General features: G+C 37.9%; 5 protein-coding genes and 1 long non-coding RNA gene across 23 annotated transcripts in view; 4 read left to right on the top strand and 2 right to left on the bottom strand.

Annotated features, from left to right (window-relative positions):
• The first annotated feature begins 1,753 nt into the window (after nucleotides 1-1,753).
• Nucleotides 1,754-88,972, top strand: CHD9 (chromodomain helicase DNA binding protein 9). 8 transcript variants are annotated; one of them, XM_069027061.1, is made up of 41 exons: nucleotides 1,754-1,820; nucleotides 9,928-10,005; nucleotides 11,736-11,824; nucleotides 16,544-18,146; nucleotides 36,570-36,907; nucleotides 46,346-46,457; nucleotides 49,634-49,783; nucleotides 50,930-50,998; nucleotides 51,087-51,142; nucleotides 52,506-52,623; nucleotides 53,139-53,225; nucleotides 54,530-54,667; nucleotides 56,836-56,957; nucleotides 58,196-58,439; nucleotides 59,525-59,701; nucleotides 60,518-60,661; nucleotides 60,761-61,016; nucleotides 61,814-62,024; nucleotides 64,026-64,221; nucleotides 64,968-65,135; nucleotides 65,706-65,885; nucleotides 67,198-67,308; nucleotides 67,995-68,191; nucleotides 68,973-69,172; nucleotides 69,634-69,793; nucleotides 70,738-70,827; nucleotides 71,628-71,731; nucleotides 71,855-71,972; nucleotides 72,642-72,699; nucleotides 73,032-73,074; nucleotides 73,238-73,457; nucleotides 73,581-73,783; nucleotides 74,012-74,920; nucleotides 77,074-77,234; nucleotides 78,181-78,453; nucleotides 79,227-79,395; nucleotides 80,333-80,472; nucleotides 80,971-81,165; nucleotides 81,974-82,102; nucleotides 84,095-84,199; nucleotides 85,531-88,972. In XM_069027061.1, exons 4-41 carry the CDS (start codon nucleotides 16,710-16,712, stop codon nucleotides 86,392-86,394), a joined length of 8,652 nt encoding a protein of 2,883 aa, XP_068883162.1. In that variant the 5' UTR covers nucleotides 1,754-1,820; nucleotides 9,928-10,005; nucleotides 11,736-11,824; nucleotides 16,544-16,709; the 3' UTR covers nucleotides 86,395-88,972. The 8 variants fall into 8 exon arrangements, with proteins under 8 accessions (XP_068883162.1, XP_068883158.1, XP_068883160.1 ...); XM_069027057.1 differs by having other exon boundaries at nucleotides 80,944-81,165; XM_069027059.1 differs by having other exon boundaries at nucleotides 77,071-77,234; nucleotides 79,254-79,395; nucleotides 80,944-81,165.
• A 3,484-nt stretch (nucleotides 88,973-92,456) lies between these two features.
• RBL2 (RB transcriptional corepressor like 2) lies at nucleotides 92,457-113,308 on the top strand. 2 transcript variants are annotated; one of them, XM_069027283.1, is made up of 22 exons: nucleotides 92,457-92,652; nucleotides 94,008-94,138; nucleotides 95,331-95,531; nucleotides 96,169-96,233; nucleotides 99,547-99,675; nucleotides 100,483-100,643; nucleotides 100,749-100,813; nucleotides 101,500-101,686; nucleotides 102,399-102,565; nucleotides 103,191-103,300; nucleotides 104,170-104,273; nucleotides 104,625-104,762; nucleotides 104,971-105,135; nucleotides 105,689-105,800; nucleotides 106,398-106,670; nucleotides 107,173-107,444; nucleotides 108,028-108,204; nucleotides 108,385-108,456; nucleotides 108,814-108,931; nucleotides 109,931-110,133; nucleotides 110,340-110,504; nucleotides 110,925-113,308. In XM_069027283.1, the coding sequence occupies exons 1-22, from the start codon at nucleotides 92,458-92,460 to the stop codon at nucleotides 111,093-111,095; spliced, it is 3,381 nt and encodes a 1,126-aa protein (XP_068883384.1). In that variant the 5' UTR covers nucleotide 92,457; the 3' UTR covers nucleotides 111,096-113,308. The 2 variants fall into 2 exon arrangements, with proteins under 2 accessions (XP_068883384.1, XP_068883385.1); XM_069027284.1 differs by lacking the exons at nucleotides 92,457-92,652; nucleotides 94,008-94,138 and having other exon boundaries at nucleotides 95,374-95,531; nucleotides 96,120-96,233; nucleotides 110,925-113,307.
• A 1,856-nt stretch (nucleotides 113,309-115,164) lies between these two features.
• On the bottom strand, nucleotides 115,165-128,855 carry AKTIP (AKT interacting protein). 2 transcript variants are annotated; one of them, XM_069027286.1, is made up of 10 exons: nucleotides 128,781-128,855; nucleotides 124,441-124,556; nucleotides 122,967-123,172; nucleotides 121,363-121,427; nucleotides 121,179-121,279; nucleotides 119,789-119,877; nucleotides 119,615-119,713; nucleotides 119,290-119,397; nucleotides 118,669-118,729; nucleotides 115,165-116,091 (listed from the first exon to the last, which is right to left on the bottom strand). In XM_069027286.1, exons 2-10 carry the CDS (start codon nucleotides 124,480-124,482, stop codon nucleotides 115,981-115,983), a joined length of 882 nt encoding a protein of 293 aa, XP_068883387.1. In that variant the 5' UTR covers nucleotides 124,483-124,556; nucleotides 128,781-128,855; the 3' UTR covers nucleotides 115,165-115,980. The 2 variants fall into 2 exon arrangements, with proteins under 2 accessions (XP_068883387.1, XP_068883386.1); XM_069027285.1 differs by lacking the exon at nucleotides 128,781-128,855 and having other exon boundaries at nucleotides 115,165-116,088.
• Nucleotides 128,856-220,459: 91,604 nt separating this feature from the next.
• Nucleotides 220,460-550,529, top strand: FTO (FTO alpha-ketoglutarate dependent dioxygenase). Of its 9 annotated transcripts, none has more exons than XR_011154586.1 (11): nucleotides 220,460-220,741; nucleotides 261,069-261,146; nucleotides 266,056-266,713; nucleotides 274,678-274,821; nucleotides 282,310-282,389; nucleotides 282,656-282,799; nucleotides 288,705-288,824; nucleotides 322,459-322,583; nucleotides 545,495-545,602; nucleotides 546,735-546,879; nucleotides 550,285-550,529. XR_011154586.1 is itself a non-coding variant. In XM_069027334.1 (10 exons), exons 1-9 carry the CDS (start codon nucleotides 220,703-220,705, stop codon nucleotides 370,933-370,935), a joined length of 1,425 nt encoding a protein of 474 aa, XP_068883435.1. In that variant the 5' UTR covers nucleotides 220,460-220,702; the 3' UTR covers nucleotides 370,936-370,974; nucleotides 449,355-449,435. The 9 variants fall into 9 exon arrangements, 7 of the variants coding, with proteins under 7 accessions (XP_068883435.1, XP_068883432.1, XP_068883434.1 ...); XR_011154585.1 differs by having other exon boundaries at nucleotides 550,025-550,529; XM_069027334.1 differs by lacking the exons at nucleotides 545,495-545,602; nucleotides 546,735-546,879; nucleotides 550,285-550,529 and adding exons at nucleotides 370,899-370,974; nucleotides 449,355-449,435.
• Nucleotides 480,293-540,166, top strand: LOC138117244 (uncharacterized). The gene is made up of 2 exons (XR_011154588.1): nucleotides 480,293-480,389; nucleotides 539,997-540,166. It is a non-coding gene; the product is annotated as an uncharacterized lncRNA (long non-coding RNA).
• Nucleotides 550,530-559,417: 8,888 nt separating the features above from the next.
• IRX3 (iroquois homeobox 3) overlaps nucleotides 559,418-559,502 on the bottom strand; it is a 4,016-nt gene continuing 3,931 nt past the window's right edge. The window contains exon 4 of the mRNA XM_069026781.1: nucleotides 559,418-559,502. This exon is cut by the window's right edge and continues 284 nt beyond it. The gene's annotated coding sequence lies outside the window, so the exon portion shown is untranslated.

Genomic DNA, 559,502 nt, shown 5'->3' with positions numbered 1-559,502 from the left:
CTGTAAAGCTAAAACATTGAAGCAGCTTGCTTAAAGGCTTGTCTTCTAAACTAATGCCAAGCAAGAACCTACCTTATGCTTGTAGGTACAGAATCTCAATAGAAAAACTATTTAGAAACTCTGAAATCAATTAATGAGTTACAATATATAATTAAGCATATAAGATATGCGACAAATCTGACTGTTGGTATAATGATAAAATTTATCTTAAATTATATCCTACCCCTAGAAGCAACAGGTTGGAGAGAACCTGAAGCATATCCCTAGTTCCCTGCCAGCAAGGAACCTAAGACTTAGGGTGAGATTTCTGATTGCCTCTATGCATGCGGTCCACACAGGCACAATACTCAAGCATGGATAACTCTGACTGAGAATTTTCTTGTATTCCTGGAATTCTTAATTCAGTCTTTAGGTCAACTCACAAGAGTTATGTAACTGCCCACGTAAAGTGTTTATTTTTTTTTTTCTTTTTTTTCTCTATTTATTTGGCACCGTAAGTAAAGCTGCAGGCAAGACCCAACAAGGTTTCTCATTTCAGCCATGCTACAAACTCCCTCCTCGAGCTTTTTACTCTGCTTTCCTGCTACAGGCAAACGACTCCTGTAACAGCTTTGTAGCTTGACACTTCAAAAATAAAAGCTATTTCAGATAATATTGAAGTGTTTTTGGCAATGGTTACTTCTGAATTTTCATCCTGAAATCAATGCTTGAGGTTAAATGTGCTTAATTTAAATATGTTTGGAAAAATATTACGTAAAAGAAAAAGCTTAAAGTTAATTTTGTTGGAATGTATGTGCCCTGTTAGCATGCTCAAGAAATGTATTCCTAAGTGGCTTGATATGGTGTACCTGAGGCTACGCTCGTCCTGCCTGGCATGCACCTTTTCCTTTGACAGGCGGGAATTCCCCTTGCTCTCCCTGCAAGCACTTGGCTTTCAATGGAAGACCTGGTGGGTCAGATGAACTGAGCTGCCAGCCCACAGGCTCTGCCGGAAGGGAGGGAGAGCCTTGGCTAACAAGCAGCATCCCCAGTGCCGGTGTCAAACGCGCCCCCGTGATTTCCTAGAGCGAAGGCGGCATTCCCGCTGCCGAGCGCGTTCTTCCCGAGGCACGGCCGGGGCGCCCACAGCGGCTGCGTGAGCGCCTCGCGAAAACGCGCTGGAGCGCCAAGTTTCCCTTTCCCAGGGAAAATCCCCGCTCCCCCCACGGGCCTGCCCCGCATCCCGGTCCGGCCTCCACCGGAGCCTCTGGAGTAACCGCGCCCGGGATTGGCTTCTCCCGGCACAGGGGCCATATTGGATATACCCAGCCCGCCGCGCGCACCATTTCATCGGCTCCGCGCCGCCCGCCCCCGCCCCACCAGCGCGGCCCCTCCCGTGGGGGCTGCGGCGGGAGGGCGAAGGTGTCTCGGGAAGGAAATTCGCACGCTCCCGGCTCCCTCTCCGCCCCCCGCGCATCCCCGCCCCGCGCACGCCCCTTCCCGCGCCCCGTCCCCGCTCCGCCCGCCTCTTCCTCCCCTCACGCCGCTCCCTCCCTCCCTCTCCGAGCCGCCGTGTCAGCGCGCGGCGGCGGCCCCCGCGCGGGCGGCCAATCAGCGCGGGGGTGACAAATATGCAAATGCGCCCCCCAGCCCGTCCCCGCGGGTTCGCTGGGGCCGGTGGGGTCGCGGCGCGGAGCGAGTGAAACTTCGCCCCCCCCCCCCTCCTCCCCCCCCCCCGCGCGGGGCCCCTCCCGCGCAGCGCCCGCGGGGAGGAGCGGGGAGAGGCGCGGGGACAGCGCCGAGCACCGCCCGCGCCGCCCGCCGGCCTGCGACACCGCACGGTGAGTGCCGCCCTCGCCCGCCGGCTCCCGGGGGGGGCGGGGGGGGGGGACACACACGGGGGGAATCCCCGCGGGGGGGAAGGGGAAGCCGCCGCGCCCGCCCGCGGCCGCCCCGGCGCGGAGCTGTCACAGGCGCGGGGGTATCGTCGCCTCCTGCCGGGCAGCGGCGGCGGCTCCGTAATGGCGAACCGGGCGGTGAGTACGTGCGGAGGGACGGGCAGGCCGCGGTCCAGGTGCCGGAGACACCGGACGGCCCCGCCGGCCCTGCCCGCCCCTGCTGCCGCCGGGGTCGGCGCGGCGCGGCCTGCTCGGCACCCGGGCTCTCCCCGCCGCCGCCCCCGCCCGCTTCCGCCCCTCGCCGACACCGCCGGGCGCGGGGCTCCGCGCCGGCCCCTCGCACCTCGCCGGCGGAGGTGGGAGGAGGAAGGGGGGCGGCGGCGAGGCGAGGCTTTTCCCGGGGGCGGCGCGGGTGGAGCGGGCAGGATGGAGGTGGCGGGGGCGCCCAGGGATGTGGTCTCCGCCACCCGCGGCCCCGCCACGGCGCCCAGGGGTGGCCGGGGGTGGGGGCGAAGTTTGAGGGGAGGAATTGGGCCTTCACGGGGTAGCGGGGTGGGGGGAGAGCCTGAATGTCCCGCCCTCTTCCAGGTAAGAAGATGGCAGGGCGAAGGGAAGAGGGCTGGTCTCCTTAGGGGAGTCAGAGGAAAAGGCTGCGTGTCCCTCTCCCCCACCGAGGAGGTGGCAGCGAGAGAAAAGGGTTGAGTGGAGGAAGATAGGGAGGGCAAGAATGTCCTCGGCCACGTTATGTCGTTTAGGAAGGTACTGTGAGGCAGGGGAGGGATGCAGACCCTTCCAGGCAGAACAGTGGGCATGGCAGACCTGGCTTCTCATCACACAAGATAATAGAGGTGGGCAGAGGGAGGAATTAAAATCATTTCCCAGGGCAAGCGAAGCAGTAAGGAAAAGAGGAGCTGAGTTTGGCAGCCCACTGGCTTGGATCGACCACACCAGGAAACGTGGGAGCAGGGGAAAGGAAGATAGCAGGGGAAAGGAAGATGGCAGGGGAGGGTTGACACGAGGTGAGGTGTGTCTGGGAGAGATGGAGATGGGCATGCAGTCTGCTCTCCTGGACTGCAAGATTGCTGAGGTGAAGAGAGCTGGTGGTGCATGGCCACAGGCTCCTGCTGCATGGGTGGAGGCTTAAAAGGGGATTTGGCTGTCAAACTGCAGGGCTGGAATTTATGGACTGGCGTTTCCCAGATAGGGGCTGCAAGCTGACCTCCTCTGGGGATGACAAGGAGAGGATTAGGATTCCGAGGCCAGCTCGGTACTGTGGGTAGATGGCACTGGGTGGATAGGTGGCATGCATCTTTATTCTAGTGAAGTGGAGAAAATGTCACATTTCCCAATGAGGCTTAACACAGTGAAAGGTTAAAACCTCTTCATTCCTTCTTTACACACAAATTTTTGTGAACGGGGACGAAAACCAGGTGGAAAGGATTCTGAATTCTCTCTTTTTTGTTGGATACTTGTGACAACAAGGTTGATGCATACACTTTCAGTTTGCAAGAAACGGTTTGCTCTCCTCACTGTTGTGTCGTAAGTGCCTTGAATCTTTAGCAGCTGAGAACTTCCTTCAGTTCGTGAAAGCCATTTAACTTCATCAGTGTGGGATGATACGGCTTGGTCTCCCTCCATTATGTTGAAAACAGCTGAACCCTTCTGTGTTACAATTCATGCTCATGGGGGACAGAGTAACAATTTCTGTGGCAGGATAGGGTTTCTAGTTCTCTTGGGTATTTCTTGAGACTTTAAAAAGTAGCCTTAAAGAGTAACCTTCCTCTCTCAGGAGAGCTAGGCCTGTCAGTCCTAAGAGATCGTTGCAACTCTTTTTAAACCTGGATCATTCGACACCAAGTTCCCAGTTGGCAGGTGTGAGGTAGAAAAATTATTTCACCTTGTTTTACATGTAATCATTTGCATGCAGTTATAAATATGTTTATAATTCAAGGCAGAATATTAATATTCCATAATTTTTGAGCAAAATCTGGATTTTTATCCTGTCTCTGAATTTTAACATCTTGTTGCACTGATCAACTTTCTGTTAGTTTCACACGGTAAATATTCTAAAATCAATGATTATTCCTATCTTAGACTTTGTGAACTGTTAAGGAAAGAGTAGCACTTAGTAGGTTTTTACACACCTTCAGCACCTTATACCTGTAACTAATAATGACTTTTTCATTCTTCCTGCATCTGTCAGATGAGACTTCCAAAGTACCACGGACTTCAATGCCCAGATTGTGTGAACCAAAGAGCAAAAATTAATACACGTGTTTTTGAATGTTAACCTATTCAGGGATCAGTGTGCCAGGCCCTTGGCACATGGAGAAGTTAGTGGGAAGTAAAGTAGGATGTCAACTTGGATATCAACAGCTCTGTGGTTAATGGCCATTGTGAACTCTCTAACCTTAAAATAAATATGAAGGAGTTTTTTTTTTTTTTTCCCTGTTAGTGAGTAAGCTGCATCAATTTACTTTGCATTTAGAAGATGACAAGGGCAGGCACCTAAGTAGTTACAGTGCATCTGTGCTAGTTTACCTTGTGCTAACTTGCTTGTTTGTATTTAACCAAATAGTTCTATTTCTACAACTTCATGCTGCTTTTCATGATGAAGCTATGCTAATTCACGCCACTCAGAGCAAGGCTATCATTTTTTCTGTAAAAAGAAGTGGAATTTAAAGTCTTACAGTTCCTCAAGAATTTAGAGGAATCTCAGCACCTTCTCATTTCACATGAGCTGCTCGTGCTAAATGCTCCTGAAGATTAGTCCAAGAATTCAGTCATGGAAAAATGTTGATGAAAGCAGAGTATGGTTTTTAAAAAGTATTCTTAGTGTCATCTAAAAGATGTATGACATGAACCACTACTGAGAGACTATAGAGACCCTAAATCAGGGAATTTTCATTTGTTTCCTTTTATGAGTGAGATAAGTTAATGATGCAGGCAGATTAAACCCAAAAGATTGACATGCGTTAAAATTGCCTTTTTTGTGGAACCCATGAAGTAAGTAGATGAACATTTGTTCTCACTTGGTTTATAGGGTTAGTTTTAAGGTGGGTTTTTTTAATGTATCTTACAGTAAAAATATTCCATATATTTATGGTATATGTATCCTTCAGACACTTCAGAAGTACAGGTAAGCTGGACAATTATATATTTTATGGGTTCAGATTCTTTACAGTGCTTTTTTCTCCTTCTATATCAGTCTCGTAGAAAGAAGTGCCCAAATACCTGCATCATCATATTTCTTTGATACTTTTCATACAATTTAGGATGGAGTCAAATGGCATATCCTATTCATCACTGGATTGCAGTATTCTCCTTCTTTCCACCATTATATATGAACTGAATTCTCAGTAATGCTTGGTACTTGTGTTTAGAAATCATCCAGCTGAAACATTTTTGTGTTTAACTGAAGTCTGGTAACCCTTCACACCCAGATTATTTCCTAGCCCATATAATTTTGTCAATACTTTATATTCTTCCACCAACCTATCCAGAGTTGTCCTTTTAATGGTCTTGGCTCTACCAAACCATATAGCTTTAAGCTTAATGAAGACTTTGAAATCTCACACTTACTTGGGCTCCCATAGTGTCCTCATTCTATTTCCCAGTGCTCTTTCTGTAGTCAGAAGTGGTGCCTTGGGAACGCAGGGTATCCGTGTACACAGGAATGGGTGATGGAGAAACCAGCTTTTTGTTTAGTCAAACCTTCAAGAATTGATAGTTAACATTATTATATTGTTGAAGTATTCTCTTTCCCTTTCAGCAAAAGAAAAATACTAGGAAGTGATTATTTTGCTGATAAAACAGCAACTGAAAAGCATTTGCAGCTTTTGCTTTGGCTGAAGGAATAGCAAGATTCTCATATTTAATCTGTCTGACCAGTTCATAAATGTGAGAGTGAGCTGGACAAAAGTCAAACAGGCCGAACACACGACTTTTTATTTACAGCAGTTCAGGGAGGGGAGATCGTTTTTTTAAGCAGTATTTTTTTTTCTAGAAGTGTTACAAGAAAATGTATAATGTGGTTTACAATGACCATGTTTTTGAGTAAATGCAGCATTGAAAACTTGCAGAAGACCAAGTCTCAATAATTTTGGTGTGGTTAATGAAGATTTACCTTGACTTCAGAAACACTAGAACCTTAGGAGTACTTTCAAAATGTGTATGTAATAGAATTCAGATGTATATTCTGTTACCTCTTAGCATGAGCTTTAGTGATCAAGTAAAAGGCTACTTTTGGAAGCACCTTGGATCCAAGTTCCACTTTCAGTGCTGACTTTACATTACATTCACTTTCTAAGCTGCAAGAAAAATGTTACAAAGTAGGAAGCATTTTTTTTTAAAGTCAGAGTTCAGTAGAAATACATTGGTAAGGTATGGCATCTGTCAGTAAGCAGATGTGTTGAAATCTTCAGGTTCATTCATACAGATTACCCAGGTGCTGCCAAATATTAATGTCTTTAGGCTGGCAGTGTACATGTGTCTTTCTCTTTGTAAGTGATATATTTTTGTTTTAATCTTAAATCAACAGTTAGAATTTGCAGGAAGATGGAAAAATGTTCCCATCCTTTTTCTGGAGACAAATGGCAATTTTGACTTTGTTCTTTATCTGAGTCATATTAGAAAATGTAACTCTGGTTACCAAATTGTTTCCGTCTGCAGTGTTTTCTTGGGCACTTTTCCTTGTGCCACATGAGCAGTATAAAAGGTTTGTTCACTCTTTTATGCTGGTCACTAAAATTCAGGAATTCCTCCAAAATTTGTTCTGTAAATGGCTTTTGAAAAGAAATGGTTTTATTACATTTGATACTGAACACCCTAATGAAGAAACTTTTAAGCTTCAGAAATATTTCATTTATGTAATGCCATGAAAGTCTGCCCATCTGATATTCCATATGTTATTGGAAATCCTAGAATTCAATACAATATATTTTTGCTTTCAATTACCCTGTAGTAAAGCTACTGTAGTTATGGCTTCCACCTACGTTAAAAACAGTGTTAGGTACGACAATGGGCTTGAGTCCATGTAATATGGTGTTGCTGGTTTCAGCATGTAGTTGTTCAAAGTATTTTTTTGCTGTTTTTCAGAAGCTAAACTTAAGTTTAGCTTCAGACAGGTTTTTAGGCAAGTTTGTAAGAACTAATTCATAAGTACTCTTGATAAACAGAAGAGTATTGTCCCATTTAACTGGAGAAGTTTTTTTTAAAGTCCATTTTGACTGTCAGATTCTTGTGCCAAAGTATTGATATCACAGTAAAAGTTGTCTGGAGTCTCTTTCAGGAATATATCCTGACTGTGCTGAAAACCATGAGACAAGATGAAAAATGATGTTTTGCTTGAGTTATTAGTTTTAATTGATTTCCTAATTTAAGAAGAGTATACTGAATAAATTGCGAACTTGGAGTGTCTCGCTTAACATGTGCCTGAGAGGAACTCTTTTAGGAAACTTTCTTATCAAATCTCCTTGTATACAGTTAAAAAAACCCCCAAAAACCAAAACAACAGAAAACTTGTATGCAGCCTTCCTCTGAATGGGGCAGACCTGTGATATAGATGAAACTCCTTATGCCAGTAAATGTGGTGTGGAGTGGGATGTCTGAACCTGTTTTGTTCAGTAAAGTACTAGCACATCCTAATCTGGCAGTGTCAAGACTTGAAATTGTACTCTTTTTTTTCCCAATGCAGATTTCTGTCAATGTCAAGTCTTCACAGCTGCTGTCTGTACTCATCAATCAGGATCCATAGGAATCTGTAAAACAGGCACAATCCTTTGCATTGTTCTAGTTGGTACTTCCAGGTTATAAACCTGCAGTAGTTCACAAAGATGCTTATCAGGCTAGAACATGAGAATTATTGGAAGATAGTGTATTATCAGATTGTGAATTGAAAGAGGGCTGTGCTCTGAAGTCTTCTGTCTCTGATGTTTTGTAATGAAATCTTGGTTTAGGGCACATGTGAAAATGAAAAGGTTTTTTTTCTGACTTTTAATGCAAATGTTTTTCTAAATCTTAAAATGGCCTAAATGTTCCTGAGGAAAGATACCAGAATCCAGAAACATATTTTGTAGGTCTATTTTAAGATGTAACACTGAAATTGATGACAAAACTATAGAAAGCCTGTAATGCTTACATCTGAAATCTCAGCAGCACCAGAGGATTTTCTTTTTAAATTTACAAGGAAGTTTGTGTAACTCTTTCTAGTGATCAGAGGTAAACTGCAAACTATAAATACATTACACTGAATATGTTACTGTTTTGACAACTAAAGTTCCAAAAGAGACATTTGTATTTTATGCAGATACGCTAAAAAGAAAAAAGTTGGGTGTAGTGGTATTAAAACAAAACATGGGAAATTTTTGTTTTCTGTATTAGAAATACAAGAAGGAAATCACTGAAGTCCTGAAATTTATGAGAATCTCCACAGGTACACTTTAGAGAAACAAAATTGCAGTGTTATAAGAGCAGTACTCATTACTAATATGGATTCCTTCAGTAGTCTGGTGGCCAAATGCCTGAACTTCTCAACAGCTATTTTCACTAAAATAAACTGACTTGGGGGTGAACTTTGTTCTTTGCAAAAAGATATTCCAACCTCTTGGTATCTTTCTAGATCCCTATCAATAGTAGCAGATTAAGATGTTATTCTCTGTATTATCATTGTCCCTTTATTGCAATTAATGTACACAAAATATAAATGACAAAATAGAAGGTGTATATACACTTCTGCCATTTTAATGCAAAGTCTAATGGGTTTGTTAAACAAACAAGAGGAAGAGTTAAAACTTATTTGGGAGACTATATACTGAAGCAGCAGATGCACACCTACATGTTTTGTTCTGCAGGTGTGCATTGAAGGCAATAACCTTTGGCAGAAAGGTGAAAAAGGTGAAAATAGTGTCTTCAACTGCTGTTAAATTTTCTAAAGGTATTTGCCAAAACTGAAGACATAAAAGCACACAAGGATGTTGTGTAAAACTAAACTGATTTATTAAAATTTACATGATGTTTTAAACCCAGAAATTTAGGGAGCTATTCTCAACTAATTGAAATGTTTATTTCCTGTTACACTGATGTATATAAAAATCTGTAGTTTAGTGTCCAAAATAAGAATTACAGATTCACAGAATAGGTCAGGTTGGAAGGGACCACAGTATCTCGTCCAACCACCCAGCTCAGGCAGGGCCATCCCAGAGCACAGGGCACAGGATTGTGTCCAGACAGTTCTGGAATATCCCCAGTGAGGGAGACTCCACAGCCTCTGGCCAATCTGTTCAGTACTTGGGCACTGCACAGCAAAGAAGTTCTTGCTCATGTCCAGGTGGAGCTTCCTGGGCATCAGTGCTCGTTCCCCTGTCCTGTTGCTGGGCACCACTGAGCAGAGCCTGGTCCCTGCTCTGAGCCCTCCCTGCATATATTTAGAGAAATAGCCAAAATACTGTTGTTCACATGTTTTTATTAGTAATAGTAATGCTTTAGAAATTCATCAAGGAACATAAAGGAATCGTGTACTTAGGGAAATGTGTGTTTTTCTTTCAGTATTTTAGGAAGATACTGTATTAGTTGGACTGTGAAAGGTAATTTTTTTAAAAACTTTCTGAGATGGTTCAGTATGGATGTAGGCATGCTTATAACAAACACAGTTCTGGATCTATTTAATAAAATGTAACTTTTACTGTATATCAGTTAATTTTACCAATTCAAGATTCAAAAGCAAGGATTAAGACCTTCTCCCAAAGAAGGCATCTTTACAGAATAATCTTTTTAACACATCACACTTAACAGATACATATGTATATATATGTGTATTTAAAAGTTCACATGCAATATAACTTATGTGAGAATCTGTGGAGAGGTAGATCCCATTTTGGAACTTATGAAAGCTCTAAGTTCCTTTTGTGTGGATTTCTCTTTGGTACTTTGTATAATCATTAGTGAATCTTCTGCTGTCTGAAATATTTGTTGTATTTCATATTTAGAATAATGTATTGCAGACCTGGTGAATGTATATCTAGTTATTTTTTTTTTCTTCTTTTCAATGTAGGATTTTTCAAACTTTTAAGTATTCCACAATTGTCTCCATATTGGAAGCTGTTCAAGCAAGTGGACACTGTCCTAAAGAGTAAGAAACATCTTTTTTTCCTCTTTATTTTTAGGATTCAAGAACAATCTAGTTGAAGAAGGATACACAGGTGTTTTGGATAGCCAAAACAGAACTTTAAATAGCATTTGTCTTATATGGTAGATATAGGTGAATTAGATTTCTTTTTTTACTGTTGAACTCTTACAGGTAGGATAAATTACTTGATAGCAAGTTTTCAATTCTTCTTTTTTCAAATAATAAATTTTTGAATGCCTCTATTCAGTGTACATATTGTAAAACCTTTATGCTTTGACTTTATTTAGCCAACAAAGAGCTTTCAAATAAGCAGAGATTTAGGAACAAAAAAAATAGATTAAAATGTTACATAGAACCAGACAGTTAAATAGTTTCAAACTCTATTCTAATTTCTGGATGTGAAGAGGACTTGTGCATGCCAGGAGCTCTATTTGTATTATGGGATTTCCAGTATAGAAAAACAGAACATCTAGAGCAAGTTTTCTTGCTTTTTTGATACAAAATTCATATCCCTTCACATAGATGGTAAACAAAGATGGATGTATTTTAGCAACTTTCCCCTACATATGGGTTTGGGTACATGCTTACCTCATATGAATTTTAGAAAAATACCTCTCTGCGTTAAGTGTCCCCATTATTACGGAGCAGAGACATTTTAGTTTAGCAACCTTGGAATAAGTCTTGGAAATTTACTGAATAATAAAAGGAGGATAAAGGTAGTAATTTATGTACCAAATTAGTGCCAGATAATTTTTTTTTTTTCTGGAACATTGCAGGATTTGGTAGCTGCTATAACCAATTTGTATCTTCCACATATGTTACAGCATTCAAAGATGTAGGGAGAGGAAATAATTGTGTTAAAATCTGATTCTCAATACAGTAATAGATTCTATGCTATCTTCTAATGAAGTTTAAAGTTTGAACTGCATTAATAGTTCTGCAAAGGTGTTTGGCATCACAAAACTATATTTAGGGAAAGAAGAATCTCTGTATTGGAATTGGAGGATGTTTGGTGCCTTGGACACAATAATCATATTTTTGAAATGGAAAAACACACTGGTGTAGAATATCAGTTCATATACAGACTTTTTGTCTGTCTTTTAATGTTAGAGAGTAGATTTGTGTGCTTTGAGGCTTTTACACAGAGGCCCTAGAACCACCCCACCCCCATGCACATTTTCCCTTAAACTTTGTAATGTTTTGAAGCCTCTTTCAGATTAAAAGAGAAACTCTTGAAATTGAGCTCCTCTACCTACTGTCAAGGCAAGGAATAGGATAAAGCTGTCAGGCAGGCATTCTCTCCCCGAAAGGCAGTGTCAGTTCCCATTGAAGTCCATCTGTCAGTGTGGAACAGCACACTGCTGTTAAAAGACATGTACAGGGATTCTCAGACTGACAGGTTTAAAACCTAACCTCAAAACTTTTTGTTTTGTTGTTGTTATTTTTTGAGTACTTATATTGTGCCTTAAAGTTACCCTAAACCTTTTAGTATTGTGGCACAAACTACCCTTCATCCTTAGAAGTTTGTAGACTTGGGTTATTTTTAGTGGTCTTCCAAAATGAATGTGTACCTATTTACCAGACACTTAAAAAAGCTACTAGTGATTGTGTATTAATTCTGGTGTTCTTGGATTTATGATATCTAGTGAGTTTTTGAGTTTCAGGTATAGCATTTGAGTGTACACTCCTGAAGTTGGTTATTGTGTGACTTGTTTAACATGCTTCATTTTCAGGTCTCTGATGATGAGGTATCCATCTGGATTTAAAACACATCTCTGAGCTTCTTAACTCTTCATTAAAGAGATGTGTTCTATATTCATGGGTAAGAGTATTTTGTATTTTGACTTGGGCCATTTTATTAAAGATATATTTTTAATTTAGAAGATCTCAGCAACTTATTTTTGTCTTAAAGGTTTATCAGGAACTTTTACAGTATAGGGTTCATTAAGTGCCTGTGCTGGCTCTTAACTTCAACCCAAGCTAATAATTAAACTTTGGAATTCATATATCTAAGTATTAATGCTCTAATTAAATCACTAACTCTTAGTATTACAGATAAACAGTGGTATACAGCTTAAGAATTTATAAATTGATCTGTGATTTAAGAGTAATCTTCTGATAAATACAGTACTATAGGCTTTAATGATGCATCTTGCCATACATCTTTTAAATTTGCAGTTTTGGGAAGAAAGTGATTCTAACTTGGAATGCAACCAAAGCAAAGGGTCTGAATTTTGTGCAATCAAAACAAACAACACCACCTTTTCTCAACAACATAAACCTTATTCGGTCTGAAGAAGTTTTGTGGTATTATACACACCTGCACTTCAAAACAGTAGGAAAAAAAAAAACAACCAGCCACAAAAGACTCTCTAGAAAGTATCATTTTTTCAGAAAGCTGCTGGTATTTTTAATTTTTGTAGGTCTCTAAAGAAAACAGCGAAGTTTACTTCATACATTACAGAATTTGTTATTTTGTCTTCTCTCCATATATTAAGTACAGCTTAGTGAAATACGATTTTGAGGCTTCACAAATTTACCTTGAGTTAAAAAGCTAATGTTAACATGGATCTCGTAAAGAAGTATAGTAAGTAGCCTAAGTATATGCTGTGGGACTTTTTGATACCATGTTGTTTTATTGCAGAGAGTTCTGTGATACACTTTCTCTTTGGGATGGTTTTGCTCTAGTGAAGGCAGACATGCCTGAGAATGGTAGAAATGTTTTCAGTTAGGGAATAAAAGAGTTTATATCTACTAAATGTTCTTTTTTAGTCTTCTATATTACTGGGATTTTGAGGAAATTATGTCCCTCTAGTCCTTTTAAATTTAACATGTACATTGATCTTTAAATCTATGATAGAACATCATTTATATTGGCGCATCAGCAGGAAGTAACTTCTGTATTATTTAATTAACTCAGCCTTTTGAACTTGGCCAAAGCTTTAGTTAAAATCTGACAAGTAATGATAGTGTAATTGTCTTTTAATATTGGGAAGGGAATGTCTCATTTCTAAATATTGTGCAGAAGTGATCAGTTTTTTGAGTATCTGGGTTTTACCATGGTGTATTGCACCTCTTTTGACACAGTATTCCATCTGCTAATAGATGGGCAAATCATAGCAAGCCACAAAGCTGTCATGCTGTTGCAAGTTACATAGAATTTAGCAAATACAGTGATTTTTTTCAGTCTCTGGCAGATTTCTTGTTTGTAATGCCTGGTTGCATTGCTTCTCTAAAAAGTCCCCAAAACTAAACCCTTTGCATCCATATAATGTAAAACTCTTCCCTAGTTATGGCTCTGTGTTTACCCCTTCTGTGTCCTTTTCCTGTAGTCTGGATTTCTGTTATGTCATGCTTTTATGACTTGTTTTAATTCCTTGTGGTTGCTAACTTGCCCCTAGCTTCTCTCTGAGATGGCTTCTGTTATTTGTCTGGATAGCCATCATTTTAACTTCTTTTGAGAAAAATGGCTACCAAAGTCACTGATTGCTCCTATCTTTGGTACTGTCACATATCAGTCACATGAAGCAGTGCTACCTCGTGTATCAAAGTGTGAAATAGTGGATAGCATGGTAATGTGCTTAAGCTCCACCTGATTTACTTGCCTATAACTAGAGTAGCTTCATTTCTGTTGTCACTTCAGCAAAAGTAGCAAAAAATGCAATTAAATAAATATATAATGAAATAAAACACATCCAAAATTTTTATTATATTCCTTTTACTGCTACCCCCACTTCATCTTTTGAGAGTGAAATTTGATATCAGTTGCCTTATGTTTTTGTATGAGCTCAGTCTTTTTTTGATATATTCTGTAAAATAAATCTTGTTTTCTTTTTCTTCTGGTATAAGACAGACATTAAGTTTCCTTGAAGACTATGGGTAAAAGTACTTCACTGGTCAAAACGCAAGTTCTCTTTGCAACAGAGTTGTGTTCAGGCTATCTATAGTGGTATTCTTTACAAAAGAGGTTTGGGTTGTTGGGGTTTTGTTTTTTTGTCACTTCACAATCTCCTCTTTACATAGAAGCTTTCTTCTTAGTAAGTTTCTGTTGGTCTAATTAGCTGGGAGAGGTTTCTCATGTACGTAGCCTTCAGATTTCTCAGTTTGGAAGTTCATCTGTGCTTATCCAGCTTGCTTGGATCCTTGAAGTGAAGCTGACATCTTCAGATTATATTTCCTATTTATACCTGCTAACATTTATTTGTTTTATAAAACCTTTGCATTTTAAAAGGAGAGTTAATGTTGTTCAAGATTTCCTCTTTTGTTTTCCTTATGCTGAAAGAAAGTAGGAAAAACTAAGATGGAAAGTGTTTCTTGGTTTTTGAGCCAAGAAGTAAATTTATATGAGGCCAGCTCTGAGTGTGCTGCAGTGATTCCAGCTGTTCTGCAGGCTTTTTTCCCTTTCCTTGCTGTAAAGGGACACAGTCAGTAAAACAGGAAGAGATTCTGGTGTGTGTGTTTGTTTAATATGGAGTTGTTTTAGTCCTGTTGGGTAGTTAGTTCTAGGCTTCTATAGTTAAGAGCATGTATACTAGTTATTAATTGTGCATCCTTTGGATCTATATTGCAAAAGATGGAAGAAATATCTCTTTTTTCCCCTCTATTTTTCCCGGTTAGCAAAAATTGATCAGACTCAGTATGTAAACTTACTGATACAGGCTTCAAATTTGAGATTTTTATCAATAGTCCTTGATAGCCTGGAACATGACATTTTACCCATGGCTACCATAGTTTCCATCTTATCTTTCCTCAGGTGGGGTTTCTTGAATTGCATTTGTTCTGTGTCTACAATATTTTTTCTTTGTACTTATCTGAATTGGTATTCTTCTGAGCTAAAATAGCTCTCTCCTGACTTATCTTTTGAGTTGAGATAAACTATGATGAGATATCATTATATTAGCAATGTTACAACCCATGCCAGACCTTCTACCTGGATCCTGCTGTTCATCATCTGTTGGAAGGTGTTCCATACTGGGGAAGTCATCATTATGTTGCATTTAATCATAAATAGACAAGTTAATCAGTGTTAGAAGATAATGAGGTCTAATTTATATTAATGCTTTCTTTATCTTCGGACTTTAGGAGATCTCAACTTCAAGCAATAATTTTCCCATGTATAATCTGGGATCCACAGCTGCTTTGCTGTGCTAAGGTGTCATCTCCCTAAGCTTCTGTCACTTCTTTTTTATCGTGCTTGTTCTCTTGCTCACTGACATATCAATCCATACTTGAACGGTGTCTCTCAGGATGATAACAGGATCCATCTGTCCTTTCTCTGTACAGACCAGAAGTTTCATATACTCAAACTCTAAAGGAGCTTTGTGAACTTAGGTTTGGTTTTATTCTGACTATGGTCACCTTCAGTGGCATAGGAGTATATGCAGCATGGGTTTTCATCAGCTTGCTGAAAAGTACTTTGGGCATAGTAGGTTCAGCATTAACCTTTTCCATCAGATTTACAGGGTGTTCATTTCTGGATGGATACTATACTAATTTTATTCTTAGGAAAATTCATTAATGAGGAATTGCAAATGAAGGTGAGCTTTAGTAGAAGGGTCAGGAATTAAAAGTTGTGGCTGGTTTCACCCCCCCCCCCTTTTTTTTTTTTTCTTTAATTAGACATAGGTACTGACAGGATAAAGGAATGGTTATTCCATGAAGGTGCTCATTTAAAGTGATTGCTCCCCTATTCTACATGGTTACCAGTTTTCTGGGGAGTTACATTATCAGACACACGTTTTCATTCATTTCCCATTCTCTTTGATTACACTATAAATGTGGGAGTTTTTAGGCTAAAGTTAAATTGACCATGCTTTTCTACTCTCCTTAAATCCCTCCCTGCAAGTCAATTAATTGATGATCACTCAGTGTTACTATGAATAAATTGTTTCAAATGTTTCAAAACTAGGTGTGCAAACTCCTCCCTTGAATGAAAGCTTGTTCTTCTTGGGTTTTCTTTGTATCATTGTATTCATTCTCTTGTCTTTGCTTCTAAGAAGAGTATGTTATGTCTTTAGTACAATAAAGTACAGTTTCTTGGGAACTTGCATAATGCAACTTAAATAGAAGAAACAAAGTATCCCAGTTTTTCCTAATGAAATGAAGCTTTGACTTAAATGTAGTTTATAACCTTTCTAGTTTTTTTGTTTAAACATATAGAATTATTATATACATCTTATGTAGTATATGATTTTTTGCTATAAACGAATTCTAATCCTGGAGTACTAAAACCCAGTTCTGGTGCAATTTGGTAGTTTTAGTGAATATGACCAAGGAGAATCTAAAATTGTGCTTTGAGTGAATAAAACAAATGAAAACATTACATTTAAAACATACTTTTGTAAGGGATAAAAATTATAAACCCCGCACAGGGCATCAAGTATAAGCAAAAATAACTTATATGATTTGTGGTTTAGCCGAAGTTATATTATGAACAAAGTATCAAAAATCCTTAAAAGTGTTGAGAAGGGGAAGGAAGGATGAAGAGAGTCATTAAAGTAAATTTTTCCTTTCTTTTTTTCCCCCCACTCCTCTCCCTCAGGATGCTTTAACACTTGAAGACGAATGTTTCATCAGAAGCACTAATGGCTGTTGGCATGCCTTGGATAAGGTGGTGACCACTGGATGTCATTTGTTTCTGTTCACTGCAGAGAGACAAAATTGACTCCATTTGGAGTTGAGAGCAAAAGCAGAACAGACCTCTCAAGATGACTGATCCTATGATGGATTTTTTTGATGATGCCAATCTTTTTAGTGAGACCTTAGAAGGTTTGTCAGATGATGCCTTTGTTCAACCTGGACCTGTTTCACTTGTTGATGAATTGAATTTGGGTGCAGAATTTGAACCTTTGCACATAGACTCACTGAACCATGTGCAAGATGCTCAAAATCAACAAAAGATGAGTGAGTTTGATCAGCTGAATCAGTATGATTCACTGAAGCTTCACTCAGTAAATCAGTCTTTTAATAGCTCAGCTGACAATGTCTTATCACCACACTCTCAATTCAATTGTTCACCAGTTCATCCGCAAAACCAGTCCAATGGGATGTTTCCAGATGTGGCTGATGGTAGTCCTATGTGGGGTCATCAAACTGCCACAACTGTTTCAAATCAAAATGGGTCCCCTTTTCACCAAGGACATTCTCAGTCTATGCAGCAAAACAAAAGCTTTGTAGCACACCATGACTTTGCCTTATTTCAGGCTAATGAACCACAGCATCAGTGTGCCTCGCTACGGCCGCAGCAAAGCAGGAACAACACGGGGCAGGATGCTCTGAGTCAGCCAAAAGACTTCATGGAAGTTAATGTGTCTACTTCCCTCAGAGTCAGTGTTAACCACCCACCTTCAGTTTCTAATCCATCAACTTCACAGCAGCCTCTGTCTGTTCAACAGTTTTCTCAAACTGCAAGTGCTTCAATACATTTTTGTGGGAATCAAGAAGGAAATTTTGATGGACAGTCCCCAACTATTACTCCATGTTCTGTCAGTAATAGTCAACAATTTTCATCTCCGTATTCTTACTCTAATAATCACATTTCTCCTACCAGCCTTCTTCAGCCTACAACAGCTCTTTCTACTAGCCAGCAGACACACTCTATCTCTGACTTCACTGGAAGCGATGCCTTTACATCTCAAACAGGGACCAAGCAAGAAACAACCGAGCACATGTTGAATCCTAATACACCTTTGAATTCAAGTACTTTTCAAATGTTGCATTCTGCGCATCCTCAGGGCAACTTTAGTAGTTCAAAACTCTCTCCTGTGAATATTAATTTTCCAGCTTCCACTGGTTCTGCTTCTCAGATAAGCCATTTCACTGACCCTATTGAAAGCAATGGTTTTACATCTTTAGATGACAACCTACTTCATCAAGTGGAGACCCATAGTGAACCATTCACAGGACTTGACCCCGATGACCTCCTGCAGGAAGACCTTCTGCCACAGTTCGATGACTCTGCGTTTGTTCAGGATAGCACAAGCCATGTTTTAGAGCATGACCTAGAACACCACATAACCCCACAGCAAGTGACACCGTCATCCGAACTCGTTCGGGCACAGTCTCAAACTCAGATCCATCCTTGGCATTCTTCAGTTTCTAATCAGCACCTGCAAGGCAGAGGTCGTGCAACCTTACAAGGACAGGTATGTAGGGATTTGGGAGTGGGGGTTTGAACTGTTTGATTTGGTTGATCAGGTGAAATGAATAATAGTGACTGGTGTTTGAGTCAAAGCATGACAACTGAATCTCTGAGCTGTTACTTGACCTTGAAGAAGTCTAGGTAACAGCTAGTTCAGGAGAAAAAAAAAAACCTAACCAGTTGATGCAGACCTTGCTTTCTCCTGTTGTTTTCTTATCACTGCAGAAAGCAAGACTTGCATGATCTTATTCAGATAAAATGGTGTTGCTTCTTCTGCTGCTTGTATTTCTGAAGTACAGCAGAGAAAATTTACTGATTTATGATTTTGGTGCAAATATAATGGCTTATTGTCTTGAAAAGTAATTAGAGAAACGTTTTTAAGAGCTTTGGTAAGGTTTGTATGGCTGATTTCCTACAAGAATTGCAGTGCTTATGTTGTTGCTCTGTCCTTTGCTTTGTGTCTTTGTGCTCATGTTCATTGCCTAAAAATACACACTTACTATTCTTGTTTTTGATATGATCAATAATAATAGAAAACATATAAAAAGCTGTGTGTATGTTGGATTTTGTTACTTTTGGCTAAACCAAAAAACTCAGTAGTTGTTTTACTATAATGTGCGCATCTACTGCAAGTATTTGAGTCCTCCACATGGAGAAGATGACATAAAAATTGTTTCCTAATTTTCAATCTGTGCATTTCAAAACAGAAGCAACTCCGACATCAAACATACACATTTAAAGAAAATGGCTTTAAAAAGGTTTTTGTAAGTGGTTTACTTCTGTATTCTTGCTACCAGTATTCTCTCTACCTGAGAATATAGAATGCTATCTTTCTGGGGGAAAAAAAAATATGGGGAAGGCAAGGAACTTAACTACTGACTTTTGATTCTACTTAGTTTGTAGGACACAGGCCTGTGAAGGAGACAATGCAGCATTTTTCTTTTCCCCCTGTTAATTTTATATCATCAGTGTAGAGATAAGGGCTTAACACGCTTAATCTTTGGTATTGGTTCAGTAGATTGCTTCTCCATTACAACTTCTGCGTATGTTTATGGACCATGTAATTGTCAATTCCTACCAGTGAAACTTTTTCTGTAAATTGTGGTGGAGTGTTAATGGAACATGGATGTCCAGCAGTGCAGTTGAGATGAGCTTGATTAACTGAATGATGCAGTAGATGCAATCTGTTGGTTTTGATAAAGATTTCCTTTCTTTCCCCTTCCCTACCTAAAAAAAACAAGAGGGTGCACCCAAGTAGGTACTCTTGTCAGAGATCTCTGCAACTTGAAGACACAGGGTGCAGCAGCTCCCAGAGGAGGTGATCCTGTTGGAGTGTGTGTGTGCAGTCCTGCCATGGGAGCAGCGCCCTGTTCCCTGCCAGGCAGCAGAACGAGGGGTTGGGAACAGGGGTGTTGAGGCTCTTGGGGTCCCTGAACATACTTGGGGTGAAGGGTGAAGAGGAAATGGGTTCCAGAAAAAGTGGGGGGGGGGGGGAGGGTGAGAAACCCAGGAATTAGTATCACTTTTGAGGAGCATGTGGGATATAAGCCAGGCAATGAATAGTAGGTCTAATAGAACTTTGCAATGCTGTGACTTTTGTGTTGTATTTGTCAGAACCTTTTTAGACTTGCTTAAATCTCACTGACATCAATTTTAGTACTTTGCTTTGTAACAAGGAATAGAGGGAAAGTTCTGAGATCTGTGGAGGGCCTTTAAAGTTTTAGGGGTTTGGTTTTGTTTTTATCATGGTGTGAAAACAAAGCAACTTTGCAGTATTTAAAATTTTAATGTTTTTCCTCTTTGAAATGAAACAGCCAGAAACCAGATAGTTATAAAACTGCTTGGTTTGGTTTTTATTATTTTGGGGTATGCAGTAAATTGTATAAATTAGATTCTGACCTTGAGTTTATCTGGTCAGACAGATGTTTAATGTTTCCTTCAAAAACTGGTTGTGAAGTGGTAGCTGTCAAACTGCTGAGGAATGTACAGATGGGGGATTGACAGAAGCAAACAATGTAGAAGCCTCTTTAAATCAGTGGAGTATGTAGTATGAATAGTAATGGAAAAGTATGGCAATTACTGAAGTGTTTCAGATCTGTCTTTTGACTGACTACAATTCTAAGACGGGCTTTAGTTGTAATTCTCACTTCTATTCTTTGATCTCTTTTTAGAATTTCAAGTTCAAGATGAGTAGGTTCTGTTAGAGCTTTTTACAAATGTGTGCAGTTTAGCCAGGGAGGAAGAAGGTGGGGTAAAGGGGGAAGGAGTTTTGATCTTCCTGAAACTGGTTGGCTTTAGGCTAGGAGTCAGGAGGGAAGGGATTTTGACAAGTTACATATGTAGTAGTTAAGGTGAGCTTTTAATTTTTTAACAAGACAGTGTTTCATACTGGCTTTAGTGCATATTGAAGAAACATTTACTAGTGAATTTAATTTTTTTCCCAACAGTTTCAGTTTGATAATGGTTGAGTTTTCCCAGAAAGAATAACTTTATTTTATGAAATAGTTAATGAACTGTAGGTCTTGGAATGGACCCAATATTAGACAACCAAAGATCTTTAACTGTAGTTAGACTGAGGTTATTTAAATTAAGGAAGAATATTAAATACTTGTTTCAGTATTTGAGAGCAAGCATACTCATAACACTTTTACTTGTATGGTTATTCTTTTGATGGAAAATTAATTTAAAAATTAATACAATCTGTTTGGTGTAATAATGCTGCTGAATTAAAAAGACTGTTTTATGCTGCTAATACACTTTCTGCTGTAATTGGATTAGAATTGTAAATAAATTGCACCCTTAATTTTACATCATGCATTTTTCATCAGAGTTAGTTTGAGAACAGAAAGTAAAGTGGAGAAATGCTGAAGAATCATGTAGCCTTAGCTTTGACTAATGCAAGACTTCTGATCTTTTAACTCCACTTATAACTGGTTTGAGTTTGCTAAGGCTAAATAATCTATTCGCTTTTAAGAAGGATGAAAAAAGGCTTCAACGCTGTTTTACATCTTTAGAAGAAACAGGAAGTTGAAAAGATAATGTGAAATATAAACTGTTGGAAAAATAATGTGAAACATAAACTGTTGGAAAGATAATCTGAAGTATAAACTGTCCTAAGAGAAGTTTACAGCTGTCTCACTGTGTATGTTATTTTGTAAGAAGCGTTCTTACGTCTTCTGGCTGCACACATGAAAGCAGAGGAATTGAGATTAAAAATAATATGAAAATGAAAAATATACTGATGAAAAATAGTATTTCATTAATAATATAAAGTGCTATAGGATGAGGTGGTGGTTTTAGTTCTTAAATCACGTAATTATTTTTTTCTTTTTTGTGACTTAAAGTTTGGCACCTAACTTGACAATTCAGTGTATTCATGAATTTGTGTAACAACTGACTTGAAACATGGAAGTGTTTTTATGCCTGCAAGCCTGGAGCTGTCCTATCACTTCTTTTATAGAAACAGACGACAGTAATTTTTTTGAAAGAATTTGTCTTGCCCTTATTGAAAGTTTGTCCAAGTCTGAACCTCATAGATGATTGCTTGGGTGGTGTTGTACCCCAGGACATCTGTATATATCAGAATGGCATAACCTCATATATGAGCATATCATCAGAGAGGGAATTAACTCTCACCAGACCCAAGTGCAGATTTATGTGCTGCTGAGATGTCCTGAGTTGTCACAGGCCATTCATATCTGACTGTGGTATCAGATGGCACTTTTATAACAATTCTAAATTAATTGTAAACAAGTATCCCTTGGATTACTCCACTTGTAAAACTCTTATCCTGCCAATGGTTGCTGTTCTACTTGTATATACAATCTTGGACTGTGAAGTTTTTATGAGAGAAACACACAGTAAGCAGTGATATGCTTTCTTGGCTAGCTGTGAGATCTAAAACCAGACAGCTACTTGATATATATATGCAGTTATGGAAGATACATCAAAATCAAGGATATAGTATTTGTGTGTGTATATGTAAATATATATATATATATATATATATACACACTATATTGTATAGATATAGTATAGTAGTAGAATGTATTTCTTACATTCTGTATGGTTAATTTTAAGTAAGGCTGTAATGAGGAATATTTTAAATTAATGAATTGATCATACTATATAGAAATTCTTTGTAGAAGAGACTGGCTATTTTGCATAGTAAGTTTGTAGGATATGGCTCTTAAATGTTGGTACAATACAGGATTTTAAAATTATGGTGCTGCTATACGCATGTGGCTTGGGAAGCAGTGCAATATTCAGTGAGACTGGGCATAATAAAATACGTATCTCAAAATCTGTCCTACTTTGCATCATCTCACATCTTTGCATCAAGTCGAAGGTTGGACTTGATTTTGGGAGTCTTTTCCAACCTTAATGATTCTATGATTGGAAATCTTGATGTCTGTTCCAGTAAGCATTTGGGTTCATTACAAATCATATCTTGTAATTTTGGTATGTAAAAAACCTTCATACCCCTAGAACAACTCACAGATCAAAAGCCCTAAATGCTTATTCTTCCTAAAGTGCTTAATAGTGCTGGTATAGCTCCCATTAAGCATATTCACTGTATTTATATTGTTCCTTTAATTAGGGTCAATTTTATGGGTGACATCATATTAACAAATGTAAATCTTTGTCTGAAGTTTCTTTTTAGGCGTTTCTGCAAGTTGTATGCACTGGATTTAGTTTTCTGTGCCTCAAGAACATTTTTTACCTTCCTCATAGGAACTTAAATTCTGTACCACAGTGAAGAAGCAGAATTCCCAGCACCTAATAAGTTTATCATCTATGCTGAAGTAATGAAATCAATCCCTCCACTGACCAATGTGCAATATTTTGCAGGCTTTTTGCTTTATGTCTGTGATTTGAGAAAAACCTGCACAAACAGGTGGGAGTGACCATGGCAAAGCTATGTCAAATGCCCAGAGTTAATGAGACGAGTAGGGCAGCATCTCTGAGCCTAAGTAGTGCAGTTCCTGGAATGAAATTCTAAATTATAGCTGTATATAAAATGTTTTCAGTATTAATCTATGGCTTTTTGCCAATAACATATTACTCATTAAAAGAGCAATCTTTCGATGGCTTTATTTATAGTTGAATATGTATGAAGCACTTGCTTTTATATATATTATATATGTTTTATATAAACCTTTTATACATTTTATTTTTTAAAATTGCAAATTGCATAAGTTGGGGAAAGAAAGTACATGTTTGTGAGATAAATTTGGAACACATTTACTGATGAGTATAATATTTATTGTCTCCATTTTCATTTCCCCTGTTTTGGCTTTCAAAATAAAACTGTGTAGTAAGGGCAAGACAAAAATTGCTGGGCTATTCAGAACAGTGAAAATGTGCCAGAGTAATTGTTTTACAGTTTGAAAAGCTTTATGAGTTTGTTAGTAATTACTGTTGCGTAGAATTAAAATTTTTCACAATTTTTTGGATATTTTTGCTATCACGAATGCTTTTCTTAAACCTTTCTTGAGAAGGTCTCTCTCAACCTTCATCACTTGTCAAATAATTGGGCTGTCCAATTCTTTGTGTATGTTTCCTCTTTAAAAATAAGTACTTGCTGTTAAAATGATTGTCATAATATAGTAATATATTTTTTCCTGAGATAATTGCACACTCATTAAATAACTGCTATAATTGTCTTTGAAATGTGCCAAAAGAGAAGCATTTTTGTAAAAAGCAGTTAACAGATGGCAGGCATAGGAAGAAAGCTTCTGGCTGGGTCAAATTGCAGAAGTAAAATAGCAAGGTGAGACTAGTTGATAAAAATAAGTTAAATTGATATTATTTTTTTTTAATGATAATGCAGGGTAAGTGTGGTTGAATAATCTAAATAACTGTTTGGAAATAGGTGTCTTGTTAACACTGAAGAACTACAAAGCAATTCATTAATGGGAGAGTACTGATGTAATTGTGCCATTTTAGTGTCTGGAAGAAGGGGTACCTAATTATAGAGAAAAGAGGAAACAAAATCCATGTTGAATTTCTTTTAAAGACAGCAACCCATTCTATAGGCTGTTAAAGCTGTAGCTCAATATATGCCTAAACTATAATAAATTATGGGGAAAAAAAACAGTGTAAGAAAAAAAGCTCCTATTTCACTTTGTGTTGTGTTAATGCAATGTTTGGGCTATGAACTGAACTGGGAAACTCCTTCAGGTACAGAGAAACTTGGCACTTTTTTTGTCAAAGGTGTTTTTCCAGAATACAAGGCCTGGTTTAGTTCTCTCAGTTGCACAGGATCATGTTCCATAGAAACAGCAGAGGGGCAATGCACACAAATATGTGAAGGTGTCAAGAGCACGGGGCCAGACTCATTCCCATGGTGCCCAGCGACAGAACAAGGGGCACAAACTGAAACACAGGAGGAAAATGAGGAAAAATTACTTTACTGTGAGGGTGACAGAGCTCTGGAACAGGCTGCCCATAGAATTTCTGGAGTCTCCTTCTATTCAAGAACTGTCTGGACACCATCCTTTGCAGCCTGCCCTAGGGGGTTGAACTACCTGATCTCCAGAGGTCCCTTCCAACCTCAGCCATTCTGTGAGAGAGGAAGGAGTGAGAAACATTATTTTCTGCAGTACAGGCAAAATAATTGTGCTTGGGCCTGCAGCGTTAAATGCAAAGAGAGTGCAAGTGGAGTCCCTGTGAGACTGTCCATTGGCTCCAGTAACTACTTACCTGCTTTAACTAATGCTATTATCTAAACTCTGCATTTTTGAGTGGCTTTGAACATACCGTTGCCTGTAAAACTTCCAGAGCAGCATTTTATCTTGAGACATTTTGTAGAAAATCATCACTTTATGAAGTGTTAGTGAAGCACTACTACTGAAAGAGAAGCAGAACTTGTAAAGATGTTAGCCAGTAGTGTGATTTTGAAGCCAGAGAATCTGAAGTACATTTGGAATTCATGTGGCTTTTGTCCAGATGTCTGCATGTTTTGTGCACTCAGGTTTTGCAATATCTTTTAGGTACTATGTTAATTCTAAATATATAGATAGATCAAAGTAATTTCCAGCACTTTGCCTATCAAACAGCCTCCTACATCTGGAGAGGTATTGTTTTCTTTGTTTATTATCAGGTTGAAAAAATTTGCTCAATTTCCTGGTTACACAGATTTCTAATAGAGTGTTTATCATCAGGTGTTGAGTGGATTGAATTTGGGAACTCTTAAGGCTAATAAATATAAATTAGTGGGTTTCTTAGGATGATGAGACTGAGAATTCTAATGCTGATTTGAGTAAGCATGATAAATGAAGCTAGGAATGTAGCTTTAGGCTAGAAAAGATGACAAGTCTTACATTTTTGAAAGCTGTGTAATTTGTAGCAGAGATTGATTTTTCTTTCATAAATGTGGCAGGTTTTCTTTTGTGTGGATTATTTGGCTTGCATTTTACTTGAGTTTTTTGTTCCCTTGATATCTTACTGTGAAAGCAAGCATTTTAATTTATATCTCCTGAAATTGTTCCTATCTTTTACATATTGCCTGCTCAGGAGTTAGCCCCCATTTGAAAGTAATTTCAATGTTAGTAGCATATCATATATGTGCACATAATGCTGTTGAGCAGAATATTGAACTGCAAACCCGAATTAGTTTCATACATTGGTAGGAAGGCCTCTTTTAAGAGACATTCATGACCTCACAATTTAGTTTTAGTTTATATCTTGGAAAGAAAAGAGAAATTAGCCTTAATGATAAAGAAGACATTGCCAATATTGTGGTTCTGAGATTTTTGTGTATTTTCTTAGGAGTTTAAAACATTGTTTCAAAAAGATAGCCCTACTGATAGGTTTTAAAAATAATCTTAAGTAATCTTAAAAGGAATTGTTTCGCTGTACCTTATTTTTTTATGAGTAGCACAATACAGAAATTTCTTCAATAGTATTTTAAGCAAACTCACAAGAAAAGCATAGCTCTTGCACTTTTTGAGACTTGCAACATGCTATGGGTTACAGTACCTGTTTGTATTCCTCAGAAGGATAAGAAGATGCTGTACATGTGCACTGTTTTTTATCTTTAACTCATTGCAGCAGTTGTCCATGAAGCCTAGGTATGGCTCAGCCTGATGTGTAAACTTTGTTGTAGCAGGAGCTTTGGTCCTTACAACTCTTAAAAGCAGAAACCAGCTGTTAGAGAACCCAAGCTGTGTCAGGGAAGGCAGGTAAATTATTTAAGGAACATCTGAGTGACAAAACCAGACGTGTGTCTTACTGTCTTTGAGTTCAGTAAGAACAATTTTTTAAATAGATTAGGCAAATTTATTTTGATGTGTCTGTATTGTAGCTCCTATTTATATCATCCTTTGGAGGATTCTTTGACGTGCAATCATGTAGTGTTTGAAATCTGATCAACTCCTGACACTACACGAAGAGATGTGTTTTATGGTGCCAGCCCAGCGTGCTTTCTGACTTAATGTGGTTTGATTGCAAATGTGTACGGGCTTTGACCCAACCTTGCTTGTTGGGGACAGAGGTACAAAGGGGCTCCCGCTCCATGATCATGCTTGGGGATGCCCTCGGCAGCACACTGTGGTCTCTAATCAGGCTGTCCCTCTGCTCTGTGTTGGTGGCAGTTTCTGCTGACTTCAGCTCTGTTAAAGATAAGAATTTCTGTTTTCTTAACCATTACAGTGGATCTAGTCCTGCCCCTTTTGCTAGTAGCCAAATTCACTTGAGATTAGAAGCATAACCATAGCAGTAACTTTTCAAGACCTGTCTTGCAACTTTTTCTGTTTGATCCCTACCAAAAGTTATTTTATGATTATTCTTATGAAGCTCTTGGATGCTATGTTCTTTCTCTAAAAATTTTATAGGAGACTTTTGGTGAAAAAACAGTTTGGTTTTTTGCTTTTTGGGTTTCATTTGCCTGAAATCAAACGGTTGTTCCCCAGTAGTATCCTCTGACTTGGGACTTCTTATTTTTGAACCATCATCCTTTTTGATAAATTCCTTTTCTTCAGGCATCTTGTTTAACTCCTTAACTAGGGGGAAGGATTTTGTTCATGAATATTCAATTAAGAAAACTAGATTCAAGGGAAGTGGTTTCATTAGGTTAGTAAAAATGCCAAAGTACTCTTTTGTCTTGAAGATTCTGGCATACAAAGCTGCTAAAGTAGTTCATTGAAGCTGAAACAAAAAATATGTAAGTTAGTTTGAATTGAAGTGGAAGAAATATGCCCCCTCTTTGATTTAAATGGAAATATGCTGTGCAGTCAGTACTGATATTAGTGACTCCCCAGCTGTTGATGTTAAAAATAATTTTCCCAATTTCTGTCATATATATTTTAGTGTTAAGTGCTGGGGTTTTTTTTAATCTCACTGAAATTATGAACATTTAAAACACTTTGGATACTCTCTAAAGTACCAAGTAATACTATAACAAAAAGGCATGTTCAAAGATTAAGTAAACTTTTAACTGCTTCTAGGGAATAAAATTATTGTACAGAGATGCTACATGCTAGCCTTTCTGAATATGCAATCTGTTTTGATTTAAAGAGCTTTCATGATTGGTATTTCCCTCTTAATCAAATGATACTTATTTTTCACATCTGTCATCATTCACAATACTTAATTGTTTTGCTACAAACAAGCACTGAAAATGCATACTTTAAAATAAGAAAAAATTAAAAAGGAGGCTGCCAATATTATCATTTTTATTATCAGGATCATTTCCTGGGACTGCCCAAGACAATGATCCATTGCAGTGTTTTCCCAGGAGCCTTTATACTTTGAATAAGCTGGTTCACTTAGCTTTTAATTGAATTGTATTTTACCATTGCACTCAGTGTACTACAAAATGTGAGTATAATTTGGTAAATTAGGCTTTTAAAGCATGCTGTGGAAGAAAATCTGCCTCTGTGTTTTGTTCAATGTGTGGTTGTTTCTCTGACCTAGCCTGAGTTCTCTTTCTGTAGGTATTTGCAGAAGTGAGGCATTCAGACAAAAGGTGGGCAGCTTCCTGCTGGTTCTGAAGAGTTCTTGCCCATTTGCCCTTCCTCTTATCCCTTCAGTAGCCTCGGTGACGCCTCCAAGTAGCATAAGAGCACCAAGAATAGACTGTGGAGGGTTGTGCAGTTTACAACCCTTCACACCCATAATGTCTTCTGAATCTGGGCTGATAACAAACTGAGAGAGAGTGGGAGAACCGGGGGATAGTGGAAGGAAAAACTGACAGTCGTAAACTTCCTAAGCATGAAAGTGGGTTTTGTTTCAATCATAAAAATGTCTTCTTACAAGACTACTGCCATGAGAGATGTAGAGGGAAGGAACGCTGTAACTGAAGTTAAGTTTTGACAAGAACCAACTACCTTTAAGGTCCTGTTGCTTTTTCTTGCTCAGAGGTGGCTGCTGTGCTGGTTTCTTAGTGTGATTGGTACAGGCATGCTGAAGCTATCTTGGATGTTGGGATTAAGGGGAATAAAAAGCTCTTCATGTGATGTTCTTGAAGGTAGTTTGGGTGGGTTTTTTCTTCTGGTCTTCTCTGGTTGGTAAGGAAAAACAGGACATGAGAAAATAACTTTCTCAGTGGCATACAAAAGTGGTGGCCATATAAAACATGGGTGGGTGACAACTTGTGAAAATCCAGCTTGAGTTTGTTGCAATTTTGTTTTCTGTTCTGAAGACTTTTGCAGTCAATTCTTTGTTATTTTACCTTTACATCATCACTTTAAAAGATTTTGTCACCTTAAATTTGAGCAGTTTCAGTTAATGTTATGTTTTTCTGGAGTTTAAGAAGGTCATTGAAAAAAAATTTGGGGATAGAAGCTACATGGCTTTTACATGTTAAATACATTTTTCCAATTGTAAAATCAGGCACGTGTATGTGTCAGTGTTTCAGATAAGGCAAACCCTTATCTGTACCTTCCAAGAAGGTGTTGGATGATGTTAGATTTCAGTGGATTTAGAGCTTTACCTGGGGATTTTGAACCCTAATGACTACTCTTTTTAAAACAGAAATATCTGTTTGATTTTTCTTGCCGGTAACTATTTGATGAAGTATTTTACAGATTTATTTCCAGATGCCCACATAAGACTTGTTTCAAACAGTGAACTGAAACCTGACTTGCCTTTTATAGAGTAGAGAGTTTAGTCAACTCTGTTTTTTAAGCAGTCAAGTAATTGCAAAATTTGTAAAGTTAAGATTAGGCAAGAATTCAAGAAAGAAACAGAAGTTTTTGCTAGACCATTTTGACCCTTAGAATAGATTAAAGTAGAAGATCTGAAGGTAGAGGTATGGCATGACTGTGAATTTGGTCTGAGTATAGTAACTCAATGGTGCATCGAATATGATAATTACATTTTTTTCATAGACGGGAGCCCATGGTTTTCTCATGGTAAGCACAGTGATTCTGCTGGTGGGGACCCCACCCCATAGTGCACCATGAGGTGTGCACTGCATCAGGCTTAGACCAATGCAAGTTCTGAGTACTCCTGGCCATGCATGTGAAAAAGAGCACTGAGAAGTTTTGCTGAGGCAGTGGGTTTTGTTGGCATTGTCTGCCATTATCCAAATAGCTCTTACATTACAGACTGGAACCGAAGAGAAGTGGGTACATGATGGGCACAGAACATCAAGTCACTGGAAACTGAAACTCATTAAATGCAGCAGCTTGGCAGAGCAAGCAGGATGAAGTTCTCAATTTCTTTCATTTCCTGGCAATTTAGTATGCTCCATCCATTACATAGTGCCTCCTTTAAGAGTTACAGTGCAAACTACGCACACGTTTTTATACCACTACTAAATATTGAGAAAAAAATTCTAATGATATTTGGCACTGAGCCTCAAAATACTTTCTTCAAACAATCTCTTCCAAATGGAAGCAAAATGTGTGCTGCAGACTCATTCTGTAACTTCTGATGCTGCCTCTGCAGCATGCCCAGGTTAGCAGCTGCCTTCATGGACATGGCTTGATCATCCCCCCATGAATGATAGGGGAGGTCACTGGTTAAGAAGCTGCTACTACTGACAGCTATGCTATCTTCACTATATTAGTGGCAAAACACGATTAGTGATATATTACTGGGTTCTGTAGCATTGAGATGTGAAACAACACCCCAGAGAGTGTGACGTGCCAACAGGTGCATGTTTCATCTTAGAAATGTGACTAGTTTAAGGTTACTGACCTTTCCATTAGTGTTTTCATTTCCACAGAAATTTAAAATTTGGTTATAAGCATGGTGCTAAATGCCTTGTGAGGCATAAATCACATTCACGTCCCAAATCGCAGATGTATGTTCTGAAGTGATTGTTACACAGATAAAAACTGTTTTCTGGCCACAGTGCTGTAATTGTTAGCCATTCATTTACCAACATCATAGATAACAAGTATGGAAGATGAAAAAGGTAGACTCTCACTTGGTATCTTTTTCCATTTTTTTTTGTTATTAAATGTCTATTTTAATTTGAGTTAGGTTTCATATATGTGTGTCTTGAAATTCTGTATCCCTTAAACACTGAGACTATTCATTAACAGCGATAATAAGCTCGAAAAAGAAGGAAGTGTATTATCAGCATATTGAAAGAACCACAATTCGGAATGCTTCACTGGCTCTCTTAAGAGTTCCATATATGCACTAAAGAAAATGGAAAAATGATAGAACCCCACAGATCTTCATTTGCTAGTGCTCTTGGCTTTGTGAAGCAATCCCAGCAGATGGTGTGGGGCAACTGTTGAACAAGAAAATAAAAAGCAGTTCAGAAGGAATTCTGGGGGGAGTTCTCTCTGGAGAAAAGAAACCCTGTTGCATATTTAGGTGATCTTCACATTAGTTGTGCAGGAATAGCTTGATTTACTGAAAATCACATTTCAGTGTACTGTCTAAAGAAAATGTCATCTTTTGCTGGGATTGCCATGCAGCAAAGGAGATGCCTTTCTGCATGCATGTGGGGTGACACACATTGATAATATAAGTAATCTTCTACAGATGGACTCTGTCAAAGCTGTGAGGTTTTGGGTTTTTTTAATAAATGTACTTTTTAATTACAAATCCACCATTTAAAAAATTACTAGAGGAGTTATTTTTGCAGACGGTTCTAGAGGAAAAAAGTTTAAAGTGCTAGAATTCAGAAATCACTGAGTTGAGTCCATGCTTTGGGGGTTTTTTAAAGTTGTATTCCTAAATACAATTTTATAATTCAAATGATGAATGGATATACCTTTAAGAGTGGGTTAAAAGCAACTGCAGTTTTCAAATTTTCATGTGATTATAATGTGAAAAAATGAGAAGCTAATTTGGACGAAGTCCCCAAACTATTGATTATTGTAAGTCATGCAATTTATTGATTTGTACTATGGTTCTGATATTAATACTATTTTGGTGACTTGACATGCACAAAGAGATGCCTTGTTTAGTAATAAACATGAACAAAGGTGGTAATGCATGAATATCAAGTTTCCAGGTGGCTAATTTTAGCTGCTTTTAGTGCAGTTGATGTGAAGGTCATCTTGATTTCTTTTAAGACCTGGTAGACTGTCAAGAACTTGTTATGCTCTCAAGGCAAACAGTACTTGCTCTGAGCATCATCCTGCAGCTGTGTACTGCTACCAGTAGGAGTGAAAGAGTCACTCGGGGCATTGCAGATGTAAACCTTAGCTTTCTGTTGTTAGACTCATTAGGGTCATAATTTAGCTCTTAGTCGTAGCTAATCTAAGTGGTCAGTAGATCCACAAGTGAAAAACATTATTTCAATAAAATGCCTTGTATAATTCAATCACAAATGTGTGACTTGTTAAAATTTCAGAGAAAAACATTGTCAGTTCTTAGAATATATCAAGAATGGGTGACTAAGGAGAGATACTTAGTCTGAAAGGGTTTGTGCACACAAAGAATTGAAAGTGATGCTACTCTATTGTGAATTGCCATACTTACTGTAGGAAAGGTGTTCTTACAGTGGAAGCCATATTTTACTATTGGAACAGATAAGGCAGGATTTGGCATGGTTTTCCAGGAGGTTAGAAGTAGTTTCAGTGTTAAACTCGCCTTCTCCTTGGGGCTTCCTTTGTAGTGATATGCAGAGGATGTGAAGGAATTATTTGTTGTTGTGAAGAAAATGAAAACGGGTTTAGGCTTTAGACGAGAAAAACCTGATGTCTGTAAGTGTTGAGGATGGTGGTTTGTCCTTGCTGGGGGAAGGACTGTTATGCCAGTGAAGGTCTTCAAATGCATGTCCTATGCAACCACAACAAAGTGTTGGAGGAAATGCCTTTCTATGAAAAGCGTCCTCAGCTGAGTACTGCTATTGAAAAGATGCTGTCATGATTCTGCTTCTTGATACTGCCTGGTAACTTGACTGCTTTTACATTAGTTCAACTAAGAAATCATTCAGATGTGCATAGGGTACCTTCTACTCCTGTGAGACAGCCTGTCAAATTCCCTTGAAAAGATGCTCCCCTGGCTGTGAATCAGGGCATGTGTGGGGAATTCTACAGCTGTTGTCTGAGCTGTTCCCTGAGTATTTTTCCGGGCTAGCTCTGCGGTGTGAGCACCACCAGGGCCCATACCTGCTGCTGCTAATGGCTTTTGCAGGCAGCAGCAGTAGTGTGAATTTGAGGTGATTCCTGCCAATTTCCCTGCTGCCCACAGGATTGCGTGGAGCAGCAGGGAGCTGACTGGAGGCTTGTTCGCTGCACTCGGCTGCTGCTTGGCAAAGCCATTAGCAGCAGCCGATACCCTGGAGCTCCCTCTGTGGAGATTCAAGACAACATTGCATTGCTTTGCATTCACTCATATTTGGATGATTATCTTTGCAATGGTGAGAAGTACAAACCTATTTTTCCAAATAAAATCTTGAGTTTTTAAATATATGGTGGCCTCAGGGTTTTCCTTTCCACCTTCTCCTGTATGTTTGTCAGTTAAAAATTTCTTTCTTATTCTAGATGGAATAGGTTTGTAAGCCATTGGTGAGAGGATATATTTCTTTAGGATGTTTATCTGTGTTCCGTCTCACTGAGGGGGAGGGGTTTACCCTTTTTTTTATAGATGCTGTGTAGCTTTTGAAATGGTTTTCAGTGTGCATGATGATTTATAACTGTTCAATCATTTTATAGCTGTGCATATTTTTGAATCATGAAATTATTACCAGAATAAAAGACCTCTGCTGAATTAAATGGCTTTTGTTGCTAAGTACACACAGATCCTGTCCTCTGTAGTGCATGCCTGTTTCACATTCTAATCTCAAAACACTTATGTTGCTTTCCAGTTTTGGTTTTTGTAACAATGGTGACTTTCTTGATGAAGGTTTCATTACAGATTTATTTAGCTTAGAATGGCTGGCTGGTGCCTTCCTGCATCTTCATGAATGTCATTTCCATATGGTTAGAAATGTCATAGCAAAATTTAAAAAAACCATGGTCTGGGATTTCTAACAAATAGCTTAATGTTTGTGCAGTGCAGGAAACAGAACTCGGAAGGGATAGTACAGAGCAAGACGCAGAGGGTCAGCCAGAGGAATTATAACGTAGAGGAGCCTCGTCCAGCATACTCACAGTTCTACAGTAAGAGTGTAGTAAATGTTGTTGAAGAATAAACTGGGAAGCAGCTTTGAGCTCTGAGAAAATGTAGCAAAGAAACTTTGTTTTAAAGGAATAAAATATCTAGGAAGAGACTGTAAAAGGTTTCACGAAAAGCCACCACTTCTGTATTGCCTACTTAATTATTAAGCTTTTTTGTTTGTTTGTTTCTTAATGGCCCAGGAATGTTCAAGAACAGACCAACAGTACTGGATTTAGTAGCATTTGGCTTATAGCTGAAATAATACCATGGGTACATTAGGAATATTTTTTTTTGTTTAGCTGATCTCAAAATGCAAAATAGTTGATTATTTACCATTTTTAATAAGATATGAAACAATAACCCTAAATGATAAATCCCTGTAATTTATAGTTACTGTAAGCATAATGTCTTGGCTAGAGTTCTCAGAAGTAAAATTAAAATGTAGTAATTGTCCTTGTGATGTTGCTGCATATTTACAGAAATATCCTTGAATTTAAGTGATGTTGTTAAGAAAATAATCCATTTAAAGTAATGGTACCACTAGCATTTCCACTGGACAAGGAACTTAATTTTGAAATCAATCTTAAATAGAAGTGAAATTATCTTTTAAAGCAATGACTAATTTTAACAATCTCAAAATCCTTGCCATATTTTACATTTTCTATGGAAAAACATATATCTTGCAAAATAAAGGTATATGTATATATTGAGCAAAACAGAAATCAAGTCCTGATCTTTCTTCATTCTTCTTGAGTGGGCTTTTGAGAATCAAGGGTATTGCTAGGATGGAGCTATGCTGTCAAAAGCTTCTTGTTTTTGTGGGTTTTTTTTAAATAACCTTGCAAAAGCCCCAATCTTCTTTTTGGTTTTATTTCATATGTTTACGTATTTTAAAACTTGTCTGATTTGTTCAAAATAGCACTTTTAAGCCAGCCTGGGAAAGAAGAGGCGCTTACCAGAGAGCCGTGTCCCGAGGAGGTCTCCACCGCAGGGTCCCGCAGGTCTGGGCAGGGGCAGAGGGATAAAACCGAGGAGTTCTTCCATTTTCTGTAGGAAGCAGGGAAGCCTGTCAGCAAATGATTATAGTCACTGTTGCCATCTTATAGTAATGAAGTAAATGCAAGAGAAATAATAATTAAAAAAAAAAAAATCAAAAAGTACATTGGAGAGCAAAATCTGTTTGTGAGGCCACAGGCTCGGCTTCGGCCGCTGTCCCCCCCGTGCCCTCCCCCGGGGCTGGAGCCGCAGGGTTGCAGTGCAGCGAGGTCCAGGACGAACAGCGCCCGGTTCCCACGGTTTTCCACGGGAGCGAGCAGCCGCTGTGGGCGGCGCTGCGGGCGGGGAGCGGGAAGGGTTAAAGCCGATCCCCGCGGGGGTTAAACGCGGAGCCTAATGGAATAATGACGGGTAGCACCATCTGCTGGCCTAGTTCCGCGGGGAGCGGGTCTAACCGGCGCTAATATTGGCGCTGATGCCTTTTGATGCTTTGTGCGTTTCTTTCCGCGCTTTGTTGGGATCCGGCGGTCCGCGCACGGCGGGGCCGGGCCGGGCCGGGGGCGGCGGGTGCGCGCCGGGCAGGGCGCGGGGATGCTGCTGAAGCGAACGAGCGCTCGGGGAGGGCTCTGCGCGGCCCGGCTGCCGCTCGCTAAATAGGCCATTTAGCAATCTTCTCCCCATGCTTTTCTCCTGAGCACTGCCGGGGGTGCTGGAAAAGCGGAGGGCAAGTCTTTGTCTGACGCCAAAAATGTCTTCAGTGAAGAGGCCAAGAGGAAGGGTAAGTGAGAGCCTGAATGAGTGGGAGGAGGAGGGGTTCTTTGGGCTAAAAGGCTAATGGGATTGAATAACCTTCCTTATTACTGGCTGCTGCTGCGGGAGCCGCATCGCCATCTTGAGCTGTTCCCGAGCTGGGTCCGGCTGTTTGTTCCAGCCCCGGGGCTTTAAGGTGGCATCGGGAGCGGCCCCATCCGTGCCTCCCGCCCCCGCCGCCCATGAGGCACCTATAGAACATGTATCCCGGGAAGTGCGCGGGGTTTGGCCAGAAAATGTGTTTGGAAATTCCTGGTGGCTTTTCTTCCTGCTCTAGGCAGAGGCGCATTTACGGGTGAGAACGTAACATAACTGTTATCTGCTGGGGTTTTGTGTTTGAATAGGAAATTCTTTCCATTCCTCAAAGGGGGAGGGGAGGAAAGCAAAAACATGTCTTCTGGCTGGCTGCAGGAGAGGCTCATCAGCCCCGTAAACAATTCTGCGTCCATGAAATGGGCATTAAAAACCCGAAAATAAAAAAAAACAACTTATGTCTTTTATCCAAAGCATGGAACGTATGTTGATCTAAATAAAAGAAACGCTGCTTTCTGATCCGTTTATGGATATATAGCTGTGTAATTTTAGTTTTGATTTTATCTTTTGTCTGTTTTTTAATCTTGGTGTTGCTCGAGCATCTGTTGTGTTCATCACTGAGTTAGTCCTGTAGATCATTTGTCTGCTTTAAGGTAACTGTGGTCCTGGTATCCTACCAAAGGCAAAAACACTGATGCTGGTACCTTCAGGAGCTCCTTGCTTTTTCATATTTTACTGAAGGTGTTGGAAGTGTGTGTCAAATGTATGGGAATGTTGCAGAGGTTTAGGATTGCTTTCTTTAATTACAGAGGTGGAGAGAAGGCTGAGAGAATTTCAGAAGGATATTTTTTACTATCTTTGAGTACTTGGATTGGTTGTTTAAAACCAACAATTGAGGTAGTTATTTTGAAACCCACGCCATTCTGTGGTATAAACTGAATTCCTCATTTTTTGTGTCCACATAAGTCCCTGGCAGTCACATTTTTTAAAAATGTATATCCATATCAAAAATGTTTGTACTTTATATTTTTAAAGTAAGGGAATTTAGTTTACTTTTTGTTTCTTGCTACAGCCTCCTTCTTCCAAGAAGACTGATGGTTCAGGATCATATACTAAGTTGCAGAATACCCAGGTGAGGGCAATGTCTGAAAAGAAGCAGAAGAAAAAAACAGACTCGGAAAGTAAACAAGAGAAGGCAAATCGAATAATATCTGAAGCAATTGCAAAGGCAAAAGAGAGAGGAGAAAGAAACATTCCACGAGTAATGAGCCCTGAAAACTTCCCCAGTGTTTCAGCTGAAGGAAAAGAGGAAAAGAAGGGTAGAAAAGTTAAATCCAAACCAAAGGATAAGGAGAGCAAAAAGCCAAAAACTGGTTCCTCATCCAAAATTAAAGAGAAAACAAAAATTGGGTAAGTAGACTAAAACATTGTCTCTCTTCTCTTCAGACTGTAAATCCTTGATTAAAATGGAAACTGCTTACTGATAATAAAATGTTCTCCTCCACTGCCTACACAAAATTCTTCCTGATTAAATCCATGTGTGGACTCTCTCATTCAGGAACAAGAATGCTCTGTTTTCTCTTTCGATAAAATTGCTGTAGGAGTGTCCTTTTGAAAGGAATTATTTTAAATTCATATTCTAAAATATTCTGTACTGGCTTTGAGGTATGGACCCAAGTATCTTTTATCTAGTGTTGTAGTCAGGTCTGACTCCAGACTAAGTTTTTCTGGATTATAAATGCTGTCTTTATCAATTTTGGCATGTAGCTTCAATACAGTTTGCTTGATGAACTGCACGGGGAGAAATTGGAAGTTTAATGAACTTGTAAGCAAGAGAATATTTTTATAAATATCATGCGTATCAAAAGTAAAGCACATATTGGAAAAATTAAATCCTAAGACCTTTGTAGTCTTCGGTCATATCAGTTTAATCTGCCCTCTTAAAATTTTTGCAGACTCAGCTGGGTCAAGCTGGGTGGATACCTTGGGATGAGGAGCTTTCAGAAGGCTTTAGGTGTTAGAATTGCTCCAGGGGCTTCAGGAGCTGGCTCATCTTGGGACTCCAGAGCTAGCCTACGTGTCCTGTTTACTCTTAAAGGAAAGTGTGTGATTTCCAATGTTAAGTACGTCAGTCAGAACTTGAAATGGAAATCTTAGCTACAGTCTGATTTTTTTTTTTTTTTTTTTTTTTTAAATCCATGCTCTTTTTGCGGTAGCAGAAATATTAACTGGCATATCTCTCAAATTTAAATGTCTCATATACATATGCATATTTTCATGTATGGAGCAGAAATGAATGTTCTTTTAATCGGCCTATTTCTCTTCATTTTCTTTTTTTTCTTAGAGATCAGTGCTTTTCTTACATGTTTAAAGTAAACTATTTTGAGTAGTTATCCTGTAGTATGAAGGTTACTGCTCTATGTTCAACTTCATTGTTAACATAAAGTTTCATGGTGTTAATTTCTTTCTGTACTGTTTATGGGTTGGCATATGGTGCTGCTTGTAAGTGCACTGAGTAGTGCTTCCTTTTCTTTTTTTCTCTGTCTAGTTTAAGGTGGGATTATGGATGTATACTTCCAAAGTTGATTTCACTTTCATGTTTCTGAATTTACTCATGTTCTATAACAAACATTTTATGGGTCTACCTAATCAGAAAACTTACACAGTGTTGTTTAGGTAGTGTCAGTTTCATGAAGCTTTGTGGTTTATTCTTCGTGTGCTTTTTATTCATTCTTTTGGATAATTGACAAAACCTGCCAAAAGATTGTCCTTATGATATACTACATAGTTGCCATACTATTTTTACTGGTTTTAAATGAACAAAAAAAAAAAAAAAGAGAGAGAGAGAAGCAAACTGTTACATTCAATTTATGATTCTGCACTCAGTTTTGTCTTGGTGAAATGCTTTGCTGTGCACAGTTAGGATCGGTTTTCAGGATTTCATCAGACGGCGTCAGTTGAGAATGAGACATTTCCCAAACTGTGTTTTTAACCATGGTGTTTGTGTTTGATGCAAAGTGCTTGCAAGCTGCTAGAGGAGCTCCCATTTAATTATGGTCAATGTTTCATAATTTTGCATTGAGCTGTGAAGGTTTGCCTCCCCATTATTTACCAGTTTAATCAGCTAATGCCCCAGTAGCACTCTGCTAACTTAATCATGCTGCCAAGAATTGCTTTAATTACGTGGGATACATACCTAAAGATGCAGCAATCAGGTCCTGGTAAGGAGCTGTGAAGAGTATTCTAGAACCACATGTTACAGATTTCTGTTCATATTCACAGAATTCAATTTTATTTAGATGGACAGCAGCAAACCAAGTGCTTTGAGACATCTAGATACTTCATTTTGTATCCAAACAGATTAATGTGTTGTGTTGAATTAGCACTATTGTATATTATTGATATAAATACATAAAATAATAACTATTTAGCAAAGAATATACCAGTGATTTTGCAGAGCAGTAATTGCAATAAGGCCTTGATTTTTTTAAAAGAATAATCTTACCAAACTGCTTTCTATGCAAATGTAACTGCTGATATTATAGCAGAATAATTGCTATAGAATCACTATACTTGTCTTTTCAGCCAGTTAAAAAAATTGTATGATTTATAAAATTTGTTTTATTCAGAGAAAACCAGAATTAAATAATAAGGAGTTTAGAAGGCTAAACAGCTTTTGCAGAGTTTTCATCCTATCTTCTTCGTTCTTAAGAAAATATTTCTTAATGAATCTAAGCACATCCTTGGAATTTTTTTAAGTCCAAATAGGATTGGATTTTTAAGCCTGTGGGTTGCTCTCCATTGATTTTCTTGTTACCTTAAAATAAACTTTGACTGAATCTTGGGAGAAAATTTTACTATTCTAAAATTTTGTCCTGTAAAAGACAAGTGCTTTATTGGACAGGAAGGGGAAGGGAAGATCTCAGTTCAATGGAAATGGGTTTTTTCCTTGGAAAGAAAGATTTTTGAAATCTGTTTAAAAGGTGATGAAAAAAATTAAAATTCTTTTTCATTCAATTATGAGAAAACCTTTATATTATAAATATATATATATATACATATTTGTATATATGGCATTTCTTTGCATTTAATCAGAAAACAAAACCTGAAGTCCCCTCATGTTTTAAAAAGATCAAGTAAACAATTCCCAAATTTCCAACTGTTAGAAGCTATTATGAACTAATTTTTCTGCAAGCAGTATAGTCATGAGTGAAATCTTAGAGCCAGTAAAGGTTTACAGTACAATACAAAAAAAGAATCAATATACCTTTTTAATAGTAGTGGAGAATTTGTTTGGGTGCATCTGCTGTTCCGTTTTAGGAGTTCTGTTGTGATATGTCCATCCCAGATGAATACATTTCTTTTCATTCAGGCTTTTCTATACCAAACTCATTTAACTTGCAGGAACTGCTAAATCTGTTGATTCAGTTTGGATTTGGAGTGTCAGAACAATGCGGAAGGTGGTGCAGAGTTGTGTGTGCTTGAGAAGATCTGAAGTCACATGTATGTTTTGGGTGACTCCTGTTTGATTTTTGCAGGCCAACAGTATCTGAAACAATAATGAATATGTTAATTTCTCTCTCTCTCTTTTTTTTTTTTTTTTTTTTTTTTTTTTTTTTTTTTTTGAGAAATATTTGGGGAAGAGTTTTAATCTGGTGTTTCACATCTGTGCTCGCAGCAAGCACAGCCTGTTCAATACAAGCACAATTGTACCCTCTGTAGCCCAGCACTCAAACAGCAAACTAACTCTTACTTAGATTGTGATCTTCGACCTCTTCCAGGGCTTTTGTCTGTGTAGCCAGTTCTGTGTTGCTCTTGAGGAGGATTTTCAGAGTTACAGTTGAACTGTAAATGCTGCTCCTGTAGAGCTGCAACACTGATTGCTGAACAGACCTTGATAAAATTGCCTGGTTGCCATCTGTTTGAAAAAAAAAAAATTGTGTTTTTAATTCTAATACAGCACAGCTTTTACTGAAATTGAGTAGCCCTCATCTGGGATCAAGATGAGTTTTAAGCAGTGTGTCTGGATTTAGGGGGCAGGATGATTTTTCAAAAGTTTCTGTTCTTTGCTGCTCAAACACAATCAGTTTGTGTTTGGTGGCTTCATGTTAATTGTTTATATTTTCCTTAGTGATCCTCTGAGATCTTCATGTACAGGAAAAAAATATAGCATTCATTCCAATTTATCATTGCTACTTAAAAATCGCTAGCAGTTACTTTCTAGGCAGGCTGTAGTTTCTTTCTAAAGGTGAGGGTTAAGGTTTAATTTCCCTGAGCTGTGAAGTCAGAGAAATAATGCTTATTAATTGTAGCCAAGTCTATTAGAACTGGATTCAGTGATTAGTAAAGTTTCTGTGCCGTAAGTATTGGTGAAGATTAATGACTAAATTATATTATTACCAAGAACATTGTAAGGCTATGACAGAAATTATCAGAAGAATGTATGTATAATTTATTTAATATTACCAAATTAAGTTAACCAATTTGCTTTGTGCATTGATTACTGATTAAGTTAATTCTTCAAAATTTGCTTTACAATTTCTCTGCAGACTGCAGAACCACTTTCCATATCCTGGCTATTTACCAATGTGTATTGACATTTAGGAAACTTATTTAGGACATTTATTTAAACTCTTCCATGTATTTGTATAGAACTTTTTTCCATTTACAAGCTTTTTTAACTGATTCTACTTCTTCCATCTAAGGTGATGCATATTTAAGCTAAAAAGTGTACTTCTTACCACTTGATGTGAAGAATTATGAATTTGTGAACATTCTCTTGTTCAAAAAAGTAGATTGGCATTTAGGTTTTATAGCTTTCAACGTATTCCCACCTACTCAAACATAAAATTAAATATCACAGCCCTGATGAAAAGCAACAGCTCTGCACTGATGATGTAAAGGACAATATCAGTTGAATACATTTAGGTAATTTTTTTTTCTTAATCACTGCATAATTTAAATAAATAAATCCCCCAGATTCTAAGAACTCAATTTACAAACGTTTGCGTCAGAGTGGTAGTGCTTCAGTTCAAAACTGCTACCAGAAATGGCTGTATTATTTCTTGTGCTAAAAGAGCAATGGTGGCTTTTGTTCATGAATCTTTGAATTATGTAGCAATGAATCCAGCAAGTGGGATGTGATCCTGTGCACTACTCAAATGAGTAACTGTGGTTGTCGTCTTGAACCTTGAAGTAGGTCTCACAGATACTGTTTACAAGCAGTTTGAGGACTTAAGACCCTGACAGATAATCTTTGCTTGTTGATCTGATATGTTAAGGTGGTTTGAAACCCTTATAAACTCAGGTAGCAACTCAGCTGACATGGGGAGGGGGGCTGGAGAGGAGGTGGTTCACTTGTTATACAGTGATGCTGTATTAAGTGTAAATACCTACAACTTGAATTTCCTGGGAGGCAGATTCTGGCAGTTGTCTTTGTTATTTCATGCCAGTGAGGCAAATGCTGGTGACCAGGTCTGTGGTCAGAAAGAAGGGGTGCTCGCTGAATCTTTGAGTTCTGTGAGATCATTTAAGGTCATTAACTTGTGTCATTATTAAAATGCCACATAAATTCGAGATTGGATCATCCTTCTGCGATGTTGTTGCATGCTCTGAGCTGTGACTCTGGTGAAGTTTTCTCTGCTCCCAGGTTGTAGTTTTGATGCATAAGCTGGGTCTAAGTGGCATCATCTAATGTTTCTGCTGCAGATTGTATGAATACAAAGTAGTGTGGTCTTAGCAAATAAATTTAAAATAAAAAACGTTTTTTTGTTATTTCGCATTATTGTTTCAATATTGTATGAGCTTGAAATGACTGATAGTTCCAAAAAGAATATTAGGAGTGTTTAAAAATCTGTGCACAGTCCAGAAGTTACTAATTTGAAATACAACTGTAGAAGGAGACAGTGGTTAATATTACTGTGTTAGTAGTATTTGTTAAACATATGCTAAAAGGATAAGAGAAACTGGTTTTATACCAGCAAATTAAGTCTCATTCAAGAGGATACAGTATCTTGTCAAAGAAACTTCTACTTTACATTTTTAGCTAAGTTTCTAGTGATAAAGAATTGCTAATACTGTTGATAACATAGGAGTTTTATTGTTAGTAATTTAACAAAGTGCTTTGGCTACAAATGATAGAATATCTGAGAGGTGGCTTTGGACATTAATAATGAGTTACTTGGTGTTTCCTGTTTAGGGAAAACTGAAGTAAAATGATATATTAAAGGCATGCAATGAAGGCCAAATGTACTTCCTATTCCTGACATGCCTATTACATATTTGCTGCCTTTTTCTTTTTGTCCTCTTTAATATTTCCTTTTTCACTATTTGGAAGGCTTTGAAAAGTGTTTTATCGCTTTAAAGCTGTTCAGAATTCTGACAGTGTTTCCATCACGTTCTCAGCTATCAAACAGAAAGGGAATGGAACACATTCTTCTTACTGGTGTTCATTTGTAAGAAAGAAGTCGCAGTGCTCCTCAAATAGTGGTTCTTGGTAGCTCTAAACCAAGGTAGGATGATAGGACCTAAACCATGATAGGAGTCTTAGGCTGAGGATCAGAAGTAATACTGGCTCATGAGAAATCTTCTTTTTAAACTTCTTTTGTGGTGTAAGTTTCTCAACATCTTTGGTTTGTAGTTATAGAAGAAGAAAATATGTATTGAAGAAATCTACTATATCTAATTGTTGAAATATTTCTTGATGTTATGTAATAAGATAAATCTAAATTTAAAAAGGCAAGAGAAAGTGAAATTGGAGTGGAGTCTGGTGATATTATTTTTTCCATGTCTACAGTGTACTGTTAACTTTTCATAGAAACAGAATAGACAGTTTCTGTTCAGAACAGTTTGTTTCAGGGTGGAAAAAGGGATTTTAGCCAAGGATCTTTATGCTTTCATGCAGAAATTTATAAACTGGCAAGAGAACTTGTTCGCTCAATGAAAATTTTTCACAGAATTGATCCAGTTTACAAGCTTCTGAAAATCATTGTTTTCACATAGCAGATTTTTTAAGAAGTTTTTGGCCAAAATACGAGCAGATTGCATTTTTACTGATAGGAATGTATGACTTTAGCACCATACTGTTGTTCATCAACTTCTGATAGCAAGGAGCATTGTGATTCTGGGCACTGGATCAGAAAGAATTGAAACTGCATTTATTCCTCTCACTGGCACCATATCCATATAGAGGAGGAAACATTCTGATCTGTAGAATGTAGAGATGTTCAGAAAATTTCAGGGAGATGCTTGTGAATTACTGGGCATAGGGAATGCGAGCTCCAAGCAAGACACAAAAGCTGACAGAAACAGGATAATGTGTGTTGGACTGCAGGGGCAGAGCAAGAGGTGAACCCAAGGAGGGACTAAAACTAAGAAAAGGAGAGGAACAAATATGCAAGGAAAGATGTAGCTAGAGCAGTCTAATCACAAAATATCCCCATGTTCTAAAACAGAAGGTCCTTAAAATCCTCAGCTATTCAAAGGATACCACTGCAACCCAGGTAAACCCCACATCCCTTAATATTGTGCTTCTTGAATACTAAAGGACCATTGAGCCTAAAATAGTAAACAGTTGTGCATGAAGTGAGAATAGGCTGTGGTTGCACAGATACAATTACTTAACATAGCAACATTCATTTATGGATTGTTTTAATCTACCATTTCACAAAAGAGGATCAACATTTAGAATAGATTGTCCAGGTACCTACCAGCTGTCAGCCTTGGAGATAAGTGGAACTTAACTGCGCTGAGCAACATAATAGAGCTCTGAAACTGGCATTGAGTAGGGACCACAGGTCTTCCAGAGACCCCTTCCAGCTTGACTTACATCTTACCACTTACTCGATTAAAAGATCATTCAGTTTTCCTTCTTCTTTGAAAGAATTCAAGAGCAGGGAAAACATGTATTGATACTTTTTTTTTTTTCCAAACCCAGAAGATACAAACCAGGAACCTGGTGGGATGGATATTGTTTCATGAATGGTCTTCCAGGAAATTCTCACTCATAAGTTTACCGGGTTTCCCTTTAAATCCATGTTAAGTTTTAGCATCCAAAATTCCAATTAACAACAATTTCAGAAGGTCAATCACAGCGTGCCTCATCTGCATCATTTTGGAATATATTAGCTGATTTGACATATTAGTGACAAGTGCTAATGTAACACTTAAATTTTATGAAACAGTGAGATAAAAATGGAAAAAGTGATAATCCAAGTCCATAGCTAGAAGGTGTCATATTGGACAAATACCCAAGAATACAAGTCTTAAAAACCAAGGAAAACAGAAAGATGATTCCTAATCAGAGCTTAAAAAGTGAGGGGAAAAAAACTGCTCAAAGTAACCTTGAAGTCAGTAGGGAAACCAGTGTGTTTATTGCTGAAATTATTTCCTGTGATTATGAAACATGTTTTCTAAGTAATAATTAAACTGAGAACACCTAATGAAAAGCCAAGGACCAGAATTTACTTGTGAACAAGCAGCTCTGTGATTATGCTGACTGCAGCTTCATTTCAGCCTGCATCCATCAGTGCTGTTGACTTTGTGCTAGAAGTAAAAAAAATATGGGAGTGGAAAATCTTTGGTGGTTTTGGGGTTTTCTAGCCTTTCCACTGAACATACCTAGTGATTAAATATTGAAAAGCAATGAAAATGTTCATTGCCTCTGAATATACCTGGAATCTCTTGTAAGCCATGTTGTTTAAACTTTCCATAGTGTTTTGGTAATTCAAGATGCGTATTTTCTATGTGAACTGTTAGTCTGGACATAGTAAATATGTGTGTATTCTCTTATTTGAACACTGGCAAGGAGAAGTCAATGAGTTGTGTTTCAACCATTACATTCTCACCAATAGTATTCTGATCAGATGACCAATATATTTGATGTTATTTTGCTGTAAATAACTTGTATTGTCTGTATAGAGACTAAAATCTTGTGCTTCATTTGTTTGTAACATGGCAGAAACAGCTTGTATGCTGGAACACTTTCCTCATTTTCTGTTACAGGTCTGATAAGAGACTATATATATGAAATACATATTTTAGGACAGCTTCTATCTGTGATTTTCTTGGACAATTTGTCACTATTCTACAATTATGCCACTGTAAATATATTTAAAGAAGTGTATTTGGCACATGTTGAATACGGAAAAATATTTTTACACTCTTTAGTTAGAAACAAATCTGACGAATTGGTGTGATTTATAGTGTAATCTTTAAATCCAAACAAAGAAATAATTGGTGCTTTTTCATTAGAGTTTAACTAATTTATTTAGCACAATGGTGGTTCTTAACATATTCTGATAGGTTCTAAGATTGCTTACAGATAAAACAACCAGATTTTGGATATAGCTTGGCTTTTTTAATTAAGGACAAAAAGGATTTGTTCAATTCCCTTATTTTTTGTTGAATGACTTATTTAAGTGTAACAGTTTTGCATGTCAGACTGATTTGAGTGATTTTAGTAAAAATAAAGGAAGATACATTTTAGAGTGGTAGATTGTTTACGATAAATCATTTAGTGTTGTCATCTGCAGATGGTATCTCTGCTAACTTTGTGTAGTTCACCATTGACAGTTGGTTTACATGTTGGATTTTGTATTTCTGTTTTCGTGTAAAGATTTAAAATGTGTCTGATAATTAGGCATTTGTGATAGCAAGGTAACTGTAGAGAAGCTCACTAACACTAGTGAACAATATGCTGTAAGGTATTTGAGAGCTATTACTCATTTTTCAGACGGGTGCTATCTGAGTTTTATATTGAGAATATGGGAATTGCTAGTGATGTGATCCTGAAATTACACACACTGGTGTTCAGCATTCACTCAGGTGCTGGGGTTTTGTTTCCAACAGAAAGCTGATCATCACACTGGGCAAAAAGCAGAAAAGGAAAAATGAATCTTCAGATGAATTGTCTGATGCTAAGCAGACTCCACAGAGGCCGCTGAAAGATGAGGACTCACAGGTAAGTAGTCAGTATTCTTCCTTTATAAATTTGTGTGTGTTATTTCTACAGATTTTTTTCCCCTCTCTCCAGAAAGTTACGCTTCCTTTGACACAGTGACAGTTACTCTCACACGTCTGTGTATCTCATGGGTAGAGCCTTTCATCATCAGCCACTTTCCTCAGTTGAAAATCAGAAAATCCTTCAGCATAGAATCCCTTTTCCATAATGGGACATCAATGCCCTGCTTGTATCTGTTTAATTTCAGTACAGAAGCCCATAGGTTTGAGACTTGTAAGTGCTTACGCTGAGCTGGCAGTTAGACCTGATCCTTACTTTGGCTGAGAGTGAAAATGCAGAGATTGCCTAATAGAAGGGACATTTATCAGTGAAACTGGCTCTTTGAGAACTTTTAAAAGGTTTTTTTCAAGCTTTAATGTGTTTTTTTCTGAGCTGTTCTTCTGTAGAAACAGAAAAAAACCAGATTTCTTTCAGTGTTGGATCTGAAGGCAGCAGTGATCAATATGCTGATAGACTCGAGTTGCTTGTGGAATACTTCAGAAGTGCCAGATGAAGAATTGAAGTGGTCAAGTCATTCTCTTGAGGAATAGCTCTCTTGTAACTTACTTTCTGCATTTTTGTCATAGATTGCCCAGGAATAATAGTAACATAGCTAATTATTTCTAAAACTTGTGCACAAAGAAGCATGAAGTGTTGATAAGAGATTATATTCTATTTATGTGTGTATTAGTAACAGAATTATAACTTCTTGCTTTAGGGCAATCTCCAGTAAAGTAAGGTTATGTGCTGGAAATACACAGGTTTTTGTCCTGTGGCATTTTCATCCACAGAGGCAAAATCAGTTTTCAAAATAAGGTGCTGTTGAGTAGAAATTAATTGCATTAGTTGATGGTAGTTGTCAAAAAACAATTATGAGATACTGAATTGCCCTCTGGTGTTACACAGATAATAATGCTGGAGGGGAAAAGGGATCAGAAGCCATTTCCCAGAATGACTTCTCATTAACTGAAGTGATAGCTCATCTTAGGTAAAGGTAGGAAGGAACTGTAACTTCTCAGTAGTGTTCTGTTATCAGATAGACATAAATTTATAGGCCAGCAAATACGATATACAAGACTGAAGATCAGTTATTTCCTGGGTGTATTGTGTAATCACCTGCTCATGGTGTGAAGGGAGAAGAGGGTAGAGATGATAAGGGGTGCTGTGAGAGAGAAATAACTTTTACTGCAGAATGTCACAGAATTGCCCTGCTCTCTTTGAAGGAACTGGGGAGAAGCACGAAAGCAGGAAAGACATAAATTGCTTTACTTCATTAATTCATTTTCTCTTTAGTTTTTGAACATGTTCATGATTTTATTTTCAAAGAGTTTAATTTTTGTTGCAAATAGCTGTTTTGAAGCTCTGGGGGGCAATTTTAGGCCTTTTTTCTCCCCTGATTTATTTTGCATGCTTAGTTTCACATTTAGTGTCTTCCTTAAATAGATAGATTTGTTTTTATTTTTATTTTTAATGTGTGATCCTACTTCATTTTGTGTCTTAGAGCCATTTGTTTATGGCCATAGTTCTCAGCTCAGGGAAATACAAAAGTTTTTTTCCAAACAGCTCAGATGATGTATTAATGTGTTGGAGAACATATGTTGATGTTTTGCTAATCACTTCATACTTTAAGAAAAGACATAGTGAGAAGAATTGAAAATGCCAGTTACATAATTTTGCATTGCTCATATTACCTGGCTTTTTTTTTTTTAATCCTACTTCTGTCAGCAAACTATTATTGATTTAACTGTAATGTGACATTAGTGTGTCTTTGAATTAGAAATTCCTTTTGGTGCTAACACCCGACCCCGCACGAACTTTATGGAAGAACAGCTAATCTACATAAATGTTCAGAGCTCGGGAAGTAGTTTCATTTTTGCAGCTTCCCTAGAGGAATGGTCATGCCCATTCTTTGGCTTGGACTATATATGTAGGTTACTGCTCTGTAGTTGTGATGTAGTTAAAGTACAGCCATGTCTTTTACCAGAGACCAGCCAGACCAAGGGCTGAATTAACAGTCAGGAAGAAAAGTTCCTGTGCTGCAATCTCACTGTTACTTAATATCTGCTCTGCAGAAGCCAGTGTGACCACAGGATTTTGGGTTTTGTCCTATTCACAACTTACTCTCCCAACTGAGTACTGCAGTGTAATATAACATTGCAACTTGCAATGGATTTTCCTGCACAAAGATACCCTCTACTATGTAGCTCAATATAATAAACTTGTTTCATAGAGACTGTTTTGTTTTGCTGTTTTTATTTTTGTGATGATCAGTTCTCTAAAGCAGATTATAGTATTTTCAAATGTTAGCTTACTAGTTTGATATTGCTATTTTTATCCAGTGAATCCAATTTACAAATTAATCTTACGGTTAAATAGGCAGTGTCTCATATATTGGTACTGAGGGGTTGGAAATGTTATGCAATATCCTAATAATCTTAAGTATTTGAAACTGTGAGTGAGAAGGAATTATTTTCTTTGACTGAACATGCCTTCTTCAGCTGGAATTTGTTGTCCTCAGATTCTTGCAGAAACCAGAATGAAAGGTTAGAGAGAGAAACTGCAAAGTAAGCCAGATAATGCTGTGAAACAAGCCTTGATTAAGGTGGAGGAGGAAGTACAGACATGAACAAAGGAACAGACTTTTTAGCCATCACATCAGACTTCATCAGCAATCTGACCAATATGATCTAGTGAAATCTTCATAATTTTTTATATAGCACCGTTGTTTAGTAGAAACACCTCAGCTTATTTGATATCTTTTCCTCTGATTCTGCAGTTGGATGGTAACACTCTGCTGTTACACTGCATTAGGAAATCACTGTTGAAATACTGATGCTTGTGGGAGATCTGTTAAATATCAGCTTTGCTCCCATACCATGAAAAGACTGCTGTTTCATGTTTGCTTTTGAACCCTAAAAATAAAAGTATTGTATGCTTACATGAAAGAGAAAGGAACTGTTTAATTAATTGAACATAAATGAATCACAGAGGTACATTATTTCACGGTTTTTATCAAATGTTAGCCTTTGGTTTTAGGTACAGCTGAAGTGTTGCTTAGAGTGTCCCAGAACATGCAGCTCATGTTAGGGGAAATTTTGGGTAAAACCTGTATCTCTTTTCTTTCTCCTGCATGGCAGAAGAGAAGATCAAATCGTCAAGTTAAAAGGAAAAAATACGCTGAAGAGGGAGAAGGGAAACAATCAGAAGAAGAAGCAGCTAAAGTTTCTGTAAAAATCAAAAAGAATTCTGCCCCTTTACCTGCTGAACAGCCTTTACAATTATTTGTGGTAAGTAGAAATGGGCTTGGTCTGTGGGAAGTTTCTATTTGTCTCAAGCAGTTCAGTGAATAAAGCTCCTAATTTGGAATACATTATTATTTGTAAGCCACAGTTCAGTGTGACATTTTGCTAAGATCTTGAAAACTGGAAGAAATTACTTCTTACTATTTTTTTTTGTGTTGCAAACTTTTGTTGACTTAATTGAAGTTAAGAATAAGGATAAGACTAAGGATGGGTATATCTCAAATAATTTTTTATATGGCATAGGCATATGAAAAAGCTCTGTTCTAATGTTGCCATGACTTCGAGAAGCATCAAATTATTTGGGGGATCTCTGGTTACTGAGATGTTTGAAAGGGACACTCCTCGTCTCCCCACAACGCGTTCAGGTTTACACTTCACTGTTTAACTTGGTAGACTCAAACTTACTGTCAAGCCATTAGAGGTAAACAGAGTGACAGGGAAGAAACAGGAAAAAAGTGTTTGAGATGCTTGAAAGAGTGCCAGGAGTTGTAAGGGAAGGAGAACGATGGTATAGTTGGGAACAAATCAGACCAAGAGGGAAGGTGACTGATTATTGCAAGCAACTTTTTCAGATGATCTCTTTATCCCTGGAACCACAGCTGCAGTTGTGGCAGAGCTGTGTAATCCAATCTGTGTCTCATCTAAGCCCTGCTGGAATTCCCAGCCACAGCCTTTTCTCTCTTGATTCCACAGCATGTTTGTTACCTGTGTGCAGAGTAGATGTAGCAGACTGAGTTTGTCACATGCTGGGTTTCTTTCCTCTTTTTTCACCTGCCTGTCAGAGTTCTTCTCCACTTGCGTATAACTAAATTCTGGGTATGTCCAGTGCATCAGTTTAACTCAGCAGGGCATCAGAAACCCCAGTGCTTGCAGTGAGTGTGTTTGGCAGGTGAGCACTGCAGCTGATGATGTGTGGGAGGGCCAGACTTGCTGTACTTTTGCATGTAATCCTTTCGGGGTAGAGACCTGGATTTTAAATATTACTCCCAGCCTGTTAGGAAATGCTACTGGTAGAGGTTAAATTTACCTTTATTGCTCATCTTCTGACAAGCCACTTGTGGTTGAAGGTTTTAAGCCTGAGAGAGAGAGCATTTACTGCAGTTTTATAATATTGTTTTCCTGTGTTTATAGGAAAATCCAAGTGAAGAAGATGCAGCAATTGTAGACAAAATCTTATCCTCCAGGGTAATAAAGAAAGAAGTAAGTGATTGTCATGGAATAGAATACTTTCTTTGAAAAAGGGGTTTGCATCTATCATTTTACATTTCCCCTGAATTTCCTTTCCTAGATATCTGCTGGGATGACAGTAGACACAGAAGAGTTTTTTGTAAAATACAAGAACTAGTAAGTATTAAAAAGTTGTTTCATTAGATGTGTTGACTGCACTGTTAAGTATCATATTTATATACTCAAGTTTTGTATTGTTTGAAGGTTATTTTGTCATCTATTGAGATTTTTCTTTACCACTTTAATTTTCTAAGAATCTGCAATATATTGATAGTAATAATTCTAAAACTATCAGTGTTGTGAAATCAGCACTGTCCAATAAGCTGGCAGCCTTTATTTGCCAAAGAAGAGAAATTTTAGAGAAGATATTTATTAAATTAGAAGATATATTATTAAATTCAGCAGGGACTACATGCCTGAAGTAAATTTTAATTTCGTGAATTTAAATCAGAGGTTTTTTGTGAACCTAGATTAGATTTACAGTGTCATGTATTTAGGAGATGCCGATGTAATAGTCAGTCTTATTGTTTCAAAAAGAAAGAAAAAACTTGTGATAGAAGTGATTTTACATCAAAAGCAGGAAATAAGAAAAAAGACTAAAGAAAAAAAGAACTTTTCCCATATTTTATTTTAAATTTCATAACTGTTTTCCTGTTACTACTCAGTTCTTGATGCTGAAAATCAAGCACATTTTAAATTTTACATATGTGAATAATTTAATCAGATTTTTGCTAATAAATGTAATCTTTTTTTGAGACTCTGGTTCCACATGTTGTTGGAGAACATTCACCTCATGTTTTTTTGAAAGGATAAAGTCTGTCTTTTCATCTGAGAATGAGTAATCCCCAGCTGTACTTTATTTCTAGCATATCTTTAGAAAGCTGAAAAAATGATGACAATATACTAAGAAAGGGGGGTGAGGAAGAAATGTGTCCTCCTCTAATATAATTTCAGAAGGGGTCTCCTGGGGGCAGTTAGATGCTGTAGGTACTGGTGCTGATGTTTCCTCCTCCTTTGACTCAGAGCTTCTCTCCCAGCCCAAGCCAGTGACAAGTTCCTCTCTGCCACGGGCTCTGCTGCTCCTCACTGAGCTTTCTGTGGGCTGAGCTCTGTAATCCAGCAGTGCTTGTGGAGAGATGGTCACAGGAGGTACATGGGAAAATCAGATCCAATCTATTAAGTAATTTATATCTCTGGGTACTTTCTGATAGAGGTGTCAGATTTTAAACTTGACTTGTTTAAGCTCACTTGAAATAAGCTTGTTTCTCTTCTTAGGACACATGAAAGAAATTTGTGAATCTATAGAGTTCTATAGATTCCAGCTCAAAAATGCTGCCTTAACTTGGTGCTGCAAGATGATTATTTGGAGGAATAAATCTTGGATCTTTATGGTGGATTCTGTTATTTTAACTGTATATTAAAAATAGATAGTAAGCTCTTGCTTTCACCAGCGTGTTAATGTCAATCTCTGTGATTTTAGCTCATATCTCCACTGTGAGTGGGCCACAGAACAACAGCTTTTAAAAGATAAAAGAATCCAGCAGAAAATAAAACGATTCAAAGTAAGGAAAGCACAAAGAGCTCACTTTTTTGCAGATGTGAGTATGAAATATAAATTAAATAAGCTTTTTTTTTTTCCTTGTAAAATTGTGATTAGTAGTTTGCTTTTGTATAAAAGAGCTGATTGTTAGGAAGTAAAAATGAGCCATTGGTGTTGCAGCAGGGGGGTGGGTTATTTAATGCAATTTTAAGAACCAGTCTTCTGGAGTCACTGAACTAACCTGACTTAGATGGTTTAAAGTGGAATTGGTTGAGTAACTACTTAGAAGTGGTAAGGAGGGACGAATTACGTCAGTATGGCTAGTTTCTCTAGGACTTCCACAAGACAGCATTTCATCCAAGAATGAGTGGATCTAGTGTCAAATTCCTCTTCAGTGAGTGCTGCCAAAGAGAACCAAGGGGATGTGGGCAGGGGGCTGGTGTGGAATTTAAGGTCTGTGCAAAAGCCTCAATAATTTCCAACTACCAAATTCATTTTGTGTATAATGAGACCAAGTCTTAACATACCAACTATTTTTGCCTCTCTACTGATTTTAATAATCTTTCACTGCAGATGGAAGAGGAACCTTTTAATCCTGACTATGTTGAAGTAGACCGGGTATTAGAAGTGTCTCTTTGTGAAGATAAAGACACTGGTGAGGTAAATATGTGTTAAAGCAAGTCAGGAAGATACAGTTGTCAAATGCTACTTGCAGGTGTAATTTTATCAGATCTCACAGTAACACTTTATTGATTTTAAAACTTCACTAATATTTTTAATGAGACATGACAATCTTGTCCTTTCCTGTGCTAGCTATGGATTTGAAAGAGAAATCAGCATTTAATAGCTTATATTTTTATTAGTATTAGTAGGTCATAGTAGACAAAGCTTAGGTATTGACTGACATAAATGTGAGGTTCAGTAGTTGTCTTGTGGGTTCCATCAAAAGGCTATGTCTCTGACAGTGGCATGGGGTCACTGGTAATAAAAGCTTTAGGCAGCCAGTGATTTGAAGTGCTTTGATAACCACCAGTGAACCTTTCCCTCTGTATTTATCAAAACTCTTTTTTTAAATTTAAAGTACCTCTTCTGAAAAGCTATTAGAGAACGAAAACATTTTGAGATTAAAAAAAGAAAACAGAAAAGCAAGTCAAGCAATTAAATTGCCGAAATTCAAAAAGAGTCTGAGACAAGTGGAGATCAAAGACTGAGACGAAAGTTGTTGATTAAGGCTACTGGAATATCTATAATGCTTATTCTCCTTGTGTAGATAGCAAAATGAGCTGACTTTTACCCAGTGATTTCTACATTAATCTTCCTAAAGCAGGGTTGAGAGTTAAAATGACTTTTCATTTGTATGCAGCAGATTTGTCATTATTAAACTTTTAGAAAAAAATGTGTTGTCATAAGACTTTCCCCTCAGCTTCTGGAAGGATGACTATTTGGTTTTTAAATATTTATGTACCGAATCTAAATAAGATAATCTGCTTTGGTTCCATTTTTTTATATATGTTGTTCATCAAGACTGTAAAGCTCTATCAAAGTTTTGTTGATAAGACCTCTGGTTTAGGAGCTCTAAAGCTCTTTGGTTTAGGCCTAGGTAGCCTGATTTGGAGAGTGGAGGAAATGTCCTGGGTAGCACTTCTGTAGTTAGTCCTGCCACCTTGCCCCATTTCCACAAATACCACAAATACTGTAATTTATCTTTCCTGAGACTAAACCAAGATCTACTTGTGGGTAAGTGGGATTGAAAAGTACTCAACAGGTCTACAAAAAGTGGCAGAGTGTGAGGAACCAAGGCTAAGTAGGTAGATAACAGGAATCTCCATTGAACATTTAAAAAATTGTTAGAAATACGCTTTTAATTCCAGCTCTTGGGTAAGCAAGCTACTCTAATAGTAAGGCATATTAGCAGTCTGTATACTAAATTAAAAACTGATAACATTCAGAATTTTCTTCTGCAGCCTGTTATTTACTATTTAGTAAAATGGTGTTCGTTGCCATATGAAGACAGTACGTGGGAGCTGAAAGAAGATGTAGATCAAGCAAAAATAGAAGAATTTGAACAATTACAAGCTTCCAGGCCTGACTCAAGGAGATTGGTAAAATTATACCTAATTTACTTGTCTGTCTTGGTAAATCTGACTTGGTTTTCCCAGCTTTAAACTCTTGTGTTAAAACCTAAGGCTTATTGACATTCTGTGTAAGGAAAGCATCTGTGTGCCTTGTTACCTAGGAATAATAAAATACACAGGTAGGCACAGATAAATATTCTTATCTTAGTTGTTACGCTAAAAAAATAAAAATTTTTGCTTAGGAAAAAACCTGAAGTGCTTGAGCTTCTAACTGAGCAGTGAGTGCACATTGAAACTGGCTATCACAGAATCTGAGCACCTTTAAAATGAGCAGAAACCAGGATGATGTATTAACACCCTTTTATAGAGAAGAGAGTTAAGTCTTGTGCTTCAGCACTGAAGAGTGTTGGCAAATGAGATCTGTCAAAGATCCTGTAATTTCTTCCTGCTTTTATTTTTCTTCTTGTCGTTAAATAGCTAGCTGAAAGAAAGAAAAATACGTGTAATAAGGAAACATGTTTTATCTTTAAATTATCAATCTTCTGTCTCCTAGGGCAGGAGAAAGCAAAATAGTTCTATTTCAAGTCCTGTATGTCATTGTCAGAGTAGGACATGTGTCCTGCGTGGTGTAGTACAACACTTGTTTTAACTTACTTCTTTTACATAGCTAAATATGCGCAATATTTTAATTCAGAGGCTTTGGAATTTATTTTAATGGTTTTTCCATCTACAGATAATGACAGTAGTCACGATTAACATCTTTATATTATATTGAGTTCATTTTTGTAGTATTTATTTAAAATCCTGACATTTTGGCATGTGGGAAGAAGAGCTTTTATACCTCTGTTACCATATTTGGCTGTGAGAGAAAAAGATGATTAAAGCGCAACTGTACAACTGACAGTCATCTCAGCATCAGCAACAAGTATTTTTGCTTCAGGCTCCAGCAGCTACAAGAAATTATTTGCTGACTGCAGCCCTGCAAGCCGGAGTGTGGCTGCTCTGAGTGTGGGGGAGTGGACAGATGGCAGGTGGTGGGAGAGGGGAGGAAGCCACAGCTGCTGGGGAGGGACAGCTCCTGCTGCGCCCAGACCTGGGTTCAGGTGATGCCGACGCTGGCAGTGCAGAGAGAGAAAATTCACGTGGAAAATTCAGAGCTGCCACATGAGTCTCGAGTGAATGCAAGCTTTTATAAATGTTGAGAAATGGGGAGGGAGTGGGGGGGGAAGTACAGCTGGTGAGAAAAGCTCTTACTAAAATTACTTCGCTTGAATGTGTGAGTTTGTTCACGTTGGGATGGAGGAGCTATCAGAAGAGTTTTCTGCTGGAATCCTACCTAGTATCAGTCAAAAACTATGATTTCACCTCTAAGTTGCCTGCTAAGCTAGAGGCCAGGCTGTTCTGGCTCCAGGCTTGGGAGCTAGTATGTGTGTATCTGTAAGTATTTTCTATGTAGCCTCTCAGCTTTCCTTAGCTTGCTAGGGCCCTGAAGGTGATACACCTCGATACTGTCAGTCTGTTTTGTCATGGCCTTTGCATCATGACCCTGCAGATGCTGATGCTGACTTTGATCTGATCCCTGGGGGAAATCTATTCAGGACACTAAACCTCTCAGAAGTTTGCATTTTTTTGTACTCCTGACCCTGGCTTCCTGCATTGGCTGTGGGACAGAGTGGTCAGCATTGACCAGGGCAATTGCAGAAGGGAGAGGGTAAGATCACAGTAACTGTGTAGATGCCCAGACTGCTTCAGCATCAGCATTCAGAGCTACCTAAGACTTCAGGGGTGTTGGTAATCCCAAATACTCAGTTGGCTCTCTTGTAGGTCAGCTGTCTGTTCTTAGAGCTGCCAAAGTGAAATTTCAAGTACTCTTGAAATATCATATATAAATGAATTAATGTGTCATGTTATTTCTGCCAAAGTATTTGTATTCTGTTTTTTAGAAACCAGTTGCTTGATTTTATTATAATATAGTTTAAATTAATTTTAAAAGTAGCAGTTCGTAGAGAAAAATAAATACAAATTTCAGGTTTCTGCAGACTATTAACTAGTAAGTGATGTTAACAATGACACTTTAAAGTTTGAATAATAACATTCTAAATCTAGAGTGATACACTAATAATGTAGTGCAGTTAGATATTTTGGAAAAATAAAGCATATATCAACCTGTATGTATATTAATCTTTCCCTTAAAGGATCGACCACCTCCAAACTCCTGGAAGAAGATAGAACAGTCCAGGGAATATAAAAATGGCAATCAGCTCAGGGAATATCAACTGGAAGGACTTAACTGGCTCCTATTCAACTGGTACAATAGGTATATGCATGGAATATTTTTTAATGTAGATTTTGAACCATATGTAGTGAATTGCTGTTATTTGGTATAAATACTGTTTTAACTAAAAAAATTGCAATTTCTCTGCTTATAGCTAAAAGGATGTAACTGGAACAAATTTCTCTCCCTTTGGGCGTGCAAGGACATTTTTATCTACAAAAATTAGCAAAATGTTAAAATAATGCAACTAACATTTTTAATGGCTAAACTTTCATAACTAAATTTTCAATGGCTATGTGGAAATTAAAACAAGAACAAGAAAAGAGCAAGCTTTCAGAATTTTTGAAACTGGGAAACGCATCTTTTAAAATGATTGCTAGAAATAGTATGTATTTCAAAAAAAGTTACCTCTCTTCAGTAAGGCTAGTAAATAATCTTATTATCTGTATTTTAAGCTAAAGTTAACTTTTGTTCATTAATGCTATGTGATATGAACAGGAATATAATCACTTTGAAGATCTTTTCCAGAATGATGTATTTTCTCTGTATCTAAGTTGAATTTCTATTAATGAATCTTCCTGCTTTGCTGTATTTTCGAACTACCAGTTGCATGTGCCTCATAGAGATGATGGCAGCAGGCATAGCATTTACCATTGATCTGCAGAAGGAAATCTGGTTTTAATTCTCATTTAAGCACTGCAGAGCTGTGTGACACCTGCAAACAGAGTGAAGGGCTGGAATGTATGGCTGAGGGCAACCATGGAGTGGTACTTCATGCAGTAACTTAGTTATAGGCATCTGTCTAGTTCTGGAATCAAAAAGGGAAATCTGTTAATGATGCTCTAATGGATTCCTTTCATGTGAGTGTAGCTGGGATACTTCCCATCTGTGATTTCTAGGGAATCTTCATTAATTTCTAGCAGTTTTGTCAAGGTGAATGTGCATGTACAAAACCTGCTTAATTTAAATTCCTTTAATTAGGGCAGAGGTAGTCTCAAAAGAATACTTCTGGAATATTTTTGTAGGAGAACTTCACGGAACACTCCATTCTCAGGTTTTGACGATGTTAAACCTGATGCAAAGCTTTACACAAAAGTTTTGTGAGCCTTCTTTCACCTTAACAAGAGAACACTTGCAAGGATCTTTCTGCAGTTCCTCTGTTTTGACTGTTGTTGTAAACTGGTATATTTGAGCTTTGTTTTTGTAAATTGCTCATTGTGGTAACAGCTTTAGGGTCTGTACTTTCTTTGATGGTAGTAACAAATATTTTTTGCTTTCAGGCGAAATTGCATTTTAGCAGATGAAATGGGCCTTGGAAAAACCATTCAGTCCATTACATTCCTGTATGAAATCCTCCTGACTGGTATAAGAGGCCCTTTCCTGATCATAGCTCCGCTTTCCACTATAACAAACTGGGAGAGAGAATTCCGCACGTGGACTGACCTGAATGTTGTGGTGTACCATGGAAGTATGATCAGCAGGCAGATGATTCAGCAGTATGAGATGTACTTCAGGGACTCCCAGGTATTGTAAAGTCACTTGTGTGCAGTAACTCACCCAAAATATGGTTCAGGTGGCAGTAATGACAAGTGTATTTGACAATATCTGTGTGTTTATCTTGGTGAAAGTCATTTCACGTTCCAGGATGTTACATAGGAGCATCTTCAACAAATGCTTACTGGGTAAATTCAGTGGCAGTGTTTTGCAGCAAGATGTGTGTGTTGTTTCACTGTGCTGAGTAATTTTGCAATTGAATAGCAGTGATGCTGATACTCTTGTGGAGATTAAAGTGTACACAGATGGTTACAGTTGGGTCCTGAATTTGAAGAGCAGGGAGAAAGAAAACAATTAAGCTCTGCTACCTTTATGTAGCTGTTGATTTCCTTTTGCTGGTGTTAACTGTGTACAGTTTGCTTTTCAGTCTGAAATATGTACCCTTAAATGGCATGAGAAAACCTTGAAATCTAATTATTTTAAAAGGGTTTTGTTTTCCTTTTTTTATATATTGAGCATAACTTTTTTTTAATTGTCATGGTATTTCTTCAAAATTGATAAGGCTGAGAACTTCTTATTAATTAGTGCTAAATACCAAAATGACATCTTGTTTGTCTGGTGAGTTATTCTGTACTGCCTTGCTGAAGGCCTTACATATTCTCCTTGTCAGACCAATGGAGTAAGCTGGATAAAAAGTTTTCATTTAGCTCTCAGGTGGTACTGTGATTACTTACTGTATGTCTGCTAACTGTATTAATGTCATATGTTTTCATTGACTGACTGTAGAATTTTTCCAGTCACTCTTTCAGATTTTCTCAGGGTTAAAAAATGGGGTTTTGTCTACATGCACCTTCTGAAACAGTTCTGTTAGATGGTATATCTGAAATTCAAAAGTGGTTAAAATTTTACTGTTGGTTAGATAATACGGATTTGGGTCCGTGAATATTACTCATTAGTATTAGTTAGAGAGTTACAAAGATTAATAAATGTGATGGCAAAGCAATTTATAATGTAAAATCCAGTGTCTGACTCCTGGCAAAATTTCAACAACAAAATCTGTAAATTGAGTAGATGGGAGGGAATGTAACAAATTGTGTGTGTTGATGAATTTCTAGGGCCGTATTGTTCGAGGTACCTACAGGTTCCAGGCCATTATTACAACTTTTGAAATGATTCTTGGTGGGTGTCCAGAATTAAATGCAATCGAGTGGCGGTGCGTTATTATTGATGAAGCTCACAGACTGAAGAATAAAAACTGCAAACTTTTGGAAGGACTAAAATTAATGAATCTTGTGAGTAACTGCAGTTCGCTTTTTGGGGTTGATTTTAGTTCAGTATAGTATGATAATAAATAAAAAATTTGCTTTACATGCCAAAAAAGACCTCTCAAGTGGTCTTTCTTGAGAGATAACTATTCCTGATACTCTTCAAACATATGTGGTTTTGATAGCTGATGGTGGTATATTTTTGATTAAACAAAATGTGGCAAGTTCTCACTGTAAGCATAATCTATTTCTGATGATACTGTTATATCGTTTTTGTTTTGATTAGGATGAAAATATAATTTCAATTTTGCTTTTGTTTTTGTGCAATGTGTTAAAATCTGGAGAGTATTTTAAGCAAATTATTTAACAATAAAAGCAAGCAAGTAGTAGGATTTTAAACAGATTTATTGTCTAGTCCAGTAGTTAAGATTTTTTAAAGCAGATAACTACCATGTATCAGATGCACCAGGACTAGTTTTGCATTTTTTTTATTGCTTCATTATTACTTTCTTTAGGGTTCTCAGAAGTCATCTAAATTGCTTTCTGATACCTGCTTAGTGTATACTTTCCACACTGTAGAGAGGGAGGATTATAAATGTATGAATATTACAGGGGAAGTCAGTGTGTTCACTCATTCTTTCATTACAGATGTAGGGAGAGAAAATTTAAAGAAAAGCTACTAGGAAATACTTACTGGTGTTTTTAAAATAAATCTGCTTATCTGTATTACCTGTGTTCTTAGTGACACACAGAACTGGTATTTTTGGGTTTTGATGCTCAGACTAAAACATTTTTGCATATGTGTGCATATCAGGTTATGTAAGGTGTTTCTTCTTTTTCTAGGAGCATAAAGTGCTGTTAACAGGTACCCCACTGCAGAACACAGTAGAAGAATTATTTAGCCTCCTTCATTTCCTGGAACCATTGCGTTTTCCTGCTGAATCCACGTTCATGCAAGAGTTTGGAGACCTTAAAACAGAGGAACAGGTATAAGTTCATCTGAGCTTTAGTGTTTTAAGAGGGACTTCCTTTTAATTGAGCTACAGTATCACCTTATGTTCCAACAAACTGTTGTGCTTCCTTTAGGTTCAGAAACTACAAGCTATCCTGAAACCCATGATGCTCAGGAGATTAAAAGAAGATGTAGAAAAAAAGCTGGCTCCTAAGGAGGAAACCATAATTGAAGTAGAACTAACTAATATTCAGAAGAAATATTACCGAGCTATTTTGGAGAAAAATTTTGCTTTCTTATCCAAAGGAGCAGGGCAAGCAAATGTACCCAATCTGGTTAACACTATGATGGAACTCAGAAAGTGTTGTAATCACCCTTATCTCATCAAAGGTAAATACAGGATAAGAACTGATTTTTTTAAACTTTTTTATTTTTATTTAAAATATGTAAGAATTTTGTAATAATTTGTTGGTGTTTTCTTCAGATTTTCCAAGGATTGGATTAGGTAGAAACATTTTTTTGATAGTTACAAGACAAAATTGTGAGACATTTGCATATTTGAGGCCTGAAGCTTGAACTTTTTCTGTAGGATTACACAGAACATTTAGAAGCAATTATCTGATGGAAATGGTACAGCTCTTTAAAAGCTGTATGAACAAGAACTTTAAGGTCTAAGTTTTAAAATGAATGCTTCTTCCTAGTTATATGATCTCTGTCAGTCTTCAGTGCTTTTCTCACTTACTGATAACTGATGTTTTTCCTGACTTGCAAAATAATACACTTTACGCTCCAAAAGTTCTGGCTGTGGTTTCAGAAGTAGTATTCAAAACACTGGGTTATTTTCAAAGACTCATGACCCATTTAAAATATCACAAAGACAAAAGAACTTGTTTTTTTAGTAGGTTTTTTTTGAGAATAAGTATTTCAGTTTCTGAAATTTGGAGAAGGGGGTTTACCCTCATCCAAGGTGTTTGTTCTGTTTAAAAACTTAAGACTTGTTTTCAAAGCTGATAAATATAAATGTTCTTGCTTAGACTTCAGACCTATCCAGAACTCTGTTCTGTCTCCACCAGTGCCTAAAAGGGAATATTTAGAGTACAGCACTGATTTTGGTAACTTAGATTTGAATGTATGAGGAGATATTTGTGTAGATACACCTGTAGATATGCAAGTATATCCTTTGATAGGTGCTGAAGAGAAGATCCTTGGAGAGTTTAAAGAAACATACAGTCCAAGTGCTCCTGACTTTCACCTGCAAGCAATGATCCAGTCTGCTGGGAAATTGGTTCTTATTGATAAGCTTCTTCCAAAAATGAAAGCAGGAGGCCACAAGGTCCTCATCTTCTCTCAAATGGTGCGCTGCCTTGATATTTTGGAGGATTACCTTATACATAAAAGGTAAGATTCATATTCTGTATCCTATAGTGTATTGTTGTGTGAGTGGTAGTGTAGGGTTAATGACAGCAGCACACCAAAGCTGGGAGTTGTTTTGTTTGCTAATCAGTGTGAAACTTGGTGTTCTGTGTTCATTTGTTCACTGACTAATTAAAAACTTCAGAGGAAAACTAAGGAGAGGTTGTCCAATTTGAGTAAACGATGTGCCTTCACTTTGTTGCTTTTTTTATTAAACATTCAATTATGTATATACTGTTATTGCATTTTCTGTTAGAAACCAAGTAAATTCAAGCTTATCATTGCTTGTCCAAACCCCAGGAAGCACTGAATGTGTTCTTCACTTACACAGTGTTGAGCTGGGACCAGATGGATCCAAGATAACAGCTCCTTGCTTCAAAAGGAATATAAGCACAAAATGATAAACAACTGGAGATGTGTTTTTTATTAATGTAAAAGTGCAAATGTTCTTCCTATCTTTCCTAAATGGACTGCTTTGAATTTTGCAGCAGAGCTGGACGCCCAGCCATTAACCTGCTCCATAGGCTGGCTTTGGTCATCACATGTAATTGCACCCTCTGATTATTACTGACTGTTGACTCCAGGGAAATTAAATGCTTATTTGGGCATATGACTAAATAAATGCATAAAACCTTAGACTTGGTTACAATCAGTAGTTGCTGTATCAACCTGAAAATCTGTAACAAGGCATAGTTCTTGTTTTACTAGTGGATTTGTTGCAATGTACATACTGCTTTGAAGTGTGTAGTTGTCAGTGAACTACATCGTAGAGAGTAACATGTTGAAAACCAAAAATTATTAATGTTAAGCCTTCCTGCAGTGGATACTGGAATACTGGATAGTAGATTATTTTAATTCCTCTTTTGGTGATAGTTTTATATTAAGGCTGTCTGTTGGAACTGGGAGTGCAACAGTTTCTATGTTTTATTTTAAAAAATTAATTTTAACTTCATAGTAGTATTTATAATTCAGTATGGAAAATATTCCTTCTTCTGCAACATTGTTACATTTATACCAGTGAATCATTATCTACAGGTGGAATCTTCTGAAATCCATAGAAGCCGAAATTTGCTTTGTGCTGCCATTTGGTTAGAAATGCTGGAGTGCACACATGATCAGACTTAGCACTTGACAGAATTCAGGCCTGTAGGAGATAGATGGCTGCCTGCCAGAATGCCTGTGGTCCTGTGGATTATCTGCTGTGCCATTTTATAGCTGATGAGAAGAAAAATGGTTGTGAGGCTTTTTGACTGCTAGATACACATTCAGCATCTTACTCAGTTTACAAGTACAGAAGTATTTGCTCCCTTTTTAAGCATTTTACTTGATTTCAGAAGTCTCTAAGCAGTCTTTGTAATTGTCAAAGTTAACAAATGACAGTTTTACTTCAGGCTTGAAAATTTGCTGGGTTAAGTCTAGGAAGCCTTGGTAAAGACTGTTAGAGGTGCTGTCATGTCATTTTTGTTCCATTTCTCTTCAGCTTTACAGAATCAATATGCCTTTGTCCAGTGACAGCTCACCAAATTCTGCTTTCTGCTGATTACTTGGTTCCCCCTAATGTGTTCAGACAATTTGGTGTATAATACAAGAGTCCACTGTCCTGCTTCTGTGATCCTAGACAGGGATCCAAGGATAGTATGTGAAAAACTTGAGTGTCCACGTAGGACTTCAGATTAGGGTGTGTTTTAATGCAACTAAGTGCCATGGTAATACATGTATAATCAGGTAGTTGCTTAGTGGACAAAATGCAGAAGAACTTGTCTTAAAATGCTCAGTGATTGGACTTGCTGATGTGTATTGGTGCTACAGACGTGCAGGTTCTGACGTGATTCTTGGTTATGTTACCCACTGCTAATCAGAGTTAGTCTTTATAACTTTCCTTCTCTGTAAAGAATAAATCTATCAGCAGTAGATCCGTTCAAATCCACCCTTAAATGATGAGAACACTTGTAATGCTCTGTGTGTTGTATCTGTGGCCGTTGGCAGGTATTTGTACGAGCGAATCGACGGGCGCGTGCGAGGGAACCTCAGGCAAGCTGCCATCGACCGCTTCAGCAAACCAGACTCGGATCGCTTCGTCTTCCTCCTCTGCACCAGGGCTGGGGGCCTGGGCATCAACTTGACTGCAGCAGATACCTGTATCATTTTTGATTCTGACTGGAATCCTCAAAATGACCTGCAGGTAAATTTCTTTGGTAGTGAGCCCTAATTAAACCCGATGGGTGAAAACTTCATCACTTTGAATATTGTCTCTGTTTGAACACATGTAATTTTAAAACATTCATGTTTCTAAGGCGTGTGTTTAAAGTTTTTTAATGTCTTCTATTCTGAACAGATTTCATTTGGTTGTGAACTTTTTCTTTCAAATTGGTGACTTTTGAAAAATGCAACACAGTTAAAGTCAGTGAGTTGATAAAACCCTTAAGAATTGATGACACTGTGAACCTGGGGGCTATATTTTGCATGAACTGACTGACACAATTTATGGAAATAGAGGTGTTCAGTTGAAACATAATATACAGAAAAGGATTAATACGCATTAAGAAAAAGTGAATTAATCAAATCTAGGAATTGGATGCTGGAATTGAAATAATTCTCAAGTTGCAACTCCTTTACTGTTTGTGTCTGGAGATGAGATAACTTAGGAGCTAGCAGGTCTTTTTACCTGGTGTTACTGCAAGGGAAGTACCAGTCAGGAGCATTCAGCACAGGTCATTCATCTGCATTTTACTTGCTGCACTGTTCAGAAAACTGTTCATAATGTGTAAAATGTCTGATAGCTTCTGTTCACTTAAATGTGTATTGACTCCTTTTGAGTTCATGCTCTTGTTTTTGGCTTGGGCTACAACAGAAACAGGTTTTTAAAAATCAGTATCTCATTCCTAGGTAAGTCTAAATTCTAACTGCCCTTTTCCCATCCTTCCAAAGGCTCAAGCCCGATGCCACAGGATTGGTCAGAACAAAGCAGTGAAGGTCTACAGATTGATTACACGTAATTCCTATGAGAGAGAGATGTTTGACAGAGCAAGTCTGAAGCTGGGACTGGATAAGGCTGTCTTGCAGAGTATGAGTGGAAGAGAAAACAGTGTTGGTGGTGTATGTAGATTTATTTCCTGAAATAACCTTCGTTTTGCTTTTGTAATCATGTGGGAATTACTTTAAATCACAGAAGCTGCCACTTTTCCCTTTTTCTCTCATTTGCATCTCCATTCTGTTCTCTGATACGGACTAGCAATATAGTTGATACAATTTAAAATATAGTCAGTTATTCTGATAAATCTTTCACTGTTTCTTGCCTCATAAAGTTCAAGGTAGATAATGTCAAAGTTTAAAACAAGGAAAAAGGTTTCTCTTTGTTTCCTTGTATCTTCTCATATTAATATAATGTGTTACTTTAATGTAAGTATGAACAGGTGATTTTTTTAAACATGCACATCATGGTGTTGAGAATAGCCAAAGGAAAAGAGAGACATACTTCTAAAAATGTGTACTGTAACCACCTAATTTATTATTTCAGCTCTTAGCTAGACTTTTCTCTTAGCTTTTAATACTCCAGATTTAGGCTTATAAATCATAAGGTACAGTTAGGTTGTGGAAAGATGGGAAAGAGAAAAGACTTCTGGGATTTTTTTTCTTAACTGTCTAAACCCAATTTTATTTGCTCAGATCCAACAACTCTCCAAAAAAGAAATAGAAGACTTGCTTCGAAGAGGTGCCTATGGTGCCATTATGGATGAAGAGGATGAAGGCTCCAAGTTCTGTGAGGAAGACATTGACCAGATTCTGCAGCGCCGGACTAAAACGATCACAATTGAATCCGAGGGAAGAGGCTCCACCTTTGCCAAGGTGCAGAACAGCAGGATGTTCTGTGACAGTACAGAGCTGTAAATGTGGTTGGATGTTGAAGAGTTTAGGCCTTATTTTTAAATTAAGTTTGCTTGTGTTTAATGGGTGTGTGTGTTAGGTACATATTTTGGGTTCTTGCATCTGTATGTTTATGTTAACGTGCACCTAAAAAATCCAATCGGCACAGACAGATTTTGTAAATGCCAGGTGCAAGGAGCATGCTTGAACAAAGATGAGTAATGGATCTGTGCTGCTTTGGAAAAGGCTGGGTGTTGTGGGAAATATAACGAGCTGCATTAGCCAAGAATATTAAAACAAATTTGTTTATAGATCTATTTGTATTTAGATACATTAAGAGCAGGGGAAGATATATATGACAATAATTATTAAGGTTAAAAATTGTCAGGCTTATTCTAAAAATGTGTAAACAAAGGATATATTTTGAACCTTAATCTTTTTTGGTCAGAATTGGAAAAGCAAAATAAGAAACCTCCTAAAATAGCAGTGAGTGGATACTTTTTGTACATGGGAAGGGGGCTGAGAGTGTAAAATATCAAGCAGTAAAACTGAGCTTGGGGTGTGGGCACTTCATGAATGCAATTGTGAGAATTCCAAAGTAATTTAAAAGGCAAAGAAAAAGGAAGACTTGAAATACAGTAAATGTATATTTATATTCTTAAATAGCAATATTTTAAAATATTATTTATTTACATGTTTATTTAGGTTTTCTTATATCTTGCTGATTATGGCTTAAAAAAGAATTAGGTTTCTAAAGATCATCATCACTGTCTTTTTATCAGAAGAGTTAGAAATTTTTATATATATTTACTCTTCTCCCAAATGCAGTGTATCAGGGTTTTTTAAATGCCTTCTGAAATTAAGCCTATTCCGTGCACTCAGGCTTTGATTGTTGGCAGCTTAAACGCCCCTTTGAAATTTCCCTCAAGCGAGTACTTCTGCATGAGATGAAATCCCCAAATGCTGATAAGCCTCTTCAAAAGATTCTTTTTTCTTCCATTCGAGTAATTTAGATTCAGACTTAGAAGCAGAAGAATCTTGCTGCTTAATGTTCTTCTCTCCTGATGGTGCATAAAAGTTCATTAGATTTTTCTGATATATTATGGATCTGATTTTTAAAAATTAAGGGGGAGGAGAGCTTTTGAGTTGCTTTGCAGTGTAAGTAACTTCTAAAGTCTTAACAGCTGCTTGGGAGATTTTTGATGAAATAAGGTCATGCAATCGTCACGGCACTGAGACAAACTACAAACTTTTGATGTATGATGTTGGTAAGCTTTAGTTTTATTCATTACAGGCTAGTTTTGTTGCATCTGGAAACAGGACTGATATTTCACTAGATGATCCCAACTTCTGGCAGAAATGGGCCAAAAAAGCAGAAATAGATATCGATGCAATCAGTGGTAGAGTAAGTACTTTCTTAATGTGTGTTTTTTCAAGTCCATGCTTGCTGTTGAATTCTGAAATTGCAGGTATGGGATTTCTGGTTCTTCTTGATAAATATTTCAACAAATCAGACTTTTTGTGCTGGCTGATTTGTGCATGAGCAGTCAGCCTGCTGATAGCTGTAGTATTTCCTATTTCCCTGCTGTCCTGAAAAAAGTTTGGGCATCTTTGACTTTTGTTGAAGACCTGAAAATGATTGAAAGTATGGAATTTCTTCTGGTTGCCCTATTTGTCTGTAAATCCTGGACTGGAATCTGAAAAATAAATGACTAAAACCTGTATAAATTGTATAATACTGCAGTCTGTGAAATGCTATGCTCGAAGACATTCCCCATGCATTTGACTCAAAAAGGTTTCCATGCCCCTTGTCTCTCACAAAGCCTGCAGAGTAGTCTGTGTAAGTACTCAGCTCAGATGAGATACTCTGTGTTGTTTATAACTGATGTACTGGCATTAGCATATGAAACTTATTTTTTGTTGCCTTAAATACCACAAAATGTTTTACTTGCTCCATGGGTGTTCACTGTGATGTCTTTACAAAATAGCTGTGAATGACAAGGCATAGGAATTGTTTCTGAACTGAAGCCGTAGTACTTGAGAAAAACTCGACAACTGTTTCTCTCACAAGGTTTGTTTGCAATTTTGCAGAACAGCCTAGTTATTGATACCCCAAGAATCAGGAAACAAACACGGCCCTTCAGTGCTACAAAAGATGAGCTGGCAGAGCTGTCTGAGGTGGAGAGTGAGGGTGATGAAAAACCAAAGCTCCGCAGGCCGTGTGACCGTTCCAATGGCTATGGAAGGACAGAGTGCTTCCGGGTGGAGAAGAACCTGCTGGTCTATGGGTATTGTGTACATCCTTCTTTATTCTATGAAGTGTTTTAAAAATATGGTTTTTCCATGTACTAAATTGTATATGTGGAATAACTTAACTCTATATTGGCAGTAACCTGGCGTGTGTGCAGAGAATGTGTTTAGAACAGGAATTTGTCTTGCACTCTGTATAAATCTTCCTGACAATTTGCAATTAAAGAAGCATTAAAAAAGAAGGGTGAGAATCTTTCTTCAAATGAGATTGTAGCATTTAACATGGGTACTGCAGGAGTCTCTCTAAAAATCATTACAGTAAATGCTGCAGGCAGACTCAAGACTCCTTAAAAAATGTCTGAAATAAAGCCTTGGTAGGTAACTTGATTTTCATAATTGTAGAACATCTTGCACTTCTGTGAGGCACAAATAGGAACTGAGAATCTAACCAGTTATTTTAAGCATACTGAAATCAGATAAGTTGATTTGGAAATCAAATCCTAGGTCTTCTCTCACCCATCTTACAAGAAAAATAACAGCATTCTTGTCACAATGAGTTCGCATCAGTTTTGTGTTTTTGAAGTCTACAACAATCATCCATATTTTTTGTAAAGAGACACTTTTTGTTTAAAACTCTGTTTTAATCAGATGGAGTTATGTTGCAAATGTTACTTTCTTATTTCCACTCAGTAACTTAAGCTGAAAGAAAAAAGTTGAAAGCTAAGTATTTTAGAGAACAATTCCCTTTTGTAAGAGAAGTCTGTAGGCTCCCCCAGTGTTCCACTTCCAGGTGCTGATTTGTGTTTCACTTTGGGCCAGGTGGGGTCGATGGAGAGAAATTCTGTCCCATGGTCGCTTCAAGAGGCAGCTGAATGAACAGGATGTGGAGATAATTTGCCGAGCCCTATTAGCCTATTGTCTTGTTCACTACAGAGGGGATGAGAAAATAAAGAGTTTTATATGGGATCTCATCACCCCAACAGAGGATGGGCAAACACGAGAGTTACAGAACCACCTTGGTAAGGACTTAATGTGTTTCTGCAATTAAACAGCTTCATATGTGTGCCTGTGGTACTGGGATAAAAACAGCTAAAAACCCTCTCTGAACACATCTACTTGAAATAAATGGGATTTATTTCAAACACACAGTTCAACCGATTCAAGTGTCATTTCTGCTTTGCCTTGGATTTGATGGCTTACCCAAATGGTGCTTGGTGTGAGCTTTCATTTCAGTTCATAAGAACCTATTCTGTTTCACAGTAGGTGACAGACAACACACTCCTCTTTTCTCCCCCTCTCCTGTTTTGTCCTTACTGGCTCTGTGTACTCCAGAGGTGCTCTGAGACAAAAAAAGATTGATGTCCAGAGCCTGATGTTAGTGTTGTTCCTGTCCTGTAGATCACAATACCTGTATAGGATAGAGGAACGGTAAGAATCATGGGCATCTATATCTATACCTTTAATATTTTGTATTATGTAGGCTTATCAGCCCCTGTGCCAAGAGGAAGAAAAGGAAAAAAAGTGAAGACCCAGGCTAGCACTTTTGATATACACAAAGCAGAATGGCTTCGAAAATACAATCCAGAACATCTTTTGCAAGATGAAGGATACAAAAAGCACATAAAACACCATTGCAACAAGTAAGCAGTAGCTGAAGTGTGAATGTCTTTCGATGTGTTTTTTTTTTAAAGTTTGTTTTTTCTTCTAATTTCTCATTGTCTTAGAAAACACTAGAACAGTTGTGGCAGTAGGAGGAAACAAGTTTTAGTGGTGTTGGTTTGATCAGAATAAATAGGTCATAGTGTATTTGGAGGTGAACGGATGATTTCACATGTAAAATAATTCTGTTACAATTTTTAAAGAAATTGGTTTTGTCTGTGAAGAGATCTCTTGCTAACATGTTTGGGATGCCTTGCAGCAGCCAAGGGACTAAAGAGTGGGAGTGCTTATCAAAGAGACTGAAAGCACTAAAGTTGCTGCCCCTGAATTGTCCATGCTGTTTCCCTGGCATGTTTTCTAGGCTTCGGAGACTCTGAGCTACCAGTTTGTGAAAGCTTAGTCATTCATGGCAGTGACTGAGCTTGGTTTAGATGAATCATATTACTGTAGCAAAATTTGTCATATTCTGCTTGGACAATTCATACAGCTGTAGTCAAGAATTGATGCATGGAGAAGTCATTGGGGTCATGCACCAAATTTATGAGTGACAAGGAATGGAAAGGCTAAGGGGAGGATGTTCATTGTCAGCCCACTCAGTCCTCTCTAAGGGCAAGTTCTAAGCAGGAAAAGGGAAATAGCAGTTTGTTCTTAGTGGTATTTATGAAGCAAGTGAAGAGTGTTTCTGCTGACCCTGGTCTTCAGGATTTGAAAGAAGTTTTGCAGTGAAACAATTTGTAAATGTGATAGCAATAAAAGCTCTTAGGTCACCTGAGTCGGATTTTCCCCCTTTTAGAGCTGAAGGAAGTATGTTTTAGGAAAATTTCTTGAAATCTCTGTGATATTACAAAAGTCAGAACAAAACCATCCACAACTATTGAAAGCTCTTAGAGTTCTAATATTTGTATTTCTTTTCTTCTTTGTTTAGGGTCTTACTTCGAGTAAGAATGCTGTATTACTTAAAACAAGAAGTCATTGGTAATGAATTCCAAAAGGTCTTTGATGGAATTGATGCCAGGTGAACTATAGAGAGAGTATTTTTGCTTGTTTATTTCAAATGTCAGATGAAAATTCAAAAATCTGCCTAGACCTAAATAAGAAATGTTAAAACTAAATGTATTTATCCTTAGGCTGTGAGGAATGTATTTCTGTTTTCTCTTTGTTTACTAAACACTTCATCAGCTTGACATGAGGAAGTCCTGATTCCTTTTTGAGTGTAGCTATATCAACTAAAATAACATGAGTCAAATAGACTGAAAAAGTGAGTGAAAGATAGAATTATGTACTTGACATGCTAATTGGCAGGGTTTCCCGTGCTTTTGATTATGTTCTGTGTATTCTGTTAATGTCTTTATTTTTTATTTCTTTTTTTTTTTTTTTAATGCAAATATTCCTGTTTGGAAATTCTTGAACTCACTGCTACAGGAGCTTGTGGCAGATAGAAAAATGTAGTTTGATTCACAAACATTAGTGAAAGAACAGTCCCTCTCATGCTGTTAAACACTAGCACAGATAATCCTTGGTTTGCAAAGTTGTGTAAGCACAGATTGCTGGGAGTTGGTGAAGTTCACAGAGAGGAAGAATGTTGTATACTGGTTTTGCTTTTGTATTCTTTCCCTGTTACTGGTTTCTCAAATACAAAATACCAAGCTGTCTGGGCATTTTGTATTGCTGGTTTTAGGGATTTACTGTATTTGTGTGCTCGAAGAGAGAAGTTTAAAGTCCTACATAAAGTAGAAATGTACTAAGAGAATATAAAAAATTAATTCTTCCTTGGAATTCTATTGATGTTGGTATGCTCTTGGTGATTCTCTTCAGTGAAATTGATGTTTGGGTTCCTGAGCCAGATCACTCTGAAGTTCCTGCTGAGTGGTGGGATGCAGATGCAGATAAATCTCTTCTAATTGGAGTTTTTAAACATGGTGAGTAATGAGGGTGACTCTGTATGTGCTCCCCACCCCCCAATATAAAAACACCCTACACTATTTTTTTTAATATCGTTTACCCTGGACGTTGAATTTTTGCCACTGTTTTTTCCTTCATAGGTTATGAAAAATACAACACTATCAGAGCAGACCCAGCTCTTTGCTTCTTGGAAAGGGTTGGAAAACCAGATGAGAAAGCAGTTGCTGCTGAACAGAGAGCAAATGATTATATGGATGGGTATGGAAGGGAATGTTTTGGGGCCTCAAAGCAAGCAAATTTGAATTTACATGCTGTACCTTATTCTCTTCCTAACTGGTTTTACATGAGTTTGATGTCATTGTTGTGAGGAATACTACTTTGATTTTACTGCCATAGAGTGGAAAACAGGAATGGTATAGCGGAAGCATCGAAGTTTGGGATTTCACAGTTAGGGGAAAAATGCAGCAACTTATTACTAACAAGGATTCTACCTTGTGTTAATTTATTAATACTACTTCGACACTGAAGTGCAAAAGCCTTCAGAGGTGGAGTGCTACAGAGCTGTTTAACTTGATTTCAGGTCAGCTTTTGGTGTCTTAGGCTTGTGTAGCTGACCAGTGACCCCAGTAGATCAATCTGAGAATTGCTGATAACTGTTGAAAGAGAAAACTGCTTTTATTCATTGCGTCATCAGTGAAGTTATTAGTTGTGGTCATAAAGAATACTTTTGAATGAGACAGCAAAGTAGGGCGAGCAGGATTCAAGCCAAAGCTGCCATGAAATATTTTCTTCATTAAAATGAAAGTTAAATACAGTATCTTACTAAATTTAGATCAGTTTTTCTTAATTGAAAAGAGTGTAAGAACTTTTCAATTAGTAGTGTAAAATATTACTAAGATGGCTTCTTTTGTGTTGAAATTTTAACAGGGATGTAGAAGATCCAGAATATAAACCAGCACCAGCAATGTTTAAAGATGACATAGAGGTATAGTAGGCACCAATAGCTCCTTTTAACACTCATTCACTTAGACACTTGGTAATACTTTCACCTTTTTGTTGAGTAAATTACTGCATTTTTTTCTGTATTTCTCTGAGTTGATAAAGCTTGCTCCGTGTGTTTCTGAAGTTGTCTGGGTGGGTGGGAATGGTAGGGAATTGTTGCATGGTTCTGTTGTATACCTTGTTAGCCATTTATCTGAACTATTTGTTACTCTTGTTTTTTGTCATATTCATAAATTGTTGTAAGAGGTAAGTGTAACCTAAATCTCTGGAGAGGGCTGTATTTTAAATTGTGGTTCACTTTTGTTTTTTTTACAGGATGATGTTTCATCCCCAGGTGATCTAGTAATAGCAGATGGAGGTAAATCCATAAAACTTCAAATCTGAGCCAGTTGCTTTTGTGTTTTGAATTGTTTTATTCTTGTGATTCTTAGCTAAAATGTCGTTAGATTGCCTAGTGTAGAGCCATAGACACTAGCAATGATCAACTTCTTTATTTTTCTCATGACTTGGTCTTCACATAGATGGACAAATGATGGAAGGCGACAAAATCTATTGGCCCACTCAGTCTGCCTTAACAACGCGTCTGCGCCGCCTGATAACAGCTTATCAACGGACGAGTAAAAACAGGCAGGCCCAGCAGATCCAGCCAACATTCCCAGTACAAACCAGTATGATGCAGCCTCCATATGAAGAAGCTGCACTAAATCCAAAGATGGCTGCTAAGATTGAAAGACAGCAAAGGTATGTGCAGCATGCAAATACGCTTTTTCAATCTGCCCTTAGGTAAAAAATGGTAAAGACGTAATAATGTGTGAAACAGTGAAGAAAATGACAGAATTTCACATCTTTTTCTTGCTGGTCAAGATGGACAAGAAGAGAAGAAGCTGACTTTTACAGAGTCGTGTCCACATTTGGAGTGGTGTTTGACCCTGAAAGGGGACGATTTGACTGGACCAAGTTTCGAGCAATGGCTCGGCTGCACAAGAAAACTGACGAGAGCTTGGAGAAGTACCTGTATGCATTTATGTCAATGTGCAGGAGGGTCTGTCGTCTCCCCTCAAAAGAAGGTGGGTGTGCATGTTTTTACTTTCTAAATTTGTGTTGTCAGTGCTTGCCTTGAAAAGGTTTTTCTTTCATGTGTTGGAAAATAAAAATTGGGAGGAGGAATTAAGGAAATTGTTGAGAGTAAAATTGAAAGCTTATAATGGTGAGACATATTAACTGATCAGAGTCGTCTGCTTAAAGTACTGATTTGGTGTTTTTAGCAGATTCTCATTTGTTTTGTTCTTGTACAGAACTTGTGGACCCAAACATTTTTATCCAGCCCATCACAGAGGAGCGTGCTTCCCGGACTTTGTACCGCATCGAGCTCCTGCGGAAAGTGCGAGAACAGGCTCTCAGACACCCACAGTTGTTTGAGCGACTAAAGCTGTGCCAGCCAAACCCAGACCTACCTGTCTGGTGGGAATGTGGGACTCATGACCGGGATTTACTTATTGGAGCTGCTAAACATGGAGTTAGCAGGACAGATTATCATATTCTTCGTGATCCTGAACTGTCTTTTATGTCTGCCCAGAGGAACTATAATCAAAACAAAGTGGCTCTCTCGAGGACTTCTACTCCACTCTTGCACCAGTACCAGATGGCATTATCTGCTTCTCCTCTTACACCTCAGTCAAGACTGTCAGATGCTAAAGTGAATGCTTTTGAGGACACAAAAGCTAAAAATGAAAATCTGAAAGAGGACCCTCAGTCTTCTGAAGATGAATCTATGTCTACAGAGGAGACACAGACAATACTGAAATCTGAACCTCTGAGTCCCAAAAATGGCACCCCGATACAAATTACAGACCACAGACCTAGCATGAAGGCTGAGACAGACAGGCGCATGGTGGCAGCAAGGACAGAGCCTCTAACTCCAAACCCAGCTTCCAAAAAACAGAGAGTCAGCAAAAGGGGGTCTGACTCTAGCTCTGACTCAGACTCTGACTCAGATAGATCATCCTGTTCTTCCAGGTCATCATCTTCATCCTCTTCGTCTTCCTCATCTTGTTCGCACTCTCGATCTGGTTCTAGCTCTTCATCATCTTCATCTTGTTCTTCAGCATCTTCATCCTCCTCCTCATCGTCCTCATCATCATCGTCGTCGTCATCATCATCGTCTGAAGAGAGTGATAGTGATGAAGAGGAGGCACAAAAACGTGGTATGTGTGTAGTCTTACTTCTGCAGTATAACTCTTAACTGAGCAAGTTTATTCTTAATGGAAAAATGTCTAAAAAAGGCTATTAAATCCCACAGAAGTAAACTTTATTAAACATTAAGTAAGAGTAAATAAACATATTTGCTTGATTCTTCCAAATGAGTTGGAAGAATTTCAGGAATACTGCTTTTTGTTTGCTTCATATCAGTGCCTTGGGTGAGGTACTTAGGATGTTTTGACTGGCTCCCTAAGCAAGGTTGCTGTGCATGTGGTTCGAGTGTGGCAGAGTGGAATGGACAGTGTTTTCTGGAAATATATTATGTGTGTGTGTGTATTCCCTACTGTGGTTTCTTTTTTGTTCTAAACAGACTCTTTAGGTTTCCCTGTTTGTTTTTTTCACTCTTGCTCACGTCTTTGTAGCTTCCTCATTGTTCTTTCATGAAACCTGCAAGCTTCCTTCTGTCCAAACTCAGTGAACTGTCAGCTGCTTTCTCTTGTGAACTGGAGGTGCCCAAACAATGTTCTTGCACTGAAAATTTTCAAACACTTAAACACTTTCCAAAAACTTAACTTTTAAAAAAAACCTGCTTAGGCAAGACTGAGATGACTGCAGCACGTAAGACCACGTAACACAGAGACACAGTGAAAGCTTCGAACTAGAAGCAAAAATCTGATAAAGTGATTTAAAGTTTTTAATAACCTAACCATTCATTATTTAATACACTCCTTTCTTTGCTGCTGTGAAGTGTCCTCTACATCCCCCATTGAAATTCAGAATGTGGAAAGATTTCTCTAATGTGTGATACAAATGGTAATAGAGAAGGGAGGAAAATGAAGGTAGCCAGTGGGATTAAAGTATAAGTAAAGAAGACTTTTTTTTCCCAATACCTTAGGGAAAAAGGCATTGTGTTAATCAGATGGATCTTCTTGTCCATGGAAATGACAAATGGAAACCATGGGGTTAATTTACTGGGGAAATGATTACTGGGCAAGTAAAATGCCACTTAAAGAAAATTACTAGTATGCTGCTGTGTGTAGCAGGAAAAGGACATTTTCAGAGGAAGCAGTTGTATGCAAATAGTAAAACAATGAGAGCAAAGGAATGCTTATATAACATTAAATATTCAGATAGAAATTGTGGATACCATAAGCATATTACATGTCGAGATACTAGGTTTGTTCTGTGCCAGCCCAGTCTGTTTAGGCAAGTAATCCTGCCTTCCTTGGACTGCAGAATCCCATAAGTCAGTTGGCCTTTTTGTTTTGGGGTTTTTTTTGGCAATTTTGCTGTCTGTGTTGAAGAGATTGGTAAATGGTGGAAAGTTCACTTAACTTCATTTGTATTTTAATTTTAAGCCCAGGTTTTATTTCACTGGTTGTACAATGACGATGACCCTTTACTTTCCACATTTGGAACATCTCTGAAGGGAGTGCTGGTTTCTATCAGATGACTCAGTACAGAGCCATTGTTAAAGAGAAATTTGATTTTTGTGGAGCTGACCCTCTTACTCCTTGTGCTGATGTAGTAGTTACCTTTTCAGGCAATACTTTTTTGTTGTTGTTTCAGACTATTTCCCCATGTCATAGTGAAACTTCTGTTGTTGTCTGGATGGAGGCAAAAGTGAAATACTAATGATGAGAGAAATACAGGAAAGTCAGAGATCACACTGGAAAGATAATAGGAAAAAATCCTCAGTGATTAAAAATTGAGCAATTGAATTATGCAGGCACACATGTTCAAGACATGGAACATGCAGTAAATGAAATGGGCTGTCCTTTAAAGTACTACCCCAATAGATTTGCCATGTGCTGGTGATAGACACCTTTGATTTCAGTTTAGTTCTAAACTTAGTGAATGTAGGCTTGCAAAAGAAATACATTAAGTGAAGACTGTCTGTTAGATTACTCTGAAGCATGTCTGTTTCCAAATAGCTAAATGTTCAACATCTTAAGCTTCGAAATACTAACAGGAATATGTGTGGAAGTTATATCCCTAGAAAAGGATCAGCCTGAAAAACCTAAGAGATTAGTTCTTCAGTTTAACTTTGTGTTTGGACTTTCTCTGAACATTGTTGTGTGTTTTGTTCTTCTGAATCTCTTACAATGAGCATTTAACTCCCTTACAACATAATGATTTTGATGGCTTTATTTAGCAGAAGGAACTCCACATATAAAAGCCTATGATGAAGAGAGTGTGGCCTCTCTGAGCACCACACAAGATGAGACACAAGACAGTTTCCAGATGAACAATGGGACACCAAATTCCGGCTATCTCCTACAAGGTGGATACATGTTGGCTGCGTCCTACTGGCCAAAGGCAAGTTTATAATGCAACTTTGAAAACCAAAGTAGTAGTTGAAGGTGGGCTCTGACATTAGTATTCTGTTAAATATATTAAAACCGTGAAGCAGGGGAAATAGCTGTAGGATTTGAATTTTGGGACCTTTTAGTTGTTTTTATGTTGGCTTCTGAAACATGCATTAAATCCAAATAGTACTTTTCATAATTTTTGAAGGGGAGCATAACTTTTATGTCACAGGTCCTTGGCACTTTGTGAAAAATTACATTCAAAGTGTAAAAAGTTGACCTATATCAAATATAGAGGAGAGTCTTGAATTCAGAAATAAGTGTTTGCTTACAGAACTTGTAATTTTAGCAGTCGTAAGTTTTATTTGACAAATAACTGTGAAATGATCAGAAAATCCAGTAGTTTCTGGAGTCTTAATGTACCTAGCTGAGTTTATTGGGACTTGAGAACTGTGTATTATGGAGGTGTGTGAAGTGTTATCTGTGTTTGGTGTCTAAAGAAGGGGAATGAGGAATAATGTGGTTTTGGAAGCTAAAAGGAGACATGAATAAAAAGACCGTAGATTTAGTTTTATAAATGCTATTTGCTGTATGTTATGGTGGTGGCTCACAGGTTCAAATCCTGCTAGCAGCGAGCCAAAGCCACACATACAAATACTACTTTGGTAGTTACCATATCTTTCCTTTAAAAATCAGGGAGACAGTATATTTCAAGCATTTGGCAGACCACATGAGAGAGATTGCACATTTGTTTACAGGTACGTAGTGAAGTTAAGTACAGAGGTAGCTTTCACAGACTTACAGGAAATCAGTACAAATCCCAGAACTTAAAAATCTTCAAGTCCAAGTCCAGTGATAAAAATAATGTCATTTCTCTGTAGAATTAAGAGCTAATACATAAATGTAACAATGTTGGTAAGCATTGGTCTTACAAAATGATTTTTTCTGTGTTTTAGGATCGAGTTATGATTAACCGACTTGACAGTATTTGTCAGACAGTGTTGAAAGGTAAATGGCCTTCAGCCCGCAGGAGCTACGACAGCACTACAGTGGCATCGTTCTACACCACCAAACTGCTGGATAGCTCAGGGGCAGCTGCAGAGTACAGTGAGCCCAGTGCACCCACACCCCCTCTTGCAGCTGTAAAAGAAGAATATGACCAATCACCCCAGCTGTCAAAGGTGAAGAAGCATGTACGAGAAAAGGAGTTTACAGTGAAAATCAATGACGTATGTTTATTTTTATTGCCCTAGGACCTGGTTGCGATTGCGGTGTGCGGCATGCTTTACCTGCAAGTGGCTGCCTGCTCTCACTCTCACTTCCTTCACACACTTGTTTGTGGGTATTTGGGTCTGCTGCTTCTGGGCACTGAGTGTTTGGGGTTTGGGTTTGGTTTTTTGGGGAGGGGGTTTTTTGTGTCCTTTTTTTCTTTTTCTTTTTTTTTTTTTTTTTTGATTTGCTTAAGCCACTGGAAGGAATCATTATTTTTCTCTCTGAACTGAATTTTTGCCATGCTGATGCTTCCTCAGACAGCTTGTTTTATGCTGTTTCTAACAAATCAAATGGTTAGTATAAAAAGGTATTTCTGCTGTTAAGCTTTTTTTAAACATTCCAGCAAGCGCTTTATTATTTCATGGTCTTTTAGAGGATTACAGGAAAATTTCCTGGTTTAAATACAGGCTAGAAGCTTCAAATATTTTGTTTATGTGTAGTTTGAGATCTGTTCGTAGCACATAAAAATATATGACTATTTGCTCTTGTAGTTGGGTCTAGGACTGGATTCAGGAGGTAAACAGCTTACCAGTGTCTGGATTTTTCAGTTCAAATGAAATTTCTGTTCAAATGTTGGTTTTACCTGGAAGAGCGAGATTGTATAAGGTCTAACGAAGTGTTTTCATTCTTTCTCAATTCTTTTGGAGTAACTGTATGTGAAAACCCTGATTATGAAGTAGTTATTTCTGCTTCAGCAGAAGCTCTTCTAACCCTGGCATTTATTTAACAGGAAGGTGGTTTGAAATTGACTTTTCAGAAGCAGGGACTGTCTCAGAAAAGGCCATTTGAAAGCGAGGAGGGTGCATTGGGTCAGCAGCAATATCTGGCTCGGCTACGTGAACTCCAGAATGCTTCAGAAACCAGCCTTGTCAACTTCCCAAAATCACTTCCCAAATCAGGTACATAAAGTATCAGAGAGCAGAAGGGTAATCTAGTATTAAATTTTCAGTGTTCTTCTGTTGATGTCCATGGATCAGCAGTGGAGAGAGATGTTTGCAATGTTGCTGTTCTAAACTGCAATCTGGAGAAATTCTATCTAGTGTGGAGACACTCTCCAGTTCAGAGCACCTGATACTTTGTCTCAGTGTCAATTACTGTAATGTTCATTTTTTAGAATGATGCCATTATACACTGTAAACATCCCCCCTCCAAGAAAATTGTAGTACAGTGCATCACTATGCACTGACAGTAATCAGTTTAACTCAGAACTTAATGTGGCTATTTGTAAGTTAAATGACGAGTTCCAGATTTATGCCTCTGCCAATTTGGACTCTTCATAATCTTTCTTGTGTCTCCTATAAAGAGACAGTGGAGGACAATAATCTAGAATCAATTTTTTGATTTATAGTCAAGAACTTACAGCTTGTTTCAGAATAAAATAACAGTAGGTATAGTCTGACAAAAATGAGCCTGAAGTAAGGAGTTAACACTTGGATTAAAATACTTGACATTATTAGAAATGGGTTCTCAGTTTAGTCCCGCTTCTGCTTAAATTTTGCAACATGCCATTAAAGTCTTGCTAAACATTTATTTGGGGATGTCTGCCTCTCTTATGTGTGTGATGTCAACAGTTTTCAACAGCTATCATCCCTGAACAGATTAATTTGGAGGGGGTGGAAGGGCAGTAATGAAATTTTCATAGTAAAGTGGCTTTCAGAGCCTGATATTCATGATGCTTTAAATAATCAAAAAACAGAGGGCAGTTTGTCTTAGCTATTACATCTAGAAATTGTATGCACTCACACTATTTCAAGTAATTTTATTTTATTTTTTTATTCCGACATGTTTCTCTTTATAAACAAGCATCTGACACAAGTTTTATTGCATTATTCTTAGGTACTTCCAGTCACTTAACAGCCAGTGCCAATGGAGTCATAGTTGACAGTCAGCCTGTAGTCAAAAAGAGACGAGGAAGAAGGAAGAATGTGGAGGGGGTTGATGTCCTCTTTATGAATAGAAATAAACAGCCTAACCATGTAAGTAAACTTGATTTTGTATCCAAAAAATAAGATCAAAATTATTATTAGTGCCTTAACTGAGCATAACCAGCTGTCCCTGTCCCTGTTCAACTTTTGGGTTTGGGATTATTTTGCTGATAGTTTATGATTACACAGATGAGAACTTCATGAAGTGTCATTAAATATTAGATATATAGAATATTGATAATGGTTTTTAAAATGTAGCTTTAATTCTGATGAATTTTAACAATGTATTATTAAAAATTTGTGGCTTGACATAGCAACACTTCCTGACGTGCTTTCTTGTACATCTGTTATGGGACCCGATTGGGCAGTGGCTTGAAGGGATTTCTGTGACATGAGCAGTGCCCAAGTCCTTAAGTGTGCCCTTAGTGATCTGCAGGACTGTGGCCTTCATTGACTTACACATGAAATAATTGTGATGGTTTGTTTTCAATGCAGAAAGTCAGATGTCTTTAATTTCTCCAGGTTAATCCAGGTATTAACTCCTGTCAGGTTGCTGCAGGCATAAACCCAGCACTCACTTACACGCAGTCCCAAGGCATGCTTGATGCAGAGAGTCCCGTTCCTGTTATTAACCTAAAAGATGGAACAAGGCTTGCAGGTGATGATGCCCCCAAAAGAAAAGATTTAGAAAGGTGGCTTAAAGAACATCCTGGATATGTTGAAGATTCAGGAGCTTGTATTCCTGTGAGTATTTCTCTCACCTCTCTCTAGCTAAATAGTAAAATATTTCTCATATGATGTATTTGGGTTTGTATTCTATGTTACAGGGAATTATTTCCTTGTTCTTCTGTTCCACTTAGGAAAAGGAAAATACCCATTTCTTTTTACAATGTGAGGTCTGCAAGCCGTCCTTTTGTCTCACAAGTGTAATTGCCAAGATAACCAATACTAAATCAAGGCATTTGATCTTTGTATTGTTTCACTTAGGATTTAAAAAATTATCTAGGATAAGAAAACTCATATTACCATGGTACTGATGATTGGAGCTGAAAATGTGTAACAGCATATTTAGTGATGTGGAAGAGGATTAAAGACTTTCCTATGGAATGTATCTCATACCTACATTACAGTGCTATGGTAGTGATGTTTGTGTGGGTATGATCTTCTCATTATGTTACTTCCAAATTTGAGATTTGTTAATATTGAGCAGAATGTAAGAAAATCTTGTGTGTGACATCTGGAATAACAACCTTACTTCTCCATGAAGATGTTATAATACAAAACAGCAGCAATGTTCAGGACAGTTAAAGTACTGTTAAAAACGGGAAATTAGTAAAACAAAGCAATGGGCAAAGGCATCAGGGAAATGATGTAGTGCTGTTTACTGCTGAGTAAATGATTGTGATTAGTAAATAGGTATTGTTATTAAAATATTTTTGAAGTTGGAGTTGACTTCTAGGGAATGCCTGACTCAAGAGAATGCACAGAGATCTTACTGTTCTTAAGTAGTTATATCAGAAAGATAATTGGCTTTTTAATTCCTTTATAACAGAGGATGCAGCTGCATGATGGGAGGCCCAAACAAAAAAGACACCGCTGTCGAAACCCCAATAAACTGGATGTTAACAGTTTAACTGGTGAAGAACGTGTCCAGCTCATAAATAGAAGAAATGCGAGAAAGGTATTCATTATTCTGATACTCCCCAAATGAAAAATTACTCCAGATGAAGAACTTGATATACTACGCTTGCTAAAATGTTCCCAATATACAAATGAAAGGTTTTTGGTTTAAAGTTTTGGCACAGAGCAAAAAGGTCAGTTACAATCTTTTGGTACATGTTTTGCAACTGGGAAAATATGTAAGATAGAAACATGGTTTATGTTCAGGTAGAACTGAACACTCGGGATGGTGCAATGTTTGTCATTGACTCAGAGGCAGGGCCACTAAAATACGTATTCAAAATACGTGATCAAAGTGGCAACTTCATCAGGAGTTTGAAATGTTTTGTAATTTTCTCATTACTATTTTTGACATAATTAAAATAATATTGGTAGTATATCCAGCAGAGAAGCTTGTCCATTGGAATTAAGGAAATCCTGTGTACTGGAATTTTTTGCTTTTTTCAGTAATATCTGGCATTTGCCCTTTATGGATCACCAGTAGATATTGGCTGTCAGTCACATTTTTAGGTGCAATGTTCGGGGAATAGGAGAACAAAAGGAGAAGGGGAATTCTTGTATAAAAACGCAGCAGTGGAAGATGTGAGACCAGGCATTGAATTGAATTTTTGTACAGGTGATCAAAGTTTGGGAACAGCACAGTGCATTTGAATAGGCTCTGGGGAAGGCTAAAGGCAATATTCAAGAGAAAGATGCAGAACATTACTGGTGTCTGTTGAACAGATCTGGCCAGATGTGTGTGATGGTGTCTTTGAATGTCAGTGTAGCACCAGAGCAGCAGTCCAGTGGGAATCTTTGAGCTGTTGTGTGCATGTATGGAGTGTTTTCCCTTTCTCTTGTTGCACTGCCAGCTTTTCCTTTTGTTAGAGCAGCTGCAAGGGAAGCAGGATGGGGTTTTTTTGTATGCTGCTATATTAAGGTCAGGAGCTTTGTCCGTCTGTACAGGAGAGCGAGGCAGAATTCGAGTCTTTAATCTCTTCAGTGTATTGAGACAGCAGCTCTAAAGGGGAGCCAGAAGGGTCTGTGAGTCTCTGGAAACTGGGATCTGTGGCTGCTCTTCAGTAAGCTCTGCCCTGAGGGATCTTGTCAAAGCTGAGGATCAAGGAGTGAGGGATCTGATCTCTGTTTACTGTGAAAACCTATGTTTTCATGATAGCTTTTTTCCCCTCAAACTTCCACTCCATAGTTGGCACTTGGATACTTTATTAATCTCAGTTTTTCCATACATAAGTTGTCCTCAACTTCTCTGCATCACCAAACTCGTTTCGTCTCATTTTCTTTTGTAGTTTTGTAACACTGTGAGTAGCAGAGGGTGAGGGACCAAAAGTAGCCTAGAAAATATGAGTTTAAATTGCAGTTTATAGAGAAAGTTAAGCAGAAACTGGAAAATTTTTCCTTTTTTCTTTCTGGATCTGAATAATACCTCCCATTAATTTAAAAGCTTACTTTCCTGCTTATGTGCTTTCATTAGGATATGCTGTTCAGCAATTTTAACCTGGCCTTTTTTGCATGAAAAAAACTCAAGAACTTATTTCATGATGGCAGAGCCTCTTAAAAGAAGTATTTCTAGAAGTTGACTGAGATGATAGAATAGGATTGATATATTGAATAAAGGAAAAGTCTAACAGGATTGTACTTACAGCCTTCTTGGTAATAACTGCACCACTGTTGTTCTCTGTTCATGTGGTTGCTCTTCCATTTATTGCATGTCTAAATAAACATTAAATATTAACATCAGTGGGAATGTCAAATATCGAAGTCTCAAACTGAGTTTAATAGATGAGTTTGAATTTTGTAGATTTAGAACAGATCATGTACACATTTACCACCAGGAGTCAGTCAAAAGCTGGATCATGCTCAGTGATAATTTGAAGTGAGGCTTTATTTGTGTTGTATTATGTAAATGGTAAAAATGAAACAGTGTCAGGTATTAATGTTGCTTTTTTCTTATCAGTTGTCACATATTCGCTGACTTTTATCTTCTGCTTCTCAGGTTGGAGGTGCATTTGCTCCCCCTCTGAAGGATTTGTGCAGGTTCTTGAAAGAAAATCCAGAGTATGGTGTGGCTCCTGAGTGGGGAGAAGTTGTAAAACAGTCTGTGAGTATTTGCAGAATAAGATAACCATGACATGAAATGTATATGAAAGAAAACAAGGCAAACAGAAAAAAAATGCATGCCAAGAGGTGTGATTTTCATTTCTGGTATTACAGTAACAGCAAACATGAGTCAATGTCAGCTTTTTGCCAGCTTAGTTCAGTAAATGCTTTGCTGGCACAGCTGGAGTAGGAGAAAGGTGGAACAGTGACTGGCAACCCCAAATTAGAGATTTTGTTGAAGATGCTGTAATACTGTGACTTTTTGTGTCTTAAATGTAGCCCTGGTGGCTTTTAGGAAAGATATTAGCCAAGGAATTATTTATGAGTAAGAATATTTTCTCTAAAGTTCCAGTTAGGAAGAAAAAAAATGCTTAATCTTAAATATTTATTTTACTTTTAGTGTGCACCTTTGAGAAATTAGGATACTGAGGATACTATCAGTTAGTCTTGTCTTGAAGATAACGACATATTTTGAACTTCAAAAAGTTATGCTGTATAGTGTACACCTCTGAATATAGGTGTAAATAATAGCAGAATTACTTTGAGAAAGTAGTAGTTATCTGCAGTAGGGAAGAACAGAACTTGTTCTGAATTCCTGTAGTTGTATTAAGCTAATATAAATTAGAGTTATTTGCTGGGGGGAAAAAAGGCAATTGTACTATGGAGTTGCATAATAATTGATCTTATGATTGCCGTTTTAAAAAGGAAATTTCAAGACCATGCATTTCAAAGGGAATATTGGTGTTCATTGCAACTCTTTCTTTGTTAGGTAGGAGGACTGAGAGTGCTGAAGTAATACTCTACAAATCCTAAATAGAAGTACTCCGAATTTAATTTAAATTCAAGTTGAGTCTTTATTGTTTATTCTTCAGTTTATGGATGAGATGAAATATGAGGACATTAAAGAGACACTAGCAATAATAAAAAAGGCTCAGAGATTGTTGGTCTGTGGGCAATCACACGTATTTAACTTTAAATTGAAAACTAATTAAACTGTCAAGTGATTGCGGTGTGATAATATTTCAAAGCAATGCTGGTTTAGAACTTAGATTGAGCTTGCTCCTATAATTAGCTATATTTGGCTTGATGTGTCAGGAAACCAGTAAGGATGAGTTAGCAGAGGGTGTGAGAAGATCTGTGTGTAGCCCTCACAGTGGAGATGGGCCTGTAGACATTTGGGATGTGGTAGCACAAAATCATCACAAATTCCAGGGACTTGTCTGGAGATCAGGCCTTTGACACTGTTCTGTACACTTGAGTCCTCCATTTGCTTTTCTTTTGCCATCTTTAAGCTCTCAAAATACACTAAAAGTGCCCCTGTGTCTCTCCCAGGGCTTCCTTCCAGAAGGAATGTTTGACCGTATCCTCACGGGCCCGGTGGTGCGGGAAGAAGTGAGCCGGAGGGGGAGGCGCCCCAAAAGCGAGATCGCCAAGGCAACAGCAGCTGCAGCGGCCGCCTCTGCTGCCAGCGTGTCCGTCAACCCCCTGCTGGCCAATGGATTGCTGCCAGGAGTGGATCTGCCCAGTCTTCAGGCCTTACAGCAAAACCTGCAGAACCTGCAGTCGCTGCAGGTGACAGCAGGATTGATGGGAATGCCAGCTGGCTTAGCTGCTGGAGGAGAGGCCAAGAACATGGCTGCCATGTTCCCCATGCTGCTGTCAGGGATGGCTGGATTACCAAACCTGCTGGGCATGGGAGGACTTCTGACAAAGTCGACAGAATCCATTTCGGAGGAGAAAAAGGGAAGCGATTCAAAGGAGACAGATACAAAGAAAGAAAGGACAGAAGACCAAAATACGGATACTGGTGGTGAAAACTCTGTTTCAAGTTCTCCTTCAACATCCTCTGCCGCTGCAGCTGCCAATCCTCTCTCTCTTAACCCTTTACTTTTGTCCAACATACTTTACCCAGGGATGCTTCTCACTCCAGGCCTTAATCTTCATATCCCACCTTTGTCTCAGTCTAATATTTTTGATGTACAGAACAGTGAAAGTAATGACACAGGCTCAGCCAAGCCCACAGAGGAAAAGGAGGAAAATTCTAGGGTTAGAGATCAGGATGACAAAGGGGGAACAGAGCCAAGCTCTCACAATGAAAACAGCACAGATGAGGGTTCAGAGAAAGCAGATGCTTCATCTGGATCTGACAGTACATCGTCTTCATCTGAGGATTCGGATTCGAGCGATGAAGACTGACCCCAGACTCTGCACTTAAATTATAAACTGATTTTGAATTTATTCTTTAATTATTTCATTGTAAATAACCCAGTGTTGAGTGCATCAATGATTTACTGACCGAACATTTCAGTATTTGTTTAGAAGTGCAAACTGCTTTCAGAGACGTTTTGCATGTAATATTTCTTGAAGTTCATAAGTTTCTGAACTTGTATGTACTATCAAATACACAATGGTGTAAAATTACAACAAAAGGCATTATAATTTTGTTGGGGGGTTAATTTTATGAAAATAATGCTCAAGTAAGAGCTGTATATTTAATATATTTGCAGTGAACACAGAATACTTTATGCATATTATTGATTTAATTTGAATATAGTTTTACAGCCTCCTTGACACTTATAATTTACAGATCAAAACTCAGCAATAATTTGGGCAGCTAATGAATGTCATGAAAGCTGTAGAATCTACATCACCATCCATTGCTTTAATTACATGAAAATGCTCTAGTGTTGTGATGCACTGCTGTTTCCAATTCAGGTACAAGTGTGTTTAAAAGAAGATAAATTTTTCCCAATCAGCCAATTAAACTGGCTACCTGTTACCTCAGCTGAGTTAGTTTAGGAAGTTTACATTGGTTTCTATTACTTGTTTTCAGGTTTTGTTTTGTTTTTTAAAGACATCCTGTATAGCATGTTAAAATCTGAGTTATTTGAGATAAGACTGTTGGGGTTTTCTTTCCCCCTTATTGCAACTGTTGTCTTCGACAGCAGTAAGGGGAAATTAAAGCAAAAACTGTCTTACCTCATGCTACTTGGCACCATGTAGATCTATTTAGTTTACACCTTGCAAAGTTTTGGGCTCCCTCTGCAGAATAAGAAGTCCCAAAATGAGGAGTAGTTTCCCCAAGACTCAGAAGAGGCAAACTGTCATAAAGTGCCACTGAAAAGACCTTTCAACACTGCATAATTCATGTAAAAATTGTTTGTTTGCTTTGTTTGTGTAGATTTCTATTTGTGTTTTATGTCATAAAACCTCCTGGAGTTCCCAGTTAATAATGGTAAATAAAGTACAGATAGTTTTGAACTCCTTTTGAGTTTAAACTTCTCTGCAGATTTAAATCTGATTAAATATTATCCAAAATCATTATTGGGATATCACTTCATATATTATGCTGAGTTACCCACTAACGAAAAAGCACTTTGAATAGTAAGGAAGACAAATTATTCCTAGAAACGACAGTAACAGGGCATAAGGCATCTGTTTAAGTCCAAATCCTTAGAACCCTTTACTATATAAAATCTGTCTAAGATTTGATGTGTGATATGATTCCTCCTTCTTAAGCTGCTATTACTCTGACACGGTCGAGGCCCAGATTCACATTTACAGAACTTCTGAACTGACTGAGACTTCAGTTGGCCGTGGTTACATCATTTGCGGTCCAAGAATAGGCAAGTGTTAAGAGAAAATAGATACAGGTACTAGTGAAAGTCATGGAAAAAGCTTTACAAAGGGATAAATTTAAAAATAAAAAACAAAAACTGTATATTTTGATATAGTTCTGTTGCTTGCTTGTACAGTAAAACAACTGTGTTGTTTTTTATCAAGAACTTTACCAATGAAATATAAGTTTCTATGTGCAAAATAACTAGCCCCATGATTAGAAGCAGTATTAGATGTAATTACACAATTATACAAGTACCATTTGGATTGTGCTGGTTACGTATTTTCCCAGATAGTATTCTGATTTTTGGCCCTTCATGCAGTGTCTTAGCAATAGTGAAAATCAAAAACTGCCAAGAGAAGGGGGTAGCAATTCATCATTAAAATAAAAAGTATTTCATATTTAATATTTTGCCCTTTGTAATATAGCACTTTTATTTAACTAGGATGCATCTATGAAATAGCCAAAGTTTTACAAGCAGTTATTAACTTCGTTTGCTGATGGAGTATGTCAACAATACCATCACTTCCCACCCTTTCCCCACAAAACAAGTCCTAAATCTTGTGGCTAAAACCTAATTTATATCAGATTTATGAAATAAAGTATTTTCCTATTATGGTCAAGTAAGTTTGGTTACTGTTCTAGTGATTCTTTCTATGTAATAAGGCAATTACAGTTTCAAGTAAAGAAGGCTGGTGTAGACTTGAACATAATTATATTTGGGTTATTTTTCATCAGTTTGATCCAGAGGGGGAAAAGTGTCCCACTATCAGCTAAACTATATGCAAATACGGTTGTATAAAGTTAAGGGTTATAAGGAAACCTCAGTAGAATTACACTAATACTGAAGTTAAAATTAAAAGGATATCCAAGGTGATGATAAAGTGTGTGTTGGTAGTTACTAAAAAAACCTTAGCTGTTATTGCCTTGTATTTCTATCCCTTGTTTCAGGCTTCATGATCCAAGTCTTAGTCCAGGTTTTTTTTGGACATTTGCAATATTTGCCAGTTGTGTTCTGTGTAGTCCGAATTTGCTTTCTGTAGTTGAACAAGCGTCTTAAAAAGTCATTTGTAATTTATTGAATTACTTTCTATGATGTTCTATAGAGCAAATGGAAGTTTAATTATTTTTTATTAAACATATTCTTTGACTACCCGTGATGTCAGCCTCAGTATGTGAAAGTAATGCTGTGTAAGGATTAAACATGTATCTTCTAGCAGCAAAAGTCAAGTTTTAAAACTGAAATTATTCTTAAGACCTTAAAAAAAACCCTGCAAACAAGCCAAGGATGTAACACTCACACCTACTGCCCAAGACCACGGTTTACTCTTGTATGATTTTACTGGGAATCAATTGCTTCTGGTGCTCTTGTCTTCCAAACAAAACCAGCTGTCGTTCCCACCCCTCAGTACTTACGGTTAGAAAGGAGTGTACGGTTTAGGTTCTGGTCAGAAAGTTACCTTAATTTTAAATAAGCATGTTGGCAGTGAAGTAAGTACCTTTTCAGTCTTTCTTTTTAAAACCTTGCATTACTTTCCACATCTTTATTAAAGCAATTAATTGTGTATCCAGCACTTATTATTGCATGTATTTCACACAGGGCACAGACATTTCTCCTGAACCCAAGTTGTTTCCTGCTTGTCTGGTGCCACCTTGTTTTAACCTGGCATTAGATTTGAATGATTCAATGGTATCCTTATTTATTTCAGTCTGAATTTTGTCTTCATATCCTGATCATCCTTTCTGAGCTTCTGCTTCCTCAGATCTGTACACAGGTGATAAAAGTGCGCATACACATGAGCTCTGTTCCCAAGTTCTCTTTCTTTTTTCCTTGGAAATCCTGAAAAATCTCTTAATAGTATTCTTTTAAATTTATTTTTAGAATCCAGTCTTCTTGGTACATAAATTAAGATACAAGGATCTGTTTCTCAATGAAACTATTCCCAAGGAACAGGTGATCTAGGCACTATATTGGTGGTTAGTTTCTTGCACTCGTTTGAAATTTTTCCAAACACTATTTGGGGGTATGATGATTAGAAAAGACTCTTAACAAGGTGTCGAGGGCAAAGTCTTGTCCTCTTTGTTTTATTTTGTTTCTGAGAAAATGATTGATGCCATGTTACTTAGTAATAAATTTTTCATGGATTGCTCAGGGTGACAGTGCTTATCACCCATTAAAATGAAGGTTTGAAGAAGGTCTAGTTCAAGCTGTAGTGAGATGAAATGTGCGTGGTGTTCAGGGTTAATATAAAGGGATATGCACAATAGTGTCACAATAAATTATTTGTGATGTGCAAATTATAACATCTAGTTTTATAAGCAGTTTCTGATCTAGTTCTATTACACCTATAATTACCTTCCACATGAGCAGGCTGTTCCAGTGCAATGGGGGATTTACACTGCTATAGCTGACCAGCATTTACAATCTTATATCTGTACGTTGTTGGGACCTTGGGCTCATGTTGGTGTCTGCAGAGGAGACTAATTGTACTGGTGTAGCCACAGGAGTTTACAAAATAACTGTCCTGGCTTATCTAAACGTCCCTAATGTTACACAAACAGACAGTATAATTTCTTTGTTACATTTAGAGGAAAAGGAAATAAAGATAATAGCTTTCCAAGGTTTTTTATTTTTTTTTTTCTTGAATGCTGCCTCCTTTTAGGTTCTCCCATGCAATGAAGGAAGGAAAATAAAATGCCCAAGATCCTGCATGAAGTTACACTGCAAAACGAGGACTTGTTTGCTCTTCCTCCTGTGTACTTCCAGTCTGAACGAGGCCTGACAGTGCACAAATCTCATTAGTGTTCCAGGTAAGGTCTCATGAATAAAAGGGAGGCTGGTTTGGGAAATTCTTGGGATCCTAATGTCAAATACAGTATCATCTCTCTCGTTCCCTAGTGCTCACCAAAACCAACAGTAGTGCTCACACTGTCTTCTGTTCTCAGAGGATAGAAGTGTTTGATTTGGGAACTGCCATGTTGGCTCCTCTGCTTGACACCATTTGACCTGTGTGCAGCTGCTCAAAGCAGGGGACAGGAGCATGTTCATAGGGAAAATTTCTGAGACTGCAGGACAGTAAAAAATGTATGTTACTGTGGGGTAGCCAAGCAGCTGTGAGGGACTTGAGCTGAGAGGGTGTTTGTGGCTATTACTTGTGATACTGGTAGATCTAACATGGAGTCCAGTAGTGGAAAGGATTCAAGTAATTAACATGCCAAATGAGGATAACTCTTTATTATTCTTGCATCTTTTTAATGGAGGAGGAGTGGGAGGGAAAGAGGGGAGAGGTGAAGTGGAAAAACATGTGAAGCTGAGTGCTCAGGGCTAAAAAAAGATTTCTCTAAAATGTTACTTGTCTAAGTTTTCAGTACACCATTAAATGAAAACTTTAAAAAAGAGTTTTCTACACAAGAGCAGTCAAGTTAAACCATTTATTTACAAAGTCTGGATGCGTAAAACCATAGGGAAGTACACAGGTGTAATCACAGCATAGTAACCTTCCCTTTAACCTCAGCTTTGTTTATATTTCAATATTGTGGGTGTTTGTTCCTCTTTTTTTATATATATAAAGGATTTTTAAAGAGTAGATAAATGTTTCTCAGTAGAAATTATAAATACTGTAATAAGTTATTGCTGCTTTGTGCTGTAGTAGATACTGTAAATTTAGCTAAACAGAAAAGCCCTACGTCATTTATATAGTCTTCTGGGTGGCAGAGAGCTTCCCATCAATGCCCTGCATATCTCAGAGCAGGAACTTGGCCTCACTGCAAAGTTCACAGCACCTCTGTGTTAAAAAGATGTAAGACATGAAATACAGCATAATCACTGACTTTTAATGTTGTATGTTGTTCTGGTAGTCTGGGGGCTGCAGGTGTGGGGGAGTTCCTGCTGCCATCATCATCTTCCAGTGCCAGCTCAGGCTTTCTGTTCTCAATGCTGGGAAACAATGTGTATTTGTGTCTTGAATCATATCTCGGGTCAGCCAAATCATCTTTTCTTGACATTTCCTTTTTCCCCCCTGAAGCTTTCAGCGTTTGTAAAATACCAGTAATACAAAATCAAACTGACAGGTTCAATAAATCTCTTTTAATCAAGCCCAGCCTGTTTTATTGATCACTTAATGGACATGTACCTGGTCTAGGACTGACCTCTCCTTAAATCTTCTTTTTGGCAGCCTTCTCTCTGCTCGGTTGGGACTTGACGTGGGGGAACTCTTTCTGTCTCTCTTTCCTACCTCCCGCAGTCTGTGTATATGTGTGTATGTACAGCCCACACCCCGCGCTGTGTGTATATGTGTATGTACAGCCCCTCCGCGGCACTCGGTGTGTGTTTGTATTTGTGTACAGCCCCTGCCGGCACTGCGCGGTCTCTGCCCGTTCCGGGCTCCCCTCACAGCCCCGGCCCCGCCCCGCCCAGGGGCTCGCGCGCCGGGCGCGCTCCCGCGCAGTGACGTGCGCGCGCCGGGGCCGCCGTGCGCCTGCGCGCGGGCGGGGCGGGCGGTGGCGCCGCAGGCCAATGAGCGGGCGCGGCGGGGGCGGGGGCGGGGCCCGGGCCGCGGTGTTTGGATTCGAACGCGCGGGGCCGTGGCGCAGGCGCGGTGCGCGGAGCGCGGCGCTGCCCCCCAGCGGCGGGGCGCGGCATGGCGGGCGAGGACGCGGCCGGGGCCGAGCCGGGTCCCGCGGGGGGCGCGGCCGCCGCCCCCTCCCCGCCGGGCGAGGACGGCGAGACCCGGCAGCGCTACGAGGAGCTCTGCAGGAGCCTCAACATGGACGAGCGCGCCCGCGCCGAGGCCTGGCTGAGCTACCAGAGCATGAGGCGCAACTACACCCTGGAGGTGAGGGAGGGGCGACGGGGCCCCGTCCGGCCCGGGGGGGAGCCCGGCGGGAGGTGGGGGGGTGAAGTGCGGAGGGAAGGAACGGCCCTGGAGGCGCGGCGGCCTCTCCCTCGCACCGCCCGGGCGGCCGGGAATAAACATCGCAATTTGGAGTCATAGCGGCGGAAAGGTGTTAAAAATGGAAGTGCCCCCGTCGCTGTGGTCCTTCCGCTCCCAGCAGTTCGGCCGAGGAGCGGCACGGTGGGCTCGGCCAGCGCCGCTCCGCAGCCGTGCGGGGCCCGCGGAGATGCCCAGCGCAGGTGTGATCGCATTTATCAGTTATTTACTGGGGGCTTGTATGGCCGCGGCTCGGCCCGGGCTGAGGGTAAAGGGTACAAGGTAAAGGGTACAAGGTAAAGGGTTGGTCACGTCGTTCTTGAAAACAGGAACACGCGGTGACGCGCCGGGGAGCTTTGGAGGCGCCTTTTATCGGTGCCTTCCCATAGTAAAGGTGGCGCTTGTGATAACCCTCGGGAGTTCCCGGGTCTCCCCAGCGCTGCCCTCCCCGTGACCGGGCGGCTCTCGGGGCAGAGCTGCGGTGACTCCGGTCCGGCAGCGCTGGAGCCGCCCGTGCGGGAAGGAGCAGTCCTGCTCCGACAGCGCCTCTGTCACATCGCAAACGGGCTGCGATGCTCGGGAGGGAGCCTTGACTTGCCCCCGAAGGTGTGCGCTCACCCGGCCCCGTGACATCGCGTAGCCTGACAAAACTACGGCATCGAATTTAGTTTGGCCCCTTGTTTAACCCGTCCTTTTCCCCCTGAAGCGTTGCTGTTTGATCAAAGAGGGAGAATAAAATTTCAAGTGGTCACTAGAATTAATTTCTGTCTTTAGGTGCCAGACTGAATAATTGTTCTGCTGTGTAATACAGAGCAAAATGGAAGCTATGTTTTTCTTTTCCTACTGTCTGTTGAGGGCAGAGGAATGTTTTGGTGGCAAGGAACTGTAGCCTTTTTTTTTCCCCTTTTTTGTTTTGTTTTGGGGGTTTTTTTGTTTTGTTTTCAGTCAAAACAGTGCAAAATTCTGTAGGAGAAGAACACTAAAAATATATTGCTATACTTTGAGTCAAGTGTGAAATTTATAACAGTAACTAGTAATTTTGGCTTTGATGCAGTTCAGTATTAGGTGTCTATTTAGTACCTGTTCTGTTGCAGTTAAAAACCCAAAACACAACAGAACTTTGAAACAGCAAATCAAGTTTGTCACTGGTTGAACTTCATCTTTTCAGGACTCAGTTCTTTTCCCTGATGCTGGGGTAGCTGAAAAGCATGTTTTTCTTTTCAGTGAACTTTTCAGATGCCTGATGTTTTGATTCACAGGGAAATGACATGCATTGGCTGGCTTGTGCCTTGTACGTGGCTTGCAGGAAAGCAATTCCAACTGTGAGCAGAGGAACAGCGGAAGGAAATTACGTATCCTTAACCAGAATCCTGCGCTGTTCAGACCAAAGGTAACTTTTCTTGCTGACTTTCCAAAGACTTACAGAACCTCAAAGAGTGCTTAGTGAAATTGGAAATAGAGAGTAAAAGCTAAGTGTATTTCTTGTTTTCTGCTTTTAAAGATAGACTTTTTATCACTGACATGTTTGTATTATAGCTCACTGCCACAGGAGTAGGGCAGCTCCTCTGGCTCAGTACTGTGTTCATAAAAACACTGGTTTTCAAAATAAGATACTGACTTCCTTCACTCGAAGGAGAAAGAAGCCAGTCACTGAAGAACAGTCAGTTTTTGGGGTGTGTGATGTGTGAACTTCTGACATGAGAAACCATTTTTAGTTCACTGTGAAAATATTCACATGATTTATATACATTTTTACATAAGAAAACTTCCCTTTTCACATGTTCTTGCTAAAGTCACTAAATGAGGTCAGAATCTGATGAACAAATTTGCATCAAATGTTTATGACCGTAAAGTAATAAAGAAAAGCTTTTGAAACAATTTACTTCATTTATTAGCAATCTCATTGTTTTCTAAAAATTCTGGAGGTTGGCACAAAAAGGAGAAAGAATGTTCTTACATACTTTTTCTCCCATTCCCTCTACTGTTGAAGCATTGCTGTTGATTTAAACAATGCAAAAGTGTTCCTCTATAAACTTTTCCAAATCAGAAATTGAGGGAATTGAATGCTCATAAATTGTTTCTGTGATCTGGGCTATCAAAGACTAATAACACTGAAAAAGAAGATGTAGATAAAGAAGAAGAAAAGGAATTAAAGCCAAATTTGCAAAGTCCAATTTACTAAAACTTAAGAGGTTTTTCATACTTAGTAGAATATTCTTAGCATTGTAGGTCTCACAGGTTGTTTTATTTAAGTTAATAAATTATTCTGAAAAATTAGGCAAATCTGATTTCAGAATAATCTGGCTGTTGGAGTTGATTTTGTCTTTGTGAGGAAATGCCAGACCTGTGAGTACATAGTTAACATGGTTATCAGCCAAGGATCTAAAAATATTTCACGAGCTGTCTGAGCTCATCCACGTTTATGGGTGAAGGACTGGCTCTGAGTTCATTGTCATGTTTGCAGTGCCACCATTTCCTCAGTAGTTTGGGCAGTAGAAATTGCACTTCTGTTGAAAATGTAGAGTTTATTTCTGCAGGAAAAACAAACGGCCTTTCTGATCTAACTTGTTGGGTACTTCCAGCTTGATCGAGTTTTTTAACAAGATGAAGAAGTGGGAAGACATGGCAAATTTACCATCCCAGTTCAGAGAGCGAACTGAGAGATTAGAGAGAAACTTTACTGTTTCTGCAGTCATTTTTAAGAAGTATGAGCCCATTTTTCAGGACGTTTTCAGGTATCCTCAAGAAGATCAACCTCGTCAACAGCGAGGAAGAAAACAGAGGTGTGTTTCTGTTATTTCCAGACTGATTTTAGAGCATTACTTTAGTGAAAATATAATGAACTTGCTTGGTTGTTTTAGTAGTATTTTGACTGTATTTTCATAGTTATTGTTTATTGTATCAGAGTTGGTTTGTCCTTACTTGTGGTAAATTTTTAATCTCTTTTTTGGTTTCAGATCTGACAGGGGGCAGGAAATCCCAAAGCTGCTGAGTTTCTAATTGTTTGGGGGGTAGGGGAGAGGGGAGAGATTTCAGTCAGCCTGTAGACAAGGGAAGCACTAGCATTGTGAAGTTTAGTCTGTTTCACTGCCCAGTAACTCCCATGGATTTCTTCATCCATGCAGATCTTGTGGATATTTTACTTTATAGTGGAAGCTTTGTTTCTTTGTTACTGTGTGTGTTAGGAGTGCTGTGGAATTGAACTTGCAGGCTGAGGCTGGGGTTCTGATTGTACCTACACTAAACCTGTGTGCATCTTTCTGCCTAGCATTAGGCAGGGTTTTGTGGGAAGGGTGTAAGATTTTGGCCACACTGTAGTAAAGCTTGGTTTTTCTCTTTGAGTTATTGACTGTTGTATGATGTTTTGTCAGTTTTGTTTCATCAAGCTTATTGTCTTCTTGCTGTATTTTCCTCCAAAAGACGACAACCATGTACTGTGACGGAAGTTTTCCAGTTTTGTTGGGTGCTGTTTGTTCATGCAAAAGGTAAGAGATGTGAAATGGATGAAATACAGCAGACATGGGTTTATTAGTCATTGTTTTATATCAGTCCTTAAAACACCAAATAGGTGCAGTGTACATATAACCTTTATTGTAAGAGCAGACTTAAAGCTTATAAGAACAGTAGAGAATTTCAGGTGTTTTTCTTGATAAAGGCTGTTGGGAGAAAAAAGAAGGAAAAAAAGGATTAAATCCTCATTTTAGGCTTCAGTTGTTCAGTCATAGCACATATAGTCTAAAATCTTTCCTCATCAAATCTGTGTCTTGAAGAGTTCCCACATTCCTAGGCCTTGTTTCAAGTCCTGCTTTGATGAGTGTTCACTGTGAGGGATGTATAAATAAGGTAGTGCTTTGGGGAAAGTAAAGACAGGATTGATATTCCACATGGAAAGAGCATCACTGTAGGTTCAAATCCACTGATAGTGTCTGGTAACTTGATTTTTTTTCGTAATATAACATCTATTAGAGGAAAACCAATATTTTAATGTCTTCAAGGAAAGGGATAAAAGGAATTCTGTTTTGGTTTGGGGGTGTGTGGTGGGATGTGTTTTTTCAAATTTAAAAGTGAATCAGTGTTAAGATTCCTACAGTGTGCTTTAATTTCCTTAACTGGATGATTTTGAGGCTAGGACAGAGTAGGCTGTGGCAGTATAGAATGGCCTGGCACTAACTTTGTTCAGCACAGAACTTTTTTTACAAAACCTTTCTTTCTACACTGTGCCACACTGCAGAGGGATCCTGGCAGCAGTACTGAACCCTCAGCACCACATCCCTGTACGAAGGTCAGGAAGGGTGTGCTGCTGGGCACAAGTGCTGCACTGAGCACTCTGTCCTGTGAAAAAGATGCCTTTTTGTAAGGCTGCAGATTTCACCTTATTGCACAAGAGAAATCTTTCCTAGACAAGTGTGGTGCTTTCAGCCCTGAAACGCAGCGTGATTTCATCCACTGAGCCCAGAGGAGACTTAGTACTGTACTTATTTCCAGTCAGTCAGGACTTCACTTCCTTAGCATAGGCAGGCAGCTGAGAGAGTAAGTAGGTCAGTCTGAAAAATCACAGATTTTTCTTTTCCTTTCTGTAAAGTCCTTATTTCTGTGGGAAGACTGGATGGTTGACAAGGTGCAGAGGGACTTCATGGTTCTTCCTGTTGCTAAATTATTGATTAGTATGTTTGAGTAACTGCATCATTGATTGACTACATCTTAATTAGCAAGCAGTTTCAGACATGCTAACTATAACCTTATGGAGAATACCTTGTTGATAATGCATCCAACTGAATTTTAAAAGAAAAATAATTACAATACACAGAAGCTCTAAAGTTACTAGGTGATTATTCAAGTGTGGCAGCACAAAATAGGGAACTGAATGTTGACTACTAAGGCATTTAGGTGTTGGTGTGAGGTTTTGTTCAGTGTGTTTTGGGGGTGAGCAGTAAATCCTTATTACAGCAACCACACATCAGTGGCAGGCCCAGGCTTGTCTGTTCCTGCAGCCCATTGCCTTCAGCTCGTGCACTGCACACTGAGGGAGCCCCTTGGTTAGTGGGACTGTGCTTCTGGCATACTGCTTGTAAGAATCTTTAAACTCTTCTCTTTCTTTGTTTAAAATCGATGGGGGAAAAAAATCTCTGCTGCACTGAGATAACATTTTTTATTGTTTGATATGAGGTTGTGAAAGTGAGCATTGAAATGTCAGCAACAAAAAATTATTATGGAACTACTGGTACTGTGCAATTATATTTATTTTTGACTATGCTGACAGTAATGATTGCCGTGGTAGTTGTCGTGGTTGTGAAGTTGAACCTATGTTATGACAGTTACTTCGAGAATTTTATTGATTTAAGTTTTTCTAATAGTATTTAGTACTTTCATTGTTTTGCTGTGAACTTTTAATGATTTGTAAATAACTGATAAATGGGTAAAGTTAATTAAAATTTCGTCTAGGGTTCATTATTTTAAATAGTTTAAATTCTCTGCATTGAAATCATTTTTCTTCTAACAAACACAGAACCAGAAAGTAACATAAATTTGAACAAACTAGTGTGTTACTGATAGAAAAACAACAACATAATTGAGAAAAATTCTGTAATCGTATATTCATTTTGATGTGTTCTAAGTGAGTTTATTACTATATGAGAGATTTCTTCAAGAATTTAAATCTGTTCTTCAGAGTGGGTTCAGCTAAGTGATTTGGAGCTTCCCTGAGGAAAAAGGGGGGAGGGAAAGAGTGGAAGAGTTATTAGTATTTAAGGAGTAATAGAAACATCATGCTGTGCTTAAAAAATAATGGAATTGTGATTTATGATATTAATTAATTGTGTAGTTTATTTTCCAAAACTGTTTTTAGCTATGGCCACTCCTCTAGAGGAATATCATAAACATAAATGAGTTCAATAAAGAGTAATGACTCTGAATGTGATCTTTGTGAAAGGTAATAAAAGAGTGAAGAGGTTACAAGGACTCTTTCCTGCAGGAAGATAATAAATAAAAAATACTTAATAAACCAGATCAGAGATAGGCTCATTTTAGCTCTTCTGTAAAGCACAAGAGAAATAAAGTTACATTTATTACTATTTATAATGACCGTGCCCCCAGCAAAATTTTTGTAAGAAAACAGTTAAAAAAAAAAAAATCGGACTTTGAGTTAAACAGAGATTTGTTCTGGAGAGTGAGGGGCAGGGGCTGAAGGAGGGAGCAGTTTCTAGGCCATCTGAAAACCTGGGTCTAGCCTTGCTAAGGTTAAAGTTCTTTGCAACTTTTTACAGCAATGCAAAGTCAAGGAAAAGGGTAAAAGTTGAGTCTCAGAACACCTTCTACCCCTCCTTGGCCTTCAGAGCAGGATTTGCTTTGGGCAGGGGCAGTGGGAATGCAGTGAAGGACGTGACTCTGCCAGGCAGTGGGGCTGGTGCTGCCAGACTTAGGGAAGCACATTTTTCTTCCTTGAGGCAGTTTGCACTGCTTTGAGTTATTTAAGCACTGGTTAATGAGATTACTGTGAATGAGGGAGCAGCAACAGCATATTTGTCAACATTTTGGTATTTGACTTCAAAACAGCACAATATATTTGAATTCCTTCACAATTGTTGTTTCTGAAAAAATATTTTTACTTTCATATTTGTTATATGTTACTAAATGTGAGTCTGCTTTTCTGCCTGTGTTGCTATCCAGATATTTATAGTCACCAAAGTCTGTGTTTCCAAGATTCCATTATTCATTGTAATACAAACATCAACAGTGTTTTGGTTAAAAAAATGTTCAAATCCATGCTATTTTTTGTCTTATGTCTTTCTAATATTGCAGGAAATTTTCCTATGATCAGTGATGACTTGGTCAATTCCTACCATCTCTTGTTATGTGCTTTGGATCTCGTGTATGGAAATGCTCTGCAGTGTCCTAACCGTAAAGAACTCCTGAATCCTAATTTTAAGGGTACGTTGAAAAAAAAAGTTGATTTGAAATACATGAGAATTAATATTTTCTGTATCTGGCTATGCAATTCTAATTCTATTAATGTAGTAATAACAGACTAGTGAATTTTGTCAATAATACATTAAGTCAAGAATTTGATGTACTGTGGAAATACCCTTGAAGGAAGCTTGATAGTAATAATTTGAGTTAATGAGGGTTTAATATCAGTGAAAAAGTGCTTAATGACTCAGCCATCACTGAACACAGTAAGACTGGAATGTTCCTGTAATGCAGCAGTTTGGAAAGACCCAGGGCTCAAACGGGAGATTTGTTTCTCTCTCATTTCTGGATTGCTGCTGTTCTCTTTCTGAAGAGAATGGAGGTACAGGTTGAGTTAATAACCACAAATGCAAATGAACGGTGAGAAGTTGCCATTGAGTTTCTGATGTAACTCTTCCCAGACTTGCATTTCATTTTCAGTGCTGTACAGTTTTGGCCTGTACTTGCAGCACTTCGGATGTGACCTGGGACCATTATCTCAAATAAATATTGTAGTTCACAAGTGTTTGATTTTTTTCCTATTGGAATTGATATATTTAATTTTTATCACTCAGTCACTAATGTTCTTAAATCTGTAACTTAAAATTTGCTTTTGATAACATTACCCAGTTGAGTGGGCATTATGTAATTAGTAGTTCTTTCAAAGGAACTAGTTAGTTTACTGTTTTAATTTCATACTAGCTTGACTACACAGCTTAGAATCTAAGTTTAATAAGAAAACAGGATATGGATTTGCAAAATTAAATCATACAATATTCTTAATTGTAGGTCTACCTGAAGACTTCCATAGTAAGGATTATAAAGTATCATCTGATCCTCCCTGCATCATTGAAAAACTGTGTTCTTTGCATTATGGATTAGTTTTAGAAGCAAAAGGTATAAAGGAACATTTTTGGAAGCCATATATTCGGAAGCTTTTTGACAAAAAGGTTTGTCAGTAAATTTGTAATGTAGAAAAATCTCTCCTTATTTGTTACCTTCAAAACATGTTTAAGAAATGAAGTGCCCATCGTTTGTTCTTAAATGTCTTACAGCTCTTAAAAGGAAAAGATGAAAATCTGACTGGGTTTCTAGATCCTGGGAACTTTGGAGATAGCGTGTAAGTCCCTGTGGTGTGCTTTGTGTGAGTGTCCCTCTGGAACCCAGCTGCCCTCGTTACCTTACCTGAGCACTGGCAGCTGCCTTGTGTTTAGTAATGGCCATCCACCACTGCCTTCCAGTTCCTGTGAGTGCTGTGGGCTGAGGCCTGCTTGAAAGAATAATGATGCTTCAGGATGGTGGTACCTGATGTCTGCTTTTACTCTTAGGTTTCTCTTTCCTGGATTTTTTTTTTTTTTGTATGTAACTCAAAGAGTTATTGTGAAAATGCTATGGGAGCACGTTGAGTAGGAAGTGGGAGGGAAAAAATTGGGTGTGGTGATGTTCAGATATGTTTATGGGTGTGAATTACTTTCTTTTAATGATACAAAAATGGTTCAGTGTAGTTTATGATACGATGCTGTGTAAATGTTGAGGAGTTTCCACAAAGTAGGAGTTCTCAGTATTTTACTGCATTTTTCCTGCAGCTGGATAAATGGCAGGGCATCAGATATGTAGGGAGAATGATGTCCTTGCCACTGTTATATTTAAGGTGCTGTAGATCTTAAAGGAGCTTCAGTGCTTCAGTGAGGGTCAAAAGAAATCTGAAGTAGACTTCCCCCAGGCCAGAACTGTGTTTGTTGTGTGAGCAGGTGAACAAAGCAGTCTAAATAAAGGGGGTTTGTCTGTCTTTCCTTCCTGCTGTAGAAAAGCCATCAACAAGGCCTATGAGGAGTATGTTCTGTCAGTGGGAAATCTCGATGAGCGAATCTTCCTTGGTGAGGATGCAGATGAAGAAATTGGAACTCTCACAAGGTGCTTAAGCACGCCTTCAGGAATGGAAACAGCTGAAAGGGTACAAGTGAAGCATAATTTGCAGCAGCATTTTGACAGGGTGAGTATGGCATGGTCTGTGTTGCTGTTTTTATATGCCACCTTCCCTCGCAGTCTATGGAGACAGAAATAAGACACACCTAGGAGTGTGGGGAGAAAATGGGAGGAGTATTGGGAGCTAGACTTCATGGTGAAGAATGTAATGTGTTTGTTAAAATAAGTAATTGTGTGGTTAGGTGATTAGAAGATGCATTGATTTTGCTGTGTGCTAATTGAAGGGATGTCCTTTATCTTATATTATTTTAATGCGATGGCTTGATCGGATGCAAATAAACCAAAATGCTGATCAGAAGAACTTCTCATATTAGAGGTTAAACCTGCTGAAAGGAAACCCTAGCTCAGTACACTTTTCGTATGAGGTGCAGCTACCTTTGTTACTCAGGGGCTAGGAAGGGGGTACTGGGGTTTGGGGGGGGATTTTTTAGATTGGTCTAATTGTTTCACACTTTAATTCCAACATCTGCATTTCAGCACAGGTCACATCCCCTCTGTTTATACAGAACGGTTTGATACAAACATGTGAGCAACACAGACAAATTCTTCGTTGCTGGTTCTTACCTGAGTCATGGTCTGGTTTGGGCTGTTTGATTGGGAGCCATTTTTTTACCATAACACAGAGTAAGAATTCTGCAGATTGATGTTTCTAGGTTATGATCTTTATCAAAGTTTATAATAGTGTGCATATGTATATGTGGTTATATTTTTGTTTTCAGTCCAAATCACTTAGGATCACAACCCCCCTCACTGGCCGCAAGTACATTAAAGAGAGCAACCCATATGTGACACCTGTTTCCATAGCAACCTACAGCCTGAGCCGCCTGCACACGATGCTGGCAGGGCTGAAAAATGCCCCCAGTGAAAATCTGGAGCAAATACTCAGGTAAATTTGATGTTTAGCCAAATAATCCTATTTTCTATTCTAGTTTTAATAACAAACATTAATTCTGAACAGTGTAATTTAAAATGTGAGCCAGTCTTTTACTCCTGGAGTAAAATGGAATCCAGAGAGACATTTACATTTCAAAGGAATAATCTCTTTATTTAGACACATCCACATCTGTCCTTAGAGACTGATAAACATCCACCATTTAAAACCCAACAGTTTTGAGCTTCTCTAACCACAAGTTGCCAGTATAAATTGTCAAGACTTTTCTTCCTGCTTAGCAAATGGCACTACACAGGAAATCACTCCATAGTGTAAGAGAGGCAAACCGCACCTTATTTGCCATGTGGATAAACTGTTACTTCAGGAATAATGTATTTTTAAACAATTTTTATGTCATGTGGAAAGTGCTGTTTAAATATCTCTCCTTGATCATGAAAAGATGAACATATTTACTGCAGTGTATACAACAATGTGATGTTTTGCAGTTAGACACATTTGGATCTGTTTGTATTGCTGTGCAATATATTTCCTTTTTTTTATACTTTCAACATATTAAAAATAGGGGGGTTTTCATCTTCATAGGAATAGTATATTGAAAATGTTTAGTTTTTATTTTCAGGTCATGTTCCAGAGATCCTTCTCAATCCATTGCAAACAGAGTAAAAGAAATGCACGAAGTGTACTGTCAGAGCACACAGTCTGAAGGAGAATTCAGTAATTTTTCCAAAGGTGGGAAACGTTTTGCTTATCCAAATAAGAATTAAAATGTCTGTAAACACATCCATCTCTTGTAATTAACTTTTACATGCAGGTTATGCTTTAGGACAAGTGACTTTTCTACTTCTCTTGACTTTTCATGTATTCTTTAGACAGCAAATTTCAATGCTGTATAAAATTTTATAATCAGCCTTAGTTTGAATCACTGGAATTTGATCATGCTTTGAGTACTAGAGAAGTGAAATGAAAAGCACTGTTAAGTGTACCACTTTTTCTCTCAAATATAAGAATATTAGTGATGGCATGGATTTCTATGATGGTAGAGAAAATCTGAGTAACTGTAGTCTTTAAAAACCCAACAGCAATTTTAGCTTACATGTGAGGATGGATTAGTACAGGTATTAACATCCTGCCAGTATAAACACAAAAACACAATTTGCAAAGTTGTCTTGATATCTGAAGTGCCTGAAGATGGATTGAAAATGAGGAAGATGCTCTTGACCTTGTTTCTTAATAAGGCCTTCCTTTGTTCTGTCAACTTAGTTGCTTCAGTGCTTTTTGTTGCACAGTGAGAGGTGGATCCGTACAGGTGTTTTCTGAATTGGAATTGTGTACGTTATAGCAATGTTAAGGATTGTTCTTACACATGGTGATGTCACCAAAATCTGGGTTCAGTAGCAAGTTATTCTGCTCTGCATTCACAAGTCAGTGCAAGGTAGGAGAAGGATCCCTACTTTAACTGGTTTAGTCCTGAAAGTATTGTAGCCACAGCAGCACAGAAATCCACACAAGCTACTGTTGCATCTCTGTACCTGAAGATGAAGAAGATAATACTTTTATGTTGCATTTTACAATATTGCTTTTATTTAAACTTCCTGCAGATGTTGCTAGTAAACATTTTCGTCGTGCTGAGATGCTCTACTACAAGGTCTTGGAGTCAGTCATTGAGCAAGAAAGGAAGAGACTGGGAGACGCTGACTTATCTGTAAGGAAAACTAATCAAAGGGTTCTTCACTTTTAAAGTTGGACCTGCAAAAAAAGAGCACAGATGTAGAGCAGAATTGTCAGCTATTTAAAATGAGGGTAAATCTCTGAGAAGAGCCCTGTAAGTACACCTGAATGGAAGAAAAAAGGTTCAAGAAATTATTTGTGTTTGCAAACACAAAGATAGAATTTTTAATGAGTAAAGATGGCTCATTTTGAATTCTGTTCTGTCCCTTACAAAATAGCTTCACTTTTTGTAAGCTTGAGAATCTTGCTGTTGAGACAATAGAAAGTTGTTTATTGTTCTATAGTTACACTGTAAAATAAGCTTTAAAATTTGCAACTCTTGCAGGCAATACTGGAGCAAGATGTGTTTCACAGGTCTCTGCTGGCATGTTGCCTGGAGATCATTACCTTTACATACAACCCACCCGGAAACTTCCCGTTCATCACCGAAATATTTGACATTCCAGTTTATCATTTTTACAAGGTAATGTGTTGGATAGCTAGAAATGCTGATCAGGTCGTGAGTGCTCATTGACCTGATTGACAGTATGGGATTGAGTCATAGTAATGCAGCCTTCATATTTCTAATAGTCTCTTCTTCCATGAAAATCAAGTATTGGACTTAGATCTTTGTTTAAGAATCAATGTATGAAACAAGTACGTTCTGTTGATCATAATTATCCACTGCACAGGTAATTGAGGTTTTCATTAGAGCAGAGGACGGCCTTTGTCGGGAAGTGGTAAAACACCTGAACCACATTGAAGAGCAGATCCTGGAAAGTATGGCATGGAAACGGGAATCTGTATTGTGGGACAGGATCAGAGAGAATGAAAACAAAGTTCCAACTTGTGAAGAGGTGAGCACATCTTTCAGTGTGTTACACTGCTTTCATAATCAGAGGACTTTGTACCATGAAGGAGGGGCCTTACGAGGCCCAGTAGCAGTCCCACCATCCCAGCCCCTCAGTGCAGGGAAAGCAGTAAGTGCAGTGCAGTGTGCTCTGGCCTGGTCAGAGTCATCTCTGTGGAGACATCTGCAACAGAGACAGGCAGCAGAGAAAATTTTCAAGCAGTATTTTATCTAGTATTTTATTGGTTAGCAGAGCAATGAACAAAAATGGTCAAGCAAGGAAGTCTCACTTGAAAAGATTATTAAGCAAGAATGTGGTAAAAAGTACACACAGAAGTAGTCACAGAAAGACTATTACAGTGTGTATCTTCCAGAGCAGCACAATCACTATGCACTACTGGTTTTCTTGGGCTAGTTTGGCTTAGGGTAAGTTTGTCACTTTTCTTGTTCTTTTTCCACAGAGTTTTGCTGTTCAAAATCTGTAGTGCAGTAGCTTTTAAAAATTTGCTATGTAGTTAATGTGTGATACAGACACTCTAATAAAAGGATAAATATTTTAGGTAATGCCACCTCAGTACTTCGAGAAATCTGCTGGGAGCAGTGTTGTAGGTTCACCGTTGACACCACGGCGAATAAACGAGGTTCGTGCGGAAAGTGGAGGACTGGGAAAAGGTGAGATTTTTTAAAAGCAGAACATGCTGTGCATGGCTTAGCTAGATTAAATTATGTAAGGAAGGACGCTGCTTTAGTGCCAATGTACAGTTAGCTGCAAACATATTTGTGAATGGTATTTGTATTGCAACTCACAGAGTTGCATCAGAGGTCTAAGACTGATGGATTCATTGTATCACTGTGAACTAAATCCTGCTTTGATAGGGTGTTCTCAGGTGATAGATATGAACAGCATGTGTGTATGTATGTATGTATGTGTTAAACAGAATTTATACAGGCACACACACAATTTATGCTCTAATTGGTTTGCTTTATTGTTATGCCAGGAAAGAAACTCCACTACATATTATGTGACATCTCAAACTTTTTTTGCTAGAAGCAATAAAATATAGTACATGAACTTAGAAAAATATTAAACACAGCATTATTGAAGATTAAGTCATCTCTAAAAGCAATCTGTACTTCCAAAAATTTTTTCCTGAAGAGCTTTGCATGACAGATTTTGGTTTGCATTAGATTTCCATCACCTAGTTGTAGAAGAAGGGATTATAAAACAAGAGTTAAATCTATATTTCTGTGTGTGTTTTTCTTCCCCAGGCCTTTCCTCCCCTCCAGCCACCCTGTACGACAGGTACAGCTCTCCCACAGCCAACCCCACGCGGCGGCGCCTGTTCGCCGACACCGACAGTGCCCCCGAGGGTGGCACCGCCGTCAGGGTGCCCCCGCAGCCCGTGGTGAGCACGGTGCCAGTGCAGAACGTGAGCCCCGAGGCCGTGTCCGTGACTCCTGTGCCTGGCCAGACCCTGGTGACCGTGGCAACAGCCACCGTGACAGCCAACAACGGGCAGACGGTGACAATACCAGTGCAAGGTGAGGGACAAGCTGCTGCACAACTATCCAGGCTAATCAGAGTATTAGAATACTAATACTCTAATCAGAGTATTAGAATACAGCCAAGAAGAGAGGGGGGAACAGTTGGCCAGAAAAAAGTATGTTCATAAGGATTCATAAGTAGGAAAAATGGTTTGAATAGACAAGCAGAGTTTAAGGACAGAGCATGTAGAGCACGAGGATGTTCTTCTGACTGCCAAGGTCTGTTTTATAAAACAGTTGTTTCAGTAAGCCCTCCTGGAACTGACAGGGGATGAAAGCTGCATTAGTATGAAAACCTTCGTTCAGCTTCATTATCTTCTTGTCTTAGGATGAAGTTTCCAAAGTATTTTGATTAAACAATCTCATGTATAATATGCTAAGTGTATAGTTATAAGCAGCTAATAAGTACTGAATTGTTTTAAAAAACTCAAAACCACAAACACACACACGTCCCCCACACAATTTGCCCTTACTTCAGGCTCTTTTTGTTAAATTACAGGTATTGCCAATGAAAACGGAGGAATAACTTTCTTCCCAGTCCAAGTGAATGTAGGTACCCAGCCCCAGGCTGTGTCTGGGCCCATGCAGCCTCTGAGTGCCCAGACTCTGGCTGGCACCCTGAACACTCAGATGACTGGGGCAGCACTGCAGTTGCCAGGCCAGTTAACAGTGCAGCAGATCTCCCCTGGCGAGCAGAGACACACCCAGCACTTCACTGCCACAGCTGTCAGGCCTCGCAAGATGGGCTCTCTTTCACTCTTCTTCAGAAAGGTACTTCTTGATCTAAGGTTGCTTTGCTTAGTTCTTATTTTGGTAAACCTGCAGTAATTTAAACAATACACACTTACTGGTTGTAATAATGAGGGTGTATTTAATTTAATCTATACCTTTAGTTATTCATACACACCAGAGTAGTTTTCTCCTGCAGGCCACTTCTCACTAGCAACGGAGTGTGCTAGCACATCAGGACTTGGAAATAGATTCTGTACTTGGCCAGCAGGTTCATAAAGGTGTCCCTTTTCTTGAAGGCTCTTCCAAAGAAAGAGGTTCTCTTTTGAGACTTTCTGGTTTATTCAGTACAGGGGTTTCTGTTGGCAATGCAGTGCCCTTTCTGGGCTCAGGACAGCTTAAAGGCTCAGGACAGATCTAAGCTTCAAACAAATGTTTTCTTAGCACTGACACCAGTACTGAGAATGTCTGTGTCTTGTAAGTAAAAAAGTTAAATTTGAATTTAGTTACTCTTCTCTTGGCTTAGCATTGGCACAAGCTCTACAGGTGTGCAAGTCTGAGCTACTGTTGCTGGGTCAGAAAAGCAGGCTTGCTGTGGTCCTGAGCACAGTGTCCATTGCCACAGGTGTATCATTTGGCCAGTGTTCGTCTGAGGGATCTCTGTGTCAAACTTGATGTGTCTGATGAGCTGCGCAAAAAGATCTGGACATGCTTTGAGTATTCCTTGGTGCACTGCCCTGAAATCATGATGGACAGACACCTGGATCAGCTGCTGATGTGTGCCATCTATGTCATGACTAAGGTAAAATGTGAACAAAGAAAAAGCAAACAAAAACTCCTTTAATACTTAATATTTCAAATACTACAATTCCTCAAAAAACCTCAAACCAACAAACACACAGAGAACCACCCCCAAACAAAACAAAATACAAAAACCCGCAGACAAACTGAGAACCTTTTCTGTGCATCCCCCTTCCCTTAGGTTACTAATGAAGACAGATCATTCCAGAACATCATGCGCTGCTACCGGACACAGCCGCAAGCCAAGAGTCACGTGAGCACAGTCACAATTTAAATATGTGGGGTCTTGTTTATTAAGTGCCTTTGTTCTATTTTGGGAACAGATCATTTGGCAAAGCAACGTTTATTATTAAGGGGATGCAGTCCATGAGCCATTCCCAAAAGAGAGTGGTCATATCCAAAATCCTGCACTACTGAAAGCTTTCTATGCTAAACTAACTAAAATAGAAAATGTCTTTACTTAAAACCTAAGGAGGCAGTACCCATGGGATATTATTCCTCTTAGGAGACTGTATTTTTACTGCAAGCAGCAGTTTGGTACCACAGGGAGATTCCCTGACTGGGTAACTGCTGCAGCCTCCCCTGCTCACGCTGCTCCCTGGCCCCGCAGGTCTATCGCAGTGTCCTGATCAAGGGCCGCCGCCGCCGCCGCCACTCGGGCAGCAGTGACAGCAGCAGCCAGCAGAACTCACCTACGGACAGGAGCAAAGACAGGAACAAAGAAAGAAGTGAGTGATGACTAATGCCAGGTGTTTGGGTTTAATTCAGTTTCCAAAACTGTGCGTAAAGTAAGAGTCGGATTTTGTGTTGTCCCACCCCAAACAGTTCCTCCCTTGGTAAACTTAGACACAGTTAAAAATACATTGATAACATTTAAGAGTTGCTCTAACTTAAGGTTTTTATTGCACCCACTCTGACAGTTTCAAATCTCTCCCCACATGCGCTTACCTTGGGAATTTGCTGTGCTGGCCTGAACTCTGAATTTGCAGAATGAGGAAATCTGGGCTAGCCCAGGTTCACAGTTACTCTTATCACAACCACAGAGCTGCAGCACTTTCTTTTGCAGCACTCTCTGTCTGCAGAGATAGGAACACCACCCACCGCGTTGATTTCAGTATAGCTGACAGCTCTGAAGATTCTTCTCTTGCTATGTGAACTGACACATTTTCCTTGAATTAACTTCTGTAAAGGAAACTGAAGAAGTGATGCTGTGTATTCCTACCAGCAGTTTCCAAGATATTTAATAGATGATGGTATAAGCTGTAGGTATTAATATTTTCTGTCACAGGGAGGTGGCAGGGAAGGAAGGGAAAAAATACATGTATTTCGCAACTTCGCACATTAAATTAGTAGGAAGTATGACCAAGCCAAGTATTTCTCCTACTAACAGAAAAAACTACCATTCTTTACTTGAAAAGACGACAGGTGGCAACAAGAAAGAGCTAGAAGTATAACACAAATGCTGTAAAATGGAGTTTCAGCTCTTTTTATATTGTCATGCAACTCAGCTCCTAGAGAAAATCTCTTGCAGTTTATCCAGTAAGAAGTCAGACCTCATCAAAGCTTTTACGTACGGGAAAACACTCAGGGATCAAAACGGGCATCACTGATGGGCAGCAGGTTCCCGGTCCCTGTTTCCCAAGGGTGGCTGGCTGTGTGTGTGTGCAGGAGAGTGTCTGGGCCTGCAGGGCTGGCAGTGCCTGAGCAGTGTGGCTGTGCCCGTGCAGGCAGCCGTGACTCCAGCCCGGTGATGCGCTCCAGCAGCACCCTCCCCGTGCCCCAGCCCTCCAGCGCACCCCCGACCCCCACCCGCCTCACCGGCCCCAACAGCGACACTGAGGAGGAGGAGCGGGGGGACCTCATCCAGTTCTACAACAACATCTACATCGAGCAGATCAAGGACTTTGCCCTCAAGTACACTTCAAGTGCAGTAAGTTACATTCTGTGCTTTTCCTTGGTAAACAGAGCTTTTTCTACTGACTATGCAGTGAAGTCCCCTTAAATTAAAAAATACTAATCTGGCCTAATAACGCAACAAAACTTGAATTTGTTGTACATCTGTATGGTCTCGTATCTGTGGAAGAGCAAGCCCTGAGCTCGGGCTGCAGCTGCTGAGCACCTCTTCTCTCCTGGCAGACGGACTCCCCCCCACTCTCGCCGTACCCGTTCGTGCGCCTCGGCTCCCCCCGCAGAGTGCAGCTCTCCCAGCACCACCCCGTGTACATCTCGCCACACAGAAACGAGTCTGCCCTCTCTCCCCAAGAGAAAATATTCTACTACTTCAGCAGCAGCCCCTCGAAGGTGAGACTAAAGGTTTTCAGTTTGATTCTCTAATTCCTTAACCCTTTTTATTGTTTTTGGTAGTGAAATTAGAGCAGACCCTACAACACGACATTTTGTTTACCTTGTCCAACACACACATCATCACTTAAGGCTCATCAAACTGCCAGTGCAGCTGTCACAGCTGTAGGGCTGGATGGGCCTTTGAGCTCTGCATGCAGAGACACAACAAACTCCCTTGCGTTTGAGCAAGACTTTGTGTACTCTGGTAAGGGAAAGACCAGTAGAGTGATGAAGTACCTTGGTACAGTACAGATTTCCACAAGAAGAGCCTCTGCAGTCCCACTGTAATGCATCTAAAACCAGTTCACATCATATTGGGGCAGTCACTAAATACAGTGAGAGCTAATCCTTCTTTTGCCCCCTTCCTCCCTCCTCCAGAGGCTAAAGGAAATTAACAGCATGGTTCGAACTGGAGAAACGCCCACGAAGAAGAGAGGCATCCTCTTGGAGGATGGAACTGAAGCCCCAGCCAAGCGCATCTGCCAGGAGAACCACACAGCTCTGTTAAGACGACTCCAGGACGTAGCAAATGACCGAGGGTCTCACTGAGCCTGCACAGCTCTTCCCTCCCTGACTCTGTCAAGCCTGGACCAGGGCATGAGGGAGACAGCGCTGGGGCCAGGGAGGATCTTCCTCAGACCCTCTACACAACCCCAGGCCCTGCTTAAGCTCTTCACAAGGCAAGTGACCCCGCCCCAGCCTTGCCTGGAGAACACACCCCTCTCACAGCTGTGGACCTTGCAGCAGGCATTGACAGCTTTGCTTTGCTCTAGTCAGTGCCCTCAGCCCGTGTTCATGGTGCCTCACCCGTCAGCTGTGGCCAGACAGGTCCAGGTCCCTCAGCACAGAGCCCTGCACCGAGGTACCCACAGGCACCAGTGTCAGGGTTCCTCACTAACCCCCTCCACCAGCTAACAGCTTAGGAGTAACATTCTTACACAGTCCTATTTTGCTTGGAACGGGACAAGGGATGTGGTTTGAGCCCTGATGGAAGCTGGATGGATGGACTCTGTCCCTATTCAGGATGGTCCATGTGCCCTTCCATAAGAACCATCAGTGTTAAGCTTTACTATGTGGCCTGTTGCTGCTGTACCAAGGGAGGCGATTATGTTGATTGGTTTGAGCTGTGCAGTCTTCGAAAGTGCACTTGTATTCCCAAGGTGACACCTGGGCTGGGGCTGTGGAGCATCATGTTTAAGGCAGGTGAGTTTTGCTGTATATTTGCAATGGCACTTTCAAAATGTGAATATTTTTTGCAAAGGCCGACTTCAGCTGTCTTTCTGTACTGAAACAATTTGACTTTTGTATTTATTTCAATCTGACATCCCATTGCTCCTCTTGTCAGCAAATGGCATTCAGAATTCATTGTAACTTGATGTATATGCAGCAATGAATGCAAGAAGCCAGGGATGTGTACTTTCTTCAAGGAATTTTATATGCTTTGTTGTGCTTTTCTTGATAGTCAGGCACTATAGCCCTTGCTCCCTCAGCAGCAGAAAGGTGGTGCCCATCTCCTAAAACATATATTTAGATATTTTGTGTTTAAAGGACAGGGCTTGGAAGTTTGGTTTTATGTTTTGCTTTGGTTTTTTTAAATGGCCTAAATGAGGCTGCCTATGAGAAATCCCTCCCCTACTAACAGGATCACCAGGTGGTACATATTACACTTACCACTTGTCTTCATTTAAAATAGTTCCAAAATACCAGACTTGTTAGGAAAGCATCAACCCTCTCCCACAGTACAGGATGCCAGTCCTCTGCTGGGGAGGGGGTGTTCTTCATGTCAAATGTGGCACACTCAGGTTCCAGAAGGCTTTCTAAGGAAAAGCTAAAAGCCCTGTTTTCAGTCATTCCTGCCCTTCCAAATAATAGGAAAATTTAAGACTTAATTCCACTGTAAATTCAGCTAAAGTAAAATAAAAACATGTTTTTTCTTACCTGCATAACAAAAAGCTGAAGTCCAGAAGTTGTGTAGATGTTTCTGTAAAAATATTTATGGAAGTGTCAGACAATTCTTGTTGTTACTATGTTCCATTTACTTCACTTTGTATGAAAATATTGCAATTGTATTTTTCAATAAAGACTTTGTAAACTCACAGTTTTATGTTCTTGTGTGAAAAAGCATTGTATGTGCAAAGCTAAAAAGTCTGCAACAAGGACTGCAGTTAAGGGTTTAGAAATAAATCAACACATGCCTTAGGGAAAGGATTTACTCCTGCCCTGGTTTAGTCACTGTGGTTGTTCCAAGCATGTCCCCCTCCTGCTGCTCCATTAGAAGGCACCAGGCAGGGCTTGACAGGGACAGCAGTGCCAGGGAATGCCCCAGCTCCCTTGGCAGAGGAGGAGGAGGGTGGCTGTCTCACTGCACAACAGGAGCACTCCAGAACAATCTGCTTTGCCTTCCCTGCAGGAGCTTTTAACACAACATCTCACACACCCAAAAACTTTATTTCATATGCGCTGTGTACTCCCACTTCAACTGAGGGAAATTTCTAAGCATTCTTAAGCAGTTAAGAACAGCTTTGACCACTACTGGCCAATGCTGTATTTGTACAGCTAAGGCTGCACTGGTTTTCTCCTGCATTTTTACCTAGGGGCCCTGATACTATTTCATCCACTGCTATTTCTGTCCATTTCTGAAAGCAAGTTGTTAAGTTAGTATCAGCTGTAAATAATAATAAAGATACAAGTTGCAGTTTATAGTTTGAAGCAAATGCTAAAAAAAAAGAAAAAAAAATTACAAAAAAATACTTCAACAGAGGTGTTCCAAAGGAAAATAAAAAAGGCATGCAAACTTGATATTAAAAGAAAAAAAAACAACTGAAGTGGCTTCAAATAATTTCTTTCATTACTTAGGTTTGGTTGAAATCCAACTGGAACCTCAGCAGGAAACTCCACTGGTGTAACTTACAGATCTCTTGGAAATGTTCTTTAGAGAATTCAGAATTTCAAAGATGATATTCAGAAACATCCCCTTCTCAAAGTATTGGCCAGACCTTAGTCTTTCATCAAATTACATACCTGTTCTAGGAAAAACAGCACAATCCAGGAGAAAAGGATTTGATTTCCATGGCACTGTTTCAGTACTCATTCACCTACCTTGCTCCTGGAACAGCTTCTAGTACACAAATATGACTACAGAAATACACATCATTCTCTCTCCTTTCCCAGTCTAATAAAAATAATAATTTTTCAGATTATTCATTCTAAACTGAAATTCTACATTCTCTAAAGCAATAAAATTATTCTTAGCAAACTGCTGTTAGCTGGATTTAGCTTGGAGCAATCCAAGCTAGTGACCAGCCTCGCAGGGGTCTGTGACAGCTCACAGAGGAACAAAACTTCCTCCAATAACCTTCACTTTCACAGCATTATCCTCATTCCTTCTGGGCATTGTTCCTGGCCAACAGCAGCTCTGGCAGCTGGAGCTGTGCTGCAGCCAACACCACAGAGCAGCCCAAGATTAGAAGGATTTCACTTCTACACAAATCCTTCACCTAAGTGGCTTAGGAAATGTGCAAGTCAGTGATTTATTAAAGAGGTTTCTGAATAATCAGAAAACTGAGTCAAGGGGAACTGTCAGAGTCTGGTTTAGCTCTAGGCTGCCCCTGCCCAAGCAGTTCATGTGCTCAGCACAAGGCCAGGCCCATCATCTGCTTCACACCAGGAGTCCTTTAACTAAAACCTCGCCCATGATAAATCTGAAGCATTTAAATTTCAGTTTCAGCCTTCCCAAAAAGAGAGCAACAGCAGCAACAGAACTCATTTTACAGTATTTTAGTGGCAACACTCCAGGACAGTACATCTACCCTCAAACTCTTCCCCCATCCTTTCCTTGAAAGGCAAACAGCCCTGCTTTTCCAGGCAATACAAACTCACCTTCAGATCATTTCCTCCATTCCTGTCCTCTACTGCAAACTCAGATCAGGCACATGACAATTCCAAGGCACTTCCAATTGCTCATTACATGCCAGGCATCCAGAATACCAAGGCTAATGGGGCATGAATGCCACTCAAAACACCGACTGAGGCAAGTACCACAGCGCCATCTCATTTTCCTGTTACTGAGTGTATGACACTACTGGGGAAGGCTTCGTCTGTTTCCTTAGAAGCCAAGAAGTTGTTCTCAAACAGAACAGTGAAAGGTTGTTAACGACAAGTGAATTTAGCGTGCCAGATAAAAACACAAACTCAACACAAACCCCACATCACACCTCCTGAAATACCACCTCGTGTTCACATAAATCACTACAGGCTGTTCCAAGGCAGCTGGGTTGGCACTAATCCACCAGTACAGGCAAGGGGAGCCAAATGAACAGCAGCCCAGCTCCAAGGGGTTAACACCACAGATTTTGATAGGACAATCCCGGGAGGCAAGAAAAGGCATCACACCAGGCTGTAGCATTAGGAAAACTCGTGTGAAAAATAAGAGCCTCTCCAAAGTTCTCTTGTGTTTTGGAGAGGTTTTCCTGTGTGTGGAACACAAGGTCTCTTATGTACAGAGCTGCTCCTGGCATCCCATGAACATCCCAAACACCTGTGCAGACAAGTACCTATGTAGCCAGGTGCTCCCACTCTTCACTAAACATCCACAGCACAGACTAACAGGGACAAAAGATAGAGCATCGTTTCTTTTTATTTTAAGATGTCACTATTAACACACATTAGTCAAGCTACCCTAAGAAATCCCCTAGACACCTAGGGAATCTAAAACCCTCTAAGATTTTATTAGCTCAAGAGACCACCATTAAAAGCTTTGATTTTAGTGTTTCTGTACTAAAAGTCTAACAAGCCTGACATTCTACTTTCACCCTGTCAGACTAATGTGCGCTTTAGTGACAGTATCCATTTACAAATCAATAATACATCATACATCATCCCCAGCTTTACTTCTGGAAAGTGCTAAATGGAGTCAATGAACCATCTATTTACAGTTTCAAATACTAACATATTTACAATAGAAACCAAAAGTATTTAAAACCATTAAATATAGTGTTTAACTCTGCTATATTAGTTTACATGAACACAGCTTAACTCTGGCATCGTATTTCCAATACTAATATTTCCGCCAGTAATTTAAGATTTTTTTTAAAAAATTGCTATTCCTGGAGGGAAAAAATAAAAGCTTAAAAACCAACCCAAAACCTCCAGGCATTTCAGAGCCCTGAGGAATTACCCACCCTAGACAGTCTTCAGGTAGAAGTACTGTAGTGTTCAAGAGAGACTTCCAAACTCCAGGCAAGCCTTTAAAACCTAATGCATATGTAAAACATTAAGAGTCAGTAATCCATTGAACAGGTTTACTGGAGTCACTGCTACCATTCGGGTTTTACTAATCCGTAGTCAAGAAGGAAACTGCTGCTTTGCTGTTTCTCCCTCTGTTACATTCCCTCCACCCCCAGAAAGTGTTTTGTGCACCATTGTCCAGGACAGCTTAAGTGGGCATCGTCTTCTCTTCTTTGCTGAAGGGCTGGACTGAGCCAGGCTTCACCCAGGACAGGCCAGAGACGTGCATGCTTTTGCAATGCTGATCTTCCGGCTTCTTCTGGGGAGAACAAAGTTAAAGTTACAATTTTTAGATACCCAAACCCTCTCAACTCCCCCTCCATCCATTTTACCTTTAGCAAATACAAGCAAAAAAGAGGCTTGCACCACTTCCTCTCCTCAAAGAGGAACAGCAAGATGGCCACTGGTTTTATTTCTGGGAATGTGTGTGGCATCTGCAGAACTACCCTGACAACACAGGAGTTTTAAGGACTTAACTCAGGTACAGCTGCCCTGTCCCACCATAAAGACTCAAGGATACTCCTCCTGCTTGTAGGCCCCAGCCCAGCATCACTGCACTGCTCTTCACCACATTTCTTGGATCTACAGAAAGAAGTGTCAATCCAAACACTCCCCCTACACTGCACCCCACAGGTGGTTGGGAACCCAAATTAATGTGCAAAAGTAGCAATTAATGCCTTTGCTAAACCTGGGACTTTCCTAATGCTTTCCAAGGATGGTCCTTCCTTTCCCTGGGCATTTGTCACAGTTAAATGCTTGAACAGTAACTATTACCCAACAGCACAACAAACATTTTAAACTGCTTATTGCAATTTAGAAGACCAAAAAAAAAAAATCACTTCAAATTGAAGAACAAAGATACAACTTGGAGCATCTGTAGATTCAAAGTAGTTAAAGAGATCAGTAAATGAAATATTACTCTAGCTGGCCAAAGCAGCAAAAGAGCTGGCAGGGCTTTTTTAATACCAGGAAGTATATGACAATGACATCAAACCTGGAATGGTGTGTTGAGCTCTAGAAAGTGCTAATTGCATGAGCAGACTTGGTTGTACCATGGAAAGTCTTTTGCTTGACAAAGTAAATTACAGCAGCAAGAAAAGAGAAGCTGCACTGCTGCCCTTCCCCACGCTTTGTGCCAAAGGTGACACTGTGTGACAGACCTGCCATAACACGTTGGACAACAACAAACAAGAGGGATGGAGTTAAGCCTGAGCCTGGCAGTGGCAGCTGCCTCTCCCATGCTGCACAGAGGAACCACACCCTGGAAAAGCCACGTGCTCAGAAGGGAACTGGGACATCACTGCCCTTCCTGGGCTGCAGCTCCAGAATGGCCTAGCTGTTTCCCAAGGAATAGGAATCACAGAAGTAATAAAAAGGATCCAGGGCTGTAGGAAGGTTTGGGAACTTGTTTTTACAGGGAATGTTCTCAGCCACACTGGAATTTTGGGACAAATCTCCTATGGCACAGAAGCTGGGCCATTCCTATCAACAACACATGACGGGAGCAACTAAGTACCATGGATGCAATAGTTACTGAAGATGTTTGTTTTCACCTAAAAAGAAATCAACATGCATCTCCCAAAGAAAAGAGGACAAAAGAAAAGTCACTGTTTGCTACTGGTCTGTAAGACAACATCAGACCCTTTCCATTTCAGGCACCTTGACCTATTATTTCTCTTTGATTTAAAGGGGAAGAAAGAAGGAGATAAAGAATGAAGGAGAAAGGGAGGAGGAAAAGAAGTGTCAAAAGTATTTCTTAAGTTTTGTAAGAGCATCAAGAAGTCAATCTGACCAAAATATTTTCTTGTGTGTTCCAAGGCTGTAATGAGACTGGCAGTTGGGTGCACTGACACATTGAGCTCAGGCAGTGTTTTGTATTAAGATAAATTTTAAAACCTCATTCATGCCAGAAGACATGCAAGAACATGAGATAAAGCTTGCAGTGAGGAAGACAAGTTTGAACTGACAAAAAAGTAGTTTTTCATTACACAAAACCCCAGCAATCGACAGCACAGCTTTAGCCCAAGTCAGTAACTAAAACATTCAGAATGCATTTCCTTGTCAGTCCAGCTAAGACAGCAGCCACTGTTTCAGAATCCCTTTGTACTACAAGTGGATTGACTTGTCAGGCCACTCAGCACAGACCCAGAATTGCTGTGTGGCAGCTCTTGTCAAGTGCAAAGCAGTAATTAAAAAAAGAAAACAAAACAAAACATGAACAGTCCCCACCTCAAATCACATCCTATCACCCATCAGGTGAAAGTTCTATGAGCCAATACGTTCTTGCTCTGTCAGTAAGAGCACTCTGTGATGGAAGGAACTCTCAGCACCTTTTGGTGAGCTGATGTCTCATAAGACATCAGCAGCATCAGAGAAGTGAGCAAGGGACTGTGCTTGTGCTGCTTCAGAAACTTTGCAAGGAGAAGAAAGTGCTGAAGCTTTGATTCAGTAATGAAAGATCTCTCAACAGAAGAAACCAAAGAAGCTGGAGACTGTCAGGTAATGCAGAAATGGTAACAACCATGACAAGTGCAGAACAAGCTAACAGGCAGCCAGTGAATCTCTTTGTCCCTTCCATCCATAAACAAAAAAAAAATCTGCTGTATGCCAAGAACTGTACTAACGAAGCTTTCTGGCTAAGTGACTAATTGCTTAACACTCTGAAGTTAGAACAGAGACATAACTGCTTCGTTAGGAGACCACAGCAGTTCAGCATTCCTTCTGAGCCAAAAGAGGGGTGGAAAAAGGTCTCTCTAGTACACAGAGACAGAGAATCTTTCTTCCTGTATCAGGCAATAAACCCTTCCTAGAGTGAGAATGTGAACTTTGAAAGTACCTTCTGAGTCAACATCTTCTCTCTAGCTTCATCATGTATAGCTGGATTCCACGGAGAAAAACTATGGAAAAAGTATAGTTAATTCTTACTTGGCATTTTTGCAAACTATAGCACAGACAGAGCAGAAAGCAGTGATTTTACTTTGCTTATTTTGTTGAATTTTAAGTAAATTTTAAGTGACTATTCAGTGTTAAAACATACAGTTAAGAACTAAATTCATATTGTCATGGATCTTTTCAACACTAAATGTTTAGGTTTTCACTTCTGTTCATACTGAGAAGTGGAAATTCAGAACGTGTGACATGAAAAACTACTCATATTCACCATGAAGCTGACTGCTCCATCCCCCACACAGGCAAGCTTTAGAAAACCAAAGCTACAGTCATGCAAACTGAGTTCAGAAAAGACAGAAAGCAATATTAATTAATGGGCATTTCTGCTTGAGGGAGGTGGGCGCTTCAGGGCTTTTTGCTTGTTCTGAGGCTTGTTCGGTTATTATTTTCAGTTTTTTCTAAAGAAAAGCAGGTCAGTTAGTCTGACAGAGAAAGGCTGCCATCAGCAACTACACCAAAACTTGCTCTCAAAACATTAGGACAGGGTGAACTTGCTCAGAGTACTCACATGATTGCATAGGGGTCCTCTATTTTGGGCTGATCAAATAAATGACTACTGCATAGTTTGACACTGTCTACCACTTTACTTTTGAACAGCTGAACATCCTTTTCATACCTGCAAGACAGAAGTAAGTCGTGTTAAGTAATTGCAAGGAGCTGTGCGTTTGCTCTAGAAGCACAGACAGACTTGGCAAAGCCCCAACTCGAGTTCCTAACGCAACCAAGCCTGGAGGCAGAGACCACAAGTAGACAATTTTACAGACCTCTTGTTTTTGCAAGCCTATGCCAAAACCTCTTAAGAGGCCATGCCTATACACATGGGAGATACTCACAGCACTGCAGCCTCGGGGTTCAGAGGACTGGTTGTATCAATCTTGTAGAAGACTCTGCGAGCATACATTAACACCTGCCATATGTGATTATGATTTCGCCTAAAAAAAAAAAAAAAAGCACAATGAAGAATAGAACAAACTTTACAAATTATACATCAGTTTGTCAGCACTAACCTCCATTTTGCAAATGCTCTTTTCACATCCAGTTCACCAGATAAAGGGTCCACTAGAGGGTGGAAGACAGGCAGGTCAAAAACCAAGCGCTGCATTAGAAAAAAAAAATTCATTATGACATCTTCAATCCTAATGCCAACACCACTGGGTGATGGTCAGTCAAATGTTCCTTCCAAATACTAATCAGTTGTTACTGTATTAAAAGAAAGTAACTGCAAGTGATTTCTACTAGCTGTGAAAATGTAACCCAACACACCTGTGTAACATGCAGGGTCTTGTCCTCTCTCACATGTTATCACCAAATCAGGAAACTAATCCAGTTAACTGCACAGGCACTAGTGCCAACACAGGTAATAATATCAGATAAGATCAGATTAAAGGAGTTTTTCTGGTTTAGCTATTTGTGACTGAAAGCTTTTTACATACTTGAGCTACAATTGATACCTTTTTTATCCTACTCACTTCTAAGTAAACTGTGCAGTGATACCTTAGTGTCTTTGCCTCTGTACAGCTCATTTCCTCCAGTGTTCACACATTCTTCCAAAAGAAAACTTAAGTTTCAGGAGGAATGTTCTAAAGCCCTCTTCTAGCAAAAGAATGTTGGCTGGCTGACAGATACTAAAGTCTAACCTTTAAAAGGCACTGTTTCCTACTAGTCCTGTTCTTTTAAAAATGATAGCTTTACATAAAACTTGACACCAAGCAGGCAGCTACCCAACACAGCAGTTGTGTGCACCTGCCCTCCAATCTTCCTTTTAAAGAAGTTTGGCCAAGAGAGTGAGCTGCTCTGCTCTGAAGAGTCAGACTGCCACAAAATATTTTTTTTAATTGGTCTAATAACTTGGAAACTTTTCACTAAAGAGAAAAAGATAAAACAGAGATGGAAGATAACACCATACTGCCTATCTCCTTTTACCTTTGCTTCACCACGTTCTCCTCAAATTTTTAGCTCTTTATTTCAATGTAATTTAGAAGAGACAATTGAGAAATCCTGCAGTATTAAAGCAAGCACAGCTCAGGTGTCTGGATTTTACATTCCATTATATCACTACTCAGAATTCTGATACCTCTTTAAGTGTTTCAGTGTTAACTTCCTGCTGAGGAAGTAGCAAATCAAGAGTGGAGGGAAAGAACTGTTTGATTACTTAACCCTCTAATGCTTCTGACCTCAGGAAGTTCACTCCACGCCAGTCTCAGTAATCAGAGTAATGTAATTCCTCCACAGCAGTTTGCAAACATGTACAAGACATGGCAAATGAGCCCAGCCAAGTGAACAAAATGAGTTCAAGGAAAAAAGAAGCTAATTGGTGTATCAGCTTAAACAAAAAGCCATACTTATACCACCAGGAAAGAAAAAAAAAAAAAAAAAAACCAAGACACAGCCACTTACCGGGCAGTCTCCATCCGGGTAATTATCAGGAATATAGACAGTGAACTTAAATACACCATCCTGGTAGAGCCCATTTCTTATGAATATTACACCAAACCACACTGCAAGTGAGAAAGTTTGCTTGAGTGAAAGAATTTCAAAATGTATGTATATAAAAAAATTAAAAAGTTGAGTTTAAACTTACTTAATGCTGATCGGTATGAGGGCTGCACATAGACACCTGGCAACTTCTGCTTCACAACCAAGGTACTGCAATCAGAGTCAGCATTCAGAGAGCTCCACAACTACACTGACACAGCAAACCCAGAATGTACCACCCACAGCCCAACAGGGCCTTCCTCCACAAACTTACTCTCAATTCCCAAGACTGCTCACTGAAGGAGGTGACAAATATAGTGAAACCACACTCTTTCCCTCCTGCTTTTTGCAGCACTCCACTTAAAGATTTACTAACAGAAAACACTATTCCTCTTGATAAAACTAAATGGAGAAGCAGAAATAAACTCTTCCCTCAGTAAACTCAGCATTTAAAGTATGTCAGTACAGAAATTTACAATTTTCTACTGAATCCCCAGTTTCAAAGTAAGGAAGAAAAAAAAAAATCCAGTTAAGTAATTTTGAACACAGATTCACAGTAAATTGTAGTTGCTGCTGAAATGTGACCAAACTTCAACCTCAAATTTAAACAAGTAGCTTTTCAGTTTTAGATGACACCATGCTGCAGGTCAAGCTGAAATTACACTGGCAATGGTAAAAACAAACCAAAAACCTAATTATTTACTTCACAGGTTTTCCAGTTACTTGGTATATGGGTCCATTAAACTGAATTCTACATGCTCACAAAAATAAACAACAATTATAAAGCAAAACATTAACACAGTTCCCTGCTTACAGTTTCCCTAGTATTTGTTATTGGTTCCCTAATAATGAATTTGTATTATAGTACCAATATATTTACTCAGAAGAAAAACATTTTTCTTGAATTAAAAAGTCAGGGTTAATTCCCTGAAAAAGACATAAATGTTTTGAGAGTTCTCACTTTCAATTTAACAGTTAAATACACGAACTGAGACTCCATTGCATAAGGACTCCAGGGATTTCATTCCAAAAGGCACTACATACTTGGGAATCCAGCATGTCTATCACAGAGGAAGTCCCTTCAGCTTTGTCGCACTAACCAGTTATATAACTAGAAAGTTTTGAGGACAGAGATTTTTATGCTCCAACAAATCACTAGATTGGGTCAAATCAACTTCTCCCTCATAAGTTTCATGTTAAATATCACAGAAATGAATATAGCCTTCCCAACATCCACCTGATCAACTGTATCAGGTGGTGTTCTAGCGTTTCATGTGACAGCTGAAGGAAGCTCCCACATCCTAACTCCATTAGATAGCACCATATATTCATGAGCATCTTCCCACTCAACATCTGCTTGCTTCTATTTTAATACTTGTTTCAATTACTTGGTATTTCTGACCAAAAAGCCATTAGGATAACTAGTCAGGATACCTAAATCCACAGTGTGTTTACTTCAAGACTAAGAAATTTAATAATTCAGAGAATGACATCTAAAAACGCCCCTTAAAATCTCATCACACTTTCTTTTCCCTTTCTGTCTCAAGGGACTGAGATTGCTGCTCCAGAGAAAGAACTTTGCAGACAATGTTTTACCGCCTTCAAGGACTATGGCAGAGACACCACGCAAGAACAAGGCCCCTGCAGTGTTTTTTCCTAACTGAAGCATAAGCCCAGTGACTAAAGAAGATGAAAAAAGTGAACACCTACAATTCTGCAAGAAGCGAATACTCCAAGTAAAATGGCCCATAAGAAGCATGTGTTCCATTTGTGGACTGGGAGGAGGTGGCAGGTGAAGCAGGCTTGGTTATTGGCACAGCATTCTTTGGGATAGAAGGCAACTGTTTCTTTGCAGAGGCTCGCAGGGGACTGGTTCGCAGCTCTCCACTCAAACTTTTCTCTTCAGTGTCAGATCTCTGTCAAATCAAAAGAGAAGCCATGAGATCACAGGCCATAGGTCAGAAACATTTAGCACATGAACATATTTTAACACAGGTTTAAACCCAAATTATGCCAATAAGTTAGGGCAATGAAACATACCTTGGGTTTTGGTGTTCCATTGCTTGGGGGAGGGCATGGGAGGGGTCCCTTCCCTTTTTGTTTTTAAATACACTTTTGTTCAATTAAACCCAACCCACAAGTACAAAAGTGTTCAATGCTGAATAGGAAATCTGCAGATTAGGACAAATGCTTAAGGAGGCTTACATTTATTTAGAACCTGAAACCAGACAGTATACAACATCAGCTTACAAGTCAATCTATTTCTAGCACACAGCGCATCAAGATAAATCATTTCTACTGACAAGCATCCTTACACTGTAGACTTCAAAGACTCTTTAGAAGTGGTATAGTAAAATTAAGACAAAAACCCCAAGTTTCACATATTTCACTTTCTGCCTGTGCTTAAGACATCAATATTCCACTTGGAACTGATCCTAGAGCTCACTCCCACAGTGAAAATCACCACTTGGCAGTGGTATCAAGTTTAAATAGTTTTACCATAGGAACCCTTTTATGCCTTTGCTATCTTTTCTTAGAAGAAAAAAAACCAACCCATTGCCAGCAAACACTGTACTACACACAGACCCCAAAATCATTCTAGAGATTGCCAAGATAAACCTGCAGGCTACAGACCTGTGCTTAGGCTATGTGTGGTGACTAAAGGCACGATTTAAGCTACAGTGTTCTGAAGTGCCCAAGACCCAGACTGGTAACAATGCCTCACGATTAAAGTTACATAATTTGCCCTAGTACTGAACACCTGAGAAGTGATTAACCCTAGAACTCCCACGCTTTTATTACTGCTACAACCTCAAGTTGCAGCAACAGCACTATGGAGGCATGGTTCTGTCAAAGCTCATTGCACCTGGCTAAGCTCTATATAAGTCACTAAAATGTCCTCACAAAAAAGTGCTTCAACCACTTGAACACACTTGTTTCACATTTCCTATTTAAAGATGCTTCATATAAGAAAAGCCAACAAATTCTGGAGTAGACTCTGCACAGGTACATTCCAGTTAACACAGCTCAAAGCCAGTTTACACTTTTACTGAAGGTGATCACAACCCTGAGGGTAAAGACACAGTAAAACACTATTTGCAGATCACCTGATGGCTTTTTTTCCAGCACTGCTACCACCCCTCCCAAGCATGACAACACTTTCTGGCATGCATTCATTAAATACCTTGCGTACAGAACCTGTAGACATGCTCCAGAAAGGGTTCATAACGTGTATTCCAAATAAAGGCCTGCAACTTTTCTGTGTCTTCAGTGTGTCCTCAGGCCCTTCGGATTTATACCCTAAAAGTACACAGAATGAACACGCATTTTAACAGATAAACAGGACTCAATATATAAATAGGATTCAGATCTAATTCTGCAGCCAGCATTACATTTCTGTAACTTCAGAAGATAACTTCACGTAGGCAAGACCAACAAGAGTTAAAAATGCCAAAGCTCTATTATATGCTCCAGAAGAATAACATATGTCTATTTTTCCATGTGAATCTGTCTTCTTTCTGCTAGAAAAAGACTACATTCTGCATTCCATGTTCCTTTTGTCAATGAGAAGAAAAAAAGGATCATCTCTTGGCTCAAAAGAGTTAAGGAAGACCCTCTACATGAGCAAATATTAAAGTTATCACCTCCCCATTTCAGTCCAGCACCAGACAGAACTAGGACCCTGCTAAGTGCTGTCCCTTGCAGACACTGTTGACTTTGCACATTTCTGAAGTGTCCCAGTTTGAGAAATTCTGTCATTCCCGGTAACAGAGATGATCCTTTCATTGAGTTTACATCATGTGTGTGTCATTTTGTTTTCATCTCCATTGGAACACTACCAGGAACAGACAAAGCCATAGAACACAGAAGTTTCTCTGTAGCTTATTTAATGGTTTCATTATGAGCACTGAGGCTTAGTGCTCTTTAGATGAGCAGCTCAATAACAAGGACTTCAGCAGTGTTTGGGGTTTCAGTGTCATCTACTGTGTATGCCCTCGCTTTCCTCTCTCTCTTTTTTTTTTTTTAAAGTCTTGCTATTGCTTGTTGAAGAACTCTGATCTATAGCACCTCTTGTCTGGCACACCCTATTGCCTCCACTCTTTTTTCCTCTCCAGTTCTCCTACATTCCTTCCTCATCTCACCCTCCCATTTTTGGCTCCATCACCTAAGGTTTTGAGGCACTTTACACAGTTTTTTTTAATAGAAAGTTGTATGACATTGATGAAGAAAATGAATGAGATGTGAGAGAGACAGAGCCAGTGGCACAGGTTTCTATTGTGGTCAACACCACATTTTTACTGCAGTAAGGACAGCAGCATCTGTTCACCATTGATAAGTTTATAGAGAAAATGGAAAGATGACGACCAAAATCTTCCTAAAATTAAAATAAATGCCAATCTTTTTAAAAGAAAAAAAAAAACAAAAAACACCAAACACAGACAATTTATCCTCAGAAAGTCTAGGAATGCTAAATATTTAAAAGAAACATTAATATTAAATCATAGTCTTCTAAGCTATGCAGCAGCCATGCATTCAAAAAAATGCAAGAACCTTTCAGAAAACAGATGAAAAATAATTAATTTCCCCACTCAGAATCATCTCAAACATTCCTATACACAACAGGCTCCTCCAGGTACTTTTCCTCCTCAGCAGCCAGTCTCACATCATTCTGAGCCACTGAAGAGAGAAAGCCAAAGTGCAGCTACTGCCCTGTGAAAGCAGGGAGATGTTTTCACTTTTCCCCATCTCTTGTCTGGAAAGCAGAGTCATGCCAGAGGGCTGTGCCACAGGCCTTTTCCATCAAACCAGCCAGACCAAGTAAGACAGGAAGACTGGGCCAGGAAGGTACGAGACATTTCCTTGGGAAACTCTGGTGTAACCAGAGGGCGGAGGAACTGACGCACAAAGAGCACCTGAGTGCTCAGGCTCTGACAAGAGGGAAAAGTGCTGGAAGTTGAGGTACAAGTTGGAAGACAATTAGCTGGAATCTGGAGTGATTATGGGATTGGGGCAGGAGTATTTCGTTTGTTTTGGGCTGCTGTTTTTTATGACTAGGTAATACAAGCTGCATTATCCCGGAACCAGAGATAGGAGAACAGGAGTCAGCAGGACAAAGTATGACATACATAGGTAAAAACCAGCCCAATCTATTCCCAGGGAAACAGGGAACTTTACTAGAAGCTTGGTAACTGATGTTAGATGCAGTTCAGTCAGCAGATCCATCTTTCAGAAAGCAGCTGTGTACCTCAGTACACTTCCAGCTCTGCTGAAAGGCCTTTCATTATTGTGCCTACTTACATGCTGTTAAGAGCAAATAAAACATTATTTTATCTCTGGTTAAGTTAAAGAATAACTTCCAGGGGTTCTCTTGCACAGACATCTTTTATCCAGTTGCTTGCCAGTTATAAATCATACATAGTATTGTATTAAATTTATTGTTAAACTGCCTCCAGTCTCATACACCTGTTAAAATACTATTTACAGTGGAGAACACAAAACCTGAGCTCAGAGAAGAGGGTCATTTAAGAAGCCTTTCAAAGTGTTTTAAGAGTTTATTTTTAAACACATTCACTCCTATGCAACATGGAAGTGGAGAATCACAGCTCTAAAGGACACTTACCCACAATTCCTTATGCTCTCTAGTACCTTCGCCTTGCAATTTACTACCCATCACTAATCACAAAAATGATTAAACCCAGTATTAAAAACAACCAAGTAACAGCAAATTTACATTAGACTGCCTATCCTACTTCTCACTATGTCTGCAGCAGACAAAGGAGAGCTAAGTCCTGATATCATTAAGTGGAATTTCTAGGCAGTTTAGGCATTCACTCTTACACAGGGCTCAGTGTCTACCCCAAGGCACCCACCATTGCAGCATCTTACAGTGCTGTAACTACTAAATCCATCAGCTTCCCAAACTAACCCAATACACTCTCCCCATTTTATGGAAAGAGGATAAAAATATTCAAAGCCATCCCCCTCTCTCTCCTTTCACACTGTCAACATTCATAGTACCTCATCCAGAAGAGGCTCGAGTGTGCCACTCAGTAGTACATTCCACTAATTTCTCCTGCTTTAAGAATAGCAATTAACAGCAACCCTCCTAAGCTGTCCTCCTCCCATGGGCTTTTTACAGCTAACTTCTTCTCTAGTGCTTTCTTTCTAGTAAAACAGCAACTAAACAAAGACAAAACACAAACTTGTGAAGAAATATTACTTCAAATACTGCTTCTTGGAAAGGCCTTTTAACTTGTCCACAGGACCACATTAAGACCAAAAACCACCTGCTGCCAGGCATAACTTCATGTCTGCAATATATGCCAGCAGTCAGAGCAAGTGTAAAGTCATCTGATACTTCATCAGCACTCTAAAAGGCTTCAAAAAACCGAAGTTATCACTAGCAAAACCATAACATTTAAGTACTTTGCTTCTGCACCTTTTCCTTACATTAGGTAGTCTCATAAAAAAATGTCTCATTTTACCCACTATCGCAGTATGTGTCATATTTTTCTCCTCCCACCAACAGAGTTATTTGATCAAACACAACACTAAAGCAATGTGAAAAAAACCCAACTTTATCTGCCTGGAACAGAGCACTCTTCTAAAGGTTTTCTGGAAACATCAAGAAATCAAAGGGAACCACTCCTACACCTGAGAACAAACCGAGCTACTTCAGCAGAGCACCAGAGAACAGTGTATGCTGAACACACAGTATTATGTGCTTGTCCAACACCTGCAGATGTCAGTTTACACTAGAACTTATTTCTCCTCAGCACAGCCGCTCCTGATCTGCTTTGGACCCAAGGCCCTCCTCGCTCGCTCACACCTCAATCTGCCGGACAACGCGGGAGCCGCTGGTGGCGGTGAACAGGAACACTGACCAGTCAAGCCTGTTCGCCAACTCTTCTTCCACAGGCGAGTTACGCGTTCCATACCAACACCTGCTGCTACGAGTTCACTCCTCTACGAAACTGCAATCTACGCCAACGAGACCCGCTCTCAGATTCAGCAGGCTAAGGGACACAGGGCGATGGCTGCCCGAGTCCCACAGCACAGGGTGGTCCAGAGGGACCTGTCAGCCGGGGGGGTGTCGCAGGAAGTTAAGAGCACTCCTGCGAAGCCCGAGCGGTCTCCGCGGTGTTTTACACCGCGGCCGAGCCGGACACCGCAGCGCGACGCCGTTCGCAGGGGGGGGAGCAACGGACGGAGGGTCGGAAGCCGCCGGGCCGGGCCGGGCCCCGCTGGCAGCCGCCCCGCGCCCGGCGCTGCCCGAGCCCGCGGTGCCTCTCGCCCCCCGCGCGGGGCAGCCCCAACGGGCCCGGAGGGCGGCGCCCGCCCAGCCCCTCCCGGCGACAGGTGACGGCCCCACGGGCGCAGACACCCCGCGGCCCCTCAGGGACAGAACAGCCCCGCCACCCTCCCGCGCCGCGGGGACGGGACTCCCGCGCCCACCGCCTTCGTTCCGCCAGGCAAGGATAGCCCGGGCAGGGCCGGACGCTGTGGCCCCTCTCGCTCACCCACCGAGGCTCCGCCGCTCCCCCGCGCGGCCCAGGCCCCGCCGCCGCCGCTCCCGCTACCCCCGGCACAACCCCATTTACCGCCCGCCCCTCGGGCCGCACATCCGGGCCGCCCCCCGCGGCCAATCGGCGCCCGCCGCTACCGGTTCCACCCCGCGGGGCGGGCGGCGCGGCCGCAGCCGCCACTCACAGCTCGGGACGGGCCCAGACGCGCCGGGGCCGCCCCGGCACCGTCACTGCGGGAGCGCTGAGGGCCCCGCCCCGCGCGCAGCGATTGGCCCGAGGGTCTGTCCGTCTTGTGGCAGGCGGACCAATGGGACCGCGCAGGTGCACCTGTCACTCTCCCAGCTGGCTGACAGCGCCGGGGGTGGCGCTTAGAGAAACGAGCAGTTCTCATTGGCCAGTGGCGCGCGCGGGGACGCACGCCATTGGCCGGCGGGCCCGAGCGGCCGCCTGGGGCGGGGCCCGAGGGCTCGCCCCGCGCTGCCCCGTGTCCGAGCGCAGGCTGGCGGGGCCGCGGGGCGGGCTGAGCGAGGGGCGGGCTGAGGGAGGGGGATCGGCATGCCGGGTTACCTGGAGGAGCCTGGGGAGGGGCAGGAAAGGCGGAGCTGTGGCAGTGCGATCCGTGACAGCCGCGGCGACGCGTTCCCGCACCGGGCAGCGAGGGCCAGCGGGACAGCGACCGCCCTGCGGTGCGCTGCAGCTCGCTGAACGCCGTATGTGTGTGTGTGCTCGGAGGCATCCACTCAGCCTCTCCAAAATTTGGCAGCTAACGCTGCCTGTATGAGCCAAGAACTGCAGCCTCCTACTAGAGATGACGTAATCAGTCATGGGGTTTCGTCACTCTTTCTCGCAAGCTACTACAAATGAACATTTAAAAAACATATTTCAACTGGATTTTTTTTTTTTTTTTTTACAGAATCACAGGATGGGTCAGGTTGGAAGGGACCATAGCGGGTCACCTGGTCCAACCTCCCTGCTCAAGCAGAATTACCCAGAGCTCATGGCACAGGATTGTGTCCAGACAGTTCTGGAATATCCCCAGTGAGGGAGACTCCACAGCCTCTGGCCAATCTGTTCAGTGCTTGGGCACTGCACAGCAAAGAAGTTCTTGCTCATGTCCAGGTGGAGCTTCCTGGGCATCAGTTTGTGCCGGTTCCTCTTGTCCCATTGCTGGGCACCGCGGAGCAGAGTCTGGTCCCTGCTCTGCCCCCTCCCTGCAGACACGGACAGACAGGAATGAGGGCCCCTCTCAGCCATCTCTTCTTAAGGCTGAACAGCCCCGGACCCCTCAGCCTTTCCTTGTAAGAGAGATGCTCCAGTCCATCATCTTTGTTGGATGCACCTTCTCCAGGAGCTCCATGACTCTCTTGTGCTGAGGAGCCCAGAACTGGACACAGTACCCCAGATGTGCCTCAGCAGGGCTGAGTGGAAGGGCAGGATCACCCCCCTGACCTGCTGGCAATGCTCTTCCTAATGAACCCCAGGATCCCACTGGCCTTATTGGCCACAAGAGTACACTTGCTGGCACACTTTAAAACCTCCTTTTAAAATGAATAATACCAGCTTCTGATACTATTGCTGAGCAGATACGTACACACACAGTGTAAATTGATATTAACAATACATACACACAGACATACTAACAAAATCTACCTCTAAAATCTGCTGAAGATAAGGAGGAAAAAAGAACAAACCTCAGGCATTAGTTTTCATTTGTAATTAGACTTCTTCTGAGCCCAGTAGAACAATTACAGAAGTGCTATACCAAAACTGAAGTAATTTGTCAAGGTTTGGAAGATGACAACAAAATCCATGCTATCTCAAATATAAAAATTACAGAGAATTTAAAAAATCAATGCATGCAGGGTGGATTTATTTTTGTTCCTAAGCTGTGAGCAAAAATACCATGCTAAGATTATCACTTTGTCTCAATTATTGTAACCTTCTATCCCCTGTCCTCAAAATGCCACTTTAAAGTCTTCAGTCAGTTAGTAACGTTATTATTCTGGCTAAACCACTGTCTCGAGTTTCTAAAACCCTTTGGCAATTTCCTGTTCTTCTGTGTTTCAAATTCAAGCTCTTTGCCTGCACCACTGAAGTGCTGCACAACTTCCCTTTAAGCTCATATCCTAAATTATCTGCCTTCCACTGCTACATGCAGTAGGAGCAGTCACTTGTTACCCCCCCTTTTTTTTATCTTAATCTCTTTCCTACTATTTTCTTTTTCCTGCTCTAAATCTCTTCCCACCAACTCTCCTTTGAAGGTTGTGTTTCCAGAAATCTTTTTTACATGGTTACTTCCATCAGTGGGTTTTTCAGACCTAACCATTCCTCAAAGTGTCTTGCCTGTATCAGGTCCTGACCTTGCTGAGAAATGAAAGGTGATAATGAAATCCTCTGTTACATGCTATGCAGATGTCATAGATCTTACTCTGCAAAATTCTGTGGCTTGAACAACATTTTGGTGTTGACTGTACATGTTCAGGTTGTTGCAAAACTATATTACAATGGGAATAAAATTTTGACTTTGATATGAAGGATTGTGAAGAATACTTTTATCAGGACTTTGAACAAAACATTGTTAATTCTCCAACCCCCACTATAATCCAAAGTTTCCTATTTTGCTAACTAGAGGAATAATACTCTAAAAAGAAAAAAGCTTTTGTCTAATAAATTTTCTTAAATGCTTTTTAGATTCCCGTCCTAGTCATACCAAATATGAAATAAATCCCGTTAACAAATCTTTGTATTTTGACCAGTAGAAGAGATTAATCAGGCCTAGAATGCTTTTTGTATACAATTTATCTCATGAAAGATTTCTTTCACTATGGTTGGTACCTGTAGCAAACATTTTATGAACTCAAAGGCCTTTTCCAACCTAGTTCATTCTGTGATTCTTTAAATAACCTCTAGATACCGTTTTTCCTACTTTTAGATATTCTCCGTTTCACCCAGAATTCTAAATACTGTGAGGAATTTTCCCACAATATCTGTGTTCATACCCCAAACCCATACATACTCATAATCCAAACCCCAAAATTGCCAAGCACCTTCCTGTACCTTTGCAGAAGAAGGAAGGGTGCGATGGCCGTATTGTTTAAGGCATGATCAATGTGATGCTTAATTGTTCAGTGTGGGAAGACTCTGGATAGCTCTGAATGCACCAGAATTTCCACTTGTGGTGGCTGTGGTTTTGAGAAGGAATATGAGCCAAAAAGATACGAGGTAAGTTAAAGTAAGTCTGGAATTAGCTCGGGCTCGGCACCACTAGATGGTGTCCTGCAGCTGCTCTATCACACATCGCAATCCGTGGGCAGGTAAGGGACAGAAACACCTCTTGGCAGGAACACAGTGTGTGCTGCAGGACAAACAGACATGATCACGCCTAGTGCTCCTGCTGAAGTCCCCAGTAGTTCTATAGGGAGGCTGAGAAAGAATTTTGACTAATAACCTACATAACCACACAAACCTACATAACCTTACTTGATAGCTACTGATATTAATATGACTTTCCTAAAAATGCAAAGGTGAAAGACGGCATTTGCTTTTTTCAAAGCTAAAAAGCAGAATTACAAACATAGTTTAAGACCCAAACCCCCGACTATCTTTTTTTGTACTTTCAAGCACAATTCCTTTGTGATTTGTATACTACAAGAACATATTATCAGCACTTTATAGAGCAATCTAAATAAAAATAAAAGCAGTCAAACAAACAATTTAGATTTTTGTTTTCTTTTTTGCCTTGGTGAAAATGATGCATTATCTCATAAAGGGATTGTTTTAAATTTCTCCATACTGATCTCTATTTGCATAATTGCTGATAACAAGGCCTATCCTTTCAGTAAACCAAGAGAGAGAAGTTGTCATATCTGCTGACAAGCCTACAAAAGTATTTGAAAATGGGTGTTTTCAATTTAAATGTATCTATGAAGCAGTGTAAATACATCAACGAAGCAGTGAATGGAAGGAGGTGATTCACAGTGCACAGCAATGAAAGTTACCTGTAAGGAGGAAGATGTCAGGTCACAGTTCTCCCCTCATTCCAAAGGACAATAGTATATACAATCATTGAACCAACTGTTTGGAATAGATACCTGCTGGTAAGGCTGGAGCTATTGCATGGCTCTGACCCTTCAATGGCAATGCCAGCTACAGGCCAGAGAGGTATTTGCTTTGGGAAGGTCTTCCTGAAACTTACTGCCTGAAATATGAATTCCCAGACAGGCCTTCATGGCTTGACAGAAAATGCTGCCCAGATTCCTATTACCTGCGCTGGGGCTTGAGCTGCTTTGGCACATTGCTCTGTTTGGATTTGAAATTAAGGTAACAAAGTGTAAGAAAGAAAAGATCCAAATTAGAAAAGATTAATTAGAAGCCCATTTGTATGAGGAACACTATTGGAAACTAATAGCAAATCAAACACAAACCCCTTTTCTAGTTTACCCCTAACAGTGTGATGTTTCTCTATTTTCTTAAAAAGAAGCATAAAGATGGAAACTTTTTCTAATAGTAGTGTTGGTTCAAGATAATGTACTTATTTTTCCCATTTTCTTTTTTTATTACAATGGAATTGCTAGCATGAATGCAGCTATAGCTGCACCAATATAAAAATGCTTTTCACTGTGTATTTATTTTCCCTGAGGAAGAGGTAAGACGGAACAGCACTAACTGCATCATCAAGATCTGTCATTTAGTTCTTAGGGTAGAATCACAGGACCTACTGTTGGTCTCTGCTCAGTCAGCAGCAAACTCATTGTTATAACAGAAGGATGAAATATCAAATTTATTTATTCCCCATAGAAAGCCTCCTGTCTTCCTAGACTCACTTAATATAAAAAGAATACATTTGTGTATAGTATTCAGACACTTTTGTATTTGCATGGCTGTCAGTGTGTTTCACAACATAAGAGATTGACTGTATTAATGGTTCCTGAATGGCAGAAGCTCCTATCAATGACTAATTAAAGATCAGATCATAGCCTTCAAACTACACTTTCTTCAACATGTCTCACACAGTGGAAAAAATACATTAAACATTTAAATCTGAATGTATTTCAGATTCCTTAATTTATGAATCCTCAGTTACTGTGAGTCCAACTGTGCAGAATTCAGAACCATGAAACTTGTAAAACTGACTTACAGTACTCCTTTTATTCCTTTGTATTTGCTTACCTAATAGCTCTTATTTAAATGGTGAGAATTACAGTTCTAAGATGAATTTTACTTCTGCACAGTATGATTTTGAAAGTAATTTCCCATTATGAGGAAAGAAAGGACTATTTTATCATTATTTTTTTAAAGAAGTTGAACACTTGAATCTGACTAGAGGTTTATAATGTCAGAATAAATCCCAAAGGAAGACTTAGATCCCAATTGCACTGGTTTCCTACTTATGGGAATACTTGCTTGTAGGTAAAACATCCCAGGGAAGATTGCTGGATGAGAAGCACTCAATTTGTTAGTCACACATTTTGAGAATATGTTCCTTAGCTATCAAAACAATACAAATCCTGTTTGTAAATGCTAAAATGTAAAATTAATCTTAAATTAAATCTCTACATATCTATACAACTTATTCGTAATAGAGACATTTTCAGGGTAAAACCCTATATATTTAATTCCTACCATTGAATATCTAGTGATTAATTAAAATTCCTCATTTTAGAATTTTCACAGCCATTTATTGAAACTTTTTATAAGGTTTTAATCAGACTAACTAGACTTACAGCTGTAAGTAATATTTCCTTATGAATAAGCTTTTTTTTTTCTCAATATCTTTCTTTCATGGAACATTTTGAATCATAGTAACGTAGAGCATACTTTTAAACAAATATGTATGTAATCCCACAGTCTGAAGGATAACTAAGATTACAGAGTAATCAGAACGAAGAATCTTTTTGAAAAATCAGTTTTGCAGAGAATAATCATTAAAGTGCAACTGTATGAGACAACTTTGGCAAATCAGCAAACACAGTCCGTGTAAACAAGCTTTGATCAGCAGTTTCCACAATATCATTATGAACTCCAGTTTTTCCTGTAATGGTATGATATGATGAGTGAAAGGCAGACCAAAACCAATTCATAATTTTCAGATGGAAAAATCACAGTTAATTTGTTGACTGAAAAATAACTACATAATTTCAGAGATGATGAGACATAATAAAGTAGGACTATTTTTTTCTCCACTCAGACCTTGAGCCATATTTCTACACAAAAGTCACTTTCCTCCTTTCATCTTCTTATTACTTTCCTGGTAAAGTGACATATTAAGCAGGTATGTAAGTGGTTGGTAATTTTAAAAAGCTGAATATTTAAAAAACTTAGTGGATGACTGATCAAAGAACTGAATATAAAGAGTAAAGACTGGGGAGAAAGAGGGTGAATATGCAAAGGAAGCTTTCACATTCAACGGGGAACAGCTATGAAAAGCTACCAAGGATTGTAGCTCAGTTAATAAAGCCCCAAACAGAGATGATGTTGGGCTTAAATAAAAGGCTGCCACTGAGCAGCACCTTACAGCCCACACTTACAACCCATGCCATAACATCCTGTCTCTAGGACTGCTCCACCCCTCAGTGATCCAGTCCCCATTTCCAGCTGCCCTGCCATGCAGTATAACATTGGTGACCTCAGTGTTCCAATAAAGGAAAAGCTTGTGAGAAAGACACTTTCTCCTCCCTCCATCTCTCCAGACAGAAATTATAGCTGATGCTACTGACTCAGAGTTTATAACTGGAAGCAGAGAAGTTCCGTTTGCAAACATAAAGGGCTGAATGGAAACTCAGAAACACCCCTCTCCCTTACACACTTTTTTTTTTTTCCAGTTCTATATTCTGTATACACATTTCTGGCTCAAACTAAACAGTATAGTAGATAGTATATATTTAGAAGACTGCGTATAAAGAAAGCATTTACTACATTTTGTCCTTGTAGACTGAACACGTGGGGAAAAAAAAAAAGACCAGCAGCTCAGCATCTTCCCACAGGCTGCCCATCTGGCACCTGGGGCAGATGTCAATGTGGCACGGTCATTCTTGCACTGGAAACAGGCAGAGAGGAGCTAGGTATGTCTCAGATTTGTTCTCAAATTTTTAGGCAACACAAGCTGAACACAAGCTGGGTAGTGCAGGAAAACAGAGTAACATTTGAGTTCCACTGCAAATGGATCCCTTCAATGAGCAGGAGAGGAGCAAGAACACTGAGTCAGATGACTATCTTAGAAATGCAGTTGGACTCAGGATCTGGCTATCCAGTCAGAGCTCAAGAACCTTAGAAAAATGAACACTGGTAGATGGAATATCAAATATTTGCTCAGTAGGAAGCAATTTCAAGTCAAAAGAGGTTAGCTTCTACTGCATCATGGCCAGGATATGGGAACCTCAGTCTGCCTCTCAATTTGGACTATTCACAACCAATTTGACAAGTCATAAGTTAATGTTTTAGGGACATTACAGACCAATTTAAAAAAAACAACAAAAGTCCTGTTAACTTCAATAAGATTTCAGTTGAAATATTTCATCTACGAATAAGAACTTACGTTGGCAAAAAATCTCTTCAATAGAACATCTTTGTTTCCATCTGTTTCAAGTGGTTTCTTTTTCACCTGAGTTTTGGGATCTTTTCTATGCCATTTGCAACCTTTTCTTTGTAAGTTAGTGTAAGTTTGTACCTCCCATTCAGTTCTATTTCCTCAAAGTAGTAATTTAATTCAATCTTATCTTCTATACATTTGTCCGTTACTAAATCCACAAGAGGTTGGGAGGTCTAATTTTTCTTCCTTTTTAAGGGACACAAGCAGTGTCTGCAGTTTTGAAGTCTGAGTTGGCTGTTTGTGGTTTTATTACACAGCATTTCATTCTAAAATGCAACAGTGTGAACTGAGATTAGATTCAAGCTGATCTTTCCAAACATCATGAGAATTCCTCTGTCAAACAAAACTTTCATCTTAATTATCCTTAATAATTTCCACTTTGCAAACATAAGGTCCCTTAATGCCTTTGGAAAATGAAGATTATGAGAAAGAGACTATAAAAAGATAAACATGTCTCATTTTGCAGAATTTTAGACACCTTTCAGATAGTAAATCTAATGTTAATTAATAGCAGGGTATAATATTAGATTTCTCTCTTTTATGAAAATCCTGGATAGAATGTTCCCTAGTGCAGTATTTTCTCTGTTATTTTATATAGTGATTCAAATTTAAAGCCAAGAATATTGCTGAAAAATGTCAAGTAACTTATTCAATAGTCAAGCAAAGAACTACTGTCACAATTTAATTAATTTTCATTATTTAATTACAGACTGTAATTATAAATTATTCTTTATTTTCAGTCCCTCTGAAATCCTGCTCACCGAAGTTTTGAATACAGGCATGAGGTTTAACTATTCGAGCTGGACAGAAATTCCCAATTTTCTTTAATTTATGACCCCTCAGTGTGTGTCTGTGTATGCACAAGTCTGTGTATGTAAATGCACAGAGTGCTAATTCAAACACATCAATTCTTTTCTTAAGTAATTATGGCAGCTGCACACCAAACTAAGCATTGTATTCTTAGAAAAACTAATATTATTTTTACTACTGCAATACATAATTCAATATGCTAGTTTGTCTGAAACTAAGATATCTCTACGAAAAATACAGGCAACATTTTTGTTTTAAAACTGTTGCTACTTCCTGTTATAAATTGCATAAGGATGGTCTTGGAAAGGAACATGCAATGGAGTGTGTACAAAAAGGAGAACATGAGCCAACTTCCAGACAAAAGCAACACAGCAGCTGTACTTCCATGTGGGAAAACCATCACCCACACAATAGTCAACATTTTTTCCAAATATTCATTATATTTCTAGAACAAAATCAGCCACCATGACAAAATAAACATATTTAGAATTAAGATATTTTTAATATTAGAGATTAGGAACAATCAAAACCCACCATAAGGACAAGAAAATGAAACTCTCCTTCTTTCCTCTCTGAGTGTTTTTGTGATTAATCTTAAATCAGGATTTTTTTCAAAGCAATCTTTAGGTTGTGTTGTTGAAGTTTCTGTGGCTGGCCTCTTTGGAAGCCTGGTTTAAATACCTTTATTTAGCAGAAAATATTTTGAATCTGCTCCTATTGACTAAACTATTATGGCCTACAATTAGCTAAGTAGATGTGCATTTTTTATCTCCCCCCACCAAAAAAAAAAAAAGAGAAACAACCAAAAATACCCAACACAAAACAAAACAACAAAAAAGCACCCCAGAAACAAAAAAAAATCTCCAGATCCCAGAAACAAACAAACAAACAACCCACCCTACACACATATGACGAAGCAAAATAAAATTCTTTACAAATGGTAATGCAGATTAAAAATTTGATTTCACTGTAAAATTATTTCCTACCAAATGATGTCAATAGATAATTTTATATGTTTATACCCTTTATATAAAAAGATTTTGCAAGTCACATGGCTCTTCTGCATCCTTGAATTACAGAAAGCATGAGTTTGGAATGGTCCTCTGGAGATTGTCTGGTCCAATTCCCCTGCTCAGCTGCAGGGCTGTCTGGAGCAGATTGCTCAGGACTACATCCAGCTGAGGTTTCAATATCTCCAAAGATGGAGAGACACTAAAACTTTCCAGAGCAACCTGGTCCCTACTTGACCTCCTTCACAAAATCTCAAGCTTCATGACCTGTCTATACAGGCTGCTGTGTTTTAGTAGCAACACCTGGTCTGCAGTGAACAGCTATTTGGGGCAGAACACAGTATGAAACCAAAGGTAATTATGGAAGAGGACAGGATGAGAAACTGTATTCTACAGAAAAAAATACAGTGTAAAGTGTAACATCTATGCAGACTGGTGAAAAGATCTTTAGTTGTCTCAAGAGAAAAAGCCCTCATCTCCCTTTTCTACTCACTAGATCTCTAAATATGTCTGTTTGACAAGCTGAAGGATATATAGGTGTTTTTACCAATTTCCTTTGCTGAACATTTTGTTTTTCAGGAAGGAAAATGAGAGTTCTGAGTTTGAATGAATCTGCACTGCTATGTGAAATGCAGAAGGGGAGCATGCAAGATCATTCATGAAGCAGAAGCAGCCTAGGCAAGCCATGTTGTGGTACCTAGCTGGAGTATGTTTCTGATACCTACAGCCCATGTGGCATGGCTGGGTGTCTGAACACATAGTCCAGCTGAACTCCACTGCACACACTGTCGGATCTAGAATGTTTTAAATCATGAGTTGATAAAGACCTAATACATTTTTCCCTAACAAATAAGTTATAAGCATACTTAGATAATGGAAATGCTTAATCCATTCACAGTGGTAAATAATGATCAAGATAAGTAGCCAAAAGATGATCACAGTACTTCAGAGATATGCTCAAAAAATCCAAACTAAATACTAAATGAAAAAAAGAATGCAGCCCTTTCTTGTAATTAAGAAACCCCAAGCAAAACAGAACTAAAAAAAATCAATCTTAGCTGCCCATTACAACAGCTATGCCTCCTTGCCCCCTGAAAAAGAGGTTATACAAAACACTGCTTAGATAACTGATGTCATTACTTACCTGTGATAAAAGCAAAGAGCCCTGTACACACAGAAAGCTGGTGGAGAGACCAGGGATATGTTAAGGGATCTGTTAATTTTGCTAAAAACTACTGAGAAAGAACTCAATTACAAGACAATAAAAAAGAACAAATATTCTGGGAGATAGATATCTTTAATCTAGTGTGGAAAGCCATAACAAGAACCAATTTTGAATAAGACAGTAAATATTTTAATAGCGAGAGTGATTAACCACTTTAGCTACTGAATGGAGTTATATCTCTTGATTTCTACAAAGTGAGTTTGAAAATCTCACAGTATAATTTCTTTTTTAATCTTGCTACTGGGTTCAGTATCACATTGACTGGATGAACTGCAATGGCCTACCAGAAAGGCTGGAGGTGACCTCCTACTCCTTTTTGGGGCTTCTGTGAATTAATGGGCTCCCCATTAACTGTCCCTATGTTAATATTACAGCTAATCACTCTCTCTTTCTATATCTGAAAGACTATTAGATTGAGTTTATACAAATAAAAAGTGTATGGTCAAGTTCAACAGCTTTAAAGCACTAGCACTTCCTCTGGCCTACCAACAGTCCCAGTTAGGCTCAGTGCAGGACTTTGAATAAGAATAGGAAAGCTGAACATAGACATAGTCTCTCATATGGAATTTTAGCCTAGTTTTTAATTTTCTGTAAAAGAAACATTAAGCACTTGCTATTTGGAATACATTTAAATATGAAGTATTTTAGGCTCCTAACGAGTATGCCACTGAGGTGGAATCACCCCGAAAGTATTGGATGGTAATTATTATCACATGGCAGTGACTGATTTATTAACTGTTCAGTGAAGGAGCCAAGGTTTGTGTTACAGGGATAGATTCCTCATTTTTACTTCCACCATCCGTCATAATAGAATCTACTGGAAAATGGAGTACAAATCATTCAGGAATTTACAACAGTCAGTTGAGCTAGTTCTGTGCTCTATCATTTCTGGAAGTGAATGCCTTTGTTTTGCACCCTAAGGGCTGCTCATATGCATAAATAGCCCCCCTTTTTCTGTTTCTGAATCACAGTGTCCAGCCAATACAAAAAAGATTATGAGGTATGAAAACTGCACATATCTCCACCACAGAACAATAACAAGATCTATACTTTGATTTCCTGGGAAATAAAAATTGTAGCTATACTTCCTGTCAGCCCATTCCTTTGAACGTGTTCTCTTCATAATTTGGATTTTGAATCAAGTTTAAATGGCAGTTAAAAATCGTGTGTGGCAGTACACAATGAAATTTAGCTTGACAGCCTGGACATCAAAACTAAAAATAAATGACTTCACATCCAAATAATAAGTAATAACAATGTTAGCCTGCATAAGAATAGCAGGACTGGATTCAAATACAATATTAATTTTAGGGATATGAGTGACTAGGGAGAGACAGAGGCAAAGAAACAAATCCTTCATATAGCAATAGTCTCTTCTTATCCCCCAGGCAACTGGCTGCCTTTCACCTCGGCGGCGGAGCAATTATGTGGCATAATGACTGCAGTGCAAATAAGCAGAGAGATTTTATTAAACCAAATGAGCAAATCATCTGCGTATTATTGCGATTTGATTGACAGTGACAAGTGTCGAGCAGACACGGATGTGAATATGATAAAGAAGCTTGCAGGAAAGCTCTTGATAATGTTACTCTTGATAAAGTTGCTCTGCAAACCTCTCTAAGTAAATAAAGGGGAAAGAATATGATGCATATTAATTCGCATAGTTTGCAACCTGCCACAGGACTAGAGGAAAAGTTGCAATAGGTTCAGCACATGGCATTTCATATGAATTCTAAAATTGCATTTATGAGTCTCATAGACTTTACAATAATATATTAATATTAAAAGTAAAGGTCATTCCACATAACAGTTAAGCTGCCTGAGCTTCAACCTTTATATCAATAGCAGACTTGGGCTGGGCGCACAAGGAGGAGGAAAACAAGTGGAATGATCTGAATAAATGTAAAATGTTACTTAGAAAGATTGCTGCCTTTTGCTGGGATGTCCATTTACACATTTGTACTTCCAGTGGACAATTACATTTCTGACAGGCCTGCCATCAGAATGATTAAATCAATACCTTTCATATGGGAATGTGATTCATTGGCATGGGCCTTCAGGCCTCCAGGTAAGCCACTCTCACATTAATGACTGTCTTATGACATCATAGCTGCACACAGTCCAAAGTTTCACATCATTTCAGGCAGCATGGAACTTTGGATAATTACTTTTGGCACATGGAATGATTTAACCAAGGTGACTGGGAAGCTTTGACAGCAACAACCATGGAAGAAAAGCAGTGGGGATAAAATCTCCGGTGCTGCGGTGGCACTAACATCATGAATAAATTTGGGCTTACAAGTTGAAATTGTTTTAGTGGATAAACCATGTGATAAATAGTTCTCTTTCCTCTACTCCTTCATATTTTTTATTACTTTAAATTTGAATGTAACAAGCTACAGCGTTACACCCCACATCAGTGAACATTCTTCTGCCATCAAGTACCATCAAGTTGAAATTTCCACTCTTTGAAAAAGAATCATAACTGAGAGAAAATGTTCTTGTCTTATGAAGTACACTGTAAAATGTGGCAAGCATTTTTGATTTATGTCGTAATACTGATTTGAATATCTATTTGGACATATTCCAAAGAGACCAGCTTTGCAAGGTTCTGCACAGCCTGAGCTGATTCTTGTGCTGTGCTTTAACTGTGCAAGTAAACTTCAGCATTCAAGAGCTGACATGCTCAGAACAACTGAAGCTTGATAAAAAAGACTTAAAGTCTCTGTAACTTACTGATATTTTCCAGGATGTGAGCCCTCCAGCTCCAGTGAGCCGTCCAAGGGGTATGAACTGAGAAAAAAAAAAAAGGTAAAATAAAATGTTAAGTACCAAATCCACTTGCTGTAGTATTTGTTATAATTTGTTTTATAGTCCATATGTTACAATAAAAAAACTACTTACACAAATGTTATAATTTATTGTTTAAAAGCATCAGATGACCTTATTTCTACAAAAAGGAACTAAAGCATTCAGTAAAACATGTTACTCTACCAACCTAGTCCAGTTATAGGAAATTAATTAGTAATTTTTTGTTCATATGAAAATCAGAATCAAATTTCATACAGTTGAGGGATTTTCACTGGTTTGAAGTAAAATGTAAAAAAATATAGACAATACTATCTACACACCAGGAAAAAACTGTCAGCGTAAGAATTTCCTAATTTTTAACATTGTTACTTCTGGGATTGGGGCTTTTTTAATACGTTGATTATAATTTTAAACTTTTTTTTCTTTTTGATAAATATGTTTAAGAAATATCACAACCTAGACAATTTCAGAGTGCCTGATATTCTTCAAATTAGCATCCAGTTTGATGCCCTCTGGTCTTTAAATATGAAAGTAAATACTCTGGCTACCACATCTTGATCATCTTCAAAACCTAATCCCTGACATGCAGCATTTTTTACCACAAAGCAGTTAAACAAGTATCTAAGTAAGTCAGTTGGACCATTAAGTAAGTCTAAACCATTTAATCCTAAAACTAAACTTTTCCTATAGAATAAAGTCTGAGATTTTACAATGAAATTAATTTTTAGAGTTTAAGTTTTAAATATGAAGTAAATTATTTTATATTTAAACTAAATATTAACTACATAAAACAATTTCAGGAGTTATCCTAAAGTACTTGTGAGCCTTCTGGTGTAAATTATAGTCATATCACTGCTGTCACCTCCAAAGCAGTGCATGTTACGTTCTAAAATGCACAATTTCTTTTTAGAGAAAGAGATCTTTTAAAAGACAATTTAGTACCTAAAGCCATTAGAAACAAAAATAGTAATTACATATTCAAAATGAACTGACACAGTGATGTTTGCTGAGACTACAGAGAGTGGATTTGAGAACACAGTGTTATTTTTGTTCATTTTACTGAGATGCTGCTAATTGTATGCCAAAAAAATACTTAAAGTTATTATAGAATATTAAGGCATGGAAATTTATTAAAACATCATACTAATATGTTCTCCTATTGCCACCCCAATGTGGAAAGATATTAAGCTGGAGTACTAAACATTTTCAAGGTTTTGTCAATCTTTGCAAAAAAAAAATTAGTATAAAATTGAAGGCTTTTGTATTTATATTTTGTTACTTCTATCACACTTCAAATAGAACCCCATTTGTTCAGTGGTGAAGCACCTTCCACTTTTAGTGTATGGCTGGATCTGCACATGTCCCTCCTTAACCTTCAGGCATCTTTAACATTGTCAGTGAAATGCTGGGTGTGTACATCTTCAATTGAAGATTTAAGTAATACACACACAACACTCCAATTTTTCTGAAAATTTAGAAGGGAAAAGTTCCCAAAGTTTTTACAATCAGAAAAATAGGACCAAGAGGATGAATGAATTCTATATAAGTCTTACTTCTATGTAAAAATATTATGATCCCCTAAAAAAAAATGAAGAATGTCTGTGATTATAGTGGAAAGTTGAACATTTTGCAGAAGGAAACACAAATCTGTTCACTGTGAGGAAACAATTAAATTTTATTTCAAAAAATCGTATGTCTGAATATTCTATGCAAAATGAGTATGTATAGGCAAGTATGTAAATGAAGCAAAACCAGACATTAACCTCATCATGATTCCTGAGCTGTTTAAAAAGTTGACTCACTTGGCAAGCCTGCTTTTAGTGGTGTGCAGGCGTAAGGCAGTCCTTTGGGGATACAGTCTTCATTGCTTGCTTTTGTGGAGCCAGAATTGATTCTAAAGTGTAGTAAGGTTGACCCTCCTGGAAGGAAAGAAAATAAAGAAATTCAATCAACCAAACAGAAGACAAAATTTAGACCATTATCTGAGAGACTCAAGTCCTTGAAGAGTGCAGCCAGTAGTGTTCACTGACTTCACTTTCTTTGTATCATTAAAATCTTATCTACCATACTATTTTAGCACAAAATCTATCAGGAAGAAAAATTTTCCAGGACTGGAAAAGAAATATTTACAAAGCTAAAATACAAACATGAAAAACATTTTACATTTATTTTCTAAAAATATTACCTCTTAATTATTTTCAGGGAGATAACCAGATGTAATAATAACCACTATCATAATTTTTCCCTAAAATAATACTTCAAACCAGAATTGCAACCTATGCAATGTTTAAATAGTCATGCTAAGCCTAATTAAGTTTTTAATAAATGTCAAACATTTTTGGAGGGTTCTTTTTTTTTTTTTTTTTTTTAAATTAAACTCATTTGCTTAAGACGTAATTATAACTAGAGACTTACCTTAAGAAAACACTAGTGTTAATTTTCGCTCTTACTATTCCCTCAATTAGTTAGGGAAATATTTATGTACATATTGAAGAGTAACTAAATGTAACTTCAAATGTCTACTCTTCCAGAAAACCTGGGGGATATGAGCAATTGAAGGCTAAACCAAAATGTTATTTGCTATACATCTAATTAATGGCTCTAGAAATAAAAAGTGCAGATCCCTGCACATCTCAATAAATGTACAGCAAAAGCCAACCACAACTTGCCAATATATCTGGCCCCAGATCCTTAATATTTTATTTAGACAAAAACTTTGATTGTTCTGGAGTTTTTACAAAGCTTACTGAGAATCCCAAGCAATCAGTTCACTATTATTGGCCTTTGCTATTGCTGTTAATAAAATTGACTGTACTAGGTTGCATCCAAAATAATTTTAATAAAAATGTCTGAAGGAAAGTGTAGTGAGAAAAGAAGTGCTGAATTGTTGTTAGAGAAAGCTACATGTTGAACTGATCCTGGCCTGGATTTAGTTTCTCTGGTAATATCAAAGCAGCATATGACAGAGTTCTAACAGTAGATGGGAGAACTTGGCTACTGATATGTAGATAAGATAATTAGATACCAAAGTCATTTTGGAATGGCCTTTCTTACCATGCAGGCTGAGACTGTTCTCACTCACAGTTTGTGGACTAATCTTGATCACAAGAAGATGGAAATATAAATACATTTCAAGTCATTTATGCATCATACTATCCAAGCTTAGGATCACATGCTATCAGTCATAATCTGCATTATTATGACAGTCTGTCACCTTGCTATATTCATTGTGAGAACTAAGAATTATGTCTATAATAACAAAAAAATTGCCATTGAAAAAATAACATAGAAGCATTCAAACAAAATCTTCCACTGCACTTCAGAAATAATGAGATATTAAAGGAGGCACTGACACAAATCCCTCTGTGGGGACAATCACAGTATTTGTTAAAGTAGGCAACGATTTAGGATTAAAATAAAAACACTAAACAAAAAACAGTTAAATTACACTTTAGGCAAGTATTGTTCATCTGTTCTGTGAACTGTAGCCCCACCTCAGCTACAGTAATATTGCTAATGATGATAAGTCATGATTAGTTTCTGTTTCCTATGAAAAACTGGAAGAAAAAGGGAGGTGCTGGGTCAGGGCTTCCCCGTTAGCTTGGGGGGTAAAAGTGATGTCGCCTTCTGGGTATCCCATTCTTCCCTCATCCCATGTGACCTGTGAGCTTATGAGCTGTGACAGGATCTCTGCTCGAGGAAAGGTGGTATGGCTGCAGGCAGAACAAACCTGAGAGCAGCACAGCCATTCCAGCTGGGCTGCAAAATCCCAGTGATGGCCGTAAGGAAGAGCACCTTGCTGAAACAGCTCACACAGAGGTCACAAACCATTTGTAAACCAAATGCAATTGGAGTACACCCAGCACAACACAGAAGCTCGGACAAATAAAGGCAATCATAAAACCAGGTTTTCTCTCAATGCTTTCATCCTTCCCAATTAAAATGTAAGAATCATCATTTAAAGAAAAACCCCTAAACCAAATACATTAGTGGCTCTCCTAGAACCTATCATTTATTTTGGTACATTCTGTGATACTGACACTTTTGAACTTCAATAGGCATGAGATTTTTCTATATTATTATTTTTGAAAAGAAAATACAAGGTTGTTACACAGAGATTTTGATAAAGTAGAAAAGCTAAGAACTCAACTGCAGAAAATATAAAACACAACTACCTCTTTGGAAAATTAAATTGAAAATATTTGGGAAAAATCTAGAGAAACAAAGGGATAAATACGTGGCTAAAAGTTTCATTAAAAATTACATAGAGTCCTAGAATGGACACTCATTACCAGTATTCAACCTCCAGAAAAAAAAAAAAAAGGAGTATTTTGAGACAGGAGAAATCTAAACAGGTAAAGCAATTGTGTCTGAATCTCAGCATTGCCCTTGTATCCATCTGGGACACAGGTAGGATCTATGCTATGTTTCTCAGCCACAGTCATTATCCCTGCTCCACCCAATAAACTCCTTCACGAGTTGTCCAGATTGTGGGATGACAACTTAGACAAGTAAATCCTGTTTAGATAATTCCATGTTAACATATTAAATTTGTGTTCTGTACCAAAACCCCCTAACTATTACCAGTAATATCTCAAAAGAACTGAAGTAGGTGGTTGACAATAACAGTAAAAGGGTGTTGAATTTTTTTGTCTTCCTTTAACTCAAACCCTCAGATGGAGGAAAACATGCCTCCAAAGCAATGAACACGCAAGCCTACTAAGCCCAGCATATGCTTAGCCAGTGGCTGCATTTCTGTTGCTCAGGGTGGCACCAGAAGTTACATGTTGTATTTTTCATCCTCTGCAGTGGTAATTTCTTGGTCATTTACCTCCTCAATAATAATGTTTAGCTGAGTAAAATAATGCTTTAGGCTTTAAGTCTTAAAGGCTCTTCCCCCTTTGCCCCACTCAGCAGGATGACTGATTTCAGCCCTTTAGAAAAATAAGCTTACTTATGAGACATTAGTGGCATTATTGCCTCCTTTAATATTCGTGACAGTCTCCAGCAAATGTATCACAAGTTGGCATTTATTAGTGCTAGGCACAAGTAAGGGGCATGTTATTTGATTTGAATAACAGCTTGGAGCTACAGTTTGAGTCCAGAAATATATTAGTCAGAAACAATCTCATTTAATAACACAGAAACTAATAAAAGAAAAGTATTCCAACTGATTCAAAATTGAATTTATGAATATTGCTTAGCAGGATTAATGATCAAAAACGGAACCTGTTTGTCATGTTATAACAGACTTTTCGATTTAAATGCAAAACTAGAAGTCAATGGGTCCAATGGATTGTATATTGCTTTGAAGAAAACCAGTTCATTTTACACATAAGCTTTGAAATTGGCAATAAACTTTAATTACAGGGTCAGATAATCAAATTATAATCAAATAGCCTCACATAAAGTCTGTGTTTGAAATTAATGAGATACAATTCTACTAGTCTGTAATATTGTACCTCTGAAACTTACTAAAAGACATTTCATTTTCATTTAAAAGTCACCTTAAGGACTTTTTCCTCAATTTCTTCTGCATAGCTCAATTTTATTTGGAAATGTCTCATTTTTAGACCACACATTACTAAAGACTTTTGCGTATGGAAAAATAATTTGTTGCTCCACAGATTTTTTTTTTATTGATAATAAGAATTTTAATACAGCAATATTAGAAATCCTTCAAGTAGATGCATATTTATGCATTTTTAGAGAAAGCCACAGTTTGGATAATAAAGCTGTATAGTTGTTCAAATGCACATACTTATTAAAATTTTCATTTAAGATGAAATTTTTTATGACTGATTTTAACTTGCAAGTGCAAACATATCTGCTAATGTACACTACTGCATAGTCTATTTCTTTCTGGGGTATACAACCATGATAATTTCTCTCTACATGTCTTACCTTATTTGGAAGAAGAAATATATCTTATATTTAAAACAAAAGATAGAAAGAATAAATCCAAACCCGCTCTGGCTATCTTAAAGATTTGCTGCTGTGTGGCTTCAGGCAAGTCATACTATATTTTATAGCTAAGCTTTCTCATGAAAAATGGCAGTTAAAGCTTAGTACACCTTCAGTGCAACTTACTGGGCTTATCATGGTTCCTTATTAATTGTACAATGATTATCAAAATGAAGATGCAAAATTGTCAGATAAATAATGTCAGACCTCACTAAATATGCAACTGTAAAAGTACAGAAAAAGTCAAATACTTCTAAAGCTATCATTCTACTCAGTGGCAATACAAGTGCTTGATAGCACACAGCATAATTTTAAAAAAAACCTACGCCTTGTACTGAAATACAAATTTGACAATACAAATGTAAAATTTTACTACTAAGCAAAACATCTGTACTTTTAAGAATCAAGTTATTCCAAGTTAAAAAAAAAACAGCTGTCAAAAATAACTATTTAACACAACTGATCTTCTGCTTAGATGGACTACAACAATGAAAACTAGATCCTTGCACAAGAAAATCACCACTTAGTAAACTTGGGTGTGAACTTATATAAGAGTAGTTACTGCATCTCAGTTAGGCCCCAGTGGGGTACTGTAGTCTGATTACCTCCATTTGCCAAGAACTAAGACCATTCACATACCTTCTTAGTGTAGAGCAGCATCTCTTCCTGTGTTCATGCCCTAAAACTCAATACTGACTTTTTCTTGGAGTACACAATGAATCTCTAGAAAGTTAAGGGCATATTACAACTACTCCCATTGATTTGTCACATGCAAAAAGCAATAAAGTTGTATCTTCTGAATCACAGCAGAGATTTTTAAGAAGTTGTCACAGTTGCTCAAAATTGTTAATATCACTGATTATTACAGGTCATACTGTGGATATTAAGTACTGAGCTAGGGTAGGAGCTTTCATCAGTCATTGTTCAGCCTTGTCTCTCCCAGATTATGCTTGAGAACATGCATCATATTTGGGATAGTTTTAAAAACCCTGAAGCAGTGGGGACTCCCTAATGCCATGTGTGAAGTTAACTTACAATTTACCCATCTCACCATTACCAAGTTTCTTGTCTTTCACTAGTGTGATCTTCTTTCTGCCACTCTCATCCCTTCAGAGCAATATAAATAAGCATCTTTGATGTTTACTCAATTAAAATATTAGCTCCTTTCCACTCTACCACATACAACTGTCATTTAGGCAGGTTATGCTGGCTAATACACTCAAGCCAACTAAAAACCAACCACAAAACAAAATACACAGAATATGTATTATTAAAATCAGAACTTCTGTTTGCTGATAAGCATGGTTGAAAATGTACACATTTTACATTGTATCTCTATCTGCTGCAGATACAAATGGCTTGTGGTTTCAGCCATTAATAAACCTTTGTCTCCTTTATTTTCTGTATATACATTTAACCAGAAAAGATCAATTACAGTCAAACTGCTGTCTGTAATTCACTTGCCTGGAAATGAGTGAGAAGTACACATGAATGCTAAAATTATGCTTCCACTATGGCATCAATATAAATTCAAAGTAACAATATTAAGCTCAAACATGCAACTACTTTAATTCTGGTTGAATTCTCCACATCATAAAGCTTTTGCCCTGCAATGTTTTAAAGCAGTGTGTGTTTCCCCACCTCTCTCAGTTTCTGATGTTTTATTTCCTTGCAGAGGACAAAAGCCAATAAGGGCAAATAGAGCTTATCTAGTAAACATCTAAGCTGCAAACAACTTGGATTGAGCTTGACAGGTTAGCACTTCATGACAACAGACAAAGCATGAGAAGAAATGAAAGAAGAGACAAAGTCAAGGATTGACCTTGCTCACGAGACTTTTATGAATCCATTTATACAGCAGCATTTCCCTGGATGCTTTGCAGAATGGAGAGAAAGTCCCCTCAAACCCTTTACATGTCAAGGCCTTAAACATCTTCAGATGGATGGTTTTCTCTCTGATAGCAGCAACATAAACTGTTTTGAATCATGCTGATTAAAGTGGGGATTCTGATGGTGATTGAAATCAGCAAGATACATCAAGTAAAAAAAGTTTTCTTACTTTTTCAACTCCAACCTCTCAATTTTCAGTGAGCAGTAAAATTAACTAATTTAGTGGCAGAGTTTAGCATTAACATCACAGTTACCACAAGCTAAATATTAACAACAGTTTATGGTATACAGAATTTTCATAGAAATAAAGCTTGAGGAGAAAGGATTTGTGAAGATCTCACCTGCATCATAGTGCTCAGGTGAAACTGCAGCTCAATGCAGTGACTGTCACACAGTGTAAGAACAACCTGGAGATTACAGGCAACTCACTTTGCCAGTTGAGGAACACCAACGTTCATTTTGTACAACATTTCTTTAGCTCTGAAGTTTTGAGGTTCTTTTCACATCTTCTGACTTTTACAGGAAAACACATATTTTGGATAGGAATTCAAATTCTTTCTCCATGAGCATAATTCCAAGTTGTTACTATTGGACATACTATTGCCCCACTTTTTACCTGTTTTGAAAAAATACACAAGCAAAAAACCCCCACCAACACCACTCCAACAACCAAAAGTTTACCAACCTCCATTTGTTTCCATTTGAAAAGAAACAGATGCTGAAATCAGGTGGTTTTTTCCTTTAATCCTGTATTTATAAAGAATGTTCAACAGTTTTGAACAGATGGAAATTGTTCCTTTGCTTCTTGCTTCAGTCTTTGTTAGTCAGCACATCATACAATCATTGTATTGAGGTAATTTTACTGAAATCATTGTTATCATATCATGTATTCCTTATGAACAACTCCAAATAAAGTCTTGGGACCCAATGTATCCCACCCATTACTTCCTATATGTATGTATCAGGACTCCTCAAAGGAGTTCTGCTTTTCTTTCTCCTAGGATTATCAAGTCATGCTTGGAAGCATTGTAAAGAGTACAGCTAAGAGTTCTTACCTGCTGGTGTGCTTTAATTCTTGCAGAAATAAACATGATTTTTATCTGCAGGTTTTACAAATAAACCAAATTATTTTCTTTCCTTTTTAGGAACTTCATCCATGAGAATAGTAGTTTTTCAGGTCACTACCAAACACTGCATGAAATCCCGTGAGGGTATTTGCAAAGGTTATGTCTAAGCTCTCTAGATTTCCTCTCTCTAACAAATGATTCCACTGAAAAGGTGGTCCTTCAGGGTTTGGTTAAATTTCTGATCTGAGTCATTTTGCAAATAACCTGTCTTTCTCTAGACTGGAGAGCCTGAAAAACTTACTAAAACAATATAAGTCTTTAACCTCAGCCCAAGTGCAACCAGCTTCACCTTGCTTTCTTATGGGCTATTTGGTGAAAATGTCCAGAGTTGCAAGGCTATGAGAACCTCTCCCAGGTCCAAGCATAATGAGTAAAATGCCAAAGTTCCCGCATCCAGCAGCTTAAAAATCATGTTATCTCTTTATCTTCCCCAAATTAAGTACAGTCTGATGTTACAGGTACCCATCACTGGAGAGGCATAATCAGCATAATTAAAATGAGCCCACACTCAGAGGGGTCACATCCTGTTCATGTTTCTGTACGCCCTGTGACCTGGCATTCCAACCCTATTCATCTGCACAACAGTGCCCTATCCTGGTTGTCATCAACTGGTTTCCATCTCCTGTAGAATACTTCATATTTCACATTGATCTTTTATTGTTATAGCTCAAAAAACTTTTCCAAGCAAACAGTTTAACAACTGTGTCTTCATAGGCAGCACAAATTTCAACATTCTACTTCCAGTTTCAGCAACTCATGGGTTTAGAATAGAAAAGGCTTTTTTTTTTTTTTTTTTTTAATACCAAGTTCACTCATTCTTGTCTATGAAAATACTTGCAACTAGCGATCCAAATTCTACATGAACACAAAAGTAGCATTGCCATGATTGTGCTCCAGTTTGTGCCAAAGTGTGGCAGATTTGCAACAGCCTGACAAGTTTCCCTGAGAATACCTGAATCTACAGAACCATTGAATGAGAGGCATGGTCTACCCTGATCATAAATTTGCAATGAAGAAAATACTCCTTAGCCGTAGTCACGAGTCAGTTTTTGCAATGATTTTGCTTTGGAAAACTCCTACCCCCATGTGTCCTCCCCTTCACCTTCCACCCTGGTAATAAGTTAGTAATATCTCAACGCTTTTGTGTTCCTGTGTCAACACTACCCCCAAACTGTAAGTGTTAGCAGCTGTGCACAATATGAAAGGGGGTTTGAAACACACAGCCTAAAACAGGAGCAATCACAAGAGTCTCTTTGACTCTCAAAATGCTAAATCACACAATACTGATCACTGAAATGGTTTCCTTTCTGTACCAAACTTATGTAGTGGTTTTGCTGTTCTGGCCAACCTACAAATGAGGCCTTTTGTAATAGGAGGCCTAAAAACTCTGAACATATGTAAGCATCCAAAGATTTGGCAAGTTTTGGACAGCCTCAGCTTTCTTTTCATTATGAAAATTTCTGTTCACTGATTTACTTGCTTACTTGTTGTTCTCTTCAACAATTTACTTGCTTTAAAATCTACTCACATTTCTTCAGATTGAATTTTAAATTCATACTGTAAGGTTACTGTGTTTATAAATGTATTGGTTTCTGCTCATCAAAATTTTCCATGCTTCAAAATACATTTTAGGTAGCCTGGGGAAAAAAAAGAGGACAACAATTTCCTATAAGCTGTAAAATGTGGTGACACAACAATAACAGAACAACAAAGACCCATCACTTTAAATGACCAGAGACTTTGTCCTTCTCTGCATGTAGGCTCTTTCTTGTCTTCCACCTTTTCTTCTATTTGCTGTCATCTTCTTTTATAAATCCACTCCAGAGAAGCAGGAGAAACCTGCCACAGTGTTAAGGGTATTATCTGCTCATGAGTTTAAAAAAAAACCCAAAACCCAACAGAAAACCCCTTCAAAATTATTTTACAGAACTTCCTGTAGTTCACCAAACATCCAGTACTGCAAGACTTTCTTCAGTTGAACAGTGGTGTTTTTTATGCCTGAGTTGCAAAGATATTTCCCTTCCCCCTACTGGCGAATGCTGAAATAACTGAGAAAGAAGTATTTCTCCCACATTTTCAAACTGACATTAGCTTGGTCTTGCTGATTTGGAGCACTAGTCCTGATTTTTAATTGAATAGTTCCTTTAATAAGTTTTCTGTTCCTCATTTAAGGGTGGAGCACTGCAATGAAACTAGTCTAGAGAAATATTTTTGCGCCAACATCCATCACTCTTTCCTTTACAATACTTCCCTATTGCAGCATCTGCTAGAGCTGCTCATTATCATTTTGCAGTTCCTGTTTCTTTCCTTTATATTTCCTACTTCTCACAAGCAGTAAGGAAACAGATGCACACCCATTCCGGTAGCACATCCCCAGGAAAATTAGCAAAGAGTAGTTTTGACACACAGGTTACCAGAGGGTGCCATCACCTGCTCCACATGATCACTGAGCATTCTCTTGCTGTGCACTGCTCTCCAGTAAACAGAAAGGTCGTGCACCTCACTGCCTTTGAGGTACTGGCAGTAAGAACTGAAATTTGCCCTCAGTAGACAGCTATTGCTGAGACTTTTGCAACTGCTTGGAGAACTGCTGCAAAGGGACGTCCAGAAAGAATTCACTTTGTGTGAACTTTATTTTAGAAGAAAACTGAGAACTGTATTTTTTATGTGCTTCTTTAAAAAAAGTTACTAATTTTTAAAAAACCCCTAAGTAATCTTTTGTTTATCCATTACTTCAATTACTTAGTCTTCTTTTCTAATTAGAAAGTTCAGTATTAATCTTCGTTACTACACAGCTGTCCCATTTTTTAACAACTTTCCTTTTAGATTTTTAAACATGCTTGATCATGCTCAAGCAAATGCCTTTCTTAGCTACTATTACAAAGTGGTAGCTAAGTTATCATTAGTACAGATTAATTTTATATAAAAAATGCAAGAGTGACCTTTGTACCTCGAAGCTTTGTCCTATCCACTTCATGTGTCTATTTGCTTAAGCATGAGACTTCCAGTAAACTATGTCAATGCTTTGTACTGTCCCATATTTAGCCCTTTTTATTGCTATTTTTAATATTTAAATATTTTTCCTAATAATATACCTCCTTCTATTTGGTTTTTTTTAGTGAAGAATATGATTTGGGTGGTTTTTCGCTTGTCTTCACTTACATAAGATTAATTATTCAATAGATTAACATAGAGACATAGTAACAAAATAAACACACTTGCACTTACAGATTGCTCAGCTTCCACCTTCCTCACAAGTGGCTGTCTTCAATTCTGCTTGACTGTTCCAAAGAAATGGAATACCTAAGTCAAATTCCAATTCATATATTGATGGCAAAAAGTACCAAATATGAGAGAACTATTTCAGTTATTTAGTTATTGAAAATCGAAGCTGAGGATTACATCCAATCTATTTTAACTCAAGGTCAATAGTGGCTTAAAACCAAAAGGATACAAGAAGCCCCTTAAATACACTTAGATTGTCAGTACTGGAATGGTGCTCATCATCTGAGGAATGATGTTCTTGAAGAGCCTCTCAAACTGAAACGGTGAGGAGGCAAAAATCCTAACTATTTTAAAAACGGAATGTACAAGTGGGATTATATGATAACATTCTCTGTGCCTGTTAACCTTTTGATAATAAAATTACTTGAAATTTAAGCCACCCCTACCAGAATACTGGCATATATAGTCAATGTAACCTTGCCTGCTGCTTTAGTGGGAATAATTAGAGATCAGATACTTCAACTGTGGCTGCAAATCAGCCTGAACTATGCTGACCCAAATAAAAGGAGAGTTTATTATGGTAAACATAGTGAATCAGTGCTCCAGAACCTGAGATAGCTGCCATCCATAGTAATATTTGCTTCCTCATGACTGCAGATGGAGCCCTAACATAAGTAAATACCCTCTCAGCAATATAAGTTTGGAATTCCATAGAATATATTGAGGCTTTCCAGCATTTTTACTTATTGAGATTTTAATTTTCAGAACAAACAATATGAGAGGCCCACTGTTTTTCTGGTTTCTCAATATGCCAAACTGATTCAGCTCTCCTCAAAAATCCAGAAAGAAAGAAAAGCAGTTGTTCAACTTTTATTCTGTCCTGCAATTATCACCTAATCTAACCTTCTCTAACAATTTCTCTGCTTAAGGGCACCTCTAGGGTTGTCACACCAGCTGAATTCATATAGAAAATGAAATCCAAACCTGACTAGTCTTATTCATCCCCTGCACCTATTATTCCTTTCATAATTTTATGCTACTGTACTATAAGGCAAGGCAACAGCACATTTTGTGGATTTTATTGTATTACATATAAAACATACTGCTGAAATATGACTGTAAGTTTCTTGGTGAAGAAGGAGGTGTCTCAGCACCATCTGACTGAAAGATGTTAGATAAAAGAGGAGCTATTTATAGGAGTAAAATATGTTTACAGTTAGTACTGCAGCTAACAATACAGGGTTCATCATTATAATTAATCCTTTCCTTCCTATAACTCACTTATTCAAAAAACAAAGTATTTCTTGATTCCTTGCAGCAAAACAAACAAAAACTTCCACAAAACAAATAAGCAGAAATATTAAAAAAATTACATTTTTTCATAGTTCTCAAGATACTTTGTCTGTTTCAAGCTTTAAGAAACAATTGGTATCACAACTGTTCTGGAAGTTAAATATATACGCAAGGACTGTTGGATTGGTATTTGGCATCTAGGACTGCAAATTGAGAGCTGTAACAATCACAAACAGTTTTAGAAAACGACTACTTCTTTATTATTTTATTTTTAAAAGCTAGTGAAAACCTTAATTTCATATCATGGTTGGCAAATCTCACCGATTCTAAAAGCTGCACATCAAACAGTTCACATGGCCAAAGGTCACTCTTGAGAGTCTGAGAGAGAAAAAGGAAGGACCAGCACAGTCACAGGTAGAAAGCATATCTGGGGACCCTGTGCTGCACTGTGGGATGGGACTGGGTCACTTCACTCCCTCTTAAAGTTCACAGTTTAAGGTAATTACGAGCCCATGCATTGCCTTCTATACTCACATGGCACAGCTGCTTGACCAACACTCAAACACATGTGAACCACAGGTGATTTAAAAGACAACTATCGATTGCAAATATTTTACATCCCTTAAGTTATGTGAAATGGATAGGTACATGAGTTTATTTTGAGAATGAGGTTAACTTCTGGTAAGCATGTGTGAAACTCACCATTTTACATGCAGAATCATCAAAACAAAATTTTTTTAGCACATGTTCATGAAAGTAAATTTCTAATTGTGCAGTAAAGTTGTACAATTATCAGGTCATGTTACATTACATAACGATGGGACCGGTATCTCAATTTGAACGAGGCAGTACTTCCAGGTTCAATACACATACACTGAATATAGACACAAAAGTTGAATATAAACTAGAATTCAAACTAGTGTTTAGTTGGGTCAATTACACTTGCTATGCATTTCATATAAATTGTATATTTAATATCAGTAACTGCCATGAAGATGATTTTCAGAATGAAAATTATTTGCGGATTAAATTAACATGTTATGTTACTATTAAAAGCTCTTGGGAATATCTAAGTTTATTGCATACTAATAGATTCTCAGACAATGAATATGATATATCTGATTAATTATAAATTGTTTCTTTCAGTTGGACTTGGACTAAAAGTGTACTTAAGTACTTAAATGTACTATACAGATTTGCAGCTTAAGTTTGTTAATTTGCTTTATTTTGGAATCAAATATTTTGTAGTCATTTATAAAAGACAAAATTGTCTATAGGGAGATGATTTTTTTTGGTTGTTTTTGAACCAAGGAGCTAAAAGTTATTTTCTCATCACTCAGAAAATTTGCCTAAATGACTGATAATAACCCTCCTCAGCTTCTTTGATTTCTTTATTCAATCATAAGACAGAGGTATCTGGTAATTTTTACATATAATTTTTTTTTTAACTCAAGGAAAAGCAGCCTGTACAGACGAATGATATTAAATTTAGTCTATCCAGATGCTGAACTGTGCTCCAAGCTATATTGTATGAAATATCAAAGATGTCTGTGTGTTCTATTTAAGTACAGTTTTTCAGATTCTACTTGATTAAAATAAAATTAAGTTGCTTTTAAAAGCTAATCTGTCCAAAAGATGCCCAGTAAACTCCTGTGTGAGCTATTTATTATTTTAATCTGTAATCACTTATACAATACTGTCTAATAGAAGTACATACTGTTTAACATTGAGAGATCTATTTAACTCTCACTCTTTATAAAGATAAATACAGAAATGAGCAGAGAGAAAGTGAAGAAAATAGGTTAGATCTGTCCTATGGTGACAGAATCAATATATTTAAACCAGCACAACATAGTTCAGAGAACTCCCCTTAGCTCCAGTGTTTCTGAGCAGTTATTTGAGCTTCTGCTTCACAACACAGATCACATACAGAAAGTAAGGATTTACCTGCAGCATCTTTGGGTACCTCTTGACCCCCAGACTGAATCATTTATCTGCAGCTTTTAAACCCTGCAGCAAATACAGTACATAATTAGGTGTAACAAGAGAATCTCCTATTTCAAGAAATTCATTAGCTGAGTAAAAGAATCCTCTAACAAAAACAGTTATATCAATTAGTTTTTATTAAAATCAACATGTTATTTATTTATTTCATAACTCTGCTAAGGCCTTTTTTAATATATGACAGTATAATTTGTTTTCTGGTGTTCTGGCTTACATTAGATAACCACTTTTGGATTTTATGCAAGACATATGGAAAAATCCATCACAGATTTACTGCACATTTCCACACACAGTCAAAGTAATATCTGATCACTCTTGAAGAAGCAAAACCCTGTGTGGCAGTGAATACTTAAGCAAATTTCCAAACACATGGGAGTGCACAGCCTTGTGCAAGAAAGCTTCTGATAATCAAAATGCAAACCAATACACTGCAGTATTTATGGGTAAAGATAAAAAATAAATAATTGGGATTTGTTTTCACTTCAGAAACTACTGCAACAGAAGCAGTTGCAATAAAATAAAATAAAAGTACTGCAATAGCTACCTCCAATACTATGGATAAAGGATTCTGAGTTTTATAATTATCCATATGAAACACCTTGAAAACTTCTTCTTTTTTTTTAATAGCTCTAGAAGACAGCACTTTTGAATGTTAGTCATGAAGACAAATCTTTGGGTGTCAATTAAATCTTTTTAATTCTATTCATTCTTTTGGGTGACTGTTTGCAGTTATCTATACTGATGCCTCCAAGAATAAAAGGTGAGTACTCTACCTCAGTATTGTTTTCAACTTTCTGTCCTAAACTCCTTTTTTTATATATTTCAATTAGGTCCACAAGGCTAGTTTTAGTATCACTACAGCAGGTGGAATGAACCTTTACCCCATTCCTACCTTACAATGTGTTTTGTGAGACACTTGACACTTTACTTCAGACCCCATTAGGAGGAATGTACTGCAGAAGTTACTGTCTTCTGAAAGTAAGATTAAATTATTTTCACATTTAATTACAGACAAAGTTAATAATTTTCGGTTAATCAGAAATCCATCCTCTCTTTAAGGACACAAGCATTTTTGTTTATTGGGGAAAAAATAAACAACAAAACAAAACAGAAGCTGCTAATCCTAATTTGGGAAGTGTTTAACTGCAGGGCATGGTTCACAGATGGTTTTGCACACTCAACAGTTTTGTGGGCAAGATAGTTACTTTGATTATATGAAAATGTCAAGACAAATTATCAGGGAAAAAACCCTCAAAAAGTCTTCTGAGGTTAAATGGCAATAAGGAGATACCTTTCTTCAAGAAGTAGAAGCAAGTATAAACCATTTTGGAAGAGCAGATTGTCCCCTCGAACAAAGGAGGAGCCCATTGGAACAGAGCATTTGAAAAGCAAAATCATGCCTTTTGATAGATACTTTCTGTCGTGAACATAGTAGTTAATCCATTTTTTTAGCAAGATTAGCTGTCAGATTAACACATTACTGATGTGAGTCAGACTTAGTCTAAACCAAGGATGTGCCTGAAGAATGATGTGCACCCACATGAAGGAAGGTTTACAGAGGCTGACTTACAACACCACTGTGGAATGCAAACCCTGCTTTTTTTTTTTTTTTTTTTTTTTTTTTTTTTTTTTTTTGCTAATGCTGACCAGAGCTCTATAAACAGCCATTCTCAATTGCTGTATCATGCTGAGTTGATACAAGCCTTGATGTGGATTTTAACATCCATATGCAGGCCTTGCATCTGCCACACACATCCATGCATTAACTCTAGGGCATATATGCCTCTATTGTTCTGGACAATATACATTAATGTGCTAAAGAATTTACTTCATGAAAGTGCTCCTTAAATACACTGGTTTTATCCATTCAAGAGCATTTGACTTCTTCTGGAAAGCTAAGTTTAAATAAATTTAATTTCATAATAGAACAGGATATGATCTGTGAACAGCATATTTTCCTATCAGTCAAGAGAGCAGAACCATTCTCAAGCAGCTGATAGGTGTCAATATTCCATTTAAAAAATATATACTGAGCATATGGACCTATAGTTATATCTCTCAGACACCAGGTAAAGAAATACAATAGGAGTAATCTCATGTGAATTCAATGATGACCCATTTGGAGTAACTTGCTTTTGGAGACATCATCTTATAAAAGATTGCACTGTAATATGTGGCTGCAGCTCAGAGGTAAAGGCCTTTCCCCTACCAATCTTAAACAAGCAATTTGGAGAAAACAGAAGTATTTTCAAGGGGTGCACCTGGTCTCGCTTTTAAGGTGAAGTACACAAGATGAACACAACACGACATATTCTTTGTCAAAGCAATGCAATTTCTGACTGCATGAGAGTCAGAAAGTCCTAAGTCTCTTCAATGTAACTAGAAAACTTTACAGGAAGAAGCAGGGGAAATTCCAATCGAGTATTATTCTAATCATCCACACCCAGTGCACTGTAATAGGTAAACAGTGAGGAAGCTGTCAGATGCCAAGTGTTTACAATCTATTTAATAACAGGTCATTCAACGTATTCCACTAATTAATGCAGATGCCTCACTTATTTTGCATTCTCTCCAACTCTAAGTAACAACATCCCAGAGTCAACAAATTAAAAACAATAACAGAAGCACCAAACAGGGACACATGTTATGTCTGAAGATTTCCTGAATTCACCAGGAAACTAGAATCCCTTTTAGATCAAGATGAGATTCAGTATTGCCCTATAACTTAAGACTAGTAGTTCCTACATCAAGCGTTCATCTCCACAGAGAGAAACAATAACTACTAATTCTATTCGTTCTTTGTTCTAAAAATGAATTATTGACAGAAATATTATCTCAGTACAAATGCTGACATTATTTCAGGTTGATAAATGAAGATATTTCCTGCCCCTTTATTTTATCTCCAAAGCACCAGTGTAAAGGTGGGGAATCATCTGATTTAATGTAGATGATAATGAAATAGTAGAACAACAGATGAGTAATGAAAACTGACAGGTTTTGTATGTGTTTGAAGTAAAGGATTTTTTTTTTTTGTCCAGTAGAAATGCTGTTTGAATTGTTTTCCCTATTTCATTTTAAATTTCAAAACAACATTCTTTTCTAAGTAGACAATAGGAACCAAAGCAAGAAACTGCATTAAATAAATCTCTAAAAATCTAACAGGCTTCAGGCTATGCTGTACTTTTTCTTTCAAATATTTCCACGTAAAATCAGATGTTAACTCTCTGAGTGAACCCATGTGCAAACTCTTTATTCATCAGATTAATGGCTGTAGAGCAACAGGCAACTGAACACATTTCCACACACATAAGGTATTCATGACTTTCCAGAAAACTTCACATTATTGCAACTACTTTTCAGTTAAATATGTTGCATCTAGTGAAGAAGAAAATAAATTGCAACAAGGTTTAATGGGAAAGTACAGTAAATGTATTGACACTACTAGAAATTTTTTTCTTCAAACAGGACCTTGTTATTACTCTGACAGATGGATTTTTTCCTTTCCATACATTTGAAAAGAAAAGCCAGCCTTTTCTCTGAGATACTTCAGATTGCCCAGTGTAATATCTCTCTCATTGTTGCTTTTATGCTGATCCAAGGCACAATCCATAGAAGAATTTAGTTGGCTTCTGTGCTATAGCAGCTAAGGCATATGTTAAGGTTGAAAATCTACAGGGTGAAAATACAGAAGTCAATATTCTATATCACATTTACATTTATACTGCATATTAGTACATGCTTCTAAATTTATACAACTTATCATGTCAAGTACAGTGTGATGTACAAAACTAATGAGTGGGTTTCATTTCTGGTCACTTTGATCAACAGGAATGTGGTAGATAAAGACAGGATAAAACATGCTGGTAATGATGCTGGTGTCACAAGAAGAGCAATGAATTCAATAACATTTGATGTAAAGGTGACAATATAAAAGCAAATTTAAAGAGTGACTTAATATTTGCACATATGATAAAATCTAAACTCCAATAGGAAGTGTCAAAAAACAAAATCCTGGAATTTGGAAAAGAATTCTCTTCAAATATCTGGTCTCTAGGATTGAAATACTTTCTTCTTTTTATCCTTCTTTCTCTGAGAAAGACATCTGCAATACTGCAGGATGCCTGCTTTTTAGGTTGATCACTCTACAGTCTTTCAGAAATACTGAATCAGATCTGTTACTTGGTCTGACCCTGTTTGTGGATCTTTATAAACATGATCCATGTTTTTCTTTTTGTTTTTAAATTTGACACAGATAAATTTACGTTGTGTGTTTGGGATACAGTGAAACCTTGCTAAACTGAAAATTTTGGGGCCACATCAGTTTGGATGAGAGGAAGTTCAATCTTGTGCAACACAGTGGTTGCTTGTTCAAGTATATATTTTCACATATACTAAAAACTTCAAAGCATATGCAGTAAACATGAAATTCTTGAAATGATAATAGTGGCTAAAGGACAGTGAGAGTGGCAAGTCAGCAAACCACAGGGTAATAATTTGATTACTGGGTTGCAGAATAGTTAAGTCCCACTGTGACCCCAAACTGAAAACTGTGTACAGTTCACGACCTATAGACTGCAAGGAATTCCAGAAAAAAGAACCTGAGCTTTTAGAATACATGACCTGTATTGTGCTTCAGCTTTCCTAATGTCAGTCCCTAATTTCTTTTTGCTCTTTTTCCAGTTTAAAAGTGATGTACTGCTGTCCTAAACAGGACTATGCAGAATGCAGCATGTACTGTTGAAAAGTTCTTTTGAGCAATGAAGCCTAACAAACAGGACAGGGCTTAATTTCAGGTTCTGATATTGTTAAGTCAGTAAGAGTGCCTAAATAAGAACAGCAGGGAAAGAATTTTTAATACATCCTCCTAACATTCTCTCACCTTCTATCCTTTTTCAGCTCAGGGCATTTCTGAGCCACAAGTGTCTTCTAATACTTCTCAGCATTTAGTAAGCCTCCATGGATTTCTGTTCCTTAAGCTTCTCCTGTTGTCCCCTGTAGGCATACAAAGCTTAACATTTAGTGCAACATCCAAGGAGAAGCTGCCTCCTGGTTGACATCTCCCTGACAGCACCAATAAATCCTCAAAAAGAGAAACGGGTTTTCTACAGAAGTTAAGTAGTACCAACAGGAGCAACAGGTACTGGGACTGAGAGGGAAGAGTATGTGCCTTCAAAAAGAGACCATTAGCTCTGCAGTCTCAGTCCTTGTACGGTAGTGTTCCCACTTTGCCATTGACAGATCCTCAACTTTCACCAACTGCCTCAAGGAAGGGTTTTTTTCTGTTTGTCTTTTCAAAGTAATTTCTAGGTGCTGCACAGTTTGTAAAACAGTTAAGGGTTCCTTGTCGGAAATTGCAATCCAAAGATTGTATTTGAAAAAACCTGTATTTCATGAAAGTATCCAACAACAATGGTATCTAACACTTAATAATAACAATGCAAAAACTGTTAATAATATCAATGTGATACTAGTTGTCATCTGCTGCAAAGTTATGTTTGCCATTTGTTACTGAATCATTTAAGATCTGTACATGCAAATTGTTCTGACAGACGTAATTTGAAAGCATAAATGTTGGCAATTGCTTTGTTACCACTGTAGCTGTTTTCAAGTACCATTTGTGCAGTGTAAGTAGGGACACACGCTTACATTGTGACTGGGACAATGCTTTACAAGCTTGCCAGAGGTTTGGCATTTGTGATTAATTTCTTCTTGGTTCTTAAATTATTTGTGCATGTAAGAATTTTGACCTGCTAATCTGCACTGCTGCCAAACTCTCAGAAAGCATCCATAGGTAGTTAAGCTGTACTAACTACTACTATTTAAGTGATAAACAAAAAGGGAATTTACAGTATTCAGAAAAGATTTTTAAAAACTTTAAAGCTTGTTTATTTGCTTCCTAATGTCTACAACTATTTGAACAAAAAAAAATTTATTAAATTAACCATGTGTTGCTGGTACATTATGGAATGATACTCTGCAATTACTGTATAATTGAAATAATAACTTACAAAGGGGTAGTCTGCAGCAACTAAATACACCCTGAAAATTAATATTTTAAACAAATATGCTTTAAAGGTTCATAATACTAGCATGGACGGAGAGTCCCTCAAAATTACAAATGAAACACTAATCGTTATCTCAATAACTTTTTTGTTAGCAAATTCTAGAACCAGGCTTTTACTATTGCAGTCTTTCAGCTCATTTTCTTCCTGTAACATCTGATCTTCTATGCACCATATGTCCACATGAAATTCTAAAATTTAGAATTAAAATATGTTCTTTAAAGAAACAGTAGACAAATTAACCTCAAAAAGTTGTGAATTACAATTTTGTATGCAAATGTCACATCAGACAGTAGGGGGCAACTTTCATCCACAAGTGGTACTTTGTTCATTCCGATCTATAATATCATGATATGAAGTGGGTACTTTCAGCACATACCTAAGTTTACTGTGTGGTCTATATCAATTCTGTAAAATGGAAGGTTTCATTTTTAAATTCCCATTTTCTTCTCCAGGCAATGTGCTGAGAAAATATCTGGTGTATATACTAGAAAAATGCTGAAAGATAAAATAACAAACTACAGTCTCAAAGCTGTTGAGAAATGAAAGAGAAGGACAACTATACTCCTCTAGTTTGCTGTCAAAGGATTTTTGAGAGATCAATCTCAAAAAGATTTTTTTTTCCACACTTACATTTTGATAAATAATTCTTCCCTGAATAAGCAATTTTTAAAAGCAGTAATTTAACACCCTAAAAATCAGAACATGGATTAATATAGAAGTTGACATAAATAGCAAAACATTTATTAGTGATTTTAGCATGCATAATGAGATTGTGTTAAACAATGAATTAATATTTAAGAATAAACTGGTGTTCTATATTGTGCAGCAAGTTAGAATCAGATGAAAAATGAAAGTTTTGCCATGCATTTCCCCTAACAGCAAATGCTAAATGAGGCATGCTAGCAAAGGAAAAAATAGCCAGACAAAAAATAGGATTTTCCAAACGTGCCTCACTATATTATACAACTATAATTTTAAATTATTATATAATTTATATCATTTAGTATGCAACTAACTGATTTCCCTTTCAAATTTAATTTTTTAAATGATCAGATTGCTGAAAGTAAAGAAGTAGTAGAGTAGCACTTAAAATATTTTTATAGCAAACCTAGTCAAGTAGAACAATAACACTTGTAATAAACCCACAAAACTAGGGCTAGTCCTGCCATGAGGGTCACATAATGAAGTGGTCAGGCCTCGGGTGAGTTTTTAACAAATTTGGGTAGACCCATGATTTCAAGTGAAGGATGTCAAATAATGGGAACCAAATCAGACAAACCATCACGCTCCATTTAAGCTTCAAGCTTGAAAGTAAAATACACTGGATGTCAAACTGCAGTAACAAAGTGAGAAAGTGACTGCAGACCTTTCTCCTAAAGTGGCCTGAGATCCTTCAGTAATTCAGGCAGGTAACTAAATTCAAGAGCCTTTGTTAAGGAGTCAGAATAACTTACAATGAATATCTTGTCTGGCTTTAAATCCAAAGAAAATGAACCAAATATTTGCTTTTCTCAGTGATGCAGCTTCGAACATAACCCCACCTTATAATATAAATCTCCCATTTCACTTAGTGCACTCAAGCTACTTTACTTAATAGACAAAGCACAACATAAACAAGGATTACAAGATGTGAATAACATCCACCCTCCAGCAGTTCCCAAAATGAACTTAAATTTTCATGTTAATACTCAGAGAGCATGTGTGCAACTGGCATCAATAGTACTTCTTTACAAGAAAAATTAATCGTAAAAAGCATAGTAAAAAAAACAGATCAGATATTTTACCACAACAGATTACTTGAGATTACCTCATGATCCCATAATTTCTGACATTTTACAAATTACTGTGTGGTGGGTTTTGTTTGTTTGTTCTTCTTGCTTGTTTTTTGTTTTTGTTTTTTTGTTTGGTTGGTTTAGTTTTTTGGGTTTGTGTTTGTTTTGTTATTTTGTTGGGGTTTTTTGGTCTTTTAACCTAAGTCTGAGAAGCATCATGCTGTTTTGTTACTGTGTTTTGACAGGACTGAATTCCAGGTGAAATCAAACAGCTGCTTCCCACCACCCTCTTTGTCTCCCCCTAATGTTTTTCTGTCTGTGTGACTTTTCATGAGCTGTGTGCCAGGGCTCAACTTCCAGTTCATTTCCCTACGCACTTGCATCCAGAGTTTGATTTCAAATGGACAGTAGATGATGTGGCTGAGGAGGGTCATCCTGGAGGGACAATCAAACAGACTGTGAAGCTCAGTTGTGTCCTACATCTTCCCTTTGTACAAAATAACCTCTATGTGATGGACTTGTTGTTAGTGAAATCCTGACAAGTGTTCTTCCAAGGCAAAAATGCTGCAGACATTTATGGAAACTTCCTTTCTCTCTAATATAAAACCTTCAAGAAATTAGGCTCAATACTGAAACAGGCAAATGAACAAAGACAAAACCATACTCATCATCCCCCTGCATCCCTCCAGAATCCCCACCTGGGCCATCCTCCCCCTTTGCATCCAAACCCAGGCCTGTTACAGATGCTGAGGAGAAGCTCAGTGGGAGAGCTCACTTTGTATAGGACACCCACTTCTTTACAATGTTAACTTCTCTCTCAATTTTCCTTTTCATGTCCTCATCTTATTTTCTCTCATTCTTTGTCTCCCAGGATAACTCCCACATAAATTCCTCACTCCCAGACCCATATTTTTGCTCCCTTTCCCTACCGACATACAGCAAGCCCAACAAGGAGCCCATAATCCTTGCAGGCACTTAAAAATCACCAAATCCTTTGCAGCCACTTAAGTTACTCCAGGGTAGACATAGCTCTTAAATCTCTCAGGTCCTACCTCGGCTTTCTCCTTCACCACGTGTTCCTGTAGCAGCCAGGCTGCATCCTGGTGGTCTGTGGTTACAGGGATTTTCCTCAATGTGCCTCAGCAGAAGTGGGAAAAGTTATGAAAAGATTTCCAGTCCTTTCTGCTTCCTCCCAGATGACGGGCACCAATGTGTAGGAATTAGCTTAAATACAGCAGAACAGTCATGAGTAGTTATTAATTCTAAGGCCTCATTTCCTCACATGGCAAGCATAAAGATAGAGGGAAGCTTCCAGTAAATGCCTAAATAATTTCAATTCTTATTTGAATAAAAGCCTTCCTCTCACCAACATCACAGATGCTTTTATTTGGGACCTTTTCAAGGATTGTTTCTGTTGGGAGGAAACAAGAAATCTGTCGGATTGTCAACCCAATCTGTTGCCCTCTTCACTATGAACTAATTCTTAGAGCTTAATCTCTTTGCTCTACATCCTTCTGTGCCGTTTTTTCTGTTACCCATACAACTTGCCAAAGTCCCCCAAAATTTACAATGAACCAAGTGCAAGAATCAAGGTTATGGGCCTCATAGAATTTGGACTTCCCGTTTACTTCAGTGGAAATGAAACACAAAAAGTATTTTCATTTGTAGCATCTTAGAAGTTCTTGTCAACTTTCCCCAAAGCCCTTCTGGTATGTTGATTTTAAAACATAACTCACCATTAGTAGAAAATCTTCCTCCCACCTCCCTGCGGTAGGGAGACTGTCCTCCAGAGAAGGATGAAAATGGACAAACAGCTTGTCTCACACTTACAGGCTTCCTAACAGCCAGATTCTGTGCTCTTCCTAAACAGGCCAGCTCAAAAAGAAGATACTGAGGAGAGATTCACCAAAGCTCCAGCACTCAGTGCTCCCCACAAAACATGCTGTTGTAGGATCCATCAACAGCTGTACAGGGCCTCTGTTACAGGCCCCTATTGTATCTGTCTGATATTGTGGGTGGAAATATAATCCTGTAATTTTCCCAAACGTCTGCAAAAAGCTCTGTTACTACAGACTTTGAGTCAATCACTGTAAATTCCATTCTAAAATAAATTATAAGTTACACTGACTTGTTTGCCTTTACTATAGATACGCCTGCCAATATATATTGTTGCTCAGGTTATATCTACAGCATGCTGATACACAACTGGTTCTGTTCTATAAATAGATCCATTTTTGAGCATTTCATCTAAGATGCAAATTATACCACTGACAATACCAACCTATTGGAAAGTTTCCAAACGGGTCTGATTTTGGTATACTAAAATAACTGCTTATTACAGAGGAAAGAAGGTTAAGGAATGTTTTCAAAATGTAGAAAGATTTTCTCTAAAGATTTTCTGATGTTTTCCTAAGTTTGCTGTGTTTTCTTTATTGTTTGTGTACTTTGTGTTTGGAATCAGATGCTGATTGGTGTCTCCTCCTTCTCTGGGAAAATTACCCTATCTATGGTAGGACATTTTCTGTTTTTCATTATCATTGAAGTCAAAGACTATCACCTACTGTAGCTATTTATGCTTATGAGTAGGTAATCAAAATAACCACTGGATGGTAACAGTTCTTCAAGAAAAAGAAACTTCTGATTGATTTTTTTTGTTGTTTTAGTAATGGAAAGACCTCATTTCTTCCAATGGTTTTTCAAGGACACTGCAGTTCTTGCTGCTTGAATACATAGGAAATAATTTTTCATCCAACAAGAATGACATTTTGTCTAACTAGGAAATAGATTATTTTCCAAATCCACAAAAATGTTAAACAAATCATTGCTAGATCATGCTAGATCATTTTGATACCAAGAATGGTTAGCTGTTGATATTAGACCCCACTGCTCAGGGTTATATCCAGCCTGGCCTGGAAACCAGCCCATGAAAGGGTACACAGACAGAAACAGTTCCCTGAGCCTAATCCTGCAGGAGGCTGGACTAGAGGCCACCTGAGATCCCTTCTAATATGAATGATCCTATCCTGACAAAGTATTGTGACAGAACTACTACTCTTAAATCTATAAGCATTTCTGTTTGAAGGTTTGTAATCACTTATTTCCACAGACAAAATATCCCCAGCTGGTACCTGATCATTTACAAGCAGCTCTTGTTTGAGATGAAATTTTGCTAGGACTGAATTAGACTTTGATGATACCAAATGCTGAAAGCTTGAAGTATTATTCAGCAAGGACCTTAACAATAAAAAAAACTTTAAAAATGCCTCTAAAACCCACAGATGCATGATTCAAGTTCCTCAGAAGTTGTCCTGTCCCATTTTAAAAGACGGAAAAACAATTAAAATTTATCACAAATACCAAAAAGGAACTAACAAAAAGCAAAAAGCAGTAAACATGGGGCTTACTGTGCCAAAAGCAAATTTTTATCATGTGCATACTAAGGTACTAACCTGAACTTATATTCTGCAATTAATTTCATAAATTTCTTCCAATTCAGTATCAGTTGCAGGATTGGAATCGAGTCCAATTACTAAGAGCTATAACATAAACAGTAATGTAGGTGAAGTCTTATAAAAATATTATCTTTTGGAATATCTTGAAAACGGATGGATAAGTCAGTGTTACCACCTGCAAAAAGACCTGTCTGTAATTAAAACATATAATATCTCTCTGACTCTAAAATATGAAATAAGGTTTGTAGCACAATTTTGAACTTGTATTTTGTTTCTCAGTTCCAACACAAAATAACAAAATTAAATTTAACAGCTAATATTTGGTCTTGATATGTTTAGAGACTTCTTGAACTATGATAATGTCTTAATGTGCCTTAAAATAATAAAAAGCATTTCAAAACAATATTACCATTAACTTTAATATTGATCTATGAAACAAGTCATTATAAATTTTGTCATGTTATATCTACTCATATAATGAGATAAGCTTTGACTTACTCTACAGCAAGACTGATCGACTTCACAGAGCTGTTACCTGGTTCATGATGTACTTACTCTTACAACTTCCATTCCTAGGTTAAGGTTATAAAAGATTAAAAGCAACATTTAAAATAGATAAAGGTTTTTTTGAGCTAAGTGTCTATCTTGATCAGCATTCCTGGTAACCTGAAGAATAGCAGTTACCATACCACACCAGAAGACATCATAATGAAGCTATAAGCTGTAACAATAAATGGGAAAAGATATAAAATAACAAAACTGATCATTTGACACTGTCATTTCATCTTATGTAGGGCCTGTGGTGATCAAGTTACACTGTAGTAAAAATTTATCTACTCTGCAAAAATGAATGTTAATTGAGTAACATTTTAAAGCATGGCAGTACCCAGCTCTAATATGGCTCCTTTGTACCTTAGCCTAGAGATTACATAGATGCAAGTTTTCTTGAAGCTTTTAATTGCTAAAATCTAGAAAAAATAGTACTAGGTTATATTTTCCACTTTCCCTGCACAAGGTAGCATTTAGAATTAAGTTTTAAGAGCATGTTGGCAATACAGACTACTCACTGCAAGAACAAAACTTTCTGGTATGATCGCATGTTTATGTTGCATAAGATAATACAATCCATCTGTTGGGAAAATCCTCGCTGAATATTCTATCTGTTTTAGCAATAAACATGACTAGAAATCAGGATTATTTCTTTAAAATCCAAAACTGAGTAACAGTGAGCCTTATGAAGAAATATGTCTAGGAACCTGAGGCAAATTATGTATGTTAATGTTGGAGTCACTGAGAACAGTTAACACAATGTAACCAAATGTCAACTGGAATATTTTGCAGTAACTTACCAAAGAGGTCTGTGTTTAATGAATATATGAACGCTTGGTTTCTAAGTTTCCAACTTCAGATGGCGAAGATTAAGTGTTAAGGGTGTTACTGTAAATGTTTAAGTGAGATGAACATCACTGATTTTTCTAATTTTACCACATGGTTTATTTCAGAAGAAAACAAGCACCAGTTAACATAGTTCTCCTGCAAGTCAGTAAACAGTCACACAAGAAAACTCAATACAATTTGCTTCTTTGTTTATGTGCAGGATATTTAGTTTGGTTTGCAAAGTATTAGAAGAATAATAAGAACCTTCTGACAGAATACCACAACTAAATTTCTAAAAAGCCACTCAGTTAATCTCAGTGTTGAATCTGGCTGTTTCAAATTATTGTAATGTATAATAACAGTCTTATTGACAATATAGATGCACAGAGCCAAAAAAAGCTAGAAATAGTGGCCAAAATGATGAACTAAGCGCCAGCCCAAATGACAACAAACATATGGCCATTAACTGAAGAACGGAGGGGTTTAGGAATGCAGCTGTCTGTGGTCTCCTAAAGTTCCAGAGGAATGAAACGCTTTGAGGATTGGCAAAGTCTGGATGAGAAGTACTGCTGAAGATGGTAGGTCCTAAAATGGAGTCAACCAGCAGATCATGTTGGAATTCAGAGATTTCTGTGGTCAGAATATATTCATTCCATTGGCCTCATAATGTACATCAACAAATTAATATTGTATGGATGTCATTTCAAAGCCTACTGAAGACGAAGAGCCATTACTGAAGCCATTAGAGCACAGATGGTTCAAACTATATGCAGATATTCATACTTGCATTTCTGCATTATAGCGGGGTTTTTTTTCTGTTGAACTGTAATGAATTGTCTCATAATCTATTCCATCTTCTTGCCATTAGCAGGCTTTGAATGTTCACAAATAGGAGCAAAGAACTCATTTTCCAGAGCTTTAATCACACAAAGAGGGAATGCCTAATTCTCTAAATGAAATGGTCTGTGATCACTGAAGCAGAGATTTAATATATCACGGCAAATTAGGTAGATTTTAATAAATTACTTATCTCTCTGAATACTTTACATATGCTTATGAAGAAACATAGCCTGTTTGCAAACAGTGGAAATCCACAGTCTATAAAATCCTTTGAAGAAAATGACAAATAAAAAAGTAAATTAAAAAATGAAACGTATTATATCCTCGTTCTCAAGAGACAATCCTTTTGCAGCATTGATTCACAGCTCCATTAAAAATATCAATTAAATCCTTCACTGAGATTGGTTAAAAGCTGTAAAATTACGTTTCCACACTAGACACTAGTTATTCAGATACAACAATTTATTGTATGTGTTTGATGTAAGTTCTAAAAGTGACAAAACCCAAATGAAAACACAGTTGCCCATCCCTAAACCCAAAGTAGGTGAAGCAAAATCTGATACTCTATGGCTTCTTTTTGTGCTTTGACAGATGTTGGCTGCAAGTAAATCATCTACTGTACAGAAAATGATTGCGCCTGCCCTCCCCCTACTTCAAATTATGGTAACCATAAACAGCTGATTATAATGTTTGTAGAAGGGTAAAAGTTATTTAAAAAAAGGTTGCAGTAATTTAATAAGTCCTGCAACTAGCCTAATTTTTTATATTTAATTGATAGGAACTGCATGCATCAAAGAAAACACATACTGAGATTTAATGTGCATAAAATGGATATTAGCATTTTAAAGAGGCAGATTAACACATTAATCCAAGTAATTTTCATATATTGCTTTTAATAAAATCTTCACAGTATAAAATTCTTAATGAGGCTAATCATAGGCATTCCATTTAGTGGGGTGATTAGGGATAACATAAAAGTATTTTTAATCAGTTTTCTAAGGCTTATGGTTTTTTTATTAAAAATTAAAATTTTGACTTGCATTTTTATTACTGTTTTATGTAAGAAAAAATCTTAAAAATGCAAATAAAGCACATCGTTCAATCATGTAGGTATTAATTATTTACAAGACGTTGTCCATTGTGGAGATATTCTTAGCCTTAGGGGGGAAATATAAAAACAAACAGACTGAAAAGTATACAAAACTTTACAACTACAAATCAAGCGTCCTTTTCATATAAATTATACATTAAATATACTGTAAGAATTACAAAGATCTCATCTTTGATGCACTATCAAGCATGTATTTACACTGGGAGAAGGATCTTCTGTAGGCAAACTTCCTTTCATGCCTCGTAGTCATCTTTGCATTCCCCTCTCGACTGAGGGCAGCGCATGGAGGGCTTCCACTGTTCCTTTGAGCTTTCCAATTACTGCACTATCATCTTGTGAATCAAAAACTAGAAAGGAAACACTGCAGAACAGCATTAGCAATTTCATTTAAGGTTTCAGTTTTGTTCTGATAATCTTCCTTAGCATTTGGACACATTAAAAGACTCCTAGTATATGGAAAAAAAAATAAAAGGTAAATAAATAATAAAGAAATCCTCCATTTCAGGTACTCATCCCACTGGAAACTGAGTACCCTAAGAACTAGCATGTACATCAATGAAAGCATTAGTGCTGGAATTAACTCTGAAATAAATAAAATTATTTGTATAATAATTGCCCATATAAATTAATATTTTTTCATAATGTGTAAATAAAGGTGTTCCAAACTCTATTGAAAACATATATGCATATTTAGAAATAATTTTAAGTAACATATATACCAATTAACACATTTTCTACACTGTGTGTATGATGGGTCCAAATCAGCCTGGACAATTATTAGTATTTAAACAGTAAGTTGTTCTTTCCAGTTTGTGCAATGCAAAATGATTTAAATTCCAAGCTTCTATGTTGTAAAGCTTCTGTGTTGTAAAATAGTGAAGTATCAACAAAGATGATAATTGCCCTAGACTAACTACCTTCATCTTTGTGTATGGGGGTTTTAAAGTAGTATTTAAAATTTCTATTTTACAGAAATTAGCTGACATGATTTAAAATTGCATTCTTTTACAATATCTAAGTAAGCCCAGAGGGCCAGAATCTCTGCTGCTGTAATTAATACATGCTGCTAAGTCAAAAATGAGGCTCTTTCCCAGTCCTGCACAAAAAGCAATGAGGCTGCCTAACATGACTCTAGAAGGAATTTGAATAAAAACAAATAATCTTGATGGCATATCTTTTCAAAGCAAATTATACAGCTGATAAATGGCAAGGTTATGTATTTATCAATTAGGATAAGTACTCTGGGACATGCCATGATGCTTCATGTTGCAACTTCTAGGCTGCCACGACAGCTCAGAAGAGGTTTAGTGAAGGGAAAACGTGGGATAAACCTCCCATCACTTTCTCTGTTGAAAGACTTATTATAGGACAGATTGGATGCTATTCTTAGAGATCCAAGCCATTTTGTACATCCTTGAACAAATCACTCAATGAACTGTCAACTTCAGAGCAGACTTCAGGGGACAGTATTGTTTTTACCGTAAGAGCAGCAGGATAACTGTAATTAATTATATCAGAACATTAATTCTATTTTCTCAGTTTTCATATTGTCATATTATCTCTGAGACACATTGTTAGATGTCTTGACTGTACAGTCTCTTTTTCATTCATCCTCTTGCTTAGTCATTCACTTATTTGCTTCAAATTTCACACAACCGGCAAGGGAAGGAACAAGATATGAAAAAGATACATGCTTGCAGTTCTCAAACAGAATGAAGGAAGCTTATGGTATCTGAGAATGACTACATCTTCATGTGGTAGTGTCCTATGAATTTTTCTGTGTCTAGGTTTATTCTTTTTCCCTCAAACCAATATCCATCTCAGAGAATGTGCACATATTACTCAGGAATTCTATTTATTGTGCCATTGAATTTAATTGAAGTCTACATCCAGATCTTAAGAGCAGACCCTTTTCCAAAAAATTTGTCCAAGAAAATACACTAACATGTTCCTCTCCCATGATCTGACATATATTAACATAAAATTAATTTCAATTCTCTGAAATTTCTAAATTTTCAGAAAATATGCAATGCTATATGTTATGGATGCAATAGAAAAAAAATAACTGTATGGCATCTGTAGGGAAGGGCAGAAATGTGGACAGGAAAAAGAATGAAAGTATTTTCAGCTATTACTATCATTTTAATAGATGTAATGCACGTAAAGTGAAAATTAGTTCAAATGTCTTACGATTAGGGGAAGAAATGCTCCTTAATATTGAAGCAGCTGTCATTACATAATAATGATTAGCTTTTAACAGAACAATAACTAGTAACAAAAACCAGTCATTCCTGTATTAACAATTCTCTAAGATGATGATAAGGATTTTTAGAAGTTTTGTGAAATGTGACTTTCAAGAGTAAAAAATTGTATTTATATCACTAATCAGTCTTACCAAATAGGAATTATGACAGTAGGAATTATGGCCTTAAAATACAGAAAAAAACCAATCTTCCAGTGAGAGACTACAAAATACCTTTTTGGATATGTGCTTTTGTACAAGAACTTGGAGAAAAATTATTGGTGGAGAAAAGCTTATGTGGTTCAGCCACATTAAGAAGCACATCAAATCCATATATTATTTTTCCAGAGTATGGAGATTTGATTCTTAGCATTTTCCTTATCGTGTTCTTGGAACTTTGATGCATACTTTGAGTATTTTAGCTGCTGCATGGATGAAAACCATGCATGATAATGGAAATGGTAAGAAAGCCTATTTCTTTCCCTCAATACTCAGCCCCCCATTGTTCAAGGTATGGTAATTATCCCCAACAGCAGAAGTAGCAGTCACACTGGCCTGGCATTCCAGTGGGGCTAACTGGAATTCCTATTCTTCAACATGCACTTTGTGTGCACTGTGTCCAGTCTTGGAGCTGGTTTATGTACTCACAGAGGGACTGCTTTATCACAAAGATACTCTCAGCTTCTTCCCTGAGCTTCACCACAAAAGGAAAGAGGATTTGAGACAAAGAGGGAGGAGAAAAATGCAGCATTTGTAACCATGACCCTGCTACCACAGGCAACAGGAAACTCTAAGCAAGGAGAATATTTTCCTTCGCTGTCTGTGAAAGGACTGAGTAACCTTCTCAAGTCTTCTTATGAGCATTATAAAAACACTCTCCAGTGGCCCAGGAATGGGAAGACACCTTAGCTCCTACTCACCTCACCTTGCTTTGGTGAGTCTCAGTGAATGGCTGGTCACAGTCTTTTCCAGAGGGGTGCTCACTCTAAACTGACCCCTAACCAACACCCCCAGCATTTCACACTGTCTCGGATACAGTTTCGTATGGAGGACACAAAAGCTGGACGTACTCTGGGGGTAAAACTGTAACTTTAAATAAGATCCAGACATCAGCAGTACAGAATTATTGACATAAATTATATATATATTTGTAGTTCTTTTACAATGAAGTATATTGTACAAAATAGAGAATTACAGGAAGCAGATATGTCTTTTAAGTTCTTAGGTTTTATAAACTAGCTGGGGATGCTGTTTGATTTTGGTTTTTCAAACATATTTTAAGGAATGACAGTAATAGTTTCTGCAGACTTTTGCAAACAAATGTGGAAGCCTTTAGTTAATATTAAAGAATTTCTTCTTGACACAATATCAAACAATTACTTTCACAGTAAATCTTGCAGAGAAATTCAACAAATTGTTTTTAAGCTATAAAAGTTTACAAGAAAGTGATCTCTAAAACTTACCATCAGTGTCTTGTTCAATGATATTTCTTTGTTTCTGGAATATCTCTTTCAAATGGACCAAAGCAAAATCAGTATCTTCACATTCAAGATCCTGTTCATCTTCTGAGGTATCACTGAGCACTGTAAATTTTAGGGTAAACACACACACAAAAAATTACATTCAAAAAGGGTTAAAAACAACTTACAAAACAGAAAAAAGGCAAAACTGTATTCTGTTCTTTATTCTTCCACTGAATAAACATAAACAAGAACTCTTTATCAATTAAATTCAACGTTTTTCATGACAAGAATAGTCTAAGACTCTCTTTTAAATCTTCCCCTCTTCTTTAATATTATTTAGCTGTACTGGAAGGACAGAGAGGTTGTAACCATAGATCCAAAGGATTACAGAAATGTTTCATTTCTGTTCCCCCTCCCACCACCCCATGGTACAATTCTTGTTCAGAGGGCTATACAAACAACTACACAAAATATATGCTTCTCTTCTGTGAACTTAAATTACACCCATTGCCTCCAAGTATGGCTTTCCTTTCAAACACATAATTCCAGTATTGTGTTGGAGCTGGCTTGAGTTAGTGGCTTTTGTTGGGGCCAAAAACACCGAGACTGACAAAATGACAGGAATTTAGAGCTAACATTTGGTATGTCTTGGCAACATTGCTCAAACAGTGAATGTTTGTGAGCTTTACAACCTCAAAATGTTACAATAAGCATAATTTGAAATGGGTAACATCAAGTTACTTTATATCCAAGTCTACAGGAGCGGATTTCTTAGACAAAATATGAATATATGAACAAAGCTTTGGATAGTGTTACTGTCCCTTATCTCTCCCTGGGATCCCAGACTTTCTCTCTAGCTGATTTCCACATTTCTTTTCTGTTAACACCAGGTATCAGTACACACTTGCAGGAATCCCAAAACTACTGAATAGGAAAAAAATTTATCATCCTGTTAAAAAGCACCATGTGAGAAGATATTTGCTAGGCACTGCAGGAAAGAATAGACAACTAAATGAAACTTGTTTGTCAAAAGAAAAGTGAAAAAACAGTAAGTGCTTTAAGCTTAAAACGTGTTTTACAATGAAAGCCTGAATGATTATTTATTTTTGTTTTCGAACAACACTTATAGGCAACAACACTTACCAGGAGGTAATTTAGACTGGACAGAAACTCTAATGTAGGCAAATTTGATTCCCTTTTTTTTTATTCCAGAGACCAGAATTTTAAGCAGCAAGTAGAAAACTTTGTGCATTAATTCAGTACATTAATGTGAAGCTAACACTGCATGCATGCTCTATCCTATAACATAGATTTTGTTACTTCGGAGAACAATGACTTCATATAGTCTGTTCCTTGGAATAACTATCATTTCCTACCAAGAAATGATGCACCTGTCAGGATCAGCCTGGAAACCTCTTGCATAAAGCTGTTCACTCTTGTTATCACAGCAGGATGACTCTTAGAGGAATGGATTCCTCCCTTCTTCACATATGTCTCTCCCAACACTTGTCAGAAGAGCACATACTCTACCTCCAGGTCTCAACACTTCAAGTACATTCTGGCATGAGGAATCAGTGAAGATTCACTACACAGCTGAAATCTCTACACTCTTAAAATGCTGAAAAACAACAGTGGAAGAATAAAAAATAACTATGACACAGTTACAGAAAGTTAAATGGACTGCCAGAAACACGTCTTGTTAACTGATTTAGAGACTTGAACATGTAAGTAAATAATGATGGGGTTCAGATGCTGCAATAATGATTTTGTATCCTGTTTTTATTCAAAAGTTTTACAAATATTAGCAAGTCTATCTTCCTCAATTGAATAGGGAATTTGAATCCTGATTATACAGAAAAATAAACAAAATAAAAAGGCTACCCATGTCACACAATGAAGATATAAGAAAAGCAAATATTCTGACAAAATCTCCATATTAATGACAGAGACAATGTCTGAAAACATAAAGAAAATATGCTTGTCAAAAGAAGAGAACCGCCTTTGCAGTTTGCAACAATTACTAACCTAAAAAGGATTTCAAAGTTTTCCTAGTCTCCTATTACCTCATGCTCATGTATTTTATATCATTCTATTTAACAGCATATTTTTCTTGATTTTTTTGATACTGGTTATTTTTGCATTTTCTGCAACTAAAACCATTTATTCAAACGTGGAAACAAAATCAACATTTCTAACACTTACAATGATTCCGTATCAATAAATGAAATTGAAAGAAGAGAAATATCAACTTTATTTTGAAATCTTGTCTTCATGAACAGGGAATTCTACTCCAAACAAATTTTAGACTGGATATTAAAAATTATTTACTGAAAGAGTTGTCAAGCCCTGGAACAGGCTGCTCAGTGAACTAGTGGAGTCACCATCCCTGGAGATACTTAAAAGTGCAGTGCTGGGATAACAGTTGGACTCAATGACTTGAAAGTTCTCTTCCAACCTAAATGATTCTAGGACTCTAAAAACAATGTATTTTCCATGTAAATTCCACACCAATTAACATTTATTTTTAAGCATAAACTAAAAGAGTATAAAGCTATGAAATGCATTATTTTCAGGGTCAAATTGGTTCCGTTTCACCTACAGTATTAGCCTATAGTTGCAACTTCGGCTTAGCAGTAATTTTCTATATCACAATAGTATATTTTTTTCAAGAGCTATTCATTAAAGTGATTCTTCTTTTAGAAGACAAAAATAGCATGCAATTATCCATTTATTTATGTTTTAATATGGATCCAATCATTATGAGTATCTTTCCAGCAACTTTCATTGTGATAGGAAAAAAATAACACACTACTTAATACACTGCCTATGCTGCTATAATTTGGCCTAGCACAAACACCAATAAAGTGTCAGGCTAAGCCATCTGCAGGCAATTTTCAATGATATTTATATCCTTGATAATTTGGTTTCCTGAGCTTTAAAGCATTAGTTTAGTTCAGTTCCTGTTTCAGCTGAAAAAGCTCTGATACTAGTTTGTAAGGCCTGTGATAGAAAACATGTGTTGAAGATTTAACTAGGCCAGGTTTAAAATGCATAGAGTTGGAAACTTTTGGTGTATGGGCACAATCTTTCCATAAATTTTGTTTCTTGGTGGTCCTCTTGCTAGGATCAAGTGGGGAACTGGACTACTGATGAACTTCCTGTCTTTCTATTTAGTCAATGCAGAATTGCAATTTCAACACAGGCCACGCCAGACACATCAATGACTGCAGGAAACAACCCACCTACAAACACAGAGGACAGTACCATGATGGCAACACATAGAAGATGAATGCTTCTGTTCAGAGAAAAAGTTCACTGCTGTAATCTTACCTTACTTTCACATTAGGCTTGTAAAATAATTATTATAAATATTCAAGTATTTATAGGAGAAATTGCAGCCCACATGCTAGCTATTTTCCTTTGCTAATTTATCCCTCATGGAAAAAAAAAGAAAAAAAGGAATATTTTATCCTTGGTATTGTCAAATTTTAGTACAACATTGCCATTTTCCTATTCTATATGGTAGAATAAATCATTTGCTTGCTTATTAAGTGAAGTATTTTTCTTGGTTTTTTTTAAATCTCCAAACCTAAGAATTGTTTTGGTATGGTATTTCCATCCCAACAAGTAATTATTTCATGGTGTTCTCTGCTGCATTCCAGTAAAACCTGTTTTCCAGCCAAGACATGAAACTCAGATCTAGAAATGAAATGAAGAGAGATCACTCCTTACTGTGGAGTGAATCAGTGATTTGTGAATAAATACATGTTTAAAAAGGTTTACAAGTAACTCCAACACTTTAAATACAATCAGCAGGTATTCTATTCTTCCACAAATTAAATAAATTTTAAATTTAGTAATTATACAATTTTAATGGAGATTGACCATCAAGAGAAAATAGAATCAAAGGATATTATTCATTCTGTATAAGTCATATTCTGTATAAGCACATACTATCTCAATCAAAAAATTTGAGTAAGAGCAAACATTATTATTATGAAATTGGACAAGACTAATTTATATTTTTTCTCATATGCATTTACATAATAGCTGCCTGCTAGATCGATTTCTCTATCTATCTCTGGAAATTCTAGGGCCAAGGAACACTTTCTGCAGCTCTTAGACTCTTTGTAGTACTCTGAATTCAGAAAGCAACAAATGTATTACACTACACTGGGTAGGTATGGGCTTTTCAGATTCATTAATGAGAGAATACTGCTGATAGATTCTCTCTTTTGCAGAACAAATTTGTTAAAAACAAACAAACTCCCAAACCAAATCCCAAACCACAGCACTAAACTAACATTAGATGAGGCTGCAATACTCGGTGCCACATGAACCTACACAGGGAAGAAATAAGATCAATTGTTCCAGCAGAAGGCAGTTATCGTTCCTAGCTGAAACAAAATTTTTTCTAGTTAGTTAGCTAGGTATTGACTCCTTAGTCTAACCTCCTCAAAAGAGACAAACAACTAGGTGAACCACAAGCCTTACTTACTAAGACCTATAATAGTTTTCCAGCACTAACATGTACCTGTCAGCGAGTGGCTCTGGCTTTAGAACAGACTTGAGATACTCTCGTTCTGCACAATTATCTGCCTGATCCACATTTACCACTGCAAAGCAAATCAGAGTTATTATCAGTATCAAATGCTTTTTCACCTTTTAGAAGAACATAAGGAAAAGAACAAGGAAGAACAAACATTTCTTTCTTTCTTTTTTTTCTAAGGAAAAGCAACAATGCTAGAATCAAATTTGAAAGGTCATGTGATCTAATGGTGTGTCACTGGCAGGTTTATGTGCACACTGTCAAAAAAGATACAAGCAGCATCTAAGCATGCCACATAGCTGTCACTTTCTGTTAATGGCAATAGCACTCATGATTTTAAAAGCCAGTGGTCTTTATTGCTTTGTATTTGAAGTGATTTACTGCATTTTCTTCCACTGAGGAAGCCAGTGATAATGATAATGTATGGCAGAGTGCTTGTCCTTTTTGACAGCCTCAGTAATTTAATCCTCCTTTCCTGCCACAATATTTCAATAAGAGAAACCTCTAGACCAATGGACTGGAGAAAACCACAGCCTGGGGAGTGTGAGTGAGTGCTCTGAAAGCTTTTCATTGTTTTAATTTAAAATACAAACACAAGGATCAGCTTTTAATTTTTGCACTATTAATATGATCTAGAGTGAAAGTTAGCCTTGGTTTAGAAAACATACTAGAAGAATGAGAAGCAGGGTATTAAGAAATTCTTTAAGAAGTTTTTGGGCATCATATTAGAGAAAGTAGCTGCTGGCTTGCAAATTGTATCAGTCTGCAAATATCAGCAAACTACTATGAAAGATTATAAAAACTGAAAAAGTGTTAAAGGAATTTTTAAAAAATTAAATAAAGAACTGAAACTGAAAAAGTTTTGCTGGGACAACTAGAATGAATACAGGCCCCTAAGAATCAAACATAGCTCTTCAGAAGAGTTTTCATTTGGTTTTGAGGGGAGAAGGCGGAGCTAGAAATTTGTCTGTCATTAAACTCCAACTCTTTTAATATCCACTCTCTTCTAGTTACTCTACCACTGTATTCACAATTCTTTTTCACTCTCCACATCACAGTAAGGCTTCCTTTTCCCATATGCAGACAGAAATCTTTAACATATCTCATACTGTCTTCTGCTACCCAAAATAAACTTACTTGTATAACCAGAAAGTATCAACTCTGCTAAGGAGCTGGGAATACTGGAATACAGAAGTATGAGGAGCTATGAAAGCCTAACTTCCTAGTAGAGGGATTTACTAAAGGACATATCTCTGTTAGTCCTAGGAAACCCATTTTCCAGAGCTATTGATTTTTCAGTTTTCTCCAAAGCTGTTCCCCAGCTCCTACATGGCCAGCAGAACTGCTGTTAGGAATGGGTTACTATCACAAAACAGCCAGTGCAGTTACTTAGTTGCTGAGTCATTCAATCAAAGAAATCTGCATTTTGCCACCTTTTTCTCTACTATCAGAAAGCAAAGCACTGGCGTTCTCTCTTTGAATTCTTATCTTCCACTCGAAATTTCTTACTTTCTTAGGTTAAAAGAAGCTGTTATTGTCATCTGCTGTTCTTTTGGACATGTGGATGACTTTCCACATGTGCTACTCTCATGGCCAAGTGCTCCTGAGGTCACCACAGGAAGTGATGGGGAGGCAGCAGGGAGACAGATGGACAGCCAAAGAACTTCAAAGGAAATGCCACATCAACAGATTCTTCCCTTTCCCATAAGCATCCAAATGAAATTTCCTAAGTTTACCAGTACTGTATCTAAAACAATTTTAAATTCAAATTATTAACAAACCTAAAGAGTTCAAATTCATTTCACTCAATGGCAAAAATTCAGACTAGTAAGTAAAACATTGGGCACAAGAACTCCATTCAAGTCTGGGGAAAATGATTAAGCAGAGTGCAAATATATTTTTAGATTCTGATGAATAACATGCTTTCATAGCACCCCTTAGTACTGCCTGAACTTAGAAGCATCAACATTGCTGCAAGGCATGGAACATCTCATATTTCTATCCAATTAATTGCAAAAATAATCCAAAATTAACTTGTGACAGTTTGCCTCTAAAATCATCATTTTAAAGTTAGTCCTAAAGAAGTACTAAAACCTGAAGATTACAATGACCCTGGAACCTTGTTAGAAATCTTTGCAATTCAAAACGTTGTTCTGCTATGGTTCAGTTTTTTATAGTTCACATTGTAACAAAACTAAACGACTACATGATGAAACAGTTTCATCACAATGAAGAAAAAAATACTCTGCAGTCTTGAGCTTTAATGCAGAAAGGGAATAAACACACAGAATTATAACAACGTTTCTTGATGCAAAGCCTTAAGATTGAGGAATCCACCTTTTAGAATAGGTGGATTTTATTCCATTTATTTTTAATAAAACATACATATTTTTAATAAAACATTTATTAAAATGTTTCCCGCACCTCCTGTTCTTTTAGTCTACTTCCACTTGTACTTCAAGTTGTTCAAATAGTCACATGTTCACCTGAGAAAGAAAAGTTTTTGAGAAATAAAAGCTTCCCAATTAAATTTCATATAAAACCTTTGCAAGGTTTCATAAATCTTTCTTCTGTTTCTGCTGTTCTCTAGAACCACTGCATAATTTGGCAAGGTCCACTGTTCTATGAATTTGGAAGCACTCTTGGATACTCCAATTACTCTTTTCATTGGTAACAATCACAATAGCTCCTCAGTCACTGTAATTATCAGGAGGTACAACACAATGTCACAGGCAATCAAAAGGTTTGCAGCATAATCCTGCACTGTATAAACTTCCCCATTCAAGTTTCTATTCCAAGACTCTGGAAGAAAGAAAATTATCTTCTAACCATTCTTAGTGAAAAAGTAAGAGTTAAAAAACAACAACAACAATTAATGCCAAGTTACATGCTTGAACCACCTGTGAAAATGGAAATTCATGGGATCTTGTATGTCCAGATCACTGGAACTCTACTATGTTGTTTTCCAACAAGGTTCTGTTAATCTTCTGTATCTCACATGCCAAACAATGACAGTGAAGAATGTGCAAAAGGTTTTCAAATGTTTTTTAAGCAATGAATCTCATGAAGCCTTCTGTAGCAGTTAAGATGTTTTTAAAGCAGTCAATCTGTTCCAGTTACAGATAATATTAAATGCTTTATTTATTATAAGAATTAGTGGTTTTTTTAGATTACTTATAGACTTACCCTGATTTTCTCCATGCAAAAGTCTAAAAGACCATTAGTTTCCTTCTAAGCTCAAAGTAAATTTCTTTCTACCCATGCAAATCTCGTTTTTATTAAAGAAAATATTCAATTAACCTCAAATATTCAGCATACTCAAATCTAATTAGACATGAATAAGAGATGCAGCAAAGCTATAGTAAACACACATGAAGATTTCATTACTATTATCTTACTAGCTTCTCAACTGGCATTATCAAAAAGCAGACTCATTAGGTTTTTCCCCCTATATGCAAAGCTAATCTTGAGTAGAAATTAGACACTCAATTATCTAAGCAAACCTCTGCAAATAACAACCACATTAGTATTATGCTGCAGAGTACAATCCTGGAACAATTAAGACCAAAACCCACCTTTTTATATTGATTTGCTGGGATATTTTGAAGTTCAAAGAGTTTTATAATCAATATCCAAGCACCAAATAGAAAAATCAAAATTGCATAGCCAGGTTATGATTAACAGAAATAATATAATACAGCACTACTAGACTGGAAAGCCTTATGAATTACAGTCTCCAAATCATGACACTATTTTCAAATATCACAGCTTGAAATGTATTGAAGTTTCATAATTACCTTAAAAGTCTGAAATTCTATTCTGTATTCATCATAACTTTCCTGCATTTTCACGTAAACTTGGCAGAGCAAATACCTAAAATACTACCATGCTTAAACTATACCTAGTATACCCAGGAATCAGAATATTGAGTAAGACTTTTATACCTTCTGAATGCTTGTTATATTCAAAGTAATGAAAATTCAAAAAGCAAGAGAAATTAAAAACCTCAAGAAGCTTTTATTGGCTTATGGTATTATTTCAACAAGGTTTTTAAAAACTTATTTCATTTATGTCTGCCTATCTAGAACATTTGGAGAAGTGTCTACAGAAGCTAACAAGATGAATATTGTCCAGCTCATAATAAGAATTCTTATTTATGTAACGTCTTATTTAGCATATGATGCCAGGAATGCCATTTGTTTGAATGGAAGGAAGCCTCAGTGAATGCAGGACTTTGCGGCACTACTGGGTTTTTTTTTGTGGTTTTCTTTTTCTTTCCCAAGGCCTTACAAAGACCAATGTCCGTCCTGGAGTCACAAAAGTTAACAATTGCATTGTGTATTGACATCAACTACTTTCAAATATTCATTTATTAGAGTCTAGCATATGCAACACGCAGGATTAAGTATTATGAAGTAAATAGCAACGTATTAGTACTAAATACAGTTGAGTAATTTCCCATTAAAAACATTTCTCATTAAAGGTACACTGAGTATTCACAAGTGATGATTAAGTCCAATTACATATTTTCTCTAATTGTAATTTAGTTGTACATGGCTGGATAGAATGTTTTTCTTTTGCTGTATCATGTATCAATAGAAAAATTAGTTCATCATGCTCTTTGAAAAAAAAAAAATTAGTTTTGCAAAGCCTAATTTTAAAATGCATGCACTACCAGCATATTTAAATATATTGCAGTTTCAATTTCTTACACAAGCCTACTTTTGCTTTTTCATTTTATACTTAATAATTGCATCCTTATCTCAGTTCTTAAAAACCATCATTAGTATTTCCCAAAATATTTGGAAAAATGACAAATACAACCAGTACACAGATAAGTGCAAATATAATGTATGGGAAGGCAGGCATTATTGCAGGCATTTTCTTAAGAATTTAAGGGAAAGAACACATCTGTGCTCAGGGATAGGTCACACTCACCAGTGCTATAGTTACAGTCACTCCTCTGACCACTTGTTGGGTTTGGAAGTGACAGTGGATTGTCCTCTGCAGGGAAATTGTTTCATCTGCATTCTACACACAGCTGCTGTATTGTTTCATCTGATGTAATTTGTGACTTAGTAAAACCAAGTGATGTAATTTTAATTCAGATTTTTCAACTTCCTATTTAAAAACAAAACACAAAGCAAAATAATTATTTTGCGTTTCTTGAAGTGTTAATGCAAACCAAGAATACATGTGAATCATCGGGTAGTTGGTCCATTGACTGATTTTGACATAGACACAATAAGAATCTAAACCTCATAGCTTGCAGTTGAGAATATTGTTACAACAGATACCAATTGACGTTTGATGTTTAACATATTTTTGCAATAGTCATAGCCTACTGGAATTTAGGTTAAGATCTTTATGTACTAATGCTACCTGAACCACTAATTTCAGTTGCCATTATTTTTAGCTACACAGCAAAGTGAGCCCATAACTGATTGAAAAAGTTTCAGTAATATTAGGTATCAAAGTTTTCCAAATGGAAGAGAATTGTTAGTACCTACTGCAGACTATACCACATTCAATAAAAATCCACCAAATCACAAAGTAGTTAGGCATGTAAAGTACAACTGCATTTAAATGGAATTCAACTTCATATACTGAACTTGACTAGTTAAATCAAACATACCTTTAAAAGTTAAAATTAACAACATCATAAAAGTAAACATAATTGTTCTTCATCAGACCTGTTCTTACTCTCTTTAAGCAAAATTACATTCTTCTCTTCCTTGTAAATTTGTCTCACATTATTCAGCAAGGTCTACAGTATTTTGTACAGATACATTGCAATAAGGTTTATGTATTTAAGTGTGAATGTCACACTCAACAGAAAGTCACAAGTACTTCCCTAGGTAACTGTAATTTGAAGAAAGAAAAGCCACTCCAAGGTTTCCTAAGTGGAGAATGTAGGTGAGCATTCAAAGACAACATTCTTCAAAGAGCAAACACAACACGTTGGAGTACAGAAATGTCAAAAAAAATTCTTGTTACTTCTTTCATTTCTTTCAAGTTCATATCTTTATTAAAAATATTTCCCCTATGTAGAAATATTTTGACAATTTTTGATTTTAAACTAAAATCACTTGAAGTATTAATCATATTCAGAAGATTAGCTTTCTAGATTCAGTGTTCAAACTGCAAGTCAATATTCTAATTTATTATGCAGATAGCTTACATTTCCCCAAGCAAATTATATGATTAATCAAACTGAAAAGCAGGTGTATCCTATTGTAAAAGTATCCATCATATAGAACAATTTCCATTGCTGTCAAGTCCTTTCAATATTTGATGAAGTAATTTTACCCCCTCTTTTCAAAAGACATTTCCTTTTATTATGTATCCTAAGACACTTTAACTAAAAACCCAAATCTGAATATTTCAATAAGGTTGTTTTATTATTCAGTAGATTCATGGAAATTTTACTAGGATGACAGAAAAAATTCCACACCATTCTGTCTCCACTAATACAGGTACACGGCTTCAGCTGGCAATATTACTGGGATTAGCATAGAATGATGAAATATTTAAAGGAATTTTTTTTTCTAAAATCTAATAAATCAAATGACTGCCAAATGTCATTAAAGTGATGGTCTCTGACTTGAATATGCTTTTCATATTCAAATTTGAAAAGAAAGAGATGAAAGCCTGGAAAGGTTACTCAGTTTCAACTAATAACCTCAAGCACTCTACATTCACATGCATAAAAAATGAAATTGGCTCTATTGTCTAATTTTACTTCAGAAACAACTCTTTTCTTCTTGCACTGAACAGATGTATTAGCATCTGTATTTAAAGGGATATGCTGAGTGGTTTTGTTCGCCCCAAAGTATTTAGCAGCTATGTCAGACTAGTTTGTACACAGACAGTAGCTTATGAATCAAGTCCAAATACAATATCCTGTATTATAAAGTATTCCTTTTACATATCTTAAAATTTGTTTGACATATTTAACACTTGTAATTGCATACAGTAGGCAAAGAATATTACACTTTTTCAAGGCTAGTGGGGTAAATCCAGGTGTTCTGCTTTTTAACTTAAACCAAAGCAAATAACTGAGTCATACTATTAGAAAATTATAAGAAAAAATAACAAATTATCTTGCAGCTTAACAATCAAAACTATTTTGAGTCCCAGTTTTATTGATACTAAATGTGAATACAGCATATAGAAAGGAGAACACAAGCTGATTAAAAAAGATATTTACAAATAAAAAATATAGAACTGCTTAAGAATAGCATTAGCTATCATGTCACATTTAATCATTAATACAAAACCACTCACATTATGTAGCCATGCTGAAAATATATGCAGCATTCAATATATGATAGGAATTCATTTTTAAACAACCATTTATATTTCTATGATGCAGAGTGAAGTATGTTATTTAAATCTTCTCCCCAGCTGTTTTTTTTTTTAAGCCTTGGTCTCATTTATTAGGTACTGCTCAAGTGAACAATGGATAGTTTGTCAATTACTGCCCATAAATAATTCTATTTAATGGGAATAAAATTACTCTTTACATTTAAGCATTTAAAACAAAATTAAATACAAAATTTCACCTAACACAGGGAATAGGCAGATATTAAAATAAAGAATATTAAACGCTTTCAAAAATGTCTCGAAGAAACTGGTTCAGTGCTTTCATTTCAGGTGAAGAAAACAAAATATGGGTAAGATACTCAGCCTATGTCGAAATGGTTTCTCTACCATTCAACACCGAATTCTACCCAGAGATTTGGAAGAATCCCTGAATTCCTTCAAAAGCTTTAGGATTAGGGTAAGTACTAAATGCAGTGGACATTACATCCGAATTTGAAATCTTAACTTTTCTCACCTTTCTGATTTCTGAGATTAAAAAAACCCTTGGTTTAATTCTGTAATTAGTCTTGACTGCCATCTTGAAGCAGCTGTATATTCCATATTTTGATTTCTTTTTTGGTCACAATAAAAGGCTAGCACTTTGATGTGAAAAATAAAATTCCAACTGTCTCAAATGGTCAACAACAGTATCCCACAAAAATAAGTGCTTTAAAAAGTAAGTTTGTGCTTTCTGCACAGAACAGTCGAGTTGAAAATACCTTGCTTATAGGACCAATGTCCCTATTTTTATATCCACAGTTTTAAATAATATATTGCTTTGAAAAACTCAAAATAAATGGAACTTCTAAACTGTAAGATCAACTTGAATCCTCTATCTACCAGTGCTCAAAAATATGCATGCTTTACTCCTTAGCATTTTATATATTTATTTCCAGAGTCCACTTATTCACCTCTATTTCAAGCAAAGAGCACATAAGATAAACTACAAGCTATTCTTCAATAATGACAAGTAATCATCCATTTGCTATCAATATTTCAATCACTATGAATATTGATTAACAAATATATTATTGAATGATAAATAATCCTCTTCCTCTATCAAGTGCTGAATTCCTGTGATCATCTTATTAACAATGTCAGAATAGAGCCACAAAGAATGCTATTACAGGAACGTCAATGTAATTCAAGTGTACAGAGACACAAACATTACTCATTAAGTAATTATGATTAATAGGGCAACACAGAATCATAGACACATAAGAATACATATTGCAAAAAAATTATTCTAGTCCTGTATGCAGTGACTTTTCACGTGAGGAATAACATCTATTTTCACCTTTTCCCCACATTGGTGTAGATGTGAGAACAGAAAGAAGGATACAGAAATGCTCCCTGTTCCTTCTCCACACAGATGGGACTTACTGAAGTGCATACACCTTAGACTCTCCCTAAGACTTGGGACGAAGAGATCTCTCCTTGCTGAACAGCTCTTTTGGAGGAGAATCCCTGCTGAAGGAGGGAAAGGTGCATATAATCTTTCTCCAGCATTCCTGTTCTGCCGCGTGCTAGGAGAAGAATGAAATGGCCCAAGACTAGCACCATAACATGGTTTGATGCAATCCCTTCAGCTCTGACTAGAATTAAGAACACACTGAACAAAAAAATCTATTTGTGACAATGAAGACAACTCTGGTTGCTGCCATTCATTTTTCAGACCAGAATAAAGTCATCTTTAATATCTTCAAAGGCATGAATTACTTGCTATAGCTTGAGCCGATTCAATGATTAGGTACTGGCTCTCTATGTGAATCTTTAATGTACCAGCAATGTACTCCTTTTCTTTCCAAAATGACAATTTCCAATTCAGTATAAAGCATCAAACACTTTAGAAAATACAAAGTTCTTGAGGGAAGTGTAGCTTTCCCACCACAAGCATGACAACTATACATCTGAACATCAAGTCACATCTGTACTTTGCTCATAATAGAACTTCTGATCACTCGAATAGTGCTTGCCTTCTCTTCAGCTTGCCTCACACCCTTTCTGAAGAAAAAACATAAAATTGTTCAATGTTCTTCTCAAGTGGAATTGGTTTTAAAGATTTGATTTTGCACCTTTCCCGTGGCACTGCCTCAACTAACAGATTTTAAAGATAAACTGTTTCTAGGGATGAATAAATACAGAAATATAGATACATCTGGACCTGCTGGATTGGTGAGATACAAACTTCCATAATTCTGAATTTTATTTTCTCCCCAAGAAGCCGGGAAAGCTACATAAGCAATACTGTTACTATCCTGAACTAAGGTACACCTACTCTTGCAGACTGTCTCAAAGAGGAAATTTCACTTTTTTAATGTTTAATCACTCACCTTTGATTGATCCATCAGAAAAAATAAAAACCAAATACCAACTCTATCAAATCTCAAAGCCAGTTAGCTAAACAAGTACCAACTAGTTACAAAATTAAGTAATTCAAAGGTTGTGACTTTACAACTACCTTTCATTTCAAAGGCAAGCAGGATCCTTAAGTTAAAAAATCATGAAAGGCAGAAAATTCCTTGAGGAAAAAAGATAGCTGTACATTTTTGGTACATTAATACACACCAACATTTAAGTTACACAAATAAGATGAAATAAGTAGAAATACTGTGTAAGAATCTAATCCAAGACAAATATAATGGGATTTCTGCCTTTCTATATCCAGCTGTGCATGTATTTTTCTATATGAAGATCACAGACTTCTGCCTTGATTTAAAAAATAAATTAAATTTCAAAAATCTGTATCTGAAAGTTAATCCATTAAGGAAAAAAAGTAGCTCTTAGAATGTGTAGAAAGCAGAAATATCAGTATAGCATCTTCGTTTGTTAGGCGTGCATCTGTAGTGAAAAACTGCATCAAACTGCACATTTTAAATGTGGTTGGGTTTTTTATTTAGAGTTTTAATACCTAGTATTTGATACTGTGTCGTCCCCTTGTCATTACAGTATCGTGTGAGAACAATACAGACCTTCAAAAATGAATAGAACTTGATTTTTATAATATGCATATTGTGAAAAAATGATGCTCGGTGATATTTATCACAACTAATCAAACTAAAACTCCATTTCAAATCCCACTCTTTGCTTTTTAGACCTCCAGTTAGAAAAACACATTCTATTTGTAAAGTCACCATAAGTCTATTTGTAAAGTCACTTACTTCCATGTCCATAAACTCTGATAAATAGTCTCTCCAGTAAGCAACTAAGGAGCATTTGTATTCATAACCTCAAAAAAAATTATCAGCTAGGTTGAGAGTGACTCCGCTGATGCTCTTCCTGTGGGCTTACACATTCATCCTTAAATATGGTCTTCTACTTAATTTCATATTCTGACTAATTAGTTTTATTTGTTACCTAAAATATAATGAGTAATGACTCAAGATTCTGTAGTTTTCAATCATTTTAAAAGCTGGTGTTTGGTGTTTTTGGGTATTATTTCTCCCTCTTCTTTCATTTTTTCTATCACAAAGTATGTACATGCTTTCAATTACAACTTCAAAGTGTATTTGACAAGGGGTAGATAGAAGTTGTAAATCCATCATTTCAGCATAGTGTCTACTCAAACTTCTGTCATCTCACACTTTATCAGTGGCAAAATACATCTTAGATATTTCCTGGATTCTTTAAACCTTCTTCTACTTTAGTTTCTAGATTACCGTGACCCCCATGGCAAACAACCACCTTTAAGATGGAGAATGGCAAATGGTTCTTTTTAATTTTAGACCAATCAGTAGCCTTTGAAAGTACTGACTACAAAGTTTAGTAAGTTACTTTTATCTTACTCTGACAAGATGGTTCTGTTTCATAGATTTTATTTCTTGTTTTATTAAATATGCTGGTGCAGCAGTTTTACTTCCCCAGTTTCTTATAGAAGAAAAGCACAAAGCAACAGAGGTTAGTTCTAGACAGGACTCGGAGAATACAAAGGATTAGTATTTCTGGCAAAGTAGAATTAAGCTAACTCAGTAACACAGGGTAATAATAAAATCCTAAAATTTAATTCTCTAAATTCAGATTAGATATTCACAAAACAATCCAGGTTGAGGAAAAATATTGACCACTCAAAAATCTCCCTGAAGTACACCAAAGATATTCAAGTCCTGCAAAAAAAAGTGTAAAGAGAAATCATATCAGCCAAAATTTAAAACTGCAATACAATATCCAAATAATTCCCTTTTTTCAATGAACACGGCTAGCACATAGACGGAAATACACCATTCAAGTAATTGTACAAAAAAACCCATCATAAATACAATAGTATCTATTGCTTTGTTATACATAAGCTTGAGGCTTTACAACTTCTCACCTTAGCACAAATATGTGTTCTTCACCAGAACCATGAGCAATTGGCATTGCTTTGTTGCTGTCTAAGAAAGATTTTCATGTCAAAATTAGTTAAAACCTGAGATCTTAATTTACAGGTACAAGTAATGACTGCTATCAATAAACTGCTTTTAGAGCAAGAGAATGCACTTATGGTATCTGCAAGAAAACAAGAGAGATCTACAGAAAAAACCAGAGCACTACCAAAGAAAGTGGGTTTGCCAGTAATTGTCTTGTGGCACATTTTAAGACAACTTGGAAGTTGATGGTTGTAAATTTTATTGTGAAAATTGAATGCTGTATGATCTCCTGTAAGGATATGGTGTAAATGTGGGAGTGCAAAGGAGGAGGGGATGGAAGAATAAAGATTTTTTTTAATTTATTTTTTTTTAAATATAAAGACCATGCCAAAGAAAATGCAAATTCCCAGTTTTGATGTCTATTTTGAGGATCTGAAACAAGGCTTTTAATCAATGTATTATACATCAAATTGATAATGTTAACTTCTGATTATTCAAATGTATGAAATATTCATAGAGAACTGTCCAAACTTTTACATTTCTCAGACTTCTTTTCTCTATTAATTATCATGCCTGGAAGCTTTTTAGTAAAAGCAGCAGCCATCAGCCTGACTGAACCTGACAAGCTAGCAAGGCCCAATTACACTGGCACTCTGTGGCACTTTGATGTACTGGAAACGAAAAGAGATAGGGGCAAATTGTATAGCACATTATGTTAATGACTTGATTTAATCCAGCCACTAAACTTTATGTAGCCTGTTAAAAAAGATGCTAACACTAATTATGCCACTTTGGAAAGGAAAGAAGGGGACAAGCATTTCATACCGACAAAGTGAAGCTCATAAATGTTGTAAATGAAATGAAACAAAATGAAGTAATCTATGATTAATCATACATCATAGACAAGAAGAAAAGAGAAAGAAGCAAGTGGTACAGTTAAGTACTGGAAAATCTGTTAGATATCCTTTATGATCAACATATCTAAGAAATAACCATGAACTGTCTAATTTGCAACATGCAAAAAAACCCCAGCATGATCTTAAATGGCTTAAACAGTTTGGCATACAACTCAGATTTAGAGGATAATTAGCATAACGATCTCTAAAAATCACAAGTTTTATTTACAGTGTTTGATTACCAGCAGGACATTTATCTCAAAAGATAAAAGGCAGTGATTTTTAATCTTAAAAAAATACAAATTCAATAACAATTTTGACATGCTGTATTCTATAATTAACTTAAGAATTCATATAAACCAATGCATATTTTTAAAATCCAATCTGTATCAAATATATTGTTGTCTTAATAGTTCAGAGGCTTTATTGTTTTATCTACCCTTCATGAACATGCATTTTTGTTACCAGAGGAACAGATCAATGGAGAAAGGTAGAAATTGATTAACATGAAATGAAACCACACAAAGTTCTCTCAGAAGTGCTCTTAAATTAACGGTGATAAAATAAAATACATGATGACTAGAAAATTACAGAACAAGTGTATTATATTTTGACTTAATAGAGATGAGTCGTAGTCATTTTAGTTCTCAAAATTACAGGTGACAATTTTTTAACATTATGCATATAAACAACACAATTCTGTCTTCAAAAGTACCTTTTGTATCTTTCTGAAGAATACATGAGTGCTAGCATTTCTAAACCCCTTCCACAGCTTAAAAAAAAGGGAGCAATATTTTTCATACAAAGAATTGCTTCTTGTTGATAGTTGCTTTGTAGGATGTTTCACAGCCTTGAAAAGAGCATCTTAAAAAAAAAATCAAGCTACCTCTATGATATCCCATTGCAGAACATTAAAAACTGTGAAGTCTGGTAGGATCTAATGGTACAGGCCCTAGTCCTTAAAAGAAGGCTAAGACAGATTAGAAAATTATTAACTGTTAGAAGTACTGTCAGCAATTTTAAGTACTAGTTTCATATTTTTTAAGATTGTTCACTCAAGATTAGATCAAAAAGTATGAAATCTTTCTTTTTTTACAGAACCATCCTACTGAAATACTGTTCAAAGTAAATTTTCCAAATTTTTATTAATGCTGGTTATTTTTTATATATGTCTTCATGCTAATCAATTGCTGGTTTTAAGAATAAGTCCAGAGAACATCATTAGCGTACTGGCCCACAAATGATAATAGAAAAAGAAGTACACTGAAGTGATTTGATACTGTACATATATAACTTTTCTGAAAACTGATGTTAGATACAGCAAAGCTACTCTTAGAGGGCATTAGGCTTAAATTTTTTTTTTTTTTTTTTTTTACTCTGGCCAAATAATTGCCATAAACATTCTGACTCAGCTGTTTAATATTGGTGGGTAACGGACTTGAAATAATACAGACATTGCCATCAGTTTTACTGACTCAACAGCATCATCATCTTGTCTATCACCTTGATCTGAAAAACATTAAAAGGATCAATGTGGTTAAACCCCTTGCATTGTCCATCTGAGAATTGCTGAGGAACCTGATAGCAATATGTGTGCTTTTGTAACAAATGAAGAGTAAGTGCCAGGCAAATCTCTTCCTTGCAGAAGATTAACACTGCTAATCAATGACCTTTAGAGTAATCTAAACTGTATTTTTTTTTGTGGTTTGTCAGAAAAATAGTACTGTTTTCCAGATGAAAGTGGAGGACTGGAATGATATAAGTCCTGTGATGAACTGAGGTATGAACAACTGTTTTTATACAGGAACACGGCCTGAATTTGTGGATTTCCTCTATGTTTATTCTTTATGTTATGCACACATAAGAATAATGTATCTTTTTTTTTAAATAAAAAAATAGTTCTGTATTCAGGTGGATTATTTTTAGAGCATTCTGGGTTTTTTTCTCCGAAGCAAATTACTTATAAACACAACAGAGATTCAACATCATGTTTTTCCAGTTTTTCTAATGTACTCTTATACAGAAGCTGCAAACAAATGAACATGAAATTTTAGTATTCTACTTGTGCTTTTACTGTAAAGTTGGTATCATGGACTTGGTTTATTTCAATGCTAAACAGTTTAAGCTCAGAGGTGGAACAGGATGACCTGCCTTTTATAATCTTTAAATAAATCTGACTCTAACAACTTTAAGTCACAAATATGATAAGACATACTGTCCCTCTCTCTGAAAGGATTTCCAATAGCAGCATTGGCTCTTATCTACAGACAAAAGGAGCGTATTCATTAAAATAGTCTTTAGAACAGCATAGTTCTAAGGGAGAATATAAAGACATTTAAAATAGAAGCCAGGTTTCCTTTAATATTTTATGAATCTAGGTCAGATACCAGATTTTTGCATTCAATTACAATACAGTTTCCATTTGGGAAGAAAATAACACCACCATATCCACTACCCAGCTTCAGCTGTAAAGTACACCAGAATAAAATTTCTGTCATGGAGCTTCTCATAATGAGGCAGCTCCCACTGCTAGTAAGAAATGCTTTAGTAAACGGAAAGAGACATAGATTTATTAACAAAATACAGTTACTTATTCATAAAAATGAATTCTACCTTCTGGTTCCAATTCTTCAGTTATTTCTGTCTCATTTCCAGAAGTAATTGATGTTTGGTCAGCTAACTGCTCCTCTGACAGATGTGAGAGCTTTTCTGTCTCCTGTTAAATTTCTTCAGCCATCTCCACCTTATCATCTGCTAGCCTTTCTTGTTTAACCTCCTGTCCCATATGCTACATAAAAAGATAAACCTACAGTCTTTTTAACACCTCTTGAATAGTAAAACTTACTAAAGTTCAAAACTTGAAGAGTTACAACCCATATTCATTATACAAAGCCTTTTAACAATGGTATTGCTTATGCAGCTCAGGAAACAATGAGAAGTTGTCAACTGCAGTAACGAATAATTGATACAGTAAAAATAAATTCTCTAACAATGTATATTTGTGAAAATGTAGCTATTATAATCATTTGGTACCTGTCAACATATATACAGCCTCTTAGATTTCCAGATTTATTTATATTTCAGCTCTTTCAGTTCTACAAGACTCAGTTAACAAAGCAAAAGAAAACAAAAAAACCCACCCCACTACCATCTTATTCAGTTAGCAATTTTACAACTAAATTATACAGTATTTTCTGTTTCAAAAGCAAACTAATATCATATAAAAAAGAATCAGCCTTGTCACACAGCACAAACATTCTCTAAGGTAAAATGTCTTCAGAGCATAACTTACTCTGAAGTAATCTTACTCCCTTGGTTCCCTTTGAGCTCAGTCACATACAGTAACGCCTCATCAATGGACAACATTGTAGGGTTATGTCCAGGATGGAAACTTAGTGATGACTGAAGTTAATCATCTTAAACCCTAGGGAAGTGAGGCCCTGTTGTGCTCTCCTGGAACACAGCAGCAGCACCAACACCTGCACCTGTGCACCTGCCTGCATGGGACACCTCCCAGGGCTCACACACCCTCAAATTTGCCACACTCGAAGGACCATAGCTGACAGTGAGGCCTGGGCTGATCCCCACCCACAGATTTCTAGAGTCCTCGAGGTCTAAACCCTGCTTGTTGGGAAACACAAAGGGATTTGATGTGATTTATTCACTGAACCCATGGTAGGTACCTTTTAGGTTGAAGGCACCTGTACACACATAGAAAGAGGTGCACATACCACTTTACCTGTGTATGTGAATTGATTATGGTATGAAGGTTGCTATCTCATATCTACAGCTAAGTCATTGTTATAATTGTAGTGACCTCTATGGAATCACTTGGTAATGTTAAAATACTCAGAGATTAAGTGCTGCAAAACTCTTTTGCACCCTTATCTTTGCATCCATATCTTGGTGCACTTATCCATCTTCACATTCCCGAGTTTAGTATAAATCATTCCAAATTGCTTCTAATTTGATATTCTTTTGTATGCTTTAATCTGTGTAATAAGTGAGCCTTGCCAAGAAACTCTGTAAAGTCATGTTTTCACAAATTTGTATTAAACCCTGATTTTGCCAAAACCTTTGATAGTGTTTAAGCGGCCAAACCACTTGTTCACAATACCTACCTTAGCTATATTCTTAAGTTATTCCATTCATTCATTACTTCCCCCAGCTATACATTGGTAATTTTTAGTGGGAAGGCAAAACAAACTCCATCCAAACAAGAGCAAAATGTGCAGGGCCAGAAGCTGGACTTCCATGATCCCTGTGGGTCCCTTCCAACTCAGTATGTTCTATGATTCTGTGATTCTGTGAGATGATCCCACCTTCCAACCTGAACCATTCTGTGATTCTATGAGTACTTCTGCAGTAGCAATGCTGTAGCAGAAGCTGTAATCAAATCCTAGATACACAGGCCTTGAAAGGTATTAGAACATCTACTCAAGCTGCAGCGACTCTACTCACTAGCAATTGAAAGTGTAGTACCCTGGTGATACAGTTAAGAGTACAAGAAGCTATTAAGTGCTAATCTGGGGAAGGCAAAGACTGGCACTTAAACATTATGCCTATAGGAAGGACAGAAGATGGAAAGCATTGCCTAATTTTCCACATTCAGCTTAACCAAATAATAGTACAACCTATGATATTTTCATGCTCTGAATATAATTTTAAATTTAGCATTACATAATCAAGCTGTCAGGAACAACTGTCAATATGTCATAACTTCATATTAATGTAGCATAAGGTATTTTTATTTATTTTAGTATCACTTAAGGCCAACTTTGCAAACGCTTGCTGTGGTCAAAGAAAATGTTTAAATATTCAATTTAGTATTAGATGTCAATAAAGCTACTCAGAATCTTAATGGTAAGCACATGATGAACTGAAGCCATGCTTATAGGAATTATTCACAACAAGTTGGCTCACTTCGTTCCATTAGATTGCTCACAGAAATACAGCTTTATAAAAATATACATTTGAAGAACCAAGTCTAAAAATATTCAGGTTACTTTCTGCCTGTGCTCTTCTTTTGTATACTTTATATATTGCCACAGTATATATCACAGTGTTGAGATACAAAAAGAGATTTCAGTCTTAAACATTCACTGAGAAGTTGCCCTACAGCATGGGAAAAACACATATGAAATAATCTATTCAGTAGTTTAGAAGAAAAATGTATTATTGTAAATGTACACAGCTGTAAATAAAAATCAGTGTATACTGAAAATATTAAAAATTTCTGGATTAATGAAGTTGAACGACAATTAAACATGGCCAAGGGCCTGTATAGGCTTCATGTAACCTTGCACAGTAAATACAATAGTGGATTATAATTTGAGAGACACTGTCAGAGGGACCTCTTTTCCATTAGAACTTTCAATGTAGAGGAGAGAAGAAATACTGAATAAAGAGTAAGTATTAATCCAACAGAAGAAGAATAAATGCAGCTGAAAAAATATGAACCTCATTCAGCATATAATCTGTATTTGGTCAATTTTTGTACTTAATAGCTAGTCATAACCTTAGCATATTGTACAAATGTTCACTTAAAAGGCAGCTTTGAAATCACCCGCAATAGAAATGAAACTTTTCTGGGCAATATTCCTTAACTTCAACATAGGTATGACCTCACATCTTGAGAAAATATTAAATTTTTTCAGAAAAATACCTCTTTCTACTTTGATCTTGTCAAGGATTGCATTTTTGTCTGCTAAATCAGATTTGATAGCCATCTCTAGTTTAGCAATTTGCAGTTTCAGTTGCTGTTCCTTTGATTTCCATTGCTGTTCATGGGTCATACAGAAGACACTGTAATAAAACATATGGCATATGAAAAACTTTTAGAAATCAGCTTCAACAGAAAATAATAAAGAAAAAAGCTTTTAGTGGCACAGAGACCACTGTCATCATGTCTTAGGAATTAAGTAAACACATGCTGGTCTGCTGCTGTTGAAACCAAGGCGCCTTTCTCAGGCTGCGGTTAAAAAACATGAAAGAGTTTGTGGGATGAGCAAAGGAACTGGCCTTAATTTAGAGCTCCAAAGTCAAAAAGTTGGCAGCATGCAACATTTGTGGGACTAGAAAAGGAATTCAGATGCATATCCCAGAGTAATCCACAACTCCAAACCTCAGCAACTGACAACTAACAAAACCATTCTTTCCGCATACAAAACCTCTTAATGTAGAGAACTAGGATGATCCACCTGATTTCTTTTAAATCTGTGAAACATGCAGAGCATAAAGTCAGTTGCCTGTTCAAAGAAAAATGTTGACCACAAAGTGACAACAGTTTTCTCATACTGTAAAACAACAATTCTGATACTGATTAAGAAGCACATTTAAAGTAATCTTTCTCCTACTTTAAGAAATAAAAACCAGAGGTGGGCCAAGAAATTAGAATAACTATTTTGCCTGTAACACATTATTTACTTGTAAACTACCAATCTATGTGCAATAAGGATTGCATGGACACAGAATTAGAACTGTTGAAACCACAATAAAAAGTGTTACTCAGATGAAAACAAAATTAAATACATTATATAATTTACAGTGTAATTCTCAGTAGGCAAAAAGACAAAGCAATGCAATGAGTTTTCATATAAATTAGACAGTATAGTCTTCATATTACTATTTTTCAATACTTGCATTCTTATTTACTGAAAAAAAGGTCAATCTTAACCAAGCACAAACTGGTTTATTCACTTTTGTACTCTGTGAAAAATCAGTAACTGTAGGGTTTTGTAAACTAAAAAAGTCAGTTCCTCAACTCTTTACTTTGGTGAAGCTCATCAGTTAACAAACTTTATATTTTACATAGAAAAATGTACTAAAAATCTTCTGATATCTATCTATTTACCCACCTATCTCTTCAAGAGATCTATGTAACAAGCCTTGACCAGAAAAAGAGAGAAGACAGAAATGCTGCAGCAGGGATAGCCCACATAGGGTTCACAGACTCTACATGCTGACTGAGAGTTCTGAGTACCTGTAAATGCATTTATCTTGCATATATTTGAAGAATGGCTTTAAGATTAAAGAAATAAAATACTATAGCATGAATTGAAAACCCTAAAGCATATAGGGTTTATATTCCTGATATGTATTTTTCATTAAGAAGTTGCATTTCCCTGTATTTTATCTTTTTCTCATCTTATATCTAACCTATGTACACAGCTCTCCAGTCACAGAGTGTCTTATAGTGTGACTGTTTTTACAACATGCATGAACTTACACAAAGCTTCTAAGTCCTGCAGTAACACATGCACCACTCTCCTATAATTTTGAAGATAATATGCAGGCAATATAATGCACTAAAACCACTACCATTCCACAGTATTGCAAAGGTACAGAAGAGATAGTGGGTTCTTTATTGCTTAAAGTTTGATTGGCTACTAGAAGGAAAGCATAAATCTCTTCAAAAAAAAAGAAATACTGTCAGTTTTCACACTTCTGAAAATGTTTTCAAGTTTGAATGACAACACCCAGTTGTATGTGAGTTCATCAGCTTTAGGTACAATTACTTCACATAAGGATGCAGCCAGGTATTATTTCAGTTTTTCAGAAGACTGTGCTGGGAGAAAAATCATTAAGCATTACTATGATGGTCGTTATGAATTTAGATGTTTAAATGAAGAACATTTTAGAAGACAGGTTTTATCCAAGCCCATATAATGCTAATGTTTATGTCAGTTTGAATTGAGTCCACGTGTGTTGCTTTCTTCTTTCGAGTTTTAAGGTTACTTTTACTTGAATTCATGTGGAATTTCTTTCATATTTACTGTATTTCACTGGAGTTGGAGCCATCTGTGTAACTATAATGGTCAACCACATCTGGCACCATTTCCTTTGGAAGGAGTTTAAGAATTGCTAGATTTGCATTACAAGGTCATATGAAAACAATTCCTCCAAACCTTTTATACAAACGAATTGTTTTCTTGGATACTAAATACTAATGACTAAATAATAAGAGTCAACGGACAAATTCATACTTGTTCTTTGCAAACAGTTCGGCAGTCTTGGCTTTGGCAAAATTCCCATCAACATCAAATAAATGTCCCAAATATAACTTTAGCAAAGAATGGGTTTATGCACCTTTGCCTCCAGGCACCTGTGGCCTACCCACTGCTAGCACACGTAAGCTGTAGTAAAGTTGCATTGCTCAAATAGGCAACCAAAAAAGCTGGTCAGCAAATGGTGGTTATTTAATCCTTCTCCTTCTCTGTTATCTATACAGTAACGTGGAATGATGAAACATGAATCAATGTTTCAATGAGAATATATGAAAAGACAGATCATTTTAGTATAAGAAACACCACATAATAGATTACTGTGCTATAACGGAAACTTAATTCAATTTTTCTAGTTAAATATCTTTTTAAGTCATCCCATTATGTTTTTAAGTAGAACAGAAAATTTCAAGCCAAGACTGCTAAGTTGATTTCTTAGTAAGAATTATTTCTCTGAATAATGATGGAGAATAAACAAAAACATAATAAGAAATATTTATGACATGACTGAATTTTGGAGAAATCTACAGCAAGTAACTTAAGTGAGAGACAAGTGAGCAACTTCACCATATGAAACTCTAAATATTGTGATTATACAACTGTTGCATGTCCTAAGTTAAAAAAAAAAAAAATTAAGCTGTTTGTTCTCACAGTTTTTTATTACTATAATTTTTAAGTTCACTGTAGACTGTACAAAAATTATGACAAATGCCATAAGAATAACATGAACAAAATTTGATATCACTCACATTATGCTTAGTCATTGGTATTCTTTGATAGATATCATACTGACAATCCAAACACATTTTAAGAGAAGAAATAACTTGGATACAAGAAAAGACTTCAAGATGTACTTTCTGCAATTATTAGCCCTAGGATATGTGTCTTATTTTCTAACCCTCTTCAGTGTAAAAGACAACACAGGTTCACAATAAAGGAAAAGTTCATTTGAAGGTCATTTTTTCCTTTAATGTGCTTGTGGCAACTAACTGTAATTACTTCTTTTCTGTACCAGAGAATTTCTGAATCATATCTTAACAATGTATTTTCATTTTCTTTTTAAGCACTGCTCATAAAACTTATACATCTTATTATGTATAGGAACCTGTGTAAAAACTCATGTGAACCCACACAAAAATTGCAATCAGAATCAGAAGAGAAATGGTAGCTATTACCACAACAACCAAACCACCCCTCAAAAATAAACATTGGAGAAGCTGTCAAAGATCAGACTTTATGTAAGTTCATTGAGACATGATAGAAGAACTTACACAAATGTTCAAACACCACTTTTTTCAAAAAACCAAAACCAAAAACCCAAACGCAAGAAAAAACCAAAGGAATATATGTCTACTGAAACACATTCTTCTTTCAATAACCCCCAAAAAATCTACTAGAAATTCAAATAAGAGCTTTTTGAATTTATGCTTGAAATAAAGTGACTCCTACTTATTTTTAATTACATTTTTTAAGAAGCAATCTACTATTTCAAGAGAATTAGAACAAGTATGGAAACGGGTCTGTTTCAACAGAGCCTATGAAATACAGCAGAGCCCCATGAAAGTTTCCATATACAGTCATACAATGAACTGCAGCATGAACGTACTTACACGTGTGCAAAACCACAAAACACGTATACACACACTACAGCACTCAGTATATAAAGATCTATTAAAAAAGGACGGGAATCAAATTTTCTGTATCCAGAAACCCAAGCTCACCTCATGCAGCTTATCATAGTTTTTCTTCAAGAACTCATTCTCTTCTTCTGAATTGTTTATTCTTTCCTGGAACTAAAATGAAGAGGGACGTTTCAAGTAATGCACAGCACAAGAGGAAATTACAATGAATGTGTGAGCAGAAACAGCAAATAATTTTTAGGCAATGTCAGGCTATTATTTGTTCTTTTAATACAGTTGTCTTAGAAGTTTCATAAGAAGATAAATCGACATGGATTTACATTTGGCTCAGTCTTTTTCATGCTGTTTATATGAAGTTGACACTAGCATGTTGCAGTTGATCAACAGTATCTATTCACATTCTGTGTTATGCAAAACAATATAAAAACCTGGAGCATTACATTTTTAACTTTCCTTTTAGTAAATGAATATCAGTATTAGCTAGTGTATAGGTTTTGCATAGAAAATATTTTTATTGACATTATTGAAACGACATACCCTTGCTTCCAAAACACTCACTAAAGCAGGATATGGTTTTAAAGACATGAGATACCTAAACTGAGAATATCTGCTCTACGCATTACAACACCTTAAAGGTTTGGAGGAAATATCTATGCGGTAACCTTGTTAAACTTGGTTCATGTAAAATACATTTACAAAAGGTAAAGCAGGTGGCAAAACTAAATACAAGTTGCTACAAAATGCAAGAAAAACCAAGTAAGTTTGGACATTCTTATTCCTCATACACTGAAGAAAATGGGGACGAAACCATTTGATTTTTAGCCCTGTATCTGGACAACTTGTTAGTGATGACAGAAGTCTGGGAGTCACTAGACAAAGAAACAGAAGTGACTGATTTGAACTGCTCAGTAAGATGTAACACTGTACTCTAAATGAGGTTCAATGAATACTGAAAACTAGCAATACATGATCAATAAGCCAAGTATTATAACTCTTTTTCTATTAATAAACCACTTGCTTAGTATCACAACTGACATGGTATCTTATACTTTAACCTCAGATATTGTCCCAACACTGGTGTTTGGACAACGTGGCACAGGGACCAGGTGTGGTTCATAATTCTATGAAATGCCAACAGCATTTCAGTCAGAAGTTTTTCTTTTGAATAGGATAAAAATATATATAGTACCAGGTCAGTCTTCTACATATGTTTGAAAGGTCTATTCATATCTCCTCCATTAAAAGGTATCCCAACACTTCTTTCTCCCTTATCTGTATGTACATCTAAAGTAAAAGACTCTAGCTCTTGACCACAACCTCACCTCTTCTGTCCCTCTGTTTGAAATAGTTACTGATTGCATTTCTTTTTTGAAGATGGAACCACTTCAGCTGCTCCTCTTTAAGCTGTCCGTTCAGTTCATCACCTTCTGCTAACAAAGCATCATGGTTGGTCTTTGAGTTCTTTAGGCTCTATGGAAAGGAAAGAATATCCAGAAAAAAATAAAATAAATCACACCTGGTAGAATCTTACAATGCTGCATATTCCAACAGTGGTCTCTTCTGGCAGTATTTAGTGTATATATTCTCAGTGTGGTCCACAGGAGACACTCTTGATCCAAGTAACTGAATGCACAGCCGGGGGAAGGTGGCACTCTTGGTGCTCTCAGGATCATTAAACCCACAGTTCAGTCATGATGAAAACGACCAAGAAATACATCTGTTAAGCAATTAAAAGATTTTGCTGTGGTTATAATGGTTAGACATACTGACCAAAAAACACTGCAGCAGCAAGCAAAAATGAATGTTGACCACAGTTACGGTAATCACAGAGCTTGCCACAGCTCTGTTAACCCTTAATTGTAGATATATAATTGTTTCGTAATCCTAATACACTCAGTTCTATCTTCCTACTAGTAGTACTTGAAAGAGGGACTTCCGATTTCTTTTACATTTTCATTTATTTCAATGGATTATATTAAGGCACACTTAACCAATTTTAATACTAAATGAAGGATGCTGATAGAACCTCTATTTTCAGAATATTAGTTAATTCTATAGTGGCTACATTCCACAAATGCTTTCATAAAGCCTCATTAATTAAGAATTTCAATGTAAATCACATTCTAAGTATGACTTGAAACAACAGAGCCCACAAGCCAATCTTCTGTTTAATAAAATGATTGTATGAAAATTTGCTATGATGATTATGAAATGATTATGAAAATAAATGTGAGTATAGATAATGCAGGATAAAGTTAGCTTCAGCTTTTTCTATATACTATTTCCTACAAAGTAGTTGAATAGAGAAGCTGAATCTGAATCCTGTACAAATTGTTTATGTTCACTTGCATCTGAATATACAAGAAACAAATAAAACCCCACTGAGTATCAACCACCAACTTGATCTTCAACCTTTGATATCTCATTTCTGAGTTGGAAAATACCATGGAGAATAAACATTAGCAGTTAGTCTTATTTCACAGAGTTAATAAAGTGTATTGTTCATCAATATTGAACAATCTTTTTTCAGCGCTACTCTTGCTCTGTCCTGTATCTGTGAACTCTATTGCCATAACTTCAAAGAATTACACTTTAGAAATAATTTTTTTAGTCTTCATTCTCCATATTTTATTTTCTTTCTTATCAAAATCACAATCCTTAACGCCTATAACCCTTCCAACTGTCCAAGAGAACTCATTTTTTCTTTCTCATCTCTTAGCTTCAATTTTTTACCTGCAGTTCTCTCCATTTCAACACACAATATACGAAGAAAAACAAACAAATTAACTAACTAAACACCTTGGCAGAGCTCCTTTCATAGATTTCATCCTTGTCTCTTTCCTTAATTCCCAAAAGAAATGAAACCAAATCCATCAACAGCATTTTTCTACCGAGCGTCTCATTAAAAACACAAAAAGCTTCCACCTGAAAAGTCTCCTTGCTTCCACTTGATTCTATTCCTTCAGTGTCTCTGCTACTCTCCTGGCCCTTTTGGATTAGCTTTCCACATTAATTTTAAGGGGACCATGACTATAACCTCATTATTTTTGTATTTTTCTAAAATGCATTCTTTACCTGGATCATCTTCTCCATCTGAGTATTCTGTCAGCCTTTTTTCCCCCCTATATACAAACTGTTTCTAGCTTGCTGTCCCTGGAGTATCCCAAGACTGAGGTCACGACAATAATCAGGATGATGATTTTAATTGAATATTTCTAGTCTGGAATTTTATTTCTTTGGGAAACATGTCTTGATCTTGTTGTCAGCTAGAAATAACTCATTTAAAGAAAATGGTTATAGAAGTACTGCACAAATAAACACCAACTTCTCTACACTGCAGTTGTGCAGTTGTACCAATCATTCAAGGGAACTGACTCTCCAGTATTTTAATCTGTAGTTCCACAAACTAGCATATTTCATATTATAACTTAAGACACGCTGAATACTCAGTTTGTAACTGAAGCACATAAATTTACCAATGGGATCAAATATATACTCCAGAACAGCCAAACCTCCCCAGCTTTATCAAAGACTGATAAAGTGAGGGGGGTCTGGTACCCCTTTTTTGGGAAATCAGTATATTTAAGCCAAAGCTCTCTCTTTAAATCATCAGGAGTCTCTTTCAGTAGCCAGACAACTCAGTTCATTCTTACAATCTGCCTGGGATGACTTTGCAGATGAAATCACTGAGACCTCCTAGACCCTTCTGAAAAAACCCAAAATTTAAGACTAAAAATCCTTACTCTATTTGGAGCAGCTTGAGAGAAATGTAATATGTGGTACATCATCATGTACTCAGTATTGACTCAACATCAAGAACTGTGTATTTTTTTTTTCATTTAGAAAGGCTTACATGATGAGAATATATAAATGTACTGACCAAATTCCAAATATCTCTTGAAACTGGAGAAATTTTCCTTCCATTGCTGAAGGAACACTGCTCTTCTCAACCAGCTGTTTACAGACCTCAAAAATTCCCACATTGTCCTGAATGTTTAGTCTTCAAATTTTTAAAAAAATACATCATGAGCTTAAAAATACAAAATGAATTATCATATTAGTTTTGTTTTGAAAAGTTGAACTCTTTTGCAAATCAGCTTCCTACAATGCGTTTGGGAGAAGACTTAGTGTGTAATACCCAAATTAATTTCTTCTTCTATATTTCATATTACACAGTGTAAGTAAATAAACATGATGATACAGCAGCTTCAAATAATACATCAGAATCTTTGATTATTGACAGAAAAAAACCCCATTCTATATTTAAAGTGATTATTTGTTTTCTATTCACTTTTCCACCATCTGAAGTATTTAGTGTCAGTAGAATACCATTTTATGGAATTTCCTCTTTTAGTTTAAACATATCAAATACTGCTAAAAACAAGAGACTCAGCAACTTATAGCACCTGAAGGCTTGTATTCAAACATGCTGCAGGTGTGTGCTACCTACATGAAAATCACTTAATATCTATGTAGTATTCTTACAATTTCAAGATTACAATTACAAGATTTGAGGATGATTTGTATTAAAATAAATTATTATAAAAGCCAAATAAATCTTTAACATTTGAAAAGGTAACTTCCCTTCCAATATTTATCTATTTTAGACATATTGGACTTACTGTCATAATGCTACACTGCAGCAAGAGAATGGACTACTAAGCTTACACATCTGTAAACCAGCTGAGTACATGAAATACTTTCCTTTTATTCTTCAAAATATCAAATGCTATTGTGTTTTAGCATTGCCCAGTTAATTGTCCTTGCACAGAAGATAAACACAGTCACAAATCTGAGCTCTTCCCCAAGAAACAGGCCTAACTCAATGCTAAAACTATCATGTGTCTAAAACATGTTATCTACAGAAATTAAAGTTGTGGTGAGTATAGACAGCAGCACTGTCTCATGCTAGCTATTTAAAAGCTAATGTAGTGGCACGTTTTTATTAATCTTGTTCCACACATCAAACAAAAGGGTCTGATGCCTTCAAAGGCTTTTTTCCCCCCCTTCTTTTTTTAAGCAGGCTCTTTTTTTTTTTCTTTTTAAGTAGAAAAAGGAGCAGATGATAGTGAAATTTATGATGTACAGATGTAAACTCCATAGCTTCTGACAGTCAACATTAACTATTTTTTCAACAGTGAATGAAACAGTATTTGATTTAAACAGGTTTTAGATACTAATACTATGGAGCAAATTATTCAAATTCAGAAGTGAAAAATTACTTTTTATTTGGATCATTTCAATTCTTGCAACTGTAAGGGCTAGAGAAAGCATGTACAATTACTTACTTATAAGTGCATTACATTGATCACAATTTCTTTATTTATTTATATAAAATATGCCTAAGAAACATCCATTGCATCCAGGTATATGAAAAAGAGCTTGCTGTTGGACAATGAGATCTTTTCAGATTTTGTGGGCAAGGCACAGTTAATTGAGGAAGACTGTCGGGAAGGATCATTTTTCTAGAAATGAAGTCACAAACCAGTAGAATAGAAAATTATGATCTACACAGGTTTCTCCCTCCCAAGTAGGTATATTCTGCTCCCTGAACATCTGCCCAGGTATTCTGATATTACTTAAAAATAGGTGTGATATACAGATTTAATAGAAATTCACTAGTATTTTTCACTTAAACAAATATTTCCCTCAAAGTAATGAGTAAGACTAAACTTGTACTGAGATAGCTGAATCAGTACTTTCTTTAGTGCCCAGAAAGTAATAAAATTTGCCACAGAACCCGGACACATTGAAGTAGAGCTGGAACAGAAGTCAGAAAAAGAAAAGGAGCTAATATCCCTTCGGAGGCAATAACATGAATTAATGGGCAAACTGATCTAGCTCTATGCCTTCTATCACAACTGCAGAAATAAGGAACATGAACTCTATTCTTCCTTTAAACCTCATCTTCATGCTGGCTTTAAAAGTCTGAAATGGAAAACAAAGTTAGGAGAAAGCGACTCTTAAAAAAGCTAAGAATTATTTTTGGGGTTAATGTCTGAAGTACACTAAAGAGACAATCTCTTTTGCAGACCTCTTATCACTTGGATTAAAAGCACATAGAGTGGAGTCCCAATAACAGGCTGAGGACCAGCTGTGTGGGAATGGGGCACTGATAGCAACTTACACCAGAAGGAAATGATCAAAGAAAGGATCTTGACCTCCACTGTACAAATTTATGCCAGTAAATCCCAGATGGCTAAGCTAATAAAATTGAGGTCTAATTAAACCACATCCCTTGCATCTTGTCTTTGCTTCCATATGAGCAGGACATGGATACAGTACTGAGACTACTCTTAAGGAGTCCTAACTATTGTATTAACTGGATTAGTGGCTCAAAAACTTTATCCATTCATATTCAAAACTGGAAAACCAAGTAAGTAAAATACATATCACCACCAAACTTCTCAAACTTGCCCTCTGTCTGGCAAAATAGGCAAAAGGCTTTTCAGCTAATTGTTCTCAACCACAAATACACCAATAGCCAAGACAGACACACAGACTCCCAAGCAGAGAAGAATACAACATGAATGCGCACTACTACCTAATAGATCTACATACAGATTATTTTCAAATACAGCTATAATACATTTAAATCCAGAGTCACAATGCAGCAAAAAATGCCAAAGGAATTAAAAAAAACGGGCAAATAAGCTTTCTTCATTAAAAGATCAAGTAAACAAAACACACACAAAAAAATGCATAAACATGCAAATACCTGTTTCAAAAATGAAGTCTGGGATGGCTTTAAAGATGTTTTTGGAAAGTACTATGAGTCATTAAGTTATTTGAAGATACCTGCTTAAAAAACGATTTTATTTAGAATTAATGTTTTACCTTGCACACTGTGTACCATAGACATCAAACCACAAGGCTGTGGTTTTGGCCATCTTTTAATTATGAACAGTCAAGCTAATTGTAGATAAATTTTGTACTTAAAATGTGTTTAGTCTAATAATCCATAGGCCAAGTTTGTCCCTTAAGGTGGATTTATACATTCCTTAAAGAATCCCAAAACAAACTCCAATTAAATATGGAAAAAAACATTGATTGCAGCCACATTACAATAATCATCTCAAGGAGTGTTGCATATGAACTCAACTCTGTTATATAGCTCTTATGTTAGACAGAAACTGCAGCAAAGCTGCAAAGGCAGCTTTAAAATATTACTGGATTTTTTGTGAATATAGGACTCAGGATAACCAGTACCTCCCTTCCTTATTGATGATGGACTAATGATTAACTGTGGCTGCTTCACTAATTGGAAACTACAGTTATTTCAATCACAATAACTTCAACATGTAGCAGAATAAAGAATGCTTTCCTAAAGGTTGACAGTAACCTAACAGCAGGCTGACATCAAATGGTGCTACAGCAAAGAGATTGGTGGAAGTCCAGTCCTTTTGGCACCACCCAGTTCCTAAAGAATTTCAGCACTGTCTTTACATGGTTATGTAGCAGGATGATAGCCACGTGTTTTCTTACAAAACACAAGAAAAAGCTGCTAATAATACCAAAATTCAAAGACAAGCTACAGAGATGAACTAAGATGACCTTATTGGTCACCCCAATGTCCAGGTATTTTCCAGTATTCCAGTATTGACAGTTTCTTCTCTGCTAATATAAATATTAAAAATAAGAATTACACAGAACCTATAAATCTATTTATTTTTTTATGCAATAAAACAACTCATACAGACTGTTCTAGATAGCAATTACAAGACTCTCAAGAAAGCAATTACAAGACTCTCAAGAAAGCAAGCTAATGAAAATCTCTTTAATATATATCATGTACATATCCCTTTAAGTTCTGGCTCTGGTTCATTCAGTATCAAAAATACATGGAAAACATGGGGATTAAGAGTCTTCCATAAAGTACTCTGATGGCAAAATTATAGAACACACACTACATGTATACTGGTGGACACTTTTCAATTTATTTCCTAGTATCTTCAGTCAAACACAGTAACTCTCAAATACTAACGTATCTTCTATCAGGTTTCAAGCTAGAAATAGACTATAAAGGAAATACTTCCAGAACTTCAAACATGAACTCAGAGACAGTAACTTATCATAGTTTGGATACAAGTAATTTGATAAACATAAATAAGGATCTGTACTACTTTTTAAAGCCTGACTTTATTTAAGGGCTTTTTTAGATGAATTTGAAGTGCATCTTTACTTTCAAACTCCTTAAAAGTTTTCACATAAATATGGTAGTTGACATAGAATTTAGATGTTATCTTCAGTTTCTATTTGCTGCACTTGAAGAAGTGTTTATACAAAAATGAAGCACAGAAGTTCTTTGCAACAGATTATTTTCAAACAATGAAAATAATATTTTAAATATTTTCTGAATTCACTGGAGGCACAGACTGAGAAATTAATTTATGATAACAACTCCTTTAACCTATTTAAATGATATAAAGGAAATTCTGAATAGGGGAGACTTATGACTCTGTGAATAATTTAATAGCAAACATTATGATGTATTATTTATGTAGCACCACTGATGCACAAAAGAATGCTTGCACATAATAACGGGGTTGTGAGTCCCTTGAAAGGCAGTTAAAGAACTGATGACATATTTCTCATGCACGGAGAACTTCCCCCGGAATCAAACAAGTAAGGAATGCAGGATCATGCCATATTAGATCCTTAATACAACTAAAGGTAACAGTCTGAAACTGAAACAGTCAAAAACGGGAAAATACATACAAAGCTGTAGAATTTTGCATGTATTTTTTGCAAAAGTAAAAGAAGAGAGAGAAAGAAAAAAGATTAAACTACTAGAGGCTTTATTATGAACACATTCTGCATGCATGTTTGCCTGACTTTGCTGCTGACTTGCCCTACCTATAAATTAAAGAGGCAAATTGGCAGGGACAAACACATTTTTTTATCTGTCTAAAAACATGAGAATTGTTTCTGTTCTCATATACCTGAATCAATGTAATGAAAATGAAGACTGGTGTGAGGGTGTAACTGGCCAGCAGCCTGACCCATAGCTTCTGGACATTAAGGAGCCAATTCTCATGACTCAGGTTTGAATCAGAACTGTAACTGTTTGTTGGGGATTTTTAAAACACATTATCAGTTCAGTGTATAAGTTAACTGAGTACAACTACTACAAATGTCTTTATGAAAATACGAAAGTTTTAAAGTGTGAGTTCCAAATGTAACTAAATAAGTAAAGGACTGAGAGTGAGACTGCCTTAAGCAGTAAGTCTCGACAGTAAAAAGCACCATTATAGATGGCTCCATTGTACTATTTACTTTTCAAAGTCCACACGTGTGATAGATTTTTCAAGTCTGCAATACTGTGCACATATGTATCAAGAGACTAGAACAAACCTTGAAATTAAAAAAGGAAAAACATGTGCAAACAAATGACAGATGTGAAACTTTGTTCTAACATGACAACACTAAACTTTTTCATACACTACTTTTATAACCCTTTAACATGTAGAAAGTTATACTAAGGAAGTCCAATGATTTTACTATTAGAAAACTTGCCTGATAGCTACTCTCTTTTCAAATCTGTTCTTTTGTTTAACCCTGACTACTGTGGATTCTCATAATAAGGACTTCAAAGCCAAACAAGCTATCATGACTACTATAAATAAATACAAGAACAAGGGGAAAGAACAATCTTTCTGCCTACAGGTACTATCAATGCCCACTGATGAAAAAAAAGAGTATGGACTTGCTACAGTGAAGCAATTATTAGGGGTACTGATATAAACCACTGTTTTTAATAAATGTGAATTACACCTTTCCTTGTATGCTCTGGCATACCAGCAGCCTCACTCACTTTTTTGAGACCACTGCTAATAAAAGATTGAACACAGCTGTATGGACAAGGTCTATGGCCTGGAATCTGGAGCTGCTGGTCAGCTGAAAGGAGTTTTCTAGGGAGGCTCTCGTTTTGTTTCTCAAGCTCACGAACTCTTTCTTGCCAATGCTCAATCCTTTCTTCCAGCTCCAGGCCTGACCCAGCCACTTGGGGCCGCCACCAACCTGTTCAGACTTTTTTTATCATTAACAAGCTGTATTAACTTGGTCATTCTGGGGAAAATAATAAAAAGATGAAAAAGAATGTGAAAAGTCAGCATAAAAAGCATTCTGTTGAAAGGAACATAATCACTGTGAAGACTTCAGCACAGAACCTGAATAATAAATTTCAGGTTTTGATATAACTATTACTGCCTGTGAAGAACTCTTTGAAGATAATTGAAACCACTGTGCAGCAATCTGCTTTATTGCACTGACAAATAACAGTTTCCTAAGGCTTATCATTTAAGGTTAGTAAAGGGAGGACACATATTTACTCCATATGGTGCTTAAACGTAATTTTTAACGCATGACCTTATATAGGAACCTCTGCATGCTGTTAAGTAAAGTTACAGGTTTGGGATGTGGTGGGGCAAACTATAAAAGCTACAACTCCACAGAACATTCAACTATTGAAAGAATGCTAATAATATGCAACATTCCAATGATATATAATTTCTAGTATTTTAGGATTTAAATATATATTTCATGTCTAAAGTAGCTAAAATATATAGGTGGAGATATTTAAGAAGGTACTTTGAAAAAAAAGACTTAACAGTTCTCATTACCATACTCAATTTTATACTTGGCAAATATTACCAGTGTGCTTCGGAGAAGGAACGGTTAGCTGCAGAATATAATTAGATACAGAGGGTATGGTTGTCATCTGTCTTTAAAAGGATACAAATTTTGCTTTTGGTATCTCAAGAGTTGTACCTTTGATTTCCCTTAGTTTTGATAAACATTTGTAAGCTAGAACAAAAGGCAGAGAGGGCACATGGGGCTGATGTAACATGCACGAACAGAAAACATACCCAGCAGTGAATGCAAAAAACTTGGCATATAAAGAAAGACAAGGTGGCTTTGATGAGAGAGACAAGTTCAAGACTTTACAAAGTCAGTTGCACATCTTCGAGACCTGTATCTGGTTTACAGGAAATCTATTTTTGAACATCCAGAAAGAAAACTGAAAATAAGGACACACTTCATTTGTTTAAAGGGGCTTGTTTTATTTTTTGTATACTTGTGGACAGAAGCTTCTACTTAAAAGAACAAAAGTGAAACAAAAAAAAAAATCCATAATAACTTCAGGATGTCACAGAATGTTACTTGTCTGTAAGCAGGTTTTTTGTTTACGTGGAGTTTTTCCAATGTTCTTCTACTGCAAATTCATTCCAAACTTCTAGTTAAAAGGGTTTTGGCAAGGAATGCTGGAAAAGAAATTTAGCTTGAGGAGTTAAGTTTTTTCTCTGGCAAACACTGTATTTTTTGTTTTCTGTGCCATAAAGTATTAATTCAGGTATTCCAATTTGGATGTTCCATGTAATGCTATCTAAGTGGATGATGAGTTCATTTGGTAAGTCATCTAAGAGAAACACAGGAAATGCTGTTTAAAATAAGCAAACAATTCATGTGTTCCACCATCTTAGAGTTGACAACAGCCTGACAAAAAAGATGGAAGTTATGTCATGCTGGTCAATTTGTTCCTGACTTACTGAATACTGAGTCAAAAGGAAAAAATGCTTTGGACTTAAAAAAATTATGAAATAGTCCCATCTACAGAAACAATATTTTCAGTTGCCCTTTTATGAATCTGTTAGCCACACCTTGCTTGGATGCAGTGTGATTTTATTAAGTACAGCACAGTGTGAGCACACAGTCATGGTGCTTTTGGATTAATTAGCCCTCCTGCAATGCAGTAGCACCATAAACAGTTCTGCTGAGCCCTGACTGGTTTGCCAGCACAGCACGAAGTTTAATAATAAGCCTGAAGTTGCTTGGGTACATTAACGATCACAGAATCACAAAATCAATTAGGTTGGAAAAGACCTTTGTGATCATGAAGCCCAACCTTTGACTGAACATCACCTTGTCAAGCAGACCTGGCACTGAGTGTCACGTGTGGTCTTTTCTTAAACACCTTCCTGGGCAGTCCATTCCAAGGTTAATCGTCCTTTCTGTGAAGAAATTCCTCCTAATGTTCAACCTGAACCTTCCCTGGCTCAGCTTGAGACTAAAGGGTAGATGACAGTCAACTCCTTGACGGCCAGAGATGCACAAAAATATGGGTGTAATCTCACTGTATAGACCATTTTGATTCTAGAATGAAATTCCTGATGAAACATTAAGCTCCTACAGCCTCTCCTACAGCTCCCAGAACACGTGCTGTACTCTGACAGCATAGCTCTGAATCCAAGGTACCAGCTCCAAAGTGACAGACAGTGCTGTGCCTCTCTATATGGAGAGCTAATACAGTCCACCACAAAGACATACATACACAACCAGAAATTAAAAAAAATTAATTCCAAAGAATGATTTTTGCTGCTGCTTTAAAAAGCGCACAGAGAAATCAGCATTTTTAATTTGTTGATGTTTTAAAGGACAAAAATACTACTGTAAGTTAAAATAAACGTATTAACCCCATACCTTTTCATTTTCTCCTCTTGCTTATTTGCATGTTGCTTGAGTAAGATGTGATCACCATGTACATGAAGAAATCTGTCCTCCAGTTCTTCTTGACTGATTTGTTACACAGCCTGCTGAGCTTTTACATTCTGTGCAGTTGATGATTCTACCCAAACCAAGACAACTTTAAATTACTTTCAATACATTCAACAAAGTCAAAACTCACTCTGAAATACTGAAGCCCTCCAACTTTTCAAGTAATTTTATATTTTACACTTGTATGAGTCTGTTAATTTTTTTAGATTTATTGTCATTTTTATCACTTCCTTCTTCCTTCCTCTTACAGATTAAAAAAAAGCAATTAAAATTATACAGCAACCTGTTTACATACTAGACAACACAAAGGTAACAGTTTAGCAAGTAACCAGGTTCTGTCAAAGATACTATCTAAAAATAAGTATTACCAAAAAGATGCTTTCTAATCTGTTCCAAAGTTAACATAAACTCTCTTGAAGCTGGAAAGGATTAACTCTTAATTCTTTACATTTACTCAGATACAAGACTAAGTCCAGTTGTTCCATTCTAATAGCAGCTGAGTAACATAGCAGAATTGCATAGTACTTTGGTTCCCATTTTGTTAAATGGATCTGTTCTTGACCTCAATTCAGAAAAAAATTCCTCTTTTCTTCTGGAAGGATGAATGTTATAGCTCAATGACATTTCCACTTTTTAGCATCTCACAGCAACTCCACTGTTATAACAAGCAACTTGAACATAGAATGGGTCACAGCATCTTTCACAATTTAACCCAGATTTTGAATGGTATTTGAACTTAATTTTGTGAGTGGCAACATCAGAAACATTTTTAGAAAGAAACTAAAGCCACTGATCAAAGTCTGTAGCTGTAATAAATAGCAGCTGGTACAAACCTTGTAATCCTTCAATTCCAGCCAGAGTTAGACCTGTATGTCTCCCAGGCAGGTCCCCCACAGTTGGCTTATCTAGGGATAACCAAATTCAAATGAAATTCCTCTTCATCTGTTATTTAAACTGAGACTAGAATGAACAATACACCACATAAAATGAAGGAAAAAGTTATGGCAGATTCACTGAAATGATAGACTTGTGAATGCTCCTATCTCAACTGGATTGCTCAGAGGACAATCTAAACTCTCAAGTTTAATTTTATGCCAGTTTTAATCCATCCACAAAATACACCTTTGTTGTACAATAGCTCCAATTGTATTTAATACATGTACAATCAGCTTTCTGAAGTTCTAATTCTGTTGTCTTCAGGAATCTTTGGGCTAAGGCATCCCCAAGTGGATGTGGGAAGGGGACCTGGGATTTTTGGGGTTTTTTTTTGGGGGGGGTAATTTTTTATTCATTTTAAGAGAGGTAAAAGCTTAGGGCATCAACTGGTAGGTGAGTAGCGCCATCTTCCACGTTTGTAATGGAATTCTTTGAAACAGATGCTAGGGGTTATGAAGTCATTCCAGTGTTGCCTGGCATTCTCTTAGTCTTCTTTCAATCATTGTCATATAAGCAATTACTTTTTAAGATCGAGACTCTCCTATGAATGATTCTCATAAATCTGAACACGATTCTATCTTGAGGCAACAGAAAGCTTAGCTACATGACATAGTGAGATTAGGAAAGTATTAATGTGAAAAAGTACTACATTTGTTTTGGTGTAATACACGAACATACTTGTTAACAACTGCTGTTTCTTTCTTGTCTTCTGGTGCAGGAAATTACATGTTGGTCACAAAGTCAAGTAATGCTGAAACAACAGTAAGAGGAGAGACACGAAGTCCCCCGAAAACCATTGTTAAACTCCTTGGGTGATATAAATCCTTAGTCAATCCAGAAACATCTAGGAAAGCATTAGGAAATCAATGGTGATACTACTAGAGCCTTATATCAGAGGGCAGAAGCAACACAGTATGATCAGCAGACATCCCATGAAATATCTGTTAATTCGATCATAATCAAAAGTGCTGCCTAAGCTATCTCTTTCTTCCATCATAAATAAGTCTCCTTATGGCTTTGTCCTAAAGAAACAAAAGGGATTTAATGGAAATTTAGTTTCCAGCAAGTCAGCCTTGCTTTTAATCTTTTGGTTTTTTCATCACTAAAATTTATGATAAAATATTATTTCCAGACCTCTCTGTTTATAAATAAACAGGAACACATTTTTCTTCCATGTGGAACAAATGTTTCCTTATCATGATCATTGAAATGAACTGATCTCCACTTGCAGACTTGCAATATGGTTGCAGTTTCAATGCTGTCAGTGACAGAAACAGAAAATACTACTCTGTGATGCTGATGTCCACACCACGCAGCCGATGGCACAACTGGCAACCAATGACAATTACACATCAACTGGAATCCAGCTCCTCAGCATCCTCGGCTCTTTTTGCATTACTCTTACAAAATCCTGAAAACTTTTTTGCAATTTGTTAAATTAGCTCTATCTGCAGTCATTGGCTTCACTCAGGTCTAGGTTCATTATTGTGGTTACTATTATATATCCCTCTACCAGTATGGCTACAGCAACTGAGATCAAAGGGAAATAGAAACATTTTACTTCTAGAGAATCATCTAAATTTGGTTCACAATGGTAGCAAGGAGAAGATGCTACCATTATATGTCTTTCTAGAATGTGATTGTCCTTGCTTTCACAAATCAAAAATGACAGGGGCTTTTTTTGGGCAAGTTTCAAGAGACATCAAGAGCTAAACAAGTATTTTACCAGCACGACTCCACAATGATTGTGATCTATCAAAATCAGGCTTCAAAAACTCTAGCACAGTAACAGGCACAGACAAAAATTACTGGGTTTCACTATTTCCTACTTGCTAAAGAAACTTTGCTACGGATATCTACCTGTTATCTTCAGTATGAGAGGAATCTACTCATCTAAAAACAGAGACAAAACAACCCATGCTTGTCACTCAAATAAACAAACAAAAAACTCTTGTCAGCAGTAATCCATTACTGACTGCAACAAAACCACAGAAATACTTAAGCTGTAAGCAAAATACCATAGCAGAGATGCACACAAAGCCAGTGTTTACTGGCAACATGACAAGACTTGAAGTGACAAAATAAAGCAACTTTAAATCTAAAGTGTCCTGAAAACTTAGAAGGTGAAATTTTCAAAACAAAGAGAAACAATTACAAAGTGACAGAAATTAAGCATTCACCTATCTTTTCTGTTCTGGGCCACAGAAAAAGAAAAAAAAACCCAACCATATTAATTGGTTTTATTAGATACAGTGGTTTTGGATAGAAATAGTACAAACACGCCTCCTGGTTTTAAGGAGGCCAAATATAATTACAGATTTAGAATTTGGCTTGGCAACTTATTTGCCTGATTAGTTACGTACCTATGTCTTTAATAATCACTAATAACCACCATTTATGCTGCTGCTTTGAGAGAGGACGCTTCAAACATCAAAGCATGTGCTACATATGCTACAGTTCCTCTTTGAATATTATCTCAGTGTCAATCACAAACACTTAAACAAAATTACTTTTCCTTGCAGTCCAGCTACAGCGTTATTTCTAAAAGCATGAGATTTCTCCACAGCATTCCATAATTCCATTTTGAAAGCATTTCCAAAGCGATTACATCTGACAGAATTGTACAGCAACACTGCTACAAAAGTGATGGTACTTAAGAGTGCAGGATTTCCTAAAAGAAAGCATAACAAAAGAAGAGAGATCTATTGTATTTGCATCTGGACAGATCCACATGCCACCCTCAACCTCAAAAACTTAAGACCAGGTTTTATTCCCAAGAAAGGATACCTTACAATCACTTCAGCACATACTGCTCCTCAAAAATAAGAGAAAAGAACTTAATATGCAAATAGAGGAATATTCTGCGGATCTCTGGGATTAACCTATAAGAACTTCAAGTTAGGTATATGGAAGAATTTTCAATATAGTTACTGAAGTTAAAGAAACTGTAACTCTGTTTTACACTTCACTACTTACAAAAGTGGTTCTGTCACCACCTGTATCTGAAAATTTACTACAAAAAACCTGCACGTGACTTTGTACTGTTATACAAGGCCAGACAGTAATGAGACTAATACTTTAGGTTCAGACTCTTATATAACTCACAGAAGTGTACTTTTGTACCAATATCATTCAAAAGTAGCAAAATTGAGTGGGGATTACATGATTTTTTTAGAAGTTCTCAGCCAGTGGGGCTAGAAGGGACTTCCAGTGAAGGGATTTGTAGTGAAATCATAAAAATTACAACTTAATTGTTTCAACATGGATTTTGAATTTGAGTCTCAGACATGGCCAAGACGATCCTTTTGTTACAAAATCCAACTCGACTGGTAGAGGGAATTTAGAAAAGGAGGTGAGAAGGACCACCCACCTATCTTAGCCTATCACAACGTTCTCCCTGTATTGATTCTTTAAAAGATAAATGTTTGCACTTTATTGGGCTTGTAACCTAAAATAATCTCATTTATTACTTGGTAGAAACATACACACATATCATCTTTCAAATATCATCTGTTGCAGTGCTGTGTGTTTTGGGATGTGGACAGGAAAAAAAAAAAAGAGAAAACATGGAAGATATTAGGAGACGGGATCACAACATCCTGCTGTTGCCTGAGGGAAGAAACATCTCTCAGACCTGTAAGTCCTACTTTAACACAGAAAAAATCGAAACAATCTTCAACGTATTTTACAAGTGCTTCTCAAATTTTGATTCAGCCGCGCCAGTTCTGGCGGTGACTGACAGGGCTGGAAGGGGCAGGGTCGCAGGGAAGGCAGAGTTTGCCTCACGAAGGAACGCCTACAGTGCTCCCGCCCTCGGGCACAGGGGCTCAGCTCCCGCTTCAGCCCAGCAGCCTTTCCAGGTACAAAACACAGGCCTACAGGGCTACTTTTAACCAAACGCTGAGGCTCCCAGCCTTTTCCCACGGGCACCGAGCGAGGAGCCTCTCGGGTCTGGAACCGCCACCCTCAGCGCGGGAGCCGCCAGCCCCGCTCCTCGCCTCCCCAGCCGGGGACCGCCCGCTCCAGGACACGGCGCCACAGCCCCGGGCAGCTCCAGCGCCCCCGTCCTCCCCGCGCCGTGCCAAGAGGAGGAGAAGCTCCCCCCGTACTCACAGCCCCCGCCGGCCCCGAGCTCCTCTCAGCGCTCCGTTAGCAACTGCCGCTGTTGCCAACCGGCCCCTTCCCCTTCCGGGCCGCCCTGGGCCTGCCGGGACTTGGAGTTCGGGGCGGGGCCGCGCACTGTCCGCGGAACCGCGGGCCGGCAGCTGCTGGCGGGAGCTGCGCGGGGCGTCTGCGGTCCCTGGGGCGTCTGCGGTCCCTGGGGCGCTGCTCCGCTCCGAGCGGACGGCTACGGTGGCACCATGAAGAGGAGAGCAGGGGAGCGGGAGAAAGAACTGAAGGTACCTTCCGTTTGCTTCCTGCTCCCCGCAGCCCCGAGGAGTGTGCCCGTGGCCAGCCCTCTCTCCGCCGCTCGTGGGGCTGTGTGGGGCAGAGCTCACCGGAGCTCTGATAGCTCCAGTGCTGGAGCCCCGAGCGAGGGGACTCCGAGGCCGCCGTGAAGTTCATTGTGAGACGAAGGAGCCCCGGCCCCGAGCTCGGCGCCGCGGTCACAGAGCCGGCGGTGCCGGGGCGGCAGCTCCGCGCGGCCGCGTGTGCCCAGCACCGCCCCGCGCCCCCAGGGGCTCCGCCGGGGCTGCCCGGGCAGCGGGGTCTGCTTACCCTGGAGGTGTCGGATCGCCCCCCCCTTGAATGAGGGGCACCTTGTACGACGTTAACAGGAGCTAGTGGTAAAGGCGTGTGCCATCTGGGCAAGATACTTCAATTTAAAAGAGAGTTCTGTGGTATATGAAAAAAAATTATGCAAGGACTATATGTCTGTTTTTGTCGAAACATTTCCAGGGAGATGATGCACTGTGTAACTGCGCCTTAATTTTTAAATTTAGAAGTACTCAACACTAAGTCTGACCTAAATAAACATTTTAAAGTCTTTTATATGGCCGGAACTTTATAATGTTTCTTTTCTTGTTCATGTGTTTAGAAGCAATGCTGTTACATGCTTACATTGAAGATGTTATTTCACTGTCTGTGGAAGCAAACAGGAGTGCTGGATGTTTACTGTTCCAGTGCCTTTGAAGGGCTTGTTTTACTACACTGTACAATATTTGACTTCAGCTCTTGATGGCTGTTGTACTTCTACTGATTTTGTTTACAGAATAGTAGTACTGAGAAGCAGTAAGTGACTTGTTTGAAAGCATAGTGCTGATATTAGTGGTGTTAATGAAAGGAAGGCTAATTCCATTATAAATTTAGAAAATGCCTTTGAAAATGGTGATCTCATACACCTGAACAGGGACCATGCTGGTTTTGGTATTACTATTAATTTACTATTCAGTATTAAAAGTTATTTCACTGCAGAGGCAGGGAAAAGGTCTGATGTAAGTTTGCAACTAAGTATTTTACTAGAAAAATTTAGACCCTCTTTGCACTAGTAAGTTTCATAACAACTCCTTAAGAACTACCTGGTCATTTTGTAATTAGTCTTTCTGCTATCCCAAGTTGCTGAAAGACAGCAATTTCAGTGTTACATTTGTATTCTGCCCTTTCCATACATGTCAAAACTTATATACATGTCCCATCCAATATAAATACCTTGCAAAAAAACCCTCAACCCATACTTTTTTAGCGTGTACATTTGTGCTGTCCATCCAAGGGCCTTTGTCTTTTCAATGGGTCTTGAATGTATTGGCATTAGGAGAGTAATTGCCCTTGATAAGATAATCACTCAAGGATATGTGTGAGGGGGTAAAGGCCTGGTGCTGTGAACTACATTGGCAAAGGCTGTAGGAGGAAAGGCGCTTGAAGAGGTGTCAAGAGCAACGTATGAGAAAAGCTTGAGGTAAAGAACAAGAGTACTGCTATAGACACTACTAGATGTTGTGGGTGCACAGAGAGAGAAGGATGAAAAATAACAAGAGATTCTTACAGAGAATTTAAAGGTGTCACTACTCATAGAATGCCCTAGGGGGATGTGGTAAGTTGGGCACTACTTGAGAGAAGCCGAGTATATTGGAAGTGAAGCAAAATGAACCTGTAGAACATCTTAGAATAATGGCTGCCAAAGGAGAAAGCAGCAGTGGGAAAAGGGGGGATATGCTAGAAGGAACATGTGCTTTTTTTTCCCCATGGAAACATCCTCATACTGATTATTTTCTACAGCTTAATTGGAGATGTAATCGCTGGGCTCCTGTCAGTGTTCCAAGTCACCCTTCAGTCCATAGGCTTAGCCATTCTTAGCTTATGTTGCTCACCTGAGAAATGCTGAAGACAAAGGAACAGTGTCTTTATTGTAGTAGTTCTGCCAAGACTTCCATTTAGGTACTGATTAAAATATTCTTTAGGAAACCAAATCTTAGTGAGGTTAACCCAACCTCTTCTGGAGAGTAAGATTTATGAGGCCTACTACTGAGAGGGAAGTGGTTGGGTAGAGAAGCTGGTTTGGATTATGTGTCTCCTGGCAATGTCTCTTGTTTTCCAGAATTAAATCCTGAATAAAAGTTCTTGTTTTGCTATAATTGCATACAGTTAAATGCTGTCTATCAGAATCCCACTGATTGGCCTTTGCTTTGTAATTATGTAGTGTTTCTTATATATGATAAGCTGTTCTCTGGCTCAAATTTTCTTGTATATAGCAAATTTTGATTTATGCTTCTATAGAAGAACATTTCTGTTCCAAGTACATGTGGTAGAAGTTCTGTAGAGTGCAGTGCTGTCAAACAGCAATTTCCACTTTGCAGATCACTCAGTTGGGTTGAGTAAGATTAAATGTGTAAAGAAATAAAATTGTTTGTGCTAGTATTTGGTATTCCAAGCCCAGTAGAAGGAGGATACAAATTCATTCCTGGGAAGAGGGTCTGAAAAAAGTAGGAAAACCATAGCCAGAAGTTAACTACTCATCTCTTCTGAACACTGTGTTGGGCATGCTACTGTCCTGTAGAATATTTCTCTTGAGTCTTAAGTGGACAGGAAAACACAACTATTTTGAAGTTTCCAAAGACGCCTTTGAAGGTGTTGTAAGCCATCAGCTTCTCTGGTCTTCCCCACAGCAAATACTACTTCTGAACATAAAACCAGAGCTGTTAGAGTAGATATTGCTCATTAGCTGAAAAGGCATTTTTATGAAACAGTGTGTTGGGGGTTTGTTCATGCTTGTTTGTTTTAGCTTAGAATTCAGTTGTAATTAATACAGTTTATAATTATTTTGATTATTTTTTCCTTCACACTCTTGGTCAGAGTCACTTCTCTTTCACTGGGTGTAGAAATGTACCATGTAAAGTAAAATCAAACAAATCTCCTATTTGGTGATCTAAGTAGGCTATTTCCTCCTTTTAGACTTGGGAAGAAAGCTTTCTGCTTTTAGGATGTTTATTATCTTGATTGATATCCACAGGTGAGTTAAAACAGTTAATCTTTAATGTAAGACTTTATGATGTCAAGACTTACTTATTCAAAGTGGATTTTTTAAAGTAAGTTTCAGTATGACAGAGGCCAAGTTCTGGTTATTTCCTGTATATGCTTCCTCTTGCCACTCTTTGCATATTAACACCTTGTGTCATCACCATGTGAAAGAGAAGATACTCAGCTAGTCTGGAGTATTACTTTCTTTTAAAGTAAAGGTATTGCCTTGATAGGTCTTCGGAATAGACCACTAAGCCCGGTTCACAAATACCTTATGTAGCTGTTTATGCTAATTCACACTACTGTGAATACTGACTGCAGAGAATGTATTCCACAGACACTACTGCTATGTTTGTACAGCTCCCAGCACAGCTGGGACCCCAATCCAGTAAAGTTATTGCTGTACAAATAATAAATGCACCAATGTGCACCTATCTGAATATTCACAAGGGCTTTTACAAAGATATTCATACGCAGTATCACATTTGTGAGACATGTTGGACAAAGTGGCAAGGAAATACAAAGCTTTAAATAACACAAAGCTTTGTATGTATTTTATTTACAAGGGGTAAAGGGAATATACAGTGTTTTGGCTGAGATATCATTGAAAGTCTTATTTCCTGCATCATCCTCATTTTTTCTGCCTGCAAAAGAATACATCTTTACAAGGTAAATGAGGTTGCTTCAGCATATTAATGCCCAAGGAAAATTAGGCAAGTATTCTCAGAGCACTTCAAAGCATGATTAAGGGTTTGATTTTAGAATTAATGCTGAAAGATGTTGCCCATACCATACAATGAAGTTTAAAAACTTTAACACTGTTACCGTGGTTTGTTCTAGTATTACATGGATTTATTGTTTCCAGTTATTGTTCTGCCTCTTAAGATAAAAAACATCATTAAAAAGACCCAAACAAAACAAATTTTTCTAATTGACAGATTAGATTATTCTAGAAGTTATATTTAGGAAAATTAATGAAACAGCTTAGATGCAGTTAAATAAGCTTCTTGTCATGTCATATTTCTGCTTAGGTAAACGGTGTGTAAGTTTTAGCAGAATCAGCAACCAATATGCCAGTAGCAATTTTTGTGGTAATCACATTATTGGACCTTCCCATTATTAATGAGACAGTAATTAAGAAATAGTGTTGATAGTCACATAACACATGATTTGTATATTGGATATGGTCAGGTAGAAGCCTTGCATATGCAGAATAAAATACAAGAAAGAGTGAGTGGCAAATGTTTCTTGCTTTTAAATTCATCACATTCCTGCTGTTTAAATTGCCTCAGCTGCTAATGCTGGAACCATTACAGTAATGGACTTGGCAAATGAAGGAGAACCGAGACATACACACTTTATTACTGGAGGGGTAATTTTCTCTTCATCTGTAATAGCAGCAGTGCCTAGTATTGATCAGACCATCAAGATACTAATCCTCTGTAAAATTACTTGTTATAACTGAAAATGTGTTAATCCAAATCAGTCTGTGTCCTGACTTTCTACTTACTATTGAATACAGACTATTAGATGGTTTATTTTTTGTGATTTAAAGCCTTTACATCGATAATAGTCGGAGCTTCCTTTGCAAGAGCCTGTGCTTAATCTTAGCTATGGCCCAGGGTTGTCTTTTTGTTTTAACTAGAACATCACCCACTTAATTAAGAAGTGCATGTCTATCTTTCTGCTCAGAATTATATTGGTACTTTAGGCTCTGCAGATTTATTAAATGTGTTGTTTTACATTCAGTCACTTGTTTTTGCTGTAAATAAGAACAGATCTATGCTTCACGTATTGAAATCTACGAAGATCTTGGAGCTAAGGATGTGAGGAGAATGGCTGCTCGAAGCACAAATTTGGGTTTTGTGGAACGTGGCCTGGGAGGCTCCTGTGTATGGGAGTAGTGTAAGGGAAGTCTGGTGCCAGGGGTCTAAATGTCTTCAGTTTACTTTGATCCTGGTGATCTACTACATGACACAGTTGTATGGCGAGCTGTGCATGTCCCATATCTGAATATGGGAACACTACTTTTTCTTATTTTTTCCTTTTCTCTCTGTTTCATCTATTTTTTCATAGTCTTATAGATTAAATTGGAAGCTTACATCTCTTAAGTTGTATAGCCTCAGTGCAGTGGCTGTTCAGGTGCACGATACCCTGTAGGACCTGGGTGTGGGATGGTTCCATGAATGCTGACCTTTTGTTAGACTCACTGCTCTGGGCTCCTGCCAAGTGACAGCCATGGATATCCTGCCAGCTCATGGTGGGCAAGGAGCATCCCAGGAGTGGGGCAACATGCCCCACTGGTCGTTTATTTTAAAGACTCTAGTAGCATTCTATGCATTTTAGAAAATTTTTGTTGTCTAAATTAGCTTTTTGCTCTGGTAAAAGAGACAGCATTTTTATCTACCTGATTATCCCCTGCTTTCTTTCTTCATTATAATTTAACTAATTCAACTTGTATTGTTTAGAGAGGCTTTACAGTTCCTAAAAAGTATTAGAGTATCAATACCTTTACAGGGATTTTGATTCCTTGTCTGACTCAGAACACTAAATTTTTCACTCCCTTCTAAGGAAGAATATGAACACAGTATATGTTTCTTGCTAAGCTCCACTTTCCCTAGTGAACAGCCTCTTTAGTTTAGTTTTCAGGCAGTAGTCTAGAAATATGTAGAGCAAAGCATCTTGTGTAACGATGTGGAGTTCACTTATTCAGCTGAAAGCTACACTCCCAGATGTAAGGTGAACTTTAAAGTTTTCTGTTGTCTTAGTAAATTGCTACTAGACTGTTACTAAACATGAGTATGTTCTCAAACAGCAACCCTGAGACAAAAGAAACAGTCATTTACAAATCCAGTGTTAGACACGAATTTCTAGAAACATGATGATAGTTCTCTACATTATTTTTCAAATATTTCTGTAGTTTGTAGCATTCAGGAAAATTAATTTGCCCCCGGAAATTAGGGAAAGTAAATTTTGAAAATCCTTCCTCTTTTCTGTAGAAAAATAAAACTTCATGTGAATTTAATTTTGGGGTTTGCTATTTTTCTGAAGAGAAATCTTGAGGAACTTGTTAGCAGATGTTCCAGCTTCAGAAAGCTGGGTAGTCACCCAAACCCTTTAGTCTTCTGGTTCTGAACTTAGCTTACAATCTTAGAAGTTTCAGATGGAAATCAGCATTTTTGAAATAAAGCTGTAGTAAAATGTCACTCCTGGAGGTGCAGTACAGGGCCTACTTTCAATTTTATTTTTTGATTTTCAAAAAATTTGGCGAATAATTATAATACTTTTTTCTTTTACATCAGAGAAGTTTCAGTTTCAGCTGACCCAGGTTAGTGAAAACTAGACAGGTCAAACAGTGATTGCCTAAAGCTTGTTTCTGTTCCCTGTGCAGTTGATGATCAAACTTATGCAGCCTTCAGCTGAACCTGGATTGGGCTCTCATGCTTCTAATAATTCATCCATTTAAATTATTTAATTACCCATAATGACCAAGAACATCCAAAATATCAAATGATCCTCTTTCCTTCAGCTGAGGCTGAAAAGCACTGTAATGTTTTACTGTATTCTGGTAGGTTCATTAGTGAAGTGCGAAATATGGTTATGAGTATTTATTGGCATTTAAAGTATGGCACAGATTAAACATATTTGAAGCCTTCTGGGTAGAAAATTATATGCTGTAATTTCAAAACACTTGTGATTAGTTACTGGAGTCTGATTATGGGAAGAAACTCTGCTCTACCTTATTTAGCTTAGCAGTTTTTTGCCTTTGTATACATGTTACTCCAGTTTCTAAAAGAATTACGTTTTTATCTCCTAGAACTTGTTCAGCTTCATTTTTCCCTTTTATCTGCTACTCTTCCCACCATTTTTATTTAAGACTGTAAAGTTACTTTAGTGTAACTGCTCTTGTCACCTTTGCCCTCAGCTAATCAAATAGTTTACCTTGAGGGAAGCATTTATCTCCCACTTTCATTATTATTATTTTCGTAGCTGTACAGATATATATTTTATGTCTCCAGAAGGGTGTAACAGTGAAACGAGGTATTGATCTGCTGTATTTGGCAATTTCTTTCCACCTTGCCATCGATATCATGTCAGCCTCTGTCTGTACTGTGGTTGACCTCACAAACAGCTCTTTATGTTCCCATTGGATTCAAATGATATACTATGCTCAAAACTAAATCAATGAATGATTATAAAGTTTTTAGTATTATTTCATAACCCTCAGGCAACTGGGCCTTCATGCAGTGAATACTTGAAAAGGTACCTGATTAAAATATGCTGTTGATTCTGTTCTGTTTAAAACTGTATTGAAATCAAACACCTTGTAATATTAAATTCAGGGTCTGAATTGTGTATTTCTGTGTGAATACTATAATTACTGAAAATCTGTCTGTAATTCACCAGAGAGATTCCACTCTACACTGGCATAAGATTTTTCTTTAAATCGCCCAAATCTCATGGATATTCTGTCCTCTGAGTGCAGAAATCTAATTCACTGGATCCTGCCAGTGATGAATCATGATTGTACATACCCTGTATATGCTTATAGAGGGTGGGGGAAAGGATCAAATAAAGATTTTAATCTCCAAAAAGTGAGTAGTAAGTTTAAGCAACTTCTGGGTTGGAAAACATTTCTATTACTGCCATGTAAACCATGGTACTTAGGTACAATGCTAACTAACAGTTTAACTGGTAAAATTCATGTTCAAATGCACATTTAATGGAGTTATTTTTTTTTTACTCTGATGGAAATAGGTAGGATTTTCACATGCAGTTAAAGGTCTTTAGAAGCCCAATCTTACTGATTTTGAATGTGCACTCAAGATCTGGAAAAATCTTCAGATTCAATTCTGTGTTTACTTCTAGTGTAAATTATGTCAATGCAGCAGGTAATGATGCTCTTGTGCTTAAAGGAAATACTTCATTGTCTGATATCTAAATCATGTGATGGCCATCAACTGCAGTTCGTAAAATACTGAACTGAGCTATGGTGCATATGTATGTATGTAATCACTGAATAAAACCAGAACAAACTATTTAGTCTAATGATATTAGGTAGGAGAAAGTTTTTTGGGGGCCTTCACTGTAAACAGTGCATATAAACATCAGGAAAATTACCATCTTTCTGAGTTGGAAAGCTATTTAGAGTCAGAGTCTAAGCAGACATTTCTTATAAGCTTTTGTAAAGAAAATGAGCATTTGTCAAACATATCACTTTTGCAATATACTTACATTAGAAAAAAAATTGTGGAAAGGTGTTACAAGGAGATTGATTTCAAGTGAAATGTTTCATTGTATATTGTGGGACCATGTGAGTGCCATACTCTATAATACAATATAGAACCACCAGAAATTATACCAAAACTCTGATCAGTTTGGAGCTGTTTCTGTAAGCCTGGATTTTTTTCTAAAAGTTAGAAGAACATTTTTTTAATACACTGCAGCTATTATGAAATTTTAAAAAATCCAGTTCTGTCTTCTATCCAAGTAGGAGCCAAAAAGTAACTTCTTACTAAATTTGTTATTTCACATACTTGATTTGTTGAGTATAGTGCAACTGACTTGACAGGAGGTAGGATCAAAAGGCAGTTATGTTCCCCACTTTCCAGCCATTCCTGTGCCAATCATTTAGAATAAGATGGGTTGAATCAGTTATATGGTTCTTTGCATCTGTGGTAATGGGGAAGGGAAACTGTTTTGGTTTGAATGTTTTACTGTGATGTTCAGTAGTCAGTTATCTTTTATGGATGTTCAGTGCTCTGCTTTTTCACCTCTGGCGTGTGAAATGTAAAATGTGTACCATATTGGTGGTTTGTTTCTTTTTAAACTTCATGCAGAAGGTGGTAGTTGAGGAAAACTACAGGAAGAAATGTTGGTTTGTGTAGACTTACCCCAGTCTTTAAACCAGTAGATATTAAGCTTCTGCATTGTCAAGCTTGGGAGGCATCTGGTATGTGCTGTCTGTCATTTCTTGAGCCTCTGTTGCTGCTGTCCAGGAAAACAGTCCGTGATATAATCATATGGACACTATTAGTCTTGGTTCAATAGGAAGTGCTTATGGAAAGCATTTATACATAGGCAAAAATGAAATAAAAACAGATTATGAGTACAGCCAATGTTTTTATTTCACAGTCTTGTATTCCATTTTAAAAGAGTTCAAAAATATTTTACTTGCATTAGTAAAAGCTTGTATTCCTGGGTGCCTATTTTGCTTGACTGTACCATGGGGAATTCTTTTAAAAAAAGCTTTGTTCTTCAGAGTTTCTCTGCATTCTTGATACTCGTATTTTCAAGTTAGATTCCATAAGCTTTTTTCTAGTATTGTTGTAAATAAGAGTTGAAACTTATACGAAATTTTCTGACCATGGGAACCGGTACTTTAGAAAACTATGATAATCACTTAACTGTTGCAAGATATGCTTGATGAGAGTATATAGCAAAGTTCTTAGTGGTTTTATAGCTTAAACTTTTATAATGAACTGTAGATATTGATCAGCCTTCCCTTCTTTTAACAATGTCTTATGCTACTGAAGTATTTCTTCACAAAAGGAGTGTTTGGGCATTGGAGGTGGTGGAGTCACCATCCCTGGAGGTGTTTAAGAAAAGGCTGTGGCACTTAGTACCATGGTCTAGTTGGCAAGGCGATGTTGTGACAATGTTGATCTTTCCCCAAATTTATAATTTCTGCTTTATAATTTCTTGCCTGTGTAGAAAAGCTTTGAAATTTGTTACTCAGTACAAAAAAAGTGGAATTATAATTTTATGGTTCTGGCTTCCTGTAAGTAATTCAGTGTGATCAGGACAGTAGATTGGCCGTTATCTGTGATTTGATAGGTATTGATAGTATGACTTGTGCAATAGAACATATAAATGTAATGTCTACTTAAAGTAGCTTGTGCTCTGTGTTGTGTGTCTGTATATGTGACAGACAGATAGGTTTATGCTTTATGATCCAAACATATTCCTCATAAATACTGACAATTCCTTTTCTCTTCAGTTTGCAAAGCACAGTTTGTGATTAGGGTCTTTAATGGCTTGGTATCGTGACAGAAGGTGGTACAAAACAGTAATGTCACAGGTGGGAGGATGCCAGTGACCCAGTGAAAGAAACAAGCACTTTGCATGTTGATCTGTTTTGTGAGAGGGCAATTTTTGGCCCCGTAAGTGCAGGAGAGATGGACTGTTCATGAAAAGGGCATAGGGAGCTAACCCATATGATCCTTTGTCAGCCTGATTAAATTTAGTGTCAAGCGTTCATTCATATGAAAGATGAGACACATCACTGTTTATCTAATAGAAAAAAGTATTTCTATTTTTCCTGAAGTCTTTTATATGTTAATAGAGGCAAACATGACCATGATCACATAATTTAAATGTGTAAGTAAGAAATATACATCTTTACTGGCAATGGTTTAAAAGTAAGATGTATATGTTTTATGCAAAATAATGCAATTTCATTGTTAATCTTGCTGTTCAAGCCATAACTCCACACAAAACAGTGCTTTTAAACAAATGGAATGTACGGTTATTGTGCCATTTATAACAGAAATGCTTAGAATATTTAGAGACTGATGCAAAGTATTTATTTTGCATACTTTAATGTATGCTTCTGTTGTGATATTAATATACAAATGTGGAATTAAAATTCCAGGAATTAGACCTAATTGTAAGGTGTTAGACTCTGGTTTTTAGTACTGGAAGAAACACCAGTATTTAGAACAAGGGTTACAACAGATGTAATTTTGGAAATAAATGCATGCATACAAGAAAATGGAAGAATTTCTTGTGAAATAATTGAGCTTCTTCTAAATATTTAAAGAACGAGAGGGGAAAAAGTTTAGATGTCTCTCCTGAGACACTTCCTACCCTGCCAAATGTGCCTTGCTTAAAAGAACTGCTGGGAGTTCTGTTTAATCTTATACTTTACATGCATTTGTGATTTGAAATAAAAAAAAAAAAAATTAAAAAGCCAAATTTGAGAGAGACAGTTTGAATGGCATGCTGTCAGTTTGGCTCTTTGTGAATTGGCAGTGGTCTCATTTAGGACCTTCAAATATGTGTCTGCCTGGACAGAATGAGAACATTTTGCATGTTCTTGAGAAGACAACCACTCCTTGCTGCCTCACAGTACTCAGTGGTGCATGACAGTTGCCCTTCATCGCTGTCTTCTTCGAACTTAACCTTTGACCGCCCACTTTGTTGCCGCGCAACGGTTGGAGCAGACCAAGATGTTCATGAGTGACGGGCATTGGCCTGCAACGTGCTTGTCATTATTTGACTGTCAAAAGTAGCCTGCCATTGGGCTCCATCAAGGTTTGAAACCTATGTGCAGCAGTCCATATTACTTAACTTCCAAGACTGTCAACAGGACAATTGAATGTGCATAAAAAATGTGTGTTGAATATGTCTTTGATCATAATATAGGGAGATATTTTTGTGTGTGTGCTAAATGTATTCGTATGAGTTTCACAGGGCCAAGAGGTTGATTCTGCTGCCATGGTAAAAAGTGAACTGTTGTCTCCTGTGGTCTAAGTTTCAAATAGCACAATTTAGATTTGAACAGCTCTGCCAGTTAAACTCTCAGCTTGTCTTGCGTATCCTATCAGCTTTTCAGCCAGCAGTATAAGCAGCGAGATACCAGACCAGTGGTGCCTGAGGTTAGCTGTCAAACTGGAATGTTATTTTGGATCTTGCTGTAATGTAATATCATAGAAGGAGGTCAGGCTGTGTGATTTGTAAAGCAGTTGTGCAAACTTAAAATGACTGAAATGTTTATTTCAGGTACTTTTTTTCCATCTAAAAGACTTGACGAGAAGATAGAATTTATCATGAAAAAAACAAAGGCAATATAAAAGGGTCATTTTTCTCTCGAGTACAGAACACAGTGCATAAAAGAGCATCAAAATCCAGTATGAGGAGTCAGGCTGAAATTCACTGAGTATTAAATGCTTGACATTGAAAATATTTAACAGGCAGACATCTTTGTATCTTCTGATAATGAATCCCAAAAACATTTGGGATGAACCTTATACTAAATTTAACAAATGGGGATTGTAACCCTGGGTTAATTGTGAATATAAACTTGGTGTGTAAGTAAATCACTTCATCTATCATATATTAACAAATACTTTGAACTGCTTCATGCTTGGAAGTGGCATATCCTACTTTAGTGGAATATTTGCTATTCACTTGGGCAGCAGCTATCTGTAATTGCAATTTATTTTATTGGATTTGAAACTTGTCTATTTTCTCTCAAAATATATCAGTTCCTTCATAATTGAAATGGTATATTAAAATAACATCACAAAATATCAACTTAAGAAAACCAGAGATTCACTAGAGCTCGTTCAGAATGACTTCTTTCCAAACCAGAAAAGTAGCACTGTCTTGCAAACTGGCTATAAAATTACTTTTTTTTTCTTCAGGTTTCAAAACATTTTCATGCTAATTTAGTAAAAACAGTAGAATCATAGTAGTGGTTATTGGTTTGATTGCTTAGAAACAAAAAAGTATTATTTTCGTAATAGTTCTGCCCTCAGTGTGTTTTCTGAACCAGATTTTATATTTTCTGCTTACAGTATCATTTGCAAGAGACCTCAGTTCAGAGGCAATGATCTAAAATATTCCATTGTGTCATGGAGATCTTTTTGGTCTTCTTGCTCTTAATCATAAATGCTGTTGCTGTTTAATAGCCCAACTTTTTGATTTTTAGTCTTTGCCAGTGCATTGACATGTGGCTACTCTGAAATTTCAGAGTATAAAATGCATGCATTCAGGTGTGTGCATACATATATGTACGCATGCATGCCATAAATGTGCACAATTCTTTGGCAAATGAAGTGGTCTGCAATTAGATGTTAAAACTATTATCTTCTAAACTCTTTATCCTGCCCACGAAGTTGCTGTTAGTAAGTTTTGGTTTGTGTTTCCCTTTTCTGGAGTAATGTATAAGCATGCAATATGTTTTCATGAAGAAGGACCAAATTTTGGAAGTGTGTGTATATGCAAACATGCAATCATTTAAGTGCATTTAAATAGAAAAATAAATAATGAGTATTTAAATAATGAGCCATTGTGTTTGTTGATATGGTCTCTGAAATCAGAACTCCTTTCGGTTTCCACAGTTTAAAAAAAATGCTGCCAAAATTAACAGAAAAACTGACTATTTTCAAACTAAAGGAACGTTATTTTTCATTTCAGACAAACGTTACCCCTAGTTTTACTGTACAAATAAAGGTTTAATTTCTACTGGGAGTTAACAATACTCTTTGTAGTTGTGTTAACTGGGGGAGAAAAGTTTAAAATCTTCAAGCACAAACTTATTTTTCACTTGAAGTATGGAATACCTGTTCCTCCTCCAACCAGAGTACTGAAGAAACTGAGCATTGTTATGCAGTTTATTGCAAGTGTGTTCATGTCTTTATATTTTTCCAAATGGAAGTACTTTAGTAAATTCTGTCCAGTCCATGTCAGAACTAAGAGTTTGCAATGTTTTTGCTCTTGCCCTGCAGATCTTTTTACTTTTCACTATTTTAAAAGAATATGGAGAAACCAGTTTATTAAAATAAAATGCAATAAAAAGTAAGTTCTTATATACACATGGAAATGTATTAACTATCAGGAGCTGGTGTCTTTTCCCATTGCCTTAAAAGATAAAAGGAGCACTATAAAAGTGTTTTCCAACTTTCTTTAGACATTAGAATTTGAAAGTGAAAGCACAGTGAATAAAGATGACAGCAGTTAAGTGTCATTATTTTGTTTTGTGTTCTGAATTAAGAATATCCTGACTGAAAGCAAAATGTTTTAATCAAGCAAAGAAACTTCTGAAGTGGTTCTCAGAATGGCAGGAGGTGTGCATATGCTTTTTATTTCAACTTTCAAAAGTGTTCAAAAGCCACATAAGTGTATTTGAGAGGTTAAACATCCACGATGCTCTATGGTGTTACAGGAACAAAATAAATCCTATTACCCAAAATAAAGGAGAGGTAGATACCTTAAGGGAAGTGCTTTGTTGTCACCTATACACTCTGCAGTACAAATACCAGCTTGTCACAAAGGTTGAGACCTCTGTAGTGCATTCTTTTGGGGAACAAATCTGTCTTCTGGCTTTAATGTAAGAGCTGTGAAATATCTGTATTAGGTAAAATAGAGGTTAAGGCACCTTAAGGGCACTGAATTCTTATCTCTTTTTACTAGCAGTGGTGTCAACATGTACTAAAATGTGATGACCTACTCTCCTCTTTGATAAAAAGGAAAATGACCTGTCTACTGTGGATGGTGATAGAGTTGCCTGGGGCAGATTATATTGTCACCTTCTTTAGTACTGGTGTGTAGGAAAATAAAAAAGGCCAGGATAGTTCTGTTTACCACAGAAGTATTTGACATTTCTAGCTACTGATAAAATATACTCATGGGTAGAAAGAAGAAACTGGTTTGCACTAGTTAACGAGGTTATGAAGAAAGGCAGAGATTGTTTATTGTGTGAGCCCTTGGTATCACAGGATGTATGATACGTATCAAGAGATTCCTTCTGACCACTTCAGACACTCACAGTTCAAGTTCTGCATTTAACCCTGCTCTCCACTTGTCTGGGGCCTTTTGGGCTGGACACAAAAGGCTGATGTGTCTTGAGTCATGTCTTGAAATTCTGATGTGCCAGTGGACTGTGCAACTTAGAGAGTTTAATCATGCACTTGGATAATAGAAGTAACAATATTGTATTCTGGAAATAATTGGTGTCACATGCAAGACCTTTTCTTGGTAGCATTCCAGAGATTTCTAGTTTTGTAACAATTAATTTAGCAGTCATTGTTGTTAGCCATTGGCTATAGCTGTGTGTGATGAAATATATATAACTTAGAGAGTTGATTTAAACTGTAGAGCTGGATCATCTCAAACTGTTAAATGTACTTTAAGCTTTAATTAAGACTTCTATGCAATTCTGAAAAGGAAGGTGTGCTTCCTACTAATCAGAAACTGGAGTTAAGGATGAAGGAAAGATTTCTGTTGCACTCTTTATCAATATTTAAGAGTAGAGTGGGTTTCAGCATTCTTCATGTTTTGCAAGATGGAGATGAGATGAAATGCAGATGTCTCTTGTGTGAGTTTCTTGCAAAATAAACTTGTCTCATTTTCATTAATAAATTAAAAAGGTTTTGTTGTTAGAGGTATGAGACTCCAGGGGATGGGAAATTGACTTCCTGTTGCCAAACAGATACTTTTTTTAAAAACTAAAGTCTATGCCCAAAATGTGCATTTTTGTGATGAGTGAAATCATAAGTGAATATTCATGAGAGAAATTGAAGAAGTTTCTTTAAAAGGCATGGAAGCCTTTTTAAAAAAGCATAAACCCCATAACTTTGGTCTAGTTTTGGCTGTTAGCAAATCAAGCGTATTAATGTATTTGTAACCTAAAGCTCTGAGTATTCATGAAGAAGGTAGAAATCTGTTGGTATTGGGTTTAATGTCCATAGAAGATGAAATTTAGAAAGTCAATGTTAACTCATTTGAATCAGGCCAGTAAAGTGTGTCTTGTTAGATCCCGAAAATTCTGACATTATATTCTTCTGAAGCTTAAATAATTAACTTTGGTTTGCCTTAATAGTTTGGAAAATTTTTATAAGGCATGCGAAACAGGAGATAACTGTCAGACCATCCTGTAAAATGGCTTTAAGCAGACAGTTCTTTTCAACTTGTTGAAATGGTACTTAGGCTAGGGTAATTTTGCCTCAAAAATCCAGTTTCCTTAAAGTTGGGGTGATGCTATGGTATCAAGTAGACTTGTGCTATAAAGTAGACTTGTGCTTGAAAGAATTTTGAGAATGATAAGCTGATGAATTAAATCAAGGTTATTTTAAACTATTGAAAGTATAGCAATATTTGTGGAAATATCAATTTAATTCTTGAATCTTTTGGTATGGTTATAAACTGATATCTGTATTGAAAACTGAAAGAACAGTCCCAAGAATTTGAATTTATCAATTACTGTAGAATGTTTCTGATTATGTCCCAGAAGGGTAGTAGCTAGTTATAAAGTAAAAGCTTATTGTTTTACAGAACTTTCCTCTTTCAATTTTTAAGTGTATATGGAATTCAGTATTACACTGGCTCATACTTAACTGCCCATGATTTTACCCAAATTTGTGATTAAAGAGTATTTAGAAATTTGCATTAAAAAGCCCAGTTTGTTTCATAATCAGTGAGGAACTTGTTATTGTTTTCTTGTAAATAATTTATTCCAAGGAATTTAAGTAAAGAACAGGATATAATCCAGTTCCTACAGAAAATAAATTAGAGAATGAAGTCAGTAGTAAAGTTGGGCAGTAAGCAATGAAGGAACAAAATAAGAACTCAGGAAAGAGGGACTTGCTGAAAGATGATAAAATACTTAGGCAGTGTGGTATTTTGGGAGGAAGATTAGATAAGCAGAAAAGTAACACAGAACTGAATGAGAGTCAATAAAAAGTGAGTTACAAAGCCAGACATCTAGTGGATTCTTGTGTAATATTCTAGCATTTATTAGACTGAAATGTAATGAGTGACTGTTGTATACCATATATGTAAGTGAATTTACATGTGTGGTTTGCTGTTTAAGAGAGGCTGTTTGGCAATGTAGGTGCATCAATTTTGGTAAAGGCAAGTAATTTTTCTTGGGCATCTGCTAATTCTTTTCTCGTGAGGAGTAGTGAGGGAGAGTAATTAATTGTTACTGCCAAAAAAAAATTGAAGAATTTTTTAAGCACGGAATGTTAATATAGCTACAAATAATAAAAATGAAAACAAAATCCAAACAAATAGTTGTGGATATCATGTGACCTGCTCATGCATAAGTACCTGCTGGGTCTTGGCCATTGAGTCCTTCAGAGAGGTACCTGGCTGAAACAGTCTGAACTGCTTCGAATGGATTTACTTACTCTTAGAAAATCTCCTTTGCATGTGGAATTTTCCCTACTATTGTGGCCCTAGGCCTAATCTTCTCTCCTTTCTAATTTAGTTTTGAAATTCTTTGAGAATTCCAAATTTCATCTGTGTGTGCAAAATGGCAGAACTTTGCATGCGTAATAAAAGCTCAGTGACTTCTTGACAGTGCCAGTGGCGTGATTAATTCCCGTGCATAATATATTCAGTCATCCTATGCATATGCAGTAACAATATAAGCAAAGGGGAATGAAGGATCCCTATGGATGGTGTCTGGGAGAGAGCTCTTGTCAAATACGTTTGTCTCTCCCCATGTCCCCACAGATTTCTTTTTCCTTGGGCTTTATGCCAATCGCAGCATCTTCCCCATCTGGTCAGTATCAGGAAGGTGGACCACACCTCAACCTCTTCAGTCATATGCTGGCAAGTTTGTGTGACTCTTGGTACAGATGTCATTTTCCTAAGGAGCCTTTACCTAATAATCCCTGGTGTTTGCTACATTGAGTCTTTTCCTGTTAATAAATTGCAGTTTGCAGAAAATTGAGCCAGGTGTTTCACTGAAACAATTTTGTATCAGGCAATGTAGTGCCTCATATCCCAAATATTAGGCCTTTGATTGCAGTTATTCTTAGGAATGATCCAGGCTTTTCTTGGGTAACCTTACAGTGTTAGTCAATTGTGTTTGTAGCATGCCACAGTTTTTTTGTGCTTCTGCAGATAATTTCTAGGCATTATTCCATGAACAGTAGTAAAAATGTTAAGACATTAGAGGTAATTAAAAGATTTTTACTAGGATCACCAAAGCTCTCAAACTAGAAAATTACCTCAGTCTCTTTTATGACATGAGCAGTTGCTCTAGCAGGCTCTAAACAGGGATTATGTGGTGCCTGTAAATGTTAACAAGAAGCCTTAGAGAACTTCTACTGACAAGCCAGTATAGCTTTATGACATGATACTGGCAAAACTCTGTATGTCAGATTTGTGTCTACGTATGTGGAAAGGTATAATGCATTTTGCTAGCTGTAGTTTTTAGGCAGGTATGGTGACTTGATGTCATGCTGCACGTATTTCTGTGTCATAGTAAACAAAATACTTGTATCTTGTTAAATTAATAAATCAAGTAGATTTTGTAGCTGTGTTTTAGTAACTGGATAAAATATAATTTAAATTCTGGCTGGTTACCAATGTTTATCAATGATGAAAAATTACAGATTAGTCTGTGTTTCTATAATCAGAACATTTACACAATGGATATATTGTTACAGTTGTCGTTTTAGTTCTGATTATTACTCAGCATGTCTATTACAATTTTCTCATTTACAGCTGTTATTGAGCTCCATGTGTAATAGATGGAATTACTGTGTCTACCATTTATTTAATGAATAGCCTACAGAAACATTAGTGTTAATAATATTATACACTTAATGTACACAACAGTTTATAATATGGATAGATGAATAATGTGTTGCACTATTTAAATTTTATTGGAATGAGATAAATAGATCTAGGGCATTTTTGTTCGTAAATGTTGTGTTAGAGTCATCTTGGGGATTTAACAAAAGTCAATTCTAAGCAAAGTGATTGCAACTAGTCTGTTATTTAATATATGAATAAAATAGTTTAGACTTAAAGCTCTTTTTCTGGGGGGTGGGAGTGGGGGGGCATGGGGGGTTTGAACCAAGAGGAAATTTTTCTTTTTGAAATAAGTGTGAGTGTCATCTGTCCAAGTTCTTTCTTACAGGTGTGTATTCTGCTAATATGGAGAACTGGGTTGGAAAACTAACAATTTGGTTTCTTTGCTCAGTAGCAAGGAAGTGTATATGAGACACATATGTTAAACAGAACTAAACTAAATTTACCAGTTTGATAAATATGACATGCAGCTCTGATTAAATAGCAAAAATAGCAGCCTGTATAGTGAGCAAAGTCAGTCCTCATCCAACTCAGGCAGCTTCCTAGTTATTCTTGCTCTTTATCTGCTCTGTTGGCTTAGATCAATGTAGAAAGGCTTGATTTTGTAAGCCTAAGAGGAAGATATTTCCTCCCTCCTCCCCAGTTTTGGGCAATTTTGATTGTATGAAAGAGGAACTCCTTGGCCTGTTTTGTCAGACTTGGTAGGGCTTCTCTAAACTGACTCTTCAAGGTACTATTTTTGAAAAAGCTGTTGTATTACAGGTAATAAGGATATACTTTGGTTTCATGAAAAAGCACTGTAAAATGGAGCAACCATAATTGAGGGGTTTTCCTTTTTTTTTTTTTTCTTTTGAATAGGCGCTTAAGCAAAATCTCCAGTGAATGTTAAGTAGAAGTTATGCTGTTTGTATCAGAGAAAATGAAGTTTGAGTTTCTGACAGCAGTGTTTAAGTTCTGGTATCTTCCTTGCTGTGTTGAGACAAGTTTGATAGATAAAGGTATAATGTGTTAGACCAACTTGTAAGGTTATAAAAGTTAGACAAGGCTGAAGAAGAGCTTGTGTGTCCTAAAGCTAGACTGACCTTGCTTAGTGGCTCTGGGTGGTCTGATAAGGGACATACCTACGGCTGTTGTGGCCCAGTGTATTTTGGGTTAGTTGCCCTCACACCCCCAAAATGTTCTTTATAGCAGACAAGCTGAGCTGTGCAGACCAGTGAGTCTTTGTTGCTGAAATTACACAGGTCATCTGTTGTTTAACTCCACAGATCTCAGTTAAGAACTCTGAGAGATGTTGGCATATTCAGTTATGAATTTTTAAATTATAGTTTTAACTCTGTGGTGAATGGTTTAAACTGAGTGTGTACAGAAAAAGGTCTGTGCATTTATGTACATCTGAGGGGTTCTTCTACTAAATAAAATACCTACTGAGTCTTCCTGCCATAAGACTTGCGTCCTCATAACTGTGTATCCATAAATTCCTTAACCTTACCAATACTTTGTCACTCTTCATTCTGATAGTGCAGGGATTCATGAGCAGTGACCTACCAGCGTTTTAGAACCACCAGAGGACTGCAGAGAGCTGTCTGGTATTTTAACACTAGTCCCTCAAAAGTACCTGGTGTTTCAGAGGGCAAAATATGTTCATCACGTACACATGCTTTTCTTCTGGCCAGTTGTACAATGTTGTAATTTTCTTCCTTAAAAGAATGTGTCGTGTGTTACTTATTTGGGGCCATCTATAATTCTATTGCAATGTAAAGTAATTTACTTCCAGCTTTTATGTGATTATTTCTCAAAAATGTTGAGCTTTCTAGAAGTTCTGTAACATATCACACATGAAGAATAGCACAAAAATTGATATTTTAGCAGAATAAATAATTTTGGTATCTTCAATGTTTTCTCTGGTTACTCTATCAATTCTTTTCACATATATTTTTTTTTTCTCTTTTGCTTACTACAGAAAAATTACATCAAATGCAGGATAACAGAACACTGTCAAACTAAGAAGGTTTTATATGGACAGCATTAGACAGGAGCAGAAAGATCCAGTGCACTAATAGGCACGCTCACATGAGCTACCTAGTCCATTGACAGTTCTTTCCTTTGTTCTCCCTCTCGACCCACTTTCTGCCAGTGATTTGTGACATATTTTGTAAGAGATCAAATAAGCCCTTGACACCTGATTGCAATGTAGTGCTTGTTTACAGTTGCATTTTTGAAGGACCTCTAGACAAGATGGAAGGTTTAACTTAAAGTAATTAAATTTGCATCTGCTCTGTGACAGGAATTTTCTTATGTGTGTATCCTGTTGAGCAACTTTTACTGTAATTGGCCATGAAGTACCAAAAGAGGGATCCAGGTAGACAAAATCATTGTTGCCTACTACTAGAATCTGTCATGGTATTTCTAAGGACTGGCTTGTACTTGCCTTTTGTCAGGTTCTTTGAAATATAGTAATGCCTACTTTTCTTTTTTTTTTCTATTATTTTAAATGTGGACCCTGACTTGAAACACAAATTAAGCTGAACTTGATGAATAGCATTTTCTATTCACATTTTAAAGTCTAAAGAACTATTTTATAGTTGCTTTAAATTTAACGTGATCAACTAATGTCTGTTATTTGTGGTGTATTTTGGCCAAATTGATATTGTTGAGTCCTCTGATCAGTGAGAGATTTGAAGTAACCTGCCAGGATGTTCACCTAGTACCATATGAAGTGGTTTTATGAGGACCAAGAATTATTTGCATCTTGCATGACCTGTCCTTATGGTTACTTTGGAGTACAATGTAGGTTAGAAGAAGTAGTTATTTTCAGCATACTGACTACAAGCGAGATTAATAGCTTTTGAAAGGGCTGTAATGAAAGGCTGACCCAACTGGCTTTTGTATTATACCTTGTTTATCCTGCTCTCATCTCTATCACCTTTGGGCCACAACAAAATGTAATTTATGTTAGCAGTGCTTCAGTGAAGGTGAAAGGTCACATTTTTAATGAGGGTAGCCCTGATTGGGATTCAGGTTTTAAAATGTTGTGTGGTAGAGTACAGTAAACAAAGTCCATGTGAAGAAAATTATTGCAGAAAGGGGCAAGATAACATTATTTGAGGGGGAAATAAGACCACTTTTTATTTAACCACTTTGTTTTATTTAAAGTTCAATTAGCAGAAGTTAAATAGTTAAGAAAAGGGATAAATACCTAATAAATAAAGGGATAAATACAAAATACCAGCAATGTGATGGTCACATCTAATAAGCCTTTGTAGTTTTTGTAGGGTGCTGGGTTCTTTGTGCTGAGAAAAATATTTTGCAGAAAATCAAGTTCCTCTTTCCTTATTTTGATGGTATTTACAAAAAACATCTCTCTCTCTCTCTCTCTCAAACCTTTGACTTGAGCAGGACAGAAAGGAAACAACCACCTGTGCTTGTTCCAGGGAGAACTTGTCTGTATTTGGAGTGGTTAACCATAACACCCAACCAGGTTTGAGTTTTCCCTTTAGAAGGAAAAGTTGCATTATGCTCAGGAGATTGAGCAATGGTGTCTATTAGTGGTGTGTTCACTTTGGTAAAGCAGAGCTTTGGAGAGTGGTATGCTTTAAAAATCATCCGCTGGATTTTTGCTGAATGGTGTTAATATTAGAATTCACTATGTGACTTAAAGAACCAATTTTATGAAACATGCACCTTCTCATAGAAGCCAAATTTTTTTTGAGATAGGTTAAAACATCAAGAGAATTCTAGTCCAAAGAAGTTTAGCAGGTATATGGGGAAGTTTTAGGGTATAAGCAATGAAGGTAAAGTTGTAAACTCAGAGTAGTCAAAAGCTGATTTGAAAGAAGTTCTTGGTTTCAGGTTTTCAGCATTCAAATACTTACCCTGAGTGACTGGTGCTTGCAATGAAAACTCATTTATGTGTGTTGTTTTCAAGTGACAAAGTGCTTCAGTTATGTTCAAGAAAGGAATGGGAAACACATCAGGGATTTTGAATTTCATTACTTTTTGTGGAAACAACTAACCTGAGCTTAGTTCAAAGTTTGCATAGAGAAGAGTGGTGGAACGAGCTGCTTTGGTTCTTTACAGACAAATTGCCTTTCATGGAGAGACAGATTATTAAAGTCTGAGCTTTTGTATCTTGTTTTTTGACTGTAAATATATATAGACTGTGCGAGAGTAACCACTATGCAAAACTGTAAGGCCCATAGTGTGGATACAAAAATGCTGCTAGCAAGGATTTTGTTGCTATTTTCTAAGCCCATGAGAGACTTTTCTGTCTCGCAGAAGAGGTAGCAGAGTTATGTAAACAACCAAACACCTGCAGCCTTGAGAAGTCTTGTTTATAGTACAGTAGAAAAATATTTTGACAATGGATGTTTTAGGACTTTAGCCAATCACCCCCAAGGGCTGGCTGATCCTTTGTCCAGTTAGACTATGAAGAAAAAAGTCTATAAAAGAGTTTGTAAAATAATTAAATAAACCAATCTTGCTGCACAATTCCTGTCTGCTGGATCTTCTCTCCTCCTCCCTATGGCTGCAGGACACGATGGTATACCCTAGGGCATTTTTTTTTTATTTTTTAATACCATAGGATTCCCCTTGTGTGGGATTTCAGAATGAAAGTTTAGGAGGGCTGCGGGTTAGATTGCATAAGTGCTGCAAGACTTTGGAGAAGTATTGTGCTGATGTCAGAAGCTTTTTTTTCCCTGGTTTTGGATTGTTTCCTGTATATCATGTTGCATCATAACAAAATATTGGATTGTGCTCCTGTATGACAGGAACTTTTTATTCCATGGTGATATGTGAAGCAATATATTGATGCCCTGTTGTAGCAGTTTGAACACAGGGTTTCTTGTTCTTCTCCCTAACACTCCCTGCTCCTGTAGCTGCCCTTGACTTTTTAGCAGAGGTCAGCCTTGCTGTGCTGCTCCTGCAATGCTTCTCCATCCCACTCTCTCCCTTCTTCCCTACCGCAGCACTCCCCTGTGCTGGGCTCCTGCTGTCTCTTGGCAAGGAATAGAATCACACTGTGCTTTAAAGCAACATAATGTTGGGACTCCCCTTCTTTTCATCCATGCCAATAGGTCTTGAACTATTAATGCGAATCTTCAAAATGATTCTTTTAAATTTACACTTGTTTTACATTATTTTATAATTAAGTTTGAGTGTTGAAAGAGAAGAAAGGAATAGAAGTTTTTGAGATGATGAAATATTAATTTTATTCACATTTAACCCTAATTTACATTAAGGATGTTAACTGAAAGGCAGATCTTTTGAATTCAACATTTTCATTTTCTTTTAGCCTCACTGATGAACAGTTAGATCTTGTCATATAAAGTGTCAGGGTCTACTGGGATAGAAGGAATAATTGTGCAGTCTTGTACTTTTTAGGATAGTCTGTTTGTGATTCTTACTGTTTCCTAACAAAACAAACAAAAAAATTTAAAAAAATCTTTTGTCTAAACTAAAACTGAGATTTGAAACAAAACCTCGTTTCAAACCTAGAGAGACTGTCCTGCTTGAGGAGTCTAGCTTACTGTATGTCTTAACAGGACTTCAGTGTCTTAGAAAGCTGATTTCTATCATATTTTACTGGAAGGTATATCAAGGGGTAACATTGGTGATAATATTTGAATTATGTATGTGATATATATATATTTTATGCAGGGATATGAATTTAGGTAAATATAAAAAAATTGTGCTGAATGCAACTACAACTAGGTGTAAATTGATCACTGATTATTTCCTTTCAGAGAATTATGTTAACTAAAATGCACTCAGTGTCCTTCTGTTAAAATCTATCATTCTTTCCTGAGAGTTCAGGAAATGTAGAATTTATTTCTGTGATGTAAATTGCTTACAGAACCCTGGATAAAAGTTCAGTCTTGGTAGTGCATGGTAGTGCTGTAGCCTATTCCATGCATTTAGTGCTTACACTTGCACAAGTAAAATCCTGCAAATGATACAGGCCTTTGTGTGATGTTTAATAAATTATGGGACTTTGAAGAATCTTTGAGAAGCAGGGCCTGCATGTGACTGAGCAGTAGACATGAATAAGTGTTATCCTCAAGTGTATCTAGCAGACAGTAATAGATGCTTGAACAGACAATATGAGCACTGAGTGAATGATGGTAATAACATTAAATATTTACATATAGCAAAAGCATTTTGACAGCAGAAAAGACACTGTCTCTGCAGTAAGGTGGATAAACCCCAGTGTGATATAGTATACCTTTCTATAGGACAACTTTTTATTAATAACTAGCAGTGTTTCTCTGTAAGACACATATTATGATCTACTGTCATACAAAACAATTTTCAAGACTTTATTGGTGTAATCTCCAGGTGCTAATATCACTCCATACCTACCATAATGCAAAAACAGTACTGAGTTCAGAAATAAGAATAATTGGGTAATAACTAAATGCTTAATATTAACCATAGTAGATTTTAACTTGTTACCAGAAGCCTAGAGTCACTCTACTTTGCCTTACCTCAGTTTTACATTGCATTTTTTAACATAGGAGCTGTCTGGAGAACTGTGTCCTAAAGAAAGTTGTACTCTGGCTATGCCTGAAAGAGTTGATGAAAGCAAGAAGTCCTCCTGCCCTCTTCACTGCTGAGCAGTTTCATAGGAGTAAATCCATTTTATTGATTCCAGAGTTGTTGAAGTGCAGGATATTGTTTATGTGCCTTGTTTTGGTTTTTGAGGGTACCTGCAAATTATGGTTGTAGAACAGTTGGTATTCCTTCCACTGGAATTGTTAAAATAGGTAATTCTTGACTTCCCACATACTTTTAAAAGGAAATTACTTTATCAGAAGCACAGGATAACAGTTGTTATACTGAGGAGCGTATGAATTTTGTTAGAGGTTTTTATCCTTCTAAATGCATTCCAAATAGCTTTCACTTATAGGAAAGAAATAAAACAATGGTGACAGTAAATTGAATATTTTTGAAATACTGTGATGAACCTGTTTGCATTTAATGATCTGTCATATCATGTAATTAAAACAAATTAGTACTGAAGTAAAATCGAGTGCTATCAAGCCACTTTTTCGTATATTCCTTTTCTTGGGACACCAAAAGAGAACATAGACCACAATTCTAGAATTTGTTTCTTTTAATCATCAGTGAGATTGGTTTTTATTTTGTTCCAATATTTTATGGCAAAGATAATCCTTTGGAAGTGGGTAAGGGAAACTTCTTGTTGAAAGATGCTTGGCAGTTCCTTTCTTAGCAGTGGCTTTGGTGTGGGCATCCAATCAATGTCTATGAGTAATCTGCATCATTTGAGAATATTAATAATTATGAATATCTGGAATATCTAAGGCATATAACAAGTTGAACTTTGGTCAGTCAAGCGTTTCTTGAGGTATAAGGGCAAATACATTTTTACAGCTTTTAAGGAAAGAATCCTGTGGAGAAAAGGGCTGATATATTTCAAGAGGGAAAAAAATGTTATATTCCTGCAAATATGTGAATGATATGCTTTGCAAAAGGAATGTGACAGAAATTTAATGTGATATGTTCTTTTCCTGGACAAGTTTTACTTTGAGGGGAAAAAGTTTTGGAGGTGATAGCTGTTCTGAGGAGCATTCCTCTGTGGCTGTAAAATTGATGTGGGCTACAGAGCTAGAATGTTGATAACTTGATGCCAGTGGATGTGAGCTGTTTTGAATGGGGACTGCACTGAAGATAAACCCAAGTAAGCTCATTCCATTGTCTAAAACTTGAACCATATTCCTTGTTTGTTTCTTGGGTATCAAGAAGTGGAAATGATGCAGCATTTAAATTTCAGATTGAATCTGGAATCTAGTGCAGGAGCATGCCCCTGGCTTTCAGAGGGCTGCGCATCTCAGGATCCCTAAGAAACAATACCTGTTTTGGAGTAGGTGATCTGCATATGTGTTTTTCAAGGCAACTGCTAGTTTGGGATCTTTTTGGATTAAAACTTCTATTATGCTGATCAGGAATTACTCTAGTTTAAAGCATTTTTCTTCCTAACACAGCCTCTGTGTTAGAAATCAGTAAGTATTGTAATAAAAGCAAGGAAACAACAGGTTCTTAAAAGCTTGGACAATAATACTTCAGTGACCATCAGACTTCGGACTTTTTTTTTGTTCATTGCTATGGTAAACAGGGGCTTACACTTGGTTTTTGCTGTTAATGCTGCCTTCTTTCTCTTGTGGTCTCTACACATCCTGACCATTTTTCATTGCTTTGTATCAGCACATCTTCCCTCCAGTCTGCTCATTTGATCTTTCCAAGGTGTCAGTGCACCAGAAAGTACAAGTACTTTCTTTGAATCTGAAAGAGCAGTTTGAGAAGTCATGAGCAGAATTCTATATGACACATAAGGAATGAGTTTATCTTGCTTTTTTTACTTCATATTTAAAGTAGGGACAATGTTGATTCTTGTGGCAGCAGTTTAGGTCCTAAAGTAGAGTATCGATTCAAATACTTAAAGTGTATTTACAGTAAAGGTTTGCAAACTTAGAGTTACAGTGTGCTGCCCACTCACTGAGAGAAGCTTCTCCCCTTTGGATTTCTAAGGGGTTTTTAGTACTGCAGTATTCATGCACTTTATATCATAACTGTTTGCCTAATACAATGGAAGGTTTAGTCCATGTGGTTGTATTGTCCTAATCTAACCATCAAAATGAGAATTTTAACTTTAGAAACTTCTTTCATCACACATAATTTCAGAGTTTCCTGATGCAGATACATAACTGAATAAGATTCTGTGTTCATTATATAACCCTCAAGCTCTAGACCAAGCAATGGCCAGGGCCTGAGAACATACAAAACTTTGCTAAAGTTTTATATTTCCATTTCACTGAGTTTGCAGTAGGAAAATGACATTAGACAAACTCTGCAAGTGTTGTTCTGTTGCAGCCTGCATAATGTTTTCATGAGCAATGTTTTAAAAGCTGTTATTCCTCCTCTTCATTCTTGCCCCTCACACTTCTCCTTGTGGCTTCAGAATTTGGAGAAATTATTTTTAAAGCAACCTCTAAGCATCTTGTGATACAAGTTATATTTCAATCAGAACAGACATTTGGTGTCCTCCTGTAGCAGTAAGTCTCCCAGGTGGGGATTTTTGATTTTTTTTTCCCTTGTTTTGTAGTATACAGTTCTACATATGCTAAATTACATTATTTTTGTTTAGTTTAATGAAACAAATAACATTTGGAGTAATGAGAAGTGGCAATTTAATACCAGTAATAGGAAGCAGCTTGGTTGAGGGTGATTTTGTGCGGAAATTAGTACTATAAAGTATTAATATATTGCTGTTCATTTCGTGATGATAGATGTGGGGTTCAGATGTAGAATTTTTAATTGATTCATCAATATATAGAGTGTCCATAAATGAATGGTATCCATGTGCTAAGTGGCTAGAGAACATAGACTTTTTCTTGCCTTTTCCTGTAAAATTGTTGTGAAATAAAAATGGAGAGACTAATGGCAGGGATCGTACTAGCATCCTTCTTTGTAATCTATGCTTTTAACTTGATCTAAGCATGTGAATGATTTTTTTTTTTTTTTTAACTTGGTAGACAATTGTGCTGGTATTCACACATTAATTTATATTCATCATGAAACGTATTTCAACCTCTTCATGGCTTTTCATGAGTGGGGTTGTTTAGTTTGCATAAGTTTAGCTTGCACAAACCTCAGCACTGAGCTGCAGCACTGATCAGCAGAAGAGAAGCAGGGTAAGGGAGATGTGGGATGGCTGTAACTCCATTGTAGTGACAATAAATACGATGTCAGGAGTATACAAAATGTCAACATGCAAGCAAGGAATGGAAGAACGTGTAAAGTTTGCAGCCTCTAGAACACTTTATTAAGCTGTGAAAGTACTCCAGATAAAAATAGTAATGATAGAGTCCATTTAAAACAGAGGGGGGGGGGGGGGGAATTAAAAATATTAAGGTGATGAAATATTTTCCTAAAATCAATTTCAAAAACTATCCAAAGCCTCCAGCGCACAGGCTTTACGATGCGCTGGCTTGGACTGTAAGAGCAGGCTGTAGTAAAACTGTGTGTATCGCGTTACCAGCTATTTAAGGCCGCGTGTGTCGGAGTTATAAAGCAAGAGGAGGAGCCTGTCTGGCCATAACCCCGCTTTGTCTGTTTTTCCGGGACGGAGGGAGGCTCCTCTCCTGCGCTGCGCTGGCTCCGCGCTGGGCCGAGGCCGCTGTTCGCTCCCTGAGGGCTTTGCGCCGGAGAGGCGCGGCCGCAGCGCGGTGCCGCCGCTAGGTGGCGCTGGAGGCCCGCCTGTGCCCTGAGCGCTGGCGCTCCCGCGCCGGCGAGTGTCAGGGAAATTGTTTTATTGTTAAAGGGCATAGTGTAATATATTCATCTCCATCCGAGGCAGCCATTTAATGCCCTGAAACATGCCCTCTCACAGCTCTGGCCTGTTGACTATGCTTATTTGGTGTAATAATTAGCAGAATTTCTCGCTAACAGCGGTACTTACCAACACCTCACATTTTCCTCTGTGTTTTTGTACGTGATGGATTGTGCATTCTATGAATAAAGTTAAGCGGGTCACAGCCTAAGCCCTGTACAACACAGCTATTTTCTGCACAATAGTTCTGAACAGATATATATTAACTCCTTTTTAATCCCCGCGGTGTGTAATGCAAACAACTTTGAGTCTTTTTGTAATAGGCCATTGAAAACTTGTAAGCATAGAACATTTAACTTGTCAACTTAAAAACAGAAAAAGAGAAATGGAATGAGGAGCTACAGAAATTAGAGTGCAGTGTCTTTTACCAAGGGCAGGCTTTAGGAGCCTGTTCTAGTGCTTCATGAAGTTTGGTACAGAACTGTACTTTGTTCTAGAGGAAAAAGTCTCATATGCATGTTACAGGTGATCTCTCTGCTGTCATGGTGTTCAAACTTAGTCTGCTTGATGTGAAAATACAGGTAGGAATTCTAAGTTAAACAGTACTTGGGTTTTTTGCACTTTTCTATCTGGAAATGATTTTGCTTAAAATTCCTGTCATGGAAATTAAAAAAAAAAATAGGTCCCTGAATAAACGCTGTGAGTAGGGATCCTCATCGTGGTTCTTTCCAAATGCAGGGGCTGATAAAGTTAAGTGTTCCCAAAATTATTAGGTAACTGTAGTCTTTTTTCAGTTAAACTCCTATGTAAAAATCTAATGGAATTCTTACATAATAAATTAACTAACAGTTTGAGGCATATTTCATATGGCAGTTCAGCTCTGCATGGAGACTATCAAGCCTTTGTCACTAGTTTAGTTGGGAATTGCAGCATATATAGTGCTATATGTGGGTCACAAGCTCTTGAAGTTGTCTGTTATTTAATTTTAAAATCCTCCCTTTGAATATTTTTTTAAAATCCTGCATTGTTCATTCTTTTTTCATTCAGCCCTTCTTGAATTCTAGTTACTGCTAAAGCAATTCCATTGTAGAAGGAGAAGTAATACAGCATGTTAAGCCAGCAAATAAGAACAAAGGTGGGTCTAGCAGCTTTCTCTTAATGTCAGTTCCTTGCCCTCAGCCTCCCTTATTAATGCAACTGAGCTGCTGTCACTTAGATGGTTTTAACACAGACATGCAGGCTACGTGTCAGAAAGGGTGGCCTAGAATTTTGAATTTCAGGTTGAGAGTACCCCAACATACGAAACCACTGTATCGAATTATAAAATGGTTGACTCCAGTCCTTGTAGACATTCTGAAGGAAGTGAAATTTATTTATTCTTGTCTTTGATGTATCCTCTAAGGAACCAAGAGAGTTTGGATTTTAAGGTGTCTGCAGTATGTTCAGTTGGATGGAGACTTTCCTGTGTGCCTTTAATTTTATGATAGTTCAGAACAATCCTTCTCTTCATCAAGTTGTACTTCCATGTTAGAATTATTTTTTGTGTGCTTGTATCCCTTTATATAAAAGGTTTTTACATTTTCTCACTGTTCCTTCAATTGTTTTGCTGTGGGCTTTTTGATAATGTTCTTCTGTAACATATACAGATATTTACTTAAAAATACAATCAGAAATTATTTGGTGCTTTTTCTTTACTGGGTCATTTGATGGATTCAATTTTGAGTGTCACCACACAGTTGATTAAACATGTCTGTATTTTCCTATCAGCCTGCTACAGCTTTAGTATGTTGTGGATCAGCATGGCTGCCCCTCTTCTTCCTTTGTTTAGACAATGAATCCAAGCCACTCTAGAGTGAGTTAGTACTCTTGGTAGGAATTGTTAATTTATTAAATTTGGTAGAAGAAATTTTTTTTCAGCAGAAGGGAGCAAGTAGGGCAAAGGAGAGTTGTGTTGAAATCTGGAATAGTCCTTTGTGTGCCAGCCTCTCTCTTTTTCACCTTAAGAAATCCAGCCTGTATTTGAGAATAGCATGGAGAAAGGAAGAGATTATTTTGAAAAGATTTGTTATTACTGTACTACTTCACATTGTCAAAACACAGAGGTAGCAGCAGTACTGTCTAGAGTCTTAGACCAATTAGGAATTTAAGTGTATGGGTAGAAAGGACAGGCAAGACTTTTTCCTGAACAAATGTGAAAGGAAGACTTAAATAGTTTTTGTGCATTTCTATTTTAGTTGAGTAGTGCTGTTCTGCAAAACTACTGAACATTGCAAGTGAGGGTAAAAGTTAATGAGAAATAAGATCTGTATATGCAAATAATAGAAATGAAAACTGGAAATTAAGTATTAGCCTTTTCATGAGTCAGAATAGCTTTATTAAAACAGCATTATTTGAAAATGTAGGAGTTCTTAAGTTTGTTCAAAAAATGTATTCTTAAGCAAAATCTTGATTTGCATTATGAAATTCACTTGGATTTGACACAAATAAAATGGCTTAACAGAGATCTACTTCTTTTACAGCACATCAGTGCTCTACCTCTTAGTATACCCGAACATTATTTACATAATGCAAAGATGGCTTAAGAATAAAATGTGAGTAGCCCTTCTTTTAGCTGTAGTTCTTCAACCTTGCCATAGTACTGCAGATGTTCTCAGTACTGTGAAATACAGATACCAACAAACCCCTGTTTTTTTGGATTGTGAGGCAGAAGAGGATTTCTAACACCAAGGTCTCCTGATTCACTGACCACTGGTGACTGGCGAAGTGATGAATCAAAACCAAACTGAGGAGCGAGATGCATCAAACTTTCAGTCAGTGTGGCTTTGCTGCCTCCAGTTTATTTGGTTAGGCTGTATGTGCAGAACTTCTTAAGGAAATATGAATGATTCACTGTAGTCTGCTGGTCTACACAGTTTGGGAACCACTCATTTGTAAAAACTTTCAAACTTGATATGAGAAAAAATTCCCATGAGGGAGAATTCATGTTTCACAGAGGTGTCTCCTCCAGTGCCTAATGATCCTTTCTTTGCAATTGTGCTCCCTGTTTCTGGTCTGAACTTGCCCAACATTTCAGACCCTGAATTTTGCTAATTGTTACCTGCCAACTTAACATATAAATGTTAGCTTTCTGTTCCCCATGTGGCTTATTTTGGAGACTGTGAACAAAACAAAGTCTTCAAGCTAAACAAAATTAACCAAGTCTGAATTGTTCACTATGAGGAGTTTCTTTAAAAGACTTTTTTTTTGAAAAAAAACCCTTTTTTCAGCAAACCATATAGCAATATCTTTCTTGAATTTATATACCAAAATTCAATTCAACAGTATTTCATAAATAGTTGTCTTATAAAGTTGAGTCAACAACTGTAGTATTTAGGTTTTCTAAGTGAGTGTTACCATCATTTGACTGATGGTGTTGTGCATGCAAAATTAGGAAAGCAGTATGTAATAAATACAAATCAGTGTCTGTGCATTTATGACACAGGTCACTCTTATAAATCACAGAATCATAAAATACTGGGTTGGAAGGGGACCTCAAGGATTATCTGGTCTAGTTGTGTAAAATGTTACAAATTGCACTTTTCCTCGCTGAATACTCTTGTACAAATTTTGTTATGTTAAATTTATGTGCATAATGTGATCTCTAATATTTTTGTCCTTTAAAATACATTGTAAAAAGTGATGCAACTGTATTAACTCTGTTCTCATGTGTATCTTCAAAAATGATGTCTCAGTTGTGCTGTTTAGGAAAGATATTGACAGTGAATTCATTGTAACCATGATTACACATCAGTGGTTACCTTTAAATTGTTTTGGGGAGCATGAAGCTTCTGCTCAAAGCCTCCCCTAGTGAGAAACATTGAGAGGAAAATTTGAGTTTATCGTGTCCTTGAAAAGGGCAAAGCACAAAGATTGAAGAGCAGAGGCAAGAAGCACGAGGCAAGAAGTCCGGTGCTGCTTCTGCAGCCAAAACCCAGGGGACTGGCATTCCCCTTCCTTTGGTGCATTCTTTGGCAGTGATTTTGTTAGCTGTGGCACACACTCTCAAGAATTATCTGGTAAATGCCGCCCTTAAAATACATCAGCTATGTGCCTGGTGAAATGTGACTAACACAAAAGAAAAGGGTTCCTGAAATACATTTCCTTTTATCTGTAAGGCTTTAAACCATCTTCTTGTCTTTTCATTCTGGAGTGAAGAATACAGTTCTGCATTCTGTAAATATGTAAATATGATGTCTTGGAAGGCTGTACAGGTCTTCAGATTTCACCAAGTTTGTAAGTGTTTTTAGACTTTCATAGTGCTTATTGTGCTAATAAAATCTCTGGAAAATAATTTGGTTCTGTAAAAAATACCAAGAATCAACAATTTTTTTAATGGCCTGCGAAGATGTTCAAATACTGTGTAATGGGCATGACAGTTACAGTATGTGAAATTTAATGCTCTAGCTCCTTATTGATCTTCCTTGTAGCCGATTGCATGGCACATGCATTTGCACTTAAGACCTGCTCTTTCTACATTAACACTATCTTCTGCAGTGTCATCAAGGGCAGGTTAGAAGCTGCATTTGATGCTAAACTGAAGTATTTAAGGAAATATCTATATTTTTTTCATATCCTTTTCACTTTACTTTTGACTGCTTTATCTTCTGGGTGATATTTTAACACTTAGAGGTTTTTTCTCCCTTTTTAAAGTATCCTTACTACACATCACTACGCATCAATGTATATAGAGACCAGCAATCCTGCCAGGCTTGTTGATTTTGGAAATGATGAAAAGCTGCAAGAAAATTAATTGTATCTTTGATTTTGCTGGTAGTTCTGAAAAACTCTTTTAGTGTGACCTGCCAGAGTTTGTGTTGGCAAGTTCTTTTTCTGTATCTACAGAAGTTATGAGCCTGTTGCAAAGGTTATGAATCTGCATTTGAAGCTGTGTTAGCCCTTGGGTTTCAGTCTGGAGGTCCTTGTTCTGTTCTGTGGTTGTTGGTCAGTGTGTTTGCTCTTACTTTGCTACATCAATTAGATACTGAATCCCAGTGGAGTTTGTAGAATTCCACATTGCAGATATGCAGCACTTCCCAAAATAATGTGGTGATCTTTAATGTTTCTTTCTGTTTCCTTGAGTTATTCAGGGAGAAATAGCACCATGTCAGCATTATTTTCCATTCTTAAGCATAATATGCATCTCCTAAGGCTGCAGAGGTCTAGTGCCATGTGTCATGGTAATAGATTTCCATAGAAGTTAGGAACCATCAGTATCTTTATGTCATTAGAACATGAGATGAACATCAACAGCAACACCTAATGTATCCTTGTTTCAATATTAGCCCTTGTTATAGTTTTTATTTTATCTGTCTTTAGTCTTTATTGTATCTTTTGTCTGTCAAATATTGTTGCTTAGTATTTCACAGCTGGTCAAACCCCCTTGTTTTCTTGGGACTGGCTGTGTAGGGGTGTTTTTGCTGCATCATGCGGAATTAGTAATTGGTAACAGTCACTAAGGTTTCTGTCTGCTGATTCTTTGGAGGTAAGCTGGTAAAGAATTGCTAGATTAAGAAATCTAGTTTCTCAGAAACTATTGGCTATTTTTTAGAAACTGTGCAAAGAATGTCTTGCAGAAATGCTCCAGTGCCCTTACCCATTCATTGTGACTCACAACCACATTGAACTGAAAGTATCCACTGTCTTAAGTATTTTCTGAAGTCCACGTGTGATCTTGAGTCTGTATGTATGAGAAGAAACTAAGAACTGGAGATCGTAATGAAGCTTGATCATTTTCAAACAAAGTTTGAATGTTCTTACTTCTCACCTAATACACAGCTGACCCATTTACTAACTGGTACCTGCTGCAGGAGGATGCACGGATGATAAGAGGGAACAAGACATGCATGATGGTATCAAAGTGCTTGCAGTGATGGTAGAAGAAGTAGAAGTTTATTCACAGTTATGTGGAGGAGGCTTAGGGACAGCCCGAATTGTCTGTGTTTGAACTATTTATTACTTCAAATTTTAATTATGATGACTTACAGTGCTAATCCATGTGTGACAAATCTACACTCAGCTAGGTAAGGAAATTGCCGGTTCTGTTCCATTAACAGCCACTGGCCAAAGGAACAATGTTCCTGTAGGTTAAAACAACAATTAAGGGGCCCTTAACACTTAAAGGTGGGGAGAGAGGGGATACTGGCAGCAGACATTTTCCACACATTGCTAAACTGCTTCAGTGCATAAATTAACTCTTAGTTCAGTTACATCAGTTGAGTGTGTTGTGCATATGCATGACTGGTCTGTGTGTGTGTGAACCAAAACCTGGGCCTGTTGATTTATGAGAAAGGGTAAGAGAGGTTGAAATTAGTAAGCAAAGCCAAACAGTACCTTTGCAGCAGAGAATATCAAACAGTCTTTGAGACAGCTACTCTCAGATGCTGATGTTAGTCTTGAGGTCTTTGTGTGGCAGTGGATTGTTCATTACGTAATTTTTTTTGTGCCCAGGTCACTTGAACCGTATTTTTTCACTTCTGTAGCTGGATCTGTTTGTTCAGTGGAAGAAAAGGATTCACTGTGGTTATATTAAATAACAAGTATAATTTATTGTAGTATAATTAGCAAGTGGCTATATGGGACAGGAAATATTGCTAGACTGTTGCAGATAATTTTAATATGAGTTTACATAGAATAATAGTAAGGCATGGTTTTTCCCTTAATATAAAAATGTTTTTGACTTATATTAGGGGAGTGGGGAGGGCAGCTTATAGTATGCAAATGTGGTACAGTATGGTCATATACCTACCAGTATTTTTGGGAGGCTGTATTGTAGAATTTAGCACAGACAATGTTTTTTGGTAAATCTTGAGTGTAGTGAAGGGTAGGCTGGCAATATAACATTTTCATGTCAGTAAATGGTGCTGTAAAATTGGCCAGTCCCTTAAGATCTTTTGATGAGTAGAGTTTACAGAAATAATTTGAAGAAAAAAAAAAAATCTGAAATCTAATATATGTGATAATGGAGAAATAAAAGCTGTAATGGTACATTTAGAATGCATTTTTTATTACTTGATGTTCATTTCTGACATAACTTGTTTTAGTGAGCCACTTGAATGTTCTTGGTAGCTATGAAGTTTTAATAGCTAACACTTGGAAGGCCTTGTAGTTTAAACAAATGTCAACTTCAAAATCACATTCCTTCCTTAAGAAACCATCCCAATTTTATTTAAACAAAAAAAACCCTGACATGTGAAAGACTGTTAGGAGGTAATGTGGAAATTCCTGTAAAATGGTGGCTTTTTTCTTGATGGGGTCTTAGTATTGTGTCACAAAATTTTTGCTATATGTTTAATCGTCCTCCTTTATAAAACTGTTAAAGCATTTCAGAGCACTAGTCCTTTGCTTCATGCAGGACTTGAAAGAAATCCATGTTTTATTACAGTTGATTAAAAAAAAAAAGAATAAAAGGGAAACAGAGGCCCTAATGGACATCCTTATGTGGGTAGAAAAGGTAATGGGAGAGGTTTTTGAGAAACCAAAGGTTTGCATCTGAGCTGTGATTCAGATCTTTCTGTCATGACAATAGGTATTCTCAGGCATTCTGAAGCTGATAAACCTTTGGATAATGAAAGACAATTGGGAAGAACAGTATTGGAGAAGGAGATGATACTTTCTTATGCTTTGAATAGTGGGTCTTTTTTTAATATCTATCCCTGAAATTTCTGCAAACATACTGGATTGCATTAAAACCAAAAAAATTCAAGTGTGTTACTAGTTCTGGTATCGAGTAGTCTCAAAAGTGTAAAAACTGCAGTAGGCAGTTAGCAAAACTTTTTAAGATGAAAAAATGGACAATGTTTTAAGAACTTCTGATGAAAGGAGTTGAGGCAAAGGGGCTGTTGTAAGCTGGGAGTGGAGATGATGTTCCAGAGCAGCTACACAAACCTTTTTGCACCCTTTTGTTCCCACCTTTAGCCCCAGCAAGATCATTTGTCAGACCTAGGCATGAGATAGGCAAGAAGAAATTTGCATGGATTTAAGTCTTCCTTGTGTTAAAAATTGCAATTGCTTCAATGAATTCTTCAGTACATTTTATGCCAGATACTTGGGGGGGAAAAAGCCCCAAACTTTTGCTTAATGTTTTCATTGGTTTTACGTGTTAGAAATTGTTGTGCCATTGCAGCTTTAAATTTGTTGTCAGAACTAATTTCAGTAATATTTCAGTGTGATTATAATAAATTTAGTTTTTATAGTATATTGTTTCAGCCAAGAAAATTATCTGTAAATTGGAAAATAACTATTGTTTTCTGACTTGTTTGATGAGGAAACTAAGTAGGAATTCTTTGTTAGAAACACTAAAGTCTTCATAAGCCTTTATAGCCTAGATATTGAACTTCTGTCTTACAATTAAGAGAGAAATGGAACCTTCTGAGAATGGTACTGACACCCCACAGGGAAAAATGTCAGCTGTGAAAGTTTTTATATTGTCATGCCTCTTGGTCAGAAAATGTCATTGAGTCCCATCTTTTCCTTACATCACTTAATTTGAAAATAGAAAAAAGTGTATAACATAACTTCATTTTGGCTTGTACTTTTGATGTGTCTTAGTTGTGTTTCTGTTACTTCTCTTGCTCTGTAACATACGATGCACCACTTCTCTTGCCAGGAAAAATAAATAGTTACTAGTATAGTGATTGAGAGATTCCAATTATTAATATTCCACTTGCTGAATTTTACAACTGTCTCATTAATAATCCTATTTATTATTAATAAATGAGCAGAGATTGTTAATGTCTGCAGGATGTTCGTTGCACACTCTAAAACTGGGTATTTGTGCTTCTGATTTTCGTTGCAGAGTCAGTTAAAATAGCTCCAGAAACACTCACAGCAGCCCACAGAATGAGTATTTGCAGAGCTTTTTGCCTTTCTGAAAGCCCAAGATGAGCACTTAACAAAGTTTCTAAAGCAGTGCACAGTGCATGGTGACAGGGATGGTGCACTTTAGATCACCTTTCATGTATTGGCGTCACTAATGTGTGTATAAAAATCACACTGTTTTTTAAAATGTAAGAAATATAATCTTGGTATTGGAATAAATTGTTCCACTGTTGATAATTTTAAAAGGTAAAACTCAGAAAAAGGCTTTTTAAGAAGCCTGATACCTTCAAATAGAGGCAATTTTTTAGTTTTTATTTAGGGGTTTATGTGATTGAAGAGCCAATAAACAATGCTTATGTAACAGTGCTTAGACTTTCACATCAGCCAGCTGGTATAGCCAGATACTCAGTTTTTTGGGTTTTTTTTTACTTTTTGGAGGTATTTGTGAGTAGCTTGATGTTTTTGACATCTGTGTGACAGCTTCTTGCATAAGAGATGAGCAGCATGTTATACCACCCAGCTGTGTGTATTAGTCTGCACATCAAGCTGAAGAGCGGCACTTAGCCAGATCTGACAATCAAATGTGAACTACTACTACCTATACACAAGAGTGCATTTTAATGTTATGTGCTTTTTGCCAAGAGCCTGATACTTGACAAAGAAATTGTCAGAATCTCTCTTCTTCCCACTTTTTTTTTTCTTCCCACAGATGTGAGTCCATGTTAAAATACCTTTTTTTTTTTTCTTGCAGTTTAATATGGTTTATCTTACAGATAACAAAGCCAGTTTAATGTTTTCAGCAATTTCATGTAATAAAGTTCTGGCAAGCTTTTGGTAATAGAGGAGTGTAATTGTTTTAGAATATGCAGAAAATCAGCATGTCATTTTCTGTCAACTTAATCTGAAGTTACAATCTGCTGGGTTTCACCAATGACTTCATGTCAACATACCAACAGCCTGTCCCCAAAGAAAACTGAGGACATAGAGAAATTACACCACTAGTTCAGGAATGTCAGTGCTGCTCTTCTCAGGCTTGTTAAGAATTGGTGCTCAGCACATTGTGAGTGTGGAGATGAGTGAGAGACACCTGCTCTTATTGTAGTTTGACTGATCTATGAACCTTAAAATCCTCTACACTTCCACCTGACTTTAAGTCTCTGTCATCTTTCTTGATGCTTAAATCTGAATAAATGGAATTCATTGTCACAGAATTCAGTTATACTCCAGAGTTCAGCTTTCCTTGTTTACATGTTTGTTATAAACCAGGAATTAGATACTACATGGGATGTTTTTTCTTCCTTTTTTAAATAGTAGTGCCAGAATAGGGAAGATCTGTTTTGACCTCATTTTGAACTTAGTTTTATGAAAGTGTTAGTCATACCTTTTTTTTTTTTACTTAGTCTGTTTCCCTTTGTATTATATCCTTAATATTCTTTTTAAAACAGTATTCCATTTCCATCTGGTCTTTCTCTTACAACGTAAAAATATTGAGTGAGCTGCAACTTGAGTTGTTTCTTGTGCTAGTGTTTATGTAGTTGAAAGTATTGCAATAAAAATAAGAGCTTGCATCCTGTTATATATTTAAGCATTATGGCATATACAGTTTTATGGTCTTTGAGTTGCAAGTAAGTCGAAATTTGTCAATAATCAAAGTTTGTAAAAAGTAATCCCTGCAAGCTAAAAGAAAGAAGTAGAGGAAGGAGTTTATTAATTTTCTAGGCCAGTACTTCCACTGCAATAATTTTTACACTGTTGTTACTCTGTACTTATACTGAATTAGCATTGAGTTAGTCTGTGAGTAGGTAAGTGTGAATGGACCTGTCAGGGATCAGGATTGTTTGATTCCAAAATTCTGATGGCATGTTTCACACATATCTTGCACTTTGCAAGTCATTAACACAATTAATTGTATAGTGCCACAAAAAAAATCTATTTTGATTAATTAAAACCTGAAAGATACAATTTGGAGAAAAAGCAGGCTTTTATCTTAGCAATTTATTAGTGGTCACATTGACTAAATATTGGTGGAGATGCTCTTAACTCTAAACCAGAAGTAAAAATGGAGGTAAGAGAACAAGGGGACAGAGAAAACCTGTTCTTACAGGCAGGTGGTTCTTTGTGCACTCCCAGCATCAAATCAGATTTATGGCTGTCTGTGGGATAGAAGGTCTTGAGGATGGCATTTTAAATATTGTCATGCTGTGGGGGCTTTGGGGTACAGTACACTGTGCTTTCTTTTTCTTTCATAAACCATTTCAGGAAATATTTTAGAGTACACCCAACACTGGGGCTCATTATTTTAATGAAGTGGGTTATTGAGCCATTTGATGAAATATGAGCTTTTTACCTATTGGATGCATAAATTGAAGTAAAAAACAAAATGAAAAGGAAATAAGAAATTAACGTGTAATTATAAAGTAGGCACGGGTCTGAAGAACATGAGGCCAAGATGAATTTTGATCAGTGTAACAAGGACTGGTTATCTAAAAAAGAATGTAGGAGTAAAAGTACTCACGTACTCTAAAACTACCTAAACTGAATTACTGCTTTGTAAGTGGAGAAGTTCCATGGATTTTTAAAATTTGTTTTTCATTATTTAATTTTCCAGAATTGAAGGTAGTAAGAGAAGTAATTGCACATGGTTTTGTCATTTTACTACAACTACTTTTATACTTCTCTGTTTATTCTTGGTTTTCAGTCTAATTTTCTGTTTCAATTTTACCTCTCCAAAACAGAAGAAGAAACTTCTTGAAGAACTTGGGGAGAATAGGCTTCCATATCTGACACCAGCCGATGCTGATTTCCACCAGCTGGTAACGTATTTCTTTTAACTCATTTTAAACTAAAATGGCTGTTTGCACTGAACAACAGATAAATCTTCCTTTGAAGAGCACTGTGAAATCTGATATGAAAAAAGATATCCTGATGGCTGATAATGCACTTCCAGGTGTGTGAAATAAGATCTCTAGAACTAGGATATTCACAAATGAGAACTTAGTGAACTTCTTTTATTTTTAGGTGTGTATCCTCAGTACCAGTAATGTATAACAGTTAATCACAGTATCTCATGCTTTGTTGAAACAAAATCCATGTCACCATTCTTTTAATTTATTGTTTTCTGAATGGTAAAGAGACTTTTATAGCATTTTTAGTATAATAGGGGGAATATTAACATAGAAATTTAAATTTTAGGGGCTTAATTCTACTTTCCAACAATAAGTAATTGTTAAGACTTTGCATACAAAACAAACTGTGGAAACTGGAATGCCTCAAATGAAACCAAACAAAAGTAAGATCAGGCCCAGTAGCCACGTGAATAGTAAACCAAGTGAGTGTATGGAAGAATATAATGAATTAATGAGTTTTCTGCATCCATCTTGGATCTTGCTACATCAGCTACAGAACTCAGGGTAGGTTCAATCAGATCAAATTGGATCACGGTAAGACAAAAAGGTCTAGGAAATCACCTGGGTGTTTGAACAGCTCCAGTGAACATGCTCACGTTACCCAACACAGGAGTGGTGCCTGCCATGTGTTGATACATGGCTCAGAGATGTGCAAGCAGACAAGAGCTGGGAACATTTATAAGAGCAAAACAGATGGATTTTCTTTTTTCTTCTTTCTTTACACAAAAGCCCAAATACGTTCCTTTCAGTCTTAAACTTACGCTTATGAAGAAACTCTTCCCCCTTTTAAGAATCAGGCAGCTGTCTTTTCTCCTCCCTAGTCCTGTTACATTCCCTCCTGTTTGTTCTCTTCTATCTCAGATGCTGCCAAGAGCTGCTTTGCCCAGCATCTTTTTTTTTTCCCCCCCATCTTTGTAAATTCACCTTCTTGTGGAGTTGACGTGAAAAGAGAAGGTGGAGTCAAGGTTGCCCAAGTGGCATCTCATTTGCTCAGGGTCAGTAACCCATAAATGTGGAAGACAATGGGACCAAGATAAGCAGTAAAATCACACCTGTTCAAGCTTTAATTAAGTTTAGATACATTCTTTTTGCAAATATAGAATTATACTTTTTATGTAGTGTTTGTGTGCATACTAGATATTTTTAAGTATATATGATAACCATAAGCATCACAAACACCTTTTGAATTCTGTGGTGGTTATGGAATGTTACTTGAATCACAGCTGTAGAAATTGCAAGTTCCATGATGCTTAAATGCACTACAGCTGGAGAGGAAAAGAAAGGTGAGAGCTTGAAGACAACAAATCGGCAAAGTAAAATATCACATACAGTTTAGTTTTATAGTCTGGCTTTCCTGGACAGACCTGCTCTGCTCCTTGAAGGATCCACCTCTTACAAAACAGTATTCTTTGAACATGTTGGAAAAGTTAGGTAGGATGCAACAAAAAAAATCTGCCATATCCTGTTGGGTATGGGAGTGTGCAGGCTGAACAGAAGTAAGAAATTCCATCACAAGCAAAACTTCCACTGACATCCTCTTTCAATGTGTTTTGCCTGATGAAGGGTTTTGGAAATGGGCCCCAGGCCATAAGCTGAAACAATGTAGTGTTTAAAGCCAGTACTGAACAAGAAAGGGCTGTAGCGAGGTAATTCCCAAATATTTGAAGTGCAGACTATCATTTCATGATGAACATGGCTGGTTGCTTATCAAGGGTCCTTATTGCTGATTCCTAACTTTATCCTGTCACGTGAGTCCATAGGGGGATTCTCTGTGTTAAGTATCACCATCAGAAGTGAAAGCATATTTAAAGTCTTGTGTGTAACATTCACAAGATGATTTGAGCATCAAACGTGCTTTTTTTTTCTGTCCTGTAGTTGCCTGTAATGCACCCACTCCTTTCAGAGTGAACAGTGGGTTGACCTTTAATACTGGCTGTCAGAGTTACAACACAGAGTACATGATTACTGCCCTTCCCCATCCCCCTGAAACAACAAGGTGTCTGGTGTGAACCCAGCACTCACCCCGTGTTCTGATCCTGTAATTCTTTCCTTATGGAGGGCACAGCACGGGCACTGGCTGGGGATTTAAAGAAGACCAGGCTGTTTTCATGTGATGTGTTGGAAATTTGTTTCCACTTCCTGATTTCTTTTGAGATACCTTAATGATAAAATAGTTCTTAAGCATGTGATCTTAAAGCACAACCCAAAGGTAACATGCCTCTGACTTGGCTGGCAACTAAATGTGCAAGGCATTACCTCTGCAGTTCAGGAGGGAAATACAATGTTGTTACCTTTGTAAAATCTCTGTTCTTCCTTTCTAGTCCATGTTTTCAGGCGTTTAATTGCTTTACATCATATTGTTATTTCCCTCCTTCTGTTTCTAATAATTGTTTGGAATTTCGTGTGTGTGATTCATGTCAGAAATTCACTGTATTTATATTTTCATATAAGTGGTTTAAAAATGTATCGTATTAGTGACTGTTCAAATATACCATAATAGCATATGTAATGTGGCATGATTATGTCCAGTATACAGAATTATTTAAAGAAATACTGGGGTACTGCTATAGATCTGTTAGTGCTCTTTCTTTCATACAGGGCATTTGCATAATGAAAGAAATAATGTAGTAATAATCTTTATATGTCACAATATATAATATTGTCATTATTAAGTAGGATTGCAAAAGAATATTTATGATTCCCATCAGCCTGTACCTACACATCTGACTGCAGAGTCTTACATTTACAGTTACTGATTTCACTAGGTGGTGTTTATAAGGATTTTTTTCACTGTACTGTTCAAAGGCTGGACATACGCAGCACTGATAGAAAAAAAAGGGGCAGTTCAGGACCTCTAAGGGAATCATTTCAGGCTTTTGACAAGCTCAGGTGAACTTAGTTTATCAAGTTTGAATTCATTTCTTTGAATGAGAGCTGGGATCCACTGTTCTGGGATTGTAGAGAGACCTTCACACAGATCTGGAACTGTTTTGAAGCTTTGGTGTTTGAAGCTAAGCATGTAAATACAATTGTCAGAAATTATTATCTATAGATACTGTTACAGGGTTTTTTTCCTCTCTCTAGGAAGCTAGTTTTTGGAACCATAAGAATGTATAAAGAAAAGGAGTTAGCTTCACTGTAAAAATTTCACAAGGAATGGTGGTGAGGTTTATAGATAAACCAAGATTTATTATGTGTAATCATTATTTTTAAAATAGGCTTCCTTTTATGTTCCCCCTTTTAGTAGAAACAAATGATCCTATAAAGCCAGCTCTTCAGTGTTGTAGGATAACAGTGCATTATGATGCAAAAGTCTGTTTTCATGCAGTGGAAAATGTGCATACTAACTGCCTGGTTTGTGTTTTTTAAGGGCACGTTCTTTGGATTTTAAAATTAATTTCCTGAAAGACGGGTTTGAATGAGACTTGGAAGTAGATAGTACTAGTAAAGTGGGTTTGAGTTGTACCAGAAGGAGCTCACAGATGGATTGTAGGTCAGTGTGGTGCTTTGTGCTTGTGACTTTATTTGTCTCTTTAAAAGCACTTTGAACATAAGCTATTAGACTAGTAAAAGTTTTGACAGGTCAGTTTTGTGCATCCATGTGCTCTTGCCCCATTGCCTAATGCCTTCAGATTTCAGTTTACCTTAATATGTGTCCCCACATCACCATCAGTATCTACCTTTTATCTAGACTAGTGATTAATTTTTGGACAAAAGGAAATAGGTGTGGTGAGTGCTTGGGAGCTTCACAAGTGCTAATTGATACCTGATACGCTCACATTACCACCCTTCCCTTACTGGGGGCACTAGTTTGCATCTGTTTCTATTATTTATCTATTAATTTTAATGAAATACATAAGAACTCACTCTTCTTAAGCACTTATTCTCTAACCTTTTTCCAGTTTGCCAAACAGTCTCAGCAGTAGTTAAAGCAGACTTACAGGCAACCAATAAAAAGTGTGATTATGTGATACTCACTTCCTTAGAAAACCAGATTAACAAAATAAAATTATCCAAGCCTTCCTGGAGTGGGAACCACTGTTGTGCATACAAAGCAAGAAGCTGCTGATTAACAGTGTTATACCTTACTGGGAGTTGTTGCCTCCACACACGGCTGGATTCTGAACTCCAGCTGATACCAAAGCTGGTGTGGTCACAAGAGGATATGAGGAAAAAGGATATTACAGGTAGGGAGCTGGGGAGGAAAATAAGTTTGGACATTTTCTGTTATCAAAAGAGAGCTTTTATGTAAAACAGGAGAGCTGATTGGCAGACACTAAGGAAAGTAAAAATAGAAAGGACCAGAATGTTAGCAGCGCATTTTTTGAAAATTTACGTTTTGATTTTGTTATTTTTTCCCTGAAAAGTATTGCTATATAAAACTATTCATCACGTCACCCTCTAGATTTCTGTACATCAGATTGAAACAGAATGGTCTTTGCAACCATTGCAAGAAGAAGAATCACTTTCTTACTGCTCGATATTCTATTGTTTATATACTTAAAGGCAGCATTATCTACAGATTCATCAGACGAGCTATATGTTCTACTGAGTTCTTCTAGAGTCTTCCTGTTTATTTATTTGGAGATTTACCCTGCTTATATTCTCTGGCTGAAGCCAGTGATACATATGCACAGTTTGTGCAATATACTGAAATATGAGAAAAAAGTAACAAGTGCTGGCATCTATTTCTTCACCACATTCTAGACTCATGTGTGTTAACTTGACAGCTTTGCCTTGTCTTGAAATATCTTGACTCCTGTAAAAAGAATAATTATTTTCCTATTTTTGTTGTTCGGGTTTTTTTCTCCTTTAGTGGAAGACCAAGTATTCCAAGCTGATTTTCAGGAAATCTGATACAGTACCTGAAGAGCTCCATCAAATGGTACAAGAAAGCTTTCTGACCTTGCGAGAACACAACTGTTTCTTCCAAGATCTTGTAAGGATCAAAGGAAAAGACTTTCTTACTCCAGTGTCTCGTATTTTAATTGGAAACCCAGGATGCACTTACAAGTACTTGAACACAAGATTATTTACAGTTCCTTGGCCTACTGAAGGTTATGATATAAAATATTGCAATCCTCAAATACATGATGCTTGTAAAGCATTAATGAGACTTAATGACTACTTGCATATTGAAGCAGTCAAGGCATTACAAGGACAAAATTTGTTTGAGACCAAAGAAATTAAAGATACTACTGTAATAGATAGGGAGCAAAGTTTTGCTACTTCTCTTACAGAGCAAGGGTCTGTTTCAAAAGTTCAAATTGGTGTTTGTGTACCAGAGGATGACAGAAGTCTAAAGAACAGAACATCTTATAACTTGACTTTATTAAATTATATGGATCCGCTACAAATGCTGTACTTGAAACAAGAACCTTACTTTGGAATGGGGAACATGGCAGTGAGCTGGCACCACGACGAGAATCTGGTGGAAAGGTCAGTGGTGGCTGTGTACAGTTACAGCTGTGAAGGTGAGTGATGGGACTTGAACAGTTGCAAGAATATCTGAAATCCCTGAAGCTGTCCTCTGTTCCCTTGTGTGTATGTACATAAGCACACCTGCATGCTGGTCTAGACTTGTCACGTGCTTCTGAATGCATTGTGGTACCTTTTGTATTTAAGCCTTATCTTTATTTCCACTAAAACCTGTACAAAATACCTGTGTTTACTGCAGCTGGCTTAGCAGTTGTTCTCTAAGTAGATTTAAAAATTGGTATAATTAACTCCCTGACTAAGAGCCAGGAAATCAAAATCTTTCAAATACCTTTCTCAGGTTAATGCATGTGCATGTTTTCTATCCTGTAAAATGTTTCATTGTAGTTGAGATCACCGTTTTTATAGTGTTATTTATCACACACAGACTTGCTGTTCTTTATTCTGATTTTACTACTCTTCTTTCTTTGGAAAGATCATTTTCAGTTGGTTTTGGATAAAAGTATCACTGTATTTACTTAGAAGTATATGCATTTTGTCTAGGCATGCTGCAGTGTTAATGCATGTTTTATGGAGGAGTTGCCAACATCTCCCTAACTGGGAAGGGGGGACACTTTGCATTAAAACAACTGTTGTCTGACAGACTTTGCAGGCTCTTGCTTATTTTAAAACCACTTGTGTACAGTGTTTTGGGGGTGGTGGTGGTAAAAGTGCAGTTGAGTCGTCATTAAATATTTCATTTTTAGTTTAAAGTACCTGTCCCATTTTTATCATTATTTAAGAGCAGACATGAGGATTTTTTGTTTGTTTTGTTCCCAACAATACTTGAACAAAGGCTTGGATTTTTGTTTAAATGACTCTCAGTTTTGCAAACATAAGATTAGAATTTAGACAGTTGATCTTGAATTTGCAAATGTTCCATTATGTTTCATAATTGACAAGGGATTTTTTTTCTTCCAAAAGTCCTGTGAGGTTTGCTTTAGAACATGGGAAGAATTCACGTTGACTTCAGTTGGTTTTGACTAAAGACTGTGATATAAAAATAATACTTTATACTCCCATGTGCATTCTCTTCTTGTCTTTGTTACTAGTTTTGAAACTCTGGGTCACTTTTTTACTTAATATACAGCTGAATTTCTTTATTTGTATTTTCCTCTATATAAAATATCATCTGGCTTAGCAAACTGAGTAGAAGAGATTTCCTGACAGATAAAAGTGTAATTTTCTTCGTGAACTTCTTTATGTCCTATTTGTCAATGGTGTCAAGTAGATGTGATAGGATTTTTTTCAGTAGTACTGTAGAGAAATATTTTTTCAGTAGGATTTTAAGTTAAAGAAACCTAAACATGAACTTAAAGTAATAATACTGTGTATGAGGATTTATTGTAGTATGCTTAAAACTTTTTTACTTTAACAGAAAGTTTGCTTATGGAGAGGGGAAAAAAGTGAGTCACTTTATGTTCAGAGAGCTATAAATTAACAAAAATGAAAGCTGCTATGTTTATTCATAACTTGTCAGTTGATTTTGTTTCTTTTATTCAGCAAGTTGAATAAGTAAAAATTATGGTGTTTTAAAACCACTGCAAATTCTGTAGAAGATTTGATTGATGTGGGTAGACAGAAATATTTTATATATTTAGACTAAAAATTATTTGGATGTTTATGTACAATTAATGTTTTTTCCAAATACAAGGTCTTTTCTCATAAATATGCTTACAATTAAAAGTTTGTATTTTTTTCAGAAAGGTTTGGCAATAGACATGAAAACAAAGAAACCAGCATCTTTCTAGTAAATAAATTGATTGTTCTATCATTTACATTAAAAAAAAATAAATAAAAGTCACTACTTAAAATTTTGCTGGGTTTGCATTGCTCAGGTTGAGTTCTTGAGCTTTAGAGGGAGTTTCAGGTGCCTGACATGGCTATGAAGCATCATGGAGAAATGTCCTGCAGTACAGCTCTATGTGCAAGCAGTTCACTCCCATCTCTGTGTTCAGGGTGTGGTTGTCATTGTATATCCTTGAAGCCATGACCTGCTTATTCATAAACTGGAGGAAATGAAACCTATTTATAGCTTGGGAATATGGTTTTGTAGTTGAAGTGACAGTAAATATTTGTATGTGTTAATGTTTTGTACCCAGGACATCCAAGAAGATTTGATTTTAGAGAAATAGATTGTCTTTTTGCTTTTCTGATTTTCTGTTTACAGCTTTCCAATGCTGGTGGTTATAAGCTCATCAATGTTTATATTATTATTCTTTCCAGTTCTCTATAATGTCAATGTTGTGATGGTTTTCTGCAGTTCAAAAAGACTTTCGATATTTCCTATATCCTTGCCAGGTCTCCATAACTCTGAAACATGAGGTTCTCAACATCTTTTTGAAGAATATTCTTATATCTTTGTAGAATCATGTCTTGACTTCTCTTATTTTCCATAAACATATTTAATTTTATGCTGATAACTTTTATTATTACTTACTCCATTAATTAATTTAGTATTGAATTAGCATTGAATTCTCAGTGTAGTGTAAAAAGACTGTCACAGACTCATTACAGGATATATAATCAAAAGAGTAGATGTTATCAGAATTTTTTTGATGGAACTGTTTTTCCTTTAAAAGATGTAGATATACTGGATTAGTAATTTCCTGGGAGAAAACAGTGATTCTGTGGAAAATGCAAACAGAAATAAAGCACGTTGAAATTTGCTGGAACTGGCTTGTTTCTCTTTTCTGCCAGGTTTTGCACATTTGTTTTGTCAGCTCGCAGTTCCTCAGATCTCTGAGGTGCTCCGAGCACTGAGGCTCTGTGGCAGCCTTTAGCATGTGGAGGCTCAGGCTTCCAGAGCTCCATGGCTGGTGCTGAACTACCCTGCTACAAATGCAGAATCCCCAGGCTGTCAGATTTTGAGCAGCAGGAGCCCTTGGAGTCAAGTTATGGCAGCTCTGTCAGACTGTTTAGAGATGCACAACTCAGCTTTTATGGTTTTCTTTTTACTTTCATTTACATTTTTATATCAGTATTTGTTTTGTACCTACTTATTGGATTAAATAGCATTAAAACAAATACTACTGTAATTGAAACAACTTGTTTTCTTGTTTATCTTTTCATTGTTTGATGCCATAATGAAAATTTCATGTTTGAAACTTTGATCAGTATTAATTGGAGTAGAAACAGTTTTCAATATGCCAGAAAAGAAATTTAGACATCAACATAAAGATATTGGAGCAAGCTGGTATTCTAATTGGCATCAGTGTTTATTTTCTTGTTTCCAGTGTAAAACTCTTTCAAAGCAACTTCAAATGAAGTACATTTCTAACAACAAAATAAGGTAAACATTTTGCTTGATGCTTTTACTTACATTACATTAGGTTAAGAGTAGATTGTCAAGTGATGAGAATAGGGCCTCATAAAAGTTTGAGAGGTTTCCTGTTAGTGTGTATGCTGCATGGAAGTGCATGAGTGGGAGTGGTGCATATGCAGAACTGAATGCATTTTACAGAATGTGTGTTCTATTATACTGCCACTAACACTATTCAGAATTAATTTACGTTTCAGAATGTGTCAAGGAACAGGAATTTCAAATTTTGACCAATTCAGCATTTTTAATAGCACATTAGCTTACAAATACCCTACCACCTGAGAACATGAAGGTAAAAAAATTGTTCAGGATTTTAATATAGTAAGCTAATAACCCATATTTATTTCCTGCTGCAGTTATAAAAGTGAATTTCAATCCAGCAGAATAAAGGCGTTTTCAAAAATTGGATTTTTTCCATGAAAAGTTCCTAATGACCAGATTTCCATCAGGTCATTGTGAGTTTTGTAGGAAGTTTTATTACGTAGCAGAGCACTAGTTGGTTCTAAAGATGTTCTTTGAAGTAGAGACTTGTTTCAGTTACTAACTTACAGGAGATGGAAAAAAATGTAAACACTAGAAGTGTGTCCGTCTTTCTCTTACCTGGATTTCCCACAGACTCTGTTAGAGGTTGTATAAGTAGTTTTCTCTAGATTCTTTACCATATCTAGTTTGTCTTCTTGCTGTAAGGCCTATTTGCTGTTTAGCTCTGCAACTTCTAAACAACTGGCTCTGTCTGCTGACAAGGTAATGTTAAAAGGTTTAACAAACTTACTGTTAGTTGATGACTGATCTTGAAAGACTTTTTGTGCTTGTTTCTTTTGTGAAATGCTGCTTGTATGGAAGCAACATCCTGGCACATAGCCTAATGATGGCTGTTTCATTTAATTGAGAATAAAAATAATTGAGATGCACTACAGATGTATGTTTCCTCACCATGTTAAAAAAAATCCCGAAACTACAAAAGTTGTTCAGAATTTAAGTCAATCTAACTTTGTAGTTGACCAATAACCCTCTTTATGTACTCCTTAATGGATAAAAGTCATGGAGTAGATGTTTTTTGAAGGATTGGAATAATTTCTAATGTCAATAATATAATAGAAATATTGCTTGTTGAAATAACAGAAATGGTATGTAGAAAATTTTGTGTTACTCATTTCTTTAAAAGTAAGTGCATGAAATGGTCATGGCTCTAACCTGTCGCATCTGGCCAGTTGGAATTGTGTTTTGAGAGTCACAAATTTTTAGTGATCCACTTACTTTCACAGTAATAGATTTGAATCCCTGTTGTCTACAAAGAAATCATCACTTGAAAAGACTGTTGTAGGTTGTGGGGTTTCTTGTAAACATGTTCTCACTGATTGGATCAAATACAGCCTCTCCTTCAGAAATGGAGGGATGACACAGTATTCTTTGGTCATATTCTAGTGCTTTTGTCCCTGATCTATTTGGATACAGCTTTCCAAACATGAATTGATAAGAACATTGTTGACAAAATCTTATGATTTTTGGTTTTGTGAATGTCAGTTGGAAGAAAAATTTAAATGTTAATAGAGTTTAACCTCTTACACTATGGCTTTTCAGTAACGAGGTAGAGGAAATAACTCTGGATAGATACTTATTCTTTCCCATCAGCTGCTGAGAAGCAAAACATGTTCTGCTTCTTTTACTTCTTGCATGTGACATATATAAATTGGTATTGAAAGGCACTGATAATTTGTATATATTTTTTACATTCTAGAAAAAATCAATCAATCTGTAAAAAAATAATATAACAATGGTCAGTTGGATTTAATGTGAAAGTAAATGCTTGCAGTCCTTGTTCTTAGCAATGTGTTGGCAGTGATTATTGTCTTAAGAAATAGTGTGTAAGATTACATTTAGGATATAATTTGGCATTCAGTTTTACTTGAATAGGATCATTTAGGTTTCAGAGCATCAAAAAAGTCTCAAACTCGGGAAGATTTTGTAGCCAAATAGCAAAGAAACCTTTCAAAGCTTTTACTTTCTGTGCTGTGGAACAATAACCAAAGTAGTTCCAGGAAAATGAGTTTCATATTGTTCTGAACCTAACCATGACCCAAACCTGATAAGATTAGATCTTAGTGCTGGAACATCTCTGAAATTTGAGCTGTCTAGTTAAAAGCATAATGTTGTGGCCAATTTTCTGCAGCTACATTCTCTCTTTCATGGTTCTCCCATAATTACAGGTTTGATGAGGTATTGTTGTTATGTTGTGGTAAGCTTTTTACTTCATTACACCATTTTATTTGGGATGCCAGCTTAAAGGTTTCTTGCAGGCCCAAGTCTGTAAATCTCTGCTGACCAGAATTCAAATTTGCACATAGTTTTGTTATCCTTCCATTAAATACTTGTATATTTGACCATTTCTGTATGGCTTACTACAAAATAAGTTTTTGCTCTTAAGGTGATGGGTATGTACAACATCCACATGATTTATTCTCAAATATTTATGATTTAGATGCATCCAAATGTTTTCACTTAAATGGGAATTGTAATTATGTCAATAAATATGCAGCATTCAGTCATTCCTGAGGTGTCATAAAGAATTTAATAACAACTTCTTTTTATGTAGAAGTTTGTCAGTGCTACCTAGGGATATGCCGCAAATGTTAAGGTGTCTTTTTTTCCCCTTGCTCTTGCTTTCAGGGTAGCTTGCATTTAAAAGCAAGTAGCAGCTTGCTTCCATTTGTTACCAAAATAACATGGTAGGAGCAATCAGTTTCAATTGCTGCTGATAATTATAAGGTGCAATAATTGAGAATATAGAGAAAAGGAGACTGTGAGCTGTATTTGAACTCAGTACTTAAGCAATAAAAAATTTATCAAACTGCAAAAAATAAGTCATTTTAACGAGCACATTCCAAAGGTGCTGGATTTATGAGGAGACCCCAGGAAACTTTGATTGAAATTGCTGTCTCTGATTGTAGTTCTATATTTTATTGGTGCCATATTGTGAACAGTGCTGCTGCCAAAGTGAATGGGAAAGCAGCATAACAGAGAGAGTTAACCCAGAAAGGTTACTTCTTTTTATAATATCCATGATGTATTGCATTAAAAATGCCTTGAAAGCCATCCTATTTGCAGTTTTCAGAAAACATTTTTCTTAAATTAAGTTACAATTTATCTGAGCAGGGTAGAAAATATGAAAGCCCCTTGAAGAGTTTAGTATTGATTTTTCTGAGTATTTGTTAGCTCTTGTTTTCTCATTTGTGTGCTCCTTGATGGAGGGGCCTAGAGCTGCTCCCAAGCCAGAGCTTCAGTTGGATGAGAACTGCAGCATTGAAGGGAGTGAACTTAGGGACTGTAAGAATTTTCACTTAAGAACATTTAGATTGACTCTTTAATAGGCTTTGTCTCTCTGCTTCCTGAATTTAGACAATATTTAATTGACATAGTAGTTAATAAGTTAATTGTCTTAATTTTCTAAAGACTGCCCCCAGCCAAACAACCTGCAGTAACCATGGGAGGTGAATGACATGAATATTTTAAAAGTGTGAGTTTGTGGTCACACTTTGTGTGTGCCTCGTAAAATAAGAGCTATACATCTTTAATATTTTTCTTCTATAATTAAATTTAGACGAAAGTTTTAAAAATCATTATATGAAAGCATGTTTCAAGTGGACAGTGAAATGGACACAGTTACTAAGTTGTAAGTAAGAATTGGGCATGGTACATAGTTAATTTCTAACTGTTCACTGCTGTTTTGTGCCAACTGCTTATTAAAATTTCATCCTTCCTCTGTCAAAATGCACTGTTACTTTAGCTGTAAAACTGTTACACCATAGCTCCCAAATACCTTGTTATAAATGCTGACTGTATCTTTCAATTTATACTGCAGTGAAGTAAGCTTATGAAAACAGTTCTGAGGGATTAAGCTCTAAATACTATTTCTATGCAGTGGATTATTTTTTCCCCAAGCTCAACATGTTCATGTTGCTTAATGATAAGAAAAGTGTTGTGACAAATGTATTGAAGCTTCATTGGCTCTTGCACATGTTATCTAGCATGTTTGACTAGTAATTTTGAGAAAAGAATGACAAAGATGGTTCCAAGATTTGCTTTGCTGGTCTAGACTGTGTTTTGTAACCATTATTTCACCTTACTTTGCCTCAGATCAAGATTTGGTGAAATTGCAAGTACATAAACAAATGAAATTGTTCCTAAAATGCTTTGGCAGTTTGACTTGAAATTCTTTCAGAAGTTATCTAGTGTTATATCAGCGTTGCTGCATTTTTTTTTTCCATGCTTATAGTTTTAGTAATGAAAAAAACTAAATTGAGTGAAGCTTAACTAAAACTCCCCTTACATGTGCTTGAGAATTTCAGAAAACCTTGAGTCCATTACAAGCCTTGACTTGATTAGCCTTTGCTTGGTAGTTAACATAAACTTTTCATCTTGGTAACGTTGGTTGCAAAACAGTTCTTGATCTCATATGGCTTGTTTTTTTTCTTTTACCGATTTTGAATTTGGAGATGATGATTATAGAAAATTGAGATTATAGAATCTTTAAGCCTATTAAGATTGTACCAATATGGGGTATCTTTAAGTCTAAACCAGAATCTGTGTTTATGATTCTTACCTGTTCTCTCATTTTTGTGGTCTCTCACTCTCTCTCTCAAGATTCAGCCATAGAAGAATGCAATGAACAAGAACTGAAGGGAAGAGACCCAGCTGTTTGGCACGTAGGCTTGAAGGTAGCCTGGGACATAGAGACACCTGGATTAGCAATACCACTTCACCAAGGAGACATCTACTTAATGCTTGGTAATTTTTAAGGACTAAGAAGTTGAACTTCCTGTTGAAAATAGAGAAAATTACATTTATGTTAAAATTAGTTACCATACCTTCCTTCCAGTTAAGGAATTTCCTTATTTAGAAAGACATGAAATCTATCTGGAGTATATAATAAACTCCTCCTACCCTGCCTACTTACAGAGTATTCTAGGGAACTTTTTTTTCTTAATGTTGCTTTCACTTCACAGCTAAGAAAGAAATACCCTTTTTTCACCTTTTCTGTCTGTTATGCAGTCAGAACTACTAGTCCAAGTCAGGCTTCAGACCATAAGCAGAATTGCCCCAGATCATGAAAGAAGTTGTGCTGTATCTGTCCCATCTTTGTATTTCTAGAAGTTTTTTGTATTCTTAATGCAGTTTTTCTGAGCATCTCTCATGTTCAACAAATAAATTTCTGTTCTTCAGCTTGGCTTATTAAGTGGCTCCTGTATTATGTAAGATGTGAATAAATGTCTTAAAGTTTTCTGGTACCGTGGTTCTTGAGGTTTCAATCATTATGCCAACCTGTGGATATTTTATTAGTTTTACAGTACCAATTTTATACATGACACTTCTCTCCTCCTGCTACACTTTTCCATGTCTATATTCAGACATGCTATTTTCTAGCAGTGGGATTATACTAAGATCATAATGAACAGAGCTGTCTTACTCCAAGAACGAGTCTCAATGTCTCAAGCGTAGAGGATTAAAAAAAGAAAATTAAATTGAGTTAATTTGCTTGAGCAGCTGAGCTCATGTGCTAAGGTTTATCCATTGAAAGAAATGAAGCGAGAACTGTTGCTAAGGTTTGTTGACACAAAATCTGTTGCTTTCTCTTTTGGCTTGTGTTTCTCTTGGTTATCATTTTTGTTAAAATAAATTTAGTTATAAATCACACAAAAACAAGAACAAGGCCTCTGACAACATGATGTTTGCCTGTTTAGTGTCTTGGCTTGACAGACATCATCTTTGAAGACTGAGAGCACTTGCAGAACTCCCTACTTACGTGTTTGTGACTTGGAAGGAGGTATTCTGTGGAATGTCCCTAGAATGACTTGTACACTCCCAACTTTATGGGCAGAACAGTCGTTTGAACTTTACCTTTCACAGTTTATATACTAAAACCAATACATTTATAAGCCATCATAAAAGCCATGTACCATTCCTTGTTCTTAGTCATCAAATCTTGTGCACTGTCATCAGGGTAGTATCTTGTGTAAAAGTACTGGACTAATTGTGCTCTGAAGTATGTTCAGACTTGGAAAGATCAAGTGTTAAGATGTGAGATCCTTTGGCAGATTGGTCTGGATGTGCCTCCCTTTTCTGTATTTGTAAGGGTTCAAAGTAGAAGTCTAGAGGGAAAGAGGGACAATGAAAGTGAAGTTTAAATGGCAGCTAAACATTCCTAGAAAGGTTATTAGTAATCTGTTTTTGTGCAATAGCAGTTAGGGCATCAAGTAAACTTCTTATCTAATCCTTCCTGACTGGAAACTTTGAGCATATAGAGCTGTGCTGGCCAACAGGTTCAGAAGGTATTTAATAAAAGAAGGGGACTAACTTTAGTATTTTTATTGCAAAATACTGAAGATTGTAGTTGATTGAGTTACCAGATCATAAGGGTGTTTTTTATTCCCTAGTGGAATTTATAGAGTAACTAAAGTATTTTCAGGGATTCTATATGAAGGGTAGATCAGAAAGTTAGTTTATTTAATGAGTAACATCACAAGCATGTTTAGATGGAAACAAAGGATATATTAAACATTCTTTTGAAGATGATGTGTAAATCACTTTCTTATTAATACTTTTGAAGAGCTACAGACTTGAGCTCTGTAGGCCAGGTGTTTTGTTAATCTCTTCTGCATTTCCATAGTCTTTGTGTTTCTTTTAAATTACTTGGAAAAAAAATTACTCTCCTAAATAGTATTAGAGGGTATTCTCAAAATGGCCCTTTTATTAGGTTTCTTTGTATAGCAGAACTGCCTTTATCATTTTGACTTTGAGTGAAAGACAATATAAGGGAATATATATAGTTCTAGCGTATTTTTTACTGTCCAGATTTTTTGCACTAACTTTTAAAAGTGGGCATCTTGAGGATGCCATCTAGAAGATAAAATATGAAAACTCTGTAAAAAAAGAAACTTGGCAATAAAAAAAAGAAAAAAAAAAAAGATTTTTCTTACACTTTTGTACATACTGTATTCCAGAACCTCCTTTCAGTAAGCAGAGTCCTCTTACTGGCCTTATGTTAAAAGCAGTGGCAGCAGTATGCAAAACATCTAGAAAATAGAACATGAAGAGTCCTGCAGCAGGTGGTGGTTCATGTACAGGGACTGCTTGATAGGACTGGTAGGATTGGTTCTGCCCACCACTGATCCATCCACTCTAACACAAAACTCAGCCACTCTGTAGATCTGTTCTTCCAGTTGTTGGAATGGTGTAGTGTTACTGCTTTGTATGAATGTTGTAAAATGCTGAAACATCACATTCAATATGTTGCTTATAATTTAAAAGTCAGATCCTATCAATTCCTGTACCTGTAATACCATGAGTATTTCCTATGGTACGCACAAATCTAGATAAGAAAGTGGTAACTGGATATTTCTTATAGTAACGTGCAATTACAGTAACTTGTAAATCAAGATCAATGGGTATAGCAAAGTAAAAAGAAAACCAGGGTTTTTTTGTTGCATTTCTACTAGACATTTAATAATGTTTCTCTTCCTCTCTTCATTAGCTTTATAAATGGTTTTTGTTATTCTGGGGAGAAATCTAGTAAAATGTCTTAAAATTTAAATTTGCATCTTCCTTCTCAGCAGCCCTCTTCAGATGAAATCATGATCCATAATTTACATGTATGCTAATACTTAACATAAGGTGATCAAATCCATTCTCCTATTAAGCTATTACAATAATATAAATGTATTTTTGTAAGCAAAACCAACAAAAACTCTAAATTACTTTCAGTAAGCCAGATTTTTTTTAATTTTTTTTTTAAGCTTTTCTTAGTATGAAGAAAAAAGTGGTGAATGGCTACAAGTCTGCTGCCTAAAAATTCAAATCTAAACTTTGTATCACTCAAGAAACGGAAACACTTTAGCTCAATTTCGAATAATATATTGGTCTGCAGAGGAAGTGCACGCTGAACCCTGCTGTCTCAAGTACACAGTCAAGGGGTGTCTAATATGAAACGTGTTGGGTGCATGCAATAAATCCAAAACGCGTGGAGGTGAGCAAAGGGCCCCATCTGCTCTGTCCTAGAGCATGCTTAACTAGGCTTGTCATGGTCCTACTATTAGATTGGAATTTTTCCCCTAATCTTTGAGTTAGACATGACCAGATTTGCAAGGAGATTTACAATTTTCACTAATTTTCCTACCATGACTTCAAAACATACTTAACAAAAATACATTCTGGACTCTTTCAAAGGCAGATTTACTTTTCTGCAGCTGTTTCCCATAGATCAAGCTCTTGCTTGAAGGTTAGGGTTTTAAAACAGCATGAAGATGAACTTTGAGTCTTATACCACTCCCCCCTCCCAGCAAATTATCGTTTGAGAAGCATCAAAAAATTATTTTCATAACCAACCAGAAGTAGGTTGCACACATTGCAGAGGTTGGCTTGTGGTTAAAGATAAGTATTTAATGGAAACACTTCCACATGTATATAGTGACTCATTAAACTATTTCTAGATATTTAATCTGCTTCTATTTTCACAAACTAACTTGAACCCTCTTTGCTCTCTAGCATCTTGAATGTGTTGGAGTTTTTCATCCCCCCTTTTTTTTTGAGTCCACATTTAATCCAAATGGTGTATTCCCTACTACTAAGACTTAGAACTCCAGAAATGTATTTGTCATTACCTAACTTTGATCATGAAGTTTGACAAATCACTGACATACTTCTTTTAAATTCATTATGTTTTAGACTTTTAATTAATTCTATTTTATTTATGATGGTTTTCTTGTTTAAAAACTAAAAATATTTCTTAATTCCAGAAAGATCATCCCTCTAGCTTTCTGTTATGAAAGGAGTATTCTATTGACCCATAATGTCTTAGGGAAGGAGATATGCCTTCCTGGTGCTTTTGTTGATACACCTGCAGTAAAATTCATTTTATTCAATTTTCTCCTGTTAAAGTGTTGTGTGCAGTTGGATGCAAGTAAAATTGGAAAGTGTGGAAAAGTATTTTACTGCATTGAAAATTGCACTGTAATATGGTTAAAAAGAAAATTTTTTTTTTGTTAATGGTAGTTAAGAAAATTAATAGCAAAAGTCCATTTCGCTTTTGTTTGTAGATACTTGTGGTGGTTAGAATATCAAAGATTTTGCCAGTGCTTTAAGCACCACTGTACCTTTTATTTGTCTCCTGAAATACATAAAAGACAACTGTCTAAAAAGTTCAGGAGGAACACTTGAGAGAAGATAGAAAAGACTGTAGAAACCCCTATTGGTAATTCTGGGAGCCATTTTTCGTTGTGGTTTGTGTTTTCCTGGGAAATACTTTACCTCCAAGTAATAAGTTTAGGGCCTTTATCCCCCACTCCTCTAAGGATTGGCTAAGAATTTCTTGCCTTTCTACCTCGTATTTGTTACGTTGCAATTGTCTGCAGAGCCATGGGTATAGTCATTCTTCCCACAGTGCTTTGGCTCCTCAGCTCACTGATAATTAGTTCAGTAGTAGAATGAGAGTTAAGTATATGTGTGTTATTTCAGTGTTTGTACACAGACATATCCATCTGTCTGTTCTTTTGACAAAGGCTGTGTAAGCACAGGGCTCTCAGTGCTGCTGGTGGAGCCAAGGTAATTCACTTGTCAGAAGAAAGCCCAGAAAGGACAGAGCAGGGGCAGGGACTGAGAACAGGATCTGAGAGGAAAGGGAGGAACTGGCAGTAGTTTGAAGCAGAGAGGAGAGGACTGTGCTGACTTTCTGTGTATTTTGAGAAAACGAGGCAAAAGCCCTGAATGTCGGTATAGTGGAGGGAGAGACAGATGTATAATGTGAACTTGCCCCCACAATTAAAAATTGAATGTGCAACATCCAGATGCCAAAATGTCTCTGCTATCTGTAAATAACAGGGAAATCACTGAGAAGTTTTACCTGGTAAGGGGGTCCCACATAGAGAATAATAGTCTGCATTCTATACTGAAGAGGCACTGTTTTGGTTTTCCAGACCTCACGGGTCAGTGCTGAGTCATGTAATACTGACACTGACTCCTTATGTGTTGTTTTTTACTGAACCCCATGAGAGCACTGTGGTACTTCCAACATGGGTGACCAAGGAATGAAACAGCTTTGGTTTGGCTCTAAAACCAAAATAGTAATCTGGGTGTAGTGTTCTGTATCTGAATAAAAGCTTTTAATGCCAGATGGACAATAGCCAATTTAACAAAGAGTGTTTTTTCTTTTCAGTTAATATATATTTAGTAGAAAAAGAAAGTAAATCTTTACAACAATCTTTTAAGACTTTAGTCTTTTAAATGTAGTTTTTAATATGCTTTGAGACATGCAATCAATGAAGCCTCAACTATTTTTGTACAATTAGAATTTTAGATTAATTGTAAACTCTTAAATTAAAATTACAGGCTTCTTTCTGAGATTTTTAAAGGATTACGGACAGTTTGAAGCAATTCCAGGGTGGAGCTCTACAATGAAAGATTTGCCAGAGTTTTGTATAAAGGTGCAAATCAAAATGCAATAAGTCTAATTCTATGTTTGCTACATAAAACACACCACAATGAGTGGTCACTGAAAGGGGAAGTGGAAGTGTTTAAGTTTGTTTTTTGGACACAATTCTTGTTAAAAGTGATTGTGATATATACATATTGCGATGTCCAGAGAAGATAATGTTCTGTGGCCCTTGCAAGGCTGGGTTCTGTGCAATTTACTCTCATGTGTTTCTATAGGAAATAGTTTTTTCATAAGTTCTTTTTTTATGTTTTGTAGCATTTTCCTCAAGCTTTTCAACTGCAGCTCTCTGCAAACCTCATGCAAACAGAAAATAAACCTCCCATCAACCATCTCAGTGCAAATTCAGTCCTGTTTTTAACACTTGTCTGCTACTTCTTGTATAAATTATTTTTCTGATTTTTATTTTTAATTTTTTTCAAGTTTATCATGCTCTCTGCTGTCTTGAATATGTTAATAAATGCTTGTAAAATTCATAAAAAGACACTGTACAACTAGGATAGCTTAAGTAATTTTTCTGATTTCTTATTTACTAGACTTCTTCAGTTTTAAAGCTTCAGACTTGCTGCAAGGCAAAATAGAAGTTTTAGACCATGTATTTTTTCCAGTAATAAAGGATACAGTGAAGCCTTACACACTGTATTCTGTTCCATATGATAGTCTCGTTATTATGGTCAGAAGAGTGTTTTCAAAAATTAGTAGGAATTTGGGATATCAGGCTTCAGGTTTGCAAATATTGATCTCTTAAAGAGAAATAGTTTTTATATGAAGCTTGATAATTTCTCGTCATGCTGGTTCCCTGAAAGAATAAATCTTACTAAAAATACAGACTCCTGGTTAACTGACATCTTTGTAGGTCCCTATTCCTCTTCTCTTCTAATTTTGTCTATGATGATTTTTTTCTTGGTGACTCATCAGGTCACCTAGTTTTGTATGACTTTTTAAATCTCTTTCTATGCCATACAAAACTGCATCCCAGGAGTGATTTTACACAAATTTTTGATAAATTTTCCTGAATGTCTTAAGGTTGAGAGAGCAGCCTGACTTCAAGAACAAAATTGAATTGAATTGAATTGAATTCAACAATTCATTTGAATTGAAAGCACTTCATGAATGGCTTTCAACATAAATGTGAGCATTGTTATTAGATCTAGTCTGAACTTTTCCAGAGGAATAAGTCTCCTTAAAAGTGCTGATTTTTCAGAGTTCAGGCATTCTTCAGTTACAATAATTTTGATGAAATTCTTGATGGCAACCAAATAGGTTCAATCTCCAGGGTTGTTTGTTTGCCAGTTCGTGAACTGGAGTCCATGTCAGTCCTCTGGCAAGCTACAAGGAAATCACAAAAAAGTTACTTTGGAGACAGTTCTTTGAACAGATTTGGGTGTCAGTTAAAAAGGTGAAGTAATGTGTATGGGGGTTCTTTTCTTCCTTTAAAAAAAAAAAAAAATCAGTATTTTTTAGAGATTTTTGGGAAAGAGATTGTAACTTCCAAGTAGTCTGTTGAGTGATCCTCAGCTTTGGAGGAATTAATGTATTTAGTTGAACTTTCCCCATAAGAGGTGGGAAAATGTCACTTCTACACTGTATAAATTTGGAGAAAACTAGTGTAAGTAGAAGTATTTCTGACTCTAGGATGGTGAATAGTTATTGTGCTCTGCAACACATTGGAGCTATGAATTCTCTAAGCATTAAAGCAAAAAAAGTACTGTACTTAATTCATATTCAACCAGATTAACTTTCATTAAGTATAATTTTTTCCCTGTACTTAAGGTTTTCTAATCTATCCCTAGATGATCTCAATATGACACATCAGCACTGTGTTCTGGCTGGTTTATCACCTCGGTTCAGCTCAACTCACAGGGTGGCAGATGTAAGTACCAGAAGTGTTTCACTGTTTGGTCCCTCGTGAAACCAATATCCTGGTGCCATATATGCAGCACTGTGGTGTTGTACCCAGAATTGTGGTTCATGTACACTTGGTTCTGTATTGGTAGTTGGCCTTAACTCCCAGGTAGGCTTATCAGATGTGAATTGAGAATGTGCTGCACCACAACTCGTGGATTGCTGATGAAATATAGTTGAGAAATACATATTTTCTGAACTGGCTATATATAAGTTTTTATTGTGTCTTTATAGTCTTCAAGAGGAACATTGGAATACATACTTGGACAATGTGAACTGGCACTCCAGAATTTACAGACTGATTCTGATTCAATGGCTTTGTCTTTGAAATCACTGGAAGCTGCAGTTGTGAAGCAAGTAGAAGAAATACATAACGAGGTGAGATGATCTGCACTGAAAATACTTCAGCCAGGTCTGAGCAATGCAGTCTCCTCATGGAGTTAATGGCAATTAAGTGTGTTCAGCTGCTTAAAAGGCAGTGCTTTGTACCAGTTGGCAATGTGGCTTTTATGACTTTTTTTACTTGGGTGCAGTAATTCGGATTATCGTGGAAGTTTCCATTTTCCCTTCTTAAGATCCCTCTGCTGGTAAAGTAAGAGAAGTTTCACAAAATATTGCACCAGAACTGACTGTGGTGGACAAACAGACTACTCTAGCACTTGTCTAACAGAAAGGAAGAGAGAGAAGGGATTAGAGGGAAAGAGCAGGTAAAATTTTTTAGTTATTCCTTCCTGGTTTGTGTTGAACCAGGTTTTTGCATAATGCTATGGGTGGCACAATTGTGAGTATGGGCTCTAAAGTATGTTCTGAAGAAAATACACTGGACATAATTGTGAGGAACATACTTAAGCAGGTCATTTAGTTCTACAAAAGATGCAAGTGTGTTAATGCACTTTGACAGGATTCCACTGAAGCTGGCAGTGCTTTTGTGCTTGGACCTGTGCTGTATTTCTACTAAGATAAATTAGAAGCTGTACATAGGTCATTTTCACTCAAATTAGAATGCATATAAAATGTTTAAATTGCTGTCTGCTGAGGAATATAATATTGTGTAGTGCTACTGAGACTTTGTAGAACACATTTTTATCTGTATTGTGTTTACACTGGGTAAAATGGAGCATAATGTTGGCAAAAGATTTGCGCCCTTGACTTTTACCAAAACAGCTCCTAGGGCAATTTAAAGAAGTCTGATGCATGCAGGGGTTTACAAAACATTAATCAGGCTCAGTCCATAAAACTACACGCATATGTGGTTTGCACAGCAAGGGCCACAGGCACAGCTGGTGTAAATTTGCACGGGTCCTTTAACATCAAAGCCATGTGCTGTTTACATCAGGTGAGAGAGTAGCCCCTGGTGTTTGCAGTCACCTGAATAATTTTGCAATGTGACATACAGGGATGTTTCCTGTTACACATATGGGATATACTGTAACAGCAATCCTTGTTTAACTTGTACATATTGTGCACTTAGTAGATACATTGGACCTATATTTAATTTGAAAAGAGACTACCCATCCACCTATTTTCTATTCTTTTTTATTATTTTTTATCCCAGGGTCAAGTCTTCACTTGCTGTTAGAGTGCTACTTAATTTTCATTTATTGCTGCACAAGTAGACAAAATTTCTAGAGGCTTATCTCTGTGGTAAATGCCTGTTTCTTTTTCAAACATCACTGAGCTGAAAATATAAAGACCTGTGAAGCTAATGCAACTTTTCTTGAATATAAAAGCTTCCTACCTTCTTTCATTCTGCATGATAAATCTTTGTCTTTTCAGGCACTAATACAGGTTTTAGGTTCAAACTTTATCAGGCAGGTGGAAGAGCAAGAGACTGTTTTGTGTCTTCAAAAAATCAAACTGCTTACTTATGAAAATGAGCCTTTCATTTGACTCTTAGTTTGTTAGCAATTTTTAATGCAAAATCAAAATAGCAGAAAAATCCAAATCTCCATAGGATTAATGGAGAACTGCCACCAAATTTCCCAGTTTTGCCTGGGTATTTCTGATATACAGCTTTCTGTGCTATTTATAAACCTCCTTGTGATTTTTTTCTCTTCCTCTGAACCAGAGATCATGAGCTTGAAATGAGATAGTATCTAGAGGTGATGATACTGTTGTATTTTATTTTAAAATATTGTCATAACTGAAGTTCTTCAGTTTAACTCTTATAACTAGATGCAGCCATTCTTCTTGGTTCTTTATCTTCCTGAAATGCTATGGGTTCATTCTTTTTACCCCCCTGCTGGTGCCTCCAAAGCAGTCATCAGAGAACATTAACCAGAACAGAACCATCACAGTACCAAGCTAAAATACAGTAGTTTAGCAGATTCACAGTCTGTGCTGAAATTAACTGCTCTGCCTAATGAGGCCTGGATGAATTATCTGTGTCTGCTCGAGGGAAAAAGCCTAAGAGTGGGTCTGAAAGAATGAGGAATGATTCTGTGCCTTCACTTTTGTACTCCTGGGCAGGAAAATTGACTTGTGCTGATAAAATGTGTTTGAACTGAGGATCTGAAGCATAGGTGGAGACTTCGGTTTTTTCCAATTTTGTGGTGGGCAGAGAAACCTCTAAAAGAGTATCTGGGGGATGTCCTTACTTGATGTTAGATTTCCCAGAGTTCATTTGTCAGGGCCCTGTCTTGGATGTCCTGACAGAGGTATTCCTGTTGAAAAAGTAAGATGCTAACCTGGAGGATTTTCACATCTCTAGCGGGCAGCCAGGTGGAAGTTTAATATTTCTTTAAACCTAGCTTTGTTGTCATGGTCTCCCCCACTAAAACAGCCTTCAAAGGAATATCTGAGTAATTGCAAGGTATGTGCTGTGTGTTAGATGTGTGAGTCACTTCGCTCCCAGTGTGTACTTTGTAGTTGTTAAGTAAAGATAACCTTAATTAAGGGTGTTCACGTGCAGCTTGTCTGAGTAGCTTGTGGGCTTGCAGTATGAACAAATACTTCAGTGGCAGGGGTGTAGCAGGGTGAGCAGATGTAGTTACCTGGCAGCTGTGGAGTACAATAGCCTGACAACTCACACAGTCACAATCAGATTGTTGTTTGGTCAGGAATAATTTGTCCTGAAAGAAATGATCTTGCACAATTCTCTGAATGGCAACCTCTTGCTCCTACTACTACTTTCCTCCACTTGGCTTTCCAAAATGTATACAGCTGCTGAGTACGTCCAAACAGAGCTACACCCAGGAAAAACCATTGGCATCTAAATTATTTTTAAAGGAACTAAATACTGCTGGACAGATCATGTAAATACCCATACATATAAAAATAAATCTGCAGAAAAGATTTTCACCAACCTGTTCTTCCCATTTCAAAGAAAATTTTTCTTGCTCTGACTAATGCAAAATCTGCTAATAGTTCATGTTGTGTGAGGTACTTTCAAGGCTTCTGTATTTGCCAACACCAAACTAATGCTCAGATGTTCTCAGTGTAGTAAAACACTAGAGGAAGTCTTCTTAGTGTCATGGGATTGTGTTGAAAATATGTCAGGTTTCAAAGTACTCAATTTTGAAAGGTAGGGGTTCGTTCTCATCAGGGTATTTGCTCGTCTGTGATAATCAGATCCTGATTACCATGGTTAGAGACTGAATTGGTTGCCCTGCTGCTTGTGAGGTACAGTCACTTTTGCCTACAACAAACCTGTTTTTATGGCAGCAGTAGATAAATGGAGCTTGGAGAGTGCACAGGGAGGTAGAAAGCCTGGGCTAACTGAGTTGAAGGGATGTGGTGTTAGACACTGAGGTCACTGATGAGAAAGGAAGAGGTGTAGGCAGCCAAAGGAAGGATGGTATGTTTTAGCACATTACAGTGAGCTGACAGCATGGTTGGTGGCTGACTAGTATGGCAGAGAGAAAATACAGATCACCTACATGTGTGGCATTTAATAACCAGTACTTTTAAATAATTGACTGAGGAGCATTGCCTCACAAGATGTTAGATGCTACTGTTGGCCTTTTACTACCCAGTATTAACAATAACCTAAAATTGGCCTTTAATCATTGCTGAAAGGACAATCTGAAAATATGTTGAGATTAGACATACGAGGCCTGATTCTGAGCTTACTTGCACAGATATAAGTCATAAGTGAAAATCAGAAGATGAAAATTATTCCTCAGATACTCAGTCTATATATTTTTATATGTAAATATGTTTAAGCTGTGTCCTCTTCAGTCATGTAAAATGTTTTCTAATGATAACTGAAGTTAGTTCTCATGTATGGGAGTCTCCAAATTAAAACTCTTTGACAAAATCCTTAGCAAGAGCTGTTAACCTGAGAGTTTTGTCACAGAAGATGAATGTTCTGTAACTTCTGTGCCAATAAGGCTAGAAATGAGCTTTCTGTGTCTCTACAGTATTTAGTGTTGAAAGTTTTTTTTACTGATACAGCTTCTCCTGTGCATGGGAGGAGAGAAGCCAAGAGCAGTGAGTTCCTGCTACAGAAAAAGTTATTACAGAGAGAAATCATGTCACTCTTGCCTCATCAAGTTAATTTTCTTTCTCAGAATCAACAATTACCTGTTCAGAGGTCATAGTTCAGAGCAGTCACTTGTCAAGCAGATTGGTGGCCGCCTTGGAGGCTGAAACCTTGTTTTTCTCCCCAACCCCAATTTATTAACCCAGGTTAGAGCTAAACAGAGATGCTGTGAGATGAATGCAGAGCAGAGTTTCATAGCTTTATTAGATGACAGTCCACATCATTTAACAGCCTCTTGTTGCAATTAGGTACACACTGACCTCTGATGAGACCAGCTAATCCTGCAGAAAATGAATTAGCTTGTTGCTATACTTTGTCTTAGACCTAAAAAGCAGCTCTTGTATGGCAAATTATATATATTGTGTATAGGATCAAGATACATTTAAATTTTGGCTAATAGGCCCGATTGCAGTTAGAGTGAAATTACATAGATTATTGTAGCAAATCAATATGACTAGTTAAAAATCAGATTGACTGAAATAGACCTATGATGAGACATATTTTAACATTGATTTTAGTAAAAAGGTTTTTTTTTCATTGATTAATGGCCTCATGATTAATTTCATGGAACCTGTTTTCCAGATATCACGTGGTAGAGGCCAAAAAAAACACAAAAAGAAGAAGTGGAGAGAGAGAGAAAAAAAAAGTTCTCAAAATTCCAACTGAATAATGATACACTCAGCTTTCCCAAAGCTGCACATACTGATTTCTTTACTTTTTTTTACCAAACCATAACTGGATCCTTCATACCTTGTTAATATTATAGAGGAAGCAAAGTTTCCTTCAGCTTTTTTTTTTTTTTTTTTTTTTTTTTTTTTTTTTTTTTTTTGGAAGGATGTCATCAAACTTCTGTGCTAAAAAGTCACTAGCTAGCAGTCAGGGTTTTTTAGAAACACTTTAAGATCTGTGTCTGCCAACTAATCATGTTATATTTTACTAACATATGTGCTTTAATATTTTTTTAATACACTGAAAATTTAAGTATTTTTTATTGTAATCTTTAACATATTGACCAAACCTTTAGTTAATGTTAACTGGACCACTTTCAGATTTCTGTAGCTGTTCAGTTTTCTCTTGTAGGAAAGGAAGCATTAGGTGACAGCTTTGGGCAGTTTTTTTATTCTTTCCCCTTGGTAGGTTGTCTTTGTTTGCATCATCAGAGTTGAGCAGGGATAAACAAATCTTCTTTGTGGTACAAATAATGATTAAAGCAGCTTTGAACTCAGTGTGAAACGTAACTACCACAACAAAGATAAATATGGAATTCTAAAGACCAGAACTATGGATTACCCTTAAAGAAAAGCAGCATCTCTGGTAACTGGGCTGTCTGGTGAAGGATGAGACAATGTGATTCCTTGTAGTGCCACCCTCTCATTCCACAGCAACTGGGCTGCATTCTAGCAGTGTTATTACTGCAAGTTTTTTCAATCTTTTAGGACTGAAACAATTTGAAACCCACAGTGTTAACACGATAAGGCAGAGTTGGTGCATATTTGACTGAATTGTGAGTAAACTGGAATTTTTAATGTTTGTTGTGCATGTACAACATGTGAAAAACAGAGGAAAAAAAGAGAGTTGAGTTTTGCACCTCTCTGGGTTTGAAGAGAGTAGCTCAGGTCACAAATTGATGTGGAATAGAAATAAACAGCTGGGTGTAAGGGTGTGTTTAGAAATGACTACTTTGGTGACTGCTCCTTTTCTGTGGGGCTGTTCAGGTACAGCTGGATTCTTGCATTACCCCATTCCTGCCCCAGATAATGACCATGGATGTTTATGGTGCAGTATGTTTTTATCTTGCAGGTCGAATTTGAGTGGCTTAGACAGTTTTGGTTCCAAGGCAAGAGGTATTTGAAGTGCACTGATTGGTGGCTTAAGCCTATGGCTAAATTGGAAGAATTTTGGAGAAAAATGGAGATTATGGTAAGTACTAGTTCTAAAGTCTAAAGCCTCTAGGGCTTAATTCTGAGAGCACTCACAATTATGTTTTTAATTGTACTGAAGTAATGGGTTTTAGACTTTATTCAGAACATATGAGAAGCAGAATCAATGTCAGCCTTTCACTGTCTCCTCTTACTTTTATCCCCCAGTAGCTAGAAAAAATGTGAGCAAAATCAGATCCAAAACCCCAGGATTTTAGTTAGTTCTTGACTTTGCTTGTTTTTAAAGTTTGAAAGCCTCGTAAAAGCCTCATATGAGCCTTTTAGAGCCTCATAAGATGACAGCCATATATTACACCACACAAATGCTGTGCACTGTCAACTTTTTTGTACAACACCCAGATAGACAACAGTGCTAATGACAACAGTGGTGCATGTGTCTGAGGAAAGTTGAGCACAAAATTGGTGATCTGGAAGTACAACTGTCTGTGGTCCACCTGCACAGTTAGACCATAGCCAGAACCTGCACGAGGGGATTATTTCAAGAATAAATGTAATAATGTTTTCTGGCTACTTCAAAGTACATCGTGCATTCCTTGAAAAAGGATTCAGTGCCAAACACCGTTATCCTGTTGCTGCTGCTGTCCATGTAGAGCCTGAGGTGAGAGACTGTGCTGTCAGCGTTTTCAAAGCGGTTGTCAGCATTCCTGTTTCTGGATTTGCACTCAGAAGGGGCTGTGCTGGCAAACCCATGGTGCTCCTCTCCATCCCTCTGCATCAGAAGCTGCTTCTCAGTCACTTCTGCTGGCCACAGCATAAAGCCTCATTGGCCTGTACTGGCTTGGAAGAGTTTGTATTGTAGCTGAGGGTGCTGAGTGCCATTTGTATCAGGGGTGTGTTTGAGGCTCTGGAGATGTGGTGCAACAAGAACGTGTTCTTGAGTCTCACTGGAAGTGTTGTGACTCAGCTGCTCAAATGTATTGTGAGCTTCTCCAGCAATGTCTGGTTTCAGACTTGGAAAACACGCCTGGAAAAATGCAACTTCCAGTTGGGGAATCAGTTGCCACAAGAAATCAGTGAGCATTGAATTTTCCTACAAAAGGAGAGAAAATAAAACTTGCTTATGTGGTTTTTTTTTTTTTTCTCATTTGTGTGTTCTTCTGTGCTCATATTTTTGAACGACCCTTATAATTTAAAAAAAATATTTTGGTTTGTTTTTCTTTCAAATGACAACTTACTCTCTTGTTATACAGGCTTAGATGAGGTAGAGACAAGAATGGTTGATATTTTATATCCATTGTGTGTTGAAAACATGGAAAAACAGCAAACTCTGGAACTCTCAAGGGTTAGGTTTTCTGCAATTGGTGTGACATTGCCATGTGTCTCTAATTAGAAACATGGTGGCGTCAGTGTATCTCCTTTCAACAGGCCTCAGGATGATATTTATCAGCAAACCCAAGCTTGGGCCAAGACAGAAGCTGCTTCTAATTTAAATTTTAAGAATTGCTTTAATGTTTTATGACTTATAACATATTAATCACAATTAATTTCAGCTATTGGAGGAGACAGAAGAGAATGTTAATTGAGAATGTCTGTTTTGTTGAGTCTCTAAGTCAGTTTGATGCTCGCGGTTCGGGCCCTGGCGCTGGGGTGTGTTTTTGGGGCCGTAACCCGCGTTTTGTGCTGCGGCGTTCCGCAGGGTGCCAGTAGGGGGCAATGTTGAGCCGCAGTTTCCAGGCGCGGCCTCGGTAAAAACCCATGGAAATGTGGCATTAACATCAAGAATTATCCCTGTTGCTCCAAGTTAGCCGTAATCTCTAAGATTCCATAACACAGGAAATCAATTGCGGGTTAACAAATTCAACAGCAATTTAACATAAAAAGTGCAGTGTTTTGGTGCATGCTTAGCTTCCACAGCTAAGTTAAATCACAAGGGTGTTTTTGAAGGTACCCAGTAGTCTACAGTTGATGGTTTCTTTTCCTCCAAATTTATAATTTTAGCTGGATGATTCTTAAAAAACAACAAAAAGAAAAAAGAGAGAATAATGTAAAATGCTAAAAGTAAAAATGTCTTAGAATTGTTGGTCTTGTTTTGGAAGAATTTTGCTATTTAAAAGGAATTATTTCTTAAAATATTTAAGCAATGTATTTTTCCTTTGTGTGTGAGCTGAACAATTGTTGACATAGTTTTTTTAATATGTGTGTCTAGAGTGATACAGAAGTCAATCTTGGTGTTGGTCTGTGCCTTTTTTAAATTTTTCCCCTTGTTTAGTAAAGCAGTTATAAAGAAGAAAATAAAGTTTCCAAAATTATCTCTGATTCTGCTAATTGTAATTACTCTTCTGTCACAGCAGAGTATGATATTGCAGGAAGTTCAGCCCAGTGTCTTCAAACCTGTGGGCTTTATTTAATATTTTTGTACATTATAGCAAGCACACAATTTTATCATAATGTTTATTCCTGGCATTTCTTTCCCTGAGGGTAGTTTTACTTGGAGCTCACTCTTGTGATGTAAATGTTAAACCTTTCATTTGAATGACATTCTGATAAAACATCACATTTCCCACAATATTACCTCATGAATTTATGAGCCATTAAATCCAAAGCAGTTTAACCAATCTTCCTTTTTTTTTTCCCCTCCCTTGAAAATATGAAGGCTATTCATATGTTGGAGGGGTTTTTTTTTAAAAGTCATCCAAGATTAACACATTATCGCCTGCAACATCAGGATAAATGCTTGCAGAATTCAAAGGGAGAGTTACCATTTGAAAAAAGACTGTACAAGCTTTGCTTTCTGGGTAAAGAGAAGTCTGAAAAGCTGAAATCTCATGTGATGTGAGCAAGTCTTGCTGTAGCTGTTCTGAGATTCAGTGGAGAGACAATTTGTCTCTCAGGGTCTGATATCATGCAAACCTTGCAATCTGACATTTATTTTAGCTATGAAAATCCGTAACCACCACACCAAATCTGTAAGAACTGCAGAAGTGCAACAGCCTTTTTTTGGGTATTTTGTTTTAGGTTGATTCCCATTAGAAAAGTCAAATGTAAATCAATGAAATTATTTTTGTTTGTGGAATGAAAAGTATACATATGTGGCTACGCGTGCACGTTGAATTTTTGAAGGCTTTTTTAAGCATATCTAGTGTGCCTTAAAAAAAAAAAAAAAGGCCCTTACAGTGCTATATGGTGTGAATTGTATTTCCTGCTTTGACAGTCCATTTAGCAATGTAGCAATGTATTTATATGGCAGTTGGCCTTAATAACCTTTATTGACTTTAGTGGGTAAGAGCCAAGACTGGTATTATTAAAATGTATCAATTTCATTGCAGTATAAAATCACAACATATATAATTATGTTAGGTAGGCTAGGCTCCATTTAATCCCACTTATTTATGCAGGAATTTGGCAAGACAAAAGAAAGTGTGGGACTGAAATGTAGAGAAAAGTGTGAGTGGCTTGGAGTTGCATTTTAACAGCACAATTGTCTGCCTACAGTGAAGGGACTGCTTGAAGGAATGAAACATAGATCTTGAGGAAGTAATTTCTTAATGGGATAACTAAAACACAAGTAATTGTTACACCATTTGTTTCACTTATTGGCATCTTAAAATAGAGCTGATGATAATGAAATGCAGCACACCTTTTAATTTGTAGTAGTGCAAAAGCAGAAGCGTGCATACTCAGTGTAAGTAGAATGATCGAAGTAGCATTTCATGCACACTGGTATGTTTCTGCACAACTTTCATCTTGATTTGTAAAACTTTTTAAAAACTATCTCTAGTCTTGTTATTACTGTTACTCTCAATAACAAGCTTTTAATCAGTTTATACAACGGAATTGAAATCAGAGAGCAAGGCTATTTTCTTGTAAAATTATTTTTCTTTCCTTTTTGAGGTCTATTTCATTATTTGCTCCCATTGCTATATATGAAGTATGTCATAGTTTCAGCTATAAGCCACTACTGTCAGGGGTTTACAGCCTGACAGTTAGAATTGAGTCTACGCTGAAACTTGAGCTACAAAATCTCAGCCCAGAGCCTTTTTTTTTTTTCCAAATTAAAGCAAGGGTTTAAATATGTATTTAAATCAAGAGCATTTCAGTTCCCAGATAACCATGAAGAGCTCTAAGAAAAAATATGCTTTTACAAGGAATTCTCCCAGCTTTTGTAGACTTTGGCACTTTAAACAACTAACCAATTATTTTTAAAAAAATAGATAATGGGATCACAAACAGGCTGGTTGGTTGTTTAGCTTCTTTCAGAAATTGCATAGCAACTTAACTGACATTTGAATTGGTTTGACCTTGTCAGCCAAAATTCCAGGAACTCTGAGGTATTATTTTAATTTCTCTTCTGGTTTTCCCGTTGTGCTCAGATATTGCAGTGTCACACTTTATTGGAGAGCCATGTGGCAATGGGTGATCGGATTTGCCTAATGAGCTGTGAAATGTAGGTACAACATGGCAGCTCGAAGACCCAAATTTTGCCTGTATTTCTTGTCTTTTGGGGCTTTCCTTATCTGTTTAGGCCAGAGCCTTTAAATAAATGTATTTTTGGCAGGTTATATTTTATGTACACTGGGAGTCAGATGTTTCTGGAAATGTATCTTTTATCTTAAACAACAACAACAAAACCTGATCCTGGAGACTTCTTTTTCTTTTTTTTTTTTTTTTTCTTATTTTTCTGGCAATAATTTCTTTGACCTCAATATTTTTAGTTGTCAGAAATGGGAGAAAGGATTTAGGATTGTCTGTAGTAGAATCACAATGAATCTGTAAAAAGAAAAAAATAAGTAAAGTTGTATTGCATATCTTTGAGGAAAAAAATTATTTACAATTCTGAGGGAATTCAGACTTAAGCTTCCAAAACAACATGTGTGCTGAAAGCACAAAAGACTGTGTTTATGATTCTCTTTGAAGTGTTTCTGCAACAGGATAAGGAAAATTTTAGAAACTGTCTGATAGTGTTCAGGGTAAATACTTAAACCCCTTTAGAGAATTTCACACACAGATACTGTGCAGCAGAAAAAAGGATACTTATGTTTCCTAAAGCTGCTACAGCCTACAGCTTTGTACTTAAAGACAGAGGTGTTGAATAGAATTCTTCTGAGGATACATCCAGTGACAATATCTACAGGAACATCAGAGTAAACCAGTGGATAGCACTTTCTATTTTTAACCCTTACGTGAGCTGGTTGAGATCTGAGCTGCGTTGATATGAACCACTATAACATTTCTGTTAGAAACTGGAATTGTTCAAGGGGCAGCCTTCGCACTCCGACAGCATTCTGGGAAAACCACACTGACAACACTGAGGGTATAATGTACACTGGCATAAGCCAGGAGAAGTTTAGGACAGTTTATGTCCTGTGGGGCAGTGAGGTGCATTTCTGATGGCCCACGTGGGAGAACCATGGATGGCTTGTGTAGCTGTGCCCATGGTGTGGTCCTGCCTCTGCCTTTCCTTCCCGGTGGATTTGCACCTGAGTTACAAATTTGACATTTGTAGGTGTTCTTGTGCATACAACTGATCTTGGTGAGCTGCAGTTTTGGATAACTAGAATTCTATTGTCTTGTACTTAATTCTTACTATAACAGGGCTTCTTTCTGTGATCTTCACTCTATTTTTATACTCTTGGATGTATATAGTTGTGTGTACTAAATACCTGCACTTGTGTGTAAAATGTAGTGAGCTCTGTGTTAGTTTTTAAGGCATAAATGCACATACCACAATCAGCAGAAATCAAAATTGTGCCGATAGGTTATCCCCAGTCTTGTGTTTGAATTGTGTAAATTGGTCTCTATGTCTGAGCTGAGACTCTGGCTTAAACAGGATTCTTTCTCCACCACATGTTATAAGTTTTCCTGTGGATAGAGCACCAGAGCTGATGCACAGTGTGACTGTATGTGTGTGTACACGCTCTACACACAAATCCATACACACCCATACTGGGGATTTTAACTGTGATGATCTAATTAACTTCTTTATGTGACTTCTGAATCATATAAACTTAAATTTAGAGAAAAGGCGTTTATAGGGAATGAGCACTGGGGCCAACTGCTTGCAGTTCTTTGCAGCAGGAAAAACATAGGAAAAGAGTTTAGAGAGCATTAGAATGCATTTGGCAGTACTGCAAGTTGCCCTGGGTCTGACAGGGAGGGAAAACCTCAGATCATGGTTCCTGCTGCATCCTTGTGAATCCACTGTCAGTCCTGGAAGGATATTTTAGAACCTGGTCTTGCCACCCTTTTATTGTTGATGGGAACTATGTTGCTGGAAGCTATGCTGATTTCAGTGAAAGCAGAGTCAGTGTGGTGGGGCTGGTGTAGATTGTATAAAACTTGTGCTGTTTCCACCATTGTTCCCCCAGAACCTTGGATGGACATACACTAGAATAACAAAAGATCTTTGTATCAATAGTATGTTTATTGAGCCTTATTATTTGTAGGGGAAATAATGATGCTGTAGTATTGAGCTGTTGTTTTACCAGTCTCATTATTTGCAAAGCCTTTGACAAGAGCATGGAGTGACAGGACAAGGGGGAATGGTTTTAAACTGACAGAGGGCAGGTTTTGTTTGGATATTAGGAAGAAATTGTTTACTATGAGGCTGTCAAGGCCCTGGCACAGGTTGTCCAGAGTAGCTGTGGCTGCCCCATCCCTGGAAGTGTTCAGGGCCAAGTTGGACAGGGCTTGGAGCAACCTGGGATAGTGGAAGGTGTCCCTGCCCATGTGGGATGGAACTAAATTGTCTTTAAGGTACCTTCCAAGCCAGAAGATTCTATGATATGCTTTAATGTTCTCAGAAATCTACTTCTTAGTAGAAAAACTGCATAAAAGACCACATTTGAACACTGACAATAGTGTTTCTTGAAAAGAAATTAATCTGTGTTTTTAGAATTTATGTTATGTGCTATATAGAAATTGATTAATGATTACCAAAATTTAAAATTATATCTAGTTCTCATTTATTCAATCCTAGAAGGGATCAGATACAGAGCATATGGATTTATATTTGTTTATACATGTTTATGGACATGCTACACAGAAAAAAAAAAGGATTTGGCTTGGTGTTAAAACTGTGAATTACAGTGGTTTGGCAGGAATAATTTGTACTGTGATTGTTATAAACTAGGGTAAGTTGTGATTTTGAAAGAAAGTGAAAGCAAATGGCAATATGACTAAAATGTCACCATCTACATTGCTGTATGTTTTTTAATACAGCTAGTGTTGCTAAATGTGGTTTTATTGCTATTGTATTTTAGTGGCTCTGTAACCACTATAAAATAGAATACAGCTGCTTTACTTTCCAAATGGCTTTGGTAGGCAAGGGAGGTTGACATCTTCTGAAAAGCTGCTGTTGCTGCATCGATACCTTTTCTTTCCTATCTGATCATCAGTCCTTCTAATTCCTAACAAGATCATGGCTGAATAGTATTTTTGTAATGTGTCCTTTAACAGTTACTTCATCTTTGCTCAGAATTCCAGCTTTCATTTTATACCTTATGAAATAAAACTTGGCTTCAGAAGTTGCTATGGAGAGCATTATGCCCTGATGAATTAGGTGCTAATTCTTTTACTGACCCTCTGTATAACTTGTGCAAGTAACTTAGGTGTGGTTTTCAAAATCCGCCTGGCAATCACAACATTGAGGTCTTACTTTGGTTTTAGATTGCAGACAATTTCTGATCTTAAATTCCTCCTCTATTAAATGAGGCTATGTTTTTATCTATATCTGACAATTACTTTTGGCTATGTCCTAGGGAGAGAACCTCCTGCATTTGAAGGAAACCAACAAATATCTGCCTCCCCATATCATGATTGCAAAGTGTAGATGGGGCCACATGGGACCTTTTATTTTTTTTTTTTTTTTCAGATTGGCAAATTCTGTCTGTTTAAGAAGAGTTTACTGTGTTTTGGCTGACCCTGATTGTCTCCTGGCAGTTCCCAGGTCTAGTTCTCAGGAGCTTTTGTGTGAATCTTTTTTGCACTTTCTGTTTGTCACTACTCATGCTTCTGCTTAATGATCCTGAAGCTGCAGATATAATAATGTTTACTATTCTGCAGTAGGTAGATAATTACTGGTTTTTCTCAAATGTTACAAATGAACATCAGATTTTGGCAGTTTTCCTTGGACTGCTAGTCAGTCTGAACTCTATATAATTTTCACGACAGAGGCACTAATATAAAGTGTAGCAAATCTTTTAAATTATTCCAGTAAAATAATGTGATTGTTTATCACAATGAGACTAGTTTTCATAGGACTCATTTTGAATTTCTGTAATAGAGTAGAACCATTAAGGGGATGGTGAGAAGAGGACAGATTGTTGCTGGGGGACAGGAATGGCATCAGTGGAGCTGTGCTCAAGATGAATCCAGCTCGTGCTTAGCATGCAGTGATCCACAAAGAGCACTGTTAATAGCTGGGAATAGTGCATCAGTTCATGTTGTCTGGCTGCCTAGGGATCAATGTCATTGTGTAATAAACTGAAGTGATTATTTTTATGTGTCTGTGTATATATGTATGCATATATACACTGCTAATAATTACATTTTAGCTCAATCTTCAAGCTGTGTCCTACATGCTAATGGATTAGAGCTTCACCAGCTAGCTAGAAGGTCAATTGTTCTGTGATGTTGTGGTGGGACTCAGCTTGGATAACTGAATTATAAGACTTCTTTTGTAATTCAGACACATGGCAGAGTAAGTTAACTCGTTGTGATCCTTTTGGTCTCCTTCTGTCCAATGTCATGCTTCCATTTCATGAAATAGAAATCATGTGCTGAAATCGTTTGCAGTAGTAGGACCACAAAATTCACGCTTTTGCTCAAAAGTAATGATTGGTTGTGTTGCTGATGGATGATAGAAATTATTTTAAGATTAGTCTGTACAAAGCAGTTTATGCTGATGCTGTGTAGTACCACACAGAGGTTGTACTTTTCAGACTTCCATGAGGTTATAGAAAATCTGAAAGTCAGCAGAGCCTTACATTTCTTCATGTCTTCTCTTATGGGCAAGAGGAAAGAGCAACCTGGTGTTGCATGTCCAATGGTAATACATCTATCCCCAGGAAGCAGAAGTGAGGCAAGAAGAAATTAGTTCTGTATTGGTTTTATGTAGATGCTCAAGGCAAAGACCAATACAAGTCCTGACTAGGTCCTAGTCCAAAATGTTATGATGCTTTTAAAAGGATTTAAAATAAAGAGAATTAAGATTATTGCTATTTCTCACTTTTAAAAGTCTTCTCCTGCAGGTGTTATCTTCATTAATGCAACTTTACAGGGACTGGCATTGTCTCTCAGAGGAAAGACAGCAGAGAAAGGAGAGGTTGCCATGCAGTCAAGGCATGTACAGTCAAGGCTCTTCAAAAAATTTTTGCATTACTGATCTTTTGTTGGTTTTCATGTAGGACATACTTGATACACATGTTTATAAAATATTTATACATTCATGGGTCAGTTCCACTGGTGGTTGTTACGCTGAAGGAATTGTGGATTTGCAATAATTAGGAATCTATTGGGGAGAAGAAAAGATGGGTAAGACAACAGATGAACCAGTCTGAAAACTCTCAAAATTTGTTGAAATGTTGAACAAAACAAAAAAAGTCTCACTGGTTTCTTTAAGAAATCCTACTGTTAAAAAACTTGATAACAGGGCTGTTTTCTCAAGTTTTTTCTTTGCTTTTCATCTTCTACATTTCCTTCTTAAATGTAAAGTACTGTAATTGAATCACAGCATTAGCTGGCTTTTCCCAACATAACAGCAGATTTAGGCTCTTTGCTGCTAGTTTCTAAAGTAATATGTACGGAGAGAGAGCGCGAAGACAAAACTTGAGCACATAGATGTATAATCCCAAAGGAATAAACTGACTTCTACTAGACAAGCTGAAAGCTGATTAAAATATTTTTCATCCTTTGGGTATGCAACAGCTTTTGATGATGGAGAGTGTATTAATATTCAGCTTAGCTGCTTGTCGACACTTCAGACAGGTCCCAGGAAAGACTCTGATACTGACCAGGTTTTCTCACTCTGCCAGAAATCTTTATGAGAGACAGAGCAGCAGCCTTGTACCAGGAAAAGCCAAGATAAGACTATATCTTCATTTTAGAAATTTCTTTTATAGATTTTAAAAGGATTGAAAATTTTAAAGAATTCTTTTAATGATATAAATGCATTTAAATACAACAAAGGAGAAAGATTATTCTTAATTATTTTAAAATAAAGCTGTTGTAATCTATTCAATTTTCAATTCGTTTGTCTGAGTTGTTTGTAAACTTACAAAGATTCTAGTAATAATATCAGTGATCAAGATTTTTGGAAAATAGGATGGAGAGGCTTTGCAGGTGGGAAGTGGTTATGGCAAAGATGGCAGAAGATAAGAGTGTAGCTGTGAGTCTCCTTCAAAGCTAAATACTGTGGGTAGTGAGGTCTTTGATTTTTTGTGTTCCCATCCCTTTAAAAATGTAGTGTTTTGATAGAATTCCATTAATTGATACCTCTGTGCAGTAATAATACTACATTTAATATGTTACTGGTTTATAGTACAGAATCAAATAAGGGAGAAATAGTCTGTTTAAGAAAAAGTAGTTATGTCAAATGCAGAAAACTATTTAAAGTATGTTGGAAAGTATTTGCTTTTAATTCAACAATAATAATAATGATAATAATATCAGTGATCAAGATTTTTGGAGAGTGTGCTCCTTCTTAAATTATTTTGTAACAGTCAGATGTGGGGTGGTGGGGTGCTGTTCTCTTAACTTTGTCTATTCCCTTGTAATGTAATACCTACCTTCCAGACAAGAATGAGATGTAAACAGCTGCTTTATCAGCTGATACTTCTTCTGTTCTTTTGTTGGCATGCTGACATATAGGGTGTTTGCTTTTTCCCCTTCCACAGTGACTAAATATATACAGTATCTCTGGAAAACATGTCATACACTGTGCGAGGTGCCTTTAGGATGGCTCCAGGGCTAAATACTTCCTGTAGTAGGTGAAAGAGCATGGCTTAATCAGCTTAGTTAACTTAATTAAGCTGTGCTTTTTCTCATGGTACAGCTTTAAAGTGTATTTCATATAGAAACTGTCTTCTGTATTGTGGAATGACACAAGGTTGAAGAAATTGTGTGGCATTTTTATAGTGGGCTTTAAAAATATAAGATTTGCTACTTATTCTGCAATGGGAAGAAGTGAACTAAAGGAGTGTGTCATTTTTACTGAAGATTTAAAGGAGAAATTCTAATGCCCTTTAGATTGTGAGGGCTTCTCAAACCGAGAAAGTCTACTCTTCTTTTTATCCCTATCTAATTTTAAGATTTTCGTACGTGGGAAGAGCTGTCCATTTTCATCCCAACCTTGGCTTGCCTGCTTGTAGGTGTGTCACCAGATTCCATGACCCTACACTCTTTTACTGCTCTTTGGAAGAAGCTAATGCAGTGTGATTGTGGGAATGTGGGTCTTTTCTCCACTGCTCTTTGAGTCTCAGCAGAAAATACTGTTACAAATTAAATTAATTTGAACTCAGTTATTTTTTCCTGAGATGAGGTACTCTTCATAGCCTTCATGAGGTACTCCATGTTGAAGAAAAGGTCTGATTTTCCTCTTGGGGAAATGCTGGGGTTCTGGTCCTAGTGGAACCCTCCTGTCTGGGTAGAGGAGGAGATTGATTAGCAAGGCACAGGCACAGCTGGAAACAGTAAGTGCTGAGTGAGTTCTACTTACCGTCTTATTTGCTTCATCTGACTCGTTAATGTTACTTCTTTACTTACCTCTGCAGGTTTCTGAAAGAGTAAGGGGTGGGGGAAGAAGCAATCAGGGCAGCAGTTGCAGCTGGCCAAGGGGAGAGTGACTGCAGGTGCCAGTAGCAACATGGGAAGAGGTCTAGGAGCCCTTCTCTTGGTAGAATGACAGGACTGAAGGCAAGGTGAGTGAGAACTCCTGGGACAGCAGCTTTGGAGTGAGTGCAGAAGTGCTTGGAAAGCTTGAAACTGGTTTGTGAGTGGAATGGACCTTTGGGTACAGTGGGAATAGAAAACAAGCTTGGCAGGAAAAGCTTTGGAGACTGAGAAAGAGTGGGAGAGGATGGCAAAGGCTCTCAGGCAAAAAGGAGTAGAGTGGTTTGAGAGAAAATAGGATGGAGAGGCTTTGCAGGTGGGAAGTGGTTATGGCAAAGATGGCAGAAGATAAGAGTGTAGCTGTGAGTCTCCTTCAAAGCTAAATACTGTGGGTAGTGATGTCTTTGATTTTTTGTGTTCCCATCCCTTTAAAAATGTAGTGTTTTGATAGAATTCCATTAATTGATACCTTTGTGCTGTAATAATACTACATTTAATGTGTTACTGGTTTATAGTACAGAATCAAATAAGGGAGAAATAGTTTTTGTTTAAGAAAATGCTGTCATATGCAGAAAACTATTTAAAGTATGTTTGACAGTATTTGCTTTTAATTCAACAAACATAAAATTATTCTGGAAAAACCCAGGGAGGTTATATACACATAGATTTTAAAAAATGTTAAAAATGCACATAATGATCAAGTCATGTGAATTATTTTTTTGTGTTTATATGGCACATGGATGCATACCTATACATATACATGTATATACAGCCATCTGCACCCACAGAGGGAAAGATTTTTGCCTGTTTAAGTACTGAGCTTCTCTCCATAATGCTTGAAGTTGCAGAATCTCACTGAACTGATACAATGTGTTAAGTTTCTCATCTGAGTACCTCTCATCCCACTGCTTGGGCATAGTTCTGTTATAGACTTCAGTGTTTCTTGATTATATGGGGTGTTATAATTTCCTGATGACTGGTTATGTTATTTATAATACAGAGGGTGTTAATCCTTTGGTGATTAACGCTCTATTTGAATTACCAGAGGTCAAAGGTACATTATTTTATTTGGGTTTTGGTGTTTTTTCAGTGTTTTTTCTTTTGATTTTTTTTTTCTAAAGGTTTTTTCATTCTCTGTTTTATCTGAAAATTATTTTGAGACAATTTGGGGTGAGGAGAGGAGCCTGCTTCTTCTGTAGGGGCCCAAGTCAGTTGAAGCTGTAGGCATTAGAACATAAGTTGTCTTTGCACTGAACAGCTCCTCCAGAAATCCACCATTTAAAGATAATGAAAATCCACAACCAAAAGAATCATAGTTAAAAGCATATGGAAGAAGGTATTCTCTACTTAAACCTGTGAAAAAGTAGATACCTACCTGTGTCTCATACTAAGCCTTTTTGGAAAGATTTATTAAAGATTATAAAGGTGTGTACATATATATGTGTATGTATACATATAAACACACACTTTATAAGGTATAAATATATATGGCTGTCATTTCAGGTGATGTGGAGATATTGCAGAGATTCTTGTCCAGCTGCCAGCTGTATCACAGTCACTGTGGTTTCAGAGTTGAGGAACTCTATTAAAAGCCTTCAGTTGTTTCAAAGGCTGTGGCTGTGCAGAAGTTACCCTTGCCCTAATATTTCAATCCTTTCTTGAAATACCATAGGGTTTTTTAGTGTTTTTCTCAGCTGTGTTCCTTAAAGTGCCAGAGCTGATTGAGAGGGAAGCACCAAAGGATTTTTGCTGTTTTGTTTTTCACACATTTCTGGGGTTATGTAACCATTCCCACAGCTCCAGGAGAATTCAGTTATGTGTTCAGGTTTGCCGAGTTGCTGTGTCCAACTGCAAGGCCTTTACAGCAATTGCCAGTGTTCACCAAAGTGTGCTGTGTCACTGGCTTTGCTCCCTTCTGTAAAGGTGACCATAACACGTTCCTTGACTGAAAATCGGAGGTACACATCCCCTCTGGAGATTCTTCATGCTGGTCATTCCACCTACTCCAAATCTGGAAAAGTGTGGGCATGATGGAAGACCTGCCAGAGTTTCCTCACTGGTGTTTTTCCACTCCAAAATCTCTCTGGTAGTACCTGAAACCGCAACAAGCCAGTTACAGGAGAATTATTTTGATGGAGGATAGCCCTCTGCAGTTTTTAGGACTTGCATATAAACAAAGGAGATGGTCAAAGAGCAAAGGAAACACTGAAGTTACCAAGCCAGAAACGGAAGGGGAGTGGCTCATCTGATTGGGGCAGTTTTTTGAGCTTGTACATTCTCAGCTCAGATGATGGCAACCTGGGAAGCTGTAACAGAATATGATAAGCCTCCCTCTGCATTTTCCATTAGAGGCATAACTGCTCCTGACTTGCTGCTTTAGGAAATCTCAGCATCAGACTAGACTGAACAAATGTTAATGGTGTCTGTTTTGCAGAGCTGGAACATGAGTTCACTGGTGTATAAAGCTCTGTTTTAACTCAGTTACCAGAATGGGCTCAATGCCTGAACTGCTGGATGAAGTCCTCCAATCTGCCTGAAAATTGCACCATATTCTAGTAATTCTTAAACATTTAATCTACGTACCAATGCTCTAATGTTTAATGTTGCTCTACAGCAGATATGATGATTGTTACCCAAGTGGAAGCACACAGGCAAGTTGCTCCTGTCCTGCCACTCATTTGATGATTGTGTTTTACTGTCTGTGCTCAGTTTCTCTCTGCTTTGCTCTCTGGTGTTTTGCTCTGAGCTCAGTGAGGTGCTGAGATTAGTGCTGGTTTGCTTTTGTCGTAATCTTTCATGTTTGCTGTGACAGATAGGTGAAAAAGCAGTATTTGTTCTGCTCCAGCATGCAAGGAATCCAGCTCAGACACTGAGGGCAATTAGTCCCTGCGTTGTGGGATAAAAAGCAGACATGCTAAAATTTTAGGGGTACTTTTTTCCTGTACGTGCTCCAGGGGGAATGCTGCACACTGCACTGTGGCTTCCTACATGATTTCTCTGTTTAAGATTGCTTAAGTGCCAAGTGCCATTCAACTGCTGGTCTGTGGTTAGTGCAAATACCAAATGCTACACAGGCTTCATTCCTTGTGCCTTTAATGTTTCCATTTTAATAGTTTCATTTACGCTTAGAAATGTTTTTTTTCTAGTGCTGTAGAGAGGCTGTGAGTAGTCTGGCACCAAAGTGTGTTGAAAGCATTTGAAGTAGTTCGGTAGGAGGTAGAATTAAAGGTCAGAGTGGTTTTGTGACCAGAGCAAGAAATTGGGAGGAAATAGGTTGCAGAAAAGAGGGAGTAACAATAACCAAGTGAGAGAAATAGGAATAAATATAATGGAAGTATAAAGAGTCTTAGAAGTGCAAAGGATGCTAGGGTTAAAAGAACTGAATTTTCATCTCTTAAACTTGGCTGGAGCATTTAATAGGGCCTTGCTCTGGGAATATTAAATATGTAAACTACTAATACAAAATGATGCAATTAGTTAAAAATGTGACTTTTGTCTGAATGTATAATTTCACTTTATATGTCAAAATAGTTTTTTGTCAGCTGACGTATTTCTGAATCAGCTTTCTTGTAGGAGTGGTTACATTATGGCCTCACAGTAGCAGAACATTCAGCCTGAAAGTCTGCAGATAGAACATTTGCAATAGTGTGTATGTGTGAAATTTTAAGTGATGAACTGCCTGATTAAAACAAGAATATGTTTTTAGTGAAAATTGTTATTGGTTTTGTGTAAATCCATTTTTAATACTAAAAAGAAAAAAAGCATTTGGGGAGAAATAAATTGGTAGGTAGCAAGCAAGACTGAAAGAACATACAACTAAAGGTGTAATTTAGACATATAAATATCAGTCCTTTAAATGAGAATAATAAGAACCAGGTTACTAAATAAGATTTGCTTCATGAAAGATGGAGAAAGTTGTTTGCTGATTTAGCTGGTATAGCTAGAACAATGTACTTAGCAGTTTTCATATTGAAGATTATGTTCTGTACAAATATATAGTATATTAGAATTTTGCTAGTCCTGTTTCAAAGTCTGCTAAAATATTTTTGATTCCTTCTTACATTTATCACAAGCAACCATTTATTTTCTTGGGTTGAACCATAAATATTTGCAGAAGTGTTGTAATCTTTTTTTAAAAACAACCATTTGAAAATTTGCATGATGGGCTTAAGTAAATAACATAACTTACAAGCAAGACTATGAATCTGTTGCCTGTGATGCTCTTTTTTGGTGACTCTTTCCATAATCTGAATTTATACAATTAAATTATACATATATTTATACAATTAAATACTAGACATTCAAAGTATGCTACTTAAAGTATGCTTAGAGATTTACATCAGAAGTAATAATTATTTATATCATATTCTCATTTTACACCTACTTGTGCCTCACATTTGTACTAACCAGTAAATAAGCATATATAAACCATGTCAATTTTTTCTGTTTCATTGCATTTTTGCTGTTTAATTGCATTTTTCAAATATGTTTTAATCAAAAAATATTTTACAGCTTATTTGCACTGTACAGCTTCTAAATCTAAGACACCACTGGGGTCAGAAGATAGCAGATAGCCTATCCAGTGTTTGAACTGGTACTCCAGTTCCTGGTTTCCTGAGCATAAATGTGATTGCTCCAATATAAATGTTTTAGATCACAGTGACAGCTCTGGAAATTAAACATAGCCAGCAAAATCTATTTTCTGTCTAGCTAAGTAAAGGACAGGACAGATGAAAAAATTCCCTGAGCGAATGAATTCTTATGAACAGTGATGAATCTTTTCCCTGTGCTATATTAATCAAGAAAAAAAAAATCTAACCTGTATTTCTGTATATGTTTTTCATATTCAAGTTTATCATATAATGTGAAAAACTTAGAATATCAGTCTGAGACCATGTTGTAGCATTGCAAACACTTTTCTAACCACAGGGAAAAGTTAGCCTTTAGGATAGCTCCCAGAGACTTGCAATGGTTTGTGAGTGGAATAGACTTTAAAATTCTATGAAAATCTGGGCTTTGGGGAGAGGTGAAAGACTTAAATTTTCTCAGGAATTTCCTTTCTCCTAATTTATTATGAACAGTGTTTTGTTTTCAGAAGCTTTGCCTTATCCTGCCTTAAAGTATCTTAAAGTGATGAGTTTACAATTCTGTTTCTTAAACACAAGTTTTGATACCTGCTTCAGAGGCTACTGCCATGCAGAAAAAATGCAGAATTTTCTCATGTAGACTGTGCAGCAGGTTGGGCACCAAGGAAGAATAAGAAGAGAGAGACTCCCCTGCCAAAAAGTAACTCTGAGTCTTGTTCATTGCTGGTTTGTTTTCTACCTGAGGCATGGTCCTGGACTCTGTGGTTCTGGAGGATTCCTTTTCCCTTCTAGTGAAACTGCTGTGCCTTGACCAGTGGTTTGAGTCCACTGTTTGCATTTGTCAGAGGAGGCAAAACAGTTCTGCCTTTGCAGGTGCTTCTTTCAGCTGAGGCTTGGATGCTGTTGTTAATAAGCTTACATCCCTCTTCTCTGGGCCAATTCTTTCTTGTTTCCACAACTACTTCTTAAATAACTCCCTCTAGCAAAGTATGCTTTTAGAAACTTGCCATTAGAAGAAATTTGATAGTCGTTTTTGTGGCTACTGTACCAATCACTGGATATTTCTGTTTGAGCTGGAGTCAAAATGAACTATGGAGTGCTCAGTTGTTGCATTGTGATTTTATTTTTTCTTTGTTGAGGTGGAGGAGTTAATCCAGGTTGTATCTCAGAAGTGAGGCTATGGGACATTACTAATTTAAAAAAAATACACAAATATATTGTGACCCTTAAGGTATACATGCACATTTTTTCTGTAGGAGTAAAAAAAAGCTCTCTTTAAAAAGTTTATTGCAAAGTAAATGGTTAAAATGGAGCTGCAGTTACTTGAAAGAGACAAATATACATTCATTATTTCCTGAGTATGTTGTTTTTACGGGAAAGCAAAGGAAGCAATGGCTGGGTGTCATTAAGGAGTAGCTCGTGGAAAGCAGTGAAATGAGCAATGAGACTTGTAAAGTGTCATGAAAACTGAAACACCAGGGTACAAAGTACTGCTTATCCTCCCAGATATGGATACCATATGGCAACATGAAGGGAAATAGAAAGTAGGAGACAAGAATCCTATTATTCCTCACACTTTCATTTGCTTGCTATTTGCTTTGGGCAAATGACTTAAGAAGTTGTGCCTGAACCTTCTTCTGGCACAGTATTTATTGACAAGACACCTGCCTTCCCTGTCAGGCTCCTTGAAGTTTCTTTGTGTAATTCCAGCTTTGGCACTTCTGATTATAAATTTATTGTTGTTTTTCTAATAGTTTTGGAATAATCTCTTATTGACTGTTCCTAAGTTAAAATCTATATTAATTTTCTGGTACGATATCCCTTTCTTCTCTTACAGCATTTCACTTATTTTCCTTAAGGAAGACAATCTGCTATGGTAGGTTCTTGTTGTCCTTGAAATCTCTGTCTCCTTTTTTTCTTTATCTGCAAGTTGCCATCTCTGGACAACTTTCTGCATCTCTCTTTTATGTATCTTTGGAATCAAATGGACTGATCGGGGGTGCTTGGAAAGATCTGGAAAGGATTTGACTTCTGGAAAGACACATATGTGGTCCATGTACCTTTGAAATGGTGTGGAGGAGAGTCTGTATCAGCTCTTCAGGGGCTGACACAGCTCTGGAAAGATTTTGTCACCTCCTCACCCATTTCTTCCTTTCCACCTCCTAAGTATACACCTATCTACCACCCAGTGTTTTCTTCATTTATAACTGTTTCACAGCAGTTTTGTATTTCTCTGAAGTTAACAGATCTTCCTTAAATATTGTTAAACTAAGTCTTGCCAATATACACTACACTTACCTTCACTGTATGAAGTGACAGTTCTGGCAGCTTTCACCTTTGCTCTTCTGATTTCTGTGTTTGTGAAACTATACTTGAGAATTTCTGATGATGTCCCCCAACGTTTAATGGTTGGTAGAAACCAAAGCCAAGAGTGTTGCAAGACCAGGGAGAGCATGTTTACCCACTCATTCATTGTTACTTACACTGAAACTTTCAGCTATTTTGCCTCATCTGGGGGGATCATTAGTGTATGTGGCTTTGCCTTCACCTAAGGCTGTGGAAATGGGTAGCTATTTGACTGTGTTACCGCAAGAAAATGTGATTTTAAGAGCACGTCCTTTTGTCATAGCAGTGGGTGCTGTATCAAGAAAGATAAAGAAAAGCTGCTCAGAAAGGTTGTATGGGAGGCCAAGAAAATCATGCAGAACTCAACAGAAGATGTTACAAAGGGAGCCCCTGCTGCCTAAGGTTTATGCTTTGTGTTTTGTAATTCTGAAAATTAATGCTTCGTGTGTTATATCAGGCTGTTGTGGGCATGTAGTGGTGAAATTACAGATAATGAATTGCTACTCTTTTTACTGAAGCTGTATAACCTTCTCCTAATTTTAGCACCACAAGGAAATGCAGTTTAGTGGTTCTCTATGCTATGGAGTTTAGTGCAAGCATTTGAACTTTGCTGTGGTCTAGGAAAGCTGGCATTTTAAGAAGTATTCCATAGTTGCATAGGTTACCATTACACCATTATAATGACTTTGCAGTGCTTTGTTCAGTAGAACACTAGCCTATTTGTGGGGGAAAAATGTCCAGAAGACATCCTACCTCTTATTCTTTACAAAAGTGTTTGATATGACACAGCATTCAGGGTTAGAATCAACCCCATACATTCTCAGTTTCAGAAAGAGAGGAAAAAACTGAAATACTAAGCTATTCCCACTAGAAATGTTGTAAATCTTACAAAATATATAAGCTTTCCTCTTGAACGTACATCAAAGGCATAAAACTTGGGAGATTAAAATATGTTTTTAATCTTGGTTTGATGAGCAAAACTTTCACTGTAATATTTATTATGAGAGGCTCTACTTGTGTTGCCTCTTCCCTTTGTTCTGTTTATATATGACTTCCTTTCTTCCAAAAAAGTAGGAAGTATCGTTTTCACAAAGCCAAAGGATATTGCAATGGTTTGTTCATTTAAGCTGAATTGTAGGCCCACGTGGCAGACACAAACTTTTCTTTTATTGTCCGGGTCCCAGAGGACAAGCAACGCTTTCTGATGGCTTCCCATGAATGCCTTTCATTTGTGGAGGAGTTTCAGTGGCTTATGCTGACTGTACAAAGATCAAACAGGCAGGAAAATTGTGGTTTTATGAAACTTAGCCAAGATCTTTGTTACTTTCTCAGAAGTTTTTCTTCTCTAACCCTATTTTTTAAGGACAATATTAAGGCAATTACTTTTAGTGACTGATGGGAAAAAAGATTGTTCATTTTCTCTTTAAAATTTAAGTATTTTCTTGGTTATTAGAAAATTTGTAGGTATGTTTAAAGAAATTACTGACCATAATTGTAGTCTGTCTTTATTGCATTTGGAATCAATGGTATCCAAAATTAAGCTTAAAAAAAAATGTTGTGACTGTTTGGTCCTGCAATTTGATCTATTTTGGGCCACTGCGCCTGCAGAGTTTTGCCGAAATCACCCAGTTGGGGTTTTTTTTGCCTGGATACAAAGGTCTGTCGAACAGATTTGATTGTGACTTGACCTGTTTTGAGAACAGTTGGTTTTTTCTCAACAGGTTCTCTTAGCATTCATTACAGAGATTTCCTTTTTGCTCAGCTGTTGGCAAGCTTAAGCATTGGAAAGAGATATGCAGACCGCAACATCTTTTTAACTGCAGCGATGGCGTGTTTTGCCAGCAATACATAATTTTCATTGTGCTACTCATATAAAACCTCGTGTTTGTCGTACGAATTCAGTTTTTGTTGAAGGATTACTTTAATAAAACTAAAATGGCTTAAGTTTCTGAAGTGAAACCCGTAGCATCTTTAGGGGTCAGACGTAGCTGAAACTTGAACAGCTGTACAACATGCATCCTAGATTGTTTTTAATTGTCTTCCCTTTCTCTAACAGCAGTAATTCTTGTTTATATTGTCAAGAACCTTTCCACTGAGCACAAGAACACCATACTTTAAGGTCGCATGCTTAACCCCACTGCGGGGTTACAATGTAAATGGGCCCCCTTTGTTTTCATTAATGTGTGAGGGGTGGGTGCAAGGCAAGGCTGTTCACAAGGCTTAAATAACTTATTGTAAAAGTGTCTTAAAGAAAGCATATTTTGTCTCCATACCACAGTTGTTTAGCATTACTCTTGTGCATCCAACCGACAGCGAGTTTGGCAATGGATTTTTGTGTGTCATTTTGTTCTTTTGACCTGTGATACTTTTTTCTTTTTTTTTTTTTTTTTAACTGAGCTAATGGATTCATCTCAAATAATACAAAATGAAGAAGCTTTTTTTCTTTCTGTTCCTGATATCCTAAAAAGTAGTAAACAAAGGTGGAACTGCTCTTTTCTGCCCCAAACCCTTTACATAACAATTTGCCAGTTCCTGTGTTGATGAAGAGGTTTAAAATGAAGACTTTCTAAAAATGTTGAATTAAAATAGTATTCTCAGTGGTTTTAATCAGTTAAAAATTAACAAAGTATAGCCTTTTGAAATGGCTTCAGAAGTTTGAAGGCTTTTTTCTGCCTGTCACTGATCTATGGAGGAAAAATTATATTGAAATATTGCAAGTTGTTTTGATTATCTAGAATTTGCCCCGAATCCCACAATTTTAGGAGATTTCAAGCGCAGTGCTGATGGTGATCTTTGGCTGGCACTTTTAGTTGGTTTTGCAGGCCAAAGTAACTTCAAAAAAGTTGAAGTCCTGTTCTTAAGTGCTACACTGTGTCAAGAACGGAACCATTTTGGGGGGAAATCTCGCTTTTTTCTCGGAATGAAAACTCTTCAGTACGAACTTAATTTTGTAGTATTTGGTTGCTCTATTTTAAAATGGAAATGCTGTGACAACAAGTTTTCAGAAATGCTTCTCAAAATACTTCTCCTCCTCCTAGTAAGTGCTGTGCTTTTGGGCTTTGTGCAGAGACATTTTGTCTTGGGTTTTAATTTTCTTACACTTCATCTCTACACGACTTTAGTAAGAGCAACTTACTAAATCTAGTGATCTCTCCAGTATAGCAATAACTGATTTGACTGGTTGTAAACAGGATGAAATCTGCCAACCTTAAAGGATTACTTAGTACTCAAGAACATAAGTGGTAGTTTGACATTTAAGTATTTCTGTTTTTAAGTATTTAAGAAACATTTTGGTGAAACAAAAAAAATGTATAGCATTTAAGACTGCAGTAAGTATGAGTCTTCCAGCATGCAGTCTTGACAGAGTTGTTAATGAATAGGAAAAAATAGTCAAATATTGTTAAAAAGCAGTCCATATCGTAATGAAAATGTTTTAGCTTTTTTTTTTTTTTCCCTAGAGGAATGTGGTTATGCCTGAAAATTGATTTGGTATACATAAAAAGATTGCATAATGACATCCTAAATAAAAAATTTAAAAGTGGAAAAAAGAAAATAAGGAACACAAACTCTGGTGAGGAGAGACACCAGTTTATCAAATGACATGTTCTCTAAAGAAGAGAAATATTTTTATATACCACATTGATAGTTTGGGTGATTGTTCACCTAGGCTGTGCCTCTATGTGTGGGCTCTGAATTCTGTGAAGCGTGATTTGTCCTGTAGCATCATGGTGAAGCAGGTAGACAGTAACAGTACATGGAGATTTTTAGAGCTCTGGCACAGCTCGTCACGATGTGTCTTTAATGGTGGAAGGTTTTAGTATGAGAGAACACAGGTCAAACCCTTCTCCACAAACGATTATTTTTTATTTCTGCAGCAGATACAAAAGCTGTTTTGGGATAGTGGAGAATATCTCCTTTGTGGCCTGTACTCAGTACGTGTCTGTTAAGGATGCTCATCCAGTTTGTGTTAATACATCCTTGACATTGCTTTTTTACCAGTGGATTAACGGTTCCTTCTGGAAGAGTGCAGAGGTGATTAGTCAGCCACCTCTGACCTCTCTCTTAAGTTGGACTTTGCAGCTGAACTTGAGAACCCATATCTTGTTTCACGTGCCTGTAGAAGGAAGCGTTGGTGAGTGCTGAGGCAGGAGCTGGGAATGTTGTGGTGCAGGGTAACAGAATACACTGTTACAGGGTGTCTGAGCCCTAACAGTGTTATCTGTTTTCCAAATTGTATTGTCATAATTTGTGAGCACATCATGCAAATGTCATCTCTGTTGAGTTGCCAGAATCTGCAGCAAGTGATTTTTGTTTCAGAGAGAAATCAGTGTGCATGTGTTTGTATACGTTTGATTTGGTGATCACACTGGTTTTTTTTCTTTGTTAGGCATATGACTCAGATGATTAAAGTTTATTTTCCCTGATTGAGTGCTTTCACATTAATGAAAATTTTCTATATATTATTTTTTGATATGGTGAAATTTTCAAGTAGTTGGACATTGTCTTCTTCTTCAGTGCTGTAGCACGGTGTTTTACTGGAGCACAACTCTATCAGACTGCTCAATAACTGCCTACAGCTGGCACTAACAGCCTTACAAAGTGTAGGTTATACAGATACATTGCATTCAGAAGAAAAATAAGTAGCAATATATATTACTGAGTTCTTGGCAGAATGGAAGCTGGCAACTGAGTGTGTCAAGAGGATGAGAACCTCAGTGGGAAGCGATATGTTCTTAAGGGGTGGAGGTGTGCCTGTGTATTCCTTGGGTTAATGCTCCAGATCCAGGATGCTGCCCTGAAAATAAGTGGAATGTGATGAAGCAGTAACTGCAGGTGTGTGGTATCCTGGTGTGTATATAGTATATAGCAAACAGGGACCTACACATATGAGATCAGACAGAGTTTCAATATTCTTTAGGAGGAGTTGTGGTTTGTGTATTTTATTTATTTATTTTTTTATTCTGGGGAAAAAAAGTGTAGTTTTCTTTTGAGCCTACAGGATGTTACATTTGATCAGATATATTAACTATAGTTTCAGATATATTAACTATAGTTCAGCACTGTAATTTTGCAATTAGCTCTTTTTCTTGTAAGATTTGTGTTGCCTTTATATGCTAGTAAGATGTATTCCCCTTTATCACGCGTAATGGAAAATAATGTCTATCTGTAAGTGGCATATATATAATACAGGTTTATGTAGTTTTATGTTCTAATAAGGTGGAATGACATGTGCAAAACTTTATTCCTGAACGTGCTCTGAATGTGAATGCAAGAGAATTAAGAGTAAGTGGTTGCCTTGCTCTTTCAGGAGGAATCTATATTTAGTGTAAGTACTGAATCCAAAATAGTGATGGTACATATTTTGGGCAACTGTTTGAAGTAAGTTAAATCAGAAGGCTTTTCTGTTTGTTTTCCTTTGTCAGCTCCCTGTTTTTTAAAATTTGCTAGTACACTGCATTTTCTTGTATGTTTTACACTGCACATCATCAGCATTTTCATGGCCTACACATGAAGTACCTAGCACATGGTTTGATGTAAAGTATAGTTATGTACTGTAACAACACTGGAGAAGAATAAGGCACTGAAATCAGACAGCCTAGTTTTCCATCGAGGAACGAGGATCATAACTTCCAAAAAAGTGTATTTCCTAATGTTGTCATCAACTCCTAGCAATGTCTGGTAGTGTTCTCCTTGCTGCTTGACAATGTCATATTCCCCATACATTAAATACATGTAGTGTAGCAGGCTCTGTTTTGGTTTTATTTCCTATGTTCTTCCCAGCAGTGTCCTCTCAATTCTCTTTCTATTTTGCTATGACAGCTGTTATCACTACTGCACTTAAATGATTACGAATTTCAAATCTTCACAATGGTGTGCCATGGTGTCACTGGGGGTAATGAAGTTGTTACTTGAGTAGAGTGTGACAAAACTTCATTTTTTGAAAAAAAACATGGTGGGAATCCCCTTCTCACAGGGATATCCACAGACCTGGTGCATTTAGTGCTGTGAGGATGATAAAGGCATTGAACCCCTTATGTCATTCAAAGATATGATTCAGCTGTATGTGGTTATCTTGCATATGTACTAAATTGCTGTTCTGCTATGGCATGTGTCTTAGACAAAGCATGCCCACAGGCACTTCTGGACATGTGGCTTGCTGTTTCATTTGATTGTGGCTTGCAGCTTCTTCATTCTGCAGTGTTTAACCCATTCTGTAACTTGGCTTTCTGTTTTAAATTATTTCAATAAAACTAATGACATTGGAAATATGCTTTAAATTTCTATATAACTATATTTTAGTGGACAGCGTGTTAAAAGATGTTGTGACTAAGGCAGTAAGTAGCTTGATGGCAACAGGTAGTGGCTTCAGTGATGGGAGGAAAATGCTGGTATTCTAGGCTTTTCCATACTAAATAGATGCTGAGATATGGTGTTCAAGAAAATCAGTAATGTGACATGTAATTAAACACTAAAAGATAGTCACAAATAAAAATGTAATAATGAATTCAGAATCTAGCACTCGCTGTTTTCCATTTTTTGTCATAACTTGTGGATCTTTAAAATTTTTTTTTTTTATTACTATTACTCTTACCTTTAGAGATTCCAGTTTGCATTTTGAGTGCTACAAAGAGCAGAGATCTAGTTTGGTGATTTTGGTACAAGTTTGCATCTATAAATATTTTAAGAGAAGCCTCGTATGTAGCTTAGAGTGGTAGGGCTTCAGTATAAATTAGATGAGTCAAAGCAATTCTTCACATGTCAAATTATTTCATTTGAATCAGTTAAATTTTATGAGTATTTATTTTGAACTACAGTTCATTTCAGTGTATCTGAGATAGTATTATCTACTTCTGGCTTTGAAGCCCATCATTTTTTCCTCTCCTCTCTCCTCCACCCTAATTTATTCATAATAGTTGATTATGTTAATTTTGAGATGCTAAGAAAATTACGGGGTACTCTTTTGAGTTATTTTGAATGCATAAAATTATTTGTTGTGTAATTCTTCAGTGCTTATTAGAACCGCACATAATTGTTGATGGTGAGAATTCAGACTGCTGGCTGAGTGAGCATGTGCAGATTGTACTCAGCGTGATTCAGTACTGCAAAATCTAAGCTGTCCAGAGTGCAGATTAGCCAAGTGAGTCTTGTTGTGCATCTTAGCTCAACTGATTTCAGCAATAGTAGATAATCACTGAAGCATACACTGCTGTGCAGTCCTTCAGAACTTAAGTGTTCAGCGTAACTACTGTTTGCATGTGACCAAAATGGAAAAAGGGAGGTGTATACAAAGGAGTGAATTATAACAAAGAACACTTTCTGCTTCAGTTCTTGTTCCAAAAACATATGTTCAGCCATGCAGGCAACAGTTGGGGTAAAGACACACTGTAGGTTTGGAAACAAAAGGCATGTTCTTTTCTTGCATTCACAATGTTTTCAAACATATTCACTTGTTAGGGACTGGCCTGTCAGCTGGATCTTCTTGCAAGTGTGATTTCTTTTTCCTGACTTCTTTCAAAAGCTTTTTCCCCACAATGTTTTACACTTCATATAATCCACTATGCATGCTAGGCCTGCCTCAGTCTTTGTGCTATTGATTCAGAGGTGGAGGGGCCATGCTCTGGGAGAATGTGGCTGAAGGGTAACCTTTCAGTCACCCATACATCTGAAGATGCTAAGCCACTCTTATTCCAAATATCCTAAGTGGTTTGGTTGCTCTTTCATGATGAGGTGGGTTATACTTCACCTTTAGAACATTGCCAAACTGATTAGTACAGCAAAAATATTTTGTAAGTGTTGATCTTTTTACATTTTTTACTTTATAACTACATATTGAAAATCTTACAGAGACTTGTCATAACTGCCTTAAATCATCCAGTAAAAAGGATTTTTTTTCTCAATTGGAAATTCATCCAGTTGTGGCATGCCAGAGTAACCAAAAATTACTTGGTCATTACTTCTGTTTGGGATTCCTTTTTCCTAAATACATGGTTCAAGACCTGGATATAAGTATGCTTATATAGGCATAAAGGTAATGGTTATTTCCAAATAAGCTCAACCTGGTTTAATTTATGGCCTTTAAACTCATATAGCTAGAAAATGTACTACTTTAGTTCCACAGGTATAGATAAATGGAACAACTTTCTAGTGCAGACAAGACCTCCAGTTTCTTTGGAAATGTCTAAGTGATCTACTCGCTGTAGGTTTTTCTAGGTCAAACTACCCATCTATCAAGTCAGGTATTCATCCTTTGTTGTCAGCAGTGAATACCTCAAAGCAAGGCAGGGCTGCCTACATTTTAATGCATGTAGACTTGTATATAGAGCTTAAGCATATGTCTAACTTTAAGCATTCTGCTCTATAATTGGGTTATGTACATGTTTAGTTTTGGTGTGCACCATTGAATATATTGGTAGGGGAGAATGTATAATCTTTGTGGCAATGGTTTCACAGCAGCAACTTGCGTTTCCATTCCTTTTATGCTACAAAAATGATATTTCTTTCATAAAACTCTCTATTCTTTATATTTTATTGAAAAACAGACATCATGTTTGACTTAAAAAAATGTGATTTTATGTTGGAAGTTCTCAATCAATAACCAGAACAGTTAAGGAGTTTTATGTTGGCTTGCAGATTATTCATATGTTTTGTTGGAGTATCAACAATGTTACCTGAATTCTCAGTAGCCTGGGAAATTACCACTGATGAATGCCTAATGATTAGAATAGCCCATATAAGGCCCTTCAGTCCATGAGGATCATTTACTCAACTAGAAAATCCTCAGACAAGAAAACTCCATGTAAATATTTTCTAATGGAAGGTGCCAGCAAATGCATCCTTGCCAATGTATGTCAAAACTGCCAGAAGATCTGTGAGGATGGGGATTAACTTTTTAGCACTGTCATTTTAAGAGCTTTGACAGGGAAACATTATTGAAATGTTTTTTCTTTGACTGCATATGACTGAAAAGATGTTAACGGTAGATAAAACTAATATAAAGCAGTTAATGGTACTGATATATATTCTAAGTCTGCACCTTTTTCTTTTCTTGAGGTCTGTGTCAGAAATCCTTGAGAATACTACAGCTTTAAAATAAATTGTCCTTCCTTCTCAAATGAAATTTGATGATTTGTCTCCAGTCTGATAAAAGAAAGCACATGCTAGTATATTGCTTCTTTTGAGGAATTTTTGTTTTGTTTTATAGGCTCCTTAGAAGTAAATTATGTTTTAGATGTTGCAGTGACTTCTCTGACTCTCAGAAAGAAAATAGTTAATAATAATTTCTTTCCTTTCAGTTCCCATGAGCCTACCTTCATTGCACAGTTTGCATATAACAGCTAGTAAGAGTAGAATGTACTGAACCTTAAACAAATCTATTAGGATCACCATGGCAAGAAACTGGGAAAATGGCAGGAAAAACGAACAATGATTTTGTAAACCCTCCAAAGGTCAGAAAAAGGCTTTCAGTAAGTATGCAGAGGCTAGAAATCAAATCCCATTTCCTATCATAAGAAACCAGTTGTTTTAGCAGCAGTGGTTAATGTACTGTATGTGAAAGATTTAAGACTAGTTGGAAAGCTTTGCTTCTGTTTTATTAGGCTGCTATTGAAAAGCCAACAGCATAACTTCAACTAGGTGCTTTGAGATTTCTTAATGGGCTGTCAAGGGCAAGACACCAGGTCTGTGCTATACTAGCTCTTTCCTGTACATTAAAACAACAGGGGCCAAATGATCATATACAGAAGTATGAATTACTTGATGCTTTCTCTGTTCCATATGGTCAGCCATGTCTTTGGCAATTAATCATGTACAGAATCAGTTGAGTGCTCTCTGAAGCATTGAAGTCAACATTTAGTTGTACCTGTGCCAGTGGGGGCAGTGGGGGTTACGAGCGTAAAATAGCAGGATGAAGAGCTGCTGGCGCCGAAGCCAGAGCAGCTGGCTTCTATAAACAACACTTTTTTCCTCTTTACCTTTTTTTTTTTTTACTTTCTTTGACAAACATGACTCATTTTTCAATATCATCCAAAACATGAGGGTTGCTGAGTGAAACTGTGATATCTGGCATAGTGGATTAATAAACAAAAGGCAGAGAATTGGGTTTAATGTGCCCAAATTACCGGGTGATAACTTAAACCATACTGGCTGTTTCTGTTGTATCAGTGAAAATGGGCACATTTACTTGTGTTTTAAGTGGAAATTTTAAAAGTAAAGAAGAAATGAACAGGGTTTTGTAATCAACTACTGGCTTTTTTTATCATGGAGGAGTTACAACATGTTAAATTAACATGGCTTAATAGATTTCAGGTTCTTTTTCCCTCTCCTCTAAAAGGGACCATGTTCTAGTTTCATAGAATTTCATCAGGATACTTCTTGCACTAAAAGCAAATGACAAAAATAACAGGGAAAATACAGGACAGCATTTTAGCCCTACTTAGAGATTTTACTCATAATGTTTTTCCTTTCTGTATTAGTTATTGATTTTTTAGAGATGACTGCTATGTTAAAGTAGAAGTGGTTGGTAAAGATTCAGAAGCTTATCCTATTTAAACTGGTGGTGAGTAAATTAAATCTTAACTTAGACTGAAAAATCTGATTTGTTGACCCAATAAAGTAGGACCAAGAGGCAAACTGTCCCAAGTGCCACTTTAGTTCAGGCTGAAGGCTAATTTGTTTGACAGAACACTAGGCTTCATGTCTCCAGTTATACAGTGTTTCTAACCTTATGTCTGACTCCTCATGAGGTCTGTATTGAAGGAAGGAAAAAATCTAGCTTTATAAGATTCAAAATGTACCAGTGTGGGCTTTGGAGTGTTTAGATGTTGCTTTTTCTTGCTTGTTTGTAAGCACATTGTGATATTCACCCAGGACACACAGTTCAGCAGGGTAGTGGCCTATGGATGTTAAAACAGACTTTCTTCTGCTGCGTATCTAAGGAAAAAATAACGTTATCCTGTTACAATACCTAGATTACCTTTGTTAGGTATCTAATTTTGTGTTTGTATCCTGGGTGAATAGAAAGACTTGGTTATAACAGTTTCTATTCAGTCCTGTGTCTCTGATATATTTTGTTGGTGGTAATTAGAGAAATAGGGTGTTGCTCTCTTGAAATCTAATCTTAGAACCTTCCTTTCTTACATAATGAGAGAAGATGCTCTGATGGCTGCTGCCTGATATGCCTAAATTTAGTTCTGCTGCTGTACCAGGAGGAAGGCAAAGAGTACAGTTTCCTAAATACAATTTTTAATGTAAAAGGCTGGATTTTCTCCTGGTATGTATATACACACACACACATACTTTGGGCTTTTCAAGAAGAGAGTTGTGTGTTTGTTTTTAAGACTTGGTGCCATTTGCGATTTACAAGGAAAGTCCTAAATACACTAATAGATCTGTAAGAATTGGGTAAGATTTACTGAAAATATGAGAAATACTGCTTATTAAAGAGGTATGCTGGCCAATGAGGCAGGGAGTTGCTTCCCAGAAGTGATAAGCAATTTGTGTAATCTCATTGCTTAGGTTGTCCAGGATATGTTTTTGCCAGCTCAGGAAGCAGAAGAAAGAAAGTTTCACCAGTTTGTAAACACTACCACTCTCAAGAATCTCTGTGAACACAAGGATGAGATAAGAGGGGCTGTAGGGCTGGTTGCACTGTTTATTTATTCTACTGTTCTGCAGTTCCAAGTGTGCTGAAAAACACCAAGTCAGTGCTGAGTCCAGTTCAGAATTGTGAAGGCTTCACTCAACATTGGGCAAAGGGGGCCTCTGCAGGCAATTATCTGTCATTAAAAGAATTGAGACACAAGATCAGATTTTCTTTGATGGGATGTGCAACTATAGTGATGTTCAAAAGAAGGTCATTCCTGCTCTTTAGAGCAGGGGTGGTATCAGCCGGGTTTCTGATGGATTTTTATCAGTGTTGATGTGAGGAAATGGCTTTCCCAGCTGATAACATCTTTGGCCGAGTGCCTTGAACCCTTGACCTTTATCAGTCAAGGTATATGTTGAATCCCCTTGTTAAAAATAAATCCCAAAAGAAGTTACATGGAAAAGAAAACTTTCAAAGGAATATGTTTTATAATATTATTTTACCCAGAATGCTGCTTTGTTACAATTCGAGATTTTTATTGCCATTATAAGAATAGCAAGTTATTAAGAAATGCCTCTATAAAAGCTACACATCAAGCCCTGCACTGGCATTCCAGGTGACCTTACTGCCCTTTCAGCACTCTTAGAAAACAAGTAAATCAGTTAAATTGCTATGTATTGTTGTTAATAATACTATTTCACCCTCCAGGTAGCTGTGACTGTACTCACAGGGCTCAATAAAGAAGCGTTTATGATGTCAGTGTCAAACTATGTGTTTGACTTGAGCCATGTACATCACCACATAAATGAAAGGTGTTAACAGAAGGCTGGAGCAATATAATTGTTCTCTCAGTAAAAAATAAATTATGTTCAGTTTCCAGAATTCTGATGTTTCTGTAGATGGAGGGAACTTTACTTAATGATACTCAGGACCAAACTTGAAATTTGACCAGGTCAACAGAATTTATACCATATCACATACAATGTGATTGTGAATACTTGGAGAAGTGATCACCCATCTCTGACTGATAATAATTTATTAACATCACCTTTTCATCAGATTTTGACTGAAAATTCTTTAGCAACTACCAGTTCTCCATGCTCTGCACTTTGTGAATCATTTATTTAGAGGATCCTGATGTTTGTTGCACCACATAACTATACTTTTAGCTTTGCAAGGCATAGCAACATTAAACTTGGGACTTTCTTGAAATCTTGGAGAGAGACATCTCACCATCACCAGTGGATTTTCTTCTCCCTTTGTGATTAAAATGGCCATCCAAAGATTCTGAAAGGGAAATATTGGTGGACTGTAGCCTAGCTGTATGGCTACAGTCTTATCATCCTATAATACAGAGGTAAACTCTGGTTGTAGTGCTCTGTCACATCTTGTACATGATGAATATAAAAGTTAAAGCCCTAGTAGGTATGTTTATTGTGAATGACAAGGAGTGTTAATTTACACCATTAAAGAATGTACATCATCTCGTGTGAGTGAGTTCCCACTTGCTGAAGTCCTCTATCAAATCCTGCTTTAAACTGTGCAGCTGCTGGAAGTGAGTCTCTAAGGTCAGAATTGTTGAAGTTGGCGGATATTAGAGCTTGTGGAAAAGACGTTGTAGGTCAGTGCAAGGGAAACCCATGTCAGTGAATCCTTATCTGAAAATGCTCTCTGGCTTTTTGTTTGCTTTGTAGCAGGGTCAAGAATGTGATCTGTATAGACAGAGTTTTGAACATTTTGAGTTTTTACAAGAAAATGTTCTTGATGTTTAAGTCCCATATGATGGAGTAATGCCTTTTGGTAAATATAGCTGGGAGGTGGAGAGAAAGATGCTTTTTGTTCTTTGTCATGTGATGTTGGTGCAATAAATTTATTTTCCGCCTCTGAACCCTGTCATGCTCCTCTCTTGGAACAACTGTGGCAGTAGCAGTGCTACTCCTACTTTACATAGCTTAAGAAGTGTATAATCTGCATGTTATTGTTGTGGAAAAAAACCCTGTCAGAATGAGGATAGATCTGTCTATTTTCCAAACTGAAGATAATAACAATCATTTCTCTCATAGAATTCCCAGAGGAATTTTAGTTGGGCAGGACAGAATGTAATGTGTATGTGATGTTGAGGAGGAGGCAATATGCCATGTGTTTTGTCATGTCGTTCCAATAAGGGGGGTTATGCTGGGAATTGGAATTGCAGCTCTTGGTTATGTTTGAGTTGTGTTTTCAAACTCACATGCACAACTTCCCAGGTGAGAAGCTTTTTTTTGCCTCCTTTTCTGTGAAAACAGGTTTGTGTAAGAATTCAGTCTTCTGAATTCTGTTCTGCCATCCTTCCCAAAAGCATTTAGATGCTTTGATACATTTTTAGAACACGTGAGTAAAGATTAGAATATCAAAAATAATTCAGTGTATGTTGGAGGCTGGTTGAGGTGCAAAAGGCAATATAATGTCTTCACTGAAGACACTCTCAGTCTCTGCCATGGTGGCACTGCTGCACATTGAGGAGCACATGGGCATTGGTGGATGTAAGACTGGTTGGTAGCTGAGCATCAACCATTTCCTTCCCAGCTTGGTAGACGTGGAGAAGTGCAGGGAAAGAAGAGGAGAAAATGATGCATGAGTTAGTAGGCAAAGATGGAGTGAGGGATCTGGAGTCAGCTTGGTGCAAGCATGAAGGATGGTAAAAGCATCTCCAGTTCTCTTACATCAACTGTCAGCACAACGTTTGGTAAGGCCAGTAACATTTGATCTGCAGAGACTGTGTCATCCACCTTCAGATTACTTAAACCCATTGCATGTATATATATGTGTATGTATATTTTCTAATTTATTCCATATATTAAAAGATTTTATTAGTTGTTTATTTGAAGTATTTAATGATAAAGAGAACATGGGGACATCAGCAAAAATTCCATTCAGAAGGAATACAAACAAGTATTTTCTTCAATAGCTTTACCAAGGACCAAAGGGGAGAGTGAAATCCCCCAAACAAATGCTACGTTGAGGAAAATACTTCTGATATTATTTGATACAAGATAATATTTAGAAAAAAACTATGCCTCAAGAAAATGTGGGCTAGAATACACAATGTCTTGTTGTGATACTTAAGGCAATGAGATTTTTAGGTTTACCTTATGTGCCATGTATATTGATTAAATACCAAATATATGGTGGCCATTTCTAACCATCATTTACTGTATTGATTTGTCAGCAGTGGAACTGTAATAAAAAAAGTTATTGATTTACTGTTCTTATTTCCTTATGGGCTTTTTATTAATTTTACACATTGTTTTCTATTTCTAGATTATAATTTTTATGTGTTTCCTCCCTTTAAGACAAGTCTGGTCCTCTCGGAAGTTAGAAAAGAGCAACAAATTGAGGAACAAAGGAATGAGACCATCAGCTGCTTCTTGCTACTTCTTAAGGAGAGACAAAAGCTACGTAAAGAATGGACAGCAAGGTGAGAAATATTCCTACAAATCCCCTTGAGTGGAGAAAAGCGATGTTTTAAAAAAAAATTCTGAATTTTCACTGTTCAAATAGGAATTCCTTGAATGGGATAGTCCATGTTTCTGTGGGGTAGGCTGCTCCCTTACTGTGCTCATACAGTGCACAGCTTGGTAGGCAGCACTCAGATCTGAGGCGTGGTGCCACCTAAAGTGCCTTCAGATTTTCCACATACTGCTGACAATATGAGCAATGCTCTTGGCTGGAATGCTCTGCTAAAACGACACTTCTTCACCTCTTGGTTGCTTTCTTCATGCTCCTCCCATTTCCTTGTGGTGTCCTGCTGGTGTTAGCTGGGTTGTGTTGGGTGATGCAGGCCTAAGCGTGTGTAGTGCTGGAATTCATATTGTGTGACTGTTTTACTGTACGGAGTTCTTAGAGAGAACTCACTGCCATAGATCAAGAGGTGCTGTTAACAGTGTTAAAAAGCAGTTTATGTTTCTATTTGGAGAGGTTTATGTTGCTGGTGTGTAATCAGCTGAATGCATTTCAGAAGCACCAGATACACCATACTTTCAGTTTGTTCAGAAACAGGTGAATGAAAGAGAATTTCCACCATGTTCTACCTTATGTTCTTCTCTTTAGCTGCTGAATGAGTTGATGTCACCTTTTTTCACACCTATGTCTAAAAGCTATAGGTTTATACTAATTTTATAATCTCTTACTATTTTCTTGTTTGATATTTACATACAATATCTAGCAGTCTGTGAAATATTTCTGCCAAATATACAGCTTTTTATTTAAAACCAGGAGACGTTCCTTACTTAAATATAGTTTTTAGTCAAAAGTATTTTTAAATCAGATTTTTGGTATGCAAATTTAGCATTTAACTGGAATGATTGTTTTACCTGCACTAAATATTACAGTTAAGGGAAATCTCTTGTATTTTGCTGGTGTAGTTCCTGAAGACTCTATGAGATTGCTTTTAAAATGTTATCTCTGGATTTTGGGTCTGACACTTGAGTATCTTTGCTGCTCCAAATAATTATAGTAAGTGAAACATTTTAGAAATTTTTGATAAAAATTGAACATAATTACATGTAATTATTTTTAAAATTACAGGTTGTGTTTTATAAGTTTGTGTTCTTGTGAGTATGGAATGTTTGTTTGTATGCTACTCATTTAAGATTTCTGAGTAAGCTGGCTCTAAAATATTTTCCGTATTATCATATAGGGTTCACGTTTTTCTTCTTGAGCAATTTAAGGGATTTTTATGGGCTTTTTGTAGGGTTTTTTTTATTTGGTTTGTTTTTTGGTTTTTTTTGATTGGTTGGGTTTTGGTTTTTTGTTTTTGTTTTTTTTCAGGGGTTTTGTTTATTTGGTTTTTTGCCTTCCATCACCATACATACTAAATAATGCAGATGTTTTAGCTATGTTGGAAACAGAGGAAATCACTTAAAGCTTTTCTGTAGGACATGTGCATCTTCATTGTGAAACAGAATAAAAAGTGCCTAATGAGTGGGATACCTTTTTAGAGTTTATTTTGTTTAACAATGATTTCCTAATATACAAAGTCATCAGATATCATGGCAATTGTGATTAATTTAGAAGTACTGTGGGTTTCAGTGCTCCTGGCCCTGCTCACTGCTCACAGGGAGCTCTGGGGCTGGAGCCAGGGCTGCAGTTGGAGTCGTAGCCCAGCCTCTGACACAGCAAAGCTGCAGCTCTTGGGGGGTGGGAGAGGCACAAGCAGATGAAGTGCAGGCCTTCTTAAAACTAAACACCTGAAAGAAAATTTCAAGAGCATTGTGCCTTGAAAGTTCTGAAAGAAAGTGTCCTTTGAGTATTAAATATCCATAATCCTTTTTCTTTCCATTTGATGTTTCCCATCCCAGTGACCTATCTGGGAGTCTCATCCATATGATCTGCATAAAGAGGCTGTTACCGTACACCTCACTTGGCTCCATCAAAGCCTCAGCTCCGTGTCTGGAATGAAACACTGGCTGTGGCAGCCATGGAGCACACGGTGCTGAAAGTTATAAAACGTCCGCCGTGGTACGAGCAGGGCTGCCCATGTTTTAGAGATCAGTCTATTGTGTACTTTGGAATTACATGAGAAAAATGTGCTTGGACAGGAAATAATTAGCACTTGTCAAAGGGCAGGCAATAGGTTACAGTACTTTACTTTCAACAGGCTATCAGGGGATCAGCTGGATTAGATAATAGAATTTTTTTCCTGTGGAAGTTAAATACAGATGACTCTAATTACCTTACATTGTGCATTAGACAGCAGATTATGAACAGTACAACTTCAAGAAATTTAGGTCAATGAAGGGAGGGCAGCTGGCAGAAAACTTCACTCTGCACTTGGTCTTTGTAGAGTTATGTAGTCATTCTGTTCTTTCTTGTGTTTTATTTGTGTCATTAACACCTGAAATTAAAAAAAAAAAGTACATGTTGGGAACTGGTGATATAAACTGCTTAAACTTTTGGAAATTTAGCCTTTCCCAGAGGCGTATGAACTGTTCTGGTTTGTACCTACTCCATTAAAGCATATTCTTGTGTTATTTGCTGTGAGTTGTACCAGTGTTTCTGCATAGTAACAGACTGAAATGACTCTTTAAGATTTTTTTTCAGCTCCACAGCCCGAAACACATGGCAGTGTGCTTAGTGTTGCACTCACCATTTCATAGACTTGTGATGCAAAGATGTCATCGGTATCTTAAGTATCTGAGCAGGTCTTCCAGGGATTCAAGTTGTTCTCTGAGTGGTAGTGATCCAAAATACTTCAGGTAGGACTCAGTGAATGTCCTCTGAGTGTTAACAGAAATGGTCCAGAGTTTCCAAAGCCCCAGATTTGTTTATACTGCATGATAGTGCCTGATGGACAGGTTGTTATAGCTGTTAAAGAGCTGCTCTAGCCCTTTGAACTGACCCCTTCTTGACCTCTGCTTACAGAAGGTCACTGTTCAGCTTATAAAGTTAGGGGAACCTCAGATTCCACTGTAACAGAGGGTGAAGGGAACAGCTGTGAATTTCGGACTAACCATGCAAACCTAGATAGACTTTTTAGGGTCACTGTATGATAATGAAAATTGTTACCAAATTATATGGAAATTTATCAGCAATAGTGGGAAAGAGAGGGTGGAGTCTAATGCATTGGGTTTGATAAATGAAGTGTGAAGTTACCCATCTGGCTCTAGACAGCCCTCTTTTTCTCTACGAAAGGGAAACATTTAAAAATAACCATGGTACATCTAGAATCAATGACCCATACAGAGAGCTGGAATAGATCAGGATTTAATGGTGACTGTGGAAGAAATTATCATTTGAAAAGTGAGACAAAGGATGAGAAAGTACAGTTCAATATCTGCACCTGATTCATTTTTTAAAAAGGCCTTAATATTTTCCCTGTTGATGATGTTATTGATATTTTTTGTTTTGCTTTTTAACTGGAACCAGCAAAGTTGTTATATCACAAAGAAACAGGGGGGGAAAAAAAGTACTTGAATTTCAAGAGAGAATGTTGCACTCTTCCTGATCAGTAAGTGCCTGAGAGAACTGGGCTATAGTGAAATAAAACTGTAGCTCTTATTTCTCCTAATAGAACTTGTATCATGTTATAATAGCATTGTCTTTAATGTTTGCATGACATACTGCACTTAATTGCTAGTAGGGTTTTGTTGTATTTTTCATAGAGATACATTAAGTACCAAACTAATTTGTCATCAATAAATCAACAAGAGATTAATTTAAAGGGTAGTGTTTAACTGCATTGAAAATATTAACTGCTAGGGAAAAATATGGTTAGTTAAACCATTACTAAAGTATGGGGGTTTTAATCGAAAAATTTTATTAGTCCAAAATGGTTTTATTATGACACAGACTCTGATGTCCATTTTGCTATTTCCCCTCAGTGAAATTGTATCATTTCTCTTAGGGGAAATTCAGCCAGATACTGGAAAATATAAAGTTTTGGGGAAAGACATGAAGTGGAAAGTTTGATAAAAATTATTTATGATTGTTGAAGTTTCATAGTTGTGGGACTTACTCAAATTCTGAAATCTTCTCTCTAAATCATCTAATGATAAATTGACATTGTGAAAACAGAATAAACATTTAATAAATAATCTGTACCAAAATAAACACAAAATTCTTCTGGTTCATGATATAAACAGCAGAAAAGTGTTAATTGATTATATCTTGTAAAAATCAATAACTTATAACCTTGCATCATTAAAATAACACAGTAAAAAAATCTCTTTTTATGGGGTTATTCTATAACCCATAATATTTTGTAGACTAGGTCACTGTATTTCTAGAATTGTTATATTCTTGCATTTTTGCATGGCAGTGGAAGAAAGAACCTCTTACTTGTGGCAAATCATATTAGTTTCAGGTTTCAAGTCATATGTGAGCTATAATTCCTCAGCATTTTTTGCCTTTGTCAAACCTTCTCTTAGATCTCACAATTTTGACATAACAATTTAAAGGTATGTATTTTTTTTCTAGCTACAAGGAGCACTAATACTACAGAGGTAGTCTTAGCTCTCAACAATGAAATCTGGATTTCTATGTTGATATTTATATAGGAGTGTAAGTTATAAATACTTAGTGAGAAAACTGAGTCCTAATCTATGATAACACTTTAATTCTATGAGAAAAACGAACTCTTATCGTGGAATCCTAAAATAGCATGCATGTTAAATAAGATACAAAGTGAAAGATTTTATCGATTTTATTTTCTGTTTTGAAGAAAGAGTTAATTTTTTCTTCTTTCGCCTAACGTACTTATATCTTAGAATTTTGGATCATAATTAAGGAGGTTATTGAGGTAGATTGTACTCTTCTTACCTCCAGTAGGAGAAAGTGGTGTTGATGTAAAGAAGGACCATGTTTCCTCTGTAGCAGGGGAAATGTTGATGGGTTAAGAAGTTAACGTGGGCTTTGAGAAAATCGGAGCTTTTTTTTTTCTCCTGTCATAGGCTTTGTGTATTGTCAGGAACTCATGAATGCTGTTTTTTAAAAGAAATGTAATACCAGTTGAAAGACTGGTTGAAAATACTGGATTTTTTTTAAACTCTCACAGACCTGGTGTGATGATAAGTATATGAAATAATGTGAACTCTTCAGAAACTACTGCAATAGGAGCTATACCAGTTCCCAAAATTTTACAGACACGCTGCAGAGGTATCAAAGTTTGCCAGAGAGTGGGGGAAAGTATTTGGGTTGTTTAAAACTTGTGGTTGTTTTGTGTAACATGAGAATGACAGATTTGTTTTTTCCATGTTGTGGAATCCAGTATCCATGTTTCTGGAATTACTAAGGATCTCAGTACATACAGCTGCATGATCTCCAGTATGTTTTTTGGTAACAGTTGTCCTCTCTGGACAGTGGATCTCAGTAAGTTAGCAATGGGCATGCACCAAAATTTTTATTCACCATTTTGGAAATCGCAGGGAGAAAAAAGAAAATTCCGTTTGGATTCTTTGACATTCATACTTTAGATGTTATGTGTGTGAATATTCCTTAAAAGAAGAAAATGAAACTGTTCAGCACCCAGTATGTAACCTAAAACAGGTTTTCAGAATGTAAATAGACAATGTGCAGAAGGTAAATTGTGGCTCAGTAATCCTGAGTACAGTATGTTAATCAAGAAGATGTTTTGAGTCAAACTGGAAACCAACCTTGCAGCTTTCAAATGAATGGAGAAAACACTGCAATGTCGATGAAGTCGTCAGGTCTCCTGCTGTAGTTATGCTTAGACATCAGCTGCCTTGATTGACCTTTGACTTTTCTCCAGTTGCTTATTGCCAGATTTCTTTTGCTGCTCGTGACCCTTCCTGTTTTCTCCCTCTGTCTTTCACCTGAGTTCCTTGTATGGAGGAGTCTTTGAAGCAGCCAAGCTTGGCATCAATAGGTCCAAGTACTCTACAGAACAATGGAAATGCAGCTTGATTAAATGCTGCTGTTTAGCTGTTCCTTTGAAACTGTCTTGACCCTTTACCCTTGGAAAGACTATATGTTTACAAGCTGTGGCTACTTACAGAAAATCCTGCCTCTTACCTTGTGATGTCACTATATGCACAGTAAATGTGGTGCAAAAAAGTTATGTGGTGTAGCAACCTAAGCCAAATGGTATTGTAGGGCAGTCTAAGAAAAGTTACAGAACTTCAGCTCTGTGTCTCTGTATGTGGCTTTTGTTTGTGTCAGACTCTGTCATTAAGGCACTTTGTAGGGATTGTTTACACTGAATGTTTACTTTATCATTTTAGTTTAATTTTAATGGTTTACTTCTGAAAACCATAGAGATGCATCATCCTATACCTGAATAACTACCAAATTAAATTTCTTTGACATTTTTCTTTTTTGATTTTTTCTTTCTTGATTTTTTCTTATTGTGCTAGATGAGTTTTTCAAATAATTCAATGGCACTTCCAAAACTGGCAAATGACACAAATTTAGTCCTTATTTATAGTGCAATTAAAGCATCCAAAAAAAAAAGTGATAAAGAATTTTCCCACTCTATCAGAGATTATTCAATGATTTATGATTTTTATGTTTGATTTTACTTGGACAGGCTTTTAAATTCAGCATTGGTGACATTTCCTTATTTACGTAAGCTTTCATAATTGCAGTACAAGAAAGATAGATAGGGTTGTTTTTCCAGTGGCTTGACAATGATTTGTTCACTACCATGGGAGACCTGAATGCTGGAAATGGAGATTATTGCATTTCCAGGCTGCAGGATACTGGAGATTGACTAGATCACAGAGGTGACAAATTTATAATCTGTGGAGACCAAGTGTTAGCCACATCATCAGACAGTTGAACCACAAAGTAGCATTAGCATCAGCTGTCATCCTTTCTGTAGGAGAGAATGGTGTCTACCAGAGGCAGGGGAAAAGGAGAATGGCTGGGAAGGTTCAGCGTGTTATACTGTGCTCTATAGCTGCCCACGTTAGATAAAGACCTGATGTTATAGACTAGGGTTAAGGTGTGAGGGGTCCAGTGAATGAAAAATTATCATAGATTTATTTTACTTTATCCACTGAGGTCTATTGCTCCTGCAGTATCAATCCATACTTTCCTTTGCCTTCAGCAAAATGTGCTGATGTCATGGTGTCTAACATCCATTACACTACTGGCAAACTTTTTGTGAGCTCAAACTTTGTCTAAAACTAGACATTTAAAATTAAGAGTCTAAAGATAGAATTCTCCCTTCTGTAAAAAGATAGAAGCCTTATTCAAACTGGACTTTACCTCTCGTAAAGCTGAATCAAATAAGTTTAATTTGGAGGTGTGTTAAATAATCTGTATGCAATCTGTATGTAAAATGATGAAGCAGAGGATAACTTAAAGGGTTTACCCAGCCAAATGGTGCTGATCATGTCATACCACGAGTGTAAGTGAGCATGTGCTTATGGAAGTTCCTGACTGAAGTCTTAAAGGCTGTCAGCCTTGTGTTATTAAAGTTTTTCCACATATATAGAACTTGATGGCTCCAGGGATTGGCAGTGAAATACAAAGCCTTTTGTTTTCAGGTCAGCAGTTTAAATGTGGTTCAGGTAGGTAGTGCCAAAGATTATTCCCACTGGGTATCTGTGTTTGATGGCCTATGTAAAATGCATCGGTTCTCCAGCCCTGGTGGGCAGGTGTGTATATCACATAAAGCAACTGCTACAGCTGACACTAATTGGTACTGTTGCTGGCACTTCTGGAGCAGCCAAAAATTAAATGGATGTTGAAACTGAGCAAGATGCTGTCAATGCTCTGAGCAGTCCAGGCTGCAGTGGTGAGGTGGTGATAAGCCAGTGAATGTCATGGATGGCTGTGGGCAAAAAGAGGCTCAGTCTATTGCATTGCTCTACAGTTTGCTTGCATTAAAGTTATGGTAGCACAAGCAGATAATCATGTGCTGGGAGAGGGGGTAAATTCCTGGGCAATCTTAACAGGATTGGCAAGAGGGGAGTGCAGTCCACAGAGAGGTCAAAGAATGGCTTGGAGATGTATCAGCTAATCTGAGAAACTAAGATGAACTGGAGAATAGGGTTTGATTTACTTGCTACTAATGAGATCTTTTGGGCATTTGAAGAGTATGATTTGGCTACTATTATTTGTTCAATTTATTTTGTTTGAATTTTCAATACTTAATATATCACTGCTGTGTAATTATAAAATTATAAACTATGCTGAACTTTTAAAATAGCTAAAAAAGAGAAGTTGGCATTTCTTAAACTTAAGAGGTTCTGTAAAAACAGGGAATCTGGGGACCTGTTACAGAGCATACATTGTTTTCATATTATTCGTCTTTTTTTTGGTAAATAACAGCAGCCCCAAATGGGAACAGTGCTTAGAGCATATGTAATAGTAATAGAAAATACTATTATAACTTACTTGAGTAACTGAGAACTCTTTCAGAGGTATGAAATAGAGTACTCATATTTCCATACAGCTGTATTTGAGAGATTATCTACCCTGGGTTTGTGGTGGAGCAGATAGGACTCATGGGAGGAAGTGTGTTAAAATAACAATGGTGGACATCAGTGATATGATTAGAAACAGAGAAATAATTGGAACAAAAAGGTATCTTGAAAAGTATCAAAAAATTGAGAAACAAGTTCGCAAAATGCAGGGTTTGCGGGAGAAGCCAAGAAAAGTCTATTGAGTGTTAAAGTGAGGGCAGTAATACTAGGAGAAAAGAGTATTCTGTTGGAAAATGAGAGTTCTGAGAATTCTAAGAGCTACCAATAAGAGGGTGTTCCACTTTTTCTGCAAGGTTAAGCTGAATTGATCCATCGATTATGCCTGTGGATATGCTGGAGTTAGATTTAGCACCAAATTATGCTGGAGGGTGGTTTTTTTGTACAAGTTTGAACAATACTGTTAAAATTTTTGCCAGTTGTTTTTAGGCAAGTCAACATTTTCTCATTTTTATTTTCTCATATTTAATAATGTCAGCATTTGGTCTTCCTGAGATATGAAAATATTTTCATCAGAATTATTTTTGACCACCTAGTTAACATAGATTTGAGCAAGTGCACAGGGGAGGTGAAGTAATCCCAGTACCCACTCTAGTGTAGGTGACTTGCTGGCTGCACAGCATGTTTGTTGTAAGGCTATGTAGTTTACTGCATAAAAGATCTAAGTATTTTATATTAGACCATCCTGAAAGCACTTTAGGTATTTTTTTCCTACTTGGAGATATGGATAATCCCTGAATCCAGGTGTGTATTATTAGGGACTGAGGGGGTGGTTGGAGGAAGGGAAAGGAAGGGAGGAGAAGGATTTGAGAGGTAAGAGGGTGCAATATTGGAGGAGGCTTCTGCCTGTTGTGCTTGCCTGTAGGTGACACTGTTGCATCATTTATCTGTACATTTTCACATATGTTGTCCAGGGACAAAAAAAGTTTTATTAAAATAATTTGAGAGATTCAAAAAAATACATTTCACTAATGATTCTTTAAGACTTTGCTATAGAATGGAGTCTTAGATGCAGGTACATGAATTCCATGTTCGCCTTCCCAAAGATGGCAGCAGTTTATAATATTATTTCTGATTAACTAGCTCACTAGCATTGCATCTTCAGTTCAGTATTCCTGTGAAAGATGAGATTCTAAAAAGACTGCTCTGCATGTTTCTAAAGAGTAATGTAATTGATAATACATCGATGAAAAAAAAAATCTTAATTTGCTGCTGAGTTACAGCAATATAAAGTTAAAATGTTTTTCTTTGCTCAAGTCATTTAAATTAATAATGTATGTCATTAAGCGAAATCTCACTGAGGATTTTTTCTTCTTTGCCATTAAGTCTGGTGGCTGCAGCGAAAATGAAATATTCTATGAGGCTTGAGCAATCATCTATCTCTAAGCTACAGTGTGCCTGCTGCCAGATGTTCAGGTGCTGGTGCTGCTGCTTTGACATGTATATCTCTTCCAGGCAAAAAAAACAATATATACATCAGTCCAGGTGCAAGGTGGCCTTGCCAGCAAACCTGCCTCCTCCTAGCTGTGACACTCATCCACTCCCCGTCAGAGTGTGTACGTTGGAAGGAGATTGTAATTAACCCCTGGAAAGCATAGGTTTCACTAAAGTGATGTGCACAGTAATGATATTGTTAGCTTCCTTAATTTCCAGTTTCACCATCAATTATGCCATGTGTTTCATCCAGTTGGTGCTACCCTCCCAGTGTTAATTATAACCTACAAGACTGTTACAGTTAATTTTATGGCAAGCATATTGTCTCTTCAAGGCTCCACAGAAGCTCATAAATTATCTTGAAGGTAAAATGTAACTTGGGGAACTAGTTATGAAAATTCCATCTATCTCGCTTAGGAGGTGCAGCTGCTACTGTCAGCTGCCTCACTGCTGCATTGTGAAGGAATTATGGTGGGTCAGGTTTAAAAGGCGAGGCCCAGGCTGTCACTGAGGAGAAAGGCTGTCCTGGCCCTGTCAGACAAGTACCTTCTGCCAGTCCCTTGTGGTTTCACTTTGCAGGCAGTAAAAGGCAGGCGGTGCAGGTGGATAGTCCCCAAGCTGTCTCTGTTCATTACTTTACAGAAACTTGTTTTAGGTAGGCAGGTACGGAGACCTTTTCACTGTTGTCATAATGTTAGGCATCATCTGCAAAGTGCAAGACAGATAACTCTATAAATAACTCGCTGTTCTGTTGGGCTGGGATGGTGGAGAAAAGATGATTAGTGCTATAGAGGCACATGAAATAGCTCGCTGGTTTGTAAAATGACTGTTGGTTTAATTTTAGCAATAGCTTGGTCTGGAAGAGCACATCTGTTCGCCTTTATTTCGCATACAAAATAAGAGGAGGTGCAATTTCACTGCTAAGTAATTTGTGTTGGAGTTTCACATTATATAAATTAGCATGGGTTTATATGGGCATTATTTATGATATGTGTGTGTGTGTCCTGTTTTTGTTGCTGAAGGAATTGCAAACACTCATTTCCTAAAAAGAAATAAAAGTGGGGGGGAATAATAAAAATAAAGCCTCCCATTGCTCAGAACAATGAGATCAGCATTCAGTGCTATTTATATTTTAATAGTACACTTTTATTATTAATATAATGCCTCATTCTGCTCTTTATAGCAATAATACAGGACTGCCGTAGAATATAATGCCTTATTCTGCTGTCTCTTCCTTTAATATCTCATATTTCAATAGTTTTAAATGCTGTTAAGCTTTGGGTGTTCCTTTAAGAATAAAACCAAAGTGCAAATCAAATTTCCTGAGAGGCTTTTTATTCTTCCACTCTTTTACCTTTCGAAAGGCCTTCTGTGTTTATGGTGTTGTTTCCTAACCTCATTTACAGCTGGGAGGGCACATGAGAAGGAATACTGAAAGCTGATACTTTTCCATAGGCAACCACAGTGCAGATGTGAATGTACAGACCCATTGTGAATGAGTAAATGTTATGAATTCAATTGAGGAGAAAATGAACAAACACAATAATGACAAACAGTAGGATAATTCATCTAAATGTATATTGTTGGTTTGTTTTGACAGTCTTAATTTAGTTCTAATTATTTTGGATTATTCATTACACAGGGAAGAAAATATTTTCAAAATAGTGCTGACATTGTAAATTAGACCTCTTATATGTTTGAATAGGGGAAAAAAAGGCTCATTAGAGCCTGAAAATTACTACATTTTTAATGTATGTTCTTCCTTTCTTTCTTTCCTCTTGGAATTTACAGTAAATGTGCCTTGTGTTATCTTTTAGAGGTCCATCCTTTTCCCAGAGTCAACAGCATACATTTTGGTTTATTCCCAGAAGCAACAACTAAGTTTCAACTGACCAGAACCCTGTATTTCTATTTGTTTATTTATTTAGAGGGAAGGTCTGCATTAGGCAGAGCCTTGGGCAAAATGAGGTGTAAAAACAGGATCTCCTTGAGAGTAGACCCGGAGGTGTTGCTTCTCAAAGTTCCTTTTTGGCTTCATTCTTTCCTTCTCTCCCACAGAAGAGAAGGGGGAAAGTTCTAGGTGATGCTAGAATTTCCCATTTAATGTGGGGTTGCTTCAGCTGGTCATGTGTGTTATGATCTCCTACACTGTAGGATGTCAACCTATATACAGAGATTATCCATAGTATTGCCATAGCAATTCCCCTGTTGCGGGGTACTCCCACTTAGGATTCTGCATCACAGCTGGGGGCTATCTGCAGCTGCTGTAGTGTAGTTCTCATGAGTTTGTTTAGGTTCAGAAGGCTGGGGGCAGGAGAGAAGTCTGAGAATTCAGATGTCCCATACTGGTTTCTTGAGGGATAATTTGATTGCCGAGTATCCAAAACCGTAACATTTATTTTGCTTAAAGTCATGTGAAAGTCTCTGGATTATTGTCATCATCGTCTCTTCCCAGTTTAATTTTGCACCATTGCAGTACTGCTGAGTTTAACAGAGTTACTCTTGATTTAAGTTAGTGTGATTGAGAACAGAATTAGAGCACAGGTCCTGGTAAATTTTCTTTCACACTTTCTGGTGATGGAATCTCAGACTTTGATTGTGATACTGTTACAGAAAGAGATGCATCTGATTTGAGAAATCTTTGTGGTTTTCATTCGACACATAAAATGATCTGTACCAAAATAATTCTCTTTTAAATAGAAGAAAAAAATTTTATGCAGTTGAATGAGAAAAGATTTCTTTTTTTCAGAATAAAGTGCCTTTATTTCTTAGCTCTAGGCCAACTTTGAAAGGGAAAATCTGCATTTGGACAGAAAACTATGAGGTATTGCAAAACTGCTTTTTACAAAAATGGATTGAATTAGCTGTAACATAATTGGAGAGAGAACTTTGAGTAGGATTGCTTGACTCCCATAATACTATGCAAATTAAATTGTTTAATCAAAGATACATGATTAAGAAACAAGATGTTGGTATGGGCTTGGTTCCTGACTCAGTGGAAGTATTGAACAAGATAATTTCAAGAACATTTCAAGAAGGAAAATAGCTTGAAACAATATAAATAGAATCACATATGTGAGTTTTCACATGTTCAAGGCAAGCTACTGTGTTTCTCTGACTTTTAGCATGAATTCAGGTCCTCTTGTTATTAGTCATTCAGTGTAACTGCACACAGAATACTTTGTTGAAGACATTCTATTGATGGAGCTGGTTTGTACTTAGGATTTCTTGCTCTATACAATGTCTGTACAAGGAAATCCTCTTGGAGATCTCATCAGAGTATTTTAAAGCAAACAATCAAAGTCATCAAAACAAAAAATCCAGCAAAAGAAAACCAAACCTCCCTTAAACTTTTGCCATACCTGTGTTTATGAAATATGTAACTTCTCTTTTTTCTTACTAGAACCTATTAGCATATGCATTAGCGTGCTAACGTAGATGGTAATCTCAAAAAGTGCTGACTGACTTTTTCTGCACACTCTTAATTGCTAACTGATATGGAAAAGTCTTCCTTCAATTTTTGCTAATTCTTATTTTTATCCTACAAAAGAAACCGTAGTAAAACAACATGCTGTCAAATATTTTTTTTTTAAAGTTCAAGTGTACAACTTTTAAAAATGTATAAATTATTATGAGGGGCAGTTGAAGATGAATACAGAAAAATAATTTTGTTTGCCTGCTCATTTTTTTTGCTCAAAGCCTGGCCTTTATTTAAGCATATTATTTTTCTGTGTCACACGCAAAAAAATAACCCTACAAGATTTATTGGCGTTTGTATGGAAAAAATGAAAGGATTTTCATGTTTTGTAAGAAACTTAATACACTCTCACAGATGGCCCAGCTCAGGTGTGATTTTAATTATGAGATAAAACAAAGCCCAACACAGTAGGAAGTAGTCTTAATAAACGGCCTGAAGCTTTTGTCTTCATGTGTCGAAAAGCCTTTTTATTGTGTGATGAAATTTTTTTTTTTCCTAGCTGTTTCTAAAAATTGGTTGAAAAAAATATAAGGGCTCCCAAAGTTCGAGTGAATTATGTTGGCCAAGTTAAAAATAAGAATTTTTTTTAAATTTCATTTTTCCTCCCAAGTTTAGACTTCTGGCAAATGATAGGAAAAAATGCATTAATAGTAATTAAACCTGCAAGGACAAATGCTTTATTTACAAGTAAAATAATTTTCTATTTAGATGTTGTCATTGTTTATTGGAGTATCACATTGTTTAGTAGTAACAAAATCTGAGCATTTGCTAAACCTGGCTTAAACTGCACTATCAGAAACTAATATTAATTTAAACCTGACTATGGTATTCAGCCTCCATTATTAAAACACAAATAGTATGATCCTGTTGTTAAATATTACTAATATATTATAATAATGTTGTACTGTCTTTCCCTTAGTGGGGAATTATGAGGACCTCATGTTAGGACCTCAGTGTCCTGACATAGTTAATTATCCATAGATAATGGTTTTCAGCAGTGGCTGTTCTGAACATCACAACCTCACTGTTAAGGGCTTAATAAATATTTGCAGACTCAGGTGCAGAGCACCTACGTCCTCCTCTGCAGAAGCAAACAGCTGTGGTTGCCTTCCTGTGCCATACATCACACCCAGCCTCTCATTTGTCCTGGCAAACCTAATGGTGCAAATGGCAAGTTTTATGTCCTGTGCTAGACTGGGGTAATGTTTGCTGCAGAAATGCTAACTTACCTTTCAGTAGTCATCTGTCTTTTCTAATGCAGAAATATCATAGGAAGCTGAGACTTCTGGGGTTCATTACTTGAGTGCTGTGTGTATTGATAAAATTATTTAAAACTTCATTTTAGAGTGTATGACCGCTATCACCACCCGTGCTGGAAGGTGGAAAACTACAACCAGATGGTTCACAATTGAAATCTATATCCACAAGCTTACTTTTAGGGGACAGTTATTTGTAATAATTATTTCAATTATAGGACAGTGAAGAGCCTAATCATAATGAGCTTTTACAAGTAATACAGGTTAGGGATTTTTTTTTTTTCCTGTGTGGTTGAATACATCTTATGGGAGGAAGCACCCATAAGCTTCAGGTAGCTGTTTATCACCTTAACATAGGGCTTGGAATATTGGGTGATTCTTGCATGACATCCCAACTGTAACTGCTGTTGAATAATGGAGTGAAAGGAGGAAACTCTAGGTTTGTGTCTGTGGAACTGAGCCACAGTGAGACAGAGGCATTCTAGAAATGGTCTTACACGGTCTTTGATGATTAGTAGTCAGTGAGCTTCTCTGTCTAACCAGTCACAATAGCAGTCGTATTTGAAATGCTACGCAAAAGCTCTTTGGCATTTAGTCCAAAATAAACCCACCAGCTTAACGTCTTCAGATTTTTCTCATGGATTTCAGTGCTTTCAGCAAAGGCCCTAAGGGGGGAAGTTCTTGGGTTTTTTCCCCCAGAAGTTTTTCATTCTCTGTCTCCTCCTCGCCTTGCCATCTATGCATCCTCAGTCCTCATCCTTTTCCATTTTTGGATTTTTAATTGATCTTATCTAGTCATATTCATAATGTATTATGAGATGGTATAATATAAAGAGTAATCTATAATAAATTAATAATGATGTGGTTCCAGTTTTTGACCATGTGCTGATTGAGGGAACATTTAGAAGAATACTGTATGGTCCATATTCTGCAGAATTTATCGTGCAGTTTAGGCATAAAAATGATCCTTGTCTGCCCTCTTCTGTATTAAGCACTGTGATTCTCACATTTTCTAGGAAATCAGTTATTGCTGAGTAGGGGTAGCAATCATGATTGACTTGTGTGGGTTGCTGTGAAGCAGGGATCCTCAGCATTATTGGGTACCCTGGTCTCCGGAACACTTCTAACTGGTTTCTGGATGTCAAACACACAAATTTTATTATTCTCACCATTCAGCAAACTGTAGTGACTGCAGGAAATCAGTGTTAATATTACTGTGAGCTTTACGTTTTAACTGAAGTTGTTGTTGTGGTGTTGCTTGTTCAGTTACAAGTTTGGTACAAACCTAGAGGAAGGAATTTTCATTGTGACGTGCACTGACTATGTCTTTCCTACTTGTTAATCCAATCCTGGTGATTGACTCCGGGTGAAACACAAGCTGGCATTACTGGTCTGTGTTACACTCACAGATGCTGCATTCTCCTTCTGCTCTGGGTGTGAGCAGTGCTAACATGTCACTAACCTGGCCTGGCTATCTGGCCAAAAACTTACTAATGTCACATAAAAACTCCAAAGTAAACAACAGGTACTGTATTTGTGGTGATAGACTGTTAGTCCTAAGTGTTATGTCTCCCCTTCAAGCAGAAGATGCAATGGCAGTGCTTGCTTGCCCTAAATTTCTAATGGTACAAACCTAAAAGCTACATGAAAAACATAGTCATGACTTCAGAATTAAAACTCAGCGTTGGACTAATTTAACTCAATCATATTCCTTTCTGATTGGGTGCACTTTAAATTCTGTTCTAATTATTCTGTTGGTAGCCTATGTCCCTTTGAATCATTAACAAAATGTAAGTGATCTTCATCTGTTTGGCTGGAGAGGGTGGGGGGGTTTAATCTTCAAAATAATCAAGGCAAGAAGCTTTTGGCTTACTCATGAAAGTAAATGTTTTCAATCCTTTATTGTCAGATACCACAATTTTCTCCACAGCAAACTTAGATGAAACAGAAAACTGATACACTGAGCCACTGGAATTGCAGTCTTGTAATTTAGAAATATCCACTTTATCCTTTATAATTCACTAAGATTCTTCAGTCTGAATCTGATATAGGTAGGAGCCAAGACAAACAGTAACCATTTATAATCGTTCAGAATAGTTTGGATTTCACTAGAATGTGAAGCCAAAGAGTTCTTGGCTTTGTTTCATATGTCTTACAAGGAAAGAAAGTGTATTTAAATTGTAGTATTCACCATAGCTGCATGTTTCTGTAGTATCTGCAAGCCTTTATTTTCAGCATTATAAAGATGTGAAAATATTGTACAGTAAAATTTCTCACATTACCAGCTGAAGAACTCGATGTAAGGTTTTCTAACTTTCTAGAAATAGTGTGTACAAAAAGCTGTCTCCAGTCCTTCAAGCAGGAGTGAGAATGCAGTGATACCAGGGGTGCCATATATGTGCTTATATGAAGGGAAGGGCAGGTGTGCATCCCTTCTGTGTGGGGCATTACCCTGGAGTGCTGACCCCTATTAAGAGTTTTAATCCTTCAGAACACTTCTGAATTCACAGCTGACTTGCTGGGGTTTTAAAGAACAAGTACTGCAGCAGAGAGTATTTGCAGGACCGAGCCATAAAATTGGTATTGTGATTTACTTGTTTTAGAGATATTTGCCAACTAGCTAGAATAGCTTTGAGTGAATGTTCCAGTTGCATCGGACAAAAATGGAAACTACATTTATTTTGCCTCAGAAGTTTTAGTCCTAGAATTACAAAAGCTATCAACATAGGTTCTTCCCCTCATTTTAGTGTGTTACTGCCCTACCACCTAATGTACATGTGCATGCACACTTGACTTCCAGGTATGTATACGGAGCTGACACAAGGAGTCCTTCTATAAGGAGAGTTTGCCAGAATATCATTCAAAATTTGTCCTGTCTTGCCATGTCCTTCTGAATCACAAATAACTTAAGAATCAGAGCAATAGTGTAATTGCTCTGTACCTCCAGAAAGTTCTTTTTAGTGTAGGTTAAACTATGTAGTCTACCATATATAGCATCTTGAAATTCCTAGATGAAATTGCCAATATATATGACAATGAAAAAGAGAGAAGCCTCATTTTTACAAAATCCATGCTGGGAAAGCATTATGGCAAAAACACTGTAGTACTCTACTCTTTACAGCTGAAATTTGTGAAATGTTTCACCCTGGACGTAGATAAGCTTATGGTGAGCTTTCCACATCTGGGGTTAAGCACTAGCAAAAGTTGTCTTATCCTTAGACTTGAGCTGGGCTGGCATTTCTGACAGACGTGTAAACAGATGCAAGCGTTGTTGCTAATGACAGGTGATTATAAGTGGCATGGGTGCCAAGGTAATTAAACCATGCCTTGACAGGAACATTTGGTGAAATGGTATTTCAGCATTAGAAAAATTGTTGCAACACTTTTTTTCCCTGCTAAGCTATCACCTGAATATCATTCATTTTGATTCTTTGGCCACAGTGCTCCCAAACCTGCTCCCTGCTTTAGGTATAGAAGTATTGAGAAATCGCTGAATAGAACCAGTACATATCAGTGGGGTCTTGGAGCTTTGAATTGAAGCATCTGCTCCTAAGAAGGCTTTTAGCATATAAATACAGTATAAAGTCCAACATGGAGGGATTGGTGATGTATTATCTTACTTTATGACAAGATAATGGTTATTGTGCCAGATTTATTAATGGCTGAATTATTGTGCTACTGTTTGTCATATATTTCTTACTGGACATCTTAACTGCTTTTACTGCTGCAGATTGTAGTTTCTAAATCTATTTAAGATTTTTTTTGTCTATGTGAATGTACTTCACAATGAAATACAGTTTATTCTTAAAGTGAAAATAATGGTTGCTTTAGAAGTAATGCACTCGATATTAGAACTTTTATGAACTTCAGGCAGTATCTTCTCAGCTCTTCATTCTGCAATTTCATAGTTTAAGATGACTTTATCTTTTCCATTCCAATTTCTGTAGCTGATAGTGACTAATGCTAAAGTTCCTTATTGATCTCAGAATTCCAAGCAACCCTTTATTTAAAATATTCACTCACATATTGCATCAGAGCAGTGCAAAAAATTTGGTTTAATCCTATAAATTAATCAAAAATTATTTAATAAAATATGAAAAATCTAGTTTAGGGATATTTTTCTATTATTCTGTGTGAAATTCATTATAATCTTTGGATGGAAACAATCTGTTTGCATTATTGATGCTCCTTTGGTTTTTGCTTCAGCCTTGAAGCAATGAGTGTTTAGTATAATAATCTCAGCTAAAATTCTGGGCTTCTACCAAATTTGGGAGCAGAATTTAATCCTGTTTATTTTTCGTTCAGGGCACTCAGGATGGAAAGAAATGATTTCTCTTTGCTGGTTGGTCAGGGCATCATTAAGAAGTATAAGAAACTGCTACAAATACTCAATGTAGCTGATACAGTGTTAACATGTGGGCTGGGTACTTAGCAAAGGGTATTTGAAATCTAGTACCTTTTAGTTTAAAGGTGGTTCTTAAAAATTAAATTTTAAATATGGTGAAAGCAATTTTCACATCAGTTACTTGAAGAGATGCAATTAAATTATTTGTTAGGTGCCTTTCTTCCACATTCTTATAAGAAGTTAAAATTGAGCTAAACCCATCAAGATGGCACAGAAATTTTCAATATCTTTTGTTGCCTTTTTTTTTTATTTTGTTTCCCCTATCTCCCAATTCAAGTCTCTCAACTTTCCATCCCTGAATTTTAATGAATGTGCTAGTAGAATGCTGATATATAGTTAATACAATTGTAGAATTTTAAGCCCTTGGACTGAGAAAGATCCTGTAAATAATTAGTATGGTCCAAAGAAACTGGCTTGAATGTATCTGATGAATTCAGGTGTCGCAGAGGTGAGTGGTGTGCCTGTCAGATGCTGCAGCAATGACCTAGCAAAGTGAAATAGTGCCTCTACAGAGAAAATAAATTAGGGGATCACTTGTAAGGATTGTAAAGCTGAGAAGTGAGAGGGTAACTGGCATTTTTGTATTTAGAATTTTTTATGTCCAGGAGTGTTTCAGAGGTTAGAAAAGCTTGGCTATGTTCTATTGTCTTCAGTGAAACAGAAGGTGTGCAAGTTGTGCTCCTGTTACTGTTTGCAGCTTATAAGTAAAAATACTGTAGCAGAAAGAAAAGGATTTGGACGCCCGTAGTTAAGGGAGGTGTACGATCTGTAAACCCTATCCAAAATAAAATCAGTGCCATATTGAGGTCCAGAATTAAGTGTATGTGTTTATACATACAACTTTTTCAAAGGATTTTAGTGTTATGTGCAAGTAACCTTGGAGCTGCCAGTTCATTTTATTTCTGATGTTGCCTGCTATTCCCTGAAGCAGATAAGCTATGGATTTTTTTGATCTTCCATTTGCTAGGCTTTCGTTATATTGTGGTTACAGTCACAATGTCAGCACATAAAATGTTAAACATCACTGGTCTGAAAGAATCTTCCATTGTCTTCTACTTCTGGTGCCTGGGGATTCTTTCTAGTCTTGCAGTGGTGGTTCTGTCAGTGTAATATGTCATGAAGCATTTCTCAGTAATGACAGACATTGAATATGAGTGACAGGAACTCTGACCAAGTGAAATGGGTTCAATTACCAGAGATGTAGGGTTACCTGAGATAAAGCCAAATGGTGCAATTGTGCTCAGTTTTGACCCTGTGACTCCCAACTATCCAGCAGCAAAGACAAATGGCTGATTAACCATCCCCTAACCCTCCTTTTCTGTGATAAACTTGTTTGGATTTCCTTGTCTGAATAAAAATCTAAGTGTGGCATGTTTCTAAAAGGAAATATGATAGGAAAACAATGGGTACTGGTGCTAGTCATTTTCTTCTCTTACCGACACAAAACAGAAAGCTGTCATTCTATCTTGGAATGTATCTTGGACATAGTGTCCAGAAATCAATACAAGATAAATGATTGCTCTCTTAACCTCACCTTTCTTCTGCTGCAGTGGTTACGTTGCTCCTGTTCACCTGTAGCCAACCTGACGCCAGAATAAATGAGAGAACCTGCCATGAAAAGTATCTTCTTGGGGTTTTTTGTATTGGAGGGTTTTTGTTGGCTGGGGGGGCAGGGGTTGCTAGTCAGTATTGAGTGCCATTTTACACTTGTTCTAGTCCAGTGCCTACAGCTCCCAGATAGAGTTATAGCAAGCTCCCTAATTAAACTGTCGCTGTCTGCCCTCACTTGACTGCCTTTACAAAGTCATTTAACTAACAGACATTCCTGAATATTAAAGCTAGGAGCTGCGTGTCTCCAGTGCTGGAGATAAAATGAATGAAATTTGTTAATCTCCACTGACACTTGATCCTAGATGTTGAACTAATGCTGTTGCACCTGAACTTTTTCTTTATTGTAATTACTTCTCATGTTATTATTTCATGTAATAAATTGGAAGAAAATTTCAACAGGTATTAAATTATTCAAGTTGATTTATGGATGCTGAGTGAATATGACATTCGTCTTGTGCATTCTTCAAAAGCACAATTCAGTGGATGTTCAGAGCTGGATTCAAGGATTGCACTAATAGAAAACTGTAGTAAGAGGATGTATTTCCTTCATTTGAAAGGAATGTCATTTAAAAGTCTCTGCTCTTTAGTAATGAAGATAAATTTTGCCTTTGTGATTTTATCTACTCTTAATTTAAGCAAATACTTTGAAAATTTAATACATTTTCAAATAGCACATAAAAAAAATTGCATGCCATTGGTAGATTTAGAAGGGCTCAAATTACAGGGTAGAATTCAGTTCTATTTGAAGGAACAAACTCTTTAAAGGAAGATTTGTAGTTTATTTTCCATCTCCTCTATTTGTTTGGTGTTCTTTTTCTGTCATAGATTTTAAATCCAGAAGGGACATTTAGACCATCTGGTTTGACCTTCTGGTATATTGTAAGAAGTTACATTTCACTTGGCTGTCTGTATTGAGCCCAGTGATTTGTCTTTGGGTTTAAATGCATTTTTCAGAATTATGTCCATTGGTTTGAGGATAGTGGGAAATGGGAAACTACCATTTCTCTGGAAATGGAATCAATTGCTAATTAGCCTCACAACTTAAAAGTTCTATTTTCTGTTTCCTACTGGAATGCTTTGCTTCAGCAACATTTCTGTACTGCTTCCTTCCTATGATTTTCTTCTGCTGGAAGGAAAAAGCCCAACATTAGTGTCCAGTTTTTTCTGCAGAAGTATGTGTAAGCTGCAGTCATTTCAGTCTTCTCTCATTCCCAAACTGGGCAGACTGAGATCTAGGAGGGTTTATACTTCATATAGGCTACAGGCAGAGCTACTGCCATGGGTTCAAGAAGTTATGTCATGTTAGCTAAAGGCTCTGCACCACTTTCTGTTGCATACTTTTAGTACTGTGTTTCCAGTGTTGTGAAGTTTCTATGGGATTTTTAGTGTTTAACATCTAAAAGTGAACAGCAAGCCAAAATACTACTACTACTACTAATTTTCTCTTCCTGCTCTTTAGGAACTCCCAGATATACCTATTTATGTGGTTCATTTTAAAAGCTTTTACATTGTGATAACAGTGATAATTTACAGTGCTTTTAATTCCTAGTGAACTTTTACAAGTTCATCACCATCTTCATCACTTGGTTCTGCTCCTTGTTTCCAGGTCAGAGAGTTATGTTTTGAATCTTTCTGACTTTTCTGCATAGTGTACTAATAAAGGTATAAATACTAGGAGATTTGGTTGTTCATATTTCAGCATATTTATTCCTGCAGGGTTGGAAGGGAGATATTTCTTTAAAGTACCTAAACATTGTCTTTCCACCCCAGAGATACTTTAGTTAACTTCTTTCTGCTAAGAGCAAATAATAATGCCAGTAGAGGCTGAGACTGCAATTTGTTGATCTAAACCAATGGATGTGATTTCTGAGCTCAGGACTTTGGGTGATGATATAAATGGTTAGTCATAGGTGGTTAAATGTCATTTATTTCCTGTGGGAAAAAAGGTTTCTTTAAGAAAAGTTCAAACTGTGTTCCCTTCCAGATAGATCAGTAGTAGAAGTATTATTTTGTTGTTTTTAAGTCATACCTGAAAGATTTACTGTGAACTTTCTTGTATAAAAGAGTATTTTTTAACTTGCTTTTAATGGCTTCTTGCATTTGCTGGCTGAAACAATGTTGTGATTTATTTTAGTCCTGGAATTAGTAGATAACCATGAACTACCTTGTTCACATCTTTTTTGTGTGACTGGTAGTGTATCTGGTGCAGTTTATTTTGCTTTGAAAAATTGTTCATTGTTTTTCCATTCACAAATGCTGTTCCTACCACATATAAACAGAGTTCTAGAGAACTTCTGCTGATTGCTAAGTGTTATCTGTCCTCTGTCCTTTACAACTAACAGCAGCCAATAAAAATACAGTCTGTTTTCTTTTTGAAATAGGAATTGGTCATATAGGAGTGGATTTCTTGAAATAGATGGGTCATGACCAATGTCAATTCTGTTCATGCCAGAAAAAGCTTGGATGCAGCTCATCTTCTCTGTTACATTTTTGCAGTAGAGACTAATACTGAACTTGAGAGTGACTCAGCAAAAAGCTGTGTACGTATCTACACACGCTACAGAACAGACAGGCATCTCCAGGAAAGCCTCAGCCTTTCTCCTTACCATAGTAATTCCTTAATTCCTCACATCTTTTAATGCCTGTGAATTTGCATCCCCAGTGCAACTTTGTCCCCATTGTGCCCACCTGAACAGTGGTTTTCAGGTGAGAGATGTGTTGCTGCAAAAGGACAGTGCAGCAAGTTTAGTGGAGTCTTCAGGAAATCGTACTGTTTGTTTTTCAAATAAATATATGATTGGTTTGGGTTTTTTTAGTTGATGCAAAATCCATTGTATTTTGAGTCTAATTTACTCTGGTTTAAGCAGATATTGTAGCCAGGCCTTTAGGGCTATTCACAGAAATAGGATGTTCAACAAATCAGATTTTGCAGCACCGAGTTACTGAACATCAGTGACAACAGCCAGAGACAGATGGATTAAAATACATGCATCTTTATTTACACATCTAAATAAAATATGTATCTGCAAACTTCTGTATAGTATCTATCCAAACTCCTATATAGTAAGCAATCTTCTCTGAAAACAAGAAGTATTTCACTAGCATTGGAGTATGGAATAGTGTAAACAGTTACTAGCCAGTTATAAATCTACATTTATTTCCTTAATTTTATTATGTTGTTATAATGTTTCTGTGACATCCTTCCCCTGCCTCCCCTTTCCTGTTTTGAGCTTTTATTCACATCATTATAATACGTCATTGTAATCTACAAGAATAAATTCTTTGCTAATTAGTTCTTTGGTTCATGTACGTGCTTTTTGACCCTCACGTTCCACAGCATCCAACATATTTACGGAATCCATATCGATATATAGTGGATTCCAGTCCCATGCTGTTCCTGCCAGTGCAGCTATCCAATAAAAATGCCTTCCACAGCTGTCAGGATGGAAGTTTGCAGGAAACCAGCCATTGCATCCCACTTGGAGCACTGTTTGTGCGCTGCTCCCCCTGAGCCTGGCGGGCCAAAATGAACAGTGGGAGCTGTTGATCGATGGATAATATTCAGTTCCAAGCTTCCATAGCACCTTAGTCTGAGGCTGGCTCATTCACCAGCTCATGTTCTGTGCCATGAGAAGTGTGGAAAAAAAACCCCTTGGTATTTTGGCATTTAGAAGATGTAATAAGATTTGTGTGTGTTGAATTATTTTACTCTCGTGTAAAGAGTAGTGGGTCAGGAGTGGTTCATTCACTATTTTGGGGGGTGGGGGGTGGTGGTAGTGATTTTTTTTTTTTTTTACCAGTTGGTCTTCACTTTAATATTTGTCTGTTGTATTACTAATATTCTTGAGGTAGTTGGAATGTATTTCATGAGTATAAAAATATGTACAGAGCAGGTTTTTCTCTCAGTTTCTAGAGGCCTGTATTTAAAACCAGACCAAGTAAAGCAAGCAAAAAGCCTCACCTTGTGTTATTTCCTAAACTCTGTGTCACAGGGTCTGTAAAAGAAAGCACTGCTTAATGCAAGTGTCAGGAACACTATGGATTTCCTACATTACTGTAAAGGCTACAGGGTATAGTCCCTTGTGTGGCTGCCTAAGGATACTTGTCCTTGTTTGTGTAGGACTGTCAAGTGAAAAATTTTTGTAGGTATTTATTGTACTGAAAAAACAAATTTTTTTGCAGTCCTGTAAGTGGTTATCTACCTCAATGTAAGATGACCTCCTGGTTTTCTTTTACTCCATCTTCCTTTAGAAAGGCTGCCACAATCAGGTTCATAGGTTTGAAAAGACAATTCACAAAAATATATAAAAAAGATGGTCCATCAGGTACAAGTTCAAACATGGAGAATTAGATTGAAGAAATATTGAACTGATGGAATAGATATCTTTTTATATAAATATCATATTATGCTGGTTCATCAAATGTGTATTTGAGAAGGATACAAATTTAAAAATTAAGTGTATATATTGGATAGAACTACCAAGCTTTATCAGTGGAATAGATACCTTGGTACTTGGAGTAACCCAAAATATAATTTTTACTATTATAAGCTATATATTAATTTAAAATCACAGTGCAACTATTGTATTTCTAAAATGTAATTATATATTTGCATATAATAAAATTTTGTGAAAATAGTATGAAGTCCATCTTTTGCAAGCTAATTGACATAAGTTTGATATTAATATTCATTGTATTAGTAAGAAATAATCTCTACATTTTCTTACCACACTTAGTAAGAAGTTTCTTTTCACAGATTCTAAAACAGTCATGTGGTCTTAGTAAAACTGCTTTATTAGGACTTCTGTAAGGTCGAATGTATTTATTAAGAGAGCAGCACTTTTTCAATGCTGTATTTTCTATATAACCATGAGATTCAGGGAGGATGGGTGAGCATTTTCCCTCACAGAGACTGATCTTTGTAGCTCTGCAAGCTAAACCAGATCTTGGTGCAACTTTGTTTGGTGGGTATCCGCTAGTGCACACAATTCTGTTAATTTTAAAATTCTTCTGCTTTAAATCTGCGTCCTCTCGCATTTCATCTGTGTAAATAAAGCTCCTCGTGCAAGCCGGCCAGGAAAACATATGATACCATTTGCGATTGCAGAATGCGGCATGCTGTTCTTCTGTAATTATAATGGCCTGAGCAGTGAGGGGTTGGTTAGCCTTCCTTAACAATCATTAATCTAGCGAGTCTTAGGTACAGTGGCCCATCTTGGAGAACAGCAGTCCTTGGCATGAGGCACCTTGGGCTGCGAGTTTGTTGTGAGCGAGGGATAGCCTTGTTTGTTACATGCTGCTGCTCGCCGCTCCCTCAGGAGTCTGGGAGGAGGCTTTTGCTGTGTCTTGATTGCTGCTTGCCCTCTCCCTCACTCTCTCACTTGTCCCTTTATTTCTCCTTGTTGTGAAAGTTTCTTTCTGTGTGACTGGGAGTCTGTTTAGCAGACCATATTGCAAGTGAAGGTGCATCGTTTGTTGCCTGATTTTGGCAATGCTGGGCAGTCAGCTGGGATGTAATTAAGACTCTGAGAACAGGCTGTCTTCTCCACAGGAAGGGCATGTTAGATGTTGCTGGGATTTGGGGCTGTCAGTTTGGCCAAGGCTGGAAACTGAGAGCTGGGGACAGTGATCTTTTCTTTCATTTATAATCCCTTTATGTACAGTGTATGCACTTGGCAAAGTTTACATATAACCTAGTGGCTGGAGCTTGCAAGCCAGTGCGGCTGAATTAGCATATGTTACATGTATATTTTAGTAATATTTTAAAGCAAGTGCAAATTTCCAAAGTGAATTATGCATGTATGACAGAAATAGGGTTGTGTTGCATTGGGTGTCAAATCCCACAACTTTTTGTCAAGACCATGGATTTTACATTAAAAAGGCAGAGAGACTAAACGAGGTAAAACAGTTTTAATTTTTAACAGTTTGGTCCAGCCCAAGGAACTGCTCTCTGACAGTTATAACTGACATTTGAATAATTGGATTAATTCAGAGAGGGGCAAATCCTGTATTGATAGCTGTGCTTGTTCTATATATTTTTCAACTTAGGGAAGGAGCCGAATGGTTTAATTATTTAAAGGACACATCTTGCAATATAAAATACTGCTGTTTTGAAACTTTGGTCTAAAATCAAGGAGGAAAAATATTTGCATTATTTCATTCTTTACATGTAAAAGCTTAAGGAAGAAAAACCCTGAAACTTACTGCCTTGTGGTTTTTAAGCCAATGTAAAGAACAACGCAAGAGGCAGAAATTATCATTTGTGGCCCAAAGCACCAGAAATGGAGATGAGCCTGATTTAGTCAAGTAGATTCCAATCTTTTTTAGGGAAGTGTAAATCCTCAGTAATAATCACATTACACTGCAATTGCAGGATATTCAATCAATGTTGTTGCGAGAAGGACAGCCTCCAGTTTCCTTAAGCTAATATGAAATTCTTTTTTTATTCAGACTCTTTTTTTTTTTTTTTTTAATGAGAAATTTAAAATTTACGGAAGTAAATGGTTTTACTGTGCTGAAAACCAAGGGTAGGAAGGCTAACTATTGGCAAGGACAGTTCAGAACACCGGTTTGGTTCTGACTGTTTACCCAGCAGGACATAAAGAGTATTAACACTCAAGGAGAAAATGTGGATTCACAGCTTACGATATTAACACCCTGCAAGTGAAGTATGAAACATGCCTATGAAATGTCACATGCATATATGGATGCATGTATGACTTCAGACAAGCAGAAGTGCTTTTTTGAAGGATTGTGCAGTCTGCTTTGGTTTTGTTAGTTTATGTTGCAAAACAAGCAACACCTTTCCTAAGCATTCCTACCTCCCAGGCTGCATTTACATGTTTAAATTCTGCTACCGTCATTCTCTTTCCCAAAAGGTCTGTTTCAAAATATTTATGTATAAATAACTAAGTGAAATTTGAAAGTGTGTGAATTCTACATTTTTGTTATTAGATGGCAAGGAAGTATTATTTAAAGTGAATATTATTTAACGTGAATTCTATAAATTGGCATCCTGAGGACTTTCTGTATAGTCCTCAAATGTTTTATCATTTCCTTCGCAAACACGACACTTCAGCTTTCCTGTAGCCAGACTGTTATTCCTTTGGGACTACTCAAAGCCTTTTAAAATTATGGGGTTTTGGTGTTGGTTTTGTTTTGGGTTGTTGGTTGTTTTTTTTTTCTGGGGCAGTCTAAGGAAGTCCCAGGAGTGAAGTTGCCATCTGTCCTCTATATTAAAAGAATCTTCTATATTATTTACCTGATGTTCTTGTCCCAGAGATAAATGTTGATAATTAAAAGAACAGCATTTGTTGTTTATTCTGAATTAAAAATTCTTTCTTAAAAACAGTTACAAAACTTATGAACAATTTTTAGGTTCTTTAAGCTCCTATTTTCTAGTCTGTGTCCTTTTTTCTTATTACAATTTTGATAATTACTAGCAGGTAAATAGAACAGTTTGTTAATCTAAGCATGTGCATGTATTCAGCAATGCTGAATACAGTTGAGTTGTAGGTAAATTATTGTTACAGATAAGTCTGTCTTGTGGAAGAGAGGAGGGAAAGCAAGGCGTCGAGAATGAGAGACTTAAACAATCCAGACACTTATTTTGGGAATGTTTCCTCCATAAAAATTGCAAGTTACAGACTCCACCTCCCCCTTCAGGAAAGGAGCCTTCTTCATTGTATGAACTTCCTTCCCCAGCACACATTTGCCCAGGAACAATTCTGTATCTTTACACTTCAGCTGTAGCTCATTAGTGTCCATAGTTGCTCCCAGTGGTCCCTCCTTTCAGAGCATTGTGGTGCATGCATGGCCTGAATACCAAGTACTTCTGCTCTGAGTATCACACTTATGCAAGTCAAGATTAATAATTTTTAAGTAGCATCCTTGTTTGTTGTTCTAGCATCCTCTCCATTTGTGGCTTTAAGACAATAATGTGAAGATTATGTCTATCAATAAGAAGAGTGGGGGAAGAAGAATGCTGTGAAGTTTTTATAATAATCTGTTGTGCTGCTCTCTTTCCCCCATGATGAGCAACACCATGCCAGCTCAGACCAAAAACCTTTCTAGCCCAGTGCCACACAGTGAGGGACAATAGCACCCAGCAAAACAAAAACAACAACAACAACAAAACAAACAAACAAAAAAATGAAACAAAAAAAAAAGAGAATAAGTGATTTTCTCTCTGGATATTGATCTAGCCCTGAGAATTTGTGGCTAACAGAATTTCTGATGCAAAGGTGGTATTTTTAATGGTCCTGCACAGATACATCTTCTCAGTGTATTTATGCAGTAGCTTTTAATTTATGTGGACTTTTAACAGCCTTGCTATTCTGTTCTGAGCTGGGGCACTACATACTAAAGATTATGACTACAGCCCACCCCACTCCTTCCCCCAAAATATTCCACAACACAAACCCCCAAACCCAAAAGTTCCACAAAACCAAAAATCCCACCAACCCAAAAGTTCTATCTCTTTTTGCTAGCTTGTTGTTTTTATTAGAAAAGAGTAGAAACTTAATTCCATAGGTAAAGTTTGGTGGTTGGGTTGGATTGTGGTTTTTTGTTCATTCATGAAATTAAATAATTTTTCATAAAGAGTCCTCTACGCATCAGTCTTTTTTGTCTTTCTTAATTGCCTTGTATTTGCTTTGAGATGGGGACCAAAACTATTTAGTTCTTCATGCTTTGCCACCTAATCATATCCAAACCGTACTATATTAATCTAAATTAGTTCATTTTTCTTCCTAGTTCTAATTTGTCCAAAAGAGACTGTGTATTTTTTGTGAAGTGAAATGTCAGACACAGGATTAATAATTGCTGTTTTCACAATACAGTACATATCTAGTATCTACTATTCAGATCTAAAATTGTGTCATTAAGCATACAAGGTAGAACTGAAGTCAGATCAGAGTTTATTTACCTACCTTAGGTAAAAGAATGAAGACATTTATGATCTCCTTGCTAGGCAGAATACTGCTGTTGATATATCAGTGTGCATGTAAAGGAACTTCACAAATATTTGTTCTAAACTGAGCTTATATTCTGTATGGCATGCCTTATATATAGAAATAATGCAGAAGTTAAATCCAGGAGTTGTGCTAGCAAAACTCCTCCTTATAAACAGGCCACTGAAGAATTATATAGAACTTTATATTAATATTTAGTTCAGAAGGCTTGTTTGCATACAGTGCCTGTCTTTCCATTTTACTGCCAGATGATCAGCAATCAGAATTTTTATAATGACTCCCAAGAACTTCTGTGCAGCAGTTCTGTATATTTCTGTCACAAATCTGTCTTTATTTAAGATAGCAACTCTTGTTAAGTTTTAGTTACTATGGATTTTTTTCGGTAATTTTAAAAAAATTGCGTATTTTAAATGTTAGTCCTTTGTAAGGCATGGAAGTGTATTAACATTTATTGTTGCTTTCTTATTTGCTCTGATTGCCATATGTAGTTAGTTACTAAATTTTTGGGTATTTATATGAAGAAAAAACCTTGTTTTATATGAAGATTAAATATTTTGCATGGTCTTTAGTGGCATAAAGTTAGGCAAATGTATGCTGTATACAGATCCAGCTATTCCACCTTTTAATCGTTTTGTTCCCATAGAGGATTCCAGCTTAGCAATTTTGGATGCAGTGAGTTTCCTACTGATGATATGCATACAGGAGACATGTATTTTAGGTAGTGATAAGTGGCTTATTTCAATCTTTGTTCTTCAGCTCCCTAAGAGTTACTTGTTCAATTTCTGATACTAAGTTTTGGTTTAGTGTATGTGAGGTGGCAGGGCCTAACTGATGAATGACCTTCCAGAGCATATACAGGATTTTTAGTCTCTTCTTAAATTCATCCCTTGCAGATTTTCTTTTATGCAGTATGCATCTATCTGATGCTGTAATCTGTATGATTATTGAAAACTTAATTAAAAAAAAAATCCTGTTCCCCAACAGCTTCTAATGCACCAGGTTTTGTTACCTTAACATTTTTCTTTCATTAATATTGATTAAACTGTAAAGGGTTTTATTGCTGTTAATAGGGGGCACATTTTAAATTTTACATCATTAACATTTAAATAGTTTTTAATTGTTACATTTAACAAATTTATGCAGGTAAAGATTCAATTTCTTCAGTTAATTTACATTTACACGTTCAGAGATCTTTTGCTAGGGCTATTCTCATAAAACTTTAAGGGTCCCAGAAGGATCTCTCTGTACTTATATTCTTTTAATTTTATCCCTGCTACCCTTTCCATATTATGTCTTTGAAATTGCAAGGCTTATTTCCATGTGCTACTTAATAAAATAACATTTCTTTAGCCTTTTACGTGGTGGCTTGTTTCAACAGATTTATATATAAAGAATCAAGTGAAATTTATGTATATGAGTGAATTCTAAATTTTACAAGTTTCAGACTTGATCATTCTTCTCCATTATGATGTACATGGGGAAAAATAAGTACCTGCTTGTTTGATGTAACGTGCACATCAGTCAAAGAAAAAATTCCAGGGAGTACTTTTTCATGCCCAAAGCTTTCTGAAGTCCAAATGAAAATAGGTAAAGTTAGTTCGATACTTTATCTCATACAATAGAGGAAAATTCAGAAAGATAGTATTATGCATCCCTTGACCTGGGTCTGGCATTTCTCTGGAAGCAAAATATCTTGGGTATAGCCACGTTCTACACGGGATATAAGTATATAGGGTAAGTTTCTATCAGTTTGGTAAGAAGCTACCTGCTTTACTTTATCGAACTAATTGACTTGCATGATATCAAAATAAAACTCAGTATAGAGCAAGGACAGGAAAGACAGAGATGGTGAACACCTTCTGTCTTATGAACAAGAGTACAAATATCTCTTGCAATATTAAATTTCACCGAAAAGGGAGACAAATTTCTTCATTTTCTTAGAAATAGCCAGATCAGCTCATACTTGGGAAAGTATGCTCCTAAATGAATTACTAGTAAAGATTACATGTAACACATTTTATATTTCTAAAAGTTATTGTGTGTCTTGAAATAATTGTCTGAATTACCTAACCCAGCCTGGAAAAACAGGGACTCAAGGGATTGTAGAAGGTGGATCAGTCATTTGAAGTTTTTAAGTTGATAAATTTGCCAAGAGTTGTCGAGGGCGTGATGTGAGTTTGTCAGTGGAGTCAAATCACTAGACAGCAAAGTGTTCATTATGGTGGAAAGCAAAAGTTTAATGCATTCCACGTGAAGGAACTAGTCACTTGAAGAGATGAGTGGACCAAGAATGGGACGGGGGAGGACAAGGACCTGCTAGAAGACAATATCAAACTGGGGAAGAGAATATCAAATGAATATCAAATTAATCTTAAATGCTCAGACAGAAGCAGATTTTAAGTACTGCGGGCCCAGCAAGATTAAGGGCAATAAAGGTGCGTGGAAATAGTAAAGGCTCTAAAAATTTTCAAGGCAATGATTACACCATTTGGTGGAAGTGATTTCTGTGGACAAAAGGTGGTCCAGAATGAGGTGATCAGAAAGGAAGTTGATAGCAACTTGACACAAAGGTAGTGAACTGATACTCAATGCATATAAGAGGAATAAAAAGGGAAGTAAACATTGAAAAGAAAATTCAGACCTAAAATGCCATTTTTTTTCTCATGCTAATAAAAGATATTTTGGGAGGATTTTGCTGATAAGGAGTGAAAAGATGAGTGAAAGAAAAAAAACTGAGATGGAAGAAAGAAAGGACTTGAACATGATGGGAAAGTTTATGATTGTTAGTTGACATAAAATATGATCAAAAGGACACACTACTGGGGTATACTGACCATTAATGAACAAAAACATACACATATCTTGAGGGTACTTTGTCTTGTGTTATGAAAGGCAGCTTATGTCAGGGGGTGGAGTGTTCTTCCTGGTTGTTATTTATCCTGTCAGACAATATTGATTTTAATTGTGTAGGAAGTACTAGAGAAAAAACACAGCAGCTCCACCATGCTGGCACTTACTGGTTCAAGGTTACCAGATTTCTATGAAGGAACTGTTGGCTGCTGTTCTGGCAGCATTCATAAATGTAATTATTGTTTGTAAGGGGCAGAAACTCACTTGAAAGTGTGAAACTCACTTGGAAACTGGAAAAGAATTTAAATTATTTCTTGACTGGGTCAGTTTCTTGACTTTATGATAATCAGTGTTCTACATGGCCCCATTCAAAAAAGAAGTTACAGAACTGTATATTCATCTGGGAAATAGAGCTCAGTTGGAAAGTGATGTAAATTATCTCAGAGCATAAATACAATTCAAAACAACGAATATTTCCCTCCCAGAGACAAGAATATAGAAATGTTTTTCTTCACCTTTTTGGTGAAGGATTTGCTTTTTCATATTTATGATTTTACATCTGTCCATTACCAAATGCAGATGTGATTTTATGCATTTAAGACAGGAGAAGGCAATCTGATTTCCAAGAAAGTCTTTTATATTAAAGCATCATGTTAGTCTTGGGCTTCTGCTAATGTGAAAATAAAAATGTTTGCTGCTGAGGGACTGAGATCTCCACATAAAATATCTATGAAGGAAATAAATATTTTAAAATGCAAGCACTAAAGTGGCATTGGCACTTCAAAATAGGGTCAGAGGCTGATTCCTCCTTTAGAAGTGTCAGTGTTCTAATGCGTGTGACTGCATACACTGAACCTTTCATGATAAAGTAACTACTGCTGATTTTTTTCCAATGGAAAAAAACATACAGTTCTTTTTCATTCAGATCACAAGTTTTCTATAAATAGTAATACAAGGCCTAATATTATGTGAAAATGGAAGTTTTTATAAAGCTGATTTATTCTATCCAGACTGCACAGAAGAGAACACCAGAATAATATCTGCCTGGCAAGGTAATTCATGTTTCTTTTAATGAAGATAACGTCTTTAAAATGAGCAAAGAATAAGCTGAACTTTTGCGAGATGAATGTGTCTTTTTCCAGTTGATCTAGATCTAATACTGAAACATGTAAAAATGTACTTCAGCCTATATGTACTCAGCCTCAGTGCACAAAAGGAGAGGTGTTCAGCATTAGGTATTTGGAAGCCAGGAATTTCTGCAGCCTGCTGTCATCAGCTCTGACTCCTCTTTGTTCTAGGTAGCATAAAGGATGCTGGAGGAGACCAAATCTTTGCTTCAAAAAGCTCCTTGCACCTAATATTGGTGATGTTATTTCATCTATCTTTTTAAGACAGACTGATAATCAATAATAGGACTTTCCAGTAGTCCTGTTTCCTTCTGATGTGCAACAACAACAGGGAGTACTCAGATCTTCCTGGCTTTGCATATTCCCCCAAAATTGGTTTGTGCCTTAGAGCACATGTTTTGGTTTCAACTTTTGGTTTCAGGGTCACATTTTTGTACAGACTCAAAGTGTTTATTACTCATTAAGTAATTGTCTGTAAATATGAAACTTCTAGTAGACTATTAATGAAATAGAATGAAAGAATACAGATTTTGAGGACCCTAATTGGAATTTCACTTGGGTCCTGAGCTTGACATGTACTGAGTACCTGCAATTAAGTGTTGAGCAGTCTGAACTTCTGTTGACCTGGGAACTGAAGTTGTTCCAAATGTGTCTCTTATCATTTTAACAACCCCCGAGTTTCTCTTGCAAATTGCATATGGTTGTGGCTAAGTGGGAAGGTTGAATAGCTTGTGCTTTTACTTACCTTGTCTTGCACTCAAACTGCTGGCAGATAAAACACGTGTTCAGTTGTGTTACTCCTTAGAGTTTGCTATAGTCCAAGACTGAAATAACAGAGGACAACTGGGTGGTTTAGCAGGGAGTGGCCACCTCAAGTCAGTCTGGTTTGATCGCTGGTGCTTGCAGTGGCAGCAACGCAAGTTCATAGACAAAAGCAATTCCTAGGTGACATTTGGGTGTTTACATGAGATGTTAGGAACAGATTCTTCCCTGTGAGGGGGATAAGCCACTGGAACAGATTTCCAGACAAGCTGTGGATACCCCATCTGTAGAGGTGTTCAAGGCCAGGTTGGATGGGACTTGAGGCAACCTGGTCTAATGGAAGGTGCCCCAGCCCAGTGCAGGGGGTTGGAAGGAGATGATCTTTAAGGTCGCTTCCAACCCAAAGCATTCTATGATTTTATGATTTTATGACTATTGTTAACTGTTTATTTAATATAAAAATAATTTGTTAGGGAAAAAAAAGACATGCTTTTGCATGTTCCTACAAAGCTCTGCTTATCAGCTTGTTGAATCTGCTTTGGTCATATGCAGCCTAACAAGTACATAGAAGTGTAATATGATACAAAGAAAAAACTCCAGCAAAGTGTAGATGTGCACACAAAACCTACGTAAGAGCTGTTTTATGGCAGTAGATACAAATTTCATAATCTTATTATCCACCTACACAAGTCTGTACAAGTGCCTTGGATGGAAAAGCATGCAGATGGCAAACTCTATAAAAGCATGAACAAATAAGGTAATTAAAAGATAGGTTTTATTGCAGATAAAAATGTATGATTGTTTTCCCTCTCAAGTGCTACTCCAATAGAAGTCCCAGCTATTTGCATGCAATGCAAATATTTTAATACAAAATATTACCACTATCTTAAGTTCCTGAGAGTGACAATAGCAATACAGAATCCCGCATTTGTATTTCCTTTTCCAGACCATCTCTCATATGCTTAGATGTGCCTTACCAATACAAGTCACCCTTTTGGGTCCAGGCTTTGAAATTTTAGCCCTTTCCAGTAAATACTTTTGAATGAAAATTAGATTTATTTTCCCTTCGTTAAATAATCAAGGAGAGTTGATTCTAGTCTTTTCACTGTACTCACTATATCATGATTATTAGTCACCCAGACTTATCTCTACTGAATTTATGTTTGTGCAGAGAGAAATAGAAGTAAATATGGTGTCTATCCTGAAAACTGCAAGTCTCTGCTAAAAATAAAAAAGCACACTCAGGTTGAATGTTGGGATGTGGTTTCTGAGTCCAGCCAGTCCAGACAGGTCTGACTAAAACTATAATCAAGTTGAATGTATTGCATTGGTATTCTAATTTCCAATTTGGGATTTTGCCACATAAACTCTAGTAGAGTATGTCTAATCTTTATGAGACCCAGAGTCTCTGTATAAACTCCCTGAATTTTCCTCCATGTGTCTCTGCTAAACTGAGATGTGTCTTCTGGCTGAGTTGTAGAGACATTAAATTACGGAGTAAATCAATACAGTGCTGTTATGTCACTGTATCTTTTTCAAAGACCAGCTCAAATTTTGTGTGCTGTAGCTTTGATCCCTTTCATTTAATTCTAAGAACACTTGTTATTATAGTAACTGTTGTTTGTATGTTATTTTAGCTTTTTACTTAAGTAGCTATATAGCAATTTAAATGAAAATGTAATTGGGTTACATCTGTTTTACATGCATGTAATACCACGCAGATGTAAACTTACATTAAAACCATATTTTCTTTTTGGCAAAAAGACATAAAAATAGAATTGTAGCAATCATGCAATACGTCTTTTTTTTTTTTTTTTTTTTTTTAAGTAGTGTACACAAAATGTATTCCAGTGTTTATGTTGTGATGGTAACAGCCCTTTCTATTTTTATGGGAGCTAACTGGTATAGCTGTACAAGGATAAGTACACAGTTATGCTTGTGTAAATCCAAAGGAACTCCATTGAAGTTAGTTAAAATGACTCTTTCCAGAGCCAAATTTCACTCCAAGGATCTCCACTGAAATAAGGAATCTTTGTGAGGCTACACAGTTATGAATGACAGTGATAGTTGGCTTCCAATAGCTTTATTTTAAAGAAAGATGAACTTTTTGCTGGCTGATCTTACAAAGTGCTGAGTGCCCTCAGCTATTGTTGATTTTGATAGGGTTGTTTTCTATGATCTGGAAAGAGAGATAAGAGATATGGATTCAATTCCAGCTTTCTCTCTGCTTTTGTATAGGTACTTAGGGAAGGTACTTAATGTCTCTGTACTGCTGTAATCACAACACAGAATTCCTCCTGCCCTATTTGTCCTGTCTTTTTTTTTTTTTTTTTTTTGACTCTAGGCTCTTCATAGCTGATTACTATTCTTTGTTTATGTGGTGTCTAGCACAATTTCAGGATTGTGAGTAGTGTCCATTGGTACAGATTCATGTCCCAAGTGAAATAAAGGAATGAATTAGAGTACTTGGCAATTCCCTAAAATTACTGGGCTCTTTTAAGGCTCTGGAATTTATTTAGAATAGCTGTTTTGTCATCATTAGGCTAAAAATATTAAGTATTATGTTTGTTCTGTAGTCTAGCACACAGCTTTTTCATAATGCAATGCCTTGAAGCCTGTGTTAGTAAGGGAAGACTTCTCACTCCCTTTGTCTCACTTATATAAGCATAAGTTCAAAATATACCATGTATATTTCACTTGGAGCAAGGATATATGTAGCAGAGTTTTTTTGTTTCAGTATATATTCCTGTTCAATAACTCTGCCTTTTTAGAGAGTAATTGTGAAGGACACATAAGAAAACTGTTGCATGTTTTTCTTCTTACTTTTTACCTATGGGCATATAAGGCTCTAATTCTACAGCCATGAACATAAACATATGAGACAGAGTCAGGATATATAAATTTAAATTTATTCTAGTTTCTCATTATTAGGTGCTTTTAGACTAAATCTTGTTGCTCTAGAGTGTGAATTTGGCCCAAATAAGGACTTCAGGATTGTCTCTGAAGAGAATTTAAGCAGGTATTCTGCAGATAACCAATGAAAAGATGATAGGAAGCCACACAGAGTCAGTAGTAAGGTAGTGTTTCTCAGTTGTGGCCAGTAGCTCAGCTACAGTTCCTGTTTGCTACAAGGTTTGTATTTCAGGAGCGAGTAATGTATTTATTCTGAACAATCTGTAATGATCCACTCAAAATAATTTTCTCCAAACACTTTGTTTTCCCTTATTTGTTTAGATTAACTAAGCCTGAGAAGGCTTCTGAGAAGAAGACTTCATGAGAAGTCCACAATCCGTGGCTAAAAATTATTAGAAAGTAGTTTCGTAAATATTGACAAATCAGATTTTTGTGAGAATATAGAGTAAAAATCTACTTTTAAAATACTTTTTCCCCATACGCTATGTAACTCCTAAGTTTTGTCATTTCATGGAATTTATCTTTTGCTTTTGTGTTAACTGAGCTGGCCCAGTTAACTTTGCTGTATAAGATACTCCAAATTTTCTTCATGAGTTTGCCAGAGAAATTGATGGATGTAGAAATCTTTACTTCATACACATGGACTTCAGTTAACTGGTTGTCTGTTATGGAGTTAAAAGTTGGACTCAATGATCCTTGTGGGTCCCTTCCAACTCAGAATATTCTGTGGTTATACCTACTGTATGTACATAGCATGGTAATAATAACAGCATGAAGAAAAGAAAAACAAAGAGGTTTTTTAAGTATTGTCAGGTAAAGACTGAAAGCTGGGATGCTCCACATATTTCCCCTTCCTCTTTTCCCCTTTCTGCATAGAAATATTTTTTCCCTTTTAGTGCCATTCTCCTTCCCTGTGGACTGGGCTCTGAAGCACTTTGCCCTCAAGTTGAGATAATGATTTATAGAAAAAAAAAATATATATATATATGTATTGTATAAATATACATAGAGATATGTATATATACAGATGTATAAATATCTATCTAGGGAGATATATATATATACATTTTTAAAACCTCTTGAGTTTTAAGAATTTTTAGTGGCCCAAAGCCATGCTCTCGGTACTGTAGGAACTGTCTCGGTTTCCAGACCGCTGGTGCCAAGGACCCTCAGCTGCTGCTGCTGTGGATAACTCTGCTCTCTGCACCTCTCACAGTATTTGCAGACTGGGTAAACTCTGCAGAGAATGATCCAGTGTTAACTCACACGGTGACTGCCTGTGTGATTTATGGAGACTTTCAGTAGGAACTTAGTATGTATAGTGGATTCTTTCTATTTCTGTCTCCTTCTGGACAGCCGTAACTCCATTTATTCCATGTAAAAAGTAACTGCTTGGCAAGGAAAGCCATCTCAGAGATGTGGTGGGGAGGCTTAGAACTTCTAAGTACTTTGTCCTGGATCCACAGCTGGTCCAGCCATGCTACTCAAGTGTTCCTTCTTTTGGCAATGAGACAGAACATGTCCCTAACCTGGCCTTTTATGCCAGTGTGATGTAATGCTTGTGGTAAATAAAAATCACTGTAGTTGTGAGTTAATGTTAACTTTGGTTATTGACACCTCTAGTTGACTAAGACAGATCTCTGCTTATTAGAATTTTCAAAATAGTCTTACAAAGATACTGAATATATTTTAAATTCAATCTATTGAGTGCAGGGGGAGAACACAGTTACATGATTAATAACAATTACTAAAGCACTTGATGTGGCATGTAACATCTTTCCCTTTATGCTATGACAGTTTCCTTTGCTGAAGAGGTAAATGAGTGTCTGTTAAAACTGCCAGAGTGGGAAAAGAGCACTGGAACTTGGACTCAGTATCAGATCATGTTTCACTAACAGAACAAGATTGATTTATTGTGTTACATCAGGGTTAGATGGACCTAGTACTGCTTCACCACATGCTATTTCATTCCCTTGTCTACTAAGTATGCAAGTACAAACAGCTTTAACACAATTCTTTACCTAGAAACAAGCCTGAGGCTTCATCCAAATACTTTTAACATATGAAAATTGAGCTGCTTTGAACTTGTATGTTTTTGATAACTGCTTGGTATGCTTCCTGGAGGATCACCTGTAGGCTTTTCTTTCCAAATCCTAATCCCTTTGATTAAGTGCCAGGACAGATAGCTCTCATTGAATAACTCCAGTCTCATAATTCTTCCTTCATTCAGAGTTGAAAGGGAGCTGCTCAAGCTTCAATAGGTAAATCCTCAGATTTAGTTAAAGTAATTCAGACACTTAGAAACTGAAATTGTTTTGTTCTGAAACAGGGTTCAGATGGGCTACTGAACATTTACATACCTCTTGCTGCCAGAAGCTGTAGGATGAAAAAGAAACAAAACAAATTTTTTAGCAAGAAGGATTAAGAGTAAGCAAACTTTGAGCACCAGACATTAAAGACAACCTGGCATGGAAATTTAAACCCAGAAATAGGAACAGAGTTACTTTGCTTGACTGCTCTTGTGGGTTTTTTCCTGCAAGATCGGACTGTGGTGCTGGGCTAAACATTCCATTCCTTCCTTGGCCCTTCTTGTTAGGAACTACCAAAATAGGGAGTAAGCAGGGGAAAAAAAACTCTAGTCTTTTTATCTTTACAAGTATGCCTGCTGGGAAGAAACCTGAGCCAGTTCAAGATTCTTCTATTTAAAAGTGTTTGTGGCAGACGAGTATGACGGGGAATTACAGCTAAACCTGTTAGCTGCTGATATCTGGGGGAAATGGAGCTATCTATTGCACATACAATTTTGCACACGTCAGTTTGCCTATGTGCATAATAAAGCAGTTTTCTCTGTGGAGGACTTGCTGTTCACCTAGGAAATTAGAATATTTCCACATGAATAATTTGCCTTGGTTAATTCTAGTACAGCCAGAAATGGAGCAGAACAATTAGAGAAACTACACTCAGTTCATGTGATACAGATTTTCATAGCTCCTTCAGCCTGAAAATTTGTTATATTAAGCAGAATGCAACCTGCTAAAATAGTATATGAAACTGAGTATTGTGGCACTGTACTAAAGAACTGTCCATTCTGTGAACAAGAGATGGGGCTTCCATGGCTATAACCACTTTCTAGTTAAACTTCAACAAGGTGACTGTGCACCTTGCCAGCATTAGACTTTCAGTCAGATCCTTTTGCCTCTTTGCTACCAGATTGTTCCAAAATATTCACATGCAGTCATTTACTCTTGTAGGTAATAAAAGATAAATTCTTACACTGTCTTCCTTGTTTGTTGTTGCCATGGCAGGCAGTGGTGTCATTTCTGCAGCTCTTTGGCAGGTAAGACGTGAGCCATTTGAAGATGTGGCTTTACAATGAAAACAAAACACCACTGGAATTAAGTAAAAACCTTAAAAATTACAAGATTAGATGAAAAATTAGGAAATATGTAAAGAAAGCAAACCCTACAAGTCTGGGGTAGATCTGACTGTTCAGATTGCTTTCCAGTGTGACAGTAAAGTTCAACTTGGTCTTTTTCTTTTAAGAAGACTAGTTTTTTTTCAGATCATATTCCCAATATCATGAGATCTATAATTGAGTTGCAGTTCAGATACATCAATATGATTAAGTTTGGAAAAAGAATGGAATGGTATCCAGCTGCAACTAGTAAGCAAAATGGAGTAGGCAGGATGACATAAATGAGCTAGAATTTTTAAGGACACAGGTGCTAATTTTTTCGATCTAGAAAATAATTACATAGGGTAGAGGATTAGGATTTCAGTCTTTTCTAGGAGACCTTGCTGCAAACAGCAGAGCAACACCTATGGTCTCAAATGAGTACAAACTCAGTGTTACATCCAGACAAGTTCATTTCTGTCTAATGACGTTTTTTAAGTTCTTAGGTCTAGCTTGTTATTTCATTCCTTAACTAATTTAATAAATTAATCCAGTAGGTATTCAAATTGTTATTAGGGCAATGACAACTTGAGGGTTCTGGTTAATAAGATAAAGTAGTTTGGTTAAATAAACTTTGAAGCAGAAAGCCTGAAGGCCTCTTGTTATTACCTCATTAACAAGAAATGCCATTAAGTTATTATTATTATCCTGTAATGGTTCTCCTTCTTATCACTCTTGCATTCTGATCAGCAGGGATATTTAATGAAATAGCAATAAATTTTTAGAAATTACATGTACCCAAGCAAGACTATAAACTAAAAATGGAAATAGAAAGATTTAACTTTTGAACATACATTTTTGAAATGGGGAAAGATTCTGCATGTTCTTACGACAAGGCTTCGGAATGAAAGCAAAAGTTTATGACACATTTTATTAGACCTGTAAATCTGAAAGCTTAGCTGTAGTTTTGAATTTTTATTTTGCCTCCATAACTATTTTCATACCCTCTTTATAGTTGACTGGTCCAAATAAGTTCTGCTAGGAGTCTATGCCCCATTAGTCTTCTATAATAAAATGTGAACCTGGCTAAAATAAAACATGATGCCTTAAGAGCAATTAAGAATGGTCTTTTGTAGATAACTGTAACATGAAATACAATCACTGTTTTTATTAATGGATTTGGGAAAAGCAGCTCAATGATTTATAGCAGAGAAAAGGATTATTTTACATTTTTATTTCTTTTATTTTATGTCTCACTCTTCAGAAAACCTTTTAAGACCCCTGAAATAATCAAAATCTGTATTTCAAATGTTTATCATGTTAATGTGAACCTTGGTATCCATTTTATTTAGGTAGTGCTATGATGTCAGCTGAGAACGTGTCCTTTTTTGCTGTTACTCCATTCCAAAAAGTGTTGTTTTAGAAAGAAAATCTTGTTGAATGTTTTATAAGAGTGATAAAATGTAAAAGCTGTGCATTGTACTTTATAAAGGCAGGATTTGAAGGACACAGACATAATCTATTGGGCATTGTCTGAACATAAAGCATAGCATTTAATTCATACAGTTTCATAAAAAGTATAAACACAGTTGGCGCATGTCTCTCTAATTGTATAATAATTGTTTCTTTGTGATTATTACATTAACTTGATAATAACTTGAAGTCTTCAAGATCAGAGTTTAATATGGCTGGAAATAGAATCAGCACTGTTAAACTTGGAGATGTTGTTCTTATGTTTGGCACACTTAGAAAACTTCTGTTTGGATTTACATCATACTAAAGATGCTACTTGCAACAAGCAAAAAGTGTAAATTTGCCATCATTATGAATGGGGGAAGAAGGACAGAGAAAAGAAGGAAGATCTAAAATGAACAGTGTCTTTTCTTATCTCCTTGGGACCATAAATGCCTCCAGTGTTCTGTGGGCTGTGTGCTCCTTAGGAGGTTTCGCAAAGCCCTGAAAGCTCCTCCTGGGTTCCTTCTGACAAACCAGGTAGCTGGGGGGGTGTCACACATTGTCCTTTACATCTCAGTCTACATCTGTGGGGACTTGCAAAATCTTGAGGCACAGAATCTTGGTTACACAGAATTTGGAGCATGTTTTCTAGACTTTGTACTAGTGTATTGATATCTCAAATAAGAAATTGATTATTATGTGATATTAAGTGTTTGAATAAAGGCAGCTCATTTTGTCTATGAAACCTCTTTTTCCACAGCAGAGCTGAGTGTAGCTTTAAAAACTATCAGTGTAGAAAGAGAAGGGCCACAGCAATATTCCTCACAAGGTGACTGCTGGCATTTACCACATGCAGTATCAAAATAGAGTGCGCCTTGTAAAGAATGGAGTATACACTCCTCTAGGCTAGGTAAGTCTAAATTTTAACTGATGAACCCAAACTAAATTTCATGTCTGATATCAACATTTGGAAAAACAATCAAAATCACATTAGCTAAACATGTCTTCAATTAAATATATGCAGTGTTTATGTACATATATGTGTGTGTGCATATGTATATGTAATTTATGCATATATATTTGAGGGGGGTGGGTATTTTAGTGTACAAGAGGCTCTTTATGCTTCTGAAGGGTAGTAGGGATGTGATCACTGGCCTTAATTGTGTTCTTTGTTTCACCTGCCTTAAGAAAGAGCAAGTTTTAAATGAAGTTTCTTCTACAGGAAATTCTGCTTCCACAACTGTGGCAATACATGATAAAAATCAGTAGCCTTACGCTTTGCACTTACAGTAAAGTGTAGTTGCAAATGAAGCAATTCATTTGATTTGTAAGCACATTCACAAATGTTTTGACAACCTTCTAGTTTACACCACAAATTGTGTGGTAGCAGTGACTTCTGGAGTTAAACCTCCTGGCCCAAAACCAAGGGTGGCCTTAACTGTCTTTGAATGCTTGGCCCAAAGTATTATTTGGTAGGGACAAATAGTAGCTGACATACACTGTGCTAGTAATATCCTCTGTCTGCTGTAACAAGATCCTTCCCCAGCCAGTGCAGTGCCCTATTTTTGGAATGTGCTGGCTGGCAGTACAAAGTGGGCAGTTAGTCACCTTGAGTTCCACCCGCTTGACTTTCACTCCCCAGGGTCTCGGCTCCGTGCTCAGTGCTAGCTGCTGTTGGCACAGGCCTTAAGTCAGTCAAAATTCTGTTCATTCTTCAAGATAAGATCTGAAATAAATGTGCCTTTTGAAAACTTACATGGTTGCCATAGCCATAGGAATGAAGCCTTCATTTAAAATCAGCAGCACATCAGAGTCACTGTCTGTGTCTTTTAGAAAATGTTACATGGGGTTATCCAAAGATTCAGAGTCTAGAGAATGAGGAGGACGTGCATTTCCTTAGCTTTGCCTACTTCAGAGAGCTAGCTAAGAAATGTTAGGTTAAATCAAGAAGATTCAAAGAATCTGGTGTGTATGCTCTTTAAAAGTGATAGGATTGTGCTCTGAACTCACCTAGCACAGCTCTGAAATTGCCACAGGAAATCAAATGGAGCTAAAGGGTAAAGTAGACTAGGAAAAAAGACTGTATTGAGACTCAGCAATCCACCTGTGCAAATCCATTTGCCCCAAATCCACCTCCAGAAGCAGCAAGGGAACACAGGGTTCTGTGGGAACACTGGGGTTGTTACATTGTGCTGCATCATCTGAGATAATTTGGTAATGAAGAACTCAGTTCTGTCTCTAGCAAATCTGAATATAATGGCTTTAATGTAGATGATAGAGTGATCCCCATCAAATTCACATAGGGATGTAAAATTTGAGGAAAAATATTTACCTTGGCATCATACCACAGGAGCATGAATGTAGTATGTTACTGGTTTACAAAGGTTATATGCTAGATATTTTTCTTTTCTCTGCATGGCTCTGAAAATAATAATTGAAATGAATGATAATTGTGATTTTGCTATAGCACTTTATAAACATTAATGTAATACTTCTTGTCAGCTTTCACTTCTAGTGTCAACATGGCCAATTTCCAAGGGTTTGTGTATGGTTTGTGAAAATGTACTTTAATGTGATCTTTCTCTTATTGCAACTGTCAATACAGTTGGGAGGTCTGCAGGATAATTAAATTATCACTGGGTTTTTTTTCACATTAAAGCAATTAAAAACAACTTGCAGAGCAAGTCAAACAGTTAAATATGTTCATACAGTCTAAAAAGAATTCTTGAAGGCAAATAATTCATATTTGGAGACAGAAGTGGCTGTGCCTGAAGAGTGTGTGTGATTACTGTAGGATTACTGCTCATCACAGAGGACCACTTTTTTCTTTTTCTGTGTTTTCCTCTTTGCTAAGATGATTATTAAATAGTTTCTATAAATGCAATTAGTCTTTTTTAACATTTAGTATTTTAAAACACTTCAGATGTTTTTGAAGGACAATGTACAGTGGAATTACCATGGATTGTATTAAACAAAATGGGTGCTTTGGTGTTTTAGTAGTAGTATTGACTTGAGAGTGAATAATAATGAGATTTAAGATGTATAAATCCATTCAGGGCCTTTGCTTGAGAATTTGTCTTGATGCAGTTCCCATGTTCTTTCACTCACCCTATCTGCTGCTCAGCCTTTTACCTTTGAAACAGGCAGTATGATTCAGGCAGCAGCCTTTTTTTTTTAGTTTTCAATGGAACTTGACATTTTTTATTAATATTTTGCATCATTTGAGTTTCCTAACTTGAAGAAGTTCAAGGCTATTTGGATGTCTGTGAGAACATTGCTATTAACAATCCCAGGGGCTGGGATTTCATTCAGGAATTTTATAGAGATTTTGCTTGTAGCAGGTGCAGAGCTTCAAATGCTGTCCAGAATCATAGAGGGCATGTGTATCACATCTCAGAGCAAGTGACTAATAATCTTTTGGAAAATGAGATGCATGCTAGAGATCAATTATGTAGAAATGGGTGTTGGGACTGTTCAGGTTTAGAATTCAGATTCTAGATACTTGGTTTCATTGTTTTCCCTTCATGCACATACCTAGCTAACACCAGCTGATTATTGTGTTACAGCACAATTCATGTGGTGGCTGTTTACAAACTGGTCAACAAAAATTGTCATCACTACTTTGCATTCTTGGCATTTTCCTTTGGCATTTAAATTCTTTTATATATTCTGATATATAAGTACTTATTGTAGTATCCCAGAATTATTTTTTCAAGATAAAAAAAGAAAATAGAGGAGCATTGGCAGAAATGATATCACTATGTAGAATCAGTAAATATATTTGTATGTTCATTGAGTTCAGTTATATTTTAAATTCTGTTGCTGTAAGACATTCTGTACTAAAAAAAGGTTTTTTACTCCTTATGGACAGATAATAGGTAAGTAAAGCTTAGTTTGATTTTGATTTATGGGTCTGATCATTGATATTCATCAATGCACAGTGCCTTCAGCTCCTTCTATGTACAACAGATCTCCAATTAACTTTGTGCTAATTTGCACATGTGCAACAGCTTTATTTTCAGCCTACTGTGTTTCAACTCAAGTCTCTACCTACAACTGTTGATCGTGGTGGGGTGCTATTTTCAATATTTGCAAGTATAGAGTACTTGGGGTAAAGTTTAATTGTTAAGATAATGGTTCATAAAAGACCTATACTTTTATATAGAAAACTGAAAATATGCATTTTCTTATCCACTTAGTTGTTGAATAGAAGAAGCACAAAAATACTTCTTAATCAATTTCTTTCAAGTCTTTGTGTTCTCTGCTAGGAAATCATTTTGCTTTTTCATAATTCACAGAAGTTACTTTGTGCTTTTATGGCCAGTGTGTGTGACACTCAGTTCTGTGCTGCTTGTACTGAGACACCTAATGTTGTTTATGTTGTCCTCTTAAATACCATAAGTGATATGAAATATGCACTAAGGACTTCCATAGAGAGATAAATACTTCCTTAAAATTTAGTTTACACAGGTTTGGGACGAAACAACCCACAGAGCAGTTGCTGAGATCGCATACACAGACACTGTGCTTTCTGTAATTTTTAATTGCTTTTTAAATTATAGACTAGAAACTGTTTGATGTCTTGAAAAGGGCTGAGTCTTTCTGTGGTTCGTGCTCTGGTTTGGGGGCTCTGGCTGAAATTTCATAGTCCTTTCAGGAATTCCCTCAGAGAGTTTGGAGGAGTCTCTTCATGAAATGTGAGAAAGCACTAGTTAGCTAACTGTGCAGAGCAGCTTGTACAGACAGGAGAGTGGATGTCTCCAGCCTCCATGCATAAGGTATATTTAAAATCACATTTACTCACAAGCTAAATGGCATGTTTGCACTACACTAACATATTATGTTTAATGGATGCTGGAAACACCACCAATAATCAAAGGATTTTTAGTGAGATGTGTTAGTGTATTGAGGATGGGTTAAGATACTCGAGTATGAGCGTTCTTTCAGCAGGAGATAGCAAACTTGTTTGTGTTCCTTCATTTAAGGCCAAATGTCAGATCATCTTTCAGTAATGCTAGATATTTTTTTTTTTTTTTTGCTAGGGCAGATAATGTTGTGACAGTATTTCAGTGTTGTGACAGTATTTCAATGCTGTTATTCCCATAAATTCCATATTGAATGAAAACGTTTCAAGAGTATCAACTCTGCTTACCTGAATCCTCCTATTTCCTTTGCAAAATTTCTTTGAAAGTCTGGAAAATCATTTTGTGTATTGTCTATAGAGTATAAGAAAAAAGGTACACAGAAGAGGGGATAAAGGAGCATTTCAATTATGTGATAAATAGAAAAGCTTATGTTCTTTTTTGTAAAAATAATCAGCTCTGTATATTTCAGAGTATATTACTGGAGTGGCACACTGAGAGGTTTCCTGCTCGAGGGTCAATTTAATCTTTGTGTTTTGTTGGACACTGCCTACACTGGCTCTGAAAGCTGTGTTTTTGAGAATATAGTTGCTTTGAGTCAGATGAAAAGGGTACTAAGAATGCAGTAATGTTGGTAAAATGGAGTTCTTGGGAACACTGCTTATCCTTGCTTGTGAACTTTTAGTAGTTTGATTTTCTATCAGAATAAACAAGGGCTGAAAGATGAGTAAGTCCTACTGATTATGTGCAAACTTTATCACTCAGCTATTACCAGCTGAAGTCTTGTGTAAACAGCTGGACCGCAGGGGACGTTCTCTAAATTGCGAGGTCCTCCCACTTTGCTACCACAGAATGCTGTCTGCAAGTCAGTCTTTGGCAGCTCATGTTAAAACAGACCCAGTCCCTGTGTTAGGTCATCTATTAGAGGTACATCTCTCTTGTAAATCAAATTAAGCTTTCTCTGGGCATCTGCTTTTTATCATCAAGATTTTTAAACTGCTAACACTCATTACCATGAACAAAGTTGTCTTACTGGAGGACTAAGTAGCTGCATATGGGTTTCCTATGCTGTGGACACGAATTTCCGTGCTGCATCTACGTGCCTTTGAGGAAAGAGCATTTTGTTGATCTGCTTGGGCTCGTGTTTGTATTATTACTGCAGATGCTTTGAAGAAATGAAATTTGCATGTGATCTAAATTTTGAAGTTAAGGAGACTTCTTCACCTCAATTGTAAAATTTACTGTGAGAGCTACCTGCTAAAAGGGCTGAGCAGGACTGGCTCAGAAAGCTACAAGAAGGCATTTTTTTTTGTTTGTCCTCTGCAGGTCTTGTTGCAAAGGTATTAGGAAAAAAAATTATTAAGAGAAGTAAAGGTCTGTGTTGTTCTTCGTAAGTATAAAGGCAAGTTTCAATATATTATATAGAAGTTAGAGTAAGTAAAAAGAAAATCAGTGTAAGGAAATCAGTAAGCACTGACATTTATATTTGCATCATTCTGCTTTAAAATAAATATGTAAAAATAAACATGAGGCTGTACAGATGTCTTAAGATCGATGAAACCCAGTAATGAAGCAGCACACTTGTTTACAGCTCAAGTGGTAAAGTCAGATGGCTGAAGGAGTTAAACACCTGGAGCAAGGCTGCTAAACTGCTAAGCTGGCTTTTGGCAGCAGTGGCAGCGTGCAGGGAGAGTTTTTCCTTCATTATGGTTCACTGACTAATTCATTCAAAGCTGAGAAACCAATTGAGAGTTGAAAATGCAGGAAAGCTTCTTTTCCTATTCTAACCTTTATATATATTGATATATAAGAGGACTTGAGCTGCAGGTTTTAAATGCTTGCTGGACATGAAAGACAAAAATAAAAGAATTAACTTTTTTTTGTAATATGTCCAATGTGCTAGGTTTTATTTTAATTAAAAAACAACTATTCAAAAAATTATCATCTTGTAATTTTTCAATTTTTCCTAATGGTAAACCTAAACCTTATTTTTTGTTACTTTTACTAGTAATTATTTCCAAAGTAGTAAAATATATAGAATTGGCTAAATAAGTATGTGTTATGTAGAATTGACAAAATGCATTTCTATCAAGTATGGTAGTTATCATATTGAATTGTAAAACAATTTTTTTAATAGTTACTAGTCAATTAGCAGTATTTTTGTAAGAAAACAGCTGAAAGTTTTAATTAGCACTTCTTGGCTTCTTACAAATAATCCCTTCTTTTGGTGCTTCCATTTCTATTTACTTTGTTGTTCCTCTGAGCTAAAACTATTCTTTCATGACAAAATATAGGTTCATGTGGCAGATCTTGAGCATTTACAGATAGCAATAACTGGTTTATGAAAGTGCCTCATGTTTGCCTATTTGAAAATAAATACTTCTTTAAAAAGGCTAGAAGTCATGTATGTTTTGATAAATTATATTTTTCAACCACATCTTTTTTATCCTGCCTATACTTGTAAAGGCAAGGAAGAAGTCTCATACACATTCTCAAATTCAATTTAAGCCCACTGCCTAGTTTGTTGAATATGTTTGGGAAGTTTGGAATAGAGTTTTAGATAAACAGATGGACTTACAGAGAATTGAATTACAGGAAATACTCAGTTGAATATTGAGTTTATATTGAAGTTTTAATTTTAGTTTTTCCTCACCTTTTGATTTGGGAAGTTAGACATAAGTTAGAATACTTTTAATCTAATATCTACTTTTGGCTCTGATGTTTTAGTTACCTAAACAAAGACTTAGATCAGTGTTCACAGGAATGCATCAAGTATTGGTTGATTAAGATTTCAAAGGTTTTATTGTTGTTTTTTTTAATATAGGATTGCAATTGTAGATAAATATTTTTCTAGTTTATTAAGCTCTATTTCATCTCTCTATAATTTCAGTTTCACAACCTTTTCCCTCTTATTTCAAGAGATATTTTGAATATGAAAAGATCATGTCAAAACTTAGCTCTACCCTTCATCAGGCTTTTTTAAAATCTGAGTTAGAATTCTGTTTCTAAGATAAACAGATTTGGATCAGAAAGATTTTCAACTAGCTAGTATTCATTTTGGCTGAGAGTTCAAGCAACATCTTTAATCATATTTTTGTTGATTATTTATTAGTTTCTGTGGGAAATCAAAGGACAGACAACCTAAAATACGTCTTCCGTAAGATACATCATGAATCAGAAGCTGTAGCAAAGAATTTCTAGGATGTGCCTTTCATGCACTTATATGAACTGATTGAGAGATAAAATATACATCTTTAGTGTGTGTATAACATGCAGATGAAGGCTGACCCAAAAATGGAAGGCACCACTATCTGGCTGGAGTATGATTTGTACTTCATTACCAAAGTAAGAAAATCTGTTGTGAGAGAAAAGAGTATTTCTGTTCTGTTCCTTGTCATCTGAAGGGCAGTGGTTATCACTAATGCAAAACATCAAAGAAAATTGGCATAAAAGTGCACATTAAGATGATATGGGCTACCTTTGGAAATCTTGCAAAATGTGTTTCCATAATTGGCATGTACTTGTATAGGGTAGTAATAAAATTTGATATCATTCCACAATATCTGTGAGACCCCCATCAACTTTTAGCAGTCACTGTTATGTACTTTTGAATGATGGCAGTTGAAGATTGACCTTAGTACTGACACTAATGAGGAGAGAAGAGTCTCTTCTTGGAATTGAAATACTCTGTGCATTTTTTTGCACACATCAGTGGTAGAAAAAAAAATCAGTTGATTTAAAATGTGATTATGTAAAACTAGTTCTATGTTTTGAATCTGCTGCTGAAAAAAATACCATTCTAAGATTTTTACAAGTTTAGTAACCCACATTTCACTCAGGAAGCTGCTTGGACAGGGAGAAGCACCATTGTCTAACAGAACAAGTGAGAAGCATTTAGCTCATTTCTAGCTGCCAGTTCATGTCTCTGAGCTTTCATAGCTTCTTCAGCTTGCAGGGGATTTGTCTCCTTCCTGCCTTCCCTTTCCCAGTCCTTCTTGGTGCACATTTTCTAGATTTCCTCCTTCTCTAGTAACAGGGTACCTGTCATCAGTGATGTAAATTTTTGCTGCAATAATTTGTTGATACAAACTGAGCAGACAGAATGTCCATCATCAAATGCTCTGCCAGGATGCTGCTGGCTGCCAAGAGAAGGATTGAAATACTGAAAAAGTGATGCATGCCCCTAGCAAGAATACTAGAGAAAAAAATAAATGGTGAGCAGATCCATGCCAGCTTTGTGGTGGAATTTGGATTTTATTCCAAAATGTACTGACATTTTAATAAAAATAATTTAGAGTATGGAATTTTACCATTAAAACCAATTATTTTTCTCATATTTGTTTCCAGTGTGAGTACCAAATACATTTTTCTCTGTGTATACCAGTTTGGCAGTAGAAGTAATTCTGTTTTTTTTCCCTCCAACACAGGATAATAGAAACCAAAAGACAAATATACAATTTTTATAAAATAAATAGTATAACATGTTCTTAATTTTTATTGGAATGCAATCAAATATCTTGTTACAATAATATTTTCTTTCTATAAAATATATTGAGCTTTTTTTCAAAAAAGCTCTTTCTTATGGGGGCGGGGGGGGAAGGTAATGATTTCATTTAAATCTTTAGCTTTTCCTCGTGAAGGTTTCCGAAGGGCAGAGTCTGCTGGAGTATTAAAACAGAGGTTTTGTGCTGCATTTGGAATTGGGTGGTATTTGGCAGTCTGAATATCAGTGCTGCCAAATATAATATGATTCAAACACCACTAATAGTTTCTACTTATCCATATGTGCGATTTTGTAAATGTCTGTGGAAATTGTGCAATACTCATTTTTTGGGGATGATCTATACAGGGGAAAACACAAACTGTGTCCTCATTCTGCATCCTAAGGCAAGATCTCCAAATAAGTGAAAGTATGAGCCACTAGCTAAAATACAGCATAGCTTTTATTTTGAGAGCTTGTGTCATCTTCAGTGTAGAAGTTCTGTCTATCCAAAAATAAATTCATTACCTTGTGCTTCATTTTCATCCAATGAGCCAAATGCTTGGGGAAAGCATCAACTCTTAATTAGAGAATTAAATAAGAATAAATAAAGAATAAATTACGTACAGCCCCATGTTAGCATGCCTTTGTCACGAAGGTGAGAGATGCTACTGCAGTTTATTTGACTTGTATCTTAAAGTGAGAGCAAAGCCTGCTGTGTTTTCCCCTGCCCTTTTCATAAATACTTATTTTTTTATTTTATTGTAGTGATTTAAAGGCACTTGGGACTAAGGATTTTTATTTTTTTAAATAGTCATTATTTCGTTTCTAGATGTAGTGGTGAGGAAACAAAGATTACCTTGTTCATAAGGGAATTGGTGCCCCAGGTTAATGTCCAGGTGTTCTTTCAACTGATGGCTGAGACTAATTTCTTCCTGACCCTCTGGTAACCAGCTGAAGCAGGAGCCCAGCTGGTATATCTTCACTCTTGCATACCAACATCTTTCACTGATTCACAGATTTCCTTATATCCTCAGTACTTCCTCTACTGATTAACAATCTTTGAACAGTAGTTTGAAGATAAATGCTGTTTTACCTTGCAATGGCTGCATCTGAACCAAGGAATGAATTATTATTATTTTTTTTTAAATCATAATCTCATAATGATCCTTGTAAGCTCCATTTGTCAAAAGGTCATAAATTTGAGAACCCATCAAAGGTTTGCTAAAGAAATACTTAACACTGAATATTATCTGGTTTGAATCTTGTGAGTTTGGATGGCATTTCAGCAGGTAATGCTACAAAGAAGAGTTCCTAATATGTTTAAGTCAAGCATTCAGTCTCTTATTTTCTCACACGTGCACATGCACATTTATCTGCTGCCACCTGTCAAAGTTCACAATTTCAGTCAGACTTTGCCTGCTACACATAGACTACGTCAATCTAAAAATACACTGAGCAGCAGAGACATCTGATGTTTCTTTGTTGCACTCTGAATTTTAGGGTGCATTTATCCTGTGCTTAGTTTTTAAGCTTCCTCGCAGGGTTTACAGATCTTTTGTATTCACCATTTAGTGTGTGCTCTATTTGAATAAGGGAGGTGGTAAATGTTGGATGGGAGCAGGTGAGGGGACAGTAAAGGGGATGCCATCAGTTTTAACTGCATCTTAGGAAAGAATATGCTTACCCTGAGGGTATGTGGAAAGTGGAAGCTTCGGAGTCGGAGTTTCTTGTGGGAAAAAAAGACAAGCAAAGTGATCTTTGCAGGTGCTATTGACCAGTGAGGTAGGAAGAAGGCAGATCACTATTTATGTGGTGGAAAATATTAGATGGGAGTGCACAAAATAGAGAGAAATAAATTTAACCTCATGCTGTAAACTTGAGGAAATAGACTCTGAAGACCACTGTCAGGAAAAAACAGCAAAGTCACAAGGGATTCACTGAAGTAAAAAAGCTTCAGAGTTTTCATATGAGCCAGGATAAAACTTCACAGTTCTGAGGGCTTCTCAGCACTACTGTAGATGTATTTGTGTGATGTTACTTGGTTGTATATAATTGAATCATACAGGCTATGTATATTTGGACATTTAGACCAAATTGAATTCAGAGCAAATTACACATAACTGCACCAGCCATGAAGGACTGGTGATTAAGATGTGGAAAGAGAAGGAAGTCCTTATTCACCAGAATGTCCATATAACTCTATGTCTGCTTTTATTGTAGTCACTCAGACTTTTCCTCCCTGTCAGCATGAGAAACATTTAAATCACTATTGACAAATGTAGAAGAGGGAAGGTGGAAGCTGCTTATAATGGTTTGTGTAAAGGATTGTTGTTTGAACAGCTCTTTTGAGAGAACTTCTGAAATTATTCCTTTTGTGTTGTCTTTAAAAACTAAAGTGCAGTTCAGTGAGTTATGTTAATTCTCTCAGGTCTGTGTGCAGTATCATCTGGGGATTCTTCAGTTCCAGAAGGACCTTCACAGCATAACTGCATGTTCTAATTATATAATCACACATTTACACCACTTATATTATTAAGTATAATTGCACTTGCCACGTGAACATGCAACGATAGAGAAAAAATTACTTTGAGAAAAATGATACAACAGAATCTTTAAAAAAATTAAATATGTAAGACATAAGTACCAAAATAAAGTATATACTAGAGACTAAAAACTCCCATGATGCACAAATATTTGCAAAGTCTCAGTGTTTTCTTATGCAAGCACTTGTGAAATCTTTGCCTTAATTTGGCTGCAGTTTTTGTTGTTAAACTCATCTAATGTCTGTGCTACATAGAAATAATACTCGTTGTTGAGAACTGTAGTTCTGGATGTAAGCAGTCAAACCTCTGTGTATAGATTCTACCATCCTGTTTAGCTAAGGAAATATGATCTAAATGGCTTGATGGTTTTACAAGACTTAGTAACAGAAAAACATGGTGCAAGAGTTGGTGTGGCACAGGTCTGCAAGTGGCACTCTCCATTCTATCCCTGGTGGGTATTGTCAGTGGGAACTGTTGTTCCACTGCTGATGGAACAAAAAAATTTTGGATGAGGCAAAAGTTCTGTCTTTGAGGTATTGTGAAGATTGCTAGCATATTTTCCACAAGCACTCTGTGAAGAGAAGAGCCTTGGTCCAAATAGGTGTACTTAGACTCATTCCCCAGACTGTTTCGGTTGGACCCCGATTTATCTTTTCCTAAAACTATTGATTTGTGTTAAACAGCTTTTGCCTTTTATTCAGACCTGGCTGGAGTTCAGCAATTTATCTGAAGTTGTGAAGGTAGTCTAGGACGACTCATCAAAGGCTCAGCAAAAACAGTTTCTTAATGGGAAGTAATTTTCCAATCACCATGTAACAGAGCTGTAATAATACATTGGAGTATCCTTTGATGTAGCTTAAGGCAAACAGTTGCCTAATAAGAATGCCTAATTGTGTAGGTTTCATTGTATACAGCTCAGGAACAATTTCCAATAGCTTCTAAGGTATTATGAGTTACTTTTGACTGAAATTTAAATTCAAGATTATATCATATAATGAAAATGGAGACATGCTGCATTAGCATAATTATATCTCTCTAGTTGTAAATATTTATATAACAATAGTGCAAAGACCAAATATAGTTATGTGCTTTTCTTCCAGTTGGTCTAAACATTCAAGAAAAACTAGCTCTTCAGCAGTTCTAGGAATAGTTTACTTGTCCAGTTACAAATAAGCTTTTAGAGGATTTAAGCTCACCTTTGTAACACAGATTTTTTTTCTCTTATTTATTTGCTTCAAATATTTCACTTTTTTTTTAATGGTATCCCATGAAATTTCTCGTACTTCGAAAAAGAAAGCCCCTTTAAAGTGAAAGTTTCTGTTGAAAATGTATGCTTATAAATCTCACCTGTACCTTTCTTTTAAAGAGAAGCCCGGAGAGGGGACATTGTCTGCTAGGTATCTCTCTGAACATGTGGGCTGAATTACTCAGCAAAGAATTGAACTACACTGTTTCAAATTGGTTACGGTGGTAAAAACTGCCTCACACTGCTCTGCAGAAGAGGGATGGATAAAATGCTCTTTGAACAGTCAAGATTTTTTTAAAATGTCAGTGCAGAGGGCTTGCATTTGTGTTTGGCTTTCTAGACCTGCCTCTTGACCTTCTAATTACTTGATTTGAAACAGCACTGAGGGTATAATAAAACTGGAGGTTGTCTCTCGTTTGCTTTATCATAAATTAAAGCTGTTAGTTTGGTGAGGTGAAAGTAAAGGCAGAGTGTTCATTACTGCTCAAGTGACGGCTTGTCAATAGCACTGCCTTTTAGTTTGTTCTAGTCAGCACTTGCTGTGCATTTTGTTGGACCACTGGGAAATAAATACAACAAGATTATACATTTGGAATACCACAAGAGTTCATGAAGGGAAAAACCAAAAAAAACCCCAACCAGATGATAAATTATACACTTGGTAGAAAGTGACATGCTATCTTGTGCTATTAACAACCAGAGATAATTGCAGTGAATTGTAATTGCAGTTTGCAACTTACAGTACAGTGTGTCCAACATCAATCTTAATAGTGAACAAAGCAATTTATATTAAAAGTTAATTCACTTGGTAAGTTTCGGCTGTATACAAGGGAGCTAACAGATGTAGCTTTTCAGAAAGTTCAAAGGCGTTTGGAACATGGAGAGAAATGCTAATGTAGTAAGCCTCAGAGAAATATTGCATTACTACTTGTAATGAAAACAAATGTATGCCATTATATCCCAGTTTGTGTTTATTTAATAAACTATGCCGTTTTGTACATTGAAGAAATTCTGTTTCTGAATGTTACAAAACCAGATTTTTAGTCATAGATTATACAAGAATAGCAATTACATATGTATATAGCAAATGGGGTCTACATTTCCATGTATTTGATTCTATATTCAGTTTTAACTTACTTCTTTCGTGAGTCGGTGCTGAAAAGAGTGTGTGTATGTGTTTATACATACGTATTACTGGAATTTTTAAATCTAGGCCTTTATTCTGGAATTGTTTAGTAGTGCCCAGAGTATTTTGCTAGGTTGCCTGGTTATAATTACTCTAGATTTTGAGTGATATCTTTAATCAGGTTTAATTAAAATGAAACTTTATTTTGGGAGGGCCTAACACCCCTTCTCAGGGAGATGATAATCTGGCATTCACTGACCATCCACTGGTGCCCTCCTGTCTGGGAGAGCTTCTGCGTACTCGCTGACTTTGTTTTGTGGGCTACAGCACTTCACATTTACTTTAACAAGCATTACCATTCTCTGAGTGTTGTGGTCAGTCCTTGTTGCTCATCAAATGACGGAGAATTCCCTGATCTGCAGAGTCATGTTCCAAACACGTAGTGCTGTGCTCTGGGCCTGGCTGTGCGTTGGTGGGTGACCATTGGTACAGTTTGAAAATGCAGGGTGAAAATGCTGCTGTTTTTGGTAGTTAGCTGGCAAAGTATGAAAATCTCCAAATTAAGGCATACTTAGATTGGCCTAACTGGGTGATTGCAATGTTTTTTAGAAGGGGGAAAAACACTGAGAGGGAAGGGGATTGAGAAGGTTTTACTTACTGTCACCTTATGCATCCCCATCTCATTCAGAGGGTTCATCCAACAGAAGGGAGCATTGCTCCCCATTTTGTACCATCTTGCTTTTCCATAAATGTCTTGTCCTTATGAGAGAGCAGAGTTCATTCATATATAAGTCTTGTCTAGGGTTTCCCCCAATGTGAGCTGCTTTAGTTCTACTGAATTCAGTGGAACAAAGACATTTAACACTAGCTAATGATTGATTCTCACAGGAGTTTGGGGAGTAGCTGAAAAGCTGGACTGAGGCTATTTTTCTTCTTCATGACATTATTTTTGTCAGGTAGGTAAGAATGTGTAATTCAGAACTAACAGTCTTGTTTAGATGGATAGCTTGGAGCTTTGCTTGTCTCTGCTGAAGGAAATCCGGAGCTACACTAAATGTCTTATACATGTATCTTATATTGTCTCTCTTATACAATGTACACATGTGCATTAGGCAGGGTTAGGGTTTCAGTAAAGATCTGTCCTATTAAAAATACAGTCTTAAATTACTTGATCATTTAAGTTTTCATGTGGAGATAAACTAACAGTATGTAGTAGCACACTTCTAAATTTGATTGCAAATACCTGGCTGGAATTTTTAGAATGATATAGAAGATAAAAGAACCTTTGCTTTTTTGCTGGTAATTAATTTTCTCCTGTAAAGCAACATACTGAGTCTGACATAAATTGGCAGGAAAAGTAATTTGAGAAACACAGCTTAGAAACGTTACATATAATTTTCCATTTGTTTTAGCAAAAGTCATCTATAGATCTAAGGGATGTTTTGACAGCCAGTCATTATGGATATACATTATCCTATTCAAGCTATTTTTGTTTACTTTTTCATAGGTAATAGTAGAATTATTAAAAAGACAGAAAAGTATATTTTACTTCATTTTATCAAGAGCAAGTTTCTGCATATGTGAATTACACTAAGTTGTGTAATTCATTTTTCAGACAAGGGCATGTGGTGCTGGCTGTATATATATTTTATATGTCATAATAGGAACTGAGTTCTTTGCCCTAGCTTTTTCACTGTAAGTGCATGTTCCATGTATTATTCTGCTAGCAGAACACCTATCCAAAAAAACTTCAAACCAAATTGATCCTAAAATGTATGTCTAGTCTGTAACCCATTTTACATTGAAAAGTAGAGGGAAGTTGGGCAGGGCAATGTGTAGAATCACTGCTCCTGGCACTGGAACATCTGCCTGCCAGCATGGGCAGGTGGATAAACACAGGAGTAGTGCTGTAAGTTCAGAGCAAGGATCCATCAAACTCCTGTTCTGCCTCCAGGAGTGGCCACGTGCAGATACACAGGGAATAAGGACAGGGCAGGTACAAATAGTATTTTATTCAGTCTCTAGGTATGAATGAAGGGGATTCTTAGCTGTGATGCCAAGGCCCCAGTGCTGTGTCTGGGCAGCTGCTCCAGATACGTGCTGCAGTAGCCTTGGAGTGACTGACTCTTGCCCTGGGGCAGTGGTGGAGACCTGCCTGACAGGGACTTGCTTTCCCTCTTTTCAGGTAGCACTGGGATACAGTAGCAATGCATGAGGCTGGGAAGCACAGGCTGGAATGGAGTAAGATTGTCTTGCAGGAAAAAAATAATTGGAAAACACAAGGAATCAAATTTTTGAAAAGCTCAGCAGTTAAAACCTTCTATTTAACAATCTGGTTTAAGGAGACAGGTTTTCACAGGAGTTCATGTACCATGTATGGATTTACTGTTCTTATATATACATTCCATAAAAAGGTGTGCCTGTCTTCTTCCCCAGGCACTCTTTGAGAAATGTCAAAAGTGCAATTATAGAACTAGACTACTTGGGACCCTTCACTCACCTAGAAATTAACATAAATCATAATCTGGGAACAAAATTTATTCCTAGGCTTTATTGTCTCCCACCAGAACAGTTAAATGGCCAGACATCAGAATTACTGAGCTGTTAGAAACTCTTCACCCAGAACAGAATTTATTTGGTGTTTGCACATGGATGTCTGTAGAAGGAAGATTCCTGAAAATTAGTCTTGTGAGTCAGATGTGGCTTAGTATTTTCTCTTTGTGTAAATGATGTCACTTTGTCCATTAGTAAGAATGTTTAGCATTAATTTGTTGTATGTTCAGCACCTAATTCAGAGAAAAAGTTGCAAAGTGTTAAAAAAAGAAACTTAGTGTCAGGAATTTATTAATAATGAAAATGAGCAACATGGGGAAAGCCTGAAGGATTCTACAAGGTAAGTAATGGAGCATGCCATGAAATACCTTTTAATGTACTTGAAATCATTTACAGTATTGCTGAAACAGAAAAATGTAAGTAACGGAAGGATCTACTATGATATTTTTACTTCTTCAAAACTGAAATATATTAGGGATAAGGAGAGGAACAGGAAGCAGAAGACACTGACTAGCAACTCCTTTTTAAATATTAGGATACTAGAACCAGATTAACTGGTTTGCCAGTGAAGTTGGAGAAATAAAAGCAATAAATTTGTAAATTTTAAGTTCCTGTTGTTTCTTTGCAAGATTCCAAGAAATCGTATGCACAGAGGGAAATACTTGCACATTTTGGTAAAAATTCAGTACCTTCAATTATAGTTTTATGTTTGCATTCTCTGTTCACTAATACAAACATCGTTATGTTAGTCCTTCCATATTACTTTTTGGCCGTAGATCTCTGAACATCTTACTGAGAGGTAAATAATGTTGTATTTCAGGAAACTGAGGAACAGAGAACTCATCCAAAGTGACTTTGAAATATTGTGGTGTGTTACTTTATTTAACAACTTTTAATTATCCTTTCAAACAGTAAAACCAGTATCCTATTTGGATAGCATGCCACATAATGGAAATGAAAAATACGCACTACAAGAAACAAGATTATGGAGACCGTTGTGTGAAAACAATTTGCTGAAAGCATTTAGGCCATTCTTGCAAAATAAGGATGTGTTAAAAAAAAATTATATTCCTGTAAGGAATTTTAATAAGATCCTCTTCGAACTTGAACCTAGTTCCAGTTCTTAGGGCTTTTGTGGGGAAACACAAGTCTAACTCTGGTTACATCAAGACAAATGAAACCAGGTCAGGAAACCCAGCTCCACCACCACTACAGTCTGTGAAAACACAATCCAGCCTGAATATTTGGTGTGGTGTCTGTGCTAGGAAGAAGCATGAACAATTCTGGTAAAGTAGTGAAAATAGGAATTTGGGGTTTGGAGGGGTTTTTTTGTTATTACGAAATATGCAAAACGGGTGAAGTTATTGCAAGCTGGATGTTTGCTGCTGTGCATTTGTGTTTCAGGATCACAAGTAGCTCTCTGGTTTTAGGCATTAGAAAAGGGATGTCAGTGAGGCTATTTTTTTTTTCCAAAGTAAACAAACACACAAGTAGCAGGGTTAAACAAAGAAAAGTTTTGGTTATTAAATAAAGTTCCAATACTTCTTACTCAAGATATTTGCAGCAAGTTCTCTGGAGTAGAAAATGAAGGGAATGTGCCATGCAATTTTTCTTTAGCCTTTTTGCAATGCAACAGGGCAATCGATACAAATCTTTGCAGTAATCATATATTGATTTTCCTAGAATATAACTCCATTTAAAGCATTTTTATCCCCAGGAGTGAAAGCATTGGAGGCTATCAAAGGAGGAAGTAGCTTTCCTTGACCCCATCTGCAGTTCACATTGATTAACAGAGGCTAGGTAAAATAAATAAATATGTGTGAGAGAGAATAAAGAAGAAAGAGTCACAGAAAGGTTAATACTGGCTGGGGAGAAACATAATTATAGTGCATTAGGGTTTTTGTAAAATTATTAGGTCAGGATAAGCTAACAAGTGACTTGGAGAAGGTGGATTCTTCATTAAGTCAGAGCCAAATACTGCAATACTCATTTTTCAGTGACTGTGCTACAAGTTCAAATAATGTGGAGCTTTCTAATGATCTGCCCCTGTGCACATGCAGGTATCAGGACAGTGAAATTGAGTTGAAACTGGTAGGTTTTCACTTTACCCTGTAATGGAACGTCTGTTATGATATACTGAGCCTGGGACAAATTCATAGTGAGTGTGCAGAGGTGGCATTGAAAGAAGCTTGATGAATCCATGACATTTTATTTTCATTAATTGTAAAAATGCTGTTGTCGTAGATGGTTTTTAAAAGTTGCAAAACCACAATAGATTTGTTCTCTTTTTTATTTAATTTTATGAAAGATTAAATATCATGCAAGATATTATTTTAAGATCATTTTAGTAACGCTGAAGCAAGTCTCTTCTTCTTTCATGTGCTGAATGCAATTTTCAGTGTTTAACCTCTTGCTTATTCACTGGAACTGCAAAGTAGACGATGTCACATCTCATGTAAGTGTCACACTCTCCTAGGAGACAGTAAAACCAACGCTGTATGCCATAATTTTGGAATCAGATTTTTCTCAGAGTCAGGAATTTTGGGATTTTGTGATTAGTCTTAGCTGCCCCAAAAGTCCCTGCAGCCCATCCCATGCATCTCTATACTTTCAATCTGGCAGTTTTAACTCCTCTCCTGCCACTTTGGTCATTTCCTGGCCTTTATCTTCCCTTCCCTATGTTTTTGTGGTTGAAGCTAAATTCTCCTAGATCAGCCTTTATTAAATTAAAAGGTGTGTGTAGCCTCATTATCCTTTGCAATGCATTGTAGTTGATACTGTTTGTTTTACCAGCAGCTTCAGAGCTATTTTGCTTCAGGCAAAGCAACTACTACACATTGTCAGATAAAGTACCTTATCTGTCAGCAGCACTCTTGTGAATTAATCATAATTCAATAGGTTTACTAATCAAGATTTGAGATGAATGTTTTGATAGAGCAATCAGATTTGTCCAATCTATCATTACTTGACAGTTGCTTTAGGCAGAGTGCTAACTTGGCATTAGGACCTAGTTTGGATCAGTTTGGCGTGGCCCCACCAGTCAGTGGCATCAGTTAATGAAGCGATGGACATCTACATAGATACTAATTATAGTTCTTTTTCAGTTTGAGAGGGACTGGAGTGAAGCTGAGATCAGGCAGCTCACACCTACCCTGTTCCACATTATCAAAACATTTTTGAACCAGGAGTTCACTTTGTAATTTTCACAAATAACAAAACTATTCCAAGCTCGTTGACAAATCTGAGACATGATTTATGGTAGCATATGCAAACATTGCTTAGGACTGAAAGGGTCACTGGAATAGAAAGGAGATAAAGTTAATATGTTGTTAAGTGTTGCTAATTATGAATCAAGTCACGTCTGATGTCACTAAAATTTGTTCTTTATTTTGCCCAGTTAAACATTCTTGGGGGTAATTTACAACATAGCTTGCAGCAGTTTCCTCAATTTGAAAGCATAAATGAAGGCTTTCATTGTATATTGACATATTTTTCTTGTTAAGCAATGTTTAAAGTACTGATACAAGGTGCTGTAATAGTAGGTTAGACTGCAAGTGCAAGTTTGGTACATTGTAGTCAATAATGCATTAGTGTGGGAAAATGAAGTAGAGAATTGATGTGTTTGGGGTTTTTTTAAGATGGGTGGGGAAGGAAAAAAAAGCCTTTAAGCATCCACAGCTAAATATAGACCTGTTTTCCTAGTTCATGTAATTTTAGGGTATGTATTAGTAGTATGAACACAATACATGTGTGGACCTCTAGTTTCATCATCATTTCAACATATATTCTTTCTCTCATGCTAATCTTATGGTACTCGTGACTTTGGGGAGAGCATGTACATGGTGATGTGATGGGAAGCCCACTGTGCACTGTCCTCTGTACAGAGAGTGGCTGTAGCTGAAGCTTGTTCTTGTGCAGCAGGTACAGAGAACTGTCTACCCATTACATCCTCTTGAAGCTTAGCACAGAGCTAAAACCAGTCCCTTACCAATGGGATGTCAGCTCTTCTGTCTATGTACAGTTTCTCTTTTAATAATTTGAAAACTTGAAACACATTAGGTAAAAGAAGAAGCTAAAAAGTACTAATTCTAATATAGGTATTCAGCCCTAAGCCTCAAAACGTGAAAACCTACAGGCTTAACATTTTATATAGCAGAAATTAAATGCCTATACTGTTGCAGTCAGAGGAGTTTAGTACAATGGCAGGGTAACTTGCCTTGCTGATATTTTGGTAGCAGTGTCATTTAGTGATGACTTCAGAAGATTGTGGTATAAATATTTGTGTTCACTTGATGCTAAATAAGCAATCATAATGCTAGATTGTTGCAGCCCTGCTTTAGTTGCTTTCCTGGAGTAATCTGTGAGCTCCAAAGGTTCACTAACTCTAAGAATATATGCACAGCTGCTTTGTAAAGTCCTGGTGCAAATACCTCTTGGAAACTGCACTGGAATAAGGCTGCCAGCAGCACTAAAGACTATTGGCAGGTGAGCTGAGTCACAGCCTAATGATCACCTGACCTGTATTGAATCTGTGGCAGACAGTGAGGACAATAACTCCTCTCAGTAATGATCAATTAGATACTTTCCTGGTTAACTTCAGCACAAGTGGAATGCCTTCAGTACCTGCTGCTTGTCAGGGAGAATGTTCCTGTGTCATCTTGTAGAGCAACATTGACTAGTAAAAAAACCCCAAAGTGATACTCGAGTGCAAGGAAAAATGAACCTCTAATTTTAACATTTTGGGTGTTTTTTAGCATAACCTGCCAAAGTTAAAAAAAAGAAAAAAAAATACCATTTTATGACTTTTATTTTAAAAAGAAATTTTTTATTTTTGCCAGTCACTACTGTGCTAAAAGCCAAAGTGAATATTATTTGTACTCACTGGTCATAAAATACCATAGGCCTGTTTCTATGGAGTGATGAGAATTACATTGACTTTGCCACCACAGGATTCCTTCTAATATCCTGTCAACATTCTCATGCCCTGCATTTACTGCTGTGCTCAAATCCCATCTCTCTGTAACATTTAAAAGGAATAATGAAAGAGCATCTTTCCCAATACCAATCTACCCCGTTGTTTCATTTGTACACTGAACTACTGTTGATTACTTTGCAAGTTCCCTCCACCTGGTAAACTACCTGGGTGAGAATTTTTCCTGTGCAAATTTAGATGAAGAAAGCTTTTTGGTGATCAATGAAGTACCATGTATGTAAAGTGGGTAATTAAATTTCTTTCCTTCCTCCATCAAATTCTGCAAGTTAAAAATCCCATTCTGAGGTTCTCCACTCACTCAAAACCCTAGTGCCTTGACAGCCACCTTTGACTTCATTTTCTTCTTGATAAAATCTATCATGACATGCAAGAGTGCCTTGCTCATGTGAGATGAATGATGGTCCTTCATACTTACTACAATAACATGAGATTAACATAGATCAAAGATTTGCTAGAGTTATTAAGAGTAGGCAGTCTCCATATACTTAATATATCTGGATTTTTTTTCTCTTTTGCTAGTTAACATATCAAACTAAGAAATAGCAATGAGTCATTCTGCTTTTTTTCCTTTAAAGCGCTAATAAATGTATATGAGTTGACAGTTTTATAATGGTGAAGAGATAAAAAATGTTCTTGGTAAAAAGATGCTCTGTGTGAATCCTTGTATGAATTTCTGTTCACATGGTCATATATCTAACACCTGTGTGATCCCTCAGGCAATTCAGTCACTCATTTTTCCTGCCAATTTGCTTGCTTCATTTTGATCTATGTTTGCTATCATTTGTCAACTGACACCTTTAGCATGTTTTCACATCAGTTGTTTTGAGAACACGAATGCTGATAATTACATCAGTGCTGTCCCACTGCAGAAGTATAGACTAGACAGTCACCTGGGACTAGTTTTTTATAAGTTATTTAACAGTTATTAATTTCTGATTTTCATATGTTGCAAAATTGATGGTTGCTTATCAGTTTCTCTCATTGCAGATTTGTAGCGGTAACTACAACTCCTCCATTAAGTGCATGTAACAATGGCTTCAGTATTTGAGCTTTTGGTTGGGTCTTTTCCCCAGCTGTACATCTCTTGCCTCCCCTCAGATAGATGCCAAAGACCTAAAGAATAGTCTCAGGGTTCTAGTGCCTCAGTTTTTCTCAACTTCCTTAGTTTAAAGCAAAATTCCCCAGAGTTTCTGCATGCACATGGCTGCCATCTCTGCATTCCTAAATTTCCATGAAAGATCAGTATTTTTCATGACTTACTGAGGTTCCCTAAGGGCTTCATGCAAATATTCTTAACGGTGTCAGGCATTCCTTGTAAGTTATGTTTTTTGCTCATTACCATGGTAGTTCCATCATCCACTTCCAGGTTCTGGTTGTTCTTCCTTTCTGTGGGAGCAGTCTTCTCTCTAGCATTCACTTTTAAAAATGAGTGTGGGTGAGATCTAGAGAGTAATTGTGGTTCCCACTCATATATGGCTTTGCACAAACAAGATATCCCAGAAGACTCCTTGCCGAAGTTAATTTTCATTTTAGTCAACTGGTTCATGTGGTTTTCTTCCCCAAACCTCATGCCTTGAGAATGGAAGCGTTCAGTGCAAGGAGTAACTTGTCTTTCTGTGTATGTGGGACTGAACATTTCACCAAGCTGTTGTCTTTTTATTTAGACAAAGATCTAAAGACATTATGAAATAAGCCAGAAACTCATTGAAATAGGATGGCATTACTGTAACAGAAACACATTTTGTATCTAAGCAGTAGATGAATCTCCTTAACACAAGTTTTAAATAAAACAAGAATTGTTCCAGTAGTGTTAAACAGTGCTACTGCTTTAAGAGACTTACCCCAAAGGGCTTATTACCACAATTTTCCAAGTCTTTAATTTATTATGTGCTCGGTGTTTTACTACCTTTCCCAGATTTTAGTTATCTCAGCCCCACTCTTGAGTGCTGAAAGGTCAAGAGGTGCACTGCAAAGGCTGTGAGTGGAAAGGCACATCAATGCTAAAATGTTTATAGACTATTTGAAATCAAGGAAAACAATATAAAGATGTTTACTTCTGAAATGCTTGTGCATATTCTGATATCTGGCATAAACCTTCTTTAAACATTGTACTGCATAATTAGCATTTACCTTTGTATCTATGCATTTCTTCATAAGTGTCTAGAACAGGATTTACTGGGAATTCAGTATGAGTCCATCAGGTTTTCAGCCTGAAATCTAAGTGTGTGAGTTGTGGGCTTATGTTTTTACTTTTTTTTTTTTAATTTGGGTTTTTTTTACTGAAATTTCGGCTTTTGGTGTGTCTTCCACAAGGAGACAAAGTGGTAAGGCATTCACAACAAACATGCAGTCTGCAAACATCCAGATGTAAATATGTTATAGGGGACACACAATATTGTTGTTTAAAAATACAAATAAATAAGTATATGAATAAATTTATGTAGCACCTTTTATCCCCAATGATCCCAAAGTATTTTAGAAAACTCTTAACATATGTTGGATCATCTAGCATGCCACTGGAGTATTAGCACCTATGGTACAGACCATAATGGCCTTTAAAAACAGTAAAATCCTTTATAAAAATATAGGTTCAAAAGATGATAAGCATCTGGGTCAACTGCCACTAAAGTCTTCCTATCAATTTTGATGGGAGTACACAACAACAAATTCAGGTTATTTTATATGGCAAATTGGTAAGAAAAGCATTTTCCACTTTTCTCCCCACAAAATCTGTAGTTTTACAGGATCATTAGTATACTGCTTGTGGTTTTAGATCCTAAGGAAACTTTCTTAAATCATCTCAGTTTAATTTCAATTGTATGTACCTAAATTTGTCCAGCTCCTGCATCTGGGGAAAGGGACAGGGTGTGGGACAGAAGTGCTGCTGGCACCTGGAGATGGGGAGCAGATAAGGATGGCAAGATCACTCCGTGGTAATACCAGTGGTGTTAACTCTTTTCTAGAAAAAACATATCCTTTATCAAGAACAAATGATCTTGGTGAAGACTTCTTATAATATACAGTGTATTATCGTTACTAAAAATGTATTTCACTTGATTTGTCATAATAACACTTCTTGGAAGAGAGATGAAAAATACTCTTCTGAAAGTCCGGTGGATTTAGCTTAACTTTGAGAAACTTGGTACCCAGTAGCAGTGGCCAGCCCAGGCATGTTTTTAACTGTGGGAAACATCTGTATGAAAGAGGTTTTTAATTTCTGATGTAATGGTTTTGGTTAAGAAAACCTCATTTTTTTGGCAGTTGCGTGAATGAGCTTCATTTTTATAATTAAAATACTTTGATTAATTTGTTTAATTTTAGTGAAAATGTCAACAACATTGATTACATTTAGATATTTTTCAGTCTAAATTAAGTGGTAAATATTTTTGTAAATGAATTCATCTGTTGTTTAGGGAACATACAAGTGTAAAAGAAAGCAGAGTTAATTTGTTTCTTACCCCATTGACCACCCTGCTAATATTCACCATCCCTTTGTAGCACAAGTTACAAAGTGTTTAATACCTTAAATCAGAAAACTATGTTGGCATTTTTACAGGGCCCTTTTAAATAAGTCTTTGGCTTGGGAATGTTTCTACCTTCTGTCTCTTCCTTAAAATCCCCTCCAAAGAGAAGTAGTTTTGAATCATGGTTAGTCTTTATCTAAGACTAATGTTTACTTGCCTTTGCAGCCCTTGCATAAGTTAGCAGAGTGGGATGGAAGTGGAATAATTACTTAATGTCATTATATATAATGTAAACCCCCACTAGGAACATAAAGATGTGATCCTTTTTTTTTTTTAATTCTTCTCCTTACAAAGGAGAGGGGCAGGTGGGAATAAGGCAGCCAATGCTGTGGGAAATAATTTAAGAAATATCCATGATTATGCTGTATCTGTTTCATTGATTTCATGCAAACTAATGGCTTTTGCATGTTTTTAGTGAAGCTGGTTGGGTGTCATAAGAAATTAATATGCTTTGGAAGATGTCCAAAACTTTGATAATGCCTTTTTTTTTAGTACTAGTTATTAAATATTCTACAGTTAAAATAGTTGACAGCTGAGTGTTGATTAGGGTAGGATAAATCAGAACAAATATTAATAACTTGCTTGTGTTCTGCTTGGGCAAAATTTTAAGTCAATGATAAAATATTGTTAATCAGTGGATTGATTTGACCATAAAGCAGTTGTATATTGATGCAATCAAAGCATTAAATTTGAACATTGTCATCTCTGTGTGTCTGAGATTTGAAAGCTACATTGCAGACTAAAATTCCCCATGATTGATGGTAATCAGAGAAGGGGATTTTTAAGGGAGATATCCACCCTCAACAGAATGGAAAGGGGAAAAGTTCTCTAATGAATATGATGCAAGATGATCAAAGCAGATCATCAAAGTATGGAGGAGCTACTGTAACAGTCATATTTCTACTAATGGCCCTTGCTGTCTGCCTGTCACTAAACTGTAGAGAGAGGGAGGGGGAAAGTAGTTCAGAGGACAAAGTAGCATGGTGGGGAGATTATTTTCCCAAGCACATTCATGATATTTGAGTCCCTGAATCTGAAATGGTAAGTCGTAGTATTAAGCAGTGATTTTAGATGTATGATTTTTACTGAGCTGGAAGTTCTAGTTCAGGAGACACTGAGGTCCAGGTTTAATTCTCCAGGAAGTACTATTTGGATATTTGGTGTATCGACATTAACTATGCACTGATTCAGAACCAAAAGCTTTGTCACTTGTAAATAGCTGATCTTTTCCTCTTAGAAGTGAGTTTTCATCAGGTGGTCTCTCATGACAAAGGAGTTGTACTGAGATTAGAGAATTTATTTTTTATTTCAAAATAAAAGGACATTTGAGTCTAGGCACAAGGGAAAATGTCTACTCTTTGCCTCTTTAGCACCTCTCAAATCTATTGGAATATGTTTATTAGTTCTCTGAAGACTGAAAAGGCTTTGAATTGTCAATGGCACATGTACTCACACACAGAAATCTGAGAGAAGCTGGAAATTTTTTTTGTTTTGACTGGCACTTGCAAGACATCAGCTAAGTGAAATGTGGTAGGTAGCTGTGAACAATTTCCTCCTCCTTTTTTTGTGTTCATATTTTATTTACTGTAGCTTGCTCTCAGTGCTCCAAATAATCTTAAAATAAATCTGATCATATTTGGTAAGACCAACAGTTTCTTCCCATCTTCTCTCTTCAAATCCAATCAATTTCCTTATCAACCTAAAAATAATCAGAGCATGTCTCTTGAGAATTCCCCACAGCCATTACCTGGCTTTGCCCAGAATATTTCCTCATCTCTTAGGGAGAAGGCAGTGCCAAAAAAATGCCAATAGTTGGGTTTCAAAGAAAGAGATCTCACTGACTGGTATTGCTTCTCCCGGGGGTTTCTTTTGTGAGCAGTTGCAGCAGTTGCTACTGTGGGCAAATTAAAAAGAGGAAGGCCATCTAGACAGGTAATTTCCCACAAGTTCTGGTGATACACAGGAAAAACTGCATTTAAAAAGGTGCTTAGAAGACAGCTGTAAATAGAAATTTCCATTGCAAAGCTTTGCAATGTTTAGGGAACCACCACTTAGACAAATTGCACACTGGTTACATTTTCCAAATGGACTGATTATAGATACAAAACATGATGAAATTGTCATTGCCATCTTTTCTAGGGTAAATGAAGTAATCATTCAGCAGAAAACAAAACCAAACAAAAGCAGGTGGTGTGGTGTCCATTGCTAGGGAACAGTTCTGAAGTATGGCAAAGCAGTTTCAATAAGCAGAAAAGTTGTGTGGTATCTTAACCCAGTAATGCTGCATTGCATAGTTAAACATTCCAAATGAAGTCAGAACAATTAAAGAATGAAAGACTGGGTTTAACTGTATTTTTTCAAAATCTATGCACATTAAAATAACATATAGAACTCCATTTCTAATTGGGGCAACATTGTGTATGGTGATGAACAGATGCCCAGTGTCTGAAATTAAATGACATGAATGGCCCTTTCTGTAGTCACAACCATAAAGGAAAGGGAGATTTACACAAGGCCATCTAATGAGTTCCTGGGCATGCCAAGGAGAAACATCACTCTCTTTGGAATCTCAGTCCAGAGCTCTGCCTACCTTGTATGGAGACATGCTCCAGCTTCCTCCAAGTCAGCTCTTTGATTCATGAGCTCTGAACATAATTAAATGATGCTGTAGATGTAGGATGTGAATTCTTACATTTTTACCTCTCTAAAATGTAACTTAATGGAGGACACGAACTGAATGGGAAAGCTGCGATTTTACTCAGGAGTGCTTGTTGTCTCTTTTGGGCTCAGCAAAAACAACAGTAAGGGCCAAGGGTCATTTGATCACCATTATGTGTAGTAATTTGTCTGAAGTTATTTTCTCATTGTGCTTTGGAAAATATTACAGAATAGGGGTAGAGGGGACAATTTACAGCTGTTTTTATTCATCCGTTTTAGCATTGATATGTGACAGAAAATCTCCATTTGAGCTCAGAGGTTGAAAGCTATTTCATAGCAAAAGGAAGCAACTTGTTTGCATTGGTTTCTTAATACAGAATGCTTAAAGCAGCAGAAACTACATTAGTAAAACTGCATGAAATAAATACAAATATATTGAGGGGATTTGGGAAATGCAGTTTGTGGATGGGTCTATATGACAACAGAAATGAGACCTGTAGTATTTGGGTAGAGATTGTTCCTCAGGCTGCAAACTGCCTTTAGGTCCATACACTTCTCTCATCTGCAAGTACAAAGGAGTCTGTGCACAGGGGAGGAGAGAAATGTGGCCCTTTATGATGAGTGACTTGAGAGCTTGAGTACACATAAGCACTGTTCTATTAGCACAGCCCAAGACCAAAGGTATTGCAAATTAATTGAGCAAAAGAATTTGTGTACAGTTGGCATGTCTGTTCTTACATGAATCAAAAGGAGGAATTGGGCAGAGCTCCTTTTGGGAAGAAAAGAAAAACATATGTTAGTTATTGTATTGAGAGGATGTTTTTATGAGAAAAGGGGATGCTGCTTCATTAATAACTGACATGTCACACCAATTCTGGTAGGTCTGATAGATTAAACATGAACCTCTCATTATTCAAGCAGCTGAAATGTATTGGCTGCTTTACCCACCTAATATTTATTCCTTGCACAGTATAACTACAAAATTGACATCTTCTTTTAAAATTGTTTGGCTGTAATAAATATAAAACTTTCACCGCTGAAGTAAAGCATTGCTAGCTGGCATCATTTCCTATCCCTTTTTAATTATTCTTGACACTGTGGAGAAACATCTAATATAAATCTGTAATGTGCTCTGATGACAAACTACACGGTTGGAAGACCATGTAATCTCTCCACAATTAATTAAAGTGCACAGAGCTGCTCTTTTTTTCCCTTTTTTTTTTCCTCCTTATTTTCCACCCCCCCCCCCCCCCCCCCCCAGCAACCAGATGCCACTGACTGGCTCGAATAACGTTGCTGTCAACTGTAAAAAATTAAGATCCAAACCCTAAGAAAAGTACTTAAATAAAGAAGCCAGATGCCCCAGATGCCAGGTTACTTTTTGATATTATGGCATACATCTAGGTGGAAGGCACTATTGTTCAACATCTGTAGCTTTACATACTTAATTACTGACATAGCAAATCTGCTGGCAGTTTTCTTCCACAAGTATCTGTCACTTCAGCAAATCCTTTATTGAAAACTGAACGATGCCAATCAGTGTGAATAGTTCACCAGCACGCCTAGAGCAATGATATTAAGGAGGGTTTGACTGCTGTTTGTTCAATGGGCATAGCCTTTTGTTTTTCAGTGGATGTGAATCTGCCTCAGAAGAGCTTCAGCTCTCTGCTAGAAGCACTTAGCAGTCCTGTAAGGCTTGTGGACACATGGAGTCGATCAAATGCAAATTAATAACAATTTTTAGGCCACATATGAATGTTGCTGTAACATTTATTGACTGTAATAATACTGTGGATGGAAGACAGGTTAATAAAAAGTGTTTATTAAACATTATTGTACCACCATATGACTTTCAGTGGTGAAGTCTGAAGTCACAGGAAACTGCAGGTGCAAGTTAATTTGCAAGATACCAGCAAAAGTTCAGATACTATTAATTAACATTACAGGAAAGAATTTCATAAGCACAATCATTTTTTTGTTGACATTACGGTATGAAAAAATCACCTCAAATTTATTATTTAACATGGCTTTTTTGATAGAAATGTTTGAAATGTGTCAATGTGCTTTCTGCTCTTTCTGTAAGAATAGAATGAAAAGGATGATATGCTAGGGTCTGGTTTTCCTACCCACCTGGTAGGTATATTTAGATCAACAAAGTAAAATGTTTTGGGGTCACAGTTATTCGGAAAAACTCCACTGTGCTCCATTACTTTTCGGTTAGGGTTGTTTTATTATTAGAAAGAGTTTTTCAAGCATCACAAAATAAATCATGATTGTTAGTGGGGCTTTTTGTGGGTGGAATGTGCAACTGTTGTGACAAGTGGGGGCAGTTTCCCATCTCCAGCACCTCTGCTGTGTGCACACAGCTCGTTCTTCATGCACGGGACCAGCTGTAGGGCAGAAGTCCCAACAATTGACCTCCTCAGGATTAGCAGCTCCATAACTATGGAGTCGTGTGACCCCACTATCTCAGCTGATTATGCAGTGCTGAAGGCTTCCAGTGCAGTAGAAGCTCTAGTTCTGTTGTGTTTTGGGGAGGTTTCTCCTTATGGAATAGTGTCAGTGTTTGTAAACTGTTCTCTTAACTCACCAATTTTGATTCACATTTCACTTTATGCCACCGTTCACTCACTCCTCACGGATAATAAATCAATAGGATTACAGTCCATTTCCTTGCTGTGTGTTGTATTTTTTAAAAGAAATTACTGCTCTTGCTAGAGACAGAGGAAGTTTTTTTTGCTACAAGGCAGTTGGCACAGTTAGAACCTAAGCTACACTACTTTTTAATGCTTCTCTTGGAGAGGAAACTCCTTTTTAGCAAACTGTACTGACTCATCAGCTTTCTGATTCAGCTTACAGTGCTTCCACTGAAAAGTTTTTTAAAATAGAGTGATCAAAACTACAGAGCAGTTCCTAAACTGAGACTATGGATGCAATGTGGTGGTGTAAATCCATATGAAACTGATACAATGTATAAGCTTTTCTGTGCTGGTTATTTTTGCTGTGTTTTTTAAAATACTTTGTGTTCTGTCAAGGGGTTTAGTGTATTCTCAATTATTACATTTTTTTGAATCATCATATTTGGAGTTATTTACAGTATAATCATGTTATTTATACTTCCATTTTAGTTGAGAGATTTACAAACTATGGATCAAGTTTCACTATCAAGTACTTCCAAGAAATCCCATTAGTTTCACCCATTTTAGTGGGCTGTAACTAAGAGCACGTAGAGACCCAAATGAATGTGTTCTCATGCAAGACCTTGCATATCCTTGCAACCATTTGAGGACTGGACAGAGCACCCACAGTGCAGAGCAGGCAGGGGGGACTTCTCCCTGCAGAAATCAGGAATAAAGCATAAAACTTGTGCATTAAAAACATTCCAGTTTGGACAAAATCAGCATTCTAAGGGCACAGTAATTGCCGGGGGATTTTAGTGACCACAAATGGTTGGGAACTTGGTTTTACATCTCATCTGACCAATGGTTTATGACGCGCTGTGGGTTTTGCTTTTCTCTAACAACATGTTTCTTGGATCGTTTAAAGTATTTGGCTTGCAACACCTCTGAGGCATGGGTTAGCTTGCAGTAATGCATACTTTGATGTCTCTTATTGTTAAATTATATAGTGCGTACAATATTTCATTTTATTTAATACAAATCATTTTTATTTACTTAAAAGGAGCAAGCTGTCTTCTTATATGTGTTTGGCTTAGAAACAAAGAAATTATATTCTTTTAAGAGGTGTTTTATGTTTTATGGTTACTGAGAGAATAAATGGCCTTTTAATAGGCATTTATATAAGTGGGATCCATGTCTCCACTCTATTATATATTTTCAAATAATTAAAAGTGCAATGCAAATGCTATAAGATGGCCTTCAAAAAAAAATAGAGACCCGTGTGGTATAAAATATCAGGAAAAAAATCCTGTTTCTTGGGGAGGGGGGAGGCAGAAAGGTTTGTTAGGGTAATTTAATTTCTACTGATGCTACAAACAGGCGTGGGATGAGGATGTGGGGGTTCAAGTGTAGACGCTGCTTGCACTGTTCCCTATGGTGACCTGTTCTTCATTGAGACAGTCAATTGACACAGACGCCAGTGCCTTTATTACTGAGTCTACTGTAAATGAGACTTTCAGTCTTGCCAGGGATAGATCTTTTTCCTGTGTTCACCCCTATCACACATCACATTCGAGGACGGGGGAAAAGGAACTTTTAAAACAATAATATCAAACAACTTGGGGGAAAATGTTAAATATTACCATATGAAGAACTGATTAAATTTGTATGGTTTTCTTTCAGTAAAAATTGATATGTGATGAAACACAGTACAGCTGGATAACTTGTTTTGGCTAACGTTCCAGTGTTCTCTGATCTCTTTACCCAGCTATATATAAAAAAGAAACCATATCAGCATCCTTGTTCCTGTTGTACAGGTTCTGACATAAATGCCCCCTCTCGGTTTGCCCCATACCATCTGGACTGCAAAAAACTTAACATGAGTTTTTTCATGCCAGTGAGGTAGTTTATCTACATATCTTCTTCATATTCATATCTACTCTTAAATATCATTTTTTTAAGTCTACTCATTGCAGTTTTCATGCATTTAATTTGTAAAAACTACTGTATATAGGTATTCCCAATCCATCAGTGCTGGAGAACCAAGGAGCAGATGTTACTTGTGCTTCCTTTTCAATGTAGCCCAGAGAAAATTTTGTTCTGGTAGCTGGGAACTAAAGAATAGGTCTCATATTCAGAACATTGTCTGAACATTGTCTTGTTCAGTCCTTCAGACTTCATGGGGTCTTATACACGGTCATTAATTAGTGAAAACGCCACAGTCTTTAGGTACCTCTTCCTGTTTCATTGCAATACAATTTTTGGTTGTGCATGTACTGGGCTTATGATTGTGGTGTTTTTTGTCTGTTGAAGAATTCAGGAACACTTCTTCCATGAGGATAATGTGTTCAAAAAGCCAGCTAATTTTTGAAAAGGCATAAAAGCTCTGTCAAAGTAATAAACTTCTGCTTGTCAGTATCAGAGGTTATTTTAAAATTGGTATTCCTTATGAATGTTCCTCAGCACCTGAAATGCAGGATTGTGAGTTTAGGCTAGTTTGTTTACTTTAAATTCCTTTCTTCAGCCAAATGTCCTTATATTGCAGGCTTTTTGGCTGGCACAGGAAGATCAGACTTCCTGCTCATTGATGTAAATAGAATTTTTCTTTTATTTTGGGAGTGGCAGGGGGTTGCTACAAAGTTTAATTTTCCATTTTGTTAACTAAGAACATATGCCAAGGGTCTTGGACTCTCTGAAGTACTGACTGACATAAAATATAATGGCAATCCAGCATGGGCTGGGGCTGAAAAATTTTGGATATTGTCCCACTAGATACTGGAAGACTGCAGATTTTTTTAACTGGGATAGATAGCATGGGTAATTTGCTCTTCACTTTGGCACACTCTGTTTAATTGCAACTACAGCAGAGCAAAACCATCTGCTAAAGCGATCAAGGTCATAGATTTTGAGTTATGAACATTAGAGAAAGTCATAGATACAGTTCTTCTTGTCATTTCTTGTGGTGGAACCCCACGGAGAGACCCCCATCCGTGGTCTGTAGTGGTTGTCTCTATTGTTTGATAAGTGCCAACCATGTGCTCCATCCCCTGCCAGTCCTGTGCTGCTGCAGCTGCCACCACACTGTGCTGCTTCTGCTTGCTCTGCTTGTCGGTGTTGTTCCTAACTCTTCCGTATTTTTCAAGGGTGTTTGATGCAACCTGTGTTGGAAAATAGGAAAAAACAAAGGAAAGCTTCGTAACCAGTGTAGACTCCAGTTAGGAACATCTGGAGCTGTGAGGTTTTCCACACTTTGTAACAACAAAGCTCTGTTTTAGCCATTTTAATCAGATTTTCTGCTTTTGATGCTATTCTTTGCTTAGGAAAAGTTTGTGCCTGTGGCATCCTTGGTCTGTCCATGAGGACTGCAAAAGGCATGATTCCTCTGTTCTTGTGTTTGTCACTGCTCATCACTCTCTATTAGCTTTCAAATTGCTCTTCATTCTCAGCATAAACTTGCTCTGCAAACATCTTTACAGGTTTTTCTTTTTTAGTATTCAGAATGCTGCACTTTTATGGAAAAAACTTTCCTGGGAAAAAAAAAAAATTCTTTAAGGCTCCCAACGGAGAATTAAATAAGAATGAGAATTTATATCCCTGCAAGAATTATCTGGATTTAAAAGGAGATATCTGCAGTTCCTATACTATTAACACACTAATTCTACAGCAAGCTTTCCATTTCTATTAATTTAATTCTCAGTAAATGCTAATGAACTTTTATATTAAATTGGATACATTTTCTGTTTTGAGTGAGGAAGGCATATTATTACTTATTGAATGGCAGGACAGAAAGGATTGCAATGTACCTTTATCCCCAAAACACTAGGACCAGAATTCTGGCATTCTAATGATGTTCTCATTGTGTTTAGCCTTCCTGAACATGATTGTTGTATAAGGATATTACACCTTCTTTTTTGTCACTGCAATGTACAATTATACTTGTGGATTTTCTATGCTCAGAGTTCATACTGTGTAAATGAGAAGTGTTACAGAACCAGCTTTTAATGTCCAAGCTCCTAACCACGGACAGGAAGGCTGATATTCTAAAAGGAGCAGTTACTAACTTCTACTTTTTGAACAAAATTCTGATGCAGTTGTAGCCATTTTCTGTACACATAAAGAAAGATCATGGCCTTTTATGGCCTTTAAAACTTGCTTGTTCCATTTTTCTGTCTTACCTTTGCTACTACCATAGCTCTCTTTCTGTTCATATTAGTTAATGTTATATTTGTGTTGCCAACTTAATCTTCTAGGGTAAAGAGAGTATCTTAGTCATAATAATATAGAAACTGTTATGAAAGTTCAGGTGAAAGGTTCACCTAATTCAGCAGTACAGTGTGAACTGTGCCTGGTTTTGGAAGCATAAAGAGTGGAGAGAGGATGCTTGAATGCAAAAACTGTTTTTCCACATCTCAAACTTACTGGACGTTTATTGTATTGGTATAACTAAGTGGGAGCTAAATCTGTTGAAATGCAGTAGAACTTTGTAAAAATAACTTAAAAATTAATGTGCCACTCTGTGCCCTTAATTTAATTCAGATGTGTGTGTATTAGTTCTGATTTCAGCATGGTGTGATGTATATGCTAAGTTATGACTGACAAGCTAAAATTAGAATTGCAGTTTGTACAAAGAAAACCAAATTATTTAATAGATGTACAGAACTGAGTAAGTAATTATATAAGTTCTGTGATACTTTTGTTCACACAGAGGAATAGTACATGTTCTCCGTAGTAAGGTTCACTCTTTAGATGTATAGGCTAAATAATAGGCTTCATGAAGTCAGTAATTTTTGCAAGGCTCGATTGCTTCTTTCCACAAGAGCATTGTCTGATCTGTAAACTGCAGAACCAAAAAATTTTCAGAATTACTGCTACCCCCCAAAATTACACTGTGTTATCCTAAAGCTCAGCCAAGCAAAGTACTGTATCCATGTGTATATGGGATGTTTTCACTGGAAGAAAGAAAATGTTCAATTTTTAGACTCTTTTAGAATACCTTTTACATTTTTCCTTTAAATAACATCAGTCCCTAAGTGTAACTCATTGGAAGGAGCATATTTTAAAATGGTGTATGTGTGGTCCTTAACTTCTGAGAAGTGGCTACTGCCTGAGCTTTGTGAATACTGCCTTGTTTTAATTCTAAAATACTGGTTCTGACATGATACAGAGACAGCAGAAATGACCCAGAGAAGGTAGGAATCAGCTAAAACAAAGGAAAGCAAGTGTAGGGAGCAGTAAAAGAAATTTTCTTCTACCAGTTCAAAGTCTTGTCCATCTGCTCTTAATTTACTGTCGTGCAGACAATGGATCTTCCACTGCTGTTGGGCCACACAATGAATCAAATCCTGTTTCCTAATTTCCACCATTTTAAATTATGTTCCTAGGAAATGGAATTCTCCAGTTTCTTGCCTCTCTTCATGACAGCTGGAGGAAAGGAATGAGGTGAAGAGAGGAAGCTGGCAGTGTAGACCTTTCACTTGGGACTTACCTGGGTCCCTCCCTTTGACTTGCAAAGTGTTGAGGTTTTGTGCATCTTTGACAGCCTTTAGGTCTAAGGGCTTCCTGTGGCCATTGCATTCTCTCTATTTGGATACAACTGTGAAGAATTTGTCTTATTTTTGCTAGATGCTATCCATTGTTTAATGGTATTTCATAGAAATAATGGTGAAAATTATCTATGGCTGAATAGAAAAAGAAAACACAGATGGCTTGCTTCATGCACTGCTTAGCTGTCCTCTTCCAATAAAGTCAAAATTACATTAAAATCTTGGAGTATCCCTTCTCAGATTTTATTTGATGATTTCAATATGCCTGATTTCTTTATTTCAGTGATGTTGAATTAAGGGTATATATAGTTGGGAAAGAATTTTAAATAAAGTTTGGGCTCAAAAAGACTCAAAACCAAGTTCATGGATTTGCTTAAAGGTTAACTGCTTTTCATAAGATGTGAGAGGAATTTGGTATGAAGTGACAGGAGTCTGGGTATTAGGCTTGTTCTAAAGATGTGAAGCTGCAGTCACTGCTCTGCTGTGTTCTCCAAGCACTGACTAGGCAAAGTGCAAATAAAACTAAGACAGACATTGGATACTTCTGGATGACAGAGCAAGGGAGGTTTTGGCAGATGGTATCCAGGTCTGCTTGGAGTGCCTGTGTATGATATGTGATGAACCCACGAAGAGGTTGTGATGCTTATGTTTGATTTCAGCCTATAATTACATCGTGAGGTCATTATCTGATACCTTTAGTTTAAAACTGTCAGTTTTAAAATATAGGTAGCTTGATGGGCAAAATTGTGGACCACATCACCCCACAGTCCAATCGCATTTGAAGCAAAAGAAAGGCTGCCAAACAAGGAAAAACTTAGTACATAACTAGTGTTATGTACTGCAGTGAAGTACCAGCTACTGTGAAATTACCTTTACTGTGATAAATGTCTGTGGCAGACCTCCTTTCCCCAAAAAAGCATGTTGAGAAGATGTTGTCTCAACTCTCAGAAGAGCTTTCCAAATTAATTTTTAAAATCTAAGCAATTAATTTACTTACTATGTTACATTTATGTAAGCTGTTAAATGTAAATGCTTCACTTTCAAGGGAAACCTAAATCATTTGTACATTTGTGATGTAATTGTTTTCCATCTGAATCAGAAGAGTTTCCGGCGAGGCTTTCTCCCACACAGAGTCAGTATGCAGCCCCTCTTCTTACACATCCTGGTGTGGGTTTTTCCATGAACACTTTTTGCTCTTTAGTTATTTGTTGTAATTATCAAGTTCATTTTTCTCTAATAGATGTGATTAAGTATATTTAGCACTGTGTAATGAGTTTTCTGCCTGGTTGCATTCTGGCTAATAAGGAATTCCTCAGAGTCTCTTCTGACAGCTGCTGTGGATCCCAGGTTTGTGCTGCCACAAGAGACCTCTTCCATGAATTGCTAACATTAGAGAAATTAACTCGGTTAGACTAACCATAAAATCTGGGCTGAAATTTGATTACTAATAGATCTTGTGCTAGCTTTCAGCAGCACTGATATTGTGGTATTCTCTTGCACAGAAAAACCCACAAAAAATCATCACAATTCAAAAATACTTTTGCATTCACACATAGTGAGTATGTAAACTTCTTTGTGGAGGCTGTACTGATTTAAAAAAAAGGTTGAAAATAACACTGCCAGTAATTGTTCAGTGTTCTTGTTACAATAGCTTTTTTTTAGCTCTTATGATCCATCTGCTAACTTACCGGTCTATGGATAATGGTTTTGTTATCCATACTACTTCCTATTATTATACCAGCTCCCAAATTTGTGAGGCTGAAAATGATGGGAGCAATCTGTACTTGGTGATGCAGTGCTGTGGCTGAGTTGCTTAGCAACAGCGGCTGCAGCCCCTGCACCCGCTCTCCGGAAGGGGGATACAGAGACAGGGAGATGGAATAAATACACCTTCAACGGGGCTGACTTGAGGGGGGAATGAGAAAGGTTGGAAGTTATTTTTCTGCCATGTGCCAGTGACTGTGGGAGAAGTCTTCTCTAAACAGGTCCTGTGAAAAAGGAAAAAAAAATGGGAAGTGGTCACTTGACTTTCTGAATTACTGGAAGAGAATGAAAATCCAGCAGTAGAAGGGTTTTCTTGCTAACTGTGAGCCTGTGCTGCATTATGAGGTTTTTTCTACTATGGTGCATAATCATTACAGAAAATGCGTAATCATAGCCATGTGTCTTCTATTTATCACTACAATTGAGTACCAAATTCATGGAGAATAGGGATTGAAAATTAATGCCAAGTACCTCTTAAATTCCCTGCTGGTATGTTAATTACATAAAGACTGTTCATAATAGGGTTAGTGGTAATGTAATAAATATGGATGGGTCTACAGTTTTAAATTCTTTTGAGATCTGAACAACTCTACATTTAGGATCACACAGTATTAATTGCTAGGAACTATATTTCAATCCTCTTCTGGTTTCCAGTCAAATATTTTACAAAGACTTGTGTGATTACTGAAGTATCGCAGTGTTCAGTGTTATTTTCAGTTCCATATATCCCACACCCTGAAGCCTTTGGAAATCATTTGTGCTTGAAGCCTCTCTGTAGTGAGGTATCACTTTGCTACGACATTTAGTACAAAATATCAGCCTTTAGGAAGCATAAAATGTAGAAGGGAGTGGGAAGTAAGTTGATGCAGATACACCCAAGTTTGTTAAAGGGCTCTTATCAGCAGTCACCAGCATCACACGGGATTTTTCCAAGTGCTGGTTATTGCTGCTAGTCAGTGCTGCTTTGCAATTAGCGTTGGACCACTTTGATAAGGTGGATATATAGGAACTAAGAACAGATAACATAAATGCAAAGAAATTTCAATCTTTTAACCTCCTTTGTACTTGTTTACTTCTGAATTGACTCTTAAGGAAGCAAGCAAAATGGGGTTGCTTTTTTTGGTTCCTTTGGAGGAAAAATATGTCTAGAAATTTAGAAAGACCTTACTATTTAGGTGTTTGTATTGCTTCACTTCCATATTTTGTGAATGGTGCTGCACTTGTCATAAGCCTGGTCCTAAAATTCATCGTAAGAAAGACACTGCTTATCATAAAAGCCGAGGTTTTGATCTAAGTGGGAGTCTGTGGGCTCATTTTTAGAAGGTCAGATTGATAGACAATATCTCACAGTCTAGATAGTGACTCTATCAAACTAATTCTTAAACACATAGTAGTACAATGAATTATTCCTGTCTTGGAAGTATGGTTTATGACCTTTCTGCCCCAGGTATTATTGCTGATTATTATCTGAGAATGGGTAGTAGCATGCTTTTTGTTTCATTGGGTTTTGTGGTTGATTTGAGTTTTTTTTTTTTATTTTAACTCAGGCTGTTTTTTAAGCAAATCTGTTTTATGAACCACTTAATACAGCAGATTTATGATAAAATAAATTTATCTTATAGCATGGTAATAAAGAAATGCCCTTCACCTTCCTTTTCTCCTAGAGGTTATTGTTTAAACTAGTATCTCAGGTTGTATAGATAAATATTTCTGTGGCCTTTTGTTTTCCTTTTTTTTTTAATGCCAATTTGCAGAAAAGTGTGAGCATTTTAGAATATTTTAATTTATTTTGCAAAATCTACAATTGCTAAATTCCAGCTTTTCAAAAACAAAATGGTAGAATTCTTCATACAAGGCTGCATAAAAGATGGACCTATTTTGTATATAGAATATTGCCTGTCCTTTAGATCTATGTGTTTTGCTTATGGAATAAACCAAAGTAGGAGAGATAAACTAATATTTTGTATAAGCTCAGCCAGACAATACACATGATAAAGATGTTTCATCTTCTTATGTATGCAGAAAATATGAAAAATTGTAGTTTACACATATTTTCTCAATTCAAGTGTAAAATTGGGCCCCCAGATTGCCCTGGGCCACGGTGGTTGTGTTAAAGAAGCACTATTTACCTAGCAGCTGAGTGAAAAATGATCAGAATATTAGACTCATCTAGGCCACATTAAGGAGCCATTGCATTTCCCGACAATTTTATGCTATCTCAATATGAAAACAGAGCAATTTCAGCTCATATCAGGTTATGATCGGCAATTACAGTTGCATAATTCACCTAGTCGTCTCTTTTCAGGGCCTTTATTTTCCCTCTTGGTGACATTCCTGAGAAAGTGCCTGATAAAAATGTCATATATCATCCTGGCTTTAAAACTCGTAAGGGGGTAATCTGCTATGCCTTGCTGAGCCTATATTCATCACTAGATTTTTGACTTGGAGGGGTCATGACACTCATAATTTCCTTTTTGATATTGTCCTCACTAGATATGACAAGGGGCTGTAAAAGCTCCGTTGTAGGCTGTGGTTAAGAGCTGTTCCAGTGGGGCTCATCACCAGCAATAACAGTGCATTACTGGGGATTGTGCAGTACTTGGCCGTTTCGAAGATAATTAGATTTGATGTCAACATTTCTTTATCACCTGCATCCTTTTGTGCATCTGCATGTCAAGTTGTTATTTCCGGATTTATTAGCACCCTCAGAGCTACTATCTATCTGTCAGCCTGTGTGGTGTTTGTGTTGACAGTTGTAAAGTTAATTACTAGTACTAATGAGCATCGGGCTTTTGGTGGACATGGCATTTTGGGCATTTAAAACTGTAATTAGATTTTTTTTTTTTTTCCTTTGTGTACAGCCACAGGAAAAATGCAGAAAAAGAAACTGAAACTGAGCACCCTGACCTCAAATCTCCATCTCCAGTTTGACATTGTTTGCAGTATCTCTAATTCAAAAAGCTCAAACAGGCGGCTTTGTTTGCTTTTTGCTACATTTTCTTCTCATCATTAACTCTATGAATATTTGTTTTATCATGTCATCCAAACCCAGATCTTAAGAGAAAAAAAAGTTTTGTTTTCAGATGACTTTATTAAAAACATATTCAGATAGCATATGTATCAGCCATTCCTTTTTCTTTTAAAGTATTTGTATTTTATCCCACAGACAATATAAGTATTGTGGTTAAAAATAAATTTGTAACAACATAAAAATTAGCCCATCTTCTGATCCCTCTCCTTTTAATATAACCATGTATTAAACCCAGTGAACGCATAGACAGTTCTTGTTTATTATACAATTGTAAATCCAGAGAAATTTCAGTGAAGTGGGATTAACAGAGATGTAGCAGAAAGAAGAATTTTGATACTTATTTGCCTTGCATACATGTTAAATTTCCTATCCTGTAAATCATATTACTAGCTCTTTTATGTGATGTTCCAAGTAACATATAACTCATAGGATTTAGAATAATGGCACTTATATGTGACATATACTTTATGTAAGTATATTGTTTATTCTGCTGCTGCAACTAAGAACCACTCCCTTGCTGCTGTTTCTATTTGCTTTCTATTTATCATTATCTGCCATTTTGTTAAACAACTACCCTTCCCAGACATAAATCATCTGTAAAAATGCTCTGGCTCAGAGAAAATTTCACCCTGGCACTGAAATGATGAGATAACCATTTTCATCTCTTGTTGAAGCATTGAGATTTATTGGGCTTTGATGGGCTACAGACCAGACATCATTCTCTGCTAAACAGACTCCCACTTGCATTTATTCTTATTGCATTTAGCAATTCAAAATGGAGCTCCCAAAGTCCCTGCAGAGCCCCTTCCCAGCTTAGGTGGGGCACAGGACGTCAGTGTTATTACTTTATATTAGATAAGGAAGGGACACACACTGAAGCATGTGGTGATTCAGATGATTTTTTATTTCCGTTTAGCAGTGATGACAGAATGTCATAGTGAAATGGCTTCAAAAGTCATTTTTCCCTCTGCCCTGGTTCTGCAGCCTTGTCCCTCGAGGGCACTTCCATTGTACAGTTATATTAATTCTGCTAACTTTCAGACTTCATTGCTGACAATAGGCCTTTTGGCTTTCTCAGACTATTACATTAAATTTCCCATCAAACCATGTCAGCCTCTGAGGTCAGAGATTCCAGGAGAAGCTTTAGATATTTTGCCTTTTGACTTCATGGGCAGGTATTTCTAAATTGCTTTTAGCTTTGTTTTTCCAATGTCAGAAATCATATTGAACCTATCTGAGAACTCAGACAATGAGTGTTTGTCAGGTGAAGGACAAATGGTCCGAGGGGTGGGGAGGGTGTGCACAGACACCCAAACACGTGTTTGCTGGAACACTCCTGTCCTCGGTCACGCCAGTGTCAGCGAGGGTCAGGTACCCTTGGTCCAGCTGCATTTCTCAAGGCAGCAGTGCCTGACCATGCTTTTCACACACACAGGCACCCTGGGTCATTCTCTAAAGATTCATCTTCCAAACAAAAGGCTTTTGTTTTATGTCAGTGTACTTTTAATGCTGACTAGTTTTGCTGCTCTGGAGTTTGTTTGGCATTTTTATAGGAAAATTGAGCGTAATGATCTTCAGTTCACAGCTGGGGAAACTGAGGCACAGAGAGATGAGCTGATATAGCAGGGTGATGAAGGGACAAGAACACAGGGACTCTCCTTCACAGAGTCCTGTCCAGTGTCAGTGTCTGGAAACACTTACCTTGAGGATGTTTGGAAGAATTGAAGTACAGTAGATTTAAACAAAGCAGAACTTATTTGCATAAAACCTGGTTCATGTAAGAATCACCAAAATCTTAGATTGTATTATGTGACCGTGAAGTAGTTTTTAGATTATTGAACAATCTTTGCTGCTGAAGCATTCTTTTTGTCTGTATTTATCAAGATTCTCAGCCTACTTCAATTAATATACAAATTGTTTTAATTTGATGGATTTTTTTTTTCTCTTTGGAATGATTTTACATTATAGGGGGGAAAAAAGTTTTTAAACTAGTGCTTGTCAAATGAAATTTTAAATTTATCACAGATAAGCATCCAGTGTTGAACTGGAGAAAATGTTATTCTAAAAAAGGTGTTACTGCATGCAAAATACAATTAAGTAAAAAATGCAACAGAATTATAGGAAAGAAACCCCAGGCTTTCATTGATAGACACACATGAAAAAACTAAGAGCGTGGAAGGCATATAGAATTCAGCAAAAATCAATGTGTGCAGATTTTTAGCCACTATTTTGCATTTGTAATCATGGTTTCTGTATTTAGAAAACAGGAATTCTGCAGTGTATCCTTCCCCCAAAATTCTATTACTTAATAAGCAAATGAACAGATTTTTCAGAGAAAAATATTTCACCTTGAAAGCAAACTCTGCTCTCTTTTTTTGGTGGTAATTTTAAAGTACCATAATTACAACTGTCTTAATTCTTAGCTGAGGTTTACATCCATAGAGGGGAATGTGTGTGTGTGAGTGCAGAATAACGGGTGGGTGGCAGGGCTGGAGAAAGATGAGCTGAGGAAGGCAGTGTCGATGTGTTACTACCTGCTTGCAGCCATAAGGCCGGGGAATCATTTGTGACACTCTGGGGACAATTTTGTCACCCTGACAGTAATGCTGTTATGCGCCAACTTGACACACAGGAAGAATCCATAAAGACAGATAAGTAACTGTGAAAGTGGCTGGGGATCAGCCTGAGTGCTACCACTCACCTGCAGTGACAAATAGATAGTCATGAAGGATTGAAAATCCTGCCCAACACAGAGATATGTCAGTCCAAAGCCAGAACACTGCGTGGTTACACAGAGGTTGTAGTAAAAATACACATAAGGCACATGCACAGAAGGGCCCCCAGGCGTAAGTATGAGAAGGTTAACTTCAAAGTATATTAGTTCTTCTTTGTAGCTTTTTTTTTTCTGTAAGAATACTTGATGTGTTTCACAATTGGATCAAATTCTTATATTAATTGCATTTGATTGGGCTAATTCGTGCAATTTTAATTGAATTGGGTATATGTTAACATTGGTGTAATGAAGATGAGAATTTGGCCAATGTGATTTTTGTGGGAATCAATGGGTCTGTTTCCAGGTGTCATTTTTTTTTAGTAATTATTTTATACCAATAGAGGTCCCCATCTGCAAATCCAATGAAGAAACTTGTGACTTAAGAAATACATTCTGCTTTTAAAAATACTGTACTTTAGCTGTTGCAGTCAACCATAAGTGCTAAAAATCAGTGCCAAACTGTTTGCTGTTTGTTATGTTATGCAGTTTAAAAAAATTTTTATAGAAAGCTAATGGTAGTTTTATTGCTTTTTGGTTTGTTTGTTTAAGACAAAGGGATGTAATCTAACCTTGAAGACCACTTCTGAATTCAGTCCCTCTTTTGTGACTTCTGTTTCATTATTCATGTTTGATAATCTCAAGTTTATTTCTCAGGAAAGAAGTGAGTTACAACCAAAGATAGATGATGTGCTTGACTTCCTATTTTGTTTACTTTATAATCTCTGCTTTTCTCCTTTTCTTCTCAGTCTGGCCACTGGCTTTCACTTTTAAGGAACTTCCCTTTGTAGGCAGTCTCTGAAGTAATTTTGATCCCTGGAAGAGGGACTAGAAGAACCTGTCAACCCTATATTTTCTTACATCCCACATGCTCAGGATTACTTTTTTTTTCCATGTGTTTTCTTTTTTTTCTTCCGATCTGGAAGTTCCTTGTTGTGTCCTCAATTCCTTTCCATAGTGGCAGCTTTTGAGCAGAGTCTGCAGAGCTCTGAGGTGGTGACTGCTCCCTTCAGTCCTGTGCAGTGCCGAGCTGGAGCTCAGCAGGGTGTGATGGGTCTGATGCCGAGTGCCAATCCCAGCCTCCTTGCTGAGCACTTCCACACATCTCATACACATCCCATTGAACTATTTATTTCATACACTGCCAGTTTCTTTTTTATTCTTTGCCTCTTTGGCATAGTGTTGGGCACAGACTGCCTGGATGGTTTGTGCAGGGTGAGTCGTGGTGCATTTGGCCTCCTCCCCACATGATCTGCACTGACTTTTCTCCAGTCACCTTTTTCTTGAGCTGCTCAGGCATGACTATTTTATTCTCTTGATAATGACCTCCTCTGGAAATGCTGAAGAATAAGAGTTTGGGTAACTCGGGAATCAGTCCCAGTAATGACAAGTCAGTAATGACAAGTCACATAATGACCTTTTGTGCAGTAAGATGCACTGGTCATCATCATCAGCACTTTCCAACTATTTAGCAAACACCTAGCTGACTTCTCCATCACTATATCCTATTTGAATCCCAGATAAAATAAACCTAATACACCAAAATAGCAAACCCTAATAAAGAGACTTTAAAACCTATTTTCTCCCTTGCCCTCTGCCCCACCTCAAGTTCCTCATCACAGAATGCTTTTTAGGCCTAAGTCAAAATATCTGTACCTGCTTGATCTACATTCCTGCACTGTTTTATCCCTTCCTTTTGGTTTTGTTCTTTTCTTTCCTTTTCCCCACCCCTTGTGGTAGAGTACCTGTTCAGCCAAGCCTTCCATTGCTTGTAGGTCTTCTCTTGTGCATTACCAGCCTGGACAAGTGGTCCTTTTTCTGTCCATTCTTCCTTCTTGTCCAAGACTATAACAAGTTTTTGCCTTTGTTAAGAATCATGTATAGCCACTTTAGCCTAGCATAAGACTTTTTTCTGATTTTTTTTCTAGTTGTGACAGCAATTTGGAGTACCTAGAGAACAGTTTTACTGTAAGAAATGTCTCAGGAAAAAAATGAATTTTTAAATTTGGGTTAAACAGACATTAGTCTCTCAACTGTTGATGAAATGGTGTCATCTCCTCTGTTCAGGCTCGGCCTGACCCCCAGATATAGATTTTCAGCTTCTTTAAGACCGCTTCTAATGTGTTGTCAGCTTCTATTTTTGAGCAGGTAGGGTTTGTATTTCTATCGCAATCTTGAACAGTAAAGCCTTTTTAAAGAAATCAAGATTCATGTCTTATTCAAGTATAGGAATTATTTAATAAAGATGCAGCAAATACTCTGAAATTTTTGTGGTAAGAATTAGCACAGCAGTATCTAACTTCCCATTTCATCATATTTTTGCTGAGTTACAATTATTTGAGCTAATTAAAATTAAGGTCAAATACTTCTTCACCAAAAAGTGCAATTTTTACAAAGCTATGGCTTCCCATGATAAATCTCTCTGTTTTATTAAAACAAAATCGCTTAATTTTGTATGACTTTGATCTAAAGTTCAGGTTTTTGATTATTCAAAAAAATTTAATTTTGTGGCACTTGAAATCACCTTCTAGAAGGGTAGATCAAACTCCCATTTTGTTCAGTTTGTTCAGCTTCTTGACAAGAATACTGTATCTTTGATGTATTTTGGACTTTGTAAGACAAAACTGTGTAATGGCCTGTAGGAGTTAAATGACTGCTGAATAAATTATGGGAGATGTCAGCTCATCCCACAAGGGATGTCAACTATGGTGGGAACATGAACATCAGGCTCACCTGACACAAGTCCCATCAAGCTGAACATAGCCACAAAGAAATCAGCCCAATGTTCTGCTGACTAAAAACCAAGTGTTTCAGCTCAGTTCTACGAATCAGAGGGAGTTTTGCAATTTGGAATTATTTGGCCGCTATTTGATAAAATAAATGCAATATATAAAAAAGGAATGGAAATTTCAAAATTTCCTCTGGCACGGAGGTTTGCGGTTTCACTCAGCTTATGTGCAATATGCCATTGGCAAAGCAATTCCATTCTATAGTCAATTGCTCTTGTTGGTTGAACTGAATGCTAATGCAGGAGCTTTTATCTCATTTGAAACATATTAGTCAGAACCCAGAGAGCAAGAGGATACTGCCAAAAGGTGTCTTGCATTGACAGCAAAACTTCCAGCTTTGGGGCTCATCTCTCCTGTTTCCCTTCTAATCTTGGCTCTGTTTGGAGTAAGGAAAATTCGGTTGTTTCCTGTTGCTGCCTAGGAATGCATGAAAAAAAGTCTGTTTCACATTTTCCTCTCTTTTTGTAGTGCCTCTCCCCAGAAGGTACATAATTACTGCAATGTTTATGGTTTGAATGGTGTTAAAGCAGTAGTTGTGCTTTACTACCTCATGGATTTGCAAAGGGCATTGGAAGACTTTTTTTATACTGTATTCCATACACTCATGAAAAAATTGAATGTAATAATTGAATGGATTGGAAACATATTGCTTAGCCAAGGTCTTTTTACCACTGAAGTCTGAATCTCACAAAGAATACCTCTTCAGACTGGACTGGAAATAAGTAGAATGCTGTGGTTAATTTGTCATCAAGAGATTGAAAATGATAGGCTTAGATAACCTGAAATTCAGTATGTATGGTGATTGCTACATCTTCCTTTGTTAACTGTGATTATTCTGTATTTTCTTGGTGATTGCAAGCAGATTACTTCTACTTTTCTATTTTCTTTTTAAAAAAAGGTATATCTTCTTTTTAGCAAAGATCCATACTCAAGTCATAAGTCCAGTGCTTTGGCTGGTACACATTCTTCAGGCACAGTGTAAATTGGGCTGATGGGAAAACAGTACAATCCGGGAAAAGCATCTCATTTTTGACTGACTTGATCCCAGCTAGGGAATGTTTACTGTGCTCCACTGACTGCCATGACACTCTGTGAATTTATATTGTTTAATGTTACTTTCAAGGTTACTATAAAATCTAAATGGAAAAAAAAAAGGTAGGTTGCACACTCCCTGGAAAGGCAATGTGTTAGTAATTTTGTGGCAGGAGACTTACAAGACTAGATAGTTTTCCATAACACTGCACATTTTTGTCTCTATACAAAAGGAAATAATGCCTTGAGCCAATTTGCTTAGTCATCTGCTGCAAACCTCAGTATCCAAATTTTTTACTGTCCATGCTAATCTAGGGCTCTTCCAGAAAGGAAGAAGCGTAAATTGGTATCAGGAGAATCTGGATCGTATTTGTTTCTAAACTTGCCAATCATTTGATGCTTCAAGCTGCTTTATCAACGATCTTAAGCATTTTCTGAAAGACACCTTAAATCATAATTTTTTAGTTGGGTGGGTCTGTAGTCATTGTCTACAGAAGGTACCAATGGGGTCACGAGTGAAAAGTGTAGCGGATTTTTTTTTTTTTTTTTTTTGGTAAAATCAGGAAATTTGATATGTTGGTTACTGTGGGCCTTTGTGGTTACTACAGGCCTTATTGTAGTTCCTGGTTAGTAAAGTAGTTATCTGTGAAGTGTTTCTACTAAGAATGCCTGACCAAGGGCAGGGAATGGAAGGAAAGCTGGATTTGTGGGGGTTTGGTCAGAGAGACCCCCGGTGCTTCCAAGCCAGTAGGACATGGGGTGGCTGACAATTCAGGAAGAGTGCTGTGCCCTAAATAAGTAATGTGGACACAAGGAATTGTTTTGCAGCAATGTTTAACAGGAACTGAAGTTAGGAGACACCACACATGTTCTACTGCAGAGAAGGCTGGAGTTGTGCACAGAAGCAGGAAAGTCACAGTGTTACGAGAAGGGCTCACAGAGGTCAAACCCTCCATTACAAACTGAATAGATTGTAAATAATACGTGTAGGTCACAGAGATATCTCTTTTTCCAGTGATTAATTATGCAAATCTGGTATTCTATCTCAGGTCAGATCTCTGACCATGTATGTAGTTTGCTCCTTTTTTGTGGAAAATTTCTGAGTTCTACCCTCTCCTCCCTAAAAGGAGCTACTAGTAGAGTTTCAGAACTTTCAAGCTGCATTTTTTGCTAATTTATTTCAAGCAAAGTGCCTTTTATGGGCTTATCTACTATTTTTTTGCATTAAAACACAAGCAGAACTCAACCAACTTGAACAGGTTGAATGCCACATCTGTGCAGAAGATACCAGCACACTTATTTACGGCTCAAAGAAACAGAGTCTAAATTAAAGCAGCTATTGCTATCGAATGCATAAGCGGCCATTATGAATTATCCTTAATTATAGCCATTTCCTAAACTAATAAACCTGCTAAATCTTTTTTGCAAAGGTTAGTTTACACAGTGCGTATAAAATCCGCATGTGCTACGCATCAACCACCAGCTGTCTGACAGTGTGTTGCTATTGCAGTGAGTGTTCACATAAATTTTATGTTGGTTATATTAACAGTCAGTCCATATCACTACCCACAGATGCCAGTAGACATAAAAATTGCTCTCCAGTGAGCCTAAATATCCCTAGAAGCTAGTTGTGTCTAATGTTCCATGTAGTATTTGTACGTGAAAGCAGCAGATTGAAAAGTTATTTACAGATGAATATTTCAATCCAGTTAGTTCATATTGGCCTACTTAGGCTTCTTTGCTGGTTTATTTGTATGCTAAATAATTCACTAAAGGTTCTTGTTTACTTTCAGAAGTAGTTTCTATGAAATGCAAACAACAGAGCCAACTTTAGGTGCTCTAAAGGCTAAGCAGCCCTGTTTTAAATGCAGGTCAGAGCTACAGACAGCATCTTGCAGATGGGCTGTCACTCACAGTTTTACTCTTTTAGTTGCTGGGTCTTTAAAGAATTTATTGGGATTTGATGCTTTAATATAAATATTTTGCAATAATGGGTTATTTTTTCTTACTCAGGCCTTTTCTATGGACAAATTTGAAGTCCTTCAGTGTCTTCCCATTAAGCAGACAGAACTGGCATGTTGTGAGCTGGTTAGATGGATTCTTGACAGTGCGCAGGACTAGCAGGTGCAATAGATATGTGATTCCTCCTGCTGTAGGACATAAATACATTTTCATGTGAATGTTTATGGTCTAATGTTTGCCTACCATTTGTTGTATCCTTTGATTTCTTGATTAATCAGAGCACTGGACAAATGCAGCCGTTGTCTGTTCCTTTATTGAGATCCAGGAACTTAGCAACACTGCTAACACAGCACTGTCTACATCACAGTGTTCATCTGTGTGCTAACTTTTTTATTTTATAATATTGATTTTATCATTTTTACTGTTTGTAGTAGGAGTTGCTTTATTGATATTTACTCAACCCCTCTTTGTGCAAACGCTGTGGAATACTTTGTTGCAGGTATTGACATACATTTGCTGGTTGCTTCACCAGCATCAGCTTATTTCACCCAAATGGTATTCAGATGCTGTAATTGTTTCTTGCTATTGATTTTAGATTGCATTTGTAACATGCTTCTGGAGACTGTGGCACACATGCTGAGTCTGGCTACAGCTTTAGTTCAACCTTTTCAACAAGAATGTAAATCACACGTATTAAAATTGCAACACCATAATGTTTTAAGTCTTGATTTGCTTTTCAAAGATCTTTCAAGAAAGATGGAGACCAGTCAGCTCTTGATGGATTGTGAAGGAGTATCTTACTGCTTCTTAAAGAATTCTGAGCTATTAATGAATATTCCAGCATAATACTAGGGATGATGTACTGTCAATGCTGATCTGTTTTTGTACAAATATGTCATTGCTCAGGCATAGGGTCACAAAGACATTTAAGAGTGAGTTATTTTGTTGCCTGCATGTCCTACCATTTGTAAAATGAGGACTTCTGGACACATCTTATCTTCACCAATTACTCTGGATGGGTATAGAGTGCAACATGCCTTTTGCAAGAGTTTCTTTAAAGAATGTGTGATTTCACTTGACTTGCTCTCAATCTTTCCACAGAAGTCTTTATTAATAAGTTGACCTGCCAAAGTGCCATGGAGGCACGGGCCTTCAGTGGCATCACCCAGGGAATGAAAACCCCGAATACAAGTTAAAATAGCTTCACTAGGAAATACCCAAGGATGAAGTAGAAGCTTATGATACTACCTAAGAAAGTTAACTAGTAAAAAATGCATAACATGTCTAGTGACTTTTATCTATTAAATTTTTATTTATTAATTAGCCAGCAACAGTAGAGCAGAATTACAAACTTAGATAAAATTTGTAAACTTGACATAACCTTCTGAAAATCAGAGGAAATGTAGGTTCTATAAAGTATAGGAAAATTTCTTCTCTTGTGCCCCTAATGTATGAGATGGCTCCTGATTTATTACTCATTTAACTGGTGGTGCATTTTGCACAGCAAGTGCTTTGTTCCCATGCTGGTATAACTTTAGGTATCTATAGAACATCTCTTCGAAGAACTGAGTAGCAGCTTTTAGAATTAATTTGCATACTTGTTTTTGAAAACTGAGTTGCATTTTAATAAAAAAAAGGATGGTACATTAAATACAGTTAAAAACAGAATCCCTGGGAAGGTTCATGGGGGTTTGCACCAAAAGTACAGATTAGTACAATTGGGCAGATTTGAAAATTTCACTTGCATTAAGAAAAATTTTAAAAGGAGCATTTCATAAAAATGCAAGAGTGAACGTTTATGTGGAGGGAAACTTCATTACACGGGGAATTCGTTGTCCCAAAAGATGAGTTGAGCGTTGTTGGTATTGAAATACAAAACCCCTTTGCCAAGATATCAGCAATCAAATGCAGTCCTCATGTGATTGCACCAAATATAAAACTTGGCCCCACTGTGTTGTCTGTGAGTAAAGACAAATCAGCAGTTCTTCTACAGCAGACAGGCAAGGAAAAAAGCCATTATGAAATATTAGTGAACATGTCATGAGACATCAGTAGTTTGCAGAAGCTGTCCTGTTTGTCAGTGCTGCCCTAGTTTCTTAGAATACTTGTATTTAAGAAAAAATTCTGTGTAATTTTTATACAGAAAAAACCCAAATTCATTCCAAGTCCTTGAGAAACACAAGTGTTATGAAAGGAATTAAATTGCATGCTTTTTATTTAGATCAGAATGTATATGTTTTGCAAGTGTACTAAATATTTTGAATGCAGCATTTTAGTGTGGAGAAATTGTGGCATCTTCAGAGTGATTATCAGCTTCGTGCTTTTCCTGAATTCAGGGGAAGTTTCCTCTGGGCAAGGAGCTCAGGACTGGGCTCCGTCATCGTCAGTTAATTGGGCAGAAATCTGAAAATGGCAGTGTTTGAAAGAAGTGTGTGTGTGAAGGCAGACAGGCATCCTGCAACAACTAATTCACCCACATAGCACATCTTTGAACTGTCTAAGGCATAGCTAACTGTTTACATGCTACCAACAAGAGTAAATACTCTGAACAGAAGGAAAAGACAGAGTTGCTGTGAATAAAGAAAAAGATTACAAGACAGCCCATCTGCTAGAGTACCTGTCACCTCCAGTTACAAGCTGGAGGCAGCCCTACCTCGGAGCAACTAGAGACCAGTTTATTATTCAAACAGGAGAGAAGGAGAAGCTAACTTAGACCTCCACTTTCTGTCTGATACGGTGTCAAAATATCAGTTTCAGGGAATTCTGTGGACAGAATAGTGATGATAAGTTGAGTCTAAACACTAACAAGAAAATAGCTAAAAGAACTGCTTCAGCAGAGCTAAATGGCTCTCCTGGCTAATAGCTATGCAGGGGGTTGAACACCCTGGCTCTCAGGTGTAAACAAGAATTCTGCCAAGGAAAGTACTACTGGCAACAAGGACGAGAATTATATTAATAGCTAAGGTAATCTTGTTATCCTTAAGAATCCTGATTATAGTGATTTAAGAAACAATCACCTGGTTGTCATTGTATGGCAAGCCTGACAAAGGCAACTTTAGAGAGCCTTAAATTAAGCCACGTAATTTCCTTTTCTCTTTGGAATACCTATTGTTTGTATACATATATAATATAGCAGGAATGGGAATAGCTATTGTCTTTGGAAACCTATTCTAGATGTCTACAGCCAGGTCAAGTTTCCCTCCTTCCATTACCATTGTCAAGACCAGGTAGGGTGGTCACAGACAGTTTTCACAGTTCTTACAATGTGTGAGGAACCAATTTAATTTTTATTTTTGCCTCAACGTTGTCCGATTTTATTTCTTGAACTGTTGGTTAAGAATTCATTTTCTGAGAGCAGGTGGAAAATAACTAGAGGAGCTGTACACCATGTGCTGAAAGTCCTAACACATGGCACATGCAGAGCTCAGCTAGCATGTGTCAGGGGGTGGAGACTGCCTACGTTAAAGTGTCTGAGCAGGAACCCCTTTAGAAAAGGGAGGGAAGCTCTGTCTCTGAGGAGATCACCCCTGACAAACAACCAGGGGAGAGAAAACTGCCACCACTGGGCTGCAGGTGACTCCCTGGAGAGGTGGGGAAACTCCTCCTGCTAGGGGACAGTTTCCCTGAGTAGCCAATGGTTATCTTCAAGGGATAGGACTGTGGGAGGAGCCTTAGTGTATAAAAAGAAATTAAATGCATCACAACTGGGTCCCATCTGGTTCTGGGTCCACTTGCCCACTTGTTCATCCCATTTTTGCTCCTGTCCTCGCCCTGCCTGCATTTCGTCTCCCTGCAGTCTACCCTGCTTTGTCCCTGCCTGCCTTCCCTGCCTGCCTTCCCTGCCCACACCTGTTCTGTCTACCCTGTATCCCTACTCCACAGGCCTGCCTACCACTGCCCACAGCAGCCTGCTGCTTCCCTGAAAAAAACCTGTTCAATCTGTGCCCCCTATGGCAGTGAGGACCTCAGGCTTAGGCCTAGGGTTAGGCGTCAGAGAGCCAAGGAGCCTGCGGGTCCAGGAACACTGGGGCTGGAAAGGGTATGCCAAGGCCATCCCAACAGGGCCCCAGCATTGCTGCTTCTCCATCTTTCAGATCTGGAAAACCCATGGTATTGGGTCTGGGTTAAGGGCTAGGGTTAGGGTTGGGATTGAGAGAGCCAAGGAGCCTAGAGCTCCAGGAACACTGGGGCTGGAAAAGGCACACCAAGGTGATCACGGCAAGGCCCCAACATTGCTGCTCCTGCAGCTTTCTGATCTGGGCCCCCCACAGGGGTGGGGACCTCAGCTCCAGCAACAAGGTGCCCTCTGCCCTTAGTCTTAGGCTTCAGAGAGCTGTTGAGCCTACAGCTCCAGGGACACTGGCACTGGAAAAGGCATTGCAAGGGCATCACAGCAGGGTGGCATAACATTCCTGACACTGCACTGTTGTAATGTGGGCCACCTGTTGTGATCAGGATCTCACCAGGAGTGCCAAGCTGCCATGAGTGTTAGGGTTAGGATTTAGGGAGTCAAAGAGCCTACAGCTCTAGGAACACTGAGGCTGGAAGAGGCATGCCATGGCGATCCCATCAGCACCCCAGCATTGCTGCTCCTACATCTTTCTGATCTTCACTACCTCATTTAGTCCAAGGATGTCACCCAGGATTCCCCTCCCGTTCCATCCAGGATGGGTGGGACTGCCCACTCACAAGACAGTCGTTTTGGTTGCAAGGTTAGCAGAAGGGAATCCCAAAAAAACTAATGGATGGTCTCCCCATGGACACGTTGGAGAAGGTGGTACTAGAATGTCAGACTAAATGTGTGAGAAACCAAGCTCAGAGAAATGTAGTATGAACCTGAGCACACACCCTTTCAATGACCTACCCAGGGAAGAAATTGTGCTGCCACGGCTCGCAGCACACACCCTCTACCTGCTGGTTGGAAGCCAAGGGTGCATCCTGGGATTCTGTCCCTTTCTTTCTGTTTCTCTCTTGGTCTCTCTTTCCCCCCTCTCTACTTAATTTTCTCTTCCTCTCCAATAGGGATACATATCCTTCCTTATCAATAAATGGTTCTCAGATACAATACTTGCCTCATTTGTGCTTGATTTCATCCAAGAAATCTGTTAAAAAGAATCCCCCCCCCCCCATGATTCCCTCATAGTAGAACGTGACACAATGTTTTTGTTTTACCTAGTATCCCTTGGGGAATGCACAAATTGGGTGCAGACATGTAGCAGGCCATCTTGACATTGATTTTTGAAGGTTCATTAGATAAATGCTGACATCATAGATTGATGTCTCTTTAAAACAGTGCCTGGCACAGAACCATTGGGAGAATCAAAAATATCGACTTACCATGTTTGTGCAGGAGGCCCATGGAGATCTCATGCATTAATGGGTCTATCAATTTGAGTATTCTTTAATTATTCTGATTGTACACCTTGCAGCTGGAAAGTGGCTTTATTAGGACTCCTGGCTAGGTAGTCACACCTTTTAAAGAGGAGAAATAGTAGTGAATTATCTACTTTGTCATCACCTCTTGAATTGTTCAGGGAGTTATTTAGTTTGTTTCTTTTTCTTTTATTATGTGCTAATTTGCCTGTGTAATGTGGTAGTAAAAATGAATAGGGATGCAGTGATGGGCCAGTGCAGAGGCCAAAATGCTATGTGGTAGCTTAGAGAAATAGTTGCTGGTAAAATAAAGTTGATGGTTTTGTTCGTGTTTAACCCCTCACCCTGGCACCATCAATAGATTGAAGACATCATTTGTATCTGCAAGTGTTTGTTTAATTAAGACCTCCTAAAAATCTTTGCTATTGATTCATTCCATTATCTTATTGATTAACTGCACTGGATCATGTACTTGCTCTTTAGTGGAAGGCAACAGTTTCAGCCTGCCGTCATTTACCCACAGATGTGAACAGTAAGCAATGTTCAGCATCCATGTCTGCCAAAGTGTCTTGTGTTTTAATGAAGTACTGGCTGCAATTCCCTGTATTACATGAGAAAAGCCAGTTGTCTCCTGCTGGTGGTGTGACCAAGCATAAAGGTTTTCTTCCAGTTATTCATAAAGCAGCTGCTTACCAGGGAATGTTGGAAAGTTGTGCTTTGCATTTCTATGTTAAAATCTAGAGGTTTGAGTCAGAGCAGCAAATTAACACAGATGACCTGCATATCTCATTTTCACAGTTTGTAGTTTGGATTTTTCTGTACTGGAAAATGATGTAAACCAGGATTTTTATAATACGATGTCATATTTGTGCCTTGCAGCTTCACCTTGTGGAGTTTTCTGCATAAGCTACTATTAATATATGTGTATATGTGATAAAAGCAGCCTACCACTGTCTCTCTGAAGATTTTTCTCAGAAAAATTATTCAGTAGCAATATTCTGGCTGCTCAAGAATTGCACTGTCTGGCTACATTTGTGCAGGCACATGTGCCCTTGTTTGTCAGCTCTTTGTCTCTTTTTTTTTTTTTAAATTTTTATTTTTATTAGAGTCCTTTCCTTATACCATTGTGATAGCAGTGTGGCATGTAGTACCTTATTTTATAATTCCAGAAATGAGTTTCTGTGTTGGAAGTGAGAATCTGACAACTCCAACCTGCGGGGACCAGCTGCCACAAGGTCACACAAATGTGATGTCCTCGGCTGCTTGCCCACCCCAAGGTGGGCTGAGTGCTGCTCTCAGAATTGCTCATGCCACCTCTCAGATTTTTAGGGGATACCATTAGTGGCAAGAAAAAGGTGGTGACTGACAGTAAAATTATTGGTAAGTCTAAAGCAAGGGAAAAACCCCCAGCCCAGCATTTTCTCTTTCTGTCCTGACATTTGAGTGACAATCCAGATTGGACCAGGGTAACAGCCAATATTTCAGTGGAAAATTTTAAGACATTATGCATGCCATATTGAAGTGTTCCATAGGAAATAGGGCATATATTTATTTTCACATGCAGCTCACTCTTGCCATTTCCAATATACTATAGGTACTGTGGGTGGTCTCCTAGCAAATGCCAGCGGGTTCTTTGCTGCTCTTGTGAAGGAGGGGCTCAGAAACTCCCACCATGACAAAATCACTACTTTTTCCTCCCTTTTTTATATAAAATGAAAACTTCTCCACTTGAACTGTTTTAAAATTCTAGCTCAGTTGAGACTTTTATGTTTAGTTAAGTTTATATATCTGCTGGCATGCTTTGTTAATTTAAGCCAAACCCTCAAATTTACCTTGGCAGAGTCACTGATTTTGTTGGGTTCCCTGCACCCTATTAAATGACCTAGCACCAAAACAATATCCAGCGGACAGATGACTCTGTTCTGATTACTTTTCAGGGTCTTTGATGGCAGCAGTTGGTCCTGACTCAGCCTTTTTGTTACCTTAGCATGGCAATTTTTAGTGCTTCAGGTTATTTGTAACTGCATAAATGCTAAAATTAAATCACAAAGTACACATTCCTTAAGTTCTTGTTCTTTAAGCCATCCCTGAGAAAATGTCATGCAGCCTTTTTTTTCTTCTTTTTTATGTGCAAGTAATAGGTTCTTCTGATTGCTATCATAAATAACTGTAATATTTATGATTTAGATACGTAATACATATCATATATGAGAAGTTGCTCTTCAGGTTCTGGAACTGTGCAAGACGGGGTAGAAAGGATTACCTTGTTACAGGAATCGTCTTTGTTTCCCTTCTGGTCCAGAATCATTAATTTTTTCTGTTTATTTAACCCAAATTACTGCATCACTTTGGGGTTGCTGTTGTGGGAGGTCCTGGCAATCTCTTAGGTGGCTGGTAATATCCTAGGAGGCTTTGTCTCAGAGCAGATCTAGAACTGAATTTTGTATTTGGTGGGGAATCAGTAGGAACACAACTATTTGCCTGACAGGCCCACAGGAGGCTGAAGGACTAAGGCAGCAGCTTGGGGACATGGGACAGGGTAGGACTTGTTCCTTCCTTTGATAGGCCTTTCTGAACTGCGTGGCCTTGGCATCTGTATCATATTCTTTCTGTGCCATGTTTGGCTTGGATTTTTTGCTTAGCTGGAGTCTGCTCCTTTTCTTAGGTTCTGAGCACTTACTGTGATTAGAGAACGCTCAGCCAGAATGGGCTCTGTCCAGTTCTTACCAATTATTGAAATGATGGGAGAGAAGTTCCACATGTCCCTTCTTATTTCATCTATGGGCAGGCTGATCAGACCCAAATTGCAGTAAATTCACCTTAGTTACTTGTACCCTTGATGGCTTTAAGTGAGTTTCAGGAGGTTTTGGTGAAGCACAACTACACCGTGTCCATCACCTTGTTGAGGGCCCAGTTTACTTTTCCAGATGAGAGACACACACTTTATACTGGGCACTGTTAGATAAACTGTTAGGGGTATCCTGGCTAGCTCAGGGGTGCTTAGGGAAATGGGATCACACCTTTGGATTGTGAATTAGACTTTATTAGTTTATGTTCAAATAAGTAAAGAACAGTAGAGTTCCGAGTGTTTTTGTGGAAAAGAGAATGGGTTTGTTTCTCACTGTTCCAATTATTCCAATTATTATTATTCCAATTATTTTGCAATCTTAAGTCATTCATTTCTATTTCTGCTGGAAAATGTAAATAGCAGTAATAAATACTGATAGAAAGGGCAGTCATAAGTCCTGTGGAAAATGTCAGCATTTGAGACAGTTTCTATAAGGACAAAAAGTCAAATTCCCAAAAATTTACTGTAATCTTCAATTCAGAAAACACTTTAGCACAGGTTAGTGAAAGTATTTTGTGTTCCAAAAATATGTCTTTTGAGAGATCTTTTGGATATATTTAGCTAAATGTAAGTTAATTGTTTTGAATATGTTAAAATGAGATTTTTTTACAATTGGAAATGTCTTTCCAAAATATCTTTGAAGCATTTAATGAGTTGAAACCAACCCCTTCCATGAACTTTTATGCTTTCAAGAAATTAGGATTTTCTGGGGAAAACATATTTCATTGAAAAGATCCCAGCTAAATCTATTGAAGATTTATTATTTATCATGGACCAAACCTTGCTTTCTGTACCTACATAAATAGTTAATGAAAGTGCTTCCAAGCATAAAGCATGAACTATTTGGACCAATGTTATAAAGTGCTTTGAGCTGGGAGAAATAGAAGCTGGAACATGGAAGTTACATTATAAGCAGAGTTATTTTTGTTCTGTAGAAAAACTTTTAATTGTCAAAGACTTAAAAAGAAAGTACTTTTTCCCCCTTTTTCAATCCTATAAGAGTTAACTTCAGCACACGTCTAATATTATATTGCAGTTGTCAAAAACACAATGCTATTGTTTTGATTGCTGAAACATAGGTGGAGATCAACTGAACAATTATACCCTCCAAGTAATATTTCAGGAATTGTCAAACTGAGCATGAGCTTCCAGTGGGAAGGACTTACTTTTAAGGTTGAAATTTTGGTGTATAATGTCTGTACCAGTTTATGGCTTTGCTGACTGGAGTATACAAAGGTATTTCACAAAACACAACATCTTGGTCTTTTCTGAAGAGTGAACTTACTACATTCATATAATAGAAATCTGAACTCATGTATCTTTATGTAACATTGATTAAAACAGGGTATTTTATGAGAAATAGCACTTATAATTGCTGAAACTGGTACAAGTGACTGGAGTACTTTGAAATCTGAATAGAAAGAAAAGAACACTTTGAAGTAAGGTCTGCATTAAAACAAAAAGGTAATCCAGCATTTTGGGAAAAGAAAATGTATAGGATTAATCTTGCTGGATTTTTCCCCAAAATTGCTGTTTAGCATTTAAGATAAATTAATTCTGAACATGCTTCCTATATAATACTGAACACTCTATCAAAGTGAATGGGTGTCTTGTCTGAATGAGAACAGCAGAATAAGACTGTATATGTTAATATGAGGCATTACAAACTGGAAGATGTTTGAAAAAAGTAAATTAGAGCTTCATGAATCTTTCTTGTTAACTATATCCACTCGACACATATGAGACAGCTTTCTCAACAGATGGGGACCACTGATAGTAAACATAATTGGGCAAAGTATGTCTAAGAACTTGAGACATCATCCTATTCTGAGCCCTTCATTGTTGTCAGTATATTAGGAATTTCCAGGTTAATTTTCACATGGAATACTACAGAACAGAACTATCCTAAAATATATACTTCATATTCAGGCACTCTTTTATTTCCTATAGAACCTGTAGAGTTCAAATGTAAACTGTGACTATGATTCTATCTAGCATGTTTGCCAAAACATGGCATACAAAACTTTTCTGAAGATAAGACAGTCAGAATTTTCACTGCTCTGGGTAGGTTCTTGTTACTTGCTTGTATTTGCTTATACTATTGGTGAACTTGCCCTTCCAGCAGAGAGTTTGGTATGTCATTCCACACCAGTGAGGAAAAAAGTGCACAACAGCACTAAAAGTAAACAAACAAAAGCCTCAGTGGAATTTCTGCTCAGCAAAACACTGTGTTGTGAAGATTTCTTTCTAACTTCCCTGCTTTTCCCTCCATCTGAACCCAGATATGTGTCCATTAGGATTTCTTGGAGGCTGTAGCAGGCTAAAACAATCCTTGCTGTGATTGCTGGTGCACTCGTGTAGTTCTGTCCCTTTTCTCCTGCAGACAGAAGTGTAGAGTTTTCAGAATCTTTGGCCAGGGCTACCCTAGCAACCTTCTGTAAATGGGAGATACTTTGGAAGAAGGATCCAAAGATGTATAGCTGCATGTTGATTTTCATGCACCCCAAAAGACTGAACTGTTTCTATTTTTCCCCAGGCAATTACTCCGTCTCTCTGTAGGTAGGCAAATAACTTCTCACCTGGAAATGAAACAATGAGCAAACCTGTATGAATTGCTTTTATTTCCTGACCACTTACTGCTGAAACACTGAAGTTTAGTTTTAATCTTGTCTATACTTCTACAGAGTCCCTAGGGACAAGGAGCTGTTTTATGTACAGCTTAGCCTGAAGCACTTGCGTCACTGTACAGTTTTGTACTGCTTGTTTAATAGACCAAAAAAGTCAACATCTCTTTGGAAGAACAATTTGTGCTTAAAGTAGTCGCCAATTCCAAGAGATCCTGTTGAGGTAGAATGTTGTGAGAAACCCAAAGTTGGAACAAAACCTCTTCTTCCCTAATTATAATGTTAATACTTGGGAAAACTTAAGCCATTCTGTGTTGGTTTATGTCAATAAAGGTTTGGGATTTTTCTTTCTTGCCCATCCTGCTTTGGGAAGCTGGAAGTACGTCAACATTTTTACCTTCAGTGTAAGAATGTTTCAGTTGCATATTATTATGGAAACAGATTACATCTTTGAAAAGAGACAATCTGCATTTAAAATATCTTTAATGAAAAGAGGTCAAAAACTTTAGTTCTCAGATTTATAGAATAAGTGAAATTGAAAGGGATTTCAGGAGTTGTATAGACCAACCTCTTGCTCAAAGCATTATTATCAATGAGGTCAGATCAGATTGCTCAGGGCATTTACCAGTCAGAGCTTGAAAACCTTCAAAGATGGAGATGGTGCAACTTCTTTGGACAACCTGTTCTACTACTTGGCTGTCTTCATGGGAAGAAAGATTTTTCTTATATCTGGTTAGAACTTCTCTTGTTTCAGTTTCAATCTGTTGCCCCTTTTCTTCCTCTGAAGAGCCTGGCTCCAGCATTTCCTTGCATGACTCTCTATGGTACTTTGTTGGTTTTTGTCACGCAGGTAGACTGCAAACTATTAACCTTTTTGCTCTGAGCCCCAAGTTGTCAGAGTAATTTTTGTTTTGCCTTTCTATGTGTCCATTCAACCTGACTTTATTAACTTATGGCTTTATTAACTTATGGGATGACTTTATTTTTTCTGCAGTGGTTTGTTGTAGGTGTCTGTCAGATAAATCCTGCCTTTGGCCACAAGCACAAAACATTTGGTTGTTTAGTGTCTTAGTGAAATGCAACTAAGTCACTACTTTTCATAGAATGGGGCATGTAGTGTATGCACTTTAAAACGTGCACAGTATACATTTACAGAGGAAATTAAGCACTGAAGCTAATATAAGATTGATGAGAAAAAGCTCACTGTCAGCATGTCATAGTATTACAAGCTGTATCAGATTTGTGTACCCAGCATTAGGTTTAAAGAAAGCACATTAAAAGCAATGTATGGTTGCCTGGTTTCTTCGACTATCAAATACAAAGCCACACATGAGCAATTCTGAGAGCTGAATATAACCCCTCTGACAATATCAAACTCTTGAGTGCTTCTGACAGCCACTGTTGAAGCCAGCTGATTTGTAGAATAACACATTGTCCATTCCTTCAGAAAAGTGAAATTACTGTCCTCACCTGGCCATATTGAAATGATTTAATTTGATTTCAGGAAAATCCATTTCTAATTACCTACAACTTTTTAGCAGTTTCTGTTGTGATGATAGTTTTACAGATTTCATACAGCAACTAGAGCTTCTATCCTCCTATAGAAGTCCTGAATAGTTCTATGTATACGCTCACATCTATATTAGGTGTGTTTCATTCCACAAATTGCTAAACATTCCAGGCCTACTTTTGCAGGCTGTGTGTAAGAGAATCAGTAGTTCTGTTGAGACCCATGTCTGACAGTGAGTGCATGGTGAATGACTCAGAACCAGAGTATACAAAACATTGTGGTATTGTTAACAGTTTATTGAGGTTGACAAGATCCTAAATGTCTGGATTTTATATTAATCTTGAATTTTCAATCAAGAAATGTTTCTGCAATTGTGCTTTCACTCTTTTTGAAGGGAAAAAAGAATATTGGCTTTTAAATGGTGGCATGACCACGTGTCTTAATGTATAGGTACAAGTGGTCTGGCAGCTTGTCTGTTCAGTGGTTTGGTATGGAAAATCTACATGTTACCATCCTCCTAGAAGTCAGTAATCTGAACTGCAGTTAATCTGCTAGATTTTTGCTGTAATCAATATTATTATCATGTCTTAAAATTATATGTGTATGGTTAATCTGATTGGCATTAACCTATCATATATTTGATGATTTTTTAAGCTGTCTTGTTTCTGTTGGTTTTGCATTGTTTCCTTTCCATTTTAGCATCACCATCATGCAGGTTAATTTGAACGTCCTACTTTGGAAGACTATCATGTGTCAATTTAGCATCTTCATTGAATTTATACTATGTTTGATTTTCTCATTCTCAAGCAGAATGTGTATTTTGATTAATTTAATGCTCTGATGTTTTCTTTTTATTACTAAACAGCAGATTCTGTCTCTTGCAAGACAAGGATGTTTGCATGTAAAGTTTCTCCCATCATTCTCTCAGTTTAGCAGGGATGCCTGGTTGGGGTGTAACTGAAAAAAAGAAGTATATGTAGAGTACCACTGCATCTTAGTCCTTGTTACAGCTCAGCCCAGACAAGCTTACAGCTTGTAAAGCTAATCATGCTATATAGTTTATGTACCTAGAAACATTAATCACTAACAAGGAGAAGAAAGTACAGCAAAATCCAAGGTACAACGGGTGTTTGCCTCTCACTTTTATCTTCTGAGAAATTTTAGTTTCAATAACCAAGGTAAAACAAGCTGAACATAGGCAAAGCTAATTAAATAGAAAACAAAAAAACACCTGGTTTTTGTCTGTTTGAGGCATCAACACAAATGGCAAAGGAAATTCAGCCATCCTGTGGAATAAAATACTAAGGCACATTTTTTAGCTGGACCAGAGAGTGGCTGGTGTACTAAAACATAGTAATGCTGAGGGAGATTTGTAAAGAACATGGAACCAAGCACATTTGAGACCCAAAGAAGTAGCAAAAAAAGGTCAGAAAGACCAGCAAAGTCTCTTTTGGAAGCTCATTTTTTTGGACCTTGATCTTCTGCTGGACAAAGAGAACAGAGAGCAATAGTAATTGAGTTGAAGATACTTAATATGAATTACAACACTAAACAAAACACACCACTGGTGTAAAATGGAGCAAATTATGAGTGTAGCAGAGGACCTTCAGCAGATTTTTTATTATTACTATTACTATTATTAATATTACTATTATTAATATTACTATTATTAATATTACTATTATTATTATTATTATTATTATTTCTGGATTTTTCCTGTAACAACATGCAAAATTTTTATCATATAGTAACATTTTTTTCATCAGCAATTAATTGAATCCATTATCTACCTCATTATAGAATACATGGAAGGTGGAAATTTATGAAGGACATTATAAAAGATATTACTTATTTGGTCATTCGAAGTTGCTGGGATCAAATTTGAAAGCAGCTTGCTCAGATTTCTAGGCTGCTGTGGCCTAGCACCTTGAAAGGTGCCTGTTATTTCCTACCCATTTGTTATAGTATCCTGTTCTTGGCAGGATGCCTACTATTTAAGGTTACTTTCATTAATCAGCCATAAGTTAATTTCTTTGCAGGCAGAATCTCTGATCTCATTATGTTGTCTTTAAAGCTGAAGACCTCAGGTTGTTTTATTTTTACTTTGATATCACTGTAAAAAGATAGTCTTAAGTTAAAGAACTGTGTCTCTGGGGAATCATTTGGTAGTCTTTGAAAAAGTGACAAATTGGACAATCGTGAAGCAATACTCACATCTTTAGTTAAAAGTCACAAAATTCAGTGACTGATGCATTTCTGGAATGTGGATCGTATCCTTAAAATAACCTGCACTCTATGGATTGCCTTGCAAAGGTACATAGAAGAATTATTCTTACAGGCTGCCTGGTGTCAAGGCTAAACACATAATTAAGTCAGTGTTAACATGGGAAAATCATTTTTTTCTGCCCAGTGACATGCAATTCTTTTTCTAGGAGCTATGTGCATATTTTAGCTTATATCTTTGACTCTCTTTGTTGTACTTCTTTCTGACTTTTTTTAATAGCAGTCAACATGTTTAAAAGTTTATAGGCTGATCCACGACTCCTGTGTAGTACATTTTTGCTTTGAGATGTTTCTTTTCTAACAGACTGATCACTTTTCTTTTCTTTTCTTGGTTTGTTTTTTTTTTTTTTTTTTCAAAGATAGATGGCCATTACCAGTACATGGGAACAGCAGTCTGACTTGATATGTTGCATATACTATGAGTTTAATGTTTTTTTCCATTGCACTTCATTTCCCTAATGCTACCTGAGGTACTTCGAGACACATGCATCCCTGTCTTCTGTCTTTGAGAGTTAACTTCAACTGGAGCAATAAAATCTGGGTGCTTTTTAGAGCATTAAATCTGGCGAGTGGATATTTGTCATGATGTCTTTCAGGACCACCAGGTGTATGTCAGGGAGTGGGAAAGTTGCTCCACAGGTAACTCAAATCTCTCTGAGCAAGCCTAGTACATGAAGAAGCCATTTGTATCCCACTGAGTCCCATAATGTTGAGAACGTTGCTGAGATTTACACGAGTCCAATCTCTGCAGCTGATAAGAAGGGTGGCTGCAGCAAGGCAGCATCCATGTGACCTGAATCCCTGTTTCTTGTGCTTCCGAGTGGCACTAGTGGGGTTTTTGGGTTTTTATTTGTTTTGGTTTTAGCTGGGTCAAAGCTGCTGCCAAGGGTGCATTTTATTAAACCAGGCAGCTGGAAAGCAGTTACATGGGAGAGCTCAGGAAAGGGAGCCACGCTGCCTCTTGGGGGTGAAGTGGGAATGCTGGGTCAAGGGAGTGTATTTGCAAAGGCCCTGAATGCCTGTTTCCATAGCTTACTTAGGGTTGCCCCAATGCTTTTAGACAGAATTGTTGTCAATGGTATTGATCAGATGTTCTGATAATCCAGCAAGCTTCCTGATGTGTTAAATTCCCTTCTTTCACGTGGTGTTAAGTGTGGAAGAACTATATGTAGCTCTCAGTGGACACCACCAAAGGATGACTGCTCCCCATCAATTGTGCTGCACATGCCAATTCCAATCAGTCATTTACCAGCCACTTTTAACACTTTCTAGCAATTCAGTGTATCCCTTCAAATATACTGTGTACTTCTAGAGTTTTAATTTATGTTTTTATTAGAAGAATTACACGAAAAGTTTTATTTTCATCAGACATAGAAAATACTGAATTAGATTTCTACTACCCATGGATTCTTAGAAGTGTATATCCAAACTGAAAAGTGGACACAGAAATTATCAACTGCAGAAGAGCAAAATTTTCTATTTAAAGCAATTTAAATACAACAAACAGGACCAAATGTCACATTTGAATGTAAGCTAAAATTTGCAATGCATCTTGGAAAGAAATTTAACCTTTTCTTAAGTTTCTGATTTCTTTTGGATAGTTGCTTGGTAGTTGTATGAATAAATTCTTTCTATAGAAAATACCAAGTTTTCAATCTACTTTAGCTTGTGCTTTGAAGCAGTTACAATGTAAGAGGAAGGGTAAGATTTTCAAGACCTCTTCCTTTTTACTTGTGTGCATGCATGTACAGCAACAGCTTCCAGCTTTCCCATTCTCCATCACCACGAGCTCAGAAGAGCTGTTAATGCAGACAAGATCAAATGTCATCACTAGTTTTGTCTAAAGGGTCTCGTGTGATGTCCCACCTAATCACCACCTCTTCCCTTGCTCCGCAGTGGAGAAGGGCAGGAGTGCAGCCCATGAGCCTTGTGCAGCTCACAAGAAGGCATCCAAAATTCCCTTTTAGTCAGAATGAGACTTAATGCAGCAAGAAATGGGTTAACAATTGTATCTCCACTTCAGCAAATGCGCAATAAAGAGGTAGATTAGGAGAGATGAAAAATTTATTGCAAAAGTAGCACAGTATTATGAAAAACAAAATGATTTCATTGAGCGGGAGTTCTGTTACCATAATCCTAACAATAAACTCCGTTACAATAATAATAGGAGAAAAACTAATTGCAGCAAGGACAGGACAAATCTTTTTTAATCCTTCTTGTCATCTCAACTAAATCCAAACCTATTTGTATTAACCTTTGCTGACAGAGTCACATGATGGACATAATTTCTAGTAATTTACCAGCAGTAGATCTAACCTTTCTTCATCAAATATTCATAAAGGCATGATTCTCAATGATTTTCTGTCTCTTTTCATATTTACAGCTTGTTGTCTTCTTCCTTTTTACTATAATTTGAACACAATTGAAGTCAGATGGAATTAAAGTGGAATTGCTTTAGTGGCTACAGTACCTGAAAGCAAAGAATAACTAATTGAAATTTCTTATAAGTCGAGATCATGCTGTACTCTGATGGGACTGCATTAAACAGTCCACATGTCCTTGCCTTTTGAGGGGTTAAAAACTCAACCCAGGTTAAATGTCATCAGTTCCTGTCATTTGCATAACTTTATAGTTTGTGTGTCATGCATCTGCATAAGCAGACATGGAGTTGAAAGTATGAACTTTTATGGAATCCTTGGACAAGGTATTTGAGTCATGAAAAGAAATGCTGTAGGCTCAATTCTTTCTTTAGGTGTAAATAAGACTTACCCTTGAACTCTATTCAATTGTGCTAGTGTAAAACTGATATAAAAGGTTGAAGATAAGCAGTTTGATCGAGGCAGTGTAGAACTAGTATGAAACCTGGACTATGCATCTCTTTCCTTCTAGGAAGTTTAAATCTGAAATACATATTACCTGTAGAATGATCACAATTCCCAGTGGATTTTGTTTCTAATGAAGAAATTAGACACTTTCAATGCAAATATAAAGTATAATGAAAAATATTAAACAGAGAATAATATGCATAAAACATTATGTGATAAATTCTCAGAAATACTTTAGACTGGTGTATTTGAATTTAAGATGATTGGACAATTGCTGTAAACATCCTTTGCATCGTGCTGTGAACCGAAACTGTGCCTGTGAGTAGCTTTGATAGACAATGTGGTATCACTGTGCTCATTCTCACCAGAAGAGATTGTGGATAAGTGGAGACAATATAAATGATTTAAAATAAGCTAAAGAAGTGCTTTTTCAGTAAGCATAGTGTGCATAGGATTTTCGATTTTTTTTTTTTCCTAGTTCTTTTTTTCTTCTTGACTAGTTCAAGTGCTCATTTTCCATGCACTGAGAGCATGTCATTGTGACAGCAGAAGGGGGTTTGCTGTTTGGATAGAGCAGTGATGAGGGCATAGAATGCAGTTAAATATGCCCTAAAAGGAGATGAGCTTACAGGTAAATACTATCTGCCAAAGCAGTTGATATGCTTTTACTACAACATTTGGTATATTTAAAGTTAGATGTAGAGGTTTTAAAGAATTCCTTAACTGAAACTAAATGAAACGCTTTGGAAAAAAAATGCAAGAAAGTTGTCTTGGAAATAGAAAAATTATTTAATAAGGCATAGAGAAATATATAAATCTGCTGCTTCACTTCAACTTTGCAGAGAATTAGAGCAAATAGTATGTATTATTTCAGTTATTCTGGCCTTTGTCAAAGAAAAGCCCTTTCTATATCCGTAGTAATTATGAAATAAGAGGAATTATTCCATAAATGACATATATGCATATTTGAATGCGCAAAATTACTAATTTGCAGAAAAAAACCTTTTTAATTACCAAAATTAAATGCTGTCCTAATTTTCCACTGTTTTAGAATAAAATTGAAATAAGTGCCCTTGTTTGTATATAATTAGAACTTTAAATTAGTTGTATAGGGCTTTAAATAAATGAATTTAATAGGAATGTGCAAAACTGCATTTCATTTCAGGTGACAGTTTTAACTATTACAAATAAAATGTTTATAAACTCCATAAGTAACATTAATGGCATTTTCAGGTCTGTCTCATATAGGTTCAGATTGCCTGAACTCACAGCTGGTTTATCTTTAGAGGTACATCCAGTGAGCATTTTAAAGTGCAGACTGCTTTAAAGAGCAGAAAGCCAAACAATTAAACATAACTAACATCCTCTCATCAGTTATTGATATGGAACTATGATCTATTCTTTACAGCTCAGAAGACTGCAGCACCATAAAGTTAGATGAGATGCCCCAGATCATATTTGAATTTGGGGAAAGAGTCAGAAGTTACACAGAAAGTCTGTAAAAGGAGGTGTGTGCTCTCTCACCATTATTCAGTATTTGCGTCTTTCTCACAAATAAACCACAAAAAAATCATAAAATAAACCACACCCATTCACCCACACATCATTTTTCATTGTTTGTGCCTAAATTTTTAGAATTCTACTGGGAAAATTATGGTGAAAATACCGTATTTTTACCATGACCAACATGGGAAGAGCTTAGAAGGACTTCTCATAGATTCATGGCAAAGACAGTATCTTCAAAGCACTTATGGTAAATATAGAAAGAACCTTGTTATTCACTAGCATGTGGGATGTAATAAAGAGAATCCAAAACCAAATATTGGTGTGGAAGAACTGGTTACAATCTAGATATTCCCCCTCTCTCTTCCATGTCACCTTATTTTATGAGGTTCTGGCAATCTGCAAGTTTGCAATCACCAGGTGTTGATGCAATGAAATGGTCACCAGCAATCTAATGCAGTTGCTTACTCAATCATAATAAAGATATAGAAGGAAACTGTACTGGGTTCTAATACATTTCATACTATATATGTAATTTGTTTTCTGTAGTGAGCTAATTATGTTTTAATAAGTCAAACTGCTTGCTCTCATGAGAATATGAGGGAGGATTCTGCACAGGGAAAACATGCAGAGTTTGTAATTTAGGCACATATTGAAACATATTGAAAGTCTGTTTGGATTGTAAAGACAGTGCTTTAAAGTGTGGGGCAGGTTAGCTCCAAGAACACTTCCTTCCTGGTGACTGTGCCAAAGTTATGCTTCTCTTTAGCTGACAGAAGTCTTGACATAGACTCTGAGTTTAGACTGTCTTCATATTTAGAGAATTTGTGATTATCAACATAATTATAACGCTCGTGGTAATTCCAGCAGACAGTAGAGAAGAGTGCAGTGAGTGTGGCGTGGTGCTCCAGGTGAATCTCAGGAACTTCATCTTGTGTAACTGCATCTAAAGAGTGTGACCACCAAGTCGTCAGCCTCCTGAAAAACTGGTTTTTCCATCAGTCCCTTGGCAAGGGCAGGAGGTTACTGGGACTAATCAAGTTGGTCTTGTGGGTAGCCAGTGAGGCTTTATAGCTTCCCAGGTGACCTTGGTCCTGTAATGTACCATAAAGGACTGGCTTTCTCCATTAATAGTTTGTGAGAGCTGGAAAGGCGACTTGTAATGCAGCTGCTTTTCCTGATTCTTCCATAATGACATTCTAAACAAGCAGATGATATCCTTTGGTTCAATGTGACCTTGTATTTTTGGTGATTCCATGATGTCTTTAGAGAAAATAAGAAAATTAAAATATAAATATACTTACATATTAATATATTTAATCTTTCATAAATTGCATCACAAATTGTAGTATTAATTAAATTTATGTGTGTGTACATGCCTTTTGACCAATTCTCTTCTCAGTTAAACCTTTGTATATTAAACATTAGACTTATACCTGTCTAACAAGTGCAAGGAAATGGGGAATATGCTGCTTCCTAAAGGTTTTTTTTTTCCCTGCATAAGGGTTTTTCTCTCCACGGTTTCAAAGGCTAAACTGATTCTTTTGGGGCTTTGAAAAGAGAACTCTTCTGTCTTCTTTCATTCTCCTGGTGTATCCTCTCCAATTAGAATGTATAATTTTACAGCAAGATCTATTACAAGGAGCTTTGAAAGTCTTATTCAAAGTAAGCTCGTTAAAGAATGGATATATAGAAGTTTGAGTGAGCATCATTGTATTTGGGATTTTTATGTCAGTTGTTTTGACTTCTATCACAAGTTACTAAATTTTGTTCTTTTATGCCTATGCTAGCTGTGTAACTGCATGGCTTCCATGCAGGAATCTTTTCTTGATTTGAAGATGTCAGAAATTAGGAATATTCTGTTCCTTTAACAGTTTGTCCCAGTGTGTGATTGACTTCCCTGTAAAAAACAGGCATATTCAAATTTCTCTGGGTTCTTTTTCGAATTTCAGCCCCCACTGCTAGACAAGAGAGCTCTTCCATACAAGGTATTTTCCTTCAATCTATCCCTTTTAAATCTGATAAATGAAGCAAATTGAGTAAATAATTACTGTGTGTTTTTCACCTGTCTCCACAGTTTTCTCTGTTTTCTTCAACCTACTTCTAAAAGGCTGGAAACAAGGCTATTCCATGTCATTCTCATTTTGTTTGTCCAACAGTATTTATTTTCCAGAAAAAGTACACTGATTGTCATGCTTTATATGCTGATATTATTTGTCAAATGAGTCCTGCACCAGATTTTCTATTGCCTGCTGATATGCTACAGAGCCTGTAGAAACCTGGAGCATTCCATCTCCCTTGTCATGACAGTAGCACTCTAACAGTCTGTAATTTCCAGAATTCAAATCAGCATTATTGGGCCACAGAGTTCTTCAGTCTGGTCCAAGTTAATAGCACAACATAGTGCCAGACATCAACATCTCTAAGAGTCTGTGTGCAAAGGTGAATGTTGTTTGTGTGTATGTATTCTGGAACAAGTTGAGAAAAAATAAGTTTGAACACTGCTGAAAGCTTGATGGCACACCCCTAGGTGACTTCTGCCAAGTGGGGTTTTTACATTGGTAAAAAATTATTTAATTCCTAAAATTCAGTGATGCAGAGAACACCCTTTGTTACTGTTTAAACCCCAAAGCTGTCATAATGCAAAGGTATTCTTTGAAGGTATTTATCTTCTCATTAGAAAGGTCACAAATATATCAAGAAGATTGGCATCTAGTTTAAATTACGAGACAAATGTAAATGACAGTATTTTTCTAATATCTTGTCAAGCGGAACACAGAAAAAAAGAGGAAGAAGTGCAGGGAGCATCCCTCAAGGGTCTGAAAAGAACAGGTGTTTACAGTGTGATCTCACCAGTGTTTCAGCCTGGCTGTGCAGACAAGCCAGCATTAGGTAAACTGGACCTGATGAAGTCATTAAGTCTTGGAAGAGGGAGATGAAGCTGATAACTGTTATCAGAAATAGCTAAGCCAGGCCTGTCAGTGTTCAGGCAGGCAGCAGTGTGCCCCGTGCCCAGTCATGGTGAAATGCTGGAAAAGCTCAAGTGAAAGTGCAAAGGACACACTCTGTAGGAGAAGGTCTAAGAAAATTCCTCATTTTCCTGAGGAATGTCATTAACTTCCCTGAATGCTCCTACTGGCACTTAAAAAGTAAAGCAGGGTAGAGGGTGAAATTTCCATGTAGAATTGCACATATCTGAGAAATACAAACTACAGATTAATAACTCCTCAGGAGCACTTAAGAATGGAAAAAAGAAAAAGGAATACCTGCTGTTTGGACTGAAAAGAGGAGGATTATGTAGCTACTGCCAAAATCCTTAAAGTCTACATTTGTTTCTTGGCATTTTGACAGGCTGGAGTAATGGCATTTCAGCACAGAAAAAGGTGAGCACCTTGCATTGTAGATTAATATGATCACAATATTATTTGAAAAAGCAAACAACGTAGGAGGGATATTAGGTCAGTTGCATACTCTGGGAAGCAGAGTTTCTTGTAACAGGAAGAGAAAAAATTTCATCAGCAGTTCATTGTAAGGAAGCTCAGCTGGCAACCTATAAACTAGGAAAAATGGAGTCTGAAATACAACATTCCTAGACAAAATAAAACATATAGAAGACCAAAATCATCCACTTTTCATAAAGTTTAAATAACTGTTCTTTAGCAGACACAGAACAAAGGAAGACAAAACAGTAGGTCTCTTGTGAGAGTAGTGAAATGGATACTTTCCCTGATGTATAACTTGATTTTCCATGAATTTGCGCAAAATATGGAGAGATGGACACTTAATGGCACCCAACAACAGAAGATTTCTGTTTCCTTGGTGTCAAAAAATTACACCATTATCCACAGAATTTGAACCTGACAGTGTAATGTAGGTTACTTGACAGAAACCCCTGAGAAGTTCTTCTGGTAGGTTCCTGAAGTCCTGCATTACTTCAGGCAACATGCAGCAGACTTTTGCCCATGAGTTAATGTTCAGTGCAGCACAGGGACTAGAGACTAAATGCAGGGCGAGTGATTGGGGTAGGGATAGGATGGCTGGCCTTAAGAGAAGTTGCAGATAATCCTGTATATGTGTATAGCTGTGCTTTGAGCAGAGATGGAGAGATCACCTCCCGGGCTCTGCACAGTAGAGCTTTTCAACCTGTGCTGAACCCGAAATATATTTGAAAGTTCCACTGGGCTAAACGAGATTTGAATGTGTGACTATGCATTTTCCTCAGAACTGAGAGAAGATTGAATCAGGTCCTTAATTAACTAATATAAGAAGACTTTGGAATTCTGATGTGGTGTTTTAGGAGGAATTATATGATAAAATAACATGAGTAGCCTTGCGGGTCCATCGGCACAGCAGATGTTAGCTTCTCTTGTTAGCAAACTTTGGGTTTTGTCGCCATTTCATTATAAAGAATAAGTCAAGAGGAAACACATAAATGAATTTGAATTGTGCCTTGCAAATACTAACAAAATAACCCATCTGAGCTACTTGTAAGGCATTATCACCATATACTTTATTATGATTGGACTGTTCCCTATGGCAATAACTTCAAGAATTTCAAGAGTAGTTGCGTTATCTATTGAGAAGTAATTTTTTACTTTCTATAGAGGCAAGATAGTTTTACGAATAACTCTGAAGTTTACTCCGAAGGCCATTTCAATCGTCCATAGATCTTATGATATTATGTTACCTTCTTTCGTTTCAAATTCACAGCATAAGAAAGAAAAAGAATGACATAAATTGGATGTTAGAGGAGTTCTGAAGATAGACATCAGAAGAATTCAAGAGTAAGAAGAGAACTCAGCATTATTTGTTATTTTCCATCTTAAAGTAAAAAGAGAACAAAGCATCAAAAGCATCAGTAGTGAGAGAGAGCTCAAAGCCAGGACTATATATCATAGCATATAAAACAAGTGAGTTGGCACCACCAAAAGGTCTAAAGTCTTAGTCTGTGGTTTAAAGTCATTGATATTGCAGTCAGAAAGATCTTTCAACTACAGAAGTAAGATGAAGAGCTGTATGCATTTGCTGCGATAGACATTTTAGGTTTTGCCTGCTAGTAGCATTTTGGTACCCACTAGGGTGAATAAGTTTTCATGGTGCTAAAGTCCACTGATAGGATGTTATAGATCAAAATCTTGCACTTTTTGTAAGTACTTCTCAAAATAATGGCTGTGAATGTAGGCCAGGATCAGATGCATGTACTTTATCTTGTGTTTAAATTGATTGAATGCAATCATATTTCATAAACGAAAGCATATTCCAGTCCAGTAACTTTAAATCATCATCCAGTCTGTACTGGAATTTTAGTTGGTTTTAAAAAATACTGCAGTGTTACATTAATTCAAAAATTTTAAACTATAGTGATGTTGAACTTGAAAGTAATAAAATACATTTATTCACATTGTATTTGGGCAATGCTAATTATTTCCAAGTGAAAGTAGAAAAGGATATTTTAAATCTCTATATAATATTTGCAGTTATTTGAAATGCAAAGGGTAATGGAAAAAATTCTGAGGTCTTGCTTGGTAGTCAGAAGATTTACTCCACTTGTAGAGAAGCAGCTTGTTGAGCATATTGTTGCCATATGATTTTTATTTGTGGCTGGATGTACTGTAGCATTTCCTGGGATATCAAGTCTATTTCTCTGCCTGAACTGGAATTTTTTTGGTGGTATATTTTTATAGTGATTTATCCATAAAATATCGCTGAATAAAGCAGCAGCTATGGAGAAGTTCTGCAGTGCTTGAAATGTGATTAGTTACGTGAGGTTTTCTTTTTTTATTCCTCAACTCCTACTTCCTCTTCTTAAGCCTCTCTGCCTTTCTTGTATCTGTTTTCTCATTTCCCTATTATTTGTTCCCTCCTGCGTCCGTTTCACCTCATGTTGACCTAAAAGAAACTGTGTTTTAGCTCAGAGGATTGCCTTGCTCTTACAGTAGGAGTTCCAATATATGTTATAAACATTCTGGTTGCAGGCTACAGCCATGGTGCACAACACAGGGAAGACAATGTTGTTCTGCAGCACAATAAACCTTTAGTTTTGTTTGTTTCTTTGTTTCCTAAGCCTCTTAGGAGTTCAAGGCCATAGCTCTTGATAGAAAATGTGGTATAAGCTCCTCTTATATATGTGTGTGAGTACATATATATATATATGTATAAAGAGAGAGATGTCTGTATGTACATACATGTATTTATTTTCTCAAGTTGTAGTGATAAGCAAGATTTTCATTTCAGTCTGCAGAGAGTCTTGAAGTTGTTTGGCTCTTGCATGTGGTACTTGCTATTCATCTATCATAGCTTCCTTTTGGCTATTGAAATGTGCAAATTCACTGAAATGGAGCAAAGGAGGCTAGAGGTGCCTCTTAGTCGGAGTCTGAGAGGATCCAGGTGGTTTTGGGGGCAGGATCTCCATTTGGTGTCACTCTCCCCAATAAGCCATACATCCACAGAGGACTGTTCCATGTAAAATCATACGTGGAGTCCTCACACAGTGGTTACTACAAACATCTAAGGTCCGCAGTTCCATTCAGCTCCCAAGTGCTGCCCCTTCTGGGTCACCCTTGCTTTGGTCCTGATGGAAGCTGGGGGATTTTGGGGGTGGGTTGTATTAGCAGCTGGCAGGAGTGATGCAGGAAGGATTACATTGCTTTGATGCTGAAAAGATATAGACCCCTCTCCAGTCTGATTTAAGGATCAAGTAATGCGGTTGCTGTTAGTTGCATTCAGTCATGTTTCCTTTGATTTTACTTTCCTTATATAACAGGGATTTGTCGTACAGCAGTTGATTTTTATTAACATGAAAAGGTGCCTTATGGAAAAATACACACTCAACAAGGAAAATGTTTTAGCTTTCTTGCAGAAGGGCAGAGCCTGCAAATCCTGAAGTTCTTTGGATTGCTTATTTTAAATGAGGTGGCATTAAGCGGACGGGCCATCCTCCTGCCATGTCATTTTAAATGGTCCTATGTTCACATTTTTATTTACCTGTATGACTTTCACATAAAAAGAGTACAAAAGATAAAGTGAAAGAGTAAATGATTTTGGAAGTATCATTAACTTTTCAGGTGACATTCTTTTGGAAAATATAGTGTCTTTCAAAAAAATGTGCCATATGCATGGCTCAGCCCCAGATCTTCCAGCAGTCTAATACTGCAAGGGAGGGCATCTGTAGCCCCCTGGGAAGTAGGCTGTGGGGATTTCCTTTTCTCCTCTTTGCTGGTTTTTATTTCCATTTCCTTTTCCTCTCTTTTTTTCAGTCATTTAACGCTGTTCTGCACAACAGAGGGGAGCATCTGGCCCCAAGTAAACACCCAATAAAATAAGTGGGGGAAGTTCACAGCTCCCTTGGTGCTATTGCGTCTGTCTGTCTGGTTGTGGGCTCAACAAGATAACCATGCATCAAATTACATTGTCCAGGCTATCTTCACAACCAGAAGTGCTTGAAACCTTATTTTAATAGAAGCTTAGATTCTAGAGAATACTATAAAATCTCTCCAAAGGCTCCAAATCAGCAATTCCATCTGTGTTTCTGCAAATGTAAAGGAACAATGCCCCAGCTGATTATGCAAACAGAATGAAAATAGTTATTTTAAAAGTGCATAAAATCGATACTTTGGGGAAAACAAGTCAGCTGTGTTTATACTCAGCATATAGCAGACATTTTGTTTCTTTGTCTGAAAAAATCATAGGAAAGCAAGGATTGCAAGTGAAATAAAACAGCCGATATACAGTGCAACAGAGGGGACTGGAACATCAGATGTCTCAGCAAAGGCTTAGAGAATTTTAGGTTCCTTTTGAGAGAATATAAATTATATTGAGGTTGATATATTTGTACGTTCTTTGAAGTCAAAGCCAAATATTCTTAGCACGGTGGGAATAACTCCCTTCCCATTGCTGATCATGAAAAGTATGTAACTAAATCTATGTCTGTGGTGCTGAAAATTTCCTCCTAAATGCTGTCTCTTTTGGACTAATGGGATTTTTTGCAAGTATTGGTGTGAAGGGGTGTGCATATAAATATGCATAAACGTGCTTCTCATACAGTCGGGATACATTCCTTGTATACATATTATTCTAAAAACAGGAAACAAAAGCATCTGAGAAAGAGGACTGAAAGGGAACAATTTTTAGACCTGTAAGTTAAATTGGATTAAACTTCATCTTTCAGCAAATGCCACGTTATTTATTCAGTGTTTCTCTGGGGGATTTCCCTACCCCCTACACTTTATAGCGAGTACTGATGTTTCTTAATTAAAAAATCAAACAAACATGGAGTTGAGGCTGCCCCACACAGACGTTCTCCTGTGGGAATAGGAGGTGCACTGATTTTCTCATGGATAGTTTCTTGGTGTGTTGGACACAAAGGAGGGGAAAAGCTCTGTCTGGGGAAGTCAAATTCACATCATGCATCTGATGCCAGGATTATTCTCAGTGCTGCTGGGCCATCTCCTAAGTATTCCTCTTTTAAGGGAAGAGCTGGTGGACATGGTAAGAAAGGTCACTGATAAACTCATCAGAAGTTGGGTAGATTTCTGTTTATTAATTACCCCACAGTAGAGATTACTGTCTTGGAGAAAGGAGCTTCTTGTTTCCTCTTTTCTTTCATTCTTTCCACCCAGAGCTGGAATATTTCTGAGGTTTTGGGGCTTTACAGTCCCCACTCTGTAGCTGAAACAAACCTTTGTCCTTTTCTTTAGTTTTCTTAGTCTGAAGTACATTTTGACAGATTTTAATTAATATTGTGGGGGGGAAAGTATTTTAAGTTCTTTACAATTAAGAAAAAGCAAAATATATTTTAAAAATGGTTTTGAGTTTTATGTATTTCTACAAATGCATGTGAAGCACACTGGTGCACCACTTGAAAAGTCTTTCGGTTGGATTCCACCAGTGCTGTGGTTGCTGTTATTTCAACATGTGGAGAGGGTTTTTCTCATATTTACCTGGATTACTATTTGAGTAATAATAGAAACGCTGACATTTTCAAGCTGATGCAACTGTCATTTCACCCTGTTTAGTGTCAGGTTCATTGATCTCCGCTCTGCCTTTCTGTGGAACAGCAAAATGCACTCTGCAGGCTGGTGTTAAAGATGGATTCTGCTATAGATTCACTTTGTCAAAGTACACACAAGTCTGGCTGTTTTCAGGCTATCCTGCTTTGTCACCAGTGATGCCTCAGGATAATGTAGCCACCGTCCTCATTTCCAATGGAATGGTTTATTTTGGAGGCATAAAGCTCTTGAGTCAGTGACTGTAAACTTTGGTTCTGTGGTAAGGGCCAAAAGCACTAGTAACATGAGTCATTATCAACTTTTGAAAGAAGCAGACAGAGATCATCTGATGGGCCAGCAATGTATTTGTTCTTGCGTCTTTGTGCAGCTGATACCTTTTTTTTCTTAGATTAATATTTAACTGATATTGCCTCCATCCCTTTCTTAAAACTGGCATTCTCTTTTCAAGTTTCTTATCTGGAAACAAACTCATTTTGTCCCTTCTATAAATGCAATCCCAGTCTCAGCCATTATTTATGGCTGGGCGCACTGTAGTTACAGCACATGAAAGAACATCAGCAATGACTTATTGTAAATGGGACAGACTTCTTGGGAATGCACTGGGGATTAGATGTCCAAAAGAATGAAGCACTGCTCTCTTTCCATCTGGCCACTTCATTTCACTGCCTGTTTGGGACTAGTACTTCTAAAATTTAGTTTGCAAAGTCAAATATTGATTTAATTTGTTTTGTTCTTAAAAGATAGAGGAAACCTCAGCAGGTTTTAGTTGTGCAGAGTCACAGGAGGGACAAGCAGGGAACAACTGAAAGAAATGCTTTCTGCCAAAGTTGGCAATTTCCTGATTGTTTAATTTAAAAAACTAAGAAAATCTTTGGTTTAAAGTTTAGATTGCACTCAATAACTTTCAAAATGTCAGTTTTGACATGAAAAATTGGAATCTTGTTGGTGATATAGCCATATTAAAAATATATATTTCAGTATATTCATATTTTCTTCATCCTTTTTTCAGTAAATAGTCTTTAGGATGCAAACTAAGAAAGTTAATACCAAGTGAAGGATTTTTGATTATTAGCTTCATTATGTTTTACAGAGTTTAAACAAAGAAATCAGAAAGTATTCCACCCTAACCCTGTGTCATGATGGGGTGTTAGTTAACCCCCACTTTCCAAACATGTTTCAAAACACCTTTGGTGAAGTTCCAGTTGAAATACTGATTCTAGATATGTTATTTCTTCTAAAATAAGCTAATCAGACGTTAAGATTTCAACATTTTTTTAACTATAAACAAGTTAAGCTTCAGCTCCCTATGTAGATCTCATGTCTTGGATTAGTTCTCCAGAAAAGGTACTTCTGGGAGAGCTTAGGGATGGTTTCCCTTGGATATAGGTGATCCAGGCTGGAGTACTGTCTAGGTAGGATGAGGGCACCAGTGGCATAATGGCTGTTGCAGGTTTTGATCCCAATGGAAGAGTTGCTATTTCTTCAGCTGTGTTTGTTTCCATTGTTCTTTGGGAAGCGTGTCCATTCTCAGGAAGGGCATGGAAAGCTGTTACATACCTCCTTGGAACCATGCACTTTTGGTCAATTTGAGTTTTTACTTTAGAGTTTTTCTGTTCTTTACTGAGCAAGTCAGTTTGATAAAACAGTTTTTTTTCCTTTCTATGGCAACTTTGAAGTTACAGAACTCCCATCTTGTGAGTTCTAATACAACTCCATGTTGTATTAGCTGACTTACAATGCCACTAATGTAGCCAACATTGTAGTTGGATAAAAGACTTGAGTATACCTTGCGAAATTTCACTTTGAGAAACTATATCCAGCCTTTTTCATTCCTTCCATAGTTTCTTTTGGATGGTGTTATATGCTTCGTAGCTCATGTGTATTGTGAATAGTTTCTGGAAAAGTGTTTGGATTGAAAACTTGGCCTTGTTGAAGTCGCTGAAAGTTTCAACGGTTACTTAAGTGGTGTCAGCTTTTAATTGTGATGCTTTCAGCAGCAGAAGTAAATTTGTCATACCTGTCAGTGACATACACTGTTTGGAAAAAAAGAAAAATCAAGATTAATTTATTTATTTGTCCTTGTGTATGTAATCTCATCTTTTCTCTGTGGTTTGTATGATTCAGATAGCTGAGAACACACTGGATCCTCTTGTATATGCTCTGGCAACTAAGAGTGTCATCTTGAAATGACATGGGATTATCCTAATAATCCCATTATTAGAGTAACTACATGCAGTTTGCATGATAATTTCCATGCGGAGGAATTGTTTGAGGGACGAGAATGAAAAAATCCAACCCTACAAGCAAATCTCTGTGTCCCACGTACCTATACCAGCAGGATTTGTGTTCCACAGTAGAGCTCTGTGTTGTAACATTAATAACCCATGTTTGATCAGACCCATATGTGCAAAGTCATTGTGAGTTTTAAGAATGGAAGATGGTGTCTAAAGAAGTTGCTGCTGTTGCTCTTACTCAGAACAGCACCCCCCATGTTAGCAGAGTTGTGCCATTTTACGCAATGTCAGTCTGGGTTTCGGGAATGTATTTGTCTTAGTAAAGTGATCCAAATGCTTTTTTCACCTGGGCCATTGTTTTAAAAGTTACTCTGAAGTTTTGAATAACAGTTCAGTAACACCTTTATTCCAGCATGAATGGAGGGAGAAAATAGCTCCCATATAAAACGTAAAATTTCAGGAATACTGGAGTATGTACGGGTGAGTGTGTGCTTTTGTACCTGGAGGGCAAATGTCCTATCCTCCCCTTCTGACCATACCAGTACATAGGGAAAATGGCCAGACCCATTTTCCTTGTCTTACCCTATGAATTTCCATGTTTCTCCACTGGTCTTTGAACTGCCAGGGATAGGCAACCAAATTAGTACCATCTCGGAAACAGGATTGTTTATAACTTCTCCTCACTCTTAATATGCCTGTGCAGCCTAAGCCACAGATTGACCCCTATTGATCTGATTTGACTACACTTCTGTGGAGTAGACAAACAGTGCAAGAGAATCCAGGGACTCTAATTCACAGTACCTTATTTAGGTTCCTAGGTAATAATTCTTATTTGCATTACCACATTCATCAGCAGAACCCGAGGCTGCCTCTTCCCTTATATGCCTTCCTGTTCCTGACAACGGAACTAAAAGGTATCTGCTCTGAAGAAAGAGTGGTTTAAGTATATTAACACTTGATACTTAGTAGTTGCAAAACTTAACTATTAGAAGGAAGGCTTTTTTTCAAATCAATGGCTCACACATTACTGTAAAATATATCGATTAAAAACAAAGCATAATGTTAGTCATTTAGTCAGTAGAGTGACGCAATACTGAAATAAATTCATCCTTTGACTTTTGCATTAACCTTTTATTGACTGCTTGCATACTCATAATTAACACATACTTTAGCTAGCTTGGTTAATTTTAGCATCATGATCAGTGTCCTCTAATGTAGATGACACCCTGATCATCAAAAATCAGTGCAGCCCAGGGAACCGTAACCAGGCAAGTGTCTGTCTCAGTGAATGTGCACCTGCCCATGGGGATATCAGCCACCTTCCAGGGAAAGCATCATGTGTTGTTATGCAAATAGTCAAACTGCCATGCAAATGTTTGTCATCACTTAGATGAACACTGGTAAATATTAATAAGCAAATTCCATTTGTCAAAAACAGACAAAAAGGTTATGAAAAATCTGAGAACTTTAGAGGGTAGAGGTAGTGAGAATATGCACTTCAACAGTAACTAAAAATGGGCTTTTTTAATTGAAACTGTCAATCAAGTCTTGATTGTTTTAGTAAGAAAGTAAGGACCATGGAGTTTTTTGCATTCTACAAATAAACAATTCTTTCTGTAATATGTTGTTGAACATAAGGTGTTCCAGCTAAACTGCTCTGAAATACATTATGGCAGTTTTCCTGTTCTCCTGCTGCAGATAAAGTATGGAAGGCATCTGTTCTGTATTTCAGAGCTTGTGTGATTTCCACTCTTTACACATCTTTTACATATAATAAACACACGTTAGTTCTATTTTTTTTTGGAGTTGTGACTTAAATAAGTTTTTAATTGATATGGAATATTTTCATTAGCTTAAAATATTGCAAATCTTCGTACTTTCCCACTACCACCACAGCTCAATGTTTACAGTCTTTTTTTGTTTATTTTTGTTTATCAGGAGTTATTTTTTCTAACTCATGTTAACTGTCAGATACAAAGAATTTTAAATAATTATGTACAATCATTTAGGTGTCTTCTATTGTTCTGCTTCAATTTAAAAGCTCTGTTCCTCTGCTACAAATTAAAGACCATTGTAGGAAATATTTCTCCTGTAGAAATTTTTTTCAATCAGTAATATACTCATCTGAAAAGGTCTGGTTTGTGCACCCTAATTCTGAGTGAGAAAGCACATCTTTGACTGTGTTCCAGATTGTGGGAGCTATTCAGGTGAATTGCTTATTGAGCTGCCAGCTGCAGTGGTGACTGCCTAGAACCAGCTCCATACCTTTGAATATGAGAAACTTAATCTGGCTTTGATGTCAGCGGATCTGAGACGGGGATTGTAATTTTGTCAAAATAGGTGATTCACAAATTATAAAAATGTATTCTTCCCTGCTGTTCTTGCTAGTATGGAGCAGAGCAGTAGAAATCCAACAGAAGGATGAAGGCACCATGGGATCACTGAACTTGGAGTGTTAGGCACTGCTTTCCCTTTTTTATATTTTTGCAGCACATCGATGCCTTTCTGTCATCAGACTGGCACAGCAAGTCTGAGAGCCTGACACACTTCCATTCCTCTAATCCCTCCCATGGAATACAGTATGGCTAAAACTTCCCAAGTGCATGGTTGCCTGGAAGTTCAGGCACATGCTTAGTTGTGGGGAAACCTCTCAGTGATGGCTCTGCTGGTAACAAATATAGAAAAGGGAAAGTAGCAAGTAATGGCTCTTGGGCTATCCAGGCACAGCATCACCGTGACTGCTACCACATTTACAGCAACACAAATGCCCAGATGTGAGGGAAAACTGGTTAATCTGTTTGTGTGAGAGAGCAAGGAATAAAAGAACATGAAAGGTAGAAAGAGGGCTCTGAAATGGTGAGGAAGCTAAAGGTTGGTAGATCTTTTCTCTCAGTGAAAACTCTTGTTAATAGCGGATGTGAGAGAAAATGTTTGTTGTTATTATTATTATTATTATTATTATTATTATTATTATTACTATCATTATTAGCTGAGTTTTGCAGATCACATAACATGCCTGCAGTATTTACTGGCTGAGGCTTTGTGATTTGTCATCTGCAATAATCATGGTTAATTTATCCACTTTTAGATGGAAATGCTTAAACTGGAGTGTCTTATACTACACACCAAACTGAGTGTATTATTTTGTGCCGAGACAGAAAATAAAGCAAGATTTTTAAAGCTTTATGGAGTTATGCTGTAATTAGTTTCAGCTTCCCCTGCATATTAATTTTCTCCTGGTCCTTTATATAATTTGGAAAATGTCTTCTGAACATGATGGCACAATCAGTTAAGTACCTCTCAGAACTCACACACTAAACTGCATTTGCTCTAACAACTATTATAAAGCAGCCAGCAAAACAAATCCTCTGTTATTCTGTACAGTGCAGCTTATCAATGCAAACAGTTTAATATTTATGTTAAGAGGATTGTCACAAGTAGCTTCTGTTCCTTTAATTCTTGTTTTAAATAAATAATGAGAACATTTAAACACATTACTCTTCCCAGGGCCCTGAGGTCGGCTAATCTTATTATTTATGAAGTGATGTGCTACATAATAGTACTTAGTGCATGTTAACAGATGCTATTATCAGGGGCTGATGTGGAGAGCTGAAGATATATTGGAATGCTATGTGTTAATACTGTCCTTGTAGTGTAATGTACGATGGATTGAGTGCCCAGGATGCTGGTGCAGCAATTAACCACCCACCAACATGGGTGTAAAGCTGAAGTATGTTTTCTCATGGGGATTACACTGCTATTAATAATTCCCTGGAGAAGAAGACATCTTTCATTTGGCAACAGTCTCTTCCAGAAGGTCAGTGGTGTGGACAAAGAAGTTGCATGTGTCAGTATTCTTGGAGTTCATTCTACTGAAATGAAAGATACATGTGTTTAAAACAACTTTAAATTTCTTACAAAAATTATGAGCTTTATAGAACACAAATTTTAAAAAATGACATTCAATATATGAAAGTGCATTTCTGCAATTTGGTTGTTATCTCTTTAAAGAGCTATGCAGACCTGCAGTATATGCCAAAATTAAGGTAATTCTCAGCATTTTTCTTTGTCTTGCCCTATTGCAAACATTGACTAATTAATCAGCAATGTGCAAGTTGTTTGAGGGAAGGGAAAAGAGAGGGGGAGAAATCCTCCTTGAACTGTGGCAATGTTTTTGATGCAGCATGTATTACAGTCTAATCTTTAGAGATGTGATGGTTGCCACTTATAAAAACTTTCCTCTGCAGGCTGCAGTTCAGTTGAATATTATAATTAGACTTCACTAGTATTGATGAATAATCCATTTAATAAAAAACATTGTAATTTAAACATTTTCTCTGGGGACTAACGTACACTAACCTCTTAATTTAATTTTATTGAAGTTTTGCCCACCTATTCATCATTGGAAGTTGTTATTAACCTCCATTTCCATTTTTCTTTATAGAATTTTCTCTTTTTATATTGCCTTTTTCAGTGCTAAGCAGGTTGATACACTTGTAAATCTCCAGAATCTACAAAGCTAGTCCGGCTTCTTTAATGTTGTTTAATCTATCCCCCCTGACCTTAATGCAGTAAATTCAGTTTAATCTTTCTCAATAATCTAGTAATACATTGGAAACTGGCAAAAATTTAAATCTGATAATGGTTTAATCACATACTTTAAATAACAGCTGAGATAATGAAAAAATAATTCACCATATGAAGGAACACTAACTGAGTTTCTCTGTGATTGGCTTTTTGAGAAATCCCTATAGAAAATACAAAGCCTACAACAGAAATCAACTTCACTGGAAATGTGCAATCCATTTGGTGTCAGAAGATGTTGTATTTCTTTTTTATTATCATCTTTCTCTTTAATGCTCAAATGTATCCTTGCTGAGTATTCAGTTTCTTGATACAGTTTTACTTAAGTAGTTTATCTGCTTACCTTTCTTTTCAGATGCCAGTCAGATGCAGCAGAGAGCTTGCCAGAAGAGCAGAAACCAGAATGCCATCCCTTCTGGACAGATAATGATGAATGTAATATGCCTCTGCCATATGATCTAGAAGAAGTAATTGCTTATCTACAAAATCTTGTTCAATGGATAGAATAACAAGTGACCTTCCATCCTAGAATTATTGATGCTGGTCATCCAGGGAGAAGCTTTGTAGTTATCATAAATCTTTTCAGCTTTATGATTCTTTGTTATTTTATGTGTCAATGCAGATTTTACCAGCCTTTACACAGTAGCTTAGTTACTGTCTCATAATAAAAAAGACCAGCCCCCAAATTTACAGAAGTGTGTGTTTTTTTAAGACCTGAAGTCCAGAACACCAGCCTTAGTTCCCTCCTCCTCTGCTTTAATTCCTATTGACCATCCAGCCCAGGGATATCTGTGTTTCATAGAATGACAGAATGGGTCAGGCTGGAAGGGACCACAGTGGGATTATCTTGTCCAACCACCCAGCTCAGGCAGGGCCATCCCAGAGCACAGGACACAGGATTGTGTCCAGACAGTTCTGGAATATCCCCAGTGAGGGAGACTCCACAGCCTCTGGCCAATCTGTTCAGTGCTTGGGCACTGCAGAGGAAAGAAGTTCTTGCTCATGTCCAGGTAGAGGTTCCTGGGCATCAGTTCCTCCCCATGGCCTCTTGTCCCATTGCTGGGCACCACGGAGCAGAGCCTGGTCCCTGCTCTGACACCTCCTGCAGATACTGACAGACATCAATAACGTCCCTTCTCAGCCATCTCTTCTTGAGGCTCAACAGCCCAATTCAGCCAGTGTTTTGACAGGTTCCCTCGGTATCTAAATGTCAGCCTCCATGAGTGCCTAGAACTGTCTCTGGCCTGGCATGTTTGAGCAACCCAAGGTGTAGCTCACACTTGTGGCAAAGCAAACTGCATGATCTGGGCATCCTAATGAGAGGCCAGCTTGGGGTGAACCTGCTGGAGATCTTCAAAACAGAGCTGTGAATTCTTCATCCAGTAACACAAAGGGGCAGGAGATGGTGGAGGTAGTCCTTTGTGCAGCGGCTCCTTCTTAGACCATTTTTTCAGATGAGGAGTTCTGGAGGAGCATTCTAACATAGATCCCAAGACTTTCTTACTGTTTTGCCTCGTGGCAACTAAGTATACTACTAGGAGAGATTTCTGATGTGAATCTATACCTCCTGGGCTCCCTGGAATTCAGAATTTAGTTCCTAACCATTGCTTTGTTTCTTCATGTTGTGAATCCTATTCTGAGGCCAGGTTTCCTAGTGCATTGCCTAATGAGCTGATGGACCTAAGGCCTTCCATTTGGGTTGTTTGGTCCCCCAACAAACTAGATTTAGATTGTGTGATATTGGGTATTGGAGCATCAAGTGAGATCTATGAGAAAAAAAACAGAAAACTATGAGAAATGAAGCTGTTCGTGATGTTTTGTAGTAACATGCTATAAAAAGAACAATTCTGTGTGGGATGATACAGGGTGCTCCTGAATGAGATAGAGAATTTTGATTTCATAAGTTGCTATTTTAACTGAGCTGGTTGGACTGGTGTCCGACTTTGCCACAGAAAGCAGAAAATCATTACAGCAAAAAAACACTCAGGCTGTGTTATCACTACAAAAGAAGCCAGTAAGATTCAGAGTTTGACGTTGCCACCAAGAAATGAATATGCCTTCTGTGTTAATCTGGTGTTTAAAGTCTCTGCTGAGGCCAGGCTCACCCAGAACACACCAGCTTTCTGTACTGGCAAAGTGCTGTGTCTGTGTATGAGGCTTGTACTCCTGAAAATTGTACTTTTGACAGTATCACGTATGCCAGACCTCCCTGGAACTAAGGAAGCTGTGCCAGTAAAAATTCCATTTTAGCGGTATAAAAATGTGTCCACACCTACCAGCTTTTGCCAGGACAATTATGTCAGGTAAAGATTGTACTTCATAAGACTTTTGGTATAGATGTGCCAGAAAAAGTATAAAGACCTGAATCAAGTGTTTCCGTTGTAGTCCTGGGCTTCTGTGAAAACTTTTAGTTACCCTGTAGAATGGAAAAACTCTCTGAAGAATAAATTATTACTTAAAACAGGTTTTGATAATGTTACCTTGATCCACACATTTGTCTCTTGTGCCACAGATTTCATAACATTTGGAAATACTGTTATGGGCACAACTTTCTCTTTCCTGCACTAGCTAAAGCTGGCTTTACCAGTGGGCAAATAGCACATATCTGGATTAGTGCCACACTAAACACTGTTTGCTTTGGAGATCACTTAGAGAAAAGCTAGCTGAAGATGTGGGAATTCTGCTTTTGAAAAGGCAGTTCTCAGAAGCAGATATTGCTTTGGAAATGAGCAATATGAATTAACAAGCTAATGATGTAACAGTGTTAACACAGTGTTTGAGGGGACTGTTTATTTATGCTGCTACTTTATGATTACTTTGTGTTTAATTAAGCGCTGCTAAAAACCATGGGGATCACAGAATTGAAAGGAATCTGACCACCACAAAGGGTGGAGAAGGCACATCAGTGTTGTAGTTTGTAGCTGAAGTGGAGGCAAAGCTATTAAAAAAATGATTGGCAAAAAATTATTTCCAGCAGTACTAAAAAAAAAAAAAAAAAAAAAAAACCACCACAAAACAAAACAATCCCAAACCTACTAGGAGACTGCTGACAGTAATAATAGAATTTTTAGAATACATGTTCCCAGGTCTTGCCTATGCTTGAAGATTTAAGGTAGTGAATTAGGTGAACTAGTACTAGTCTCAGTGCAGTCAGATAGCACTTATCTATGCCATGGATAGCGATGACATGGACAAATGAACACCTTTGGAATGAATAAAACTGCCAAAATACCAATAATCAAGTGGTTGAGGGCTCTGTGTTGCATTCCAGTCTTGCATCATCTAAATCAGTATAACCTGAGTGAGTTCAGTTGAAATGCAGAAGTATGAAAAGATTTCATATCTCCAAAGCCCACAGGAGTTGATAGCAATAACATGAGTAAGGTGGTGGAACTGTTTGAAGCACATAGTAATGCCAAAGGGTACCCCAAAAGGAGAACACAGTTAAAGGTAAGTATAGATAAAAAACTTGAGAGATCAAGTGTAAATTATTGCTGTGTTTAGATTATGTATTTAAAGCTGACAAATACTTTGAAGTTATTCTTTATTCAATTCAAGTAGTTGTAATTTAGCTTGTTTCAATGATTCTTTAGCAATCCATTTATATTTCAGCATTAGATAATCCATTTCCTTTTTGGATGAGCTGGAAGACAGCCTCTAATGAATGTCCTATGTGTAGCAATTGTTTGCCAAGCCTGGATGCTTTAGAAGCATGAGGACCAAGTTTTTTCAAGGAAGAGGTGAGAGCATAAATTAACTTTTGACATTAAATTCAGTGGTTCTTTTAAAATGGTGAAGTTCACAACTTTGCTTACATTTACTTTTCATCAGCCAGGACTGAATTGAGGTAAAATAGTTCACTTGCACATGTGTATCAGGCTAAATGGATTGCAGAAGATACAGATCTGTTTGCCTGTCTGCACTTGCCTTTAGACAATATTCATCAATTTTACAAAAGCTACTGACTAAACATGGAACCAGTACAAATGAAATGCTCAAGGCAAGGGCTTTCTCTTATAAATCTGATACAGAGTTGGTTTTACACTGATAGAAAGAAAATGTTGGCAGAAAATGAAAAACTTCTATTGTTTCTGTAATTTGAGGGATGAAAGATACAGACTGTTTTTAAGTATTTGATAGAAAACTGCTGTGTTATGCAATGTAATTAGAAATGTTTTTATAATGCTTTGTTCATATCTCTGTATATAAAAATATTTTATCCCATAGGTCCTTTCTTCTGTTAAAAAGGTTATGTAAATAAATACAATTAATCTCAATACAGTAGATTTTAAAGGCGTAATATTTATGTTCTAAGCTTTACATCAGGTTCTGATTATTTAAAGGGTAAATAAGAGTGCTGTGAGTAATCACTGACTGGCAACTGTGCAGGATGGGTAACATGCACCAATAGATATCCAAATCTGTTGTCTTATTATAATTTGAATATGATTTTAGGTTCACTGGTAGTGGTGCAAGATGCCCTATAAAATCATGCTGGACAAATTAATGCAGTGGGGCAGATTCAAGGATTCCATTGATGTAACAGGGCATAAAGAAATTCAGATTGTTAAAATCCATCATGAACGGTGACTGAAATGCTGTAGTGCGCTGAGAGTTGGCATTGCTCCTTTCTCAGTTACAGAACCAGGCCAGGAGCTGATGTCTAAGCTGGGCTGAGAGCAGGGCAAGAGAGACGAGGTGAGATGCACATGAGACCCAAGGGATGTGCTTTCTCAAGGCCACAACTTCATTAACTGAACTCATATGGGAGTCATTGAGCTCAAACTAGTACAGTGCAGGTCAGGATCTATCCCTTAATTGTTACCACCTGGTGCAAAGTTATTGTTGGCTTCCTAAACCCCTTCCTGCCCTTGACAGCCAGTCCTCAGCTTTTTGCTGGCAGCTGACCACTCTCAGCTCACACCAAGATTACATAGCTGGGAAGAGTGGTTGTTCCACTGTAGCAACAGGGATGAGAAACTCTCATCCCCAGCTTCAGCCTCCGCCTCCATCCTTCTGGACCTTCACAAACTGAGTACCTCCAAACATTCTGTTTCCCATTTGAGATTCAAGTTGCTGCAGCTCATCTTCTGTCCTGTTCCACCAGGACAGTGATCTGACACAGGGAAGGGCCAGACAAGAATTCTGTTTGAATGAGGTTCCTCATCAAAAATAGACACCCACTGCACTTCCCATAAGAGTGAAAAGTTCAGCATTACACTCATCTGCCTTTAGAAGGTGAAGCTGCTAGGGAGTGATGAAGGACTCTGGTTAAACCACCAACATTCCTTGTTCTGTAGGACTCCCATCCTGCCCTATTCTGGCTCACCCCACCTGTACAGGCAGAGGCAATCCTGAATAGAACCACTGTTCTCTTTTCTGTCCAAACTGACTCTTCACCTTCAATGGCTGGGCTTGCACCTTCATTTACATTCATCTGTCCTCTTCATCTTAGCCTGAGGGCATTCATTGAACAAGAGAAGATAATTTATACAATTACAAAAAGACTGTACATAGAAAGGCTTCAGAACTGGCTGAATAATGTGTAAAATAAAAGCCAAGAAATAACTGATAAAATTAGCACATTAAAATGCTGATGTTTGGGCATGAGCACTTCACATATGTCATGTGAATTATAGTGTCCCTTCTTGTTGCTTTGGAGATAACATTCATAATCCAAAAGGATGTATTATGCTATGGTTTACATCCTCTAAATCTCTACTGTTTTTACAGGGCTTGTCCATGATGATTAAGAATTTGGTCACAAAAGTTGTTCTCCTCCCCCTCCCTATCGTCAAATACTTGCTTTCATGCCAACACATCTTGGTCTGATTAGTCCCCTTGATTACAGGCTAAAGTAAAAAGTCAGGTGTATAAGATTCCCATTATCCTTTATTCCACTGCTTCTAAGAACAGGTCAGATAGAGTTATTTCAGTGAAAATGTGAACAATCAACTTCTGTTTACCATTAACCTTCAGTTTTCTTTTCTTAAAATCAAATCAGAGCTTGGTAGGCAGTTATTTTCATACATGTCCCTTGATCAGTGGAACAATCTGTCAAAAGCCATTAAAGCCTCTATTAGGTTGAATTGCATTCAAAGTTAAGCTCTCCAATCATTTGAAGGGCTGTGATGATTGTTTTTAATATGGTATACATTGATTTCTCTCTCAGAGTAGCAATGTAACTTTGAAACTAAGTGTGTATGACTTGTCTTTTGCTCTCCAGCATGTCTTGAGAAGCTTTGTTTCTTGTGGAAGATGAATGTCTACATAAAAAAAGGAAAAAACAAATGCAGTGAAATCACCGCTTTATTGTCACAAGTTTTTCATTTTTCCTAGTTCATTGTAACCCTCTAGATGTAACAGATGAAATTGGAAGAAATTTTCCAGGGTCCATTTCCTAACAGCTTCACTGAAAAATTTATCTAATTCTACTGGTATTTTACAAGTGGCTCTTTATCTTGAAATATCAGGATGCTTTACACAGAGAAACTGAGGCAGAGGTCAAAAGTGCAGCTGTAGTCTGAGTGCCAGCACTGGAACGAGTGTTATGTAATCCTCTGTTGCTGGCATATCTCCATTACTTCCAGTTAAATCAGCTCAGTTTACAGATTAAAGATGCTCTCATAGAACTTGTTGTCCTCCAAAGTTATATCTGAAAGTGGAGCTGGAATCTGTTCTACTCATGTCATATTTAGCACAATATTTAATTGCATAACATACAATAATATATATCAATAACATCTCATATAATGGAGATCTTTCAGACCTCCTAAGGTTTGATTAAAACTTTCCAGTGAATCTTTTAGTTACACTCCAAGTCCCTGAGCTCTCAATGGGAAAGATAGATTATACTGGAATTAAATGATTCCATGGAGAATATATGGTATATAATACAATATAATATAATACTATCCCCACTCTTCTAGATCTATTTTACGTATTTCCACTGCAGGCCCCATAAGGTGCTACAGCTGCTGTATTAGGAAACACTTAAGAAAATACCCTGTTGGTATTTGTGCTGTTTTTACCAAGGTGAAGATGAGTTGCTGAAGCTAACTGGAATGCTGGTTATGCACCTGTTAGCACTTTGGTCTGGTACTTATTTGGTAGTCTGGTAGTACTTTACTGAGAGCACTGCTTTACTAGCTATTTTGATGAACGTCCTAAAATAATTTATTATCCAACATCAAAGAATTCCACAAATTTTTCATTGCTGTTCTTTTTCTTCTATTGACTGATGCCCCTTCTCTCCCTTTTGTCTCAGTATTAACAGTAATGTTATTTACAAGTTTTGTTCTTTGTTAGGCTGATGTGACCTTTAAGTGAGAAAACTTTAGAGTTATGTATCAGATATTCCCTGAAGTACCTTTATTTTCAAACCAATTTATTAGGTTATTTTGACTCCCTTTTCATTTGGTACTGCTACTTTTTATTAAGACCTGTTTATAAAACTCTGCAAGATATACTGTGATATGTAAGTTTGTGTAATGTATTTACTAATTTACTGACATTTATCAAATAAACTGCCTAAAGAATCTGTTTGTCTGTCATTTGCCCTCCAGAAGGTGTTAGGTCTTGTCTTCAGTACCTCATTGTTGCAGTGCATGGAAGAAGAGCATATTTTTCAAACCAACTACGTTCAGGTGCATAGTTGAGAAAATTAGTTTCTGTAAGCTCCCTATATGCCAAATTGTGAGATATAAACTTCATAGAAGCAGCAAACTCAAGGATGCTGAATCTGCTCTTCAGTGGCACATTTCTCACAACCTGAACTGTGTGTCAAGTCCAAGCGCATAGTTAGCCTCATCTGCCTATGCTGGCAATTTAATAATGTTAAATAGATAAAACAGGTGGAGAATTTGTTTTTATTCTTGAATTGATAGGATTAAATTCTGGTTATATTGCAAATCTAGTAAGGAAGGCAGATTAATTTCTGTGCCTTTGGTAAGACTAATATCATAAATGAATATGACTGACTTCTACTCCCTGAAATAGTGTTTCCTTCAGCAAAAATTTATGGCTCTACTAGGTTTAGAACACATTCTTCTGGCAGTGCAACCTCACACTTCCCCTGTCTGACACAAACTGTTACATTAGGTGAATAGCAGGAACTCAGTGCCTACCAACACTGAGTTTATAAACTGTTCCATGTTTGTTGCAGTAGAGCTTGCAGTTTAAAACATACGTAGTCATGTTAAACAAGGCAATGTCATAGAAATGTGTCTTGTATGTAGAGTAAGAGTGAGGTTTGTGATGTCTGTTGTTTCTAAAGAGCTTCATTTCACAGGTTTATATACAGCCACATTAGATTTTGTGTAGGGTTCTACTATATCAAAGGAATAGTTGTCATTAGCTGTCTCTTTCCCAGTGGAAAGCTGTCCATGCTATCCCAGATTCGGGTGGCAGATCAAGGCAAGGACCAATACTGCAGAACTCATTTGATGCTCTGACAAGAGCCATTGTAGAGGACAGCAGAGTGATTTGATGTGCACATGGCCGTGTGGCTGAGGTGCACTGCAGTGTTCTGTAATTCCTGGAGTTCCCTTCAGGCCAAAGGCTGTGTGCTGAAATTATTCTGCATTAGTAGATTCCAGCCAAGAGGTGATGGAAATGTGACTAATATTGGCTGGGATGGAATGGAGTCTCGGAGTGAAAAAGTTGACAGAGTCCATTATTAACACACTCCAGCTCAGAGTCAGCAAGGCATCCAAGAGGTGAGAAATTTGATTTCTTAGCCTAGAACATTCTTTTCTTGGCTTTAGAAAAAGTTTAATTGATTAAAAGGCAGGCAACTGGATGGAGACCCATTTGCAAAACCAAGGTTTCTGACAATACACTGTGATATATCCTGTACGTATCTAGAAAGACCAAGATGAGTGTCCCTGGGATCTAGAGTGCCTTAAACTCTTCCTTTTTTCCCCTCTTTTTCCTCTCCGTTTTTTACTTTTCATAAAAAATGGGTAAAACACATGGCAGGAGTGACCTTTCAGAAAAAAAAAAGATGCAATAATCAGGGCCTTTGCTGGAGGGACACAAGCACAAGGAGACTAAAGAACAAGCATCTCCATTCAAGAGCAGCTGGTCTTAATTGAGGCAGAGACTAATCAGGATTTGGTGTTTGTTGAATTTTGATTTTTACCCTAATTTCATTCTTTCTGTAGATCTGTTGTGAGAACTTAAATTCTTGTTGAGGAGACAGACTTGTAGTTGTCGCTTGCACCCTGTTATATACAGTTACCACTCTGCAAATGAGAGTTTTGTAAGGTTATACACCCTGCTATAGCTAAAAGATATTCTTTTCATTTGGTGATGAGACTTCATTTCTGATCTAAAAGGTCTCAAGTTATATTGCTGAAGTTGTAGATGTGCAATTTACCTGTCAGCCAATGTCTGTATTTTGTAGTCGTACAATCACAGTTCAAAGTGAGTTTTTGCTAAACATTTTTAAAAGTGTTGGGTTTTTTATTCCAAGATCATTCATGTAAAAGAACCATCATCTCAAACCAGAAGAATCACACTGAGTTTGTAAATAGGTAAAAAGAAGTAAAGAAATTTTGTATCACTCTGGATTCTTGATTTTTCAGTGAGTCCAGAGTATGATTTTAGTCTATAACTGAATCAGCTTATCTGCTAAAAACATATGTGCAAGTTTTCATCTAATCTATATGCTGCCTTTTGCACAATTATATTTCACTTCAGCAGGTCTGTATGAAACTTGCTGCATAATTATCACTAAGATTTTGGAACTAACAGCACTTCATTAATTAGGTTTCTGTTATCCTGTTCCTAGTTGCATGTTAATTAGAAAATAAAGGGCACTTTTCATAAGCCTTCATATTTTCTGTTTACAAGTATTTTGCTAACATCTAATAAACTTAATGACCTCTAACAACAAGAGGAAGGGAAATCCTACTTAGCAAATTCATAGCTTTTCAATGTATCTTGTGGCTTTATAGTATGTCAAATGTAGGAATGTAAAAGTGGTTTAAGGAGCTGTTGCTGGGTTCAACTAGCTGCAGAAGCTTTTAAATTATTTTTGTTTCTCCTTTATTGCTTAACCTCTGGGGCCTAAGTTTGGGCTACTTGATAAAGCAGTCATTCAGGTACTTGAAACCATACAAGCTTTGACTTGATAGACTTAGAACAAGATCTTGTATTAAACATACATTTTAAAAACATAATTTCAAATCTGGAAATTGATTGTGGCTTGACCTGTATATATTGAAGAGCTCACTATTCCTTACTTTCTTTGCTTTACTGATATTATTAGATCTATGGTTCTTTTACCAGAACTCCTAGTTGATAAAAGAAAAATCAATGTAGAGCGAAGCATTTTGGACAACAGCACTTTCTCTAGAGTCAGGGCCACAACTGACTAACTAAGACTAAGTTATGACATTTCCACTTTCAAAGGTTGCAAATGCTTGTATTATGCATTTTCTGGTATTCTCAGGGGCCAGAGTCAAACATGCATGAAGCAAGCTTGGAACAGAGCAGTCTTTTTAAAAAATTCAATATAACACACTGATGTTTTGTACACGCCAATATGAGAATTATAAATCACAAGGAATTTCTCTCCAATGCTTTTTTTTAAAACATAACATACATCCAAAATGACACTTCCCAGGATTTTATATTTACCTGCATACCCTTACATTCAGTCATTTCAATGAACTGCTGGCCATACTCTATTGATCTCTATTGCAGTTTGCATTCAGCACTTGCCTGGTACAGAGCAGGATGCAAAGGGATCTCTGAGGATGCATCCCTTCCAGACACCATTGCCTGAGCTAGCTCATCTTGGATTGAGGATGCTCAGAGGTCTGTAGTTCAAGCACACATCTGCCCAGCTAATGGGGTCAGAACATCTCCTTCCAATAATGGATTGGTTCTCTCTAGGGTAAAGTGCCTCTAAGAGAAATTGAGAGGAGATCCATCCTTAAATAAGATTTGATGCAGCCTGGGAGAATGACAATTACATCTTCTGCTAACACTATTCCTAAGGCAAAGTCAAGCTTTGTAGGAAACTGGATGATGGAGTACTTGGGGAGATTTTTGTAGTGTCGTGACTAGTATATAGGTCCATGCTATAGAAAAGTTCTGTGAGAGAGAAGATGAAACTCATGTAAATGGCTCTTCTGTTGCAGACAGTGAGAAGTGTCCCTGTGTGGGTCACCTTAGTAAAGCTGGGGTTATTTTCTTCTTGGACTAAGTGCAGCTGGTGACAGCAGCAGATATTTTTATCCAACAGATGAAAACCACAAGAGTCACTCCTGGGGTTGAAGTCCAGGGACCCAGCTGAGATGTACCGTAAAAGAGGCACTCAGAAGGGTCTGCCAAAATCAAGTTAGAGCTGCAATTAGAATTCATACCTGGTGGTCCTTTGCTATGTCCCATGGCATAAGTCTCAGCCAGGGGGCTGCTGTGGAGCTGGGTAGGAGCGATTTCATTGGAGCTGTGTCTGCACCTGAACTTTTTCCCTCTCATACTCACACATATTATTTCCCCACACTGTGCAGGACTGTGCACACTATAGCAGCAAACCTGCCTCAGAGTCACCAGCACAGGGAGGCCACCATGGCTGAATAGTAATCCCATGGCAGGGAAGGGAGATCCCAGCAGTTAGAGGGTGTTAGACCCACCACTGAGCTCTTTTGTATCTGAACAAAAATAGGGTGAGTTTGTTTGCCCCTCTAATTCCGAGATTGCTGATTTTCAGAAAGGCATTTTCAACCATTATTCTTAAACTCAAATCCTGATTCTCATGGCAGGTCTGTGGCTGAAATATGAATTGGAGGTGGGAGCTGTAGCTGAAATTTTGCCTGTCTCTGACCACTTAATTTCCCATTTTATAATTCCACAGCCTTCTGCACATCAGTTTTACGTGCAAGATGTAGCAGTAGGCTCTCCAGTCATTGATCCTGACTTAACTGATGTCAATCATCCATTTTGGACACTTGGATAATACTCCTGGCCCAGACTCCTACATCAGCACTAGCTTGTCAGAAGTTCAAGTTGCATAGCAGCACCACAACCCCTCCAGAAATGTGGCTGCAGCCCCCTGCTCTCACCTTCCTGCTGTCACCCAGCAGGTGGGAAAGGGCACAGTTTTCCCTCTTACCCTCCTTGTCTCTTTCCCAGGTTTTTCATAGGTACTTGCACTCATTTCTGGCTTTGCCCCTATGGTGAGGGTCCCTTTCCTTGAAGAAACATAACTCAGTGGTAGTGATGAGACACTGGAACAGGTTGCCCAGAGAAGTTGTGGATGTCCCCATCCTGGAAGTGTTTGAGGCCAGCTTGGATGGGGTCTAGGGGAAGGTGTCCCTGCCCACTGCAGGGGGCTTGGAACGAGCTGATCTGTAAGGTCTCTTCCAACCCCAACCATTCTATGATTTTGGGAGTCAGCTGCTTCTGCTTACTCTGACAGCTCTTCTGTGATTGCTAATGACACTTGGCTGGCTGCTCCACTGGCATCCTGCTTGCCCCTACCTGCTTTCTGTGTGACACCTGCTGACTTCACCCATGGCCATGTCCTGTCCCGTTGTCCCACAATGGGATGTTCATGTGGCTCCAGCTCGGCACGTGGTTCTGGCAGCACCAGACTTGTGGGGCAGTGCTGGGGTGGCCGGGGAGGGGCAGCCAGGTGCTGTTGCTGGCACGTCTGCTTTACATCAGTTCAGCACTCGTCTGGCAGTAGGTGTGAAAAGACATCTCGACATCAAGGCTGTCTTTGTGAAAGGATTTGACACAACGTGGCACGTTGAACTGCAGATAATGTTTTATGCCTTTCTTTTTCCTCTTTGAGAACAAACACCTAGCTCCTTGTTAATGGCTAATGAACAGGACAGAAAAATCTGTCCAGCTATACATTCAAAAGTTTGCATTCTGTGGCCAAGGAGGGAGGTAAATGTATGGATATCTAATGGGGGCATAAAATGGTAACAAAGAGCTGGATAAGCAAATGAATGTGTATGTGGCTGTTTACCACTCAGAACTTCAAAAGAGAGCAAAAAGGGGCTGATCTGAAAGTGACTGCAGTAGTTGCAAGTATGTTGGGATTTCAAACATACCTGTAGAGTACCTGCCCTGCCTCTGTCCATCTGCCAGTGCCACTTGTGTTGTAGTTCTGCAGCCTCCATCCTCTGTTCCCTTTGGTGTTGCTGGGGGTAAACAGCACTGCAGCACCAGTGTTTGCTTCCCCAGGCAGCCCTCTGACTGCCCCCCAGTCACCACCTGAGCAGTGGAGGGGCGTTGCTGGACATTGTGTCACTCCTTCTTAATTCTCATTTACTGTATGTACCTTTTAGAGCCTCACAAGGCAAAAGATAAAAGAATACAAGCTCCTGTAGTGTAAATAAAAATCCCAGTGCTAAGGAGCTATGAATATACACTTCCTGAAATGTACTGCAGGATTTTCTATTATTTAGAAATGCTGTAAATCATTATTTTATGGATTAGTAAAATATGTAAAAACATTTCCATATAGTTCTTTTCTAAATCTAACACAGAAGCTTTTCTCCCTTTTTTTTAAAGCAACCATTTAATAAAGTCTGACACTTAGCAATGTTTTGAAATAATTTTTGCTGCTCTGCCAGCAGTTAGCTTTGCTGTGAATCTCTAAAGACAAATCCATCTACAGTGAATCTAGCAAAATTCAGCTCCGTGTTGTATGTCAGGGTTGAGGACTACTTGTCAGCTCTGGCACTGTCAGATTTTATCTTTAAATATGACAGGCAATTTGTTCAGGGAGCACTTCTGAATGACAAGATATAGTGGTGTTGTAAAACATGGCACCTGTGTGGTATGCCCTGCCTCTGTGGACATCAGAGGCTATTGTTTCCTTTGCTATTAGACAGCCACAGTCACACAATAAGGTGTGTAAAATGTTCACAGAAACCTTTTAAATAGAGTAGCAGGAAAGTAGATACCCTCCGGTCATTTAAGTCAGGCCATTTATCATTTTATCTTATAAAACACAACATTCACTAAAATGTGATGTAAAGAGAAAACCAAACGCTCTGCTGAGCAATGTCGGTGCAAGCCAAGGGCTTGAGCCATGCTGTAATAAAAGAGGGTTATCTTTAAAGTGAAATGCAATAGAAAAATTAGGATTTTAACTCCTTCCCGATCAGACAGGTAGCAAGAGCCATGCAGAGGGCTGTTGTTGGCATATGGGATGAATATGGTCCCACTGAAAAATCTTCTGTTACCGCAGGGGGGCTTCCTGGAAGGGGGCAGTCAGAACAGATGATGAAACATTAATACACCTAGTATGTTGAGTTTAAAAATAAATAAATAGAGGGTCATTTGGGATCATTTTCTTGCAATACAAATCAAATCAAACTGGGAAAATTAAAGTGGAGACATACTGTGGGTATGCCACTGCCAAAGTCAGCAGAGGGCATTTCCACCCTGCAAGAGCCATATGTTCATTGGACTGGTAAGCAGCCTTCTTCAGAGCACGAGTGTAAAACTGAGTCAGTCTAGCACAGTCTGATGCTACAGAGACATCGTATGCAGGCATGTCCCAACACACCTGTGCTAGTGCTCTTGCTCTTGCCCTGCTGACAGGGAGTGGTGTCTTTACTCTGCAGGATGTGGGAGAGGGCCAGCTCATTCTTTTAAAATTAAAAAAAATTCCCTTTAGACTTTTGTGTTTCACCTGTTTCTGTAACCAAATTGCTGACTGAAATCGGAGTGCCTGTGCAACACTGCTGTGTCTGTCCAGTGGAGCATCTCCCTTGCCTGTACAGGACTTGTAGCCTTTGCACATGAACCAGCTCCTGAGCACACCCCTTCCCAACCAGCACCACTGTCCTGCCCCTTGCTGTCCTTGCTTTTCTACCAGCAAGTGAAACTGCTTTACAGCTGGGGGAGGAGGTACAGGTCTGCCCTTACGGGTGAAAGAAGGGATTTGATCCATGATGTGCGTTTCACTTGCTCTTGGGGGCCAGGCAGAGTCTGGGCTCTGGTAGATCTGTACCATGAGAAGTCTGGATTAAGGCCATTCTGTGTAGCCTGAGAAAAGAGAAAGTGTCAAATGATAGGGGTTTGATTAGTAGTAATGCTGTGATCGAATCAAATTAATGTCCAATGGTCAGCTGGAAGGCATGCAACATTTGGGAATTTACTAAAAGTCTGGGATTCTGTAGTGAGGGATTCTGTAAAAACATTGTTTTAGCTTTCATGTAAGAAGCAAGTGTTTAGACTTCCTTTTTACAGCTGAATGGAATAGAAGTGAACTCTGCAAACTCAAACACTAGGTGGCAAATAAAGTGATATCAGTTGAACCCAATATTAGGAGCCTACATTCTCCATTTTTGCAGCCTGCCTCATTGATAGCATTTAGTGGTGGCAGTAGTGGTATGCATGTAGCTTTGGCAGGGCAGTTTGAACAAAAATAAATGTAATACAAGGTGGTGGGTGATGGCATGGGTTTGGTAGTTAGAAAGATGCAGAATATGTGCAAGCAGATCCCTCATTAGGAAGGACTTGGCACAGTTTAAATATTCTTTTTTGTTTCTTATTATGAAAAGAAATTAAGTAATGTCTTTTTACCTTGGTATAACTGCTTTCAAGAAAATTATCTAGATGAAGCAGAGGAGTAGCCTGTGCTATGTCTTTTTTGGCAGACAAAACTATCTGTCATGTTCACTCTTACTATGATTTCCCCATCTTCAGTAGAAGAAAATAATACTTCTGTTTTTGAAGTGTCATAACTGTGTTCAGATATTTATACATTCTCCTCAGATATTTTTATCTGTTCCTTTTTTTTACATACAAGGTTGCCATAATTTTAGAACCATTGGGAAAATGAGCATTCATCTTATCTAAGCAAAGATCTTTTGATGATTAGCTCCATGTTCTGAGATGGTTTCCATAATGAATGAATAGCAAGAAGCATCTCCAGAGGGTTAATCATCCCACCTGGATTTGGTATTTCTTTCATGTTAGCCTGAACTGTCTCTGAAGAAGTCTATCTCTTGTCACTGACTCTGGAGAGAGATGAGATAACTTGCTTGTGTAACTTTCAGCTAAATTTGGCTGAGGAAAGTCATCTTTAGTCACTGAAATCCCTTGACTTTCTCCCTGACATAGAAGCCTAGATTGATCACAAAGGTGTTTTCAAGAATGTTTGCCTTCTCCTTGTTCACAAGCATTTGACCATCTGTGGTACAACTTCATAATGGAAGTTAATTCAAAGGGCTTTAGAAACAAGGAGAATGATTTTTCTGTAATTAATAGTGCTGGATGACTGGTATGGTCACACAGAGCAACATAAATCTTTGTGCCATGCCTACTGCTAAAAAGCAGACAAACTCTAGCTCAGGGAACTTGGGTACTTAACCATAGGAAAGTCCTACAGGGAAAGGGGTTTAGACCTCACATCCATTAGAAGGGCAGATAAACACCCCGTGAAGTAATTTTGCCTGCCCATCACCAAATAATGTACTCTGAAATGTTAAGTGCTGCACTTCAGTTCCACCCTCCTCAAGCAAGTGGCCTTGCCAGCAGTTTTAGAGAGAATGAAATCAGAAGGAAAAATCCCCTCAAACAGTAATGAGGTACTACATACATCAGAGTAACTGCCCGAAATCAGAAGCAGCTGTGAGTAATTATCAGTTATCTACCAGTGGATTTTCATGAGGAATGAGATATAAAATACTTCATATATATTTCAAATGCTGTATATTTACTGGGGTATATGTTATGGAGCTGTATAAGTACTAGCATCAAGGAGTAAGGTCTTTTTTTTTAAGGTGAAAATTGAAAATTTGGTATAAAAGCGAACTGACCAGCAGTGAAAAAAGACATAGACATCTCACAAACTGTGTAATGTTTTGCTGCTACAACAATTTCTCCTCTTAAATACTGTCATTTGAATATTGCTGTTACAGGAAATCTGAGATGTGCAGGTAGGAAGGAGTAGTTAATCATATTATACACTCTACAAATGGTGAGCATGCTTTATTAGTTTCTTCTATAAATAAAATTAAGTGATATCTGTGAAATATCTGCAGAAAAGATATTTTGGGTTATTTTTGTGCTTTAATGGGCTCCTTCTGTCCTCAATTTGCCTCCTCTAAGCCATGAAGTTGGTTATCATGTAAGTTGGGCTTATGTAGGAATCAAAAGAATGGCATCACATACACAGGAACAGCTTTCTTTGTTAGGGGAAAATTGCAATTCGTGGATGCACAAGAGGCCACCCCTCTGTGGGCTCAAAACACAATGGACATGGTTATCCACAGCTGGAGTGAGTCTGAGATGACAGGAAATGGGAGCACAGATGCAAAAACTTCATTCATTCATTCAGTTCCCAGCTGCCCAGGAGAATGCCTTGGTCTGTGGCAGTGAAGGGAGCTAGAATCATGATGGGAAGGAACCCAAGAGCCTGGAAGAAGCTGATGGACATGCCTGAAAGCAGAAAGTGGCAGTGTTTCTCCACATTCCTGTGTTTACTATGGTGTTTTGTACAAAGTCTTGCCTTTGGTAAATAATTTATATGTTCTGTGATTAATAGAGGGATCAAATTCAGGCATGGCCAGTTTTCATCAGGACTTTTCCATCTGTAGGAACAAGGCTTTGCTACCCCTCTGGACCAAGCTTGGCTGGGGAGCTCTGTTTGCTCTGGTGGTTTTTAACTCATTGTCCTTAAGGCTGTTGAATTTTTGGCTAACTTTAAACTAATATGAAATAAAAATTCAAGCCTCAGAGATTCAACTTCTGAAATTGTTTTGTGAAGTTTGGAATGTGGCAAAACAAGGGTGACAGAGAGCAGTGTCCCTTCTGAGGAGGAACCAGCAGGAGGTGCCCATCACTGTCCCTTTGGAGCAGCCACCTGGTCAGTCAGGCACAGCAAGGGCTGTGTCCTGTATAAACAACAGGGAGAGAGCAGAACTGTTGTGGTGAGGGCATAGGGGCAGGATTTTGGTGACAAAGATTTTGAATTTATGGGAAATTAGTCTTCATTAGTTCTGCTGTTCACACAACTTCTTTCTGGTAAACCTGAGAAAACCAGGGCTTTCTCTGTTTTACACTTATAAAACTAGGGTAATGTTATTTAAAATGCTTTGGCTGTATAACAGTTTCCCATAAGCTTCCAGCAATTATCCACAATGGATGCACATTCTTAACTCATGTTTGATTTTAATAGTCAGTGTGACACTGAGTAGAATTGGATTGGGCATTGAGCTTTTCAGTCCCAAACCACCAGTGCACTTGGGGATATACTTAGATTTAAATTGCATGAGTTTCAACTGAAAAATGTGTAAGTGATTTGCTGGATCCAAGCTGGTGCTTGGTATCTCAGTTTTGTAACTTTTTGAACAGAGATTTTTCATAAGAGTAAATCATTTCTTGTGGTTTCCTAAAGAAGTGTGTTTGCAGTCGTGCTATGTGCTCAGACAAATAAGCCACTTCTGTACCCTAATCAACCAAGGACTGATTTAAACCAAAATGAATTGAATAACAGGTTAAGTTTCTGCTGCTTTTATGAAAATGGAAGAGAGGCATTATTAATGCCTGTAAGGAAAAGGTTGTTTTGAGAACTCAGTCCTACTAGAAATCATCTCGCCTACACAGCTGTGAAATTATGAGCCAGAACTCCATAGCAAGTGGGAATTCATGGGTCTTGTGGCTCAGGGAGCTACCTGTAGCTTTTACTGTGACAGAGCTTTAAAAGAAAACACTATATTCAAGGCAACTGTTCAGAATGTTTAACCCAAAAGGAGGATCTTTTTTTTGCTGAGGGGCGTGTGTGGCAGGCTGCACATTAATGCAGACCTTAGTGTTGTCCAGAAGCATCACAAGTACCTGTGTGACTCTGCAGATACTGAAAGTTCATGTACCAGCTGACCACAGCCTTCCTCCCCTCTTCACCTTCCTAAATGCACAGAAGGGGAACACTGAAAGGAAAGGTGACCCAGGCATGCTAATGTGAGTGTTAAGATGAAGAAGAAATAGCTTGTCAAATAACAGTATTGTCTGAGCTAATCAAAGAGACGTGGACTTATTTTGGGTGGAAAAGACTTTTAGGATTGAGTCCAACGGTATCCCCAGTACTGTCCAGCCCACCACTAACCCATGTCATTAAATTCACATCTACACAGCTTTTAAACACCTGCAGGTATGGTGACTCCATCACTTCCCTGGGCACCCTGTTTCTCTTATTCCTACAGAAAGTTGACAATTACATTGCAGCTTTATTTTATTTGGCTCTTCTTAAAAATCAACTGAATATCAATCTACAATCAATAAAGAAAGTTGCCTATAGGCAGTTCTACCTTCAAATCTACTCCATGGATCAGCTGCTGGTAATCTATACACAGTCAATAAGATACGTTTCAAAAGTGAGGTTTTTCTCCCCAAAGGCAAAACTGCTCTAATTTACAGCTGGATATGAACTGGGCAAAGTATACACCTGAAATAAATGTAATTTCTAATTTACAAGAAACTGGTGAAAGATTAGATCTGATCTTCTCTCTATGCAAGTAATCTATGGATATTTATATTATGATAACTGGAGAGCACAAATTGCTTTGGTTTTTCCTTTTGGGTATCTTTTTCATTTGTTTGTTTAGCAAAACCTGCAGGGGAAACTCGAACAGCTATAATTACAGTCACAGTTACAAGTTGTGGGTTCTGTAGATAATAAGCTACAAGGCATTTTTATTGTGCTTTTTTATTATTATTTGGTTAAAGAATGCTTTTTTCCCAAGACAATCCATCTGTATTTTGTAGGAAGGAGAATCAAAGCAATAGCTGTCAAATATCAGTAAGATAGCAGATTTACAAATTAATCCCATTGCTTTGTATTTCCACAAAGGTTGAAATCTATAATTGGTGCTAGAAACTATAATTAACTTATTAGAAGCACTCAGGCAGCTAGGTGTATAAAATGGCAGCAGGTGTGTAATATCATTAGAAATACACTGTATAAAAAAAGCACCTTGGAGTTTTATCCCTTTAGTTTCATGCTACCAGCTGCCAATTTGATTGGTTAAGTAGTTTTGGGCTGTGCAATACTCTTTCTTTTGGATTGATGTGTTTATTACTTTTTATGACAGGGGATCCCAAGGCAGATGTTCAATAAAGAAACAAGCTGCTACAGACCAGAGTAAAGAGATAGGTGGTGTAGATGCAGGAAATTGGGAAAGTTATCATATGCGCTAAGTTGTTATTGAAGATTTTGCTCCCAGCATTTGTAGCAGTTGTGTTATATGCTCTTCCACAGACAGTAATCTAACAGGGAATTATTGAAAGCCAAGTGCCAAGATTTCAAATTGCACTATATGATGTGGAGCTGCTACTCGAGCAGGGAGCTGGAGCTTTGAAATGATAAAGACGTGTCCATGCCATTTTTCGGAGCTGTGTGGGAACGGTGGGAGCCGTTGTGCTTGTGCAGAGCCTTTTCTCACCAAGACACAGCTGAAGGTCTGCTTTTCCTTTGTACCTTGTGCAATCATTTACATTGGTGAAACCATTTACATTAGCACAAAGGGACTGAAAATTGTTACTGGGAAGGAATATTGTTCAGAATTTGGATAAAGGGTGAGCAAATTATGGTTGTTTAGATCTGGATCAACCAAAGCCAAATTCTGCTCAGTCTTCACCAGTAAAAATACAGGCTCATCATATTTAAGTGAAAGGGAACATACAGATGGATACATGGGCAAAAACAAAAAAAGAGGTTTTTTAGTTCCTATAACTGTTCACCACTTGGTTTATGTTTTGCTTAGTGCTAAGGGGGGGAGAAAATACAAGTTTCATGGCTTTTGGAAAGTTCCGAACACTCCTGAAGGGGAAAAGCAAATATTTTCTGGAGAGGCTTCTTGGCATAAACCATTTCTTTCTCAGTGCTTTAAAAGGAAGCAATAGACTGTGATTGACATAAAAATCTCCTTTTTAATTGATTTAGTATATTTTGCTGGTTTTGTGACTTTAATTTAATCTATTACAACCAGATATGAGGAGAGCTAATAATTCATGAGAGATGTTATTTTCTAATTAGATTTTTATGAATGCCCCTAAAGCTTCTGCCCAGAAGCAGAAGCTGGCCAAAAAGATTGAATTATACTGAGTGCGAACTCTTCTGCTCTGTCCGTATTCTTTGATCCACTGCTTTCCTTTGGTTTCTTGGAATATTAGCATTATCCCTGAAATAATATTTTTCCCCTGTGTTTTGAAGGGATGAGTATCTCATTCCTCCTTTCACCACCTCTGAGACACTTCCTGTCCTACTCCTGAAATCTCCTCTTGACTTTCTGAGGCTCAGCTCTTCAAGCTGTGCTGGGCACAAAGATGCTGCCATCCTTTCTCTTGCAGACAAGAAGGTGTGACTGTTTCGAGTTCTCCTGCCCCCACAAACCAAGTTTTGTTAAACCAGTACACTGTGCAATCCCAAACTTTCCCACTCCTGTGTGTGTCAGCAGTTACTTGAAACCTTCCTTCTTTGGTTATAAGGTTGTGTCTTTCCATACCCTCTGCCTTTTCCTGATGTTTGTGAATTACGGTGTGGCTACAAGGGAGAAAAAGGAAATGTGTAATAGCTCTTGCTGTCTGTTGGGGGAAAAGCTGTTCAAAATGAGACAGCCCTGAGGTCTGCAGGACTTCTCATGGCCTGAAATGGCAGATTTCATGGGCTGGGACAAGTGTTTCAGGTCATATCTCAGCTCTTCCATCCTCCTCTAAGCTATTGAAGCTTAAAGGAGGAAAGAAAAAGATGTTATAAAATTTAGGCTGTTATTGGACTGTTTATCAGACCAGCCTAAGCAACAAATTCCAAGTGCTGCTGTGGAATTCTGATGGCTGCAGTTTGGTTGGCAGGAGGCACCGAGACAGGTCAGGGAAGGCTGAGGCTGTGTGGGACAGCCGAGAGAAATGCCAGGGGTGTGTTAAGCACGTGAGGCAGAAAAGAGAGACTGGGACAATGGAATTGTGTTAGAGCAGGAGCTGAACATAGAACTCGAGAGTACTTTCAGTAACAGGATGTGTTTCATCCAGGCATGTCAAAGCACAAACAAAGGCAGTGAAAGAGACAATGCAGACCTTGGGAGCTGAGGAACATGGGAAAGAGCAATCATGCTAAAAAGCAATATGAGCAGTTGTGGGAAGTGACGTTTTAAAAACAAACCACAGTGGTTGCTGCATTGTACAAACCTAATAAGACATAGTGAAAAATATTGGATTTATTTTTACAAGTTAAAAGTGACCTTGTTGGCCTTATGAATGGATTCACTTCTCACAGTACCTCTTAAGGGCATTAGGGTTATGACTAACTCATAAAAATAAATCCAATATTTTCCCCTTGGCCATGTCATATCCAGTGTTGGAATTCAGCTGTGAGAACTGGTGGGGCTCTGACTTTCATTTAGTTTGACCTCCTATTATGAGAAGTACCTGGCTCTCAATCCTGGTGGGTTGCAGTGTAGTTCCAACAGTGGTTAAATTGCATACAGAGTGGAAACAGAAAACATCCAAGAAGGCCTAGGAAATAGAGGGTCGTGCAACACAATATGTAACTGAAAACAACACGTGAAAGGAATAAGTATTTCAAATACAGATACGTTTTCTTCCTGTCCTGTTTTCCATTTGACCAGCATAACAGAGCAAGTCAGGACTGTCAGTTTAGTCCTACACTGTATATGGGGGAGGCAGAATCCAAGTTGATGACTGAGCTCATACAGTTGTTCATTTCTGTTGGAGTCTAAAGAACTTTTAAAAATCCAGTCAAGAAAATAACTAGAGAACAAGTGATTTAAAAATGAGTTGAGAGCTTTAAAGGTGAGACACACTTATCTAGTATCTGTGATGGCACAAAGTCTCTCCTGAGCAATAGCCTAGTTCAAAGCAGTAGGAAAAAATAGTACAAACTGTTTTCATCACCTATGGATGTCTACAGCTACAAATCTGAAGCTTTGTTGCTGCAGCTTAGTGGGCTCTGTCGATTACTGAGGGCTTGTATTGGTTCCACACATCCAGGTGACTGCAGTCTGAGGTGATCACTGTCATGTATCAATGAGGAAATGTTCATTTTAAGTGCATACCAGATGTGCTCTTTTTATAATTCGTGTATTCTGCTTATCTGCTCTGCCTGATAACCATTTCCTTTCCAATAGTCTCAGATGAATTCACCTTCCTTTTGGCTGAAGAACTTTTAAAGGTCTGGTACATGCACCTGCATGTGGTCCTGGGTGACAGGTTCCAGGTGGCCTTGCTTGAGAAGGGGGATTGGTCTAGGTGGTTCCAGCCCCAACCATTCAGTGATACCATGATCTTAAATTCAAGCTATGACAGCACAAACCTCTGTATAAGCTCATTTTCCCTGTCAAGAAATGTAGAGTGGGCAGAAAACCAGTCAATGACATAGTAGTGAAGGTGCTATGGGATTAACAAGAATGTTTGCCACGTTCAATTAATTAGGCCAAGCTAAAATAGAAGCAGAATGAGATTAAATATTTGTTGCACTGTGACTGTCCTTGCAGGGGTAAACCCTTAACTAGTGTAATTTGGATTAAATATAAACTCAAGTGCAAAGAATATATAAATCCGTTTATCTGAAGCCGAGTTGGATTCCAGCTTTGGTTACTGCAAAGTTAGTTTTGCCATTGTTTAGCGCTGCCTTTTGTCTCCACAAATTCTCTCCCAACAACTTGAGCAGCATACTGAATTATAACTGTAGAAAATCATGAATGACATGCATATGTTGTAGGCATTTTTGAGGTTGCAGGGCTAACAGTAAATATTCACACTTAAAATATTGAATTTAGGTTTATATGCCATGGCAATGTTGAGTACCTTCTTTGCTTTGTTTCCTCTGCCTCTGCTTTTCCCATGACTCTTTTATTACACTGAACGAGTTCCGTATCTGTAACATACAGAAGTTGACGGGTTCTCATATTGCATTTCCTTATTTTCTCTGAACGAGTTTCAATGAGTATTATTTTACCTGCATCATTTTGGTGTCCAAAGTATTCCCATAGTCAGATCAATCATGGGAAAATTTTCATTCCCTAGGAACATATTGGATCCAGAGATAGGGGATTCCCCAAGTGTGTGAGTTTCAGCCCTGCCCTGCTGTGCTCTGTACAGCACATGAGCTGTTGGCTCTGCTGTGGAGCAGCCCCTGCCCCCCAGCGCTGGCCCAGGCCAGGCAACCCCTGCTCTGAGCATCGTGGCCACTGCTGCAGTAGCCACCACACACTGAAAAGGTGTGTTGGCAAGTAAGCCACAACCAAAGATTTAGATTTCTTTTACTAGACAGCTTTGTCAGGATTTAAAGGTGTTTTTTCCTAAACATGATAAATAAGCCTGCTGAAGCAGCTAAGAACACTTATTTATATAAACTGGCACTGATGTTACCTTGTGTAAAATATGTTTAATTTTAGCCAATGCATATTTGAGTTATAGTTTCCATAAATATTTGTGAATACATTATGATAAAATCTAAAACCTTGGCAACAGTTAAGAGAAGAGATTGCAGATAAAAATCAACATTGCCTGCAGTATCCCAGGAGATCATACTGCTAGTGAAGTTTAAATTAGCTTTGCCCTAAAATCTAAGACATTCCTGCAGCACACTTTAAAGCATCTTAAAGTGTGAAGGAGTTAAGCTAATTACTGTAGCATTTGAAGACAAGACATTTGTAAAATTAATGGACTAAAATCTGCAGTCTTTCATTCAGCAAAAATTCCTACTGCAATTATGCATTTATTGTGGAAGAGCTGCACAACTCAGTCCTCTGTTTTAAAACCGTGTCAGCCTGACAGAAAATAGTCCAAATACTGGGGGGTGGGGGAGGTGTGTGATTTCTGGTTACACAATGAGAAAAGGAGAAACATGGACCACTTAACTTCTTCCATCACTTGATGTTACCTGCCTGTGATAGCAGGACTTTATCCCAATCCCCAGCAGAGACTCTGCCTGGCACCATTTCCACTGAGAAGATTTGGTCTCCTCACCAGTTTCTGTGTTTGTCCTTGGCTGTCCCTGGGCCCAAAGGGCCAAGCCTACACAAATAAAAGTCATACAACCCAGTCAGAACAGTGCTGCAAAGCAAAGCATGTAGTGCTAAAGGCCCAAAGGCCATATTGTGGGTGTTTCAGGGAAGCCTATTGCAAGTGAGCTCGGGGCTGTGCCCACATACCCAAGTGTGTGCTGGTGGCTGGAGAACATCAGGTTTAGTTTCACCTGAGAGGATCCCAGTTCATTCTGTGGCTTTCTGCTCCGCACAGGAGGTGGTGATGGTTGGAAAAATCACCCCAACAGTGACTCCACGTACGTACTGACACACCAAGGTAGGTGTGTCCCAATGCACTTAAGGTACATGCAGGGGCTCCCAGTGACACTGGGTGCTGTGGCTGCTCTGCAGTAGTTGGCGTGTCCTCACTCTGTAGGAATTGGCAGCATCACCTCCCTAAGAGGACAGTGAGAGTAACAGGATCCCAGGCTCTGCTGCTTCACCTATGCAAGGGAATCTCTTTAGATGTGATGTCTGTGCCCTGTGTGGAAGGAAGACAGCAGGGCCATTGCTGCAAGGTTGCTGTGTCTCCCTGCACACAGGAGAGATGGGCAGAGTAGCTGGTGAGAGGACAGAAATTATCCAGTTTATTATTATTTATCCAGTTTATCAGGGGGGCATGAAGTGTTTGGTTTGGGCATGAGCTCTGTTCAGCAGCTTTGTTCTTTCTCAGCCTTCAGTGTTCTCACACAGGGACATGACTACAGAACACAGATGTATAGGAACAGGTTCAGTTAACAGTTTCCTTTGTGAGGTGTTAGAAGGATGCAATTCTCTGTTAAAGTATTTATAGGGCAAAGCACTGGTTCCCTGCACTTCACTGGTGCTATTCACTGTAAGAATCACTGACGTCTAGGCTCAGGCTTAGGAAGGTGAGTGGTTTTCTATTCAGATTGATCCAAGTCTGTTTCTCCTCTAAACCAGTCCAAGTCAGTAGTGCAATTACAGAAAAGACTGAAACAGCTTCCACTTCCCCTTTAACAACAAGTAGCCTTGTTCATTCCAGGCTGCTGAGACATTTCATCCACAATTGGTTTTTAACTGAAGATTTTTTACAAGGCATTCACAAATGTGAGAAAAGAATAACATGTTATGTGAAAATTTTTCCAGCTGCATCTTGCCAGGTTTTATGTTGGTTATTGAAGCTACTGGCTAGAAATGGGTCAGTAGAACTGTAACAGACTTCTTGGTTATTGTTGTTTGACTGAGAGAGTCCAGACTTTGCTCACCTTAAAAAAAGCCTTGCTTTGATTTCCTGACTGAGGTAGGATTCAGTTAATGGAAGTTAAGAGTTGGTTTGAGGGTGAGCGGCTGGATGGGGAGAGGATTGCTGCTTGAGAATTTACAGCATGGACTCTGTTGGAAAATGCTAAGGTATGTTTCACATTTTTATCTAAATATAATTGTGTTACTGAGTGTTGCCCAGATGAAAAGAAACAGTGCACCAGATGCGATTTATGCTCACACACATGTATATGTGCCTTTGATCTTTATCGAAAAATGTTGTCCTTCCAGTAGATTCATTTTCAGATGAGTTTGCTTGTCTTTTTCCAAACTGAGGTTGTAGTCAGCAACTGAAGTTAGGCTGGCAGAGATGGTACTGAAAATTGGTCAAGTTTACGGGAAAAGTGTGCTAATTGCACCTTTTATAGCTGTCATCCAATGCAGTTCTGTTTCACTGGACCAGCAACTGTTAGTATTTCAATTCTTTCCAACTGTTATTTGAAGAAGTTTTTTTAAATAAAAACTTTTAAGTGTTCCTTATCCTTTTGCCATGTGTTTTTACAGTTCACTGCAATATTCCAAATAACAAGTCTTTATTATCTTAAAACCAACATTAGAAATTGCTTATGTGGAGCTGTACAGCTCATCAGCTTTTTGCAGGGCACCTTCTGTGCCTGCTCACTTAGAAGTTTATTGGTTTGAACCACATTCTGAATCTGTCCCCTGCCTTTAAATTCCTTTAGCATCTCTTCATGTACTACTGACATATGAGTATTTTACCTTTTTTATTGTGTCTGCCACAAGTCTCAAGCACCTTTTTGGCATGTAGTAGGAGCATTCAAACTTACAGACAAGCACCTAAAGGAAGCTGTAATAGCAAAGCCTGGGACCTGGAGGCCTGGCAGGCAGGACTCCTCTGTTCATCCCCAGCAGCTGCCCTTTCAGAGCAGGTTGCAGAGCTCACAGTCTCCTTGACAGACTCCAGTGTGTCCTTTCTGAATTGTTTCTTCCCTCGGGCAATCTGAAGGAATATGCCTCAGATGACCGTGTTCAAGCAAATCTCACCCTTACATTTCACTTTAGTCAATTTAAATCTCACACTTTATGCTGTAGCCAAAGCCATTAGCCCATGTCATCCTTCACTGTAATGCAGATCTGCTCCTATCTCATTACAATGTGCATAGCTCTACCACAGGGTCTGATACACACATCCAGAGCTATACTGAATTATTAAGGGTTTCACTTAAACCAGCAAAACTGGGGAAGTTTTGAAGCGCTGTCTTTAATGTGACCTGTAAGGTTGAAGTTCTTGAGGTCTCTCCTAACAGTTGATGTTTTTAGTACACTCTGTGTGGCACTTCAGGTCTGTATAATTACATGGATTTTGAGGGAGAGATATGTATTCTGACTTTGGACAGCTCTGGCTCTATTGCAGCTTGGCTGCAACAAAAAAAACTAAAGACCTTTTCCTCTTAAGTACATAAACAATGAAATCCTTAAATCTTCCCTGTCAGATGAAAGCCTGAGCATTCCATAATAATATTTTTCATGTGCTTACAGTAGGAATTATTTTGAGTGCTCAACTTTGACTTAGTAGGTCAAAGATGATATTCTTTTTATACAGATCTTTAATATAAGCAATATTCTCTTTCACCCCTGACACATAATACAGCAGTTTTCCTTCAAAGCGTAAATTAAAGTGAAGCCACAAAAGGGTCATTAATGGACTTGGTAGAGTCAATACTGAGGGTATCATGTACTGCCTGTTTAATATTAAAAGTGAAGTCAATGGAAGCATGGTCTTAATATATGTGGGCTTTGTGAATACTGAGAGAGAGCAGAAAGTTTAAACTTGGGAGTGTGCAGAGAGATGAAACAGCTTGCAATACAGCATAATGTTGGGGTTCATTCCTGAAAACCCAGAAAAATATATGCCTGCAGCTAAAGGTCAGAAACTATTAGTGAGGATTAGGATGGTGTCATCCACTGTATTTCATATGTGGATTTAAAAAAAAGTTCTAATTGAAAGGAAAAGATTTGTAATTCCAGAGCCACCAGTTAAGCAGTAATATCCAAATCATTGGCTAATCTTTTCCTTCAAATTAATGAATAGAAAGGCCAGAATGCCAGAGCAAAATCCCCTACAGAACATACCTTGTGAGAAAACTAATAAGACACACTGTATAACTTTATTCTGCTTACAGTATGGGAGACTTTTAAAGGACCAATTAAAAGAGACTTAAAATGCAATTAAAGTGGAAATCCCTTGGCAACAAGGTATTAGCCATCTCTCCCATCAGCCCTGCATTAGCAAGCCTTTAGCAAGAGATTTGCTGGTGGATAACGTATTTGTGAAGCATAATAGTAGGACTGAGCCCAGGCAGCAGAGAGGAGGCTACAGCCAAGCTGACCTCCAGGGAAAGGCCTAGGACTGCCTCTTCTTGCTATGCTGAGATGCAAATGGTGGCAGGTGATGGGAAAGAGAAGCAGTTTCTGAGAGATGGCTGCACTGGAGGACAGAGGGCACAACCTGTGGGAGCTCTTTCACCCCTCTGATAAATGGTGCTGCAGCAGGGAGCCCATCTGTTTCTACAGCTGACAATGCAGATTTCTTTTTAATACCAGTGTCTCTTTCCTTGGGAGGAGGCAGGCAGTATTGCCATTGCTTGGTTTTGTCCCAAGGGATCCCTCACCAGAAGTGTAGGGGAACAGTCAGGCAAGGAGGTGAATCGAGACATCACTGGCCAGTGTGTGCTTAGCTCTTATCCTCGAGGTGCACCTTTGTGTTAGGACAACAGGTATTTCTGATATACTTAAAGTTTATGTGTGTTGGAATCTGAGCCAGGGAGCCATAAAATAGAAAATTCTGCGGAAGTAAGAAGAGCTGCTTATACTAAGAAAAAGCCAATGGCAGAAAAAATATGGGGTTTGGGTTTTTTTATTTAAAGAACAAATCAGTAAGTAGCATGTTTGTGTGTGTAAATCCAGGGGGGAAAAAATAAAACCCAACAAACTTTCTTTGAAATGAAGTTAAAATTGCAGCCACAGAGCTGAGTTTAAGATCTGGAGACCTGATCCAGGCAATGCTCCTTGCCTGTGGGAGGGACTGCCAGCGCAGGGCCCTAGGCTAAATAATGTCTAATAGTCTCATTAATATTAGGTGATGAATGCCACAAATGCAGCCACATCAGTAGATGAGAAATGTCATTTTAAATATGTACATGCTGCTAGGGCAATTAAAGATAGTGTGTGTGCATGGGGGCTTTTGGGTCCTCTGTGCTCAGTCAGAGGCACGGCTCTGCTAACAGGACCCTGTGTCATACATGTGTCTGCATAATCCAAAAGCAGTTTGAAATGTCTGTAATGTGTGGCAATGAGTCATGACAACAAGCTTCTTCCAACCATCTCATGCCAGAGCTGATCCCTGGACAGGTACAGTTGACCACACTTCCTCCCCAGCCCTGGCTATGGAATGACAAACCCCATCGCTGTTGCCACGGGTGAGTGGTAGAGGTGCCTGTGGCAGGATTCCTGTGAAAACAGTCAAGCCATGAACCAAAAGACTGAGTAACTGGTCTGTGTTATTTACAAAAAGACACCTTAGACAGGCAAGTGCACCTCCTTTCTCCCTGATAAGTAGCTGTTAGTCACATGTTACTGCCTATAATTTTCAGAAATTAACATTAATAATTTATTTTTCCTTTTCCATTGCTGATTATATTTCAGACACAACTTGAGTGTCTCTTAGCAAAATTACAACCGTGATTCGTTTTCAAAATTTAGTAGTGGATAATTAGATTATTTTTTTATGGAGGGAAATATATTAAGAGGAGGCAAATCAGAAGCTTGGCCATTTTATTTTAAGCCACATTGCATGGACAATGAAGAATAGCTACGTCATCCACGCTTTAGCTAAATGAAAGAAAGGATGGGTTACTATTCCCTGCCTTGCAATGCAGCAGAGCCCTAAAAGGCCATGTGTTTAACCAAAGCACTGCAGACCCTGACTGGCAAAGCCTCTCCATGAAGTGTGGGACTGACATTCCAATTTAGAAGCATCACGTAAAATCTTAATCAGTGCAACCAAATTAGCAGAGCAGAGCTTTTACACCATGTTCCTTGTTTACGCTTATCATTCTTAATAAATTCTAAATGCTTTTACAGGTGTGGAAATAAGCCTATTACCAAGATAATTTTTTTAATCATAGACATCTTAGATTGAGATGTGACATTTGCCATAATTCCCTTGCTCTATCTCATAGCTTTCTGAAAGCCGTCTACATTCCCAACACCATCTCTGTGGTAGAAGCAGTCTCTTGACTGATGTATGTCCAAATAAGCCTTTGAATACTTTTCCATATTGGCCTTGAAATAATTCAGATGTCAAATTACCTCTCTCCAGACTTCCTGACTCCACCAGGCCCCTTGAATATGTTTTTTAAAGTATTTAGGGGGAAAATATTAAATTTTTCTAAGCTGGGTCAGGGTTCATAGAATTTGCTAATAAAGAGGCAGGCAAGGAAGATATTTACTTGGGGAAGGCTTTGAGTATGTTTTGTGTAACAGCTGCAGGTTGAGACAGTCTTTAGTTTGTGTTTCTGAGTTTGCATGCCTCCAAGCTTTTGGCATCTTTGCTTTTATTTTTTTTCCTCCTGTTTTCCTTTCAAGACAAATAAGGAAACAATTTCAGTCTTTTCACACCAAGCCTTTTAGCATGGTCCACATATTCAAACCTCAGGGTGAGACGCTCCTCAGTTTGACAAGGAATATCCTTCAGCTTCTCATTTTGTTCTCTTCAAAATGCCCTTACAGCTGAAATGCATTGAGAGCACAGAGCTTGGAGGGTCCCATCAGCCAGGTGTGCTACAGGCCACAGCACCACAGCACTTGAGCAGTTGCTCTGCATAACATTTGTGTGATGTAGCTAATCAGGAGAAATTAATCCTGCTGTTGTGTTGGTCAGTGGAGTCAGCTGTGTCTCCGAAAGCTTTGGGATAATTTTTTGTTTGAGGTAGGTCCTAATTACCCATTTGTCTCTCTCAGTGGCTGTTATAAATTCCCCATCACTGTGCTGCCCAAGGGCCATATTGTAAAATTGTACTGCCTGGGGTCAAAGCTTCACTTTCAGCAAAAAATCCCAGGTATGTTTTGGAAGCCCTTTGCAACAGTGATGGCAAGTGCCCTCTGCCTTTTTCTGTGCAGGATTAATACAGCAGCCCCTTAGCCACAGCTGGTGCCAGGGCTCTTTGTAGAGGGGCTTTGCATATCCTCATCAATTGAGTAATGTGAGCTTAGGAGGGAAGAGGGGGTAACTGGCCTCCTCCTGCTTAAAAACTCCTCCCTTAAAAACTACTTCCAGATAAAGGTGCAAAGTGAAAAAGGTTTTTATATGGAGGTTTTTACACTGGTCCTTCTGGATGGGCTGACTGTGGTCAGTTCCCATCTGAACCCAACAAAGGCACAGGGGTGTTCTCCTGCAGTGCCTGGCAGAGAGCATGGCTTTCCCTCAGTGTTGTTCAGGAAATTGTCTCAAAATGCTCCACCCTTTGGGGTTTTGTCGTTCTTATGTGATAAAAAACTGATGAAACAAATAAGCATCACAAGGATGTTGTTCTCCAGCTCAGTGGTGTTTCTGCTGAAACCTTGCAAGTTTACCCCCCATGTAAGCCAGGGGGTAGGAAATGCAAATAAAATTCAACCCTGGTTTCATCTTGTCTGTATTAAGATCATGACACCACAAGTACTAGCAAATAAAACTTTATCAGAAGCTTAATTACTTAAAATTAGCCATTTCCAAAAGGATATCAACAAGGTTGCTAATTGATTAAATATTTCAAGTTGGGTAAGAAACTTTGAGGTCCAAGACAACAACATGTGACTGCCCTATGATATACGCAGATGGAAGCTGATGCCTATATTTTTAATGAAATGAAAAAAAAAAGTATCCAGGGTTTATTTTCTTTAAATAACGCACTAAGAATGCTAAACAGAAACAAAGGTAGCATTAGGATAATTCTGTGGAGTAGGGTAAAAAAATATTTTTTTAAATTGTCCTGATTTTAATAATCTGCAGTGTAATTATGCATGTATAAGGAAATGTGCCTATTTGCTATCTCCATTACTAAATTTGGTGTCCCCATATTCAGCCCCCAGTTTGCTCTCTGTGTTCCACTTGTACTTGAAAAAGAAGTTAATTGCAACTTATCACTATTAAGAGTGCATTTGCTGCAAGCATGTGATATTTGTCAGGTGGTACAGAATTTGTTCAGAACCATTGACCTAAAATGCCCACAAGTATTGTTTCCTTTAAAATATTAGCCTTATCTTGCAGTGTAGACTCAAGCAATCTGAAAGGTAAATAATCAAAGAAAAGCTATTACCCAAGACTGCTTACAGTTCTTTAAATCAAGTGTCTGTGCAATGGTAGAGATGATGTAGTTAATTTTAGAAACAAGCATGTGACAGCAGTCACACACTCTCAAAAATGTTTAAATTCAGTGATTATAATCAAAAAGTAATTATACACGGCATCCAAAAGAGACAGTTCAATGCATCTCAGAGATCAGTTACAACCAAAATCTGTGAACAGAAGGAGTGAGCTCGTTTGACTGTCACGCAAAGCCCTACCAAATTACTATTCACTTCGATTAACTTTCAGTGACCGTGTCTATAGGCTGCTTGGTTAATGGTTTTCTGTCAATACTGTAAAAATGCTAACCTGTCTTTACATCTAATCAATTTTGAAATGGCTCTTTACATAAATGGTCTATTCCTTTACTTCATTAAAAAAAAAAAAAAACCAAAGCAAAAGCAATCAAATAGGATTGAACTGAACAAGCATTTGTGTAAAAAATACAATAATTAATTTTAGGTCTGTATAGTTTGAAGTAGTTGTCCTTGAGTGTTTTCTTCATCACCATTTTTTAAAGGGCATTGAAAATCAATGTTTCACTTTACTATCATCCATCTTTATATAGTAATAAATTAAGTGGAAAGTATTGATATTTTTGACTGAGCTTTTAAAATTTACATACTAATGACAATTGTACCCTTGTGACTTTTTATTTGTGTTGCTGCTTACTGTCACTGACTAGAGGGAAATTTCAGTCATCTGGGGACCATATTTCCTCTGAAGGAATAAGACAGTATCATGTCTCTGATTTTATATTATGCTTGAGATCTTAGCCATAGTACCTTTTGCTGGACTTCTTTCCAAAAAACCATGTAGGCAGCAGAAGTGGTTGAAATGCTTATCATGTCGCTCTGTCTTTGTGTGTTCCAGCTACAGGGATGTACACTGCAAGCACAGCGAATGGGCCCACAGGAAAAACAGGTTGTGTTGCAGGGAAATAAAAATAAAAATGCTGGTGAGGAAGTAGAGATGCCTTCATATGCCCTTGGAAATGCAGCTGGTCTGGGGAGGAAACGGACCCTGTCCTGGCATGTGTTTGGATGAGGGATTGAGGAATATGAAGCTAGGACTTTTGGTCAAATCTTATCCTTTCTGGCTATTTTTCCTTTGTATGCCAGACTCATAAGCAATGTCTGGGTTGTATGATAGCCAAAAAACCCTACATCCAATTTATAAAGGAAGGAAGCCTTTGTGGATTCTATGATTTTTTTAAAATTTGTTATTTAGAGTGCAGCTTATGATTAGACCAGGAAGTTCAGAGGGGTTATTTTTAGCTATGTGTGAATACTTGAAAAAATTATTTATGATATTTCAAGTGAAGGCTGCAAGTGACTTTGACAGTATTTGCTCCCTCTTTTTTCACTTCCTGGGAACTTTGAGCTCTTTTCTGTGAATCAAAACATTTGCAGACAGAACTCATGATTGTAAATTAGTGGTGTCAAAAGTATGTGGTTGTCTAGTGTGTTCCTTGCTGTCATGGGAATCTGCTAACCCCATACAGCAGGGAGAGAGGGAAGATGCTGTCTGACTCAGGTGAGGAACTGCTGAGCACAAATAGCTGATGGCACAAAGGACATATATTCAAAGTAATAGTTGTGGAAAGAGACCTGCCAGCGAAGCCCTGGCAGCAGTTTGCTGACACAATCCATTTGCTTAGTAATTCTAGATATCAAACAGGTGCACAAGCTCATGCTCTATTTGTGGATAGTTTGCAAAGAGGGAGTCACATTTTTTTAATAACTTGTTCATTGCACGTATCTCACTAATAGTTATTTTCTACTGTTTATTCTCTACACAATAAATTCTATGACATTTCTTCTGCTACTGCATGATTTGTTTAGGTAGGCAGGATTTATTTTCACTTTTGAATATCTTCTAATTAATGTGATGAGTATCAATTCTTAGTTTATTAACTACTAATGTCCATCGATGTGTTAGCTCTCCATTTTAATAACATACAGGTAGAAAACAAAAAACTTTGCACTGTAGGATAAAACCAAATATTGACAGGACAGCCTTGCTGGATTTTCAAGACAAGGAAAATCCACCTACTTCTGGATATTTGTAGGTATGTTCATGTAAGAGCATGCAAATACTGTACTGGAATATGTTAAGTGAGTACAGAAGTTTAATGACAAATAGCATACAAAAGGCCAAATTCTGAAAAACTTTAGCATGAATTTTATTCAAAAAATCTGTTTTACCAAAGGCTTTCCTGTGAGTAACTCGTGAAGGGTTTATAATTTGGGTAGGAAAGGGTCTCAGGAGGTCTCTTGTCCAACCTCCTGCTGAAAGCAGTCAGCTGTGGGCTTTGAAGTAGTTATTCAGGGCTTTTTCTTGTTGGATCTTGAAAACCTTTAAGGATGGAGACTGTATAACCTCCCTGGGCAAGCTGGGTCCCTGGTTCCTTCTCCTCATTTCCACTCCTTATGTCACCTCTTGCCCACAGTGCCTCATTTCCCCACCATGTACCACCGTGGCCTGGCTCCGGCTCCATCTCCTTGCTAACCTCCTCATAGGTTCTGTGGGCTGCTGTCTGGTCCCCCAAGGTGTTCTCCTCCTCAGGCCAGGTGAATGCAGCTGCCCAAGCCAGCTCTTGCAGGGCAAGCATTCCATCCCCACTTGTCTGCTGGACCTCCCCTCTAGACTGCCAGGGCTTGGGCAGTCGATGGGGCAGGAGCAGAGACCTGCTGTGCCTGCTGCTCTGGGGTGTGTCAAGCACCAAAAGCACCTGCTGAGCCCCCCCAGTGGCACAGCAGCACCTCTGCCACTGCTTGTTCGGCAGCAAGCTCGCTCCTCTGGCCAAGGGGATGGGTACAGGCTCCAGGGCAAAATCCCAAGCGATTAATTCGGAGTCCTTCACAGTGCTGAGCATCTGACTCTGGTGCCACTCCTCCCTCAGGTGGGTGCTAAACCCTCTGGAAGAGAGCCCCGGGACACGAGCTAAGCTGCAGTGTGCTCACAGCACTGGTTTGGTAGCTGCACTGTACTCATACCAGCTTTTTTTTTTTCCCTGTGAGCAAACAGTGGCTCAGTCATAAAGGCTAATTTTCACAGTAATATTGATTGCCTGCAACACGCTCAATTCTAGTTTAGATTCCACAGGATAAAGACGCAGCAGCACTGATGTGTTTTTTCCCTCTGGAACTTGAAGGGTACTGGAAAAGACAAATACAAAAGAAATTGTGCACCAAGGTACAGACAAACCATATGTTAGCTGCAGCTCTCCCCAGGGCAAGGTGCTAAGTTTTGTTTACATTTTGCCAAGACAGCAATAAAATTGTTTGTTTACAGGTGACAGGGAGAAATGGGATGTCCTTAAAAGCGAGCTATGCATGGGGATGCAAACAGCACACAGAAGCACAGCTTGGAGCAAAGTGCAATTAATGCTCCCTTCCTGGACAGCCCCCAGGCAATTCATTTTGAGGAGTTAGCCAGTCCTGTGGGTCATTATGCAGGATTATAAAAATATTAAGGCTGATGAAAGTTTTCCTTCTCCAGTTTCCCAGTGAACGATGTAGTGTGCTATTAGATCCCACTGACCAGGATGTGCCTCGCAGCCCTGTCTATGTGCAGAGGACAGAAAATATGAGAGGTGTGGAGAAGGACTCACTTTCATCAAAGTATCAGTTTCCAGGATAGTTTGGAAGCCCACAGCATTATTGTATTACACATTGCACAGAAGCGTGCCTTGTTCATTTTTTTTAGTGTTTTAGAAATAAAAGACTTTTCTTCCAAATTGCGCTGGGAGGCAAATTCTTCAACAGTGTAATAGAAAATGTTAGACAATATTCCTTACTGGAGCTATTGACATTTTTGGTAGTCGTGACACTTTGATTTTTCTCAAAACATATGGATCAAGCCTGAGTGTGTTATTGGACAGGAAGACCTGATGAAAGGCCTTCCTTTATCTTTCTTTGTATGTTTCCCCCTCTGTTTGTTCATGGCTTTCTCTCTGAATATAATCGCGGTTTTCTTATGCTGCCCAGGGAGTCGTTATTGCCTTACTAAATATTTTATAGTGCACAGTGCACCATACCTGCCAACTGGTTATTATTTGTTATATGAAAAAAATCAGGGGTAGCATCTGAAAAGGAGTGTTTGTTAAAATTTCAAAACTACACACAGGATAATTTTAAACCCTTAAATTGGATGTCAGGCTGGGTTCAGGTTTTGGTTGGATTTTTTTGTTTGCTTGAAAAAAGATCTGTATAGTTTTTGGGGAGGTTCCCTGCTCTTTTTGGTATGTGTGCCTCTCTGATTCCAAGCACTTGTTTCCTCACAGTTTCACTTCCTATTTGTTCAAAAGGGAAAAGTTCAAAGCCACTCTGGTAGCTGAGGGAAAAGCTTGCTGAATACTAACCCTCAAGTGTCTGTCTTGTCCTGACCTTGAGAAAGTAGCAGTAAACTGTTCTATTGCAAACACCACATGTGTGTTTTGTTAGACCAGGTTAGGAGGGGTCAGAGCTCACCTGAGGCTTGGACTGCAGATTTAGACTGCTTTTCAGCAGCATAATGTATTTTTAAAAAGGGACATTCTCGCCTTTGTATGAGCCTAATATAGGCTCTGTTTAAAAACCTGTCAAAATCCCAAGCACACACTCCATAAAATACAAATAAGTACTTACTGTTTGCAGATGTTGCTTGTTTTTCATAATGTTTGTATTTGAAGTCCCGAATCCCCGCTTCCTGTCAGAGCCAGCCCTGTTGCTTTAGTCCATTTATTTCTGAAGGAAAGGGAAGAACTTCAAAATGCAATTTCTCAATGAAGACACTTTCTGTCAGACCTGTCAACATTCGCAGCACAATTACCTTTCTTCAGACCAAGGCTGGCGTTTATGGCTTTGACTGCATGCACAACCTCTCTTCCCCCCAGCTCAGCTAAAGCAGTTGCTGTTTTTTAAGACTCCCACTTGCCATAAATTGTGCCTTTAGGTTCTTTCAAAGCAACAGGATAACTTAGCAGGCCTTTCTCCTATTTGCATGTTTTAATTCCTTTGATAATGGATACGAAGTATATTGTGGGGAACAATTCTGTCCTGGGAAAAGGGATAGATCAGATTTTTTCATGTGCAATCTATCAAGCATCTCCCTTGGTAAGGTGAGCTCTGTCAAGCCATTTCTCAAAAGAGGAGAAAAAAGACAGGGGAAAAAGAATTGTTTCAGAAACACGGTGACCAGCTTGCCTCGAAAGAAAAACAGCATTTCCTGACCTACTATCTCTCTGAAGAGTAGGTATAGATCATTTTTAGGGGACCATCAAAATTACACTTAGTCCCAAGAGAATTTTCTCAGATTTGGATTGAGCTTCTGTTCTACCCACATTAGGAGGAATAGTGCTTTAGATGGTTATCTTATCTGGGATTATGTAAGGTATTATTTGTGTTATTTCTCATACCAAAAATTCAAATCATCTAGATAGAGGACTTCAGAAGTATTTCTTATGCTCAAACCTTTTTGTGTAAGGGAGTGTTTTCCACGTGTGATGGGCATGTATGGGCAGATGTGAACAGCCTGACAGGTAATTCCTGGGCATCCCACTGCTCAGCCTCCCTCCAGAACCCCACAGCACTAGGACTGTGTCTTATTTGCAATGTATATTTCGCCAGTCAGTGAGGAAACCTTACCTTCATGTGCCTGCTTTAGCCACCATTTTTTCTATTAAGTTCCTTTCTCTAAGTGCCTCCTCTCTCGGGTTAACCTCTCCTCTAGCAGCAGGCTCTTTAGTGTGCAATGCCACCACACTGCTGGCAAGGAGAGGGGGAGAAGAAAAGCCTCTCCTTTGTATTACAAATTCAAAGGGTCATTATTCCAGCGTTCCCTATGGACGAATGTGTGAAGATTATTGTGGGAAGTTAGTATTTATTCTGAAGCCCTAATATGATCCTCTTGAACATTTTAATAATGCATTCTCTGGGGTCCGTGCTGCAAGTGTTTAAAAGGAAGCAATATGCGTTAGCACTGGATGGCTGCTGCTTTGCTGGAATAGTCTAAATTGTGGGGTTGCTTTTGATCAGTCCCTGCTTAAAAAAAAAAGCAGAAGTCCCTTTGCCCCCTTCCTCACCAGCCTAGAGTTCTTTTATCAGTTACGTTGATCTAGAAGCAAGAACAAGGCCACGGTATTATATGTCCACATTTGTTACACTGATTTACGAGTTTCTTAATTCTAAGACCCTTACCTTATCAATGGCCTCAGGAAGTGCTAAATCCCTGATATTAAGCAGAGAAAGAAAACATTTAAAATCAAAATAGGTGGGGGTTTAAATTTTTTTTTCTTGGAGACAAATACAGGATAAACAGCGTTCACTTGCAATTTGCTGCTTTCCCTGTAATTTTAAAGCTTCCCTAGTATGCGTTGTTTCTGTAGGGTCTGATTATAAACATATGTGTGGGACAATGCACATGCACGCTCAGATCAGGTCAGTGGAGTTTTCTTCATCTTTAAAGCTCAAAAACCATAAATCAAGATGAAAATACTCCAGCCAGGAGCTTTACCAATTGATACAATTTTAAAATAGGCCGCTGCTAAGGCTTGGGGGGAAGCTGACATGATGACTTTTATAATAGCAGAACGTTTAAGGTTATAGAAATAAAAGGAAGAGGATGAAATCAGTCGCGTTGATCTTAGCCTGCAGGCTCTCTCAGCTAACTCGAAGCTCCAGCAATTATTTCTGCTCTGGCTTTTCCCCCTTTTTTTCAGCAGTCTGTTTGAAATGAAGCAGAACCAGGCATGGCAAGCTTATCAGTGTCGTTAGCTGACAGGGAGCACATCACACCTGCTTTTACTTGCTAGTTTTTCAGGCACTTTATGCCACAGAAGAATGTTGATTTTGTTCTTATAATGTGTAGAGATTCATTTATTTCACCTTTTGAACTTGGCAGAGCCACTCAGTTTTGATGGGAGTTTGTTTTCAACCTGGTGTTTGGAAAACCCTGGCAATTACTGGACTGTGGCCCAAGGCTACCTTGATAAAATAAAGAGATGATCAAACCAAACAGACTATGGCTCTGTCCCAGCTAAAGTACCCAGCCCACTGAGAGCCTGTGGGACTAAGGCTGAGGCTCAGATGTGCCAGTGTCACCTTGTTCATGGTACAGCTGCTCCCATGGACACTCACCAGAGCATCAGGACATGGTCGGGGCTCAGAGTCCTGCAGAGGAAGGGTCCTGGGTAGAAATGATAGCAAGGATAGGGCCAGGAAGCTTCTCTTCATACTCGTCACCTTTGGGGGTTTTAGTCTTACCTGAGTTTTCTAATTTCTCCTTAGAGAAAACCTTGAATGTTACAGCTGTTGCCTGATGTTCAGTTATTTTAGCAGCTCCTGCCCAGTTTGTTACGGAATCGTGCAAGATTAGGAGGCTCATAATCCATGATAAGAGGTCTAACTCATCTTTTCCAAAAACCTGTTCTCATCTGTGGTCCAGATAGGTCATTCTTTCTGTGCTTTGCAGTCAGGCCCATCTAATCACACTGCTCAAGGAGCAAAGGAATTCATTCACCCAAAGGGTCCCATTACAAGATATCCTGTCATCTCCATTTTAAACCTGTGAAAGCCTTATTTTGAGTGCCACTGCCAAATGTGGTAACAGGAGTCTTGCACTGCTGAAGAGAGCTCAAGTATCTGGGATCAGTGCTATGCAATTGTTCTTACACAGACCTACTTTCAGTTGCACAATGATGCTTGCAGGATTTGAGCTTGTAGCATTGAAAGCAGTAGGATCCTCTCTGCTGACTTTTAATGAGAACAGCTCAGGCCTTCTCTAAAGCTGGCACTCTGGCAAAAGATTTCAAATGTTTCTTGCAGCTATTGTTATTTTCTAGCCAAACAACCTACTAGTGACAATTTTGGAACTATCAAATACTTGCAGATAACTGGCTAATAGACAGACATGCCATGTCTAAATTCCAGGTGCTCTTTCACAGCCGGTACCATGGCAGAGCCCTGCTTTCCAGACACAGGCAGCCAGGTTCTGAATATATCCTTAATGATGTGATCCCTTCACATTTGGTCTTTGGGAGTGAATCTTACTCATTGAAGAAATTCAGAATAAATCTGGACTGTGAGACTATTATGTGAACATACCCAGTCACACTCTCTACTGGTGAGAAATAAAAGCCAGGGAAAGTGCCAGATGTAGAAGCATTTCTGGTGATTGTTTGCTTAGAGAACAGCTAAATATTCATATACATATGAAATAATTAGATGTGCCCAAGATGGAACCCTTGGCACAATATAATCTATTTTAATAAATTCCTACAATCAAATCTAAATTACAAAACAAAGTGCTCAGGTTGTTTATAGGAGTGAGTGAACTGATGAAAGGCTGGGATGTGCCATGACCTGGCAGCTCTGTGTTGTCCATGGTGCAGACAGGGGGGAGCCTGGCTTCCTAAATCATCTTTTCCTTTCTCCATCCTTCTGTGATAGACCCTGTCTGAAGGTATATTCTTCATAGCCCTCGTGGGCTATAGAAGAAAGAGGGAGAAGCCTGAGGCTGTAGGAACCCTTACACTCTCTCCAGCTTTACTACATGAGACATAATGCCTGTCCTCCCAGGCAAGGATGGAGAGAAAAGGAAGGGCTGAAACTTTTATTTGGAGATACGTTTGTGGAACCCAAGAAAATATTGCTGGGAATGACCTCAGGGAGGTGTCTGTTGGAAACCTGGGCTTCGGGAAGGGCTGTGGTCTGTGTGGGCAGGATTTGACTCTTTGTCTTAATTTGAGGAGTGTCTGTGACTCCACCTAATGCTTATTTTTCTGAGTCCAGTGATAAATATCTCAAAGGACTGTATGATAGACGTGCAGCAGAAACAATTTAAGTGTTGCTTATAGTGTCATGAAACAAAACCAGATTCTCTGCCAGCTGCTTCCTTTATCAGCTGTTCTGGGAAGATTTTCCTGTGTTTTGAAACATATGGCTGTTTCTTAAAGTGCCAAACAAGGGTTTTTAATGAACCTGGATAAATTACTGGTTTATTTGGTTAATTTTCGGGATCAAAATTATATTTAGAATACCCCCAAACCCAAAAATACTTATTTTAGCAGGTGATAATTCAGCAGTATTACTGCATTATTATTGCTCAGCAGTATTACTTAATACATTATTTTTCTGTTCATAAGGTATTTTAAATCTGAAACAGTCAATCTGGGAATGTCTGAAATTGCACCATTAAAGATGTGATTACGGATGAAACGAAGTTTGTAAACGGGAATTCCAAGGTCAATTATTTTCTGGACCTTTTCTCATCCTCCTTAAAGAATGCTTTGTGAAAAGGACTGGGCTGAAAATGCACAGTATTTACTCCCTCCTTTCCCCACCATTTACAAGTGTTCAGATTTTCTAATCTATATATAAGGGACAAAGAGACTGTAAATGTGCCAGGAAGCTTTACAAGTCTGCTACCATTCCACGATCAGCTGTAACTGTCCAGCATAATATGTTACACACAGGCATAAAATATGCTCCTATGTGCCTTTATAGACTATGTCTTGATGAATATTTATTATATCTCATTATTGCAAAATGTTCCCGTGAAAGCATCTGATTGACAATTAGTTTATTGCTATTTGGTATCATTTTTGCTTCGGCAGAGCCTTAAAAACTGACAATCATTTTATTATCTATATTTGGCTTAGGAAAGCTTCTGAAGATTCGTTGAAAATGTATACATTTAAAACAAAAAATTACCCACACAAAGTAATCTTTGTTTGACCCTAGGTTATGTTTTGTGGTATCCTGATACCACCTCCATTATTCTCTTTAGTTTAAACTAATGGGTTGATATTATGCTGGGCAACTTTAATTAGGGTGTCTATTGCTTAGTAGGCAGCATTTTTGCTTTCAGGCAAATATGACATTTTGTACAGTAGAGACTTAATTCCTGTTTAGGAATTAACCATAATATATCTCAGTTGCCAAGTGTATCGTAAGCAACTACTCTTAGGGAAAAAAAAATTGAAAAAGGTATTCTTTCCTAGATACGAAACACCCATAATCCCATTAATATAAATGAGTGATTGCACATGTGCATATCACTGGGAGGATACATTGTCAGGAGATGCCAGAATTTTAGATGAGATAGAAATAGCACATGGTATATCATTTAATGAAGAACCCAAATATTCCCAAGAAGAAAGTTCTGTGTTACCATCAAGGCCGAATCTCTGGATTTTTATTTTTATTGTCTCATTAGAATTATAGGAGAAATAATCTCTAAGGCTCTATTTCTATATTAATAATTTTTTATCTTCAGCTTTCCTTTCATAGCTTTTTAGATTTGCCTTGCAAATGCAAGCTCACATTTACTGGAGATGACTTTAATGAAAGGTGAGTTTGTTAGATGACATTGTGGGTGCACATATAATTCTGGAGATATTTTGTTGAAATGTTACAGTCCCTAGGACACATCATACAATTCAATATCAGTGTTACTGACATATCTGTGAAAACAATCACAAAGATAAAGAAGGTGCTCCATCATGTGTTCATTTCCATCAAATTAATAATACATGAAGTTCACATAGTACAAAATGTCAATTATTTATTTTTTGTATATGCAAAAACCAAAAAGAACTGTGCAGGAAGAATTTTTGTTGTCAGAAAAATAATATGAATTTAAAAGATCAATGGTAATTGTTCCATTTTAAAGTAAAAATTGTTATTTTTGCAATACAGTAGAAGATGCTATAAAAATGTTTATACCATATTCTGTTGGACATTCTTTGAAAGAAGACAGAGATTTATACTTTAGTCCTTTCAGAATATACATTGCTATATTCTTAAACTTTTGCATGAAAGGAATAAGGATGGAATATTTCAGTAAAAACAAGCAGTGATTTTTAAGTTATAGTAAGACATTAAGACTGGGAAAACTCAGGTGAAAAGAAAAACACTGTAAACATAATGAAGTTATTGATTTTAATTTTCTGCCTTTCCCATTGAAGAATGAAGCATCTGTGTAGGATAGCTGATACAGAAAAGTGAAGGAATTGGAAATCTAGAGCAGATCTAGTGGGGGGGCTTCAATAGCTTTAAGATAAATAAATTTCTTTTTTTTTCATATGCTTGACTGGGAACAAAAAACACCAAACAGTAGCATTAACTTAGTTGTGTCTCCACAAGTATACATGTTTGGACATATCTCTCGTTGGTATTCAAGCACATAAATGTCAGTCAGTTTAGACCACTTACCAATAAAATGTTATTCTGCAAATCCAGACTCCTTTTCCTGTTCACAAATGAAAACAACCACAAAAAAGCTCACTCCTAGAGAAGGCTGGGGGTTTAGTGTGAATTCAGAGACCATGCCCTAGATTCCTATCTGATCCTAATCTCACAAGTTATTTAGTACCTTTATGCCAGTAAAATAACAAATATTTTCTTGCCTATATATAGACTTGTGAAGTTGGTTTTACTGAAGAAGCTGTTATTTCCTACAAAGAAGTCTTCAGCAAAATCATATTTTGCTTTGGTAGCTGTGTTGCCAAAATCGTTATGTGGAAAATGCTGGCCAAAATGGTTTATTTTGGATAGTAATATGATTTTCTGTGGAAGTTTAGCATTCTGTGCAATTGAAAATAAAAAGTTTTTTATAATATTGAAAAGTTTCAGTTCTGATACATTAAAAATCTACAAAGAAATTTAAAACAGAAGTCATAGCAAAAAAGCCTGAGCTGCAATGAAGACACATGAGCATTGAGGAACTGGAAATTCTGGGATGTTTTTTTCCATTTTTTACTGTGCCTCTGACCTAAATAGTGATTTGCATTATCTCTGTGCTTTTGTCTTCTATCTCCACAACAGTGCTGTAAAGATTAATCCATTAGTGATTGTAAAGGGCTCGTATTAGTAGTGGTGGTGCAGTCATGATAGTCTTAGAATAAAAGTGAGGCAAGATATTTAGAGAAGATTCAATATCTCTTATTAGTTATAAGCACCATAGAATTACAGTTATATTAGACATACTTATGGAGAAACAGATAAAAAATTGGCATGCAAGCCCACTTTTCAGGTCTGAAATACAAGCAGCAACCTTGATACATTCAGATGAGGTGTTCTGGAAATCGCGGAGCTCTCCCATGTCCAGTCAGCCCCCAACTCCCCTGTCAGCCTTGGAGGGCCAGGACTGCTGAGAAAAGCTGTGGGAATGCACAGCTTTGCTGCTACCAGAACCTTCAGAACATTGGTGTAATAGTCCTGGTTGCTGACAAGGTAAAAAGAAAAGGTAGTGGGCAGCATGGTAGGGGTCTTGTGTTACAGATTCCCATTGGAGTGAGAAGTTAGAGACCCACTTGCTAAGGACAGACAGTGGAAAGCACACAGGAGGTACTGCTGCCTGTGCTGACAAGTATTTAAAACCACTAATTGTCAGCAAAAAAAGGATGACCACATGAAGGCAGAAATGTGTGTACACTCACATTTGTGGGGGAATCCACTGTCAAACTTTTTTGAGAAATATACCAAATTTGTATGCTCATAAGTAAGACAAATGAAGATCACTTTCTTCTCTTAAAATGAAGGAATGGTATTTAGTGATTCTTTGACAAAAGGGGTAGAGAAGTCATCGTGTCTTATTTACAGAATTCTGGTGCTGAGGAGCTGTAGTTACAGACTCAAATGCCTCACGGGGTTCGAGTACATCATTGTGCTTGGTGCTGTACAGGCACAGCTGATAGGCAGGTCAGTCCTGTGAGCAAGGAAACCAGAAATACACAAAGAACACTGAGGGTCAGAGCGACAAGCAGAAGTTTTAGCACATAGAAGCTACCCAGTTGTCACACTCCGTATGGGTGCAACAGCAAAGAAGTTTGAGAAGGAATTTGATGGAGACCTTTCATGTCTTGTTCTTCTGAAGGTCAGCTGTGTTCTGTGGGTGAGGCATTTTTGGGGAGTGCTTAGTGCTGCATGGTTGATGAGGCGCATTTGGGGCAGGAGGTTTACACACAAGGGTCTGGTGACAAAGGCACAGCATCTGCAGGGACAGGAAAGGGGGGACAAGCTGCAGGAGAGCTGGCAAACCTAGGGCAGGAAGAATGCCACCTAGAGCCCCCGCCCCAGCTTCTCTGCCAAGTTCAGTTTTGGCTCTGGATGTTTAAGGAGCTGATTCTATAGGGAAGTGATAGCTCTTTAGGTACCAAAACAACTAAGATAACTCATGGTAATTTAAGTACAGTCAGAGTCTTCAATCCTGCAATCCTTCCTGGCACAGCTAATCAGGGCTCTATCCAGGGGCTTACAGCTGTGTACAGGACCACAGTCTGGCTGCTCACTAGTTGGTTGAGCCCTTAGTGTTTTTCATCCAGTTTTTGTGTGAAGCATCATGGCACAGTAACTCTGGGGATATATATAATGCAGAGAAAGGGTCACTGGGTCTGCTCAGCTTCTTTGAGGTTAGACATCTTGGGAAGCTGTGAGTCACCCTGAAAATAGGATTCATAAAGTCATGATGGCATTTGCAATGGCTGAAAAGATTTCAGTTGCTGTCTTGTGTACAGACACCAAGCATAATATATCAGTGATATGGAGCTCTTGTTATGATGCAGCAGTGCAGGCAGCTTCATGGTAGACACTGCATGGGGCAGAGCTGGTGGGTGGGGTGGGGCAGAGCCCTCCTGTAGCACCAGCACTGACTATCATCAATGAAACAGGGTTTCAGTGAGATGTGCAGCATCTCCCAAGACCTTTTTTCATTATATGGTGACTCTCATTTCCCTTGTTAAGTACCTAACACTTAGATGGAATTCTATGACTGCACTGTGGTTGAGAGAGGAAAGACCAGATTTAGTTCCTTACTCCAGTTGTGATGGATTTTCCATCTACTCATTCAATTCTTATGCTGACGTGTTGCCACTGATTTCAGTGAGTTTCTTCTGAATATAGTAGTACTATATTTAAGTACTTATTTATATATAAGAATAGTACTATATAGTAGTACTATTCTTCCAATAGTACACCATTGGAAAAAGAGAAACAAATCTATAAGCTGATACATCTGGAATAGTTTTTAAGGAACACCTATAAAGCTTATCGGTATAAATTCTGAAAATCTGTGTTCCTAGATTTTCAGATTAACGTAAATTAATTTATGTAAAATTTCTAGACTTCTAGTTACTTCACTTAAAAAAATCCAACTCTTCTCACAAACATTGCTATTAAGGACAAAACTGAAAATACAGTTGTCATCTCTGAAAAAAGTTTGCATGAAACTACAGGACTGAGAAAACTAGTATTATTTCCCCCCCACGCCCATTCTCTCCCCTTGATCCTTGACACGAATTATGCGGGTCCATGACCTCTGAGCATGCTGATTTGCTCCAAAGCAGCCCCATCTGAAGAACTGTAGTAGGCTGGCACAGGGGCAACTCAGCCACCAGCTGGAATGGACCTTCCAGGCTTTTGGGAGTGGACTTCAGGCACTCACTGAGACAAACATCTCAGCATAAGCACTTGTGATGATTTCCCAGTGCCTCCATCTAGGAAAATGTTTTGTGCATCAATTATTATTAACAGTTCAGAGACACCCCCCTGCCTCAAAAAAAAAAATTGAATATAATTTTTTAATCAAACTTTCATCTACACAAAATTGCCATTTATCAGCAGGATATGGACCTGCAAAGTTATTGATGGTTTTATGAGTGGCTTAAAAATTATTGACAAGGAACAAAATATACATTTTTTTGTATACCTATGCTTTTCAAGTCTCTAAAGTCACATTTGCAAGCTCTTTTATTTCATGTGTTTGGACAAGCAATAGTCTTCAGTCAGATTGTCAGATAATTTACTCTTTTTCAGCTGCAGCGTTCTAATCTGAAAATATTTTTCCTTAAATGAAAAGTTACAATTCTCATGCAATTCTCCAGGCTCCAGAAGTTCAAGAACAACAAACATTGCAAGACCCTTGATAAAATGTTAACATTTGCAGTATCAGCTTAATCTCTTTGTTTGCAAACGTAGCCTGGCGTGGCTGTTCAGGGCAGGTGCCTGCTCTGGACGCTGAGCTTTGGTGAAGGTGATGCCAGAGCAGCCCAGCCCTCCAGGCTCAGCAAGGACTGATACAGCCAAGGTGGGGGTGGGAAGGCAGCTGTAACCTGGAGCAGGCCTGCTGATGGAGGGGGAGGGCAGCAGCGAGCTCAGGTGGTCCTGTTTCTGTCCAGGATTTCCTGGAGTGATATATGTGCTCATGTGCAGCACAGATGGTCTGTGCATTTGCAGCAAACCTATGGTGCACGAGACCTCCAGCACGTGCCCTGTGCACTCGATGGTGGACACTTGTGCCGGACACTTGATCCATACTTGCTCAGGAGCCACTGGCTTGGCATTTCTGGATGTCCATCAGCCTGGATGTAGCTAGTTATATCTGGGTTGACAGAAATCCTGGAACAGTGTCCAGAGTGTTTACATTCAGCCCAGAGTGTTTACATTCAGCCCAGGTGAAATTTCCAGGTGAAAAAAAGAGGACAAGCCCACGGCAATACCATTGTAGCCTCACATAAAAATTTCTTACACCTGGAAAATGTTTATACTTTTAATACATTATTAGTTTTACGGAGGCAACCCCTCCCCTCAATTAATTTTGCAAAGATAACCTGCTATGTGAAAGATAAGCAACTTTTTATTCTGACGTAACCAGGTAGAGCAATTGTATTTATACATTACCTGCTCTCAAGGCATGGTGTGCCAGGCACTGGTGCATGCTCCACTCCAAGCATAGCTCCACCAGTGATCTGGGGTTTCTTACTTGAGAAATTGTACTTTCTGCATACACCCTCCAAAAAAAAAAGTTTTCCTGTGATTTTGAGAGGATCTTTTCAATCCAGACTGAATGGATCCTTCTGTAATACCACTAAATTGCCTCTGAGTGTCTCTACAGTTCATCTCCTTCTAGGAGCAGCCAAGCAGAAATAATGCAAGAGAAATGAGTCACTGAAATTTATTGGTGTCAGCTTTGGTTTTGTATTCATAACATCTCTTACTGTTATTTTTAAGGATATTGCAGATTGAAACAAGGGAGGATCAAGTGTCCCAGTTGTGTTTAAAGGAAGTAAATCTTTAAGAAATTATTGTGAAACAGATGTTAGATAAATGATTTTGAGTTCAGATCTGTGACAGAGCAGTGTACCTAGGGAGACTCTTTAATAGCAAAACTTGCAGTGATTTAGACCTATGGCTGATAAAGGGAGCTCAGATTTTTATTGTTATAACTACACAATGCAGTAATTTAACACACAAGTAGAAAAATTAATTGAGTCTCCTACATTAATATTATTTTAATCCAATGATTGCTTATTTTAAGAGAGCATCCTTGTATCTGTAAGGTGAAGAGATTCATTAAGGATTTCAGGTGGAATTTCAGGGACTTTTGGCCATGCTCAGCACTGAGATGGGTGTGTTGGTAAGAGGGGGTAGTACTGGGAATAGTGTGTACCTTCATCAGGGTGGAAATCAGACTTTGGGTACAAATATCTTGAGAAGATAGTAAGAAGAACTTGCTATGTGGTTGTTGATGAGGCTTTAATATGCATGATATCTATACAAAAAAGAAAATATTGTGTACATAGGAAATTTTTAGGAGTGACCTATACCTATGATTGTTCAGTAGCACATATTTGGAGTAAATGGCCTAATGAATAACCAAACCCCTTTTCACAGGGGGAAAAAACCCAAGCACATTAAGTAGACAAGTCATACCAGGCTTTGCCTCAGAGCTGCACTACTTGTGGATACAACTTTCTACTCCATAGTACTTACATCCACATGCATGTAAGGGTTTACAGATTTGAAACTGAACTCTTCTTGGTCACTCTTATTCAGACAAGTTTATCAAGAAGGCATTTCATGACTATTTCTTCAGGACAGTTCAGTTACTTTGTGAGCCTTACAACTGAACTGGCCATTCACAGGCACAGCAGCAAATCTTTTGTTTAAAGAGGCAACTGAGGTATTAACAAAATGGAATTTCTTTCTATTGAGATGTTTTGTTGCTGCTGTATTACATATTGACTCACATTTGTGTCGTAAGTTGTATGCAAAGATCACTATCGAGAGAAATGAAAGCTGAATTTGTGCACCTTGGTCTGATGTTTACAGCAGAAATATTTCTCAACCTCAAATGTGAAGCCTCTCATGAGCATGAAGAACAATTGATGCATTCAGTCAAACCTGGAGAATTGTAGACACTTGTGTTGTTACAGCTCGATGAATAGTGTTATGGAATAGAGGGAAATACAAACATTTACCTTTTGCATGGTGACAACACTGGCTACAGTATATACAAAAAGGGAGGGAAAAAGCTTGTCTCACTCTAATGGTGAAGGTTCAGGATTTTGAGATTATATGACAGAATAGAAAATCATTTTTAAATAAAACACTACATATTTATCCCTCTCTAGGAAACTTTTACACCCTTCAGTGAGGGAATTTATTTGGCCTGTAGTACATAAAAAGATACCTTGTTCTGCTCTCTTTGAAAGAGCTCTTATGCTCGTTGTTTGAGGCAGGGATGTGTTCCTTCCACTGAAAATAAGTATCATGCATTGATAGTAAGTTTGACAAGGGTAGACTCATGCTAGCAGTTTTACATACTTGTCAGAATAAGAATAACAATATGGCTGAAGAAAATAAGATTTTAGTCCTAGGCCTTAGAAAATGATTTTGTTTTCCCCTATCCTGCACCCTGTACATCACTGCATATATGAGAACTTTTGTGGACTTCTCAGTGATCTCTGATCACACATCTGTCTTGGCAATGGTCTCTCTGTCCCCAGCATCAGCTATTTGCACCTGGAGAAGAGGAGCCTGAGACCAGAAGGGGGGCTCTGCAGCAGGCTTTTAACAGGCACAATTTGAATAATTGTCCACCTCACTACTGAGGTGTGCCTGTGTGTTTTCTGTGGCTGGTAGAGTTCTCCATCCTGGTCGCCTTCATCTCTGCTGCTGAGGGACATCTGGGCAAAACTGTTCTTGCCCTGGGAAGAGCTCCCTGCCAATCTTAGACTGCAGAAACAGCCGGGGCTGTACCACAGCCTGGCAGATGGGGACTTGCAGAACAGAAGCCATCTTCAGCATGGATCTGTTGGAAGTATCAAATGACAGCCCAGCAAAAATGACTGTTGTAATGCACTAGTGCATTTGAGCTTTCCCAAACGTAGCTGTGGCTATTGGAGCAGTATCCCACACGCATCCTCTGCGGCCCGATTTGCGCAATGCAACCTGCACTTTGCAGATGACCAATCTCTTACTCACCTGCACTGTGACAAAGGTGCTGTGTGTACTTCTGGGTTGTGCAAGGCAGGTACAAAACATTGTGACTCAAGCATGGGATTGAAAAGGTGGAAAGTGAATTAAGAGCATCAGCCAGATGATAACTGCTTGTACGTGCCTATTGGAAAAGACTTCCTCGTGTTTTCAGAAGCCACCAGCTGCTGATCCACTCTGCATAAAATCTATGCTAAGTATTTCTGAGACAGATTTGTACTGAGCACTAAACTTCTCCCACTGGAGTTGAAAACCATTCTTTAAATTACACTTTTGTGGGAAATCTTCATGTGTGCAAACCCTGGCATGCAAGTTCATGAGTAGTATTTGTGAGAACCAAGTGAGACTTTGGATGTTCAACCCCTTGAAATGCACATGTGACCCAACGGCCCTGTCTTGCACAGTGCAGGGAAGGACCCTTACGTTCCAGCTTGAATGGTTGTTGAAAGCAATGGGAAATGTAATGGATAAGGGGTTTGGCACTTCAAAAGAGGCGGCCTAATGTGTGCTCACAATGGCAGTCATCCAAATACTAAGCAAACATGTCAGAGATAAAATTTGCAAGACACAAATTATAAAATTGGAGAAAGAATTTCTAAGAGTACGCATATATTCTACAATGTGAAACAAAAAAAGAAATTCAGACAGACTAAAAAAGGTGTGGCATAATAATTTATATTCTACTACATTATGATGCAATCTATCTTTTTCTAAAAATGAAAAAACCCATACAAAATAAATCTGCTGAAGGAATTAATTACTTGTCAAATTTCAGGTTTGAAACACAAATCATTTGATTACAAAACAGCATTTTAAGCCACTGATGTATGTTATTTGCTTTGCCTTTGCGTAATTTAAGAACCCAATTGACATGTCTTAATTTGGTATTTTATGAAATTCCCTCCAGGGCCAAGCCCTTTCTTTCCAGATTTCCTCCAAGTACAAATTTTTCTATGGAAATTTCTAAGCCCTCGACACAGGTTTAACAATAGCAATACAAATATGTTACTATAAGGTTCCAGTTCCCTTTAATTTTTTCCCCTTTCATCACATTGCAAGCACAGAGAGAAAACATGAGCTTCTCCATATGGAATTTTAAAGAGGCAAGGATGGAGCCATGTCAGTTGAGATGCTGCCGAGAACTGAGGCACTGGGAAATCTCAGGGCAAGCATATGCCACAGCTGTTTTAAAAAGGCACCTTAAACCTATAAATTTTAAGTTTTGACTTTGTTCCTCAGATTTCCCCTTTTGATCTGAGCAAAAGGTGACTAGGCAGGAGCAACAGAGAATAATTGTATGATTGTGTGAAAAAATAGAGTGAATTTCATTTGTTAGCAATATTGTGACTGTCATTGGGATATTCTTAATTATTTGGCTTTGAAAAATGAGTTCTGGAGCAATGGGTCTATCTGAAAAGAGACAGAAAGGAAGTCCCTAAAACTGAGACTTGTGAATGAGTGAGACTTTTACCAAGTTACCTGCAGCTGGCTCTGCTATTGGCTGGCTTCATTATTTAATGTGCATGCACCATCTCACTTAGCTGAAATTAGTATGCGAGAAAAGATGCATCAAAGTCAGCAATTAAAGTGACTTCATCTAACTTGTTGAGACAGTTGAGTAGCTGTGTTTGATTTTGCTTAGGAAATCGTTAGTACCTTAACAGAAGGCAGGAAACTTTGATCAAGATGTGATAGATGCAGATCAATATAACGCATAAAGATTTTATTTGGCTCTGGTATTGACACCTGGTAAAAGAACTGGCTTATGGACTGTTATCTTGGAAAGTTTGCATAATTGTTCAATGCTGGCCTAGTGTTTTACATGGGAAATGACAAAACCAGAACTCGTGTTACATTTATATTACTTACTTCTTTTTATTCCTGCAAAGACTGTTTACCTGTATTTAAAGGGATTATTTATGAGTAGGTACATAACCTGTTCCAGTCAGTGAGATATTCCAGTGGGGATATAACTGACCAGACACACTTGGCACAGGAAGATGGAAACAGTCAAGCTGTGAAACTGGGGGACACAGCTGGGCCGAGCCAGCTGTGTCATCCTGTGTGAGCTGAGTGGGGTTAGGAGGTTCAGGAACCTCACACACACATTTGCCTTAATAAAGGTCACTGTCTGTCATATCTCCTGGCACAAGGGTGCACATTTCTCAGTTGTACTTTGTCAGGATTATCTGCTTTAATTTAATTTTATTTTCCTAAGTCAGTGGTTCTGAGAGCAGATGAGGGATCAGCCAGTGTGCTCAGTGGAGATGAGCACTACAGGGGAACTCCAGGGCTTCTTCTTTGAGACTATCTGTAAGCAGCCTGGGGGGAATAAGCAGGAATTTTCTTCCTTTCAGACTTAAGCACCTCTGTGCTGGTCTGGTTGGGTGGTTTGGGGTGCAGAGGGTGCAGCCCTGGGTGAATACCTGTGCTCAGCAGAGTTGAGCCCAGCCACCTGCATGCACCCAGATGTGTCTTCTAGCTCTGCACACCTGGCTTTGCTTTTACCCCCTGATGGAACTGCATGTGCACATATTTTGATGGATATAGAGGGACTCAGCTCTCAGGAGCATGGCAGTAGCAGTCTCCATCACAAAAACATTATAGGCTATGTTCATAATTTTATTGTATTTTAGCTTTCTCTTTTCTGCTGCCTGAAGCTGTGAGCAGTTAGGAAAGGTCCTACAGCACCACCTTACTCCTCAAATCATAGACCTTACTTGTGTGGTACTCCCATACCAAAACACTGAAAGTGTTTGTTCACCTCCAGGGTGATGAAGGGAATTTTCTTTTTTAAATGCACTTAAGAATTTTTTGGATGTTTGAGAAGGGACAGGGGACTCTTGACTACCTTCTCATTTTGTCCTCTCTGTATTGCTTTAAGCTGCTCTCTTTTATCAGGATCCTGTTAATGTCGTTCCCTGGCTGTGCTGGATCTGTACAGCACTTCCTTTGGAAGACAGCATTTGCAATTCTTTATTTAAGTTAAAGATACGGTCAGGTAATAGTGTTCAGTGTTCTCAAGGGAAGGAAAGCTTAAATGGAGGGTTGATTTATGTGAATAATCAGGTTGGCATGAATAATTATGGTATTTAATAGAAGAGAAACTTTAAACACCTTAGCAAATGTGTCACTGTGTGAAGTTATACAGCAGTTTGATGACTTGTTCGGGTTTGAATTTATGTTGGACTCAGCTCTGCAGAGCATTGCAAGGGAGTGAAATTCCAGGCTGCCTGCAGTCAGCAGGAATCGAGGACAGCAGTGCTTGGCTCAGTAGCACTCACATCTCTTTCTGGATCTAGCCCTTCCCACTATGTGAAGATAATACTATTTACTAAGTGGATGTTGCAGTGATTACTTAACATTTACAATGTGCTTTTAGGATGAAGATTCCATCTTTGTCAACTTCTATGAGTTTCTCTATGTCTTACGATAGAAGGGGTTTGTTGGACCCCAGCTTTAAGATTCAAAATACGCACAAAAATTTGTAGCCTAGCGGGTTATGGAAAAAATTACAAAATAATTTAAGTGTAAAAAAGTTAGCATTAGAGAAAAGGGAACAAGATCCAGGCTGATTTTATTTTTTCAGAATTTTCTATGGCAATGATTAAAGGGAGGATGGTAGTGTTGACATCAACAGAACCCAGATACTACAATGAGAATTGCTTAATATAGGGAATCCATACATCCATATACTTAAAGACTAGCTGGTACCTATTTTGAAAGCGTGCTCAAAGGAGCCAGAAAGTTCAATAATCCAGTCAGTCTGACACCTTGGAGAGGCTAGGAGTGGGCTGAATTTCTTTTCTGTAGTAACTGAAGGAGGGCTTATGTGTACGTATACTGCATCTTTTCAAAGGATATGACAGCTCAGCTATGACGTGAGCAGGCTGACCCCTGAAGAGAGGGTAAGGATGCATCCACACCTCCTACAGGAGGGATGATGACACATCTCCTCCTGCAGCCCAAAACAGGAGGGCTTTCAAATCAAGAGAGGAGAGAACTGTGTTACTCCAAATCCAGTGTCCTAATAATGAGTTTACTGGCACTTGAAGTGAGAATAGCCCCATCACTTTTAAATCTGTGTGTTTTGGCTTTTCAACCTGAGTAAGATCCAAGTCTCAGATGGAATGAGTTCAAGAATGAAAGAAGACCAGAAGTACATGAATAACATACACGCACACCAAGTTTTTCTCCAGTTCCTGGTTCACATCCTTTGAAGTATTCTACTTTTCCTCCCTTCCTAGAAAAAACACTGGGGACAGAAAAAGAGCAATAAAATATTTCCAAATAAACCCTCACAGCTACAAATTATAAATATTACATATTTTGAGCTATTTCTCTTTCATGTGTTCCCAAATAGCATTTAATTTCTTCCTCTCTTCCCGCCTCTAGCTTTAATTAAGTCTGTCAAACCTTGATGCCCCCTTTGTAACAGCTTGCTTCCAGGTGAGTTTTCCTGGGTTAATTCAGCCCTTGTTCTGTGTTTTCAGAGATTCATGGTAAGACTCTCTCTGTAGTTCAGCTCTGACCAAGTGACTAGCAAGGAATTTCCACTTTGTGCTTCTCCCTGACTCACAAAATTGAGCTGGTACAGAATAAAGCGAAATAAATAAGAAGCAAGACAAATAATTCAGAAGAGGAATCTCAGTTTGTCTCAAGTGTCATCTGCCTCGTATCTGCTATGAAAATGGTAGGTCTAAATGCCAGCTTTAATGTGCAGACTGCCCACACACTAGATTTTATTTCTCTGCACACATCTGCCATTTGGCAACAGGTTCATCTGAGCTCACTCCTTGAGCTGGAGCTGCATGTGCTCAGTGTCTCCCCAGCTGGTTGGTGCTGTTGTGGCCCAGGTTCTCTCCAGCTGCTTTGCTCTCTCTGGGAACTTTCCACTATTCTTTATAGAGGGACCTCGGATTTGCAGTGCTTTGAATGACGATACAAATCAATAATCTGTACTCATCTCAGAATATTAATTTAATTATCTATCAGAAGTCATTTAATAGAATGACAACTGAATTTCTACTCTGTATATTCTGCAGTGGAGAGCCAAATTTTTCTAATTTAGTAGCTACTCCCATTCATGAGCTATCCCTATGGAATGACTTTGGGGTCAGGTCCTCAGTGATGTCAGTGTGTTCTCAGAGGCAGGACAGATGTAACTATACATATGAAATACAGAGCTTTGAACTACAGCAAGACAGAAAAAATTGCTATACATAAAAATACAGGATTTTGCACTGTAATTTTAATTGTCCTCCAATTTAAAGTCTTTCTGTAATCCTGGGTGGGCAGTCCTGTTTCATGTTGCTTGCACCCAGTCTGCTCGCTGTGCTGCAGCACACAGGTGCTGCACACCTCCTTGCTGTCTTACAAATTTATTTAATATATATCAGCCAATTCAGACTTGTTAAAGGAAGATCCCAGTTTGTGATCTCACGGGTGCGTGAGGAGAGTGGGAGCAGGGGAAGAATATACAAGGGATGGAAACTGTTGCCTAAAATTCTTTTTCTCTTCTCTCTCCTTATGTTTCAATCAGCTGGGGTCCAGCAGTGCCTCATGTTCAGAGCCCATACTGGGCACAGTCTCCTCTTAAAAGATTAATGTCACAAGTGGCTCATGGAGGTAAAAGCCGATAGGAACAGGTTGACTGGCATTTTATCCATGCTCTGTTTCTTCATGCCTCCACAGGCGTTGCTACACATAACAGTCTAGTGAAGTGAACACAACTTTCACTCAAATATATTTTTCTCAAATATTAATGTTTTACTCTGTTTTTACAAATTGTGTTCTGAACAAGCCTGTCCAGGCTGAAAAATGTGTAGGTTTGGGCCAAAAAAAGGAGCAATCCATGATGAGCTAGAGTGAAGGTTTTTAGGGGTGGTATTATTTATATGCCTCACTGTTCTATATCGTGCTTACATTACATGTTAAGACTTCTCGGTATCTTTTCATTGAAAAACCCCCCAATATTTTTTCCTGATTAAGAGCTGATGCTCTTCATCACAAGCTCTTTGTACCTCTAATAAAGCCTGCTTTCTCCCAGGCAATCTCGAGGCATGCTGGGACCATGCAGACGGCTGTGTCCTCTCACTCCAGTGCTGGCCTATGACCTTACAAGTAGGGTCAGTCAACATGCTACAAAGCTTTCCTTGCCATTTATCAAATAACAAAGCAAACCAAATTACATAGTTTCTATAGCAGGCCACTACAGTATGTAAACTGCAGAGAGGGCTTACACTGCTCGCTCATTCTGAGGTGCCGACAACATGAAAGGCCCTTTCGTTCCAGTGCCCGGAGCCTGTATTTGTCTATCTCACCTATTACCAGGAAACAAAGAGGCTGCAGAGGTTGAGCAAGCAAATGGAAAATGAAAATGGAAGAAAAAACAACTGCCTGGCTTCGAAGAACTGTTTGTCTAAAATGTATGCAGACATGTCTCGGGCAGTTTATAGGTGCTGAGGGCCCCTTTCTCTGGCTGAGAGCTGCTCTCCCTCTGCAGTAATAGAGTCAAAGAAAGGTTGAGGCAATGTCTCCTTTAACTGTGTAATGTATTTATCCTCCCAACTGGTGAAATGCTCAATAGCTGTCATGATTAATCAATTGTATTAGTATTTCATCTCAGACAGTCCCAGTCGTGCATGTCACTACAGATGTGTTTTCAGAGATGCACAGCAGCGTTGCCAGTGCTGCCAAAATCAGCTTTCCTAGTTTGAGAGCAGTGAGAACATATCATATCATCAGGTGAAATTTGTCATTATTCAGAAAGTCTACTCAAAGCTGTGAATGAATTAAGCTGCGGAGAGACCTCCCCTTCAAAATCTATCTGCTTCACTGAGAGAAGCTACTGCTCCTGGGTATGGATTTCCATTCCCTGTCCACTGTCAGGCTTTACTGCCTTTGCTGGTCTTCCAGAGAGCTTAGTTCATGTCAGGTGAGCATGTCTGGATGGGCATAGACCAGTCATGTAAAGGGTGTAAATAAGTCCTCTTTATTTTGTCTGAGCTCTATCAAGTGTCTGTACCCTCCGCAAGGGAAGAGGTCACAGGCATTTAAGGTTAGTCATCTGCCTGCTGATGGAGATGCACTTGGAAGGAAATGTGTGCTCACAGTTCAGGACCTGGCTGGTTGCTGACTTTTGTGAAGGACAAACTTATTTCACAAATGGTGATAAGGACATGTGTTCCCCCTCTGCTCAGCAGTGGTGAGGCCACATCTGCATGATGTGGCCTGATGTGGGCACAGAAGTAGTAGTACAGGAGACATGGGTGTGTAGAAATGAGCCCAGAAAAAGACTGAAAAGGTGATGAAGGGTTTGGAACATTTGTTGTATGAGGAGAGGCTGAGAGATCTGGGATTTTCCAGTCTTGAGAAGAAAAGACTCAGGGAGACTTCGTGATTGTGAACGATGGCATGGGGAGTAAAGAAGATGGAGAGTCAGGATCTCCACGGCAATGCCCAGTGGAAAGACTGGAGACAAGGGGCATAGACTGAAATAAATTCTGTTTAAAAGTAAGATCTATTTTACCATAAGGATGATTGAACACTGGGTCAAGTTTCCAGGGAGGTTGTGGAGTCTTCACCCTCAGAGATGTTCAGAAGCCCACTTGACACAGTCCTGGGCACCCTGCTTCAGATGACCCTGCTCAAGTGGGGGTGGGATGAGATGATTTACAGAGGTCTCTTCCCACTTCATCTATTCTGGGTGATTCTATGGTTTAGTGTTCTACCATAAGCATGGAACCTCCTCTGAATCTGAATTTCACTGCTGCTGAAGAGCTTCCAAGGATGGGAAGGATGGAATGCACATGTGGAGGGCAAACTTTAAAAAGGAGCTAATATGTATTGGTATGAGGATATCTGCACACAACCACAGAGAAACTTTTCCAACTTTTTTTTTAATCAGCAAAACAGTTTTTTTAATGAAAGGAGCTTATCTAGGCAGAAAGTAGGAAAGAGAAGCAATGGATGAGTGCAGTGGGATGAATGGTGATTGTACAAGAGTTGGCAAATGCAACTATATCCAAATATAATGGCATTAAGTGTTCATTGTGAAATTAGATCAGCTTTTTAAGAGCTGCAGGGTGAAAAAACACAGTATTCAGCTAATTAGACAAAGTAAAAAGATAATATTAAATTCTTTTCCTTCAAAAAGTATTTGTCTGCACTACCATGAATTTTAAAATAGAACTGCTTGAGATGGCAGCGTTATCAAGTGATCTGCCATTAAAAGAATTATAATTCAGGTCTTTTTAATTCCCTATTGTGGAAATCTTTAAATTAGAATATATCTAAACTGTACAAATCTGTAGTTCTCCTAGAACAATGCTGACACAGTTCTCTGATACTCATTAAAAAATTTTATGCCTTGATTTCTATATAATAGAACATGAGGAAATTTAACTACACTTACTGGGTTTTGTCCCCAGTCCAGCTAATTACTAAAGCATCTGCCCAACTTTCAACATGTAAGTAGTTTAATCAAAGTTGGTGAGACTACTGACGCACTTAAATGAACTGAAACTGTAGTTGCTGTTCTTCATTTTGAGTGTCATGAGTCAAAGGCTATCACTTTTAAGAATACAAGTCACAGCATTACAGAATATGCTGAGTTGGAAGGGGCCCACAAGGATCATCGAGTCCAGCTCCTGGCCCTGCACAGGACACTTCAAGAGTCACACCATGTGCTGGAGAGCATTGGCCAAACACTTCTTGAACTTGGTCAGGCTGCTGCTGTGACCACTGCCCTGCAGCGCCTGTTCCAGTGCCCAACTGCCCTGAGTGAAGCACTTTTTCCTAAGTCAAGAATTTAAACATCAAAAGTATATCAAGTTGAGAATATTAGAACTGACATCAAATGAGTTTACTTTTGATAACTTACATCCGTACTTTTAAAACCACATTACTCTTGTATGTGTTTATTGGCAGCTAAAAGTGCTTTGCTCAGAAGCTTTGGGGTTCTTTAATAGACTCTAGCAGCAAGAAAGCTTGATGATCAAGCTCCTTGAAAATTAAAATTTAAAAAATCCTATTTATCAGAGTGAAAATTGTCCTGTGCTTTCAATGGATACTTTATAACCTTTCATTAACAAAGCAATTGGACAATTTTTTTTCCTTCACCCAAGGAATATAACATTAACTACTGGAACACAAATAATGTTACTAAGTACATACTTCCATTCTGTTTGGCTTTTAACTTTTTTCTATCTTTCTTTTGTTGCTAAAGCTCTTTGAGATTGAAAGGGTTGATGCAGGATTGGGGCATAATTTGAAGCAGGCATTTGGTTAGTCTCAGAAGTTTATTGGGTTTTTTGAGTTTGGATGAGATTTGCTGTCCTTCTCCTAAAGATATCGTGTATCCAAATTATTTACTTTGCTTTTCTTATCCCAGATACAAAAAATTTAATGATGCACTTGTCCTTAAGCATGTGCTTACATATACCCTTGTGTAAGGATGTGAGCGTGTATTGGTGTAGCTTGCTGAATTAAGGGTCAGAAGCACATAGTAATTTGGTTATTAAATGTACTTCTGTCCCTGGGGGCCCATGGGCATGCTTTTGGTAGTTAGTCCTGAATGAATTAGTCCAAACATAAGTAATATTACTAGTCAACAGCAACCCAAGCCAACTGTTTTGTCAATAGTTTTGTATAATTCTGTAACTCAGAACAACTGCACACTAATTTTATAATGTGTTTACATATCAGATAAAAAAAAAAGTGGTTGAAGATAAAGCTTTCTTTAGGATTTTTTTTTTTTTTTTACATTTATCAGATCATCTCTAAGGGAATGATAAAGTATTTTCTGAAGGAAAAAACCCCAAACATATCCTGGAAAGATGGTACATGCTTTGGGACTGTTTTTGTTGTTATTAAAATAGCAAGTAATTAGAATCAGCGGTCCATGAAGTTTCAGTTGGAAACAAAAGAAATCATAAGAATTTCCCTGTTTACTAGATTCTCTCCAATTAGAAATGGTTTCTGATAATGTGAGAACAGTATAATGTAAACTTGCACAGTGTGTAAATAACACTTCATTAAGTTCCTTTTTGTTTTTGAAAGTATCTTGTCTTGGACAGAAGGGCAAATTCTGCCAAGTGGAACTGCTTTCACCTTTGCATGATAGGGATGTAATTGAAAGTAGCCCTAGGTGTTCTTCTTGTGCTATTTATTTAAAGTATTTATACAAGAATAAAAACCATTGAGATGAAACCTCACATATCTAGAGTAGTCTGTCTGCAGTAAGGATAATATTGATTGCTATGGCAGAAAACTCTGAAGCCAGGTCACCTTCCAGCCATTGATTGTCTTCTTTCAGACTGCCAATGATGGCTGCATTAATTGTGTTGCTGAACTTAGCAATTCTTATGCTTTTTTTATTATACCTCTATCTGTTTTCCTAAAATGATTGAAATATGGTAGTCATAAAAAAGACTTGAAATAGAAGCTAGAGGAATTTTAAAGAAAAATATTTTTTGAATGCTAATCAACAACATTAAGTAAAATCACTGTCTTTACATTTCCATTGGCAAGACATTGTCCAATTTGAGAACATGGACAGAAAAAAAAAAACAGGAAGGAGTGTACTGGGCTGCTAGGGAAAGATTCCTGGAACATGGCAAAAAAAAGAGGAGTTGGTCTGCAGCCCCATGTTGAATGTTTTAATCTGGCAGTTCATTTCGTTTAAGGTAGGGCTTGCAGACATTCATCTGTCTTTATTGCAAAAGTATTTACATGCTTACACCTATTTTAGCTGTTTTTCTTCACGTGTATATATGTGTGTAGCTCTACACACAGGTAAAATGGATAACACAGTCTGTGACTGAAAGATGATTTTTGTTCCGTTCGATAAATAATAATGATAAATGAAAAGACTTCATATTCTTTCACAGTGTGCAACAGAACAGCTTTACAGCCAGGAGATATGGCTGGGGTTCTTAGAATCTGATGGTAGCCAAATTTTGTTAGGGTTTCTTTAAAATTCATATTCAAGAAAAGAGCTGTTCAGAATCCCCAGTCTTAGATGCTCTAATGGGTTTTAAGTTTGGGCTATAGCGGCTGAGCGCTAGTGTCAGCATGGAGAATGGTTTTCCAGAGAAGTGAGATGAAGAAGGTCTCTCAGATCTTCCTCAAGGTTTGCTCAAACTCACAGCCCAGCTATCCAAGGATTTATGTCCTATCATCAAACCCTTCTCATGAATTGCAACTGCAACTATGGGCAAGAGGAAAGGAAAAGAAAAGGTAACTCAAGTATTTTCAGCAGTACAGCCCATGAATCCACAAACCTCTACAAACACAGGTGTAGATTGTATGTATGGGCAGCAGTGCAGAGCAGAAACCTCTCCTCGAAGTGGGGGACTGCCATGGAGGAAAGGGGTTTAGTTTTCAAGAAGAAAAACCTGGAACACAGCAAGGCTTCAGGAGACACTTTGGAAAAGATCTTTTCACTCTTTTGCCACCCTTAGTCCTAACGCTGGCAGTTAATATCCCCAAATCAAGATGTTTCTCTGGGTCTGTGCTTTTAAAGCCTGAACAAGCCGCTGATAAGCAGTTTATAGCCATTTTCTATTAACCTTCTCCAGCTCGCCTGTGGTGCTGCACTTGTTCCACTGTCCTCAAGTGAACATTGCATCCCCAAGCAGACCTGGAAACTACACCCTTATCTTTTTTTCCTCTTTCAAATTGTCAGCTGATTTCAGTTTCTATGAAAGCTGGTTCCCAAACTAAAGAAGTACTATTAATTGCCAGCAACATTAGCAAAGTGTCTCATTTGAAAACACCAAGGCATTTATGATTCCATGCAGCAAAATAAAATCATGAGTTTCTTTAGCTATTTGGTTTATTGAATTAGGTAAAATAAGGCACTGATGTTGCTTTCTACTCAATTTCCTAATTTAGGAGCATTTGACATACATTTTTCATACTAATGTATTTATATGTTCATTTGATTCTTAATAAAGAGGATAGAAAATATTAATTTTTTCTTTTATATGAGCTCTTATATAGAGGTCAAGCAAGATTTCAAAGAGCTTGCTGTGCTAATAGTGTAAGTCCAGGCACCTTACTCATGCCAGAAGAAGAACATCTGTAAATGCTGTTACGGGGGGGCAGATGTGCCGAGAAGTTTCAAAGGCTTGGAGAGGCATGCGGAAGCTGCCTCAGATAAGGCACAGCTGACAAAATTAACAGTTTCTGGTATGAGGCTCTTTGTAAAGGCTTTTTTTTTTAATTAACACATGTGGAGAAAGTATAGTTAAAGAGCTGATAATTTGGGTTGTTGCAATAACAGTTCCTGTACCAAAGGTGAAAGGCCACCTCCCCTTTAAATGGCTTGAAATGCAATACATTTCATAAATACAGTGGAAAAGAAACAGCTCTCCTCACCCCTTCCTTTGCCTAGGTGAAATATTCCTTAGGGAAATTTGTCCAGTGAGACTGTTTCCAGGCTGGTGCTACACAACAGATATGCCTGGTATATTTGCTTCTTTTCCGTTGTCTTTTCTACATTGATCATAAACCAAATGTGAGTCCCTTTGTATCCATCCCTCTTACAGACAGCTGCAGCTTTGGTGTGGTGTCTTGTTTAGGAACAGCAACAGCTGCCCAAGTCACAATTTGCCTATTCCTTCAAATCATATGCACTCTACTTAGAAACCATTCCTTTTGTTGTTGGTGGTGTTTTGGGTTTTTTTGGTTTTTTTTTTGACAGAGGATTTATTAAATAAAAATGAGGAGGGTAGTATTGTTATCTGAGAAGATCAGATGTGTCATGTAAGCTGTAGAGTCAGGCACCTGCATCCATCAAATATTTAAGAAAACATCTTAGGATAACATGTAGCACAATTCTTTAATTTTAAAATCTCTTCCCACAGTACAAAACCTATTCTCATAGATACTTAGTTTCTAAAGGAAAGAAGACTCAAAATGATATTTGATAATCAAATTTCTCCACCTCTATCCTTGCTCTTCAAATCTATATTTTAAAATAAGTAAGAATACTTTTCTCCAAACTTCAGTCAGTTTTTTACCTTTATAAGATGTTTCTTTCAACACAGCTCAACCACTCTCTCTATTGCTTGAATTTTTTACAGCCAACAATTTTGTATGTGGATAAAGTACTAAACACTAAAGTGCTGTTCTAGTGTTACACATAATGCTCCATGGAAACATAAATCCAGAATTAACATCACACTGAAGAGTAGCTGAAGACATTTTAAGAAATGTCCCAAATTACTTCAGTGTCTAGTAGCCAGACAGAAACAAAAAGCACACACATTGCAAGATGTTATGAACCTTTCTATCAAAAATAATAAATGAAGATGTTTGCTAAGGTTGTTGGGTTACAGTTTGACTCAAAACACTGCAAAAGAGATTAGACTGGGGGGAATATTTTCAATAGTCCTGTTCAATAACATCTATCTACTAATTGCAGCCAGTTAGGAAAAAGTAAAAGATCCAGCTCTGTTTCATCTGATTTTGTAAATGAACCAAAAGTGGTGGTGCATGATTTTGATATAGAAGGACATCTGTAAATGACGAGAGCTTTACTGAAGTATTTCATTTCAGTAGCAGTGAAAAGAGCCTACTGCTCAAATCATTAAGTGGCTAAAAATCTAGCATTCTTTTGGAAGACTTTGCAAGTTTGCATTAAGCATGCTTTCAGTTGTCAGGCTCCTGTTGTGACATATTGTTTGAGTCAGACTTCATCAATCTACAAAGCATTACTTGAGGTCTGATGGCATGTGCCTACACCCAATATACTGTGTACAAATGGAAGTGATACAGGATTCTGTAATTACTACATTTCTTTTTAGCCCATAAATATTTGGTGCACTAAATTTCTGCCCTGAATTTTTCAGAAAGCAATTAGTTGGTTGCCTTATCTGCACAAAGTAGATAAAATATTGTGGTATTGATGATTTTTTGTGTGCAGATGTTTTGATTTTAGCACATCTGTATGCAATAAATCTATTTTCTGTGTAGAAATCGTATTTTATTATATGATTTAGTATGGAATGTTGAATAAATAATTTAAATTGAAATTCTTTCTTTGGGGCCACACCAAAATTATTTGCAATAGCTGATCATACCACATATATCCTTTTTTGCACATAAATATATTAGCCAATTGCTTTTAAAAAAGCACCAGTTTTGCTAATATTACATTACACACAGATGGATAAATGTCAAAAATGGTCTTATGTGTATTCTGCCTGGATTTTTGGCTGTTTCTTATGTTTCTCTCATTATAGATGTCCTAGCCTAGCAGATTGAGTTTGCAGCTAGATTGTGGTGTTGGCTGTAAAGAATAGAAATGAGTGCATGGAGGGAAGAGTGGAAATGTTGGCTTCCTTCTGTCTGTCTTCTGTTAGTCATCTGTGAGCCAGGGCAGAGGTTTGCAAATGCAAAGTAAAGTCTCCTGTACTATAAACCCTATGTAAATTAGCCTCTGAGGACAAATTTTATACATGGGGAGTGGAGTGAGCAGTGTGTGCTCCCAGCCCTGGCAGAACACTTGGCTGTAACCCACAACCTGAGAGTTCAGCCATGAGTAACCAAGAGTGGGTTTTGATTAGTTTTTCACTGTAATCATAAGTACCAATACAGTGAGACTAAATCATTAGGCCAATGCAGGGGTTGCAGGATGTGGGAGCAGCACAGGAAGACACTGTGTCCCATTCCTCTGTAGAGTCTCACAGGGCAGAAGGTTTTGGAGAACAGAACTGCAACCTTTATGCTTCTGCTCCCAGAGCCATTACCCAAAGGTGTTAAAGCAGCTGCATGAGGGGCCTCCCTCAGCTGTAAAATCACAGGGTCTGTTACCTACTTTTCCTCATTGAAAAGATAAGTATCCTTTCTGGTGAGGAATTGGTTGTAACAAGGGATCCATGTGAAAGAAGACACTTCTCATCTGACAGTCCTCGCAGTTGTGTCCATAGGAAAGCAGGGTAGGCAAACAGCAAGTATTTTTCTTTCTTCGGTGGTTGGGTTTCCACATTAAATAGCAAAAAGGACAATATAGGGGTTTTTCTACATATATACATAAGGTCTGTGGACAATAAATTGCTTCCTGACCATATAACTGTCCTGCAGGTAATTACATTACCCTTGCACAGGAGTTATTTTGGTTTTGTTGTTTTTTCTGTCATCAGCTCCTAAATCTCAGCAGCCAGTACTTTATTTTATTACCAAGCAGAACACTTTTAAATGACTATGGATAGTTCAGAGACTTTGTCACTTGTTTCTCCTACTAGTCCATCCAAACTTGAGGATTGTTGGGCAATAGTGCAAAGGTTTTCTATCCTTTGGAGGTCATTGTTGGTTGTCTACATATATAAATATATGCATGTATGTATGCATGCATTCAGAGCTGAAGCAAATCTATTCAGAGTTGTTTGCTGGGAGTTTATTTCTGCTGATACCAGATATCTGCTGATATTTTATACATAGTGCCTCTGTCCTGGTGCAGCCATGTTGAGCACATATATTGCAAATATCTATTTCTAGACAGCATTCCAATTTTTTAAGTAATGCCCTAAATCCTTGTAAACTGATCTCTGATAACGTATTCAGTAGTAACCCTAGGCATCAAATTATTTTCTTTAAATATCTCTGGTTTAAAGTAAAAACATGTGCTGCTTTCCAAGTGTATGGTGTTACCTAGTGCTCCTGATGCAACCACTCTTATTCTGTATGCCATGAATTTGTGTATCTGTGTGTATATCCTGCCTAGCCTGAAATGTGCTCTCTGTGACTCTGACTACTTCCTCAGCTGAGCTACAGTGAAAAGCAAGTGGTATCTGTGGTCATGGCTGAGTGGTGCTATGGCCAGTGCAGCAAGTTCCAGGGCCAGAGCACAGAAACCTTTAATACCAGTCATGCTTCCAGCACTGAAAGAGGGGGTTTTGTGGCACTTGGTTGTTTTGGAGTTGGGTTTTTTGTTTTTTGTTTAGTTTTTTTTTTTTGTTCTGTTTTTTTTTTCATTCTTTCTCCAGTCTTTGACCCTATGACCAGTCTGGGACTGAGCAATAGAAACTGGGAACACGAGTTTAGGAACCTTCACATGTTACTCAGCAGGAGTGGCATGGTACCAGGGAGGTCTTGGGATCCCAGACATAGAAGGAAACTTCACTGGGTTTGCAGAAGATTGCATTTGCCAATATCAAGCACAAGAGAAACTTTAAACTGTTTTAGGAGCGATATAATGGCATAATAGGTGAGGAGCAAGGTAAGTCAGCATCCTTGGTTTCTATCCCTGGCTCTGCCAGCTGCTTGCTGTGTGACCTTGGGTGAAAGACTTATTCTCTCAGTGTCTCAGTTTACACATTAGTGAAATGAGAGTAATGATACTTACCTATCTCATTGGGGCTTTTTGAGGCTTAATTAATTGATGTTTGTAAATCACTTTGTGATCCTCTAGTGAAAGTTGTTAGAGATCTGCCAAGTATTTATCCTCTCAGGTTTTTTTTTTTCCTCCTGCTAGTCTGCACTCATCCATCTAATATCTAAAAGCATGCTCACAGCTAGCAACAGATAGTAGCCAAATTACTCTTAACAGGAGATGTATGGAAGCTTTCACAAAATTACTTTTGCAAATTACCATGCTTTTTGAAGTACCATGTGCAGGGATGTAATGAAACAGTCTGTGACAAGTGTCTGTGCTACTTGATGAACTGACTGTGGTTGTGATTTCTCTTGTAATATCTTTCAATGGTCCCAAACATAGTTTTGAATTTCAGATGTGCCTTTCTTTTAACTAATTTCACTTTGGAAATTTCTTTGGCACTCCTAAAATTTTTTCCTATGTTTTTGATTTCATGTACACTTGTCAGTAATAGGGCTGTATGTCTTTTCCTCTGGGATGGCAGAGGAAACACAGGTTCATTGTTATTACCTATTTTGCAGTTTCTTCTCAACCTGAGAGAAGGTTACAGACTGTGTCCTGCCAGAGGTTTAAGGTGGGCAGACTCTTCAAGTGTTAGAAAGCCTTGTGCAAGTACAAGGCTACATCCTTAGCTGTACAATATTGCCATAAATTCAAATTCTCATTTGCTTTGAAACTGTAAAGGAACTACATTCCATCCTGGGGAGCACAGCTGAAAATGCAAAAGTGAGGAAGTACAACCCCTCCCCACTCAAAATTGCCTTTTCAGAAGGAGGAGAGTTTCTTCACTGCTGCTCCGAGTGGGCTGTGCTGTGCCTGGAGACCTGGCAGAGCGCAGGTCTGAGCACAAGGGCAGAAGGTTAACCCTGGATATGAGAAACTGCTGCTCAGAGTGGTGAAACTGGGCATCAGAAAGTACACCTGAGGAGTCTTCGAGGAATTTGAATATGAGATGTTGCAATAAGATGGGAAGGGACCCAATTTAAACATAAACTAAACTTCTCAGACATCATATTTCTTGCAGACATCAGTGTCAGTGTTAAGGGAGGATATAATTCTAGAAATACTGTGCCTGTTTTACAAAAGGAATTGTGCATGTCGCTGCATTGTGTGGATGACGTACATTCCTGTATGGAAGTATAAGGACAGGCTCTGACAGGTCCCTCCATGTCAGTGAAGAACTCCCAACTCATTGGTTAGTCATTTCCTGAGAAGAATTTAAGGGATGCTCGTTTCCAGCACTGGACCTGGTCCTTTGTGAATCCAAGACAAATTTCAATCCTTCGTAAAGAGAAAAGCTTTGTGTGTCCATATGTGTTTGCACACAAAGTCCTACTACATACTCTGTAAAACTGCCCACAAAGATCTCAAAAAGGGTATCCCAAGGTATCCAATGTTATGGCAATGTTCTGCATCAGATTTGATAGTCAGGAAAAGCCTGTGAGGGAAGAGCAAGGATAAGAGTATACAGTGAATTAGGCTTAGACATAAATAGACCATGAACTATTACATAAATAAGAGACCACTTCTCTTGAGATTTTTCTTCTCCCTGAGTATTTCTGCATCTTGATACTCTGCTCACAGAAAAGTCATGGGGGCATCTGAGCTCAAGGACCTGACTGCAGGACTGACACCCAGCCTTGGCCAGGGCCAGTCAGGTACTCAGCAAAAATCTCTTGTAACCATATCCGGTCCAGTATCTGGTTAGAACATATTAAAAATAAACACTCTCTGAGAAATGAAACAGGATTTTTATCTGTTGAAATTTATGAAGCAACCAGCGAATGTGTGGGTGTGCCTCCTTCACCAAAGAGCGCTGCTTAAATGACTGTTTGCAAAGTTGGATAACTATCGGGAATTCATTCGGAAGTAGGCTTAAAATACAATTACCTTGCTGTGCAAAAGCCATCATAATACCTTTGATGCTTCCTTGTTGACAGAGATTGCAGGGGAAGCAGTATATATATTATAGTATATATATTATAAAATAAATCTACAGGTTGTCATACATGAAATCCCTATTTGTGCTTGGTCTTTGCATATTAAGTGCTTTAATTAATTCTGAGCTTAATATTTTTAAATTGAATGTTAAAATCAATCCATCAGTCCAGGTACACTAATCAAGTTTTTATGGTCTTCCTGTGTTTACTGTATACCTTTACAAGTGTTTTAAGATGTGTTGGATGTATTTTTATGTTTTACTTGTATCTTAGTTTCAAGGCAGATTTTAAAAAACCCCAGTTGCAACAAACAGCCCAGCCCCCCATAAGCACATGACCCTTATCTCAACTAATATCACCCCTCTGACCAGGAGGAGCCATTGGTGGACAGAGGTGGTCTGTCAAGGGGAAAACACCAACCGCCTTGAACCAGGGGGGTGGGCTGTGGGTGGGCTGTGGGCGGACTGTGGGCGGAGCAAAAGCTATAAAAGGAAGAAAAAGACACGTACTCATTCTCATTCTCCCTTCCTCTCCAGCTTGCTAAGGCAGTGCTGGAGAAGCCTACCCCTTTCTAGGGGCTTTTAGAAATAGATTTCTTTTTGACCAGCCAAAACTGCAAGTTTATTTTTTTTCTCTACCTGAGGTTCAGAGCTGTCTTAAGCCTAAAGTTCCTGAATCCCTGCGCTCCTGGGGCATACCTTTTGAGCCACTTGGATCCAAAATTTTTATATTTTGTTAGTTTTTGCAATTTTTCAATTTTTCTGTTTTAATAAATTGTTTTAATTTCTACAAAGAGTTGTCTCATTCCTCACACAGGTCAACTTTGAGTGTTCATTTAAAAGAGGACATTCAGCTACAGTTCCAAAATCAGTTGCAGTATACACCACTGAAGTGCTTAAGCTATAATTAGTGAGGTCCTAAATGAGATAAGCGTGGCAATTTAATTATCAGATAACTTTAAGATATGCTTAAAAGGATTCCAACTTGATAAGAGTTGTGATAATGTTTTCTACTCAGGGAAAATATCAACATCTAAATATTTAATACAGTCACAGGAAATTTAAATGAAGTAAATTTTCAGAGAAAAACGAGGCAAAATGCTTCCTACAGCAATATGGTTTAGACAAGGTTTCCTTTTAATTTTTGATGAGTATTTGTTCTTCTGAGGGTTACATAAGCGATATCACAAATTCTAAGCCCTCTTTTTCCCTTCCTCCTGTGGTACAATTAAAGGCACATTTAGCTTGCATGTTAATTCAGAAATGTGCCTGATAGGTCTCCTTAACAAAACTGTGCTTCAACTTTGTGATGGGAGCTAATCTGTGAGCTGAGCATCCTCTCTTCGTTTTGCTCATGAAATCCAGCCATACTTTATGTAAGAATGCAGAGAAGAAAGACAAATAGTTTATCCTCTAAGCCACCCAGCATCCTGTTCTTGATATTTCAGTAACATATGCTAACATATGCTTTCCTCAAGAACTTCAAAAACATGCTTTTAGCAGCAATGAAAATAGTATCATACATCGAATTCAACTTTAAACCTCATAGTTTACCTCTAATAACATTACCTCATGTATAGAAGAAAATGTAAATCTAAAATATGCTGGTGATTATAACCTTTCTTCCTGACAGACACTGCAATATAAATGCACATAAATTGAATTTCTTCTTTAAAGAAATTTGAATACCTTTGGAGCATTTTAGCAAATCATCTCCAGCCCTTATGGCACAACTTCAATGGACTGTGGAAAAGTGCTCTCCCTATGGCATGACTCCTGCAATAGAAGGACACAGCAAGGCAGAGAAATGCCAAGAAAAATAGAATGTACTCCATTGATATTCAAAATTTATTTTATTAAACTTGCACAAAAGACCAAAAAAATGGAAGCTGGTTTTATGAGAAAAGGCATTCAAATATTAACTCTGTGAGTGCCATTTGCATTGCTTGTCTGGAAAAAGTAGGAATTGAAGATACATAGTTTGACTTTGCTCCCTAGAAGAGCTTTTTGATTCTGCATGTTAACCATTAAATCAGAAACTGTGAGAGTGAGTAAGTCATGAGTAGGAGATTCTGATGCATCAGATGAGAGTTCTTCAGAGGGATTCTCCCTTGGGGGAGAAATTAGTGTATTTGAGCAATTTTGTACTAATTAGTAAATATGCCAGTTGGTGGATAACAGCCATATTTCAGAATTCTATTTCTAGGGGAACATATGGCAATGTTCCTGAATACCATCAGCTGTCAGTGTTTATCTTAGAATACGGATGGGATATGAAGATGCCAAAAAAAGTATTTTTCAGAGCGGCAAATACTAATATTTCCATAATATGTTGGAAGGATAAACTAACTGAAGGTTTGTAAGTGTTTGGTTGAGTGGAGAATGGCCAAGTTTGCTCTAAATTGGTTGGATCACTTTCCTGTTAATCCAAACAAGGCAGGTGTTTACTTTAGCAAGGTGAGATGCTTCAGCAGATTACAGATTTTTACCTCTGCATAGTGCAGTGTGAATAATTTACGGTAATCTTGGGGATTGAAAGAACTGCTCATTGATGTAGCCTCACCACATGATATATCTTAAGATGATCTACTGCCAGGTAAATTCATGGGTTAGGATAGTTACCTCAGTGGTGAAATATTGCCCTTAGCCTTTGGCTCCACATGTGGTACAGACTTCCCAACTTCAGAAAATTAGAAATTGGTAAACACTGTAACTTGGCAATAAATATGAAATGTGTGTGTATGTGTCAACATTGTCCCAGTCTGCCGTTACAGGTAATGGTCTGGATTGTTTTCATTCCTTCTATAACCACTTATTTTCAGAACTTTATAATTTATGCATAAACACTTCCTCGTGACAAAGATCTAGGATGTAACATAAGCCAAAAAATTTGTGGGTTTTTTTAAACCAAACCTGGTTTTACACAAGGTTTATTAGTAGAAAGATATTCTTTGAATTCTGAAGAAACAACTTTTTATAGAAAAAATATGAATAAGAGCTTCATTTAGTCATTTTTCTGGGTGAGAGTGCGTAGGCATCTGAGATCTATGTGAAGTGAACTGTGGTGCTGGACAACCCTAGTGTTCCTTTACAACCTTTTTGCATTTAAGCAGAATCTAATTTTTCTTTATAAAATATGTCACCTCTTCATTTTTCCTTTCTAGTTAGAAAATAGGGTGGGTAAAAATTTCAAAGCTCCTCCATGGCTTAGGGCCAGATGAGAGTTAAGACTCTAAATGTCATTTAAAACCTGGCCATTAGTATCTTCTCAATAAAGTAACAAAGGCGCTGAAGAGCCTGAGTTTTGCTGAGAGTCACTGGGATTTAGAACACTATAGACTAGAATTAAAGATTAAAATAGTCAATTAAATTGCTTTTTGAATGCATGTAGACATTCTCCTGCTCTTCCAGACACCTGGCTGCTTTTGGGAATCCGGCCCTGAGTCATGTCTGCATGTCCTGTGCTCAAAATGTGAGCTGCCAAGTCATCTGGAGCAAGGCATTGTCTATGCTAGCAATTTAAAGTAAAGCTTGCCGGAGTTTTTGATGTGGCTATTTAAAATTTACATTAAATCCCCATCAGAACTATAGCAAGGAGGGGAGGAGATCTAATGCAAACACTTCAAGCCAATGCTGTGCTTCAGGTGCTGCAAGGAAATTGCTGGTGGAGACTCAGCAGTAGAGCTGCTGTAACAGGGGGCCTTCAATGCAGGCAGGGAAATGCACTGCAGGGGATGAAGTCATGGAGTCATTGTACTGTCCTGCGGTGGCCAGGGGAGCAGGGATCAGGGATGCTCACGGCTCTGAGTCGCCTGTGATGCCAGGACCATGGAAGAGACTAGCACAGAACCTGGCTGGGCAAAATCTGCCTGGAAGGTTTTCTTGGTTTCCTGGCCCTTCTGCATCAGTCTGTGGTAGAAACTAAATGCATCCAACTGATGAAATTCCATAGTCTTGGGCCCAGTGATGGTTGTATTCTGATAAAGTGCAGCAGCTGTTGCAGGGCCAGGGGACAAGAAGCTTTCAGAGCTCCAAGGCTGCACTGCTGCCTCACAAGTCATACTGGCCCAAAAGAAAGCCCAGCCCAGCCAACCAGGAGTGCTTCTGGAAAGAAATTCATAGTGTTTGGAAATACAGACTAGAACAGGTTCAAAATGGCTACTCTTTTTCTTCTGACAGGTATAAAAAAAACATAGAATAGAAAACTAGAATGTAGTATAATAGAGGGCTGGAAAATTTCTTGCCTTTATCATGACTCTTACTTACGTAGGTCTGTCTCCTGAATTCAAAGGATGGAGAATTCTTTAGCAAGGAAATGTATAGCCCATACAATGCCAAGAAAAGCTAGATAATGTTGAAGTTGATAGCTTCAAAAAATGCAAGGAATATAACATGATCTCTAAGTTTGTAATTTTTAGGTCCTGTGATTTTTAAGGAAAGCTTCTAATTTTGGGACCCAGGTTATGATATGTGAATGTTTGGGGTTGATGGTAATATACAGAATAATAAAGTCATTTGAGCATCTGTCAGTTCTCACGTTTGAAAGATCAGTTCCTCTTGGAAGAATACTTGTTCCCTGCCAGTATTGATATATTGATTAGACTGCTGTATCTTTGGCAGCTTGTTGTTTCTTTTGGAAATCTGAAATATGTTTTAAAAATAAATACAAAATCTCCCCTCTCCCTGACCCCTGTAAAGACGGTCATCTGGACATAATCTCTAATCACAACTACAGGCTGTGAAACTGGGGGTTGCAATAGAAATGCCAACAAAATTTTAACTGTGCCATAACACAGTAGTTACGTAAATAAAGTATATAATGCACTTAATATGCTAATCTCTGAATATCAGGAAGCAAAATCTCTCTGGACCAGAACTCAGCTATGGCATTGCAGCCTTTTGCTTACAGAAAAAAAGAGAATCAATTGCAGAGCCTGTAAGGGTGAGCTGGTTCTTCTGGTTAGCCCTAGCATTTCTGGGAGAATGAACAGCACTTCTTAATTTTCACTTCAACCACTAGTTGCTTTTTTTAATGGTATGTCTTGCCAGTTAGGCTTGAATCTGCCATGTTTTTGATGATTTATTTTTGTTTGACAATAATGTAAAATACAAACCATCTGATGCTAGGTTTTAGCTCCATTAGCTAGGAACCACAAACCTATGCCATGTCACTTTTTCTTTTTATAGTGCTGTTTCAAACTTACTGGCATAATTGGTCGATCTTTTTCTTTGTCTGGATTAAATGATGGTTTTGGCTAGAGTTTCAAACCACAATGCCAAATTTTCTTACTCTTATGACTCCCATCTCCATGTTGCACAGGACTAACTATATAATATTCAAATGGCTCATTTGTAAACACACAATTATGTACACAAAGAGTGCTTCTTAATGTTTCCCCAATTTGGCTCTGCTGTTGCACTAGTGATGGCTGCTGGCATGCAGACCAGCTAATTTGTGCCATGCCAGCACTCCAAAAGCTGAATTAAATTCAGCCTGGATAATGTACAAATACTGCAACCTAATGCTTTTTAAAAGTCAGTCCCTGAAGATCATACATACAGATGGGTTTCTGTTCAATACGTGTATCTATGCACGCACCTCTCATGCCAATACATGGATTTTAGTGAGGATCCAGTTAACAGACGTATGTTGGCACATTATTCCTGAAGCAGTTCTTCCATTACATAATGGGGCTGCCTAGACATAACCAAAACAGCTCTCCTCAGACTTGTTGGACAAAGGGATCACAGCCAGCCCTTACCCTCTGCTGGAGGTGCTGCAGAGAGACAAAAGAACAGCCTGATGTGTGCAGCGGATCCATGTACCACCCACAGAGCCACAGCAAGGTGGAGCCATGGAAAGATGCTTTGCTGGAGCCCAGGAGTCAGGGCGGGCTGGGGGAGCCAGGGGACGTGCACAGGACTGGAACTGCTCTACAAACACAGGTTTGCAAACATGCACCTTTTGGCTGCAGTAGTCAATATGCTTGTCCTTGAAGGTAGAGAGACAATTTCAATTTGTGAAAATTTCTTACAAAGGTATTTCTTACCTTGACATAGGAAGCACTCCTGGTTGGCTGGGCTTTCTTTTGGGCCAGGATGACTTGTGAGGCAGCACTTGCAGTGCAGCCTTGGAGCTCTGAAAGCTTCTTGTCCCCCTGGCCCTGCAACAGCTGCTGCACTTTATCAGAATAAAACCATCACTGGGCCCTAGACTATGGAATTTCATCAGTTGGATGCATAAGTGATAGAACCTTTTTTGAAGGACAGTAACAGATTTTACCCTATGTGAACCTCAATATACAAGTCTCATCAGCCACAAGCCAGTTCACACCCCAGAGTGTGAAGCATTAATAAGTCACAGTGGCTCAGCAAGGTGTGTAATCAAAGTGTCCTGAGCCCACCAGAGTATGTTATGCGACAGAAACACTTTCAGTCTTTTTGGAAGTAATGTTGTCAGTAAGTTTGTGGTGTTTAATGCTCCCAGGTGTTTCAGTCTGGCTCTCTTCAAAATACAGGAGATACCAGAGGTGTGGCTCTGTCCAATTTTCTTAGTCCAGGTAGTGTTTATTCACATTTTTTGGATCTATGCACTTGAATACCTTCTGTAGCAGTGAAAGAAAGTAGGAAATAAAAGATATGAGTGTGCAGCAGAAACAGAATGAAATTGCACTGTGGAAAACCTTTTTCATGTTTTAAACCTTTTCTGCACATCTGTAGGCTGTTGGGATGTGCTAATCACCAACTAATAGCTGCTGCTTTGGAAGATAATAGGATAAATATAAGATATGGAGGGGATGCAGAATGAAGATTTGATTATTTTAAACTTGACAGGTTTCTGAAGAGAGTTTTTAGTGGAGGAGGTATTGGAGGTGGTTGTTGTCACCATGTATTTGGGGGAGGAAGGCCACTGCTGGTTCTTTGTGAAGAACCTGGAGAGCTGGTTCAGTTTGTGCTGGGCTGCAGATTTTGGCTAATTCACAAAGCAAAAAGTAAAATCAAAAGGAAATATCATTTCCTCAGCTACAAGGTATTAATATCCTGTTCAATTTAATTTCTACCTTTTGTTATTGAGAAGCCTTTAATATGTAGTGTCAGCTTGGCAAGGATTTTCCAGCAGTATCAAAAGAGAATTTACCCCTGATATATTGTCACAGGAATTGCTGCAGCTCTCAATAACAGAGTGTCTCAAGAAGCAACCATGGAGTTGACTGCTGCAAGGAGAATAAATCCCCCGTGAGCAAAGTACTGCCCAAAGTCCCCAGGAGTCTAATAATAATTTCTGAGACAAATTAATATAATCAGGATGCTGCAAGTTCCTCACTGTGTGGATATAGCTCAGGTGTGAGGCTGACCAACAGGCTTACAGTGAGGGGTAAGAGTTGGGCTGGGCACTGGTGGTTTCGGGCTGCAAAACCCTCCTGCACCACGTGTGCTGAGGTAACTTGGCCTGGGACAAGGAGGCACAACTGCTGTGCAAGGAGGCTGCTCATGCCATGCATAAATACATTCCTTTGTGCTGGGAGGTGAGGCAGCTCTGTGCTGGAGAGCCAGAAGTGCTCTGTACAAATCTCTCATGCTATTATCTCAAAGATAAATATTCTCCTTGTTCCACATATATTGATTTTTCTGATTAAAGAAAAAGGGCATTTTCACAAATATACTTCCTGCCTTTAAAATATCATAGAACTCAAGTTAAATTGCCCAGCACTTTTTTCATGATATATTACTGTTACTTTGTGTTTGCTCCTACTCAGATGAACCACAGATGGAATTTGCCTACTTTCAGTCTTACATTAGTCATAAAACCACCAAAAAGATTTATTAAACTGAGACTTGAAAACAGAGATGAAATCTCCTTTTCTGTAGTTTTCAGATTCCGAGTTTTGGATTATTGCTGGTTTATTTGCAGATCTATAAAGCCTGCAGGAATTGCTGCCTTCTCAGCAATTACCCATCAAGACAAATGATAAAGCAAAGCATCTCAGTGCTTATTAGTATTAATTGAATGAAAACTTTCTAAATTGTTCTCCCAGTGTTGAAAAAATGGAGTTGAAAAAATAGAAGTAATTTAGAATAGATGATGTTGATAATTCTTATCTAGTTCACAAATCCATTTAATTTGGGTATGAAATGTATCTTTCCATTTAAGTCCTGGAAAATTAACCACATCAGTGTTCCATGAAAGCCTCTCTTCCCCCTGCTTTATTAAGATATTGGCCCGCAGTGGACCTTTTTCCTTATATCATTAAAATGCTTCCTTTGCAATTATCTCAATTCCATATATGACCTGTGGCCTCAAGTCACCCATTAAATGACTTCAGCAATACCCTATTTCCACTGAACAGCAGCTGAAATATGATGTACCTTTATTCTTTACCAAGATGCACACAACTCGGGTATTTAGGGTTTACTGAACAGCAGGACTGATTTCTTATCCATTCACCCTTCACCCCTTTATTGAAAGAAAAAAAGAATTAATTATCTGGGCTCTGTCATCACAGTGGCCAAACCATTTTAGTATCTGTTATTGTTTCCCTGCAATGAGTTTACAGGATGTTGCAAAATATGAAGATGTGGTTTACAGCGCTCCAGTTTCATGCTGTATGTGAATAGTGTTATACAAGTCATGTGGCAGCTCAAACATGTGTTTTGAGGTTTTTGGTGTGTCACTCAAGGCCCTTGGCCCCGTGTCCTTTGTATGGCTGGATGATGAATTTTATACTGGCAGAATATGATGTTTGTGGAAAATAGATTTTTGTGTGGAGGAGCTGCCAACATATTTCCTTAGACTGACATCAAAGTACAACAAACGCTGTCAGGGAAGCCTTGTTCTAAAATGCATGGATTTGTGCATTAGTGTCTGTGGGAATCTGTGTATGTATTCAGGGCTTTTCTCATATTTAATAATAATAAACTACCAGACATATGTATCTGTAACTCAGCACTCTCTGCCCCATCTACAGCCATCACCTTAAGATCTTTTATCTCAAGCTAATGACAGTTGTGCCTTCAGCAGTCAACAGTCCCTGACAAAATCCTGGAGTTGGCCAAGAAGACACAAACCAGAACTCCTAGAAATATCTAATATTCTTCTTACTTTTGGCATTATCACAGAAATTGTTCGTTTTAAATTCTGTTTGGCATATCTGAGACCTTAAGATCATCTGACAGGATCAGGTTCAGTGTGAGTGTTCTCTTAATTCCAAAACCATCCAGCTTTCAGTCAGTTTCACACTTTAAACCTCAAAACAAATATATAACCTTATTGATTCTCACTTGTCATATGACTGTGCAGAAGCTTGCTTAATTGCTTTGTGCAATTAGATATAGTTACTTATAAACACTGTAGATAAAAAAGAGTGAAATTTAGGTAAAAGGCACTCTGTGCTGAAAAATCTTAACTACCTTGCTTCAATATTTTATCGTTTGAAAATATAAATTATAGGGCTCCTCTTACACTAGTGACTTTGGAAAATATAAAATCAATGCCTTCTCTATTTCTGACTTTTATTAGCCTAAGAGTAAGAAAGTAAAACATTTAAAAATACGTACAACCTATTTTTGTCTTTGGGCTGTTTGCTTTGCTTTTGCCCAGAGACATGGAAAACAGTGATGGATAGTCAGAGTGGGCAACCCATCTCTTTTATTCCCACTGTGCTCTATAATTTTTAATCTTTATTGTGTCTGAAGCTAAATCTGAGGCATTCCAGAGCCTCGATGCTGTGTGCAGCAAGGTCCAGTCAACAGCACCCTGAGCTGGGAGGCAAAAGTCCTGGTGCCAGAGGTCAGGGACTGAATGGGGAGCTGGAGCCCAGAGATCAGTCCTCTGCGGTCTGGAGCTTGTGCAGAGCTCTGCACCAAAAGAAATGGAGTATAAAATGCTGCCAAGGCAAACAAAAGCCTCTTGCTTTCCTTTTGCTCTGGTAAGAAGTGCTGCACAGGCAGCAGTCAAACTCTTCTCATTGAGACCATGCAGTCATTCCACTGCACTGTTTTCCCGGCAGCCAGGTATTTATAATGATGCTTTTCCATACTTGAGATCTGTGGCTGAAAATTTAAGTGACTTGTTAGTGATGTTTCTCAGCTTTTGGATCCTGCATAAATAATATATTGATAATGGTTTGTTATTTTGCTTTGGTTTCCTTTCAAGCATTGTCAAACTGTAGTTCTAAAGTACATTAAAAAGGAGAAGGATTATTTTGCAGTCAGGTACGGCTCTGTTAGGGAGAGGTAATAGGGAGAAACAAGCTTCAACAGATAGGCAGGCAGTTGTCTTGATCGTACATATGTTTTAACTTGTGAAAAGACAAAAATAGTCTTCGTGGCAGAGATGTCTAAAGTCTCACTGAGTTGTCATCTCAATAAACTATCAGTCAGGACCTTTGTCATTTTGTTACTGTCTGTCGTGTGGCTTTATTCACCTCTCCCTGCACTTTATTGCAGGGAAAGTCAAAAAAGTCCTAGGTGTCTTTTTTTTTTATTATTTTATTTTATTTCCACAGAGCCTTAATCTGTTTTACATCTGTATGTGACTGCAGAAAGGCAAGAAAGGGTGAAAATTGATCAATCCACAGTAAAGCAGTGGGAGAGCTACTTAGTACTGTTGAAATAACTCCTGTCCTATCCTGACAGATCTCAGCGCTGCAGCTTCAAAACCACTAGCAATCCTACTGAGTGTTTTTTAAGTGAAGTGCTAGTATTCCCTTTCGGTACATTTCTGAAACTATACATATGTAGGTTTGCTAGAAATATTTAGGAGAAACAGCTGGACGTTACAAGAAAGCTGTCTTTTATACTTAATCTTTTTTATACGACCCAGTTCATATTTATAGCATATTTTCCTTCAGCTTTCCTGCTCCTAGCCCCCGTCTCCTTAATCTTCTGTGTCTTACATTTGTGTCTGAGCATACTTTCAAATGAGAGGTCAGAGAAGATTGAGCACAGTTTTGTCAGTGCTAAGGGCCTGATTCTGCACTCCTGATTGATGTCAGGATTGTAATAATCAAAACTATCAGGAGGTCCCCGCTGTTGCCTGGATGAAGAATCAGTCTGGCATCACTGCTCTGGGAGAAACCCCCTGTTCTCCTGCCCTGCCATTTTATACTTGCTTTTACAGAGATAAGATATGAAAACCTGCGGCTGCCTCATTTGTATCCACAAATGTGTTTGCAACCATCTTCAAATTACCACTTCTGCAGCATTCCTGAATGCCTGCTATGAATAGCCTCCTTCAGGATAAAGTTACAAGCACAACATGGTCCAACAGAACATCAGTGAAATGCCACGTTACCTCTGAGTCACTTAACTGGGCTCAGAGCAGATAAAAAAATATCCCCAAAGTCACTGCTGTTATTAGATCATTGTCTGGCCAATGCATGGAGAATATGGAGAGCCCTAGGAGGGCTTTTTACCCTTATTCTGTATTTAAATCTATGGGGCTGAACAGTTGATTCTAGACTTGGACTGAACTGAACCTTTCAATAACTTGTATTTTAATCAAAATCAGATGTATATGTGCGTGTATCTTCCTGCAACCAGCCCAGAAGATTTTTCTTCAGGGTATTTCGAAATCATAACACTTAATGGGTGATGTGGTGCCTTTTGACATTCTGAGACAATATTTATCTTCATTAGAACAAAATTATGTCATCATTGCTGTGCTCTAAATGTTATAAACTAATCAAGTAATAGTTTGCTATGGGAAAGCTGCTAGAAGTATCAAGACTATAAGGATAATAATGTCCATTTTTTTTCAAAAAAATGTGTACAATAAAAAAAATCTCTTATCTCACCTACATTTGTAAGAATTCACTGCTTCTGTCAGTCCCTGAAGTTATGGTTTTCTTCTAAAGAATGGGCTGAAGAAAGTTGTTCAGCCAAGCCTGAGCACTTAAATTTTCATATTTGCTTGAATATGAAAATTACATCACTACCTTTTGTGATGATAGTAGCCATACACATGTGACATGATGAGATAAAATTAATTACCTTTTGCCAAAGCAGCCTTTTCAAATGGGGCTAACCTCACCCCATCAAGCCAAGGGGTCAGCCTCCGTACTTACTGTTACCCTTTCACTATGATGCAGAAAGTCTTGGGCTTTCTGAGGAGAAGGCACCCAGCCCAGCTGGCTGGGACTCACCAGTCACAAGCCTGCAGCTTAATTAGCCAGTTTCTAGTCCAAAGGAGTCTGAAGAGCAGATCAGTATGATATGCTCTCTTTTGCTTCTCTGAGTTAGAAGATGAAAGTGTATTTTCCTGGAGAATGTGTTACATAGCTCAGTTTATGACAATCCAACCTGACAATATTGAAGATGTGAATGTGAGGTTGTTATCCCATCAGGAGAATCAGGAGTGCAGAGATTGCTTCTGCTCTAGTCCTCAGTACCAAAGATAGATTCAGGAGGAGCCAAGAGCAGCATAATATTTTAACAGTGGTGGAGAAGGAGCCCTGCATATGAAGGGTAGCCCATGTGCTGCTTCTTCATTCCAGTGTTTTCTCCTTTCAGCCAGTATTGGCTTGTCAGGGTGTGTTTTAAGCCAGCTGTTCTTTATCCAGATTCCAGCCTCCCTCATGCACCCAGAGGTCTGGAAGACAGTGCTGGCTGTGCAGGATGAAAAGGATATGTCTTGGCATATTGCTGGGCTATTAGTTCGTATCACTGCATGGTGGTCCCTGGAGATGGCTCTGGAAAGGGACAAATGAACTGGACAGTATTTAGCAAGTTAGAACAAACTAGGACTGGCCAGTAGCTAGGCAGGTACTTGGCATGGGTTGCAGGTTTCCTGATGGTGAATCAAGCTATCTTGGTCACAGAGCTTGTGTGCTTGCCTTCACAACCTGCTGTTTCAAATCAAATAGATTTTTTTTCCCCTTCTTTTCTGGCATAAATAAATCATACAATTAGAAGAAAAATCAAGCTGCACACAAATTCCATGAGCCAACCAAGTGAAAAAGTCTGACAGAGAAAACACATCTATCTGCTTTTCATTTTTAAGAGTAGCAGGACTTTCCCCTCACAACTACAGTTAATCCACTGGCCTTTGTCTTTTCAACACAGAAAACTGGTGATGTAACTGTCTTAAGATGAGAAAAAATTTCTTTAGTTCTTTTTGCCTGCTGGTGTCATATCCCACCATAGCAGGCTTTGTGTGCCTATGCAGAAGTTTCCCAAGAGAATTCCTCTGCCACAAACCCACCCTGCAGCTGTACAGCATACAGGAGTGGGATGGAGACACGTATTCCTGCTCTTTCTGAGAGGAGAATGTCTCTGCATCACGGGTTGTGAATGTAAAGGTGAGATTTGGGAGGACTAGAGCTAGAATAGTCTGTTCATTGACATCTCTAACTGGCCTAGGACAAGAGAAGGCCAGCCTGGCCCCTTTGAAGCTCTCTGTCATGGGAATGCCTTCTGGAACTCTCTGCTTGACACTTATCCTCCTAGACTAGGTGGTGGCACGAGTGCCACAAGTTAGCTCTTGGATAATGTATAGCTCGTGTCTAAGACGCTATTAGATTTAGAAAACAGAATCATTTGCCAAAGCCCAGAGGGAGCAGAAGGGGAAGCAAAAGGGAATGGTTCTTAAAAAGTCTTATGTTTCTCTTTGGAAGAAAATTACCATCATCTATCTTTCCTTTCTTGCAAGCTCCTGGAACCTACTAGTAGTGCCCTGCTGCTGGGTTTTCAGACTTCTATTTTGCTGAAGAATATCTCTCTGATGCAGGTGCCAGTGTCATTTATCAGAGGATGATGTCAACATTCCTGTGTCATACATGACAAATGGCAGCAGAAAGGAGTGCCCCGTGAATTCTCTAACTTTCACTAGGCTCTTTCCTTTTTCCAGTTAAATGACATTTTATTTCCTACAGTGTTTCAGTTTAGACTTCTGCTGCCTCTAGAGAGTGTACGTTCAAATTGATTCAGAATGAGTGATTAGTACCAGGCACTGAGCTCCAAATTCAGTATTAGTGTAATACAGTTGCACAGCACGGATGTAAACTTTGCTTTCATGCTTTTGGGGCAAATTCTGCCTTGTCTTACACCTCAGAAAATGCCAGAGACCTTTTTGTATATTTCCCAGTGGCAGAGCTGGCTGGATGTGGGAGCATCTGCCTCATCCTCTGTTTCTAATGCTTTTAAGGAGATGAAAGATTTTGAGTTGGTGAAAACTACCGTGTTCAGAAGAGTTTGCTTTGCAAAACATTTACCTGTTCTTGTACCAGTGGGCACTGGTACAGAAATCCATGCCTTGACCATGTTCTGTAGGTGGGTTTGGTTTGAAAGGTCATAGAGAAATTAATTAGGTTGGCATCCAGTGGCACACTCGGTAAATGGAGCAAAGCAAAATAAAATCTTGGTAAGTAAACAGGCAGGACAGAGCATATATGCTGCTTCTAATCCTCTTTTTCTGCTGCTTCTTTCTATTCTTCTTGCTGGAAGAAGGGATTTGGACTCTTCTCTCTTAAGCCATGCATGTACAAAAAGGACTTTATTTTTAACTCATGTTAAAATCCTTTCTTGGACTAGGCAGCAACAGTTTTAACATGCTAGCTGACTGTGCCAACCCAGAGGGGGGAGCTTAGGGTTCATCTTGACCAGTAAATGCCTGTTAGAACTGCTACTGCTTTGACTAATGCTTGTTAAAATATCAGTATGGACAACATGTGTTTTTAAAACCACACACCTGTACTCCTAATGACAGCAAGGCCTTGGGGGAGGAAGTGATTCACAGGACTGCTGCTCCCTGCACTTTCCACCCACTCAACATTTCTTTATAGTGTACTTTCCTCTGTTCAAGCACGCACAGGTCTGCCAACCCTCTGATTTTTCTGGTACCAGTCTTTTAAGCTAACCAGTAGCATGGCTTCCCTTTGTTCAGCACCCAAGGAAAGGGCTGGATTTTCATAAGAGCTCAGTATTTAGCAGCAGCCAGGGCATGGTTTGACATGTGCTTAAATAGCGTCCCAAAAAATAAACTTTTTTCCATCCTGCTGTTTTCTCCCACTGCACTAGTCCAAACACTAACACAGATAAACAAGGAATTATTTAGAGAAACTAATCCAGCTGAAGAGGACCATAAATAACTTGATTTTTCACTAGTACTGCCATTTAGTTGTTGTATTTCACACCTTCTATCTAGAATCAATAGAATCAGCAAAGTCGCTTGTGGACTTTGAGATGTTTCTGGATCTTTTCTTGGAACAGAACAGATTTTTTTTTTTTTTAATTCAGTTATCTTACAGACATTTCAAACAATCTCTCCCTGAAAGGACAGGCTTGTTCCCAAGATCAGAGGGAGCTAGGATAGTGACAGCAGCAATTTAGATGAACCCCATTCATTATATGCTGGATTTAAAATTTTTGCACAAGTTTGCATTAGAAAAAATACGCCTATAGCAACTTTAACAGGAGAATGATATCTGCATGGTGCCTTGCACTGCCTAACTAAGCAGAGCATAATTCCTGGCAGAAACTGGGAGTAGAGCAGCCCTTCCTGGTATTACTGGTGAGAGTAGAGGGGATCACTCACTCATAGATGCAGAAGTGACTCAGATGTTTTCATATATTTATATTTTCAAAGGTTTCTTCAGAAGGAATAGATTTAGCAACATACCTCTCCTTTCTTTTTAATATGAGAACAGAACTTTTTTACTTCTGTACACTTCTAGTGTTTCCCCAAAGCAGGGGTCTGTTAGCTCCAGGCTCCAACAGACCCAAGGGCTGTGATCTTATCTTAGGCTGCCAAAGATCATTATACACGTCACTGTCATGTTGCTATGTTGTTGGTGGAGCTTTTTTCTTTCCTTCTGTTTCATTTTATTTGTTTTCTACAGAGGTAAATAAAAAGGTAATAGGGTTTTTCTAGCCCTTAGACATGTAACCCAGGACAAAAGGCCTCAATTTCTCGCACTCTTCCCTTCCAACTCTACCAGCTGAAGTACTATTTTTCACAGGATGAATTGCTGATATTCCTACTTACACAAACTGAGGGCAGCAACTGAGTCGTCTCCAGTCTGTAACTGTCTTAACTCAGACAGTACCGACATTAATATTCCTAATGGCAAAGCTTTCATTTTGGTTTCTATTCCGTGGTCTAATATATATTTCTCATTCTCTAGTTACTGAACTATTTCTGATGTGCCCAGCAGGTAACTTCTAGGAGTCACAGTAGGTCAAGCTTACTTTAAAAAAAGGAGGAAGGGTAAAAGCTGGAAAGGATAAAAACTATGAGTTTCTTATAACCTGCAGTCTTGACTTTATTCTGTATTTCTGAGCGGTTTTTTTGGGCCCACAGTAGTAAAGCCTGTTTATCAAAACTGCTACTAGTTTTCTTTGCTATTTTATGTGGCTCAGAAGTGACGCAGAAGTTTTATAATTAATCTGTCCTAGTGATTTAGGGTATAGATCCTCTATCTAGATTCCTTTTGGTAGTTTTCACAGCTCTGCTGAAGTTCCCACGACACTGAAACTCTTGTGCGGAAGGAGGCACAAGGTACTGCTGGTGGAGACAGAGGTGATAGTGAGGATGTGGCCAATCCTCCTCCAGTTTACAGACTGTATACCAAAATTTTCCAACACCTGAGAGGCACTGGGCAGGTACCTGCCTTAGACACAGAGGCAGAACTTTGCAGGTGTGAGGTGGTAGAATTGTCATGGAGAATCTCAGTTTTGCACAGGGGCTGGAATGGGCACACAGTCACATCCCAGTGTAGCCTGGAATATCGTTTTTCAGAGTTCTTGAAGACTTACAACATCCCATAGCTGAAGATCTGAATCACACAGAGGGTTTTCCAGCAACACAGTCCTGGTGCCAGACATGATGTGTTTTAGCACAGGAGCTGTATGCAAACTTCTCATCAATGTCATGAAGCTCAAGTGTCACAGGCTGGCCATTCCTATGGAGGATGGGATTGGCTTTCTTACCTTGTTCCTTGTATAACACCTCTGCTGAGGCCATGCCTGAGCTTGTCTTCCTGGTAAGACAAGGGTGTAAGAGGGATTCAGCCAAGTCAGCTGTCTGAGGCAACTGGGGAGTAGGAGTCACAGAAGTCAGCACACTAAGGAGAATTTAGGAGGTTCTAGGGAGAGCCCTGCTGGAGTTGTGCCCTTCTTGAGTGACTGTGTGCCTAATGGAGATCCTAAACCAGACCATGATTTAAATCTTCCAAGCTTGAGGCCCAAGGTAGCAGAGCAGGGTCAATCCTCCAGTCTTGGATAAGATACACCAATAATTCAAGTGCTCTTCTGAGGTGGATGAGGTGTGAATTTGAATGCTTTCAGCCAAGCAGATGCCACATTGTGAGACTTCCTTAGCTAGGAGCTATGTCTTATTCTAGTCCGAATACACTTCGTTCTTTGTCTTCAGCACAGTACTGAGGGAAAGGAGTGAAAGACAAAGAATGGCTCACCTTAATTTAGCCTAGATTGCTGATACAATTTGCTTTGGCTCTCCAGTTTAGAGTTTGTGGTCTTCATCTGATGCTCTTTATATGGAAAAATAACTGTATTATTTAATGTAAATTAGACTTCCAGCAGTGAGCAGAAAAGACTAAAGAGGTCTATTTTCTCACCTATAGCCCCACTAAGGCATGACTGCTTCTCTAACCCCTAACCTATAGCTAAAATCCATGATGATGTATTGTAGGTGTGGTTGTGCTGATGCTGGCGTATCTCCTGGGATGGAGTGAGGGCTGGGAATGTCAGCACCATCTGCTTCTCACCACTATTTTTATTATTTTCAAAAGTTCCTAGAGGCTTCATCTGAGATCCGGGCCTCAACATGTCAGACAAGAAGGTAACTAGAGGCTGGCTTCTCGTATGAAGAACTTGTGCTCTAAAAAAGCAAGACAGGCAAAAGTAAGAAGAGAAACAGAACAGTGGAATGATTTATCCAGGGTCACGGGGCGGGTCAATGGCAGAGCTAAGATCAGAGTCTGTGTCTCTTGGTTTCTGCCAAGACATCACGTAGAACATGTCCACACAAAGGAATGTTTCAGATGTACATGTGGAAATTGCAGGAGTTCACTAGTATTGGAAATATTTCCATTTAGAACAGGAGTGTTAAAGATTAACTTCCTTTTCTGCTGTCATTCAATTCCTGCCTCAGTATGTTTGAAAACCTTGTACAATCCACCAGCTCTTCATGTTGGGGCTTTCCTCTGCTTGTTACTGATACTGGGGCTTCCACAGGGTAGCAACCTCTTATGATACCAACCTTGTATTTGCCCACATCTTCAGTGAGATGACAGACAATGGGAGGAAGTCAGATACGTTTAAAATATACTTAGTTTTAACAGCACTGAGACACTTAGCTTGTCAGCAATCCAATTATTAATCAGATTAATGGACTTTAATAAATCCACTGCATCCTTAGGACAATTGCCTGGTTAATATTTCATGCATACAAAATAGGGTTTCTCCTGAGCTATGAGAATTTCAATATAAAACTAAAACTGAGAAGTAATCCTTAGCTTACTGTGCTACCACACCTTGCATGCAAGAATGCTGATCATTGCCTGTGTAGGAGCATCATGTAATTATATTTTCTCACTTCTGAGCTTAATGCAATTGAAGGAAATCTACCAGCATTTAATTAAAGACTAAATACAGTCAGTCTTTCTATCTGGTTTGGTACCCACTTAGAAATACATTTGATACCTAGACAGTCAAAAAGGATACTGGAGGTAACAGCATTAGACAAGGTTTTGCAAGAGAATGGGAATCTAATTTGTATCTGGAAATTAAATTTATATTTGAGATTTTAAAAAAACATTTAAGAGATATTGAACCCTCATCTGGGTTAGAAAGTAATGGAAATAAGTCATCCAGTTAGGTATTTAGCTTTCTAAGGGAAAGAATTCTTTTAAAATAATTTTTAAAGTTTTAGATTTAGATTTTAGATTTAGATTTTAGTCCAGGGTGCTTCCAGCCCCTAAAACATATTTCAATGAAACAAAAGCAACTCATGCTGCAGCATTTTCCTGTTGGCCTCATATACAACTTGACATTTCTGGTTGAGCAGTGCTGTGTTCTGTGTACAAAATTTAATGCTGATATTCTGCTTTATAAACTGAATTTTTTAAAATCTAAATTTTCAAAAGGAAGCTGAGAAAAAAATAACATGAGTTCTGACTCCTAAAAAGAAGGCAGGTCTAATGCAAATCATATGAAAGTAAGTAAAAACTTAATTCATTTCAGTTAATTTTTAGATCAGGCCTGGAGATCAGTGTGTTCAGAATAGAATGCCACTGAAGTCACTAATGTCAATGTCATGATGGAATTTTCCCCTTGAGTGGGGATCACAAACAAACGAAATTAACAGAGGCTTCAATATTGATTTAAGAAGGTGCAGGCAGGGGCTCTAAGGACTGATAATGTTAAGCACAGGCATAAGCGCTCTCCAGAAGAATTTATTATTTTTTTACATCAGACACTATGTAAGTCAAAGGGAAAAGTATATTTGTATCTGTGTGGGAAAGAACTTTTTCAGTTATAAAAACAAAGAGCTGTGAAATGCCTAGTTGATGAGAGACCCCTGAAGGGAAGCAAATAACAGAGGTTATACGTGTAACCTTTTTAGTGGTTAAGTTAAACTTAATTATAACCTGTTTTTTACTTCAGCATTGTAGTTCTGAAAGCTGCTTATACACTTATGCATTTGTCTTGTTCTGTAATTCATATGGTTGGGTTTGTTACCTGGAGTGTAGGCTTGCTTTCCTGCTGAGGGAAAGCTCATGGGGGCTTTTAGAGCAGAAATAATAAATAACTGACTTCTCTCAAGGAGCCATTAAACTTTTTCCATGTTACATGAAGTAAACAGGTATTGTACCCAGAAATGCAAAGTCTCTGTCAAGATTGTATGTGTGTGTGTCTTTAATTATGGTATATATTTCCTCTGGCATGATTTATTAGTTTCCTTTGTAGTTTTGTCACAGAGTTTACTTGCCATTTCACTCTGAAGTAGGCATTACTTTTTTTTTTTTTTTTCTTCTCTTGGCAAGAAGTAAATCTGTACTATTTGCTGATTTGTTTATTACTGTCTGGAAGAAATTTAAGCCTGCTCAAAGTCAAAGATTTTAAATATGTCAGATCATCTTAAAGCTACTCTACTATAGTTATATGGGTGATGCTATATGTGTGCAGAGAAATTAATTTCAACTACTACAAATGAGTCCTTTAGCAATACTCAGGAGTCATGTGTGTGACATAATGAACCCTCCTAAATTACAGCCTACACTAATTAGATCAGTTATTGCTACATTCCAATCCCTGAAACAATTTGCTTAAAGCAGTAGTTACCTGTAATGAAAAGACAGAGAGCTGACTGGCAGCAGCCCTTTCTCTCCTCTGTCACTCTGCACACAGACTGTCTGTGCTCCAGTGCCAGCAGCCTCCTTCCTGCTGTGTCTCCAGTGAGACCAACCACCACCTACCAGGGAGGTAGTTTATGTCACCTAAAAAGTACAGTGGTCCCCTTGGGAAGGGACAGTGGCCCCGTGGAATTAAACATTTAGAAGGTTTTCCTGGTTTTAGTGCCATTTACATGCTTATTCTGCAGCTACTCCTCCATGTAGTACCTTTTGTCTCTTCATTATGTCTTTAATTACTTTTTAAGAATTCAGAATTTTTTTTCTTAGTAGTATTTCTTTATTTTAATTCACATAAGGGAAGATATTTGCTCTTGCTCCCTAGTCTTTGTACTCTCTCCTGCTTGTGCAGAAAAGAAAAAAAATAACCAAGCTGGGACAATGTTTCAGACCAAAAAGCACATTAATCTTGCTGGGGAGAAGCTGTTCTGGACTCTGTGCCTAAGCAAACTTCTATCAGTAATCTTGCTGAGGATATATGTTAACCGTTTATTTATTTAGATGTGGGTTGGTTAACCTGCTTTTTCACTGTGGGGATTGGTACAAATTTATAAACAGTACAAACGGTTTTGTTAATTAGTTGATATTGCTGAATTGGAAAGGGAAGCAGAGAAATGTAAATGTTTTTTCAAAAATAGACTCTGCCAAGAAAAGATTTTTTTAAAAGTCACAGTGCAAATTATGAGAAATGCTATGTGCATGTTTTGAAATACAGCTAAAACACCAGCGATGAAAATTGTGGCCACACATGTTACAGTCGGTTTGTTCCTTTGCTTGTTTTTATGAGACATTTTTCTAAATGTCAGGTCCTGTGTTCTGTGCTGAAACTGTTTGATTTTGACTTCCCTCTCACTGTAGGTGCAGAAAATCAACATCAAGCAGAAGCAGCATGGTTTCAGCGCTTGGGGAAGGGGCACTGGGAATCCCGGTCCATGGAGCTGGCACTGCTTGGGCCCGCTGCCACGGGGCACTGCCGTACCCTCCTGAAACCACCTGGGCTGGGAATTGCCTTCTTGTGTTCTGGGGCACCTCTCTGCCCTCCACCGAGCTGTGGTCCTGACTCCCGCTACTCTGCTGGGTGCCTGGGGCTCAAATCAGCTACAGTGGGAGCAGAAAAATCAGCCAGAAACATCTGATCGTGGAGGGACTCAGCTGCTTACCATGCACTCCATGGGGAAGAAACCCTGACAGAAATCCGTGGTTACTGTCACGGCTGTGACCAGCATCGTTCAAAATTGAAACATTCTTCAGAAATGGTCCCACTTTCTGGAAACAGCCAGACAGGATTGATTCTTGGTTTGGGGTCTTTTGCTCTTGCCTCACATACATGTATCTGTGTAATGAGGGTGTTGTAACTCAAACTCCGTATCGCTTTGTCATGACACAGGAGCTTGGCTGCGAGCTGCTTACATCTGCCCGGCAAAACTACTCAGACTCTGCTGGCTGCTCCCACAAAGCCTGAACCACAAAATTATCTGGAATTCCCCTCTGCATCCACCCATCTCCCAACTAATGACTTCTGTGTCTGCCTTCTTGCCTGCAGCTGGGAATATAAGGTGCTCATTTTGCTTTGGGAATATATTTTGCAGAGGGGACACATCTTTTTCTCCCTTCTCTTGTCGCAACATCCCTTTCACTCATCTTTAGGCATTTCTCCTTTTTTTTTTTTTTATTTTTAAATTTAATGACACTTCTTTGTCACTCTTTGCTCAGGACATTGAGTGCATCTGGACAGGAAGGGATAGTAGGCACAATAAAGAATTTTTATTTTTTTTTTACTTTATTTACCTCCTGAAACTCCTGCTAATTTTTGCAGACCATTCCATGGCCAACCTCTAAACATTTTGTTGAAGAGAAAGTTCCTTGCTTTTAAACATTTGACTACAGGGAGGTGTGCTCTTGTTTCCAGAAGAGGTCAGGAATCCCCCTGGACAATTTAATCATGATCTTATGATTTTGTGCAAGCAACTGTGGCTTCACTTTTGTCTTTTTGATTTGTAGGGGAAAAAAATCTACCTGTTACTACTTGACACAGAAACACTTTTGCTGGGCAAACACTGCTGAGTGTTATGTCCAAGCAGCCAAAGCAAGACCATTGCACAGGTTTGTTTCATTTTTCCAATAGCTGTTGTAAAATAACTAGCAAAGAACCTGCAATACTTAGTGAGCCTGACAGACAGGGAAAGGTCAAAAACAATCAGGAGACCTGTTCTGACTCATTCCTCCTGGTCTTATAACTTGTTTCTTAGACCAAACAGTACTTTTCTTTTATTAAACACAAAAAAAAAAAAAAAAAAAAAAGGAGGAAAAAAAAGAATTAAGAGATGACAGGCTGAAACTGCCTACTTTCCTTTCAGTGTCAGAAGGCTTAAATAGTTTAAGTCTGCAGTGGTTTCTGATTGAATATCCTTTTGAAGTAATGATAGCTATAATTTAAAGCAACAGTTACCATATTTTCTTCTCTTTGTGACATTCTTTGATGCCCTAAGTATAAATCTGCTTAAAATAGCTGTAGCCATGCCTGGGTATACTGCCAGGGTTTTCGGAGGTTCTGCCTCTAATTGCCATCATATGTACCTAATATCACAAACATAACTGCCTAATGACAATGTTGCTGCAAATACTTTCTTGACATAAGAAGAAAGGTAAATTCTGTGGTGCACATTAAGTTTAAATTGTTTGCTAAGACTAAAACTTTTGCAAAGAAATTAGTTTTAATTAGCATAAATACTGTTCCAGGGCTGCTTGGCCCCAGACATGTATTCAGCTGTTAAGGGGTATTATACTATGATCTAATACAGCATCAGAAAATTGCTGACTTTCAGGGGCAATTACAAAAATATTTTGGTATAAAATAATTCCAAACTTTGTTGTTGCCTCACACAAGTGTATATATATATATTCAACCAAGTAGATCTGTTTTTCCCAAAATATTAGATGCAACTTTAAAAAAATCTATGGAATTTGGGGATAAATGGAGGTTCATTGGCATCTTTCTCTATACGTTAATTTTGTTAAATCTTTCTCTGTCTGCTAGTCTCTTAAACAGTTCCTAGTTTCCATTCTTCTGCAGTTAGAAGTGGATAATAGTGGATTTTTATAGAAATAGAAAACCACAGTGCATTAAAAATTAAATATTTTAATTAACTTATTTGGTATTTTCTGTTTTAATAATGAGCCTTTAATTTGAATGAATTGTCATGGGGTTTTTTTGGCATCAGGGAATAGAAATTATTTAAATAAAATTTTAAAAAGAAAACCAACAAAAAATAAACCAAAACAAAAACCCCCAAAAGAACAAATGAAAAAAAAAACCAAACAGAAAAGCAACCTACAGAGGCACCTCTTTTGGGTCCAAGCAAGGATTACCAGCTCAGAGAGTATTTGCATGGTTGGGAAGGAAGATGGACAGATAGTAAAAGGGAACAGGACAGATGAGACAAGTTATGATAATGTTGTAAGGCCCATCAAGATGGGCATCACAGCCAACTGCAGTTTCTGCAGTTTATTGTTGAATGTACTTTCTCTGGTTCTGTGTTCTTCCTTCCAGTCAAGACCCCCAAACCCTGCTTGCCTCACTTGCTAGGACTTACTTTGCATTTTTATCACCTGATGCTCCCTCCTAATTACATGGAGTTCAGATCTGTGATAGTTCTGCTGACTTCCAAAGTAAATGTATAACTTTATAAACAAGGTAGGTTGGAAACACAAGCGATCTTGCTGCAGCAGCAGGATACTTCTTGGCAAGGGCCAATTCCTTTGACTTCCGTGATAACTAAAATACAAGACAATTTGCAGTTGTGTCACTGTAATTCTCACGAGTGCTCCAGATCTCCAGTGCCTCTCAGCCTCATTTATAACAGAGGAACAGCAGAATGATACTCCAGGTTGATTTGGTAGTGTAATGAGTAATTGTCATGCATGGCAGTGGAGGAGTTGGGCTTGTACTTCTAGAGTATAAAATTACTGATAAACCATTTTCCCTTTTCCCAGCTCTCAGATGGAACTGAGATATGGAAGGATGAGGTTTCAGCTTTGCGTCTCTGTTCCTGGACTCTGGCCTTTCACAGTATGCAAACTCATGATCTTGCCACTCAGGGAGTTGATTTCTTCAGAAATTCTTCAGAGATTCAAAGTGCAGATAGGACAGTGCACCAAATCCTATGCCTGAGCTGATTGCAGGCACATTCAGATCAGTGGATGGGAAAGTTTCCAATGTCTTTGTTTGTTTCCAAAAGCCATTTTCCTCAATCTGGTGCAATGAGTCAAGGACTGCTTTTAGTGTTTGGACAAGAAATCCTTCATCCAACTCTTAAAACCCTATTTGAAGACACTCAATCATCATTCCTGCCCAACAGCTATGTAAGGTAAGTGTCAGCTTTGAGATTACAGGCATCAATGGGCAGGTTTTGGTGTCTCCTGGCACCTTCTGGATCTATCTTGAGAAAGAAATGTAGAGAACTGTGATAGCCAAGACCTCATGTTAAAGACAATCTGGCAGTCTAGCTGTGATCTGAGGTTCACTGATGACCCTGCCCCTCTGGGAGGTGAAAGGATTGCTGAGCCAGGGAGTGCCTTCCATGGTACCAGTAAATAATTTAGGCTGCCCATCTGTGAAGTAGAGAACTGAGGACTTCAAGAAACAACAAGGTGTGTGATGCAGACTCTTATGCTAATAGGAAAGCCTTTCTGCATGGGAAAACAGAGGAGTCAAGCAGACCATTTTATTAATCTCTTGTTTAAATTGCATCTTACAGCACACATTTCTAATATATGAGAATGAGATTCTGAAATGGCAAAATTACACTGATAAATTTACAATTTATCAGTATCAGTCCATATCCAATACAGTGTGTCCTAAAGGAGTACATCGAAAACCAGTTACGTGACTGCGGTAAAATTGAGTTCTTTGATGCCAGAAACTCTGAAACTTCTGGGAATCACTGAGACTGTGTGTACTCTCTCCCTCTAAACAGATATTTAATTCTTCTTTGAGTAGATAAGTAGATAGAATAGATTGAGAAACTTGTACGGTTTTGGGGAGGCAGTTTTTGTGCCTGTGCAGGTGCAGTGCTCTGTACTGTGCTTGCTACAGCGGCCATTCCCTGAAGTTACACCCTGCAGCTGTCATGCTGGCAGAAATTTGTTTATCTCTTTATGATCACAACTGGAAACAAATGTTCTCAAATTCTACATGCTAAAGAAAAAACACTTGTGATAATCATGGTTAAAAACTGTGGGCAGTAATAGAGAGGAGCAGAAAGAAAAGCACTGTGAGAGCCTAGCAGAAGCCTGTGCCTGGGTTAACTGCTAATCCATGCCCAGGAGCCCCCAGTCCAGTGAGACACAGCCCTGCCCTTTTTTGTTCAGGAAACATGTTTCTCAGCTGTTATTGCAGAGGCTGGATGGTGGTTTTGTTGAAGGCAAAGGGAAGAGTATCTTCAATGGATCAGAATCCAGCCTTATTTCTGCTGCAGGCTAAATGGGAAATTATCCTTTTTTTTTTTTTTTTCATATTCCTGAAAGTACTCAAACCAGCATTGTATGGGCTTCCTCCTTATTTCCTTTTGTTCCTATTCAAACATCTGTCTGAAGTAGTGCATTACATACTAATTTGGTTGGAGCTTTTTTTTTTTCATGCTTGGGTGTGATTACAGTCTTATACTTCATTTTCATTAGTTTGCTTCATTTATTTGCTTTTGATCTTTTATTGAGCCTTATAGTGTATGTGTGTGAGAGTGAACATGTGTGCATGCATGCAAACAGGGAAAATTTCTGCATTTATTTGTCTTTGGACAAAAACCCTCTCTCAATGGAGCTGGCAACAGGGCTCTTGGGTTACATCTAATGCTTGTACATGGCCTTGACTCTCCTCGCTGCGTGTCCTGAGCCAGCAGCATCCACAGGGTGCTGCCAACATGCCCCTGCTCCCACTGGGCACCCACCTGCCTTTGCCCTGTGAGCAGTAGGATGAGAGTGAGGCCGTGCATCACCCACATAGCCCAGGGGGGACACCAAACCCCTCCTTGGAGCAGTGCTGCTGTGTGCCACTCACTGGTGCTCCGGCTTGCAGGTGCACAGAGTGGGATGCTCTGGGAAGAGGCTGTTGGCTGACTTTCCACACTGGCACTTGTTCTGTGTTTCTGTAGGGGCAACTGCAGCTCAAACACTTCCTGTAATGCTCTCTTACTAGTCTCTAGCCTACAGGAAGGACTGTAAATGTATGTATCACTAATTGAAATAAATACGCACATTGCAGGATCATTGCTGGCAGCATCCAGCATTGATCTGTGATTCTTGCAGGCTCCTGGTGTGTGAGAGGAAGGCTAGGCCTCCCAGAAGCAGCCATGAGCAGTATCCAGGACACAGGAACTGCCCAGCCACCACACATTCAGCTCAGAAGTCCCCTGCTTGTCTTCTGCAGAGGGACACATCTCTTTGCTTCTCTTGCTTTGGGTTGTCCTCACTCCTGATAGCATAAGCATGGTGATAGGGCTATTGCAGAGGATGCCTTTCACCTTTCCTTTCTTCTCCTATTCCTCCTATCACAGAGTGTGTTGATACATGTGTTTTGCCTAGATCATTTCCCATAAAGTTGGAGGGTAAAGCTCTCCATCACATGTCATCGTTGTCTATAATTACTGTTCTGTCATTGTCCTGGAGAGGAGCTGCTTCTGTCACCCCATCATCAGCTTTCTTCTCATCTTTTTGAAGCTTCACTTTCTCTCCTAGGTACCCAGGAACAGACTGATGATAGACTCTGTGATGTTTTTTGATCTTTCCCCTCATACCCTTGGATCTTACTCACCAATCTTCCTTGCCTTTCTGTCATTGCTAATAAATTTTCTTTCCGTTAATGTTATCTGTATGTTAATATCCCTACAGGAAAAGATACCAAAGCAGGAAATACTAATTCCAGCGACAAGAGACATTACTTTGGTTTGGCCAAAGTGTGCATATTTTTAGCAGTGGCAGTCCATGCAAGTCTTCCAGGTATACATCCTCCCACAAAAGCTACATTTAATGGGCAGTTACATGGAATGGCACAGGAAATGTTGTTCTTAATTAGTAAAACCTTATGTTTCTAAAATAATGTTTATTGTCCTCTGCTACGTTTTCATACATTTTTTGCTCTATTGTCAATAATGTCTGGCCCTGCCATTGTTCTTATTTCTAAATCAATGTTTTATAATAGTCCCTGTTATTCCTTTTTCTTGACATATTTTATACAAATATTATAAGAATATGTTTGATTTGTACCATCACATCTAGAAACTTTTAAAATTCCTTCTCAAACTAAAAGCATACCAATGCTTGAAGAAAAATAAGCACAGTACCCTTATCACTCTGGTACTGTTTTCTTCTAAAATATATCCCATTTGGAAGTCTTTACTGTAATAACTGGGATATGGAACAAAAGCTGGAATTTTTCCCAAATAAGAAAGCTTTAAGCCATAATTTTTTAGCACAAAAGGGTTTTTTTTGTTAAATAATATATAAGTATTTTCGGCAGGACCTCCTATGCACAACTATGCAGGGAGCACTCCCTTTTGCAGTGTCTGCTGAAAAGTATATCTTCTATACCATTTATATCAATGTCACTGTTAGAAACAAATCTTGCTTTACTTTAGAGGGTGACCCAGAGGTATATAATCAGAGATACATGCACAAAATATGTGGCTGCTTTTTAGTTTCAGGATCATTGCCCTCTGATCTCACTCACCTCTTTTAATGCTGTGCAGGAACACAAGCCCTGGATTACAGTCTGAGCAAAAACACAGGTTGGGTGTGAATCAATAGATTCTCCCCACAAATGAGAACGTACAGATTCTTTCAACCCATGATACTGCCAACTGCAGATTCAGAGTATTTCCTTTCTTTTGCCCCTTTCTGCACATTTACACCCATATTAAGAAGAGTGAATCCATCTTGTTCTTCAAAAGAAAAGGCTTCTCCTATAACATGTCACTAGCTGCTACAGCTGATATTTTTCAGAGGAAATTTCAGTGGGATTTGGATACCTAACTGCTCTAAATTCCTTTGAAAATCCCAGTCTAATAGTCCTGTATGGTGGTGTAAAAACAGCCTTCTGTAAAGAAATTTTCATTTTGCGTCTCTCTCCTAGGCCAGCTGGGACACAGCATCTCAAGAAAAAAGAAATGGCCTTTCCAGCCTCCCCTGCTCACAAAAGAATATGTTTCATCCCCCCCAGCAGCACTGGTACCTGCAGGGTCTGGGAGAAGGAACCTGATGATCACGCCACTGCTGGGGTCAGTAGTATGTTACACTGCCTACATTTTCTTTTGAACTCTCAAAAATGTGTTTTGCCTTCCCATTGGCAGTATTCCTCAAACACTGAGACTGCAAATACTAACCACTTCATGGCTCCAGTCTATATGAGTTAGATGGGTTTTTCTGTGAGTTTCCCATGAAATTTTTTGTAAAGGGTGTGTAAGAAATGCCTGATCCAATGAAGAAAATAGCAACTGATACATTTGTTTTCCAGCATATACATACAGAGTTTAATTTAGCATAGAGAAGCAACTAAGAATCAAGCATTGTTATGGTAAAACACTTCCTTTCATCTAGAGTTATATGTGATCCTGTAATAAATTCAAATGTGCATGATTGTGTTTTTAGAAAGTGAAAATTTAATTTAACAGTGGGGCTAGTACTGAGCTCCACTCTGCCATTATCTCAGTAAATTTGAGTTTGTGTAACATGAGTATTCAGAAGTAAAACCTGCATGAAATCTTCCAATTGTGAATGCCTCTTCCTTGTAAGAATTTGCAGTGAATCTCTGGAAACTTGCTAAGTCCCCAGGGGGATAAGAATTCACAGATCTAACTAACCCTGAGGGTCATGTTATCACACAGATTAACTATTCTCAACCAATTTCTGAAATGCATTAAGCAGTTAAGGCTTTCTATCAACATTAGTAATGTGTACTTTCTTTTTCTACCTATTTGTCCTTAAATATATTTATTAGGTCCCTGACACTCAGGGGCCCTCCTTCCTCTTATTAATCAGCTTCTCACACGTCCCTGAAGAAGCACCTCTATTTCACATGTTCAGCTAATTATTCTTCTAATTATTCCTTTTAAAGGAGTCAGTACAATGTACTACAAGTATTAATACATAGTGTTACTCCATGGCATTGTATTTGGAAAAATAGTATCAATAAGTATATTTTTTCCAATCCAAACAAAGTTTTAAATTTTGTTGAATAAAACAAGGGGTGTAACATTTCCCAGAAGCTGTGTTATAGACTTGATAAATAAAGCCAGGGTTCTGTAGGAAGTCACTGAGAGTCAGATTCATCAGAATGAGGAATTTTATAATATCTCTGTCTCGGTTAAGGCCTCTCCTGCTTAAACTGAGATATACCATGGACAATGGTTATATATGAAGGTGTCCAGGACACTTGGGGCCAAACCCATTATCTACATATTTTTGTGGGAGTAAAGCCTCACAAAAGGATTGTCCATGAACAGAGCGCTGGAGGAGGCTTCCTCAGTCATTGATTCCCATCTCCTGTTCATACAGGACCATATCATGAAATACCCAAATTATCTGTCAAACTGATCTGATGAAAGCAAATAAGGGCTTGTTTTGAGGTTGGGCTGGGTGTTATTGGTTGGATGGTGTGGGTATTTGTTCTGTCCCCAAACCTCCCTATTCTGATGGTTCAGGGCTTTTAATTCCCAGGTATTCCTGGTTCACTTACATCCACTTCTTCTTATGCCAACACTGTCCTATAATTGCTAGCCTGTAGAGTGAAATACCAGCTGCAGGACAAACTGAACTTGCTGGCTCTGTAGTGAGGAACAGGTTGAAATGCCTCTGGGTACAAAGAGTTTGAAGGTGCCTGTGAGGATAGCTCAGGTGACCCTCACCCTTATATTGAGGGAAACATCTCTGAAGAGAAGTGTTATTTCCTTCCCAAGCAGCTAGGGCATAAATATTTTTCTATTCCAGAAAGCTTCTGCAAAATGATAGCCTGCTCTTACACCAAACCATTTAATAAGTTTAATTAAATGGAAGCTTATGATAATTAAACCAAAAGCCTAAGGGCCCTGTTCTGTGAGGACTTACTCCTAGCATAGGACCAATTTCCATATAATTTAGACAACAAAATAGCGGAACAGTACTCTCCCATCTAATTTATATGAAATTGGTAATCTCCAAACCTGATTTATATTACACTGTAAACATACTTCTTGTTTCTTAGCAGAAGTGCAATACCTCCAGTACAAGTATTGAAGCAGAAGAGAAAAAAAAAGCTTTTTAAAAGGGAACCCCCCCTTAAAAAAAGCAAAACAAAACAAAAAATAACCAAGAAACCCTGAATGTGCACATTAAACCATAATCTGATAAACTCTGCATGAGGATCAAATATCCTTAAACAAATTCTCTAACGTAGCGGGTACTTGTAGGTTCTTCTTTCATAACAAATTTGCATATTTACTACTTCTGGGTGTTTTCTGGAACTAGTGTTTGTGATCAATGCTAGAAAAAACCCACACTCCTTACTTTGGAATTCCTTACCGTCTCCCCGCGTGTCCCAAAGGAATGGTACCGTGCATTATCTCCTCTGCCACCTGTATTTTTATTGCACTTCAAAACAAAGCTCCAGTACTACAAAGAATCAATGGGGCCTGATTCTTCACTACCTTACTCCAACTTTGCACAAGCCCACTGCAGACAAAGCCATTCCTCCTGCTTACAACAGAAACAGTGGAAAAGTCTCCAGCCCTCCCTGCCAGTGTGACAGGATGGCAGATTTTGGTCCTCTCTCCTCTCCCCATCTCCTCCTGTAGACACAGGAGCAAGAAACACAGCATACATGGAGGGAGGATCCCTTCCTGATCTCCTCTGCTCCCCTGTGCAGCACGGCTGATAACTGAGATTGGTGTTGGGTGACTTAACTGCACAAGCTTCTCTGTTCTGGGGGAGGCTTTATGTTTTTTTGCTGGGGTTTTCTTAAAGTGACTGGAATTGGTGGGTTCTGGCTCAGAAAAGTTGATTTTGTGCCAGTTCTTGTCCAAAAGAAAGCAGTGGTCCCATGTTGAGGAAAGCTCTAAGAGACAGTTGTAGAAAAGGTAAAAGCATTATTGTGAAGAGGCTGGACACCAAATGCTGCTGTGCACAGCTACTCCCTCTTAGATGCTGGTGATTAATTGCTCGGGGTTAGGAGATAACCAGGTCAGAGCCTTATGAGATATACACTTCCCACTGACAGTCAAATAGTAGACACCCATATCTAAAGTCTATTTGTAGAATTAGTGGGGAGGCACTGTCCCTTGTACCCTAAATGAATTTATCATTACAGTTTATAATGCTCATCCCTCGATTTCTACACCTTTGAGACACTGACAGTCATAATTCTGACCTTCTGTTTTGCTTATACTGCAGAGCAAATACAAGGCCCAGGGGTTAAAATTGAGCCCAGATGAGCCAGAATTGTTCCCTGTAAGACAAGGCACCTGGAAGATCTCACCCTGTTGCTGACTGCCCTACCTATTTGTGGGCTTTGACTCAAGCACAAAGAGAAGCGTTGCATCCTGAGGGTCATTTTTGACAGCGCTGAACATGGAAACCCATTTTCTTTACAATCTTCAGAAGTGGCTTACAAAATATCTAAAGTATTCAGAATCTGTGACCTTTTCCTCCAGGCAGAGACTTCGTCATGGTGATCTATGTCTCTGTGGCCTCAAGGCCAGATTAATACAAGGCGTCCCCCAAACCACCTGCAGGCTGGAGCTGCCAGGAAGGAGAAGTCTGACTGCTCAAGGCCCCTCACCTGGGGAAGCTGGCCAACCCTGTGCTCAGCAACTGCATTTGCAAGTATGATTCAAATTCTTTTTAATTACTGGAGTTTAAAGCCTAAAATAGTAGAAAGCCAGACACTGTGACAAGTTTGAGGCTCAAAACTTAAGTGTGGTGTTTGTTTTTAATGTAGATTTGAAAATAAATAAATAAATAGGGATTGTCAAAGCAGAAATTGAAGGATTGCAACAATTTTCCTAGATTATTTGCCTAGCAAGACATCATCACTTGCCCCATTGCATGTTTCCCAGGGCTGTGCAAGATGGCACAAATACTATCATTTTTTAGAGTAGTCAACTCCCTATCCTGTATGGGAGAGCTTCTCAATATTGTTAGCAAGTTTGCCTTTTCCTAACCTGAGTTTTAAGCTTTTAAGGTTAGAACTGTTCTTGGAGTAGACCAGAACATTAGAACCTAAACCTGTTTTTTACCCAAACCTGAACCTAGGTCTGTACCCCACAAGTCCTCCTCTCTTTATTACAAAATGGAGTACACCAGATCCAGGTGTACATTGAAATGAATCAGACACCCCAAAGCTCCTGGAGGGCTTTTAAACAATGGATCCAGTTTGGACAGACTACTGGATACCAATAATATGATGAGTTCAAGAATAATTGAGATGATCCCAGACTGGGGGAAGGTACACACGAATAGGGAGGGTATTGGAAGCGCTCGTGTGAGACTGGGGAAGAAATTTGGATATGTGCAAGGGAACTAGGGGAGGAGGATGGGAAGAAGACTGGGGATATGATGGTCTCCAATGGTACCTTCTGCAACTCCACTGAGCCCAGCTCCCATGAAAATTGTTACACTTTTTTGTGCAGTGCTGCGTGTTACAGATGTGACACTAAACCTTCTGCACCCATCATGAGAAATATTTTTATTACTTTATTGTAAGCACACTTCTGTAGAGGTCTGAGCTGGATTTTCATTCTCTTAAACACATTCACATTCAAGAGGAATTTTCTGCTCCAAAATTTGCAAGCCCTAACATCCAGAAAACACAAACCTCTTATGTTCCATGTGGCTGAGTATGTGGTCCAAAGATCACTCATAAACCCTACAGAGAGAAAAAAATGTATTCGTATCTCAGTTACACAACTCAGACAAGAAGCCTTAATATTTCTACTATGTTTTGGTGATGATGGAAAGTCCACATTTTATGCCAGGCTCTGTGTAAGTGTATGTAACTTCCAGGGACACCAAAAGTATCTCCTCCCTCTTATACCAAGTCTGAATTGGCCCATAACATTTGTTAAATAGCTCAGAAAAACACCAATTTATCTTAAAAAAGAGCAAAGTAGTCTACTACAAATAAGGAAAGGGAGTAGAGATTGAAAAAAAAACTTTTTTGCAGAGTTTCTGGGCAAAAAGCAGTCCTGGTCACAACCTGCCTAGCTCCAGGTCTCACCATCTGGTTTCAGACATATTTACTTAACGTTAGTGTAGCAAGTAAGGTAAAAAATATGTCATCTTAGTTCACATGCAGCACTGAGATTCCAAACTCCAATGATAAATAATGTACAAAGGTGAGAAAGTACAATGCTGTTTGTCCTGGGCCTCCTGTCAGGGATGTGTGAGGGACGAGGGGCACGGTGCTGCTGCGGAGCTGCCAGCTGTACCGGCGTGGCACGGCAGGAGCACCCAGGTGGTCACCTGGCAAACACCCCCCATGCCACTGGCCAGCCCCAGTCCCAGCGCACTGAGCCTCTTTTCATGGGTGGCATCTCATGTTCCGGCACCTGGCACACAGAGAGCCTATTTTCTGGGACGTTGTTACCTTGCTGCTATTTTACACTTCCTTCCCAAAAAGCTTCAAAGTCTATTTTTTAACACGTATTTATTAAAACTTTCTCGCACTATTCAAAAGAATATTTGAATGGCTGCTCAAAACCCCACTGCCTAATGACTGCCAACTTGTTGAAGAATGGAGGCAAGGGAGGCTTTGCTTTGGGCAGGGGGAGAGAAAATAAAGAGAAATCGGCCCAGCTTCAAAGGGCGCATTTCCATAATTGCCCTGTAACTTTGGCAAAATAAATCTGAAGGGCTGAGAAAAGCACAATCTCTCAGATGAGTGCACTACAAAAGCCCCAGAGATCCCCAGTCCCACTTGTTACTATTCTAATTCAGTGAGAGAATTCGGTCCCTAACCTCAGCAACAAAAGCCATGAAATCACCGTCCTCCCATTCGGATAGCCCATTCCCAAAGAATAAGACCTTATCCAGCCTTTGTCTCCATCCTGCCCACAGACACTTGGTACAAGTTAGGATAGCATTAGGTGGAAGAACAACGGGTAGAGGTTTTTCAGACTGACAATTTAAACCCTTGGTCTCCGGTTCTGGGTTGCAAATATGTGCACTCCTACATAGCAGGGGGAGATGGGGTCTGTTTCTGGCTTGTTTTGTTATCACAAGAAGCCTTTCTTGTAGTTTATATGTAGTTGATTTTCCACACAATCTGTCTGTCTAAACTTCCCAGATGAATGATACATTAGAGTTATACACTAGTTTTTCTTTGAAAAGGTGGAAATACCCTCCAAAATTGCTCCTAGGCTTTAATGTTTGTCCTCACTATTACATGAACTATTAAAAAGAAAAAAAAACTTAATCATAAAAGTAATTATAAATAAAAATTTAATAAGAAAGTGTCTAAAATGGCTTTGCTGGCACGGTCGCAGTCCCAACTTTGCAATTCCTTGATGAAAAAAATGACTGCTGAATGTGAATAGTAGGTCTTTTACAGCAAAGGCCCAATCTCCCGTCATTTGGCCCCTCTCTGACTATTTTATTTTCTCAATAAGACGAGCTTTTGTGGTGATGTTCAGTATGGACAATCAGGACAGCCTTATAAAGGGATTGAGAAGGGCATACAAAGGGCTGCGGCAGCATCAAAGCAAGCCCAGCAGCACAATAGAGATGACATTTTTACATCCCAGGGCTGGGGCGGGCAGGGACTGAATGCTGTGTCCACAGCAGTGTCAGTAAACAATGAGCAAAGTGGGAAAGGGGTGAAAACACAAGTCAAAATCTTTTTATTGAAGCCCCTACACATTCATTGGGCATTTTTCAGCCCTGCATTTGAAAGCTCTTCCATTTACTTACTCTCTGGATTCCCCTATTTAACTAACTGACTGATGATGGCTCCATTTTGATATCTGAAGAAAAGAATGGGAATTCTTCCTGAAGTGAATATATTAATTCATGAGATTTAATTGCATTTTATTGGCAGTAAAGAAAATATTAGCTGCATGGTGCTGCTCTTAAAGGAACACGGCCATCTTTAACACCACATTTAAGCCCCCTGTTTAAGAAGCCCCAGCCTTACCCGAGGTACTAGTCTTTCCTGTGGTTCTTGGAAGCAGTGTTTTTCTTTTAGATTACCAGTTCCCGGCATTTAGATTTGGTTGCTTGGGGTTTTTGCATAACAAAACCAGGCTGGACTCCTGTTTAGCTGGTTTCTCATTCCATTTCTTGTGCCCAAGGTCTTGGTGTGGTTCAAGGTACCAGCATGGAAAGTTAAAAACCAGAGGATTTAACCCCGGTCATTTAGCTAATTCAGGTAATCTCAGCAAATACACTAGGTGCAGGAGGGCAGGAATGAGCACTGAAATTTTCTTTTCTGGGCTTTTTTTCCCCCCTGTTATTGCACAGAAACATTTCTGTTAGTATTAGGGTATGATTTAGCACACCAGAGGAAATCTGTCTATCAAGCAAATATTTCTGGCATTGTTTTCTATAGGAATCACTTGCAAAAGTTTCCATCTGAGAAGAGCAGCACTGGTGCTGCTGTTCAATAGCCATCTCAAGTGTCCTTTATCATTAAATTATTTTGGAATGGGGCTGGTCTGATCTCCTAGTGAAGCTTTATCTTTCTTGGAAGCAAGTAAGACTGTAACAGAGAAAATCAATGTTTTATTCCTTGTATCTAATTTCACATTACATCTATGTTTTTAGGCACTTAAATTTTACGGCTAAGGTATCTTGAGTATTGCAAAGTCCAGTGTGAATTGTACCAATGATCGCTGAGAAATCCAATAGAGTGAGTCATATATTTGAGAGACAGAGATTTTCTTTTCACTGTTTTGCTCGAAAATAAGTATAATACTAATGTATTAAAACCTCAGGTTTATGCATACCCAGAAAGTAATTTTATTCTAGCCTGGCTAGCTGGCCTACTGACATGCATTTTCACCACTGCTAAAAATAATGAGGAATCCGAGTGACACACATTCATGGCTAGGAGTGCCATCAGATCCCTTGACCTAATTGAGCATGCCTACACACCTTAGAGTGTTTTGCATAACCAACTTAGACAGCAGGAACATTTCCAACCAGATTGATTGACATATTATATTTCTAACTTAAGCTTAATCAGGACCAAGAATGATTCATTTATACCTTTCAAACTTTAGGAATTGACATGGGAGACAACCAAGCTGCAGACTCCAGTGTAAACAATCATGGAAAGGAAAAAAAATAGATTAATATATTTTATTACTCTACTTAGCTGCTTCAGTTGATGTAATAAAATTAATTAGTTGCTGGTAGGGGAGTTACTTTATTTTATAAAATAAATGCCAAACTAGATTTTTTGCAGGAAAGGTTTTGTCCCAAATCCCTCCTCCACTAAGGATTTATCTGAAGTCATGTGCAGAATCTAGAGCTATCATAAGGTGCAGCTGGATTTTTTTCAGAAACCAGCTGGATGAGAGCTCATCTCCCGGCAATTATCACATTGACTCTCAAATTGAAAGAGTTTCCGGCTTTTAAGGTGTAAAGTATCTTCAAATAAATATCAGCAGTTTCCATGTGCCATCCCTTAAACAGGAACAAAGCCTCATAGAATAGACTGTAATAAAAGTGCTATTTCCAGCATGTGTGTATATGGCTGCTCTATGCTGCAAATGTCCTTTAGCACTTTTTAACCATATTCTCTAGTGTGTCAGCAAAGAGACTCGTCAGAGTATTTAACATTGCTGGGAGCAAAGGAATAAAGTGGAGTCACTGTTGATTATTACTCATTAGCCACAAGGACATCCACTTAACATGTGAATAAATGAATGACACCATGTCCTAATGGAAATGGCCTCAGTGTACCTTTAAGCAAAATGTTGTTTAATATCTTCCATTTGCTGAATAGTAAAGAGGCCTGTTGGACATGCACAGCTAGCAAGCGGCCATTGTTGCTTTGTTCCAATTTCAGCATTTAATAAAAAAAGATGTTGTCTTGACTGCAGCAAAGCTGGGCCTCAAAACCCTGGGTGGCAGCACAGGCTTGTCCTCATTCTGCAAATTCAGAATTTCACTGGCATCCTGAAGGGTTAATGCCCATAAAGCAAATGAAGCCTTAGAAGGTACATGTTCTTCATTATTCTGCTTTACATTCAAACATATAAAATAAAGAACATCTGATATCTTTATTGGTTTTCTTAGATAAAACACAAGCAAGCTATAAGCCTTAATTTTCTTATTACCATTTGTTAACAAGGAAGATAACACTCAAAAGTACTCGATTAGGGCTCCCTTTGATTTGTATCTTGTTATGATTACCAGGGCATATATTTTTGTATCATTACTTTAGTACACTGATAGTTCTGATCAAAGTGATAAAAAGAGGTATTTTAAAAGTGTAAACATTAACCATACAGGTAAACCACATAATCTGAACAGCATCTTGAACAGTGCCATGCTGAAGTACATACTGGGGAGCCAGTCACAGCTGAGGTATACGTTCCTATCTGGAAAGCTGGTAGTCTGGGCTGGAGGAGCCCTTCTGCTCCCACATCCTTTCAACAGCAACTAACACAGTTCACAAGTTTGGTTTTTTAATACAGTACAACTACTGAGGATATAATACTGAAGATATTTGCTATATCGCGTATCTAAATACTCATGATCAGAGTCCAGACCGCATATATCTGTTCTTATGGGAATAAACCAGTTTTAACTATCTAAGGAAAACAACAGCAAGTGCATCAGCTAACGTGAAAAATTTGGGAGGGTATTTTAATGCACGGTCTGATGCCTGATTGTGAAAATTGTGCTGGATCTTTTCCTTACTCTTGTGACTTTGCCTGCATAACAGCTCGCTGCGCTGGAGGCGGCTCACTGCTGTTTCCCAGCTCTCAGGGCTTTCTCCTGTCTTATCCCGGGCCGTGATGGGCACTTTGGCTGCGGTGAATGGGGAGCCTGACACAGCCCGCTACGCCCGGCCGGCCGCTCCCACCAGAACTGGGTCTGACAAGTTGGAAGTCTCTTTCTCCTGCCTCCTGCCTCCTCCTCCTCGCCAACGCTTCCTCTGGCTGGCCCCGCACAGACAGGGAGCGTGCGGGAGATGATTACATCAATCAGTGTCAGGTCTGGGAGCTGTGATTTATGAATATGCATAATGAGCTCTCACCTTTGAGAAGGACTAGCTAGGGAGATAATTGATTAGACAGGAAAAGAGCAGCCAACAGAGAGGGAGAAGGGAGAGGGAGGCCTCTCTGTGCTGTCTCAGGCAGGCCTGGCTGGGGCTCCAGCGAGGCTGTCAAACTGAGAGAGGGATTTCTGAAAAAAAAAAATACGTGTAGGATTTTCAGTGTTTTGTTGAAACATACATAACAAAATGTTTCCTCACAAAATTAATGGGAATTTTCTCCACATTAGGGAAGCCAGGCAGGCACAAAGGCTGCTTTCCCCCCACAGGGAAACCAAGTTCTCACTTCCAGAAGCCAAAGGGGCAGCTTTCCCATGGCTTCCACACCGCTGCTGCAGGAGCATCCCCATGGTCAGAGTGAAGGGAGAGGGCTCTGCGGGCACAGGGAGCTGAGGGCCTCTGTGCAAAGGCAAAGGAGCCTTTAATGGAGGTAGAAAGCTGGGGATGCAATTGTTTTCCCATCATGGTTGCATTATTTTCTTCCATCCCGTTTAAGCATCTGTCTGGCCACTGTGTGAAAGTTTCTATGGAAAACCCACCAGGACACCCAGAGGAAGGGGATGTGGAAATTTGCCTCTAGCTTTCTCTCCCCCCACCCCTCCCATTTTAGATGCCATTAATCTTTTTTTTTTTTTTTTCTTTTTTTTTCCTCAGCAAGAATTGGCTAAGGAAAAAGAGGGATACAAAGTGCAGAGAGACTGGATAAAATTTACATGAGAAACGATCTGTTTTCTAACCCCCCACCCACAGAGATTCCCCCATTTCAGGAGCCTGTCGGAGTGAAAGAGTGGGAACAGTTCCTGGCAGAAAGACAGAGAGCTGCATGGGGCTGCAAAGAGGCAAAAGCTGTTTCTAGGGTGAGCTGTGGCCAGAAAGGACATATGGGGAAAGGAAGAAGACACAGGGGGGGAAAAAGCAGAGATCACAACACTGCCGCAAACTCTGTGGGTCCCTTGCCCGGCCTCCTCTGCTCCCAGCCATTGCTAACAGCAGCCAGGGAGGCTGCAGGCACACACCAGGAGAGGGGTCTCCCCCATCGTAATGCCAGTCAGGAAGAATATTAATTGTGAAACATTAGGACACTATATAAAATGTGTGTATACAGGCACACATATAGTGCAAGCATATATATAAATCTTACCACTTCCAAATGCCTAGGATTTAAAATGTAGTTTATCGGCCTAGTGCAACCCAATCCTATAAATAATACATTCCTATCACTATGACCTCAAAATGTCAATACAGCGCAGCCCTGTGCATTTGCATATCTTGTACTGTCTAAACTTGAAGCATGTCAGCTATGTGCTTCTGTTTGTACTTTAACTTCATTTTAACTCTTGCTTCCTAGCTCTGAGCACCCTCCCCCTCTGCAGAGTCTGTCACCAAAATGAGAAAAGCACCAGCTATTTAATCACCACCACTATAATTATGCCGTTTCCAGGACTGTAAGGAGAGGACAGGTAGGGGACACATCTCCCCGGAAGAGAAGGAAAAGCCTGGGAAGAAAAGCATGAGGGAGCCGCCCCACAGGCTCTACCTGCCCGAGCTGCCCCGTCAGCCGAGGGGATGAGCACAGCCATCTGCGGGCACCGGCTGCTGGGAAGGGAGAAGGGACCAGCCCTCGCCCTCCGACCAACACTCCCTTTGGGATGGTTTCCTAGCGAGAAGGGACCTTTCCCAGATTGGGCCGACTTCCAGCACCTTGCCGGGGAAGCGAAGCTACAAGTTTTGGAGGCGGTGGCTCCCGAGGCGAGGCGTTCGGAGGCGCAGCCGGCACCTCCCGGGCCCGGGAGAGCGCGGACCGGCCCGGGGGCGGCGGAGCGCACGGCCCGCCCGCCCGAAGCGGAGCGGGGCTCCCCGCTGGGGCTCGCCGCCGCGTCTTGCTGCTCGCTGCCCCCGTTCCGGCCGGTAGCTCCCGCCCGAATGCCAACTCCCGGGAGCGGAGGGATGCCCCGGCCCCCCCGCCGTGGGCAGCCCCGGGCCCGCTCAGCGTCACAGAGAGCCTGTGGCGAGCACCCCAAAACCGACCCCTTGGATGCGCGAAAACAGGAGGGGAGGAGGCGGCAGAACTAACGCAGCTGCGCCGCCGACCCGCGGCGGCACCACCGACCCCCGAAGGTTCCTTTCAATTAACCGCCCCGCGGCTCCGCGCTGCCCTGCGCTGCGCGGGGGCGGGGCAGGGAGGGGGTTAATAGCGGCCCCCGGCCATACGGTCCGCGGGGGCGGTGGGTCATCGGCCGGCCGTCCCGCGGGCTGCCCCCGGACCCGCGCACGGACTCGCGCACCCTCCGCCACCGGGCCACGGCGGCGCCTGCAGGGGGCGCTGCGGCTCCAGCGATGCGGCCGCCGCCGCCGCAGGAAGGGCGGCCCGGCCCCGCACGGCCCCGCACGGCCCCGCCGCTGGCCCGGCCCGGCACCGCACGGCCCCGCCGCCCGCGCTCCGCCCGACCCTGAGCCGCTCCCGGCAGCCGCGGAAAAACAGTAACCGACCGGGAGCGGGGTGGAGGAGGAGGGGGGCGGGACTGCGGGAGGAAAACAACTCCAGAGGGGGGAAACGAGAATGTAGTCAAAGTGGCAACAGTTTATTTATTAGCCAAAAATATATACTTTCTTGTACAATTTGGTTCACACATATGTACATTTTTA

The sequence above is a fragment of the Aphelocoma coerulescens genome, chromosome 11 (genome assembly GCF_041296385.1).
Source record: "Aphelocoma coerulescens isolate FSJ_1873_10779 chromosome 11, UR_Acoe_1.0, whole genome shotgun sequence".
Taxonomy (NCBI): Eukaryota; Metazoa; Chordata; class Aves; order Passeriformes; family Corvidae; genus Aphelocoma; species Aphelocoma coerulescens.
Note: the sequence above shows the minus strand (reverse complement) of the source record. Positions and strands in the feature narration are given on the sequence as shown.

Excerpts from the sequence above, each read along its gene's own strand:
- CHD9 (XM_069027055.1), top strand. The coding sequence starts at position 16,710 with ATGACTGATCCTATGATGGATTTTTTTGATGATGCCAATCTTTTTAGT. Across the intron at positions 64,222-64,967 it reads ATCCTCAAAATGACCTGCAG|GCTCAAGCCCGATGCCACAG; the intron begins GTAAATTTCTTT and ends ATCCTTCCAAAG. Across the intron at positions 79,396-80,332 it reads AAAATCACTTCCCAAATCAG|GTACTTCCAGTCACTTAACA; the intron begins GTACATAAAGTA and ends CATTATTCTTAG.
- RBL2 (XM_069027283.1), top strand. The coding sequence starts at position 92,458 with ATGGCGGGCGAGGACGCGGCCGGGGCCGAGCCGGGTCCCGCGGGGGGC. Across the intron at positions 100,814-101,499 it reads GGGAACTTTGGAGATAGCGT|AAAAGCCATCAACAAGGCCT; the intron begins GTAAGTCCCTGT and ends TTCCTGCTGTAG. Across the intron at positions 110,134-110,339 it reads TCAAGTACACTTCAAGTGCA|ACGGACTCCCCCCCACTCTC; the intron begins GTAAGTTACATT and ends CTCTCCTGGCAG.
- AKTIP (XM_069027286.1), bottom strand. The coding sequence starts at position 124,482 with ATGAACCCTTTCTGGAGCATGTCTACAGGTTCTGTACGCAAG. Across the intron at positions 123,173-124,440 it reads CTACAGGTTCTGTACGCAAG|AGATCTGACACTGAAGAGAA; the intron begins GTATTTAATGAA and ends TTGATTTGACAG. Across the intron at positions 118,730-119,289 it reads GAGGACCCCTATGCAATCAT|TTTTTCTCCGTGGAATCCAG; the intron begins GTGAGTACTCTG and ends CTTTTTCCATAG.
- FTO (XM_069027331.1), top strand. The coding sequence starts at position 220,703 with ATGAAGAGGAGAGCAGGGGAGCGGGAGAAAGAACTGAAG. Across the intron at positions 282,390-282,655 it reads CAACTCACAGGGTGGCAGAT|TCTTCAAGAGGAACATTGGA; the intron begins GTAAGTACCAGA and ends GTGTCTTTATAG. Across the intron at positions 322,584-449,354 it reads CGTAAAGAATGGACAGCAAG|ATGCCAGTCAGATGCAGCAG; the intron begins GTGAGAAATATT and ends CTTTCTTTTCAG.